At 41.1% G+C, this 498,147-nt stretch overlaps 6 protein-coding genes, 2 long non-coding RNA genes and 1 pseudogene across 8 annotated transcripts; 6 read left to right on the top strand and 3 right to left on the bottom strand.

Moving 5' to 3' along the window:
- The first annotated feature begins 5,250 nt into the window (after positions 1–5,250).
- Positions 5,251–6,592, top strand: LOC141003263 (uncharacterized). The gene is made up of 3 exons (XR_012179708.1): positions 5,251–5,360; positions 6,241–6,379; positions 6,530–6,592. It is a non-coding gene; the product is annotated as an uncharacterized lncRNA (long non-coding RNA).
- A 16,244-nt stretch (positions 6,593–22,836) lies between these two features.
- LOC141003252 (uncharacterized) lies at positions 22,837–26,026 on the top strand. Its single transcript, XR_012179706.1, has 5 exons — positions 22,837–22,900; positions 23,051–23,122; positions 25,107–25,219; positions 25,364–25,486; positions 25,976–26,026. It is a non-coding gene; the product is annotated as an uncharacterized lncRNA (long non-coding RNA).
- A 4,619-nt stretch (positions 26,027–30,645) lies between these two features.
- On the top strand, positions 30,646–40,804 carry LOC141003208 (uncharacterized). Its single transcript, XM_073474495.1, has 12 exons — positions 30,646–30,709; positions 31,241–31,507; positions 31,971–32,094; positions 32,669–32,743; positions 33,740–33,921; positions 34,022–34,130; positions 34,591–34,715; positions 35,456–35,570; positions 36,693–36,767; positions 38,479–38,621; positions 39,646–39,763; positions 39,914–40,804. Exons 1-12 carry the CDS (start codon positions 30,646–30,648, stop codon positions 40,005–40,007), a joined length of 1,491 nt encoding a protein of 496 aa, XP_073330596.1. The 3' UTR covers positions 40,008–40,804.
- Positions 40,805–42,218: 1,414 nt separating this feature from the next.
- On the bottom strand, positions 42,219–45,634 carry cfap184 (cilia and flagella associated protein 184). The gene is made up of 3 exons (XM_073475350.1): positions 44,617–45,634; positions 42,853–43,200; positions 42,219–42,768 (listed from the first exon to the last, which is right to left on the bottom strand). The coding sequence occupies exons 1-3, from the start codon at positions 45,373–45,375 to the stop codon at positions 42,439–42,441; spliced, it is 1,437 nt and encodes a 478-aa protein (XP_073331451.1). The 5' UTR covers positions 45,376–45,634; the 3' UTR covers positions 42,219–42,438.
- Positions 45,562–52,437, top strand: tada2b (transcriptional adaptor 2B). The gene is made up of 2 exons (XM_073475351.1): positions 45,562–45,905; positions 47,507–52,437. Exons 1-2 carry the CDS (start codon positions 45,636–45,638, stop codon positions 48,716–48,718), a joined length of 1,482 nt encoding a protein of 493 aa, XP_073331452.1. The 5' UTR covers positions 45,562–45,635; the 3' UTR covers positions 48,719–52,437.
- A 350-nt stretch (positions 52,438–52,787) lies between these two features.
- On the bottom strand, positions 52,788–56,998 carry grpel1 (GrpE-like 1, mitochondrial). Its single transcript, XM_073475536.1, has 4 exons — positions 56,894–56,998; positions 55,476–55,623; positions 54,752–54,833; positions 52,788–53,999 (listed from the first exon to the last, which is right to left on the bottom strand). The coding sequence occupies exons 1-4, from the start codon at positions 56,959–56,961 to the stop codon at positions 53,653–53,655; spliced, it is 645 nt and encodes a 214-aa protein (XP_073331637.1). The 5' UTR covers positions 56,962–56,998; the 3' UTR covers positions 52,788–53,652.
- Positions 56,999–75,699: 18,701 nt separating this feature from the next.
- Positions 75,700–433,353, top strand: sorcs2 (sortilin-related VPS10 domain containing receptor 2). Its single transcript, XM_073474430.1, has 28 exons — positions 75,700–76,053; positions 168,676–168,743; positions 225,435–225,534; positions 344,019–344,183; positions 350,618–350,691; positions 359,027–359,091; positions 365,524–365,642; positions 371,276–371,365; positions 396,962–397,141; positions 399,578–399,724; positions 403,317–403,419; positions 407,579–407,655; positions 407,910–408,001; positions 413,137–413,244; positions 417,813–417,933; positions 418,011–418,144; positions 418,798–418,917; positions 419,386–419,557; positions 419,644–419,830; positions 421,717–421,850; positions 422,105–422,228; positions 423,157–423,269; positions 425,180–425,302; positions 425,487–425,586; positions 425,692–425,739; positions 426,166–426,268; positions 428,482–428,687; positions 431,152–433,353. The coding sequence occupies exons 1-28, from the start codon at positions 75,700–75,702 to the stop codon at positions 431,214–431,216; spliced, it is 3,492 nt and encodes a 1,163-aa protein (XP_073330531.1). The 3' UTR covers positions 431,217–433,353.
- On the bottom strand, positions 374,174–390,017 carry LOC141003978 (uncharacterized). Its single transcript, XM_073475480.1, has 15 exons — positions 389,588–390,017; positions 387,847–387,955; positions 386,585–386,747; positions 386,279–386,471; positions 385,326–385,427; positions 384,736–384,837; positions 384,047–384,154; positions 383,306–383,407; positions 382,721–382,822; positions 382,186–382,254; positions 379,357–381,454; positions 379,206–379,274; positions 378,341–378,463; positions 375,294–375,380; positions 374,174–374,400 (listed from the first exon to the last, which is right to left on the bottom strand). Exons 1-15 carry the CDS (start codon positions 389,633–389,635, stop codon positions 374,174–374,176), a joined length of 3,702 nt encoding a protein of 1,233 aa, XP_073331581.1. The 5' UTR covers positions 389,636–390,017.
- A 53,371-nt stretch (positions 433,354–486,724) lies between the features above and the next one.
- On the top strand, positions 486,725–493,010 carry LOC141003342 (unconventional myosin-VIIa-like; annotated as a pseudogene).
- Positions 493,011–498,147: the final 5,137 nt, after the last annotated feature.

Raw genomic sequence — 498,147 nt, 5'->3', positions numbered from 1 at the left:
CTTTACATAATTCCCACGAGAGATGAGGATCACATGCTCCACTGTTTCTGCTTCCTTACATTGCTCCCAATGTCCAGTTGGCTGCTTTCCTGTGAGAAGAAGTGTATTGTTCAGGTTGCCGTGTCCAACTCTTAATCTGCTAATAATAACTTGTTCCCATCGGTCGGCCCCTATGTATCTTGTTGATCTTACTTTGTTTTGTGGAGACATTTAGTGTGACACAGTTGGACAATCCCGGGATTGTTGCCATCGTTTACTTCCTTCCTTCCAGGCTGTGCTTTCCCCGTGTCATTTCGAAAGTGTAACTCTGATCTATGTTTTCCTTTTTGATTGCTTTCTTTGCCAGTTTATCTGCTTCCTTGTTTCCCCTTCTTCCTGCGTGTGCTGGTATCCACATGAACTTCATGTTTTTCCCCTTACTGATAATTCTGGAATTAATAAACATTACCTCATGCAGCGTATCTTGATGGTTATTGCTGGATCCTATTTTAATGCTGAGACTGAGTCACTGCTGATTAGTATACTGTTTGCTGTTATCTGTTCTGCCCAATCCAGTGCTAACAGAATTGTGATAACTCGGTTGCATATAGACGTAAATAATCTCTTGCTAATACTAATCTGGTGACTGGGATTTACCAGTCAGTTTAGTGCCGTCATCGTTTGCCTTATTGTCTTCCTGATTATTGCTTGAGCTTTTTGTATTGAATCAAATGTTGGAAGTTTTGGGTTCTCTCGACCAGTTTAAATGCTTTTTGTTTCTGCTCTTCACTGCTTCTGCGCACTTATCATCCCACCCAGGTACTAATCTGGTTTTCGTCCTGCCTGTACTTTTAGGAATAGAGCTCACTGCGGCTGACATTATACTTTGCGTTATTTTACAGTTGATAATATCTTATTTACACCAAATCAGGTGACTGATTTGGTGTAAATATAATACTCTATATTAATACAGGGGTCTACCCAGCCCAGGGGGCCATTAGGTCTAGAGGGGCCAGGAGCCCCAAAACATTTGTGGCATGTGAGCAAGGGTGGATTACTGAATGAGCCTACCGGGTCCAAGAGGTCAAGGGGCCCTGAAGCCCAAGTTGTTGTGTGAAGTCACTACCTGAATAAGTCAAAAAGCAAAAAGCTATGAATCTGAACAAATTTAGGTATTGCCCTTCTCCAGCTGGCCATCCCAAAAATGCACCAGAATACATGAAATCACATCTACCAAATTCAGAATTTTCTAGGGGAGGACCCCCAGACCCCCCTTCCCCCATTTGCACCCACTTTCATACAAATAAGGTAGGGGGGGTCCTTATGCATCTGTGTCCAGGGGGACAGTAGTTCATAATCTGTCACTGTATTAATACAATTTATAATGTAACATTATAGTGTGACATTTGTGTCAATAATTGTCAAGCACAGGTGACTTCGCAGTGGTGGGAGGGGGGGCCCCAAATCAAATTCTGCTTAGGGCCCCCAAAAGGCTTGGGCCGGCACTGTAACTTGGACACGCTCATACAGTATATCAGAATTTGAATAACACTAGATATGAGGCCACAAAACGTTGATCTGACTAGCTGATAATACACGATATTCCACCCGTGACACTAACAGCAGATTAGCGCCAAGTATGACACATTCCTCGCCAAAAGTAAGACATGACAGTCATGTTACATAACCTGCTAACACATTATAGATGCATCGTGTGTTTAGAGCGCTCACCTGAAAGAGCATGGATGCTTTTAAGACCATTTAAGACATGGGGTAGTCATGCACTTCAACCTCTTGTGGTCAAATAAGTATTACAAAAACAAACACTTCACTACGGAGCCCCTTACGGAGCACTTAAAGGGACATGAGGGAAAAAAAAGGTTAACGTTTCTTGTGAGCACGAGAAATACGAGGCTATTACAAATAGTTTGTGTGTGAAATCGCTGCAATTGCAGTTACGCTGAACTTGGCCTGCATCATGATTAGGACTCACAATGAGGATATGGAGTGTAACGATTCTGTGAGAGCTGTCACTGACTTTATTTACAGGCTTTTATAAATCATACAATCCATACTTGCAGGCATTGAGGATGAGCTGACTGGAGAAGGAGTGTGTGTTTGCGCTATCTCCAGTGCGCATGTGTGCTGTCTCCAGTGCGCGGTGTGCGCTGTCTCCAGTGCGCTACCTCCAGTGCGCTCTGTGCGCTGTCTCCAGTGTGCGGTGTGTGCTGTCTCCAGTGCGCTCTGTGTGCTGTCTCCAGTTCGCTCTGTGCGCTGTCTCCAGTGCTCCAGTGCACTGTCTCCAGTGCTCCAGTGCGCGTTATGCGCTGTCTCCAGCGCGCGGTGTGCGCTGTCTCCAGTGCACGTGTGCGCTGTCTCCAGTGTGCGGTCTGCGCTGTCTCCAGTGCGCTCTGTGCGCTGTCTCCAGTGCGCTCTGTGTGCTGTCTCCAGTGCGCGGTGTGCGCTGTCTCCAGTGCGCTATCTCCAGTGCGCTCTGTGTGTTGTCTTCAGTGCGCTCTGTGCGCTGTCTCCAGCGCACGGTGTGCGTCTCCAGTGCGCGGTGTGCGTCTTCAGTGCGCTCTGTGTGCTGTCTCCAGTGCGCAGTGTGCGCTGTCTCCATTGCGTGGTGTGCGCTGTCTCCAGTGTGCGGTGTGCGCTGTCTCCAGCGCGCGGTGTGCGCTGTCTCCAGTGTGCTATCTCCAGTGCGCTCTGTGTGTTGTCTTCAGTGCGCTCTGTGCGCTGTCTCCAGCGCACGGTGTGCGTCTCCAGTGCGCGGTGTGCGTCTTCAGTGCGCTCTGTGTGCTGTCTCCAGTGCGCAGTGTGCGCTGTCTCCAGTGCATGTGTGCGCTGTCTCCAGTGCGCTCTGTGCGCTGTCTCCAGTGTGCGGTGTGCGCTGTCTCCAGTGCGCTCTGTGTGCTGTCTCCAGTTCGCTCTGTGCGCTGTCTCCAGTGCGCTCTGTGTGCTGTCTCCAGTTCGCTCTGTGCGCTGTCTCCAGTGCGCTCTGTGTGCTGTCTCCAGCTCGCTCTGTGCGCTGTCTCCAGTGCTCCATTGCACGTTATGCGCTGTCTCCAGCGCGCGGTGTGCGCTGTCTCCAGCACGCGGTGTGCGCTGTCTCCAGTGTGCTATCTCCAGTGCGCTCTGTGCGCACTGGAGACAACACACAGAGCGCACTGGAGACAGCGCACAGGGCGCACTGGAGACAGCGCGGTTTGCGCCTGACAGCACAGTCATGTCCACTGCAGCGATTTCACACACAACAACGGCATGAAAAATATGACAAAAGACATGTGAACAAGATGAAAAAAGTATTGAAATAAAGTTAAATGTAGCATTTAAAAAAATATATATTTTGTGTAAAATACTCAAATTTAAAATAAGCATTTGGGCCATTCAAATGATAAAGAATAGATACTAGGTTATTGTCACATCTTACAACAATTATGGCTTATATTGCCAAGAAGTTAAAAAAAATACGGCAACATTACTTGTATTAGCATTACTAGTATTTTCAGCATGTTTGTCAACAGTTAAAGCCGATTTCTTTTTTTAAACAAACCAAAAAAAGGCAGCTTTTGGTTTCCTTATTCAAACTCATTCACAACAAACTCAGTCCCATCACACTGATTTATACTAACTGAAAAATATTGCCATTCTAAGCAATAAATCCAAGCTTTTAATTCAGTGAAATTTGAAGAGAGAAGTTTGATTCAATTAAGATTGTGATGTCCTGACAAAGGAGGCCAGAGATCAAGCCCATATTTACCTATGAAGAATTTATAATGAAAGGAAATGCCATGAAGTGCCCCAAAAGGTGCCCTTAACATGATTAGCCATCCCTTTACAGCCCATGTTAGAAAATTAGCTGGCCTGTGTGTGCCTTTAATAGTCCCCTGTGTGTTTTTATTAGTTACAGAGCCTACTCTAAGTCACAAGATAAAACCATTTCATTCCTAACCACATTGGAACCGTTTCACTGTAGGCCTGAATGCAAGCTGGGATCACCAACTGGCCTCTTTTGTAAGATTTGAGCATCCAAGCGAAATTATGATGTATCTAGTTAGGAAATTATTATTATTTATCTGTGGCTCCTCTACTGCTGAACATCTTTTCCTGTGTATTAATTCTTGTACATTATATAGCTGCTACAGCCCCATCAGGTGGGCTCAAGAGAGAATTACATGTAGGAGTTGGGGTGCAGTCCAATTTAGGCAACATTAACAAGCCAGTTAGAGACTTTAAGCTCTGCCACAGCTACAAAGAAATAGGCCAATATGCGTAAATACTGGTGTATTATATACAAACAACTGTGGGCGAGCAGGGTTAACCCTTCTATTGCCTGCAGGAAGGCATGCTGGTCAGTTGTAGGCTCATTAGCATTAATGCTGAGTTATTAAAATCCCAGTTGAATTGCACTGCAAGGTATTCTGGTACCATATAGTTTGCTGTCACTACCCTGATGTAGCCGAGGTATCCTTATATCCTCTGCTGCAGAACTGATACATAATGCACGAGAAAAGTCATCATCCTGTTGCACCTCTCACTACATTTATGGCAGTGGATCATCTCGTCATGTAGGTCCCACAACACCCACAACACTCACTTTTCTCTCTGGTTACCCCTTTAGTGTTCAAGTTTATCTTGTAAAATGAACGCTGACTGCTGGTGAAGGCCGTTGGCTGTACTGTTGTGATGTGTACAGCTGAATTTACACTTCAGTCTTCATTCTGGTCTTCACCTGCTGTGCTGCTGAGTTTTGTAAAGAGCATTCATTACACACTGCAGTTACCCTTGATGGAAATGTATAAATAGAGTGTGAAACTACATTTGTGGGAATAAAATATGTGTTATGTGCGTGTGTAAGCAGATCACACATTCTGCTTTAGATGCGATGATGGTTATGTGGTTGAATGGTGAAATACCCTCAAGCACGCGAACAAACCTGCAAACACACAAGCGAAGCAAGTTTCAATCTATTTGTATCTCACACAGACCGACTGGACACAGACAGACAGAGTCAGGTTTCATCAGTAGACAGCAAGATGCAGTGGACTGTCCAGGTTGTTGTGGCTCTCCTGAATGTTGTATGGGTCGTCTTCTTTTTACAACATGATCCTTTCTCAGGTAAGAGAAGAAGATTCACCTGGTGTTTTTAGCAGCAGTTTATAGTGGTCATATTAAAACACTGGTGTGTTGGTCATCTTGAGATGGTTTGCGTTGATTTTCAGTGTCTGTACAGAGAAGAAGCTCTGACAGCTCTGATAAGGAGATGCTGTTTGGAGAGTTTTGTATTCAGCCTCGATCTGACATGAACCAGAACTCCACTCTACAAACAGTCAACGGCACCACTAATGAAACAAACAGCATCAACAAAACAGCTGAAGGTAAGTACGTCTCTGCTGCAGATGTCCTGTCAGCTACTTGGTTATTTCCTGGTGTAAACTGTGCGGTTCTCATAAAAGTCATGCATACCTGTGCATCGCTCTATCACTCATATAAACAAGAATCATTGATTGCAAAAGCTGTGTGTACATGATGTGTAGCTGAGGCTAATGTGTACCCACCCCACATTGAAACTCTTTATACACACACCTCATACAGCATACTTCATTCTCTACATTACGTGTTGATGCACTTTTTATATAATGTGCAATTAAACTAACATCATTATTGCTATAATTTTGCTTTCTATCATTTAGCCTAATGGTGTCAGCTGCACAGTTGAGCGTTGTTTTCTTCTTATACCACAGCCACTGAGAATTCTTGCATTTAGGACAGTATCGAACATTTACCAGGCAACAGCTGTTTGTTTGCAGTTTTGAATTGACGTGTGAGTATTAAACTGTAATAAGGACAGTAACACTGAGAGTAAAGGCAAAGTACATTTTGTCTTGTCTCATCTGCACAAGTTTAAGGAACGGCCGATGGTGCAGTGCCTCTTAAATCATTCCCATTTCTTCACGTTCTGTCATATCAGATCAGTAGGTAAAACATTCTTGCAACAAACAGCTAAAGTTCATAAACAGTTTATACGGTTTGCTTTGAAACTCCCAAACCCACTGTGGGTATCTGTATGTCATGGTCCACTCTTAAGAATCTTATGAAGAAGTTTTCTCATAGGCTTATCTTGAGGCAACGCCAGTTTGTTTTCTTGAGTTAACAAGCATGTGTTCAGCACAGCCTCTAACTGCACTCACAATTCAGTGCGACTTGATAGTCCTGTACTCTACTAACATGTGTATATATTGTTTTTTTTACATGAAGTTCACCCCGTCAAGAGGAACGATACTCAGCATCACTGTCAGTGCAACAAAACACATTTAGAGCAAAGAGATTCGATCTCTTCACAGTTGTCACATATAGAGCTCAGACCTCCTGCTCTCGGATGTGAACCCAAGATAATGTAAGTCAGTGGTCACTGTTTGTGCTTTGTATCGGTAGGAATGGTAGCAGTAGCATCTTCAGCTGCTAATGCTAATAGCAATTGTATGGCAGCATAGATGAAATATTTCATTTTTTGTGTTCATGTTTCTTCTTATCTGTTTTTGACTAGCATGACGTTTCCCAACATGGAGGTGTGTATTGATGTGGAGAACTACTTTTCTGCCATTGCTCCACTTGTTTCGTAAGTTCAGAATGTCAAGGTGTTTTAGGCTATGCACAATGCGAAATAATACAATTATTAAACATGCACAACGTGGCTAAAAAGCTAACTCTTTGCATATGTGACCTTTCCACTCTGTAGGTAATACTATGACTTGCTAACCTTTGAGAAAAGTCAAAGCATTATAATTACACACCTTTGTACCTCAAGAAAGAGAGGACAGGGGAGCAGTGCAGTGTGTAAAAATACTGAATTTAAAGGTGCAATATGTAAGAATGCATAAAGGCGTATTGCATGTTCTCCCCATGCCTGCGTGGGTTCTCTCTGAACACTCCAACTTCCTCCCACAGTCCACAGACATGCAGGTGAGGTCAAGGGCGTAGAATTGGGTAGGGACGCTAGGGACACGTCCCTACCAATATTCAGCTGCTACTGTCAATACACTATCAATACAACCGCTGTCCGTAGTATTTAGTCAATGATTATGGCACACAAAGGGTTAAATGTCGGTCTCTGCTAGAAGTCCCGCCTCTAACCTAAATAACGCTCCCTGATCAGCTGCCGGTTTCTCGCTAACTTACATGTGTTTGGCTGTCCCCACTGTCACTCCTTCTGTTTGTAAAAACTACCTGCAACCTACTAGTTGGACCTGACGAGAGGCAGTACATGTTATCTGCAACTGCGAGTGTAAGTTGTCAACATGTTCGGCATTTGTTCTTCCTGGGTCACGTCAGCTAGATGGATTTTAATATCAGTGGTGTCATTAGGGTTCTGACCCCGAAGGGGTAGAACCCTTCTGAGATTGTGCCGGTTTATTGTTATTATTATTATTATTATTATTTGTTCATTGGCCGCCACGGTCCAATGAATTTCCGCAATGGGCGGAGCTTAGAAATGATTGGCCATAACTCCTACACCCTTTGCCCTATCATCACAAAACTTGGTGGGCAGGTTCACAATGGAACTGGGAATCTGCGTACCAAAGCATTTTGAGCTCAAACTATACGGGGCGCTATAAATGCCACACATGTGTATCTCAAAGACCATTGGACGGAATTTCACCAAATTTGGTATGCATGCTCTAGGGGTGACTATTAACTAATATCTTGACTGCCATGTTGATAGGTGAAAGTTGGCGTGGCCTGTTCATCATTAACCGTCATTGTTTGCGTTTTAATCATTTACGGCGAGCCGGAAGGACCTAGAGACACGAGACTTGGTACGTCGAGTATAAATGACGTCCAAATGCTGCTCAAAATGTTTGATCCCAATCGGCCTAATGGGGGCACTATAACATAGAGTGTAAACTTCGAAAGGCTCTCCCCACCAAGCCATAAGTGCTATTGACTTGAAATTTTTCATACACGTCCTCCTGATAGTCCTCTACAAAAAAAGCCTCTTGCACCATGAAAGCTGCTATTACTGATTTTTGGCTGGGTGGCTGGTTTGGGACGAAAGAGGTTAGAACCCGCAGATTGCCGCTTGCGGCTCTATTTTACATTTGTGTTTGTATCTGTTTGCGTGCGTGTACGTGTGTGCTGTATAGGATTTGAAGGATGTCAAAGAAAAGAAAACTGGATATAAGACTTCTTTAGGAGTCAAAGTGTAAGTTACTTCAAGGGTGTATAGGTAGAGGCTCAACAACACAGATATTGAATAAAAGAGAATATTTAATGCCAAAGAGATACACTTTTTTAAAGTTATTTTTAATTCTTATTTTCATGTATTTGTGTAGAAGAGAGCAACGGTTTAAAAACACAAATAAAGAAAATTTGTGGTGGAAATACAATAAAACCTCAGATTCTAGATGATCATGTGATTTTATAATTATAAAATATAATTAATTAATATTAAGTAATCTTAATATTTAGTAAAAGCCTTTTTGCTCAGGCAATAACTGTACCATCAAGCTCTATGATCATTGTATCCCGAATGTATCTGTTCATGTCATGCATCAACATATTTTTGTAAGGTGACAGACAGCAGAGAGGCTGGAGGAGATGGAGGAGAGGCCAGAGAAGGTAGAGGAAGAGAGGCAGGAGGACGTAGAGAAGGAGAGGCTGGAGCAGATGGAGGAAGAGAGGCAGGAGGAGGCAGAGAAGGAGAGGCTGGAGCAGATGGAGGAAGAGAGGCAGGAGGACGTAGAGAAGGAGAGGCTGGAGCAGATGAAGGAAGAGAGGCAGGAGGAGGTAGAGAAGGAGAGGCTGGAGCAGATGAAGGAAGAGAGGCAGGAGGAGGCAGAGAAGGAGAGGCTGGAGCAGATGAAGGAAGAGAGGCAGGAGGACGTAGAGAAGGAGAGGCTGGAGCAGATGAAGGAAGAGAGGCAGGAGGAGGTAGAGAAGGAGAGGCAGGAGGACGTAGAGAAGGAGAGGCTGGAGCAGATGAAGGAAGAGAGGCAGGAGGAGGCAGAGAAGGAGAGGCAGGAGCAGATGAAGGAAGAGAGGCTGGAGGAGGCAGAGAAGGAGAGGCTGGAGCAGATGAAGGAAGAGAGGCAGGAGGACGTAGAGAAGGAGAGGCTGGAGCAGATGAAGGAAGAGAGGCAGGAGGAGTCAGAGAAGGAGAGGCAGGAGGACTTAGAGAAGGAGAGGCTGGAGCAGATGAAGGAAGAGAGGCAGGAGGAGGCAGAGAAGGAGAGGCTGGAGCAGATGAAGGAAGAGAGGCAGGAGGAGGCAGAGAAGGAGAGGCTGGAGCAGATGAAGGAAGAGAGGCAGGAGGAGGTAGAGAAGGAGAGGCTGGAGCAGATGAAGGAAGAGAGGCAGGAGGAGGCAGAGAAGGAGAGGCTGGAGCAGATGAAGGAAGAGAGGAAGGAGGACGTAGAGAAGGAGAGGCTGGAGCAGATGAAGGAAGAGAGGCAGGAGGACGTAGAGAAGGAGAGGCTGGAGCAGATGAAGGAAGAGAGGCAGGAGGAGGCAGAGAAGGAGAGGCTGGAGCAGATGAAGGAAGAGAGGCAGGAGGAGGCAGAGAAGGAGAGGCTGGAGCAGATGAAGGAAGAGAGGCAGGAGGAGGTAGAGAAGGAGAGACTGGAGCAGATGAAGGAAGACAGGCAGGAGGAGGTAGAGAAGGAGAGGCTGGAGCAGATGAAGGAAGAGAGGCAGGAGGACGTAGAGAAGGAGAGGCAGGAGCAGATGAAGGAAGAGAGGCAGGAGGAGGTAGAGAAGGAGAGGCAGGAGCAGATGAAGGAAGAGAGGCAGGAGGAGGTAGAGAAGGAGAGGCAGGAGGAGATGAAGGAAGAGAGGCAGGAGGAGGTAGAGAAGGAGAGGCTGGAGCAGATGAAGGAAGAGAGGCAGGAGGAGGTAGAGAAGGAGAGGCAGGAGCAGATGAAGGAAGAGAGGCAGGAGGAGGTAGAGAAGGAGAGGCAGGAGCAGATGAAGGAAGAGAGGCAGGAGGAGGTAGAGAAGGAGAGGCAGGAGGAGATGAAGGAAGAGAGGCAGGAGGAGGTAGAGAAGGAGAGGCTGGAGCAGATGAAGGAAGAGAGGCAGGAGGAGGTAGAGAAGGAGAGGCTGGAGGAGATGAAGGAAGAGAGGCAGGAGGAGGTAGAGAAGGAGAGGCTGGAGCAGATGAAGGAAGAGAGGCAGGAGGAGGTAGAGAAGGAGAGGCTGGAGGAGATGAAGGAAGAGAGGCAGGAGGAGGTAGAGAAGGAGAGGCTGGAGGAGATAGAGGAGGAGAAGCTGAAAGAGAGGCTGGAAATTCACAGGTGAGGTTAAATAATTATGGATATGATAGTCATGAGATTCACCACTGTGACAAATGTTAGTGTGATGATGATCTGAATAGCAATGCTTCACCCATGTGGCTTTAAAATCAGAGCTTTATATCAAGTCTGGTGTTCTAAGAGGCCTCATCATGTATTACTAGTGTGTATGTGTTTACAGTAGTTGCTATACAGTTGTCAAATTTATATTGTGGTTTATTCCTAAGGAAACTGATCCACCTGGAGAGAGCAGCAGGGAGAGTGGCAGGGAGAGCAGCAAATTATGATTGCTAATGCAAAAAAACGGGAGCACTTTTGTGTCCCCACCAATCTCAAAATCAAACCTACTCCCTTGGGTGAGGTTAATCTGTCGCTCTAAGTTGCCCGTAGATGTAAATGTGAGTGTGAAAAGTTGTTTGTCCCTGTATGTCACCCCTGTGATGAACTGGCGACCCGTCCAGGTTGTACCCCACCACTCGCACTATGTCAGCTTGGATCGGCTCCAGCCCCCTGTGACCCTGCAAAGGATAATGCAATACGTAAGAATCGGTCACAAGAGTAACCACTAACTGCCACTAAATGTAGCTACCGTGAGCTCAGTACTGAAGGAGCAAGGAGAAGGTGACTGCCCACCTCCTGAGGTGTATCTTACTGACTTCAGCAGATATCTTGTGATGCAGTACACAGACACATTTGACACAACATCAGAAGTGTTATTTCTTCACATTCTGTTGATAATTTCACTTCTTTCTTGATTGTTTTGAACTAATATTGTTACATATTGCACCTTTAAACATGAGTTTTAGCCCATTTCAACATGTTGTGATTCTGAGCAGAAAGTAAACATTGTGGAATCACAAAAATGCTGACTGCTTGTGCATAGCAACACAATGTACAGAGTGCTTAGGTCACACATGGGCTGACAGAAGTCTTTGTGTGAATGAATATTTGGGGTTACATGTTTACAGTCCAGTGTTATACTGACATGCCCTCTGTATTTACATATATTAGAGACTGGGATGAGACAACTCCTCCTGTAGAGACTCAAACTTCCTCAGAGGTAGATGTCAGAGTGACCCAACAGCCAAAATCTCATGTCCAAGAGCAAGACATTCCTCTGGGTGGTGGTAAGTGTCCCCAACATGTTTTAACTGTCTACATCAGGAAGTTTGAAGACAAAGTCACAGATGGAGCTAACATAACACAACTCTTTGTGTGAATGAATATTTGACGTCAAATGTTTTACAGTCCAGTGTTATACTGACATGCTTTCCATTCATACATCTATTAAAGACTGGGATGACACAATTCCAGCCTGGCGTCATGGAAGGAGACAAACTTCCTTTAAAGTTAAGCCTGCTAGATATCAGTCAAAACCTCCCATCCGAGTAGGACCCAGTTATTATGGTAAGTTTCAACATGTTTTAACCGTCTCCATCAGAAAGTTTGAAGACAAAGTTTCTGTAGTGTTTTGCTGCTTCATTGTAAGCCCAAATAATTATCTTTATTGTGCAGTGCTGAGAATGCTTACATCAGAAGTGTCTTTGACTGCTGGTGGCATTTCATTCAACCTCAGCAATAACTTTTATTTTTAAGATTGCTGCATCAGCTCCAGCTCCATAAGGATTCCTTCACGGTACATAAAAGGATACATGATACAACGACCGTCACGCATATGTCAAGTACATGCCATTATGTAAGTATGAGTTATAATTGTATCTTTTTTACAAGAATGAACAGACTTTGATTCATCTTAATTTCTCTAAAACTCTTATATGACACGATATAGTAATTTATTTATTTATTAATGAGTACAGGCCAGGATACAAACATTTCAGAAATGCCTTTGTTTTTTCTCTCCACAGATTCTATACAATTAAAGACCGAATGCTCTGTGCTGATCCAAATGCTGAATGGGTTCAACAATGGCTTCTGAAAAACGCTGATAAGAAGAGGAAATGAAGGCGTGTGAATGTGTGATCAAGTGTGTGGTTGTGTACATGTTTGACACATGACCGCATGTTGTTAAAGCAACATTATGCAACTTTTTTACCTTAAAATAACAGCTTCAAATCATTTTGCTTGTACAGTTTCTTTTAATAGAGTGAATAGTGTCTTTTTCACAGCCACTCCGCCCCTCTATCACTTGTTTCTGCTCTATGTAACTTCAGTGAGAGGGCAGGATCACAGCGTTACATACATGTTTACTCCAAGATACAAGTTTTCAACACATGATATTGTTATGAAGTCATGAGTTTTGTTTGTACCTATATTACATCTAACAATTTGTTACTGACCTGGGATTTGTATTTGTTCCAGATTCCACAAGCTGCCAATATTGTTGTCATGATACAGATTTTTTAAAAGTTTTTAAAAGTGTAAAAATGTCTCATTTCTACCTGTGTTGTAACGTGAATGCAGTGGTAGTGAAGAGATGGAGTGCCACATTAAGTGGCTGAATGTTATCAATAACAGCTTTATAACAGAGACAGAATGCTGATGATATTATTAAATATGATTTATTATCACTTTTGAAAGCTAAGAATGATTTATAAAGCTTTAGCCTGATTTTTATGTACTGTTCATTTTTTTGCCTTTTGCCTTTTGTCTTTTTTATTATTTGTATTTGTATTGTAAGTCTGTTGAGTTATTCTGTATATTTTCAGTTTTTAAATGTGTTAAACATCTCACTGCATCTGTGTTTTATCTATTTAATACATCTAGTTTCATCCCAGCATAACAATCTAACACCCACTAATGAAAGCGAGTCACAAGCTACCGGCTTAGCTTTCTTCACTGACAGAGAGTTGACACACACACACACACACACACATCAGGGTTTTCACTAGTTTGTTGCAGACCAGCAGCTTTGCAATACGACTAGTTTTAAACTAAAATGTTTGACTTCAACTTAAAGGTTGCAAAGTCGCCGTGTGCAAGTCTGAGGTTTGCAACCATTCACCATAAGTTTATATAGTGATCACCCTAAATAGAGGGACTTAAAATGTTCCAGTTAATTAATCAAGTATAAAATCAGTTCATAGATAAAGAATGAGTTCAATATTTTCCACCTCAAAGAAGTGTTTCCTATCCTGTTATGAACAACATGTTTGAAGTCATTGGTTTTTAGGGGTATTTCATTTAATAGATAGCAGTAGTGAAGAGGTGACCGTTTCTATCCCAACCATTTCATCAAGGGCTGCCTGGTCCACATTCACATTCTGCCCCATACAAGTATAACCCCTCCATTAAAAAGCAAAAAAACATGTACATATGTTGAGCCCTGCCAACTATGCCCAATTCAGTCTATCAACAGAGTGTGACACTTTAAAAGAAAGTTTAAAGTTTCTTGGTCCAATTAAAGTAAAAGTAGCAATGCTACTTGTTTTCAGCTAGTAACTGAAATGTGATTCCATGGTTGTTACTATGCTGCAGCCTGCTCTCTTCTGGGAAGCTTTTGCAGAGGATTTTTTAAGCTGGCTGCAGAGATTTGCTCCCATTCAGCCACAAATACATAAGTGAGTTCCAACAATACGTTGAGATAAAGCCTGGTGCGCTGTTCATCTCAAATATGTTGGATGGGGTTGAGGTCAGGGCTGTGTCTCAGGACAGTCAAGGTCTACAATAGTCAAAAGCACCAGTCAAATGGTGCTCGTCCAAACTATGAAAAACATTTATAAACCATCAATCGACACAATTGCCACTTCAGGTATAGACAGAAAGTACAGAGTCAGAGCACTGCGTTGTGGTGAAACACATATGGTCAATGGTTCTACTATCAACTGAAATAATACAGTTTTATAGATTTAAATGAAGTTCCAGTGCAGGCTTAACTCACGAAAACAGACAAAAAATACCAGCATTCATGAAAAGATTGATAGAGAATCATTGAAACTAATTAGGTAACTCCCAAGTTTAAAACGTGAACTTGAAGTGCATGTTCTGTAGCCAGGATTTGCTGCTTATTTCTGTCCCGTATTAAATTAAAATTACATTTTGGTCAGAATAAACAAGACATTTGAAGATGTCACCTTGAGCTCTGCAAAGTTAAATTGGCTTCTTTTTCAAATGTCTTTACATTCCTAGAACCAACAATAAAATAACAGATAAAAACAATTGCAGATTTATCGATGATAAAAATTAGAGACCGTCAAAACATGGTTCTTTGTCCCACTTTCTGGATGTCACCGGGTTTCTGATTGTTCTCATGATGCCCAGTTAACTTTCTCACATGGCTGTTAGAGCCTGTAAATAGCCTGTAAAGCTGTTAGCTTCACGCCATCTACACATTTCTGGGTTTCCCCTACTTACAGAGCTCGTCCTGCATGTTTGGTTGTATTTCCTAAACTGTGCATTTCATTTAACATATTCTGTTTTTTCTCAGCAGTTAATGACGAACTACCTGCTGACTAACCATCTATTGCCTGCAGGAAGGCATGTGGGTCAGTTGTAGGCTCATTAGTATTGATGCTGAGTTATTAAAATCCCGGTTGAATTGCACTGCAAGGTATTCTGGTACCATATAGTTTACTGTCACTATGTACCCTGGCGTCGCCCAGGTATCCTTATATCTTCTGCTGCAGAACTGATACATAATGCACGAGAAAAGTCATCATCCTGTTGCACCTCCCACTACATACCACATTGTTGCTTCAGTACTCAAAGGAAATGTGTGGGGAATAAGCTCTGATGCAAGAGATAATACACTAATGGTGCGCCAACTAACCATTCATGCACAGTATAAATGTTGGTACTTATCATGCATAATGAGGAGCTACAGTACACACTAGGGCATTATGCTTTAACTGACTAGTGCTTTAATAAGAGGCAGATGTAACTGCTAACACTTTATAAGAAGAGTATAAATCATATAGGCTACTGAAGTAATGCCTATCTAATGCATGACTCATGCTGATTTATATTTCTATGAGAACAGGTCCTCTTCTGCCTTCAGAGAAGCACAGCAGATACAGATACATAACGTTTGATGTGACTAGAATCCAGCTAATTTGGTCGAATATCAATGAATGTATGAAGTAACTGAATTAACATTTCATAACTGATGATCGATTGAGTGTAAACACGGGATGCTAACGATTCATCACGAATCGATGATTTAACCAATTAAAAATGTATCAACCGACAGTCAGAGATGCACAGTACCATCAAAAAGTGTCTCCTTACAAATTACAGACACTTGCTTTTCAGTTATAGCAAAAAATGAAATACAAAATGCTGGTATGAGAAAATGTATAAATGTAATGTGTTGAAAATGTATGTAATGTACCTAGAAATCCTTCTAAGTTCCTTATTTTTTATTTTTTATATTTCACAGGCTATGTAGAGATTTACAACCATTTATCAAATGATTACACAGTGATATAGTATATAGATAGACTGCGTGATCCACATTCACATTTTGCCCCATGTGTTTACAAGTATAACCTCTTCTTTAAAATGCAACATTTGTAGATTCCGTATTTATTTTGTGAGTTTTTCCTTTACGTGCATTTTAAGCGTTTTATTTATTGACTGAAATAAATAAAACATTCCCGAAATCCACATTGGAAAAAGGCCAAAGCCTAAACAAGATTTGGGCAAACTTTTGAATGTTTCGATACAACAAAGTGCAACGTGTTTGAAAATGTAGTGAACAGTTGAATGCAAAATGAAATGAATGAATATTTCTGTCCATTTATGGCAGTGGATCATCTCGTCATGTAGGTCCCACAACAAAACTTGTTTGAGTCATCCTTGCAGAGCTCTTTTCTCTCTGGTTACCCCTCTTTGTGTTCAAGTTTATTTTGTAAAATGAACGCTGACTGCTGGTGAAGGCCATTGGCTGTACTGTTGTGATGTGTACAGCTGAATTTACACTCCAGTCTGTCACAGTTCATCTCTGCCTCACCACTCTGCACCTGCCTGCTTCAATCTGCCAATCAGACACGCATTTAAGCCCCAGCTCCACTCTCACTCATTGCCAGATTGTTCTCGATGCTTGCACCAGACTCTCCAGCGTTTCTCTGCCTGATCTCCCGGTTTCGACCCTGCTTGCCTCCGACCATCCTGCCTGACCGATCTCCTGGTAATCACTTCAGCCTTCCGTCCCCGACCACGATCCTCGCCTGTCCCTTTCTGGATTCTGCCTGTCTGCTCCCTTGGCTATCCGGTGATTACCTGATTCAGCTCTGCATTGTGAGTGTCACTCTCGTCTCCTCTGTGGCATCCTGCAGTTCTGTGGCTCTGATTATCCCTTCACTGAGTGAGTACAAGACTGAGTTTCACGGACGTGACTCACCAGTATCCTGGTTTGGTTCGGCTGAACCTAATCTACAATCCCCACCAGAGACTGTTAAAGGCCAGTGGCCAGAAGACAGACTGTTTTGCCTACTGCCATTGATTCCTGCACTTGTTGTTACCAACGATACCCGCCTGTCTTTGTGCTGCTATTGGGTCCAAACCAAACCCTTTACAGTACAATCTGGCCAAAGAATGGACCCAGCGCACAGCCCCGATCTGCTGGCTCGCCTAGACCGGGTGGAGACCCAGCTCCAGCAGCAAGAGGTGATGTTAGCCTCCACCACCGCTAACATTCAGTTAGCAGCAGCTAACCAAGAGCAAGCGCTAGCCGTGCTATCCGCCCAGGTTCAACAACTCACCGCGACCCTCGCCCAGTCCGTCTCTCTGCCAGCTCATCCGAGTCATCCTCCTCCACCAGCTTCGGCATATCCTGGTCCTGTCTTAGAGGCTCGAGTGGGAGCCCTGGAACGCTACGCTGGGGACCCAGAGGGTTGCAATCCATTCATCATGAACTGTTCAATCCTCTTTGCTCTGCAACCCCACACCTTCGCCTCCGAGGAAGCTAAGGTGGTGTTTACGATCAATAACCTGACAGGTTGCGCTCGGCTGTGGGGAACAGCCGAGTGGGAACGCCACGCGCCCGCTTGCTCCTCCTTCAACGCCTTCACCACCAAACTCCGCAAGGAGTAGCATCCCGAGGTCCCGACGCTTCCGGGGGTCTCCTGGGTTTCAGACAGGGAGCCTGCTCGGTGACTGACTATGCCATTGACTTCCGCATCCGGGCTCGCAGGAGCGAGTGGAACCAGGCAGCTCAGGTGGACGCCTTCCTGTTGGGGCTGGCCGACTACGTCAAGGACGAGCTGGTGTCCTATGACCTTCCTGCCTCTCTCGACGATATCATCGAGCTGGCTTCCCGTGTGGACAGACGGATTCAAGCTAGACACCGAGAGAGACGGCAGGGACGAGGGGAGGGGCTTCCGGCTCCTCGTCCTCCAGCTCCTCTGCTCCTTAACTCGCCAGCACACCAAGGAGGGATTCTGAGCCCATGCAGATCGGCCGGGCCAGCCTAACCCCACGAGAGAGAGAGGCGCTGCAGAGGGAACCTCTGCCTCTACTGTGGTCAGCCCGGACACTTCATATCCAGGTGTCCGGCAAAAGGTCAGGCTCACCAGTGAGGGAGGAGGTCCTGGTGAGGCACACATCTAAACCCTCCTCAATCTCACGTCTCCTGTGCCAGGTCCGACTGCTTCTATCCCAAGGCTCTCAGACTCTTGCCACACTCATAGACTCTGGTTCTGACGCTAACATCATTGACAACGACCTAGCACTTCAGCTAGGCGTCGGTCGAATTCGCCTGCCAGTTCCCGTTCCGGCCAATGCCCTGGACGGCCACCTCCTGGGGACTGTCACCCACCAGACGGTGCCCATCCACATGCTCCCGTCTGGCAACCACCACGAGACTATCCAGTTTCACATCCTGTCCTCTCCTCGTCACCTACTCCTCCTGGGATTCCCCTGGCTCCGACGTCATAACCCACACATAGACTGGACCACGGGGGCGATCCTGGGTTGGAGCCCTACTTGTCATCCTGTCTGTCTAAAGCAAGCCACCGCTCCCCAGTCATCTACCGGTTCCAGTCCTGCTCCAGATATGTCAGGGGTCCCAGCTGAATACCTAGACTTCCGAGAGGTCTTCAGCAAAGCCAAGGCAACCTCTCTTCCCCCGCATAGACCCTACGACTGCGCCATCGACCTCCAGCCCGGTTCTGCTCCACCCAGAGGCCGCCTGTACTCCATTTCCGCCTCTGAGAGAGGGGCCATGGACACCTACATTAATGACTCTTTGGCCGCAGGCATCATCCGACCCTCGTCATCTCCAGCAGGGGCGGGTTACTTCTTTGTGGCAAAAAAGGACAAGACGCTCCGCCCCTGTATCGACTATTGTGGACTAAATGACATTACGGTGAAAAACCGTTATCCCCTGCCCCTCATCGCCTCAGCATTCGAGCTCCTGGAGGGAGCTACAGTCTTCACCAAACTCGATCTACGTAACGCCTACCACCTGATCCGGATCTGAGAGGGAGACGAATGGAAGACGGCGTTCAACACCCCCACCGGCCACTATGAGTACCTGGTGATGCCTTTTGGCCTCACCAATGCTCCTGCCGTCTTCCAGGCCCTTGTTAACGACGTACTCAGAGACATGCTTAACAAGTTCATATTCGTCTACCTTGATGACATCCTGATCTTCTCCCGATCCAAGGACGAACCAGAGGGTGCTCCAACGGCTCCTAGAAAATTCACTCTTCGTCAAGACGGAGAAGTGTGAATTCCATGTTCCATCCGTCGCCTTCCTGGGGTACGTCATAGGGAGGGGGACCGTCCAGATGGACTCTGCCAAGGTCTCCGCTGTCACCTCCTGGCCTACTCTGGACTCCCGTAAACAGCTTCAGCGTTTTCTGGGCTTCGCCAACTTTTACCGGAGGTTCATCAGAGGGTACAGCACGGTGGCAGCCCCCCTCACGGCCCTCACCTCCTCCAAGGTGCCCTTCCGGTGGTCTTCGGCCGCCAATGAGGCTTTCCGGTCCCTGAAGAAACGTTTTACGACGGCCCCCATCCTCATAATGCCTGACACCGAACGACAGTTCGTGGTCGAAGTGGACGCCTCCGACGTGGGAGTTGGGGCTGTTCTGTCTCAGAGGGCCGCCATCGACCAGAAGCTACACCCCTGCGCCTTCTTCTTCAGGCGGTTGACCCCGGCCGAGAGAAACTATGATATTGGTAAAAGAGAGTTACTAGCAGTGAAGTTGGCTCTGGAGGAGTGGCGACACTGGTTAGAGGGGACCAAACTGCCGTTCCTGGTGTGGACAGATCACAAGAACCTTGAGTACATCCAGTCAGCCAAGAGACTGAACTCCCGCCAGGCCCGGTGGTCACTATTCCTGACCAGATTCAACTTCTCTCTCTCATATCGGCCGGGGTCCCGCAACGTCAAGCCTGATGCCTTCTCTCGGCAGTTCCAGGACGAGGAGAGGGAGGCTGGTGAACCCAATACCATTCTTCCAGCCTCACGTCTCATCGCCACACTTACCTGGGAGGTGGAGGAAAGGGTCAGAGCTGCCATCCAGGACCAGCCCGGACCCAGTTCCTGTCCGCCAGAACACCTGTATGTTCCACCTGACCTCCGGTCCGAGGTCCTCCAGTGGGCTCACAGCTCCAAACTCACCTGCCACCCTGGGATCCAGCGGACTAAGGAGGTCGTACAGCGTCGCTTCTGGTGGTCCACTCTGACGGAGGATACTCGGAGCTTCGTCAACGCCTGCCCCACCTGCAACCAACGCAAACCCACGCTCCAAGCTCCTGCTGGTCTTCTGCACCCACTACCAGTACCTCATCGTCCTTGGTCACACATCTCCGTGGACTTCGTCACCGGTCTACCACCATCCAGCGGCAACACCACCATTCTGACGGTTGTGGACCGGTTTAGCAAGATGGCCCACTTCGTGCCCCTGCCCAAGCTCCCTTCAGCCAAGGGGACTGCTAAATTGTTGCTGAGACATGTGGTCCATCTCCATGGCATCCCAGTGGATGTGGTTTCTGATTGGGGCCCCCAGTTCGCCTCTGTTTTCTGGAGAGAATTCTGCTCGCTCCTGGGGGCCACCGTCAGTCTTTCATCAGGGTACCATCCCCAGTCTAACGGCCAGACAGAGCGCAAGAATCAGGAGATGGAGACGGCACTCCGCTGCATGACATCACAATCCCCATCGTCTTGGTCCGAACAGCTCCTGTGGGTGGAATACTCCCACAACACCCAGACCAGTTCTGCCACTGGTCTCTCTCCCTTCCAGTGCGTATATGGCTACCAGCCACCTCTGTTCCCAACCCTAGAGAGAGAGACTTCCTGTCCATCCGTCCAGGTCTTCATCCGCCGCTGCCGTAGGACCTGGATCCGAGCTCGAGCTGCCCTCCTCAAAGCCGCTGGTCGCTATGCCTCTGCCTCCAACCGCCACCGCTCCCAGGCTCCAGAATATCAGCTAGGTCAAAAAGTTTGGCTCTCCACCAAGTCAAAGAAGCTGGCCCCCCGCTTCATTGGTCCTTTCGAGGTGGTCAAGATCATCAACCCGGCAGCAGTGAGACTCAAACTCCCCAGATCTATGCGCGTCCATCCCACATTCCACGTCTCAAGAATCAAGCCGGTCCGAGAGAGTGCCCTGGTCCCCCGCCGTCCCACCTCCTCCACTTCCTCGTTCCGCCATCTCCTGCAGTCCCGCCGACGTGGGAGGGGCCTCCAATACCTGGTGGACTGGGAGGGATACGTCCTCGAGGAGAGATCCTGCGTCCCTGCCAGACACATATTGGATCACCACCTCATCAGGGACTTTCATCAGCGTCACCCTGATCAACCCACCAAAACCAGTTATATCCCCAGACCACGGACTCCACCCCCCCGGCCATCCCATCACGCAGAACCATCGGATGAGGAGTCCGACGCTGATGATGGGTGCAACAATAACCCCCTCTCTGACGCTGACGACGCATTCCCTACAGTCGGGGATGAGGGGATGGAGGTGGACGTCTCGGACGAATATTATATTATTATTATCCCCACCAGAGACTGTTAAAGGCCAGCGGCCAGAAGACAGACTGTTTTGTCTACTGCCATTGATTCCTGCACTTGTGAAAATAAAGTTTGTTACCAACGATACCCGCCTGTCTTTGTGCTGCTATTGGGTCCAAACCAAACCCTTTACAGTCTTCATTCTGGTCTTCACCTGCTGTGCTGCTGAGTTTTGTAAAGAACATTCAATACACACTGCAGTTACCCTTGATGGAAATGTATAAAAAAAGAGCGTGTGAAACTACATTTGTGGGAATAAAATGTGTGTTATGTGCGTGTGTAAGCAGATCACACATTCTGCTTTCGATGCGATGATGGTTTTGTGGTTAAATGATGAAATACCCTCAAGCACGCAAACAAACCTGCAAACACACAAGCAAAGCAATTTTCAATCTATTTGTATCTCACGCAGACCGACTAGAGAGTAGACAGCAAGATGCAGTGGACTGTCCAGGTTGTTGTGGCTCTCCTGAATGTTGTATGGGTCGTCTTCTTTTTACAACATGATCCTTTCTCAGGTAAGAGAAGAAGATTCACCTGGTGTTTTTAGCAGCAGTTTATAGTGGTCATATTAAAATGTTGGTGTGTTGGTCATCTTGAGATGATTTGCGTTGATTTTCAGTGTCTGTACAGAGAAGAAGCTCTGACAGCTCTGATAAGGAGATGCTGTTTGGAGAGTTTTGTATTCAGCCTCGATCTGACATGAACCAGAACTCCACTCTACATACAGTCAACGGCACCACTAATGAAACAAACAGCATCAACAAAACAGCTGAAGGTAAGTACGTCTCTGCTGCAGATGTCCTGTCAGCTACTTGGTTATTTCCTGGTGTAAACTGTGCGGTTCTCATAAAAATCATTTGTCTAATTTGTACCCACCCCACATTAAAACTCTTTATACACCCACCTCATACAGCATACTTCATTCTCTACATTATGTGTTGATGCACTTTTTATATAATGTGCAATTAAACCAACATCGTTATTGCTATAATTTTGCTTTCTATCATTTAGCCTAATGGTGTCAGCTGCACAGTTGATCGTGTTTTCTTCTTATACCACAGCCACTGAGAAATTTAGGACAGTATCGAACATTTACCAGGCAACAGCTGTTTGTTTGCAGTTTTGAATTGACGTGTGAGTATTAAACTGTAATAAGGACAGTAACACTGAGAGTTAAGGCAAAGTACATGTTGTCTTGTCTCATCTGCACAAATTTAAGGAACGGCCGATGGTGCAGTGCCTCTTAAATCATTCTCATTTCTTCACGTTCTGTCATATCAGATCAGTAGGTAAAACATTCTCGCAACAAACAGCTAAAGTTCATAAACAGTTTATACGGTTTGCTTTGAAACTCCCAAACCCACTGTGGGTATCTGTATGTCATGGTCCACTCTTAAGAATCTTATGAAGAAGTTTTCTCATAGGCTTATCTTGAGGCAACGCCAGTTTGTTTTCTTGAGTTAACAAGCATGTGTTCAGCACAGCCTCTAACTGAACTCACAATTCAGTGCGACTTGATAGTCCTGTACTCTACTAACATGTGTATATATTGTTTTTTTTTACATGAAGTTCACCCCGTCAAGAGGAACGATACTCAGCATCACTGTCAGTGCAACAAATCACATTTAGAGCAAAGAGATTCGATCTCTTCACAGTTGTCACATATAGAGCTCAGACCTCCTGCTCTCGGATGTGAACCCAAGATAATGTAAGTCAGTGGTCACTGTTTGTGCTTTGTATCGGTAGGAATGGTAGCAGTAGCATCTTCAGCTGCTAATGCTAATAGCAATTGTATGGCAGCATAGATGAAATATTTCATTTTTTGTGTTCATGTTTCTTCTTATCTGTTTTTGACTAGCATGACGTTTCCCAACATGGAGGTGTGTATTGATGTGGAGACCTACTTTTCTGCCATTGCTCCACTTGTTTCGTAAGTTCAGAATGTCAAGGTGTTTTAGGCTATGCACAATGCACAACTCTTTGCATATGTGACCTTTCCACTCTGTAGGTAATACTATGACTTGCTAACCTTTGAGAAAAGTCAAAGCATTATAATTACACACCTTTGTACCTCAAGAAAGAGAGGACAGGGGAGCGGTGCAGTCTGTAGAAATACTGAATTTAAAGGTGCACCCTTCGTTCTTTCGTTTTTTCGTTTCAAAACCAAATTAAAAAGTTTTTCTGTTATTCTCTTTTAAACCCAGAATGAAAAAACAGGAAAAACAGAATAACACAAAACCACATTTTGTGCCTGTTATTCTGTTTTAAAACAAAAACAGAATAACGTGAAAATTAAGTTTCAGGGGTTACAGTTGTTCTACCTGGCGATGACGTAGCGTACACACCACAGACCCGTTATTACCGGACTGGACAGCAGCCGAGAGATTTATTAGGTTAGGCTACCCTATTATATCCAATACAATCATGATCTAGTCTGTCCTGAGCCTACAAAATAAAGTTTGAGAAATATCTGCATGGTGTAGGCTACACCTGCTTACAGTGCAGCTGACAGATGTGCAGCCATATATATTTTCCTCATCGCTACCTGAGCCACCATCTGATCCTTCCTCCCTCACGTCCTGAGTCTCCTGGACATATTCTGTATTCTGTGATTTCCCTCTTTTCATTTCTAACCGTTCAGTTTTTGCTGGTAAACACCCGGTGTCTCCTTTCTTTCTCTCTTTCTCTCGCTCGCTCGCACGCGATCGCGCCCGATTCACATACCGGTAGGCCTATACAGGTAAAAATAAATGTGATAGTATGAAAACATTAGCCTACATATGGTTGTAAATATTTTTCTCTGACAATAGATTAATAATTATAGTAATAGGTTACAATAACAAATGCTTTTATTTTGAAATAGAAATGTGTTGTGTTGTCTTCCGTTAGTGTAGCAGACGTTAATTGCTACAAAGAATCTTCTGGTTGCTAGGTAACGAATCGGACCTTTCCTCCTCGTCTTTTTTATTTTGCCTCTGTTGTTTTCCTCCTTGTAACTGTTCAGTATTATGTGTTTTAATCAGTAAGTATGATCGCATTCAGCCCTTAGGCTGAGCCGGCGACTCCCCCGGAAAAAGACAAAGCTTGTGTGCTCCATGCAAAACCTCCTACTCATTATGGAGCATTGCGAGGCACCTTCACGTTAGAGGACATCTCTGATCTCCGAGTGTGTCTTCCCACTTTCAAAAAGTTCCCAGATTAGATCTGCATAAGGCTGGAGTGCAGCCATTCTACTTGGAGAGTCTACGATTTCAACTTTCCCGCTCACTTCGTGCGCCTCTGACTCCGCAAAAATCTCCCAGCATTCCCCGAATTTTCAGAATATCAAAATATCAAAACAATAAAAATCAAAAACTTAATTTTCACGTTATTCTGTTTTTGTTTTAAAACAGAATAACAGACACAAAATGTGGTTTTGTGTTATTCTGTTTTTCCTGTTTTTTCGTTCTGGGTTTAAAAGAGAATAACAGAAAAACAAACTTGTTTTCCGTTTTTTTTATTTGGTTTTGAAACGAAAAAAGAAAGAACGAAGGGTACACGGATTGTGTATCTCACTGACTTCAGCAGATATCTTGTGATGCAGTACATAGACACATTTGACACAACGTCAGAAGTGTTATTTCTTCACATTCTGTTGATAATTTCACTTCTTTCTTGATGGTTTTGAACTAATATTCTTACATATTGCACCTTTAAACATGAGTTTTAGCTCATTTCAACATGTTGTGATTCTGAGCAGAAAGTAGACATTGTGGAATCACAAAAATGCTGACTGCTTGTGCATAGCAACACAATGTACAGAGTGCTTAGGTCACACATGGGCTGACAGAAGTCTTTGTGTGAATGAATATTTGGGGTTACATGTTTACAGTCCAGTGTTATACTGACATGCCCTCTGTATTTACATATATTAGAGACTGGGATGAGACAACTCCTGTAGAGACTCAAACTTCCTCAGAGGTAGATGTCAGAGTGACCCAACAGCCAAAATCTCGTGTCCAAGAGAAAGACATTCCTCTCGGTGGTGGTAAGTGTCCTCAACATGTTTTAACTGTCTCCATCAGAAGGTGTGAAGACAAAGACACAGATGGAGCTAAATGAATATTTGATATCAAATGTTTTACAGTCCAGTGTTATACTGACATGCTTTCCATTCATACATCTGTTAAAGACTGGGATGAGACAACTCCAGCAAGTCCTCCTGTAGAGAATCAAACTTCCTCAGAGGTAGATGTCAGAGTGACCCAACAGCCAAAATCTCATGTCCAAGAGAAAGACATTCCTCTGGGTGGTTGTAAGTGTCCTCAACATGTTTTAACTGTCTACATCAGAAGGTGTGAAGACAAAGACACAGATGGAGCTAACATAACACAACTCTTTGTGTGAATGAATATTTGACGTCAAATGTTTTACAGTCCAGTGTTATACTGACATGCTTTCCATTCATACATCTATTAAAGACTGGGATGACTCCAGCAAGTCCTCCTGTAGAGAGACCAACAGTCTCTGGGTTGATTTCTAAAAGCAGCTCAGACGCTGCTCATGTTAGAGTGACCCATCGGTCAAAACCTCCCATCCGAGTAGGATCCAGTCCTACGTTTCAACATGTTTTAACTGTCTCCATCAGAAAGTTTGAAGACAAAGTTTCTGTAGTGTTTTGCTGCTTCATTGTAAGCTCAAATAATTATCTTTATTGTGCAGTGCTGAGAATGCTTACATCAGAAGTGTCTTTGACTGCTGGTGGCATTTCATTTAACTTCAGCAATAACTTTGATTTTTTAAGATTGCTGCATCAGACACACCCGCGCAAGGATTCCTTTACGGTACATAAAAGGATACATGATACAAGGACCGTCACGCATGTGTCTGGATGCCATTATGTAAGTACGAGTAATAATTGTATCTTTTTTACAAGAATGAACAGACTTTGATTCATCTTAATTTCTCTAAAACTCTTATATGACACGATATAGTAATTTATTTATTTATTATGAGTACAGGCCAGGATACAAACATTTCAGAAACGCCTTTGTTTTTTCTCTCCACAGTTTATTTACAACTAAAGGCCAAGCCATCTGTATTGATCCAAGTGCTGAATGGGTTAAATTGTACGTGAAAGCCGTGAAAACAAAAATTGGAAATCAAGGAGGGTGAATGTGTGATCAAGTGTGTGGTTGTGTACATGTTTGACACATGTCTGCATGTTGTTAAAGCAACGTTATGCAACTTTTTTACCTTAAAATAACAGCTTCAAATCATTTTGCTTGTACAGTTTCTATTAATAGAGTGAATAGTGTCTTTTTCACAGCCACTCCACCCTCTATCACTTGTTTCTGCTCTATGTAACTTCAGTGAGAGGGCAGGATCACAGCGTTACATACATGTTTACTCCAAGATACAAGTTTTCAACACATGACATTGTTATGAAGTCATGAGTTTTGTTTGTACCTATATTACATCTGGTTACTGACCTGGGATTTGTATTTGTTCCAGCTTCCACAAGCTGCCAATATTGTTGTCATGATACAGATTTTTTAAAAGTTTTTAAAAGTGTAAAAATGTCTCATTTCTACCTGTGTTGTAATGTGAATGCAGTGGTAGTGGGGAGATGGAGTGCCACATTAAGTGGCTGAATGTTATCAATAACAGCTTTATAACAGAGACAGAATGCTGATGATATTATTAAATATGATTTATTATCACTTTTGAAAGCTAAGAATGATTTATAAAGCTTTAGCCTGATTTTTATGTACTCTGCTTTTTTAATGTTCATTTTTTTGCCTTTTATATTATTTGTATTTGTATTTGTATTGTAAGTCTGTTTTGAGTTATTCTCTATATTTTCAGTTTTTAAATGTGTTAAACATCTCACTGCATCTGTGTTTTATCTATTTAATACATCTAGTTTCATCCCAGCATAACAATCTAACACCCACTAATGAAAGCGAGTCACAAGCTAACTCATAGCTGCCAACATTGTCGTCATGATACAGATTTTTCAAAACATATTGATTGTGAATATTAGAAACTGTTCCAATACTCATCTCCTGCAGTCTGCAGTTACCAGCTTAGCTTTCTTCACTGACAGAGAGTTGACACACACACACGTCAAATCTATGTACAGCAACGTCCAAATATTCACAAATATCACAGGGGTATGTATACAACTCTAACCTACTTATTGAGGTCAGGATGGAGAAAATAATTGAATTCAGATTAATTGATTTCATAGATGCTTGTATATTGTGTGTATACACAAGAACTTAGTCACAGACTGTAGAGAAAAGTAAGGTTTTTAACCTGCTCTTGTTAAACTGTGTTTACACATATCATATCATATCACATCATATCATGTTATATCATCTTGTCATCTTCTGGTGACCTCCTCTCCATAGCATATGTTTTCTTGTGTATATATGTATATGTATATATGTTTTTGAAGGACCTCCTTTAAAATAACTCACAAAGGTCAGAGGTTAGCACAAAGTATGAGCCAGGACCTAAGTGCCTATGCCAAGTCGTGAGTTCAAAATGCAGACAACTTTCACTGAAGGAAACACCAACAACACAACAACATAAAGTTAAAGAATTATAATACAAGACTTACATCTTATGAGATTCTTCCACCTTTTTTCAAAGAAGTAAAAGGAACAAAAAAGCAGCAGAAGGTGTGGTGAGTCATATTAGCATGTCCATAGTTCGTGTTAGGGGTTTTTTCTGGTTGCAGTATTTTGTAGCAGTATTTGAAACTGTATCTTTATTTTATTAATTAAAAAAATAAATAAATAAGACAATGAGAAATTACAAACAAAGGAATTAAATAATATCATGATTCATTAATACATTTTATGTTTTCACTGACATTTGACAGGGCATTTTTGCAGTGCAGCAATTGTGGTCAATACTGGACAGCTATCAGAGCTGTAGTTGTTCCTTTCAATAAGCTCCCATTGTTGAGAACATTTCCCCTACACAGTATATGTGCTGTATCTTCCCCCAGTCTCAACATTTCCTCTGAAAATAAGTTAATCACATTTTAGTGAAACATGCCACTTGATAATAATGTGCAACAGGACACAGACCACAGATCTCTCTGTTGTTGGAGTAAATGGATTTGTAAACTGTGCTCTCGGATTCACGTTTACATGTAACGTCACCGTTTACACGCAGACCAACGTTTACACGTGCTGTGGATCTGATCCATATAGCAGTGTTCACACATGTACTGCTACCCTGGGCTGTTTGGAAATCAGCCAGACGAGCTGTATGTGAGAGGCGGACTACATCTTGTGTGCTACATGTGTGAGAGGCCAAGTCCACTGTTCAGAGGTCACGGGGAGATTAAATATATCTGTGAATATGGTTTGTATTGTAGTTGTAAGCTGATGACATTAGATGGTATTTATGTGACGTTCATTCATATAGACTTTGAACTGGACGTTTTACAAATGTGCTGATGGTGCCTATTTCTGTGACCTATAGTTATGAGAGGGACGCATCAACTTCCAGCCTTGAAGCGTCAGTTCCGACAGAACCATGCCCTGATGTTTCCACTATTTCTGCAGAGTCTCTCTCTGACAGGTGAGTGTAACTTGATGCTGGTAGCAACATGGATCAGACCACTGTTATTCATGTAGTATGTGTCTTTGATTGATACATTTATAACATGTGCCCTTCTTTCATTTCATGTTGCTTTGCTTTATGTGCATGAACGTGCTTCTTAGCAGGGATACTATATGTAAAGAAATGGCATCATTTCATTAGCTGTACCAGGAAAATGCTTCAAGTACTGGTCTTAACAGTCACATGTTAGCCTACTGCTTAAGATTATTGCATATTAGTAAGACATTTTTTTTAAGAAAATAACTTTGCATTTCAGTTCATGAAATAAAGCGAGATAGTAATTTGCCCATGTGTTTCTAAAAAAAACCAAACACATCCATGTCACCGCCAGGGCTCCGTAAAAAGTCAAAAAAGAATTGCTGATGTTTTCTTGTGCATTTCAAGTGTTTATTAACTGAAATAAAGAAAACATTCCCAAAATCCACATAAATAAGAATTTACACTTCATTCTAGTCCTCAACTGCTGTGCTGCTGAGTTTTGTAAAGACAGACAGATTCTTGATACGCAGTAATTAATTACCCTTGATAGAAAAAAAAGAGAAGGTTAAAATAAACTACACCTGTGGGAATAGAACACATGTTATGTACATGTGTTAGCATCATACTTCCTGCTTTAGATGTGCTGATAGTTTTGTGGTTAAATTATGAAAAACTCAGCTCTCCAGCACACAAACATACACACAGAGCTATATTCAAATCTTGATTGGTGTTACAATCTATTTATATCCTACAAAAAACGACTGTGAGCAGCTGTTTTCAGCACAGACAGAGTGAAGTTTCATCAGTAGATCCAAACATGCAGTGGGATGTTGTAAAATGGATAAACTAGTATATGGGTCCTTAATTGCAACACAAACAGTACATGCTCCGGGACGAAATCACCCGTATGGCAGGTTTGTTTAACTTTTGACCACATCTACTGGGCCAAGCTGATAAAATCAACACTTTTATTTGACCAATCCCTTCCCCCCATTTCAGTCAGATTTTCTGTTTCTGTTATTTGAATATTTTTGTACATTTTTCTCCGTTTGAAGTGCCTCAAGTGTTATGCCACGATGTAAGGAAATTGAACCTACCTGTTTAATTTAAAGTAAATAAATATGAATTGTTGAAACTTCATTTGGCATTTTTGTCAGACCAACTCTCTTCGATTTCATAACTGAATAAACAAACCAAATAAACTGAATAAACAAAGCATTGCGTTGTCCTTACAGGATGCAGTTATGTACTATGTTATACTTTGTTTATATTTGGCGGACCCTGCCACCTTTCTAGCTTCAAACAATGTTCTGGGGGCCTTATTTTCCTCTGTGAACAGCTTGTTTATTCACTTATGGAAAAAATACATATTTCTGAGTTTGTATTAAATAAAAATATTAAATTTCTGAGTTTGAATTTCTTCTACAAAACTACACAGTGCCCCTCCAACTTAAAATAATGTCACCCAACACAGCCTTTTACCCACGCATAGAAGTATCCTTGTAGCTTTGTATATGCTGCATCTACAAGGAATATCTCACCTCCAAGTTCCATAGAAAGAACATTTTTTTACTGATGGTTCAAACCCACAGTAAACTATTGCGAGCCTGTAGCCTCCTGTCTTGTTTCACGTTGCTTGATATGTTTTTTCTTTCAATTAGGTCACTTAACAGCCTTTAATATAAAAAAAATAACTTTCCTAATAAGGCCTCTTCTGCTTCAAAACATCCTTCCTGCTTTGCTGCTTCATGATCAGATAACAAGTTTCCTGTTAATAAAATAGCGCACATAATCAGAACTGAACCATTCAGCAAGACTGACAGCTTGTTAGTGATATGATCCAGATCCATGATGGGCCTCGACATCGTCAGTAAACTCCTTTTGATGACTTTTCTGCTCCAACTGACTGAAGAGCGTGAGTTCAGTTGTTGATCTTTTTGTAGACTTTGAATGGACTTGCTTTTCTATAGCAAGACTAGACTTTAGTACATGTATTTTACTCATAACAGTGCTTCCAGGCTATTTGTGCCCCATAATCTTTATACATTTATTACACATGATGTGCGTGTGTAATATCATAGGAGTGACATTCTTGTGATCGCGATATCTCAAACACCTTGTGGCAATTTCTTCAAATCTGGCACAAATGTCCACTTGGATGAACTGATTAGATTTTTGTGGTCAAAGGTAAAGGTCACATTGACCTCATGGTGTCCCATTCTCGTGAACTCCATATCCCAGGAACAAGGCATTCCTAAGAGTTTCTTCAAATTTGACAGAAATGTCTAATTGGAATCAAAGATGCATGGCTCTTGAATTTTTTGGACCCCCAAACAGGGTCAACGTTCAGAAAACACCTCAAAATTCTGCATTATTTTAAAAAAGACTTTGGTTCAGTATATTTGCAGTGTTCCTTTATCATTTGAAATTGTCTTGTCCTCTCCAGGTTTACAGTCGAAGACACAAACAACACCTGAACCTGACACTTCTGTGCGTTTCGGCGAGTTCTGCCTGCGTATGTCAGATGACTCCAAATCCGTTAACCAAAAACCCACAAAGTCCGCCCACCCGACCAAACCTTCAACCCAACCACATACGCAGCCAACCCCTACATTCCGGGAATCAACCCAACTACCTGAACAGACAACCCAACCAGACCCACAGACAACCAGTGACACTTTGGTACCAATGATTGCCCCGCTGAGTTTTTACGGTGAGACCATTATTCAACAATCCTTTTTCCGGTATCATATGAACCTGTCATAGTGCAGAGTTGATTATTATAGATTTAGACTTTTGTCAACTTATTTCTTGTTATTTATTGGTGGTTGTTTATCTTACGCTGATTGTGTCAGAAATACTAACAATGTATGTGTAATATTCCATATATCATCATTTCTATAAATATATTATAGAAATGACCAGTAGTTATTTTGAATATATCTTTTTAATTTGTGTTTTTATTATTATAAAAGGAATATAGGGTATGCAATCTATCGTACAGAATATTTTTAAAATTCATTTTTTAACTCCATCAAGTCATCAAGAGATTTTGCTGTGAATAAATTTGAAAACGCAAACTGATAACGTGCTTGCCCAAACAACAGTCCAAACCCAATACTATCCAATTAACTATAATGCATGAAAGCAGGAAATTCTCACATTTGTCTTTTCAGGTCGTCACGTCATCTATGGATGTCACTGCCAAAAAGTAGAGAGTGAACTTCCAGCTGAAAACTTGCAATTTAGAAGCCTAGAAACAACCTTCCCTACTGAATCATGTAAATCAACTGAATTCATGTAAGTGCTTTGCGTGTGTGCGTATGTTGAGCCCCACAAAAAGTCTATGGGATTTTTGAATTGTATTTTTGGATTATTGCAGAAAACAAGTTCTGTGGCAAAAACAAGCTTATAATACTTAGACGTTTTGTGAAGTAAGATAATCTTCACAGATGAACAGCACTTTTGTGATTTTTGAATCGTAAATTAAATTGCTAGAAGTAAAAAAACTGTTAGGCTTTAAACAGACTACATTGTGGTTGCGTGCCTTGCGTGATGCCAACACTAGTGTCTTACTACACTATTACTATACATGTCTTCTGTAAATTGAACATTCTACAAGTTGTAATGTTATAGTTAGAATAGTTTGCAATGGAAGTCCACCTGTAAAGACGGTCCAGTGATGAGTCTCCGTGTTCGGCTTGATGAAATTTAATGTCTATGACTTCTGTAGTCTTATTTAGCCACTTGTTAGCTACTGCTGTTTTTAAGACACGTACCCTAACCCTTTTTAAGATGACTGTGTTCTGTAGATAAACTTGAAGCACAGTTGAAAGAACTGCAAAATGAACTGACCCCAACTTCCATTTTCCAGTGTGAACTTCATGGATGGCACAAAGGTTTGTGTGACTACACCCAGAATCTTACCTCTCTACAATGAATTGTTTCGGTGAGTCTGTGCTATCTGATATCAAATGTATACTAGATTTCACCAGTAACAGCTCAGTTTAGATCTGTTAGCCTAACTAACCTCCATCTTAAAGGGGCTTTTTATGAGCTAAAACAAACTTACTCAGTGATGTCAGTAAGCAGCAAGACCAAATGGTTATACAGGGCTGTCCACAATAAGAACAATGACTAATACAATAACTAAAATGGTAACGATTGACTATCCAAACTGATGAACGTAAAAAAAAAATTTTTGTTTTGTTATCGCGTACTTCTGTGTTTCCTGTAAAAAGAGTCAGGTAGGGAAGGACGTGTTGAGGATATCGTGTTACATTCCCACACAATACATTTTGCGTTACCGCGCAATTTTACCTTACCTTTACCTCCTTACCTCCCCGTTTTCCTTCTGTTCCTTTTGAGCTGCATTATTATGGATCAAACACACTGGCCTCTTTGGCTGTCGCAGCTGCAGTGTCTCTGTACTCACCAGGTAGAGCGGACAGGCCTGTCCACTCTACCTAGAAAACCCAGAGACACTGACAGTGAAGCGCAGCTCCGGTGGATGAGTGACCCCAACAGGAGGAGCAGAAGACCAGGAGAGAGGCGAAGAGATTGGCATGTTTGATCCATAACAGCACAGCTCAGAAAGAATGCAAGGAAAAAAGTATTGCAACGTAACACAAAGCATATTGCGAGGGAATGCAAAAGTATTGAGAGGCAACACAAAAGATTTGCGAGGGCATATTGCGAGATAACGCAATAATAACTGCAAGGTAACACAAAAGTGGTCCTAAAAGAACTCTCACTGTGACGCTCGGGCTCCGTAGGCTACTGATTAAAATTAAGAAAGTTGAATGTGTTCTGTAATATTAACCTTTTATCTGGCAATGCTTGTGTCACTTTTTTATAATATCTGATATAGGCCTAGGCCATTTCCTCACTGATAACATGTTTTAATAATCTCTTCCTGCAAGTTGATTACTCATCTAACCCCCAGCCGCTGGTCTGAACCTGCAACTGAGGCACCTAGCTATGAAGAACTGGTCACATCTGCTGCTCCGCTGGACCCAACCACAGAGTTACCCATAACCACTCTACCTAACTTGTTGAGCTTTTCGGCAGAAGAAACAGATCATTCTTCTTATGATCATCCTGCAGAAAGAGAACCTGGGAATGAATGTGAGTTTTGCCACAAAAGAGTGACAGATTTTATGTTACGTGATGACAAATACCACGCAGCATTGTATAGATTAAAGGTTTGTGTCATGTGGCTTCACAGCTTTTTGTGACGTCTGCGTCTTCGAGACAAGCTTGGACAGTGTGGATCCAAATGCTGCACAGTTCCTGAATGTGATGATGCAATCATTTCCCTGTCCTGTCCTTATTCAGTAAGGTTCCTACTACTATTTTTCACAGATAACAGTTTTATTAAGGTTTTGTATCCATGCATTATCTATGACTTTATATACGAGAATTGGTAGGATTCAGTATTTACCAGATATGTAGGGATAAAGAGATGATCATTTTCAAAAAAAATATTTTAAATAATCAAACAAAAACATATTCATGAATACAATCCACTCAGTCGTATGTAGGCCATGAGATGTATACACTGTCAAACAGAATCATGCAAAAAAGACAGTTAAATTGTATGAGCCAGTGTTTGATGCATGGGTTTCCGACACAGAAGTTATTATAAACCATATTTCTATAGTCGATGACAGTGTTAGACAGAGATCTCTAACATGAAAACTCTCACACATGCTCCTTAAATTGTCTGTATAACCATAGTATCATTGCTTAAAGAGAACAAAATAATGATTTCTATTTCTCCCTGTTGGTTCGCAGTGGTCGCCTGAAAGATGAAAACGATTTCTGTTCGCACCCAAGCCAATCAGAGTTCAAGACAATGGTGGAGAAACTGGAAAGTCCTCCTCCCCATGAAGATCATTTAGACCCGACACCAAAAAACAGTGAGTAAAAATGTCATTTTTATACTTGTTTAGATGTTATTTCCACAATCAAAGACAAAAGCAAGTAGCAAATTCTTATACTTGAGAACCTGGATCTGATTTACATTTACATTTACATTTACATTTACATTTACATTTATATTTACATTTACATTTACATTTAGGGCATTTAGCAGACGCTTTTGTCCAAAGCGACTTACAATAAGTACATTTGTCAGAAGAAAGAAACCACAACATATCACCGTCGATAAAGTAGACAACAAACAATTTTCAAGCCCTCATCTGAGCAAAGTAGCTGCTATCTATCCAGGATAACTTAAGTACAAAAGTACTCAAGGTGAAGTCTGAACAAGTGAGTCTTGAGTCTTTTGCGGAAGATGGCGAGTGACTCTGCTGTCCTGACATTGGTCGGGAGTTCATTCCACCACTGGGGCGCCAGAACAGAGAAGAGTCGCGACTTCGCTGGGCGGTCTTTGTTTGCTCTTAGCGATGGCGGTACCAGCCGGCCAGCTGATGTAGTAGAACGAAGTGCTCGTGCTGGGGAGTTTGATCTGATCAGTGTTTGGAGGTAGATGATTTTGGGAATTTTTGCTTGAAAAAATGACTGAAGAATTAGTTGATTAAGAAAATAGTTGATTGTCTGTCAGTTAACAAATTGATTAATCACCAGTTGTTGCAGCCTTTAACAGCATATGGTCTACATCTACTGTACATGTGGGAAATTGTGTTATCTGCTTTAGTCAGCGATGGATGTTGGTGCCAAGACGGACAGCAGAAACCTCCAAATGAAACCTCCCCAGTCTTAAGTACAATGATTTGGCCCCTCGGTGAAGCTTGTAACTCAACTGAATATATGTAAGTGCTCTGTCTGTGTGTGTGTGTGTGTGTGTGTGTTTACTTCCTGTGTCAATTCTAAGGTAATGTTATCTATGCCTCCAGTCTGATAGTGATCAAGGTGCTTTTTCGTCCTAAAGTTAGTCACTTTTGATTGTTTTGATAATCACCTCACTAGCAAAGTTGCCAGCTTGCTAACCTAGCTGGCTACTAAATTGCTGTAAAGCACTGCCAAGTTTATAAGCAACAAGGTTGGAGCTTTACTACGTGCTTTCGCAAGACAGTGTACCTCATTCACTTTTAGTTTTTGGCAGCTCTTCCAAGCACGGAGTAAGCCATAGTGACTGAAAGTGAAATAAGCTGAGTGACCAGCTAATGTTGCTAACATTTATCTAAGACACTGAGGTGATTATCAAAAATATCAAAAACACTGTACAAAACAAACAGTAAATACTATTAACAATATATGAAAAGCTAACTGAGAAAAGTGAACTGGATAAAAACGCACTGTGCATGAGGTCAGAGGCGAAGGGTGTGTTACTGTGGTCAACGCTAAAGGCCCAGACACACAGAAGGCGTTGATTAAACATTCACATTTAGACCATTTTTCACTGGGAAAATACATACTGGCTTTCAACTTATTATTTGCACATTGTAGAGGATAGAAACCCCCAAAAAACAAACTGCAACAATAAATTTTATTTCATTTTAAATGAAACATTAAATGCGTCGAAATTACGTCGACCAAATTTCACCTACCAGTGACATTGGAGAAATACTTAAAACAAATCAATACTGTCTCACTTTCAGCCTACAATTGAACAAATTATGAAGATGATGACACAAATTTGTTCTTTGTGACATGTTGATGTTGTAACTGCATTTGAGCTGGTTACTGACAGTCTTAATAAGGGTTTCAAACAAGACGTTTTCATAACGTTTATTACTTGCCCCAATTTCACCTTGTAATTACTGTTCACTGATGGAATATCATACATCCTGTTAGTCGACTAAATGGGGGCTCCATCGAACTGAAATGTCTAAATGACGTCTTTTCCTTGTTGACTCGTAGTATTGGCTCAACGTATCTTTTAAATGTGTAGTGCAAACTGAATTGACCCTAACTGGACCCCTGTTTTCCAGTGAGACACTGATGAATGGCCAGGAGGTGTGTGTGACCGCACTCAGCCTCCTAGCAGACCTTGAATCTGCTCTTCCGTAAGTTACCTGTTTACCAAATTAACATAATATAATACATAATATTTAGCCTGAGACATAAAAATCAAAAGGGTGGTCCTTTCACATGATAAAAAAAGTATGATTTACCTCTAGTGGTAGCCATGCAGTAGTTTTTGCTCATTTTAATTTAAAGGGGCACTCCACAAATTTTCACAAGTTCAGTAAAGCCAGTTTGTCTTGTGAAAACAGTGTTATGTTTGATGAGCTTTCTATTCTAAAGGTGTGCTCTCCTTTCACCTCTCCTCTTTGTGTGTTCATGAAGCTAACCCATTAAGCTGCAGGAAACGCACTCATTTATTGCTCAAGGTGAAACATTTCCGACTTGTGCCACCAGGAGCAAGTTGGAAATGAGTCTCCTCACATCTTTCCATTATCTATGGATGCAGTCACCTCTTAACCACTTCTAAAATTGGCTTTGTGTTCTGTCCGAATACACTGTAAGATAAAATAACCCTGAAGATGTCATAGTGATGCCATCAGGGTTATCTCAGCTTGGGCCTGAAGACTTAAAATTTGTCACTGAATCTGTGTTACAAACTGTGTTGAGAGTTTGAAAGACCAATCCAATCCAATGTTTTTTTAGCTTGACCCAAACTAAAGACTATGGGCCCTATTTAAATGATCTATAGCACTTGGTCTAAAGCGCATGGTGCAAATGCATTTAGGGCATGTCCAAGTCAATTTTGCTGGTTAAACAGCAGATTAACTGGGCTCAAAGTAAGGCATGACATATAGGGGTTGTATTTAGACTCTTCATTGGTCACAGGTGTGTTTTGGGTGCTATCTCCCATTTATTCTAAAAGACAGGGCCTGGAGCATTTAAACAGTGGCACTCGTCTTCACTGAGAAATATGTCTTAAATGAGGAGAATATTAATGACATTTAAACATGGGAAACATTTAAAATAACTGAAAGCACCCTCTCTTATGATAAAAACAAAGCGTATGCTTGTTGTGAACCTGGTGCATCTTACTGTGTGAATAAAGTGTCTTTTAAATAGCAGGAAAATTACTGCACCTTTGACTTTAGACCAGCTTTTTGTTGGTCTATGGCACAGTCGCTTTCTGCTGCCTCAAGATAGCAGTGCGCTATCACACCTCAGTTTAAGACCAACACACCCAGGGCGTGAAATTTGACAACTGGGTCGGTCTAACACTAGCAATGACACATGGCGTAAGATAGAGCCCTAAAGTCAGGATGTCTCAGCCTCTGCTGGATTGATTTTGACCCTTTGCCTCTTTTGAGCTCCTGAACTTCACAGAAGTGCAATATCGATTCACTGGAGTGCTCCTTTAATATAACTGTCTTTAAATTTCTGCCTGGGACCAGAATCAATGTCTTTGTTGAACTAGATAATGCACAAAATGCATTTTCAAAAGATTACGTAGGAACTATCTTTCTTGGAGAATTCTGGATTACAAATTGCTGTTGTTTTTATTAATGTTTTTTGTTTCAATGCTGTTGTATTTTGCTGGAGGCAGAAAACTCAGAGACAGAAAAAAAATTATCTGCATGACTGGGTAAAAAGTAGATGTGTTCTTTCTTGTAATTGCTCACAGTTTCTGTAGCTTATCAGATGTGAGCCATTTCCTTGCTGATACACTGTTGCACATGTTCTAAATGTAGCATCAGTAAAAACTTCCTGTTATTTGATTTACTGATAAGACTGTATTTCTCAACCTTCCCGCAGCCGCCAGTCTGAACCTGCAGCTGAGGCAGGTCGCGATGATGGGCTTCCAAACGGGGTCGCAATTATCTCAGGCGTAGTTGGTCCTGTCCTTAATCCTGTCGGTGAGAGAGGAGAAGTAGGATATATTGGTGAGAGAGGAGAAGGTAAGTTTTAGCCTGGATGTGCTAACTTTAAGAATTCAAAACATACATTAATTTTCAGACTGTCCTTTTATGTCAGATCATTCCCTGTGGTGTGTGTATTTTTGTTGACACCGATACGAATGCTACGTAACAGGGCTCTACACTGACATTTTTCCAACGAGCACATGTGCTCCTAAAGTAAAATATATGGGAGCACAAAAAATGTTTATTTATTGATGCTTAACACTTCACACTTAAATAGGCAGCACAATAAATTTTTTTGATTTGACAGTGTTTTTACAGTGTTTCATATTGAAGCCACGGGAAAGTTTTGAGCCAGTTTTATAGGTTGTGACAGTAACTAGTGGTTGTGTTGGTAACTTGTGACCTTCGCTCGCACACTGTGCGCCAAAATCATTTTCACGGTCCGCACATACATTTTTTTAGGGACTGTAGAGCCCTGCGTAACAAGACATTTTAATCCATTATTGAAGGCGGATATGTTAAATTGTATTAATAACAAAGGTACTGTTTCGACTGAAACTATTTGTCTGTCTGTCTGTCTGTCTTTCCGTCTTAGATATTACAGTTGTGAGGGAACACAGAAATCATGGTTTGGTACATGCCTCAGTTTTCGGTTAAAGCAACAAAAAGTCCCAAATGCATAAGGCTAGGCGTCTTTTCATTTATTTGTGACTGACTGTAGTGCAAGTTACAGTTTGTTTTTAAGTTAGTTAGTACGGCCTGAAGTGCAATAAGCAGTAAAATTTGAATATACACTCTCACATGGGTCATATTGTTTTTTGCAGGCTGATAAAAAACAAATGTAGATGTGATGTAAATGCTAATCGATTTAGTATTGTCTTTGGGCTTATAGTATAATTAATTGGTTGGACGTACAATGTGGTAATGGTTGTTTTTCAATTAAGAAATAGTTCTTAATTGCAAATAAGCAATGTTATGTGCTTTATTTGGGCTTGCAGTGTCCCAACTAAACATCTTTTGAGTGTGAAGTTGCAGCTGCTAAGATTATATATATTCACAGTGGGGCCAGCAGGATGCTTGCGCTGTGCTCCCTTGGAAAACTGGAACAACGTTGACCCAAAGGACGTACAATCCCTGAAGATGGATGTGTCATCATTTGGCTGTCCTGTCTACATGTTGTAAGTTACCAGCCACTGCGATTCCAGCTTGAAAGCTATGCAAAACCTATAATCAATGCCAATCAAGGTCTTACCACAGATCCAGTAATATTTGCAGATATACAAAATACGCATTTTATACTGTATCTATATTTGTCTTTTGTTTCACAGTGTCACCCTGAAAAATAAACAAATGTTCTGTGTGGACTCGTCCGAGCCGTTGTTCAGGACTCTACTGGAGGCGCTGGAACTACAAGCCCACTGAGGAAGAAGCCGTATTTTGATATCCCTTTGATCCAGGGGCTGGAGGGATTACAGGGTGGGTGGGGTACGCATTTGGTGACCTTTCATTTGTAAGCCTTTTGTTTTTCTTCATATTTAGATACAGACATTTTTCAATTGTACATACAATCGTATGGACAAAGAAAAAAAAGGATTTCTTGTGATGTTCATCCTCCACTACATGAGGTGGTGGGAGATTCACTTATTTCTCTATTTCTTCAGTTTCTTTCCTCTTGAAATCCACTTCATTAAATATAATTAAATATAAACAGTATCTAACTATAAAGCAAGGAATCTCTGTCTGTCGGTCTGTATGTTATTTGCATATTTCAGGTTTGTTGCAGAGGACCTGAGGAAGTGCAGTGTCGAATTTGGTTGCACGAGCGACATGTTCAATATCACAAAATTTTGAATAAACACTGAACACTGTGGAGCAGCATGGGCGTGGGCTCACATGTGATGCCACTCACGTGATCTAATGGGGAAGCAGATGTAAACAAAATAGAGATTAGTGTGGTGCAACAACTCGCTGCAGTAAGGTGTTGTAGCGAGAGAAAACAAAAGCAGAAGGTTTTAATAAGTCTGGATGTGATTTTTCTTTTTTTTCAGCTTCTGTCAACAGCAGCATGCTAGCTAACGTTAGCATCAAGGGCTATAATGTTTACCGATGCTTGACAGCACCGTCAGCTGCTGTAATGTAATTTGCATTTATTTCAACTATGTCTTGTAACTGTATACTCACCTCTTTGTCATTCAGTATTAAATGTATTGCTTACTGATCCTTATTGTTTATTGAAGTATTATTATTTTTTTTAGATGGCAGTGAAACTAAAATATCTCAAAAATTACTGGATGAATTTGCCGTGAAAGAAAGGAAATTGGGTTTCTGTTTCAATCACTGGCTAAAGGACTAAATAGATTTGATACTGATGGAATGTGCAGCTTCAGCTCTGCAGGAGCTTATATATGAATAATATATAGAAATAAAATGCATTTAGTTTAAGAACTGTTTTGAATGTTCAAGATATAAAGCTAGAGCAATGAATAGAACTTTGTAAGTAGTCGTGTCAGTGATGCAATGATCTCTTAAGCAAGTGTATTATATTCACATCTTTTTGACTGTAACATCCAGTGTATTATCATTGTGTTGTGGATTTGTATTGTTGTATTGTAAAAAAATTAAAGTTAGAATGCAGTAGCTGGTGTAGAAGACGTCTCAGGTCCCATTTTTCATCCCCATCCTCACAGCTGGAGTTGAGACTGAAACAGAGAGCCAGTCTCAATCTGTTTCAGCTCTCTGTACAAACTGTGGCAAATTATGTAGTCTTCTGCACAGAACTGGAAGGACAATACATATTTGCCTTCAACAGTGAATTTTCCTACATACACTGTTGTACAGTGGTGCCATCTACTGACTGCAAGTGAAAACAGCATGCCTGAGATGGTGAATTAGAGTTTCTGCTGTATGTATTTCTCATTGGATCTCATGGTTAGACGAAACAGCTGGAAGTGTGTTCAGCAGTCCCTTTATTAGTTCTGGTAAATTTAGGTCTCAGCCTGAAATAGACCCATTAACTCTTGAAGCAGATCTGGATAAAGAGACGACTGAAGGAATTTCTTTTCTCACATGCTTCAGTATTGCTGGATAAGACGTTTTTCAACATCTTTGATAATTTAACATGGATGGATCTTGATGAAAAAAAGCTGGCGTGTTTAGGTGGCTGGTATCTACAGAAGGGTCAGAAATCTTGTCACGCAAACCTGGAAATAATCAGAAAGTTTCATTTTTTATCTGTTCTTAATTCCTCTGATGTTGATTTGATTCTTTTATCTCTGGTTTTGCATTATTTTTCCTCTCTCTTTCTTTTTCTGGGATTTTGCCTGTTTTATGGCTTTTAGGCCTTTTACTTGTCATGACTCATATTGTCTTTTTGTGTTTTTTTATTTTCTGTTCTGTCTTCTTGTTTTAACTCATCTTAGAATAGGCTTCCTTGTGTTTGGCTTGTCTGTTGAGTGTTTATTCTGGACTATAGTGTTGCTTTTGCTTGTTTGTCAAATCACTTTGTAATCTCTGTTTTTTAAGGGTGCTATATAAATAAAGTATATTATTATTATTTGCTTTCTGAATCCTCTAGCTTTCTGATTATTTCCAGGTTAACCTGACTATATTAGAGATTTTCAATGTGGTCCCAGACGTTTGGGCCCCACTATACATCTTTTCAGCAGACATGTGGAACACTGACCATGATTTTTGATCCTCCTGATTCAGTTACAACCTTGTAAAGTGTCCTAAACACAGAAATTGGTTGGTGGCTGCAATGACACACAGGATAAAATTACAAACAGTAAGACCTGATGCTTATTTTTATTCCCGATGGCCTATGTCTGTTGAATCAGGCATTTTTTGTATTCACTCATGAAGTTGCGTCCAGGTTCTTCTTCCATCTGCCACAGCTGAAGAGAATCTCAGCCTGCTGGCTCTTCAGATTCTCCAGTTGCTCCTCCATTTGGTCGGAGGCATCCACAGTGTCCTCAAAGTCCCGCAGCAGGACCCTGTTCCCCAGCAGTCCACGACACTCCTTCAGCCTCAGGTTGTATCTCTGCAGGCCGTTGCGTGCCTGTTTTGTCCTGGTCAGGAGGTTCCTCTTCCTGGATACCACAGCCTCCACCTCAGCCAGCTGCTCTCGCTTGGCCTGGACCTCCATCTGGCTCCAGAGCAGCTTCTCCTTTATGTTTGACAGAAGCTGCAGAGCAGAAGAAAACAACACATTTTGAAATGCAGCAACAACTACTTTGATGTAATCTGTACCTGTGGTTTTTCAATCTACCTCCAAGCTGCTGCTTATCTTTTTCTCCATCTTGAACACTTCCTCACTATGCTTTTCGGCTTGTTTTTTCAGCACCAGCCTCTCAGCCTGCAGTTTCTCAAATTGGAGATGTAGAGGGTCCCCGGCGTGTTCTTCCCTTTTACGGAGCTCTGCCTCCAGCCTGTGAACCCTGATCGTTAGCTTGATGTGCTTGTGACGTAGCTTGATCAGTTCGTCCTGGTGAAGCTGCTCTGCTGCCAGGGCTGACTCCACTTTGGTCTGAGCAGCTTGTTTACCAAGGCGTCGGCTTAGCAGTGTGACAGATACATCCTGCTTCAGTGCCACAAAGGCTCGCCATTCATTTTCCACCTGAGGACAAAGGTAATTATTGGGCAACAAGTTGTCACATGTGAAGTCATATAAAGATACATGCAAGGACCTATGTCTTTCAAGGCTACATGTTTCAATCAAGGTTCACACAAGGCTTAAAGTCTCAATTTTCTTTTGCAGACCTCCGAGTTGCAAATTGTTCGCTCCTGAAGCATTCTTCTGTTCGCATAGCGCTGAGAGCAGTGTCTACATGGTTCTGTATGCATGTCACATCCACCTAGCTCACTGTGTAGCAGCATGTGTGGACCCCTTGTACTCCTTCTCTCTGGAGAGATAGGAAACCATTAAATCTTGGTTTCAAAGTATTTCTCATTTAAAACACATCACTGGGAATAATATTTTTAGTGGATTCATCAGATTTAATTAATAATTATTGCACAGAAATGTTTTGGTCATCACGAGGGTCGCAGCAATATACCGGTTTCAAGTTATAGCATCATATGGAAATAGATGGTTATTGTACCATGTACATTTGCTTGTTTATAGTATTGCATTCTACTAAAAAAAGATAGTATATATTTCAAGTTCATATCATAATTTCACATCTGTCAGGTCAATATTTTGGGAAATAATGATGTGTTTGTTCAACAAAAAAACCCTTCAGTTTTCATTCTGTTGAGAGTTGTTGTAACTGATACTGTAAACTGTGAAAGCGTGATATTTTATGCAATGCATTGTACGGTGAAAATCTCCTACTGTTGCAAGTTGCAACCCTAGACATCAACTGTTACCAGCTGTGTCACACCAACAAGGACAGAATATTTTTGTGTTAACTAACCAAAACTGTTTTTACTTGGGCAGAAAGTTGTGTGCTCATGCAGGACACCACTTTTTTTTAGATATTTCTGCAGCTCATGTCTGACCACCATCTGCAGATGATTTGAATTTCATTGTGAATATGCCTCCATTTCGCATTTAGCGCGGATTCTGACATATCCGGGTTGGATAACTCATAAAACTGAAATTATTTTGTTATTGTTATTACACAATTGAAACCTATTTGTAATAAGTAGAGTGTGGAATTCAGACAATCAATATACGTACCACTACACCTTAAATAACCCTTGAATTAATGTTAGCCCAGGTTGTATTCCTCCAGTTCTAATCCTGTTTAGTGTCTTTATTGTATTCCATTTCAGCTTGTTTTGTAATATTTCATTATCATATTTTAAAGCTACTTCAGGGAACTGTTGATTGTGGTGGCCCACTTTGTTTTAGTGCCGTAACACCAGACTGCAGAGCAGTTTTTGTCCTCAGACTCCTTAATTCATCCTCAGCGCACTTTTAATGGTTTGACTTGTTTTCATTTCAACCAGCTAAAAGTTCCTTGTAGTACATTTAACTAAACTTTTGTTGTTGTTTTGACTTTGCACAAGCCCGGACAATAAGACCAACCTTGTCCAGCTTCTGTTGGGCCCGTGAGCTCAGCTCCTCTGCCTTCTGCTGAGCTGTCTCTGAGTCAGTGTTGAGCTGCCTCTTCAGCTCAGCCAGGAGGTTAATTTGCTCCTCGTACTCATGTAGCTGCTCTGACACGGGCAGCTCCCTCTCCAGCTGGGTGTCGTCCCCGGCCTTCTTGCGGAAGTACTCTGCCAGCTTCATCTGCAGCTGGCTGTTGTGTTGGCTGGCTTTGTCTCTCTCCTCACACAGCTCCTGGAGGAGCGGCGTGTATTCTCCACAGCTGATGTCTTCATCGTCTGCAGGAGCTGCAGTGGGTTCCTCGTGTTCGGCCTCGTCTTCATCCACCTGTGAAGGACTGATGTTCTCTCTCTCTGGGGTGTCAAGGTGCAGTCTGTGATGTCCATCATCATCATCATCGCTGTTGATCTCAAAAACAACACTCTCCTCATGGGACATTGGCTGTTTATTGTCTTCATTTATCTCCAAAGCCAAGTCTTCACTTGTGATGTTGTCCACACAAGGGAGCTCGTGTCCACTGTCCTCGTCTGGCTCAGAGGTGGCTACTTCTTCATCAGGGGCCTCTTCAGTGGCTTTCATACTTTCATTGTTGTCCTCATGAGGATCTGATGCAATCATTTCAGCCGGGACACCTTCAGGTCCATTAACAGTTACAGGAGAAATGGAGGAATCTGCTGAAACTCCCTCCTCCGTCTCATTCTTCACCTCATTTTCTTCATTTTCTGGCTCTCCCTCCATTTTTTCAATAGAGAAAAAAAAACTACCAAAAGTATATTTCAATTTGTCTGCAGCTACAGGACCCGTGCCCTTAGACAGTCGGTCAAACTATTCGTTTTGTTTCGGTTGTCCTGGAAACTGCGGTCGGGAGCCAATCAGAGGCGGCCTGACCCTTCCTCATTAATATTAACAAGCAGGATGTGAGTAGGTCGCGCGGCGAGGCTGGCGGTGCGCAGGCGCGCAGTTCTGCCTCCAACAACAAGAAGCAGGAGCCAGGCAACATGGCCGACCTGGGGAAGAAGTACTGCGTGAACTGCCTTGCAGATGTTACAAACCTGCGGCTTCGCTGCACCGACTGCCCCGATATCGAGCTGTGTCCGGAGTGCTTCTCGGCGGGCGCAGAAATCGGTAATCACCGGAGATGGCACGGCTACCAGCAGGTCGACGGCGGTCGGTTCTCTCTCTGGGGTCCCGAGGCAGAGGGAGGATGGACCAGCAGGGAAGAGCAGTCGCTACTCGATGCTATCGAGCAGTATGGCTTTGGAAATTGGGTAAGTAGTTTGTTTTAAGTTACTTTATTTATCTCCACAATACACCACACACTCTAACAGGAGTTAAGTTTGAAGTGCGTAGTAAGTGTCACGAGAGATGTAGCTAGCGTGAGTAGCGATAATGTTTGGTTAGGTTAAAGTTACTGACCTTTATCTCAATCCATCTTCTCTTCGTACTGCCGGGAAAGTTGGACGACTGAGCTCAAATACGAATGGAATACACAGTTATAGTTTTTAACATTATATTATGGATAATAAAAGTGCATAGTGACTTTATAGTAAGTGGGAAAATACGCGGTTGCAGAGGTCAGTTCACACAAATCTACAGACACTCCTGGAGGAACACACGGAGTACAATGACAAACATGTCAATGTTAACAAACCAACATTTTCTATGCAGGTAATCTCCTAACGTGAACTTGTACCCCATGTTAAATTCAAAGGGCTGTTCAATCAGCTTAACGACATATTATCCTAATCGCAGAAGGTGTCATTTTTCTGATAAAGGTCAAATGTGTGAGAAAATAACATTAATGGAGTACTTCAGTGGTGCTGCAGAAGAGCCCTGTGCTACAAATCTTGTTCTTCACATGTAAGAAAACATGCTTGTTTAATACAGACCCCAACAAATAATAATTTTAATAGGTTTTTCAGGGAAAATGTATGGCAATATCTGTCAAAATTGATGATGATGTTTAATGTCCCCAACAACCTCTGTAGTCTCATTTAGCCACTCGTTACAACCGCCATTTTTAAGACATGTAAGAACTTTATAATTCAGTTGTGGGACATTTACTGATGTATTTTATGTGGTAACAAAACTGAACCACAGACCTTATTTCAGGCATTTGACCGAAAACCAATTTAAAAAACTCATAGACTTTGAGACAAGTGAACTGGATGTGCAAAAATGCTAACTGATTTCTGGGTTTTAGGACTCATTACGACACAACTCTATGTGCTACACGGACAGTTTTAGGTTAGGAAGTTGTAAGTAGAGCCTGACAGATAATATCGGCCAGCTGATCTTGGTGTTTCACAGATATAGTGGTATCAGCATATATGTTGCCAGATATGTGCCGATATGATCGAGCACATGCATCGTTTTTTGCACGGTGTTCTTTAAAACAAAAACTTCTTCATATCGGCCAATATCAACAACATATACACCTATCTGATCTGTGGTGAGCCAATGTGGGCTGATAATATCGGCCAACAGATATATTGGTCAGGCTCTAGTTTTTAAAGATCATATTGCAGAAAAAGATGTTTGGTAAATTTAGAATTATTAATTCCCAGTGAAGCTTACTGTTCCAGTGCACCGTCATTTTAGATGATTAAGTTTATTCTTAAACTGTGTAACATATATTTGTCAATGGTGTTTGATTATCACATTTGCAGAATTTTTGCCAAAAATGTGTGTATATTGGACGATAATTTGGTTACAACCAAGGTACTTTAAGTATTAATGAATCTGATATTTTATAATTTTTATACATATATATTTATCTGTCTGATAAATTCCACAATTGTTTTAGTCCAGGGGTTCGGGTTATCTCTGTGCTTATTAATAACAACTTCCTGTTTGTGTTGTCTTTCAGGAGGACATGGCTGCTCACGTCGGAGCGTCCCGAACTCCTCAGGAAGTCATGGAACACTATGTGACCATGTACATCCATGGAAACCTCGGTAAGGCCTGCATCCCAGACAGCATTCCCAACCGGGTGACTGACCACACCTGCCCCAGTGGAGGGCCTCTGTCACCTAGCCTCACCACCCCGCTCCCTCCACTGGATATCAGCCTGGTTGAGCAGCAGCAGCTGGGCTACATGCCTCTACGTGATGACTACGAGATTGAATATGACCAGGACGCAGAGAAGCTTATCAGTGGGCTGTCTGTGAACTACGATGACGAGGATGTGGAAATTGAAATGAAACGTGCCCACGTGGATATGTATGTGCGTAAGCTCCGAGAACGGCAGCGACGTAAGAACATCGCCCGAGACTACAACCTGGTGCCTGCATTCCTGGGCAGAGACAAGAAAGACAAGGAAAAGGAGAAACCAGGAACACTGGGAGTCATAGGTGCTGCTGGTGGTGTGGGTGGGGCAGGACCTGGTGGTGGCACGGTTGGATCAGGCTCCACGACAGGAACAGGATCAGGTCCTGTTCCGAGTACACCCAAAAGAAAGATCACCAAGGAGGAGAAGGAGCAGCGGGTTAGGCTGCGGGGGCTCTGCCAGTTCATGGCCCATCGGGAATTTGAAGACTTTTTTGAGAACATGCATAAAGAGCGTGTGCTGAGGGCCAAGGTGCGTGAGCTGCAGCGCTACCGCCGCAATGGCATCACTCGCCTGGAAGAGTCTGTTGAATACGAAGCAGCACGTCACAAACGGGAGAAACGCAAGGAGAACAAAAGTGTGATTACCTCCAAACGGGGCAGCGGAGGAGGCGGTGGGCTTGGCTCCGGGATGGGAGGAGGGGGTGGGGCTGGAGGAGGAGGAGGCATTGCTGGAGGGTTGGGCGTTGGAGGCGGTATCAAAGAAGAGGGCAAAGATGGTGAGTTTGCCGCCATCGAGAATCTGACAGGCTTTGAGCTGCTGTCGGACAGGGAGAAGGTGCTGTGTAACTCTCTAAACCTCAGCCCAGCGCGCTACCTGACTGTCAAAACCATCATCATCAAAGATCACCTGCAGAAAAGGCAAGGCATCCCGGCCAAGAGCCGGCTGCCCAGTTACCTGGACAAGGTCCTCAAGAAACGCATTCTCACCTTCCTCACAGAAAGTGGCTGGATATCCCGAGACGCCTCATAGCTGGCCACCTGTATTCAGGAAGTAATAAGTTGATGGTTGCTGATAGCTCCATTGGCAGGACTGGCTTTCACCATTTTTTCCAAAGGTGACCATGTGAATATGTACATTGCAAAGAACTTGGATGCCCTGCTGAAAAAAAGTCTATTTTCATACCAGGGCTAGGAACAAAAACAAGCATTTATTTTTCCATTTGGAATGGGACGGGGGTAAAAACCAACGCTGTGGGTTCAAAGTACTCTGTGTCCGTAATGTTTCTACGTGATGATAACCACAATCCTAACAAGTATTGTGTAGTTGCAGAGATATTTTAGCATTATTGCAGCTCATTGAAGATGTCCATGGAGAAATACTATACCGCAAACCCATTTCATGCTAAAAAAAGAAGGGGAAATAAGAAGAGTGGAAATGTGTTGGGTAAATGTTCGCCAGCATGGCACTGATGGGTGATGGAAATGATCACTGTTGTAGCTGTAGATGAAGATGTTTTTTCAGGATCTCTCAAATTCAAAATTTGGTCAGCTTTGTTAAAGCTTAAAACATTTGAAGGCTGCCTTTTTGTAGAAAGTTTCATGCAACTTGTGTAGACTCTCACTTCTTATAACCATTTTGATCCCTTCTCACTGCCTACAAGGGAAGGAAAAGATAAAAGCAGCAAGGGTTCAACCATCGTCTAGCTTTCCCTGGACTGAGCACTTGCTGCCTGAACGCAATTTGTAAGTCCAACAGATATAGGTTGACGTAGAGCTAAACTGATTAATCAGCCGTGCTGATATATCTGCTGATGTTAGCTTATCACTGATATATCAGTACTGGCACACATGTCCAGTAAGTAACAAGTCAGTACAGAAATGCCAAAGAATATTTTAAGAGATAATTAAGAAACAGTGTTTTCATTACATAGTCGGTCCTCTAGAGAGTAAAATATCCTGCTCAGTACATATCATTGTCAGGGCTTGCCTCCCCACATGCAAATGTCTCTCCGACAGTGTTTTGCATGGCGATGCTGTCCTCTGGGTTAGCCTACAAAAATATGTCTATCCCTGCAGCACTATTCCAACTGAGCGCCACCAATTCCAAATCAGTGAGAACAGCACAGAGGAAAAAAAAAAAGAAATACAGAAAAACAGTTTAAACGTTGTTTATAAAATAAAAAGAGTTTATGTATGATTCTAGTATCCAATGTGAGAAAATAAGTATTGGCCTTAAAATCCTGTATTGGTTGGGATCTTATTTGTATTTTATTTACTTGTTTCAATGAGTCAGTGGAAATTAGCATTGAGGATAAACTCTTCATTTTTTGAAGCTCTACTTTGAATTTGGCCCAAAATGTCTTTATTTTTACAGAAGCTCCAAGTGAAGTTCAGCACAGCTTTAAATGTTTCTATATGGTTCAGTACAGGTAAAGAAGCTGAATGTGTAAGGAAGGGCTGAAGTACATTCCCAAGATTATGGTTTTTTTGTGTATGCATGATGGGCTAACATTACACCTCTTTTATCCTTTAATTTTTTTGGCTAGTGTAACTCCTCACCTCATTAGACGCCGCAGTCCTAACACCAAACACCAGTCCTGTGTGGTTGACCACATCACATGCACACAGCTTCCCAGATAGTGTGTCAAACCAGGTGTTACCTGCAGCCTATCATTAGGTTTTCCAAAGTCACTACACTTTGTCTTGGAGGCTGAACCATAAGAGCAGCACCGGTGACTCATTTTCCTGCTTTTTTTTCTCTACCAGCTGTGCTGAGCGGTGGATACTGCGCTATTTAAATGTAAATTAAGCTCATGAATCGACTGTCATTTCACAGCAGGAACAGAAGCTCTAAAATCACAGAGAAGAAAAGCATGTGAATACGCTGGCATGTGTGCTAGATTCATATTCTTTGCCTCATATTGGTCTTTTTGGGATGAAATACAAGTAACAAGTGGTGGTAGCCCTGTAGTGGTAGGCACTGCCTTAAAAGTGGAGCTTTGCCTTTTTTTTGTGGTCATCGAAGTAGTGATGTCAGGATACTGGAATTTCGAACTAATGAGATGAATGGTGAGGAGACTGCACTTTGGGTAAGATAAGGTGGACTGTGTGGGCAGAGATTAGAGAGAGCGCAGCTGGTATCAGTGTATCAATACTTTGGAAAATGAGTATTGAAACCTCCTGAAATACTCAGAATCGATATGTAACACTAAATCAAAGAGGAATGGCCTCCTCTGTGGAAGGTGTTGTGGTTCTCTTACGATCCAAATCCATCATTCTTGGTCATATTACACCGATGGAAAAGGGCTTAACACAACGGCTGCTTTGAAGTATAACAGGTTTATCTGGCTTTCTCTTATTGTCAACAAATCTCATGAAAAGACCAAAGCCCACAATGAATTGATTCTATGGTATGATATTAACAGTAGAAACACATCAGTGCACACACACTGTAGTTTATTTGGACTCAATCCCAGATAAATCGTCTTGTTTCTAAACACTCACTAGTGCACCAAATGTGTATTATTCCGCAGCTGAAAATAGTCCCCAACAAATGCACTATTTCTTCTCGTTTAGTAACATTTGTTAAAAACTACAGTCCTAGCTGTTTAAGGAAATTACCGAGCCTTTCTTAAAAATATTTATATATATATTTATGATACATTTGATGATGACACAAATGTACGTCTTCCATTGCAACAACCAGGCCTGGGGCTGAGTGCTACAGACAGAGAAGGGAAGTTGGAGTTGGATTAGAGGTGTATTGACACTTTCTTTGCAGGGGATTTGTTGACAATGAGAAAAAAAAATTGCTGTTGCCAGTCTTATCTTTTAATAATGAGAACCTCTTCATCTAAGTGTTCTTCAGCTTGTGTTTTGACTCCAGGCCTTAATGGTGCACAACTTGGAGAACCACTGACCTCTAAAAAAAGAACAAAAAAACATTAACCATTTAAGAAAACATTTATTATCGTACCTCCAACATTCGTAGGTCACCTCCAGAACATAGATCTGTTTCTTAGACTATTGCTGCTGCATTTTAACCCATGGCTAACATGCTCTGATTGGAGTTTACTGTATAAGCCAACTTTATTGGGTTTATTGAAGATTCTGATAGAGCAGCAGGCTGGGCAATTCATGTGATGCTAAGGGGGAACCAGAATGTTCTAGAAAGGCGATGCTAATTTCCAGCCAACAAACCAAACAGACATGACCTAAAACTGTCAGTTGCATTTGATGGTTCTCCTTTGTTTGAATGTTTCTTCCTTTAGGTAGCTTATTGATTGTGATTTCTTTTTCATGGACTATTTTTTTTCTTCCAGATTTTGACATTGTGCCGTCGTTCTGCATGTGCAACCAAATGATCCACATTGTGGTGTGTTTTGGTGTAAATGTCTCAAAGAAAAATATGGCAATTTTTTTCTTTCCCAGTGGAGGAATATGTTTTATAAGGGGGGAATTTGCTTAGGTTATGTCACCAAGTGTAAATAGTTTTGTAAGATAAATCGGAAAAAGAAACTATAATTGATGACCTGTGAAATGTACAGTATTTTGTGTCATGGAAATGTTTTATAGCTTTTGTAATAAAAAAAAGATTTTTGATTACAAAGAAGCATTTTCTGAAGCGTTGGGTATGGTGACGGCATGCTGTTTAGCTGTCTCTAATCTTGTTACCAACTGTTTTGTTGTTGCACATGACAAGGTATGTACGGAGATGTATTAAAAGTGCAAATACTTTATAATTCTAAATAGTCCTGTTTCCTCTTCAACCATTTGCAATTGTGTGAAGCTAAAAGGGGAAATTAAACCTGTCAAAAGGCAGGATGTCAGCTTTTGCAAAGCACGTTTAGCATGCTAACCAGCTAGCCCTCGTCTGTTTCAAAGCTCTTGCACTAGTAGTGTAAACACTGACACTTCCACGGTGCCCCGTGCTCCTAGTCCGGACTGCTGGCTGCATGGCTAATTGAGCCAGTTAGCAGCAATAGCTGAGCAGTGAGTTTGAGGACAGCCTTCTAATGTCAAACATTCATCATTCTACACAATGAAGCTCAAAACATTCAACTGTAGGAACAAGAAGAAACACAGTTTTGACTGGAGGGGAACTTTAACATTTTATTTCAAGATGTATGTAATACAAACACTACACCAAGATGTCTTTCAAACTTGATAGTTATTCTGATGCTGTGACAGTGTATGGACAGTAGTCCAAACACAATTATTCTAATTGTTTACAGATAAAGCTGTAACATCTATGACTTTTAACATATGGACATCACAATGACTGAGGCTGGTTTACCAGAGCTTGATCACAATCAGATGAACTAGAGAAAGATGTCTTTGCCATCAAGACTGGGAAGCCCATCTCAGTACAAAGTAACATTGCAAACCTTTGTTTTAAATTGTCAGGTCCTGTTCCTTCTTCTCACAGACTGAATTTAAAACTCACAAAGAAAGCAAGACACAAGTGAGGAGTCAAGGGGCATTAAAGAAAAGTCCGGAATGATATCAGTTCAGGATCAGCACTACTTAATGTGTGGATGGATTTACATCATAGCTCACCAAAAGGAGTCTTGAGACTTCAGGGGTTTATGATCGTCTGTTTAACTTTTGGTGAAACGTCGTGTTTCACCTGCTTCTCTTCCAGTTAAGATGGATGGTTGTGTGAGGAGATTCGTAAGCCTCAGACAGTAACTGACTCGCATGACTGATGACAAACTGAAATGTTACTGTAAAGACTGTCCTGTGCCAGACAAAGTGTGATGTATCTGTTAAAAACTGGTCCAGATACAAAGTTCAGTTCAGTTGGGTCCCCGTCTCTCTGAGGCACCTGAGGGTGGGAGTAGTGTGAGGACAGCCTTGTGGGAGAAGGGTGTCAGGGTGCCTACGCTGGTCTGCTGAACCTGAAGTCATCCATCGCCCAGCCAACAAAACAAATCCCACTTTGTCACAGCTACATCATCATTTCTAGGGGGCTTTGGCCACGCCCACTAATGCTGGCCTGAGGGTGCGTCCGTGAAGCTTGTAGCCCACTTTGGTTACTATGGCGACGCTGCCGGGCTCCTTGCCCTCCACTGGGGCATGGAAGAGAGCCTCGTGCTCGTAGGGGTCAAACTTCTGGCCGTCAGGGTTGAGCTTGACCAGGCCGTGCTTTGTGAACACCTTCTGGATCTGGACCTCGGTCATCACCAGGCCGTCGTACAGGTTCTTCAGGTGAGGGTTCTGGTTCGTCACCTCCTCCTTGGGCACGCTCTCTGTGGCCTTCTCCAGGATGTCGGCCACCTCCAGCAGGTCCTTACAGAAGCCCTGGATCCCTGGTGATGGAGGGAAGTTAGAACATTATTCAGCATGTTTTAAATCTTTGTATTATTAATGTTATGCATCTACACTGTCTGGTCACCCAGGTTTCTACATGATGACACCTAAAAGCCAGAAAATTGGGTATTCAATCCCAACACATTTTGAAAAAACACTTTCTGTCTGACATCCCATCCCCCCATTTTCTCTTGTTCAGTAAGAGAAGTGAGAGCAGCTTTACCTGCCAGGATTTTAGAGCTGGGCTGGAATGGTAGAGGGCAGCCTCATACACATGTGTAGCTGTTTTAATAATGTATATAGCTGTTGTCAGAATTATGTCAGAGTTGATATCCGACAGTAAATTCAGAATTAAAAACCTCCAATATTGGAAAGCAACAAAAAGCCCTACAAGTAACACTTTAAAACTTCTATCTAGTAACAAGAATGCATGAGAATGTTATGCATGCATTTTCAAATTGGAAAAAGATCTCATAAGCTAAAATATAAAAATCAGGGACATTCTAGTATTTAAACAATTCCAGGTGCAAATATAAGTTTTAAGTTAACTAGACCAACTGCTGAACCACTTTATGAAGACACACAATTTAGCCAATAGGCTAAAGTTGCCCTGTAGTGGCATCTCCTGGTTGGAACACACAACTGCAGAGGTTTTTATCAAGACCACAGAGATGACATTTTGCAGGATTTATCCATGGTAAAGCTCATGTCTGTGGTGGAACATATTGAAATGTAGAAAACTGGTCATTACCGTATATTTTAGCATCGTCTATCATCTTCTGACTCCTCGTCCTGAGGTTCTCTGTGTCTGCTAAGGCCCGCTTGTACTTTTCCTGAAAAGATGGTAGTAACAGTGAGTCATGGGTTTAACACACAATATTATCAACATTATGGAATGAAGATCTGGGCTATTAACTACAGTAATTAGTTACCAAGTCTGTTTAGTACTTGTGGAATGTAGTTCCATTTTTATCGGTGCCATATTTACACAAGTTCTTTATTCACCCAAAATGTCAATGAAGATCATTTTAATTTTACAATCTACCGTTGAGATACCTGTAGAAGCTTTTCCACACAAAGCTTTTAATTGAGGGAAATATACATCATCTCAGTTTGGCTTGTTACTCTGCCTTAAATGGTTAAGGTAACGAAAAATGCTTTATATGTGTCAAATTGTTCAGACAATTATCACTTTATTAAGATATTTCTGGGCCTTTTTTTAAATTTTTAATAGACAGAAGGAGGTGAAGAGGCAGACAGGAAATGGGGGAGGAGAGAGAGGGTCATGGAATGCTAAAAGGTCACGGGCTAGAGTCAAACAGGCAACTTTGTGGTTATATTGCATGTGCAGTAACCATTCAGCTACCAAGTTTCTCCACATATTGTCATTTTAAGGTTGAAGTCAGAATGATGCAGTGGTTCTCCCTGCCTGCTCAACTCTACTAAACTGTAAGTGTCCCTCTCTGCACACTTACTGTCATCTCCTTGAGCTGCTCCTCCAGCTGGCCCTTCTCCTCCATCAGGCCTTTCTCTGCTGCACTCTGCTCGGGCTTCTCAGCCTCCTCCTCTGACCTGTGGCCATTCTTCTGCTGGGTGGCAGTACATAACAATCGTGGAGATGCTCTGTGGGGAAGGACAAAGAGCACACAGTAAGTCATATGTAAGTGCTGGTGGCTGCCTGCTCACTTGCCTGTCTTAATTATGTTCTGACCAACACTGACACCTTGAATCAACTGACCACCTGGCCTCAAGTGTAGGTCTCACTATCAAGGCATACATGAGCGATTATTGAGGTCAAATATTATACTTCAGTATTTGTTAAGATATACTTCCTAGAATGGAAATGAATAGTCAATTAATTGAACAGTTGGCTGGCTAACAGGGAATCTACAATTGTGATAGCTGATCAATTGTGTGAGTATTTTCTTTAAGCAGAAATAGTCAAAATGACCTGGTTCCTGTCTCCCTCAAATGTTTTCAACCCATATCTAACTTCTGTACATGTTATTTTACTTATTCCCCATAAGTCAGGGTATTCTGGTTCTTGGTCCAGATCTGCTAATTGATGGTATCAGACAGCTTAATTTACACAACTGCCAATTGTAAAACTGCCAGCAGTACTTACTAAGCATGTTATACAACTACCCTGTCTGTCATTCGATGAGAAACGTCCATTTTGATACAGTCTTGATAGCTTATTTTACAACTTCCAATGATTCTATTTCATCATCTCATAGCCGATAGAGTAGTGAGGACACATGACGCCAGACTCCATTCACAAATCATTCATCTATTTATTCATTCAAGGAGGTTTACGCAAAATGAAAACTGACTCAATAACGATAAAAGAAACTTAGCTAAAATTAACAGATTTATGAATGGAGTTTGGTTTGGCATTCTCTTAAGTCAAGAAAGACGGATCACAATATCGGAAGACAACGCATTATACAACGCACATCAGCTCATAAAAAATAAATATTTGAAAAGACAGACAGACATCCGAAGTCAAACTCCACATACCAGCCTGAAAGTTAGCTTAACGAGCTAAACTACAGCCCCCTCCTCTTCATTTAGGATATGTCACGTTATGTCATCATCCTGTTTCTAGCAATGACATGCCAACAATGGCACTAATACGCTGGTTTGGCTGAACAGTTGAGACAGGTCACCTCCAACACACAAAAAGGTCTCAATAGTCAGTTTATGTCTGTAACTACTACTCACATAAAGGTCAACATTAAGGACCATGGTCGGTTATGAAAGCTAACCTTGCTAGCTGGCTACTACCATCGCCCCCAGCGATGACAGGAGCTCCTCATTCTAACAAACCAAGCCTTAGCGTTGCTGTAACCGCCACATTTCGTTTTAAAAAGTCCATAATTATATCTGTTACCTTATTAGCGCAGGCGAAGCTACAAGAGAGTAGCTCTGTCTCACTGCTCGTACACACCAGCTCGCCATTTTCACTGTGCACAACTGCAGGTAAAACCTCCTCCTAACACACGCTGAAGGGACGCTCAACCATGATGGCGGCAGCGTGCACTTTGAGCCAATCGGGAGCGAGTGCGAAGAACGCCTCCCAAACTTGACCAATCAGATTCAGGGAAGAGTTTGACGACGAGTTGTAGTTCGGTTGAGTTGAAGTTAAAGGTGAAAGGTACACATGTGACCAAGGACAGTTTTTGAAAAGCCTTATCAGGTCCTCATTACTTGGTCATTCAACTCCAACTGTTTGTGTAGGTGAAATACATTCAGTGCTTCAATATTTTCCTAAGCACAAATGTTAAAAAGCACAAAATAAAACTTAATAACTTAGGTAATAGTTTAATGTGATTGCACATAGCATTACAGCTGCTGCATTAAGATCTTACAATTGAAGACGACATATATACAACGATCAAAAGACTTTTTCAGATTGTCTGTTAATGTTGAGGTGAAAATACAGTGGAAACCGAAAACAAACTACAGTTCCCATGATGCTCCACTAACTCAGAGAGCAGGCTGCTCATTGCCACTGAAGTGGGAGCACCTTGAGCCACTGCATGGATCAGAGGAGCAGGGATCAGCTCAAAGGCGCCACTGGTAACGGAGACTTTAATTTTAATATGTTAAATTGGAAAATGATTTCATGATCAGAAGGTTACAAGTTCTTCATTCACTTTTGATTAAGAGACATAATTTTGGTTCATTTTTGAGAGTACACTGTCAAATATGTGTTAAACATAACAGTGGGAATGTTTAGTTTAGAGTTTGTTGGTTTAAAGTTGGTTTGAAAATAATACTTTGTATAATTTGTCCTTTGCTCTCTGATGGTTTTCAACCTGATGACCAACCAACTGCTGAAAAAATAAATAAAAATTTGCATTGAGTTGTCCTGTGCGTCCTTTGAGGATTTCACCCACCAAACCATTTTCAAGTTGGGCTGGAGTTGAACGAACCTGATAACTTGACAAGTAATGTTAGCATTCATTTAGACTTGTGTCTCTGATATCACATATATGTAAGTCTAACATTTACTCTCCTTTTAATTCTGTCATTAGCTGTAGCCGTAGTCTCAGTAGCCACACAGACTTCATTATACACCGTCACTGAGAGGCAGCTACACTTATTGTCTCTTTATTTTACTAAACACATTTGGTGCATATATACACATACCCAAAGATACTGAAATTATTAATTAATTCATTCATTCAACCTTTATTTCGATCTCGAAAAATCATTGAGCGCAAGCTCTAATTTGTATGATGTTGAGAGCACAATTAAAAAAACAGAATGGGTGCAAAAATGTGATAACAAACAGAAACAGCGGACATAATCACAGAGTGAATAAACAGAACGGGTGCATGAAAATGATAACCGATAAGAAGCAATATGACAGAATATGAATAAAACGGAAAAATAGTGCTTGAAAATGATAAACTGCAGCAAACGAACATGACACAACGCCAATAAAACAGATGTTGCTGTGGCAAACACAAGTTTATGATATTACAGGTTTTGTTTAGCAAGATAATCTTCACGAATGATCACCACTTTTGTGATTTTTGAAGCGTAAATGCATTCGCCAGAAGTAAAAAAGCTAATGTAAGGCTATAAACAAACTACACTGCGGTCGCATGACTTCAACCTCACCACCACTAAGCTTCCTATTACACTACACTGCACACAGTTTACTATAAGTTGATCAATCTTCAAGTTTTAAAGCTGGAGTTTGCAACCAAATTCCACCTGTAAAGACAGACTAGTGAGTAGAAGAGTGTTTTCGGCGTGATGACGTTTAATCTCCCAGACAACCTCTGTAGTCTCATTTAGCCTCTTGTTAGCAACTGCCTCTTCAAAGACACATCTACACTTTATAACTCAAACGTGGGATATTAACTGACATATGTTATGTCGTTGAAACAAATGTGAAAATCTCTTAAGCTTGCGTTAACCACAGACCCTCTTTCAGGCATCTGACTGAAAACCCATTCAAAAAACCCATTGACTTTGAGACAACTGAACCGGAAGTGTAAAAATGCTAACTTATTTCCGGGTATTAGGACTCATTCCTGTGGCATTCTATTTGGTGTGATTTGGAGTTATTGAGTGTTCACTAGCAACTTGTGCTTTTTCAAAGATGATCATCATATAAAAATTAAATAATGGATGGGAAATAGTTTTTGAGGGTAGCACAGTTGTTTTGTCCAGTTTCTCAGGTTATATCAACGCCACACTGTACATGGTAATGCAAAAATCACTTTTTTAAGGTGCTGAGCAGAACACGGAGAGGATCTCATGTTATTGTTTCAGAGCTGTTGAACTAGAGCAACAAAACTGACTCTTTAAGAGGAGCTACATGTCACTTCTTGGACTCCAGCTGAGTGCTGTAATAGGTGACACGTGTTCATATATGTGAGCTGTGACAGTCAGATTGCCTGTAGCTCCCACGCAGCCCTCTGAGTGACACTCCCAGTCACAGCCTGTTAATTCAAAGGCGCCTCGTCTCTGTCTGCTTCTCGTCAAGTAATCAGCCTCTCTGTGGATGAAAAGAAACCTTGCATCATCTTTCACTCCCTCTTTTCCTGTTGCACACACACACACACACACACACCAATCTCCTTTTCATTTCCCGTCTCTCTCTCTCTCTCTCTCCCTCGTCCTTTCTTTCAGTGCACATCTGACAAGGCGGAGTTAATTGATAGGCATGTCATTTCTCTTTGGTCCTTCCAGCCCCGTGACTCCACCTGTTCACATGTTTCAGTCGCTGCCTCAATGGAGGAAAAAAAAAAAGGGAGAAGCAAATTACTCCTTCATTTTGCAGTAAGCAGAGCAGACAGGTTGGCACTTCCTGATTAGGAGGAGGTTTGTTTCATGAGGTGAGGCAAGGATCTCTCTTGTTTCTGCCTTGATGAGGCCTCGCAGAGTCAGACTTTGATGTCTGTCATTAATGAACCCCTTAAAAGACTTGTGATTCGTGCTTAATGGGGAGAGGGACTCGGGCAACATGGGTAGTTACGAAGGCGTACAAGCAGCTTCTGTCTCAGACTGGCCCCTTTTGATAAAAACTTTGACTGTGTTTGCCCACTCCTCTCTCGACTGCAAGTGGAAGCATGAAAATGACATGTCATTATAACCAGGTTTCACTTGAATCAAAAAGTCTGTTCAAGTTCATTGAAGGGGCACTCTCTGATAAGAAAATGTCAGAAGAGGAAGAAGACGATGACGACCACAAAGAAGACAAATTCACAGTTCAGTTACAGCGAGTGAAAACAGTCTTATAAAGTCTTCTGTTGCTCTGGAGGAGCTTTATCAAGTCTGAGAAAATAACCTTGATGTTGTCCATGTGATGTTTTCATGGGTATCTTAACAGAGAGCCTGTTTGACTAGGGTGTAAATCAGTGGAAGCCAGTCAGGTAACATGTGGCACCCCACCAGCCACAAAGATGAATTCAGAGTTGGCAACCTTAATAAATTCTTATTTAATACTTGAAAATGAGTAAATAAATTGTTTTTAAGGTTGGAGCATTTTAATATTATTTTGAAATAACATAGAATGAAATGAAGGGTGGCCCCGAGGGTCAAAACACAACGCTATTTCACAAAACACAGACATAATGTTGTGACCATCCAAGACAGACTCACCACGAGCTATGAGACTGTCAAATGATGGCATACGCTGCTGTATAAGCCACAATTTCATATGATGTCAACTGTGTTTTAAGAAAAACACGTTTTATTCGGGATGTCATGGAGAAGTACTACACCCTCAAGTGTAACGATGATGTCTGTGATTGGTGGAGCTTGCTGTTTCCATTGAAATGTTTACAGCAACCACTAACGTCATGTCAGCTAGTGCCCAAAGAGGAGAAAAACACTACAAGTCAGGCCATGTGGCCCGAGTCGAAAGTTGTTGAAAAGGATACATTTGCAATGGTTTATGGGATTGGTAACTGTTCCCTCTTTCAAACATGATGAACTCACTTTTGTATCTTCGTTTTTTTTTCCATTTTCCAAAATGTTTTGCCTGAAATCAAATGATTTATTGTCATGATTCATCTCCTAGTTTGATGGAATGGTTCCAGGCTCATAGCTCTGTGTACAAGGATTTTGTGAGATGTCAGTGGAGCGAATGAATGTGAAACTCACTTCCTGAACTGTGGGTGGTCACTGTTGAGCTGTGTACTACGTAAATGATAATAAATATTTATGTTATCAATAAGAGGGGCCGTCATTGTGGTGCTTCGACATAAGCCCATGTGGAAATGACCACACACATTACCACAAACTCTTGCGGTCACCTTTTTCTCATCACGAAAGAAAATATTTGGTTGACATACAACGTCCATTTGGAACAGTGGCTGGAGCTTTCAACCACATCACATTATCTTCATCTGCAGATGCAGGATTTTCTTCTGTCTGAGCACTTTTGGTCCACCTTGAATTAAAACCTGAGTTTGTAAATTCCTGCTTGGACTTGTAAATCTTTGCTCTTTGCTAAAGTGATTATTTGAGGCTAAATTTATGTTGTCAGCTTAGCACGGCTGTTTAATAAATGTAAACATTAATTAGAGTTGTTCGTGATGATTTTTGTGTATTCATGCTGCCTTCAGTAGTTCAGTTGAATTGCAATATATGATCTAAAAAGAGCAGCAACCAAAAAAAGGCACTTTCTGCACTTTCACCTGTGATGTCTCACTCGGAAAGAGGAATATGTTTGAAAATACTGCTGTGACAGGTCTAATCCCCATTTCCCCTCATCGACCCGACCCTCATTTGAGCCTCTTTATGCCAAAGTTGGACCGTGACACGTGGTGATGAGTGTGTTTGTTGGGTGCTTATCTGGGTTAAGGATTTGGTCCTTATGAATAGTCATTGTGAGCTCTCAGCCTTGGGGAACGGAGCAACAGACAGAGCTGTCTGTTTGTTTACCAGAGAAGCTGCTGAACCAACTTGCCTCTAAAACCCAATGTCATATAAAAGCAGGAAGGAGGAGGAGGAGGAGGGGGGCGGGGGCTGATGGAAGGCAGACACGAATGAGTGGGGGGCATAGACGGCATCGGAGAGGCATAACACAAGTGCATGGAGCAGAATAAACCTTGCATCAAAGCTCGCTTGTAATGGAAGAAAGGTTGAGAGCAACTGGGTGGATGCAGATTGTTTGAAAGTTTTTTTTTTCTTCTTCTTCCGACGCAAACTAGAAGACAACATATTCAAGGTCGTTCAATTATTCATGTTCGGGGATCTTCTCTGAGCCCTCTCTCTTCTCATCCAACAAGACTAACAAGACCTTCACAGTATTACCAAGAGGATGTTTGTTTACACGGATCAGATTCAGAGCAGGAAAATAGCTCACCAGGGTCAGATGATTGCCACAGATTTTGAAGGGCAGGGTTTGCAAACACCCAGCAGGGGGCATTCAAGCACACGTTTTAATGAATGGCCTTGGATTTGTTGGATATGAGACACGGCAGGAGGAATAAATGCAATACACAACAGAGCCGGAGGGAGGCTTCTCTCAGTGTTAGCGACACACACAGGACAGCGCGCAGCACAAAGGAGGACTTTCATTCATCATTTTCTCCTTTTTCTGAGATGCAAGCAGCAATGCACTCACACACACACACACACACACACACACACACACACACACACATAAACAAACACACACACACAGAGCACAAAGAAAGAGCAAGCACAGAAAGGGACCCTGTCACCACCACTATCTGTGCAGCCCATCACTTTGAGTAATGGAGAGGGAGAGTACTCTGGTGAGGGATCTTAAATGGAAAAGTACAGTGAAGTGAAAAGATTTGTTCTCAGCGCATCCTTCATAAAATATTATTTTTGTCCAACTCGAGGTTCCAAAGATGCACCTGATGTGTTCAGCATGCTTAAAAATATGTACACAGATAAAAGATCAAAGCTCAACTTTGTCTGGCACACCAATTAACTGGAATCACAAAAAATATCAGAGAATGTGCGTGTAGGATGGAGTATATGTAAACATTCACCCCCACCTGCCCGAGATTTACATTTACAGATCTTTAGATGTGCAATAAAGCCAACACATCCTCACACTGAAATGATATATCAGTATTATTGGCCAATATTGGCCTGTCACAGATATATCGGTATCAGCGTGTATGATGTCCAATATGTGTCGATATAGAAACTTTATTTTTCCTGAACATAAATCAGAAAAAGACACCTGGGGTAATTTATAAATATTAAATTCCCAGTAAAGTTTACTATTTCGGTGTACTGATGAGATCTCCTGCATCCATTACGTTATATCTTCGTCACACGTGTTTGATGAGCACATTTGAGGGATGATTGCAAAAAATGTGTTCACATATGCACAGCAGATATATGATATCAGTACTTTTTTACTCCCTAATATCAGCATCGGCTTTGGCCACAGAAAATCCAGTATTGGTCTGGACTGGATTGTACTAACCTATAGGGTTGTTTTTCTGATGAGAAGCTGTTCTAGGAAGATCTAGGCATTAAGGTCTCAGTATCTGCTCAGTCCACCTCAGCCTTCCTGTCGGAGTGCTGCTCTAACATTTCCACTGCATGTCTGAGCAAAAATGACACGGTGCAAATTAGAAAAATTATTTTTTGCCGCATTAACTCTGAGTTCTGACACTGAGGTTGGCAGATGCATGCCTTCACTGGGCTCTGATACTTATTATTAGCAAAGAGGAGTGTAGAAAACAATGAAAGATCTGTTAAACTTTCCTCAATTATACATTAACAATAAATTAAGTGTATTCATTTAATAGTTTTAAGCCAATATTTGGTTGAAGTAGCTCAAACAAATAAGTTGTGCTGGATTTGGTGGTTGAAAGCTGTTATTTCCGTTTGTCAGATACATACTTAAATTAATTCCACCATTTTTCCACATTAAAGTGTGATTTTAAACAGGTCTTGGGGAGTACTACTACTGCATATGTGCAAAAGTAGTATAAAGCCTTTTGTGGCTCCAGAGAACACTGCATGTAATCTGATAAATTGCCTCCGGTGATGTCACTCTGGCTAATTAGCACTGTGCGTAATTTGAAAAGCAGTCCACTGGTCCAGCATCACAATCGATACGATAGAACCAGACATATCACCTTTTTTATTCCATGCATTGTTCTTTCATTTCAAAACCTTGTGCCTACATTACCCACAGTGCAACATAACCACTGAGTGACTTCATTGGAGGCAGTTTATCGCTTTACATGCAGCTTCTTCTGGAGCCACAAAAGGCTTTATACTACTTTCTTTACATCAGACCTAAACACACTTTAATGTGTAAAATTGGCAACATTACCCTTTAATTAACAATCAGGGCTTACTAATAAGTGACTGTGATTGGGATCAGGGCCACAAAAGTCAAAACTTGAATGATATTTGTTCAAAACTATATGCATTTGTATTGTTTGTTAATAGATTTGTGAGGTCTCTCATTGACTATTCCTGACACCCTATCCTCATTAACTTCACCTTAACGCTAACATTAGCTTATAATTTTCTTGCTTTACTTGACAAGAATTCCAAATAAGGCGCTCTCATAGACATGTCTGAAGTCAGTAAAATATTAAAAGGGTTAAAGTGATGCTGGAGGATGCACCACAGAGGTGAAGTTACATGACTTGCACTCGAGTCAGACTTGACACATGAAACTGTTGATTTAAAACTGGCTATATGCTATAAATACAGTAATTAACCAGTCTAAGTGTCTACTGCCATGTTAGTGGCTCTGTGAGGATGTACCAGCTGTGGCTCAGGAGGTGGAGCAGGTCGTCCAGTCATCTGAAGGTCAGTGGTTTGATTCCCCGACTCCCCCACGCTGCATGCCGATGTGTCCTTGTGCAAAATTTTGAACCCAGAATTGCTACTGATGCTCGCCTCTGGCATCAGTGTTTGAAGGTGTGTGTGAATGTGTGGTGACAAGTGTTGTAAAGCACTTTGAGTGGTCAGTGGAAAAGTGCTATAGAAACTCAAGTCCATTTTACGTGGTCACAATGGTATCTTAAGCTAAATGCTAACATTAGCATGCTAACATGCTCACAGAAGGTATACTGTATATACAGGTATACATTGTTCATCATCGTGGTTTATTTGACAGACTCGAGACTTGTTGGTCTTAACTCAGAATTTTGCAGCCAGATTGTAATGCAATCTATGCCTTTGTATCATTAAACCACTCGACACATACTTCAGCTTGTATTGGTCTTAAAGAACTATTCAAACTGAAGAATACAGTGAGGTTGTGTGAGGACGATTGCATATAGAAATATGTAAACACAAGATGGCCCCTCCCCTGAGAGTCTTTCTGCGTCTGACTCCAGCTGAAGACCCTGAGCTAACCTTGAGCATTTGAATAACTTGTGGGAGTAATAAGTCACTGCTGCATTACATGATGTGACAGCACATCATTTCCCCCTCATCCCCATAGACAAGCACGCCAGCCTCTGCACTTGATCCACCCCCGACACGCACACACACACACACACACACACACACACACACCCTATACCTCCATCCATCCTCTTTTCCTTCCCATCCTCCCTTGACAACAATTAAGACGTTTGCCTTGCACAATAAACAAATCTGTTACAATTAGTGTTGTTACAGCAGGGTGCGCTTTAGTGCCCTACCTTGGGTCCAGGGTGGAGGAGGTGGGAGGGAGGGAGGAGTCACTAGGAAGCCCCTGCACCAGCGTTCAAATGTTTAGCCCTGTTGGGTATGCAAACCCCAGGGGGGAGGTTTGACTGGGAGGTGTGGGTGGGAACGATAGCTGAAAGTGGCCAAGCTCTCTGGGGAAATCTGACAAATGGAAGCGTGTTTCCATTCCCAAAGCAAATAATTTACATCAGGCATGCAGGATAGGACTGCTCTGATGTGTTTATTACGGAACTGAAGAGGCTTTAAAGATGTTGAAAGTGAGCAGAGCTGAAGCCTTTTAAAGTGTTTTATCATCCTATGGCTCCAGAACCTGGTGTCCTGAGGTTTACTGGAGAGTTATATTGTGCTGATGTGGTCTAAATGCTGTGTCAGAGGCTTTTACCACCAAGTCATTCCAATATATCAGTGAATACGTGTACTTTTTTTTAAGAGATGACTCAGTATCACAAGTATAACAAGTATCTATGGGCTATACGCCCATAGATACTAATAGGTTTAAGAGTTGTACTTCAACACGATCAAGTTGCTGTTTCAGAAGCTTTTGTCTTGACAAAGTGTAATTAATGGTTTTATCAACGGTTGATTATTCATCTAATAATGCTTTATTGATCAGTTTAAAACCATTAACGAGGACATCTTGTGGATTGTCAGTTTTTATCCTCCTAACGGACTCTTTGGACCACTCAAGGTTGAAATGAATTAGTTCTTACCACATGTGGTCTGATCAAAAGGCACAAGTGTCCAGCGGTTTGCTGCAGCCACTGGACTGGACTCTGTATAATCCTCGTGAGGCAACATCCTCCTTCAAGGCTGCTGATGATAGCATGAACCGGGAAGAAGAAGTGGATACAGCCTCCAGGTCTGAAAATGGAAGTCAGGATGGAAGTACCTTCAACTTGCATTCTTTCTATCAGCCAGCGGGGGGCGACTCCACTGTCTAGGAGAAGATCACCCTACTTCTCACTTGAATTATTACCTCAAGAAAGAGTTGTCAATGGGTGACATCATGATGGCTATGTCTACCTCTTTATGCAATCCATGGGTAATAGTAGCTGTATGGCAGGTAGAGTGGGCCTCTTCTGCCGTTGGTTGTAGGACATTTGTGTGTGTGTCATGGTCCTCTGTCATTTTTGTTTTATCATGTGTGTGTTTCACATTCCCTCTTTTCTTTGTCAGATCGTTCTGTTTCCCGTGTTTCACCTGAGCCTGTCCTCCAGTTTCTCCCCATGGTATGTTTTCTGTTTTTTGTTCCTGGCTTTATGTCTCCACTTGGCTCTTCTGATTTCTGGTTTGAACTTTGCTTTTGATTTGTTCTTTGTTTTTTTTTTTGGTGTTTGCTCTTCTTGGTTTTTGGTGATATCAGCTTTAGTATTAAGACTGGCCTTTTGTTTCTCTAATCCTGCCTGTCTCCTGTGTGTTTCTGCTTTTGGGTCCTTACTTTTTCTCAAAATTGTGACACAGAGCTTAGTTGAGTTATTTTCCAGTATACACTTGACTCATCCTTTTCTGAACAGCCAAAACTTAGTAAATATAGCTCAAACCCATGGTTAGTTTGCACACAACCTAATCTACCAAACCAAAAGAATGATCACAACACAGATTATAATTAATAAGACCTGACTAAAAACAGCCATGTAAGAATATGACATCAAAATATCAGTGATATGTGTATAAAGTACTTCATAAACAAACAAGTCAAACTCTGGTAATTGTACATCTGAGACAAAAAGGGAAACCTACATCTTCTTCTGTCCTCATAGATGAATTGAAGCAACTGAAGCTAGCACCCGTAGCTCTGATTAGTCCATCATCCTTGAAGGTTTATTGTAGGTCAGTGTGATCGCTGTGAGAATTAAACCTGCCTGTGACACAGCTCTGCACATCACTCATCACAAGTCAGCCTCACAACACAACACTGAACTGCTCAAAAATAAAACTTTGACATGAAAATACCATCCACAGGCATCCTTTTTTTTTTTTTTATACATGTGAGTGTTCCTTCCTCACTCTGACACATGTAAATCACAAAGAGCCAAAAAAAGAAACTGGAATCATGCTTCAAAATGTTCCCTGTAGCTTCTGGCCCGCAGATTAATCAGCACCTCATTAAAATGTCGACACTTGGACTGTAATTAAAATCTATTAACAGGTTCTATCCACTTGAGTTTAAATCTCGCAATATGTAAGTGTCTTTTCTGAACTGAATTTAACCTCACTCTGAAGTGTACTCAACATGAAGGTTTCACCTCAATATGCTTCACCTGCATGCATTCATCGGCTTCAGTGTGTAAGTATTGGTGTATTCAATATGTGTAGTTACGGATGGAGTCTTGAACATGAAAATACTCTTGTACGAGCATGTCTTTGGCATTGTTTGTTCAAGCGCTGGTGGTGCCGAGGGACACCGAGGCATTCAAAGACCCTTGTTTCTTCCTGACAAAGTGTGTGTCCAGCAGCCAGGGTGAGTTATCAACCTCGTCGCTTTTAATGTGGGATGACAGAGTGTGACCGCTGGGCTACAGGGACCTGTCTACAGGGGGATAGAGGAGGGGGCAGCAGAAGTGTGGTCTCTAATTGATGGTCACACTTTTCAGACCATGCAAGAGGAGATATAAAATACTTTGGGGGGTGGGTTGAGCGTTGGTGTCTGTGTGTGGTTAAAGGTGTGAGTGTGTGTTGGTGTGAATCAGTTCTTTAGGGATCCTGAACTGAGGTAATTATTCTCAAGAGTTCGATGGGGTCAATTGTTGGCTGCCTCTGTATTGGGGCGTAACATCTCATTAAACTGAGTTTGAAGTATGCTGTGTATGGACCATATTCACATGGCGGCCATTTTCCTCAGGGTGGGAAGCTCGGATGTTGCTGTGTTGTGGTTGTGAGTCTTATAAATGTTGGGAATTTGACAATAGTAATTATTTTACCACTTCTTGATTGATCAGCAATTGAAAAGACAATTAATATTGAAAATGTGGAGGTTAAACAACATATTAGATAACCTGTTAGCTACAGCAACAGCTAACGTTAGCAATCAACCACTTATTGCTAATATTGCTGTTACTTTACTGATAGTGTAATGATGTAAATTAATTTAAAAATATCAACACACATCTTGGATACATTATTAAAGCCTGGAAGTGGAACAATCAAACAGAAATATTAGCTAGGAAACGGTTGAATGCTACCATTAGCTAATGGGTTAGTATGCTGTTTTACTTTGAAATATGGCCCGGTGTCCCTCTGGATTGCTGATCAATCGGTAAGCGGTGAAATGATAACAATTTGTCAGATTCCTTATGACTTTTTAGACATAATCCAATGCTTCCACGATTCCAGCCTTCAAGATTCCCACCCTGAGCATGACATCAGAGGAAAATGGCCACCCAGAACTGGTGTTTTTCTTGCTAACAGGATGCTAATCCTCTTTCTGAGAGCAATTAGTACAGGGTATCATTCATTCATAAAGATCTACGTAACCAGCACTAGCTAACACTTCTAAAGTACGTCAGTTATTATGATACCCTGTTACTTAGTTAGCCCCTGCTCCGGAAGTATTACCCATAATCTTTTCCCCAGTAACCTCCCCCTGGGAACTTGTGGATAAAATATTTTCAGTTAGTACCTACTCCTGTTTTAATGTACTTTGTACTAAGAGGTTGTAGCCATGCATGACCCTTTTGATATGTTAAAAAAACACACATCAGTAGCAAGAATATTGCAGTTTTCCTGGTATTAAGGTATCAGTTAAAGTGGTTGGTGTCCCACCGGATTTTCTTTTACATATAGAAACGCCACTGGTCCTGTGTATTTTGCTCAATGACCAACTGTTAGCTCGTCAATTACAACTTTAGAACAACTTGAAAACTGCATTGGGTTATTTAGGAGCATAATCATCACTGATATATGACATAATGTTTTAACAAGAAAAAATACCTGTACACACATCCAGCAGACATTAGCATTAAAGCTACCTTGCTTTAGCCCTCAGCCAACTCATCTGGTTCTTTAATGAAGCTATTTAACTGTATTCATTAGCTAGTTGTCGACAATATTGTCTGTCGGCCGTTTTGTGTTAAATTGTGGTACTTTAGTTTTTTGTGTTTCCCAGAAACACTTTTTATCCCCAGGGAAGAACTGGGAGCTTGTTGCTCCTTCAGTCATACATGGTTACACATATGTGTGTATGGGGTCAAAATAGTTTTAGCATCTATACATAAGAAGATCCTATCTCAGTTATCTATGTGAGATACGTGATTCTTTGTAAACGTTCCAGGAAAAGCTGCAAATTCAGAGACAAATTTCAGAGTGCATCTCCCCAGCATGAACCCTCGCAAAACTAAACTCAGTAAATATTTCATGGCCCTCATTGATGGGTGCCTGTGGCACCGTCTTGTTTATGTGTGTGTGTGTGTGTGATCGCAGATGAGAGGTATGGATGAATAAAGCGGGTCTTGCATCATCTGACACAGAGACAGCTCAGGGGGGGGCAAACCTTGGACTGCAGGAGTCCAGCTTGTTAGCATGCTGCTGAGCGGCTGCTGAACGTAGCTTTGTTCGTCATGAAATTTTCACGGATAATTGGATGTTATGAAGATTAATGTGCATTAGTTTTACAGAGCCGCGGGAGAACTGCAAGAGACTGACTCTCAACAGCTGTCTGTGGCCTCTTTAGTGCTGATAGCTGTGATAGTATTAGCTTGATTTCTTGATGTTGTTTGGTTACCTGATTGATCAAGTGATTCATTCATTCATTCATTCATTCATTCATTCATTCATTCATTCACTCACTCACTCACTCACTCACTCATATCTTACCAATTCGCCCATTTGTACGCTTTTGTACAATATGTACCAAACTGTGCTCTTACAACACATCTCCAGTTAGACTCCACTATAATTTACCACAAATTACTCCTATTACAGAATGCATAGGAGTGACTCTAATTGTATGTTTCACTCTCATTACTATTGTTTCTCCATGAACACTGCAGACTGTTATATTCAATAATGAATCAACCACTTTCATATCCAGGGTTCCTCAGAAAGGAATCAAATCCACTGCAGCTGCAGTCTGCTACTTTTTCAGATTCTTACCAAAAATGTATAAGAGTTACTGTATGGAGCTTCAGACAGGACATGGGGGGAGGCAGGAATATATATTACACCAGAGGATACAAAGGCCGAATTTTGCATTCTTTTGCAAAAGTGTTCTTAAAGTTCCTCCAAAACTTCTTTCTTTTTTTTTTTTTAAACAAAGTTTACTTTCTCTCGCAATTTTTTTCATACTGTGGTGAAAGTTCTGTTTTGCCTCATCCCAGGAACATTTTTTGTGTTATACTTTGCTTGTGTCCTTGTCAGCAGCAACACTAAGACTTTGGCCCGTAAGAAGATGAATGTATGTATGTGTAAAACAAGTCAATTAACTTCAGCGAGGGACACACTGAAATGGAAGTGCATTAATTGTGTACAAATTTTGGGAGGGAACAAAAACATTTTATTATTATAATTATTTATCGAGAAACATTTTAGAGTTGAAGCGCTCAGAGAACGGTGTCTCTGTCTCAGCCACTCTGCACCTCTATCACTTGTCTCTGCTCTATGTAGCTTCAGTGAGAGGGTAGGATCACAGCGTTACATGTTACTTCAACATGCAAGTTTTCAAGACAAAACATTGTTATGACGTAATGAGTTTTGGTTGTAGTTAGCAAGTACGTTACATCTGACACATTGTTACAGAGCTGGGATTTATATTTACGACAGTGGTGTTGCACTCAGAAACTGTGGGGGGCGCCATATCGCACAAAATGGACATTTCTACTTAATGTTGCTTTAACCAACAGAAAACCGCTCTCTGATTTCAAGATGAGAAAGACTGTTAGCTACACTTTCTGCATACTTTCTCCTGGTATGGTAAAATAATACAATCTGTACACCAAAGTTGGTGAGTATATGCAGGTTTTCTAAACGCTATGCGATCGACTCTTTTTACAAGGCCAGTGGACAAGTTTGCCTGTCTGCTTTTCTTTCTTCCTTTTGCATCATGTTCATCATCATGAGCACAGCAGATAAACAGAACAGTAAAGAAAGCTGCTGATCACACACCTCATCAGACTACATCCAGGAGACTATAACAGCAGTTATACATTGGAACTATGGAACCAGGACATTTTTTATGTCACGTCAGCTCACATATGGCCACAAAAAGTGTCAATTGCTGGAATTGTTACATAGCGCCCCTTTAAAGACAAAAGCCAGATGTTAGTAGGTGTTAGTGAGTTTTCTGTCTGGTGTGAAAGAGGTAAGTCAGTTATTTTAGTGGCCAGTCTGAATTTTTCTGGGTGAACCTGAGCATTTGGACGAATGCCGTTTTACTTTTTCGATTTAATTTATAGCATAATTGGCTTTCGTGTTGGGCCTGTCATTTAGATTAAAACAGATTACACTCACAATCACTTTTCCCGCAGCCCTACCCCTCACACACTGCAGCACACACACATACACATTTCTCACAGTGATATAAAATATTTAAACTTAAGCTCCAGTTTAGGAGGTGCAATTACAGGCAGTGTCCTAGCTAGAGGTCATGGAGGGTGCCTACCTTACCCCATTATCTGCCTTCACTCACTTGTGCGTGAGCATAGAAAAACACAGAATATAAACCAGTTTTCAAGATCTTGAGCATTTTTGATTTAAAGTCCTGCACAGATCAATGAGATGCCTTTTGATCTGTGAGTGTGCAGGTACAGTTTACATCTTGATACGTACATATTAATGCAGAATGAATCATTTAACATTTTCCAGGCACATGCATTTTTTACAGTGTTGTCTGTTGAATTATTTTGTTCAAATGACTAAATGAGTAAAAAAATAACTAATAAAAATCATTTGAAGCTGAAAATCCTTGATGCCAAGACATTTTTTGGCTCTCTCGCTTTACTTCCCCAGCGGTGGTTCTTTGACTTTCTCCGCTGGGCCTCATCTCTGCCAAATATAGTTTTTCCAGTTCTCAACTCGACTAAAATTCCAGTTTGTGGATGGCAGCTTTAAAAGAGTCAGAGAGGAGAGCAAATATACACAAACTCAGTATGATATTATTGTGAAAATACTTTCTCATGTTCTCTTCCTCTCTCTTCTCTGTGATACTGCTGCACCTTGTGCCCTCGCAGCCATCAAATATTCAAACTAACTCTGTCCCGTTCTGCCACTCTGGACACCTGAGTGCACTGATCTGAGGCCAGATGAACAGCAACATCACTCTCTCCATTTATTCCCAACTAGCAGCAACAACAGAAGGACTCCTACCTGTAAATAATTAACAAAGATCGCCTTTTCACCACTGATACTGCTCATAGGTCAGTAAGAGCAGAGTTCCTTCTTTAAGGAGAGGTTCTGCTGAAATAATCATGTCCAACAAGAGACTACATTTAAAAGTGTGCAGCAGAACTCAGCTTTAACATTTACACAATGGTATGGTTTCCTTTGGGCAAGCTGAAGGTCTTTCTAATAACCTATATCCACAGTCTTATACTTCAGCAGTTTGTGTTTATGGCACAATTCAAACTGCATTACATTCTTTTGTCTCTCACCATCAGCTGTTGTGCAATTCCTTTTCTGGGATCAAGTCCAGTGGTGGTCCACCAGAAGGGGAGGGTCTTCGCCTCTCTCTACTTCATATTCATATCATAATTACCAACTCACAGGGATGTCCCAACTTTCTCACTTACTTGGAGGCCAAAAATGACAATAGTGGTCCACAGACCAAAGGCAAAACCTGTTATATTGTATAATAATTTGTTTTTCTATGTAACAATTTTAAGCAATTTACATAATATTGTTTTATTGACTGTATGTGAGTGGATTGTAACTGAAAAATGAGACTTCCTTCTCTCTCTGTTGCCGATATCTATGCCTGTGGACGATTTGTTTAATGCTGCTGGACTTCTTTGTGAAGGACTCCGGTTCGCGACAGTCCAAGAGATGTGACTTTATTCTCGAGTGCCTTGTCTCAGCGCCTCTCTGCTTCGCTAACACAAAGCAACGGCAGCTAAAGTTCATTTTTAAATGGAGTCCGCTAATATGAATATAAACGACCAGCTTCCAGCACAACGCCGAAGTTAGAAGCTAGAAACATCTGGTGGGCCTAATCAAATGTTATGGTGGGCCAACTTTGGCCCACGGGTCCTACTTTGGGCACCCCTGATCTGGTGCAATGCACGTGCATTTCGCTGTAATGCCATGATAACTTAATTATGGGCATTTTCAGTATTAAGAGATGAAGCAACGTGCTGAGAACCTGTTGAAATACTGTTCAAAGTTAAATATTTATGCAGCACTTGCAAGTAAACAGGACACATGGACTTCCAGTGAGAAATGGCAGCTAGTAGCAATGATGATGCTAACCCAGATTATTAACAAAGTCATCTCTACAGTAAGTGAATAAACATCAACAGGCAGCATGGGTTAAAACAAGTAAGCATATACTGTATGTTCCTTACTGTACTCTATAAACAGTATAACCAATCATCTAAATGATAGAAGAGACAAAACATCATTGGGATTTTGTGGTCACAGTTTAATGTCAGTATGAGGAGAAGGTAAATCCTTGTTGTTTGCCTTGAAGAGACATCCGACCCTGACCAATCCTGACCCACCAAGACATCGGTTAATCCGGCCTCTACCTTTAATTGGATAGGGGGACGGACACAGCGGAGAGCTATTACTTAGTGGGATCAAATGTGAACTCTGACCTCTTGGCCAGCTGGCCACCAGCACACAGGCACTGAGGCAGTGTGGAGGATGAGTGGACTGACAGCATGCAAATATGGTCCGGGGAATGTTTCCAACTGCTTTAGGTCATCTGAGAGTTTTTTATCGTTTGTATTGGGAGCAAAAATCAAATTTAAAAAAATGCAGGAATGAATCTGAAAGCTGAAACAAAAACAAACCTTGGGAGAATTTTGGGGCCAACTGCCTCTAAGCTTATTGGCTGGTGACCAGTAGGATTTACATTTATCCTCAGGAGCAGTCTTAGGTCAGTGTTCCACCTGCTCACAGTAGTGCCGTGAATAGATGTGGATTAGAAGCTTAATTGAATTACTCTTCATTGACTGATTTCCCTGGATCTGTAGTAGTGTTTCCTCATGTTGTTAAACATTGACACAGCTTGGATTAATGTAACACAGACTCAACACTGGATGAACCTGATCCTGCACCAGTTTTGACCCTGTGTTGGTGTAATTGTTAATGTATGGTTATTCTGACAAACCCAACAGTGATAATCACTAACACTGGGTCAGAACAACCCTTCTCTTGGATGGATTTCTATCAGTGAGACGGTTGATCTGAATCCTTTCGAAATCTCTTATCAAATCTTTTTTAGGTAGTTTGGTTGGGAATGAAAACACATGAACAAACACAAACCATAGCAGAGATTCCACTGTGGTGAACGGGTGAAGGACTTTGACCTCAAACGTTTCTCTTTGACGTCATCCCTCTCCATTTTTGAGGCTTTTGCGCTTGGAGAGGAAGGCGTTTGCTTCTTTGTGTTGTGAGAAAAGATTTGTTTTCAGAATCATATTTGTCTTTGGGTGACTGTGCCACAGCAACTGTAAACCACTGTAAACCCACTTCTCATCTCCAGGCTCGTGCTGGCGCGCCGCCATATAGATAAAAATATAAACTAAAATTTAAAAAAAAGTGTTAGAAATGATAACTATTCTATCTTTGAAATGCGTCGTATATCACATTTCAAAGGTTCATTCCTCATGTGGGGACACTGAAGATGGACTGAGTGGAGCTCAGGCGCAGGGCGCTGCAGCTGCACGACAGCAGATGGCACCGCTGCGCCGTCCTGTGTCTCCAGCTTGGCACAGAGACGCGTCCACGTTGTTCCCACTGTCTGCCTTCGCTCTAGTTCCCCTCCCTCCCTCCTTCCTTCCCTCACTCTCTCTCTCCCGGCTTACAGTATACACCTATCTATCTTCCACGAGCATCAGCACTCTCTCCATCAGTCTCCGCGATACGAGCGCTACTACGGCGCAAAGCATGGCATCTCTGCGCCCCGCAAAACCGCTCTCTGCCGCTGCTCACCTCTGCATCTTTCTGTTGACCGCCACGGCCTGGATGGCACTGCCGGGACCCGTGCGCTGTGACAGCGGGGCTTTAAACCGGCGCGGCGGGGAGGACCGTACGTTTGACATGGGCGGCGGAGACGGAGGCTCCCCGCCGGGCTTACCGACGCACGGCGACGAGGAAGCCGTGGGCGCGGAGAGCTCAGCTCGCTTCAGGAGAGCACTGTCCCGGGAAAAACAAATGTCCCTGCTCAGCAGTTCGTTCGTGCTCAAAGGGGATGCGACGCACAACCAGGCGATGGTCCACTGGACAGGAGAGAACAGCAGCGTAAGTAGCCTACCCCCTCTCCTCGTCCCGTCCCGTCACGACCCGTTGGTTCATGCACCATTCATACCATACACCTCTTTGTCACCTTCCACCATCCATCACTCCAGCCACAGCGCACACAACCAGAAACAAGTTATTGTTCTCACTGGAGGCTGCCGCTGCAGACGCACGCTGCGCAGCTCTCGCAGAGAACAAGGCACGGTGTGGGTTTTACGCATCCAGGTGGTCCAGCTGGACGCACGGTGGATGCTGTCAGGCTCCGGGCTTTGTTGACAGATCTGGACCTTTTGAACCTTTTACATGTCAGGAGTCCCACATATACCCACTCTGTCGCCCTATTACATCACATGGTGGCGGAGACTCAAGAGCATCTTGTTGTTGTCTGTTTACACTGCGCTGCGCAGGGAAATTACAGCGTTCACAGTGGAAGTTGTGATTATCCACGTCCTTTGTTTGAACCTCATTTCATATTAAATCGCAGTAGAATGAACATATGACGCCTTGACATAGGGAGACCCTTTAATGTTCAATTAGTGACCCGGGAAGGTCCCCTGACCCCACTTTGGGAACCACAATAATGAGCATTCTTGCCACTGTGTGTGATAACATTCAGAGGGAGTCCAAGGATGCGCCTGCGAGCGCACAGAGCGCGCACTAAACAGGCAGCTCGGTGCCTGATTTAGTCACACGAAGCCATGACTAAAATATTGATGGAGCTTTTTGTCCATGAATCTTGCAGTGCCTTGTTTATTTGTGGTTCGTAACGTGATTTGGCGCATATGAAACTGGATTTAGTAGCCTACTTTTTATTGTCAATGTCTGCATGTAGTGTCACTGAAGTGGATTTCAGACAGATGTTGTTCCAAAATCACAAAAAGTCCCACTGGGATTGAACAGTGATGTCGGCAGGGACAAAAATAGCCCAAAATGTGACACATCCATCCACTAAAGTGACCAATGAATTATATTATATTCCTAAAAGAATATTTTGAGGATATCAAAGTGATAATTGTATGAAGTGTGCTCATATATTCATACTGAGTGATTTGTCCTCAGGGTTAGGGCTAAGTGAGAGCAGCTACAATATGTAAACAAGAGCAGTCTTTGTGATGGATATTGACAGATGCCAGAGGGGGGATTGGTGCCGGTGTCTGGTGGGGACATCACTTGCAATCAGAGCCTTTTTGTCAGTGTAACACATTGCTGTTTTACTGGCACTGGCTGCAGGCGGCTCTGGAAAAAAAACAAAAAACAAACTAACCTGAAAATAATCTGACCGTGAAACAGCCAGCAGACCTATTTTACTCAAATTTGCTGGAGTTTCATGACAAACTGTCTGGTAAATAATGGAAACGGTGACATTTACAGGTAATGTTCAACTTATTGGATTATTGACAGAGGCGAGAGAGATTGAATTTAAAGCTGCTCTGGGTGCCTATACACATTTGTGGGTCCAGATGGCAGCAAGAAGTTGATATAGTTTCATTTCAGAAGGCAGGTATCGTGTGAATTTGCACAGTACGTTCATGTTTGCTTCCTTCAGGAACACAGGATCGGTTCATTTGAACCAAGATTATTACTGAGGGAGCGTTAATGAGTTCAGAACTGTCAAGTTTTGCACTCTGCAGCTTTGAAGTTGAACTGAAATTTGACTTCTACTCACTTTTTGTGTTAGGAGTTCTAATGATACTGTAGTTAAAGGCTGTGTTGTTCCAGAAGAGGATGAAACCATTTCTGGATATATTTGTAGAAACATGCTGGAGTCCCTGAGTGGGCGTTTCCCATGGAAGCGGCTGACTGACATCTGTGAGATAGTGTTGCTATAAATAGCCTTCAGACATTTGTCATCAAGGACACATGTTATGTGTTCTGTGATCATTTAATTGTCTGTCCTTCAACATTTGGGTTGGACCATGCTGTTAAATTTGAATTCTGCTTTTGGAGAGTGAAAGCTAGCAAGTTAGACTGACTAGCTATCATTCTGAAAGTGTAAGCTAGTTAGCATAGCTTGTTAACGTTTATGTTGATTCCTACTAGACTTCACTCAGTCATGTTACAGTAGCCTATATCAACACAATGCTGAGCCATTCCCAGCTAACTCAACACCATGTTCGGTAACAAAACTACTTGGTTAGTTTTAGGTAACAAAACTACTTGGTTAGTTTTAGGTAACAAAACTACTTGGTTAGTTTTAAGTAACAAAACTACGTGGTTAGCTTTAGGTAACAAAACTACTTGGTTAGGTTGAGGCAACAAAACTACTTGGTTAGTTTTAAGTAACAAAACTACTTGGTTAGCTTTAGGTAACAAAACTACTTGGTTAGCTTTAGGTAACAAAACTACTTGGTTAGCTTTAGGTAACAAAACTACTTGGTTAGCTTGAGGTAACAAAACTACTTGGTTAGGTTGAGGCAACAAAACTACTTGGTTAGGTTTGGGTAACAAAACTACTTGGTTAGTTTTAAGTAACAAAACTACTTGGTTAGCTTTAGGTAACAAAACTACTTGGTTAGTTTTAAGTAACAAAACTACTTGGTTAGCTTTAGGTAACAAAACTACTTGGTTAGCTTTAGGCAACAAAACTACTTGGTTAGGTTTGGGTAACAAAACTACTTGGTTAGTTTTAAGTAACAAAACTACTTGGTTAGCTTTAGGTAACAAAACTACTTGGTTAGGTTTGGGTAACAAACTACTTGGTTAGTTTTAAGTAACAAAACTACTTGGTTAGCTTTAGGCAACAAAACTACTTGGTTAGCTTTAGGTAACAAAACTACTTGGTTAGGTTTGGGTAACAAAACTACTTGGTTAGCTTTAGGCAACAAAACTACTTGGTTAGGTTTGGGTAACAAAACTACTTGGTTAGCTTTAGGCAACAAAACTACTTGGTTAGGTTTGGGTAACAAAACTACTTGGTTAGTTTTAAGTAACAAAACTACTTGGTAAGCTTTAGGTAACACAACTACTTGGTTAGTTTTAGGTAACAAAACTACTTGGTTAGCTTTAGGTAACCACACTACTTGGTTAGGTTTAGATAACAAAACTACTTGGTTAGGTTTAGGTAACAAAACTACTTGGTTAGCTTTAGGTAACACAACTACTTGGTTAGGTTGAGGCAACAAAACTACTTGGTTAGGTTTAGACACACACAGGAATCACCAAGGTTCTATTGATTTATTTGGTGAAAATGAATTTTGATCGCAGTTTCTTCTTTCAGGAGCTCAGAGCTGATCCACTCAAACAAACTTCCCAAAGTTGCTTCTGATTTCGAGGCACCATGATTCATAATGACTTGCAGGACTCTAGTATATTGGCATTTAAGACTGGGCGTTTAAAGATTTGACATTATCCCAATGGACTCCGGCCTTTCTTGTGATGAATTTCTGCATCTCCATCTCCTCTTTTTTTTTTTAAATGATGGCGATGAGTCCGCAGGGATGCTGGCGCTCAGTCTCTGCCAGTCATAGGAACTCCAGGTTTTACTTATCCTCAGTTAACTTGGCGTAGCTAGGTACTCTGAAAGGTCATTGAGACTGAGTTCATCCCAGCCTAATAAACACAGACAAATGGTCCCATTCAATTTCCCTAAGGCTGACATTTATGAGCAGCATGCAGATTGATGGGTGGGAAAAATGAATCGTTGCCTCCTGTCTTGTTTCATCATTTCATTTTGGAGTCTTGGAGGTTCCAAATGTAAGTCACTGATGAGAGGGTCAACAGCACCGAGGACCTCAGCTGTCACATCTGTCTTGATGATGGGTAATAAGGGATGAAATAAAAACCACCTTACTATAGCAATCTTTCTCAAAATATTCATTTCACTTCCAGGCTAATCATCACATCATTGCATCTTAATTGTATTCCATCTCTTACCGGACTGCAGAGTGTTTTGACAAGAGGATGAATTGGTCGTATAGGTATATCGTCAAAGTGCTGTTGTTGAGAACAGCTCTTGTGTAGTCCCCCCTGTCCCTGTAGCAGCAGCGGCGACAGTCACTTTACTTCGGTGAGCCTTGATTGGTCAATTGACGGCTCAGAGCATAAAAGAGCTTTCCCTCAGGCATCCTCCAGAGGTGTCCTTGAAGAGCAGAGAGCTAGTGAAGTGTGTGTGTGTGTGTGTGTGTGTAGGGGGGGTTAGATTGGATGGGAATGTGAAATTTAAATCAAATATAAACAGTGCAAAAGTAAAATGCCTGCTTTCCCTTCAGGTGCCACATCATTCACATTTTAAAATCCAATGTTAAGGAGGCCAAAGGTCACAGCCACAGATCCTTGATAATATTCATGAACCCTAGATTTAGAAACCAACATCGAATTACTGAGAAAATAACTCAACACTCAATTTCAGGCTGATGGAGGTCCCTTATCTCCGTGGGCTAAGTCATTTCTCAGTGGTAAAATTTGAGACCTAAACTACCGACGATTAAAAGTTACCCCGTGGTGCTATAATGGTCATTGTGACACTATTTCAAACGGCTTTTTACATGGATCAACTGGCAGATGAAGATCTTTTAGGGGAATATTGTCATTTTCACATAAATCCAAGGGAAAATTACCAAATTTTCCTTGACTGTTATTCATTTGACCACCTGAATTCAGTCAGTTTCACTGCTTATGCTAAGAAGCAGAGAAAGCTCATGTTCGCTACAGTAAATATAGGATTTTAATGTACTTGTCTGGAGAGGTATATACTCTGGGGATTTACTGTTGCACTTTCACACAGTTGGGTGACTTTCGAGGAGACAGATCTCAAAGAATTGTCAAAATTGAAGCAGCAAATGCCAAAACCCCAAGTATGGGACAAGATTCAAGAATGCTGATTCCCTACACTTCCCATAATGCAAGTGGAAAATGTGGCTTTTCAGGGGTCATTTTGTTTGACCGAGCTCTCCCAGAGCCGCAGAAAACATGACACTATTTTCACAAGCTGAGTAGCACTCCACACGACTCGTAGTGTCATTCGGATTTGAGAATTCTGGTCAACTGCGAAATAGAGAGAGATGTATCTGGCGGTGACATCACATAAAATTCCCACATATAGATGCTTTAACGTACTGAGCCGTGATTTAAAGATTCTGGTTTATGGACATTTCAGCGTACAGGGATATTATTTACAATCAAAAAAATAACACAAAGTCATTTTCACTGACACAGATATATAGACACATGCATGCATATAGAGAGGAAGACATCATGTGAGGGGACGTGAGACTGTATAATAAGATACCAGCCTCCTGAATGAAAAGAACCTCCACTATTGAAAGTAGTCCTTTTGTGCCTGCCTCTCTCTCCTCTTCCTGAGATGTTGACCGGCCTCGGGGAGCTCTGAGCTGTGTTCGTCTTCCCTCTATTTCTGTCTCCTCTCTGTGGTGATGAACAGCGACACTCTCTGTGCGCGCGTGTCCCTGATATGTGCATTTGTATCGCCAAGGAAACAGCCCTCAACATTTAATAGGGTTTCTCTATTTTGTGCGTATTGATTGTCTCACAGAGAGACAGATTACACATTGGTATTGCACTCACACCTTTTTTAGATCTGCAAGTGTGTGCACTTGCATGTGTGTGTTGCCGATCCCTGGCGGCCTGTCCCACAGTAACCTAAGTGATTAATGAGCGGCAAAAGGGGCGCTGACAGTCCGAACTCTCGTCCCACCCTCTACCTCCGTGGGGGAATTGTGGGTAATTCCTACCACTTCCTGGTTTAAGAGCCCTCCTGGGTGGGGTTGAATGAAAATAGAATAACACAGACTTTCAAGGATTTAAGGATATAAAAACGGCAAAATAAAGTAAAAGCTCACTTCATTCACTGTATAGAGGCATCAGTTTCTATAACCTGGCTGGGAGACAAGAGCCTGATATACAACCGTACAGCTTATCAGGACCAGAGATAAAGTCTGTTACTGAAATAAAATGGTTATATCAGCCTTAATATTCATTCACAACAGCTGGGTTGTGCTGATCAGGGAGAAAATGTGATAAATTGCTACTTTTCTGGAGCGTTGACATGCACTGATGGTTTGGAATGAGACAGAAGTGTTTCTTGACAAGCTGATGCACATAAACCTGTGATTATGCCAGCATGACTTACCCTTAAGTACCCTGATGTTTAGCAAGTATGATTTTTACCTTGCTGGCCACCTTAGTTCAGGATGCAAATATATTCTAATTAGCACTAACTACAAAGTTGACATCAGTTGAGGTTGATGGGAATGTCATTAGTATCTGCTGTCACCAAAGGTGTTACGCCTACGATTCATCCTGGGGGGTAACATTAAAGGGGCAATTTGTAAGATATAGGCCAGAACTTTAGTTTAAAACTAAAATGAACTAACATTATCAACAGAATGTGAAGAAACAACAGTGTTGATGTTATGTCAATAAAGTCTATGTACTGTGTAACAGAGATGTCTGCTGAAGTTAGCATGCTTTCCAGCTAACGTCGGCCTGTCCTGTATAATACCATAATACCACCTTGTGCTGCAAGGGGCGATAGCTTTCATAGTTTTCAGCTGTGAGATGCATGCGAGCGATGAGTTTGCCACGTTTTATAAGCTCTAATAGCTTCCAGGCAGTCAGCTAATAGGGCTAACTAGCTCCACGGCTAACTGAACTAATTAGCTAATGGCAGCTAGCTTCAGTCAAGGATAGCTTGTTTTGGAAGTACCTTTTGAATTCTGGCAATATTTTACAAACCGTTAATGTCTGTTCCAAATTTCCTATGGCAATCTGGTAGTTGTTGAGACATTTCACTCACAACCAAAAATCTGAGCCTGCTAGTGGTGTTATGAAAAGTGAGAGGGTCACCAAAGCCGTTGGGACACGCTGTCAAGACACCATGAATGTCTGCTTCAAATTTTGTTGAAATCCATCCAGTATGTTGCAACGGCTGAAAAGTCAGTGGATCAACAAAGATATTCATGCTCTGGGCACCATAGATGTATGTACAACATTTCATAGCAATCTATCCAATAGTTATTGAAATATTTCCCAGAAAAATGAAAATAAGAGTGAAGTCAGTGGGTCACGGCAGTCAAGTCAGTAGGACTCATCCTGTGGGGACCATGGATCCATTCAATAGCTAGTTGTTTCAGTCGGTATTAAGTGATTGGCGGACGAACCCTGCAGCCACTACTAGCCCCCGCTAGCTGATTAAATGTACATTTTAAAAAAATCATGGCATCTTGAGTACCTCCATGTTGTGTTTTCCTCCTCTTTCTGTACTGTATGTGGGTGCTGCTGGTGTCGGCTGATGCATATCAAATTACACAATGATCCACAATGCAGCATTTCATCCCAGCGACTTTAACGGCTGCTTTCAAGCACTTTGCCCTTGTTATTATTGTTACCTGATATCATCAGTCTCAATGTATTCATCATCACCATTTGTCCCCGTATTTCTCTCCCTCTTCTTCTATTTATGGTGTCGTTCATTTCACTTTCTATCTATAAAGAATCTGAGGTGATGCCACCTTTTACCCCCACCTTCTCCTCCATCGCTTCAGGTTACCTTACCAGCAACACCTTCAGATCACAAGGGTCATTTTAGCCAGTTAGGTCAAAGGATTATCTGCCGGCAGCATACATCTAATCTAAACACGCCATTGGTTGAATTTAAATTGAGTATTTAGAGGGAACCATAATGTTTTATAATAAGGTGCTTGCCTTTATTTGCATGAGAAATCATGTCTCATGCAGGTGTGTTGACACACGTATAAGCTCTAACAATACAGAGCCATGCTCTCTCTCTCTCCAGTCACACACACACACACACACACATGAACACACACACACACTAGGTCTCCAGGGTCCTGACTTAATGTGAAAGGCATTTGTTCACGCTTCACATACTGAACAGACAGTTCATTTGGCCCCTGGTTGTTCTGTGGTGGAAAATTATTTGCACATGTGAGGAGAGCCTTTCTCGTCATTTATCTTGTCCATCCTCGTTCATCCTGCTTAAAAAGACACTCCAAAACCAAGACTGTAAATCACCAGACTTGTTTGCTTGGTTCTCCCCTGTCTCTTTTTTTAATGCGACTCCTGCGCTGTCTTTAAATAACATAGTACAGTACCACCGCAGCAGGCTTGCCATCCGGCATGGCCATCAGGACACATCTAAGCACAGTTGAGTGTCTTTCTGTCACATCGGGTGGCTCCTTGCTTCCTCTCATGGATGATTGATGCCTGCCATCCATTATGTCACCGTGAAGATTTGAAAGATTTATCGCTGTCATGGTATGTCAAGCCAGTATTGGATTATACACATTTTCCAGTTAGAGGAATACTTTAAAACTTTGGTTTGGAATATCAAAACATAGTCTCAGTAGAGACTAAACCCTCCTGCCTGTCACCAGTACAGTTAGCTTTTGTTGCACCTTGAACACTGAATTGCTATGGATTAAACACAGAATTAGTTTGGTCAACATTATTTCAAATGTGTTGCATTTACATTGCAGCTCTTGCACTGTTAGCTGTTAGCTACACCGGTTTGAACATACGCTAGGACGCTCACAAGAAAGAAGCTGGTCAAATCATATTAAAATTATCTGTTTAAAGGCGAGAGAATGTATACAAACTCTCTATATATATTCATTCTCTGTTAATGTGTGTTTCCATATTTAATGCTCAGGAGGATATTAATGTTAGAATATGAGGCAGCTAAGTGAAGCTAATTTGCTAAGCCAGTTTCCTGGGCAAGCTAGCGACTATAGCTTTGTTGCTGAGTGCATGGAAGGTGCTACAAAGGGCTGCTAATGTTTGAAATCATTTCATGTGGCATTTGTTATTAAATAAGCTTTGTATTAAATATTATTTGCAAACATATGAATGTTGTACATAGGCTACGTGGGGATGTCTTAGTGTTACTAAATGTAGTACAACAATAGAGAGCCGCTGCACCTGTGTTTTTTTATGTAAGACTATTCAGGTGCTGTTTGCAGTTGTAAAAGGGGCTCTATGTAACAATTTGTAGCAATTTACATGTATTAATTTCTCTTTCATTGGCCATATGTGAACGGATCGCAACATAATAAATGAGACCACCCCCATCTCTGCCTGTGGACAGTTCATTTAGGTTGTTTAATGTTGCTGGACTGTGGATTTCTTTGTGAAGGACTTGGGTCAGATTTTCCAAAACAATCCAAAGGATGTGACTTTATGCTAGTTATCGATTGCCAACTAACATAAACAACCATCTTCCAGCACAACACGGACTTCCTTCTTCACTACTTATATGAGGAAAAAACGGTGAATTGATATATGGAAAAGTCACTGTCACCCTGTCCATCCTATTAACTCTTCGTCACACTTCCACCTGGAAAACAGCGTCTGGCCCCGGCAGCTAGAGCCAGGCAGCTCCCGCTGTTTACTGAAGGTGATTATGTGATGTGATTTCGGGCTCAGAATGTCTTTGTCGCCCTCCACTATTGTGTTGTTGTAGGTAATGTCTTTGGTAACTTATATACTGTAGAAAATAACATCAACAAATTTAACGTGGAAAAGTCACAGCGACCCGGTCAGCCCTCCCTACTGAGTCTTTGGTGAACTTCCCCCAACAGCATCCCTCTCCGGGAATGCGAGCCAGACAGGGTCCGCTATTTACCGATGGTGATTATGTGATGTAACTTAGAGCAAAAAACATCCACGCTGATCCAACATCCACATCCACTTTCCACGATGCATGTTGGGTCAAGCACAACACAATATAACAAGTTTGCTGATACATTTGTAGATTTACAGGTGGAAACCAGGTGGAAACTTGCTAAACCTGCTAAAAAAAACAAATCCCAATTTTATGATGAGTACCATCATGCCTCTTTTGGTTTCACAATGCCTTGGTGCCTTGTTCAGCGTGATAGAAGAAAGGTGGTGTAGAGGCCAGCCTTTGTTGTGGTGCTGTTGCAGAATCTCTGTCTGAAAAGGCTTTAAGTATCACTGGAGAATTTAAGTGTTTTGTGATGGTCTAAGTAGTCTTTTTTGAAGCTTGAAAATTCAAGTATGAGTGAACACTATTTTAGCCTTTACAATGATCAGACATAAACATACACAGGTGTAAAATGTCTACTTCAAACCACAAGTCAGTTTCCGCTTACAAAACCCATATCAGTGACACCTAATCAGGCTGCGTGGCGCAGCAGAATGCTGATAGCCCTGACTGTAAAGCAGGATATGCATATATCTGTGTCTGATCTGTTGGCAGGGTTGACACAGACAATAGCAAGCTAATCGCCTGAAACATAACAGTACTGTGGATGATCGAGCTTATCCGTCGATAAGATCTACATCCAAAGCCCTCTCTCTTAGCGTGGCCTCAGTGTTGGCACAGGACTGCTCTTCGCCACTTGGCGGTAGGTAGCGTTTTGTTGCTATGACGCCATGCTTTCCTCGCTAACGAGACCTTGGGAAAGTACATGGAGCAGCATGCTACTGTAGTGTTACTGTCTAATTAAGTGTTTAGTGATGCCAGGTGAATGCAGGCTGCCCGGCAGCTAAATAAAAGCATCGGCATGTGTTTGTCTTACAGGTTGTTGCGAGGCTGCTGGCAGCGTGGCTGAGAAATAGTTTTTTCCTGTAGTGCTCAGTGTGTATGAAGAAGATGTGTGTGTGTGGTCTATCATTAACCAAGTACCTTCTTTTCTTCTCTGCTTTCTGGCCCTTCCTCTCAGCGAAGCAAGGTGGAAAGACAAAATTACTCAATATAAGCATGTGTGTGTCTTTGTATGTGCCTTTTGTGTGTGTGGCTGTGGCCCCTCATCTGCTGCAACATCCCAGACGTTCCCCCAAACTTTCCCTCCTTTTGTCACGCTGCTAAATTGTCCCCCAGCAGTTTCGTCCCTGTCAACAGTTCCCCGTCGCTTCATGCAGTCCTCGTCGTCCTCGGCAGTTCGGCCGCCATGGTTGAAAGTTCCTGCTCATGTTGCCCTGGCAACCTACACTGGAATTCTGTTGGGGTCTTCCAGTGGTTTGGTTCCTGATCTGAATTCAGAGCAGCCCCTCTCCTCGCTCTGCTCCCAGGTCCTGCATATTTCATGTATAGCTCCGGCATAAATATATGCTAGTCATATTTAAATTGTCAGGTGAAATCCTTTTATCTCCAAAGTCAAATTTTTCAGGAATGGAGGAAATGAAACTAGATTTTGACGTTCATGCATTTCTTGTATAACTTGGAGATTTCTATTATTGATCCGGTGACCTTCCTTGGTGTGTCACAGTCAGGCCAGTAGCTCTCTTTGATCAACAACCAGGACATGGTAGGTCAGAAAATTCTCAGAGAAGTTCCCTGACGTTTGAAACTTATATTCATGGTCCAAAGAACACACTTGGTGACGTGTCGATCATTCCTCTTGCACCATTATCAGGCCATTATTAGAATTAATGTAAATATTCACCGGAGGATAATCATTCATTCATTCGCCCCTTAAACAACTCCATGAGTGTTTTTCCTACCACTTCACTCAGGCCGAAATTTTCACTTGCGTTCAAAAAACATCATTATCTTTGAGCGAGATTGAAATTAAATGACCTGAGCATATTCACGCTCCCCACAGGGTTGTACATCTCCCTTTTATTAAAACTCTGTTAACTTTTGACTTGTGACCAAAATGTCAAGTGTACACACAGAATATCTCTTAAGATTTACAAGTATATTGCTATCAAGGACTATAACCGTTTAAATGTAAATCAAATCAAATCAGTTTTATTTATATAGCCAAAAATCACAATCCCATTGCCTAAGTGGGCTTTACAATCTGTACAGTGAATGACATCCTCTGTCCTTAGACCCTCGCTTCAAGAGAGGAAAAACTTGCCATGCTGAAGGAAAAAAAACCCTTTTAACAGGAGGAAAAAGACGGAAGAAACCTCAGGAAGAGCCACAGAGGAGGGATCCCTCTCCCAGGACGGACAGACATGCAATAGATGTCGCATGTACAGAAAAGAACAACAAAATCACAGTTGGCAATTTGCATTGACAGAATATCTGATACAAATTATAATATATGTAAAGTATGTGGATCCAGGAGACGACTGAGTAGGACGAGGCATCGCCAAGTGGTGCCCGAGCCACACGACCTCCTGTCCACCGTGTTGACCTGGAAGAGGGCAGGCCACACAGGATAATTAGTAATAGACAGAGAGATAAGAGTGAAGAGGCATCAAAATTTACAGAAATACAGATATAAGGAGATAGAGAAACAGAGGAGAGCAATGATCCAGCAGAGCCCAGGATGTGACAATCCAGATCCAACAGTATGTGAGGCTGCAGGAGCCAGGAGAGGTAGATGTTCCCAAGGGCCCATGGTCGATCAGAAGGGAGCCTGAATGAAAAGAGAGGAGGAGGAGGAGGAGGACGAGGAGGAGGAAGCTGTATGCAGCATGTTGTCTTGTTGTTAACACCAAAGTTTCTTTCACTGAAGATAAAAACTCAGATTGCAAGTAATACATTTCCACCTGCCATTAACGATATGTAGATATATACAGGATTGCAGTATTTGGCTCTGTAAAAGCTTTGTATGTGTTATGTGTGTGTGAGGGGGTGGTGTGAGATGTACGTGTGCCTGCCTGCTTGCAGCTACTATAGGAGCAGTGGGAGAGATCTCCCTATAGAGCCCCTCAGAGAGCTGTGAAATGTGGCCCAGCAGGGCTTCTCCAGTATTTCACCTTCACAGCAACACATTTCGAGATTGGATCTTCTTCTCTCGGCGCTAAGCCGCCCCAACTTTCTATCAGCCCCCTCCTCCATCCGAACCTCACCACTCACCGGGGACGCACGTATTTTCAGCTTCCGTCTTAAGCCATTTGCACAAAAACAGCATGATGCCTTCCCAAGTCGGGCGCCAGAGCAGAAATAGATCCAGATATAGAACTGATTGTCTGTATGTCCTTGGTACAAGTACAACAATTAACAGTCCTATACATACAAAGTGGTTGCATAACAGTTTATTTATATATTCACAATATTATACATATTTGCTTATTTCATTTACAATATCAATGACATACAAAGCTCAGTCACCGGGGGAGTGTTAATGTTGTTTACTATCGGACCATTGATTGCCTCAAGTGCCTCGGGGCTAGCTGATTAGCATGCTAACTTCAGTAGATATCACTGCAACACAACAGATGTCGCTGATAGATGGTCAAAACTGTTATTTTTCAACATTCTGGTAATAATTTTATCAACAGAATGATTGACATTCACTTTTTGAATAATTAAACTAAACTTACATATTGCACCTTTAAGAGACCCTGATCTGTTTCAGCTTGTGTTTAAACGTTTTCATCTTCACTTCTTCAACTGATAATACGAAATAATTTAATTTCCAACACTTCTACAGAAAACCTTGTTGCTTTTTAATGCACACGTTCTGTGAAGCCACCAGTTAATTAGCTGTTGGTTAAGTGGATTCTGAATAGACTTTCCTTCTTCACAGATAGAAAAGACTGTTTTTCAAATGTTGTTGAGTGAAAGCAGTGATTTGATATGAAACCATAGTCCAAACCATAGAGAAGGTCTCTAGCAGCCGTGAAGGTTTTGCTTTAGTTAACCATCTTTTTGGCTATTTAGAGAAACCTGTTTGTTTTTTTTAAAGCTGCAGTTGTCCTATGTTCCCAGTTGGCTAAAGTTTGTCTTGGAGCACAAACCCAGACTTTAACTAAGCCCTGTCTGCAGTTCAAAGGCAACTCTGCCACCCAAGTTCTACCAGGAATGATGTGCTCGGTCGCTGTGCCAACCTCACACACACCTACACACACCTACACACACCTACACACACAAGGCGACTCGAAAGCAGTAAAACGGGAATTAGCATGTGTTGACGGACGTGAAGCTTGCCAGTAATAATTCTTCTGCCTGGAAGAAAAAAAAAAAAAGGGCTGTACGTTTGTGAGTCATGTTGATAGCAATTAGAGCACCGGGAGTATCGGGGGACGGGTGGTGGCGGTGGTGAACGTGTGGGAGGAAAGAAAAGGAAAGAAGGAAAAAAGAAGGAAAAAGCAATAACTCTGCACTGAGGCACCTTTCATCTAAACTCTGCATGTTCCTTGGGTGGTTTTTAACAAACGTGCTGTCAAAAACAGCGCTTGTTTTACATGAAATGACGAGGCCGTGCGCTGTGATCTGACGCTGGCAACAATGTAAAATACTCTACCGGGCTCCCAGACTGTTTGCCACCACCACCGCCTCTCTCTCTCTCTCTCTCCATCTCTCTCCGTCTCTCGCCCTCTCTATCTGGTTTACTTTTGCTTGATTGAAAGGAGACGTGTGCCTGTGAGCCAGAATAAAGATGCAAAGCAGCGACAAATTGAATTATTGTTTGGAGTGCAGCTTGTCACAACAGTGGCGTCAGGTGATTTCAGTCTTCTGCAGCGTAAAGGAAGAGACGGGACGGCTTTTCAAAGACGAGGTGACAGGCAGCCGCCGAGATGCTAAAAATAGACTTAAATGGAAACCAAAGTGGTGATTATGTGGTTTTTTAAAATGAAAGTCAGTAATTTGAATGTGAGGTGTTCAGGTATGGATTCATGCACCAGGATTTCTTTTGAATAAGTCTCTAAAGATAGAAAACGCTTAAGGGCGTGCAGCAGACAGGAAGATGAGATGAGATCAAATTAGTAAAACTTTCTGTACTGGAGAAAAAGAACTTGTGGGTTATTGAAAAATGAAATGCAAATTAGCAGTAAAAAGAATGAACTGAGGGGAACGGAACAGATAAATCAAGATTATGACAGCAGTTTAAGTGAGGCCGTAAGTACAATTATTAATTTGGACGTTACAGAATCTGAGAAGAAGAGTCAGAAATGTGAAAAAAAAGAGCCAAATTATTGCAAAAGAGTAGCATAAAGACGAAGATAAGATGCAGTAAAGGATGTTGGAAAGTAATGCTGCCGTTCATCATTATCTGCCTCGGCTCCGCTAGATAAACCAAATACAGAAGCTTCAAAAGAGCAGAGGTGTAGAGCGGGTGTGTCGAAAAAGAAGCTTCGTCGGGTTTAAGTCCAGGGGCTGTCACCTGCTGTCACTCCCCTCTCTATCACAGAAGCAGCGGATAAATATGCGAGTACATGTGACACAAATTAATTCCAGTCAGCCGGCTGACATGGATTGGATTATTCTGAGCGCTAAAATATGTAGAGAGTTGATATTTGTTGTCCTGGTTCTTAGCTCGTCACTCCCAGCAAGGACAGACAAATCTCCAGGATTGGGGAGTGACGATAATTATGTAGAATGTAGACTGAGTGAGGAAATGCTACGTGGCAGTAAGCATATTAACAAAGTGTGAGCAGAGGTTTGTTGCAGTTTAAAGGGTACGCCATGTGCGAGTAACAGCAGAGTTGACTTAAGTGCCTAGAGTAGCTTACAGACGTTTTACAAGAAGAGTCTGCAACCATCGCAGCAGCTCTGTGAGGCCATACTTGGATACAGCAGTGCTTTGAGTAAATGCAAATGACAAGCATGCTAACATGCTCACAATCTTGGTATTAGTTAGATTTATTGGTGGTAGCACTCTCCCTATTAATAATCTGATTGGTTGAAGTTAGCAGACGATAAACGATGATAGACAGATGGTCAGAAGTATGTTTTTGAAAGCGCCTGCCCTCTTCCAAACAGTTTTCAAGGATAATGTCCCCAGATGGTTCAGTGCAACAAACCATTTAGCATATAGTTTTGCATTGTTTTGGTCATAAACCAAAGTATTGGGCATACTGAAACAATAACCTGATGATCGACTAGATGAAAATCAACTTGTTGGGATTCATCTTCTGGGCACCATGGATATCTGTATCAAATCAAAGCAATCAATCCAGTACTGCATCTGATTCTTTTACTAATGTATGTATTATTAAAACTTTGGTGATGTGGCTCTTTTCTTCTGATATCTCGTAATTGTCTCGTGATTGTCCAGCACTAGAATAAGCTTACACACACACACACACACACACACATACACACACACACACACTCATGCTTTATAGTCTCCCTCCAGTCTCACCTCATTGTTCATTCCCATGTGTCCTCTCAAGTGCTGTCATTGGTGGTCATACTTCAGTGAAGTAATTCCACCAAAGCATCCCGCTTGCGACAGAACTGCTCTGGGAAAAGCCATTTGATCCCTCAGCCTCCTCTGTGGCTGAGCCAGCTGGTTTGTTATTGCAATTGGAACTTTTTTTTTTTTTTGGTCGTTTTTTTTTTCTTCCCGACCGAGAAGGAGGGAGAGGGAGGTGTAGAGAGGTGGAGGAATGAAGGAGCGTCGAAGCCTCTTTGGAATAACGCGTGTAAACACAGACAGTGCATCACTCAGGTAATGAGATTCTCCACTCTGCTTAAATGGAAAGCCCCTCAGCACCTGAGGAGGACAAACAAACTCCCATCCCAGCGCTCTCTTTCAGGAGCAACACACACATACGTACATGTGCGTGCACATACATTCACGCTCACCTTATTCCCAGTTTCTTTCTTTCTTTCTTTCTTTCTTTCTTTCTTTCTTTCTTTCTTTCTTTCTTTCTTTCTTTCTTTCTTTCTTTCTTTCTTCCCTCCCCTCCTTCCTTCCTTCCTCTCCCGGTCTCCCCTCTGTGAATTCGGACGGGCTGTTTGTATGCAAATATGTCGTTTTGGAAGACCCCCATGCTCAACACACACACACTGACTCACAAATAGAGAAAACCCCGTAGAGGTTCAGAGCTGGCGTGCTGAGGCGAACAACACTCCAGCGGGGCAATAGAGGCCGGCAGAGGAAAGCTTGTTTGCCCTTTTTTCAAAATTTATTGTGTGCATTCAACAACAGGACCAACTGGTTCTCTTCTCTCTTTCTGTGGTTAATCCTCTTTTTCATTATCATCCTTTTCTTTTCATTTGCCTCTGGAAAACAGCTTAACGCCCAATGCTGCGCAAAACACTAGCCCATTTCCGGAGCGTGGTGTTTTTTTTTCTTTCTTTCACTGGGAGCGATCTGTAAAGCTGCTTCTGCTTGTTGTTTTGTGGGATGATTGAGGGTCATCGTTGTTGGACACGACTTTGTCTCTGTATGTCAAGGTCTTATGTGATGTAATGCACGGAAACTTATAGCTCTTCAGTGTGAGTCGAAAAGAAGTTAAATTTAGTTAGGCCAATAAAAAAAAAGATGTCTGACGGCAAATGTAATCTCATGCCGATATGATGGAAGCGAGGATTTGATTTCCAAAACAGATTCAGTCTCGCTAGCTAGAGGAATGAGCGGATTTATTTGTGCACTCATCTTACAAGACAGCTGGCATGAATATCAAACAATTTTGATAATGAATAGGACGTCCGAGAAGTCAGGGCGTGGGAGGGCAATTACACACAGTCACAGCACTCCTGTAATGACACAGAACAAGACACAAGTTCAGAGGGGATGTTTCTTAAAAAATGAGGAGAAACTTTTCTACCTCAGAGAACCCTGCAGCAAACTAAATTCTCAGCAATATTCAACAATTACTCATTAGCAATGCATTAACAGCAGCATGAATAAGCTCCTGGGTGAATTCTAATGAAATAAAGTTAACCTTGAACAAAACCAGAACAGAAAATCAGATTTTTTCCATTTTTAAACTTTGCAAATTGGCTCAGAGTTTGCAAGTAAGTTTTTGTTTGAGGGGTGAAAGCAATAAGAAGGGCATCAGCTGTATGCGGTGGGGCGCCAGCACGCAGAAAGTTGAGGGCAAGTCACCACGTTTTGCCCACAAGAAGGGCAATTTATCTTGTTTCAGCTACCACAGGGGCATCCAAAAGGGCACTTGGACTGTGTTTTTTCGAACATGTTGATTTGCATGGTCTTCAGTTTAGCGCAGTAGCTGTTAAGATTTTACTCGCAGCACTGTTGGCACAAAAGTTTATTCATGACCTTGGAAAATAGTATGAATGATGAATGAATGATAAAGAAGACAATGAAAAAAAAATACTAAGATGACGATGACAGTGTTTTTAGACATTTGTGTAACAGTTGTCCATTAAATTATACAGTAGACTGGTCGTTGAAATGTTCCTTGATGGACCAATGGTTGAATTAAATCTTGACAGTCTGGGCTAGTGTCAGATAATAGCAGAGTCCTCCTTAAATGTCAGTGCACCTTAAGTGACGGGATCACTTACTCCAATAGTTCATGGGAGGGCTGATGTTGTCATGGCGGCCATGTGTCGGTGAAAGAGAGCACTTGTCAATCATCTCCCTTACTGCCTACTTGAAATGATGCATGTCCACAGATCACAATGAGTGAAGCACCTTTTGTGTGCAGGATTTGTGTCTCTGAAGTTGTTTTGACATAACACTAGCGAGGCCTGTATCTTTAACAGAGGATCTAAATTATGTAGTGATCCTGATGCTCCCAAAGAAAGCCATTACTGAGCCGTAGATTTCAGCAGTGTGCCTTCCTCTGAGCCAAACGGAGCAGCTCTTTGAATGACATCATCTGTAAGATATTTGGTTAATGTCAGACCTGACCTTGTTTCTCTACCCACAGGCCTGCGCTCCGCAAAGTATAGCTTAGTCTGAGTAACACCCCGACAGGACATTTTTTTAGTACACAACTGATAAAAAACGGCATCCTTGATGATAAAACATGACACTGTGTCCCTCGCCGTGCGTATATGTGTGTTGCTGTGTCATTGTGTCCGTCCCTGTTAGTCCCATTCCAGTGGCCCATGGAAAGAGGACATTCTTCTCTGCAGTGTTACAGCCTTGTTAAACCCGTTCCCCCTGCTTCCTCCCCTGTTAAACCTCATCTTTCTCACAGCCTCCTTTCTCTATCCATTCCTTTTTTCTCCAGCTCTCCAGCCAGTGAAAGACAGTCAGTCACTGGCCATTCAGAAGCAAAAGAACACAATGTCTGATTGGTGAAAATTAAAACTACTCCGTGAGGCTTGTTTTGACTGTGTTCGCATATTTCATCTCTGCATCAGTTTGGTCGCTCAGCTGGGGTTTTGATTGTCCAGCGGAAAAAGATAAAGTGAACTTTTTTCCCCCCTTCTTTCTTCCTCTTTCCCTCATAAATCCTTTTACTGGAGACCGGCCTCCAACATGGCTGCCACTTGCCAAGAAGCTGCCCTTATTTCCCAGTCAGCTGCCGCCACTGGCCCAACACTCAGCATGTTTTGACACATTGGGTGGGGAGTATGTGTGTTGTAGAAAAGGGGTGTTATGGTCCTGGCTTGTGTCTCTCTCCACATCCGTCACAATGGCTGCCAAAATCCCCATGACCTCATTCTCATTAGCACTGCTTCAACTACAAAGAGCTGGGCTGTGGCTCATTGGCGAGGAGCAATGGTCCTGAATGCAAGACGCCTGCTGCATTTTTAAAAAGGGTTGGAGATTTTTGGTCGCTGCGGAAAGCGGGCACGAAGTCTGCTCATGTGTAAACATGGCGGATAATTATGCAAGCGGGTCTGTCGTCTTAGCGTGAGCTGCAGGACTCCTCTAAGGTCTCTAGAATTAATTACACTCAGCAGTGGACGCTCTCACCAAATTTAAGAAGGTGGTGCACCTTGGAGGAATGCAGCCATGCGGAATGTTTTTAACACCGATTTCCCATTCTAATTAATAAGTTGTAGCTGGAGGCTGACAGCAGGGGTGTTGAGTCAGTGTTTGCACACAAACAACTTAATAGGTGGATAAGTCTGTTTAATGCTTTCTATTTTGCCTTTCATTTTATTTTGGTTAGCAAACTGTGAAGAGTGATACAAAGAAATCAGAGAGCAGAGTGTTGAGTTATTGGTGTTATCCCTGTTGTTCAACTGTTAAGCCCTTCGGAATGACTAAATTAGGGCTAAAGTCTTCTTACAGAATGTGTTTCTAACCTTAGGAGACAGTCAAGATAAAAAAGAACATCATCAGGCCTGCTGCCGGCGAGAGAAAAGATAAAATGGCAAAATCAAGGATGATGAAAAGGTTTCCTTCTCCAAAATCTTCCACCCGGAGAGGGGATTATCTCTCTGGAAATATCTCCATCTTCAAGGCTCCTCACTTTCTATCTTTTTCTTTGTGGGGGGAATCTCGACATATCCTGCTGGTCTCATCTGATTTTACGCTCCGCCATGAGACGCCTCACCTGGGGCCGAAATCCATCTTGATGGAAGGTGGAGGTAGACCCCCGCTTGAACTGAACTTCCTCCTGTGACCCCACCATATGCCAAGTCTGCGTTGTTAAACACAACAGTATCCTCCAATTCAGGCCATCACCGCTGGGAATAGTGAAAACGAGGGGAGGGAAAACAAGCAAAGCACTGTGGGGAGTTTTGGAGGGAACGACCTTATTATACGGGTGACGCTTGCTGTGTGAAATGCCGATTGGCTTCAATTAGCCCGTTGGCACCTGCACAACATGTGCGTCCCAATGGTGCCACATCCATTACTGCCATGACGTTTCCTTATCTCTCTGGCAGACTGGTTTAGCTTGAGATGGATAATAGGATTGGGTAATGTTATTTATGCTGAAAGAGGCTAACACCTGCGTTAAATCCATATTACTGTATGATAATGAGGGTTGTGAAAACACCTGTATTTTGGAAGTTGAATATTACTCTATGAAAACGGAGTTAGTGAAACATCTGTACTTTAGGACTGGAATATACTCTATGATAATAGGGTTAGTACAACATCTGTATTTTAGGAATGGAATATTACTTTATGATAGTGGTGGTTGGGAAACATCTGTATTTTAGGCATGGAATATTACTGTATGATAATGGAGTTAGTAAAACATCTGTATTTTAGGACTGTAATATTACTTTATGACAGTGGGGGTTGTGAAAACAGCTGTTTTTTATGAGTGGAATCTCACTGTATGATAATGGTGGTTGGGAAACATCTGTATTTTGGGATTGGAATATTACTGTATGATAATGGCGTTAGGAAAACATCTGTATTTTAGGATGGTAATATTACTTAATGACAGTCGGGGTTGTGAAAACATCTGTTTTTATGAGTGGAATATTACTGTATGATAGTGGTGGTTGGGAAACATCTGTATTTTAGGATTGGAATATTATTGTATGATAGCGGAGGGTTGGGAAAACATTTATATTTTCTGACTGGAATGCCGCTGTTTGTTTGCGGAGGGTTGGAAAACATCCGTATTTTCTGACTGGAGTGTCACTGTATGTTTGCAGAGGGTGGGAAAACATCTGTATGTAGTGGACTATGGAAGGTAGAGGGCAGTGAAAATGCAATTGGATGGCCTCTCTGTCCTCACCAGCTGCTCAGAAAGAGTTAATTGTCAGACGTGTACAATAGTATTGATATGCAGATGAATTTCCCCCACGCCACAGGGAAGGGTAGAACAAATAAGTCAGGGCTGTTCCGCTCCAGTGTGAACTGAAAATACTCACACATTAACTATTTTTTCCCACCACCGCTCCGCCTCACATGCCTATATTTTGCTCTGCTCGGGCCCCATTGTAAAAGACGGCCTCTGCTTGCTTTTTCAATTTGAGTCACAATTCGCCGGGTGAGATAGAGCCCCGTGTCAGGGTACAAATCATCCCAGTGTGTCGGAGAAATTGAATTTCCCATGAATGCGTGATTGGCTGTGATGTGGCCTCCAGCATGCGCGGCAGCTAATCCTCCGAGGTGGTTTTGCTGCTGGTGGTGGTGGTGGTGGTGGTGGGGTGGTTGAGCACAAGACGGTGATGCTGGGTCGCGGCAGCTGCACAGGCAAGTGTGCATGCCATCGCACTCGACACACACACGCGGGGGGACACACCTATGTGATGACACGCTTATGTGAAACGGAACCCCAGAGAGTCACAATCACACACTCGCAGCAGGTCGCCGGCAGCTGCCTGTTTGTGTGTGACTTCAGAGCATGCTGCGCGCACATGTCGGCGCGATTACAACCTGCTGCGCGTGTGTGTGTCGTGTTTATCAGTATTCCTGTCTGGTTGAATGTTTGCCGCCCCGTTTGCTGTTGCCCTCTCTCCACCGTCACATTTAGAGACCACTCGTGGGCCCCTGTAGTGTAACACCACAAACTTCAGTATCACGCCTGTCATCAGCCCTTATGCTAAGAGCCTCTTGAATTCAGCCTCTTCTGTCTTTCACACAAAGGAAGCCATCATTTCCTTTGTGGTCCATGCTTTGCTGCAGCGGGCTGATATAATTTTCCCATGTATTTCAGGAAACAGTAATGAGGGTATATCCAGGCGAGCTAATGCCTACTGGGCTCGTCTCCCATGTCAGACAATGGCTGGCGGATGAGTCACTCAAACACAAGTGCATATGATTGCACACCTCACAGACACACACCTATTTTGGCAGACACTGAAACAAATGAGCACACACACACACACATTTTTTAGTTTGGAACCTCACCTGTACAGTCGGGCTCCAGGGATCTCTCTTCAGACAAGCAGCTGTTATTATTAATGTTAAACTTAAATATTAAGGTGCTTTCAGACAGCAAGAGGTTACAACCTTTATTTTGTTGCTGCTGATGTCATGAATGTGCACAGTCATCTGTCTCACCTCCCCAGCTGACAATGGTTGAACTTTTCCTTCTTGCGATTGAAAACCGCACCAAGGAAAGCAATGCAGACATAAGCATCAGATGTATAATTGCCAGAAGAGGGTCTTTAAAATTCTACAAACTGCACAAATACTTTCACATCATCATATAGATAATATTTAGGTGATCAGTTTATGAGTCAAATCAGCCACATAATCATCACATGAGCATGGATAACCATAATATCACCCAGTCAAATCAAAGGCAATATCAGTAGTCAGCACACATCAACTCTTGCCCTAACCCTGAGCACACGATCCAGACCTTTTACTGTAAACAAATGAGGGCTTAAAGTCCCCATCATCTGTACTTTATGTAGAACGTATGTAATCCTATACTTAATTTATGTAATTGAAATACATAAAGTCACTTTTTAGGGAGATTACTTTTTTTACTGTGAAGATCACTTTCTCAGTCACTTTGATTGAAACCTCTGGGGTTTAGCTTGCCGTTAAAACTCACTGCTTTGAAGCTAATGTCCGATTCTCTGATAACTGGATTTGACTGCCTTCATGGTTACTAATCTCCTGACACAGTCACATCACAGTTTGATTTCTTCATGGGTGCCCCAGCTCCCAAGCACTTATATAATTGACACCTATGGATGCTGTAGCTAATTTTAGTTCTATATGAGAGCTGCTTAAAACCTGTCTTGGAGCAACGTTAGCTCTGATGTTTATGAAGAGGAAGACCTGAAATACACACAACTATATAAGTGCATTAATGGGGGGCGGGCTGCCTTGTAATCAGACGCCCTGAGCGGGTAGGGGTTCACCCAGTTTGGACCAAGGCAAAAATCAAATTCCCTTCAAGCTTCTTCCTCAGCGGTTAAAACTGATGTCCAGTCATTGCCAGATTTAATATATATGAAGATAACGGCTCTCCATGTCGCTTCAATATCAACCACAGCCGCTTCTAATGCCAGTCGTCATGCTGGGGGAGTAAACTGACCGTTTGCCCGTGGCACAGCTGTTTACCAAGTATTACTTGATGGATTGGAATATCAAATCAAAATGAAGGGCGGTGATGTCTCCTTGATAAGAAATTCAGGAATGTAAATCTATCAAGTGTAGCCCCATGAATCTTTTATCATATGTAGATGTTGATGTGAACCAATTTCTGTGCCTTTCCAGTTGAATTTACATCATGCTTTTGTGTAGTAGTGCTTATTTTATGCTTTATGAATATATATATATACACCCATATAGTTTTTTTTTTACCTCTTCCTCTCTGTGTCATTTCAGGCCACTTTTAAATGCTAAGGGGTTTCCCCCTCATTTCTATCATGTGCAGTGAACCTCCGCCAGGGAGAAACTCAATATATTTCCACAGGGAGGCCAGTTAAGGAAGTTCGAAAAACTTAGTGTCACTGTGTTTGTGTGTTCACCGCTCAGGGGTAATTGAGCTTGATTGGCTGAGTGGACGGTCAGAGGAAACTATCCAGAGCCTGGGAACTCAGCGTCTGGATGTAGCCACCAAAAACCAATACTACACTGAAAATGAACTCGCCTTCGCAAAACCCACATAATATCCTATCATTATTGTTCCACAAACATTTGAAAACATTAGCAGCAGGAAAAACTCCAAACAGAACATTCCGTATCATTTTGGATTTTGCAAAGCCAGTTTATATAACTTCCCATTAGCTGTAAATTTACACTATCATCTTTATAGATTTCTCACCTCCCTCCTGCTATCTCCATCTTTCGGCTTTGTGCCTTGTACCCCGCTGGACAATGGCATGTAACCTGGCACGTCTGGGAGACCAGAAGAAAAGACAAAAACAGAAAGAAGCAGAACAGCGTACACTGAAAGAGGGAGTAAGAGACCCGTAGGAGATTTTGGCGATGCCCAAACATAGAAGAAGAGGCGGCTGTTAATCTGATAATGGCCCCTGGGCAGAATGACTCTTCCTGGGCTGCATTGTGGCTTCACACACAGTCATCTATCAGGCCTGGACTCTCCTGTAATTACATATTCTTCATGTGGATACAAGTGGGGAGAGCAGAGAGGGCCGGTCAGCACATCGAGGCGTGGGATGATTGGAAAAGAAGAATCAAAAGAGGGATTTTTTTTTTTTCCTCTGAAGGCATTGAGATATGAGAGAGAGGGAGGATAGGAAGGGAGACAGAAAAGGAGAGAGACAGAGGGTGAGGCAGGTACAGTAGGTAACCTGCCTGTTGTGTCCGCACTGAGATAAGACAGGACAGGATTTCAGAGGCGGCTTTCAGATGGCCTTTTTCTTTTTGTTGTCGGGCCGGATGCATACAGTTTCTCATGCGTCCTTCCCTCTGTCGGCAGCCCTGCCGGTGAACTTGAGAGTTAAGGCGAGTTTTATTTCCGCAATTTGATCGCCTCATTGTCAGCTGATATGCCGTATACTGTAGGTAACACCTGTAGCTGCTAGGTAGTTCTTTGTGAGATATCAGACTCTTGACTGATCTCAGCACTTCTCTTGTCACAATACCAAAATTTTGACTTTGATATCAAAACCAAGTCAAGTGTCCCGGTACTCGATGGTATGATACTTAAAACTGAAACAATCCTGATTTGATACTGGATACCTAATAGAACAGCCAATGAGACACTTGGACATACAGCATACTGTTGCCACCAGCTCCTGACTTGGTTACCTTGCTAGCACTCCCACCGAATGGATATTCAGGCTTTATCATTATACATTTCATGCTTTCGTTCACTTAAACAGGAGACACATTTGACCTTCAAGAAGTACAGAACTTGGGAAATCCTAATAACAAATCATTTTTAACAGAAATAGTAGCCTAATATCAGTATATTGGCAACACCACAACACCATAATGAACTTAATGAACTTCCGTTCTCAGTTATTTTTCTCCTGTTTAGTTCGTTTGCCTCTCTTTAGTGGCTCTACTTGATATTTTTTATTTAAAAAATGTGTGTAACAACGTGAAAACAAGGTGAAAACGTAAAAAACGGGAACCAACAGGGATTTATCTCCTGAATCTGCAGCTTTAACCTGCTTTGCGGAGCTTTATGGTCTTTTTCAGCGCATTATTTAGCAGTGCTGTCAATAAATTTACTGCGTTGGTTCATTGTCAGTGCTCTACGGTGTTGTTTTTTTGCTGCAGCAGGCGGCTGTTTTCAGAGAAATGGCTCTAAAACTCTCACTGTACACTACCTGCTCAGCACCAAACAGCAGACAGAAACAGTCAGAGACTAGCTGGTGAACAGGGTGGAGCATTTAGCATTTCTTAATGTTTCAGTGTAACCCTGCACACCTGTCTTATCAAGATGTTTATCATCACGAGTTGACCAAAGTGCTTAAAAACAGTGTCAAAAGAAAATAAGGTCAACAGAACAGACAATAAAAGATAAAGTCCCTGAGCAATGTAAAAACTAGCAAAAGTCAGCGGTCGCCCTTGAGCTTCCTGACGACCCCCGAGGGACGACCAGAAATGACAGGTCAGAGCCTGAGTCAAGCTTCGATGCTCGTCATTGTATCTTATTACATTCACCCCCAATATCTGCACATTCTAGCTACCATACCGTGACTATGAAAACCATGAGGAGTCCTTTACTTGGGTGGACTGGATCTAATCTATCGAGACCAGACAAAGTAAAATATTGAATCTGACTGCATCCATTTGTTCCACTGTCCTACCTCAACTCGTGGCAAAATCAAAGCTAGATCATAGCCAGGTCCAAAGATCTGGTTCGACTCAGGGAAAAAAGATTGGTTGTATGTTTTTAAGCATTTTTCTTAGTCTGATGGCCTTGTAGCAATTGTAGATGCACCGCACACATACAAACACACACAGTACATGGACTGTGCCATATATGCTATGGGTCCCATGACCAGTACATGCTGGTTTCCAGGCCAGGCAGGGAGGAAGTAATCTAATCGAATTGTGCTCAGTTGCTGTGACCCTCATCTGCTCTGGCCTGCTCTCTTCTGTTTGTGCCTTCCATGTGAACCCTCTCAATCCAGCAGCACTGGTCCACTTTCCAGCTCTACTTTAGAGCCATAGCCTTTTTCCCAGCGTGAGCTCTTGTGTAGAGCTTTGTGTGTTGACCCTTTAAATGGGTGCACATCCTGGAGAAGACTGAATCCCCTTTGTGAACTCGTCCGCGGGGGTCAGATTCAGCCAGACAGGCCGCAGAAGCAAACACAGAAGAGATAGATTGTTGCATGTGGGCTGTTTCTAGAAGTGCCCACCTCAGAGGAGGATGTGACCCTGGAGGTGGAGGGGTGATGGCATACCAATCACGAGCTTTCTGTTAACAGAAGCAAAGCCCCCGGAAGTCATTGTCAGATGGAGGAAGTTTAAATCAGGTAATTATGTATTGAAATGGTAAAGATAGCTTTGTTTCTGGCATTCACTGCTATTTTCTACAGGCACGTCAAGCAGTTTACTCTCAGCTTGCTTTGTTCTGGATTGAAAAAAGTTATTTACAGAGGGACAAAAGAATTGCATGAATCTCCCATTAGCTGAGCAGCTGTGGAGGTTTATGTGATGTCACGTCGAAGGATTTGTGAGTCACGCTGGAGAGCGGGATGTAAATCTGCAAAGACTGACTGTCCTCACCTCATCCAGGTGTGTTGGCTGAATCATCCCAACTGAAGAAACAAGCAAAATGTCTCCATGATGACTTTTCTCACTTCATAAAAAACTTAAACTACACTCTGCAGACCTTTACAGCCCACTCTTTTCAGTGTCAGTGGAACATTGTGACTCTCACCACTATTGTGAACCTTTCGACCGGTTGTCTTGATGTAGATCAAAGTCACCTGAAGCCCTCGGTGCTCCGGTGCGTCACTGCCTGGACCGCGCTGAAAAGCAGCTGTTGTTGGCGCGCAGCTTTGTGCGAAGAAGAGAGGAAGTAAAAGGATCAGTCTTGACCTTTGGTGGAGCCTGCGCTGGCTCTCTCACAATGCCTTAGAAACTTAACACTGTCTGTGACATTTACTGTCGGTGGTGGAATGTAGCCACTGTATTGCAAAGAATAGGAATGAACAAGAATGGAAATCAACTGGATGAGCAGGTTGCGGTTTTAAATACAGCGAGTCTTTTTCTCATACAATACAGAGTCTATCTGTGTCGACCTGTGATTCTATATCACTTTATCATGACTACAATCGTTCAGTCACTGAAGGAGATTTTATTTAGAGTACTACAGGACTGAGTGATCAGAGGGAAACAAATAAATGGTCATCAAGCTCTGCAGCTCTGAAAACATGGCCACAGCTGGACCTTTCTTGGTCATCGTCCATCATCAGACAGTCAGACATATGTTCTTCCTCTTTTTTCCAGGGCTTTCAGACACATCAGAGGCTGCAGACACTTCCCACAATCAGGCTGAAATATAAAATGCAGTTTGCCTCTATTTTGTTGTAGTTTGGTATCACAAGCAAGTCCATGGATAGGACTTTCTTGTCTCAAAGAAGTCCAAAAAATATGACGTGTGTGAAAAATACTGGCATCCCTATACAGTACAGTCACTGTTATTGTAGAATCTAGACTCCCACGTTGCTAAAACCCCTAAATTCCCATAGAAAATACTGTCTTCAGTGGTAGTTGTTTAGAAGTAAAGCAGATCAGTGGAGAAACTGAACCTGAAAGGAGTTTTACATCATGAGCGAGATAATAGGCTCTAGATCAGAGGTAAGCCTTACTGGCTTTACTATACCTAATTTGCAGTGTGTTTCTACTCTTAATTTGGGGTATTTACAACGGATTATAAACTTTATTTTCATAGCTGGTGATCTCACGCTATTTGGATCACAAACTCTGACTTAAATCAGACACTCACTACGAGGAATTAACCATTCATAGCAAACAATTACACAGTCATATTTGGAAGAAATGGCTCTGCTCTTTGAGGGAGCTCTCGTAGAATCCTAGCAACAAGGATTCCTCTGAGAGAGTTAATCCTCCTTAATAGACAAGACACGAACATTAAATCTTACTGAAACAAACAATACATAAGGACGATGCTGGGGATGTCGAGGGAGCTGCGGCGGCAAACAGCATTGGCTTGAGCCCGATCAACAGAGTTAACACTGATAACGATGCTTATTAAGGTCAGGGCTGTTACGAGCAACTGCGACCCAACCATTGTGACGCGTTTTGCAAACAGCTGCTGCCGATCAGCCAAAACATAACGATAGCTGTGAATCATCTTACAGTAGCAGATTCTGAAGGCTGTCTGCAGAGCCGTCCATTATGAGATCTTTGTATTTAATCTGTTTATTTATGAGCAACACATCCTCATACCTAAACGACAGAGTAGGTTGATTGTTCATGACTCCCAAAATGACACGTATCACCGTTTTATACCTTGCACCAAGGCAGACTGACACACAGACAGACACAGAGCACACACACTCATACACACGATACAAACGTTAACTAGTCATTGAAGTGCTGGTGCCAGGCAGCTGAGTTAAGGTGGGTCAGACATGAGGAGGGAAACATGATAGGAAAAAGGAAAGAAGGAACGAGTGAACTAAACCAAAAGGTATGAAGGGTATAAAGGCAGGGTAGAGCTCTAGAAGCAAGATAAAAATGTTTTATTATAATCTTTAAACCTTTTAACTGTTACTTAGTGCTACCATTACACTGATGATACAACTGTGCACTGTATAAAAGTGTTATAAAGGTTTAAAGGTTATGATAGTTATGAAATAGAAAACAGCAAAAGTCATTGTTGGTGATTAATTGTTTCATGATTTTTGGTACTATGTGTTGAATTTGAAGTTATTTTCTATCTGAATTGTTAAATATGTATTTTTAGCCAAACACGTCACAGCACATCATGAGCCTGTGCCACAAAGCTATTATAAATTAGTAATTGAATCAATTTACATACGTTTATCTTTTTATAATCTTCAAATATGTGATTTGAGGCACTTCCTCTGGATGAAATGGCAAAATGTAGACCTACTGATAATATTCCTCACGCTACTATAGCCAGATAAAGTATTAAACCACCTGCTAAAAGGCACCAGAATACATGAGATGACATCTACTCTATTAAAATCGTCCCATCCATGTGTTTAATGCTTCCTACGTGCCCATGGCTCAGAGCACAGTTAGGTACACAGCTGACTCAAACTGCTGAACAGAGCAGCTTTGTTTACAGTAGTTTAGGGTCATCTCTGTCTGCTCTGTTGGCCCACACTGACCCAGACTAGAACTCTGTGTCCCACATATGCTTTGTCTCACATGGCGCGAACCACCAAGACTGCATCTCTTTGGTTCATAGGGAGGAACAGTGGTTCACGCTGAGGTCATCGTGGCATTGTTTAGGGTGACGTGGGGGTCAGTGGGGGGTGGCAGCTACTGCCATCGCACCTTCAATCCCCTGTGACAAGCTCCCCTTCAGACAATGCTTCTTTGTAGGAGAAACGGCTCTACCTTTAAAAGCCTACCTGTCTGGTAACACCTGTAATTAGTGTGGGTGACCTTGGGGGGCCATTGGTAATTATAACTGAGCTGAGCCGTGTTGATAGCAGCTGTGGAGTGACCCGGAAAAGTGCTGAAAACCATTTTTGTAGTCCGCCTTTGAGGTTTGATTGAAGTGATTTCATGACACATAAGTGGATCCCTCCATGGGTTTGGATGCTAAAATTGTCTCACTTGCAAGTTTAATGTGAAGTTTTGTAAAAATGGTTGTTTTGTTCATAAACTGCGGACATATTGTTCCCTGCGCCTGTTACGTGAAAAACACCTGAAGGGCAAAAACTGTAGGCTGTGGGAGCGACACATCCTGAGTCTATTCATTGTCTTTTATTGTATTCTCAGTGTGTGCTGCCTGTGTGGGTGTAAGCGTTTCCTGCACCTTTCTTTTTGTCTGCTGGGTATTCCTTCTTACTTCTCACCAACTTACAACTCTCAGGAGTGTCATCACTCCTCTCCTGGAACTTCACACTCGAGCAGAAAAGGGCCCTTTCACACCCAGGTAGAGTTATGTTCATATGTAGTACATTAACGAAAAGGAATGCCCACACTAAATAAGGATAAAAGCCCTATAGAAATGCAGCCATTTATTTATCACCATAGAAACTACAATTCCTGCCAATGTGCAGGGCATCATTACTCTCTTGTTGGTATGTTGTATTCTGCAGCATTGTCCATCAGCGAAGGCTGAAAAGAAGAACAGACCATTTGAGCGTGGAAGCATTTGAATTCCTCCTGCTTGATCCTGACAGTGATTACAAGTTGTTGTTGACGGAGGCTCGCTGCGAGTGCGAATCAAGCCTCAAAACGTTTGTGTAGCGCCGTGTCCTCGGTGTGTGTTGGCCGCGCAAAAAAAACCTAAGTGCATGTGAATGATACCGGATCCCCCCATGCATGTAAATGGAGAAATTGTTTAGTTGTTCAGTGTGTTTGCCTGAAGGGGGGGAAAACTGGAATATAGCACCAGTCGACTGTGACAATTGGAGAAATTGAGAAAGAGAGAGAGAGAGAGAGAGAGGAGGATGTGAAATGGGAGGAATATCTGACATGAATAATACACCTGCATTTCAAAGGAGGCAACACCACCTGCCTAGAGAGTCCTGCTGGTGCTCCGACTGTATGAATATGCGAGTAGGAATTAGACCGTGCGTTTGCAGCTCCTGCGTGGATGTTAAATATACTGTGTTGTGTGAAACAATAGAATGTGCAAACAGTAAAAGCGTGTCAGAACCTCGGCGAATGAGGAATCTGTCGCCCCAGTCAGCTGAAACAGATATAAAAGCTGTCACTGCACAAACACTGAGGATGCAGAGGGATGATTTATTACGCGAGGAAAGAAAAGCGATAAGGTGTCTTCCACCAAATGTCATTTAGACATGCTTTTCTATATATACAGTAGATAGATATACAGGAGGGGCATAGTTTACAACATCCCAGACTGTCCATGAGGGACGTGCATAGGGTTGTTATGAAGCTTTGGGTCCTCCAGATGTTCCCAGTTCCCATGGACTCTCCAGTGGCATTTGGCTCTTCAAGGCTTAATAATGAAGCTAATGACTGTCACTAGTGTTTGATTAAACCCCTGCCCCGGCAGCCCGAGGGCTCAGGTGTACTGGCTGTAATTAACACATGGTAATTAATTTACTGAGGAGCTGGAAGAGGATAAGGGTGCCCCAGAGGTTAAAAAAAGGACTTGTTTGAGGAGGTGAAATGAGCTGCGGCGCAGCGCTCGACTGCCGGGTCCGACGAAGAGGCATGCCTTCGAATCGTGAATCCTTTTAAACCTTAATGTCGCCTGCTGCGCATCCAATCCCTCTGAGTCATCCCTGTGAGTCACTGGTGAAACTTTCACAGCCTGAGCAGAAATTTATACTGACGGAGACGTTTTCCAAGTTTGTTCGGTCAGCTCTGGAAGATTCTCTGACCTGTGACCCAATGATATCAGCTTGACAGTTCGAGTGAAAAGTTGAATATTTGAAAAAGGTCCAGGAATTTCTGAATATCTTTGGTATATTTGGTATGTCCCCCTTTTGTTTTTAATTACAGCATGAGCTCGAGCTGGCAACTCCACAAGTTTGTATAAAGCATTGTGAATCATGTTATCTCAGCATGACTTGACAGTGCTCCTTTTGATGTTGCAGAATGTTTGTCTTTCTCAGTCTTCAAGTTCCCCATAAATGATCTATGGAGTTAAGGTCAGGCTTTGAGGTGTGTTTGGGCTCATTCTCCTGCTGCAGTATGAATCCTTGTCCACAGAGATCAAACCAGAGGGTGTTCTTCTCTGAAGAATGGAGTGGAGTCAGTTCTGTGCAGGTGTCCAGCTCCAGAGGAGGCAAAACAGCCCACAAATTCCCACCACCGTGTTTCACTGTGGCATCATTCTCTCTCCGGATCATCTCCTTATATACACCCTTCTGTTGCTGCCATAATCTCAAAGCCCATCCCATGTATTTGGACTCTTTTCACCTCCTGAGAAGTGGTTTAGAAACTGCTACTTGTCCTCTGAGACCACTGCTAGACAGCCAGATCGTGCTTTGGATACAACTGATCCAGTTTCTGTAAAGTCTTTCAGAGTCCCATGCTCTGCCCCCTTAGAAGCCTTAAATCTTAAATCTTACTACTGACACAGTATTGTCTGAACTCATTTCCAGGTGTAAGTGACAACATTAGAGATTTTAAATGAGGTCTTAGACCTTTTCGGACCCCATTGTACATCTTGGAAAAAGCCATTTTGTTCATTCCCAAAAAGACAGTATGTCTGCGATGCTATGCAACTGGTTTCAAGCATTTCGTTTAATCAGGTGATATCATGATACTTGTAGAGAATTACTCCTCATTTCAGTCACTTGAAGCGTGAAATTATCTTTCCCCCACTGGCAGGTTTTCTAAAAAACAAGCAGATCTTTTTAAGACTCAATTCAAGTCTAAATTACTTGTTGGCAGGGACGTTGTTTGCAGCGATGTTTCATGCCTTCTTGCTCAGAGACGGCATGAAGAGCAGCTGGATATCATTACCACAGACTTGACTCTGGACATCTTCAGGTCAGGACGATAACCTTTGCACAGAATAAGAGCTGAGGGTCAAAGGTTATCTCCATAGATGATCCTATTCCAATCACAAGGCAATTAAGAGCACCTTCCTGCACACGACCGGGCAGGGGAGGAACTGATTTAGATGATCTGTGTGTGTTCGAAACCAAGTATCGATGGCTTTCTGCCAGGTGGAGAATTAAACAGATAATGCACTGAACATTTCAATAGAAGAGAAGCTATATCAAGAACTATTAAACTGAATTCACTTGCAAACTCAATCCACAGAGAGCCATTAACGTCTGAGCTCTCCGCTCCAGCTTTCTGCACTCATACAGACCGGGTGTCCCTGTTCAGTCTACCGTATATCTCTCTCGCGCTCATCCTTTCGCTTTCTATCTCTTCCTCCGCCCTTTCTATTTTCCTCTGAGCCCTGCTTCCTCTCCCCAGCTCTCTCTTTTCATTCCTCTGCCTCCACAGTGACTCTCCTCTCCCGGCTCAGAATCTCTTCATCACATAGCTGCTCTCATCACCGACTATCTCTTTTCCCTCCCCTCTCTCTTCTTCTTCTTTCCTGTCTTAGTTTGGTGTAACTTCCCTCACTTTTCTTTCTTTTTTCTAGCCATTGCTCTGTGATCAGGGACACACACACACATGCCTGTGTCATCCACAAACGCACACATGACACACACAGTCTGCTGTGCATAGATAAGAGGTGTGTGGAGATTAGTCCGGGGAGTGTTGTCTCAAGCAGGCCGATATGAAAGAGAATACAGAGGGGAACAGTGGCTCCACTGTTAGCACTACTGATAGCCACCTCAGCTAACACAGGTTTGTGTACATCACGGCAGATAACCACCTCGGCGAACACAAAGAGAGGCAGGCATGTGATAGTGGACATCTCTGCTAACACTGTAATACTGTAGCATTACTGTGATCCCGGTGGTGATAAATGTATCATCAGAACATGGTCAACACAAATTTGCAGGTTGTTCCAAAATAGGCAAATACAGAATAATGTGACTGTATGGGGTGTATAGGTAGACACAGGTGACCATGAAACCAATATAATAATGCAGTAAGGGGACACTATGGTGTCCTTAGAGTGAAAACCTTGTAGTTCAGATGCATCAATGAAGATGTAGATGGAATCAGGGAGATACAGTGATTTTAAAATGGTCACTTCCTGGGAAGATATCATACCATAGCAGATAATCAATCATAAAATGTTGTTAATTTAAATTTTCTGATGCACATTCCTTAATTTATGTGGTAGAAGAGCAGTAATTAGCCTTAAATAAGCTCTCTTAGAACTGTCTGGTCCTCTGTTTTTCAGCACTTTCTCTTAATGTCTCTTTCGGGACAGATAATTTTGCACAATGACACAGTTATTTCCTCTGACACCAATTATGAGAGTCCTTCCTCCATTGGGATTAAGGTCAAAGTAGCCAATGACATTGCCCCAGTGCTGTTTCTGCAGTGTGTTTTTTATCTTTTTGAGTCCTGAGAATTTTCTCTCCACATTGGATGAGGGTTAGTTTTTTGACCTGAAATGTGAGCAGGTGAAGCATGGGTGCACTTTCCATCAGTCTCTTCTGCTTGAGGGACAAACATAGAGGATGCACGGTCTCTTGCATGCGTGACATTTGTGCAGCACACTGCTGTGGGTCTAAAGGCAAGAAACATAGGGTGTCTTTGCTCTTTGGTGCTTCAGCGGTCCTTGCATCCCGGTAGGGCTGCAATTCACAACCTTTTTTTTCTTTACTAGCATAAATGACATTGAGTGCTGCCAACATCAAAGTGCTCTTACACATTAGTGTTCTACATTTCTTGGAGAGACATTTCTGAAGAATCTCCTCAGAGCCATCATCAGATACAAGGTGTCTCTAAAAAGGTCTTAAATTCTCCTAAACTCTGTAGCACTTGGTAACATTACTGGATCTTGTTGATTTCCTTTCTTAACCCAGCTTGAAATCCTCATAAACCATCATTACATTGAAAAAACATTTTCTCTGTAGTTCCTCTTCAGTCTTGGCGATGTCGTTCAAATGTATTAACACATATGCGTCTCTGATAACATTTAGCCACAAGCAGTCACGTCACAACACCGCTGTTGTTCGAATCATCTGCCCCTTCGACTGATTGCCGCACTAGCTAATGTTGCTAATGCTAGCTAACGGTAACGTTGCTAATGCTAGCTAGCCAATGTTAACATTGCAACACTGGGTAGCTAATGTTAGATAGCAACTGTTAGAATTCTTACACAGAGATAATTATTAATTCACAATCATAATAATGTTTTTAAGGTAAAGAGATACTTTCATTCTCAACATAAACATTTTGTCAATATGACCTTTTAGATATTAAAGGGCAGCTCCACTGATTCTACACATCATTTACACATCACTTGAGTTGATGATTTTCCATCATGAGTGTGACAAGGTGATATAAATGCAATGCTGAACCAAGTGGAATACTTTTTTTAATTGCCTCTTCAAATGTGACTACAATATAACATAAGATAAAGCCATACATGGTGCGTCTCATCCCGCAGCACATCAGCAGCAGCGCTGATTAAGATCCTCTGGATTTTTATCAACCCTTCAGATGTTGCCAGGTGGCATCTCAAGGTCACATTCAGTCGAGCAGCTCCAAACAATTCTCAGTTGCCAGTTCTCTGCCCTCTACATGATACCTCCAGCTTCCCCTGGACACATCAGTGCGGATGAGAGTTTCTTTTGTGCGCCTCACCACCTTGTTGTGTGTGATTGTCTCTCTCGGCCGTGCCTCACTCAGCTACAGATCGATACATGTCTCTGTTTTCAGACTCACAGGGGCACACGGGTGTCTCGGTGTAGGCGGGTGCGATGGAGCAGCCGCTACAGCTGCACTAAAAATGTGTTAAAATATGTTTAGCTGCGACGACTGGCACAGCAAATGTATGTCTTCATTTGTTAGCTGCCACGCCGTCTGGGCCTCCTGCTGCGGGACTTGCCAAACCCTACTTTGTTAAGTACCGGTCTCAGCCGTGGTACTGCCTCTAAGGTGTTCTTGTGTTTCATTGTGCTGCATCAGGGCGGCCAGCCAGCAAACAGTTCCTCTCCATGCTATTTATTCTATGCTTACCATCACGTTGAATAATATGGCTTAACCTAGCATTGTGGGTAATTAAGTACTCTGATTGTCTTTGCGTGTTTGGCGCTTTTCTTCAACAATACAGTGCTACCTCCCGTACAAAAGCATAATACTTGGGTGCTCATCAAAGTGCAAGCTGCCAAAATCATCCTCATAGCTGAAAAACATCCATTCTCCTGGGGAAGCCTTGGCAAGTGGCAGTGGTCCAATCCTACAGAGCCTGAAGGAACAGCACATCCTGGCTGAAGGTAGCTGCCAGCTCTCTCTGTCTGTCTGTATCGACTCCCAGAGCCTAGCAAAGGTAACTGTGATTACCCGATTATTGCACAGTGAGCGGATACACTTCAGTTCGTCTTTTATACCACACGTTTTATATAAAGTAATATACATTTGTATTAGGGCATTTTGCCCTTATTTAATCAGTGCTTAATTAAGACGGAAGGTGCATGTGGCTGCAATTACTTCTGTGTTGCTTGTTCCTTTATCTTGTAAGTGTTTACAACACTGTATCCAAACAAGGAAGAACATTCTTGTCATTTATGAATAATCCACAATTGATTCTTTAGTCCACAAAATAGAAAACAGGAGACAGAAAGCTTGGAGGCGACGTCTTCAACTGCTTACGTCTTCAAAATACAGTCCAAAACCCGAATATATACAACTGACACTGTCGGAAATGACTTCAGGTCTAGAAAAATGTGCACAAAATATGGACTGCTGCTGCACCTTTAATTGATTTTTATATGCTCCTTTTATACCTAAAGGAAAAGTCCACCCAAAAATGAGAATTCAGTCATTATCTACTCACCCACATTCCAACTGAAAGTCAGGTGAAGTTTCATAATCCTCCTCAAATTTCTGGAGCTTCACAGTAAAACAGTGTTGCAGCATTCTCCTAAACAACTGAAGTAGATGGGGACTTAGAGAAACAGCCAAAAAAAATATAAATAAATAAAATACATTAAAATGGCTCCATAGCTTGTCTGCAGCAATCCAAGCTTCCGGATGCCCTGAGATCCCCCACTACAGTGAAGATTTAAGCTTTTAAAAGGGTGTAAATGACATCAGGATTTCTGGATACTTGGATTACACCAGACGAGCCATAAGGAGCTTTTTTTTCCTGTTTTTTCTTTGCATTTAAAAAAAATCCCCATCTACTTCAGTTGTTTAGGAGAATGCTGCAACGCTGTTCTGCTGTGAAGCTCCAGAAATGATTTTGGACAACCTCACTAGACTTTCTGTCAGCATAGCAGTGAGAGGTAACGACCGAATTTTCATTTTTGGGTAAACTTTTCCTTTAATGCTTTTTATACCATTCTACAGCTTTACAACTTCATTGCTTGTATACCCTTTATATAGATACACAAGCACCTTATTCCTGTTATACCCTTAAATGCTATTCACACACTGCTTCTATATCTATTCCTTTTAATACATATTTTTGTTTTGTAGTTTTTATTGCCCTTGTACCTTTTACTGCTATTATACATTATACACTTAATGTTTACTTACTGCAAAGGCTCCAGAGTCATTAATGGAAACTTTAGGATGTCTTCCTGTGAGAGATTGTTTTCTTTAAATAACAAACCCCAATATCATTTAATTCAGAGGCAAAATCGCTGTTTTCATTATTGTGTAAAACAAATGTTTTGTCAACCTTCTTGTTAATATCCACACTACACACACTAATGCTGCAATATGTCTGCCTGGCAGAGGGGAGGCACTGATGAACACCCACTCCGGGACCACAAAGCAGGCAAAGCTTCCTTTATTCCCAAGTCATTCATCTTCCAAAACATAGACCATCTTCACTGGTGCCAGCTAGCTCACTTCCTGCTCAGGGCGACTTGGCTTTGATCGCTCTCTTTTCTCCCAGTTGTCATTTCCCGGTGCAATCTGCCCAGAGCAACAATATCTGTGATCCTCAGTCTGTTTTTTTGCTGCATCTTTGGGACGTTTGCCGATTATGTCTAGACTGTAAGAGGGACGGTGATATGACGTCTATTGTCAGGCAACACAAAAGAAGGTTGATAGCGGTGAGTCTTGGGTGATGAGACTAGTTTCTCTCTAATAATGTCCCGTTTAACACGTTCTTTTTATGTTTTGGGTGATTAAGTAGCGATCCAAATGTTAAAAGAGCTTTCGTGCAACTCAGCAGCAAAGAGTAGGTCAGCGGCCAGAGGGAGAGCGATCAAAGTGAACATTTCCACTCAGCTGTCCTGTTTATTGCCTCCTCCGCTCCCTCTCTCTGCGGTTATACTGCTTCCTTGGATTACTGCGGTGACTCCAAATCGCACATACCAACAGGCGGGTCAATGGTGGCCGGTTCTGGGGGGAGTCCTAAACCTGAAGGCATGCAGGGTATGTGGGGCCGAATGGTCCGAAGGAGTGTGAGACTCAGCAGCTGTCCTCCTTCCCACAATCCTTCACCTGGAGCCGTCCCATGAGTTTTTTCCTCGGTGGACACAGATGGACATTCATTCATCCAAATATAATCAGCACAAACATACATTTCACTTTGCATCATCACGAGATTAGACAGATGGTTTAAAGATGCTGTGCTGGCAGGAGTATTGTTTTGGTATTTAGGAGAGGCGGTGATCTGTGGGGAGGCGAGTCAGGTGAGGCTGTGTAAGTTATTGGAAACATCCAGTAGTTCAATAAGATAATGGAGGAGCATGACACATGTGCTCTTGAGAGTGTGTCAGACAGGGAACGATCGTATCATATTTATCTTTAAGAATGTGAAGCATGTAAGCCTCAGCAGCTGAGTTTATATATGCTGTACCCACTGTACTGTACAGTTTATACTGCGCACTACTGCTTCAGTACAGTATACACACAGTCATCTATACACAGGGTATGGTAGAAATTATTTGGCAGGAAATGTATGTAGTGTGAAAACATCTTCCAAAAGGCCCAGAGGAACTCAACATAAACAAAGCTGGAAGCACATTACTTTCAAAAATGAAGATATTTATCACAACTTCTGATGTACTGAGATCACAAAGCACGCTCGCAAAGGATGATCATAAAAAAAAAAGCTAAAATATCTAAAATATTCTGATCCGGGCAATCTTTTTTTGGGGCTCACTTCTCTTCCTCAGGCAGCCTTCAGCATTTATTGATTTCTGCACATCCGAAGTTGTAAAAAAACATTTTTTTGCATGCACTGTGCTTTCAGCATTCTTTGTGAAGATCAATGATGAAGAAGTGGTGAGTTTAGTGTCATTTCAGATGCTTTACCGCAGGAAACAGGGAATATGTGCTTGGATGTTCTATTGATTAAAGATGAAGTTATTCTGTTTTCAAAATCCAGGCCTGTCTCAGTACCTACACTTGCAGTATGTGCAAAAAGCTCAGTGTCAGGTGTGATGTATTTCCAGTAATCAATCTCATCTCGTTATTTGTCAAGCAGAACAGTTTATATGTGATAACCATCTGTGGATACTGCCATGAGTGCATAGTTTTGAAGATTAATGTAAGCTTTCTTGCCAAATTCAACACGTCAATTAAAAGTGTCATAAGCTGTAGCTTCCTCATGTGTGTTGATTGCTGCTGTCAGCCTGACTGCTGCTGTGCAGTAGACTGTTGTGGGATAGATTTGGCTCTGAATTCAAGTCGCTATGAGGCAGAATGTGCAGAAAGTCTTTTAGGTTAAGTGTTTTGTGTGTTGACATTGTGTAGACATGGGGACACACTTGCCTACTACCTGGTGATGTATGAACATGCACTTGGATAGTGAGACAGACCCTGTTTATCAAAGCTGGACTTGCTCAGTCATTGAGGATCATACAGTATATCAGCAATTAAAGGGACCATATTATGTTTATTTTCAGATTTATACTTTTATTTAAGTTGTCTACTAGAAAAAGTTTAAATGAAATGTTCAGAAAACAAACTATTATTCTCATACTGTCCACTCCTGCAGCACCTCTATTCACCCTCTGTCTGAATGCTCCGTTCAGTCTTCTCTGATTGGTCAGCTTTCACAGGCTCGAGCAGACACTGCCCGCTGTATTTGTGTCTCAGCTCTGCCGCAGCCACGGCCATGCTCAGAGAATGGTGCGAATGCTAAGAATAGTTTTGTATGTTTGGTCCAATTTCTTATGAATTGTGTTAGCATTATAACAAAAAACAATCCATACTGTTGAAATCAGATTTTCTCTCTACATTTACTTTTTTCTTAACTCTTACACTGACAGAAGCCTTTGTTTATACCTTGGTCACTTATATTTTCGTGTATATTTTCCTGTGTTTTGTGATCAAAATTTCACAAGCAGTAACTCCGTTTCTGTAGCAACACCTGAGAGTTTGACTAATAGCTGAAACAATCATCACAGCTCTTATGTAATGGAAACATTGTTCACTACTCCAGTAAATAGGACGGACCTTAGATATGACTCGGCAACAGGAGACAAACTAGTCCGCTCAGCTCATTGAAGCCTTCGGCTCAGCTGTTAGCCAGATCGCTAACATTAAGTTTGCAAGATTCAAAGTAAATTGTGTAAACATTGTGTACGGTCGACAAATAATTTTACAGCATGTTAAACAATGAGACGAGCTAGCTCACCGGCCATGTCGCTGTCCACAAATAAATTAAACATTTTCCCGAACAAATGGCTGGCTGCAGGCAGAAGTAGTGAGTTAAATGTGGTAGGATTGCTTAATACAGTGCGCTCAGAGAGACAGTGTAACAGGCTGTAGTGTGGAGTAAATGCAAATAAAGTCAGTTAACTCAAACAGGATGACTCACCTTTATATGAGTTATCATTACTTGTTAAAAGTTCAGCCAGCGGACAGTTAGGTTATCCACTTTTTAATCTACTACAGCCCTACAGAGTATAAGCCTTCTTTTATTTAATCAAGCGTCGAGGTGTCTAGCCAGCTGATGCACATGCTGCTCATTCTAGATGCAGGCTATAGTGCATTAATTTAGAACAGTAAACAGGCAGTTTCACTGGAACTACTTGAGGAGCTCCAGAGGGGTCTGTATATCAAAAGATAATTCACACCTTCAAGCCTATCAGAATCGAGCGTTCACCCGGACCGTGGTATAAAACATGATATTGTAAGCAACACAGTGTTGGCGAGGATTTTCAAACAATCACAGAGCTGTCGGGCAGCTGGGCATCAAACTGCATTAACATCATGTATTTCCAGGAACTGACTCCACAACGGGCTCTGACAGTTACCGGCTTTAAACAGCCCAGAAGGACACTGTGGTTTGCGGGGAGCAGTCTTGCGTACAGTCTCACATTCATGCACGACATACTAATGTGCCCAGACAGCGTGTGCACCAAGGTGTGGTGTTAGAGCGCCTCGGCTGCTTGTGTTCAGCCGGCTGAACAACAGAGGTGTTGGATGTGTCACGCAGAAGTGAGGCGACTGGAAGTGGTGTTTCCGTATATTGTGTGTGTCTACTGGGATATTAAAAGAATGGAATATGTTAAACAGTGTATGTGGATATTGCTGTCATGCATATGCAATATATGTGTGTTGTGAATTTGAGAGACAGGCTGCTGTTTCTGGGCCAGTAGGGGGCTAATGAATGCTGGACTGTCAGCCAGTGAGGCCTCATCTCTAAATGAACATGGGTTTGAGCCGGACAGCTGGTGGATGTTCCCCTTAGGCTCTGACAGATGTATCAAGCACGGAAAGGTCGGGTTTACAGAAACTTACGAGCAGTGATGGAATGTAACTGAGTACATTTACTTAATTAACATACAATTTTGAGGAACTTTACTTGAGAATTTCCATTTTCTGCTCCTTTGCTGCTCTTTACTTTCACTCTGCTACATTTACTTGATAACTTTAGTTACCTTGCAACTGCAAGAAGCACTTGTAACACTTTCTATGAAGCCCATGTCTAGAACGCATTATAACACATTATAAACATACTTATAATGCGTAACAATGTGTCTATAGGAGTGTATGATTATAGTTATAAACACTTATGAATACTCATTGTGACACTGCTATTTATAATCCATTAAAAAATATTATAATGCGTTATAGCGTGCCTACCTATAGTTCACACCATAAAGCATTTTATAATGACTTATAGGGTCAAGTGTCAAATACTTAAATACATAAATGCTTTTGAAAGGATCATAATGTATTCAAACTGTCATAGTTGTAATGCATTATAATCATTTTATAACACTATAATCACTATTATAATGCATCATAATGTGATTATAATTCACTATAAGTGGTCATTGTTTGCTCTAAGTGAAAAAATAAGTTAAGTCAGTCAGAGTATTCCATTACACTAATGTTTATAATGCATTATAGACTATTTTAGACTATCATTGTAGATTATTTGTATAATAATGTGTTATGATTATTGTAAAAAAAAAAGAATGTTCATGAGAGCTTTTAGCTATAATCATGTTCATGTGTTATAATGCATTATAGACATGGACTTCATAGAAAGTGTGGCCCCTCTGCATACAGCATGAGGGGCCACTACAAACTACACAAACATATCCAGGGATGCTCTGACTAAAAGAGCACAGACACACACACACACACACACACACACACACACACATGGCGTGCATGCTAAGTCCTTCCACAAAACAATATTAATCTCCCTGCTGAGGTTGAACTGCCTCTTAGTTTTAAAACTTCCTTTGAACAGACACTAATGCTGCTCAACAGGACATTACCGAGGAAGTGAGCAGTTAAAAAGCTTAGTAGAACTCATAAGCTCACATGTAACTTAATGGATTCGACTTCTTGCCCTGCCCTCTCTCCACATGTTACCCCTTCTCCCTTGGTCTTCATGTTTTAATTTAGTATTGGGCACAGAGGCACAAACAAACGATGGGGGCATAATTACAGGGCGCGACTGGGGAGCCGAGTCTTTACCCCGCGACGTTTATTTACAGCTCCGATGAAAATGACACTCGGCGGACCTCTAATGGAGCTTTTTATTCACTCCTTCTCACTTAACACCCCCCTCGCCCTCTCTTCCCTCTCTGTTGTTGATGCAGTTAATTTGGGTCAGGATAATGAGTTATTGCTTTCAGCAGCTCGTGCCTTCTTCCAAACCGCAGTGTCGTGATCCCAACTGCCCCCCGTCCTCTGGGGAACTGTGCACGTTTCACCGTTCCCGCTGGAATGGAGTTTGTTCCCTGTGCATGCGGCACTACGGCACTACTGCAGCGAGCATTAACGTATATCTGTGTGACTCCAGATACAGAATGTAATCATTGACCGACCTCTCCGAAGCCTAAACTGTGTTTCCCTGCGGGTGAGCTAAGCAGCGGAATTTATCACTGTCGTATAATCTCATACACACAAATAAACACACATGCACAGTCTGCGAAAGCTCGTGAAATGCATATACCAATTTAAGGGGAACAGTGTGCATGGTAGCAAACTCAAAATGTCAGTTCAGCAGGATACATAAAAACTGTTATGAGCAATAAAAACCATAAAAAACACAGCGTAATTCTCTGTATAGAAAAACACTGCTGCCTGTAAAAACCTGTTTCCTTTGTTATTATTCAGTTAGCCACTCTGCTGCCACGCCACAGCACCCGGGGGTGTAAATAAAAACCTTAAAGTCCTCTCAGTGCAACACTACCGCCGACAGCCACATGACATTTATTAGAGTTTTGGCTATCTTAAATATTTCCCCTCTCGCTTTATTTCTTCCACCACTCCGTCTGTCATTCTCTGAACAGCCGGGATATAATGCAATCAGTCAGACATGAATGAGGGCTAAATGGACCCACTCATGAATCAGAATGAGACTCATCAGTCAAAAGAAGTCGAAAAAACAGAGTCTTTAGAGTTACAGGTGGAGAGTGTGGCTGTTTTCAACACATCCCCTCCTCTTTCTTGGCTCAGCACAAACACCGTCCATGTTTTCAGCTATGGAAGAAGCCGGCATTGCGCCATAACCCTGTTCAGGTCTTATTCAGGTTAATCTGTTTACAGGCACCTTTGCTGCTGCTTGATTGAATCTAGCTGTCGCCATGAATAAACCAACGTGATATTCTCTCTTGTATGAAGCACTGAGGGCTTACTGCTAATTCCTGGGAAAAAATAATGATCCTTGTAGTGATCTCCTCGATGCCCCTGACAAATAAGCGGATGTCACAGACAATTATGCTTTTAGCTGTAATGAATCACCGATGTCAGGACGAGGAGGGCTGCTGCTAAAAAGCACTGACCCTGAGAAATGAATTGATGTCGCCAGCACACAACAGCCATCAAGTAAATATTGGAACCCAGACAGCGAGGAAGAAACTGCAAGTGAATATTGCTTATTTATATTTGAGGCTTTCCAAGGTGTCTTAACACTTTTACAGTAAGAATAAATGACAGCAGCTTCCTTGTTACAGAATCCTCATTCAGATCCAGTCAGGTCAAGGGGAACATCGATGCCTCTGCTGGACATTCGCCATCGCATTAACACATTAGAGCACATTGTTTTCACCGCCACCTAAGCGAAGACGAATCCAGCAAACAACGTTTATACTAACATATGATATGATAATACAGGCGGTAAACAAGGGAAGGGAAGCGGCAGGGTGACAAGGACATCATGCTCGTTAAAGCATCGCAGGTGACTACACAGGAGTGATTGATGTTTGGTGGGAGATTAGTCATGTCTGCATTAAGCTGCTCCGCTGGCGCCGCGGCAAAAAAAACAAATTGATATAAATCGCAGAACTTGATGGTGTTTGAGAGAGAGTGAAATATGAGAGGTGCAAAGTGGCTCTGACAGCTTAGCGTGTTAACATGTCAGCACGTTTTGAAATATGACATTTGTCTTTAGTGTCTGCTTGGATTTTCAAGCATGCCAAGACACATGCTTGGTGCAACCACACACAAACACACACACACACACACACACACACACACACACACACACACACACACACACACAAAATCAGTTTATTACCATGTTGTGTACATAAATTGAACATTATCTTGGTGTATTGGTGTCCAATCAGGACATTATACTGAACGAATCCTATAGAGATGTAATCAACACCAGCAATCCCAAAATTCAACTTTTCAAAACCAGTTTTGTGAGTTTTATGTCTGATCAGGTCAACACTGAAGTCCACTGCCTTCCTTTTGGCTGAGCTCTTGTTCACCCTCCTTCAAACCTCTGCAATGATGTAACTGCAGCTTGTGTTGGACCTGGCATGTGTCCGTACAAGGTCAGGTTGACCGCACAGGGCTCCATGTTGGTGACTGGCTCTTGATGTGGACCTAGTGAATACTATTATGTTATTCACAGAGCATTACCCTGATATTACTTTGTTTAAGCGGGTGATGATTTCAAAAGTGCAATACGCATCGGCCAAAATTAACCAATTAGGAATCGAAAATGTTTCTGAGACCTTATTTCAACTAAGGGACCCTTTGGACAGACAGGGCCACAATTCAGATGCAGGAGTCACCTAGTTATCTCCGCCAAGGAGGTGATGTTTTCATCCGTGTCCGATGGATCCAGGAATTTTTGCCGACTTTCTTTAACATTATGAGATTGCAAGAGTGGTTTTTGACATTTTTGTTAATTTCTCATGCAACAATGCACATATCTTGATTTTTAAAACAAACAGACTATTTAGGTGACTGGTTTCTATGAGTGAGTACAAAGGGGACTGTCGGGGCTTGGCGGATGTAGGCACTCTTGAGTACCATTCTAGTTTAAATTGAATTTATTTATACATTTCCAGATCTTTGTGGAAACTTCACCTAATGATGAGCAGTTTACAAGACCTCAGAGGGTTTAACTTGTTTCATGTCAAACTTCCTGATGATTGTCCACAGCATAAAAGATGAGGCCAGTGCACAGTTTGCATAGATTTTGTCAAATCTGACAGAAAAGCAAACAGAAGCCAACAGTTTATACATCTCCTCACATGTGGATCCTGGTTCAGAGATAGAGCTGACTGTCGAGCTCTGACCTAAACCCTACAGCATGGAAGTTCTTTACATTATAGACTACTACAGTTTAATTGTAGGCCTGTTCATGCTGCAACAAATCAATAAATCATTTGTTCCAAAGAGTTTAGATGGGAAAATCGACTTGACATCCAGCAGTGGCTAAGACCCAGATGAATACGTAGGCGCCAGAGATGAATCCAGCACGCCAGAAAACTATTTTTTGATGCTAAAGGTCAAGACTAGATTGCAGTACTGCCACCACGCTTTGTTCCTTCAGTCAGGAACATTCTGAGATTGTGTAAATGGTAGCGAGGCTGGACAGGGCCGGTGTCCAGACCCCCTCGGCGGGGGAGTGGGCGGGTTTATTGTACCCTGCTTCAATTCGCCCCATTTGGCACTTTCAGACTTCACCGCCTGGGCATGTCAAAAAAAAAAAGCTTTCACCAAAACACAGCCACCAGGCCAGCAGCACAGGAGGTCCCTTTGTGCTTTGTTTCAGATCTTTATTTTTGGACATGGAAGGCTGGTTGGATGGAGGGATGGAAGAGTGGGTGTGAGAAGGGAGGGGGGGGGGGGTGTGTGTGAATGGTTGGACACAGTAACTTCACAAACAGATGGGGAGGACGTGAATATTCAGGGTTGAAACATATACGAGTGTTTCCATGCTGATGATGATACCAACTCAGTTTTCTAACTATATCAGTGGTGAAGGAAGTGGGCCTTTACTAATGGGTGAGAGGCTAACTAACTAAGCTAGCTAACACCTCGGCTGAGGAGCATGCTGTTATGTTGACATCCTCTGCGGAATCTGCTGTATCTTGCTGTTTGATTTTAATGCACTTTTTTGCATTTTGAGCACCACAAGCTGAGTGCCATCTAGTTTCATTATTTCGGAGAGGGGGCAGACATCTCTACTGTGGATACCTCCAAAACTCTGCAACAAACACCGAAACAATCTAGATGGATAAATATCAGTAAGAGGAAATATATGTATACATTTTGAAATGAACCTTCCGATCAACCCTCTGCCGTCCTTTTGTATACTTTTCACACCTTTCCACCAATCTTACAATTGCTTATACTAATACTTAGCACACCTGCAACATACACACATGCAGATTGCCCGAACCCAGGGTGCTCCTTAGACAGCAACAATAATGAGGACGTCGTTAATTTGCCCAAACGAGCGGGGGGCCTTAAGCGTGGGTGAGTAATTAATTAACAGCGACGCTGTTACTTAATTAGCTCCACATGAAAGGGTGGTAGTGGTGGTGGTGGTGGTGGTGGTGGAGGATGAGGTGTGCAATGTGTGTTTATGATTAAGGCTAGATGGAGATTGATGATGAGAGCACATGCGTCTAACATCTGTGGATGTAATGGAGCCTCGTGGTGGGACCAAATGTCCTCTAAATGGGTAAAAATGTCACATACTGTGGCTGTTAATGTGACAAATGCTAGATCATGTAATGACATATTCAGACTAGCTGTTCATGTACACACATTTAAGCATTTAGGACTCTGAAAATACCTGAAAATTAGCATTAATAGACAAACCTCTTAAAAAAATCGTTCAGTGGGTAACTGTAGTACTGTAGGCCCATTTTTTTTGACAGCCAACTCTTCCTTGTGCTGTCTCAATGTTGCCTATGTGATATGAACTATATCTATGTGGGTTTATGCATACATTTTCATGCCTCTGTGAGCATAACTGTGGCCCTTTCCCACCCACTCCCAGCTTTCCTCGCTTTCCCCATTCGCTCGCTAAGACAGCCTTTGCTTTGTTAGCTGCAGGCTAAAGTAGAGCCTTATCAACCCAGATACCAAGTTGTACTCCCTGGGGGTCACATAACCCTCTCCATGAAATCCCACCAACTCAGCATTACTGTGTGCTGTATACATATTCAGGCCTGTAGCATCAAAGAGGCCCTCTTAACCTCTGCCTTAATTCTTCAAATGCTCTTGTACTTACCCTAGCTGGCTTTGGTGCACTTCACCAGAGACCACGTGGAGCTCTGTTGGTCTTTATGTGACAGCCCAAAGGTTAGAAATGATGTTTTGTGGTTGTTGAGGTACCTTTGGCATTGACACCCCAACTGCCTCTGCTGCTGCAGTTGCTCAGGCGGCCACCAAGAGAAGAGGGATGGTTCACTCCGACTTCCAGATATTTTAGACTCTCAGGAAATGAGCATTTACTTTGAAATGCAGATTAGTCAGTGTGCATTAGACCAAAACACTGTGAATATTTCTGTCCTCCTTCAAAAGAAAGAGTTTTCAAGGGTTTGTTGTGTAGGAGGCACAAGTTTGGTCGAGGTTATGGCTGAGTCTAAATTTTGGAACAAAGAACATACTGCTTACATATGCAGATAAGTTTCTTTAAACAATATGCTAAGTGGAGGGTTGAATGAGGGTAGGGGGGATGGGGGTTGAGTGGATGGACTAAGGTCAAATGGGGATTATTGTTATATGGATGCCAGAAGGTGTCAAGAAAATGAATCCAGGGAGTGGAGGGAACTTGTCAAAGAGTCATCTTAGCCTCATTTCCCCCCCTGTGGTTGCTGAAAGGAGGGGTTTGTTGGTAAGGAATGTGAGAACTTACGTAAACCTGAAAGAAAGCAACAAGTCATCCAAACTAATTGTCAACAGAATCAAATGTTCCTGATTCTGTAGGATTTAGACAAAAACATTTCCAGAGCTCTGGGAACATTTTCCCAGAAATGTTCCATGTCTTAACACCAGGTTTAATTTTACTTAGTTATTTTTTAACCTCGTAGTTTAATTTGTATTATTTTGACCAAATAACCCAACTTAAGGTCCACCTACTAAAAACTAGACTTAGATAAAAGGTATAGATCTGGGAGTTGATTCAGTAGGTGCCATGTATCACTGTTCACAAAACAACATGACAGCTTACCAGTGACGGACGTACCAGACCTGCATTGTATGCTGACAGTTTAGTCAAGTTTAGGCAACAAAACTACTTGGTTAGGTTTATGAAATATCGTCATTTGGTTTGAAGTAACTACGTTACTTATGTAACTTCAATTATGAACGTAGCTACTTTCAGAGGTGGGTAGAATAGCTTAAAACTGTACTCAAGTAAAAGTACTGTTACTTTACATACAGTTACTCAAGTAGGAATAAAAGTAGTCATCAAAAAGCGAGCAAGCAATTCGTGGTTAATGTGATTTGAAAACCATACTCCTGCTGTATTGAACAGAGTGCTGTGGAGGCATGGCTGTGGTAGGATCGATAACAGAGCACAAGCAGACCTGGGACCGGCTGACCACCTGCCTCTTAACAGAATGTGCATGAATACATACAATGACAAAAGTAGTGCCATTGTATCCAAATGCAACACAGTAAAAAAAATCTACTCAAGTAAGAGTAAAAGCATACTGCATTAAAACCAAAAATGTACCCAAAAAAGTTAAAGTAAATGTAACTTGTTACTACCCAACTCTGCCTACGTTACCTAATAACTCACTGTTGATATCTGGTTGCACACTGGACATGACCAGCAATCTCCTGGATCACAGTCCTGTGCTTGTTTGACCTGACCATCCGTCCCATACCTCCTCCCATGTGGAGTTACTCGCTCTCGTACTACCTGACCTCCTCCTTTACTGCCGTAATAATTACCATGGCCACTAGAGGTCACCGCCGAACAAGAAACCTAGACATGGGTCGTAAAAACCTGCTTTCACAGTCAGCCTATATTGTTGTTTTTCTGATGAGGATGGGCTGTGTGTTTTCCAGTGGCCAAACCCACGAGTGTATTACATTGGATTGAAAAAACAGTGTTTTATTCCTTATGACTTCAACTTAGTTATATCATATCATCAGTTATACATTAAATAATCATGCTTTAAGATATTGCTTTATTTAGCTTGTCATGTCAAAGATCAAGCATGTTTGAATAAAACAAATCTCTTTACCAGCTCTAACAATGCAGACTCTAGCACCATCTTTGACCTCCTTGTGGAAGTAAAAAAATATTTCCTTATGGGGATCAATAAAAACATTCAATTAAACAGCATGCAAACACAGTGGTAAGATTCTTTCCCTGCTCATCTGCTGTAGCCTGTTACCTAATAACACAACACAGGGAGTGACAGGCTGTATAATGCAGAAGTTTATAAAGCCTGCGTGAAAGGCAGGAGTGTTGTGTTGGTGTGGATGTAAGCTGCGGCTCCCCTCTGGCCTTTCACTGCGCTCTAATCCTCTCTGCTCCTCTATCTGGATGGTTCAGACAAGCCGAGGTCAGGGGACACCAGGCTAATGCAATCATATGATTTAACCAGATAGAGAATAGCAGCGCGAGGCGAGTGTTTGCACATGTTTGGGCATCCATGCTGTCACGACTCTTGAGCAGCAGGCCAGAGAAAATGAATCAAACACTGTATGAATGCATTTCTTCTGAGATGATGAAATTATCATATGCTGCTTCTGTCCTTATTAGTGCGTTCAGCGCTAAGAGTATCAATGCGGTCAATTATAATCTATCAGGTAGTGTGTGTACACAACCAACGACCCCTTTGCATTATTAAACTCAAAAATAGGTAGGGTTTACTGGATGGATTCAATTCAACAGAGGCTTTCATTGGATTATTCATGAGCTTGAAGGGATGTATTGAGGCAACGATATTGTGTGAGACCATACACGGCAATGGCCTCTTTAATTTTCACATTAAATTCTAATTGACAGCGTTGAATGCGAGCACTTAATGAAAACAAAAAGCATTCAAAGCCAGCAGTCTTAGTGAAGTACTGTATTTGGTGGTTAATTTTGGCTCATCATCTTTTCTTTAACTATCACCCTTCCACGACTGAATGGAAAGCAAAGGATGCTCCAGTCCCCATTATTAATTATGTATACAACTCTCATGCAAGTCCTATCTGGACAGGGACTGATTAATAATGGAACAGCACTGTAATTACATGGCACTCGTCACAGATATTTTCAATTCACTCTTCCTCCTTCTCTGCCTCATCTCTTTACTTCTCTATCTCTATCTTTCTATCCTTCCTCCCCCCCTCTCTTTGGTCTGTCCATTTCTCTTTATGTTCGCCTCTTTAGGTTTAATCCAATCTGTTCTCATCAGCGTCAGCTTTTATCTTGCATACTGGGGATGACATCACTGTGGAGGAAAGCAGGGCGTTCTTTTGCTGTAATATCCTCTTTGTTATTATCTCATGGACCTTTCTTGATATTTGGAAAACAGAGAAGCTGAAAATGGGAGAATAATTAGTCTTTCATTAGTCCAGAATGAGCATCAGGGGGGAGCTGAACCAGCTGCACCAATTTGCAGTATAGTAAAGGCTAGATTTTGCCATTACAACTTGAATTCTCATACAAACTATAAACTTGGATCCTTGGAACCACTCTTCTGGCTAATAGTACAAATTAAACTGGTTCAAACCAGAGCTGTTTCAAGTTGTGTCCACCATTTTTGTAGTTCCAAGTATTGAAATCAACATCAAAAACTCAAACACACAAACTTCTGTACAAGTTGTACAGTACAAGTAGCATCTACCTGAGGCAGGACCCTCAAGCTGATAGAGTGACAGAACAAGGACCCCTACATATATTATATAGAATTATGTTGCATATTAAACTGGGCCTCTCTGGTGGTTTCTAAGGTGGAGGGTATATCAGAGTCGCAATACGTTACAAAATCCACAAGGCTCACATGTCCAGACACTTGATGATAATACAGAGAACTGAATATGTTTCAATATGTAGTTAGCTGACTTGTTTGTTGTTATGGATAGGTGCCACACAGTCATTTGGCGTATGGTTAGGTTAGCTGCTCACATGACTGTACAAGGCATCATGGGTAGGCTATCGATGATGTTGGGGCAAAGTCATTAGTTTACTTCATTTGTAAACTAATGTTAGCTACTGTTGCTATCTGTTAGCGGAGAGTCACATCCTTTGGGCTGTCACGGAAAATCTGACCTGAGCACCTCAAAAAGAGATTTACAGTCCAGCAGCATTTAACAACTTAAACAAATCATCCACAGGCGTGTACAGTCAACTGAGAGAGACGGGGAAGGTCTCATTTTTCATGTCATGTTATGATCCGCTCACATATGGCCAGTAAAAAAAGTGATTAATACATGTAAATTGCTACAAATTGTTACAAAGAGCCCCTTTAAAGTTTTGATTACGTTCAGATTATTATCCATCAATAATTTGGTGGCCCACCTGCAGTAACTCTGAGGACCCCCCAGGAATTGCGAACCCCCTGTTGACGACTCAGTATATGAGGCATCAAAAGCTCCATTAAAACCAAATGATTATAATTATTATGAGCCACAGGAGCTAAATTAGGAACTAGTTGTGTCCCTGTTTGAATTTTCATCTCACATGAAAAACTGTCAGAACTAGTGACATGAATCGATAATGGATTGAAGAACATCAGTTGCATTTTACGTTAAAGTTAAGCTAAAGTTAAAGTTAAGACAGACTCAACTTTTGGAGAAACACAACCTGACGTCACCCTGCGGTGAAGTGGCAATCAGACAGGTTGGTCAACAGATTATGTTATTATTATGTTGTTTACACGACATTTATAAAATGCCTCTTTAATACAGCCTGCCAGTATCATGTTGTCATATTTGTTTGTCATGTTTTATTATAAGTGCTGACTGACATGACATGTTCAGTGTCAGCGTAAAACTGTAAGATACTGTCGTGTAGGCCAAAAAGACACATGCACAAACATTTAGAGGACCGCGAATTCCTCCGGGGATCTATTGTGTTGCTTGTTGCCTCAAACAGCATTGTGCTACCAGGAGACTGCATCAGCAGGGAAGGAGAAATACTCTGCAAAGTTGCAACTTTGTGGTGGAAGGACAAAGCCTCTGTGGAAGAGTTGTATCCAGACAAGGTTGACTAACTTAACAATCAAATTCTCCCAGTCGTGTCCTCCCACATCGCGGCACAACGGCAGTTGACAATGACTTACAATGTCTGATTTGGTGTGAATGAGATCTAAATACTTGTGAGCCATGTGTAGTATTTGGAGCATGTCATTGACCTATAATAAAGGTATTTACATTTAGCAGACACTTTTGTCCAAAGCAAATTACAGTAATTCATACACTAGGGAAGGTGCCAACCAGCACATCAGGAGCAGTTTGGGGTTCAGTATCTCTCCCAAGGACACTTTGACATGCAGACCAGGGGAATCGAACCAGCTACCTTCCGATGACTCTACCCCTGAGCCACAGCCGCCCTAGATTAGGTATAATCTGTGTACTGCTGGTCATATTTTTTACTTACTTTTCAAGTAAGTTGTACCTCTGTGGCTCATTATTGTGCATAGATACTCTGGATCTGTTGCTCTAGTTTGAAGGTATTTCTTGACCTCAGGGCACCAACTTGATTTCAGTTTTAGATATCAGACGGACAATTTAATGATCACAGAGCGCTTATTTATATAAATCTTGAAAACAGATCCCCTGCTAAGAATAAATATTTCCCCTGAGCTTTTGCTATAGAAGAGCATTTTTAAATTCCCCTAGCTAATCAGTACATCAATTAGGAAATTACAGTAACTATCATCAAAGCACCTGGCCTGTATTCTCTCCTATAATGTTGTCAAGAGCAGTTTCCTCAGCCAGGCGATGATTGCAGATATGAATCCCATTGTAGCTGCATGCAGCAGCTTGCTAGACAGCCCGCCTCGGCAGACGCCATCCCGTGAGCCTCTTTGATTCAAAAAGCCAGTTAATGATTTACATGGAAAAAAACAACATCAGCAACAAACAGTTTCTCCAGACGGCTTTGTCTGCGATCTGTTGTGGAGACGGCAGCAGAAGAAGAAAAGACACCCGTCTGAGTGGCTGCTGTCTGTGTTTAGAACAGGAAGCAGGAGGTGTCTTTGAAGGAGCCTGAAGTGAGCAGACGTCTCTACAGCGGAGCAGATTTATCAAAGGTGTTGGTTCATTTATCAACATTGTGATTCCTAACTCATCCGTTTTCTTTTGCAATTTTCATTCCGGTCCGTCCCTGTCCTGTCCACCAGCCTAACCTCAATTTCCCCGCATTCATCTCCGCAGCCACCTCTTTCATTTAATCAGTTTATGAATTGTTTTTGTTGTGGTTCACACCACTGAGGCTGCCATAATGATTACAGGTGTCCTTTCCGAAGGAGCACAGGCAATTACAGAACTTCAGGAAGTGGCCGTGTTCCCCAACTAGTGAATTAAGTGTCCGTGTATCTCAGCATTCAATTACCAAAACTTGTTCCTTGCAGGCTTTGAAGGAGAGTTTTGATTTGTGAGGCAAAAGTCAAATGAGCGCCCTGGAACTTCTATCCTATCAATCTATATCACAGGATAGCTTAGCTTCCAGAGGGGGAAACAAGAGAAAAGGGTTTGTCTCGACGAGTTAACTGTGACATGTAGCTCTGTGGTGAAAGAATTGGAAATGATGGCAAAGGTGACTTTGACAAAGGCCAGTTGGATTTTCCGGGTATAAGGTTTCATGTTGTGTAGTTGTATACTTGATTAAAGAGTCAATTACAGTGATTCAATCCTCAAACCTTACATTAGGTGGATTTTAGAAGTTTTAAAGAGTAAGCCTTTATCACATTCTATGACTAACTTGTTTGTGGTGTTACAGTTCTTACAGTTAGATTTAACATAGAGGTAACTCGAAATACATGCGTCATACTCAACACATCCTCAGAAGTAAATGCCCAAATAGGTCGATTGCCAATGACTCCCAAAATGTCATATATCATTGTTCAGAGTACCAGCGACAGGCTAACTGGAGTGGATTTTGGTGATCACGTGTTTAATGCTGTGAAGCGGGTGCAGCTTGGTGAGGTTTAGGCACAAAAACTGGTCGAGTAAAAGCACAAAGACTACTTGGTTAGGTTTAGGAACACAAACTGCTTGGTAAGGTAAAGGCAGAAAAAACTACTAAGGTTCAGGCAAAAAACTTGGTTAGGTTTAGCTCACGAAACTACTTATGTATTTGAAAGCTGTGAAGTTAAAAGAACTCACTGATGACTTTTGGTTTCACATGACACAAACAATGTTCTCCTGTCCAACTACCAACCCCATCCTCCTCTTTGTGTGAGGCTTTGTCACCCTTATACTACATCACCTGGTTTCCTCTTTTGCTCTCCTCATATTTACTATGGCCACTAGAGGTCTCCAGCTATTAATAAACGTAGATATGAGTCATACTCAGCTGCTTGCCCAGGTGAGCCTGTCGATCTGTCAGCCAGTTAGGTGTAATAATTAAAAGCACGCTATGGAGTATGTGTTCAACACCTTTTATACATTACTGTGGCTATATTGTGTAGTGTCAATCAAAGACATTGATGCCAAGAGTGGACTACATTTACTGTAAAACTAAATATGGATTTTCCTTAATGTTTAATATTCTCTGTGTTCATATACTACAGGGTAGTCATTAACACTCATCATTACAGGAGTACTGAAAATCTTTTCAGTGTCAAACAGTCACTGCCTGCAGGCATGAAACAGCCCAGTATCTCCAGGAATTAAATCTGCATTGGATGATTCTGCACCTCATTTATGTTGGCGTTGATTAATGTCATATGCCAACGCAGGTTGTTTGTCCTGGTCAGGGTGATGGATGGGCAAATGGTGCCTCCAACTTTCATGCAGGAGTTTGGACGTGTCCCATCACAGACGATGATTGTTTGCATTTTTTATTAACCGTAAACATTATCTTTCCTCATCTTAACCAGGTGTTGTTGTTGCCTCACCTTAAAGATATGAAATGTAAGATTTCTCCATTAAAATGTCTCAAAACCACAAGACCATTGTTAGATATTTTGTTGAGTTGTGTACTTAGATTATCCCAAATGTTTTGAACAATGTTGAAACCCAGAGAAATGAGTAATTTGCATTTCCTTTGGTCGTCAGTTGCCATAACTTCCTGCTATATAACTGGAAATCGATGTCACATAGGAATGCTTTTGGACCATACCCAAGATATTCCCTTAACGTGTAGTTACAGTGTGCAGGTATAGTAGAATATGAACATTTTTAAATGCTTTCCCCCTATGTTTACCGTAAAAAGAAACTTATTTAGCTATATGCTGTGTAATACGATTATTATTATTATTGGGAGCATACCAAACATTCAGATCAACAGGCAAGCTCTGGATGATGCTGAGGCTTTCAAAAGTCAAAACCACCCTTCAAGGTTACAGAGACTATTTGGTACTCAAAAGACATTACCTTAAAAAGTTGGGTGACTATTAGCAACATGAAGGGAGTTTTTAGCTTTGACAGTCCAGATACAGACTATGGATACAGAAGCACGGGGAGAAAGGACTGGGGAGGCTGGCAGTATTATGGCATGGGTTTGAACCAATTTTTTTAATGTTATGTATCAGACCTAGTGAAGGATTTTGCCCGAAACATCTGGAAGATTTGACGCTTGATGGAGGCTTCTCTATCGGACATCAACAACTCAACAATAGGTTGTTTTGTGTCCTAGTTTTGTTAATGAAATACATATTGTCCCCGCATGACTTCACTTGCATGGCCTCCCATCATCCCTGTTTCCTCTCAACAAAATGAAGCTTGATGTTTCACATGGAGCACTTTCCACTGTCTCATTGCCGTGTATGTTTTACATTTTACAGTTGAGTTGGTTAAAAACAATCTCCAGCTGTATTACATTATTTGCCAAACATTAATTGTGCAGTCCACCCTCCTTATTAAAGCAAATAAAATTCAGTTAAGCAGTTTTGTTAGTTTGTTGTTTGGACCATTCAAGAGAGAATTACAATGCCTCTAAAATCTTTCTTTTTTATTATCCTGTTGTGTGTTTATCTTGCCAACTAGCCTGTCTCACAGAATGTTTTCACACAATCAAGGCGTGATTACACCATAAATAACCATAAATACTGCATCCATATCCGCGATGAGCCTCGTCAACGTCCTGCTGCAGAGAGTAGTTATTAGTTGATTGGTGGGCTGTCAGCTCCACTTCCTGTCGGAGCTGCTCCTGGAAGGCTCTGATTGGCGGGTGCTGTGGGGGAGGGGGGGAGGCGGGAGGCATTTGCACTGAGGGCTGTGGGCAATGGTTCCAAAAATAGCTTGCGGCTGTGACAGGACAATGATGGGGCTATGTGTGTGTGTGTGTGTTTGTGTGTGTGCGTGTGTGTTCGCATCCTGTGAAATCTTAATAACAGCAGCACAACTAACCCTGCCCTATCATTAGAAATCTCCATAGACACAAGGGCTCACTAAATAATAACAGAGGCAACAGATACAGTGTGTGTCTGTGTGTGTGTGTGTGTGTGTGTGTGTGTGTGTGTGTGTGTGTGTGATTGAGAGATACAGAGGAAACAAAGACAGAAAAAAAAGAAAGAATAACCATAAGACACCAGTCGATCCTTAGGGAAAGAGGGGGGAAGATGCTTGTCTTCCCCCTTTGTTCAACCTCCTCTTTGAAATTACACACACATGTGCACAACCACGGCACATTCGAGCTCGCACTCCCTCCGCGCTGTCTTTTCCTACAAACGCCCGCGTCTTGGCAGGGAGGCACTGGTCGATGTTAAAAAACTCCTCTGTCTGGGTGTGAGCTGCAGCAGAGAGAATCGACAAATCAGTGATTGATTTCCTCACCTGCTCAGGGAGAGACAGAGCGAGAGGGAGCAGGTAAATGATGGAGAGATGAGAAGAGGGAAAACAGAGGTGGGGGAAGGCTAGACAACAAGGAGGAGGGGAGCGCCGAGGTGGAGGAAATCAGAGTGAGAATAATGAAAGGGCAGTAGGCCAGAAGGGAATATAAGGAAGAAATCAGCAGGTCAGGCCACTTTACTGTTGTGCAAACGGGTTAAATGGATATAGATAATGGATGGATAGATGGATGGATGCTCAAATGGCTGTTTTTTTGTTTGTTTAATACTTTAAAACCACGAGGTATGTTGAATCTAGCAGCCCCTGTAGACAAAAGATCCCAATGATGAAACAAAGTAAATTTTGTCCGTCAGGCTACAGAGCAGCTTCTTTCCTCAAGCTGTCAGACTCCTGAATTCATCCTCATTACTTACAACATAGAAATATTATGTCTTCTCACTGATGATCTTGTTGGCTCATGTAGGTCATATAGAAGGATTAGTATTAAATTGAGACTGCTTCATATTCAGTTAGAAGTTATTTGTAGTACGTTTAAAATCATTGTCGGAAAATGTTGAATTTCATTGTTTTTTGTCATTGGGTTTGCAGCTCTTTGAGGGTACTAAAGCAGCTTACAGCGGTGCTTCTCTTCCATTAATATGTAGCAGAGATACAAAGATATCCTGGATGGAATAGAAGGTTTAAAAAACAATTAATTAATTGCATATTTTTGAATCATAAACGCCCATGTCTTTCAAATTGTTTTCCACATGTAATGGCCAACATGGGTGTGGACTTGACTCACAACTCTAGTGACTTTCAACTTGACACTGACTTTACTTATGACTTATGACCTCACTGGGAACATTATTACCCTTTGATTTGGAATGGCTTACTATCCTTCCCAAGCCTAACGATTTTAATATATTGTCACATAATGTGTGCAGTGAGTCAACTCTGTGTCTTCCTAACAATAGATATACTTTGAATCAAACCAAAGGTACATTTGACCGTACCGACAAGCTGATAACATACCTCAGGTTATGACATTCAGATGTAAAAACTGCAATGTGGTCAAAAAGACGAACTACGCAAACACATAATCAATGAGACATTGACTCAGTTGGCATCTTAACAGAATTTTTACAACCAAGATATGGAAGCTGTCTTTGTTTTCTTATAGAATCTGTAAACAAGCAGCGTTATCCAACATTCGTGTCTAGTACCTTGTACCTTATATATGGTAACAAAAAGAGCTAAGAAACAAATGAAACTTGAAATGTGTGAAAAAGAAGAAAAGTAGGCTGATTTTCAAGTCACAAACCACCAAACCTGGAGCTTTTCCCAGAATGCCCTCTAATGATTAAAATCCAATGATTGGCTGCAGGCTGGCGTGAAACCACCTTGTTTGCTCTCAACTTTAATTGACTAATTGCTGAGATATTTCATTTCGCTTCGTGCACTGGAGTGAATTGTTATTCCGTGCAATCTATTCCCACCCTTAAGCACTGACACTCCTCCTTGAATTGTGTGCTGCTGAGGAAAAAAATACTCATATTGATCACAAATCATGGCCAAAGGCATTCCAATTAATCACCTCATGGCTGTCCTGCTTTGTGCACCTTTGGCGTTGTGTTGCATCGCTGATGTTATTGTGTTAGTTCCAGATCGGCTTGGAAAGAGCTCAGGATAAACAAATGTGCTGATGCATCTACTGAGCCACACCCTTTTTTACAGTCAGTTACCCTGAGCATTTTGTTTTTGGAAGGGTGAAATGGAGGATGGCTCCTGTGGGAGAGCCAAACAAAAGCTTTGTGCTCTCACCCGCTCTAAATCATTCATGGCGGCATTGTTGCTGGGACGCAGGATCGGGTTAGATCCTGACAGGTCAACATTACCCCGACTCTGCCCTAAGCTAACACCAGAACCTGCCCATCTTTCCCTAATTCATTGTGACTGCCGGCTTCAGTCAAGTGTGAGATGAAATGGCTGAGTTTGACATCAGTGATCAGAGAAACGGAGACGGGGAACGAGACAGGAGGAGAGAGAGGTGTTCATAAATGTGTAATGATCCCAACTGGAGTCTGTCTGTTGTAGCAAACAAAGGCCAAGGGTGTGTTAAGTGGAGAAATGCTCTTGAAGGAGCAAAGGTGTGGTTAGAGAAGTGGAAATAAATGAATTTGAAAGAATGTAATTTATTGCATTTATATTATACATGTATAATTATATACCACATAATTATAACTGATTATTGGGCTTTTCATTATGGTGAAAAAAAATGTAACCTGCTGTATTATTAATGCACTTACTCTACTTAAAATGATACTCCACCTCTCCTGCTCCCTGTCACCTTCAATATCTTTCGCTTTTCACTTAGATTTAATTATTAAGAGCAACACAAGCTCTCCTAACAGTTCCTATAATTTCTGTTGAGTGTTTCGCAGCATTTTGTTGTGTTGATCTCTTATGGCTGGAAGGTTTGGAAGAAATCTTCCACCTCTCAAGGACAAACAAAATACACAAGTTCAGATGCATAAACTAAACATTACCTTTGGTCTTATTCGCTGACTTCCTTCCTCTCTGAATCTTTGTGGGAAGTTATAACGACAGGCAACCAAATGAAATACACTGTTACCTTGAGTAAACTTGTGGATTTCTCTTCACCGATCTTTAAGCAAATATTCACCTACCTACTGTACATGACAAACGGATACATTGTTTTTCACACAAAGAAAGATATATCTTCATATATAACATTTGCTGAATTTACAAATAGGCCCAAATATTTAAGAATGTGTTGTATAGAGCGTTTCACAAAGTCAATGCAGTATCTCCTAATGCAACATCTCAAAATTGAGCGTTTTTTAAAGGGAGTCTGGTGACTTCCTCCCCTTTTTTTTTCTCCAGAGAAGGAGCCTATAGTACTGACCTCTGCTACACTATCTGACTCAGTTTATTGAGCCCACTTGATGCAACAATGGTGTCAAGGTCACAACAACATATTATATTATATTATATTATATTATATTATATTATATTATATTATGTATTATATAATTTAAATAAGCTTATGAAAAGCTGCGACAGCCACGTAGCATGTAGTTCCTGTGAAAAACATGCTTCATCAATATCAAGATTACTCATTACATTGAAAAATGTATTTGGCTATTGTGAAAAAATAATGGTTGTTGGTAATGTATTGTACATATGGCAGCTCAGCTCCCATTGGCTCCCACGTAACTCAAACCCTGATCTCCACCAATCAAGGGGTTCAGCTTGGGATCGAAATAGATCTCAGATTTCAAAAACCTTTGGCCATAAAGAGTGGCATCATGCAATTAATCACATAAATGGATCTCCTCAAGAGTTTTAACTTGGTTACAGTGAGAGAAATGTTGCAGGTGTAGTTTCGTGAAGAATAAAAAAACCAGAGCTTGAGTTAGAAGTTCAGCTCCTGCCTACTCTCCATCCTCCGCACACCTGGCCAATCAATGAGCGAGGTGGGCATGAATGTTGGATTGTTGATTTGGAAGAAAAAAACAAAAATTGTCAGATGGAGCTCCCCTGACTCTGTCGTCTCAAAGGTGTTAGAGGAAGCGGTATCAGACAGTCTGACAAGCACTTCATTTCCCCAGTGGAAATTACAGCCTTTTTTAAGATTTCAACTCAAGGAACAGAATTATTTCTGCCTCAGAGCAGCACTGCCTCCCAGAAGTGTTTGTTTAACTTAAACTCCTCTCTGCTATCATCACTCTTTAGGCTTTACCTCATTTACTTTTACGTTTGTCGCATGTGTGCGAGTCCTGCAGCTGCCCGGTGACGCTGCCGATGTTAGGAACTCACTTTGTTTTGTTGCACCTTGTATTTCACTGCCACAGAATTGAAGGTTACAGACTATTGTCTGGCCACAAAAGGCTGTGTGTGTGTGTGCTTCCATGGTTGGCGTGATATGTTTGTTAGTTGGGATAACCTTCAACCGCTGCCCAGCCAATCGGAACAGTCTCGACGTGCCGGCTGCCTCATTTCTGGCATGTTTTTTTTTTTTCTTTCACTTGTTTTTCTTTTCCCTTTCACTTGTTTTTTCCCCCAAGTGTGTGTGTTGTGTGTGTGTGTGCGCGCAGGGGGACTGTTAAAGATGAGACGCCAGCTTTAGTGGGGCAGGTTTGGATGTTAACACAGGCTGGTTACAGACACACCCACACATAGACAAAGGTGTGGATGGCAACAGCAACACACTCTGCCTTTTATTCACGCACACTTACACACACACTGGCGTACAGCTGCGTTCAAGGTCACGAAACAGCCCTGCGGAGGGAGGTAAATAAGTGATTATTGCAGCAGGAGCAGGAGATGAGCATGTGGGTTTCTTTATTGTTATGCTAATGCAGGGAGGAAGTGTAGCGAGATATTCCCGGGCTCTGTCTGGCCGTCGCAGCCGCAGCAATGGTTAAAGATGACCTTTTTAGACATGCATGGATGCATATGAGACATTCACCCACACGTAAATACATGCAGCCCATACGCGGATGAACAAACACAAACGCACTGGAGTGGATGACGCACACACATCTCATTGTGTGTGCAGCTACAGGTTCGTCTACACATATTTACTGTACATGACCATATCAATTAGAATTTATTAGATTACACCGGGGAGAAATGTCAACAGGTTTCTGAACATGCTGATGCCAATTAATGTCACAAATTTGGGAGTTTATCAGTATTAATACCAAACGGATGTTTAAAAACAGGTAAAAATCTGATTTAAAGATCAACAATAAACATCTTTTTTGCACATTTGCACTAACTTGCTGCTGCCTCTTAATGCACAACCCAACCTGCCTCAATGCTACTTTGCACCTCATGTAAATACTGTAAATATCTAATTTAGTTTGTTTAGTCTATTTATTCTATCTGACTTGTTTTGTGTCTGTGTAACTAATGTGCTGACTGTGTACAACTACTCCACGTGCATTTACTTGCCCCCCGGGGACAAATAAAGTTTTTTGAATTGAATTGAATATCGGAGGTCAAATATTGAGAATTGTAATGCCAACAATCTGCAGCTCAACTAAATATTGATTGTTTTACCTAGAGAGTGTCAGGCCTGGACTAGAAGGAGGACTCAGATGCAGAGGTTTCACAGATCAAGCAGGCTTTTATTCTGAAAATTCTCTTTTCAGCTCTTAGGACAGAGTGATAACAAAAGAGGCTATCAACTCTAGACTATCTGAGAATACAAAGACCAGGGAAAAATAAAATTCAAAACACAACAGAAAATCACTCCAAAGGGAGGAAACAAAAGGCTGAAAACTAATCTACTCTGACGAGGAATAATCACTATGAAAATTTAATAACAAAAGGCGCTCCAAACGGAGGAAGGTACAAAGGCTATAAAATTAGGCTACACTACTTCTGAAAATAAAAAAAACTATGAAAACAAAACCACTCCAACAGAGGGAAAAAAACGGTTACAAAACAAGGCTAGCTTAAACACTGCTCTGACAAAAATTACAACAGAAAATCACTCTACCTAAGAGGAGATAAGGAATAAAGAATACCAACTTAGAAGCTCTGGACAAGGACGAGACAAGAACTGTGGTCATGGGGCTGGAGGTACACGAACAAACGAGATACTCTGGCACAGGACAAAGGGAGACGCGGACTATAAGACACATGAGGGCAATGGGAAACAGGTTGAAACAATCAGGGATCAGGGGAGACGTCAGACCGGTGACACAAGAGGAAGGGCAAGTGACCTGAAACGAGAGGAGAGTTACTTTTCAAAATAAAACATGAAATTCACAAGACAAAAAAATCCCAGGACGAGACACCCCTCACCGCGGTGTGACAGAGAGACTGTGGTTGATAATTAGAAAACTCATTTGTAGTGGCTGAGAGGGCCATTTTTGGGCTTTCTGATGAAAGTTGAGAGAAACTGACGCAGAGACACCCTGTCTGACAGTGTGACTGCTGCTTCAACCCATGTCTACAAACCAGTCAGAATATAATATTGAATGGCATTTAGGAAGCGTCATTATTGAATAAAGTTTGGAAAAAGAAGCATAGAGATAGATGATCCGATGCTCTCGTGTCCCTTTTTTTTCCCATTTACATCGTAGTAATAGTCAGTTAGTAGTTACTTTGTTTGCTTCCATTTGTTTTAAGTGCCAGTAAAGTCTTGCTGAATCAATAATGGAATAGTTAGATTTAAAAATGAATTATATGCAACTATTATGATGAACCAAACATTATTCTAGTTCATTTCAAACAAAAACACCAAACATTCACTGGTTCTAGCTTTACTCGTGTGAGAAATCCATGTTTTTCTTCGTCATACTGGAGCTGATATCAAACTGAACATTTTTGGGTTGTGGACTAAAAAAAATGTTGTCGAATAAAACAAGCAATAAAAATAAACCACTTTGGGCTGAGTTTATTACAGCTGACATTTTCCACTGTGTTTTCCATGTTATAAACAAAACAATCAAGCAACTAATCGAGGACAAAAAAGGCAGACTAATCAAGTTGCAGCCCTACAAAGAAGAGCAAGAAATTACTTATGTTGCAACAAAATTACACAAGAGCCATTTAGATTAACAACCAGGCCTACAAGATATTATTTGTTCCAAAGCTTTAACGCATCTTTTTATTCAGATTTGCCAATTTTTCAGCCTCAGACAAACAACTGTGTTTACAATGTTCAGATAATGTTTTAAAGAGGTGGCATCTCAATGATCTTTTACGCATATTCCAGCAGCCGTGTTGCTCTCATTGATTCCTGCGAATCAGAAGGTCACATTAATATTTGTAATTTTGTGTACATCCTTCACACTCAATGCCAACTCTCGTGTGCGTTTTTGGCTGTTTTCCATCAGAACTGTATGAAGTTTGTGGAAATCGAGCGTGCCAAGTCACATCCAATCTGCTCAGATGGAAATCAGAGCCTCCTGAATGTAGATCTTTGGCTCCAGTTGCACTGAAGCCCTGCATTTCTACAAATTAACCTCCCCCATTAGCACATCACACTTCTCACACTTGGCTAATGCTGTTTGTGGTCCTGGGTAACGTTAAGTTGGAGTCAGACTCGCCTTCAAATGAACTCCACTGAATTCCTAAGCTGCATCCAACAACCCGGCAATCGTATTACTGAATTAGATCTGCGGATTGAATTAGTCCAATTTGGCCTTAATGGGCCCACTTAGACTCACATTCAATACCGCAGGCACCTGTAATTTGAGAGTGAGCCATTTGTTGCAAATTGCACACTCCAGACCCGGCTCGTCTTATTTAACTCACATTGTTTAGATACGGCTATGCATACACACTTGAACACACACATCTGACTGCAGTGTGGAAACAATCATTTGCATGTCTGCGTGTGTATGTGTGTGTGTGTGTTTCAGAGTGTGGGTGTCGATGCTAATTTGGTGTTTCTGCGAGTGTGTGTTTGTTTATATGTGTAATTATGTGTGCGCCTTCAGTCTATTTGATTAATGTTGGCATTCAGTCTCTTGTGTGTGTGTGTGTATGTGTTTGGTGTGTGTGTTTATGGTGTGTGTCGGCTCACACTCAGGCGCACACGTCAATACGAGTGTCTAATGTGTGCGTGCCTGGCCTCTGGAAGTGTCAGATTAGCGGATTAGAGGGGAGAGGGCCTCCACCAGGGGACACACAGAGGCAGGAGGGGGGGAGAACTGGGATGGTCCCATTAGCGCCCTGTTCTCTCCCAGTACACCCCTCCTCCTCCGTTCCACTTTAAACCTCCCTGTCATCCCCCTTTTTTCTGTCTCTGACTGCCTCTCTGAAGCCCCAAGCTGCCCAACGGCACTTTTTTCGTTTTTCGGATCTCTCTTATTTTTCCCTCTTTTGAGATTTGTTTATCTCTAATCCATCGTCTCTCTTACTGCCTCTCTGTATATCATCATATTTGCCCTCCTCCTCCTCCTCCTCCTCCTCCTCCTCCTCACTGCCTTCTGTGTGTTGCTACTCCTTCACCTCCCCTCTCTTTTTCTTCTCTCAGTCTCTAACCCTCCCACTCGCTCTTTTCTCACAAAAAGGAAAAAAAAGGCACAAAGCGAGCACGGTAGAATGGCTGCGCACCAAGAAGAAGAGGGGAGGAAGAATAAATCGGCTGAGGTTTGGATGAGTTGCAGCCGTGGCGACGCCAGAGCCCGGTCGGTGCCATTGGACAGCCCATAATAAGCCCGTGCAGGCATCTCTCGCTCCCTACCTCTGGCCAATGATTAGTAATTGCGAGCAGGCCTCGGCTAATCTGAATCAAACAGTCGCTCTCAGATGCAGGAGCCTTGGATCAGTTCTGCATTCTCCCACATAATATTGTGGTATAGTGAGTAAGCAGAGAGAGTGAGACCATATCGCCGCCCCGCAGATAGAAACTCCTCAGCTTATATAGGAATGTCATGCTGAAGTGAAATTGAAGCTTTTAGCCCCGAGGCCACAACAAATCTGGAAATCTCAGCATCTACTGAGCGTGCTGAAAGCTTAACGCCACAGAGAATTTGGGCTTGTAAGTGATTTTGGCAGCAAAGAGATGTTGTTTTTACAGATATGTGTCTGTAAAGAACACGAACGAGGCACAGTAAACAAAATATTTCTCAGTACTGCCCTTCAAAAGCTCAGAATAGAGGAATGGAGAAGTTGAGGAAAATGGTTTGAGGTTTGGAGGATGGCCAGCCAACTGTAGATACATAATACATTTACTTTATGTATTAAAGCCATTAATTTAATGTATTCATTGTCAAACTTAACAACTCTAAATATACACATACATATATATACATACACTCACTGGACCGTTTTAATGAAATGGCAAAGAAAAAGCAGTATCTACAAACAAAAGGTGTTTTTTTAGCTTTACTGGCCCATTAAACAAGTTAATTAGTTAGAAAATGAATATTTAATTTAACACATTTAAGGAGACCTATTATGTTTTTTAATTTTTTTCCTTTCCTTCAGTGTTAAATGTAGATTCCTGTGCATGTAAAATGTCTTGAAAGTTAAAAAGCCCCAAGTCTGGCCAACGAGAGCTCCTCTCTCCCACAGAAAACACTGCTCCTGAAGTGCCCATGACACTATGTCACCATGTCACACATTTGCATAATTTATACCTATATTCACCATGGAGGTAAAGCTGACTGGAAGGTGAAATCATGACCGAGCCAATCGGAGGCATGGCGAGCTGCGCTGTTTCAGGCGTGTGTGAGCTGACCAATCAGAGCACAAAGAGGGGAATACAGTGCTGAAGCTGGGCATTAAAGCATGTAAAACTGTTCTAGCAGTAAGCCAAAATAAAATTTAATTGAAAATTAGCATAATATGTGACTTTAAGTTAGCTAAACATCACCGCATCACGTGAATTCCACCACAGAGACACTGTTAAACTAGGCTACTTAAATTTTAGTGAGATTGGATCAGTTGAAAAAAAAGATCAGTAAAAAAACAGATCAGTATCATGTTATGAAGTAAAAGATTTATTGTTATAACAAGAGAGTTTTCATGTTATAACATCATATAAAATGATGACATTATAACAAGAAACTTATAATGTGATAACTTATATTGTCATAACATGAAACGTTTCACATTATGTAACGGTTGGTCACTTGCCAAAAGGAAAAAAATAAGACCACTAACTTCTATTTTTGTTTTATGATCAAAATATAACATTTTTCTCTCCATTTCCCGAGCAACACCTGAGAGTTTGACAACTTTCGATAGGACTTAGCAGCAGGAGATAAACTAGTCCGCTTTTGTGAAAATTGTGACAAAGTGAGTCTAATTTGATTGTATGTTCAACGAGATTAGCTACCCGGCCAAGTTAAACGGACCTTAGCCAATATGAAGGTTTTAAGGAACAAATACAGGCCATGTGTACTGACGGTCACAGCCTGAAGCAACGAGTTGAATAGTGAATGGTGAGATTATCAGTGGCAGTGTGGGCTACTACCTGCAGGTTGTGTTACAGCCACTCTCCTGTGATGTTTGGAGGGTAATGCACTGAAGGAGCACACTCAGTGTTGTAAATAATGTTGTTTCGATAAGTTAAAGGTTAGTTACGTAAACTTTTTACATCATAACGTGATGCTGTTCCATTTTTCTGTTTTCTGTAGTGGCAGCAGTTCGCTTCTGTATACCTAATCATGAACACAGTCAGTTCTGAGTGTTATGTTGGTTAACGCTCAGCAAACGCAAATCGTCACTTGTTTAATTTAACGAGAATGTGTGAGAAATGACTGCTGCCAAGTTGGCAGACGCTCCAGCAGAGTGAAAACATGGTGAGATCATATGATGCAACTATGTGTGTCACATATGGAAAATACTTCCACACACGCTTCAGACTTCATGTTAGCATTGACTGGGATGATGATGTGTCCAATGTAGATTTGCAAAATCTGGGCATTTTTTAATCTTTGATTGCTAACATACTGTATAGATTCTGATCATCTTCTGCATATTTTTCCAAATAGCTCCTCCTGTAGAGTGAATGTAACCATCTGTGACATTTTAATTAAAAAATGTCCATTATGCTGCTCTTGATGGCAGAGTGACATAACACAAAAGTGATGTTCCAGTTCATGAAGCTTTTACTTCAAATATATTTTCTGTTAAAAATGTTTAAGTGGCCAGGGAGTGATGCACGTCACATTGTAAATACAGTTAGTTCAGGACTGATGGCACGATCAGCAGTAGCTGGCTTTATAGCACAGTTGGGGCTGAGGGCTGAGTTCTGACCGGCATTACAACTGTCTGGAAAAACGCAGCCTCCTAATTCATTTCAGTGAGAATGTTGAAACAGTGGCAGTCCAGACACAGAGGGCTCTGGCAAAAAAAAATGCAGGGCTGTCCAGGAAACCAGTTGAACATGGTTTAACTTTTGCGATGACACAATCTTCTGGCAATGCCCGAAGGCTCACTCACCAGCGGCTTCGTGCCCTTTCGCCTTGTCAGCACCAGCCCAAACTGAAAAAGCTAGCAAGCTGTGCTGAAAGGATTAACATGACACCAAATCATCTTAAATAAATGTATGAGAAAGCATTTTGGATTCAGCACAGCTGGTGGAAAAATCAAGTTTACTTCCCTACTACTTCTTAGACTAGCATTACGTTAGCTTACCAATCAGGCAACAGAAAGGAACTGAGGAATTTTTGTTTTCGGCAACATGGGCTGCATTCAAAGTAACACGAACAAATTATGTTTTAGTTTGAATGTATTCAAATTTGATCTTTTGAAACAGACATTGTAGCACTGCAACATGAGCTCATGTAATGCCGTACAGATAGCACAACACTTTTAAGTACAGTTTGTGTGTCACATCACTTATTTTAAGCTTTATGTGCGTCATTTACTGCCATCTGTGAATTATGGACATGCAGGAAATAACAAAGTCAGGTCATTTTTCACCGTCATAGTCAGATGACCTTCATTGTCATGGTGACAATAATAAACATGTGGTTGACATTTCTAAATAGTTCCTGCTTGGTTACATTTAGGCACTACTTGGTTAGGTCTATGAAAAGATCATGGTTTGGGTTGGAAAACCATAACTAACGTTACCTACGTGACATAGGATAATACGTTATGTAAGCCAACATATGGACGAAGTTAAAAAAGAGTCGACGTCGACTTTTGGTTTCCCACAGGACGCTAACACCAGTGAGAGCTGGGTGACAGTGTGTTTCTTTGGCTCAACCATCCACCCCAGTTTCCTCTATATGTGGACTTTCTTGCTCTCTATACTGCTTCACCTGACAGTTTTTTCTCAGTGACATTCACACCTTAAAATAACATGCAAAAAGTTTCACGTGGACAGACTTAAATGAGCTGGGATGAGCAAGAAAATACATTCTGATAGCATGTGTAATGGCGGTGGTTAGGTGGCGCTTAGACAGTATTTTTTGAACAGTGAAGCATGTAAACATTTTCTAGAAGACACCCAAAATATGAGTATGAACCTGAAAATGAGTATAAAATGAACCCCTTTGAGACGTTGGTACATTGTTCATACGCCATTTGGTGAGACCAGGCTGAGGCTCGTTCCTGGTAGATTACTTTGTAATGTGAATGTTGTGATTCTACTTCTTTTCTCGAGACTGTTGGAAATGAACACTGCTGTACTAACCTTTGAGTTATAAACCCCTGTCTCACAGAATTATTAACTGCGTGGTATTTTGGCAGCGTATACACCTTAAATCTTAAAGCACCTGGCTTGTGTATCATATTTATTTGTCCTATCACCACCACCTGTAGCACACCTGTCACTACCAATGCAGCTCCCCTGGGTTTATTTAATACGGTGCTATTTTCGGTCTACTTAGATAAATTTAAGCAGCAGAAGCTGTGTGTGTGTGTGGGCGAGGTTGGGGTGCTGAAGCAGCAGGCAGAGGGCATTACCCTGAATTGGACCTGGAGCAGGAGCAGGGCATGTCAGGGGAGCCGACCGGCAGGCTGGTGTCCGGCTGGTGATCGGGCACTGGGTTACAACTCGGATGCTTCGGGGCAGAGTCAGGTTAAACCTCTTTGTTATTCTGCTGGGAGAGCAAAGAACTCACACACATTTTTAATGGTTAAATCAGAACACATGCTGTTTAATGTGGTTATTGCTTTTAGTGTCCATCCTTCACAGACTTTGCTGCTGAGAAGCTAAAGTGACAGTTTTGAGAAGCCACGGCAGAATCCTGAGCTTATATCAAACCGTGCGTTTGTGCATTTGGCCACTGTCAATCACGTCGTGTCTTGTTAGTGTCTCTCGGAGTTTCACAGTCACTTTTCATTTGCTCTTCACGCTGCTCCCTATTTTACCTTCTCCATGCATCACAGTTTCTGCTTCTGTCAATTCACTTTCACCTCACTCTGCTGCACTTTATTGGTCTGAAAAGTAAAGAACAATTTTTGCAGAAGCATCGAGGTAAAAGATGGATGTTTCAACATGAAATGCCTTCTCAGTGCATGCGTTTTTTTGTGTGTTAGGGTTCTCGACAAAGCTGCATATTCTGAAACTGATCATAAATTTGGAATTTAGAAACAACACAGGTACAAAAGGATTTCATTCATTCATACTGTATGAGCAAACATTATTTCTTATTCTCTTTTTTAGTTTGACATGCATAACACCTTCCACGCTCTTTTCTCTGTTTCCTCCTTTGTTCTTTTTCCCATCTTCTTCTTTGACTCTGTCATAATAAATGGCCAGATGTGGACTAGAGTCTTTGTTATAGTAATCATCTATATTTTTTATGTAGTGAACAGTTGTATTGGCCTGACGTTCTATAGGGACACGGTGTTCAGAGTCTACATGTTTCGCTCGATATGTAATCTCCTACACTGTCCTTGATTGGATGTTACGCATACAAAGTTATGTACCGTCGAGGCGAACAGGCCATGTGTGCTCACAGCTGCTCTCTTAAAAAAGCTCCAGAATTATTGCAGGAAGGCGTAAACACAGTATTGCGCAAAACTCAATAAAATAGATGTTAAAATGATCGACTTTCATTTGAGAGATGTGCTGGTTCAACTCCGTGGCATTGTGAGAGACTGCAGTGTGTGTTGTGTTGGACAGTAGGGATCAGGATTGGTTGAGAAACTACATTATTTTCAATGCCTTACTGTTTTCATTATAAAAAAGAAGTTCACAAATGTTATGGCAAAGAATAGATTTTTAATCAAGTCTATGTTAGTATAACTCTCACGTCAAACAGTATTATGTTTAAAGAATTGCTGGTTGCTGTAATCATTGCTCCTCTCCATACAATATGGAGAGGATTTTCATTCTTTTTTCATTTTCAATGAATATTGAAAACAATTTTTCTTCTGCTTCTGGTCTGTACGAAACTCTATCTGTGTGTTTCAATGGGAAACTTTTCTTTGCTGTTGTGGACTGATCAATCCTGGCTAGAAAACGTTCAAGGCCGATGATTTATTTATTTTTTTTTAAATGTCAAATCAAATAATAGTTAAAATCTTGTTAAGGTTAGGGAAAGATTGCTGTTAATTAAAAATGATAAAAGGCAAACTCTGGTCTCCTGCATGAAATTCAGATGTGCTATATTCCTATCCACCACCCCTATCTCTGCCTGCTAACTTTGCTACATAAAGGGCACACTACTTCTTATGTTGCCACTGGGAGTAAATTGTGAAGTGTGGAATTATACAATATAACAATATATTAGTTGCCAGGGCTGACAGTTTTTGATACTCTGCTATGGACACATTATGGCCAGCACCATTATTACTGTAGTATACTGTATACTGTATGGTGTCACTGTTCTTTTGTGTACTCCTGTACATGCTGACAGTACAATCGAATCTTGTTCAGGTCTTCTCCTGTTACTCCATTATGCTAATTACAGTTAGTTCATTATATTCCTCTGTCAGCATCAGCAGCAAATAGCCCTCGGATTGTTAAGGAACCTTGAGAAGATTTTGCATGTAGTGCCAAATTTGAGTTTGAATAGCACACAATGCATGTAGAATGTCAATGTTGTTGCACTGATGTTTTATATTAGGTAGATGGACAAGTGCGACTCAGCCAGGGTGATTACTCAGAGCATCCTGGAGATAGGATGTTAGATAAGATTTATAATAGATATAATTTAGCATTATAAGCTTACTACTTTGTTTTTATGTAAGCCTTGCTAGTACTTGGTTGGACCTACTTTTGCATTCAGAGCTGCCTTTATTCTTTGTGGCATGGATTCCTCAGAGATTTTGGTCCATATTTTGATATATATATACTGCAGGAAGTACAGATACTGTCACACACTCCTCACAAAAGTAATCCTAAGCATTTTCCGATCATATTCTTAATTGTGCGAGGGTTTAAACAATTCAAAGCTTGATCCCTGTCAGAAAGATGGTTTGATTTTGTTCACATATATTTTCTTTTAATGATAACAGGAGACTTGTTTATGCACACCTGTAACGTTTAATCTATGCAACTGTGACAGTCGTGGCATCCACGAGGCAGCTCTACTGCCTCACTGCCTGTGTGTATTCATGTGCATGCATGTGCACAGTGGCGTCTCCCACTCCTAGACTGTCTAAGAACAAAGAGCAGCCAAAGAAAGGAAAGGAAATGTCTGCGCGCTCAAAGTTGTCCTTGAATATTTTTATCCCAGGTGCGTCTCTTCCAAGAGACAAAAGTGAAACAGTAGACTCTAATCAAAAATGGAAAAAAAGGCCATTTCATGCAATAAAGGGATGTATTCACAAAAGCTGCTGCTAAATGAAGGGCAAAGTTTGTCTGTGTCAGATTGATTTATTTGTCATTATTTACTACGTTCCACATCTGTGTTGCTTCAAAACAAAGATTGGCCCTGCCATGAATAATGAAAGGCCCGTACAGTAGCTTGGCATCTCTCCTGCCGTCTGCCAAGCAGACCACGACATCCACAGCCCACCGCCCTGTTTATGGATGAGACGTCGCGCCCGCCGTACCGCAGGGACAGGTCGCAACCGGACCCGGCGAAATAAAAAACCCTCCGCCATCTGTACTGCTGACATTTCCCACACCAGTGAGGGAGTGCGAGCATCTGGTGTTCACCTCTCGCCTTGTGCAGGGTTCGAAGTTGTCGTAATGTCACGCCGCCATGTGGTTTGTGTGCAGGAACCAGTGTGAGCCACATGACATGTGTAGAATGCAGTTGGACTATCTTGTTAGAGAGTGTGTGTGTGTGTGTGTGTGTGTGTGTGTGTGTGTGTGTGTGTCTGTCTGTGTGTGTGTGTGTGTGTGTGTGTGTGTCAGTGGCCTTGATATTGTCATCTCAGCTCTGGCTCGACTATACAGTTAAGACTGACTTTGTTTTTGATGCACTGTGTGAAAAAAAACCCATTTGCCACATCTTAGTACTCAATGGCTGTTCATGCACGGTTACCATGGTGACGAACCCTGCACTGCTAAAACACTTTAGAGTAACTGATAATCTAGTCTGATTTATTTTGGATTGGATTATCTACTGCTGGGTATGCAAGACAGGGACTTAATTTAATTAAATGTCACTTGTCTTTATTAGAAATTTCATCTCACTCAGGTTTTGTCAGTCTACCACTATGGACCAGACTGACATATCTCAACTATTACTATTGGATGGATTGGCATGAAATTTGGTACAGACATTTATGATCCCCTTAGGGATAAATTGTAATAACCTTTCCGATCCCCTGGCTTTTTTTTGGCTCATGACTGCCATAATACCTGTAAAGCTATGACTTCCCCTCATCTGTACCTTTTGAGTTTTGTGAGAATTAGCTAATTTTAGCATGTTGACATGCTAAACTAAGATGGCGAACATGGTAAACATTAAACATTAGTATTACTTAATATCAACATGTTAGCCAACACCCAACTTTAGTGTTAAGCTGCTTACAGAGCCTCTATCATGGCTGTAGACTCTTAGTCTTGTTCATGGGCCTTGTGAATCAGGAGCAAGAGCAGTTATCCACCAATTGGATTTGACGCCTTGCATGGTAGCCTCCACCAGTGTGTCAATGTGTGTGTGAATAGGTGAACGCTGACTTGTGTTATAAAGCGCTCTGAGTGGTCATTAAGACTAGAAGAGCACCAAATGCAGTCTTTCTGATATTATTTAACGACTTCTGGTGGCATAATTACAGTTGAACGTCCTGACTTATTTTAAGAAATCGTATTAAGTAAAAATTGCTGATTGCACCCGATGAACCGAAAGTCCTTGTTTTCAGCAAAAAATGCTTATATCTCACATTGCCCAGTATTTACAATGTGTATCACCATTGTCCATTGTGCTTGTCTTAGCACACCCAAGATGGCACTTTATCCCTGCCAACATAAACCTGGTATCCCTTCTGGCTGTCATGCCCTCAATGGCTTACATCAGCTGCTGGCCAAATTTTAGTTTACAACACACCTCATACGGTTTGCTTAATGATGCAGCACCTTGCTTACTTCACAGACTTGGCCTGGGAACAAAGGTTGTAAGGTTTGAAAGCCCTTTCAGTCACTGCTGAGGACTCTTGTTTTCATTCCGGTTTGACGGACAGCACAGCTCAGTACATTTGCGTCTCTCAGTGGGTGAAGCAGCCTGGGTGTTTCCACTTGTTTAGACTGTAACACTTGCTCTGACCTCATTCTATTGCTGGGTGGCCTTGGCCTGAATAGGACAATTCAAAGAGGTGGAACACAGAGACAGGCCAGTTAGAGGAGGGAAGACCAAAGAAAACCTGAAAACTGAGTGAATTCTGGTTGTCTGCAGAGTTTCTGAGAGCGCTTACAGTAGCACAAAGAGCTTGTGACTTCATTTGTGTGTGTGTCTTTGTGCACAAATGTACAGGTATGTTTGCATGCTGGTGAAATGTATGTGTTGGAGCTCGCACTCAAATCACACTCAATTCCTCTTCCTTCTTAGAGGCCAAATGAAGTGTGACAGGGCATTAAAGTAGGACCAGAGCTCTGGGTCTCTCTGCGAGGGAGATGGAGACAGAGGGGGCAGGAGGTTGGATGGAAAGTGTGTGTATGTCTATGTGTGTGTGGGAGGGTTAGATTAATAGCGAGAAGGTGCTGATGGCTTGTGACAGTGGGCAGGGTGTGGGTCTGTGGCTAAACACGACCTCTTTCAAGACCTGGCCGGAGGTTAGGGGAACAGCCTGCCAGAACAGCCTGACAGCTAAAAAACATCAAACCACAAGCCTTTTACCGTTTTTTCCCTATTCTAATGCAGGGTCTAATGACAGAGGGTGGCTTGTACTATACAGATTGTAAAGACCTTTGAGGCTAATTTGTATTTTGGGCTACATAAATAAATTTGACTTGACTCTGAATACAACTGCACAGGACTACTCAGCACTCATCCAAAGGCATCTCTCAACATAGACCCTCTTGAACGGGCTTGTTTGGTTGTTTCCTCATCAAAACAAGAATCGAAGGATATGGAATGTATTGTACTGTAGGCCACAGACAGTGAGAACCTTTGCGGCTTGGGGTTTTGAGTGTTGGTTGGTTTAGGCCATATGAAAAAAGTTGACTTGACTCTGAGGACATCTGGACAAGACTATTCAGCACTTGTGAGATCACGTTCTTCTTTCCAGGCTTCAAGCTATTTACCTGTGGTCGAACACACAATGGTTGAACCAATCAGCGTCCTTTGAGTAACTAATGGCGGCTACAGGCATGTTTTAGTTGTCTCTTGACAGGCTTAGGTAACAGTTTGATTTACCAACTGGCTCTGCTAGTGGTAGTACTCTCCTACTGTTGATATCATTGGTTGAAGTTAGCCCAATGATAGATGGTAATGGTTTGTCCAATAACATGCCAGGTATTTCTTCGTACCTAGTCATGCCTGCCCAGAAGGTTCCGTCTAACAAACCATCTGGCATGTCAGGTTAGAGACATGTAGGTTTTTTATGTTGACACTCTTTGCTGCGCCAACTCAGACCATGCCGTGTTGCTTTGTGTTTCCATTACCTGTTTAAACGCACCGAGTTTTTGCTGAGTCACTCCCAAAATGAACCATCTACAGAATCAGCACCAATCAAGTGAATTGCAGTGATGTCAGATGAGCTTTCGTGCCCTGATTTTAAGTAGCTGGCTACCAACAACCATTGCACTGTGCGATGGTAAACAGTGCTTAAGAGAGGGCTGCTTTTAATTGCATCTACTCAAGACATCGACATCATCAGTTAAAGACACACCTTCAAGCAGGTAGCCGTGTTGTAATGTAGATATAAATCCCTTTATTGCTGGGCTGATTCACAGAGTCAAACAGAGGAAAGCCAAGCCAGCACATGTGTCTGCAAAAGGGCTAATAGAACCTCTTAAAAGGGTTCTTTTTGTATTTTTTTCTTTAACCAAACCCAGGGTCTAAGGATATAAGTCTTACACTGTGTAAAGACCTTTGAGGCAAGTTTGTGATTTATGATTTTGTGTGATATAACTCAAAGTGACTCCTTAGCTCTGTAGGTAAGGGATTGAGCCAGTTGAGCTAAAGCAAAAGTAGCAGAAAAAGAAAACAGGAATTTATTCAGTAAATTCGTGTATGGAAAACAAAAGTGGAGACATGTATACACTTTACCCAGTTTTCTTCCTCGGTACAGAAAGTGCTGCCTCAACTACATTTTATGCTGATCATGAAAAGTGTGGTTTGTTTTCATAATGACTAACGGAGGTACCTGCCACTATCAGCAAACAGTCCTTAGGTACGACTCCCAAACACTTAGAAACTCCCCAACACAGCAACTGTGCTCCCATCAGAGAAACAGCCACTACCTATTCCCCCTTATTTTCATTTTGCTGTTGTTGTAAACTGTCAGCAATGTGATGTGAAAACCCTCGACTGCTCTTCCATGTGATTATTCAGCTCACAAATAAAACATTGTTCCACGTTGTGCGACACAGGCAAAACTTTTTCGCCAACTTTAGAAACCCCTCTATTCTGTCATCTGGTAAGAAGTGAGCTGTGGGGTTCTCCCCAAAGAGAGCACCTTCAGGTCCCCATTCAGTTCATAATATAAAGAACCGTCAGTTTGGATGAACACAGGCTGGGAAAAAATGTGTGAGGTACAGATACAGGCACCGACAGGCAGGCAGAAAGAGTTTGTTATTGTATTTGCCACAACCTTGCTAACCTCAATTAATGTTCCTCCCATAAGAGAGACAGACTGAGAGACAGGGTGATCTCATGAGGGGAGATGCGCTCAGTGTTGAGACAGCGTCTCTTGCTTCAGCTGACTAGTAATGAAGCGTCACGGCCAAAAACCACCAAACTCAATTAGCTGTGTTAGTGCTATGTTTGGTTGTACTGAGCGTGTTAGTCCCAATGTATTTACATAGCCCTCTGTTCTGGGCCCTCGGCCTGCTGGACTGGACACTGAGGATAATTTTTTGGATTGTGCAGCTGATCTTATACTTTGTTTCCATAATCAATCACTTTTAACAAGGTTTCTCGAACAATAACACTACAGAAAACTGCTAATGCTACTACTAATGGTGCTCACACTCCACTACAAACACATTAACTAGTTATGGAGATGAAGGACAAAAAATGGACACAGTTTGGCCTCATCCCAATATACCCCTAGCCGCAACCACATAGCAGAGGGGCAGGGTGAAGTGTTAGGGCTACATGGCCCTCCAAAATAGAGGTATTTCTGAAGCACACTATGAGAGCTCTCCGTTGTTTGAATATATTATGGTCCTTTAATTTATAACTGCATAAAACAATCGCTACTAGCTTGCTGATTTTTCAGTAGCTACTAGTGCTACTACTGCTACTACAGCCTAAGCATAATTAGCATACTTCTAAACCTATTGGACTGAAATCCAATGCAGATGTCTAATGGTAATCAATGCAGGTTAAGTGCTTTCCATTTGACAACTTCAATCTAAAATCAATTAAACTGCAGCTTCAGTTCTGAGTGTAAACCTAGTTTGGAGGATCTTCGGGATGCAATATGGGGATCGTCGTGATTATAATTTGAGTCCAGCCAAGGTTTACTTGATTTAAACAATGCTTTTTTTCCTCAGCCAACTGTTTATGTTGATAAGCTATTTCTATTCAGGTTTGTAATTTCCATAATATTTCCCTCTGGCTTTGACTGGTGGTATTGTAATAACCCTGTTCATTTCCAGGGGAGTAAACACTGACCTATGAAATAACATTAACGCTACCTAATGACAAGGTAGCGAAATGTCACGGTAAAAAGCCCGCAGTCTCCTCGAGTGCAGCAGGATTGGAAACCAATGCCAAATAACAAACACATAACATTTGCCATTTCTTTACTGCTCAATTACACATGAAGGTTTAGGCACAACACATAGGATAAACTGTGCTTGAACCCCGGGTGTTGGAAATAGGGAAAACATTATGTATAATAATGTACACGGATAAATAATGTATCTCCTTCATGTAATTAGAGCGGCTCCCCGAATACATTTGCCTAAATTAGACCCTTAGAGTATTTCCACCGTGTTTAATGTTGCATTCAATACTTGTTACACTCTGCTTCACTTACCCAAGTCATCTTTAACTCTCATTAACAACACAATCTCAGGCATCGCTCAATTGTTAATAACTGCTCTGCTAATGACAAGTGGTTTCAGACTTTGTTTTGTTGAGGATAGGATACAAAGTGTGCTTGCGAAGGACGAGAGAGCTGGTGCTAGGCATTCATTACAATGTAGAAAGAAAAAAAATGGCAAAAAAAGCAACAGGAATGTCAGCAGGAGGAGGAGGGGGGGGAGACAGAGGGAGAGGGACGGGGATTATGGTAATGCTGAGGCGACAGCTGTTCAGCTGTGGCGAGCAGCTGTATCCACTGAAGGGGATGTAGCCTGAGCCAGGACAGGAGCCTCTGTCCGTGCCACCATGACAGTTAAGGTAGCCAGGACAGAAACACAAAGAAAACAAAGCTGCATGCAAATGCATGCTGAAAGTAAACAGGTGATAATTGAATATATTAAACTCAGATGCATTTTAATAGAGTCAAGAAAGTTCCTCTGTTCTTTGTGCAGATGACAGCACAGCTTGTCCAGTCTCATTGCTCTTATTAACGGGAACTCTAAGCTAATTTTACTTCTCATTCAGACCCAGCCTTTTAAATCAGAGCTCTTCATGATGGAAAATGTGATGTCATACTGATGTCATCAGGCTAATGTTGGCATAAGCATGTTTACTTTTGACAGCAGACCAGCATTTATAATGCAGCCTTGCAATTCAAAAGATGTGGGTGTTCACAATGTATGTAGGGTCTAACAAAAAAAGATCCTATTCAGTTGAATTATGGGAAATGTAGGATCCACCATTTTTGGGGCATGAACGTACTAAGTACTAAAACTCGGAATTCATCTGCCTCTGCTGTATTGATTTTCTTTTTTCCAGTCTCTCTCCTGTGAATGCCTAAACTTTATAGAAGTGCAATACTCAATTACAAGAGAAACCTTTGTAGTTCTTTCTTTTCTAATCTTTATACTTTATTTGTAATATACAATATGCATTAGGCCCAGTCCAGTTCACCCTAGAGACCAAAAAGACCAAATCTTTTAAAAATATGTCTCAAATAATAATACATGACTGTTAAAAGGTGCAATATGTAAGAATCGGCCACCTGTCAAATTCATCCTCAAAATAAATAGGGGGCGGAGCATCCGCTAACTGCTGACAACTGTTCCTGCTGTTAGCTCATCTAGCTGTTGGAGCTAGCATTCTGAACATGGAGCTCGGAGCACCGGGGAAGTCTTGTTGTTTACACCGCTAGCACAGGAGCTTTGGACCGGGACAGGCAACTTCAGTAGATATCTCTGCAGTGCAATGCATAGACGTCATAATGTCAAAACTGTTATTTCTTAACAGTCTTTTGATCATTTTAGGCAGTTTTTCTTCGTTGTTTTCATCTGAAGTTCTTCCGTGAAGTTTTCATTCAGCTCTATATAAGTAATATGAAATAATGGCCGAGAATTAAAGTATGAATCGGCTCAATGTACTGGATAATATATTCTGCACTTGAAAGCAGGGAACTAAGAAGGATGAGGCCTTCTATGTGTGCTAGCAATCACATCTATTATCATTGAGGTGGCAACTTGCAGCCTCTGCATGAGAGAGAAGAAGGATATATGGAGTCGAGGCTGGTACAGTACACTTGGAAAAATAGCAATACACAAGATGGGAAAGGAAAAACTGAAAGAAAAAGACTAAAAAGGAATAAAGTCATGTTGTAATCAGCTGTAAACAGACACAGACACTTTCAAAGTAAAAAAAGACAGCACGACTGATGGATTTTATCTGTGCTATAAAATAACAGCGCAACATCTGTACGCCTGAAACAAGGAGAGGCGTCTCCAGCCTCTCATTCATCTGCTTGGTATCAATCCTCTTACAAGTTCGACTTTGAGGGAGAACATTGCAGGTGTTTGTAAGACGTCGATGTTTCATTGTGCACCAGCCTGTGTGCAAGAGATAGAAACATCACAGATCATCACTCTGTCTTTATTCAAAGACATCTGCTCTCTGGGTCTTTTTAGTGTTCCAGGAGCGTGTGGTGTTAATGTGTTTTCAAGATTAAAGGAGAGTCTACCTACAGTCAGTGATTGTAGAAGTCGCCCCTGTGTCAGTCAAAATGGCACTGAGGTTTCTGTCATCAAACTTTAACAGAGAAAAGTTATTACTCATTGAGTTTTGTATAGATTTCTGAGGCCTGCAGTGTCACAGTGTCATTTGTTGACTACAGAATACTTAAATGATGATGCCTGAATCTGTGTAGAAATTGGATTTCTCATTTTGTGCCCTTTTTTGAACTCTATCTCAGCCAGGCTCTCTTCATATCGATGATGTGGAATAAAACTGTGTTTGCTACAGTATTTACGGTTTTATTTCTGCAGTAATAGTTTCATTTAAACCCTAAATTACTGGCAGAATGGGAGAAAATGCAGTTTTGGCAGATCTGAATTAGGGAGAGGCGGGTAAAGGGATAGACTGTATGTTGCCAAATGCAACACATACGTAATTTGTCTTTAAATGGTGATTTCTGTGCTGGATTTCATTAAGACTCCTGATCTTTAAAGACGCTTTAATGAATTAGTTTTTTGTTTACAATGCTTCAAATGACTACCCTCAGCTCTGTGTAATGTTCAAGCATCTTCTAACTCATTGTTTCGGTTTTATTAGCCAGAACTGTACTGTTTGTGTTCGGTCTCACTGCTCTCTTCAGTGTTGTTTCTAGACACATTAACCTGCTGTTTCCAGTGAAAATCCTCTTATACACTACCTGTCCAGCACCAAACAGCAGACAGACCAGCTGGCCAACGTATTGATACATGTTAAAACAGAGCTAAAAGTACCTGTAGTGAATATTGGACTTGAAATGTTAATGATGCTCTGTAAATACACAGTTTTCCATATGAACTGCTGTGTTTACATCTCGTTCCGCTGACCCCAAGGGGCCAAAAAATGGTTCATGCAAGAGCTGATTTGTTGAGAGCTTGGACACATTTCAAATCAGTTTTTTGGGGTGTACACTGCTTTTCTCTGCCAAGGAGGTTATTTTTTTTTTTTTTGCCTGTGTCCATTTGTTGGTTTGTTGGTTTGTCAGTGGGATTACAAATAAAACTATCGTCATTCTTTTTTGACTTTCTTTAACATTGCATTTGATTTTTTGACATTTTTGTGAATATCTCAGGGAATAATGGATGGATCTTGATGAAAAAATTCAGGTATATTAAGGTGAATACAATTTGATGTGGATTTTGATATGTTTTATTTTTTTTAATTGGATTCGGCTTGATGAGGTCCATTCTACTAATTCTGATGTTCCTGAAGTCCAGATCATGACAAGAGAAATCATTAGTAAAGACCTTGAATGCTTTGTCAGATCAGTAATATTATTTCTGAAATCTTAACACAAACTTTATACTTAATTTGTATGAATTTTAAATGTTTATAGGGGAACAAAATGTTGAAGGAAGAAAGATATGGCAAGAGGATTGACGTTATGTCAAAGATGTTAATATACTGTGTTGCAGAGATGTCTAATGAGGTAATACCGTTTTACTACTTTGTATCTCAAGAGGCGATAGTCTGGTTTCAGCTGAGAGATGTGTGCGAGTGGCAAGTTAGCTACCTTTTTTAAGTAAACAAAATAAACGTACAAAATACAGAGAAATAAGTTATTTTTCCTACTCAATGGAAAAATACACCCGTTCAGTGCCTGTCTTCAAGTTTCTCTTTCTCTTTTTGCTGACTTAAGACCAGAGTAATTGCCATGCCTTACCCCAATATTTTTCGAGCTACCTTTGAAATTTGGCCGTATCTTACAAATTACACCGTACGTCAACCTACAACTATCCAAAAGGCCAAGAGACTCTTGTATAAGAACTCCTTCTACTTGAGATTCTGCAGTGTGAAACCAAATACAAAATTCAACACAGAAACTTTTCAGCCATGGCTAAGGCTGGAGAAAACAAACAGTGGACCTGGTTGTTGGCTCATATTCCATTGGGTCCTACCTTAGTAAAGGCCTGACAAACACATCGAGCCTCCACTGTCTCTGCTTGCATTGGAGAATTACTGTAGATCTTGAGGTAAGGTCATGAACCTCATCAGTCCTTCTCTGACTCAGAGCCAGGTTAAGTTGGGTTCCTGGTCCCGGCGGGCCCGTCCAAACCCCATCGCCTCGTCCCCCAGTAAGCCGCTCAGATCGATGGACAGAGTTGAAGGCCATAGGGCTCGTCTCAATCCCTCGGCCTCATCGATTACCACCCACTTTACAGCCCTCGCACTCCCAATCTCCCTGTCCCATTTTATTTCTACTGTCTCACTCTCGTTTCCCTCCTCTGTCTATCTCCATCCTTTTCCTTTTTTCTTGATCTTTCTCTAACTATAATGCTTCTTTCTTTCTCTGTGTTTCATGCAGTGTCTTTCCACCGACTTATTCCTTCTCAACCCTTTTCTTCTTTCGGCTCTTTTCTTTGTCTCTTTGTCTCTCGCCATCCTCCTTTTATCTACCCATCTCCCGCTATATCCCATATCTCTCTTTATCGCTTCTTCTTTCTCCCCCTACGCTCTCTCTCACTCCCAAAGGCCTCTGGCTCCCAGCAGTGGATTATCACACATCTAAGGAACTCCGCTCCCTCAGTCCTGTTGGTCCAATTAGTTGTCAGATTGAGCATCAGTCAATCTACTGGAACCACCACAGGCGAAAATCATCTTCTCAGTTCCACAAACAGGCGTATGCATTTGCGTGGATAAATGGTTTGTGGTTACATGTGTGTTGATTAAACCCTTTGCCGTGGAATTACAGTAATGTGCGTTGCTATAGATAGCCTTTTGTTGTGTATGCAACCCATAATTTAAGAGAATCAGTAGAGGATGCACGTGCCTTTGCTTGAACATCGCCAGCCCTATCTGTTCCAGTCTCTTCTTTGGAAAAACAGGCCGCCAATTTGATCAGAGCCCAATTATAGCGATTGCTCAGATATTCATGCAGGAAGAGAGGAAGCTTGAGAAGAGAAAGGAAACCACAGAGACTTAAAGACGCATGGAGATCAAAAAGAGAGAATGCTAACAAAACCTGTTAGACATGAAAGAGGGGAAGAAAATGACAAAAGATGGGTGAAAAGGTAAAAGTGGGAAGTGAGGAGTGAAAAGTTTGCGCTTCAAAAGGAGACTTCAAAATGACTTTCAGCTCAAACGTGAAACAAACAAGCACAAAATGTCCTTAAATTTCCTCGCAGGCTAAAACTCAACACAGATTGATATCAGAATGATACCTAGATCCTCATTAGGGTTGGTGAATATAATGCTATTTATCTTTCTTGTGATACAAAGCCATTTATTACTATTTATTCTTACATTTTGGATATTTTTATATCATAATATGGCATGAGTGTTTTTCCTGGTTCTAAAGGCTCCATTATTGTAAAGTGACGTCATTTTATGAACTTACCAGACTGTTCCACTTGTCTTTACCCACGAAGTCATTAGCCAGCCGATGGTACTAATACATTTCTTCAATAAACTTTGGGAGCTAGCTAAGAGAGCTGTTGTAACTGACTAGCACGAGCATGTTCCCAGATGGCTAGCATGTTAGTAGTTAACTCAGTACTTTGAGTAGTCACAATGTCACCAAGCTTCTGGCACCATTTCATGACACATAAATGAACTTAAATGTTCCAATCAGTGGCGTCCTCCAAAGCTTTAATATGAGGCTGTGTCTGGATTCAGATTGAGCATGTGTGCATCCTATAGAAGTAGCAGCGAGCGCCAGGTGATGGATTGTGTCTGCGTGCTTCCAAATGGCTAAACTCAAGTGAGAAGTTACACAGCATGCTTTTCATGAACTGCCACCATTGAAACTGAAATTCCCTTTGTGGCTAATTGCATAACAACTTCGATGCAGTTTGCTTGAAACAGCTGCAGGGACTTCCAGGGAGCTATGCTTAACTTTTATTCCAAATTAAATTATGGAGATTAATTCTGTTAAACTTCGAAGCTTTTAGGAAAAGCTGAAGGAGGCTTCCTCTCCTGGTCCCAATCAATGATGCTCTGCGGAGTCATGACCACCAGTAAAATATGAGAAAAGGCAGACAAATACCTTAACCTGTTTTGGTGATGTACTATTTAAATTATACCCATTTAAAAGCAGAAATATCTCGAAACATGGTCCATTTTGAATTTTTAAAATGAATCTCTCCAGATATTGTATCTGAAGAGTACAAAAGAATAACAATGTGAAGAAATAATTTCCTAACACCCACTGTCCAGATGTGCTCCTCTTTCCACCTGAATGGATGGACTCTTGTGGGCGAGGTCAGCACATGCTTTTTGTGTGGACAGAGCAAAGGCAAGCAGAAGCAAAGATCCATGTAATTGCCCTCCCCTCCTCTCCGCCTGAGCAGTTTAATGAATGGCGGCAATCTCAAACTACTGTTAAAATGGTAACGAGTTTGTGGGTCACTGGCTGGCCTCAGATAAAGAGCGTGGTCAAGGTCCAACGCAAAAATGACTCCAACCAGATGTGACTACTCAGTGGCGGCCGGTGTCCTGAACCATTAGCGTGCCCATTGAATGGGAAGGATGAGGGTAATGGGGAACTATTTGGATGAATGAAGCACTTTATTTTATACAAGCACGCATATGCAAGTGTCTGGGCGAGCAAGGACAGGGCCATTGGCACTGTAATGCCAATGGCTAATTTTAACTTCAACGGTTGGTTCATCCAAATTGCAAAAAACATACAAGTAGGTGTTCACTCACCCAAAGTTTTGCTTTTATTTGTCCTATTCTGAGACATCTGTCTCTTTCCTTTGTGAATAGTAGTATTCACAGAGTGCAGGTTTTGCATCGACAGGTGCGTAGGAGAACACCGAAGGCCGACAAAATCAGGAAAAAGACTCCCACACCCTGTCCACTTCACTTGCAATTAAGTTTAATGACAACAACGTTTCAGTACTTAGACCTTAACCCTGACGAAGGTTGCTGTCGTTAAAGTTAATTGCAAGTGAAGTGGACAGTGTGCGGGAGTCTTTTTCCTGACTTTGTGAATAGTAGAAATACAAATGTATAATAAACAGTACGCACTGTGACTATTTCTTTTCTAGAAAATAGTAGCTGCTATTGAAAACTGTCCACAGGGAGGTCTGTAGATTATGCAGAAATATTAGGGAAAGTGTTGCTGGAAAGTAATCTTTCTGTTTTGTCATTTTTTTTAAATGCAGCTATTGTGAGCAGCACAAACGGTAGTCATCTCCTCTTTTCTGTAGTTTGAGGAAACTGTCCCTTTAAGGAATAATTTTGGGTCATATATATGGTCATATTACTGCCGACTTATCCAGGGTGTCGCCCAGTGTTAGCTGGGATCGGCTCCAGCCCCCCCATGACCCTGAAAAGGATAAGCGGTTTCAGATAATGGATGGATTTATGGATATGTTCATATTTAGTTTAGACGAGGGATTGTCTTTGCTTCAGTGTTACGTTGGTTCAGCAGTAATTTCAACTGGAAGCGTTTCAGACGTGAAGGCTCGTTAAGCAGTGCTCTTCAGCAGCCACTTTTTGAATATTGTTTAGAGTTTTTGCCAACTGATTTTCAAGCTGTTGAATACACATTTGAAGCTGGTGCATGATTGCAGAATGAGACTGCAGGATTAATTCACCTGTTTCACAGTCTTTTGGGGAGAAGTGATGTGAGAAAACTAGAAAAGAAAAATATGTAAATGTAATTCTTCAGTCTTACCTGCAGAATCCAGTCTTCATGAGGACAACAGACAAGGTAGTACCTGTCTAATAATGTTACTGACCAATTTATCTAACTTGTTCAAAACATGACAATGAATTGAATATGTATTGTTGATATTCTGTGAAAAAATGTAATCAAACACAACAAATACGTTTCTAAAAGCTTAATCAAAAAATATTCCCTTCTCATCACTTTAAAACATTAAATACTGACAGCCAGACTAAAAAAAGGAAAAGAAAAGAAAAAACTGAAAACTTCCATATCCGAGTGAAGCCTTAAATCATTTATTTTCTGTCATGCCGAGTTGCAAGTCATCAAAACGGTGACTCAAGTTGACTCGAGTCCAAGTCACGGCTCAAATCTCCATCTGTGGCTAATAGGCATGCTAACAATTGCTAATTAGTCCCACAAATACTGTGTGTATGTATAATGCACAAAGCCAACAGCTAATGAATGCGGCATTAAAAGTGCAATCTAATTCTGGTGGATTCAACAGGTTGTCAGGTACCGACGCTTTTTGCTTAGTTGCCCGGAACTGGGAATGAGATGTAATTTCTTCATAACTACACGTTGCACCTCGAAGATCCAATCGATTGTCAGTGCATGTATGCGTTATAGACAATAAAAAGTTAATTTATGCTTCAGAAATGCAAGTTGCTCTGATCATAAATAGACGTACATGTTGTCAAGAAAGAAAAGTGGAGTAAAGAGTCATGTGAGAGCTGTGAGTGAGATTGGTCCGGTGACACATGCGTGGAAAATCGACTTGGATAGCAGTGAATCGTCTCCGGGGCTGTAACATGACGCAGCTGCACCCAGGGGATAGTAATACGCTTACATTAAACTGTAACACTGTTGCATCTTATATCTGATGTCAGATATCCTGTCTGATTCTCTACTGTATCAAATAAAGGCAAGGATTTAAGTCAAGGTTCCAGATTACGCAACTAATTGAAAGGCTTGGTGCAGAGGGAGGATGTGCAGCCCCATCATGGAGTCTGTGTTCTCGTGTGTGTGACGGGGATGGCGTCAAAGTGTCAGCACAAAGTCATTCCACAAATTTAATCGTGTGGAATTTACTTTTGTGCTCCGAGAATATAAATTGGGCTTCATCTTTTTTTTGGAAAAGAGACAAAAATGAGTTCCTCCCTCTTATTACTGACTGTGATGAATTGTTTATGCGTGTGGTCTGTTTCTGGAGAATGCGAGGCGCCCCAGAGGGATAGGGAGGGGGTGTCGCACACACACTTGGATGAAGTACTTGTATTTCACTGTTTTCGCTTTAAAAATGAATGAGTGCATTCTTTTTCCAGAGCCTCGGAGTCTGTCTGTCTTATTTCCCCCCCGGTCCCTTTTCTTTCTTGAACATTTTCTCCCTCCGTCTTCTCCTCAATAGCTGATTGATAGCGCTCCATTGACACACAGTTGATGGGAATGTCTCGGGGACAAACGCTGGTTGTCAGGCTGGAGTTCATGGTCAACTCGGCTACGAGCTCGACTCTCAATGGGGTCTCTTGTAGCTCTTGTATGAAGTCATCCAGGGGTCCTGACCACCCTGTTGACTTTCCCTCAATAAAAGCCATTAGACTCATTGTCCGCTAGCTTACAAACAAGAAACCCACAGTGGCTGATTATGTGGTAGTGGTATTACAAGGTGGCTACAATAGAGCTATACTTCCTCTGCAACACGTTGATTAGGACACCAAGTTCCTTGCAGGGATATTGCTCATGAAAAAAACGCTTGTTGGACTGTTAACCAATGCCAATTTCTGCCCTTTAGTCCAGTGAGCTGCAGGTAGAACCTGCCAAGTTGTACTCCTAACGCACTGCTCTGTACACTAGAGGCAATGGAGGAATCTGGCTTCTGTGCTGTTCAGCAGTTTTGTCAATGTGGCTAGGCATGCTGCTGCCAAATAAACGCTCTCTCTGCCTCCTGCCAGTAGTGATTTATGGCTGAATACATCCTTGCCCTGTCCACTTCATCCGCAAAGAAAAATCATTTTCCAATTGAGCGCAAAACATAGGCCTTGAAGACCGACTCAACGTGGGGATAGAGAGGCAGAATATTTTATTGCCATTGGCATCTGGATGAATGATGCATACCTCAATCTCATGGGGCTGATGGACTGATAGAGGCAGCACAGTTTCTATTCCCTTCTCCTTTTCCTGTACAAGACAGAGGATACATTTGCGTGAGAAAGGTACAATTATGCATTACACTGTAGACAGGGCGGACTTGTCACCAGCCGGCCAAATGTATTTTGAGTAAGAGATTGTAGGGTATGAGCATATTTTTTATTCCATTTTCTATGTTGGGCAGCTTTACTAACATGGTCCTTACATGCTCATATCTAAACAACTTAATAGTTAAATTTCCAGATCGACATATCAACATTGTCAAAATAGCGTCACTGTGGCAGCGTACCAGCGACATCCGTAGCAGACCTTTGTTGTACAGGCACAGTTGGTTGGGTTGAGGCAAGAAAACAACTTGGTTAAGGAAAACATCATACATGAAAGTCCTGTGCTTGTTTATCTCAACCATCCATTCCAACATCCTCCTTATGCAAACCTTTTCTATTTATTACTCTACTTCACCTGACTCCCTCCTTTACTGGCTAGAGGTCGCTGCCTTACAACAAATGTCGATAGAGTGCTGCAGGGATGGCTTTTTTTGTAAGATAACCAAGAAGTTAGCATCACCCCGGTTCTGTCATGAGATTGTTCTATTGGATTTTGCATTAGAAATATATTACTGTAACGCATTGCTTTTGTAATGCGTTACCCGCAACACTGGTGTTGATAAAATATAATAAATACTGTGCAAGTGATGTGCTTTGTACTGTATATGTTGCCAACTTCTCCAGTCCGGTCAGCTGGTGTATTTCCCCTCCCTGCCCTCAGACAGCTGTCCAGAGCCTTATAGCTTCTTGAACTTCTGTTTTGGGCTGCAGCTCTCCAGTATTAATCCCGTTTGCAGCTGTGTTCAGTAAGAAAGCTTTGATAAACAACCTGCCCAGCACTAAATAGCTGGCAAAGTTAGCAGCTAGCAGGTGAACATAGTAACTTTTAGACCAAGAGTCAGATATTTTCCCCTAGAGTGACTATTGGACTTTTATTTGTTTCATGACCAGAAACACATCAACAAATGCAGGTGTTCGGTCTGTATCTGGTATTTTCATCCCAACAAAAACAAAAGGAAATAAATAAATAAAAATGAATCAATTTAGCTGTTAAAACTTTGATTTTAATTTTCAGCTGGAGGTTTAAAGCTGGAGGGAAAAAGCAACCAAGATTGGCTTGGGGAGGCACAAGTACTAAGTGTGCAGCGTGGTTGATCTAATCCGCATGTCAAGGGACTATTGCTGTTAGTTTGCCTTTCTGCCTGCATGGTGAGAGTGTCGAGCTTTGCACCGGCGTCTCATTAGGAAAAGGACAGCTGTGCAGAGGCGGACAGCCTGTTTCCAGAGACACCGGTTGAGTCACAGTAGGCCAACGACCAATCGGGGAATACTGGCTGCATGCTGCATGACTCAGAGAGCCTCACACGGCGGCTGGTTTGCAAATTCAGATGCTGTGTGCATGCTGTCTAATTCCTCATCAGCAAGGTTTTTCTGATAGTTAGAGGCCGAGGAGAGGCAGGTATTCACTGAATTTGTTCGAGCTGTTACCGAGGTTGTTATCGGCCCTGGCAAGCGGGCTGCTGCTCAGGGAAATGTCGTCTGTTCCGGTTTTGTGGACTCCATAAACATCTTTGGAAGCCAAGCTCTACCAGGGTTGGAAATCCTGCATTTTGGTTGCTTTGAGCCAAGCGCCTAGAGACTCCACTGAGTGGCTTTGATGACAGTCTGTGTTGTGGAAATTGGTCTAGAGCTCTCAAAGCTCATTCTGTAAGTCCCCAGCTGTGGAACCCCGCTTTAACCAACTCCTAGTTTAGTGTGGAAAAAAAACTTTTAAGACGTTTACCAAGTCAGCCCAGCATCAGTGGAAGGTCTTATTAAAATTGCTTAGGGTTTTTAAACTACTACGAATTGCAATTGGATGGTACAGGCGATGTAGCTTCATCTTGACGCAAGAGGAAGGCTCTACTTTATGCTACAGGCTAGGTTTTATAAGGCTAATCATTTTGAGGAGATATTTGAGAAACTATTTGGGCCTGAAGCCAAGTATCTCATTAAGTCAGCTGCGTTAGACAGCTTTCATCCTATCTGACAAAGAAATCAAACAGATTTTTATCTCCTGGTCTTACCTTAGTTAGCTGCTTTTCATTTTCCCAGAGGCCACCCAGACTGAACATTTTCCATGCACTGGTGCTGCAAGTCACCAAAAATTAAAAAAAAAAAAAAATTAGATGTAATCATGTGCTATCACTACAGAGAACGATGACAGAGGCTGTGCTTGCTTTCCACATTAAGATGTATCAGGAGTGTCCATATTACACAGTGTTTGCAGCTCGGCTCCTCGGGAGCAGCCACCTTCAACACGACCTGCTTTTGGCAGCTGCCTCTGGGCTGGACCCCTCGGCCAATCAACTCCCCTCTGCCTGAAGGCAGGCCTGGGTTTTTCTCTCGCTCCACTACCTAGAGCTGCTAGCCAGCCTGTCAATCACACCACCAGGCACCACTGTGCTGCCTAACCCACTGGCACTCTCGCCATGGCAACGCAAATCCCAGCAGACCTAGCTGTCAAGAACAGGAGTTCTCAGAAATATGAAAGACAAGAGTCTCTGATCCAGTGTACACGCACGGGGTTTGTGCCCTCCGACCAGGATGTCTAGGTCACATGAATGATGCATCCCTACATGTAATGGATTTGATTTGATTTTGTCAAATATAGTGATAATATTACATCCGTCCTCCTCTCACATTATGAAATAAAGATTTTATTATCAAATCGCCCCAAGAAAAGTATGTTTTAGCAAAATTTCTCGTGCTGGCACGAAGGCGGCTAGGAGAAACAGTGAGCAAAGCACTGTGTGAGCCCTCTTTAAAATCAAAGTAGCAAACAGACTGTTATTTGTTCAGGGTAATAGTTTCTCCAAGCTCCCTCAAATAATACTCAGCATAAAATCAGCAGCAGTGCAGATGAAGTTCCCCACGGTTGCCTTTGCTTGAAATATAAATGCAGAGGAGAGATTAGTATAAATCTTGGACAAACATTGGCTACATTTCTGATGGTCTATTGTCCACTGATGCCTAAAACTGAATCAATAAAGTTTTTTTTTCAATAAGATTTTTTCTGGGTTCAAGGGTCCTATGAAACACTGACAGCTCATTAAGCCTGTAGTTGTTTTTTTCCCTCTCTGTAGAATTTCAGAAAACTGTCAAAGAAAGAAAAGTACAGTTATAGAAAGTAAGTAAAAAATGATTGAACAAACTCAATTATGAAGAAAAAAAGAACATTTTCATTGTAGTTATTCTTAGTTTCATCAAAAATTCCCATGTGGAATAAATGTGAACATATGGATTATAAGAATTAAACTGGAGAAGACCACTAACAGTGTGACCCAACATTAGGAATCAGTTCTGCTGAAGCTGCCATGTTAAATTTACTGCACAATATACAATCTGCCCTGAGCACAAGTAATCGTTGTTAGCACTCCCCAGCATTTGTGGGCTGCGAGTCCGTCAATCTGAATATTTTTGAAACAGATTTTTTTTAGCTAACTCGGTTATCTGAAAATAGATTAGCCTAGCGATTTGTGTGGCTAGTTCATAAAGCTGCATTCAGTTGTTAATTTTTGGCTTCTTGGGGGCATCGGAGCAAAATGTAGGCTAAATGCATTGCTATGCTAACATCAGATGTTCCAGCCACTAACTGCTAACTTTTTATAGCCTATCTGATGGTTGGCAGAGAGTGTACGACAGATTTATAGACTTTTTTTTTTTTTTTTTTTTTTAAACTTGCACACTGCTTCTGAAAATGAGGTTGACAAGAGTGGAGTAGCGCGAAAAAAAAAATAATTAGATGAACGATTAGAAAAAACCTTTACTATGATTAAAAACACGTTGATGTTAATTAAATTGATATCAAGAAAGTGTTTAAATTATTTTATTTTATTTAATTGCACTCTTATTTGTTTATTGTTTGTTTATTTTCTTTACACAAGCTATTGTATGTGGATTCCACTTTAATTTCCCCCAATTTTTTCCCTCCTTGTCATCCATGCCATCCCCCCAGTCTTTCTCCTCAGTAGCTTAATGCTCAACATATTAAACGTATCTCTCTCTTCCACCTTTCCTTACAGGTCATCCTGATCCTCACCAAGTATTACCATGCTGACTCCACCAAGGTGCTGGAGAGCTCGCTGTGGAGGTAGGCCAAACGTTTACACCGTGTTAGCTCTTGCTGGATGTCTTTATGTCATGTCTGGCCTCAGACTCACGCAGACCTATCATCAGCGAGCAGCTTCCCTTCAACAGCGAGGGCAGCGCGGTCTCCGCTATCTCTCCGCTGTGTTTCCTCAAGGAGACGTGAGTGATACAGAGCGCTAGGGCGGACAAAACATCAGCAGGCAGCGGCGATGTAAAGTGGGGGACCGGAGAGTGGCGCTGCGAGGCCAGAGCGGGCATCTGTTTGGGCAGATAGCATATCAGCATGGCACAGGGCAGGACGGCAGGCACCGGCAGTGCCAGGGAAAAGGGTCAAGTCTGGCTGGCAGAGCCTTCTCTATTTAGCAAAGCTGCTTCTCGCCAAAAACGCTTCACACTGTTCTCGCTTTTGAGTGCAATGCATCCATTCCGCTCAACTTCACAACAAGTGTATCCTGCGCCCGTACATATATTCTCATGGAATATTAATGTCCTCTTGATTCTACATCCACTCCACCAGCTCCTGGGGTGCCACTGTGTAGCTGAGCATGTCCTTCTCATAGATAAGGGTGTTGAGAGAACGTAATTATATTCACATTTCCTAATGAAAACTTGAAAAATAGACAAGACAGGGCTCATAACACTGGCTAAAATTAGCCGTCTAGGAGGCGTTCGCATGGAGCAAAACGTGTCTGATGGTGGTACTTAATTCATGCCATTCACCTCACTGAGGGCTCCATGACTTCAAAGAATCAGCCTCTCATTAGCTCTGACTGCATGCCTCCCTGGAGGACAGATATGAATAATGTACATATTTTTCTCCTTCCCTTGTTGATGTTTTAATTGTTGCAGTGTATGAATAATGCCGCTGATTCACCACTGGACAGCTACTTGAGAAAGAAAACACACGGCGAGTGCTCGAATTTAATCTGAATTGTACCTAAATTGGCAGAGACAGAAAAAGCTGGCCGGCTGCCTGTTGGCATCATCGTCTAAAAAAGCAGAGATTAGCATGAAATTAGCATGTTTCCGAATGGACCCATACGGCTCCCTGACCACGTCTTGGTAGGTATTATGTGTGGGGTGTGCCTCGGCTCCTTGTAGCTGTCAGCTTGGCGTGGTGTGTGGACAGCCACAATCCACTGGCCTATAGGCTTTGAAGTCTCAGGGCTGTAGGATCAAACAAGGAAGATGGGGGAAGATGAATGGGTTTGCTGTCTCGCCCTGTCAGGTGGCGTAGATCAAGATGCCAGCTTTCACACAGGGGGAAAGTTAACAGCACAGACAGGAGAAAAGTTTTTTTGGAGCAGCCGAGTTAATGAACTCCGGCCCTTCTAGATCAACGGTGGTCTATGGAGGCTCGTCTTGTGTCAATAAGCAAAGCACACAGTCCGTGTCTTCACAGCTGAACACCTATAACTGCTATTGGATTCAATCCAAAGAACCGGGTATCAGCCGGTTAGTGTCATTTACAGTACTTCTGTCCTGAGAGACCACCAAAGAAATCACTCAGATTGATGTGTTAGCTGGTAAAACTTCCCTCACTGTGCAAAACCACCTTAAAGGTGCTCCATGTAACAATTTGTAGTAATTCACATGTATTGATCACCTTTTTTTTGGTCGTATATGTAAATGGGACCTTGTCCGTCACTCTTGGTTGCCTGTACCGTCCTGTGGATGCTATGTTTTACTTGTTTAATGCTGCTGGACTGAGGATTTCTTTGTGACGGACTCGGGTCAGATTTCTCGCAAAAGTCCAGTCCGGCCTAAAAATGCTGTCGTACAAGCTTTTCCTTACTAAAAACAATTCAGTCATGTGATCACTTATCCAACAAAGAGATTCAGGTTATGTATGTCCAGCAATTCTTTCTACTTTATGTTGATAAGTTCGAGTTCCTGCATGTAGCACTCGCAGTCATCTTGGTTACCGCTGCTGCTGCTCCTTTAAATTCCATTTCAAACAATCAATACACATATATATTGCGAGCATTTAGCAAGTAAACCGGCTATTAGCACAGAAAACCATGACAGCTGTAGTTGTTTACTGACACTAAAGGGGCTCTGTGTAACAATTTGTAGCAATTTACATGTATTTATCACTTTGTTATTGGGCATATGTGAGCGGGTTGTTATGCTCACATGACCTTCCCCATCTCTCTGCGTTGCATATACAAGCCTGTTGATGATTTGCCAGAATTGTTTGGCTGCAGGATTGTGGATATCTTCATGACGAACTCAGGTCAGATTTGTGCAATTGCCCAATGATCTGAGTTTATGCACGTTATCCAGTGCCTCGTCTTGGTTCTCTCTGCTCCGCTGACTAAGAGCATCAATAGCTAAAGTTTAGAACTGGATTCCGTTTACATAAACTAACAACTGGTGCCTAACACAACATGGAAGTTCCAGAGAGCCCCTTTAACAAACTAAATTTAAGCATATATTTCAAAATTTGAAAAAAGTATCTTAACTCAAGTCAAGGTCAGTCAGTACAACAAACTACAGTATAGCATGTGTGTCTTAAACAAGAACTTTACCAATGCTGCCTTTTACTCCTGTGTGTCCGTCCTTCAGTCTGTTATGGCTGGCCAAAGTTCATGGGCTATAGCTCGTCTGAAAAAAGACAAACAAACACCCAACATCATCCCTCACTTGTCTTGTCAGAATGGCTCTCTGTGTGAAGCAGGCAGGGGGAAAAAGTGAGCGGTAACTCATGGACCACCTGAGGCTTTACCAGGCAGTTTATGCTCATCTTTGAAGTACGCAGCTTGAAATATATGAAAATGTACCTGTGAGAAGATGACTCAGATGTATCCATTTGAGGCTGTAGAGCTGCCTGTGGACAGCAGGTCTTTCTTTCTTTCTTTCTTTCTTTCTTTCTTTCTTTCTTGCTTTCTTTCTCTCTTTCTAGACAGTAGGAGACTCAGTGTGGTAAGGCTCTGGTCAATAATTGATGCTGTGGCGGCAGCGATGTCGTGTTTTTCTTTGGCTGAGGTGAATTACAACAGTCAGAGGTCTGGACCCTTGAAGTGAGAAGAGATAAACTGGACACTTAAAACTCTGATGTCCCACTGTGTGTGTGTGTGTGTGCACGCGTGTGTATGAGTGTGTACGTGCTACCAACCTCCACTAAAAAGACCATCAAGGGGAGTTTCCCAACCTTTTGCACTCAAAAGAATTCTCAGCCTTTCAGTTGTTTAATTTAAACATGCTACATTAACCATTAGACCAGCAGTAAAACATTAAGGCCTCTTGCTTAGTGCTTCAATTAAACAAGGTCTTAGGGAGTTGTTGCCTGACCGTGCCTGAAGGCAAAAGTGTTTACACCTGTTTCACGCACCTCAACACACTCAACACTCCTGCCATCATAGCTTCCTCTTGGCTGAATCCCGTTGCCTTCGTGATCTCTCTCCAAGAACTCTGAACTTTGTAGCGCGGACGCAATTAACGCGCACTCTCAGCAAGACTCTCGCCAAAAGCGTTCTTGAGAGCTCGAGAGAGGCGTTCAAACTACTTTAACACATTTGCACACCTGGCCAGTCACTACATGATGTAGGTTTGATTGTCAGGTCGTCAGTTCGGAAAGTTCCTCGAAATGTCAGTGTTTGGCAACAGGTTTCAGAATGATGGACGGTCTGACATGTGCTTTGTTGGAATTACACTGAGACCTTTACTGCATATATTTTGTGATAATGGCATTAGGTAATTTGGAGCACCTCTAAATGCATTAACCAGGGGGAGGGCATCATTTTCAATCCTAGACTGTAAAGCTTTTTGAGTTCCTGGCTGTGGTGGATGATGGTGGAAGGCTGAACACAAGACCCACAATGAATTCCCACTCTTACCTTTAGAGGACTTTAAAATAAGACATTTGACTAATCTGATATGGTCTCTCAGTTGACTAGTCCAGACTTATGCCTTAAATGCAGAGCAAATTCGGGTACGGCATCAGAGAATAAACAGAGGGCAAGGTGCTCACAGATTAGTCAAAGACGTGAGGATTTGCCCCTGCATTACCAAACACTGTGATGACTGCGGGCTGACAGAACTCTTCTTAAGACTCTGTTGCTTCGAGTCGAGCCATGAAATACTTAGTAAACCTTTTTGATCCTCAAACTGAAAGGGAGCAGATGTGCACTCCACTTCTCTCTGGCTTTGGATCCTCACTGCAAGAGTTTTTCATTTTTAGAGGATGCATGGTGTTTCAAATTCCGGGCAGTCAGGGTCATCTCTTTGTTGGATGGAATTGTTTGTAATGACTAATCCGATTACCAAATAGTATCCAGATATTTAGTGGACTTTCAATGTCTCCAAATGGGCTAAATCCAGTTTGAGAAGCTATTCAAACCTGAAATCCATTTCCTAAATGGAAAAAAGGTCAAATATTTCACCTTGTTTTAGTCAAGTGGTTCAAACATTGGCTACTGGTAGCATCATTCCCTAAAAGTATCTGTTACTGGCCTTCAAAATGGGCCTTCAGAAACCCATGTTGGTCAAATCTAAGTATTTATGTCCCAATTTTTGCCTTTTAAAACTTGTTAAACCCAAGCACCAGCAAAGTAATCATACACTAGCATAAACAGGGTGTGAGAGTCGGGGGGTATTTATAATTCATGCTGTCTTCGCACATCTTTTGAAGAGGCAAGGGAGGCTGGTAGCCATTGCACCAGGGGGGGGGCTCCTGTGCTCCATTATGGATGAAGAGATCGTCTGACAGCACAGCACTTCTCTATACACTAGATCAACCAAAGCTCACTTCCACAAACACAAACATTGACGTCATGTCCATCATAGATGCTTAACGGTCAGATATGCTAAATTGCCATATAAGCCATAATCACAGAGCGTATTTAATTGATATAACCCTGATTTTGTAGGCTTTTATGGGTTTGTAACATGTATTTGTCTATAGCTATTAGCATATAGCTGTGTTTTTACATAGCTCTTTGTTAATGGGTAACATCAATTAAACGGAAGATACTGTAGAGAGAGCCTCCAGAGTTTCTTCAAGCTGAACAGTAGGGGGAGTCACATTTCAGATGGACACATCAGCCCTCCAGCATCCACACCTCATCCTCCTCTCTCCATCCTCTGTTTCATCACTTCCATCCCTCTCTCCACTTAGACCTAAATTCTCGTCTATCTTCGCAACAAAGCCACTCTTCAAAGCTGCGTTCAGGGAGATGATAAGTGATTATAGAGGAAGTTAAAGCTTTGATTGATTCCTGTGGGAAAACTGGGTCATGATAACATAATACATTACAAAGGAGAAGGGAAAAACTGTGCTATTTCTTTCTGAACCATGTCAACATACAAAAAATGCTGTCATGCCTGACACATTTATTTTTAGACATGTGAGTTACTCTAAACAGCTGAGATGACTGGCAGACGCATCATTCTTGTTCTTGCAACACTTAGCAATAGTGTTAAGTAGGAATCCTACAGTTTGTAGTCCCTTTAATGCAACACAGAGAAAAAATTTCACTATTAGGCAACATTAAACGCAACATGATCATCTCTTCTGACTATTCCTACTTACTGCCAACGATATGTTTTTCTGCCAGAGGAACACTTTCAGTTTGGCTGTAAATGACTTTAAACTGCATCTCACAGACTTCATCAGAGGAAGGAGTGGCATTATATTTTCATTTTCAAGTTCATTTTAATAAAGCCCCCCATGGGCACTTATAGAAAGCTAACGTTAATGTTTTCTAGAGATTGTGGGATATCCCAAAATTGAAGAAAAAAAAAATCACACAAAACTGCATAGCTAGCTCAATCTTGTTTTTTAATTTAGCTACTATCTCTGCGAACATCACGTATCTTTTAGCTAGTAGCGCTCCGTGCTCTCTGGCTTCCCGCACACAAGAGAGGCATGGGTTAGCAGAAATGATCTAGCAGCAGTCTCACAGCACCATAACTTATATTTAGCTTCTGCAAATGCATCAGTTAAGTTCAAGTTCAACAGGCCCACTGCTGTTTGTGATTTATTTTCAGGAATAAAATCGTTTCACAAACATCAACCGCCCTGTTTTTGTCATAAATTGCATCCTGTGTATAACAATATTGGTCTGGTTACAAACTTCCCATGAAAATGATATTTTTAGTAATGATGACTTGATGCTTGATGAGAACTGTTTCAATTGTATAACGCTGAACAGAACCTGGCGATATATAGTATAAAAGTTGAGGAAATATATAAGGAAAGTAATAGCAATTTTAACTTTAAATGAGAATGAGGCAGCATGGGGCACATTATCACACTCATAACATTAGAATGTGCTGCACGTATATGAGTTACAATGAATGACAATATGACTGTAGGATATCCAATAACCAGCAGTGCAGTACTGAGAGGAACAAGTGCAGAGTACAGAGAAAATGAAAGATTGAGTGGAAGCGCTAATAGTAACTTAAAGCTCCAGTCGATCTGTATCTTTGTTTCAATTTGTCTCAGTGTTTTGAAGCCGATGCTTTGAGGCTCCTCGGCTGCAGGCTAGCGCTACATCTACGGCTCACTTCCCACTTTGATGCCTCCTTAATCAGCTTGTTTCAGATGTGGATGTGCATACACACACACCGTACACACATACACGGAGTTATTCCACCATTACAAATGTGTTGATGATTAGCCCTCCCTGGGGTCCAGATCACATTTCTCCAAACTAAACCAGGAGAGAGAGCAACAAAGCAGAAACTTTTGGGCTTAATCAGCACAGTATGTTTCATTTCCCGCTCTCCTTTTTCCTCCTCACCTCGTCCTCCCCTCGCTTCCACTCATTCATTTCCCTCTCAGGTTCATTCTGTCCATTTCCCCCTCTTTCTCTGTCTTTGTTCTCTCCCTTGGTCCAGATGGTCTGGGGGGTGTAAATACTTAATCGAGGCGAGAGCATCGTCTTCCCTTCATCCCTACGCCCCCTCAACCTCATCACTTGCCTCCTCCATGCATATTTCACAGCCTAGAGAGAGACGGAGAGACATAGAGACAGCACCCAAGAGGGCTCTGCTTGCTAAATAAGATGGCAAGCAGTGGATTGACTCTCAAAGCAGAAGTGGTTTCATATAGAGCCAGAAAAATGCTTCTCCAGGGTCATATAATAGTGCTGTGTCGAACCATTTCAGACAGAATGTTAAGCATTTATATAAAGAGATTACAGTTACATATAGAAACCACTGCCCTAACAGAAGCTCAAAAAACTCTTCTGGGTTAATCTTTTGAGGAAAAGAATGAAGTAGAATGAAGAAATCAATGAGCCGCTTCGGTGATGGATAATTCATCGTGTTTGGGTAGAGAAGAGTCTCAACATATCTCTATTTTCCCTCACTTTCCTTTTTTTTTGTTTCTCAAGTTATCAGTAATAACTCCAACAAGAGGTGCTGCCAGCGATCTATGCGTCAGCTTGTTCAACTTGTTGTCATTTTGCTCACTTTATTAAAAAAAGGCGTCTTACTCACTAACCTTTCCTTCCCTCAAGGAGTCCAAATCATGAGTCACCAGCGCTCAGTAGCGGGCTGCCCAGACGGCTGTATTATGTGTGTTGCTGCGCACTCACAAGACAAGTCAGCTGAGGTGAATTTAATTACATTAGCGGTTGTTGTCAGTCACGATCATGATGTGACACACAGGTCTAATGAGTGTGACGCCATAATTGAAATGTATTTGCTCTGTAAAAGACTGATGCAGTCTGATTATGCCACAATGAAATGAATTAATTTCTACTGAAGAGTCTGAAATTTAGTTTGACATATTGAGGGAATACAGTCCAGGCACTGAAAATTAGCAGTAGCTATGAATGTTGTGATACATTGCAAATTCATCATTTTAGTAAAATTATCTACGTATGATTAATTTTTTAACAGTTGGTGCAAATCTTTTTTCTCTACTCTTAAATAACTTATTGAAACCTTGCACTGAACTAACACATAAAATACATTTCTTGCCAGACACCTGGCAGCACTTCTGCTCATATTTTCTTCATATTTAAAAGAAAAATGCAAACAGAAGTAAACATCTGTATGCACATTAGTTTTTTACAGTGCCAATCTTTTTTTCCCTAATAAACAACTTATTTACACATTGCACTAGGCTTGCTGTGGTGGTTGGTTAGCCCGTTACGCTGTGGTCAGGCTTACACGATTACATTAGTTGGTTTTGCTTTTTAATAAGACAATAGTCCAACGATGGACGCTACGACCGGAGGTGTCTGAGCTGACTGACAAGACGATGGCAGAGGATTTGTTGTCCAAGCGAAAAAGCAAACGCCCCTGTTTGGCAATATGTCGAATTTCAGCTCATAACAGGTAACCCGATAACATTAATGAGGAGAAAAGAGCTGTTACCTCTCTGTCATCTGCAGCTCTCTTGTCCATTCCTCCCACAGACTGAATAAAACTGCTCCCAGACATATTTAAAACTGATCCACTGTCTACAAAGGCCGAAAAATGACCGCTGTTTTGCTCTGCAGATGTATTTTTGATGAACATCAGCAGTGCTGACTGAAGACATTGCATTTCCTGCAACTAGTCTACTTCAAAATAAAAGTTAACTTTTAATTAAATATTATTTAATAGTTTTTTTGCGGACAGGATCATGTTGTATTTTTTACATCAGGTCGCAGGCCGGATGGAGGAGGAGGAGGCTGAAAGTGTACTTGACCACCCAATGTCTTTACTTTTTATTTTTATTTCCAAAAATAGTGTATATGAACAGACGGAACAGTGTCGCATTCCTTCAGCTGCTTTACAGACTTTACAGGGGAGGTGACATAGACAAATAGGAGCTAGATTTCATGATATATACAATACATAAATACAAGGTCAGTATCAAATTTAATGGATCAATCATTTTATGTCAGTTGCCCCTAAATACAGGCATTTATATACATTCACATCACAATTAAATTTAAAGCTTCAGAGATGGGAGCTGCTCTGAAGAAAACTGTCCTGGAAAATAAAGATAACAGAGCAGAGTAAGTCATTGAACTGAGCACACTGGGCTCACAGATGAGGGTCACAACAGGATCCAGCTGCATTTGGTGGACCAAGTCGAGATAGATGTATATTCTAAAACTTAAATCAACCAGCAAACACAATGTATTCAGCTAAGTAATAAATACTGACATAATGGCCACATAGCTGTTGACATATAGCCAACAAAATGAGCCACAAACCAGGATAATAGGATTTCTTTTCACCGTTTTTGGGGTAAGAAACAGTCGCAGTAAGAAGCAGGTGGTAGAAGGTTTCAGTCTTTCCCATATAAGACAATTGTTGCCAATATGAATCTTTTAGGAGATGGAGGAGGGTGGGGAAGCTCAGATTACTATCTGATTGGACCTGAAATGAACTGGAAAATGAGACAACTGTGCAGGCATGTGGGCATGTATAGAACATGATGCCATCCAGTGCGTGTGTGTGTGTGTGTGCACCCCTGCAGTGCACGGACGGCAGGATTGAAGTACTGTACATTGGTGCGCATTAACTGTGTTTCTGGCATGTGTCTGAGTACATGTGTGAGAGTCGGATCGTTTTCACACCGTGGCTGAACGGGGCCATGTGCCCGGCCATCTGGAAGACGTTTCCCATTTCCTCAAACATTCTTCCTGCGAAGAGGAACACAGGTCCACAACTGGACACAGCTGGAAGACCGAGAGAGAGAGAGAGAGAGAGAGAGAGAGAGAGAGAGAGAGAGCTCCTTCTGGATTTGCTTCTGACTAAATTGTGAAAGGATACCCACAAGAAACAATAGCTGCCAGAGAGTTCATAGCTGGAGACACTCTCCCACTATATCTACTTCTGTGTCTTCTTCACACACACACATGCACACACACACACACACGCTTCTTCCACTTTCCTCTTTTTATCTTTATCCCAATTTCATGGCCTTGCCAGAAGCTACCTTGCAAAAGGACACTAACTTTTGGACCACACACTGCGAAGCAAGGCCCAACCATAGTGCTGCAGAATTTAAAGCTCCTCAAAATAAATCTGAGGCCATGAAGCCATGGAATGAATATGAAGTCAGTGTTCACTTTAACACAAAATATGGATTTTTTTTTGCTTTTTAGAAAGTTTGGTGAGCAAAATGTTACTTTGTTTGTATTGCTGCAGTGAACATTGGCTGGCTAGCTGTAGATATATTTTTTTCACACAACCCTGTTCAATAACCCCCAGTACACTTTGGCTGGCTACTGGCTATTTTTCCGTTATTGCCATCCTACATACTGTAGTTTTCACTTCTTGTTTAAAGAGACTTTTCAGTGGTCTCTTGTCCAAACAACTCAAAAGTCCCATCTGTCATGGACACCATTAAAAGGATGGTAGCCTCAATATGTAGTCAATGTGACTACATGTTGGGGCTGTCGACGAATGCTTGTAGCCCCGATCAAAATCGGAATACCCACTGAATGTTTCAGGTAGGACATACTACCGGTTTTAGATATCACTATACAAGATTAATATGGCGGTTTATTGACGGTTTAGTCTGTGCTACAGTACAAGTGCTTAAAATGCTTTGGCATGTTAATTAACTCAAATTAATTTAGGAATATCTTAAGATTTCATCTAGCTGCATCAGCAGGTCAAATTTTCAGTTATCAGTACCTGCAGAACTAACAATGTCCGCTTAGCTTTAGCTGTCCTTTCTGTTAGCATGCTAAAGCGCTAGGCTACGATGCTGAACATGGTTATCATTGCCTTCTAAACATCAGCACGGTCACATTGTCATTTTGAGCATGTTGACATGCTGACATTAGCATTTAGCTCAAAGCACATGTGTTTAAGTGACCAAAGACTCAAGCCCTGTTGGATTCTATCCTTTGGTTGTTGCTAACATAACCATAGCAACAACCAAAATACCTCTCTGTATTCACCAGCCAAAAAAAAAATCACAAAAAGAAAAATGAAAGAAAAGGTATGGCAAAAGACAAAAAGAGGAAATGGAAAATGTGGAAAAAACAACAGAAGAGCAAAGGGTGGACAGAGAATAAATGGACAAAGCAGCCAAGTAATGAAATGAATGAAGTGAGACATGACAGAAAGAACTCACATTAGTGAGCATTGATGTTTTAACCCTAATGTCAGCCATGTTAATACTATTCTGTGTAGATAGAGAGGAAAGAACAAGAGGCAGAGATGGAAGACAGAGGTAAAACAGGGAGACCGGGGTTCAGACGAGCGTGTGAAATGTTAATTGCACTTAAACAGAAACACATGTCACGGTCTTACAGATAAGAGAGGGGAAAATTGCGCTGTCATCACCACACAGTTATGACAACTGACAGATGTAGTCATTAGGTGATACAAAATGCTTAATTTTATACTTTTGTTCTCTGTCTGACTGGCCTGTCTGTTTCATCCCACCCACTTAAATTATACAAGCAAGAATATGTCCCCCTCCTTTAAATAGAAAATCTGGAGGTTGTGGTGAAAGGAAAGCACATGCAGACGAAGTGGCATGTCAGAGCAAAGCCAAACTTTCCTGGCCTCCTCAGTGAAAAAGCCTGTTCTGCCGGATCAATGGCCAAGTGAAGAGAAGTAAGTTGGAAGTACACACATGTTCAAACATGCAAATAAGGCCGGAGCTGCCCGCTGGGTTTTCTTGCATGTACAGTAGGAACAACAGGAACTAATCGTCTAGTTGGTACTTGCAGTAGATTCTTTCCCTCAATTGAGGATAGAAACACAAATAGACACACCGAAACCTGATCACATACACAATCATTCTTTGGTATTCCTCCCCTGCCAAAACAGCAAACTGCTTCAATAATGAAATGACAGGTGTGTGTGCCTGACTGTTTGTTTTAGTCTAATAAAAGCAGCTGATGTGTTTGGACAGGCTTTAATTGTATAACTAAAGCTGGACCTCCACAGCTGGCCATCCCAAAGTCTTCATTAAGCAGCTTTGAATGCTGAAGCTTCCGCAGGATGACTCTTCTATGCATCCCAATCACAACCTGGGTGCACATGAACAATTAAATTAAAGATGGGGTGAGAGATTCTAGAGAAAGAAAGTTGATTGTTGAGTCTCATTACCAGGTTGTCAGATATCAGGGGAATGAGACTCAACAATCAATATCCTTTCTCTAGAATCAATCCCTAAAGATATAATGTGTAAAATATGGCTGGAATTCGAAGGTAGCTTCCAAAAACATAGGGGGCAGCATAGCACCAGATGAACTGACAACTCCTGCTCTTTCCTAGCTATCCTTGGCCGTAGCTTTCTACTGTTACCTATTGCTTGGACCATGACCTCGGATCACAGGATGGTGTACAGTTGTATATTTTCTGTTTAGTAAGTAAAAAAGAAGTAAGAATATTTCATTTCTTGACTACAGTTTAGTCGTAGATTCAGGTGTGTTATGGTAGTAGCTACTCCTTATGTCCGGTACTCGTGTTCTTACTGTTCAGCAGTGATATAAGTCGTTTTAGGAGTCGTCGATCAATCTGACCTGACATCAGAATCAGAATCAGAATTCCTTTATTTGTCCCGCAAATGGGGAAATTCCTTAGTCACAGCAGCCAAAGGACAGAATCACACTTAATCAATAATAAAAAGTAAAAAATAAACAATATAATAAGAGATAAGAGATAAGAAATAAAATTAACTCGTATATACACATGACCTTCAGTCATTTACGTGTGATCTTCATGTGTATTGTCCGGAGGATTATCATTGACTACGCCCAAACTGGAGAGGACGTTTACCTCAGGAGCCCTGAACACCAGAAATAACTCCCAAGCTCAGAAGGAGGAGTGTCTGAAGAGAGCAGTTAAAGACTGTGTTTGCATCCTCTGTTCTCAAGACTTGATGGAGTTTGGAACTGAGCGGGGGTGACACTCTTTTGCCAGCCACACACACACACACACACATACAGTCACACCGCGGCGTGCCAGCTCTGTTTTCTGAATAGACTTGGCAGTCCCCATCGTTCCATCATCAGTAACACTTTAGTGGTCACAGAGAGCTCTTCATAAAGTCTCATTGCTGCTTTATTTATGAGCTCGCCACCGTCAGAACAATGAGCCTTTCAATAACACGCCATGGATAATTACCATAAAACAATGGCCATTATCGCGTTAATGATGTCGTTAAGATATGCGCACTGGGACCATCGTACGAGGTGAAGTTGTGGGCTTAATCGACGAGTGTGGAAGAGTTTTTCTGTTTGGCTTGGTTTATGACTTTTTATTAGCTAAATGTGCAGGGAGGAGGGCTAATCACGTTTTCTCACACTTCAAGCTGCATTAATGGGGTGAAATGAGGTGAACGGAGGCTGAAGTGACTCCTCAGAAGAGTGTTGAGTTGAGGAAGGAAATAAAAAACTATGTTTGGATTCAAACATGTGAGAATGTGATGGAACTGTGATCTCACTGCAAGAGCTTTGTGATATGTTACTGCACCCATGTGTGATTTAATTTGATTTAAAAGCCTTTACAGAGTCGAGATCCCCCTGAACTCGAGGGAGACTGTTCCTACTGGTCCATTAGTGAATCAATGATATGAGTTTGGGCCGACTTGAGTAATACCTCAAGGTAATTAGAGGGATTTTAAATTCAGTCCCAAATTAACAGAAAGTCACTGTAGTGGAGCCAGCACTGGTGTAGTAGTGGAAACGCTGAGGACTCTCCAGTAATCATGCAGCAGAATTTTAACTAACTACTTGTAGAAGTGCCATGTCGTCTTGGCTTGAACAAGAATACAGTCCATTACAATGGAACAAGCATGAGGAGAAAGAAACAAAATGGAGAGGGGCGAAGTAACTGACTTAAAGGAACAGTTCACCCAAAAATTAAGTCTCGTAGTCCACTGAACTTTTCTGGAGCTTCTCAGCAGTGTTACAGTATTCTCCTAAACAACTGAAGTAGATGGGGATTTGTCTTAAACATAAAAAAACAAACTCAAATGGCTCGACGTCATTTAAATAAAGCCAAAATCTTCACTGTAGTAGTGAATGTAAAAGTGTTTGCGCACACCCCGTCTGAATTAGGTGCACAAGCTTGACCACACAAAGAGGGTTTAAATAACGTCTTTACAAGTCAATTTGGGATCTTGCTTTTGGATATATAGATTACCCAAGACGAGCTGTTCTTTATGTTTTAAAACAAGTCGCCATCTACTTCAGTTTTTTCAGAGAGACACTTTTTCTCTAAGTGAGGAAATAAAAGGTTCACAGCTTGCATAATCCAGTTGAATGCTAAAATATTGAAGTGATGAATTGCTGATACTACTTAGTTGTATGGCATGTTTGAACAGAGGCTGGCATCTTTTAACCAGCAAAGCTGAACAGCTCTGCATGCGCAACGCGTTGCATTATGAAAATTATGAAATAGACATTCAAAATGATGAGATAAAAACTCATAAATATGACATTAAAGCTCAAATAACCATAATTATGAGATAACATTTTTAATTATGAGATGAAAGTCTTAACTATGATTTTCTTAACTCATAACTATATCCTACTATTGGGATAGATTTCATCATTTTTTTGCCTTTAACTGGTGGAAATGGGCCTCCATAGGAAGGATCATATCAGGCCAATAAATAAGTCATGTATGCATGAGAGAGAAGTCGGTCTCTTCTGGGTCAGTGTGCTGCTCCCGATTATTTTAATAACAATATTTTCTAATTGCTTTTTAATGCTGCTCCTTCTAGTGGGCATGACCTCAGTATTTATATCCTGGCTGCAGCACTGCATGCCAGAAAAATGCAGTTTATAGCTCACTAACATTAACTAAGAGGAAGATAGATTTTTTTAGACTAGCTAAAAGGTAAAAGATAATGAAAATAAAGTAACCGTGTGCACGTCACGTGCACATGCAAGCCCAGCATGGTGCTCTCCGGTACCCACGGTGAAAGATGTTGTTAGCGAGTTAGAACCACACTCTGCAGTTTCCATCAGTTCTACATACCTTTTGCTACTTAAGCTAGCTTTGGCTTTAGCTTCTTGCTATTATTTCTGCAAAAGCAAAAAGCTGTTTACCACTAAAATATACATAGAGTTAGTCATGGTTAGCATTTGGCAACTGAAAAGCCAGATATTTCTCTCTGGAGTTGGTAAAGACCAAAACAGAGCTAATACAGAGTAAATATTGGACTTCCATAGGTCAGGTTACCAAAATCAAATGAATGGTTATGTTCCTCCATGTCTGCTGGATGTTTAAAGTGACTACGAGGAAGTGTTTATGAAACAGTCTTGTGATTCTTCTGATGATTGTAAATGACCTGTAACAGCAAACGAGACCATCAGCGAAAAGACTGCTATTTTGTTTGTCAAAGGAAATCAGTAATTTCCTGTCTCAGATGTCTTTATTAGGCAAAGTAGCAACCTGCCACTTGATTTGGACCAGTAGTTTTACAGAAGTAGTTTGGAGGTTGCAGGGTTTTGGTAGAAGCCGGGTCAGGCCCCAATACCCTGCTCTGAAGTCCTTGGAGCAGTCAGTGTCGTCTCTGTTCCAGCGGGCAGTTAGCATTCTGGGCATCTCACCACGAAAGTGCTTCAAGGGGGGAAAGCATCATTACGTAATTCCAGCCACTTCTCAGTGCCAGAGAGGTGGCATTTGGTGAGGCAGCAGCAGCAGTAAACTCTGCTGATGGTTGTGATCCAGAGCTTTGGGGCAAGAGAGACGAGAGGGGAGCGTGTCCAAGGAAAGAGAGCTGATCCATGAACTAATTTGGCGAGGTGTGAACGGTGACATGTCCTATACAGGAAAAGAGCCAGCAGCTGATGGTAGATGGGCCCAGGGCAAGGGCAGCAGGGGTGAAGGATAGAGAGGCAAGGCTCTTGGTCCTGTACCCAGGATCACTTGGAGCTGTGGAGATCCCTGGCTGGCTGCAGAATAAGCTGATAGGAGGCCAATTTTACATTTGGCCAAGGAGGGAGAGAAAGAGAGCAATCAGTGGAAACAAATGTTGGGTGTTACTATTGTTGTAGAGCTTTGTGAGGGCTGTTAGGGTGCTGAAACGATCAGGAGGATATTTTGTGGTGTGTTAAATCCTATCATGCTTCATTCATTATGCTGTATACCAGGAGTGAGCTTATAGTTTAAACTTAACACAACTTAAAGTAAGCTTTATCCAAGTTCAAAGTATTGTCATCTGGGACACGTAAAAAGTTAATTTTTCATGAAGTAGCTTGAGATATTCTGTTGTACAGATAATAGGAAAAGTTGGAAAAGCTGTTTGGTTTTGAATTATATTTAAAGTGAACTTATTTGACACTTGGCCACTGTGGTCACACAGTTATGGGATAAAGCCAAAGCTGGATTTATTGTTGACTCAAGGGGATAACAGCAGTTACGCTGTGGATACCTAAGAGCTGATTTTTGCATTAATTCTATTCCCCACAGTAACTGTGTACACATGATAAAAAGTGTGGGCTCGCCTGAAGTGGGCTGATGTACTGGGGTGGTTCCTCTGCACGTCGTAGTGTCCTTGGGCAAAATACTGAAGATACTGAATCTCAAACTGCAAATTGTGAGTCGTTGTGAATGGCATGGTAATGTTATGAGGCACTTTGGATAGAAGATGCTGTGTTGCCCACGATGAGCAGATCGGCACCTTGCATGGCTGCCTCTGCCATCAGTGTGTGAATGTGGCTTATGTTGTAAAGCACTTTTAATGGCTGGTAGACTAGAGAATAACAATATCATTCATTATTACCTACGGCCAGCGGGCTCATTTGATTTGGAAGCAAGTGAAAGGAAGATGCAACTTCTTTTTAACACTGATTTATTTCTAATATCTTATTTCTGCAGGTGGTATAGTGATGGGGTAATGCATTTGCAGCCATGTTAGATTAATAACTATAATATGTAGATGTTGAAACAAAGTAGACTTTGTTGTTGTGCCGTTCAAACACCTAGGATAGGCTACATGTTTGAACAGATTTGGTTGCTTGGTAATAGCAATGTTGTTGAGAAAGCTAAAGTTATCAACATTCTGTATGAATAATGTTAATATGAATTCATTTTGCAGTCTGGGCATATATGCATGCATGACAAAATAACACCTATAATAAAGTCATAATAAAACAGAACCTTATCCTGGTCAGACCTTATCAGACTTTATATTTTGTACAGTTTGAAGCCTGTGTATAGTCAGCATATAATATATCTGAGTACCTGCAGCTCAGAGCTTTACCCTTCATAGGCTACCTTGTGACACTTGGGATTCTGCAGGAATAGAGATGGATGGGACATTGAATAATAGAGTGAGACGCTGAAAATCCACAGCCTTGGCAGAGAGAGAGAAAGAATTATTGAGTGCGAAAGTTGAAAAAAGAGAGGTGTGAGTGTGGAGGAGAGACTGGCCTGGTGGTGTATGAGGACTTTGATAGCGGCAGAAGAAGGGCAGCATGGTCAGAGCCGCTCTCTCTCCCCTCGGGGTGCTCTTGTCACTCTCCTTGACACACACACTTTCACGCACACACACTTGCTACCTTATAGTTGGATTGCACTGCTGCCCTGAGGCGAGAGTGTTAGGCTCAGTCACCACTGGCTGTCTCAATAAAGCACAAAACACATATATGGCCTTTTTTCAAGATGGCTGCTCATACCCTACACCTTGCCAACACCCTCCCACCTCACTGACACACACACACACACACACACACACACACACACACACCACTGGTTGTGAGGTCTGGACAGGCAGCCTGGGGCCGACCAGGCCAGAGACCGAAATGAGCCAAACTCTGACTACACACAAACTCCATTTCCCAGGAGGCCGAGCTTCTGCAGCAGCCCCAGACTGCCATCCCCTTCACCAAACACCCTCTCTGTCTATGTAGTCGAGGAAGTGCTTGGCCATCGCTGTCACCATGACTACAAACTACAAAAAGCAACAACAATAGCAGCAGCAGCGCTCAGGCCAGGCGTCCCTCGTGTAATACACCCATTTAAATGCCGTCAGCTGTGTAAATACAGAGTGGGAAATCAAAATTGCAGCTGACAGGAGATTTAATTACATTTGACTGCTGGGCCATCATTTTTTCTTTTTTTTTTTCTATTGCCCAGACAGTCTAAGCGACTTATGATTGCTGCTTATGTTCATTCACTTCAGCCCGTCGTTTCCCCGGCCAAATTAAAACACACGACGCACTCACAAACATGGAAAGCCCACCAGGGAGGAAAGAAAAGGACTGTACCTTATATGAAATGACTAAGATGACTTAACAAGATTTTTGGGCTGAAGGGAGGCAGCTTTGGCCTTCCTTAATCTAGCTGGAGCTTCTTAGCAGCTTTTCTCATTGGCACACAAGGGGGGTGGGGGAGGGGGGTAGTTTTTAATGGCGTTTTAATTAAAGCTGCATTTGGCTCAGCTTACAGCGCGAGACGGTCTCTTCATCCTCCCTCTGTGACTTCCCCCTCTGTTTTTATACCAGTTCCTCAAGCCCTGCAAAAAATATCAGTCTCAGTAACTCATTTTTGTGTTTCTCCCTCCTTACTTAGCTGTGGTAAATTACAGACACACTTGTACTTAATACGGTGGCATTGTTTGAAGGCATTAGCCAGACTCAATTGCCAGAATTCTTTATGTTGCAACTTAACGTCTCTGTTCCTCCGGGGGACATTGTTCTCCTTTCTGTACTAAGGAGTAAACAGTCTAGCACAAATATAACGACAAAATAATGAAAAGTCATCACCCAGACATAAGGCTGTGACAGATCACTGCTCAAATATTAAGAAAAAACACTGTACCTAAATCCAATCTGCTCCACTTTTTTAAGAATGGAATTTCAACATTTGTGTAATTTTCTTTTCATTGAAGGAATGACTCAAATATATTTTTTACAGTGTGTCTCAATCAGCATTATATTGATGGATATTGAATAGAGGATAATGGGTCATATATCACTAATGAACAGTGTGAATGCACATCTGACGATGAACTTTGCACGTAAGAGTACAAGAAAGGTAACTAAAGAGTTGGTGAAATGTTCAAGAGCCTGTTCTACATCCAGTATTTCAGTAGTATACTGTATATTACCGTCAGCAATGTCGGTTAAAAAAAAACTTTCATTAAAATGTTTTCAATTTCTTTTGATAAAAACTCTTAACCTTGATTTTGCCATTCCAGCACTTCTGCTGCAGGCTGCAGGACAGTGATCACTTAGACAAAAGTGCAAAAACGCCAGAGGCAGTCATTTTCTCCCTCCTATTACACAGAATCACATCTATCAACGTGTGATCCTTCAAATTAGGTCCGATCGGCTCATCGATCAGCTGTGCCAGATTGAGATTAGTTCGGGCAGCACAGAAAAACACATTTTTGATCACACAAGTAACCTCAAAATATTATTTATCAGTATGTAGTGACAAAAGGATATTTTGCATTACTCTCTCGCCTCATTTTCCAGCTGTTCCCAAGTCCTGTCAGGTCCACTAAGGACCTACATTTGTCTCTCACACACATAAGACCCATAATAATAAAGTCACACCTGATTTAAGATGTTTTTGAGCTGTGTGTTGCTGCATGTGCCTACATTCATCATACTCAGGGATGTAAACCCCACATAGATATGGTTGCTATAGTGTGGGTGTGGAGTGCTAAATTGTGGGGGTGTGTTTATGCCCCATTGTGTATAGCAGATAATATACTGTACTGTATGTGTGCATGTTTGTGTATGCACAAGCAGGTTGTCTGTATAAACGTCTCTGCATGTTTATGCATAGCAAGCAATATATGTGGGTGTATCTAAATCTGTGCTGTGTAGAGGTTTATGTAGGTTGTATGTATCTGCATGTGTGCATACATATATTAATGTGTGTACATCACACACATTGATATATGTATGCCCTTGTGTTTGTGTGAGAGAGAGGCTGATCAGACCTGGATTACTATCTGTCCTTGGTGATCCAATCAGAAGTGGACAGTCTATCAGTTGGTTACACCTGACATTAACATGCGTCTCTACTGGTGTCTTGTGATTGGGTCTAATTTCTCCATTTTCAAATATACACGTGCATCACTGGGAGAAATGGACACAATGTTAATTACATATAGAAAGACATAAGTTTATGTATATGGCAAAGTTTCAACAACGCCCAGATATTTAAGAATTTGTCAGAGACAGCTTTTCGCGAAGTTAATAAAAGGAAGACTCCAGACTCAATGACTGACAAAATTGTGCAATTTCTTCCAGGGGACTTTCTCCATGGCTGTCAGAGAAGTACCCTATATTGGAAACAGATTACTGCATTTGTAAAATGTTGTCTTCTGTCATGAATTTAGTCTAATTTAGTTGAAAGGTAAGTTCAAACAGCTGCCAAATGTTTGCAGGTAAGAGACACATGGGATCAGCGATACTGCAACAAACTGACACTTTTTACAAGGAAATAAACAACTTAATGTTTTTCATGTAATGCCGAATTTACAAGAAGGAATGACTTAGAAATTGCCATTGCCGTTTCCCAAAGTTTTCATTAAAGTTTCTCTTCACTCAACAACTTTAAAAATTGCACAATTTTTGAAGGGAGTCTGGGGATATTGTAGTCTTCCACAAGGCTCGTCAGTTGAGTGGGCGGTCACATGTGCATACCCACTGCCAAAAGAGTGTGTTCAAATGCAGCCCTGACCACCTCTGAATGGGGTCTGAGTGATCAGATCTCAGATGTGTCTTGGAGGTGTTCACACCGTTACTTAGTGCTGTCCACTTGTAATCACATCACTCATGATGGATGTTGTACCAGGTCTGAACGGGGCAGGAGTACCCTGTAATTTAACCTAATTGGGTTTGACACATTATTATCAGTATGCTGGAGTGCACCTGCCACATTGGGGTGGTAGGTGTGACAGCAAACGTGATGTCACTAGCCCTGGACCCCACTGTCAACCTCCCATACAGGCTGATGTGAATTTGTCTTCATCTCCTCCGGAATAAAAGATGTAGTGAGATGTAACACAGCTTCAATATTACATTGAATATGAAGAATAATTATTGCACGAGGGACATTATCATCATTTCTCTTATTTCCACGTTCCGTGGCAGCTCTCAACCTCTCAGTCTAACTCAATACTTTATCTCCATACGCCCGCTGCATTAGCCTATTCTCTCGCTCCCTCCCGCAGTGAACCATTATACTCGACTGACTAAATTGAAATGAGAGAGGCTTTTGAATGAGGGGAAAAAACTGCACATGGAGATACTTGTGCTGATTGAGAGTCATTCGGAGCATTTCATATCCACACCCAGGTCAAACATCGTCTGACCTTTTATTTCACTCTGCCAGGAGAAGTTTGTTAATGATCCTCCCTATTAAGACAAGACTCACAAGGCTTTATTTTCTGATGTTCAAACTTAAATCTTCTTCTCTTTAAATCCATCTCATTTTCAGGGCGACTCAATCAAAAGTGAACTATACTAGAAATAAATCAGAATACTCTGATGCACTGGAACAAAGTCATATTATTTCATCTCATCTGAACCTGTTTTTAAGTCAGAAAATCATCATTTTAAATGAGTTACAGTTGGCAGTCTTATTCTGATTTGTATCCAGTACAGTTCAGGTAATGTCAAATCAGTTGTCAGCAACAATAAAGTGTGACTTGTTTATTCTTTTCTGCAGCTATCTAAACCTTCTTTTTATTCCCCTCAGGACTGCGTTTATAATGAAAGCATTCAGTGTGCTGTCACATTTTAGAAGCAGTGTAAGAAATTGTAAATATACAGTTACGTTACTAATCCCACAGCTTCATTTCTTTGACATGATGGATTGGAGGACCTGCAAAACAACTGCCATTCCCATCAGCTTGTGCAAAAGATAGCATGCTAACACACACAACACTCAACACAACTCAAATGGGGAACATGGAAGACGTTATTGCTGCTAACTCACAGCATGATGAAAAGAAGAAAGAGTATCTGGTGAGTGCTGACTTCGGTCAGAGGCTAAACTGAACACAAACACCCTCTGTGCCTGCTGTTGCTTGCTAGCTCATGGCTAAGGTTTGTCATGTTTTTTGTGCTGGTTGACATGACACGTTTGGTGTTGGGGTGAAACACACAGTTACAAACACACCTTGAAGCTTCCAATATAATGAAAGTCTGATTGTAAGGCTCCACTGGAGCAGCTGGGGGTTAAGGGCATCTCCATCTACCGTAATGAGCCCTCTTCATTCACAGCCAGGTCGTGGCAGCTTTAAAGTTGTTTAAAGGCACCGAGGCACCTGAAAGTAGAAAAAGCTGAACTGTGTAACGAGTCATGTAACCAAATAATTCTGCTGCTGAGTAGCTGTTAAAGCAATAACTGTTTTAGTAAGTAACACATCGTGGGTAATTGATTAAAACCTTCAAGTAAGTGGTCGTGTTAAATTAAATAGCCTTATTATTTAAAGTTTTTGCTGTATCATCTCTGCAGTGCAAGGATCATAAATCAACTTTTGAAACATTTTATGTATTTTAAATTTCAAATGACTCTCTTAGTTTTATATCTACTTCATTCATCCTCCCTGCTTTGTTCTGTTATACTGGACTATTTCTCTTGCTCTGGCTGACCGCCTATTGCCCTGCAAAGATAGAGCGCAGACACTCAGAGGCATAAAGGTTAATGCCTCTCTCTGTCCATAATGGTTCAGAGAAGGGGATCGAGGCAAAGTAAAGAGGGAGGACAGCTTGTTCAGTTCTAAGTGGAAGGGGACTGCTGCTGAAAGAGGCCCGGCTCTGCTGCCTCACCAGAGGCGGCTACACGGAGCATGTGGAGTGCAGGGCAAAGCATGAATGAATTGATTGTCGTCCGTCATGGAGATTCGACTTTGGAGCAACTCAAGATTTTCACTGAAAGCACTCATCTGCATGGCTGAGGTGATCTGAGGCGCATTATTGCGGACCCCGTATCATTTGGATTTCATCTCCGAACAAGAAGCCTTTCAGGGAAACAAAAAGCCCCAAAACCCCAGACAATCAGGGAGAGATTGCATAATGCTCATTTGGCGGCCGGCTGGGACATTTGGCTCTGATTTGGCTCCTCTTTAACCCACAGAAAAAGAAAAATCAGCGAGGATTTGGACTAATCCTCTTAGCCCTATGCTTTCTCTCCCCCTGTCGACTGGAAGACGAATGTGATTGCAGGCATTCGGACCCCCTGATTGAGCCAAGCCCCGCTCCCCCCTCAGAATATTGTAATTGTGAAATGGATAGCGAGGGCTTCCTGGTGACTTGTTGGCCGATGGGCTTTCCCATCGGCCTGCCAGGTTAGAGATCCTGCCCGAGGTCTGAGCCAAGACAGCCAATGAGAGACAGTTGGATCACAAACTGCCCAGTTATTCCCCGCTGACTCCTGGTCCATCTATCTTTCTGCACATTTTCCAACAGCTTCCTTGTCTATGTTTGGCTTTTTCATGTTATTGCACTGAATTTTTTAGAGAGATGACCACAGCTGTAACAAAATGCTCTTTGTCTGTCTGTATATAGCTGCATTAAGACCCGAATTCTGTGGTTTTTCATCACTCTTCATTCTCTCTATCCGTGTCCCTTTCTCTCTATTTATAATCTCCTTCTCCCTTTGCTCTCTCCATCTGTCTGTGTCCACTAATTCATTTCATAGCTATCTGATTCAATATAGCTGCTTTTGCCATAACTCCCACTCATAAACAAAAAGGCTACAGTTGTCAGTGTAAGACCGAGAAAAGGAATAGAAGCAAAGAGATGAAGACAAAGAAAAAAAATAGACAGAGGGAGTGAGAGAGAAAGTTGAATTTATTCAAACAAGTCAGCCAGTTAAAATCAAAGGCGAACATCTTTTTCTTGGTGTGCATCCTTGTGTGAAATCTCAACCAAATGTCTAGGGTAACAGTAGTGGATGCATTTTTTTTAACACTATTAAGCTAACGCAGTCTATTGCCAACAATTTTGATAATCCGTTAATCATGTAATTGACAGAAGTGCCATCAAATTTTGGTTTTTGGCTGTTGATCGGACAAAACAAAGCATGCGAAGACGTAACCTTGGGTGAAAATGATTGACAGTAAAAAAATTGGAGCCCTAAAGATGTTACATCTAATGACGCTCCAACAACAACCAGTGCCAGCGTTTATGAAAACCAACTGCGGGAGCAGATTGAACAGGTCTTTTATCGACTCGCCCTGCTTTCACATGTGAAGTGCAGGGGTGACTCCTGTTTTCTCTGGCTGCACCTGAGCACAGCATGTGAACTACCTGCACCTTCCACTAGGCTCTGTGGTCAAAGTCCAGCTGAACTGAACTTTCCATCCAAATATGCCTGCCTCCACTGACGCACATCATCTGGCATTTTGGACAGAGATGCACCAATTCACGTCCACCCTCATGTCATAATGACACGGCATTACGTTGTAAGATTACTGGTGTTTGGCACCGATATACACTGCATAAGCAGCACTGAGCTGATGTGATGTAATGGTTATACAGCATTATTACACTCCTCTGCATCTCTTCACTCAGCTACTTTATGTCATTTTTTATATAATTCACTGGTTTAAATTTTACTGTATCAAGGCTTAAAGTTGTACATAAGTAAGGGCTCGAGCTGGCAAGCTCTGGAGGAAACAGCTGTGGGCAGAGCCTTGAGCTTCTGGAGGAATAAACACCCCCGAGTCAAGGAGAGCACAGAGTTTGTGTTTTAAACTTTTTGGCTTAAAAAGTGGATTTTTCTCCACTCTCCGCTTCTGCAGCAGCAATGAGCCGCAGAGCCGTTGAAATTCACCGTAATTCTTTCTTATTTGACTGCTGAATGGAGGGGAAATTTACTTTATGAACGTACAGAGGGGAGGTGGGAAAAAAGAAAAGACAGTGGAGGATAACAGGAAGATCAGGACTCTTTGGTAAGTGCTGATTTTAGTCAGAGGCTAAACTGGACACAAACACACACACCCTCGGTGCTTGCTGTTACTCGCTAGCTTATGACAAATGTATTAAGGTATTCTGGCTGTTTGGGGCAATAAATCTGTGGTCAAACTCATGTTAATTACTCAAATAAACACACATGATCCTACAATCAAACTTACACAAAAAAGTTTGCTTGTCTTTCAGTGTAAAAACTGCTAACTTATATCTTGGTACCTGACAGTAAGCTAGGCTTGTTTCAGTAACCAGGCTTCATTCAGCTCGCCTCAGCTCCACTCACGCGCCACCTCTTTGCTTGATTTTCAATGAGCCAAATTGAATTTCATACCGATTGGTGACATCACTTTGGCTCTGTCCACTATTGACAGTCAATGGTCTGTCCTCAGCCTTAGTTAAACATGTATTCAATGCATGTTAGGGACTTTGTTAGCGGTGATTCTTGGATAGTACTGCAGGGATCGGGACAAGCATGTCATTGCTTAAGACACACCTTCAAGCAGACAGCCCAGTTGTGATGGAAATGCAAAACCCTGGCCGTGCCGGGCTGCAGTGCCGAGTCAAACCGAGTAGAGCCAGGCCGGCAGATGTAATGGAAAAATGGCATTATGCTAATGGTATTTTCTTGGCTCTGGCAGTCTGCTGGACAACCAGAGGTAGGCAGGGATTGCTACTGGCTGCTGTGTTGTTTTGCAATTGTACATAGTCCAATCATTCATGGCTACTTTGTGCACATGCTTCAGTCATTATTTAACATTTATTTTACTATATAAGGAAAGCAGAACGCTGTACACATCAGATTTATTATTAAAGGATATTGTTTAAGTCATCTTTGTCTCATCCAGTGCTTTGTGACTATGCACATTTGATATAAAAAGATTGATTATATAGAATCACATCAACTCAATATGTGGATAAACTGCTTCAGTCAACACTCCTGTCAACTATAGAATAACAAACTTGTATAAAGTGTACAAGTATTTTAATTAAAAGACCACTATCAGGCCTTTTTACATGTGTAAACCTGACACATGTACATCACACACACCCTAATTAATTTTTCCTACCTCATTCACCATCAAACCACCACTGCTCTCAATGTCAGGTGTTGCTCTTCAAAACCTTTCTGAGTTTGAAGTGCCGGAGCCAAAAAGAATTAGCGCTTGCCGGCCCAAATGACACAAAAAGAAAGATAATTATGACAAATGCTGTCTCTCTGCGTGTTTGCTATTGTAGCCCGCGGCTCTTTCCTCTGAATTAATGAAGCACTCCACACTCTGGCAGCTAGTTGTCCTCTCTTTAACATGCTCAACGTCCTTTTAAAATCTGGTACCCTGCGATCTGACAGAGCAATTCTGAGTTTAAATTTTTATGGATTTTATTTGATTGGAATTTTTTTTTTTTTTTTTGCTGTCGGCCCCCTATTTTTTAACTCTGGTATGACATGCAGGACACTGACACTAGATCCTTTGGTCTGGATTTAATTAATAGCGATTGTCCTCTGTGTTAATGCCAGCACTGCTTAGATTCTTATGCAAATTCCTCGATCAAGGGATGATTAAAGCACTGTATCGACACCTTACCAACTGCTTCCATTCATTATCATTACAGCTGTATCACTGACAGTACGGAGACAGTAAAACAGTTATAGTACGAGCCAGTTTTCTACCTTTACATGATGTAAAATGACAAAGTCAGAATTAGAGGGCAGTAACCCTTGATAATCCACCTCTATTTTAGGTTATTGCATATGTCAAGTCAAAAGTTCAGGTCTGCGTGTGTCTGTGTGTGCTCCGAGTGAAGCGCCCTGCTACATCTGCAGTCTATTAAGCCTTCAGCACTACACCTTGGCCTATAAATCTCTGCTTTCTTAATATTCTCCAGTATGTCTGGCCTCTGACCGGAGAATGGTCCCTACTCTTGATGGCTAGACCCAACTCTCTGCTGACTGCTAAATGTAGGCGGGGGCTGGAGGTTGAGGGTGACGTGAAGGAGGTTGATAGAAAATAGAATACAATTTTAAAAAAGCAATGGATGTGAGAGAAGCAGGAGCTGGCACAAGTGTTTGAAGAGAGACACTTGAATTGAAGACGTGGTAAGCTACAGATGCAGGCTCACATATTTAGCCTCATTAATGATTTGTTTCTATACCATTCATCCAAATCCAAGTTATGATTCATGTGAAGCCCATGTTGGTGGAATCAGCTGATTACTTCCATTTTCTGCTACTTGGTATGAATGCTATAGAACTCCGTTAATGGTTTCATGATATGCCGTGAAGTGAAAAATTAAATCTCATTTATGGCTAAAAAGATTATGAGAATGATGATGTCATCCGTGTCATTGCAAATCCAGTTACAGCGCATCCACAAGCACATCTACAGACCAGTCTGAAAGCACTTATATAACAGAAGTAAGACTCTTGTGTCATTTCAAAATTGAATGGTTAACAGTGAAATAAGTTACACAGTGAGCACATCCACTTACTACCATTGTATGTTTTTACACTGTTTTTAACATAAGCATGTCATCATGCACCATTACTGTCAATATAAATGCTGCACGTTGTATATACTGTACATAATCATCCACTCCATGTATATCATTTCAATATTTATTTCTTTGAATAGCTTGTTCTGTTTACAACCTTGAGAAACTCTTGACTTTGTACGTTTTATATATTTATTTATATACTGTATACCCTTATTTCTTTGCATACTTGTGTACATAACACTCCTTTCTTTAAGCCTGCAAACTCCCCTCCAGTTACTTAGAACTGAAGAAGCCTCTTGGATGAGAGGTGAAACATCAAGAAACTGAAACAAGTCCATTTACCTACGATACAGCACTTAGATCTCCTTTCTTTACCTTTATTTGTCCAGCTTTGTTGTTCTTAGCTGTTGTGTTTATTCCAGTGTAAATACAAGATCAATGACAAAAATGTCAAATTCCTTGAATGTGTACACGTAATTGGCCAATTAAGCTGATTCTGATTTTGAACTGACAGTATTTAGAAATTGAACAAAATCACATATTTTCAAGGCAACCATTCAATCATGCAAACAATCATGTCTCATCTTTTATACATCTGGGGATGTCATGCTATGAATCCACACCATTGGCCATAGCAAGATGTCTTGACAGTGCTGACCTTCTAAATGGTCGGAGAGCCAGGGAGTGCAAAATAGAAGAAGCTATTGTACCTTATGAGCTGTTCATTTTTATTTAACCTCCTCTGTTTGAATAAAACTCTTCAACAACAGAGTGATGGCTAGCAGTCATAGTCATGAGACAGGAGTCAAAGATGCATGTTGGTCTTTTGAATAAACTGTGTGAGCTTAGGAGGAATATAATGGACAACAGTGGTGAGAAAACACAGAGCGGTAGTGGGAGTTATTGTGATTGAGGTTCAGCTTATCAGATGCAGCAATTCACCCACTGGCCTTGCAAGTAGTTACTATGCTACCCACCTATTTTGCGTGGACAAGCCAATGTCATATTGTGACACTGTGTTTTCTCAGATGGAAAGCTAGGTGCAATATTTTTTCCAAAGCGACGATTTCATATTCATTTCACCAATCTCTATTAAAGTAATGTAATTTTTTTGATACAGCATAATTTTTCATATAGTCGTAGAATTGACTCACTAGGCATTGCCTAGACTGACTACCAGGGGAGTGTTGCCGTTTACACCGCTAGCACAGGAGCTTTGGACCTCTAGGAGAAGTAGGTTTTCAGGCCCAAGGCTAGTCGGTTAGCATGATAACTTTAGTAGATATCTCTGCAACTCAATACATAGCTGTCATTGACATAACATCAAAACTGTAATTTCGTCACAGTCAGTTGATAAATGTAGTTAATTATTGAATGCTTTAAACTAAAGTACTTATATTTTGCACCTTTAAGATAAGCTGGATATTTGGAATCAATTTAGAGTTACAATCCTTTGTATAATCTGAAGTAATGGATGTTGTACCCTTAGGGTCAGGCACGAAAAAAGATGAGGATGAAGGAAGAGCACTACCATATGCCCCCATATACATAAATGTATACTATTTCTTGTACACTAGTGGAGCTTTTGGTGTTTTGGTGGAGCTAAAAATAAAGGTTCGGGAGTCACCAAAGACATCAGGATCATCTTGTGAATACCAAGTATATCCACAGCAGATGTCATGCAATCTGACAAGCTGTTTCAGAGATATCTCCCTCTGGTGGAAAGTGTTGGACGGAGGGACTAAAGACAGTCATCACCATCCTTAAGTTCTGCTGCTAGAAAACCAAAAAGCAAACCATCCCTCAAATATGATATTCATATTCAGATGCAGTTCAGTAAACCACTCTCCAATCCCACTACGTAACCCCTCCAACCTGTCCTGCGTCAGTACATCGTCCCCAGAGCTGCTGTGTTCACCTCTCAGCGACCCCCTCCAGCACACTTCCACCCGGAGCCTAATCCAATCAGACACCTTCGGTATGTCGGCTCACGGCCCTCTCACCTTGCACTCAGCCCAGACCCATCCAGTCTCCCTCATGGGCGCTCTCTGTCAGCCGTGCTGTGAAAGGCTTCTTATTTCAAGGCCACAAAAAGCCTCTTCATCCCTAACTAAGAGAGGCAGAGCGATGGAGAGGGCACTCAGACAGAGAGAGAAAGAGAGGGTGTGTGTTTCTATCCTTAAAGTGTACCTACAAGGCTAGTAGGGAAATATCGAACAATTACAAAAACACAAGCTCAGTCGATACAAACATGTATAACTCAGTAGGTCGAGCCTTGTTGCTGTTTGTGCATCGGTCTAGACATTTGTGTGTGTTCGGTGTTTATTTTACCCGAGTAGCAGAGATCCGGGTTTGTTGGCGTTATATTCAATATCAAGTGGACAGTCCACAGGGAGCTGTGAGAAGCAGATGAAGCAGAGTTCAGGGACAAAGTCAGACCGTCAGCAGAGCCCAGGGCTTAGATACTGAAATCAAAACCCTGCCGTCATTGGCAGATAAAGAAGACATCAATGTGAGCTCTCAGGTACATGAAGTACTTTAGAAGAGGTGGAAAAAGCTTTAGTGCATGTTTGAGATGACAAAGTGCACCACAAAACCTCTTGAAGACGTTGGTATACTCCAAAATATATGGCATGCAGGTCTGTTCACACTGAACTGGGAGTCAATGGAGGATTATTCACATTGTTATGTATGTTCGGTATCAATCTCTAGTGCAGAGACAGGTTGTATTGTTCTCTTTATTTAGTGAGGTGGGATGTTAGGGTGGAGGTCGGCTGGATCGTGTGGGTTTTCACAGCACAGACCTGCCTTTTTAACAGCTGTAACCACTGCCCAGGAGATTTGTTTGGTTTTTAACAGGGGGTGTGGACCATGTTCATTTGGAACACTAGTAACTAGCTGGCTAAACTGACTCTTCTTGATTCTTTTCAGAGCCATGGTCGGGGCCATAGATTCTACTTTATACAAAGATTGCCAGACGAGAGGGGGTTCCATTTTCAATTTTATCTTCACAATTTAAGATTTTAGTTTGAGTGTTTCCATAAATGTATAATTTAAAATTGTATAAATGCATTGACTCAATTTACATTTTCAAATTGTGTTTCAATTGCTGTCCAATCTTCTTTTCTCAAGTGTAGTCATGGCCTGATCATTTCTAGCAGTGTGGTAAAAGAAAAAAATAAACTGAATTGAATTTCTGAACAACCATTTCTGACTAATTCCTTGTAAGTGATTAAACAGCTGCTCTGATCAATCTGCATTACATTTAGAACCGACTGACCCAAAGTCCAAACTGGATAAACCCAGCTCCGATGGAAATCAGTTCATCCTAATCAGATGATAGAACGTCCACGTATCCCTTTCTGATCTCTTGGTCTCAGTCTTGCATGCAACTGCTGAAATAATTAGCCATCTTGTGTACTTACATGTGTGGGTGTATTCAGCAGATCGATCCCGAGTTCATCTCCAAGCCATGACTGCTTCTGGATTGCTATTAAATTATTTAATAAAGCAGCGTTCCTCCCGCTCATTGGAGGAGTGTTATTGGTCCAGTTCATCATCAAAGACTACAGAGCTTACATGAATTCTCCTCGTCTAGTATATGCACTTTGTTTTTCTGTTGCTGCAGTACATCCCAATTCTTCCCAAAGGGATCATTAAAGTTTCATCATGTCTTAACATTTTACAGACCAGTATTCCAACACAACAAAGTCTTGAAAAGTAAAGAGATGGTGAAAAATCTATCGTGGTACATATAAAGGAGCGCAAGTGTTGAAACGCTGCAGTGGTAGCTTGTATAATATTGAGCTGTGGTGAAGATCTGAAACGGTTAAATAGTAGCTTGATAAACAGATATGTTTTTCTCTGGCTTCATTACCCGTTTCCAAAATTAGATTTTTCAGAGTTGAAAGTTTTATTTGGCTGTGCTGGGTTCAGATCATACGTTGGCTCAAATCACTTTGGATCTTTTGAGATGTTTGAGTCATAACTAATGGAGCAATTAAATTTGCTGGTTGTCAGGAAGGAGTGAATACCATAATCTGAGGACCGTAATTAGGAGCTATTTCTGACACCCCCACTCCTGCTGTACTGAAGCAACATCGCAGGCTTAAACATTTTCGTCCACACTTCCTTATTCTGAAAGGCTGATGATCGAACATGACACAGCGGCGTTGATTGAAGTGTTGTAGTAGGCGCCGCTCGTTAGTTATTCCGCCTTTTGTGCTGAGAAACGAGTAGAAACAGCTTTTAAATGAAATAGAGGCGTGCATCCATCATGCTCCGGAAGCAAACATCCCAGCAGGGAGAAGAATGATTTGATTACCTGCCACTTCAGCCACATCGGCCCGGTTTGATAGGGGGTGGTCTCGCGGTAGAGACGTTCCTGAGCGAAAGAACTACTTATAACCTATTTTTAGTCCAAGTCCTACAACTGTATGCTGCTGCTTATATACACACATTATGGTATACATATATACATCAACACGTAGTGCACTTTCTGAAGTGGGTGAATGTAAAACAGCAGTAACAAGGTGGTGATGATGATAATATGGTCGGCATCTTTACATTATAAGTTCAACATCAGGTAAACACTGTCCCTCAACTTTGACTGTGTTTGAGCACCAAGCATCAATGACGAGAGTCCATCTCTTCTCGTCCCGTGCTCTGTCAGCTCATAACACGGTCTGGCACTCAATTGCAACAGCTTGATGAGGGATGTTGTGGTGGAGACGGCTCTCTGTAAAGATGTAGAAACAGCTGTCTCTGGTTTCCCGTTGTTTGGCCAACCTAAGTCCCATTTTGTCTCATTTAATTTTCTCTACGACAGAACATTAGCCTGGAGTCCAAGCTTGACAAGCATGGCTCCGATCCTGGATCTTTCCTTGCTACTCCCCGGGGCTGTCCAGCTGGTCTGGCTGGACGGTCGAAAGGTGCAGTGGGAAGTGATCATCTCCGTGATCCGCCGCTCTTAATCCAAAAACTGTGCTTTCTTCTCCTCTAATGCATTTCTGCCTCAGCAATAAAGGCAAAATAAATGTGTTAAACAACAAAAATGTTGCGAAGTTTGACAGAGTTACCGGCCGCTACATCTGAGTTAGTATCGTTCTGTTTCGTTTCAACTTGAGTCTGATTTTCTGAGCGTTGCTGACTCACCAAATTGCTGATTGCTAAAATCTGTTAACACACAAGAATAAGATCCAGTACACAGGAATGATCCATTATGGCTGTACAAACACAGAGCCCACACATCTGTGGTCTCGCTCTCGCAAGGTGGTTTGGATAGTCATTTAATCACAATTGGAGGAAGTGTGAACGCGGGTTAACACAAGCAACATCACACACACAAACACACACACACAGTTAAAGAATTATATAGCACATACAAAACAGCCATTTGCATGCATGATTAATGTAAAATTCACACACACTTTTTTTCATCCGCTTACAGCAGCCTCCTGTGACTTCATTTAACAGCCTGGATGACTGAAGGATCAAAGAAAAACAGTGACCACACACACACACACACACACACACACACACACACACACGCACACACGCGCAAAGGTAAATTGACAAAAAGACCTCAGCTAATTCCCACTTCTCCTGAGTGATGGGCTTTTATTAGTGAACCATCACTTACCTGTCACACACACACACACACACACACACACACACACACACACACACACAGTCTGTATGTGTGCGTCTGGAAACATGCGCCAGTCTTCTCCTTCACAGGCAAGTACATCTGCTCATTCCCGTGGGGATTTGCCTTCCGACACTGTCACACTGTCATACACACACACACACAGGCCACAGATTCACAGGACAGGTGGTCCTGACTGTCTGTTTCCCTGGAGACACACAGAGCTGCATTAATTGGTTTATTTACAGTCGGCCGTACAGGGAGCAGTCGGTGTTTGTGGTAGACTGAGTGGGTTCACAGTGCCATCATTTGTTTTAGATTGCTGTGGGACTGACTGTTGTTGCAAACAATCAGCCACAATGAGAGAACAGATGATGATACACCCCATATGTCATCTTTAATAGAGGATGCTGCATAAAGAATAAACTGTATGGATTTCCTAGGATAACAGATGTTAGAGGGGAATGGATGGCGAATGTCACAATTCAGTCCGTGGTCTCTCTCCTCCTTTCTTTGCTCAAGCATTGATTCTCATGTCTAAACTGGCTGGAAATCCACCACTCTTGTAAAAGACAGGGCAACATAATTCAGAATCCATGATTGTAATTTCGAGCAAAACTGCATGCAAGTTCAGCTGGAGCTTATATAAGCCTTCAGATGTTTGACTGTTTGACTTCTGTTTGAAGAAATGTCCCTTTTGCTTTTGCTACAATTTTTCACAAGTTGAATTAAAAGATCTAAGACTTTTTTTGTGTACGGACGAGAATTAATTTTCTTAGATCTTGTAAAGATTTGTTAATATCTGTGTTAGTGAGAACTTTTCCTTTGTGACAGATCAGGATGCTGATTGAACAGCAGGAATAGGATTAGTTTACGGGTGTGAGCAAAGAATTCATGATATTATCAACGATGTTATTGCTATATATATAGAAAATAAAAAAAGAATGCTCTCAGTCAAATGCATCCTAACTTTGTTTATTGTATGTTTTGTCTGTTCTTTGTCGAATTAATAACATTTGTGATAAGAGTGTAGGGAGGTGAAAAGAGGTGAAAATTAACATATGTAAGTATATGATTATCAGCCTGTTCGCTTTTTCTGATCATCTAGTAACTAAAGTTGTCAGATCGATGTTGTAGAGTAAAATGTACAATATTTGGCTCCAAAATGTAGTGGAGTGGAGGTATATCTCAAGTAAAGTACATGGAAATTGTACTTAAATACAGAACTTTAGTAAATGTATTTACAGTTACGCTCCATAACTGCTTGATGACAAGTGTAGTTTTCCAACCTGTGAGACTCGAGACTTGAATATTTCTAAAAACTTGTTAACACAGAACAAACCAATGAGACAGACTAAATAATGGAAAGCCCTGAAAATAGCTAATAAGTGGACCTTTATTAAAAGAGACATACTTTGCTCATTTTCAGGTTCATAATTAAATTTTGGGTTACTATTAGAATGTGACACTATTCATATGGACCATGGTCAGATACATTAAAAACTTGCAGCTAACAATTTGGAGAAGACAAAGTAGGTCTGCTGTTCCAATTCATTACAAATTATGGACAACCAGATGTTTTGGACATTCACAGGCCTTATAAACGATCAAATAAAGGACGGCTGAGTTCCATTTAGCTGCTTCGGTTTCACGGTCACTATCTGACTGTCAGCAGAGTGAACAAGTGGATATTTCTTGTCCTCCTTTGTGTGTATATTCTCCCCCCTTTTCTCTCTTAACCCTCTAGTGTGTGTGTGTGTGCACACGGTGGTGCAGTCATACTTCACTGGACTTTGTGATTCTGCCTCAGACAGAACACACTGATGGAAATCACTTAACCTCCCCTGCCCAGTCTTACCTCCTCACCCTCTCTGCATTACTCTCTTACACACGCTAACACACACACACACACACACACACACACACACAAACACACTTTACTGTAGGTTTTCTCTCTGGACTCCACATCCCGCCCGCCTCTGTGATAATCCTCTCACCTTGGCTACGCTTTCATCTCTGCGTCTTGGAGTTTTTTGATCCCATCTTCTGCTCGCGGATGCAGTTTGACAAGCGACAGCGCTATTTAACCTCCCCATGTTGCCGTCTGATTTTCTTTTACGGCTCCCAGGAGGGATGCATCTTCCTCTATCAGGTGATGTCACTTTTGATTTTGCGCCAACAACTCTCTTATCTTATTAGTTCACACGGCAAAAAGCTTGCTGTCGGCAAATTCGGGCATTATATTTCTGCTCATCCAATGAGGAGGCAAGTGTGCTTTTAAATGCAATTACACAAATGAGATGACCACCTACATTCACGGCCAGTGAACGGCCGCGGAACATCCAGCCAAGGACGAGCAAACGTGGGCACATTTAAATCCAAATGTGCTTTCTGTGAGCTTTTCCCACAACAATGAGCAAGCAAGGTGATAAAACAGCACCGGCTTCGCCCACCTCGGAATGCTTTCTGTGTAATTGGAGCCAAGATGGTGTCGGCGGGTTGTCGAGTCCGAAACCGAGGCAGAAGTGGAAAATCTAAGTTTCACAATGAGACTTAAGTGGTGGTCATGAAGGAGGAACAAAGAATCCCTCGAATCCGGGAGAAGAAATGTTACATTTTCCTTCTCAGGTGGAAAAAATACATTTCACACTGTACTTAAGAGATTCAAGTAAAAATCAATTAGAGTATACACGAAATGTAAAACTGAAGAGGAGAATGGTAGGCTCTGTATACAGTCAAATGAGTACATGCATCTCATTCGTCATACCCCTAAATTCCACCAGATCCATGTTCGGTCTGTCTCCGCTCCACCATGGCAGCGGAGCTGATAGGTTTCACTCTAGTCTATATGTTAACTTCCACTGGCTCCTCTGCGTTGCGTATCTGCTCCGTTGCAGCTCCGGCAGTCGGACCCTTCCGTAGCAGAGACGCAAGGCTTCTAATTCTGCAGGATGCCGGAGCATGGTGCATCAATTCAGCCGTATTCAGCACGGAGTGGACGGAAAGTCAAAACAACAACATAACATCTGGTTGATTTCCTATTAAAACACTCCGTGTTAACACCAGCACAAAAATCCCAGGTTTTCCCAGCTGGATACTGTTAGCGATGACAAACGATGCTCAAGTTACACAGTCTATGAGCCTCTCGTTCAGCAGCTAACCAACTAGCACAAAGCTAACAGCCCCTGAGTTAAAGAACAGAGCCGCAGCGGCAGCAACTGACTCATTCAGCGGCTAATGTTAGCAGGAAGCACACAACTACAGCAGCGAGGAGTAGGCCTAACTGTCACGGGGTAGCCTTTTCAGACTGTGACCACTTCTTTGCTTGTGTTTATACGATTATGGCATTTACCAGAGTTGTTTATGTATTTATTTATTGAACTAAAAAAGCTAAAAGAGCTCGTGGAATGTAAGAAACTATGAACATTTCTTTCAGCTGGCCAGCTCCAGCGACAGGGCAGTTGAGGTCGGTGTTGTCAGTCAGTTTTTGTTCATCTGTTTTGACGGAGTGGCTTGAGAGAGTCCTGAACTTTCAAAGTTTAGCTGACTCTTCCAGGTTTCTCTGCTCTTAACAATCCCATTTTTTAAGACAGAGGAACTTGGCAGAAGTTTCTTGGAATGGAAACAAGAAGAGCATAAAAAATAGCTGGCACTTTTATTGGACGTTTTGTTCTTGTTTTTGTCATTACATAACAGAACGTGAAATGTGTTTTTCCTTAAATTCACACATGCACTTTAAACATATATCCACTGTGATTAACCTGACATGGGGCTCAGGGTGACATCATGACATCATCAACTCACCCACCTGTTTTTATCACCTTGTGATAAACCCTGCTCTCATTCCAAAATGTAGCATCAGGCACCTTTGCTTGGTGTTATTAATGCGTAAGTGTTTGTGTTTCCCTGCCAGGGGACTGCAGATGGGAATAAGCTAGCTCCTTAGCTAAATGTATGTGAAAAATCACAGTTAAAACAAACAGCTATTTACAAGTAAAGGTACAGGCTGGAAGAAGAAGTAAATGCATGACATAAGGCATTTATATAAAATGTTTTCTTTGTCATTATTTCTGTATTTTTCGCTTTTTAACTTGTAAATTTGTTATTTCTGATCCAGATGCTGCTGAGAATTTGTCATGACGTGTAGAAATAATTTAATGCCCGACCAGTGTCACAGCTGTTACTGCTTGGCAATACATTGATTGATTTCACCACTGAGACTGAAAGCAAATTACACACACAAATGTGTTTATGGCTGAAAGACAACAGGCATGAGAGAGCAACAACAACAACAGCTGGAATGTTGTAAATAAAGTCTTTAGCCTAACTAGTCTATAGACTAATCTGTCAAATTAGTAACTGGATTGGTGGTTGTCTGTGCAGACACAAGTTAATTAAGCAAATAAGGATTTCCCCTAACAGATTGTTAAATGTGAGGGAGCCTTGAAGAAGTGAACATATCCACTTAATCACAAGAAAAACACACAAATGAAAGAAAAGTCATTGAAGTAGTTTAGTTTTACAGAATGTCTTGTTTTTCCTTAGTCACTTATGACCCGTCAGATTTAACTTCAGAGTTCATAGCCAGGATTTTAGAAATACTGAGGTCATGTGTCTTAGCCCTGCTAAGACTGCAGTCTGAATCTAGGCATTTCAATGCATTTTGAGGGTTAAAATTACTTCAGTGTAAAAACGTCAGTGCCAACACACGGAGGAAAATTGAGCTAGAATTCAGCAGAAGACAAGTGACAAATATGAACAATTTTGAAATCACTTTTTTTCAGTTCAGTTTCTTATTGCACTGTCAAACAAACTGAGCTGAGGAGCTAAACTACAGTGGCTGTTGCTTTTGGAGATAGCAACACTGCTTACCTGAGTTACTGAAGCCTTCTGGCTGTTACCATACTGTTCTGTGTTGTTTTTTTAATGCCTGGGTGTGGGGTAGCTGTTATATAAAATTGTTGGTACAAAGATACAAAGGCCTAATATGTCTTTAAATTAAGTATAAACCAATCAAATATGTCCTTTAAAAAAAGAACATAGTGTAAATGTAATTATTATTTGTGATACAATATATAGTAGAAGTCAAGGGCCACTTGTGGGTCGTCGGTCCCACCGGCCTTCATGCAGGTTGCTGGGGCTAGGTGAGCCCAGGTGTGAATGGTTGTTAAGCTGTCTGGGGAGGGAACTCAGTACAGCATTGTAGGTGGGTGATAATAAGTAATGTCTTAGGCCACCTCCTCTGTTCAAAGACGGTCATTCCATAAAGCAGAAGTATTTCTCATTATTGATCGATGAAATAGTAATAAATGAGGTCACCGTAACATTTTTGTAATAATCACTGGACAGACAGCTCTCCATCTGTGCCTCGTTTCCTGTCTGCAGAGATTCGGATGCATGAAGGAGAGCAAAAGGAATTGGAAAATCTCGTCATTACAAAATCTTTAGCAGCCTGTGACCCAGTAAAGACCGACTTGTGTCTCATATCTCTGTCGACATATTTTTTTGTCCTGATGTGATCTTCCAGGAAGTCTAGCACGGGCCACTTTTGGAGTATTAGATAACAGACGGTGTGACTGCAGCAGGTAGACTGGTTGTTCATTCAAAGCTGCTGCTGTTATAATTTATTTTCTACCGTGAATATTTTTGAAAATGTCAGAGCAGAATGCTCCCAACTGTCTCTGTGCGCAGAAAAACACGCTTTAAATGAGATCAGTAATTTGTGTGCTCAGAAGTTGAAGGCAGGTGCCCCCTCTGCTTCTGTCCCTGTGGTGTACTGTAACCTGTAGCCTCATTACTTGTTTTCAGTGTGTAAGTCAGGTGCAGCCCCTCGGCACTCGCACACAGAGTGAATGAGAGGACTGTGCATTCACAAATGGTTACATACACTACGCTGTGTAACAAGTTGCACATGTGGAGCTCTTCAGTTCTGCTGGCGAGACGGTGATGACAAAATGATTGAAAACAAACCACACAGCTAAGCAGTTTCAGCAACTGGCCGCTTTAATTTAACATTTTGGGAATTTTATATATTAGCATTTTTAATAAAGACCACAGAGGACATGACCTCGGTGTCCTCAATGGTCGCTACAGGCCTTCTCTTGTCTCAGCAGCTATGACTCACAACACTTTAGTTTTAGAGCTCACAGCTTTTGACACATGGTACTCTTATCTGTCTCCTATAAATATCAATGTTTCATTGCTCATCTGCTCCAACTATATCACTATCTATGTCTCCTATTCATTCATTAAAAACATCTGCACAGAATACACTCCTTCAGTCCTCCCTCAGGAAGCCTCGTCCCTTCTCTAACCTGAATAAAGGGAATTGAAGTGTCCTCACCAGTAAAACAATATTTTTGGTCACGGTTCAAATGTCTACACTTCCTAATGGTGGTCAGATAATAGTCATTTTATCTACTCCTCAAACTGACAGGTATCCACCATCATTAAGGACGTTCCAGTCTTTTGACTCACTGTTGGATAATATATGTATTTTTCCTCTTCATATGCATAGTCATGTTCATTATTCATCCTATATTATCCAGCTGCAGCCTTTACATTATCAGACTGTACTGGTAGCATTTCTTTTCAGTAACAAAGTCTGAGTTGTCTAGCAGTGTCATTTGTATTTTTAATGATTTCCTGCGAGGCAGCCCCCAGTAATTAGGTCGGGGTGGACTGTTGGGCGGAGAAAATTTCTGACTCTAACAACGGAGACTGCTGTTTGCATCCTGTCTCCTACCAGCTGTCCAAGTGAGTCTCATTTAAACGTGACCAAAATCTTTCTGTAACCTTCTCCAAGTTACCACCACACCGCCAAACCTTAACCATCCAGGTGGCAGATCAGAAAACACTGATATAAATCTTTTTTTTTTCTAAAACTTAAAATGAAGGCATTATCTATCCATTAATGCAGATGGAACGTCAGGTGATGTTTTGAAGTCCACAAAACATTTCTGGAGCTTCACAGCAAAACGGTGTTGCATGCCAAGGTTCTTACAAACAATGGAGGTAGTCGATAAAACACTGTACCAGAAATACTTACCCACATACTGTATTTCAAGGCTGGGCTTCTTTAAAAATAAAAAAATCGGCGTCACTGTTGCATGAGAATGAGGAAAGCCTTGCGTCAGAACCTCGTATGTCACAATAAAGTAAATGATATACAGTAAGACTTTGCTTTTTGCTTCCCACACAAGAGGTGCCTTGACATGTGGATGAGCCCGGCCTCACCAATCTCACTGCGCTACAATTACTTTCTTTCACACACATATATAAAATCCATTTTTTTCCGCTCTGAGGCTCCTGCCACCACCAGCACCCCTTCTACCTTTGGGTCAAACTCTTCCAGCACCGTTTTAATGATGCCTCCCCTTCCTCCACGCTCAGCAGAGATATTAATAGTAGAGGTTAGTGGATTGCACACTGAGAACCACACAATGTGCTCTCACTGAAGGCAGGCGGCTGCAATAAAGATTACCCCGGGAGTTAGGATTGCTTTATAGGCCTGTAAACACGTTCATTGCAGTGTGGCATTTAGACATTTAAGAGCCATCTCCGTTGCATTTTATTTATTAAGAGGTGGATGTCCTTCACGGTGATGCATGCTAGCTTTTATAGCCTGAGATAGTTGTACTGCTGCAAACTCCAATTATAGATATCTGTGTTGGATGTTGGATGCATCACAATACTAAGAACAGTGTGGTATACGATTGGTCATTGAACAGATATCTAGATAGTGTCTGATTGTGAACATACTGTTGAACAGCTAAACCCAGCTGAGCCAATGTACTGTGTACAGCCTGATGTGTGTGCGGGGGTCTGTGGGTGTGTGTCTTAAGGGGGTGACTGATGATTAGGAGATGTGAAGACACCACAGTGTGCTTGTGCGCCCCCTGGGAAACTGTTTGCTCCTCTGTGTGTGTGTGTGTGTGTGTGTGTGTGTGTGTGTGTGTGTGTGTGTGTGTGTCTGTGTCTGTGTCTGTGTGTCTGTGTGTCTGTGTGTGTGCGCGTGTCTCATCTATCTCTACGCAGGATGCAAACTAAAATGCATCCAGTACAAGAACAAATGCAGACTGTTTGTGTTCTTATTCGGCTCAAGTTTTCTGCCACCATTGTAGCTTTTGATGGACTAAAATATCCACATCTGTTGCTGATGCTGTCGTTTGGTGTGAGTCTGTGTTTGTGTGGGCAGTTGGTGAAATTTGGTTTTGGAACAATTCAACATTTTGGAAAGGGATGACAGACAAAAGAAGTCTTTTTGAATCCAGTACGCTCTGGGATTTTGGTCATATGGCCTTCCTTTGTCTGGTGTAACCAGAAGCTTATGGTGGCTAATGTAGGCTAAGCTTCATTCAGTTCACATCACTGAGTGTGTTCACTGTCCTGGTGACCATTGTTCTTGTTCTACTGTTACATAATGTTTTAGTATTTGTCGTTTCAGTTATGCTAAGGTATCATAGTCTCATTTTAAGCACAGAGCTGGAGTCTGGACATGGTTAGCCTCGGTTAGCATAAGACTGGAAACAGGGTAAACATCTTCATCAAAACATCAACAAAATGAAAAAAAAACACAAATGCCTCCTCCAAAAGCCATCTTTTATATGTTTGAACTTCATGTACATGAACACGAATGAAAAACAGACAGTCTGTAACTTTTGGGTTTATGTGTTGGAACTATGGCGGGTTGCGAGATATGGTCAATGAGCACGGTTGTGGTATAGGTCCTGATAGTCGGAGGCTGTGCAGGCACGGTGTCTGGTTGCATCTGCTAGTTATTAACTAGTTCATGCAAAACCACAAATTGGTGCTTTTACATTACAGGCAAAACAAACAACCTCCAACATGTTAGTTAGTGAACTTTAAATGTGTTGATGGAGTAAGGTCTATGTATATTTTTACTCTCTCTAGGCTAACATGTCCTGACTCCAGCTCGATACATAACACAGAGATGAAATTGGTATTGATCTTCTCATCTATCTATAGCCTTTCATATCTTATCTAACTATTCAAATGGGCAGAAGCACAATCTGATATCATCGTGTTGGTGTTGTTCCTCGAACATCATAATTCATTTAGCTTCTTATGCTGAATATGACAAAGCTACTAAGTCCAGAGAACTCCTGAAAATCAGAAACTCTTTAGAAACAAGTTCTCTAGAAAGTGATGTCAGGGTTAAGTTCTTAGCATGTAGTAGGCCTACCACCACCACCACCCATGAATTTATCAAAAGTCTATAACTCCAGACTTATCGACAGTCAAACTAACAGCAATCAGTAGTGGCTGATTAGTCTCGGTGTCTTGTCAGAGTCCATTACTGTGACAAATTGGTTTGTCTTCAGTTTGCCTGACGTTGACATCAGCCCCCCTCCCATGAGGCCTCACCTTTGACACCCAGGCACGTGTGGGCGTCTGACAATCCTGGCAGGCTTCTCCCTCTGGGGTCAAAGGTAGAAGTGGTGAGATTAAAAAAGAAAGGGGGTAATGGGGACAAAGAGTGGGGAAATATAGGAGACAGGAGTTGTTCCCTGCATTTGATAGTAATTGCCACAAAATCATCCAAACCAGATTTCATAAACAGACCAAATGACCACAAATGTTTTGTCATTGGTTTGATGAATGAATGAATAAATAATGTGACTGAGTTTGTCTCTGACCTTATAAGTGAAGGGTCTCTGGTCAACATACAGTACAGTCTGACAGCACATCAAAGGCACCTTTCCCTTCATGCTATTGTCTTTATATTTTCTCTTGATCATTACCAGCGAAGCTGCATGTTGGCCTGTATATGGACTACTGTGAGATGCCCCACGGCAGTTGGAGAACGTGTTCCCAGCATTAAGCCATGGTTAGCAAGAGGGGGTAGCTGTTGGTCTTTGAAGTCAGTACCCTAAGGGGCACATCAGGTGATGAATGGAAATTCAAACCAGTTCAGTTTAATTAACCTCTGTTGTTCTGTAAGGACCACTATCGATCCATCTTCTAGTTAAAGAATCAAGTCTGAAGTCCTTCTGCATGGCAATGTTGTACTTAAGGAACCAAGAACGCTTTTACTTATTCTGCTGTTGTAACTCCACAAACAATAGATCATTTTCACATTGTGGCCATATTCGTCACGCTCAGGGTGGGAAGCTCAAATGCTGGGATAATATGCTGCTGCTGTGTTCCAGGTTGCAAGTTATATGAACGTAGGAAAGCGTACAATTGTTATCATTTCACCACCTCTCAATTGATCAGCAACTGAAAAGACAATGGAGAGTGAAACTTTGCAGGGACATCGGAGCATATCTCATGATAAAACGGCGTATTTGATAACCAATAAGCTAATGTTAACATTCAAATTTAACAGCTGGATAAAATAAAGTGGCAGAAAATAAGTCCAACAGTCTTTTCTCCCTGACACTGGAGCTGAAACCACACAATCCAAAAAGTGACAAGGTAAAAACAAAATGGTTTGTAGTAACATTAAGTTTACCCATTATTTTGCAAGCAGAGTGAGCTGCTTAAGCTGTTAATAATCAGGCAAAAAGGAAATCAGTAAAGCTAATGAAAGATATTTTTCTTTTGCAATACAGTTAAAAAGATACCACTTCGTTATTTGTTTCGAAGCACAATTTGCAGAAAGACTGTCTCTTGGAGGTTGTTAAACAGTCACTGTTAAGTCGCACAAACTGAACTCTGCAGCACAAAGACAAAGATCATGCAGGCTTCAAATCAATCAGAAGTGCCACAACTGCAACATAGCATTCATGGGTTGGTTCCCAAAACCAAACACAAATAAACAATGTTCCCAAGACGTATTCAGTGTCTCTTCAAACAGAAATCACTATTTGTAAAGTGGTGGAACGGGTAAATCAGTCGTCATCAGCGGAAAAAATCAGTTCAGCAGTTAGAGTCATGATTGGGTGTTGGCATACGCTGGTTTTATTTTTTTGAACGAAACACATGAAAAAGATCAGACAAATGTATTCTGTGCTGATTATCGATGCCGTCATGCAACACAGCTCTCAAATCTAGATTTTAGATTAGTCACATTTTATTGTATCAAGTGGATGAAGAAGTGTGGAACATTATGTGAAGCTTTACCTGACTGTGATGCAGTAGTTTATGTTCCACCACAAGGATCTGTTCCTTATCCTGACAAGACAATGCATACTTTGTTTGGCCCATTAGTCACAAAAGGAAGAAACGAAACCATCTCTCTCTTTGGTAGATATGAGAATTTGCAGCCTGCACTTGGTGCACCATTTATTCACTGTTAGACTAATGCTAATACGTTGTGGCTGTGACAGTGCATTAGCATGGATAGCAGACAAAGCTATTCACCACACGGGACCTGCCTGTCCTCTTGTGATGGCTCCTTCTCACTAAATACACAATGGCAATAGGGAAAAGATGAAAAAAATCAAGGTGCACTTAAGTTTAGATGCTAACTATGCTATGAAGGAGGAACAAGACTATACTTACAGTATAATATGGCTTTTAAGGATGTCATTTTTTTTACTATTCTACATTGTGCACAAATACTGTCATGTCTTGTTAAATAGAATATCAGCATAGCAATAATCAGCCCGAGAAACTGTTGTTTAATGTCATCTGAGGCTCTGGTGGAGCTTTGTCAAGTCTGACATAATAAAACTGATGATGTCATTTGGGTTCACTTAATTTTGGCTTGAGAACTACAAATTTGGGCTCAACTCAGGCTTGAAGACTACAAAACAGATGGGTAGAGTTACAAACAGAGGACACAGGGTTTGAAATAATAATGTGTTAAGCTGCCATGGAAGATTTGACAAAAACGAGCTACTGGCTGCATCGTGGGAGATGCAGGTATGTAGCTCTAAGTGTCTTTTTGGAGCTTGAAACATAAGCAATATAGCAGGGGCATGTGTACCCAACCAAAACCTGTCATGACCCTTTTGTACCTGATGGGCCGGGCCAGGTTCGGACAAAAATGTACTTATGATGTCCAGTTTTGGGTTGGGTTCAGTTGTGTCAATTGACATGATGCTTTCAAGTACTTTTAGTGAAAATATAGTCTAAAAATAAATAGATATAGTGATATTAAGTGATAACTGCTGATAAATGATGGACCTACTATCTGTGCTGGGGCTATATGTCCTGTTTGTCATTTACAAACCTCAGCACGATGACACTTTGAACACAACACAGAGGCTATTTCTTATTTTTCAGGTGGCAAACATTCATTCAGCTTACATTAACTTTTGTTCAAGGTAATGATGCATTTCATTTGGTCGCCCATCGCTGTAACTTTCGGTAGACAATCAGAGTGAGTCCACCAAGTCCAACTTTAATACATCACCTTGATTGCAAACACTTATGCCTGAGTCACGTCCGATGGATTTTCATCAGCAATGGTGGTTGTGTAACAGTGAAGACAACTACTACCCTTATTAATCGCTAATTAGGTCTTTTTTTAAATGTTTTAATGAAGAGACCCCTAGTGGCACAAATTACTTACTGCATGTCAAAGTCCCATTTCATGAAACAAAAAAATGCATGTGCTAACTTATTGATTGAGAATATTTTTCAATCAAAGCATGATCCTAAAAAATAAAACTGCAAGTGAGTCAGAAAGGTCCAAGCAGTTTAACATTCTTCAAGGATGCAAACAGCAGAAAGCAAAAACAGTGAAACCTAATCTTTTCCCACAGCAGTCTAATTGCCGAATTTCTGGGTAATACCTCTAATATGTGAGCACTTTGTCTCTCTTTAATCACATAGATGAGATCAGTAATTGGCTTTTTGGGTCGAGAGTGATGAGTATTTTCCAAACGCCTGAGGAAATAATAAAAAAAAAACAAAAAAAACATTCTTTTTAAATTTCAAGCGAAGGCAATTAAACTGGAGAGCATTCTTTTTGTCTTTGTGCTGCCTCTGTTGTGCCTCTGCGCCTCAGTGTGGTTATGGAGAAACAAAACAAAGTGTAGAGAGGGTGATGGGACCGTTTGTAGAAGAGACTGATTGAGCGGAGAGAGGAGAGGCTCTGCTGATCTGGCTGCGAACATGGTCGTCTGTTTAAGGATTCACAGCCAAGTTCAGTCGGAGGATTTGCTCCTTTTTATCTGCTCATATAACACCCTCTTCTTCTCTTTGCACAAAAAACACAAGATCTGATTCAAACCTCGCAGATCCAACTGCACACAAACAGTAACGTTTCATGTGAAGTCTGGGATAGTGGGGCTTTCACAGGGAGCATGTCCCTTGGGGATGCTGATGGGGGTGTCATCTAGATAAATGTCCCCATTTACTGCCCTTCCTCCTTCTATTCAGCTGGGACATGGGTGCACGGAGGGCAGCGTGTGGGTGTCAGCAGAGAAGTGGATGGGCGAAGGTGGGGGGTACTTTATGGTCCCTTTGGTGTCTCCGCTGAGCCCAGTCCAGCCAGCAGAAGTGTTTGAATCAGAGCTTAACCACATTAGAACAGGATGACTGAGGAGAAGCCTGTAATAAGTGTTTAATCTCATTCAGGAGAGAGTGAGGTGAAGAGGGGGAAGATAAGTGGAACTTCTATGCTCAACACTACTATAAACATTGCTCACATTCAGTCGTTATCTCACATTATTTGAATGTGAAACCACAGCAAGATATCTGTATGAGAAGCCTGATTTGTTGACCATATACTATATGCTTAAACAGGTTTCTGACAGGGGTTTATACTGTATGTGTGTGACAAAGACTTGAGGCGGGAACAGTAGCCCTTGGACAGAGTGCAGAGCAGAGGAAGATAATTAAAGACTACCCTTCTGGTAACTGTGTAAAATATCTATTTGCAGTCAGACTGAAACTGAACCCAAAATTAAAATATATCAGTCTAAAAAAAATCAGTTTCAGAAGATTTCAGTTTCAGCGTCAACCCAGAATGCATTACATCATATACTGACGAAATGTAATCTATTCGTGTATTCATATACATGGGCATGAATTGTCCACTTTTTTTGTGACACTCAAGTTTAAAATAAAAAAAATGCATCTATGTACATGAATCTGACTTTAAATTTTGTCAGTAATTTTGTTAACATATGACAAAATCACAATCTTTTCCTAATCTTAACCAAAATGCATTTGATGCCTAAACCCAACCATAGATTGTATGCAAACCCTGGATTGTGGTGTAAAAGTCCTGGACTTATAAATATAATATATATAATATATATATATATAAATAAAAACTTAAATTACAGTTCATGTACATGTTTTTTGTGACAGATGAACTGCGGTGAATCACTGTTGTATTGATGAGACCAAAAAACATCACATTTTAACAGTGAAGATTGCTGTTTGTTTACTGTTTACAAGTCAGTGTTTCTTGTAAGCATAATCTTCCCCCCATTCTTAACAAAGTCCTGATTTCATTCAACCCAAACATGATCTTGTCCTAACCCTAACCAAGTCCTTTTTGTGCCTTCACCTAACCAAACCTGAGGGACACTCTGACCTGGTCCAAATAGACTGGAGGATAATTAGATTCCATCCATGATGCAGTTGACCCGACAAGTGCTGTCCCAAATACCATTTTTGGGGCTTTGAAGCTTCAGTGGGAATTGCCCATGAATACTAGAAGCTTCGACATCCAGTGGTGCTGGTGGTGGTGGTGGGGAGGGGCACCACAAGCTATTAAACTTGCAGTCACAGCCCCATACTCGAAGGACCGTATTAAGGATCATTTATGCCCCCTTTACGTATAAAAATAGATACATCCATCTTGAACGATGTACAGTAACCCTAGCTGCCCACATACTTCCATGTGTCCTTCATGTTAAGCAATTCATCCAGTAGACAGAGGTTCAAGGGTCAAGAGTTTCCGACGACAACAAACATGGCGATGGTGAAAGAGGTTGTGACAATGTACTTGTTCAGGCAAAGGCAGCGTTGTAGACAGAGGTGGTCTGTGAGTCCATTAAATACACTTCAATGTGTCGACGAACTTCATTTCCACTACTTCCAGATGTCTGCCATGATTCAGACTTGTCCTATGTGTCCTATGGTCTTCTCGTGTGAACTATTGGCTACACTACAATGTTACATTGATTATCAAGGCAGCGGTTGATGCTTCGAAGTATTTTTGTCAGCCCTAGACCCTACAGACCCTAACGAATAGAGAAAACAAACCTGTCATTATTCCCTGCCTTTCACAGCTCATTCTCTGTCTTGCCTTTTAAGGCAGCAGCGCACGTAAACCCTTTCTCTGATTTCTTTCCTTACCCCCAATTTGTTTGCTTGTTTGTTTCTTACCAGTTTTTAGGCCCCAGGCGTTCTTCTAGATTTGAGGGAGTTCATGATTCACCCTCATCAACTCTCTATAGACGCCTTTCTTGCTTTTCAACCTGTTCACTGGATGTTTACTTTGGGGACTCCATAGTTTTTATAGTAATCAGTTCCGCCACCCAACTGCCCTGGCATTCGTTACAGTGTTTTTGTCACACTGGTTTAAGTGCTTTGGGTACTTAAACACGGAGGTCACACAGAAGTAGGCCAGGGCAGCTGGCCTTGCATTAAAACACTGGAATAACCCTTTTTTTGGAATTTAGACAACATTACAACCTGATAGTGATTATTATGATATCCATATCTCTCTTTTTTTGTACATTCAGAGATCCTGCGTGTTTACAGGAAGATTGCATTCTCCTCTCTTTTAGTCTGTACCGATTTCTGTTTATATTTTTGCTAATTATGCTCGCTGGGAGAGTCATAAAGTTTTGTTGATGGGATCCAGGGAGTTTGGTTATTTCTCTTGGTAATACAGCGTTATATATACACACGCACACACACACATACATGTCCTTTTTACTTGTCTTAGTAGCAAAACCATTCCTGCACTTCAGAGAAACTTCCTCAATGATTTGTATGCAGGATGCTAACTTGTATTTGCTGACATTGATCTCTAGACCCCGAGTCTCAGCACTGCACTGTACTGCAAGTGAGTAATTTATCAAGCATTATGTCTGTGATGGATTGTTAGGAAGGTGTGAAGCACAAAATAAATGACAGCAGCGAAGTGAGGACATTGGAAGAACAGGGCTTTGACTGAGTGCCTCTTACCAAGTGCAAACACAGCCTGTGTTGATATAAGCCGGCTGACTGTAGTCCATAGAGGGAGACCTGGAGGCCACGGCAACCTCCATATGTCTTTTTATCGTTCTTTTATTCAGTGGTTCTTGTCAAAAGGATCCAAACAAATTGTCATCAAAGCTGACAGGACGGGGCCAGTGATTCACCTGGAGGCTCAGAGAGAAGAGGCCAATGGTAAAATACGACAGTGACCTTAATGAAAGCTACCTAATGAATTTCAATACCATACCTCACCCTTTTTTCCTTTCTGTGGATTAATGAATGTATAATATTATGTCAGTTTCTCGTAGAAATAGAAAAAATAGATGCAAAACAAACTGCCAGGGGACTACCATAGGCAGCTTCTCAAATGGCAGCAGCTCTCTGCTACTGATAGCTATGCTCCAGTGGTTTTGTGCACTTCAAGAGTCTATCCGCAACTGTGAAGTGCCCTCACCGAGCATGAATCACTGTATCCTGGCTAACTGCCCGCTCAGACTACTTCCAGTGTAGGAGGCACTTCCAGATGCAATTTGCCAATTGCTGCTGAGGCATCAGTGACTAAGCTGAACAGAAGTGTAGCCCACATCTTCCCACCCTCTGCTGCCAGGTATTGTGATTCTAATGCAAATACGCTAATTTACTCTCATCATACAGTATGAGCGATTGCAGCATAAGCAAATATGTTACAGGATGCACCTCTTTATGTAACAGCATCCATGACTGTCAGATCTGATCAGATCCACTTCTACAAGTGTCTACTCCACCCTTTACTGTACAGGACAATACAGTGCATTATCTTCCAAGTCCTCTCTGCTGAATTACACATGAAGGTGCCTTAAAGGCCCTCTGCTACTGCAAAATGGCACTCTGATAAAGTGGTGCCAAGGCAGAGGCAGGACTTAAAATCCATAGTGTGCTCTGTAGTTGATCAGGAAGTGACGGAGAGGAATGAGAATGCTGATGAACAATCCTTGGACTTTAATATTCACAGTACTGCACCGGAGAGGTTGTCCGGTAAAAAGCATTAGTTAATGCAAATACAAAAAACAGATATTCTCTCAATAACCCTGTGTGGTATCTAGCAATGCGGATAGTTCACAGATCATGAGCTTTGGGTTGCCACCCAAAAAAAAATAAACTATGGAAACAAGCATCAGAGATAAGGTTCTTTACAGGGACCGTCACAGAGCATCTGGTGCCCTAGTTGTTGCAGTGTGTCCAACACCATTGGCACTAGTTGGCAATAGTCAGCCCTTATTGGTGGCTTTTGATTATTTATTTCCTCTCACGCATGCACGGAACGTAAAAGGGTTAGGGTTAGGGTCTTTGCAGTGTGTTCAAGTGCAGCTTTTTGGCCGAGACACAGGTGGCGTGAGGCGACGCAACAGTTGGTCTTTGTCGCTGCTAGTTCTTTGTTGTCTGTTTGTTGTTACTGGGCCTTTAGAGATAGGATGAGTAGCTCAGACATCCTGAAGGAGCTTTGAGAAGAATCACTGCTTCATCTTATTGAACGGCCCACAAATATAGCCCCTTTAGATGGTTTAGGCGTCTGATCCATGTGCATCCTTAACGCTACCCAGTAGAGGTTTTTCAGGCACATCTAGATGGAGGGATGGATGGTTTTGAGATATCTACTGCATCTTTGAGATTACTGCCTTCACCCCAATACAATATAAGGGAACATACCTTCATTCTTGAAGCAAACTACATTAGCTAAAAACATTCAAATAAATCAACAATTGCATTTCTTTTCATATTGCCATATTGCCCCTGTTACTTTGGATAAACCACAGACGACTGTCAGAAGTTGACATTTGGACTATTTGGTAGAAAGTAGTTCTAGTTGTCTTTTCATGAGTTGTGACCAGTGTGTTTGACACCTCTACTACTGTCATTCCGAAGCCAAAGTGAAGTTCACTGGTTGTCTTTTTGCTGCCATTTTCTGGAGGCATTCACAGCTGAGGAGCATTCACACTGACAGACTGAGTGTTAAAATCTTTCTGTCTGTGTTTGAGACTGTCACAACCAGTTCACAACAAGGCCACTAATGTCTAGAATGGACAGTAGAAGCATTGCAGTAGCAAGGTCATCATTCCCACAGGCATATTCGAACAGTTGCTTCACATCCCTCCTGCACCCTGTCTGTTGGCAAGATGTGGTAGACCGCTGGAAGCCACCCTATATCATTCTCCATTCCATTCTGCAGTCAATAAAGCCAGGCTTTGACACAATCAGGCCAGAGCAGATGGTCATAAACCCGTTGTCCAGGGTACACCTGAGACTCCCTGGGCTTTATCATCCATAACTATTGCAATGCTGCAAAAAGTAGGGAAAATAAACAGATAGATGGCACAGCGGAGTTGCCTGATCTGTTACAAAGAACAGGTGCAGTCAAGTAGAATGGTCATTTTTAAAGGGAAATGCGAGCCAGAAAGAGGTCAGCACTGATGACCTGTCCATGTGTGAAGCAGATGGGAGCATCCACCATTCTTTTTTACCATCATACCTCCTAGGTTCATAGTCCCAGCATCGCAGAGCTGCGTCATGAAACTATATTTTGCACATTTACCTTTCTGAAGCACAAAATGATGTGACCGCACTCGTTGTAAGTGCGGTCCGTCAGGTGGTTTTTATGATGCCTCGCTTTTAACCACTCTAAATCAGCTTTAACGCTAATGCCAGCCATCTCTCAGCAGTATTTTTTAACACAAGTCATTGCTGTCATAAATCAAACGCTCCCCTCTCCTGCTAATTCCCTGCTCTTTCAAAAAGAAAGATAGGCGGGCTCAGATCGTTATGATCGTTCATGACCTAAGCTTTAACCTGCTCTGGACAAAATTTGGCACAAATTCTTTAATTACCCTGGTGAAGGATACCCTGGCAAGAAAGCAAATTTGCCTCATGCTTCATCACTCTTGTCAGCAGAGGGGCGGCATTGTAATGCATTGCAGATTTTCTCAGCCTTGTATGTCTTAGGCAGTGCAGCATGTCGCATAGATGATCGAAAGCTCTGACACTTTCTCCACAGGCAGATATGGCTCAATCCTCTGTCTTGTCGGGGGACTCTGGCTTCCTTCCCAACTGCCCCCCAATTGCTGGTTGGGCACCCTGGGACATCTGTATGTAAGCCAATCACTGATAAGCCTCATCAAACCTAACAGTCAGGCCGTCTGGCTGCCTGTGCCTGACTCAGACTGACAGCATCTGTCTGCCTCAACGTTGAGCTCCCAGCAGCGACCTTCGGCATGTCAAGACATATCCGACTTCTGAATATGTCCCCTGGCTTGTCTTTAACACAGCAACAGACATTTGAAACTATTTCAGAGCATTAGATACCTCTTGACATGGAAGCACAGTGAAGGATCCACTTCTGTCTGTCACATCTCAATCATAACACACCGCATGTTGAAGATCTTTTGGTTGATTTATCAGAAATTCATATCCGTTCTCATCCCCGCCCGTCCTATATCTCTTGTATCACCGACCCTCTCGATTTGTCTTCCCTGGGACGTCAAGCACTGGTAGCAACCTTGACATATTAGGACATTAAATCTGAATCAGCACCTGTCCCTGCCCCAAAGTGCTTCCACATTCTCTGTTTTCTCAAGCGCATCAAGGAAAATACAATTTCACCCGCAGTGTCTGTCTCTGTCACATCCACTCTCACAGACACTTCCATGTCTGCCGTCCTCTCCCCTTTCCTATCTCTTGTAATTCCACTCTCCTTTTGTACCTCAGTATTCTACTAGTTTATGTCCTTTCACTGTTATTATTTCTGCTGTGTGGCCTTCACCAAATGGCCTGTGTCTGTGGCAAATTGTTAAGCTTTTGTGTATCAGAATTGAATGTTTCTCCATCCACCGTCCTGATTACGATGTTTGAGGGTAAGATTCTGGGATTTATTGTCCTGAATTGACTGGCATTGACACATATAAATGAAACACCCCTTTGTACACACTGAAGGGTAATATCGATGGTCATGTTTTGTTTGTACGTGCACCATGATGCCCTGCTTTTCTGCTAATATGTAATTTTGCTCGGATTGAGGGCTACATTGAGTTTAACAGATTACATTTTAGTCACAACGCTTCACCCCTTCTCCTCCTCCCTGTGCTCCGCCATCTCCCCTCTCATCAGCTCGCCACTCTGTTTCAAAGTAATTATTCCTCATTAATCTACGATAGCTTCTTAATCCAAAGGTCTGGGTGGCAGACAGTACAAAATGAGCTCTCCTATTAACTCAACATCATTATTCTTACCACATAAGGTGCCGAGACTCTTGACTTTCCACAGCAACCACCACCCAACCCCCCAAATTAGCCTTATTAGTTGCGCAATGTCTTTGCATTGCCCTGTGACTCCTCCCCTTTGCTTGGCAACATTTTTCAATGTCCTTAACTTTTCTTCATTCATGTGAGTATCCTCAATCCTTAATGTAATAATCCAACCAGTAGGCAAGGTTTTTGAAAAATATACTCAAGCCGATTCTACTTGAATCATATTTCCTAATTACCTCATATTTCCTAATTAGTCACCTTTAGTCACCTTGCTGAGAGAAACAAAGATTAAAAAACACAAAAACCTCCTTAAGGGGTGCTGTGGAGGCCCATAGCCCTCATAACACTCATAATTATGAGTTAAAAAGTCTAAATGATGAGACAAAAAGTTTTTAATTGTTATCTCATAATTATGATTTACCATTTCATCAAGCTTTTCAAATAATTTTTTTCTGTAACATGCAGAAATGGGCTTCCATAGGAGATGCAACAGTTGAATGGGGTAACATTTTTAACTATTAGATATCACCAAGATGCCTCTCCAGCTCATTACTTACATAAAAGACAATTATTTTTGTATTATAAGTTTTCTGAAATTATATGTTTGAATGTGCAAATGTTGCATTTTGTAGAGAACATGCACTGATTTGCATTTAACTTTCATCACTTCATAAATCAGAACATTTGCGCCATGTTCTTATGAATAAAATGTTACTTAAATCAGAAGTGGAATAACAAATGAACAAACCCCTTTGTAAAAACTTGCAGAATATAGATTAATACAGATTAACAATTATGACAGAGTAATCCATCTACAGCAAGCACAGGTTATGACTCATATGCATCATTTGGTTTGAATATGTTTGAATATTTTTACGAAAGCTGACATGAAAAAATCCCAATGTGTCTCTAGCCTCTTTTTTCCATCATTTGACCAAAATTGTCCCCCAGCTCAGGTCTTTAAAATCAGATTGATGTAAAGAAACAGCCTCTATGGTAACAGACACTTAGTAGTGAGGGGTAATGGGGACTGAAACACAGGGCATGAAGTGTGAACAGTCAGCGTCCAGATGTTGCGATGTGTTTCTGGGCATAAGGCCCACCCCAGCCCTGGCTGCTCATTACACTCCTGCTAATGAAGGACCATGAATGTGTAATAGGGAGAAGGCTTTGCAGCCGTCTGTGTTAAACAGAGATTAACACTGTTTTTTCCAAAAATGAACAGCAGTACAGTGGATGCACATACTGTATACATAGACTGTGTTGTGCGTTTGCCAAAGAGTCTTGGTGAAATGATACGTTTTTTTTACCTTATTCAAAAACTTACACACTTCATTATACTTTTTAGACTAAGACTATATTTTAGACACAGTCTGCATGTAGACCACCTGCCAAGTACCAAACAACAGACAGAAAATTTAGCAACTAGCTGGTGAACATAGGAGAACATAGCAGCAAAACAGCCAGATATTTTTTTAATTTAAAAGTTGGTAGTGACCAAAACAGAGCTAAGACAACGGCAAATGTCAGACTCATATGCACAGGTCACAGACATGATGCCAAATGAATGCTCGATGTCTCATAACAACTTTATACACCAGTGCTTCCCTCATATAGACTTTATTTGGTTTACAAATGTGCAAGTGCATCTGGTCGTTGCAATGTCATTCAGTCCCCTGTTGGTTTCAATAGGCAACTTTATCAACGACAAGCTTCCTCCAACACCTCACCTGTTGTTATTAAAACTGAATCACAGGTGAAAAAAAAATATGTTTTTTGGGCAACTTTATAAAACATACTGCTGATGAAGACAGTAAGTGGAGCAGACACATGCCAGTGAGACAAGCCAGTGTGTGTGCATTGAAGTGCACAAATCAATGAGAATACAAAAGCCATGAATCCACACTCAAAATTAAGAAATGTTTATCATCATCCTACCTAATCAGTGTGGTTTTTTCACTTACACCCTGATGATCCAGCCACTCAGTGGACCCCTACACATCAGGCCCAGTAGGCCTGTACTCCATCCACAAGTGGGGTTTTGAGATAAGCACTGAGCTCTGGCTGCTAACACAGCCATCAGCACTAGATCTGTCCATGTCCTCCAAGTGATCCCGGGTTAAACACCACACACAGGCCGGAGAGGAAGATGAAAACACTTGCCAGCTCACCGCGGAGAAATAGCTCACCCCTGCTATGCCACTCCATTTTCTCCAGCTGTACCGGAGCACTCTGGGAGAGCTGATTGCCGAAAGGCTTGGCAGGGCCTTGGGTGTGTACGTGTCTCATTGTGTGTGTGTCTGTCAGTGGTTGATGCCCCACTGCGCGAAAGAGTAAATCCTCTCATCCTTAACCAGGCTGACGTGCTAGCTCATCATTCTCTTTCATCAAGACCTCTTCTTCCTGGCTGCCTCCTGTTGAACCTTCAAGCCTCGGCTAAATGCTGCAGGATCTCTTTTTCCTGTGTGCTTTGGATTGCTTTCGAAATTAGCCCTACAGAGCTGCACACCAGAGAAAGCAAATATAAATACCGTAGATTTCATATTTGCATTCTTATTCTGTATTTACTGCTCAGTTAAATTCAATTTCTTAATCCGTCATAATCAGTATTTGCTGCATTAACCTTCCATGCTTGAGGAGAATGTTTCCTGTATTAGTCTTTCCTTTGTATGTTCCTGACAGGAATTTGAAACATTAATTATCCATAAGCGGTCACCTCTCTCCAGCCTTGCCATGCTGAAACCCTTGCCGTTTTTCAAAACCTGTCACAAACAATCACCTTCACTCTGCTCAGTGGGTGTGACTGAGCCAGACTGGAAAAACAATACAGCAGCTAGCTATCAATCTCAGCCACACAGAGCGCTCCGTACCTGCTCTTAAAGCTGCCAGATTTGGGGATTGGCCGGTACTTCATTGGTAGCCCGGGGGTGTTTTTGCATCGTCGCGGCAATGACAGGTTGTCCAGCCATTTCGTATTTGTCACTGGGCTCAGGCTTTGGACGACAAAGTGGTAATATGATGAAGAGAGAGCTGATATAGCGCCTAAAGGGCAGTTTCAGAGAATAAGCAGGTCAGCTTTTTCCAAAGCTTTTGGCAGATTTAATCTTCTCCTGTCGATGCAAAGGTTTTTCATGGAGCAGCTGTTGTTTTAATATGCAGGATAAGAAGTATTTTGGTGAAATGGAACCAGGGAAAGTTATAAGATTTAATGAGCTATCAACATATTGTGGGCACAGCAGCATTTTTAGAAGTCCTATTCTCCAAATCATTACCATAATGTCTTTTGCTTTTGATACTGTGCGGTTCAAGAGACCATTACAAAAGGAAATGACCACAAAAATGTTCTTAAAAGTATCCTTGTCCTCATTTTTGTCTGCCTTCAGGTCTACGGACTATGGCACCACCTACACCAAACTTAACCTGATGCCAGGGACTACCATCGTTGTGACCAGCTTCTACATCTGCCCCACCAACAAGAAAAAGGTAGGAGGATCTATCCGTTAACGAGCAGAACATTTTATTTCCCATGAGCTCGCTGAAATCTACGCTAGTGTTGCTCCTCTGAAACTGTCAGTTTTGGAGGAAATTAAAATGCTTTGCTCCAGTGTGTTGTTGAAAGAGCAAGCTGGAAGCCTAAATGAATATTTACACTGGCAAGCTGGGTAAGAATTACAAGACATCTAGTTAAAGATGTGTGATTTGAGAGAGTGATCTACTGAAAGTACAGACAAATGGCTGGTTAAAATTAGAAAAGACACCCAAGCACTGGGGAAAAACATCCACTGATAATAAGAATATTGTATTATCAGAGTAAAATCCACTTTTAATTTCATCCATATCCACAACTAGGTTTTACTGTGACTGGAATGAACTGACATTTTTGAACTAATTAAAGCCGCTTTATGTAGGGTTTAAAAATGTATGATTTTGTTGCCCCAAACTGGAAGCATCAAATAAACAAAAACAACTTCTTGCCAGGTAGGGCTTTTGATTCCATGGAAACATTTTCTAACATCCTATGCCAACACTTTTGGTAAATTACTTCTCTCACTATCTGTGTGCAGCAAGTCCAGTGGCGATACAGCACTTAAAACTACTGTACAGTTAAGGTTCAGGTTAAGGTATGTCTGTACCAAGTAGACTAGGGTAAGTTTATGGTTAAGGTTAGGGAACTTCAATGAGGAACACCAGCAATTTAGCATTGTACTTCCCTAATGTTAGGGTCAGGGTCCTGACTCATCAGGCCGTCTGTGAGTGCTTGTGACCCTGGATTTTTGCAGTGTTTCCCACTATGTCGGCACTAGCCGTCAGCTTTTTTGCCATCTGAGCATGGCCTTCAAACACTTGAAAATAGGGGAAGACTGAGGTTATGGTTAAAAACAAGAGCAAGCAAGAAGGATTGCGCCAAGATACAACCTCCATTGTGCTGCGTTAAAGTGTTATGTGCCAATCCAACGCCCAGACCTCAAGACCTGCTTTGCCACATAAAAAACACTATGTCCTGCTTCCTACATTAACACTGAACCTTAGCTTTCGATGAAAATCATGTGCTGTAGTCAGTCATCCAAGATGAGCAAATAACTAGAGATAGTGGGCTGAAAGAGACACTGTGACAGGAAGACACAGGATATCCTCCTACATTCAATGGCTTCGACCCAGGGACGCTGAAAATGACTGGGCTGAAAGCAACACATTGAATGCACCAATTTTCCCTTGAAAAAGACCAAACAAAATCCATCACACATAATTAGAAAGATGCTATAATTGCATATAGATTCTAAATCTGTATTATTATAAATGATGTTCAAACAAATGCTTAAGTTGCCTCCACTTTTTCCCAATCTTTTGGTATTTCTGCACTCTTGCACCACTCCTACACACGTTCCAGTTATTGAGTCCACGGGCAGCTTCAGAACTCCAGTGAATTTCAAAAAGCAGGCAGACGATAAGCTGAAAACCAGAGCCAAGAGGTACAGTAGGTGACTTAAACCGAGATACGACTGGATTGCCAACTGTGGCGGCCTGTCTAATTGGCAGGCGTTATCGCCGGGGTCCAAGGTTCTTCTAATCGATGAAGAGATAGAGGGAGATTAGATGTAGTCACTTTTTCTCACTTTCCATCCCTCACTACAAACGCCTGCGCTGGATCTGCCATCTCATCCTCTTCACACACACACACACACACACAAGAAATAGTAGAGGGCCAGACGGTATGAGAACATTTAATTGCATGGGAATGGAGTCATCTTAATTTCCCTTAGGGACACAAAGAGAGACAGATAGAAAGCGAGAAAGGGTGGAGAGAGTGACTGGTGGTGATGGTGTGTGTTGTAACAGTAGGATGTCTGGTAATATGAGCTGGGGATCAAACTGCTGCTTAAACACACCTCCAGGCCTGGCAGGAGGGGAGTGATGGAAGCTCAGGTTCGCTGCCCGCTCACCGGGATCGATGTTGCTGCAAGAGTAGGTGTGTGTTCTTGTGTGAAAGGCTGCGGATGCAGGCTATGTGTGTGTAGGCTTGTTTGGACTTGGCGTGCGGAGTTGATCATCAAACACTTTGATCCTTCTAACTAAACATCAGTATGCAGCCATGTGTTTACTTCCTTCTTTTCAGCGTCCAAATTATGAGCGATCACGTCCGTTAGGTGAGCACAACACACACACATAGGCACACTTTGATCAATACTGCTAATCACATCAGAAAACCGCAACCGGGTGGGTCTGTAAGCTCTGTGAGGGGATTACACACAGTGTGAAGGGATCACACAGAAAAGGTGTGAGGGGCCTCAGGTAATCAATAGGACTTGAGGCAATTAGAGAGAGGTGAGTCTTCAGACAGAGACAATGTCACCCTCCCTTTCTCTCTCCATTGCATCATTGAGGGCTCCATTAAAGATCTGCTCAAGACCCTTTGCAGGAGAGGGCTCCCAAGGACCCTTGACACACTTAAACGCCAGTGGAGTTGTAAATAAACTTTGAGACCGGAGGCTCAGTGTGCGCTCCCTCAGCAATTTTCTGTAATAGTTGTCTCTAGAGGGCTGTCAGCTGGGCAAGTGTTTGCACAAGACCTTTTCTTGCTGAGTGCTGAGCTGAGTGATTCTTGAAAATGAAGGTTCAGGTATATGCTAAAAGTGATTTCAGACCAAAAAAAGCTTCTTTTCTAATGACGCTTATCTGCTGCCAGCCATCGTAGAATTAAGGTTAGACCTCTGTTTGCAGTGTTTCAATTGCTTTGCTTTAACAAAATCTTCAATGTCATTCAGTGAATCAGAGGTTTTAGAATTAAAGCTCCCCTCAGTGGCGACTTGAAGAGACTGTCCTTCCAAGAAAAATGACAGAATCTGCCAGACTCAGTCGATCAAAGTCAGGGGGAGGTCAGGGCGGATGGATTGGTAAAGCAAACAGGGGGTCAATAACACCGGAGACCATGTTGGCTTCCATTTCCAGTCAACGTTACAAGTATGACCGTGACTCTACCCTAACCTTAAAGATATAATATGTAAGAATTCTGCAATTAAATGTCTAAAAATGACCTGTTATATACACCGATCAGCCACAACATTAAAACCACTGACAGGTGACGTGAATAACCAGAATCAGAATCAGAATCAGCTTTATTGGCCAAGTATGTGAAACACATACAAGGAAATTGACTTTGTTTTTTTCTTAGCACCCGATGTACATAGACATAAACATAAACATAAACAAAAAGAACAAGAACAACAAAGAACAGCAAGTTAAAAAAAAAAAAAAAAGTGTTCAGAGGTCCGGTCTATTATAAATACATATTTATGTATATATATATATATATATATATATATATATATATATATATATATATATATATATATATATATTATTTACAGTGAGGATTTATGTACATATAAAGTGCAATTTAGTCTGTAAATGTAAAGACTGTGAGTGGATGATTTTGGAGTCAGGGGGTTACTGACACTGGGTGACTGATCAAGTGTTCATCAGTGTGACGGCCTGGGGGAAGAAACTGTTCTTGTGTCTGGTCGTTTTGGCGTACAGTGTTCTGATTGTGTCCAGGGTGTGATGGGTCTGCAGAGATGTTTCCTGCCCGTTTCCTGACTCTGGATGAGTATAGGGCCTGGATGGTGGGCAGTTTAGCACCAATGATTTTTTCTGCAGTCCTGATTGTCCGTGTCAGTCTGTTCCTGTCTTGTTTGGTGGCTGATCCAAACCAGACGATGATGGAGGTGGAGAGAACAGACTGGACTATTGCCGTGTAGAACTGGATCAGCAGCTCCTGGGGCAGGTTGAACTTCCTGAGCTCACGCAGGAAGTACATCCTCTGCTGGGCCTTTTTGATTATGGAGTCTACGTTGGGAGTCCACTTTGATGGCAGATCCCAGAAACCTGAAGGTTTTCACAGCAGACACGGAGTTATAGAAAATGGTGATGGGGGGCAGTGTAGGGGGGCTACACCTGAAGTCCACTGTCATCTCCACAGTTTTGAGCGTGTTCAGCTCCAAATTGTTCTGACCACACCAGAGGGCCAGCTGTTCCACCTCCCATCTGTAAGCAGACTCGTCACCGTCCCGGATGAGGCCGACGACCGTTTTGTCGTCTGTAAACTTCAGGAGTTTGACAGATGGGTCTCTCGAGGTGCAGTCGTTGGTGTATAGGGAGAAGAGCAGTGGGGAGAGCACACATCCCTGGGGGGCACCTGTGCTGACTGACCGGGTGCTGGATGTGATTTTCCCCAGCCTCACCTGCTGCCTCCTGTCTGTCAGGAAGTTTGTGATCCACTGACAGGTGGAGGCTGGGATGGTGAGCTGGGTGAGTTTGGAGTGGAGGATGTCTGGGATGATGGTGTTGAACGCCGAGCTGAAGTCCACAAACAGGATCCTAGCATATGTCCCTGGGGAGTCGAGGTGTTGCAGGGTGTAGTGCAGTCCCATGTTGATTGCATCATCCGCTGCCTGGTATGCAAACTGCAGGGGGTCCAGCAGGGGGCCTGTGATGTCCTTCAGGTGGCTCAACACCAGTCTCTCAAAGGACTTCATGACCATAGACGTCAGGGCCACAGGCCTGTAGTCATTTAACATTGATCATCTCATCACAATGCGATGTTCTGCTGGGAACCCTTGGGTGCTGGCATTCATTCATGACTTACCACCCATCCAAACACTGTTGTTGACCAAGTACACCCCCTCATCACAACAACACTACCCAATGGCAGTGGCCCCCCAGCATGACAATGTGCCCTGACACACCGCAAACACTGCTCAGGAACAGCTCGAGGAACACAATAAAGGGCCCGAGGTGTTGACCGGGCCTCCAAATTCCCCAGATCCCAATCTGATTGAGTATCTGTAAGACGTACTGGAGCAGGTCTGATCCATGGAGGCCCCACCCCCCAACATACAGGACCCAGAGGATCCACTATAAAACGCCCTGGTGCCAGACACCACAGGACACCCTCAGAGGTCTTAAGGTCTTATGTCTTGACAGGTCAGAGCTGTTTTGGCTGCACAAGGGGAACCTTATGATCGGTGTATGTTGTTGAGTTGTGTACTTGCATTATCCCAAATTTTTCCAACAATTGTGTTTCATTTGGTCACTTGTCGCTATAACATCCGGTAGCGTCAGAGAGTGAATAAAACATAAAAACATTACCTCCTCTTTGAACATTTCTGCCCGAGTCATGTCAGATAGATTTTCATCAGCGATGGTGGTTGGTCATGCAGAGGTGATGCACACCGTCACACTCACACACTATCCTCTAATGGACTGGAGGGTCTAGTACATGCTTTGCCGTGAGACTGGACTGGATTGAAAGATCACAACACATTATAAAGCAAGACGCATCATAGTGTGATAGGTTTGTTGCAGGTAGTTGCCGAGCCTAACCTAGAAAACAATGCTTATACTGTATAGGGCTACTTTTCATTGAAGTCAACCAATAACAGACTGGACATTAAGTTATCATGTTAAAGTAAAGTTAGTACTGAGCAAATGATGTTATGATGTTACGTTTAAGGGAATTAAAATACCAATACACTTGTTATCAGTCTGTCAGTCACTATCTCAACAAAGGAGTTTCACATTATAATGCAGCACATCAACTTTTGCTCACTCTCTTTGTCTCTCCCTCTCCTCTCAATCAATAATTGTCATAAAGACCTCTCTCATCAGAACAGGACAAAATAACTCAAACCAGAGATCAAGTGACAAGTAATACATTCTAGTCCACAATTTTGCTGTATGCTTTCTGATGTGAATCAGCATCTTCATGACTTCTGAAAGAGAGTGTTTGAACTTCTTGATTTTTGCCTCTATGTAGCAATCCGACTTGAGGCATCTAGCAAAGGATGAATAGAAAAAAAGTACAGAAATGTGTTTTTCTAGGATCATTTCAGGCATACAGTATAAGCTATCCAAACAAATGAAAACAAACCAGTGGTCTCCCGTGTATTTTGAACACATTTCTTGGCATATTAATGGCTTATCCAAATCTGATGCTATTTTTAAAGATATGCACTCTGAAAAAAATATTCCTGCACCTCCTGAACATAGCGTCAACACAACTCATCAGTGGCTTAGAACACTTCCACGACATCTCTTCCCCTAGGCAGCAGGGCGGCAAGTGCCATCAAGCTTAGAGGGCATCAAAGGCAAACCACCGTCTGAGCTGCTGTTCTCCATTATGTCCTCGGCCACTAGACCGCATGGCATCCCCTCGGGGAGTGCTGCCTGTGACTTACTGCCCGATGTCAGACTGAAGAGGCGATTTTGATGAGCAGGGAAGTGTTTTCTGCTCCATGAGTGGACTGTTTTTAATTTGACAGGGCCTGCGAGAGCCAGAATGTTTTTTTAAATGACACCAGAGAATCTTTAGTGGGAGGACTGGTGATTCATATTCAGCTCTTTGAGGTCAACATAATCAGTCACACTCTGGTTAAATGTTTTTAAAATGTATTGAGTATATAATAAAAAGTGGGCCGCTGTTAATAATCTAAGGTTATTATAGAGCATTAGCATTCAAATTTGCCACTTTATATGATGTAGCCGCACATTGCAATCAGCCACAGACAGATGAAGATGTTACATTCTCCTTGTTTGTTGGACACCCATTACGTATAGGCACTTTCCTTTTCTGAGTGATTAAAAGGGTAGCTCCCTAAATTTTTCACATAAAGTGGGGTGTTAATAGGTCTTGGCGAGTACTACTACATATTTGGAAAAGTAGCATAAACTTTAAAAACTTTAATAGCATAAAGTAGCCCTAACTCCCCTAACCCCTAGTATTAAGGCATTTGTGGCTCCATAGGAAGCTTGCATGTAGTCTGATAAATTCCCTCCAATGATGTCACTCAGTGGCTAAGTTGCATTGTGGGTAATATAGATGCGAGGTTTTTAATACAAAAAAATAACTTGAGCGGGGAAAATTTCAAATTAATATTTATTAGTTTAAACATTTTCCCCCCTTTCACCTGTATTCTAGAAGGGCACAGAGCATAGGAGAAATACGATATAAGAGAAGTTCCAGTTGCATTCAGCCCAAATCAGGAGGGATAGTAAAGGTAAAAAGTTAAATATTAAAGTATTCCCTTAGTAAGAGGGCACAGCACTAACGACACCAGAAATTGCTATAGACAGAGAGATACTGTACATCAACCACAGGTGATAGCATCTGTCTGGAGGATTGGAAAGTTTAAACATTTCTTTAAACAAAGAGCAAAGGGGTCAGAAGGACAGATAAGGACTTAACGAACTGGCTAAGGGCATCTGCCTCTGCCGTAGCTGCCTCATTTAATGCCCTTATGCAAATACCTCAAATCTTTATCAGCCTTTGAAGTTATGGGAGAATGGCTAAGTTACAAGATCTGCAAGGAGGGTTTAAGAATAGAATGCATAATAATAAGTGCAGTCTGTTTTTTAGATTCCTCATATACTCTCCCGGTCCCAGAGGATGTGCTTTTAACAGCTTCATTAATTCCATCTCAGAGCAAACAGAGGAGCCATACTCCATGGATAAGTGGGCCAAGACAAGACTTGTCAAAGACTCCTCACTCTTGATATGTAGTCATCACATTTTCAAAGTGAGTCAGGGCTCCGGAATAACTCTTGTTTTTCTCGACTTTATTTCATCTGTAGGTGTTAAAGTATTAGCCTTCAAAGTGCTTTTACCTCCAGCTGTAGCTACATAGCTGAGATACTTCACAACTTTTACTCTAGGAAAGGCAAGCATCATGCTGGACTATGCACACACTGTAATAAACTGGCAACTGTCAAACGTGTACTAGTAAATTGCAACAGGTATGATAAAGGGAATAATCTCAGTACTAAACTAGAATCAGTAGAATGCATACCCCCGCCAAGGCCAAACAAGGCCCTTTTGTACTGACTCATAGATACCTGCGACCTAGTAAATACACCAGATTTTTTTTCATCAAGGTCCATGCATTATTCTCTGAGATATTAATGAAATTGATGAAACATGCCCTAACTCACAATGTTAAAGACAGTAAAAAAAAAAAATAATAATAATCCTGGTTCCGTTCCTTTATCTGGATCTGAACTAAGAGTTAAGTAACAGGAATAATAGAGAGAATTTAGTTTTTTCCAAACAACTCCAGCTTCACTCCGGCCCAGTAGAGGGCAGTGATGCACCTATAAGCTTTACCCAAGTGCTACAACCATCAAGTTAGCAATTTAGCTTGCTGACAAACAGTTCACATATAATGACATATTATGACTTTTGGAATGGTAATAATGTCTTACAGTCACAGTTGGTTAGGTCTATGCACAGAAACTACTTAGTTTCTTAGTAGATCACACTTTGGATTAAAGTAACTTCATTTAGCCTGATAATGCAAGTTCCATATGTTCTGTAACTCAAGTAATGTAACATATTTAACTTAACATATGTAACATAACATACATATTGTAACATACGTGATATCACTCACGCAACGTAAGTGATGTAGGTTACTGTACATCATTTAGGTACCTTCACTTACTTACGTTACATAAATTAAAAACAAGTCACTCCTGACTCTTGGTCACAAAAGGGATGTAAACTCTCTTGAGTCTCTGGTTGAAAGGTCAAGTGTATGAGCCACAAAACCACCCTAACCACCCCCTGCCTCAATCTGTCTTCCCCGAAACGACGGGACGCCATTGGTCTCAAGTCTTGGGGTAGGCACTGGTTTCTTTGGGTACAGCAGGTGGTTGAGAGTAATAATACATTAAAAAAAAACCTTCATTAATACAGTAAACTACAATTCCCAAGCGAAATGGAACCCACCCAATTGGTGCACAAATGCTACAAAGCAACAACTCCCTGGACTGCGGCAATGACAAACTGACAGTAGTTTTGAAAATGCCTTGAGTGACCTTCTGAGATGGAAAAGAATAGAGCTGTTCAAAAACAAAGCCCAAAAGAACAAAGTGTGAAGAAAAGGATGAGCAAACAAAGACATGAGTAAAAAAGGTTTCTAAAAGAAGAACAAGGGGAAAAAGAGTAATGGGCTGAATGATCCGGCAGATTTACTGTCGGTATTTCAGTGACTGGAAGTTCAAAGAGCTTCAAAGAGAAAGGAAAGATATTCAGATATGGTCACATTATGTTCAGATGATATCCCTACGATGAAGGGCAATTTTTGTAATTTCAAATAGACTATCCTATTCTTTGGGGTGATTGACAGTAAAATAGCTGTCTGCTTGTCTCAATGCCATCTCTCTCTTACTGTCCACTGTGTACCCTGCTTTCCATAAGAAAAAAAAAAAAACTATAATGGTAACCGGAATTTTTTTTTTCTGAAGCAAATTTCCTTTCTTTGTCTGGCATTATCATAGAGAAGGGGGCCTTGAAAGTAATTATGAACAAAATGACGGCAAAAGCAATTCAACGGTAACAGAAGCGACTCTGCTAATGGAAAATGACCTCAAGTATTAGATGGGAGATGAATAAGCCTCTGTTTATTACCTGGAAAAATACTCAAAAGAACTTTCAGTTTAGTTCATGCTCATGAATACGTCAAACATCAAATTAATTTGCCCTTTGCTGATACTGCGGATTCAATTGGGACCCATTCTGTTTAATTTGTTTTAAACCCAAATCAATCCTAATACCAGTTTTGCATCAATTACACAAGTGCACAGTTTGTTTTAGTCAGAGGGCATTGCCTAAAGCAATACCATCGTACAAACTAACTACAGGGTGCAGCCGTATTGCCCAACAAGGACATCCGTATTGGACGATTTTGTAAAGTCCTGCTTAACATTCAATGTCACTGTTTGTTTGTGTCCATTGTAAGTTTTTGAAACAAACTTTTACAACTTCTCTTGCTTTTTAAAGTGACTGTGCAGGGCTATAATGTGTGGTTAAGGTGCAGAAAAGATTGCAGTTATGGAAAATAAACTTGGTAAGTGTTAATTGGTATTGTACCTTTGAAACCCATTCCATACCGATAGAATACCTTGAGCTGTTCAGACTTCCATCCCAAACAGCACTTTTAAAGGTCCAGTCTGTGGATTTAGAGGGATTTGGGGGACAGAAATGAAATATGATATTTATAATTATGTTTACTTGTAACTTATATCATGTATAATCACCAAAAAATAAGAATTGTTATGTTATCATTACCTTAGAGACTTTTATATCTATAGCAGGCCACCAGGAGTGCCTGGCTTTTAAACCAATTTGACTTTGGCCAAACGATGTAATTTCAGCGTCATGTGATGCATTCAGGCCAATCAAGACTTTTTTTTAGCTTACATTGGGAAAGAAGCGGCTATAAAATGGTGGATAAATGTTTTTTGAGTGTCACAACCTGTCAGAATTTGAGTCATTCAGTCAAGTAACATTTTGGAAAGTCTAGAAGCCCCACAACATGGAAGACCTGGGTAATTTCATACCTGGGAAGTCAAGCTTTTTTGGGTTAATGTGCCACTGAGCAACTTTCATAGGAATGAACACTGTATCTAGTATTCATTATATGCCCATGATCTACGGAGGAAGCAGGTCCTCCTCCAAGTAGTCTACCATATTGCACTGCCATTTTGCTACTGTAGCCCGGAGTGGACAAACCAAACACTGACTCTAGAGAGGCTGACCATTAGATCCAATATGAGCAGTCCAGTCAGGAATTCTGAGATGTACTGAATTACCCGAAATTGGTGAGGTAACCCCAAGCTTTGCACGCACAAAGTATGCCATTGGACACCTTTAGTCTCAATGTAGCTGAAGTTTGGTTGTTAAAACCAGCTGAAAGATCAGGGCAGTGTGCAATACTGTGACTCATCCAGCTGCTCAGAGGAATGCGTCACTTGCGTGTTTGGTGTGAAAGCAGGATCACACAGATATCTGCCAATGTCATTGTTGGACAATTCATTTAGCACAAGCTGTCACTTAGTATTTTTTAGAACCGCACTTTCAAAAAGTCCTCTTCCATTTTTAAGTCTTTTACCGTTCATGCTACTCTCCCCATCTCAGGGCTATTTCAGAGTTGCTGACACTTTAGATATGACAGCCATGGTGTATAAACCCTGGCTCCTTTCCTTGTGATTAATTGTAAATAATTCAGTAGGTTTACAGACAGACTATGGTGGAGCACTTTGCTCTCAGCCTCTGGGGGGTTTAACTAAGTGTTCGCCCATCATCTTTTTGAGAAGCTGGCTGTGTGAAAACACTTAGAAATAGAAAGTTAAGCTAGTCTCTTGTGTGTATGGCTCCCCTTCTAATGTCACTGGTGAGCCGAGTTTAGCTGTAGGGCATCAGCACAGATTGTAGGTTTTTCTTCCTGAAACAAAAATAAAAGACATGCAAAGTGACCTTTCGACACAGCTTGACACAGAAAGCATGTGTTCCAAAGCTGAGAGCTATGCCAGCTAAACCACAGCATAGCCACATGAGACCAGCCAGTCCCCTGTTGTTTCCTCTTCCTCCCTCCTCCCGCTCTCCCTGCAGCCATGTCATCAGTACCGTAGAGAAACAGTCTTTCCTTTATCCTCTGCCCAGACACTGATCTGGGACCTGAGCATGGGCTGATAAGGCGACTGGAGCGTATGGTGCAACCATGAACCGAGGACAGTCGGAGGCGAGGTTAGAACACAGAAGCTAGCGTTAATACTAGCTGGAGGGTTATCGACTTTGGGTTCCACTTCAGAGATTCGGTCCACCCACGCATTCATATGGAAACAGTGTTCTGCTTCTGAGTCGACAGGCTTCATTTGAAGCATCAGAAAGACAGGTGCTTGGGGAATGACACTCAGTCAGAGGCAGGAAGTAACTTATTTTGATTGTTTGCATCATCTTTAGTCACAGAGAAAGGGTTACTGAAAAGTATAGCTGTGTAGGAATCCATAACTGCCACAGTTCATCCAGTTTCTCTCTGAGTTGTTTTTTCTTGCATAAGAGGCAGTAGGCACAGGTTACAGTGGAGCTAGATATGCTTTATGCTGCTGCACCGTACTCCCTGTGTCAGCAGTCTGTGTTGATTTTCAGGTACAAAAGAACACACAAAGACAATACTTCATTGTCGCTCTCTTACTGAGACTTAAATATGAAGAGACAAACTCACGTTAACAGACTTCAATATGTCTGTTACATACACCAGAGAATTGAAGGGAAGGTGTCAGTAGGGGCCCAACAGCTGATGTTTTGCCTCAGGGCCACATCTGGCCTTGTTGCTGTCTTTACATTGACAAGACATTTACCTTGAAAATGCTTCTACTCTGTCCACTCTGTCCCTGACAAAGCATATTCCTTCCACAGTGCTGCTGTGACAGGTCCCTACAGCGTGTGATAAATCATATTGGCACAGTCTATTCAGATCATACTATAACATTAGCTGTGATCATCTTTGACCTAGCATTGATCACAGCCATTGACCCATATGCTGCGCCCAGCCGGGCTCTTGTGTTGTCTTCCTGTGGCACGGCGGAGGCCCATGGGGATCAGCACTGCTGCTCTCAGCCCTTCACAGGCCGGCCCTAAATGGATTGACCTGACCTGGATCCACCAATTTGAATCAATAGGCAGCAGAGCCAGAGCCATTGACTCACACAGCTATCTGCTGGCTCACCCAGGAGGGAGACCGGTCTCTGAACTTTCCGTCATGCAGCTTTTGAGAGATGTAAATGCTGCCCTGTGCTTGTCTCTGAATTTTAAAGCTGTATGTGTTTGCTGCAGTCTAGAGTTTAATGGGCCTTGGTTAATATTTCAATGCAGCTGAAGTAGACTGAAGAGAATATAAGAGCAGGGAAGGCATGAGTAGAGAACAGACCAGAAGACCAAACAGGAGCAGGAGAGTATGAAATCAATGTTTTTTTCAGCTTTTTATGTGTCATGTAATGCATCATGAAATTTAGAAATTAATTTGACATTAAAGATAATTTGAATGAGCATTTGTATGCCGTGCAGAGGCAGCCGATGCCAGAGAAAAGACGAATGAGCTTTGACGTAGTACTTTAACTGGCCTAGTTGTTTCAACGAGGGGTGTCTAAAAATAAATATGACTGTTGCTAATCCCTTTATAATGTCCCCTACTGATTAAAGGAAGCCAAGTTTAGCTGCAAAGATTCAATTTTTGATGTCTCCCAGTAGGTCCACGTTCAGAGAACTGTCACATATCCAAAAACACAGCAGCCGATGTCAGATTTTTTAATATAAGGACAATATACTGCACACACTCAGCATCTGATGTTTTATTCCTTCATTTATTCATCCCTTTAACTTTGAATCTTTCTGATCAATCCTATCTAAAACTATCCCTCCATCCATTCTCCGACCATTATCAGTGGGGAAGTCCTTTGTTTACCACTTCTCTCTTCCCCCATTCATCTTTCCATGCCTGCCATCCATCAAACTCTATTCTTATATCTGATTCTGTTTTTTGTAAAAACCGTCCTTTTCTCGTTCATCTTGGCCCGAGCATTTCACCTCCTTCACCCTCGCCTTGCCATCTTTTGACCACTGCAGGTACTTATCCAGGGCACTTTTTTTTAGGTTTTTTAGCTGCGATATTTTTGCAGAGACGTCGTGACATCTCCACTCCAGTCGTGTTTGGGGTGAGACATTTGTTTTAAGTCAAAACATGATGTTTTCCTAAACCTTACCAAGTGTTTTTTGTTTCTTAACGTGACCAGACCACAAGCACAGTTTTGTCATAACATAAACATAAACATTCTGCTTAAAGAAAGATAAAGTTTCAACGTATTCATGGTTTGTAGAAATGTACATTGCCGTTGCTGCTTCCACTGCGTCTGGGTTGCCCCTCACAAAAAGTGAATTAAAACTCAACTATATGCATCTGTTGTATTGTTTACCTTGAAACTGGGCTCCAGGATCGGATGATATTATACAGATGTAGATCACATGTTAATACCAGGTATAGATGGGGCCATAGTTCTCAATTTCATTTGTGGATATTTTTAGTTCACGGATCTATGTGGTCACATAGGGGCTTTCGTTTCTGTCTCCATCTTCTCTCTCACCCAGTGTCTCCTTTCTTTTCTCTGTATCTTCAGCTGCATTTTTTCTATCTTTACTTTTACCTCTCACAATTGAAAATGTGTCTATCCTCTTCCGTCATTTCTCAGCTATCTCTTTTCTTTCACATTTATTATGGTGACATTTTTATTTTTCCCTGCCTCTTCATCATTATTATTATTATTATTATTACTGTAGGCTTTTTTCTATTTCCTTTTTCTTGCCCTGTATCCCCTCTTTAATTCCCCAGCCATTTTCTCTCTCAAATATAGTGACTTCTATCCTGCAATAGCACCATCATAAATATTAACACCACAATAGATGCTATTTATATTGCAGTTGCCCTCCTCCCTCTTTCCTCACCCTCTCCATTTTCACCCTTATCCTTTTTTCCCCCCGTCTCACTAAACTGAGAGACCATGAGCCAGATGCTGGGGATTGATTGACCACGATCGTGGATGTGTGTGTGTGTGTGTGTGTGACTGTGTTGAAGCAAAGACTTTATAGACAAATGAGGAGGACGGTGGGATGGATGAATTATGCCGGAGGCAGAGGAGGGGCGAGTGTTATAACCCTGCGGCCACTCTTCTGAGTGTGTGTGTGTGTGTGTGTGTGTGTGTGTGTGTGTGTGTGTGTGTGTGTGTGCTGCCGAAGTAGAAGTTTTACAGTTTAAAAGGACGGGGATGAAGTGATAAATGAGCATATAATAAAAGACTAACAGAAAAATTGACTCGCATCGTCAAGAAATAATATATGGGACTGCTGTAAAACTGAAAACTGTTTGTGTGTGTGTGTGTGTGCGTTTGTGTCTGTTGACTACCCACGGCAAGTCTCGCAGCCCTCTCTGAGGATTATTCCCTGCACTTCAGTTCCTACTACACTTCATAAGAAACTTGTAGGATAAATCCATGAACTTCAAAGGGAAATGTAAGTGTTGAGGTAACGTGCAGACATACAGCTGCAGCTAATTTTAATCCCTTGTCCCCAGGCAGGTACATTATTCCTTAACTACATTAGTCACATTTTTGACAGGATTTATATTATTCAAAGCGAGACTCTCATTTGATATATTATTTGAGCCAAGCAGCCAAACTATATTTTGACTGTCTAGCTCAGGTTTTATTCGTCTATATGCTGAACATGACGTGCACCATAAAATGCAATGCTTGTCACATTGGGTTCATTTAGACTGGCTTGTATTTGTGTTGAGGATTCAACGAGACCTTAACGTGTTTTGCAGAAACTAAGTGGAAATGAGCTTTTCTACAAGGAAGGGCTTTGAGGAGAAGGCAGATGTTGCATCATTCTCGTGATGATGCAAGGCAAAGTTTGACAAATAAACATGAGCTCTTCCTGTTTAGTATTTGGTGGCAGAACCTCGTGAAACCCAGCAAATTCAGCAGCAGACCGAATATTATTGTGAAATATTATGTTTAAGGCAGCCCGTCCGCAACAGAAAAACAACCATAAAGTTTAAAGCAGCCTTTTACGACCCATATGTGCATTTCTTGTATGGCAATTATTACGGCAGCAAGGGAAGAAGTCAGGCAAAGTAATACAAAGCGTGACAACTCTTATTCATTCATTAAAACAAAGAGTCGCTCTAGGCAGATTCCCCTGACAGTCTGACTAACCAGAATCACTACTTAATGCTTCCTTCTGGTCTGAACTTCTGTACAGTTACTTTACACAGATTGAAAAGAATTTCGTGACTCCAGAACTGTTTCTCTTTCCGGCAGTTAAGCCTTTTGTCAGTTTACAACATTGGAATGATGGCACACATGGATATGTTGCAGTCAGTGTATATGCTAATGTGCTGTAAGACTATATGCTCTTTCTCAGTTAGATCGTGATGTATCTTAAGGTGACCGTCTTGCAATGTATCAAGTACGGCAGAATGGCTGTATTGTGATACCAATGTTATTTTGGGCAAAGTATGGTGACAGTATTCTGAGTTACTCTGTGTTACTCACCCCTATTATCATACATAACAACTCCAGTGTACTCCATTGAAAGGGATATTTCACATAATATTTACTATGAGGAAATACTGAAAGTTACACTGACTATCCAATATCAAACAAACAAATAGTCCACAAGATTTTTATTTCTGCTGTGAGCATAAAAGCTCCCAGAATGTTTCATCAGACTGTCTTCTAGCTAATCCTTCCACAAACTGTTTTGCAGCTCATAAAACTCAGCATTCTCTCTGTAACAGAATAAATTCTTCACACGGTACTGTATCTGTTTATTCCAACTTGTGTTTTTATAAGCTTACTTTGGGTTCCATGATTTCATATTATGTAAGTGATAAAGAGCAGCAAAAAGTTGCCAACTATTACTTAAATAAGACATGATAAATACCTTACGCTGGTATTGTTTCAGAATATTTTCTTCTACACATTGTCACTACTGTTTGCACTTCACTCTCTCTGACACACACATACGTGCACACACATTCTCATCCACACTCAAGCCAATCCCTTCCTTCAGAACCTCTCTTCTCTGCGCCCGTTCGCCATCTTCCAGCATCTCTTTCTCAATTTTTCACTTATCTTACCCCAATTCCATGGAAAGAGAGGGGGAGAACAAAAACTGAGGGTAGAGGAGAAAGAGAGGGAGAGACAAAGAGGGGGAGAGAGAAGTGATGAAAGCTGAGATCCAAAACTGGAAAATTGATCTTTTTCGTCGGGACTCCTCTCCTTTTGACTGCAAGCGGCACTGAATATAAATTGATAAATTTGCCAGGCTGTACTTGCTATGACACCCAAGGCAAGCCGGGAATAAGATATGGCTCCGCGGCATAGATACAGAGAAGGTAGAGGAGATCTCAGAAGGAACAGTGTCAGAGCTAAATATCTGGGATTACATCTACGTTCATATGTCACTTACACAGACTGTTGAAAAGTGATAATCCATGAGTTCCTTATTTAAAATTCATTCTTGCTGAAAAACCAGGAGTTACTGTGTGTCAGCAGCATTGTGTTGTATTAACTTGTAGGCTTACTGTGTCAAAATTGTAATGACTAAAAGGAAGAAATATACATTTAATTAATTTATTTTTACTTATTATACCAGCCCTGAAGAGAACCCTTAGCGTTTTCCTTTTGTATTAATGTTGGCCCGCTGTGGCAAAGACAGCATTAGCAACATGGCTACTGCTAGCAGCCTGTCTACTGTCCTGAGTTAAAAACAACCATAAGAATCCTAATTTGACCTAAAAACCCTGATCTCAGTGCTATGAAAGGGCAGTAAAATACTTGGTTGTATTAATAATTAGGCAGGTTTAGTTACTTACTGATCTAGTAGAAAGAATGCCAGTTTTCGACCGCCTCTAGTCCGGGAGGTACGGGGGAAACATAAATGTGAGGAACAGACTTTGACACAACACAGTGTAGAATTTCAGTTGTCCCATCGTTACCTGGGGATGGAGACTGGGGAAAACAATGCCTCCATGTCATTCAACCTTTATTTTCGGGAAAAATCAAGCCTGATGACAGACGGAATAACATGGTGAGGGCGAAGTTTATAGGGAACTAATCCACACAGGGATGCTGTCATGTTGCTTCAGCCACTACACTGTGCAATCACTTCAGAATGATAAGTTAAAGTAAGTAAGTAAAGTTGTCTATTGCCAGTTTAAGTTTATTTTAGCAGTCGAAGTTAGGCAGATCAAGTGAGTATTATGTGAAGTTACAGTCTTTTAAGCACAAATATTGTCTGGAGAAAAGGCAATATGGATAATGAATGAATGAATAACACACTTCATTTGGCCAACTGAAGCCTATATTATCTTAAGGTGAACTTATCTCTTACTTTGGAAGTGCATCATGAATGGTATTCAGTATTACAGTGTTTAAATACACATATGGACATGTGAGTATTGTTTTAGAATAAAAATGGGGTTCCCTCCTGTGACTTGAGAACTCTGTTACTACATACAGCACAACTGTGACTCTGGAGGGCTAAGGCTACAGCACTACCTGTTGCAAAGTTCTGATGGTCTGGCCATTGGGCACCAAATCTAGGCCCTTGAAAAGAGAGACAGCTAACGCTAGCTAGCCCCCCACTTCTTTCTATAACCTGTGACAAACACAGCACTGAGTGTGCAGGAGCAGGTCCTGAAATACCAGGGAAATGTCTGGTGAAAATTAGAATTAATAATACCAAGCTAGGCGAGTGTAAACTTGACAGCGTGATGGATCTTCCCAAATGTTCAACACTGTGAAGGAACAGATGCCTTAAATTGCTCAAAGCTCAATAACCAATGCTATGCTAACGTGTTGGAAAAGGGGTAAAATGCCTTGTGTCAGCATTGACAGGACATAGTATGATGCTCTCTGGTCAGTAGCGTAGATATAATTAGGGCCCAGACATTCACACATGCATACAAACATACATATAGAAGAAAGTGTTGATGTTGGAGGCATTTTAATGATGTTGATTACTACAAATGTGTGTGTGTTTAAGATTTTTACCTTTAAAAAAAACCCTGCCAACAAATAATGGACAGAATATATTTGCCAGTGTGAAAGTCAACTTTCACTCTCATCCGTCCCAAATGGTTTAACAGCGAGTATCAAAGCAATGTTAGATGAAAATGTTACACTGACAGCACAAAACACAAGCAGTCAGTCAGTCAGTTGCCGAGCCAAGCTGTCAATCTGTTTTCAGACAAACAGGTGAAGGCTGCCAGAAAATCTGCTTCACTACCTTGCACGGTGTCAAATAGATGTTATTTTATTTCTGAAATAGCGTTTGAATGAAAGTGGAAAGTCTGTCATATCGGGCTCAGACAACACAAGACATTATTGCGTCCTGTTCTGCATGACTGTACATCTATTGGAAAGGATTTCCCAGCTTATGTCCTCCTATCTGTCCTGATCTACATTTAAAATAATACATCTGCTGCACACATGCGCCACTTTGTCTCCAGAATGAGAGCCTTGAAAATTGGCAATTTTCCCCATGGCGCAGACAAACAGCAATACTACATATTCACCACAGCTTTGTCAATTTGTTCCTCTGTGGCTCTGACTAAAACGCTCCCGTACAATCGGGGAGGGTGTGGGGAACGACAAAGTGCATTATGGTTCAATTATAGCATCCAATATAGAAGACTTGTGTTGCTGTTTTGTTCTTATCGCTGTCACTCAGCTGGGGCTACTGCATGTGACTTGAAGAAGTGCACAGGAGGAAAAGAAGTCTTTCTTAGCAACAGTCCAACTACAAGATCTATAATGCATTATAACACCTCTGATTGGAAAATATACCTTCCTGTACTAATGCTTTGTGAATGTGACTTCTGTACATTTTCTTTGTCAGAGACAAGATTTAAGAAGTTCATAAAAGATATTACAATCCAAAAGGACATTGTGAAGGCAATTGTGTTGTTTTATTTTACAGGAAAATGTCACAAAATGAAGTAGTGCCTCAAGAGAAAGTCATTTTCTGTGACTTTTTAAAGGGAGGCTGCAACATCTATAACCACTCAGATAATGTTTTTTCCCTTTCTTACTGTGACACATGAGCTATATGTGTAGGGTGGTGGGAAAGATGAGTTGCTTTGGGTTTTTTTTTTATCATTTTATTTTTCATATGCATTAGTCCATTGTTAGATTTCTTGTGATGATGACTCTACCACATAAAACCATTAAGGTGTATGTTACGTATGTTTTTTAAAAAGTTTTTTAAGTTTTTTATTTAAGTTTTTTTAAAAGTTTTTTATGTATGTTTTTTTTAAGTATGTTTTTCAAGTGTCCCACTGAATCCAAGTCACAGACGTCAAGGCCAGACAGACCCCTGGAGAAAGTTCTTAAGCTGACTGTTATCACTGCTGTGTACAGTCAGGCAATTTGTACAATAAGATGTGTGATTTGGTTAAAGCTCTGGATTATGAAATAGATCTGACACCTAGCAATTGCTCTAAGACAGAGCTTCTCAAAGTCCACATCTTGACCGATCAGCAAGTCAGTCGGGACCCAACCCATACCTCGTGTTCTGAAGATTAGTGTAATTTTCTGTTGATCAAGAAATTGTTTGTGACCTTGAATACACAGAGTAGCTGTAATAAAAAACGATGCTGAGAGTAGTCTCTGCCCTGTGTTGGTGTCAGTTGCAGGCGAACTGCTTCTCTCCAAAGATATAACTGCACCTCTGGCCTCTGCTGTCAGACAGGGTTTGACTCACATACAGATGGACCGGGACCTCACGTTGCCTTCAGGTGCAAGTCGTAACCCCTTAAATCTACACCGCTTTGTATGGAAAAGTGCATGGGCGCCGACAGGAATGTCATGGTGCATTCAAGTGCACCTCATAAACTCTCTACTTGAATGGACATGAAGGTTGATTAAAACAGGAAAGTTTCAATTCTTCTTTTAGATAATGTCTACATCCCATTCATTTCTACACAGGGAAATTTAAAAGAGAAATATCAAATTGTTATCAGCAAACTCAACCATGATTTCATGATTTAATTATTTTTTTAAATAATTTAAGTTCTTTTTTACAGCAGGATTGTAACATACTGATCTAGTAGGAAGAATGCAGGTTTTGCACCGCCTTGAGTCCAGGTGGTAAGAGCAAACACATATTTAGCAGGGGAACAGACTTTGACACAACACAACCACACCCCATTGAGTAAATGCCCGTCGGCTCACCTTTGTTTCACCTCAGTTTCTATCACTCTCCCTCTTCACCTTTCGTTGCCTCTCCATCAGCGGGGGGTTCTTTTTGTTTTGCAGTGTAGAGTTTCCACAGTTAGTCCATTTAATTAACTGTGGATAGTGACCGAGGAAAAAAATGCCTCTTCCTTTTTTTGGTAGCGCAATGGCAGATGTGCTTCCCTTGTGCAGTAATTTGACTTTCATTTTTCAGAGAAAAAAATCCAGCTCGTTGGCAGACCGAACAGCACAGTGAAAGTAAGACTTAAAGGGAACCAATCAATACGCCGATGGTACTGTTTTCTCTACAGCCATTACACTGTGCAATCAGTATTTACTTCAGCATGATAAGTAGAAGCTAAAAGGTTCTCTATTGCTTTTAAAGTGATTCTGAAGAGAGATAGTTTATCATCTTATTCCAAGGACGTCAAATACCGATGCTTTGGGCCGGTGATTTGGTCTGACCCTTCACAATCGCTTTAAAAAGTTGCATAGTGTTGCTTTAAGACGACCATATAACCAAGCAGAACAAGTCTGTGTTCTCATGCAAAAGAGCTGCACTGTGGTTCAGTATGGATGAATGTATGGATGGAAATTTGCATTAACGCTGCAGGCGAGTACTTTCTTTTTTCTTTCCTCATTTTTCACTTTATCTCCTGCACTTCTCGTCTTTGTTCACTCCATGTTCTCTCTCATCCTTTCTTTTTACGCTTCTTCTCTATTTCTTTTTTTTTTTCCTTTCTCTAAATGTGTATATCTGTGTGTGTGTGTGTGTGTGTGTGTCAGCTCTCCACATGCCCCTCGTTAGTTCCCAGCTATCTGTGTACCACGGGAGGAAACAGGCGCTTATTATTTTATCACATTGCATGTTTGTGTGTGTGTATGTGTGCGTGTGTGTGTGTGTCTCGTTCAGGGTGATGCGCTTGGAATAATCTGTCCACAAGACGACACAGCAAAACTAGATATAATTGGGACCAGACATGCAAACACACACGTTGACGAAGATGTCGATGTTAGAGGGATCTTTGTGCAATACATACATGTATATGTATGTGTGTGTGTGCAGTGTGCAGTGTTTGCCTTGGAACTGAATGTAAAAAGCCCACTCACCTTCATATTTTAATCGCTACATGTGTGTGTATTTTAGCATGCGACCTTGACTGTAAAGATGAGATGGAGCTGTCCTTCAATGTGAATGCATGTGAGAGCACAAACACACATGAACCTGTAACAGAGTAAAGTCTTGACAGTGATGATGATGGAGAGAAAGGGAGAAAAGCAAAAGATTTTGTATTCCTTTTTTCAGCTGCAGCAGCAAACTTGCCTTGTGCTGAGGTAGGCTGAGGCCAAATCAATTTATGGATCGGCCACACATTAGGCCAATAATTGCTTTTTATTAAAAATAACCCACCCACCCAGTGTTGTCCAACTCCCACTGCCAATCAATAGCTTCTTTGTATCATCCTTTTCAGCACTCTACTAAGGCAGCATTGTAACTAATAACTGTGTCAGTGGAGAAGGAACCATTTACTGTACGGTACTAATCGTAAATCAATTAAAAGGAATTGACACGTCAACTTTTGGCTGTAAAAAAGATTGTTTTAATCTCAAACTGACTTTCTGCAAGGTAGAAGCACAGAACTGATTTTAGCTTTCAATGAAATCATGCTTCTAGAAATATGATTCTACTAGTTTACTGCCCATAAAAGCAGATACTCAGATTAAATTGTGGGCAATGTGATATCTTGGGAAAAAAAAGCATTTGCCTTGCGCTGTGCTGTAGTAGGTGGTAGGGACTGCGAGTCTGGAAAATGTTTAAATGCTAGTCTTTTTATTCATTTTAGTTAGCATTTTTCCTTTTTTAGCATGGTAAATTGAGAAGACATTGAGTTAACAGTTTTGCTAACAAAAAAGTAAATGTTGCTAGCCTGGGTGTGTTCTGTGCAGGTGAAGAGATGGAGCTTGAGTCTAATATACAAAATAGGGATGCATGATACAGAATTTTCCAGCCTGTACTGATAACTGATAATTAATTCCTAACCTCTAGTTAATGTACACCTGAGGGTAAAAAGTAAGATGTAGCGAACAAAGATGGCTGATGTAATATTCAGTAGTTCTAATAAGATTTGTTGTGTTAAAACTGGGAGATGTCTTCTTCTTCTTCTTCTTCTTCTTCTTCTTCTTCTTCTTCTTCTTCTTCATTTGTAGATGCTGCGTGTGTAGTCCATGAGAGCAATTCTGCTTCATATTATCATCAATATTCACCGATTCTCATACATAGGACACAATATCCAAATATATATTATATTGTGCATCCCTAATAGAAGACATGGTTGTGAGAAATGCTCAGGAAACACATGGCACTATAGTTTCTGTTGTGGATAACATCAGTATTACTAATAGTTTTGGCAGTGATGTAGCAAACTTTCCAACATTGTGATGTGAAACAATCTATTGTTGGCATCATGTTTTTGATCGTTGGTTGTCAGGCAACAGAACCAAAGAAATGATTAAATGAAAGCAGCTCAACTGTGAGTGTGCGTATTGAAATGCTGTAGACCCTGAACACAGGTTTAACCAACTAAGGCTGTATTAAACAGTTACTTTGTTTGCTAAACAAAGAGGTACGAGAAGTCAAATCGTCAGTAAGATCATATTTTTGTTCGTTTTATTACTCGAATAAAACAAAAGCCATTTTAACTTAATGGAATGGATAAACACAAGCCAATGGGATTTTTACAACCTGGCAACAGATGATGACAATCAGGTGAAAGTGACCAGAATGGGGGAATCATCCTTGGACTACAGTATTTTTTCTGTTTTACCCAGAGTGCAGAGGTGCAGGTGAACCAAATGAAAGGAGAAACCTCAAATAACAGTTCTGAACCGTCTCAGTGTGAGAATGCGTCAACTTTTGAATCTAATTCAGGCCAACACGCAGGGCAGCATTTGAGACGGACAGCTCGACAGCTCGCAGACGGCGCCTCAAGCCAGTCATCCATTATGTTCACACTCAGCCCACCGGTAACCACCTTCACATACAACAGTTTGACATGTCTCAAACGGACTTCACGCTTGGCAGTGACACCAAACTGTCACTTCGACTTAAGGCTCGTGTTAAGTCTTTGCATCACTCCCGGGCCTTTTAAAGTTGGAACATCAGGGTGTGGTGAGGAGAAGGAGAGGAAGCAGAGAGATGAAGAGTGGGAGAAGGGAAGTAGAGTGATGCTGAGGTTATGATGTGAAACTGCCTCCCCAGACAGAGCTGGGGAAACGTCGGCGAGGAGGTATAAAGCAATGAGGAGGCGACCTGTCAAACACAGTGTAGAGAGAGATTGATACAGGTGACAGCTTGGAGGAGGAGGTGGAGGAGGAGGAGAGAACAGTGACAGTGACTTTGCAACAGCGAGAAGGATGGAAAGAAGGAGACAGTAGGAGTTCTCCCATTTTTTTAAGGTTGTTGTCTGAAAAAGGGGCAAGTAAAGGTCAAGTCAGCGAGATACATGGACTGTCTGTAGTGAAACACTGCTCCGTCTTAATGTGGCTCTCTCTCGCACCAGTGACGTATGCCAGTCTCCAGCTCCAGAAGCTTTTTCTCATTTGGTTTATTCTGCTAGTATGATAGAATTTTTAAGTGGTGGCATCAAATATCCAGACCAAAATGCCTGAACACAAAATTAAACCGCATTTCATTGGACGTTCAAAACTAATTCTGAGCCAGCCGCATGAAACAAACACAATGGGAGTAAGGAGCAGCAGTTCGTCATGCCTGGAGAGCCAAGCATAACGAATGAAGTGAGGGCAAACCACACTCTGGCTTGATGCTCATATTAGTGCCTGGTCACACCACAAAGTGGAGGAGCAAGACACATTTGCCAGCCCTCGCAATATAGTTGGTGCGAGAAGCTTTTAGTGTTGTTTGTGGCCGATGGATATGAACAAGAAATCTCTATTAGCATTACTTCTCGTTTTGCAGAGCAGGGTAAATCAAAATTTGATGGCGTGACACAGCTAAAACAATAGTTTTTCACACTCTGGACTAAGTAGAGACTGCTGGTGTCTCTGTTCACTGAAAAGTCAGCTCTGTCATGGTTTAATAATTGTTAACATCACACATTTCACCAAAGTTCACCAGAGTGGAAGTCAGGCCATTTACTGTAATCCATCCATTCTTAATGATTCCAGTTAAATGAGTAGATTTTTGAAGTGTTGTGACCAGGCCCTCAAACCATTATTACATGGAATAATACCTTGTATGAACACAGGAGAAGGTCAGGAGTTTCATTGCAAAATAAAACAGCATTATTTTTTAGGGTACACGTTCTTACTCCCAACTTGTCAAATATGGCAACTTGGTCAGTTGTCTTAAGCTACAAACCATGATGCTCTACCTACCCCTTTAATGTCATTTTTGCAAGTGAATGGCTCAGTGGTCAAGCTAGTAAAACTACATGAGCGACATTGGACAGACTTTCAAATAAGGGCCTGAGAAACATACATATTATGACTTTTGGACTTATTAATGTAGTGAAATGGTTTGGTTAGGTTTAGGCACCAAAACTACTTGGTTAGGTTAGAAAGAGATCATGCTTTGGGTTAGAATAACTTTGTTCAACTTCATCACGTAACATAACTGAATCCCATACTTGGACTTTTCTTGCTCTTTTTACGACTGCACTAGAGGGGCAATTCCAGCTACAGCATCACACTTAAAAGAAGAAGGGTCACTGATCAGATGCCACTGACTGCCACTCTCCTTCTCCACCAACCCTTCAGAAAATCTTCCTCTTTAGCTGCCATATGCTCTACTGTGCTTACCAGTGAGTAATTAACTTTGTCTGTCTGCTGTTCTGAGCCGGCAGGTAGTCTGGAGTAGGTTCATCTGTAATGCCAGTGAACACTGACGACAGAATAAAGCAACGTTAGATCCTGAGAGACAGAACATGAAAACACTAGTAGAAACTCTAGTAGGTAATACCGACTGAGCCATGTACGACGTCTGACTGACGTAATCATCTGGCAGCAGGTAGCGTGGAGAGCAGGGCTTATCAGCAGGCGCTGATTCCCAACCTGCTGCAGGTGCGTCAGCAGCTCCAGAGACAGCAAACTCCGCCCAGCCTCTCACTGCACCTCTGCAAGCATAACAGAAAAACAAAACCGAGCATCAAAACACAAAGAATCCAACACAGAATGAGATTGTGACATTTACTTTGGTTCTTCACTTTGACTGACCGCTTTCACATTACATTTGATCCATTAGTAGTTTTAGGAATGTTGATAAGTGCAGCTGTAAATATGGATATTTTCTTCCTCACTGTTAAAAATGTCACACAAGAATCAAGTATCCAAGTGAACAGTGTGATCTGGTGTGATAGTATCATGATTGGCTCTTGTTGTTTCACTGAAAGCTTTTGAGGTTTTCTTTGGAACCGTATCAACAAATCTCTCTCTCGTCTACCAGTCTCGGCCTGTACTGTATTCTCCTGTTGCAAAAACATGAAACTAAAGGCGAAACTGTGGGAATTCAGAAGAACTTCTCTCTCTATCTGAAATATGTGATATGGTTGTGTGAAGAAGCCTGCAGGCAAGCACACCTATTCCCCTTTGGTAGTCTGAGAAGACTGCAGCTTGATTGAGAGTTTTGCTCGAGGGAGTTTTTTTTTTTATTCTGGTAAGTTTCCAGACAACTCTGGAACTTCTTAAGGAGGGAAAATGTGATCCAACCATGATCCCGCCCTACCCCAGGAAGGAAGCTCTGGATTATCAGTTCAACAAGCTGTGATTTATGGATTAGAGAGCAGTTTAACTCTGGTAGAGAGAAAAGTTTTTTCCACACCAGAGGACGAAACAACTGCTCTCATCAGACTTTTAATGATGATTCATTTTTTGTTGTGCAAAATAAACTATTAGTATAGACTTAATGTTTGAATGTTAGAAATGTCTTTTTCCAAACTCCTGAGAACTCACAGCCAAAAGTTTCCACTTTGCATGTGAAGAGGTAATAAGGAATTGCTATAGTACAGCACTGAATACTAATAGCTCCAATCAAATCATCTGTATGTCCTATCTCCATGTGTCTCCTAAGTTTTCCCCTCTGTTATGAATTCAGATAGAGTAGCCAGTCTTACATTTTTGTATTTTTTATACTATGCCTTGGGAGCTTTACGTGCCATGGGTTCCAAAAAATCCATGATCTTTCTTCCTGATTAAAAAATGAATAACACTCAGCAAGGTGATGTTTCATATCCATGAAATTCTTACTTGAGGAAAGAACGTTTTTACAAATATTGAGGCAGTTTGCTAGAGTGAGAGAGTTCAAACAAACTTCAGCAGCTTTAAACAGCTTTCAAGACTACAACACAGACTGACGAGAGTTTGTTTCAACCCATCCCTAAACGACAATTGTCAAATCATAGCTTGGCATCCACAGGTAGTCTGTCGTACCCTGTATATCAAAAGTTAGATGATGGTTTTTCTTATTACTTTCTCTAAAACCAAAACACAAAAGAAAAAGTTGCGTATTTTTTAACCTGCAAGTCTTAGTATGTCTGGCTAACCAACTTGCGATGACCAAGATGTTTTACAGTCAGCCGAAGACATTCAAAAGTCAGCCAGAGACAGAGTTAGCTACTGCCAGTAATGATATTATATTATTATATTTGGGCATACAAAAACCATGCTGCTCTTTTTTTTTTATTGTGTCTTTCGGCATCATCAGTTAGTGAGGAGTGAGGCAGGATGTTTTGCTTGTGACAAACCCTTTTAGAATTCCAAAGCCATATATGAGACACTTTTTACAGACGTTTGTAATCAACTCACAGTAGAGCACTGGCTTATGCTAGCTAGCTACAGTTGAGAAATCTGCTAGTTATATATGTCATTTTCATCACTGACTGGAAATGCCTGCTTTATTCTACTCCTGTCTGAATTCAGAAGCCCACTGTTAAAGTTCTTCTGCAAGATATTTTTGTTGAAAGCAATGTGTGTCTGTATAGCAATGAGAAGAAAACAAATCAACAGAAATAATGAGATAAAAACACAGAACGCTCAGACCCACATACACAAACATTCAAAATAAGATCAAACTCCACCCAGAGATTAAGATGCTTCTTAAATAATATTGCAGAAGGATCAGATGCACGTTCTTGGTCAAGATTATTAATCAGATGTAAGTTCTGTAAGTCTAATTTGATGTTTTTTTATTAGAATAGGAGAAGTATGAAATAATCTGTCCGCTAAGAAAAGTAAGGAATAGGATGTGGACTCTGAGACAAAGTCGTGTGTAGATAACTGAACGTCCATGACCATGATCAGATATATGAATGCCTGAAACAACGTGAGTTGAGACCGCTAAGAAATCAATCTTCTTCTCAATCTTCTTGAGTAAGTACATGAGAAAAGAAAGAACAACTTTTTAGCTGAAGGATAAGAAGTCAAGTGAGCCATTACTGGGTCAAGTACTCAATTCAGATCACCTCCAGATATTAACAAATGGGTATACAAATGAGGTATATTACTAAGTAATCTGTTGGAAAATTCAACATCATCAAAGTTAAGTGCATAGACATTCAGTAGCAATAGCTAATAGTGGCAATAACCTCAATAGACCAAAACTGATTCCTTTGTGAATAACAACACCTCTAGCTTCAGAATAAAACTTGGAGAGATAAACCTGATCTATCCAAGAAGAACGGAGCATTTTATGTTCAGTCTCAAATGAGTCTTCTGTAAAAGTACAATGTCAGAATTAAGCCGTTTCAGATGGCCAGAAACTTCAGATCTTTTGGTAGCATTGCCAATACCACAAATGTTCCAACTAAGATAACAAATACATTTGCCTGAACCAAGAATGCTGGGATTCAAATGATCAGAACACATGTATTTTAATTTTCAACCAAAAAGAGCTAGGATGGATACCTGATCTTAAATAAAAGTAAACATTGAATGTGAACAGCTATATAAATGTAAACTGAAGGCAGAGGCATAAAATAATCACATCATATGGCGTAAGAACATCACCTGATGTTCATCCTGTTGATGTAAGCCTTGGCGTCCTCTGCTGAATCAAAGCCTTCTTCCACACCCTTAGGTAGTGGTTGCTCACCGGGTCTTGGTTTTGGCTGGCTGGTTCTGTGTGCTCGGTCTAGCAGCGGCTCTTTATCCAACTTGAATGCATCCTTAAGCAGGGTGGCTACAGCCGTGGCACTGACGACCGTCTCTTCAGAAATCCCAACAACTCTTCAGTTGTTCCAATGCGATCTGGATTCAAGGTCCTTCTACTTGTTTTTCAGCATTGAGAACTCAGCTTGAGTTTTATCTTCACCTCCACCATGTCGTCCGTATAGGCAGCATGGTACCACTAACTTTGGCAAATTCGCCATCGGAAGCAGCTTCATTGTTAACGTGTTATGTTGTCACTGATTGTAGTCGGCTCTGATTGTAGACATTGTAGTTTTGAAAATCTTCGCAATTTCTTGTCTCAGGAAGGCTAATAGCTCAGGGTGTCGGTGTCGATTACCTGCGGCCCTGCTGTCGGTGAGTTAGAGCCTTAGGAATAGTCGAAGTACCTGATGCCGCAACATTTAGAGCTTTGGCGCTTTTACTAGTGCAGATGATTAACAATTTTAACAACAATAACAACAAAAAAGAACCGAAATCTGCAGTAGACTCTTTAATTTCTAAATCTTTGAGTGGTAAAGCTTCTGCATTGTAAACTGCATATGCAATGCGTGCACGAACAAAAGCCTGACAGATGTAGCAACAGTGGAGAGCGTTATCCTTATCCTTATGTCCTTACATGATTACAAGGAGTAAAATACTCAGAAGTGAGCATCAGTGCTATGTTTAGAGCTAACACCCTCCAGAGAGTGATACAAATGTATTTGTGCCATGTTTTATACATTCATATTTGCCAGACTGAGTGTGTAAGTGTGTGTCGGTGGTTTCCCAGACTGGACACATGTGGCTCAGCTGAATGGTGGAATAAATAAAAAGGCAAGTGGGGCCACTGCAGGACGGTGTGAAAAATGGTCCAATTTGTTGTTGAGCTGAAATCAATGGGACAAGCCGAGGCGCCGGGCCCTGCTGCCGCAACAACACTTCTCCCACAGCTGCCGTTCTCGTCTGCTCCCTCCATACACCTCTCTTTCTCTCATCATGCACTTCTCTCTCCATCTTTCTTTACAGTAGCTTGTTGTACAGAATCAGGATGGCCTCTGCTCAATGGCTTTTTTTCTCTCTCTGATTTATCTGATTTCAGCTTTGTGCCTTTGACCTCATTTGCTTTGTCACCTTTACACTGACCTGATCAAAAAGTGTGTCTCTTCCTTCATTGTAAAAAAAGTCAGATAAGCTCAGCACTGACTTTTAACAATTACACAGGGAAATATTCATCACAAAAGAGCAGAGCGACCGACTCCACACTCAGAGATCTAAACAGACAAGAAAGCATTGCAGGAATCAAAGGCAATGAGTAGAAAATTGCCATGATCACAGACGAGCTCAAATTGCTACAACCTGGCAGGTGAGCTGGTATTTATGTCATCATTTCTTTGAAAGCAGCACATTCACACTGCTTTTTTTGAAGGTAACTAAAATTCAGACTCCAAGTAAGTTTTTCATGTACCTAACATTCTTGCTTCTTCTTCGGTACCTTTCGATAAGGTCCAAAATTCAAGGCCTGTAAAGATCCAGTAGTAGTAGTAGCTGAGGCAGCCTGCCAGATAGCCGATACACCCAAAAAGGTAATAATTCCTGGATGACACTAATCAACAAGAACTGCTGATAAGAGTCCAAGGTTCCACTTTTCGATCGATTTAGGAAAAGATCCTCATGAGAGGACCATAAGTAAGCCCAATAAGAAGAAGAGAAACAAAGGGGAGGATCAGGGAGAGAAAGAAGCAAAGATTCCTGAGCCACACTCCCCAATACTCTCTTATCATCCACTGTCCTAACTACAGGCTGCTAGTACTATGCTACCTTGTAAGGCAAATGGATTCGCAAGATCATCTTCCATCTTGCCAGGTTTCAAGCTATGCCCTTGTGACTGAACCATACTGGTTTGCACCAATCGGTGTCTTATGAGGATCTACTGGCAACTACAAGCGTGGTTTAGGTGTGACGACCAGCGAGAGAAGCAACTATTAGTTTGAAAACAATGGCGGCTGCTCAGGAGGTTAGCGTAGGGGCTCCTTAACATCAGTTATATCAGACCTGGAGAATATTTCTTCACTGAAGCTTCTCAAAGGAAAAGATGTTTTCGCCCCTTTACCAACTAGCTTCAGCAAAACTAGTGCTCTCCTACTGTAGATCTGATTGGTTGAAGTTAGCCCGTGTCAATGGTGATAGACAGATGGTTCGTCCAATCACATGCCAAGTATTTTGAAAGTGTCTGCCCTTTTCCAAACAGTTTTGAAGGACAACTTTCTGAAGGCTCTGCGCAACAAACCATCTGGCGTGTCAGATTAAGTACTTGCAAGAACATTCACAAACTGCTAGTGCTCTGAAAAGTACCATGAATATGAATATGCAGTACATGTATTGGACCCATTGTAAGAAATAATCCCAGCACAATGCATGGCAAAGCAAAGAAATCCTTAAAATTATTGCAGTAAATAGTATAATTCATTCCTTAACATCCAAATGTATCACAAAGGTCCAATGAAAACTGCCCATGTGTTTATAGGTGTTTGCCTTTATATGGTTTCACAAATTGAGAATGATTTAAATGAATGGTTCAGCCCAACATTAACAGCCTCTCACATTTCCATATGTGAAAATATAAAGTCAAAGTACATGTATTCTGTGACACAGTCCTGCTACAGTCCTGTAAGCAGGCTGAATGAGGCTATAGAAGCAATGTGAGGCTGAAGAGTTAGCCAGAGCCAGACAGCCTAATTAACCAGAGTCAGTGGAGTGATGAAGGTCTCCTCATGCATAGGGTGCACCTCCTGAAAGGATCATCTGCATTCCTGCAACTCCTCTTCATCATTGTTTCCCTGCCTGTCTCTCTATATGTCGCATTACACTTTCAATTCTGAATGTACATTTTGTTAGCGACTGGTGTCATCATTTCCTCTGAATTTTGCAATGTGTCATGGGTATGCGCACCACATTAGCGACCACTGCGACCGCCAGATACCGCTAATGAGGTCCCATGATGCTCTCTGCCAGCCATACCTTGCAAAATATGGGCTTGAGGTGGGAAATGATTGGCTGCTAAAAAAAACATGTGTTTGACCCTCTCCGCCCTTCTTGGTGCCTCGCCTCGCCTATGAGCTGATAGGAACGATATCAAATCTTTGCAGTGACCATTACTGAAAGACACTGTTAACTGTACTGATAGCTACATTATTGTTTAGGGGATGTAATTGAGAATTTGGCAACAGCCATGATTTAAATGATTTAATTTACGAAATGGGTCTGGATACAGAAACTTCCAAAGTTAGCAAAGGTTTTATGTCGCTTTTCAAAGGATATACTTGCCTATTACACCTTGAAAGGTGTCTTTTATGACTCAAAGCATTTGATATAGTTGTTAATTCTGTTGGTATGTGACGGTTGCATAGTTTTTATGATCAAGGCTTGCAAAAACGCAGGCTCGGATTTAAAGTCTTTCGGCTTTACTGGCCCCATGTGCATTATGTTCCAAAATGACCTTCCGTTGCAGCCTCCACTTTCCAAACTGCAGAATAAATAAGAGCCAGTGATTCATGTGTTTGGGGAGTCGTGTTAAACTCTGGGATCCGAAAGGCTTCGCCTGAAATCTGCAAACCAGACGGGGCACATTGCATTTCCTCTGCCAGGATAGAGAGATGATGAACGATGCGATGAAAGAAGAATAAACATCATGGCAGGGGAGGAAAGGTGAGGCAGATGGAGAGCGTCGCCAGCGCAAATGTAACATTTGCTATCATGAGATTGCTCTGAAAAAGAGTGATGGGAAGTGAAAATGCTAGAAAAAGAAAGAGATAAAGTTGAGCAAGACAGAGAGTGGAGAAGAAAATGGCTCGTATTCGGTGGCTGGTAGAAGAGTGGCGATGACAAGCAGCCTCATTACTCTCATTTAAATGTCAGTGGCTGAACCTCAGCTCATTTGTTTTGTGGCCGTTTAAAATGCTGTCCCACGGGCTCTGATCCCTTCGCCTCCACTGCTTAATTGAATCAAATGATAAACAGCAGAAGAGTGTTAATTTGCAAGTGTGAGTGTGTGTGTGTGTGTGTGTGTGTGTGTGTGTGTGTGTGTGTGTGTGTGTGTGTGTGTGCAGGTTGTTGGCAGAGAGAGATAAAGATGATATACTGTATCTGTCTGAGAGTGTGTGTGTGTTTGTGTGTGTGTGTGTGTCTTCTGTGTCGAGGGTGGGTGTGTGACTGAAAGTGTGTGTTTCTTAATACACAGTTGAGCTGAGACTGGGTGTGTTTCTGCATAGTCTCACTGCCTGCTGACTGGATGTGTGTGCATGGTTGGACACTGTGTACCAGAGTGGGGACACAGGACACAAGAGAGTGGTTGTGTTGTTTGTGGCTATAATAATAACCATATGGTTAAGGTTGGGGAACTTTTGTGGTTGCGGTGTTTTAGTCTGATGTTGTTTGTAACATTTCCTGTTAGTACATGGCGATTACTTGCATGCCAACTGCAAAAGCAATTCATTCTAAAGCAGGAGTCTTCAAGGTTTTTTTAGGCCAAGGACCCTTTAGCTGATAGAGATAGAGCAGGGACTACTACACTACTGTATACAATTGTGTGGCATATTAAACTGGGCCTAAATTAACATGTTCTGTGATCTATAGTGCCATGGATAAACAAGTCAGCAGCAGATGTAGCAATGCTAATGTTAGCCACGTCAGCCTCACCCTCTGCATTTCTCCAGTAGTCTCTGAGGCGGAGGGTATGTCAGGGTCTCATGTTCAATAAGTTACAAAACGATCCATTGTGGCTCGCAATAATCACTGTACATTTGGAATAATAATAGATCTATCGTCAATATTGTGTGAATCAAAAGTTGGTTTTTTTACATCTTAATCTTTGGTAACAATATGTTGAATTCATGTAAATATGTATTTTCAGACACATCTTATTTTGAAAAAATAAAAACTTTAAAGAGGTTATCAAACAATAATTTGGCGGCCCTTCTGCCGTTACTCCTGAGCACCCCCTTGTTGAAGACCCAGGCACCGTAGAATAGTATATTCTGTATACATTCGTATGTTTCATGAAATTGGGAAGCTTTCTACTGTATGTAACTTTTGCTCAACTGTGATCACGGTGACCACAAATTGCACTTAAATTGATACAAATTAGCATTATGCTTACATCAAGTTTGACCATTAGCATGTGTATTTGTGGCATGCTAATATGTAATGTAAATGGACAAGTAAAGACTGGTCAAAACTACACTTTCAAGCCAAAAAAAGCTATTCAATAGTCATCGGGAACTCTTCAGCAATTACTCAATTAATTGAATCTGCTGTGTATGTACTGTAGCGTACAGTATAGCAGCACAGTGCTATGTGTGTGGAAAAGAGCACGCTACACACATGTTATCGGAGCTCGCTAATAATAATGCTTATCGACCGCGGCCTGTAATAGCGCCTAAGATGGTGATATCGTACGCAGGTAAAAACAAGGAAAAAACTATGGAAAATATATGTTTCAAACAAAACCAGCCACATGAACTGTTTGAATTTTACTCATTTAACGAATATTCGAAAATCATGACCCAGCCCTAGTCAAAATGTCAGCCAAATGACTTTTATGTCAGTTACTCAACGATATCTAAAGTTTGCTAACATTAGCATTACAGGTCATATCAGACCAGGCCTGTAGAGGAAAAAACTTTAAGGTATAATGAATTTACTCAGGGTACATTTTATTTTTTATGAATCATTTGTATGAGAAAGATTACAAAGTAATATCATCTAACTTTATAGTTAATGAGACTGAACAGTCTTCTTCTGTCAGAGTTCTTCTGTTGCTGCTTGTATTTTATATGATCAAAAAACAACTTAACCTTGAATGTCCCTGAATAAAAGTTTCATATTAATTAATTAAAAATGAAAGATGTATTTAGATGACACCGACATCTTATTAATCACATTTCGTTTCTGTTCGTATTAATCACACAGTTCTCTCCCCATGATATTCCACTTGTAAGACACTCGTATGAGTGTATATATCACGTTTGTACCATTAAGCATCAGTTGAAATGGCAAATAGTGCGAATCAAGAAGAACTGTCAGAAATCAGCTATCTCTGACTCAGAGATGTGTCAAATCTGCCTCCAGGCAAGAAGGGAAGAATGTCATTTTGATGGAGACACTTGTCAACAGGATCATGTATTCTGCACACTTTTAAACTTGTTTTGTAAAACTATGGCATGGTAAACTATGGTATGTTGATTAAGGTTCTCAGTCATGCAGGTTTATGGTCATTCTAAGTGCTGTATGGTAGGCAACTGGACTATGGTAAAGACATGGATTACCCACAGTTACTAAACGTACATGTATGCTGAATATAATAATATATATTAAATGGGGAAAATGTACAAGTCTCTTCAACATTAGCTCTGGTGAAACCAAAGTTCGTCACAGGACCGGTTTGGCCCTTTGGCCCCTCTTGGTCTCACATTGAGATGAGTAAATTAAGTGGAGCTCAGTCCGAGCATCCTAATGCATAGCCATAGTTCACCCAGTCCTGCTAAACTGTGAAAGGCTTAATAGTCACCATCTGTGGCATTGCCATTCAGCGTAAGACTCTGAGTAAAATCACCATATGAAAGATATTCCATGATTCGCTTTGCCTATCATGATCCCCCGCTATGCTAACCCAGGTGGCGTGAACAAAACAACTGGCAATTTGTGAGAGGTGTGATCCTCCTTCAAACCCAGTTTGTTGATCCTCATCTGATTCAGTATTGCTCTGTCAGTCTTCAGACCCATCGCCATGTTTTATTGATGCTATGAATAAATAAGCAAATTAATAATGAAACAAAAGTATGTTTTTTTTTTTTTTTTATTTAATGCATCAGTGCACCAGGGCTTGTGCTTTTTATGTGTGTGTGTGTGTGTGTGTGTGTGTGTACATGCTGGCAGGGTAATGAGCTCAGGGGGATATGCTGCGTGAACAAGGATAGAACGGTGACAGCATATTGAATGGAGATGAATGTGCGCTGTGAGGATGACTGGCAGTGCTAACAACAGAGCAGAGCGAGACAGCCCTCTGATCCTCTCCACCTCGCAGCTCAAAAACGAGCTGCTCCCTGACAGCCACACAGATCAATAATTCAGACCAATCAGCTCTCAGACATTTCATATTCCTTTTAATTGCTTCACGTTCTTGATTTAAAACGGTCTTAAAAAGGCTGATTGAACAGATTTGAACGAAATCCGACCCGTGGCAGACAGAAGTATCTGAGAAAACTTTTGTTTAGTCAAGATTAACTTACATTTGATTTAATAATGCACTCCTGATATCACATTAGTGTGTTCTGAAGGACCTAGTGTAACCTGTTGACTTCCATTGTTCTTTAATATCACTCATATATTGACTTACAATACATATTGTAAAGAATTTGTTTGATTGTTATGATTTAATGTTTGTGGGGGATTTAACTCTTTGCATCACACATGATACAGCTATGGAAAAAACAACAGATTTCATTTTTAACAGATCACATATTAAAATACAATGACCTTTGGCAACTTTTGCAATGATTCAATGTATAATTACAAAATACAGAATATGAATCTTAAGTATATAATATATACGCAACAGCATGTGCAGCCTGTGCACCCTTTCAGTATAAATAAGTACATTCCTGATGTAACTTATGTATTTATGTACATTGCGTAGACTGTTGGGTTCACACAGGACAAAAACAGTGTTGCAGTCCTGTTTTTGTTTGGCCCATCCATCCAACCCATCCTACACCCAGGCGCTGTTTACTATTGACTTCCTCGTTTGCTGCTGTTATTCTTACTTACTGAAAAAACAAGCACTTTCAGAGTAAATACATTGACGGGCACAAAGATTATGTTGCAGCCATTCCGCTAAGGAAATCTACTTGACCGATCCCAAACTGTTATGAACCTATAATTAACAGTTGGGACAATGGTCTGAATGCCAGAATGTATAAAAATAAGGCCCAGGCTTAAAAATACCAGATTACTCTTTAAAAAACCAACCAAATTGCAGTGTGTTTGATATATGTGACAGAGAGGAGGACATGTCATTGATGAGACTTGTCCTGCCTCTCAGGTGTTCCTCCATGTTGGTGTTGATCTGAATCGAGACACAAATTAAACATCTCTGAACATTTTCTTGTTTTTACAGGACCGTATTTAAAGGATACTGCTTTGACAGAGGTGTGGTTGAGCTTTATTGGTGTCTTGTGGTTTCTAGTGGAGCTAAGTGATTGTTGTCTTGGGGTGGGTTAGCTAAGGTACACACAACTTCACAGATTGTGTAGACAGGAACGTATCAAGTATAGAGCAGAGGAAGTTGAGTACTGCTACCTTGAGACCTTGCTGCATAATAAATGTGATGCTGTCTCTGTCCAGACTTCAGTCCCCGCTGGGATGCAGCCTGATGCCCCAATGCAATGCTGCAACAACTCCCAGCAGCACACAGCTCTGCAGTGTAACGTTCCCCTTTGATATCCTTCCAGGAATTTGTTTTCTTTGCCGGAAAACAAGTTCTCTCAGGCGAAGGGAGCCACTGGGGTGCTCTGAATTTTTTTGCTTTGTTTATTTCCCAATGATGGCACAGTATAAATCTTACTTAGGCATGTGACAGAGGATTCATACACGTGACACAACATTCCCCTCCAGCAAAATATCATCAAGACGCCCAAAAGGCTCATTTTCAATACCCATCAAGGCAGAATCAAATCAATCAGCATTTTATCAGCAACACCGAATGCCGCTAAGGGTGTTTATCAAGCTGGAAGCACTGATAGCTTCTCTAGGGCTCATTTCATGGTCCGTAAGCCTTTGCAAACAACAGACAGTATTCACGTTTGCAGTCACTTAATTACTGTTTTTGTTGTCTGATCACTAAAGGCAGTAAAGTGGGAAAACCCAGCAGCATGTAATCGGAGTTTAACAGCACGTGAACAACTACAACAGATCCCAGATGCCCTTTTTCAATTAAGACACCAGTGAACACACATCAAAAGTCTACATGTGTAAACACTGTTTTTTTTCCTGTCTGATCAATCACTCAGCTGTGATTTAAACAGCATTTTAAATAATGGTTTCTGCAGATCACAATTAACAACTTTATTTAAGGAATCATTAATAGGAAAGGTTATATGTGTTAGTGTTTGAAGGAAATAAAGTCCAAAAGCTGATTTCAGACTAAAACCAACAGCCAATATCTGCTTTTGGCAGCTGCAGTCATTCCTCAATGTCTACAATCGGACACAGTTCACTCAGAGGTGTTTATCTGTGCCTACAGCCCAATCACAATCAGTGTCATCAAACTAGGAAGTCATAAGAAAGTTCATTGGTAAAACGTTTGGTGCATTATCCTAAATGGTGGTCCACTGGCTACCAAAGACAGGCTACCTCAAACTTTTGACTGTGTCAAATATGCGGGACCAAGTTCTCACAATGCTACAGCTGCTGTGACCCACAACTACAAACACACTAATCAGAATACAACATGAAATAACAGAGAATACACACACATGCAACATTTCGTAAGTGCCATTTAAACGTGTGCACCAGCGATAACTGTGGCCAGAGGCATTTTGTTTTGGCGTTGTCCATCCTGGCTTGGATGAACTGATTTTGGTTAAAGGTCATTGAGACCCCACAAAACATATTTTTGGCCACAACCCAAGAATTCATATGCTAATTATAGGGGTGTCTCGACCTCGATTGTAAGTCAGATATCGATAGAAAGGACGTCACGATCTCGACCTCCGAAATCAAAGGTGGAATTGAGGATTTAGCCATGTCCCCAGTATCACGTCCGGCAGGTGTGCCAAGATGGAAAACAAACACACAGCATGATGTAGTGCAGTGAGTTAATGTTACCTCCTCTAACCCGAAGCTGCAACCAATGACAAGACACCATGGCAACTCCTGATATAGGTTGATATCAGTTATAAACTCCACCAAGGCAGTTATGTTTAAGCTGTGTCTGTTTGTTGGTTGGTTGGTTTGTCAACAGGATTACACAAAACTATTAAGATTCCATAACACAATGGAGATTATGATTTCATCTGCATTGTTTTGTTGTCCTAGTGGTTGGCTGTTACTGATCTGGTGAGCCTAAATTGTGGTTAAGCAGTTATAGTCGGTTTAAATTTAGAGTTATACAGGGCTATCAAGTTTGATATTGAGTTAGGCGTGATTTAATTACAAGGTAATGTTGAGCCTTGGCAAAGGTATGCACTCTACTGAGTGCCATTCTAGTAATGATACTTTGTTAATTACACTAGTTCCGCCAAGCACCAGAAGTATCACCTATAATTGGTTCCCCTGTGACCTCCCCAGGAAACTTGTGAATAAGAAAAAAAATATTAAATGATTGACATTTCCAATGACATTTTATATCCAAAAGTTCAAAGGACAACCTTGCGGTGCCATCGTAATGTTTGGCAAAAACACTTTTCTGGCCGTTATTCAACCCCATAACTCAGGAACAGAAGGGAAAAATAAATGTAAACGTAGGTGCCCACCTTGAAACTGTGGGCGATTGCATAGATCTGGAAATTATTCACTGGAATCATACATGTCAACACAGTGAAAACTTTGATTTCACCAAGATCTTCATTTAATACCTCTTATTAGATTCCTTAAAACTCTTGACAACATAAAATATATCGTCCTCTAGCCTTTCCTGCTATCAAACTTCACACCCACTGCAGTGGGTCAGGCCTTCTTTCATATTTATTTAACAAATGCAGCCACTCGCCGCGCTGTAAACCAGCTCATTTATTGCCTACATGTGATATATTGACTCGTAACAAGCAGTGATATACAGCCCACTTTAAACCATGCAAAGCATTCATCATTAGATTATGTTGTGATGCTGCACGCACACATAGAATATGTTTTCTAGCAGGGGTGCTTTGAATCACACACATGTTACAGGTCATGAATCTTCTGCCCTTTGATGTGAGTAATACTGTAATGTCCCTCGGTTCATCCTACATTCTTGCCCTTGTGTTAATTGATGTGAGCTTCTTGACCGCTTGCTGCTCTGAGGCTTCCCCTGTTTGGGGAAATCTGGCAGGGGGTCGATTTAATGATGCTGAATTATGGGTGTGGAGGGCTGTGCGTGTGTGTGTGTTTGTAGGGTGTCAGTACATTGTAGAAGGACAATCCTGGACATCACAGTTTCTTCGAAAATCTTTTAGCCCCCTTGAGGCCCAGCTTGAGGCTCAGCTTGCCCCTGCAGAGTCCCGGACGACCTGGAGTTAAATTCACTTTGTCATTAATGAGCTCACATTACAAAAAAAGAATGCTTGACTTTCCAATGAGCTTGGCCTATGAAGTCCCTATAGGGCTCTCATAATATTCTGCTGTCCAGTTTAACTTGTCTTTGTTATAGTCTTGCATTCTTTCTATCTGCTGCACTCTCACTTGCAGTCAGTGTATCCTTTAATAGCTTGACACTGTAATTTGATACAATGCCAAAGCAAAAATTGCCTGACTGAACTGCTGAGTCTGCACAACAATAAAAATCAAATGGGACGTAATTACTGTAGAGATCAAGAATGTTGAATTTCATTTAGTATTGCCTTTAGTCCCTGAAGGTGCAATCATTCTTTCACATTAATTCAATATTGGTAAGTTAACGCTGATGAATTAGTACAATTACCTCAAATTAATGAGACCGTTGTTGAGCCATTTTGTAGCCTCATGCCGCTGGTGTTTACCATTGCTTCCCCGCCCGAAGATCTTCACTCATTTTCTCATTGGATTTTCTGAAGATGATAAACTTTGAGGTGACTTTTCCAAGTGCCTTACACTTCTGTTAACAAGCCAGTCTTAAAGTCATTGTACACCCACAGATGTTTTCAGTCTGGCTGATCAGACTTTAATTCAGGTTGTATGCTGTGAGTTTGCCAAGGTCATCAAACTTCATCATTAGAAAGACTGACCTGGTTTCAAGTTGCACTAATAGTCTTCTAGGCACCTAAAAGTAGTATCACAGTGTATTGACACGTGCTGGAGTACATTTCTACATTGATGCAGTATGGTGAGTTAGAAAGACTCAGCTGGTTTAAAGGTTACCGAATGAGGCTGATGGATTTGCTACATCACAAGATTGTGCTAGGTCATGAGATCACGTGAGAATCCATCTTGCCAGGCTTCAAGCTATGTGCTTGAGTCCAAAACCACAGTGGGTCGGACCAATTAGCTTCCAATGAGGAACTACTGACGGCTACAAGTGTGATGTAGGTGTTATAACATCAAGAGATGCGACTGAGCTTAGCATAGGTGCTGCTATAGCAGCAGTTTTATCAGAACAGGAGAGGTTATTTCACTGAAAGAAGAACTAAAAATGGCACTGAAGGCTTCTCTTAACTGACTTCAGAACGAGTTTGATTTACAACTGGCTGACATTATAGCACCCTCCTACTGTGCTGATCTAATTGCTTGAGGTTAACCTGTGATAGACAGGCTTGTCCAATCACCTGCCAAGTATTTTCTGAAAGTGCCTGCCTTTGTCCAAGCTAGTTTGCCACTTTTTGGGTAACACCAAGCAGTAGCTGAGTTAACCAGTAGGGCTAATGCTTACTAAACTAACTAAAGCTTTAAAATAAATGTAGTGGGATAAAAGTATAATATTTGCAACTGAGATGTAATGGGGTAGAAGAATATGGTTTAGGTGTAAAGGGTATCAATGCTGTATATGTTTTTTGTGAGGGATGTGCTATCTCATGGTGACACCCTGCAATTGAATGAATGGGTGTGTCTACAGTGGAATCTAGACACACCCCCAGGAGGAGGTGGGGACTCCCAGCCAGCTGGCAGCAGAGTGGCAGCTGGCTGGCAGCCGAAAGGCAGTCCGATGGGAGGGGGAAATCAGGGCGGCTGTAACTATAAGGGGTTGCCAGTGCCACCATAGACTTAAACCAAGTCATTAGCTACCACACATACTAGCACTGCCTATTACCCATGCAAAACCAATGTATCAATCTGTTTAGAAATCATCAATCAGAAGTTGCCTAAGAGTTATCACATTTATTCTTCAGTATCAAAATAATAATTCATTGACGGTTGCCTGTATGTCCAAGGGTACATTGCAAACAGGAACTACTAAAAGTTAATGAAGCATACTATTAATGCTATCAATTTGCCAAAATGTAAAAAATGCAAATTCCTGTGTCCATCCCCCAGACTGTCAGACTTTGAAAACTCTGGTATGGGATGTAACATTGTAAATCAAGCAAGTAGATGCTTGCTATAGCTTATTTTGTGGTATGAAGCAATATAGCAACGATCTCTCACATTGTTGGCTAACATTCTCTCGGTCTCCCCATTTGACAAATGAATGCAGCCTGTCTGCCCTAGGTACCTGGTCTCCTCATTTTCACTGACCCTCTGTATGTGTTACTGATATATACTGATATTCTTCTCATTGTCAGTCGCTGTCAATCATCTCTCTGTGTGTCTTCCTTCGCCGGTCTTTGAGGTCACCCAGGGTTGATATCTGAGCAGTAATGGAAGAGAAGTGTGAAGGAATGAAGTGGAAGAGAGAGAGAGGAAGAGAGGGTGAAACTTAGCGGAGGCTAATGAGGCTTCATTAACTGTAGCTAATTGGTGCTTTAACCTCTGGCTGCGGCTGTCATGATGCTTCTCTTTGCCAGCAGGGAGACTCATGGGAATCAGGGCAGAGCAGACGTTCTGTTCTCCGACGTTCATTTTCACCTTCCCTTCTTTACTGACACATAAAAAAACAGTATTTATCCTCCGTCAGTTTGACAGGCACCAGTCAAACCGACTCAATTTTAGCAAGTCAATGTCAAAACTCAGGAAAGGTGAACAGAGGTGAGCTGGAGAAAAAGACAGTGAGAAAGAAAGAGGAGGAGGTGAAAGAGGGCAGCAGGAGGGAGCGATGGAGGTGAGGAGAGTGTGTTAGGTGAAGACGAGCGAGGTTTGAGTTTGCATCACAATGACAGCAAGCCTTTTTCCTCCCAGGCGAGGCAAACACTTAATCAAATGCAAGTAAAGATCCCGGCTTCAAATTGATTTTTGGTCTCCTTTGTAAGCTGGCGGGCCAATCAGCACAGCTGAATGGTTTGATAGATGGTTTGGGAGACCAATAAATGAGCTGCCAAGGAATGGAAATATCAAGGAAGAAAGGCTTTTTGCTAAGTGCCATTCCTTATCCTCCTCCATTCTGTGCTTTAGTTGAATAAAAGATGCTATAGCTGATGCAAAACTATACATTTAAGCATTTTCTGTATTTAAATATGGAGGAAGTGTGATAGCCTTCCTAGTCTATCACGGACCAGAGGCTGGCTAACTAAGCTACAAAAGTTGGCTAACGGTACAGCTCAGCCGAGGAGGAGCCATTAATGTTTATTTGAGAGAAGGCAGACATCTCTGCCGTGGATATCTCTAAAACTCGGAAATTCACGCCCAAAACAATTTAGATGGATAAACAGCATTGCACGTGAGAGGAAAAATATGTCTTCTTGATTTGGGGGTGAAGTGTCCTGTTAAAAACAGTGAAACTCAATATTTAATAGGATTTTCATGTTATAATACACGGTACACATTAAAGTGTAAATAAGAAATAGCACCATTCCGTTTTTTCCAAACCCTTTTTTAACTCAGACTGAGACATGAGACATTTGCACTGGAATGGTTGAACTTTAAGGACAATGTAGCATGTGGAAACTCTTTATAACTACTTTTTGACATCACAGACACGGTCTATTATACACAAGATTTGCTGATTTATTTGCCAAATCATAAAGTAAAATAGGAGAAAACAGCCAAAGAACACAACAAGAAACTTTATTTATAATAGTGTATAATAATCTAATATTTTTTGATCATAATTGAGAGATAAAGACTGAGAATATTATCCTCATCTAAATGTGGCAAATTATCTAATCAGGAGATGATGATTTGTTGTGACCTTCTGTGGTTGAAATAATTCCAGTCAGCTCCACAACAATTAAGACTTGGAGAAAAGACAGTGTGCCAGTGTTTTTCTTCTTTTTTGAAGTGACTGACTACTCAAGTAACTGTTTTAGCTCATACTTTTGTATTCTTACTGAAGTAGTTGCTTTGATGAGTACTTTTACTTCTACTTGAGTAAGTTATGAAAAGTAATAGTACTTTTACTTGAGTACAGTTTTAGGCTTCACACTGGGTATGACTATTAGTTTAGGATTGCGAATGTTAGCAAACTATAGTTATTTATTTCCATGTAACTGAAACAACTGAGTCAGTTTACTGAGTTTTTAATTCTTTCCTATCTTTGCCACTGATACACTAGATTTCAGCAAGTACTGTTATCCTGGCATTGCTGCTTGTGGCCGAAGTGGTGGCTGTTAAGCAAAACTTGCGTAATCCAACTCACTGTATGTAGACTGTTGGTGTAAGCCTGCCATTGGGCGACTATTTCAGTCTGCATTCTCCTTCCTTCCACTACAGTATCTGTGCCTTCAAAATTCCTGTTGCTACCGGACACAACAAACACGACCTCCAAGCTACCATCCAACAAGCAAAGTTACCCAAACGCTAACGATACAAATCTAATCAAGCTAGCAGCACTCACCTTTTCTTTTGCAGGGATTTTGGCAGGGCATCATTGCTGCATCTTGGGTATAGTGCCACAAGATGATCGTGATTGGGTAAAAGAAACAAACTTATTTCTTGTTTTCCCCTGTTCCAGTTCATCACGTCCTACAAAAACAGTGCATCCATCGCAAATTTTTAGCAATTCTTTCTGCATGTTCCCCAGAATAAGTGAATGCATCAGCAGCTTTAAATGACAAAGAACAGGCGTTCGCTGCTGGTGAGAGCTCAGTATTCTGCTAACTAAACAGGAATGTATTTCTGGTGCTTGCTCTGCCATTCATTTGGAAATCCATTTCGTTGAGCGGCCACATTTGCTTAATTTAATTCACAGTATTTAGACCGTAATGATGTCTGACTGTCTGCACTGTTGTAAACATCATTGGCAAACAATGCATGATTACAAAGCTTTGTTTTCCTATTATGAATATGTAAATGTTATGAATGTGGCTATGTGTATGTGTGCATTTGTATGTGTGTGAGTCTGAGTATAAATGAGTTTCTAGTACTTACTGTTTGTAATGACAGTGACAAAAACTGGAAGGCAAATAGGACAGAGACTACTTTGATTGTAATGGTGCTACAGTTTATGTAGCATAATATAAAACTGTCAAGTTAATTAAGATAAGCACATATCCTTACCATGAACAAACAGGACAAAAGTACAGATGGGTGTCATGCTCATTGTTTTTTGGTCTCTGTAGAATAAACCTGCTAGATGGGATTTTTCCACTCATCTTTGATAGGCCATTGCCTGATATTCTACAGCTGCATCCTAAATTCCAAATACATGCTGTATTTTTGAATTTTTTTGTTGTATTCTAATAGTAAACAATATGTTATTTCCGTATAATGCAGTTTCTGCAGTTGATTTATATGGAAAACATCAACTTCACCATTTTTTCCAGTGTAAAATAATGTGAAATATGCAAATATATGTAAATCAACAACTTCATATTTGGAATGCTGTTGCCATTTAAACATAATAAATGAATACTCAGTTTTTTTTCACATTACTTTTGCATGGTGCTCACAAGAAAGAGATTTTGAAAAGTATTGTTAAATCTGAACCAGCAGAGGTGAAGTTATCATGATTTTCAGTCCCTCATATTGTTCTGTACCATGTGGAGTGTCTTTGGATCTGCTGGCATGGTAGCCTGTTTTACTTTAATGTGTGTCTCCAGTCATTTATATGCTTGCTTTTTGTTTTTAAGATATACAGCATAAAAAGGTATGTACCACAGTTAAGGAGAAACAATTTTGTAGTATTTTTGTGGTGCTGTTATAGTTTTGTCAGCAATCTATTTAGTCCTACAGCCATATACAGAATAATCATATAATATTCCTTAAAAAAACTCTTTTTACAGTATGTGCATTTTCAACTATTTGCACATAAAAAAAAACTTTGAGGAAATGCAGAAAATTGAAAACCAAAAAGTTAAAATCCTTAAATAAAATTATAGTTGATTTAAACTTTAGTGAATTAGTATTTCGCTGTTAACAAGCAATGATATGAATTATAAACCATTTGCTTACAAAGTTTTATAAACAGTTGCAACTTTACAATACACAATTGGTTAATAAATGGTTTACAAAGCATTCATTGTTTGTTAACAGTTAAATTACTATTGTCTAAAGTTGAATTGAATTTACCATTTCAAAATGATGGTTATAAAAAAATGTCAAATCCTTTCTCAAATGAATACAAGAGACAAACATGAATGTCATATCTCTGTAATGTTTTACACATTTAAATTTCCGTTGTTAATTGAATCTCATCTCGTTATGTTCTCTTCTCCTGACTGGAAATTTTAACACCTACCAATTGTTTATCCCAATGAACTAACTCCTAATTAGCTGGACTGGTAATTAGGATTTTGATGGCATTTTGGTTAATAACAGTCTAGCAATAATTTACTACATGAAAGCTCTGTGATTGCGGTCCGGATCTTGATTAGTTATACAGTCCAATCCTGCAGCCTCACACACTGTGCGGTGCCATGGGAAACCATCATCTTCAAGACACAACAAACTTATTTCCAGTGGAGTAACTAAGTTTATCGAACCTTATGTCTTTGTGCACAGGAAATGATGCTATGTAAATGTTGTCTATAATACAGGATGTGTGTATTTGCATGTTTTGTGTGTGTTAAAGAATTTAGTATGCCTTCAGAAATATTTGAAAGATATCTGCATAGCATCTAGACTAATTGAGAATGGAAGGATGAGACAATTCAAAATGCAAAGTGACACAAAGAGAAAGTGGGGCTTGATGCAGAAAACAAAATCATAGAAGAACATTGCACTGAAGAGAGATGGAGGGGTGGGGGGGTAGGAGGATGTTTGCCCTTTATACGTATTAACATGAATCATAAATTATCCGCACAGCAGTATCTGTCCTCTTAATTAATTTTCTTTGTTGAATCACAACGCTGTGAGTCAGTGTCTACGCCAGCTCAGTAGAACCCCACTCTGACTCTTAATGTGCGTTTTACAGCTACTGTGTGTGTTTTCTCTGGTGGAAAAGGTCACCGCTTCCCAATTAAACCCAATCTCCAGACACACAGCTGCCCGCCTCGAGGCATGAAGCAGCTTCCCAACCAAAATATAACCTCTCGCTTTGAGCAGTAGGGAACTGTGTCAACGCTGCTGTTCGTCTTTGTTCTTGGGAATTCGTGTCAGTTGTTAATAATCTAACATGAGCTCTTGCCAGCAAAAACAAAAAGCAAAGGAATGAGAAAAGATGTCATCCCTGTGAATGAGAATCAGAGTGAACCGCTAGTGAAGAAGTGTCCATATCCTTTCCTGAAGTAAAAGGATAACACACTGGTAACACATTCATTGATTTTATAAAGCTGCACTATTTCATATTTTTCATATTAACATTGGATTAAATGATTATTTGTAATGTTAAAGTAGTCCCCTGTTGGTATCATCTACACTACCTGCCCACCACCAAACAGAGGACTTAGCGATTAGCTGGTAAACGTAGTGGAGGATTTAGCAGTGAACAAGCAGGAGCCATTTTTCTCCAAAGTTGGTGGAGACCAAAATAGAGCTGAATAGAGTGAATAGTTGACTGGTGGCTAAAAGCATAAATTCAAATGAATGCTAATATATGCTAATGTGCAATGTGCCTGCTGGATGTGTAAATATGCAAGTAATTGCTTACATGTTAGCCATAACAACTGCATATGGTGTATAGCAAGTTATAATATTAGATAGCTAGCCACATACCAATACTGACACTGCTACTGTAGCAAAATAGTTGTTTGTTAGTAGTTTCTTTATAATATCAGTTATACTTAATGCATTAAAATGTCAAAACAGATGATTGGGTTCTAGGTATTTAGTTCCAACCTTCCATACCTTTCTTTACTACAGCCCCAGATTATAACATAAAATTACAACGATCTGTAGATCAATAGAAGATCAGTAACTGACTCAATGGTTAACTCAACAGCTACTAGTCGTACCTTTATAACTTCCATCTAATATCTGCTTTGTACTGGCCTAAAACTATTTTTTGCAACTATTTGTTTTTTCAACCACTTCTCATACACCCTGCCCACATGAGCAATGATGGATGGAACAGTTGATGAGCATTTCAGCTGGAAAGGCCAAGAAAAGCTCAAGCCAGAAAGGATAAATGTTATGTATGGTGATAGATTGCCTGTTCTCCAGAGTCTTTTGTTGGCTCTCTGCTCTAATTAGCTAATTTGTCTACATTGTGAATATTTGACTTCATTGTTGGTGCCAGTGGCAGGCCACCTTTGATCAATAAGACGGGGTGGATGTGCCAGACACCTCTCAATGCTATAGCAATCCCTACTGCCTGCCAGTGTAAGCTGATAATACATAAGTAAGCAATACATACTTGTATTATGCCTCTTTAAAATACAGCATTTCACCAGTCATGAAGTCACCAGATCTGATAAATGCCATGTCAAATGAGCATATAAAATGACAAGAATTCCCTTTTAATTCCACCATTGAGGGAATGGAGAGCTAGTCCCGCTAGTGACTGAGCTAAACTAATAGCTTTATTTTCCTTCCTCAATAACATTTTATTTAACAGTATGGGGTTCAGTGGTGAACAGTGGTATAAAAAATGCAAGGGGGAGAGAGAGAGAGAACAGTAGAGAGAAAAGAGAAGCTCCAGGAGCTATTGATCTAGCCTGTTAGTGATTATCTCGCCAGCTACAGCAGCCCTGTGAGAAGACACTATGTCAAAAAGACTCTAGAACCAAATATTTCACATATTTCAAAAATGCACATGTATTAAATTCACTGAAAGGATTGGAAGCAACAATGTCTTTTTCATCCTTTGACTTGGCCTCTAAACAGCCCTATTCCACGCCCACCATCCCAACACCCAAACATGAGGTGCAATGACATGACACAGCGGCCTCTTCTGAATTATTGATTGTCGCCTTCAGACGGGTTCAACGGGTTTCTGCCGGTGGGGAGTTCAGCTTTAGAACCAGACACAACATTGTCCCGAAAAACTCAGCGTGACCCTCTCACTGTTTCACACCCCTCGTCCCCCTCAGCTTTGCCTTCTGAACCTGCTAAGACAGCGGCAGTAAGTAGGTTACTGTCTAGTCTTGAAATATACAGAATTGAAGACAGCAGCAGTTTTTGAATTAGAGTTAAAATCTTTGGTGTACGACTACATTAAGAGGGGAGTCATCAACAGCAATAACAGTGATCTGAAAGTTGTTGGTTTGAACCCCTGTTGGGAAAATGTAAGAGCATAAATAAACTATGCAACACTCTGCTCTTTAAACAGCTGTCCATGTGCTCTTGAGTGCAGCGCTGAGCCATTAACCTCTATAGAAGAGCGGTTAAGTGAGAGTCGGTAGAACTTTTTGTCTCTGAGCAGCAGCTCCGGCTGTTTGTAACAGTGGGTTAAGTAGAGGTCAAAAATCACTCATCCACCAAAAAAAGCAACTTTTTACTTCCTGTCAATTTTCATACCAGTCCAGACAGCACTTGTGAGCTAATGTCTGGAACGCTTTGAAAAACGAGCTCCAATTATTTATGTTAGTTTCTTGCAGTGCCTCTTCTTTTCCTCTCGTCCCTTTTTTGTTCATTCTTGAAGTGGAGTCCTTCACCTCTGGATTAGCGTGAATTCTTTGCACTTTCAACGTGCCTATAGAACAAACTTGTATCTCTTAATGTGCAAAAGATTTCTTCTACATTGTTCTTTGACTTGAGCATCCATTCTAAAAGTGACTGACTTGTCAAAAGGTAGATACAGTCTTACAGTGACAAGTTGTTTAAACTTTAAAGAACCTTTAATTTAAGGCACGTGGAGTAGTTGTACACAGACACAAACAAGTCAGCATGTTAAAACAAGTCAGTACTGTGTGTGTGTCTGTGTTCAAATTAAGGTCAACTCTCAATGAACTCAGCACTCACCAGAGACTCCAGTTCTCTCTCTTCTTTTCCCCTCTCCTCTCTGTATCGCTATGTTCGTTAAGTACATTTCCCCTTCAGCTCCAGTCGCAAGTCAACATTACAGTACATGAACACCCGACAATGGAGGTCACCTCCCTGGATCATTGCTGCAGTCAGTTTGATGAATAGGAGTGAAGATTAATCCACTTTTCTTCTCATTTGTATTTAGGTAAAATGAAAGTGTTTGTACCTGACACAGAGTGACTGAAAAGGAGTGTTTATTGCTGAAAGACATTCTGTGTTGTAATATTAGGTGTCACAATTGACTCTGATTACATTCTAAAGAAATTATTAAAATGTAACTATATATTGTTTATATCACACTTTGACTCATATCATGACCCTAATAAAATGGTGGATTTGGAGAATCTTGAACCACTATGAAATGTGCATAAACACCCCTCATGATCATAGACATAAAACGTGTTACCAGTTACTATCCTCCGTCTCATATTTCATCATGCATTGGTTGATAACAAGTGCAACCCTGAGACTTGCTTGTTTACAGTGTGAAGCTTCTCCACATGCAGATTGTTGATCACCTCTGATGTCAGAGGCCTGGAGGTTTTTCCTGACGGGCAACAGAATAGTGGCAACTCATGTTTAACATGCAGCAAAATGAGGCAAAGCTAGTTGAAAGGCGACCAGTGCACTCCAGCAGTGTGTGTTTGTGTGGAAGATATGACCCGAGCACACACAGCTCCCTCTGCAGATGTAAATCTGACAGACGGAGTGTTTATTCAGACACGCAACAGCTTTCAAGGAGTGTGATCAGCACACTCTCGCTCACTCAGCCTGGGGACAGAGAGAGATTTGGACAATGTTTGACCTGTGTGTAAATGTGTGTGTATGAGACGAGGAGGAGACGGGAGGCATTTCCGAGCAGTGCTGACGTCTGCAGGCTGTGGTCAGGCGTCTGTCTGGGGATCAGGCTGCATCACATATTTACTGGGATTATCATAAGGCTCAGCAACTGCAAACAGCATTTTTGGAGTAAATGACAGATACATGGATGTGTTTGGAGCAGTTCAAAGGTAGCTGAGTATTGGTGTGGGAGCTGATGTGGGCAGCTGTGTAAGCATATACTCCAGGAAGCAAGATGCACTTGAACAGTCCATCTGATGTTTGTCACTCCCCATGCAGGCACCATAAAATAATATTAAATAATCATATCTATGTATATAATATGCCATTGAAGCATTCCATTTGGATTTAAATCTATTGTACCATCAATAGCTTTTGGAGGTAGTACAAGTTTGACCTTGATTTTATTGTCCAGCTGCTAAGGTATGCCTCTGATTACGCCGCCGTGCTCCAAAAGCATCCGTCTGATTGATTGATTGCTTGTTTGTATAAACTGGTAGGCAGCTCCCTCCCCAGTTAGCTTCAGCCGCTGGGACTGACTGACAGGTGGAAGCTAATTAGGATTGGCGGTAATGCGTTTGATGTGACTGGCAGAGGTTTTGCTATTAGTGACAGGCTCTTATCAAAATGCGCTGGTGCAGAAGGAATTACAGGGTTTATCATACATACTACTCAGGGCCTTTGACTTCTCACTGAATACAGAAGTCAACTTGTGTACCATATTTTTTTTTTTCAACACAAAATTGACATGTTATCACCCTTTCCAGTTTCATTGGCTAGCGTGTTTGCAGACAGTTGCCTATTTACATATGCAGCAGACAGAGAGCATTGATATTCAGTTGGAGTTGTTTCTTTAAATGTAAATATATTCATTCTCCTTTTAGATTGTTTTTGTCTCCACCTCACCTTGCAAGACAGCTGGATTTGCAAAATCATGTGACCATGTGATCCCAAGAATCCAGCTCGCCAGGCTTCAAGATATGAAGCCACAGTGGTTCGTCCTATGTGGAACTAGCAGCCACGGGCGTGCTCTAATCCTTTCCGGGGTTTTTCTCTTTGTATGTTCCCCCCCAGTCCTTGATTTGGTTTCCCCACCATCAAAACATATACATTAGGTTGATTCTCCATGTGGATGAAAGACTTGATGAAATGAAAAACACATAAAGTGAAGGTTTATGTCAGTAAATCACAGATAAAGACGTTTGTATGTACCACGGTTTACCTTCTGCCTTACGGTCTTGAGCTCGGTTTCAGTTTTGTTACAGATGAGTAACAGAACTGAATCGGCTCTCCTGCATCAGTGTCTTAATGAGCCCTCAGATCATACAAAAAGCCTTAGTGTCCTTCTGGTGAAACAGGGTAAAGTAATACTGAGCTATAAACAAGCGGCACAAATAGAGTTTTACTGCTCCATCCTTGGTTGATACCACATTTAGTGAATGTACCTGGGTGTCATTTTCCTCATCCACTATCTGATGCATCAGTCTTTATTGCTCTGTAATGCTGATTACAGTCATCATAACACCCTCTGCCTCATTTGCACATTCTGACTCATGCAATGAAAGACTCTTTTCAAGGTGTTTTATTAGTGGCCAAGAAAATATGATCTCATCACCAACTGCTAAAGCTTTCATGTCGCCCAGTATCTCATTTATTTTCCAACTTTCTCCTCGAATAAACTTGCAAGGTGAATGAGATTTGGTATTTTAACTTTTTTTCCATTAAGATATTCCACTATGAAGCCATTTCTGCAAGTTGTTTGAAACCAGCTACCTAATGAACAGGCCCCAAAACATCCATCCATTCTATCCATTATCCATACCCGCTTATCCTTTATAGGGTCGGGGTGGCTGGAGCCAATTCAGGCTGACATTGGGCGAGCAGCAGGGTTCACCCTGTACAAGTCGCCAGTTCATCACAGGGCTGACATATAGCGACAAACAACCATTCAAGCTCTCATCTACGGGCAATTTAGAGTGACCAATTAACCTCACTTACTTGTCTTCGGACTGTGGGAGGAAGCTAGAGTACCCAGATAGAACCCACCCAGGCACAGGGAGAACATGCAAACTCTGCACAGAAATGCCCTTCCCCAGCCAGGTTTCAAACCCAGGACCTTCTTGTTGTGAGGCAACGGGAGAAGGGATATAGCTTTTGAAGATTTTATTTTTGAATGTCATGAAATAGGACATCTGAGCAACATTTGGGCCCAATCCCAATATATCCATGGCCCCTACCACTTAGCCCTACCCATTTGTTTTGCACGTTGTTTGAGTTTCCTGATTCTTGTTGAGATAAGGTGAAGTGTTAGGGCTTCATGTCCCTCCAAATGGAGGTTTTTTTCAGAGGCACACTTCAAACGGACTACTGATGATATATGACGGTCTTGAAGGGTTGTCCCATTTCATATGGGGAGATTTCAACCACTACTACTTGTAACTGTGTTCTCAAGGCCAAGGGGGCACTTGAAAACAAGGAGTAGGGGTAACATTTGGAATTGGGGTAGAGCCATAGTCATGGCATGTACTGTAACTTGCTCTCACATCTCCTCAGCTCACCTCTTACTCTTTATTTAATCTTCTTTTGAAAGCACAGACTGCTGAGGCTAATTTGATCTAACAGGCAGCTTTTTTCCTGTGATTCTCTTTTCAAACAAAAGCCGTAGACACTGTATCAGCTTGTCTCATTGTCCTCTACCTAGAGGAGGCACATCAGCATTTAGTTGATGGCGAGCATTGCCTTTGTCAGTTGTTTTTAAAACCTGCAAAGCAACTTGTTTCGCTGTGGAGGCCAGACGGTAGAGCCAGTGAGAAAAATGAATAACAGACTCTAGGCAGGCGATAATAGTGTTTGTTTGATCAATTTCACATTTCTCTCCCCCTGGGCTTACTGTTGTTGTTGTTTGTCACTATCTGTCAGCAATGAGGGAGATGTATTTCCGCTCAATGCAGACTGTGCTAACAGGGCAGACTTTATTTTACTGTTATTGAGAAAACAACGGTATCTATTTACTGTGGTGATAGCCGAGCTCAATTTACAGGCTGAACTACACCTGCAGTCTGCTATAACAATATGCCACAGTTTCAAGAGGTATGGCAAGATCAACTATAAGGGGCGCTCAGGGCAAATATTTAATGTGTGGGCCATATGGTCCTCACCTCCACCCCCAGTTCCCAACATGTACATTGAGTTAAGTCAACTCCCCATGGTACCTTCATTATTTGCCCAGACACCTTAGGAAATATATCCATATTGGATGATTATGCAACTCAGTGCATGGAAGGATGCAATGCAATGCAATGCAGGAAGTATTGTGCTCTATATGTGTCGGTGGATAGGTGTGTAGCACATCTGACTTTTTGTCACGTTTATTCACAGACCTGCGATAATCATTTACCTTTTTATCAACCGTAACCACAGTGTTACCCTAACAAGAAATAAGTACTCATCTGTCAAAACACCAGCTGCTGCCATTTCATTTAGAATTATCCACCAAACAAATCCCATGAAAAGACCAAAACCATCATTGTATGTATCCCACTTGTGTATTCATCCAAAGCCTGATATATTGTCTTCCTCTGTGCCATAGAGCTCCATTGTGATCCAAAAGCTATTAAAAATGACTCATTCCGTTGACATGTTCCTTCGTTTCCATGAACACACTCACTGTAGTTTATTTTGACTGAATCTGACAAACACCGTCATAGTGCCAAAAACACTCAAGAGTGTACCAAATGTGGATTAATCCATAGCGGAAAATAGTCCTTGACATTGTGGTGTGTCCTCTCTTAAGTATTAGTTGTTAAAATTACAGTGCCCAGCTGGCTTTAGGAAATTAATGAACCTTTTCAAAAAATGAAATTATACATTTTGATCAAACCAATTTACATCATTGGTGAATAGGTGTGTAGCACATCTGAGCAGATATAACACATTGGCCCCCCACCAACTTGTTGCTGGGGGGCCAGTGTGTTATATCTGCTGCTAAAGGTCAGCTTCATATAGGTAGTGTGGGCTAATGTGATTTGTGTTTTTCAGTGTTAAACAAAACCAACTGCTAATGAAAATCTGACTGCATGACTCAGGACATGTTCACAGACGATTATGTTATAAAGTTTTATTCACATTATGGTTAGTCTGGTTCACCAGCTTCTTTCCTCCCTATCTGAGATCAGATCTAATGTTTCCCCAGAAGTTATAGTGACATGCAAGGTTTGATTTCGATATTGGTGGAGACAGAGCACATAACAGATATTGAAATGCGAAGCGCTTGCAAAGCACGCCCTGCCAGGAGGTTTCAAGGTGTCTGCTGGTACCAGAAGGGCAGAAAGAGAGACATTACCACATTTAAAAGCCTACATTAACCAAACTCAGAACAAATTAGTCTACAGGGCCATAAGTGAATAGCAGAGCTCAACGGTCAACACCACTGAAGGGTTTTTTTTTAATATATTTTACTTTTTAAAAAGCAATGACCATCAAGAAAGCCTTTACTGTAATTGTAAAAAAAAAATTCATCACTCATATTTGTCAGCTGAATGTAAGTATGGAATCTTGAAGGAAACATTTTAAGGCAGGTACTGTTGCCTTTTCAAACCAATGATCTGTACATTTGTACTTACATCTAGGCTTAAACATAAAAAAAAATATCTATCCACAATCTAACGAAACAGCGCAGTGTCCACTGCCGTACTCCTGTTTGAAGGAGCCGAACACATGCCTACGCCTGTCTGCCTTGTTAATATAACGCCCAGCCTTTCATTGATAATCTCAGGGACACAGAGTGCGAAGGAGGGAGAGTTCTGAGTAGGACTTTTACAAGCTTCAGAAATGTATTTATCTTCTGAATCTGGTGTTTCATATTCTGAAAGCCAAGAGTTATTTAAAATCGAACAAAACCCCCAAATGACCAAAAATCAAGAAAACGCAAAGCCAATCCTATCAGTGATATTGGTTTAAGGAGGCGGGCCTAGAAGAGAGCAAGATCTGTTAACTGTTTGTGTATCAAATTATTGCCGGGGACAATGTATTACTCACTGGATATTGGTGGGGACATGTCTCTAGTGTCCATACCCAATCCCATGCCCATGGTGACAGGCATCCAAATAAAACACTGTTACCTTGAGTAAACCTGTGGTTTTGTCTGGGTTTGAACATTTTGGAAACGTTTGGGATAATGTTTAGTAAAGTCAGACATTTTAATGCAGAAATCTTATATCTTTAAATATGGGGAAAGCAACATACATTTTCAGACAGTCTCTCCTGAAGGACATTCATCATGTGGCATTTCATTGTTAACTTTACAAGACTTTCAAACCTTCTCACCTTCACACAGCTGGCCAATCACTAAATTAGATGTGAATTTTGGATTGTCAGTTTGAGAAAATTTGTAGGACTCAGCCCCTGAATGCTGATGTTAGAAAGCTGTGGCCATAAGTGACAGATGGCAGAGGAAGCTGGAACGTACTGAAATATGCGACGGAATGGGATTTATTGACAGCAAGAAAACTTTTTTTAGCTTTAACCTTTAAGTGTTGGAGTTTGACAAAGTGCCCCTCCAATGATCTAAACAAATGAGCTAACAAATTTGCAATTAATCAAATTATGTACAACTAACAGATTTGCAGTGCAACGGTGGCTTTTGGGGCCCCTGGGGTTCTGGTCCTCGCCTGGTTTTTAAGCCAGTCTTGGATGAGTTTGACAGACAGTGAGGCAGGTACAGGAAAAAGGAAAGGAATAATTTCTTTTGATGATGAAAGTACTCCCACACATAACTTACAGTCTATCGACTAAAGTGAAAGCCTAAATGCAATTGCACAATCATAAGCTCTGCTGTGATGGATGCTCTGAGATGTAAGCCGGATGCGGCAACGATAGCGATTAGATAAAAATGAGAAAAAGAAGCAAACTACTGTGTGCTGAATTATTAGCCATTAGCGCTATCTGAGGTGCCCATTAATCTGGCAAAGTCAGCTCAGCTCTATGTGAGACAGGGCCATGGCTCGTTAAATCAACATGTCTTCATTAGCTGGGGTTTCATAGGGCCCACTGGAAGCATTAGAGCCGTGATTTATTCAATTTATAGTCTTTGTCCTGGTTTGGAGATGGGCGATCTGTATTGTCTGTTAATGTCGCTCTAAGAAAACGTTTGAAGTGTTTTTTTGTGGTTTTGTTTTAATCAGAATAACTGTCAAGTCACTGAAGACGACTTTGCATCATTAGTGGTGCAGATAAGAAACTAAGGCATCAGTACCAAACTTCTGCTAAACATTTCCTCTGCTGGACAGAATCAGATACTGAGGGAGGCCTCTGGCCTTATGATGCTGCGATCAAAGCAGGATTGGCTACAAGCTGATGAGTCAGGCCAACTTTTCTAAATCACAGAACACCCGTTAAACCTCAGCTTTTGTGTCAGCCTCTATTCTTTAAATATTTATTGGGCGAATAAATCCATCTATCCTCTGTACAGCTGAGTTGTAATCATAGAGGCTTCTCACAGATGCCTAAGCTGCTGCTGCCATCGAATATCTGATTTTAAAATCTTGCTGTTACATCAACACGCTTTTGTAAAGATGCAAGTCGAACGTCTGAGAGATAGATCAGTTGTCTTTGTTCAAATATTTCTACAACTAAGGGCTGGAAGAGGTTTCCACAGGTTTAAATCCAATGGCTCCCTTTAGGGGTTTAATCTTTTCATTGCCAAATTATTTTTTAGTTTAAGTGTCCTGTTATAAGTCTCTTAACTAGAATCATATTCAGGACATGACATAGATCCTAAGGGACTTTTCACTCCCATGTTTGCTTCTGGCCCGCACTGCCTGCTATTACAAAAAAAGCTGAGTATCCCTCTACCAGGTCTAGCTTCTCTCATCGTCAGGTGTTTAGTGCAGTATGACCAGTGTGTTTCCAGCTGGTGGCACCCAAGGCAACTGCTTCGCCCAGGCCTGAACACTGCCTTGGTTTCTATTGGTTTGGTCTCCATTTGAATGAGAAGAAGACTCAGAAAAATAAAAGAAAAGCCTCCTCTCTTCCCCGTCAGTCATAAAAAACTTTGAAGATTAAACATTTCAGCACAGATGCACATACTCCACACATACCCTCATGTACGTTAGATGAATACCCAGCGACAAACACCCCATACATGGCCTGTTTTACGTCTTGGCAGGCAGAAAAACCTCGCAACGCTTGAGCATACCTCATATTGAGGGCATTTATTGGCCCTCATGCCTGGCAGACCAGAGATTAATGAGCTGTTTGTAGGGTACATTCTCTCCGCCTGTGTACTCCCAGACCCCATGTTTCCAAGCAGCGTTATTGGGTTTTCTCACTTAGTACAGAGGCAGAAAGCGGTTCGCCAGAGTGCTCAGGTGAGACATTGTGCCTCCACCTTCTCAATTTTGCTCCACTTCATCTCGAGGAGAATGTGCTCGCACCGTAGGTCGCTTTCATCTTCTTGGGTCAGGACGGTCACGCCTTTTAGCATTGACACTCAAAGGGGCGATAACAAGGTCCTGTGAGTCACAGTTGGTTTGTCGAGAGCCTAAAAAATGTTTTTGTGAGAGGAGGAGTAAAAAATAAAGTGGAAAGAAAATCAAGGCTTGGTGAGTCTGGTGTATGAGTGACTTGTTACTTTTCGGGCAACAGTCCAGAATTAGAGCATGATCAATGTGTGGCATTTGGATTCAATTATTTGAGCAAAACAATGTTTTTTCTGATGGCATTTGAGCTGCGAGATAATCCATCGGCTCAAGAGGAAAGACGGAAATATATTTTAGACGGAAAATAACTTTGCCGCCTGCGACACATACCAAACAAAGTATTCAACGTTTTTCTTTTTGGCCTCTGAGTGCAAGTGGTGGCTGTGTTCTCTTAAATATTTCAGGGCCGACAAGGCTGCTCGAAAGAGGTTATGTGACAAGGGGGAATGGAGTGATTGTGGGAATGATGGAAGTGGAGGATGAGAAGGAGGAAGGTGACTGCACTTGATGGTGAACTTTAGCTGAACTTTGTCTGGGAGCATTACAGTAGGCAGAATCTGGATTATCCCTTTTACCAGCTTCATCTGCGACAACTCTATCATAGATATGTATTCATCTTTCAAGCCTGATGTTGCAGGTCATCATTGACAGACTGCTGGACTCTGCACGACTTACTAGTTCTAGCAAGGTTGTTGAAAAGTGGCGGGGACATAAGGGCAAAGATAATGAGTGAATACTGGGTGAATGTCATGTTATACATGTATGTTAGTGTATGTGCATGTGTGTGATTTATGAGGCTGGTGCTACTGCTGGCATACACAGACATCTGTTGTGTGTGAGTATCCTAGTGTATTGTGAAAATAACATCACACTGCCGAGCTAAGACGTATAGTATTTACTGCAGTGAGCTATAATTAAAGGGGAGAAATCTGAGCAAAAACAGCACAGGGTTCATGCTGGTGGTGATGACATATACTGACAGTGATAAAGAAAATGCATGAGTCTTGCGGCAACGCTACCATTTCCTATATTCTACTTGTTTTTCATGTATCAAGGATATAAAATGAATGCAGACATATTTCCCGCTTTGAGGGCGCTTTTTTTTTCTTTTTCCCTTTTCTCTGACACCAGTCTCATCTGTTACTTCAAAGACTTTATACTGCAACGCCATTAATGTGAGACTGTGGATACATGAGGGGGGGGTTTGCCTGCTCAGTAACATTCCTCATTTACAGTGTGTGTGGGACACAAGCTGCCATATCCACTGCCCTCCAATCAGTCTTCACACACCTGGATCAGGAAGCTGTTTGTTGATTTACAGCTCAGTATTCAATACAATCTTACCCATGAAGCTGATTGGAAATTTCACACTCTGCAATTTGATTTTGGACCTCCTCACAAGTCAATTAAAGTAATTTATCAAGATTTTTCAGTTCATGCTTCTCAAAAGTGTCAAAGTTTCCAGTTCTCTCTGCTACATAGCCTTATAGACCTCGAGATTTGTTTTTCTCGCAGTGAGTCGGGGCATTTACGCTTCACTTTGCATGTGCATGAAGCATTGTTGGAAGGTGTTTTATGCTTGTCTGAGTACACGGTAATAATTCTCATTCTGCCCAGATATAAGATGCCAGAAAATCCACCCACTTCCTTTCTTTTCTTATTGAAAAATACCCCCCTGTCGTCAGATCTTCCTCTCCCACTTGTCTTTGTTTGACGAACACCTCTTTAGGAATTTATCCCCTCAATCCCGCCTTGTCATGTCATCCCTCTGCAGCTAAGAAGCTGTCACAGAAGAAAAAAACAAAACAAAACAGAGGAATGTGAAGCAAAATAGCTTGACTGCAGCGAGAAAAGAGAGTGATTCATAGAGACACATACATCTCAGTCATTCATTCACTTTGCATCTCATCTCATCTCATGAGTGTTCGGCACTTATAGTGATGAATAGCAGTGATTCTCCTTACTGTGGATTATGGCTGCTTCAAACCCTCCGCTGTGCAAATATGAAAGATCACAAAAAAACGAACAGGAAATCCTCACTCGCGTCCCAGTCCTCTTCACTCTCATCAGTTAAGCTATTAGCCTAAATACACAGTGGAATCACAGGCCCTGTCAGGTACGGCTGCACGTGAAGGACATGCGAAATGATAATGCTTGCGTGATGGACTGGGATTGCTGCTTCATTGACCTCTCCCAAATGGGAATAATGGCTAATGACTGAGGCGACTTGAGATACAAGGCTCATTTCATTCAAGCGTTTCCATCTACTAAATACTTTTCATTCCTACTGGGTGACAAGTGCTGTGTTAAACTCTATGGGAGGCAGACACACGGATGATTTCATCCCATGGGGTGATGTCGCACAGTTTGACCTTCAGCTAATAATTTTGTCTCTCTTGTCTCTGTTTTTTTACATGTTTGCCGCGTCCTTGACCATCTTCAACATCCGTCAGGTAAGAGTCAAGAAAAATCTTTTTTTTTAAAATTCAGTTGCTGGTGCAAACGTGATGCTGGTTACTGCAATATTTTATGAGGAACTTTAGCATCTTTAAAAATGGAAGCGTTTGCTGAAGGTAATGACAGGGCTTCAACTTGTGATCTTGGGTTTCAATGCAACTATGTATTCTGTGGTGACAGTCTAAATCTTTGCTGTACTAAGGCCATCCTGACTGTAGCTGATGGAGGGTTAGGGTTAGGATTTGGATGGCGCACTGAATTGGATCACTGCTTTATGCAGGAGCATGAAAGGACATTGTTAATTTTTAAATTTGTAGTTTGCCGTCATGTTAACATACTTACTCAGAGATGAAATCTCTGAGTGACTGTGACTGTGACTGTGAAATGACTGTGTTGACATGCAGTATCCACTAAGATCCAGGATTTTTATTGGAAATAACATTGCAGCTAAACAATGAAACAGGTTTGGTATCAGTCACTGACCTGAAGGACAAGTGCTGTCTTTTTAGAGAGATGCACTGATTGCAATTTTCCTGGTTTTGCATAAGTCTGATCTGCTGATTTCAATTTTCTTCCTTTCCTTGAACTGTAATTGACAGCACACACAACACAAAGATTTTTTTTAACCTTTCTACAAAGGAAAATTCAATAGTGTTCGTGATAAAACACTGACTAATAAATAACTTACATTTTCTCCACAACCGCACCAGGTTACAGGACCTCAGTCTCAATCTCACGCAAACAAATCTCAAATTAAAGTGCTCCATTACAGGACAGTAAAGCTTTCTTGTACAAATAAAATCCGACTGAAAAATAATTGCTGTACATCCCACTTTATCTAACTTGTTGTAGCTGTTTGATTGACTGGCCTGTGGGTGAAATCGTCTATGTGAATTTAAGCTCCCCCTAATGAGCATGTATGCAGTGTATACTGCCATGTCTTATTATGGAAGGTAAAAATTCAAAGTGTCTGTCTCTAATGCGCTGCAGTTGTTGTAGGCAACCATGTTCAGACAATGGAGCCTCTGTTTTGTTGTTTTATATTCATAACCCCTTGACAACAATATTTTAAATCCTGAAATGAAATCAGTCCATATGAATTGGGTAAAAAACATCAAATATTGCCATAGTTACTAATGGTTACCAGTTTTACCAGTGTCATTTTTAGGAGACATGGTGATCCATCATATGTTCGGTATGAATGTGTCTCAGTTTGTAACTGGTTCTTGTGCACCTTCTGAGTGGTTTGAGGGTAGCGTCTTGAGGACATACTTTGGAAATGTTTGACTAAGGTCAGGGGTCTCTACTGCTAGTACTGTCATCTCGTAGGAGGGCAACTTCAATGTTCAAGTACTACAAGAAAGCGCAATATTTCAGAAAATGTAGTTTTTACTTTGATTATTAACATAATAATACAAAAATGCAAACAGTAGTTTCTATACATTTTTATAGTATTAGTTTTTTAACAGTTAGTGCAAATCTTTTGTACTTTATTTCTTGCCAGACACCTGGCTGAACTTCTGCTCATATTTTCTTCATATTTAACAGAAAAAATGCAGAAACAAGTAAACATCTGTACATTATTTTAAGTGCTAGTCTTTTTTCCTTATAAATAACTAAACCTGATAACATTAATGAGGGAAAAGGAGTTGTTACCTCACTGAGAAGTTGAAGGTGTGCAGCCTGTTGCCTGCAGCTCTTCATCTAACAGCTCCTTCTTGGTCATTACTCCCACAGACTCAATATAATTACTCCCAGACATATTTAAAATGCATCCAATGTCAACAGATGCCAAAAATGACCACTGTTCTCCTCTGTAGATGCATTTTTAATGAATGACAGTGGTGCAAACTGAACACATTGCCTTCCCTGTGACGAGTCTACTTCGAAATTAACCGTAAACATACCTCACTTTTTTTTCAATTGCATATAAAGGTGACATCAAGGATGAAGGTGGGGGGACAGGAAGTGGCCTGAAGGCTTGCAGTTTGAGACCCCTGACATAGGTCTTACATGTAGAGGCCAAACAGGTTCAGTCTGACTTCTATGTCCACTAAAGGACTCACTTCTGGAGGATGTGGCCCTTTTAAAGTAAATGTGGCACCAAACCAATAGAATAAAAGCTGAAATCCCAGAAGTTCAATTCTAAACCCTTTAAGCTGAGCGGCCGTTGTTTACTGTGCTTTACTGATTCATTTCACTTCTCCTGTGCGTTGCGACACGGGCACGATAGCATGGAAAAGCCCTGATGGTGATGCAGACTGAATATGTAACATCCAGAAGGTAGAAGTAAAAGGAAGTATTGACTACAGGTGTCATTTTGATTCCCCTCCACCAGCATCCAGCAGTTTCTGTACTGCTTATGCGAGGAAACACGTCCTCTCAGCTCCTCGGTAAGAATGATAAATTTCATCATTGCACAGAGGCAGTAATCACTGACTCCAGAACTGCGTGCTTTCATCATTCCTAATTGGCTAATAAATTACCTCCACTGATGAAAAATGGCATGTGTGTGCAAACTTGTGATCAGATACACTTTGTCTTACAAAGTAGCTGGAGTTGTGAGTGTAGGTAGAAGGAGGAGAGGAGGGCTGCTTTTTGAAAATTCAAGAAGGGAGATTTGTTTAAGGTGGGACTTTTCATCGCTGATTGATAAAATGCAACGGAGAGTGAGGAAGGATTATGAGATTTACGAGATTTGAAGATAAACCGCTGCGTGTTTAATTTAGGGGACAATTAAAGCGACATATCGCTGGTGCTACACCACTGCACATTAGGCTAATCCTCATGGAGACTGTTGTAATGTTTATTTAGACTCCCCTACCCCTGGGACGAGACCGTGCGGAGGGATTTGTCAGATGATGCATCCTGCTTGGTGTGTGTTCGAGAGAATACTAATGCTCACTACAGGACATCAAATAATGTGTGTGTGTGCATAATTATTTAACTTTTTGAATGTCTTTTGCACTGTAATGTTAGTGCTGCATCTTGGATTGGAAGAAAAAAAATAAAAGATTTGCAACATACTCCAAATCACAGAGGTTAATTCCCATTGGAACTGAGGTTGAAATATTATATTAATATATTGAAATATTTTTATACTTATACTGCCAGCAGTTATGGAGCAACAGTAGCAATCATTCTGAGTCATGATTGAATATATGATGAATATAAATTCAATTTTCACTCTCTCTCCAGCTCCCATATGGTCACCAGCTCGTCGCTAACTTTGTCTGTCTGGTATTTGGTGCTACAGTAAGCAGGTAGTTTACAGTGACTTTGTACTGTAGAGTGCCTCGCTGCAGTCAGACATGACTCTACGAGAGCTGGTAGAGTGAACCAATAATTAAGTTGCAGGAACGACAACTAAACAATTGGCTGCTACAACACATCAGTGTATACAGGGAGAACTAAAGAGCATTGCTTTGGAGGAGTTAACCTGAAACGTCTGAGACTTATTCATTCATCCAACTTTATTTCTGCACATATCATCCAGCTGCAAGTGGTTTCTCTGAGTCATACTTACTAATTTTTTGTAAAAAAAAAAAACGGAATCTTTGTGAAACAGACATTTCTGCCTATTTAACCACTGACACTGGTGTGGGGGGAGCTGATTAAGGGCCTCCCCAAAGAGTCATTAAATTCTCTTACTAAAAATTTTACTTTTGGTTTTATGACGCTTCTTTCATTTTTCTGACATCTGTTCCAGCTGAAATTACATATGAGCTACAGCACAAAAAAAAATAATAACTACCATAAACAAGCAACTTAACCAGGCTGTTACCGCTAATGGCAACCAGTGACACATTTGACAAAGCAGGACACACTTTATATTTTGACCAACAGCAGTACATGAAAAGGATTTCTATAGCAGTATCAGGGCAGACAGAATGTGTCAGAAAACCAAAATATAAAATGAAAAGCATTTGCAGTCTGATGTATTATAAGTGCTGCTGACAAGGGAGCATTTGAAAGAGTACTTGAAAATCAATTCAGCATAATTTCTTGTGGATGAAAACTTTTTGAAACCAATTGAGATTTCATCATGTATACTAGTATCCCAGCTGTAGGCTTAAACAAGCATTTTTAGGTGACTTTTCCCCTAAGTCTGCAGAGATGCATTTCAAGGTGTCTCTGTTATGTCAGTGCAGTTTGAAGTTCATGTGCTTGGCCCCGACTGAGGAACCTATAAACCCCCTTCAGAGAACAGGGTGATGAGAGTGTAGAGCAGTGGATCTAGACTGACTGGCAGCAGGCAAAAGGCCATGATTTTTCCTCCCCACCAATTACATACTCAGCAGGTGACTTAACGCTTAGCTGCTAATCCTTCCCTCCTTCTATCCCTCCTTCCTTCCCTCAATCCCACAGTTCATTTATCCTTCTCTGCTGCCCTACCCTTTTTAATTTCGCTCACTGCTATTAAGACCACCATAGCAGGGTGAGGTTAGCACCTCCTAAGTTGGATTTCATGTTAACTTTGGTCTTTGAATGCTTGCATACTGTATGCTCTCTGACAGCATATACAGTGCAATGATACAACAACACGTCCTCATACCTAAACAGCTAAAAACTACTCAGTGTGGTTCAGGAAAACATTGTGGTTTAGGTTAAAATAACTTCATTACGTACATAATTTAAGTTTAGTTATGTATGTGACGTAACTTTACCACATTACTAATTCAAAATAATCTCACCATGACCTTTGATTTCACACTGGGCATGAACTGCTCCTTGGTGAAGGTCCAGTACTTGTATAACCCGACCATCCACCCCGACTTCCTCCTTTGCTGCCATGATAAATGCTGAGACCACTAGAGGTCGCCGCTTAACAACAAATGTAAATATGGGTCATAATAAGCTGTTTCATAGTTGATCTGTCTGGTCATTTTTCTGATGAGGGCAGGCTGGTTAAAGAAGATCTACTGTACTGAATAGTTCAGACTGCAACTTATTTTACCAAAAGGACTATTACAGTTTATTACAAGTACACCCAGATATTTGTACCTTTGTCCATCAACCATTGTCACCCAGAATTCCCATTGTAAAAAAAATTTACACATGCACCTCCTGTTTTTACCCTCTGCACCTGACAAAGTTTTGCATGAACCCACTGTCTTCTTGTCCAATGAAACATTATTGAAAGAACTTTGGGTGAAGATGGTTTCACCTCCAAAATATTTATTTGAATAACCTTGCTGAACTTGTCTCATTGTCTGGCCGCTCCTGTTCCAGACAAACCAGACCTCTGAACCACCGTCCACATCTCTGACTTGTCCAGTGATTCACACAGGTCTGGTTGTTTTTTCTCACAGACAGCTGTTTTTCTTGGCTGGAAAGACAAGAGACTAATTCAAGCTTAGTAGGTGAGGCTGAGAACAAGGATGTAATGTAATGTAATGTAATGTAATAGACATAATGTAATAGATCTTTCTGCATAGTTAGCTCCCTGCTTAGCCACGTCCATGAAAAATAGTGACGTAACTGGCAACAAACTTGGATGAGAACTCCTGTACAACTTGTTGTGCATCCAATTTACAAAAACTAAGGGCTCTATGTAACAATTGGTATTCCATTGGCATGTGAGCAGATTGTAACGTAACGTGAAAAATGATAAGCCTGTGGACGATTTGTTCAAGTTGGACTCTGGACAGTCCAAAGTCCAAAGAATGCGACTTTATGCATGTTCTTTGAGGGCCTCATCTCAGTTCCTCAGCTAACAGAGAGCAACAGAAGCTAACGTTACTTTAGAACTGGAGGCCGCAAACATAAACTAAAAAAGCATTATGAAACGTTAATTGTTCCTAGCATCTGCTAACGCTGACTGAAAATGATGTGACTATCCTTGGTGAAACATTGGTTGAGGCAAAACGAAACCCTCCCTCTTCTAAACATTACGAGCTAACATGAACACAATGTTAGCTTGTATGTATACATTTAAACAAAATGGGAACTCAGTCTGATGATACTATGATGTATTATTACCTAGTTGTTCTGGCGATGTGGCAGCGTTTCCAGATCTCTGTGAATACTTTGTAATCAAATGTTATTGGATAGACGTCCTGTTGGTCAGCCCCCTCAATGTAAACACAGTGATGAAACAGGATGAGTAATAGTGCATTGATTTCATATTTTTTATTTCAGCTATTGCTCATAGCCGAATATAAAGCAGTTTCAGTGTTGTCCCTAGATGATCTCCTTTTTGTTTCTCTGATCTTTATTCACTTGGCTGCTCTTTCAGCTCAAAACAAATATGAAACTTGTACATTTCATCCGTTTATTTATCTTTCCCATGCACGTATGCCCACAGATTCTGTTCTTTCCCTCGTTGCTGCGTGTTGTGCTGGTGTGTTTTGGGGGGGGCTACAGCAGAAGACCCCTGCTGCATTCCCACAGAACAGTAGTTGGCCCAGCTTTCAAGAGGCCCAGTTTGATCCTCAGCTTGTGTTCTTGATTTAATACGGACAGGCCAGGTCAGTCAAGGAGAAAGCCCCCACCGCCACCACTCTGTTCCCTTTGCTGTGCCCTTTATCTGACGTCTCTCTCTCTGTCCTCACCGCATCACAACCAGAGCAGAACAGGAAGGTGAATCACCATCATCGTCCTTGAACACTCTGCTACACTCCAAAAGAGACAAGAGAAAGGGAGGGTTGTTATACCGAATCCTTGTTGAGGCAAGTGGTCGCTGCTGTTCCTTCACACACCCAGTGTGCAATTTGTTTCAAACATGGAGTGGTGCTTTGGCACTGTTTTCCCGCACCGAGAGGATAAATCCCTCTCTTAGCTCCACTCCTCAATTGCTGCCTTCTCACATCACAGAAAGTTTCTTTAAAGAACCAAAGTAAGCTTGTTCTGAGTGTGTTGGCATTGTGGGCCCACTCCTTGCATATCCCCTCTGTGCTTGCTCTCTGAGTGGAAGCACCAAACACTTTGGCAGTTGGTCACAAAGAAATAGCAGGTGGAGTCGTTTCAAAGAAGGCCTGTTAGAGTGTATGAAAACTCCCTTGTTGTGATGAGTGCTAGTCAGACACATTTGAAATGAGCAGGAAGCTAACAGACCCAGCAGGACTGGAGACTAAGCTCTGAAACATGGAGCACAGCTTGATGGTGTTCTTTGGAGCTGGCCAGCATTGTTACTGCTGAGATTGTGCTCATCAGATGAGCACCATTGGTAATGTATTGTAATACTTACAGATATAATATGTAAGATTTCTACATTAAAAATGTCGAGAGACGACTCGACCTTTGTTGCATATTTTGTTGACTTGTACTTACATTTTCCCAAAAGTTTCCAACAATGTTGAAACCCAGATTTATCCACAACTTTTCTCGAGGTAACGGTCCGTTTCATTTGGTCACCTCTCGCTATAACTTCAGGTATATATTGAGGAAGGAAGTCTGCAAATGAGAGTGCCTGAGTCACACCAAATAGATTGTCATCAGCAGTGGTGGTTGTGTGACTGCAAGATCATTCATGTTACTTGTGGGAGTGTTTATTCCCCCCAAAAAGCCAGATTACTGTACATTAGCTGTGAGCTAGCATGTTTGTGTGTGTGAGTTCAGGTCAATTCTCACTGAACTCAGCACTCACCAGAGACTCAGGTTCTATCTCTTCTTTTTCCCCCCCTCTTCTTTGTAACGTTACATTTGACAATGGAGGTCACCTCTGCAGAGCGCTGCCACCGTCAGGTTGATAAATGGGAGTAAAGATAAATCCACTTTTTAATCTCAAAAGTAAAAAGTAATCTATGAGCTCTCCTCCCATTGGTGAACACCTCTGAATCAGAACAGATTTACAAAAAAATATGTGAACATGTGACTCCAGGTGTTTATTCCTCCAGGAGGTCTGGCTCTGCACCTGACTCTGTCCTTCAGAGTTGACCAGCTCTGAACTATGCTTCCCCTGGTCCGACCGGCCCTCCCCACATTACACAGCAAACGCCTTTTGATTTCTTTTGATACCGAGTAACGTTATTAATAACTAATTTCAGTTGAGATTTACATTGTTTGTTGGCGAACAAGGCAGAAAAAAACTACAGTTTTGAGTGGCAGCCTAGGCTCCATAACAACCTTTTTCTAGGACCTGCGATAGACGTAAAATATGAAATATTGATTAAATATAGTTACCATGACTGAGATATTGAAATAAGCTACCTACCTTTTGTATTTTTTATGTTTTCTTTACTGTCATCTCTATTTTTATGGCTAGATTGGCCCTTTCTGCATCTTAAACAAGTTAACCTTTAATACCTCCCAGCTCTGTTGAAGCCCTCCCTCCTGACAGCACTGCTGTTTAGCCCTGTGATCGATGTTTGTTTTTTTTAATCCAATTGCAACTGCTCCCCGTGGCTGTGACCTGTTACCACGGTAATCAATAGCCAACAAATTTCGCACCAGCACTGAAGACGCACCAGTGAATTAGGGCAATTATTGTGGAGGAGGAAGACGGAGCAGTGTGGAGCAGAATGTGAAGCAAGTGTTGCTCTGCGGAACAAATGTAAGAAAGGCTGAGTCACTGCTGAGCTGCTTTTGTCAGCAGCAGAGCAGACATTATATTCACCATTTATTAATAAAAACCCAAAAGTTCATTTTTAAAATCCAATTTTTCTTGTCCGTGGTTTGTGTTATTGCTGTGTTGCCTTCCTTCCTTTATTCTGCTCCACATGAAGTTTTAAAATGCTAAAAATGAGACAAGTTGTAACAATGGAAAGACTCCAATGACATTACATCGAGGTTTTATTGTGGATGCCATTTTCAGGCTTGCAAACAGAGGTGTATTGTGAGTTTTTGTTTGCGGAACACCTTTTTCTGTTCTGTGTACTCAAATTATGCATCAGTTCATTTAGAGGGATTTCCTGAGACTAAGGCAGACATCAGTGGAGAATAAAATGAGCATGTTTATATATTTTAGTGGCAGATGTGAAGTAAATTACATGGTTTGCGTGACGATATGCTAATTCAAATTATCCGCAGCCTGCCTGCTGTGAGGAATACAATCATATTTGATGTGCATGTGAATGAATCAGGTTCACGATCACGCACGCACACCTGCCCAGCTGTGCTCATACATACAGAAACATGTTCGCCGAACGCAAAATGAAGATTAAACAACGACACCTGATTCTGTTTTCATATCATTTCTGCTGCACCTGCGTGGTTATGTCACAACAATACTCACGATAAGGCTTTTTCACATTTCACCAACTTTTTCGCTCTGAACATTGGCAGGAGTGCTGCACAGTGTGTGTCTGAATGTGTTCCTTCATAGCTGGCTGGTGTAGATCAGAGGGAGTCTGCTGTGGTGCTGTGTGAATTCGCCTTCTGTTGAATCCCTTGTCGAATCTACAAAGTTTTTAAATATTTTTTATAACCAAATTCATTTAGATTGAAATAGCTTCTGTTGAGAGGAAGTAGAAACACTACAGTCTCGAGCGGCAGTGAAATTAGTTATTAATGTGTGTGTGTGTGTGTGTCATAACAACCTGAAAATGGGATGAGAAAAAAGGATTGAATGTTGATTAAATCTGAGATCTGAGATTTTAATTACTAAACCTGGGACATTGATATAACTATAATATAGTACACTGTATAATATAAGTAGTATATGTAAGTACTGGTCCTTGTGCAGAATGGTTGATCAGCTTGAAATATTGAAAAATGATGTGTGACAGTTTAACAGAGAGGTGGGTGAACATAAAGATCCTGGCAAAATGAACCAAACTGAATAGATTTGGTTTGTTTTTGGGACAAAAATCAACTGCAAACAAATCAGGGTTGTAAATGAAACTTACATGGAATCACAAGCATCTCGTTTTGAACATATTCTTCATCCCTCCATTGATAGAGAAGTATACCAGTCCCTGTATCTTTAGCTAATCATGATGGATTTGCGCTGTCTGTGTTGACATTTATCTTCCCTGGTGTTCACCTGGTTAGGAGACGTGAAGGATAAACCACTGCTGGTCGGGGGTTTGAAATGAATCACCAGGTTAATCAAACTAAAAGAGAAAACGTGTCAGAGTTGGACCACCGCAAAGATCAACAAGGTTTCCTGTCGTGCATGGCTCAGGATCAATATCTTATCACACAGAAAGATTTGTGTTCATAAATCATATTGTTGCAATCATTAAATGAACATGTATTGCAAACTGATGTATGATTATCTGTAAAGGCTGTCCAGATTCACAAATGTACCTGATTTTGTTGTCTTATTTAAGCCAGCATTATCGGCTACTGGCTGATATTTACATATGGCTAATTACCCTGGTGATGTATTGTGAAAATCACTTTAATCAACCTGCTCCTTTTGAATAAAAAAGGTATTTTGAGTGAACAGTCAGTACATCTCCTCCATTAGAAGTTAATAGCTAACCCGCAGTTCGTCTTGTCATCACAACTTATGGAAATGTGAGTCATTGCTTTCCTTTATCACTGCCTCTACCTCTCTCTTCATCTGTATTCACTCTGAGCTCTCGTATGTTGAGTTCTCACTCTGCAGTCTGAGTACTGTGACAGAGCTGTCAGCTCCTGCTGCACTCGATACAAGAGTGACAGCTTAATGGCTGTAAAGTAAATACAAATCTGGACACCACCTCTGGTTTTGTAGCGTTTGCTGCCCAGTGTGAGTTTATTTGCGTATGAATGATACCTGGGATGGAAGGTTAGCTAACTGGTTTGCCGTTATGGATAGGTGCCACAGTGATTCAGCATGCGGTTAAGTTAGTTCGCTCGCATGATTGCAAGAGGAATCATGTTAATACATTATTTTGATTAATTTATCTCTGCTAATAATAACAACCATAATGTTGAGGCCCCTGTGCAGTAAATCTGAAGACCCCCTTGAGGTCACAGACCCCACATTGAAGACACCATTCCACCACTGTGGTTTCTTGGTTCATACAGCTCAGCTGGCTCATTTTAGATCTGACCTCTGTGTCTTTGTTTGCTCATAAAACTCATAAAATATTCCTTTATCCACAAAGAATTTTCCGCATAAACCAATAGCGTTCTCTCATACAGCCCCTCCATCTCTCTATCTCAACCAACCCCATGCTCGTTTGGCGTTCCTCTCACTCACTGTCCCTCCCTGCACTCACATAAGTGCTCACACGTCCCTCGCCGTCTGCATGCCTTTGGATATTTCATCAGCTGGAGATGCGTTCCTCCCCGCCTCACCCACTGCGTTGCATTATTCAAAAGCAGCAGCCCCCAAATATAACCCGTTGGGATTCGCCTCGCAGATGCCCCCACTGCCCCATAAAGCCCTTCACCCCTGCCCTCCCATCATGGCCACAGCTGTTTTGAGCTCAGTTTAAATCTTTAATAGCATGACGATAATTTTTTTCCCAACAAAAGGGGGTAACGGGGCTGGGGGAAGGGTGACTGGGATCCGAAACATTAGAGGGAATGATAAAGAGAGGGGCTGTCATTAGGGAGCTCATGGCAATCAGAGGAGGGAGGAGCTCTCTGCCATCTTGACGCACATTTTTGGAAAATCTCTGTGGGACGCCTGCTTTGATCACTATCATTTCCCCAGTGTGTACTGTACGAGCACGCATGTGTGCTTTTGCTCTGTGCTGGCAGGCAGTGGTTAGTCAATGTGCGTGTTTATGCAAATGCGCTTTTGTCCTCTGAGTTTTTCAGCAACTGTCAAGGTGTTTACTTGTGTTTCATCTTCCAGACACGGGTGGGTGTTTGTTTGGGATGCCTCGCCACCCCACCACCCCCCACTGGGTGTGTGCTGTTTATTTATAACCAGGCAGCATCAGTAACAGCAGGTTGTGAGCCCGGAGTGGGTGTTGGGGGGCTGACTATCATGTCAGCAATGGGTCTGGCTTAATGATAAGCCTGCACTGCCTTGCCGGGATCAGCGCAGATGTGTATTGAAATTCCTATTTACAGACTGTAATCTTGGGGTTGAAGGAGAGTGAAGGAGAGCAGGCGGAGGCAGTGGATGAAATAGCGATGAGAGGGAAAATGAAGATGACTCTGCAGGCCTGAGGTTTTTAGACTTTTTTCAAGTAGAAATAAGTAAGAAATGCGTTATGATTTAATCTGACACCGAGGTGAAAACCGCCTGCAATGTGAGGAAACTGGTATTATCAAAGCTCTTCCTCTCATTTCTACACAAACTGACAGTCAAACATTAAAGTGCCTGTGTTTTGGATTCCGAAATTTGGCACCTTCCAGTGGTTTTCATCAGTCATTTCATTGCCTGCTATAACTTCTGAGATACAGTCAGAGATCGACAAAGGAAATCACCCCAAACAGCCAGATTACGTTACTATACATTGGCCACAAACTGGCAAGCAATGCACTGAGGGTGTGTTTCTGTGTGTTTTACTCAGGTCAACTCTCACTTAACTCAGCACTCACCAGAGATTCCGGTCCTCTATCTTTTTTCTCTCCTCTCTGTACCGATACATTCATGAAGTGAAGTACATTTCCCCTCAGAGATCGGCAGTCAACATCACAGTTCATAAACACCCGACATTGAAGCTCCCCTCCCCTGGGGTCAAGGGGATTGAAGGAAAATCTATTTTTTTTCATCCAAAAAGTGCATATAAAAGATGCAGGAATGTACACGTATAACTCATTGACATGCTCCTAATTGCTGCCGAGGCTGCAGACACACCCGAGGATTACCAGCTGATTCACTCTAGACAATCAGATGGGAAATCCTTAACAGATCCTGATCTCAATCTATGAAGGATTTACTGATTGAATCTACAATCTCTTCCAACAGCCAATAAGTCCTGGGTTCAGTTAAGGTTAGTTTAACTTTGGTAAGTTTTTGCTCATTGTCAAATCAGGCATATTAAATGAAAAGAAAAAGAATAGCCTCCCATGCAAATAGAAATCATCTTCTAATGTGTTGAGGTACATTATGTTCCTGATTATGAATGCATGTTGGACATTTTTGCAAGGTCTTGACATCGGAAGGATTATTGTAGTAATCCTGTTAAATGTGTCATGCCCCGTCCTTACTCAACAGTGAGAGCAGACTTATGACATAAGCGTAATCCGTCACGTAGTATGTAATGCAGTTGCACGTTCTAATCTGCTGGTGTGGTGATTCCAGACTGTTTTGGCTTGAAACCATTTCGCATGATGTCCACTTGTTGCCACTCACTGCAGGCTACACATGTCTGACAGAAAACTCTCTAACAAACATTATATTGAACATTTTTCTCCAATTCTGTCCACGATCAACCATTTCTGTAAATAAAGAAAGGTGGATATTCTTAGTTTTCAATTAACATGTTAGATTTGAACTTTTAAAGACAAGGATGGCTTTCTTTTTTTTCCGAGTCAGATGCAGCTTTATTGCTGCGTAATTTTTTTATAAAGCATTTCATTGTTTGTTAACGTGAAATAACTAATAACTAAAGTTTAATTAACTATGAATTTAACATTTATTAATGATGGTTTTAAGTGTTACCGTTGCTCTCACAGCCAACCTACTGTATATGGTTTGTTTTTCTGATGAAGACGGGCATAAACTGAGTTGCTTTGGTTTGCCCAACCTCAACCAAATTGTATTGGTAGAGCTAGCGGCAGTGGTTTTGGACAGGCTTATGTGACGTCTCTGAAAGTGGGGAGAAATCTTGCTGATAACAAGATAACCTGATGAAGGTCTAAGTACTGAAACATTGTTGTCAATAAACTTAATTGCAAGTGAAGTGGACAGTGTGCGAGTCACACAATTTTTTTAAAACACAATATAGCCTATATATATTCACAAGGCAGGGTAGAGAAATGTACACACCCAATCAAAGACAGCATTCACAGGATTTACCAGATGACACACTCTTTTGTATACCCCTGTGTGTAGTGTAAACTCTAATCTTTCACAAAACTCACCAGAAATTCACCAAAAAGTCATTTAAGTGCGTTAAGCACACTATGCAAGGAACCATGTAAAAACAAACCATATGTATGTGGTATATATGGTACATATGTATGTGTACATATGAATTCAGGCTTGACACAAAATGGTGGCTACACTAGGCTTATCTATGGCTTATTATTAACATGTAATGTATTTGAACTGTTTCTATCCCTGTTATGGTTTTAGTCAGTCCTTAAGAATGTTATTTACTATGGTATAGTCTTTTTAACCTCGTCATCCATCATCACATCATTACAGACCATGAATTTATAGCACTGTTTTTTTCAATTTATAGCAGATTAAGCATGTGTTATCTTATAACTTGCCAAACTAACATCCATCTTGTTTAGTTTGGAGGACATGTTGACCTCCGACCTCTGTGAAGAAGCACTTCTCTTTGTGTTTCTAGAACTCCTCTATTTTTATTGTAGTTCTATGAGAAAGTGGTGGGAGACGTACAGTCAGACAGGGAGGAAATGAGAAGTGAGTGTATTCTAGTCGCCTTATCGGAAATCATTTGTTTGCTAATTACAGTAAAGAATGGAGGCTTTAGAGGTTTGATACTGTGGGTTCATATAAAGCTGTTTACATAACCCATAAAGCACCCCCACCCTTACAACTCCCTCCACCTCTTCTGTGATTCTCATCTGATTTCATTGTTGTGGCTGTCTGTGAGTTATTCCCCTGATGCACCGTCACACACATACAGTCTGAGCTTGTCATCCGGTGGCTAGCTCTGTAATGAGAACTGACCCTGACACAGATACGCTGTCATAGTCACATATTGTTCGCCACAGCCTGTTCGCCGTCTGTCTGTCTTTCCCCTCTCCCCTCACCTGAGCACTCCTTTCTTCTACCACCTCCCGCTCCCTCATAAATGTAGCAGCACGGATTATGCAGCCATCAGATTTCTCCAGGACGACGACATCCCCCCACCCTTCTTCTCAAACCTCATTTCACCTCCTCTCATCTTCCCACCATCATTCCTCCAATAAGCCTCGAGGTCCGGCGGGAGGGGGCTACGGGAGGTCACAGCTGACTTTATTAAAACATGGGTGTCTATTAATCTGCAGTCCAAATCACACTGAGAGAGAGCAGGGGGGAGGCGGAGGGGGAGACAGAGGTATAATAGAGGAGGAATTGGCGAGGAGAGGAGGTGGTGGTATGAAAACAGAATGAGACAGAGTGAAAAGAAATAAGAATAAAGCATAAAAGAAAAGAAGGAAAAACAGTAGAGAGAGAAGGATAGTGCAGAGAAATGATAAATTAAAGCCATAATTTCACACAGGATACTACTGTATGCAAATGCAATTAATAGCTTTGATTCAACCAGGTATAAAATAAATATTTTTCTTTTATTTCCATTTCTCCTACACCCAGTTTCATCCCTTTGTGTGCATGATTTCATAATTCATTCGAACAGATTAATTGCCACAGCGTTGCACCACAATTTAATAAAAAATACAGGCACCGCTCAATTTAACTTCCCCAGTGACCACACTAGTTTCTCCTCTTCTTCCGCTAATTGAATTTAATTGATTACACAGATTTGTTTCGCTTAATGGGCTTGATATATCTGCAGAATGGAAAGTTTTATATTAGTTCGAGCGACTCATGAAATCTCACCATGATGAGATTTTTATCGTTAGAACTGTTGAAAAGGGCTTTCCGCTCATTAGTATGCTAACTGGAGAGTTTTACATACAGTAAATAGGCCATGTTTTAATTCTGAAAAAGCTTGATTTCATTTAATTTAAAAAAAAATCAGCAGGAAGTGTGAAGTTAATATTAAATTAAATATTATAATATTAAGTTGATGTGAGTTATGTTGTCTTAGCATCCAGGTAGAGTTGCATGGTGAGCCTCTTTTCTGGTTTGTTAATTTCTTTTTTTATTATATCCTTGTTGTTACCTTCTGCTTCCTGTGTTCCCAGTGTTCTGTTCCTCTCCTGTGTTCCTGTGCTCCTCCCCAGTCTGATTGTTCCCTCACACCTGTCTCACATCAGTCTCATTAGAACTGCCCTGTTTCCAGCGTTTCTCCACCTGCACCTCATCCCCTCATTAGTTTGTATTATGCCTGTGTTGATCTCCCGCTTTTTGTTGGTTTGTCTGTTCTGTTTCCCCACATCCATCAGTCTGTCAGTGCTCCTTGTGCTCCTGCTTGTTTTTGTTAGCTTTGTTGTTTGCTTTTTGGACTTCAGTTTTTAGGAATTTTGGATTTTGGACAGTGGATTACAGCTTCCATCATTGAAGTTCGCTTTTGTTGTGAATCTGTCTGCATTCATGCCTGTAGTTGAGTCCCCTTTGTGTAAACCTGACACTCAATGGTTACATAGTAATTGTGTGCTTTGTACGTTTGTGCAGTGATTTCATCTTTCTGTGTATGTGTGGGAACGAGCGCGTGCTTGTCTTTCTTGGCAAGAGGGGTTGGATGCAAGAAAAAATACTCGCCGTAGGCATCCCACCTTTATTAGTTTGCCCTCAGCTACTAGTTGAGATCTTTAAAGTAATAATTAAAATAATTGACTGCATAAATACATGAAAGTCAATTAATACATATTTATGTATATATATATATATATATATATATATATATATATATATACATATATATATATGTATTAATTGACTTTCATTTCAGTCAAGGATGCAAAGCATTTGAAAATCGTCATTAATTTCCTGAGGAACTTTTCTCTGCTATAAAACTCACGAATAACTCGTCAGCCCAATAGAGTGGCGGATCATGGGGGAAAATCCCCTCCCTGTCTTTGTCCTGCTTAAATCAGCGACAGACGGTGGGTGTCAGGTCGTCAGCTGCCATTTTGAGTGAGGGCAGGAAGGCCAATCTGCTGTAATGACTGTTTGATGATGAGTCTATTTAATTATCATTAGCCTGATCACACAGCCCCTGTCCCTTTATGGATCCCACTGGGGTAATAAGCCAGGTTTAGCTGGGAAGTCCTGGAAAGAGAGTGACAGAGGAGAGGAGATGAGACGAAATATAAGGAAATAAGAGAGGAGAGACTGGATGAGGGAAGTAGACAAGAAGATAGGAGGGTGAAAGAAAAGGAGAGGAGGACAGGAGAAGAGAGAGGCTGAAGAGACAAGAGAGGAGGAAGAAATAAAGGGGGGAGGGGCAGATAGGATAAAAGAGGAAAAAGGGGGGGAAAGGACACAGGAGGAATAAGAGGAGAGGAGACAACGGGGGAGATAAAAAGAAAAAAGATGAGGAAAGGTGAGTACTTGAAACTAGAGAAGGAAAAAGATGATAAGAGGAAGAGAACAGAAGGAGGAGATGAGGAGAGAAGAAGAAAAAATGCAAGGAGGGAAGTTTTTAGAAGGAAAAATATGAGAATAGACGTCTTTGAATAAAAGAAAAGTACTGAAAAATGGAAAAGACAAGAGAAGAAGGAAGGAAATGTGGAGGAGGAGGAAAGCAGAAGAGAGAAAAAAAAGAAAAAAGTCAAGTAAAAACAGAATAAAAACAGCAGCAAGATGAAGAAAACAAGAAGATGACAAAGAGGAGGAGAGGGTGTCGGAGGAGGGAGCGGACGAGAAATGAGTCTGATTGTAACAATTAGACTGATTAAACGAGTGGCACTCTGCAACTGTTCACCCTCGTCCCTCGCCTAATTTACTCGGCTCTGCTCTGCTTTATGACATGCCTGGGAGGGTAAACAAAAGAGACTCCTACCAACCATAACCACACGCACAGACACACACACACACACATACATACGCATGGTATACTCTACACACACACACAAGTTCCAAGATTCCCCTCATATGTGAAGAACACCCACTTAACCTCTGAGTCTCTTTGTGTATAACTTGATGTGGCCTGCAGCTAATGAGTGTTAATTATGTTTTTTACCTGGGAGGGGGCTGGCTAATATCTGGAGCCAATTCTAAGTCAAAGGCAAGAGGAGGAAGAACATGGTAGTAGCTGTAATAGAGAGGGCAGCTGTCCATGCTTGTATACCCTACAGTGACGGAACTGTCTCAGGCCAGAGAATATACAGGACTGTGTTTTAGGAAAGGTTCCCGCTTTGAGCAAACTGCAGTGTCTTTATTGGATTGGACATAAAAGCGGCAGAGCCCGCGTTTTGAAAGTACATCCAACAGCCAAACGCACTCGCTCTTATGAACTGTCAGCCCGCCGCGAGGTTTCACGTTGCCTTTGAAATAAATTCGAGAAAATGGGATTGCTTTTTGTGACTTAAGGTAACTGGAACAGTGTCAACAAAGCAAACCCTCCAAGACACACTAATGCAAATCCGTGTGAGCAGGTGCAGGTAGGAGACAAAAAGAGGAGCTCACCATGAGGCCAAGAGCTGGCAGCCCGTCGCAAACATTTCCTGCTACAAGCTGCTGCAGTCTTTCTCTATTACAGTACATGTAATACTTTACCTACACAGTGCACAGTGAGTTCAGGCCTTACTAGGATAGCGTGTACTTACAATAAGAGTTGGGTTTGTACAGAAAATAATAATCCATAAATAATTACAGCATTATGGATCATAAACTTTGCTCAAACCGAGTAGACAAACCCACTCACAACAGGTTTCCTAACCTTTTAGAATGACAATATAGTAGTGGCTATTAAGTAGATATTTAAATGGACTCTTTTCATTGGTTAGAGTATATAATATACCTTATGTACACAATCTCTTTTTAGAAAAGTCTAAAACAAAGCCTTTGCAACACAAAGCATAAGTGCAGATGGATGACAATTGAAATGAAAACCCCACATATTGGACTGTCTTACACACTGTGACTGTCAAAGAGTCATTGCTTGGTTCTGCTTCATTTTCACACCCAGCGCCCATGTTGTGTAAATAGCAAATGTACTCCTGCCCATCTGTGCACCCCTGGGCATGTATGAAGTGTGGTCAGGCAGATTGATGGTGCATCGCTATCTTCAGACAGCAGAAAGTGACTGTGCCACAGACCAACAAAAAGTCAAAGGCGCAAAAATGTTCCTGCTACTTAAAGGATGCATTATACAGATAGTAAGATGCACCTACATAGGCGGGTTCACATCATACGTACACTCTGCTTTTTTGACAGCTCTGATGGAGCTCAGGATTTATCAGGAGGTCAGCAGCTTTACTTCAAACAATTTCACTTCAGGAACTGTGCGTGTGCGTGTGTGACCCTTTTGATGTGTAGAAGAGCACAGAACATTCACTAACATTAGATCCTGATCAATTAAGTTAATTAAATTAAGGATCAATAGATCTGATCGTGCCTCATCTGTAAATGCACACATGGGTCTCTCTTAATGGAGAGATGCACTTCTCCTTTCTGCAGCTGGGGGATCACTGCGGGTAATTTCATTAATATTTTCCTTACTAAAGGTGTATTATTTTACCTACCCACCTCCCTTCCACTATCAGAATGACCCAGCCCACCTGATCTGAGCATCGCTATTACACACACAGGTACGAGCAGCGCGCCTCCTTAGTTAAATATCAGTGTATTTTCTCATCAGCGAAGACGAATGCTGCTGTTATAGAGCAATGTGTCAAGTGCAGGCTCTTAAAGGGAATGGAAAATGACACTGATTAGTTTTATTCAAGTTATACCCAAAAATACACCTATGACTAATTAAGAGTCTAAATGCAGCCCCTGTGCACTTTGCATCCTACACCCTACATGGCGCGAGGATTATCCACCATTTAACAAGCAAAAGGGAGTTGGACACGTCCTAAGTGCACTTGCACCATACGCTTTAGACCATGCGCCATAGATCATTTAAACAGCACAAAATTTAACAGGATTTCCAGAAAATCTGTATTAGACAAAGCTAAACAATGTGTGGTTCCATTCACTACTGTTGGGTGTATCAATATTAACAGCTGGTGGTATTAATTATCTAGTTCAATGCCATGAAGCCATTGCAGAAGAAAACCCAAATAAAAGAGCTGCAGTCAACCCTCAAACAAGCGACTTTAGAAGACATGATGAGATAAGGAATTAATGTTTATTTAATTTAATTTGAGGAAGATTACAGTCTCCTCAATGTTCTGCCTGGGCCAAGTGCATCTATTTATTTTCATAATATTTCAATTTATTTTCTCTCTTTTTTTTTCAATCTGAATTCACTCCCTACAAACAGTATAGTCACCATTTAGTGTTTTGATGATGGTGTTTGAGATACCAAAATCTCCCATAGGTGTTTGTTTAGATGTCAAAGGGCAATTTATCAGGTTACATGCAGAACAACTCTGGACTTCACAAAAGTCCAGAACTCTGAAGCCACAAAAGGCTTTATATAACTTTTTTTCACATATGCTTCAGTACTCCCAAAGACCTGTAAACACACTTCAGTGTGTCAAATTGGTGGAATCACATTTTAAATGTTTCCTATTCTTTACAGACACATACGAGGGTGTGGAAACAACAATTTAACAGCCCACCAATGACGTCCTGGTTCAATGTGAACAAATGTCCTGTTTGTTAGCTAACTATAAGTGCCTCTCTGCTGTTTGTGCTCCTCTCACACAGTTAATGCATGCAGGTGGATGCACTGCCGCAGGTTCCCCTCCTGTAAATGAACCAGGGTTTTGTGCCCACTCGTTGCCATTGATTCTGAGTAATCCACTAACAACTGTTTACTGTAGCAGAGCGCTGGAGGCTTTACACTGTGTCAGCCCACGCCTGGATGTGCTGCTCTGCACACAGGACCATCTCTCTTCCCCTAATACAGGAAGTCAGCCAGAACAGCAGTTTTGTTGTTTACTGAGTATTGAAAAGCTGGACCTAGAGAAATATTGTCCACAGTCTATTATAATTTATATTATGAGGCTGCAGGCTTGTGGCTGTTAAAATGGGCTTTGTGACTATGTGGTTGCATCTGTGTGCGTCCAGTGTCACATTATGACAACTTGTTCCCACTTCTTGGGGATAACAGATACTACGTTAACCATATTTGCATAGCCCAGTATCACTTCTAGCCACAAATCAACAACAGTTTGAAAAACAAAAAAAATTATTTATTATAGAAACCTCAAGAGTGACAATTCAAAGAGATATCCACCCTCCTCTGAGGGCAGGGAGTGGGAAAAACTCAATTACTGGAAAATTAACACAAAGTTCATTTGAAGGTTCATTCATGATCAACAATAACAGAAAATCCAGATTATAAAATAGGGATTGCTTTGATTAAAAGATATATCATGGCAATGTGTCAAGTCCGAGGAGATAAGTGCCTTTAAGTAGGTCAATGAAAGAGTGCAATAACAGTTCACTACCAGCTTCACCAAAGTGATTTCCAGGCTGCTGCAAACTGTCTCCTGGAACTTATGTTCACACAGAGAACTTGCAGCTTGTGTTATGTTGACAGGAAGTATCCTTCACTCATGAAAGTTCTTGAGCTTTAAGTCCTTGTGAGGCACAATGGTCACAGGGATTGAATGGTGGGAAAATAAAACACAGGACTTTGACAGCGGAGATTAGGGCTTCAGATCCTGCCCTGTGTGTGGTATAGGCTCCAGACACTTTGGTTAATGTCAGGGAAGTGAACACATCCAGTCTCATATACTGCAATTCACCATTGACCTTCTCAGTAAGACCAAGACCACAATTTTCCCCTCGTCATGATGTTTGGCTGGCAGTTTTTACAATGGTCACCGTTTGGCTTGTTAGCACACTAATATTTGCTAATTAGTGCTGAACAGAAAGACCCAGAAAGAACTGCTTAGACTGATTGGGACTGTCGTTAGTTTTGCACTCATTTGAAATTGAAATTTAGACTTTTTCTGTACTCATCCAAGATGATAATCTTTGTCTAACCGTAATCAAATGCTTTAAGCTGCCTGAACAAAAACACAAAAATTTTAATCATGCATCAGCTTAATGTCACCCAAATGGAGAATAAGTGCCACAAACTGTTTATCTCCATCTCCTAATATTTTCAAAACAGTAGTTATGTTAAATTTTGACAAATTGCTTTCCGTTTACAGGAGACCTCTAGGACACAGTGGTGCTATTTGACTGCCACAACAGGATTGCTTCTTTGGCGAGAAGAGATATTGTTGTCACTTTGTCAAGAACTAAATGTTAAACACTCACTCTTCTACATGTAGTATTGTATAGTGATGTAGTGAGTTTATTTGTCTCCCAAAATGCTTGCTTGCTTTCAATTAATGGTTGGTTTACAGGCGTTGCTAAGCAGCCAACGGCCTCCTGAATATCTGTCTATAAACGTGGACCATATACAACTTTTTTGTGGCATTTTACCTTCTGGCTCATTGAGGCTGCTGCTGGTGTTGGTGTCTACTGTTGTCTGTCTGTCTCCAATTCAAACTCCACACCAGTAAACAGAAAACGTGGAAAATAAGCACCTTGGTTTAAATATTTCAAAATGTTTTGCATTCGATGTACGAAAACGAACGGAGCCTTTCTGAAGGCAAAAATGAGACAAAAAGAGCGCAAATAACAGGCACTCTGGTTTGTACTGTTCAGACAGAGGTTCGGTCTGGGTTTGATGTTATGTTGCACAGCTGTGTGCACGCTGCCGTTTGAATCTGTTATCCATGATTCCCACTTGACTGTGGAAAAGGTGCCGGAGAGCAAAATATCTCTATGAAATCCAGATCTGAGGTCTGCATACCAGAGCTCCCAGGCTGTGGGATGCAACCCTCACACAATGCAATCCAGACCCAATCTTCAGCCAACAATAAATAGAATTATGTCAACAAGCATCTTTCATCCGCAGCTCCACCAGCATGTTTGAACTATTTTAAATTACACTCCAAAAAATTCCGGTAAGAAGATTTTAAGCATTGATTTGACTTTTCTATGCAATCCGTCTATCTGTACCTGTTGGCCCTGTTCAGAGTCACAGGAGGCTTGAATGTGGAAACACAGAGAAAGGCCCCAGTAAGGTCCTTCCAAGGTCCCATGCTGCCAGTGTATTCAAACCCCAGACCTTCTTCCTTATCTTGCACCCTCATGTACGAACCACATCAAGATGATTTTTAAGAGCCAGTCCCCTCAAATTACCTTTTTCTAAAGAAGTTACTCTGCTCCCCTTGAAAACTATCAACAGTGTGTTCTTTGTTTTATCCAGACTAGCAGTAAAAAGCCTTTTCAGAAAATGTGCCTGTTGAGAAATATTCTATATGATGTGTGATGTGTAACCAGTAAGAGTCATGTCAGACAGATTGTTTGAATTCAGGTCAGGTGTGTATTGCTCCGGAGGGTCTGGCTCTGCATCCTCCAGAGCTGGCTGGCTCTTGGCAGACTCAGCAAATGTCTTTTGTTTTGTTTTGATTGAGAGACCCTTAGTGGCAGAGATTACATACTGTGTATTGAAGTGAGAAAATATGGCTTTTGTATTTTAGCTGAGCTGCATGAAAGAGAAAGGTCTATTTTTGCAGTGTACCTTATATTGTGTGACTTCATGGGTGCAGCTGCAGTGTGCTGATCCGTTTGATTTAAGTGCATTTATTGTTCAGAGACTTTTTTTTAAGGTGCCCTCTGAGGACAACATTCAGTGTTCTGTTCTTTTTGTTTAGGAACCACGAACTGCATTGTTCATTAAACTAAATTATAACTGAGACTTTGTGTTGGAAACTTGAGTCCCCGCTCAGCCATTACCTAGCCATGAGCTTTGATGTCATTGTGAGCGTGCTGCCACACGAACAGATTACTAATGGAGGAGCTGAAGAAAGATACAGACGAGTATTCTCCCTCCCACTGGGAAACTTGTGGGGGAATAAAATAAGTGTAGCAAAGAGAGTTTCCACCCTTTGCTCACAGTGGGAGTCTTGCCCGTCCGCCGTAATGTCTCTCCTGCCGCATGAAGCAAGCACACTGATGCCGCTACCTCATTATTCCATCTGTCAGAGAGGAGGAGAAATAGAGAAACAGAGCTGGATAGAGGAGAGCTGGGGCAGCGTTATCAAACTCAAGGATGAAGGGTCAATAAAAACAGATGGCATGGAGAAGCCACTCTGAAAAGCCTGCTCTGATGCTCTGAGCAAACAATGCGAGATTCCATTTTAGAGAGCAGAGGTCAGTTCTACCGGCCGTCCCCTCCCTGTGGCTGTCGTCCATCTCCTCGTTAGTGATTTCGACTGTTTTTTCTGTCCCCATCCACTTGGAAACACACTCACCTTCTGCGACCCATGTTGACAAAGCTGATACATGAATACATCTGCCAAATGATAGCAGCCGTTTTCCTGCAAATCAGACTGATGAAAACATTTTTTTTTTTTTTTTTTACTTTTTTTCCCCCCTTTTTGTACTGCGGGACAAATCGTTATAATGGATGTTTGTTCAGCCAGGCATGAAGCTTTAACAATCCTGGACTCTGTTTGTTCCTTTTCGTCTGTCTGCAGCACAAAGTGGACCCACAAAAACTATTCATCATTCAGTCTGTCTGTACACGGCGATGTCATTGCAATTCAAAAAGCGACAGGACTTTATGCGTGTAACTTTGTGCAAATGAAAGGCGTTTGCTGTATGCACCTGTACATGTCAGAAATGAGCAGAGTTTACAGAGCTCCTTATTAGGCCTATTCACTTTAGTTATCTGAGTTACAGCCTCGAAGTGCAGCACTTTGCCTGTATTTTATAGGTTATCAGTTCAGCATGCTAACAGTCAGAGATCTGACACAGCGTTCCAAGAACCATGAATATCAACACAGCAGTCTTGCCAGCAGCAGCAGCGTGCCAGGAAGCCCACACACACACTTTATCAGGGTAGTTTATAGCTGAGCAGATACAGCAGGGCTCCTGGTGCTACTGCAGCTCTGGAGCCGGGTAAAAACCGGTGAGACAGAAACGTAAAAGCAACATAACATTAAAATGAAATGACATCACACAAATTAATGTATCAGGTCTACTGCAAATTGTGTGGTACAGCAGCATGATTTGGGCCAGTTACATTAGAGAGAGCTCTATGAAAACAGACTCCAACGTAACATAAACAGTAAACATTTATAAGTATAGAATATATGACATTAACTCAACAGAGTAGAGATAATAAGTAAGATGGCCATAAACACCCACTTCACTTAGTTCATATCTGGAGCTTTCAACTGCACCTCATCGTCTCAGCAAATGGACCTGGCTCAGACATCATCACATGACCTAAGCATGGATCAGTCGTGCGGTAATATAACAAGGTGTAATGTGATGTCAAATGTCATGTGACATTAACATGGCCCGCCAGATGATTTGTTATACAAGATGGTTTCTGACACAGAACCTTCTGGAAAAGTGGCACTAGAAACTGTTTGGAAAAGAGCAGGCACTTTAAATAAATACTTGACAAGCGATTGGACCAATCATCTGTTTATGATGATTGGTCCAATTGGTTGGCTGACTTCAACCAATCGTATCAACAGTAGGAGAGCATTACCACCAGCGAAGCCCGTTGGTAAATCAAACCGATTCATTTTTACCAGCTTCAGTACCTCTGCAGGTCGATGTTTCTCTGAAGAGATTTTCCTTAGTTCTGATATAACTGATGCCTGCTGCTGCTAGCAGGTGGTCTGCAAGTCCATCAGTTGGTCCACCACTTTATATATTTGGTACAGACCTTCATGGTTGCCAGACAGTGAATCCTGATGACTTTGGTGAGCCTCTGACTTTTCCTGTAGCACCCCATGAACTTCACATTTGTGCTTTTTGGTGAAATGTCTCAGCGACTGTTGGATGGATTGCCATTACAAGGTGTATTGAATCACTTATGTGAACCCTTCATCCAGTGTCCAACACTTTGATTTGTGAGCACACACCTGCAAAAATAACGACACTCCCATCAGCCTCAGCTGTCGGCTACTTTGTGTTTATTTGCTAACTAGGGAATGTTTGCAAGCTAGCAAGCTAAACTAAGATGGTGAACATGGCGCCACTGGACAGCCTCACAGAGCTGCCAGCATGACCGTAGACTCTTAAAATGTGCTCATACCTGTCAATAAGAAGACCTTTTTACATATCCATAATGCTATATTGTCTGCTAATATATTAATACCAATCCTGACTCCTTTGGCATGCAGTAAATGTTGTCATGGTATCTGTTCGTTCAGCATAGGTCAGTTTATAAACTCCCGTTAGGTCTGACAAGCTCATTATAAAGTCTCACCAGTGCCTCTCACCTTTACATCTCCCTCTCCTCCCCCTGTCCCTCCACTTTCTGTCTAATAAGCTCACTCTGCTGCAGGGTTCCAGTATTTCATCTGAGCTCCGGTCAGCGCCAACACAAAACAAACAGCCAGACTAAATACCACTTCATTGACTCTCACTTGCTCCTCTCTCCCCTTTGTCTGGCTGTCTCATAGTCAGACTTGCAGCTGTGTGCTGGCTTTTGTCTGACTGCAGTTATAGAGCAAAGAGAGCCGCATGAGCTGGCTGAGGCCTGCTCGGACACAGGGAGATAAAGTGGAGTCTTTTATTTAAGTGTTTGGATCTGGTAAGATTAGAGAGTGAGCACATGTGTAGACATGTATTTTGTGCACAGATGTACTCGCTCTAGGCCTATTCTGCTGAAGTTGGGCTCACTGTTGATGAAAACTGGGAAGTTACAGTCTCAATAATACTAGTGAATTCAATAGGGTACATATGTCTACTCAAGGATACATCACTTTCTCAAACAAAACTGAGATCACTCACTATAAATCAGTTATCTGGTGGTTATATGGGAGCATCTGACTATTTTTTTTAGTGCTGACCTGAGGTAATTACTGCATGCAACCATGTTAGCATGTTGATTCTGTTGTTCGAGTCACAGCATTAATTAGCATTAATGCTAAATATTCTACACATGATGCTATACTTGTTGAATGCTCTCTGCACTCTGATTTGAAGATGGTGGTCCTCATGGCTGACAGCTGTATGACCAGCATAATTATCATTTACATTTGCTTGTTGCATAATTATTTTTGCCATGAAGCTGAACTTTAAGCTTCGTGGCAATTTTAGCTTAAAAAATAATTAGAATGAATGACTTCAGCTGAGAAATTGACCCAGTAAATGAGTTTTAAGGTCAGGCTGTGGTATTATGCTGCAACAGTTGAGCAAGAGGTTTGGGGTTTCATCTTTGTTACAGTTCATACCACGGTCTTATGCTCGGTTGCTTTCCCCATTTGCAAGGGCTGTCTAAAAAAGTCTGAACACATCTATTTGGAGTGTCTGTAACCCATGAAGGCCTTGTCACTCCAGAAAGCAAGAATGTACAAAGTTCATCCACATGATGTGTAGGCCTATCGGAAAGCATGGTGATGCAGTGGCTACTTGCAGGGCTAGTTGGTGACCTAAACATTAATATACCAGCTAGTAACATGCTAATGAGTCAGTCATAATAGCAGTTGCTAACAGTCCAAACTTTTTATTCAGGAAAACATACTTGTGCCATCAACTCCTGTCTCATATACCTCATCAATTTGTCTGCTTCTTTTATGGCATTTTAAGATTTCCATGAAATCAAACTCTCTTAATACAATTTCTTGTTAACATTTAGAGCAATCTGTAATTGCTAGGGGTCATGGTACATGTAACCATGATGGTTCGGGGTGAATGTGTCAGTGGGCGGAGATTAGAACCGTGATCATAGATGTATATAAGAACTAGATACCAGATGCAATGATGGCACCCATTCAAACCAATGAGAACTGCTTGCCTAGCACATACGCCAAAAAAGGTTTCTGGCTTCTGCGTTTACTTCCTGGTTATGCTGCCCATTGGATATGTGTAGTAGTGTTTCCCCCGCTAGGCACTTGCCCGCCTGTTCCCTGGGCCAGCGGTCTTCGCTGCAGTATCGTGAGTGGCCACCGGGCCAGATTGGAAGCAAGGCTAAGCAGCACTTTCCAGGGCCTGGTTTTGATCCACACTCCAATCCATGCATTCATTCCAGATAATGCCACATGCAATCCAGTATAACCAGGTGAATTTAGTTGGATCTCATTGATATAAACCTTCCATCGAGATTAAGTGATTTTGCCACAACACACAAAAGTGCTTTTAGCTAGATACTAACATCTACAGTGCCACTAGAGGAAACAGTCAAGGCACCCAAGTCATCAGGGTACACTGACAGATAGGATCCAGATATGCCAATCCATCCGTTAAATTTTGAGATATTTCACTGAATACTAAATGAAGTTGGCAGGGGTGCTGGTAGAAAGCCAAGCGATCAAAGTCTTTAGAATGTCTCCTCTGCAGACCACAAAGATATTTAATTCTAGACCAGCAGTGGGACATCTCGCTGGTATTTGTCTTGTAAAGAGATAGATTTTTACGAGAATTCCCAGAAACAACTGGACTCTAATTTCCTGATATTCAACCTTAGTATGGAGATGAGTCACCAGACAGAAACAAAAACACACTGACATACCAGATCCCCTGCCTCTTGAAAAGGGATGACTTGTGACTGTAAAAGCCTGTGATTGCTGCCAGCATTAAAGCTTATATCTTGATCTTAACCGTAGTGTTTGACATGTGTTCCTGCCTGTTCAGCTCATGTAGCAGGTATTTCATCATCACTCACTTTGGTAGCTGTACGATATTTTTTGTGGCAGAAACAGAGTCAATGAGAGAAGAGTGCAGCAGAAATAATAGTAGTATTAGTCATCCTGCTCTTGTACTGTGCAGTGATAAGGAGCTCTATTTTTAAGACACATCATGAGGATTGAATGGTGAAATATCCTCTTATTATGTCTTTACACTCGCAGGTCATCGTATCTCCTCGCAGGTGCTCGCTTGTCAGCGGGAAATGTCTCATAGTTTTTCTATTAAAGTGATGGTTTTCTAAATGCTTGGTCAGTTCCAGTCCTTCTCCCAGGGACTTAGCTTCTTCCCTCGCGCCTCAGTGCTTTAAAATCTCCAGCCCCCATTATTTTTTCGTCTTTCTGCCTCTTCCTTTTGTCTCTTTGCTCTCTCATCCCTGCCCACCCACCCTCTCCTGACTGATTCACCCATCAATGTGAGCCATTTGTGGCCAGAAGTGAAATAGCGTCTCTTACCTGCCACCACCTATTCAGATCTCTCTTTAATTAGACCGCAGCAGTCTTTAAAGTGTATTGTGTACCCAAAAGTGTATACCTTTTATAGGTACGGATCAAAATCCTCCTGATACCGTTTTGGCATGGATTTGATGCCCTGCCTGGGGTAATTATCAGTGTCACTCAAAGAAAATGAGAGAAAGGTGGAAATACCTCCATGAAAAATAATTCAATATGGCGTAGAGTAGACATGTAGAGAGATATCACTCATTTTGAATGTGAGTATTTTCTTAAATTTAGTCAAATTTCCATGGCACTCAAGGAGGGGTCAGCCTCATTTGATCTAGTTAAAATAAAAGTGCAACTATGTCAACACTATTCCTGCTAAATATAAAAATGCCACAATTTTATTTGTTTATTTCAATTTACAATTAAAATTCTGTTCATCTTCACTTTAGGTCGTATTCATACAGATCTCTGTTTAGGAAAACCGTTACATCACTTCTTCTTTACACAACACAGCCAACATCTGTAACCAGCATTAAATGGTGTCTTTTGGCAACCAGTGAACACAACTTTGATTTGATATGATTATAGATCCCACTGCTTTTCCAGCAAACTAACAACCTAGCTAGTTACAGTTAAATGAGAAGGCTGCCAAGCCAGTGACCGCAGTTCAAGACTGTGTTTCAACATTTATAAGCTCAAAAACACTGGACATTTTCAACAAGACATCTGGTAAATTCTCCAGGTGTGTCTGTGGCAAAAAACTGGATATTTTAAGCCAGAACATGATCTTTTCCTTGTTACAGCCAAACGGTTTTGTGCTTAAACCTAACCAGCAACATAAAATTGAAAACTGTACCTACCTGTACTGTTTTACTGTTACTGTTTTATCTGTGGTTTGCAGAAACGTTCACTGCCGAGATTTATTCTGGCGATCGGGTTACGCTAACTGTGTCTGCTGGTTGGTACTAAACAGTTGAGAGCTGTGAGAGTGAACCAGAGCAGTAGCGTTGCTAGCAAACCAAAACAATGAGCTTAAAGACGCCATAAGCTCTTTAGAGTTTAAAGGAAAAGAAGTGTTGGGTCAACAGCTTTCATGAGCTTGTTAATACAAGCAAATTCATGTAGTGATCTGACCCATTGTTAATATATAAAAGCAATGACTGGTGCAGCTTTAACAAAGATACAGTGTAATGACAATACCTGTACAGTGTAATTGTCTATAGTGAATGAGTGCTCAGAGAGTTACACGTTTTCAACAATCAGACATGATTCAGATACATTTTCCACCATTGGACTCATTCATGTCTTAGGAACAGATACAGTACATTTTAATCACACAGATGTGTCCACCGGCAGTGTTATAACTGCTGCTTTACGCACACTTTCATGTTTGTACATGTGACCTGAGGCGTATTCTTCAGCGCTTCAAGTGTATTTTCCTCCTGCATTGAATAAGGCTGTGACTGCTGCCAAAACACCTCTAGCACAAAGCAATACTGAATGTAGACAGTGACGGAGTACTGAAGCTGCTGCCGCTGCTCCTGCTGCCTTTTTCCCTGCACAGCCAGAGTTGCCACATAGCCCCCAACCACGTTCTGTCAGGCATACTGTACCATCCAAAATCATTCCAATAATCTGTTTCCGCGTCCAATATAACACACGAAGCTGGCATTTTCAGATTTAACCACACAGGAACATTTTTCGGATTTAACCACTCGGACTTAATGTGGACAGGAAAGCACGATTCTAGATTTGCTGATTTAGTGTGAACATTAAAGAAAAGCTGAAATTGCTTTAGCTTCCAGACAGAATTTTGCCATTTGTAAGATCTTGAGTCTGAATATTTCACTAATAACTGAGAAATACACAGTCGGTGCACCAGGAGTTGCGAATTCTAATCTTCAGAGATCATTTTGTTTCACAGTTGAGTTATCCCCAAACTCTTGAACATCCTTCTTTGTTGCATTTGTGGCAATTTTACTCTTTGGAGTTAAATTTTGAACAGTTTTGAGACAAAAAGGTGGTGTGATGTTCACTCTGTGTCTCTGAGCTTCATTCTTCCCAGACACACTATAATAATAATCCCAAACTCACGATGAAGGTAGAGCAGATACAGAGAGTGAGAGGTTGAAATATATTACCTGCCTCTTCTCTGCCTGTTAAATCTACTTTATGGTTTGTCAGCCTTTCAGCCTTACTCACTTTTTTCCTCTTGCTCATTCACAAATCCTATTCCAGCTTTCAGCCTGGTCAGGATATTACAAATAGCTGCATGAGGTGAGGCGAAGAATATGTGAAACATTTAGCAGAAGTTGGAAAAAGTAAAGTAAGTATTAATGTCTTCCATCCACTTTTTAATTTAGTAAAATGTCTGCCTCTTGAGGAAAAAACAATTGAGCTCTTTGAAGCGATATGGGCTGTAAGTTGCAGAGAGTCGCCCTAATTGAAAATCATTGTAAGAGAAATAGAAAAGCATATGCGTGCAGGCTGCCACCATATTTCTTGCTATTTGACAGTCAGAGGGAGGAAAAAGCAAATCCTGCCTGTATTGGGTTCATCTCTTCTTCTACTATTGATTAATGCCAGCCATCAAGCGTGCTGCCTTTGCTTTATCTGGTGCATTTCAGCCAGTATCCTAAAATCAGAGATAGTATTAAAAGCCCTTCTGATGCTGGAAATGTTCACTTTCCAGAGCTTTTTCCACAGTGATTTTCATTTTTGATTTTTAAAGGGTTATTTGCATCTTGTATTTTACTCCTCTTGCTGGCTTGAAGTGGATGTATTTACATAGTAACCTATGTAGTTGGATTGTTTGATTATGATGCCAAGGAAGATGTCGCTGTCAATCAAATCCTGTATCATGGACTATTTATCACGATGATTTCGTACTGTGAGTTTATGGTATTGTTACAGACCCTGCTCTCTGAATACACAGCAGGTCAATTTATCATTAAAACAGGTGAGATCTGTGTCAGAAGTTCCCATTGATGCATGAATAATGGATCTGAAATTACAGACTGTAATAGACAGTGTTACTTTGAATTCTTATTAAGTTATAACTAATTACAAGCTGGGAAATTGACAAAGTGGGCAACTGCCCCAGAGCTCCAGACCCTTATGGGCCCCCAGGGTTCCTGTCTTCTCTTCTTTAGTCAGTAACTACTTACTTAAGCACAATATAAACTGACGTGTTCAGTACCTGCACTTACTTAATTTAGAGGCCCCTCCTTGTGGAGGGGCCCTGTGGCACTGTTTTAAATACCTTTATTTCAGCTGATATTGTGTTCACATTGTGCATATTTCTTAATAACCACAAACTAACGGACACACAGCTTTTGTTATGCATGGGCGGTGTCTCAGTGCATGAATGTTAATTGTTTTTGGGGCTCTGGGCAAAATGTAATGAATCTGCAGTTTGCAGTTTGTTCTCACTCCCAACTCGTCAAATGTGGCAGCTCGTTAAGCGGCCCCGCTCCCAATTTTGACATTTTTCTCACCCCTCTAGTGTCAGCTTCACGTAAGAAAAGATAAATATGCAACGTCAGGTTAGACTTTCAAAATTAAAGCCTGCTGACAAACATTCCACATATAATGATTACATATTATGACTTTTGAATTACTACAAACAGTATGAAACGTTCACAGTTTGGTTAGGTTTAGGCACCAACACTACCTGGTTATGTTTATTTAAAGACGATGTCTTCGGTAGAAATAACTATGCTGCTTACAGAGGAAAAATGATTCTAATTAATTAAGAGCTTTGTGATTAATCAATCAGAATTAATTGCACATACCGATATTTGCCGTAAGCATTTAAAACATTTCAATGCAAATGGATTTTGGTAAAATATAAACTTTAAAAGGAGGCAATATTGCAAGGTCGAAGTACTCCGTTGGTCCTAAAATTCCTTGCTGCATAAATTGCACAAAACGCTCCTGTCAACAGTTCCATCGTTTTTTGAAGCCCCACTCCAGTGTGTTTTGGTATTTTTATGATCTTTCCCTACAGTGTTTTATAATATCTGATAAATAACTTAATTGTGTGCTTATAATGCTAAATGGAATGGACTACAGTAGAATCTGAGACCGTTATGTCATCCACCAAGCTTGGCCTCTGGTGTTGTAAGAGAGCCGCGGCTCCTTTAAGAACAGGGCCGTTTGTAGTGAGTGAGTGGAGAGCGATGGTCGGTGGCTGAGCTGAGAGCAGACAGCTGTTAGCCACCAGAACAGACGGACAGTTCAGCAGTGAAGTTGTCTAGTGGGAGTAAATGTACAGTACAGGTTACAGCTTGCCCATGAATAAGCTCACTGCCAATATCCATGCTATTTGTGATCATGATGGGTGCTTAAAGCCCCTGAAAACTTGGTTTCAAATCAAGCATTTCACTTTAACATTATGAGATAAGAAGGATCTTTTAATTGATCACATACTGTATCATACAAAAAAAAGTATTGAAACTGGTATGCATTTAACCCATCCCGAGGGAGCAGTGGGCACTGATTAACCCTTGTGCCCAGGGACCAACTCCAGATCTTAGCCAGTGCCTTCGGTCAAGGGCGCTGAATGGAGAACTTATCTAGTGTGCATGTTTTGATGGTGGGGGAAACTGGAGTAGCCGGAGGAAACCCACGCAAGCACAGGGGAAAACATGCAAACTCTGCACAGAAAGGCCCTGCCCCAGATAAATAACAACAACATTATAACTTGGGAGGAAAACAAACTATAATCGAATTGTTGAAAAATCGACTAATATGCTTTTTCAGGTGTGTGTGGGTGCAATTGGATCAAATTATGATTTGTACTCGGAAGTACATGATATCACGTGTGTCCAACTGAGACTTAAAACACTGACAAGAACGCAGAGAATAAACAATGCAGATATCTCTATAATTACCAAAACATCTGGCAGAAAGGGTCGTGTTTTATAGTATAGAGAAAGAAAGAGTGAGAAAGAATAAGGAAATACATTTTAAGGAGATGGTAGTAAAATAAAAAAATATATAAAAGACTAGAATCAACTCCTTGAGAAGGCAAATTAAGTGTGAGCAAATGAGTTGCCAACCTCCTCTCCATAATCCACATCTTCACTTGTATGTCAACTTCCTACATTGGGAAACAAACAGATTCACATCACATAAAATCCCTTCGTACTGCTGAGAAATCTCTTTTCTCCTTATTAAAAAACCCACTTCTTGTCAAATTTCCCAAAACACTGTCAGCTAGCCAATTAAATACTCCATATCTGTTCAAATCAATTATCTCCACCACGCAAGTGCCCTGCAACACTGTTGTGAAATGATTGAGCTAATGGGTTTTTGTTCCCACGCAGACGGTATCAAGCCACTCTGCAGCAATTAAGATCATTATCCACCCTCGTGTTTTTGTTTAAGCCCATTTCAGGTCCATTTTGCTAACTCGCAGGTTCAGCTGTGATTGAATTTGAAGATCCTGAGCACGCTGTGGACTTTCAACCTTGTTAAAACACATCAGGTGACCACAAATGCACTTCAGTTGCTGAGAGCCGTGGTCATTTCATTCTGAGAGCTCTCCATGGCACAGATAATTGACCTTGTGGTGGAAAACAGCAATTAGGACCTCAAGTAGCTAATATATAGTTGAGGTTATTGAAAAATGACTTCCTGACTGGCAGCTTCGTACTACAGAAACAGGCAACAAAGACCGAGAGACTGAGACTGCAAACTCATTGCTAAGAAAAGACATGACAAATCATACTGCTGCTTACTGTTTCCTTTAGCTGCCAACTCTGTGTGAGGAAAGCTGTTAAGATATAACATTAACTACATCAGGACATGTATGACAGCAATGATGCAATTGGCTCCGAATGACAAATGATAATGGAAATGTGATGCAAATGCGGATCATTCGGCGCCTCAGCCTCCTCAGCTGGGAATATTACTTTTACCATATTTTTTTCCTCCTGTTGCCCAGAGCTGCGTCTGTGGTGCAAAGTGTTATTTGACACATTGACAACTAGAAGCACACCTTGGCCAAGGCTAACAGTCCAGTCTTCTATGATATGCAAATTTGCAAGTGCAACCATTATATACATCTGCGTATATTTCATAAACTACTACAATTATGTCAAAACATGACTGGACCTACCTGAAGCCTCTTGATGTCTGGCTGTGCATTTATTATGTACTTCTATTAACATATATTTGTGAATATCTTAAAACACACTATCATCGTGTATCATGTACTAATATCAAACACTTAGACTGAAATACAACATGAACAAAGCATCCTATTATCAAAAAACATGTCCTATGTTTTGAAAGGCCTTTGAACGCCTCAGGTTTCTCTTATTTGGGTTCTCATTTGTTTGGGCAGGTGTCAATCATTTTCCCTGTTATTGGGGATTAACCTGTCTGATTGTTAGAGGGGCGGGACCAGAGGGAAAGCCAGGGAAATGAGGAGAGAAGCGGAAAGACATTAACTGTGTCCAAATTCAGGGGCTGCATCCTTCGAAGGGTGCATTCGAAGGCCAGTTACGTCACAAATAAGTCCAAGTCCAAGCAAACTTTCAAATAACTTTATGGAAAAGTGTTATTTACCGTTATCAACCGGGAGTTTATGCGAGTGTTGGCTTATTTTGTTAAGAGTGTAACCGAGCGTGTTAGTGAGGGCTCCTTACTGGCGCAAGCTGAAGACCAACATGGGTCTGTTGCTAGCGGTTAGCATCGCCAGCTGCTAATCAGGAGGCGCCAAGGATGAGGTTTGACATTGGATGTTGCCACGTGCTGCTGCAGGGGTGCAGGACCAAGCCTCAGGACGGGTCTCTGGTCACGTGGCTGCCTCTGGGAAGAGGTTTTGGAGGAAATTGCTGGATCACTTTTCCGTGGTTCGGATGTGAGTATCCTGACCTGCGGTTTGACGTGCATTTCTATATGAGCTCCAGCATGCGCGCCATCACTGGTACCAACTGAAACACTACAAAAACCCCGGGTATTACTATTTAGAAGGTTTCTAATGTGTGTATTTCTTGGTTTTTCAAAACAAAGGAAAAAGATGTGAGCCACAAGGCTTAGACATTAAAACTGTTTGTAATTGCTAAATCCTTGTTTGAAGGTGTTTTCATGCTAATGATGTTTATATTGAATAAGAGCTATAGATACAGTTAATGTAAACGCATGGGAAAATTAATGCTCAATAACAGTATAGTTGCAGTTAATAAACTAACCAGGCCTCTCTGCAATTTAGCCAGTCATTTTCAATGTGTGTTAATTATTGTAAAAAATCCCAAATTATACATTTTAGTAGCTCTCACCAATTCACTCCCATACAGTCTGATCCATAAAAGGGTCATGAAAATCATAAAACAGAGTTGAGTGAGAGGGCTACAAATACATTACCTCATCCTGATCCATCCTGCAGTCTCTGTCACTCGCCTCCAAAACAAATGCACCTGCTAGCAAAGATCTTTGCAACAGCAGGCGCTGGTGTAGTACCGCTTTTGTCAAAAGGGGTCGCTAGAATCAACAAAAAGACAGTTCCTCATAGTCGCTTTCAATTTGCATATAGAAAAAGGCATGACATCTGGCAATGGAGTTTTCCGGAGCTGGCAGTTTGATAGAGTGTTCATTGGAAGAGTTACAGCACTTCTTTTGATACTCTTGAGAAAGTTTCGTGTAGTTGTCCCTTCCAAAGCTTATCTGAAAGTTTTACCTCTGACTGGTAACAGTGAATGCGGATTGTGATATGGAGTCATCATATTTCTCCAATTACCTATGTTTTGTCACTATTTAACTTTAATACCAGATACTGAATTTTAAGATGAATGGTGTAGGACGCATTTATTCCCCCAAGGCCAAACGCCCTAACTTGCAAAGTGAACAATCATGTTCTGTGGAAGTTGTGGAAGTTTCTAACTTGATGTATCTAACCGGTTAGCAAAGAGTTTCCACATCTAGTACAAATCCAAACAACAGAGACAACAGCAAAACTATGTTCACAAGCTTGTTGCTTACTTTGTTAATCTGCAGTTTGGTGCCGGGCTGGTGTGTTTCACTCTTGATAACTGACACCCGAACACGCGGCAGCATTTTTGCTCTGATGTCACACTCATGTCATGCTGCTGTATTCCAGGTTGAAAATGGTAATGTAAGCTAGGAAGTAGTTGAATGCTAAAGTTAGCTGTTGTCTAATGGTAGCTTAGTTAATGGGTTATCAAAGATGATGTTTTACCTTGAAATATGGTCTGCACAACACTGTGTTCATGCTTAGATTTGCTGTATTTTTGTCTGGTCTGCTTTTAATCTACCCAGCTGCGTTTCGTGTGTGTGTGTGTGTGTGTGTGTGTGTGTGTGTGTGTGTGTGTGTGTGTGTCCAGCAGCAAGGGTATGTATGCCAGTCAGAGCGATGCTCCCTGTCACCAGTGATAAGTGGTAATTGAATTTTGCCAGGCGGAGCTGACAGGGCAGGGCTGGCAGACCAGTGTGTGTTGCATGAGAGGGTCTTGGCAGCATAATGCTTTTAATTGTGTCAGTCAGGGGCAGCATGGAGGTCCATCAACTGTAAGCTGCCATTTTACTCTTTGTCTCTTTGTCTCTCGGTCTTTTTGCCTGTCTGTCTTTGTCTGTATCCCTTGTTACTTCACTGGCATTGACCAAATACAGTATCCCTAGAGCAGCAAAAAGTTTAAAGCTGCTCTAATTAATATTTGTATACAAACAACGGATCAAATGACTATGTGTGTCAAAGTTAGCAATTAGCTGGTCAACACAGAGGAGCATTTGTCAGCCAAAGAGACAGATATTCATCTCAGGAGTTGGTGCTAAAAGGACAACAAACTAAAACATGTCAGTATGCATGCACTGCTTCTCATCCATACTTGTTTTTTTTTTTTTTTTAATGCTTTTTAATTAATTTGAAATTCATATATTTTTTTTATTGTAACTATGGATTTATATCATTTAATTTATGGATTAGATGTTTTAGAATGCTTTCTTTTTGTTTGGGTTTTTTATTTTTGTATTGTATTGTATTGTATTGTATTTCTAACACCTTATTTTGTCAAAAAAAGAAAAAAAAAACCTCTGGATTTCTTAGATTAAGAAGATTTAACAGCTATTCCAGAGAGACATATAAAGACAATAATCAAATGGGCTTCAGGGTCCGCCATGTGGTGGTTGGGATATAGTACTATATACTACAACTTAAATGGTTAAAAATAGCTTCTAAATATCTGTCTTATGTAGTGGACACCATGCAAGAAAGGGTTAAAATGTCAAAGATCATATGCATGCCATGTTTGTGTTAACATACAGAACATCTTATTAATACTTCATACTCCCACTGAATCCACTAGAATGCAATACATAGCAAACGAGGATGCATGAGTTATTCCCTCTCATTTTGCCGTCTCCTCTCTCCATTTGTTTGAGCTTTCTGTCTTTTTCTATTTTAGTTTTGTCTGCGTGAAGTCTCTAACAGTCAGTCGTGTTTCATGTTCTCCTGCTGTCTGCCAGTCACTTCCCACAATAGTCCCGCTCTCCGCTCAGTGAAGTAGGTGTTTGCTGCTGCAAGGTTGCAAGGTCGAAGCAGCTCTCTCTTTGTCTCTGTCTCTGTCTCTGTCTCTCTCTCTTATCTTGCTGTCTCGGCCACTTTGTCTCTGTGAGGGTCTTCTGCCCCGTGTGTGGATGGCAGTAGTAGGTTGTGATGGTTAGCTGATTAACCTTAGCAGCACTGGCGTCGACAAATTGGCCTGGATTAATGTCAGTCTGATCTGGCATACTCACACAGCCCAAAGTTTTGATACATAAATATTTAGTTTTGGATGACCTCAATTGATTTTTCATTGAGTTTATTCTTCATATATCCACCAATTATACAGATGTACAGATTGAGTCTATATGGGCTTCATAAATAATCAGTAATTAATTACCACTGATTAAGAGGTCATAGGCCATGAAAGAAGACAAAAAGGAATAAAGAAAGAAACACAACTCAGCTCCATATATATTACTGTAATGTTTTTCAGTGAAGAAAAAGGCAAAGATGTAAAGCAATTTTATTACCTAAACCTAATGGACGTCTCCTGCTTTGTGTCAGCCATAACTGACACAACACATGTCCCATAAAAATAACCACAAAAGAACCTTAAAGTTTTAATTTCCGAGATGAAACACAAACATACATTGGAAAAGAGATGCTGTCTTTCAATCTTATCTCAGCTCTTGCAGTGTCCCCGAATGATTGCAGTAATGAAAAACAGGGAGTGAAATTATTTCCTGTAGCTGTATTACTTTTGCTGATGAGTTTGTGGACTGCTTTTCAATGTCTTTGGAATTAAATGGGAATGAATGATCCCAGAGTGGCTCAGTGGTTTAGCGATGTCACCTCACAGTGAGAAGGTCGAATCCGACGACGGGCTGAGGCTGAGTGTGAATGTTGCTGTCTATTTATGTATTTTCTGGATGTGTTAGACCTAGTCCAGCACGTTCGCACTCCCAACACGTCAAATACAGCAGCCTGGGCGGTGACCTTACACATCTAAGTTTGGTGCTTTACTAACTCCTCTAGTGTTATTCTGAAAGCTCCCTTCTAGCATTGTACTACACAGAGCAAGAAAAGTGTGTATCAGGGGTGGTTGCAAGACTTTCCCCTAGGAGACCAAGTTTTGTGGTGTATTTGATCAAATGACAACACTGATTTGATGTTGAATAAGTGAGTTAACTTATGTTAGGTAGGTCAAAGACGTGACGTGAAAGTATAACCATTTCCTAAACATAACAAAGTAATCTTGGTGTCTAAACTGAAATAAGATGTCTTGGTGCCTAAATGTAACCAAGTAGTTTTGGTGCCTTAATAAACCAAACCTCAACAGTTTGACAACGTTGATAACAGTCCAAAAGTCATAATAGGTCATAATATTTGAAGCGTTATTCAGAAAGCCTTATTTTGAAAGTCTCCAGGTCTTTTTTTGTGCCAAACTTGACTGCGGAGCCCTTTACGAAAAACAAATAAAATCATGGTGGAATATCTGCTAAAATAGAGGAAATCAGGTTAATATCAGTGGTGAATCCATGCCTCAGAAATAGTGAAACAACTATTTTTCTTTGACGTTTGAACTCATGATCTTCTTTCTTCTCATGTCCATACAATGAAAGACATAATTATCATCAAATGACTTGATGGAGTCTGCTCGGTCTGCTGCTTAATCCAAATTTTTAAAACCAATATTGTGTACAGCATGCGATGCATGTTCATCCGGTTTTGCTAGAACTTGGTATTCATGCCACTCAACGAGTTTAAGCGATTTCAAAGCTGACCTTAGTTCCATCACATGGAGTTGATTTATTCCACATAGTGAGAGTTAGTCCTAGCCAGGGTTTATTTAGACAATTCCACTGCCTTCACCCACTGTTCATCAGGTGCAAACCTGGCTAATGTATGCTGCAAGTTTCTGCAAGAACCCATGCAATGTACATTTTACAGCTTATAGGGTCTTCATATTGTTCTTAGCCTTTCATTCAAGTTTGTTTTGGAGGGTAAGCCTGTACTACTGAATACATGCTCTAAACCTCACTTACACTTACAAACTTTGATCAAAAACATAAGCCAAAGGCTGTGACTTAGTTCAGGCAGACATTTGGAAAAAGAAATTTCCATTCACTTTAACATTTATCAAATGCAATCCTTGCTATATGGCAGTATATTTTAGCCGTAAATGTTCAGGAAAGAGAAGCTCCTGAGGCAGATCCAGAACACAGGGATTTTGTTTCATCCCATCGGGCCTGCGGAAAGACTTAGAGCTGCAGAACATGTCTGAACATGCAGAAAATGCAAGGTTTAGAAGTTCATAGTGACATGTTGACATTGCTTCCTGTAATGCATGAAGAGAACAGTTGCTCTTGTCTGTTTTTGAACACAGGACTGCGTGTGATGAGCCAGCAAGCCTTAAGTTTCCTCTCGCGGAGGGAAACTACTGGCATCCTCAGCTACGTATTTGTGATTACGTCATGAAAAGTGCACAAAGCCACATGCAAGTATTTTAGCCTGCGTACATCATAAACTAAGCAGACCAGCCAGTTGTGGTTGTGTGTTTCTGCTTTGAGAGAATTTCAGTGTTCTGAGAAGAAAGAGAACTTTTCCCTGGAAACTTCCTCAACTGAGAAGCTATTTTTAGTGGGGAATCTCTCTTAGGACTTAATTATTTCTTATAATGTAAAGGCAAAAGGCATCCAGGCATGTTTGAAGCCGATACAAAACTAAACAAAATACCACAAAATCTGTCTGTTTTTGTACAGGCTGCCTCAAGATTTTGCTGCTTTTTGCTGTAAAACTCCTCCAGTGAACATTGAAACCCAATGGCGGCGGTCAACAGAGGGCGCAAGTGCAGTGCCCCAACTGCCACAAAGCTTTGCTAGTTGCGCTTTCATATAACACACAAAAAAATGTACGTTAAAAGGGTGCCGACAGCATCCTAAAATCAATAAAACTTTTTTTACATGTGCTCCTCATTCGCTGAGTAGCCAGTCAGACCTCACACAATAAAAGGAAGCTGTCCCTGTTTGTATTTCTCACATTGATAATAATTTTATCACTGTGTGATAAACACTGTGTGTTAAATTAGGGTCAGTAGTAGACATTTCCAGCTCCACTTGTCGAGTCCAGTAGATGGTGACAACACAACACTCAAGGAGCAGGAAAGCATAGAAGGCTACACTGTAGGCCATTGCCACTTTTTATATGCACTATTGCATGTTTGCATTGCTGTATCACGGGAGCATGACATTGGCTTTGTTTTCTGGAGGATCTTTCTGCTTGGTGACAGAAGAGACTTAGATTTAAACAGCTCAGCTTGGCTACATATCTAAGTTAGATGTGTAGCCAAGTTGAGCTGTTGGATTGGATTTGAGTGTGTTTGCTCAAAGCTTAGTGCACCGAGCTTGACACAAATTACTGGTGTGTAAGCAGAGCAGTCAGAACAGTCTACATCAGCTACATGCTGGTATAGTACAGTAAGCTCACCCAAAGACCTTTTAGGCAAGTCTCACCACACAGAAGCCATCTTGACAACACCCTTTTTTGGGGCTAACAAGACCAGACCCCTTATGTATCTAAACAAAGGGAGAAAGAGCCATAACTTCACTTTCAATGGTCACTGGTACATATAAACTGCATGTATGAAATTACCAGTTAAATCTGATTATTAAATGTTGGGCGACATTGACCCAAAATGAGGTTTCAAAAGATTTGTTCCCCTCAGATTATACTTCTACTACTTATGCGCAAGGTTTTGCAACACCAGCTTCTTTTGCTGATCAATCCAAATTACTGTGATGTGATGCTATGAGCTCACCCACCAGAAGACTAAAACAAATGCAAGAGCTTAAATGCACAAGATGTAACTTCTGCCGCCAGCGGCCTCTCAATCATAACTAAGCAAAGCATGTTTGCTGAGTGTTGTATTGGGAGGAAGAGAGTCAGGTGCAGAACCAGATCTTCTAGGGGGATAAAAACCCAAAGTCACATCTGATTTTGCTCTGATCCGTAAAAATGTACCAACAGGAGGAGAGTTCAGAGAATTCTTTTTAACTTTCGGGATTAAAAAGTGGATTTATCTTCACACCCGTTTATCAACCTCACTTGCTTATGTCTTGAGGAATCCATTTTAGACAGACGCTCTTATCTAATAACAATATGTGAGTATATGCCTAAAAGAAAACTATTCTAGAAATACCAATTCAGCTAGAAAAAGAGCCATAACTTCTATCCAGAGATAGAAGGGCAGCAGTAGGGAAACAGTGTTACAATATATCCCAGACTAAATAAAATGTCCCTACTACTATCTCAAAATTAGTTTCACATAATTATCGATTAACTAAGTTATCAATGAATAATAAGGTGATCTGGTGAATAGGGGAGCCTATGCCTTGTGAGTTAGTTAGTTGGGGCCTTTTCATAGTTAATCCAATCAGATGTCGGACATATATTCACCGTCACATATTTCATCTGTTAATAAATAGAATGCAGACTCTCAATTTCACGTCATATCACCAGTTGTTTATTACTCTGGCGCTGCAATATTGTTCGCCCATGCCAGAACAGAGTTGTCATGGAGATGGATGGCTCCCAGTGTCAGAGAGACTATGACATTGGTGTGTGTCTGTGTGTGTGTGTGTGTGTGTGTGGCTGACACTTGAGTGGTAGCCCTCAGTAGCAGAGGAAGGTCTCTCAGGTGTGAACCTATATAGTGAGGTTCTTCCTCTCACACACACTCTCACTCAAACACACAGCTTCAGGCAGGGAGGTACAGTTTTTTTTTTTTTTTAAACTTTATGTAATTAAGTCTAGAATAATTGCTCGGATTTTCCTCTCTTCCTCTCCTCCCTCTCATTCTCCTCTCCTCGTCTTTACTTGACAGAGGAATGTAATTAAAAAAGGAGAGAGAGTCTTCCTGAGGTTTGATCATTGTCTCCATCCTCTAATGGAGAGCTTAGACCCGCCGTCTATCATCGACAGCTAGAGAGGGATACGGAGGCAGACTCGGAGAGTGCGGGAGGATATTTCAGAAAAGGGGTGAAGATAGAGAGATCCGACAACGAGAGAGAGAGAGAGTGAGTGATGGAGAGAGGCAGGAGACAGCTGAGGCAAAAAGCACAGCAAGCTGGCACATAAAGTGTAAAGATGTGGAGAAACAGATCCAACAAGAAAGACAGTGAAGGACAAAGTGAGACATTATGTATAAATTCTGTAGATCAAAATCTTAAAGGTTCACAGTTCACAATTTGAAATGGTCCCACTTTCAAATAAGGCACTATTCACAAAAGGTCTATATGTTGCACCAAATGGCTTTAATTATTGTTAATAAATCTAAATGACTAATGTTATAGAGACCAGTTATAAGGAAATGAGAACAACCTGGATGATTTGAGGTCATGTATTTCTTACTTAGACCTACTGCTGCAGTTAAAAAATATAGGAGTTTCTCTTCTCTGCCATCAGTGTATGGATAAATATGTGGATGGGTAAGTGGTGAAGCATTTTGATTAGTCAGTAGTAGGGGTGTAATGGTTCACCAAACCCACGATTCGTTTCGAACTTCGGTTTTTGACTCACAGTTCGGTTCAAACATCGTTTTTTAAAAACATACTGAAAAACCTTTTGGAAAACTTCCAGAAAAAAATGTCTGGATTTTATTAGGGATTTATTATTAAGGATTGTTGCATTGCAATATCAAGAACATGAACATTACTTAAGTTATACTAACTTGACCAAGTATAACCAGTCCCTCCAGAAAAACGCGATTATGCGATCGCATAATTCAACGCATAATCAGCCAAAGTCCGCACATTTATGCGGGGGCCGCATTTTTTCAAAGACGCCGCACTTTGGCCGCATAAATCGCCGATTTCCACGCAAAATGCGTGAAATATGCGGGGCTTGCATGATTTCATAATCCCCGCATTTTCGTTGCAAAAAAGTCACATATATCTTCGCAGAAAGTTGAAAAATGTTGCGTTTACTTCACACAAAAGCAGTGCTCCTCTGTGTTGACCAGCTAATTGCTAACTTTGTTAGCAATTAACAATTAATGCAGTTTTTGCAAGTTCCCGCAATTTCATCGCATAAAATTGCATAAATATCCCGCATATTCCATCGCATTTTTTAAGAAAACCTTTTATGCCCGCAAGAATCACAAAAAAACACTTCTATTAATCTCTTAACTATCCAGGAATACAAAAAATAAACATTTGTCTTAAGACCAGTCTACATTAGCTAAATAAATAAAATAAAAATGAAAAACTTCTTACACCAGTCTGAGGTATAACAAAAATAAATAAAAAGCACTTCTCTCAAGACCAGTCTACATTGTCTAAATAAATAGAATAAAAATAAAAAACTTCTCTTACACCAGTGTTTATCCCAGAGCACTGCTGCAGCAGTCGTGCTGCGATGGAAAAACGAGACCACTTTTCTCACCCTTCCTATAACCCGTGACACCTGGTTTTATGCCCATGCCCTTCTGCGATGCCAGGTTAACTGTGTGCCCGAAACACCGGATGCTTGGAGAAAATCCACATGTTTCAATGGCATTAACGATATTTTTGGCATTGTCCGTTGTCACGGGAATGGTGACGTTTGGTCTGTCAATCTTCCACTCTGATACAGCTGCCTGTAGTATTTCCGACAGATGGTCACTTGTGTGACTTTCATACACAGCGCGTGTCTGAAGAAAGGGATTCTTAATTACCTAGTTGTTGGTGATGTAGTGTGCCGTTATTGTTATGAAGCTCTCCGTTGCGCGAGATGTCCAACCATCGGTAGTTAATGCAATGAATTTTGCGTCCTCTCGCAGTTTAGCCTTCACGTCCTCATAAAGTTTTGGCAACACATTTTGGCTGAAATGCGGTCGACTTGGTACGTCATATTGATGTTCCAGGACACTTGGCAAATGTTTGAATCCACGGTTCTCAACAACTGAAAAGGGGCGCATATCCAATGCAATGAAAACCCCTATAGCATTTGTAATTGCTTTTGTTGCTCTGAGTTCGGAGGAAGCTTCATTTTAAAGGCCTTGTGAAGAGTTTGCTGTTGTGGTTTCTTACTTGCTGCTCCGCTGGGCTGAGTGAGCTCAGTGTCGGGGTGATGTCTCCGCATATGCGCTTGCATGTTTGAAGTGTTGCTGGCCCCTCCCACAACAAGTTTCATAAAACACAGACGACAAATTACGTGCGTTTTGATAACGACGCGACTGCCATCCTCCTGGAAACCCAAAATGTCTCCACACAGCTGACCGGAATGTGGCCGGGGGATCTGCGAGCTCAGGTTTATTAGCCATCTTGCAGAAATGACACTAATCTGACACATGTGTGCAGTAGGGGCGGGGATGAACCGAGGTTCAGGAAGATAGAATGAGTTTCTGAACCTAAGTCCTTTGAACCGAGGTTTTCGGTTTCGGTTCAGAACCCTTACACCCCTAGTCAGTAGAATAGAAAAGCGGCTATAGCGGGTCGTCAGGTAATCGGAAGGTCGCTGGTTCCATTCCCCGGATCCGCGGCTGCACGTCGAAGTGTCCTTGAGCGAGATACTGAACCCCTCCTGATGATCGCTCCTGATGAACAGGTCGGCACCTTGCATGGCAGCCTCTGCCATCAGTGTGTGAATTGGTGAATGTGACAAGTGTTGTAAAGAGCTTTGAGCAGTCAGTACACTGGGAAAGCTCTATAGAAATGCAATTCCATTTATAACTGCTGAATGTTGACCTCGACCGGGTGAGATAGCAATGCCTAGCTTTAGCCATAGCTAAATTAAACTACTTCTCCCTACTTGTTTCCCATTCACCTGTTTGTATGTGCATTTTGCCCTTACAAAAAACACTAGTGGAACATCAAAAAATAATTATAAATATTGCAAGGCTTTACTCTCGGCTGGGGACTTAAAGGTTGCTGTATCACTGAAATCAAAAGTCCAATGGAAACAGATTAAGTAAATAAATAAAGACATAAATAATGATGAATGAAGCTGTGAGTGAAGATTGAACTCCCCTAAAGACACCAAAAATAGCAGCATATAAGACTGTCTCCTCATCACTCCAGAGAGATCTGATGTTACCTTCCACACAATAATACATTAAACAAACAGAAATGCCATACGCCCAATGTGTTTTCACCATTTGTGGTTTGACTGGCACTTTTTTAATTACATCCTCTTTTAATTACATCCTCTTGTTTTCTACAGTGGTATAATAGTTTTCTAAATGATTTGTTCCATCTACTGCTTAACTCGATGAACCTACTCCTACTCATCGCATAGCATTCATCTAATTTTGTTTTGCCGATTTTCTTGAAGTTAGGTAACGTTTCGATAGTTGGTCAATTTAAACACACAAGAAAGCTGAAAGAGCACATTTGGTGTTTAGATAATGCGTTTTTGGGTGAAATCTCAAGGCAGAGTGCAGCATCTGCATTTTCTAGGTTTTATGTAAGGCCTGAGACAATTATAAATAATCTGCTCATTGTCTTTGTAGGTCAGAATACTTAATGCTTTTTATTTATCTGACGTTCTGTCTGATTCAGCCCTGTTAAAAAGAACACAGCTAATTTGCCCTGGATTTTTAGGTACATTTTTCAAAATGTATTTGAAATGTACTCAGCAGCTGGCTGGAGGAGTTGCTGTAAAGCAGTGGATAAAAGAAAAAAAGACAGAGAGAGAGAGAGAGAGAGGGGATAGTGTATCCAAGTCCTTGTCAGTCACAATCTCGGCGCTTTGGGAGGCTTCAGATGGAGGGAGTAGCTAAGAGATAACAGGGCTGAATCTGGGACAGGCAGTGATGTACCACACACACACATGAAAACACACACTTCTTTATTGTATCTATCCTGTCAGTCTCAGCGCTGCCAGACACAGTCTGTCTTCTTCTTTCCCTTTAATTCAATTTAACTGATCAAATATGCTTCATTAGCATTAAAAAAGTCACAAGCTACAAAAGTTAAAATTTCAACTGATAAAATTATACATTTTACTTAAAACAGTTCCAAAGGTGAGAACATACAGTAAGTAACCGCGGTCTGTTTTTTTCCATGTGTGAGTGTACCAGTTTGTCTACATGTGTGTGTGCTTGTTCACAAAAACATACTAAATTTTTAATTGACTTTTGACTTGGGGTCATGTATAAAAGTTGATCCCCTTTACAGTGTGTATATATATCGGTGTTTTCCTCTGAACTGGAGCCAAGATGTGGGATTTGCTGGAGCCAGGCACATTCACCAGTCACCTCCACTGTAGTACAAGTGCAGCAGCTGGGGAGGGAGCTAATATGTATAATGCACGAGAATGCCTCCAGCTAATGCACTTGAGCTGTAGCCAAGGTGGGCGAAATGCGCTCTCAGGCCTCTCATCTCCCTGTATCCGACACCTCGCAAGACGTGTCGCCCGTGTTTGCTTCCCCGATTCTCCATTTCACCCAGCATATCAGTTCTCACCTTACCTTCAGAGAGGTGTGAGTGTGAGGTGCAGCACAAGCTCTGTACAAGTTGTTCAGGTTTCGGTTCAGTCTGAAAATCTTTATTTTATAGAAGGAGTGAGGAAAAATGTGACAGAGAGGAGACAATTTCTGTTGTTTTCCTTGTGAATCAATTTGTTTTAGGGATTAATTTAATCCAGTGGTATTTTGTGGATTCTAACCTTAGTCTGACTTGATTTTATATATTTTACATGTCTGCTAAAAAAAAAATATAAGCATTCGGAGCATTATTAAACTAAAAGCAGCACCCATAATGCATGGCAACAAATGTATAAGGAGGTTGGCTAGCCAGTTTTAAGAAGGATTTTGTTAAAAGATGTATGAACTGCTAGCGTTATGCATGCACTCAATGTTTTGCAGCTAGCATGTTGCCAAAGTTAGCTAGCTAGGTATGGCATAACACTTTTTACATAGAAAAAATGTATATATAGAACTGTGTTACATTCATCAATCAGCTTACTAATTGGTTTATGCTAACTTCCTGTGGCACACAGTCCGAAATCCGCCGCAAAAGTTACAGGTTTTCTACGAACTTGAGGCATATTGCAGACCAAAACAGAAGTAAAAACACAAAGGAGATCACGGAGGTTCCCAGAGGACTGGACTTTGGGTTGACACGAATTTGCACAGAGATATGGGGAAACAAGACAGTTGTTTGAAAAAACAATCTCAACTTAATGTCCCTGTATCAACAGGCCAGATTTTATAGGAGTCTTCGAGTTTCTTTGTCCATTCCCCAGTATCTTTTTTTGTTGCACCTGTTGCACACTCTGTCCAATGATTGATCCATGTACAAAAAATGATCAAGATCAAGATTCAAAATGGTTTTTCCATAGGTGGTATTCAAGGAAAATCGAAGTCAGAATTCAATGGTCTGTTTGTCGGATCAAAACGTATCTCAATGATTGTTTGGTTACTAAGGACGGGCAACTAAAGAAGCAAAATTTGGACTTGAATCAGAAATGATCTGCTCAAAGACTTAATAAACAAGTTTAAGAACCCTAACTTACCAAATATTTGATTCCGGGTTTATCAAGAGTTTTTAATACTCTATCTTACAGACGCACCAGTTTTAGGTTAGTATTGAGGTTTGATACCCAGTTCTAGAAAGGGCATGACAACTAACCATCCCAACATCAGACAACTTATTGTGTTGTTTGCTGGTGTCCTCCAAGCTCCCATACTACTCTGCTCTCCTAGATCTTAATTCCCAACAGACCACGGCTCAATGAGCTGCCGTCACACAGGGCCCTCTTCCCCAGTGGAAACCAGAACCCAGGCAATTTACATATGTAATTGAGTGGAAAGCAATTGTGCTGGGAGCAGCTCACTGCAAGCAGCTACTGGTACCGGTGTGTATGAGTGTGTTTGTGTGTATACACCCAGATGTCAATGAGAAAGCAAAGGTAATTATGATTTATTACAACTTTTTGACTTGTCATAGCAGGAAAAGCACAGATATAACACATTTTGGTATGAATGGCTCAGTTACATCAAGTGTCCCAGTAAGCCATGACAGTGACCCAGCGTGCACGATACCGGGGCCCTGGAGTGAGCTCACCTAAATTGGATGCAGTAACTATAAATTTTATCAGCTACTCCTGTGCTTTCTCCTGCTATGACATGCTAAAATGTCTGCTGTGAGAAAGGTCTATTATCAGGATCTGTGTCATACTACAATGAGGTCCAACGTGGCAAGAAACATTACTAGTCAGAAAGTCAGACAGGCTGTATACAAGGTATCCAATGCCCAGACCATGGGCTGGTACCAGGTCATGGAACATGTGTGAATGGGCCAGGAGAAACTGATTTAAATCTTCAAACAAATCTTGAATAGTAAATTATAAAACTTCATAGTTTTTTTTGCTCTGTAATTACCTTAAACATGGTGAAACCTTCCCTCATCACTCTCCAAACAATGACATACTTGAAATGTTAATTAGTATAGAGTGGTGTAGTTTGTAGGCCTAAAACCCAGAAATGAGTTAGCATTTTTGCATATCTGGTTCCCCAAGTGTATTGGATTTTGAATAGATTTTCAGTTATATGCCTAAATAAGGTCTGTGGTTAGAGATATTACAGATAAGATATTTACATGTTTTGTTCTACAGCATAAAATACACCATTTAATGTCCCGCAATTTAATTACAAATGTGTCTTAAAAACAGCAGTCGCTAACAAGTGGCTAAATGAGGCTACAGAGGTTTTTGGGGACATTAAACATCCTCACACTGAACATGGAGACTCATCTACTCACTAGTCTGTCTTTACAGGCCGACTTCAGTTTCAAATTATTCTACCTCTAACTTTACAATTTGTATGGTAGATTGATCAATTTACAGAAAACATGTATAGTTTTGTGTAGTAAGATGCTTAGTGACGTTTAAATCCGGCAACCACAAAGAAGTCTGTTGATAGCCTAACATTAGCTGTTTACTTCTAGCGATTTAATTTGCCCTTTTGTTCATCTGTGAAGATTATCTTGCTGAACAAGACGTGCAAGTATCATAAACTTGTGTATGCCACGGAGCTTAATTTCGACCATATTCCAAAATCCAATGGAAAAATCATATGGAAGGAACCAGGGCAATGCTCACTTCCGGGTTAGCCTTCAAAAATACGTCATCACTACACAACTCTATAGGAAATATGGATGTCTGTCATTACCCATTCAGCTCCTCAATGTTTCTTTACTATCACAGCAAGATAGCTAACCTGTTTTTTGCTCTGTAATTACCTTGAACATAATGAGGCCTGTCTGTGCTGCACCTTCCCTCGTCACTCCCTGTCACTCCCCAAACAATGGGATACATGAAATGTTAATTAGTATAGGAAGTAGTTTGTCTGTCCCACCCATTTAGCTACTCAATTTGTACTTAAATGACGATAATAGCATACCCACAGATGGAGTGGCTAAGGGGGTAATGAGGGACTAATGACTTCTCATACTTGCAAACTACATTTCAAAATCTATATCCCATTGTTGCAAACCAGAAATTAGCAAGCTAACCTGAGATTAAAAACAGGCCAACAACAGCGGCAATACAAAAAATCATCTGCGGAGCAAAAAAAAGACCTGGAAACCTCTGCTTTAGTCAGATAATAAACCTGTTTTTCAGTGCAGCCAAAAAGAGATGAATTTTGATTGGTCAGTGTTAAAGCAAAGTCAGCCCACAAACAGTGTTGTTTAATTGGGAAGTTTACAACAGATAATTGGATGAGAACTTCACTCTTCTCTTAGTGTATATCTCTCTGAGCTGACAACGATGCTCTCTGTCACCAATGAGTGGGGCTCCACTGCTAAAAGCTACTAATACTAAGGCAGTTACAATGTTGATTTGATACGGTCAGTTTACTTTAAGAAAAAAAATGTTGATAAAGATTTGTTTGTGCGTGTCCTGAAAACCTCTACAACATATCTGAACAGTTATTATCTTAATTTTTCCTCCTAAGATTGTCCGCGTAATCTAGAATGCAACAAAGCCACTGAGTGACATCAGTAGAGGCAAATTACCAGATTACATACAGTTTCCTCTGGAGCCACAAAAGGCTTCATACTACTTTCTCACATATGCAGTAGTACTCCAGTATTAGCAGTAGTTGGAACTTTTCAAAACCTGATGTATGATGCCATGACGTACCATCAGTTCAATAGGGCATGCCTCATGCAAAGATAATATCTCTTTGTGCATGTGAGTGTTCATATTTTATGCTCTCCAGGTGTGTCTGATATGCTGTTCATGTCCGTATCATGTACAAGCTTTCTTCATTCTCAAGAGCTGAAGAGCTTTCATCAGCCATGTAGGCTCGGGGCATTAAAGCCCTTTAACTGTTCAAAGTTGTGACATGCGATGCAGAGATCATGTACACAGTATTCTTATCCTCCTCCAGCCCGTAGACCTTCCTGCTGTTCACGCTGCATCTGCACGCCAGCACTCCTCCATAAGCTATTCTAAGCTTCTAAGTAGATTGTGTTGTTTTATAATAGATTACAGGGCTGATACCCTGCGATGTGTGTCAACACAACAGGACTTGAGTGTCTTTAGCGATCAGGCCCCCTCCGTCAGATTGACTGATCGAAGATTATCAAATCTCGCATAGATTGATCAAAGCCACACTGGTGTTTAAGCCCTTTACAAATAAGAAAGAGCTGCGTTTTGTTTCTGTCAGTCCCCTTAATGCGTCGCACCCCTTACAGTCTCCAGAGCAGACACAGGAAGTTTAAAGTCTGCTTTTATCTGCTGCGCACAATAGCAGCACTGTGCTTCCCAAAGCTTGAGTTATTACTCAGAGGAAATGGTTACGGAGGCAGAATGTATCAAAGTCTTTTGATTGTGGAGGATCATAACTTGTGCTACAGGAGAGGAATTGTGTCTGTCTGCCCTCCCCCGATTCTCTTTTGTGTAGCTTTCTTAAAAAAAGTTCACATGCTTATCAGTGAGTCGGTGAGTCAAGCTCAGTTTCAAGTTTAGTATGAAGATGTGAAGACACGCTCACATGCATACAGTTTGACAAGAGTGCCACTTGTTGGCAGGATCCGTTACTGCGTCAGGAGGCTGTGAGTCAGAACATACAGTATGTGCAGTGATTTCTATCCTTCTTACTTCATGTTTTTAATGATTTTAGTGGCTGAGATCAATAATGGACCCAACCATTTCTCCTGGATTCACCTGGTCAAACTGTTCCCAACCTTTGCCCATTCATAATTAATTTGTATCTATAGTGTCTCTTGCATTGGTGGTTCCCAAGCTGTTATTTTCTTAGTCACATTTAACAACATTAAAGTAAATGCTGCAAAAGCCTTGTAGACAATGCAATCCAGGCAGCCTTTGTTATTATTTCATATTGTTTTGTTGGCCTTACAGTAGTCAATTTTTAATCATACTGAGTCTAAAAGCTGGTATAATCTTATAAATATTGTGTGTTAATGTGCAGGTCTGTAAAACAGCGTAGCCTTGTGCAACCTTTTTTTTTTAACAATTTGTGGACGGTTCTCTTAAGAAAGCTTGTGAACACAGCACGTTCTGTATTTTTTGTTGTTGTTTTGCAAGAGAAAGACTTTAAGGATGAAGACTAACTGGTAGGTTTGGTAAATGTTTGCCTGGTTAACTTTCCCTCCAATATTATTATTATTATATTATATATTATTAACTTTTTTTGACAACACTACATTGTCTACTCTGTGGTTAGTTGGTTTGTTACAAAAAGTACTCGGGCCAACTTTTACTTTTATATACTCTTTACTTACTTACTTACTTACTTACTATTACTTTTAGTTTCTCTTATATGTACCAGGGCAGGTACAAAGGCAACAGGCAATATTTCCTGAAAACAGGACAACATGATGAGAAGTTTACAACAGATAATTGGATGAGATTGAAATTGAAATTGGACGAGGTGGTGAAAGATAACTGCTCTTCACAGAAGAGCAGCTTCCTGGATAATGCTGTTTTTATTAAAACATTCTCAGCAAGCGTTTCTATCCCTCCCTTCCTGCAGCTTTAATATACACAATAGAATATTCATTCCATCAGTGTAAAAACTCAAATACTCCAGAATATCATAACGCATACTGAGTTCACGTTTGCCAATCACGCTACATACATTGGTAAAAACCAATAAGGAAGCAGACATCCTTGTTTCTGAAAAGTTTTGATAAAGGTTGGTTTTACATGACCTAATACATGCATAGGAAAAAGCCGTGTTTGTACTGGTGGACAGGGCCTGGACAGCATTGAAAGGATGATGGCTATTGCATTATTGGCTGATTAAGAAACATTTGTGTGTACAGCAATTTCAGGCTGTTATGGGTCAGTGAATCTAATTTAATTACACATACTGAGACATGCATGATTTTACCTCGAAAACACATCTTAATATCCATTAAATTAAAGTGTGTAAGATTCAACACACACCATTTACACACACTTTCATACAGCGTTCTCTGTTTTCGGTGATGTGATGTGCGTGTGGGAGGCCCGTGTGTGTGTGTGTGTCCTGAGGATGTCCAGCTGTCAGAGCTCAACTGGGTTAAACTGAGTGACGTCCTTTAAATAGAGACATATTGGCAGAGGCAGACTGACCTGATTGATGGCCCTGCCCCACAGGGACATGAGGAGAAACCGCGGTGAGACATGTGCGTTAAAGTAAGGGAACTCTCGATGGTTCATATGGCGGGAGCCAAAGAGTTTGCTATTTTGACATGTAAATATATTCGCCATTGCCTAACAGCAGGCATGTCCGACTGCTTCTCATTACTCTGTTATGACCAGTGCTAGTGTAGAGCTCAGAAATGCAGGAGTGCGACTGAAGAAGAGTTTGTAAAAATCCTCTGGAAAAACTCAAATATTCCCAAGGTGCCCTTGAGCAAGGCACCGAACCATGACCTTTTCCAGTGGATCTGCTTGGCTGTCAACAGCAAGCACTGTGGGCAGCTCCCAGGTGCAAACACAGGCCTGCCCAGTCAACATTCACGAAAAAAAATAAAAAGAAAGACTTTTATGTCAGGAGAAAAAGCACAGTCCTCTGTGCCTCTTCTCTCCTGCTCGTCTGACTTCACCGCGCCACCGCTGATCCTTGCAGGCCTTCCTCTGGCAGCCAAACAAACGCTGGGCCTTTAATTGACCATGTTGCTCAGGGAAGTGTGTTCCGAAACAAGCAAGAGTTACACACACAAACACACACACACACACACACACACACACACACACACACACAGCTCTTAAGTAGTGAAGCCAGCAAGATGTGAGGCATGCCCCGCTGGCTGCCTAAATGCAGCCATGATGAGAATACTGAGAAGGATTTGTGTGTGTGCATGCTTACTAACTAGCTTGTGTGTCTTAATGCATACAAATTCATTTTATTTATCTTATAGAATAAATGGCTCAGCTCCAGCCTCAGAGTTCAGTGTATGCCAAGAGTCAAGCTTATTTGAGTGAGAATCTGAAACATTTATCATAATATAAGAAAGAAAGAAAGTAATAGAGCAAAGATGCCAGAAATATAGTTGGAAAGTGAAATTAGAGATGAAAAACAAACTCTTTTTTTTTCAGACAGCAAACAAAAACATAATATAGCTTGGCTTTGACATGCTTTGAATTTCAAGACACAGAATCAGCTGAGAAAGACTGTAAGATGCAGTTGAAAGTACCCAGATGAAGCGGTCTGAGGGCCCCAGACAGGTGAAGATTAGTTTTGGGCCCCTGTTGCAGTCAGATTCCAAACAGTGCAGACAGCAAACTGTTCATGGCAGCGTCACTGTTCAAAGCCTTCCTCGCTCTGTATGAATCAATTAACACAAACACACAGATTGCAAGACTGTAGTCTCTTATTTAGCACCAGTTCCCAGCAAAATATTGTAATGCATTACCCTGATGTAAGTCCTACTCTATGAATCTACTGTAAATTAGTGAATGTAAGCACAGTTACTGTGGAATATAAAGCACCATGCAGCCTGATTAAATCCAACACATCAGCTATAAATAGAAACCTGTTAACGTCTTGTGTCAACTATAAATCCAGTTTAACTACCTGGCTATAGGTTTTCTTTTTGTCACTTAGTCTGAGGTCATTTCATTCAAATTCAGAATCCAATTTTAGCTTTAATGTATCATAATGAAGAAAATTTTAATTGCAAAATGTAATGGCTTTACCATCAGTGTTTAGATTAGTTTTCTATAAACCTTGCTTTCACCAGGCAATTTTTTCTGCCACTGGGCACAAAATCAAGTAACAGTATGTATTGAGAGTCAGAGGATAAGCAAAAGCCATCTGTGTTTGTGTCAGTGGTGGCAAAAATACTACTTGGAATGGGGGAAAGCTGTTTATTTCCACTTTAAACACTATTTAAATTTTTAATTGGAATCAAGGCCCCTTTATAGGACCTTCTGATAATGTTATAATGCAAGACCCAGTTGATATATTGTAGTGGTGCAAATCACAGACTAATTAAAAAATAGTTAAATTATCAAACACCAACGGACACGGACTAAAACTGGGACATTGGGGCCCATTAGTCAAGAATGTACTTGAAAGCCCATTTATTCGGTCAGGTCTCCCTCTTCCCAAATGTGCAGCTCTAAAACTATACAAAATAAATATAAAAATACTAACAAAGTATCTCAAGCCACTGAAGTCTCAAATTGCAGAATATAAAAAAGTTTCTGGACAGTTATACTCACCAGAGTAAATGTTGGCGATGTACATTTCTGCAAACAACAGATGTTGTAACTTGACAAATTTAATAAAAGTACAATTCAATATTTCAACAATGTTGTCAGTATTAATTGACAGAATATTGACAGAATACGTTGAGCTTCCCTTTTTCTTTATTTTTAACTGCACCTCACATCTTAGTGCGTCTCAACCAGCTTTATCATAAAGAATCTCAACACATCTTAACAGCTGTACAGCAGTCTTTCTTCCCCTCTAAGCCCCACTCTCCCACCTTCTCTTGTTCGGTGAGAGAAGTGAGCTCTACCTGTTCCTGTCAGAATTTTTGATCTGGGTTGGAATTGTGTCAGGCCAGCCTCATGCACACGTGAAGCTGGGACCATATTTTGTTTTAATAATGCTGATAGTGGAGAAAGCTGCCTTTATTTTCTGTGCCCTCAAATTCAGATTTGAGTGAATATGTTTGTTGCTTCGTCTCTCAGTGGCACTTCACTTTGCTACACGGTCTCCGAACATATAAGACATACTGGTTTTGAACTGCCCTTTGGAAAAATGAACATCTAGGGGTCCATTCTTGATTAAAAGCTCTGTTTAGCATCATAGTAGCATCATATGAGATGATTTACAATGCATGCAATTGGTCTGTTATTTTCCGGGGTTCACTAAAACCAGTGCGGCTGTAAAAGCAGAAACGTTCTGTCAAAATTTCTGCTCTAGTAGAAAACCGACTGAGGAAATATGTGTGGGGCCTTTGAGTTAAGTGATGCTTCACCCCTGAGCTCAGGCACACAAAGATAAGGCCTGTCCTCTCTAAACGCTGCCACACTGAATTCCTTCAATTGGAGGCTGTGTCATCCTCGCAGAGCATTGGCAAATTTGTTGTGCTTTTGATAGTTGTGGCTCCTTGAGGAGTTATGCATAGATCAGGATTTCTTTGTGAATAAATGCATGAGAGTAAGAATGAAAATAAAAAAAAGGAGAAACATTTATTTGATGAAGTCTACTCTGTGTATTAATTGTATACATGCAAAACAAGCAGAATTAATGTTTTAAATAATCATTACAAGCTGCACCCCCTTACTTATTATACATGGCATGTCTCTTTAATGCTTTGTATCCATTAATCCAAAACGTTGGCAACAGAATGAAGCAGATGTTTACAAAAGAACACAGCTGTCAGCGAATGATTTTCATTATGTGGTTGACAAAAGAAACTTACTATACTATAAAAAATACTTTCTGTAAAGACCAGGTGCAAACGTCATCGTGATGATGTTGAACACCGACACCTAAAAAACCCTCACTGGATAGTTTCCCACCTCTCATATACTCTTAAAGAATGCGACCGCTACATTAGTTCCTATCGATCACCCCCATTGGTCGCCTTACTTCTGGGTGTCCAGGCCATAATGGTGATTGGTGGGTTGGCAGGTCATGGTGTGCCCTGTGTTTAATGATTTCACTTTATGAGCTATAAAACTCTGAATAGATAATCAATACAGTGTTGCCTCGGTCTAAGCAGCATGTAAGGTTGATGGAAAGTTCTCGTGGCCCAGAGAATGGCTTTGAATAAATGTGTGTGCGTGGCCATGCATGCATTTATATTCATCAGTTTTCCAGCGCAAACAGGGGAATTAATATGCACAAGTATTGATATGAGGAGGGCAGCCTCTTCGCGTCTTCTGCAGACTGCTGACTGAGCGATGAATATGGTGCAGGACATTACCCTTTGACCGTTTCACCTCTGACCTCTGTTTTCCCTTCCTCCTCTCTCTCTCTCTTTCAGGTGGTGCTGGTGGGTTCCTCCATAAATGAGAGGGATCAGATGCTGTTCATCAGCACGGACGAAGGCTCTTCCTTCCAGCGACAGTCCATCTCCTTCACCCCGGACACAGTCGTCTTCCACCCCAAGGAAGAAGACAAGCTCCTGGCGTACTGCAAGGAGGGCAGGGTGGGTATAACAGCGCTCTAGAAGCATGAAAAAAAATAGCCGATTCCAACGACAGCAGTGCTGCTACACCAGCAAGATGTCTCTGCTGTCACTGCAGCAATGCATTAAATTTCAATTTTCACACGCAACCAGCAGAACATGAAGCTCAGAGAGAGAAAACTCGATGTGTGATTTATCATTCAGCAATACAACTGTAGGGCAAATTTTCTCTTGCAAGTGGAATTAACAGAACAGTGGCCACATCCCAACACACACACACACACGCACACACACACAGACACTTTGATACTGCATTTCAAATTGAAAACATATCACAATGTCACTTGGCTGTCTGTTGGAAGCTCTTTGAAATATTTTGACTGGAAAGAGAAAAAAAAATCTGGATTTAGATGGAACAAATACACATTGTCAGCCCCTCTGGATACACTTTTTTTTCAGATCATCTAAGGCCAACACATCCTTATACCTAAATGACTCAATAGGTCAATTGCCAGTGACTCCAAAACGACATATATCACCATTCCCAAAACAGCATGACTATATTTGAGTCTGATGGACCTCGTATGCTTGCAGTTTGGTTAGGTTTAGGCAAGAAAACTACTTGGCTAGGAAAACAACCTGATTTTGGTTAAAATAACTGTGTTACGTGTGTAACTTCAGTTAAGTTTGTTGGACATGATCAGGCTGCTGATCCACCAATGACTTTTGGTTTTACACTCGACATGAATAGAGGTCTCCTGAGTAAAAGTTACGTGTTTGTTTGTCCCAACCGCCGACCCCATTCTCGTCCTTGTACAGACTTTGTCACTATTATACTACATAATTACTATGGTCACAAGATGTCCCTGCCAGTAAACTTAAATATGGGTCGTGCTAAGCTACTTCGGCAGAAAAACTTTACAACTATTTTCCTGGTGTGGACTAAACTACAACAAGATTTTAAATATCAAGTTGTCAAATACTCATGAGGACATGCCTTTTTTAGGGAAGTGTTTGGAATAATACCCTGACACTTTAGCTAGTGGTGCATGCTAGACTACAAGCTAGCAAAAAATAACTTACTGGGTCAAAGTTATTTCACACCATAAAACATCTACTACTACGTTAAATCATAAGGAAATACACTCACTTTGTTGTGGTGAAATTAAGTGGAAGTAGCAGCATTGCTTCATGTAATGTCAACGCTGTGTTGAGAGTACTTTGTATTTTTCTGTCGCAAACAGACAGAAGACAAGACAATAATTATTTTCATCACAAAATTATAAGTAAATGCCTCTCTGTGGTGTTTTCAGGTCCCATCTAAGAAAAACTGTCAGTATTCATGTAAGTGTTAAAATAGCCTAATTAGCACTCACAGTTATGCTGTGAAGGAGGATTCTCAGGTGCTGGTTAATGAGTGGGCTGCATGCACATTTGTATAGCAGATAATAGTTCTTCTACATGGCTCTTCATGTCGCACACTGCTGTTTTCCATCCAGCCCTCTATGCCACAAAGTGGAGTTAATTGCTTCCTTTGGTTGTAAAGTGTGTACATCCTGAGCAAACAAGACGACCGAGACATCACACTGCTGTATGTATTACGTACGTCTTGTTGCCAGGAGGCATTCAAGTATTGAGTGAGACCTTCAAGCTGAGAGCGCTATAGAAGAAGCAGTGCTGGTCAAAGGCTATGCATTCTCAATTGGGTTATAGAAATCAACACTTAAGTAAGAGGTTGACATTGACATCACATTTTGATCTCTCATTAATCTTGAGGCATTTATGCACAATAAATGAGACATCGGCCAGCCTTTAATTTGCATTTGATGGTTTTACAGCAGTGGTTTCCAACATCGGGGTGAAGGCCCCAGCTCTTAGATTTAAAACCTAATTCCTAGAATAAATACTGGCAATGTATGTTTGTGCTAACCACTGATATGAGAAAATTTATATTTATGTTGCGACTTCGATGTTTCATTAGGTTAGATTTTCAGTTTTTATGTTGTAACAATGCTGTGCCTATGCTATGGTTACATTTAGCCCCAAAAACCTGTTGGTTATTGTTTGGAAAACATCACGTTTTGGGTAACCTTGTTATGGTTGTGGTTTATGATCTCTGGCCTGGCAGCCAACTCGTCTAGCTATAACGTCACAACCTTCTCGACATGAAAGTAAGTTCATATACATGTGAAGTGAATATGATATGACACATATTGTAGATACGTTAACATGATATGTATGACACATTCAAATTTGAATGCATCCTTGGTTAGCAGAAACGTAGAATGCCAACATTTGATTCTTTACAGCCGAACAAAGTTGGCAACCACTGCTTCAAAGCACGCACATTTTTCTGTTTCCGTCACTGGCGTATGATGTCTTCATCAATTACAGCATTCTGCTTCAGGTAAAACAATACAGCTTAGGGAAATGTCATCTTGATTTTAGGAGATGCTAATTCTAACAAGACCACCAGTGTAAAACAAGCAACTAATTATCTCCAGCAGTGTCTCATTTGTTTATGGTAATCACACAAAGGTAGCACAATAACTCTGGCAGTAATGTACTGATGTTTAAAATGGACTAACTGTTTTGTTTGACAGTGACAATGTGGTCATGTGGGACAGTATGGCTGGGCCCCTGAAAAGGTCAGGAGAATTGGCACTCCCCAAATCTGCATATGCACAAGCTCCATCTCTCTTACATACACAACTGAATGTTATCAGTGTTGGCTCCTTCACTAAAGCTACCACTTCACCAGTAACATTAGCTGTAATGTTAGCCTACTGGCTATTGTTAACTGGGAACAACTTTTTGAGCTGACCGAAAAACAATTTGGACATCAGATCATTATTTGGATCTAAAGTCCTTCCCAGCTCCCTCCTTTCTTTCTTTTCAGGTAATTTATGTGCAGGTCCTGGGATAGAAATTCACTAAACATTAGTTAGCAGTAAGTTTGGGTCAGTAAAGGGTCATGGTTAAAAATGGTCATGTGGCGGGCTGCCGGTGGGGAACTTTTGACATTTCTGTTAGGAAATTGGGAACAAAAAAATAAAAAACTGATACCATTTTCAGGAGAGGGGGTTTTCATTAGGAAACAGGCTACAATTTAATTAAGCACAATACATTAAATGTTTTGGTTCAAAATAAAATTGAATTACCATTGCTTATATTTAGGATGATGTTAAGATAATTATTGCTTGCTTTCCCCTTTTATGGGCAGCCATGTTTGTTTACATGTGAAGAATTTCTGCTTTTGTCATTACGACAAAAGTATTTTGTTACAACAAGCCTAATTTGCTCTGGTTGAGCAACACACAATAGATTGTCATTACTGTAGAGGAACAGTGTTGTTTCCTGGTCCATCCTTCTCCAATACAGCCACTTTGATTAACCAATCATACTTTCTAAATGAAAAAATTCTCACTGAATCTTCATACTGAAAATGTTGAATTATCCCTCTTGGGACAGTTCATTTATATCCTTATATGTATATACTGATTGTCTTATTTCGACTATATATCGTTTTAGATTTAGGATATCATTATATTTAGATTTTTCTGTGTTTATCATATTGACTTTTTCTGTATTATTTTAGAAAACTAACTCAAATGAAGAAACGTTCCTCTTATAGTGTCTATACAAACAACATTAAGTTTAAAATCCCACTACAGACCTTTGTTCTATGTCACCCCCCATTCTGTTCCTCTGTTTTCTGTCACTTCCTAACATGGATCATCAGATAACAGTGAAACGGGACAAATATATATTCAGATTCAGTGTTAGATAAGTCTAAGCAAATAATTAATTGATCTGTGACATTCAGCATTTTGCAAAACATGTGAACACTCACAAACACACACACACACTAGTGCTGCACGATTTGATGAAAATATGCGATTATTGTGGACTATATTGCGATTTGCGATTACGATATTATAAATGAATGGTGTCATGAGTCTACTTGCTTGAATATCAAGGACAACACAGAGAATTACAATAGTTTGTATATTTCTCAACTCAAAACATACAAATATGACACAAAAAATACAAAACCTGAAGTTTACAGTACTGTATTTTTTCCCCAAATAACTTGATATCAAAAAATAAATAAAAGTTTGAAAATAAAGGTATTTCTGCAAATTGCACAATATCATTATTGTAAACTCAAATGCCTTTCTGCTGGCATTTATGTAAACCTGTTAAGTACTACTGAAAAAAAGTTCTTACAGTACTCTTGAAAGGAATAAGGGCATTTCTGCAAAGTACATAAGTAAAGGAGTGTAGAAAATAATATTTAACTTACCAATGGCAAGATTGAGTCTATGGCCAAAACAGTGGAATCTTTGCCAGTCATTAAGCTCCACAGCCTTTATGACGTTACTAGCGTTGTCTGTAGTTATGGTAACCTGACGTTCCTCACACAGCCCCCACGCTGCCAAAGCCTCTTTCAGACCCGATGCAATGTTCTCTCCCGTGTGGTCCTGGGGAAAATACGATGTTTGCAGGCACCGGCTTTTTAGCTCAAAGTCATCGTCAATAAAGTGGACGGTCAAGCTTAGATAGGGTTCCATGGTCCTGCATGACCACAAGTCTGTTGTTGTTGAAAAAAACTTGACTGTAGCCATTTCCATTTCAACCTCACTCCGGCGTTTGTTGTAGAGCTCGGGGATGGCGGTGTGGGAGAAAAAGTTCCGCGAGGGTAGCTGATATCTCCTGTCCAGCGTGCGGATCATTTTTTGAAATCCCTCCTTATTAACTGTATAAATCGGCACCATGTCTCGTGCCAAATAGTGTGTTATGGAGTCAGTGATTTCCTTGTGTCTTTTCGAGGTATTTTCGTATGGTGTGACACTTGCAAATGTATCCGTAATTGTGCGTTGTTGTGGTCGTTTCAGGTGTTTTTCAGTTGTATCTTTCACGTTACTTTGTTGGGCTTTCATTTGAATGCATTCTTCGTATTTTTCTTTGTGGTGTTTCAAGTGTTGATATAGATTGGTCGTATTGCCGCGGGACGTAGTGACTGTAGCTTTGCATGTTTTACAGAGCACATCTTGCTGTTCAGTGTCGTCGTACCTGAATCCAAAGTATCGCCATATAATAGAAGTTGCATTTTTTTTCGCCACCAACTGAGCTTGTCCCTCCTCGAGTTCCTCTTCGGCGTCCATGTCGGCTGCTCTGCTCTGCTGAAAGCCGGGTAGTCACGTGACTATACCTGCAGCTGCAGCTGAACACATTGTGGATGTGCCGTCACCGAGCTCCACACTGCATGGGAGATAGTCCCGTTCATTGTAATATTTGTACTGATATGACTCTATTTTCATGTAGGCTACATGTTGAATGTCTGTATTTTTCAAAATGTTAGATAAAGATTTTCGTTAAAAAAGAGAGAGAGAGTCCTGTTCACAGGCACACACATATACATTTGTTTACATTAAATTGCAAATCGCAGTCTTTTTTGCGATTACATAATTGCACATCATGACATCGCGATTGCGATTCGATTAATCGTGCAGCACTAACACACACACACACACACACACACACACACACACACACACACAAGCACACCTCCTAATTGAAAAGTGTACTGTACAGTGGAAACAGTAGGTCCAATAGTTCATAAGTTTGAGTCAGCTCAACTCCCCCTCAACTTTAATAATTTACACATAATTAAGCAAGAAATTCAATTAGGTTTTAATCTGTTCCATATGGGCAGGCTGCAGATGGAGGCGAGGAATCCATTCGCACAGAACAAAAAAATCATTTAGCTAGAGGATGATGGGAGGACACGTAGCGGCACGTGTAAATTAAGAAGGTGTGTGAGGGCAGGAACAGATTTCTATCAAGGTCAGCCATAGAAAATGTGCAATATAGGAGTTAGATCGAGAGTTTGATCATTGATAACTCATATTTATATGAGGGCCCTGTGTGGGAATAGCCGTTATGAGCAGTATGTACAGCCTTGACAACTAAGACTCTGTTTATGGCATAGCATTGAGAAGCTGCTGCACAGTTTCTGTTTGGTAGAGGAAGTTTGCTTGGTGAAATCCTTTTCTCTGCTTGCTTTTCAAGCATCAAGGATACCTTGTGGGTCGGAATCAATAGACTTTCATTATGGGTGCAATCAATACCATACAAGCTCGGGGAACACACAATACTACAAACACGCTACTCATAAAATATTAGCCACACACGCACAAACACACCAAGCCCGCTATAATTAATTATTAATTGAGCTCAGTCTTAACTTGGTGAACCATGAAATTCAGTAGCTTGATTGGGTGAACTTTTTTTTCCAAATACACTCTTGATTTATCCTCCATTGTAAAGGATACAACTGGTAATAGGGCTCGGCTTAGGCTTTATAATTTAATGCTACAAGCTGTGTGTGTGTGTGTGTGTGTGTGTGTTTTCTGTCTAACTGTGGCCTTCTCTCTGTTTTTTGTGTCCAGCTCTTTGCTTCCACAGACCTGGGCCGCAAGTGGACTTTGCTTCAGGAGCGGGTGACGAAGGACAGAGTCTACTGGTCAGTTAAACTTTATTTTCTCGTTATTGGATAAATAAGGACTTCCAGACTTAATGTGCAGAGTGACTCCTTTGTTTATACATATAGATAGCAGTAACAAGTGAGTCGGCAGCGAGCGTCTACTTATTACAGAGATGATGCATAAATGTGTCCTTTTACATACAGGCAAGACATTGCTACGCAGACATAAGTCACCATTTTCTAGTCAGAATAAGATATGAACCGGTTGAACCTGATAAAAAGACTGCAGGGACTACTTGTGAATGAAGTGAAATACCGCAATGGCTCAATAAAACTCATATGTACTCTGTCTGTTATGCAAAAGCGCTTCATGGCTTAAGTACATATGTAAAAGATGAGTCAAATATCATTCCATAAGGTGTTAAAGCAATACTTCACTAGTCAAAAAATGATGAGAACATGAATATCAATATCATGCCTAGGTTAATCCAAGACTGGAAACAGGATAAATCACCAATAAGCATCCAGCTTGTTGAACCTGTACAGATGTATGTTTGAAATGAAAATTTATGATTTTAGGGGGAAACTTGCCAACCATTTCTTAGCAAACGACCTTACAAATAGTAGCTTAAAACAACATTACTGATTTATATTAAAACAAGCATGGTGTGGGAGTTATTTTAATGAATTAATGAATTATTTTTTTTCCTTGACTTAGATTTAAATCACAAACCTAATCCGGGAACTGCAGTATGTTGTGATCAAGCTCTGTCAAACATAACTCCTGCAGAGTTAATAGGTTTATTTTTTGACTATATCCTGATCCCATTTTGCTATCATTCACACAATATTGCTCGAACAATAAAATTATATCGACAACACTCACATCCCCGATACTAATAAATCAGTTTTATGGTTTCCATAATACAAGAAACTTCTGCTGTAGTTTTTTTTTAAATGAGAAATTTGAACTGAATTTGGGTAGTAAGTGCCAGAGTTTATGCAGCAGAACCGTTTTATGGACGGATCTCTTGATGGTTTAGTGGCTCCAGTGGCAGAAAAAGCAGGCGGAGGTGTATAGCATTTCCCTGCACATGTAATATTTCACAGCTTGTGAGCTATCTCTTCCAATGCTCCTGCTACTCATTCTCGCCTTCATCTTATCTTGCATCATGTATCTCTCCCTCTTTATCTCCTTCCCTCTGTCATTGATTTCTCCTCGAGGTGTTTACGTCTTCCTCCTCTCTCAGCTTTGTTTCTTCTTACTCCTTCCTGTCCAACCTGTGTTATTGTAAGAAGATGCATTCAGATGTGCTGCATTTAAATACAATTGACTACACTCTTTCTCATCTTCTGAAGGTCAGGAAGGCACTGCAGGATCCCGTTAGTTTGTTTCCTCTCACCTCCGATTGCAAATGAGCTGATTCGCACGCTCAGACACCTCTGATTTATACCACCGACTCCAACGCACAAATCATCCACACTGTGCACTGTAAAGAAAAATGAGAAGGTATGGGAGAGATAGAGGGAGGGATAGAGAGGGAGGGAAACAGCCTTTGTACTTTAGTCTAAAGTTACATTCTCAAAATCAGACTTGGGATCTGAATATGAACCTACGTAGACCTTTAATCCTGTATTGAAGAGCACTATCTTAATCTGATTAAGAATCATGGTTTTATTTGCCAGTTAAAAAAGTACATTAAGTACATTTAATGCCAGAAAATAACTTGTGATACTTAAGTACATTTAATAGATACTTTCATTTTTACCAAAGATATATTTTAACAAGATATCTTTACTTATTCTCAGTATGACATGTATGTACTTTGTACAACACAGATGTTACATTTTCTGAGTGAAACAGCATATGTGGGAAGGTTTTCCAAACAGGAAAGATGTAGATCAAAGCCTCCAGATGTGACTGCCTCACTTAGAAGTGGGCATGGCTTACTCACCCACTCCTCCTTGACCTCTGTGGTTAGAACCGGAGGAAGAGGAATTAGATTTAAACCATATTGTTAGGAAATGTTGACAAAGTTTTAATAAGCTGAAATCCAAGCATTCTGTGTTTCTCAATTGAAAGAAGCAGGACTGGACAAATTTAGTAATGTGAGATTCGAAGTTCAAATGTTGCTCAAACAGTATACTAAGATTCTTAGAGGAGGTCTTGATATTGTTGGTGAGGGGTTGGATAAAATGACTGACCTCCTTGCTCAAATAATCACGGCCGATCACAAGACCTCAGTTTTATCAGAACTGAGATGGAAGAGGATTTCAGACAGCCAATTTGTAACAGAAGCTAGACAGTCGTGAAGGGTGGTGAGGTTGTTAAGGTTATTTTGTTCAAATGAAAAGTCCAGCTGTATATCGTCAACGTAGCAATGGTGAGACGTATCACAGACAGAGTTCAGCAGATCATCTAGAGGTAGCATATAGAGGGAGAATAATATTGGACCCAGTACTGACCCTTGAGGGACACCATAAAAGAGAAGGATACAGTATTGATACAAAAACACTCAAAATATTTTTTTACTCTTCTAGCATGTAGCAATAGTTGAATGATCAATTAACACAAACTATGTATTTCATGGAATGTAATTTAATTTAATTGATTTTCGAAAATATGTTTCTTTGCATTCTTTCTGTATGTGAGACAGGAAGATTATGTAAGATACCTAAATCCCTGACAGAATTGTTGGTTGTCATCTTGCATTGTGGGTAATGTTGACTCTGAGTTATGTCTGTGCTGCATCAATTGTTATCTTTTTTTCAGGCTAACTGCCCATCATGAGTCAAGCAATGTTAGAGGAGTGTATTTTTCTAAATTGCTGTAGTACACTTTTGAATAAGCGACATGAGCACTGATTAGCTACCTGTAGCGCTACTGTTTAGTTTTGCAGCCCACAACATTACTGTTTTGATTCAACTTCATTGCTCTCATTTACAGCAGTTTTTCAGTAAAGAAAACCCATTGTACACATCCCGCCCAGCACCAAGCAGCAGACAGGCAAATTTAGCAACTAGCAATGAACATAGTGGAGACTTTAGCGGGTAACGAGACAGATTATATATTATATTATATATCAAGAGTTGGAGACCAAAACAGAACTGGAAGGAGAGTGAATATTGGAGTATCCTATTAATGCTATTGCTATACATCAACATAGACAATGTTAGCTAACATGTTAGTCACGACATAATGAGATGATGATATGTTATTGTAGCCAAAAAAATATTTATATTCATCTTTAATGCATAGATATGAGATTAATACCAATCTTCTCTTTTATACTCAATTCCCTAAATGTTAAACTATGCCTTTAAATTTCACCAGTATGTCTGGCTGAAGCAGAGGATCAAATTATATTATTATTTAACGGTGAACATTTAATCCTTCCCACTCTGAAATTGAACCACATATTACTGAATTTCATTTGTGTCAGGTAAATTTGCCTACAGATAGATAGATAGATAGATAGATAGATAGATAGATAGATACTTTATTTATCCCCAGGGAAATTTAAGTGTCCAGTAGCATACAAAATACAGAACATACATTACACATAATATATCAAATTAAAAACAGCAGACCAACACTCATGTATTAAGACCTGCACGTACAGTAAGGCTGCAACCTGCTCCTCCTATATAAAGTGCATATGTCTAGACATGTCCGTGCATACATGCGTCCTCCAACTGTGTGTGGTCAGAGTAGATGGAGTTAGCTAGTTGCTGGCTCTGGCCTTAGCCTTCCCTGTGGCCTAACAGTCATAAAAGCAACAAGAGAACAGGAGTCTGGCAGGCAGCTCCCATAAATCACATTAAAAACATCACATTAAAACCAATCTGCTGTTGGGGTGGTCTGGCCAAATGTGTTCCTGTGGACCTTGTTTTTGTGATCCGGGGCTATAAAGTTTGTTTGTCATCCTGAATGAAATGAAACAGCAGTTTTTTGAAATTGAACTGGCATCTCACAGGATGACATCTGACAACAAAACAAACATTTGAGGATGGGCGATAAAAATGAAATGCTTTGAAAAGCATGCGGATAAAAGCGTAATCGAATGGCAGTGAAACTAGAGCTGGGACGAAACTGAATTCCATCCCAGGGAGGATGTTTTTGCAGCGTGTTGCACTTCCACCTCCTTTACTTCCAAATCAATTCTCTTTTCTTTGTATATCAATCTCCCTATCAGTCATGTCTTCCTTTTTCAGTCCTCTCAGCCTGTCAGCTTTAACTTCCCTTACCAAAGGAGAAGGAAATCCCACACACTTAGACTGTGATGAAGGTCTAACTGGACCAAAACGTTAGTGGAATGAATAAAAGATGTATTGCCAGTGCTGAATGTATCTTCACTCTTCACTCACTCATTCACTCACTTGCATTTGCATTTCAAGCATACAGCTGACACTTTTATCCAGAGTAACCTGCACTGAGTAAGAGGCAGATCTTCAAGTCTTGGTCAAGGACCTGTTGAAAAGGTATTTTCCAGTCCTTTTTCCTTTTCCTACATCAACTAGGTCCTCAATTTTTGACTGGACTCTTGTGGCGACCTCTTGTGGTGGTACAGAAAGCTGCATTACTCAAACACCATTCAGAATGCCCTCACCAGTGGCAGCTGACCTGAGCTGAATCTCTTGCTTCACCGATCACAACAACTGGATCTTAAAACAGTATCATACCAACACAAATCAAACAAAACTTAAAACTATGTAAAATTGTGGACCTTTGAGTTGAGATACTGTATGATACGATGGCTCTGTGAAACCTCAACTTTCAGAAGCAAAGCATCTGTTCTTCAGCGAACACATTATTAATATAGTTTAAAGTTGATTTGCCCACTTTCTGCACAAGATCAAAATCACATTGGTGGGTCCCGAGGTATACATTTTGTGCTTTATACCCAATTACCCTTGGCTTGCAGTTGAGGCAATAGTGACGTTAAGGAGGTCAGATTATTTTTGGCCGTTGTTGTCCAAAAACGGTGTATCACAAATAATGTAATATAATCCTTTCAAGTACTTTCATGTTGTCTTTCTATGTGTTTCTATTTCATACTTTCACTTTTCAAAGTAACAGCTGTCAGGTGCATGTTTAGATTTTTCTCACAACTTTTCTCAGTACTAATTAAATACCAATATTTTGTATGTAGTACTTTGAAGTACATCTGCAGTACTGACATACAAGGGCAGATATTTCATTTCACTGTTGGGGAGCGTTCAATAAACTGAAACATTTCTCAGGAGCAATTCCTGAAGGGGACGCCAAAGGTGCAATTAAAAGTACTGTTGCATTAATTGTATATAGAAGAAACACTAATATCTACTGTTTAACTCTACTGGATAATTGAAAGGTAAATAACTTCAGGGTTGTCAGCATGTTAAAAGACGCTGCCATTTAGTACCAATATTGTGGCCACGTTGACACATCAGATTGAACTGTGAGTAATGGACTGAACAATATGCAGTCTGGTTTGAACTGTAAATGTGTTTTGTTCTATTGAGTGGTAGAAGTGAGCTACTTTTTTGATAAAAAAAAAAAGCATGTGTAAATTGCAGGTCTGTGACAGAACATGAAATCTAATTATCTGAGTGAAAGTTAGATATGCTACACAACTCCACCATCCAAAACAACATTAAACAGAACACTGAATTCAACCCTGTTAACAGAATTTTAACACGTTTAAGTGATGTCAAAGATAAAATAATGCAGATCAAGTCTGGACTATATCCAAGAAGCTCCATCCAAAATCTAGTAGATCCTGTTTCAGTATGGAGTTGGCTAAAAATACTCAATTCATTCAATTTCATGTTAATGTCAATGGCTGCTGTAAGTGCACATACAACACTGTATGCAAAGATGGAGTCAACAAATTGTTAAACATTATGTTCTGTTAATTTGTGTGCATGAATTATTCTTTGGAGAGCACTAGGTGTATGTTAATTTTATTCATGATTTTATTTAAAAAAAAAAAAAGTTTTCTCTCCTTGACAATTGCTCGGCTCCATACTATAATTTTACATTATATATAGATACATTTGAGTTTTTTTTATCCGTTGAGGTATTTCTGCTTTTAAAAAAGAATGTGCTTTTTCAACCCCAAATGAATAGACATCTAAAATCTTGTAAGAAGTTGGGGAACAAGACCAATACAATAGAGAGAATACTGTCTGATTCATGCTGATTCTCTCAGATGCTAGTGGAGCTATAGGTTTATATAACACTCATGAAAGTCATTTAGATTTGCCTTAGTATCATCAGCTGCCATAAAATGTAATGTAAAGTCAATCAATCAATTTTTACTGATATTTTCACCCATGAAGCCTCTAATGCGGCTCGACTTTCTGACTAAAGTCGTGTATTGCTTTGGATTTCTTCATTTTAATAGATAAGTAGGCAAACTGGTCGTACAGATTACTTGAAGAAGATCTGAAGCATCATCCATGAGCAGCAGGTCCTGCAGCACTTTCTGTGATCCTTCTTCTCTCCTTCACTCCTTCCTACCTCCCTCCATGGCCTGCTAATTGCTCGTAAAATCTCTTTATAGGCAAAGTAACGAGGTTTTAAATCTCCACTCCATCTTTACTGGGCTGGGGAAATTTCACAGACTCCACCACGCAGTCCTAATCAGATGAACTGCTTAGTTTACTGCTCACTGAAGGGCACACAGAGCCAGTGTACTGTTGTGCACTGGGGGTATACAATTTTTGAGGTTTTAAGGATGTTAGGCAAGGCTGAGTCCATCTGAGTGCATTTTTCAGGAAGAGCTGAGATGTGCATGTTTGCTGAGGAATCTGTGTAATCAAGGGAGACCAAAGGATATGTATGGATACTGGTATGCTTTGGTGTCACTTTACATTTTTGTCTAACACTCAGTTTTGAATATTTTATGTCAATTCAATATCTGCAGACTAATTGTGAGGAATGGTAATGCCTGTTCTACACTCTTAGCTCATTTGGGTTTGAAATTAACTCAGTCCACTGGAACGGTACTGAATTTAGAGATATAATATGAAGCATTTCTGCATTAAAATGTCTAAAAAACATCGAGACCTTTGTTGTATATTTTTCTTGAGTTGTTTTTCGACAATTTCAAACCCAGAGAAATCCTTAATTTTATTCAAGGTAACGGTGTGTTTCATTTGGCCGTCTGTCACTATGACTTCTAGGAGAGATTCAGAGAGTGAGGAAGGAAGTCAGCAAACAGGATTAAACATAACATGAACAGAGTGCCTCATGTATGAGTCCTAAACCTGGACATAAACTGGCATTTTTGCACTTCCAGTTCCCTCACCTCAAAGTCAAAGGGTTTTCGGTTTGATGCCTGAAATAAGGTCTGTGGTTAACACAAGCTTAAGATATTTTCAGGTTGTGTTCTACGACATAAAATACGTCAATAAATACCCCACTTGTGAATAATAGAGCGTTTACCTGTCTTAGAAGAGAGGTTGTCAGGGACATTAAACAAGTCCATCTTTAAAGGCGGACTTCAATTGCAAACTTTATCTTTAACTTTCAATCTATAGTAAAGTGTAGTATAGTAAAATGTGTATTATCTTGCTGTGTGAGCATCATAAACATAATACTTATTTTCTGCAATATTTTTTTTAAAATCCCATAAACTAAATTAATTAATGTATCAAACTAATATATTACGTCAAACACAACAACTCCAGCACTACTTACGTCTTTTGTTTTTATTGATAGACCTAAAGTGGCTGAAATCACACAGTCCTACTGAATTGTATTCCCACACAAGAATGTTGACATGGGACGAAACTTCAGCCTGCCCCCTGAAAGTCACTACATATCCATCCACCACCCAGCCCTCCTTTTTTGGTTTGCAACATATAGGGCACACTACTTCCTGCTTGAGCACTGAACATAATCATTGGACATAACTCTTGAGGTGCAGAATCATCCAATGTGCAATAATGACAAGGAATGCTGGACTGAAAAATGAGACCAATGACATTTAACATTTAAGACTGTGCACGTGTACCCCGTCTAAAATCTAAAGTCGGTGTCATGTGGTTTCAAATCTGGTAGAATGGGTCGTCCATTAATCGAAAGTTTGGTGGTTTGATCCCTGGATCCCCCAGCTCCACAGCTTCTCAATCAATTTGCCCCCAATGACTGTTCCATTGGTGTGACAGTGTTTGTGAATGGCTGAGCATAGACATATTGTGGGGTGCTTTAGTTAAGTGCTGTATTGCTCCTGATGAACAGCTTGGCACCTTGCATGGCAGCCTCTGCCATCAGTGTATGAATGTGTTTGTGAATGTGCTGTAAAGAGCTTTGAGTGCTCGGTAGACTAGAGAAGTGCTAAATGAATGTCCATTTACAATGATGTCATTCTCTTCTGTGTTCCAGGTCAGTATCTGGTGTTGATGTGGACCCCGACCTGGTGCACATGGAAATGCAAGATACGAGTGGAGGTACAGTGACGTTCCATCTGCTCATTTATCATTTATATACAGTATTTATTCATGAGACTGTTGGGGCTCGGTCACAGCGGCACAGTGAAATTTCAGACAGAAATATATTAATTTTAATGGAATCGATTGGTGGAATCTCTTTCAGAGGCAAAGTAACTTTGTGGAATTTTCTTTATCAAGTTCAACTTTAGTTAACTTTGTCACACAAACTCAACAAGCATACCATGAGAAACCAGAGGCAAAAGCAAGAGAGCAGCAGTAGTCATCAAGTTGTAAGCACTACCTTTATTGCAGGTAAACAGATGGATTATGCTTTCCTTTTCTGATGTCATTGGGCATTTAAAGTTAACCTTGTGGACTGTGTGTGGGTACGCATTGTTTAGATCCATGTTTGCTAGCTACCATTCTTCTTCATTCTGAGCTACATTATTTGGCATGTTACTGCCAATGAATATCAATCGGAGGAGGAGTGTTACATCACCCTCATTCGCACACTAAAAATACAAACAAAACAGGAATCCACTCGTAAAAACACTACTCCATAGGACTACTGGTGGTTAAATTTGTTTTATGAAATCCAATTTAAATAAAAACAAACAACTCATTTACCAAGACTAGACTAGTTGGCTACATCCTTTTTCCTTTTCCAGTAATCTAATCACATTCTACTAGAACTCTATCGAACCAATCACAATGTTTGTTTACAATAACTTCCAGGTAGAAAAAAATCCTATATCAAGCACGAGCTTACATAGAATGTAATAGTCTTCTATTATAGTGCACTATGTATAGTGCATACATCTAATCCATCTAAAATACTTGTTTAGAAACAACACTTTCACGAACGTCAGTTTGGAGGCGTAATTTGGAGCCACAGACTGAAGGAAACGACAGCTTGTGTTTCCCCACAACTAGCATTTGGGGCCCATTCAACACACACATATAGATCTAATCAAGTCCTGCGCTGATTAGCCGCAGGGTCGTGCAGCGGTGTGGGATTGTCATTTCATGGCCCATTTGTGTGACATGATGTCGTGACTTAAACCCTGCCAATCCACAAGGTGGCGGTAACGCACCTAAAAGCAGTTTGCCAAATGTCATTAAAACTCAAAAGAGAAGCTGCTACGATAATATGCTGCTAGCATGCCTGTCATACAAGTTATCGTTGGTCCCCATCGACTGATTAAAACAGTAATTTAAACAAGCAGAATGTGAGGCATAACATTACAGTGTTTTTTAAACTGGTGCACAAGACCGGACTGAGTGAATACAAGTGAAGCATAACGTTACACAGGACATTTTTTGCCATGGCCGACTGCTTTTTTTTTTTTCCAGCACTCGGCGGTGGCCAGTCCCATAAAAGCTAGCAATCAGACTAGCAGCATGAATGAACAAAAACACAATGTTTTTCAGTGTACTCCCCTGTAGCCTAAATACACTACTGTCTTTATCACCACAACTGAAGGGCTGAAAGGGCCCTTCGTCTGACCTGTGGAAATATCAACGATGCTAGCAAAGCAACACAGTACATGTACATGCACTGTTGTTGTTAGCACAAGGTTATGGTGATTCGGTCGAATAGCATTTAATAGGAATCTTCTTCTATGCTAAGTTTCTAAAGCTAAGTAGGGAAACTCAGGCATGTCATTGACATGACATTTGATTCAGATAAATTCTGGACACGAGTCACTTCTCGGCAGGACCGGCAGGAATTCTAATGTGCTCTCTCTCCATCATGGCAGTACTAGACTTAGCATAGCCTGTAGTGTAAATGCAGGTAATAGAAGAGATGAACAGTTGACCTTGCTGTGGGTGTGGTGTGTCTGTGTGGGTAGGTGGTCAATGGTGAATTAATGGGCAAGTTAAAGAGGGGTGTGAGGGGCCCCTGGGGCAACAACAGCAAATCTGGATTATCATATCAGCTGAGTGACAGACAGACAGGTTAGTGCTTAACGCTCCACCAAGGGGCAAGAGGGTAATGGAAGTAGTGTGTGTTTAAGATTATGTGGGTTTGTTAATGTGTGGTTGTAGATGTATGTGTGTTATCCAGACTTCACCTATCGCGGGTCTCCAAACCGATAATCCCCCACTCTAAATAAACCAGAGCAGGCAAAGTCAGACATGGACAGATAGTGAAGGGTAAAATGAAGGATATGTTTTGTGTATCTGCAGTGGCACACTCTATTTCATCATAAACCTCCCCTCTGGGAAAATACAAACACCTCTTAAATCCCTTGAGGAGACACACAGTCTTTTAACCCACAGAGAAAGATGCTGCCTGCAATGTGAAAGCTGTCAGCCTGAACAAGGCTGCCTGTGTTTGTGGAGGGTGAGCAGGAGAGGCTGTCTGTCTGGGCCAGCTGCCCAGGCACGAGAGCTCTTCCCAGGGCTAGGCAGTGCCACATGGTCCCCCCCTCCTCATCCTTTTCATTCTCCTCCCTTCTCCTCTCGCTGCTTCTGTGCCCGGATAGATAGATAGTCAAGGGGGGCTGAAGCGATCAGGCATTCCAAACCAATCTGTTTGTCCTGTGCCCCCCTGTCACATGTGGCATCACCAAGGTTAAACGATGGCATGCTACAAAGAAGGACACGGAATCTCTGCCGAGGCAAGGAGCCATACCCAGGGACCTGCAAGAGGGTGTTTGCACTCAGGACGCCGGTTGACGAGAGGGACAGGACTCCAGAGAAATGGGGGCGGTCCTTTGATGGATGAGTCGTGTGTATAGGGAGGCTGGCAGAGAGTGTGTTTGTGTGTGTGACATTAAGGGGGATTGATGTGCAGGAAAGCATGAGTGTTCAAGCATGCACGCATTCACACACCTCAGTGTTCGATGTGTAGGGAGACAAACACATGTGAGTAAACACACACATCTCCAGTACACCCCACCTTACAGACCTACTATCATTTACAGTCAGTATAATATAATAAATTATTGAAACATTCTTTTGTCTTTGTTTATTTATAAGTCACTGTTTAGTTCTTAGAGTTGTCTGTCATATTCCATCTCAGTTGCACAGGTGCAGGAACAATCTGTGTAGCATGAAGAAGTGCATGTGCCACATGCTGCAATTGAACACTTAGCCCAATCTAATTGTTTTTTAATGAGTTCTCCGCCGAATGCTGCTTTGATTAAATGTCCAGGCTTTTCGATGAATTAGCCAGCCCATTTGTTAGATCAGACACCTTACGAACAAAGACAAAGCAGGAAAGGAAAGTACAGAACCAGTGAAGAGGAGAGACTCAATATGACAGAGTTTTATGTGTCTGTTAAATTCTCTGGTACTCATGTTGTTATAAAGATGCCCAATGGTAGTATCATATATGGCCCCCACGAGTGATTTGTGTTATTCTAGCATCCATTTCCCCCCCAACTTAATAAAACAAGACTTAACTATGTTTGTAGAGCTTCTTGCATAGTACATAAAGTAGCCTTAGAGGGAAATTCCAGTATTTTAACACCTGGGCCTTTTATTGACATGGCAGCAATGGCTGCAATGTAATCCTTTGGGGCAACTGTGACCACCAAAGTTGCGTCCACTAAAAGTGCTTGTTTTTTGCCACTGACAGGCTGAGGTTGTTATTCTAAGTGTCTGACAACATTACGGGAACAAATCCCACAGAGGGAAACTTTTCTGTTACCTTTTCCGTTCTGTAACCAGAAAAACAACTCTCGCTTAAGATGAGAGAGATTGAGATTGAGATTTCAGAACGAAACTTGTCCTTGAACCAGACTTGTTGAGGCATCCCCAGGAATGCTAAATTTGCCACGTGAGTTGTAGTAAACCCTTCAAGGTTTTACCCTTTATTGTAATCAACTTTTATTTTTTTCATGCCAGCCCTAATCCTGTGAGTATTTACAGTATTTTAGTCTACAGTACAAAACAATTTTCTTCTCATTCTGAAACACACTGCTCCTCTTTTATTCCTTTGTGGTGGCAAAGCAAGTGACTTTCCCTGTGCTCCCTTTGGCTCTGAGATATGGGTATTCCAGGAGACAGGTGCAGTTGGACTTTTTTTAAAAAGGCCAAAATTGTACATTTACAATACACATTTACCCTTCATAAAACTTAGGATAAACCCTTTTCATTTTTCACACTACATTAGATTCCCTAGCCCCACCTACCTATATGCTAAATTGTCAACTTCAGACATGTTATCTATCACATAATCTAAGAATCAGATTTCCATGTCAGTTGCTGAGCTCATTCATGCCCCCAAGAGGCAAATCCCCATTGTGGTTTGCGGTTCTGTATTAGATGACAATTATAAACCATAACCTCATCTGCGTGTTACTAACTTCTTATTGGTTCAAGTCAAAGTCAATTTGATAAATGTCACATCCACTAGAGGGGGTGAGCTTTGTGTGTTGTATCTATGTGCGATGGCTTCATGCTGAGAGTTAAAGTCGGGGTGACATAGTTAAGAATTGCATGCAGTCAAAGTATCGCCGTACAAAAACCTGTGTTTCTTCAGTATACATGTCTGCTGCAGCAACTCACTTCTGAACAAACAATCTCACATGTGTATGGGAGCAGGCTAGCAAGGGTGTGTGTGTGTGTTTGTGTGTGAGCACTTTCTCTATTGCCTACTTGTCACCTCTGGGATGGGAAAAACGGCTGAATTTCAGCAGGCAATGTTGCTGATGCAGCTGTTGGTTGAAATTCAATACTGGGTAAGCTCTGCAACAGGCGCTAACCTCTCTGTGTGTGTCTCTGAGGATAATCCCTACTGGCCATTTGGATGCTAGAACGGCTATACGTCTATGGGGAAGCTGTCATATCTTATAGAGTTTGGAAAATGATGTCTCAATTTCTCTACTCCCCAGTTTTCCCCCATAGTTTTTCATCCATGCACTCTAGCACTTCCTCTTATCTGTCTCTGTCTGTTGGTCTAAAGGCTTGTTGTATGGTTAATCTACGAATTGTTGTTTTATACAAACTGACTGGATGAATTCCTAATCAAAGTTTATCTCCTTCTTTCTTCCTTTCTCACTTTCCCAACTCAAAACAGTAAATATATTAATCATATATGTGTCCTGGAATGGATATATTGGAGTGGATATATTTTTTTATATTTAAAGCCTAGTGTGTATAATGATATACTTGCAGAGTTTGACACTAGAGGGCTGTTTTCACACTCATTGCTCAAAAAGTAAATATTCTCTCTGTCAAATCACAAAGACTATAGTTTGGAAGCCAATCCTGGTCCAATATCCTGCATAGACAATTGGGATGTGGAAACTCGAAGCCTCCAGAACACATGCACTGAGAATAAAGGTTGTAGGAGACATCTTGTGTCCAGCAGTTAAACTTTTAAAAGTTTGCATGTTCATATACTGTAGTCTAGTCTGAGTTTTCTTTTTCTTTTTTTATGAGTTAGGACTAGGTGCTGTTTTAAGGATTTTATACAATGGTATGGATAACTGATTGGCTGAAGGGTGTCAATTGATTCCTGATGAACGGGCATCCATGGAAACTGTCTGTTCACCATTCTAAATTAAAGAGCTATGGCTTGTATCTAAAATGAGCATTCTTCATTTTCCTTCAGTGTCTCTCTGAACACCACAGGATGGCACCTGTAACACACAAGCTACAGGAAGTAGCCTATAGTGTCCCGCTGAACTTACTTTGTATCAGATGTGATCATCTTACATTCCATTCACTATTTTATGCTGTGACCAACAGTACACATGGCCTATCATTTGTTTGTTAAAATCTTGATATTGATTTGGGACGATGATGTGGCCAGCTAGCTAATCTTGTTGTTAAACATAACGTCAAGTTATATTTATTTATTTATTTGCCAACCGTACGCAATGTTATTGACTTTGAGTCTTGCTGGCTTAACGTTAGCTTCCTGGCTAACAAGTGTTCTCTGAGCTCAGCGGACTAGTTTATCCCATTGCTAAGTTGTATCTAAGACTCTTACTATTTGCTGGAGCAGTGAACATTTGAATTGTATAGGAACCTTATGGGACTTTAATGGTTGTTATAGCTATTAGCCAGACTCTCAAGTGTTGCCGGGGAACGGGGTTAGGGCTCGTGAAAACCTTTATATTTTGATTGCACAATGCATAAAAATATAAATTGATAGTCTTATTATTTCTTTCTTTGACATGTGACCATGGTATAAGCAGGATAATGCTCTCCATGATTCCACGAGTCCAATAATCCGTGACAATGGACACTTCATTGGGTATTATCCCCCTACTTAATGTAGTTATTATATTTTTTTCAAGAAATGTTATGTTTGCCTTAATACATTTGTTAAAGGAATCTTGAAAGTAAACATCATCCATGTCAAATGTATTGCAATAAGATGTATGTCAACCTGTGCAAATTTATGTGACACATGAAACCAACATTTTCACGTCAACCATTTATATTTTACTAACAATAATGGTTGTTTTCTGTTCTTGTGTGTTACTGCAGGTTACCTTTATGTCACCTGTCTTATCCAGAACTGTTCAGACAAAATGGTGACGGCTCAGTTCCTCGGCAAGATCGACCACAACTCACTCCTGGTGCAGGACGACTACATATTTGTCAAGGTAAACAACATCACAATCAGGGAGGTGAAAGGCGGAGTGGTGTGTTCTCCAATTATTTCATTGAAATATAAATGGAATAAAGATCATGTGTTCTTGTCATTCATCAGATTTAAAAGTTTTTTTTAATTTTTTTAAAGAAGTTTAAGTTTTAAGTGCCACATTGACAAAGGATTAATTTTGTCCATTCAGAGATGTCTTTCCTAACGGCAGCTAGTCGCTACAGCCAAAGATAGCTACAGCAAAAGCCACAGCAAAGAAAGTGATTAGCGGTTAGTGGTTATGCTGCTCCCCATAGTTTTGGAGGTACCTCAAATTCTGACTAATTCTTACAAATTACACCTTTAAAGGGGCACTGTGTAGTTTGGGAGATGAAGGTCAAACTCAGAATTTTAATATTAACAATTTTAATGAGGTAATTATACAAACTCAAAAATATTCATATTTCCATGACTGAATAAACAAGCTGTTCTCAGAGGAAAATAAGGTCCCAAGAACACTGTTTGACACTAATAAGGTGGCAGGGCTTGGAAAATCTAAACAAAGTATATAAACAGTATGAAAGTGTGTTGTCCTTTAAGGTCAATTTCTTCAGTTTACTCAATCATGAAAACAAAGAGTATGTTTATTTAGTTTGTCTAGGCATTAAACAAATCAGTCGATGAAGATCTTTCTCTTCTGATTAAATTTTCTTCCCTAAAACTACATATTGCGCCGTCAAGTGTTAGAATTCTGTTGTTTCTCTGATACAGGTGTGAATTTAATTTGTGCCTTAGAGCAGCTGAGCAGATTTTCCCCACACCTCACTGTAGAGTGTAGGGTAAAGTCTAGCAGACAATAGCAGCTCCCAATCTTCTCAGCAGTGCTCTCATTTGTTAATTACACTATTGTCTCAAAATGAATATAGTCATTACTGCATTAACACTTTAGAGTTGTGTCTTTGAGTTTTTCTGTCTAAAACAAGCTTCTCCCCTGTTGTGTAATGTCATTCAGCATTTTTGTGCATATGTTGTATCTGTCAGTGTATCCGTTCAGCTGCGCTTGTGTTTGCATACACAGCCGAGGCTGCAGTCTTTTTCTGATAAACTCTGCTGCTCAGATAACATACAGTCCTGTCGGCTTGAAATGGAAAAAAATTGCTATTCGGGACATTGTGCAGAATTAATCTCGCCTGTCCATAATTGACTTGCCATGCAGTACAGTACTGTACGCTCTGAGGAGGCCGAGAGCTGAATCCCATTTGCATGTGATAACAGCAGAATATACATGAGCTGGTATAGCAGAGCAGAATCCTATAGTGGGAAAGAGTTATATCTTGTGTCTATATGTTTGAGAGTGTGTGCATGTACATGGATGTTAGTAAATGTGTGTATGTATGCATGAGACTGTGAGAATGTGTGTAAGAAGAATTAAATCCTCATTAGGCAACAATAGATTGGTCCATTATCCTCCAGGGATTATCCTCCCAGTACTCCCAGTATTGGTGCCAACCCAGTGATATCTTATATGTAGGAACTTATGTTTGGACAAGTAAACAAGGACGTCATTTATCAGACAACACACTGCAAACAGAATGTAAAATCGTGAAGTTCCCATTTAATGAAAACTAAGTGTATTGATAATTTGGCAATTAACACACATTTCTATTTTTTTGTTGCTTTTATAGGAAAGTGCATTTGCAAGATCACGTAATCATGTGATCTTGTGAATCACTTTTGCCAGGCTTTAAGCTATGCACTTCTGGCTGAGCCTCAGTGGTTCAGACCAGTCAGCATCATACGGGGAGCAACTGGCAGCTACAGAAATGGTTTAAGCGTGACAATGAGCGAGAGCTGTGACTGTTCATTTGAAAAACAACAGTGGCATCTACTCGAGAGGTTAGCGTAGCTGCTATAGCATCAGCTGTATCAGGACTGGAGAGTTTATATTAGTGAAAGAAGAGCAAAGAATGGCACTGTCTTTTCATGATGCAAAAGATGTTTTCGCCCTTTCTCTTGACTAATATTGGCAAAAGTTTTGTTTCCCAACAGGCTCGGCTGGTGGTAGGGCTCTCCTGCTGTTGGTCTGATTGTTAGCTTGTGAAAGATGATGATAGACAGATGCTTCCGCTAATCAATTGCCAAGTGTTTTTTTTGAAAGTGCCTAGACATTTCCAAACAATTTCTAAGGGTGAGTTCCAAGATGGTTGGCACATCAGGCTATTTTTTTATTTTTTATTAGACCATTATTTATTTAGAAAGTTTGTATACATTTAATCTGTTATCTTGCACTTCACTAACGAATGAAATACATACATACTTTATTTCTTGCCAGACACCTGGCAGCACTCCTACTCATATTTTCTTCATATTTATTGAAAACGTGTACACAGAAGTGTACATCTGTATGCACATCATTTTTTAACAATGCAACTCCAGATTGTCCTCTCCAGTATACTTCTTGGGGTCAACAGCAAGGAGAGCATCTTTAACTACACTTGAAGAGACAGGATCAAGGTCGATCAGTGGACTATGAGAAACCGGGAAAATATTATTTAATCTGTTGTAGAGGGATTTAATCCCTCATTCAGAAAGAGGTGACCACCACAAGATCATTTAAAAAGTCTTTTTTAAAATGACGCTTAATAATGATTTTGGTTTTCAATCTTTCTAGATGAGTGTTCCTGATACAGGCCACCAGGCAGTGATCATTAATTCCAAGGTTGAAGACCAGCAAAAACTATTTTATTACTTTTATTGGTTGAGATTAGATCAATTAGAGTTAATTTCACAGGGGTTTTAAGATTAGGTGTAGTGGGTTGTGTAATTAATTGTGATAGATTTAGATTGCAACAGATTTCTTTAAAGAAGCCAGAGGCACCAGTCAAGGTAAAAATCACTCATCACAATTACCTCTGCATGCACCAATTACAATAATACAATCATTAGACAACAAAACGTATTCAAGAGCGATGAAGTCAAAGCAATTGGGGACAGAAACTGCATGTAGTAACGAGACAGAAAAACAGGATTTTACTCCTCCCACCTGCTTCTGTCTATCCTGAATAAATTGCAGTAATTTATTAACCATGACTCGGTCAGAACCAAGACCTCTGGGTCTGCCTGAGACACTAAGATTTTTATACGATATCATTTCTGATGCTGTAGTGAACTCCTGATGTTTACATGTAGAAATCCTATACCTTCTCTGGATTTGAGTGGGCTACATTCAGATTAGACGATGCAGGGTTTACAGCAGCAGGGTGGGAACACTATTAAAATTAATGTTCCTGATATTTTGGGGCATGGTATTCCTTGACTTCCACCAAGACAGGCATCTAAGAGGCTAACAAACAGGAGTTAATTGAGTTTGTGAATGACAGGAAAGTCCTGGACAGGAGGGATTGACTGGTGTTTTAGGAGTGGACAGTAAGTCCGAGTAATGTCTTGTGTAAAGACCCTGTGCCTGTCCAGGTGTGGAGACAATCACGCTGGAGAGAGTTTGCCGGAAAGTGGACCTTTGCAACTGCCTTTATTGTTGAAAGCATATTGCTGGCCAGAAGATGTTTTTCTTTTCTGTTGAGATGTAACTTGTTCTGGGCAAATAAATTAGATCTGTTCCAGGGGACATAGTTCGGCGGGCACAGCATAATTTGACGTCACCAAAACTGGGTAGATGGCAGCGGACCGGAGACAATGCTTTGTTTACCAGCATTCAGGGCAGTGACTATGAGGATTTCAAAGTCACTTTTAGGTGTTTCTGAATTACTTTAAAACTTTAGGTCATTCGAGTCTACAGTTCATGTGGGATACCTGGGCACCGGGATAGCAGAAGGTCGCAGCCCTTGGGATGGACATGGATGAGCCAACAACAAGACATGAGGGATAGCAGGCAGACAGGGATGTATTGGCTACGGTACTCCGTCTCTCCTGTCCAGCAGAAAGACAACCAGTTGAAGACGAGGCTGCAGCTTGACTCGCGTTGTGTGGCAGACATGGAGTGAAAATAGCGGAAACCAAAACCAGGGTGGAAATCCGGCCAATGCCTCAGTTTTCTCAATGGGGGCATGGGCTGAAAAGATGCTTGTGTGCCAGCCTGGCATGGTACAGAAGGTAGAGGAGACTTGAAGAACGGCGGTGAAGTTGAGGAGTTTGAGCACTGGGGAAAATGAGACATGTTAAGGAGGTTAAAACTGTTTGACAAATGGGGAACCTGTGTTGGGGCAGATGGAGGAGGAGGATGTGGACGAAGGCCGCCAGATTTGCCTCTACAGACCACGGACCAGGATCTGGTTGGGGTAGGGCACACTGGAACCCTGGGTTCACCCCCCTGTCATACCCTTGCATCATCTGAATGTGCTGGTGTAAGAAATGGATAGAACTGGATAGAAATGTCAATTTACGACAGAAATTCTATCAGCTCCTGTCAGATGGGCCACGCCGCCGGCATTTGCTAGATTGATATGAATAAAGAAGGAAATGGCATGCACATATTTCCTATTTTTCCTTTTCTTTGATATCCTCTCTTGCTTCAGAGACCAAACTTACACCCTTGACAGAGAATGCATACACACATGCAGGGTTACGTATGCACACACTTGCCAGTGGTGTAGCCAGATCCTTAGGGTGCTTATCTGATGTAGAGGCAGTACAGAAATATGCAGAGTCAGAGATAAGAATGCAATGTTGGCGTTGGCACTCACACATTCACCTCCACACACGCAGACACACACACCCCCCCACTTCGCCAGACATTCTTCAGAAAGTGATTCTTTTTGAAAACACAGTCGATAGCTCTTCCTTCAGGGGCTCTTATATATAAAAATGGCTTTCATTGTTTCATCACTTTTTCATCACTGTTCAGCATAAAAAAAAAAAAAAAAAGCCGCGCTAGTCTGCTTCTTTCAATCACAAGCGATGGTTGTAATCACAGCTCAATCTGAACACTGACGATACAGGCTTAGATATCCAAGAGCGAGAGAGGAAAAAACAAAAGCTCTTCCCACAAACCCCAAAAATAGAAGTGCTGAATACAAAGTTCTCCATCGGATTTTAAAAGACGCAGCTCTAAAAGTTTAAGCACTGCTCACCTTACAAAATGCCAAACTGTGCTTCAGAAAGTGTTATGCAGGCGCCTGAGCCCATCATCTGGTATATGAAACGTTCAAGTCCTGTTTAAGTCACTGTCACTCACCAGCGCTGTCTATTTCACCCAACTTTGTCTGCTAAATCGTAGCCTCAGCTGTTTGGGTATTCTGGGTCAGTGCTGTGTGAGCTTTCTGATCAGCTCTCAGCAGGGGGTCAGCACGATTCAGCCTTTTACCCACAGGTCCCAGTTTTTTGAGGTGGATGCCAAGGTCTGTGCAGCGCGGGGGAGATTTATTGCGTCTACCTTTCAGCAAGGTGTGAGTCACCAACAGCAGATGGTGAACTCTGCACCTTTGCTCAGCACAATGGTAGATGGATGTCGACTAACTCATTTTTTTTTTGGAGCCCAGTGACACAAACTCAGTCAGTTTTAATCTCACCTTCAATTTGAACTCTCATCTTGTGTTTAATTTAAACTGACATAAACAAGGTCTTTAGAAGTCATGTGGATTGTTGCAAGTGAAAAATTGCCATGTTGAGACTAAATTTTGCTTTTTGTCCATTTCCCAGGTCACCACAGGGAATCGAACCAAGCACTACGTGTCCTATCGCCGCAACGAGTTTGTCCAAATGAGGTTTCCCAAGTACTCCTTGCCAAAGGTAAAGCACAACAGCACTGCTGATGTCACTTCAGACTAAACTTTGGGAATTTGCCAATGCATCATTTTGATGCTGGCACAATAGACTTTGCAAATCCTTTTATTTTTAAATACAACATCACTCAAACAATGAAAATGTATGAATACCTGTTTTGTTGCTTTGAGTTAGAACATTAAATATTATACACCATATTGTAAGAATAAACTAGAAGTGTTGCTGGAAATTGAACAGTGGTTTAAATTTCATAAACTAGAATGATATGTCATGTCACAGTAGATTTCTGTCAGGGATTATCAACCAAAATAAGTTTAGATAACTAAAGGGCTGTCCACCAGCTTTATTTGTGTTTAGAAATCAGTTGCTTATCCATCTAAGGGAGCTGAGACGTCTCTACCTCTACAAATCCATAAGTTCACTGGACAGATGTCCATATGTGTCCAACCCCACCTCCACGCCCCCATTTTTTGTGTTATGTTGATGTCCAAAGCCCTTTATGAAGTTAGAATAAGAAAAATGTTTCTACAGAGACATTTATTGAATTTATTAATCTCTGTTTATCAAATTCTATGAAAATATATTTAGGGTATTGCAAAGTTATATATTTAAATACTACAAAAAATATGGCATCCAGTTAACTGTTACAGTCAGCCACTGTCATCTGGAGTCATTTCATGGGGCATTTTAATTACCTTCACCAAGGAGGTTATGTTTTCACCCATGTCCATTTGTTTATTTGTTGATTTGTTGTTGTTGGTTTGTCAGCAGGATTACACCAAACCTACAGAACAAATGTCCACAAAGCTTAAATGGAGGATGGGTCTCGGCTCATAATAGACCCCATTAAATTTTGGTTTGCTTCCGGATAAAGGGACTGATCCCAGAATTTTTTCTCACTTTCTTTAACATTGCAAGATTTTTGTTAATTTCTCAAGGAATAACATGTTTAACATTTACATGTTACCCATAAGCCAATACATTTGAGGCTGCAATGCATTTTCCTCCACTCTAGGGATTAAAACCTGCAACATTACAACCCTCTTACCACTATGTTCCACTTCTTCGTTGGTGTCAGATGTTCCTACAGTGCCTGTACCCAAATTGGTCCCGGTTCTGGCCTGATACACGATAGCTCCCATAAAATATTCACCACTAAGCATCGATCCAGACACATCCCGTGTCACTGACATAGGCAAAGACGATAAATGAGCTCCACTCCAATTCCAGACAAGGACCCTTTGCTGTCAGTGTCGGCGGCACAGGGGGCCGCTTTAGCGCGACACCAGCCTGAGTGCTATTGAACTGCGCTGATTGAATGCACGGCCCAGGGAGACGTCTCATGTATTTTTCAGCCTTAAACTAAGAAAAGAAAACCTTTAAGACAATCACAGCCATTGGCTCTCTGTCAGAGGGGACTGTCTGGTGTCTGTTTTCTACATGCACACACATGCATGCGCACACACGCACGCGCGCACACACACACACACACAAACTTTCTCTCTCTTTGTCAAGGAAATGTATAGAATCGCTCTTGTTCAACTCCAGCCCACCACTTAGAGAGATCCTATGCCTCAGTGGCTTGACTACTTCAGTTACAGTACTCCCTGATCCTCAAGCAAGGTGAAAGGGATTGAATTACACACAACACACATACATACACACACACACACACACACACACACATACTGGTTTATATGGTCTATGGGGACCGACTTTTTATTCATCACGTGTGGGGACCACCCTTTCTAAATGTTATACAGCCATGAAAAAAATCAAGTATAACAACTATGGCTTTGTTAGGTTATACACAACTTCAAATATCAGAATTGGTGAAGTAGTAGTTGGACCATGCCAACTGGGGACTTGGGAAAAATCGATTTAACATGGTTCATGAGGACCTCATTTGTAAATATGTAAATTAATTTACATAACTCACACAAGGTCCCCACTAATTACATGTGATTATTGGGGACCTTGCACCAAGTGTATTTGTTGCACACTTGGACAGAGTACACTTCTTTATAATTTACCAACATGCTCACCTGATAACACAGGAATACAGACACGGTAAGTTACGTGGTCGCTCACTGCGGCGCTCTGTTTACTATAGCACGTACGCGCCTTCCTGACCCTGATGACCCCTACCTGGACCCCTGGCTGCCCACAGTGCCTGCACTAATCTCTATTCTCTGCCTCACATTAACACACACACTCTTACGGTTACATTCATCAACATTCAGACCAACTACTGTGAATAAAATAATGGTGAAATATGAAATAATAATAATGGTGAATAATAATTAAAATAAAAATAACTGCAGATGGGGGTGCCCATGTTTCATAAACAACTGTACTTATGGGTCCCACATATTACTAATGACAAATGGCAAGCATCTGAATAAATCAAACCGTCAAATGAATGTGAATATTGATAGATTAAACTAATTTTTTTTTTTTTTTGGTAAATCAAGTCAACACATAGATATTGCACACTCACATAAATTGTATGACAACCATTTTTATTGAGTGCAACTGAACAAATTGACTCAAATTGGTTCAAATGGCATACAAACAAACAAAAAAACCCTCCTCTTACGTTTTAACATAGGACTGCAGGAAGAATAGTCTTCCCACAGTGATGACTAACGGGGATCCGTGATGAATAGTAAACAATGAAAGGGATTCCCAATATGTATATTTAAAACAAAAAATCAAACATAAAATGTTGACATCTTTTTAGAGGACAATGTTCAAATTGAAATGTGTGTAATGGGAAAAAAATGCCTTACCAGGGAGTTGGTAACTTAAAAGCTAGTTACATTGCAATTTCTTTTTGGAGGCTGATATGCGGTTATAAACATAAAATTTCAGGGTCTGCCAGTCCCGGCTCTGAAGGGCTTCTGGTTCAGCCCTTAAGCACTTCTCGCAGTCCATTTTTCCTGGTACAATGCAAGATGTGATGAACTTCTTCATATGCCTTTCCACCGCCTGCACTTCTGTCTCCTGCCAGGGCCTTTTCTTCCTCTGTGTGGCTTTGCCTTGAAGTGGTGAGAAAAAAGGAGTTTTGTGATTGAAACAGTTAAGGAGAGTATGTGCTTGATTTCCAATCTAAAGGTCTTAACCCTTTCAGTAATGGATTAGGTTCCTCAATCAAAATGAAAATATTTACTTACATTGTCAGTCAAACATCAATCTGCGTACTGTCATTTGGACTGACTTAATCACAAGGGAAAAGCAGCAGATGTTTTGAATTATTTCTTTTTTCCAATAAGATACATATTGTGTTGAAAATTAAGAATATGAAAAGGCCACATCACTATTATTGTGACAAACAGTTATCAGTATTATCACAGTATCGTTAAAATATAATGTGGCAAGGTGAAGAGGGCCGGGGCAGGGATTGAACCCACACCTCCTGGGTAAGAGTCATGCGCGCTTGCCAGTCACCCAAAGGGACATCCCTTTGGCCAAATAGCCAGGGCACATGATCAATTGGCATAAACATTGAAATAAATAAATGGCATATAAAGTTGAGAAAAAATTAATGAATTATGTTGGTAATACCTCTGTAACCTTCAGGAACAAATTTTCAGGAAACCAAGGAATGTGTAAAAGTAAAGTTAAAAAAAGTTACAATTTTAACCATAAAAAAAAATTGTATGTAATATAGAGACTTACTTTTCTCATAATTTTACTTTTTTGCTATGTAAGATTTTTTTTTTTGTGAGATTTTTTGTGATTTTTTTTTACAAGGTAAGCTTGGGGCAGCAACAGTTGCATCTCAAAAGAGAAGCAGAAAATAAATTGAGATAATTACATTTCAATGCAAAATTACAGACAAGTGTGCCCACAATAATTTGATTATAATCTATATTTTAATTTGTACAGTGACAATACATTCTCTAAAAAGCAGCATGATTTTTGAGTTTACCTTTGGAGGAGGACCTCTTAGCGCCGACTCCTGATGGCATCTCATCATCTGATGATGGTGGTTTGCGTCTCTTTCTCAGGTGTGCTCCTATGGAAAATTATTTTTAAAAAATTGTGTGAAATTGTGTGTCTTACATTTCAGTACATAAACTTCTGTAGAGACACAGTCATACCTACAAAGACTATACGCTGTTTCCCCAAAAATAAACCCTGGATCACAAGTGACATAAAGGCAATCCTCAACCAAAAAAAGGAAGCTTTTAGAAACGGTGACAAAGAGTGGCTCAAACAGGTACAACATGAGTGAAGAAGAGACTGAAAATGGCTAAGTTGGACTACAAAAGAAAGATTGAGAGGAATTTACAACACAACAACATCCGTGAGGTGTGGAAAGGAATCAATACCATCTCTGGCTACAACAAAAAGACAAGACAGCCAATAGTGGGTGATGTTGGAAGAGCTGACTAACTTAATCAGTTCTTCAACAGGTACAGGTACATCTCCACTGCTGTAGCTACTCCCCTTCTAACACCTGTTCCTCCACCCTTGTCTGTCACAGAGACAGGGGTGAGGTTGGAGCTCGGGAGACTTTGCTATGGGAAGGCAACTGGTCCAGATGGTGTATGTCCTGTGTTGTATGGATTAATGCAGAGCATATGGAACTATAGTGGTTGTTCAAGACCGGACCTTTTGAAGAGTAACACACTGGTGAGTCCAGCCCGCGAAAGACAGTGTTCATTCATCCGAGTGTTATGTTCGTACTAAGTTAATTAAAGGAACGAAAGATGATCACCGAGTGACAGCGAAACATTTACATAACACTACATGTCCAAGGCTGATTAAAGACTGTGCTGCCCAACTGTGTCAACCGCTACACAAGGGGGCTGTCCCATTTGTCAACACTTGGCTGAGTGCGCTTGGTTACGCACACACTTTGGGGACGTCCTGCCACGCTGAACGTACATTTGCAGATAGCGTAGCCCACCGATCCAGAGCGCAGGCTAGACGGACAGATAGGCAAACACAAACTGGACCACCTGATGCCCACCAGCAGGAAGCCAAGACCGACAAGGAGGTGCAGAGTCTGCGCATGCAGGGGCCGGCACAGGGAGACCAAAATGTGGTGCACATCCTGTTGTGTCCCCTTGCACCCAGGAGAGTGTTTCACAGCTTAACTAACAAAGCTGAACTATTCTGTGTAGTGGTGAAAACACGCACGCACGCACACACACGGCCACACACACTCACAAATGCAAGAGGAGAGGAGAAGAGGAGAGGAAGGAGGAGAGAGGAGAGGAGAGAGGAGCGGAGGTGTTGAGAGAAGAGGAGGAGAGAGGAGAGGAGAGGAGATGAGAGAAGAGAAGAGGAGAGGAGAGATGAGAAGAGGAGAGGAAGGAGGAGAGAGGAGAGGAGGTGATGAGAGAAGAGGAGAAGAGAGGAGAGGAGGAGATGAGAAGAGAGGAGAGGAGAGGAGGAGAGGAGATGAGAGGAGAGGAGAAGAGAGGAGATGAGAGAAGAGGAGAGAAGAGGTGAGGTGAGGAGATGAGAGAAGAAGAGAGGAGAGGAGAGGAAGGAGGAGAGGAGAGAAGAGGTGAGGTGAGGAGATGAGAGAAGAAGAGAGGTGAGGTGAGGAGATGAGAGAAGAAGAGAGGTGAGGAGGCGAGGAGATGAGAGGAGAGGAGGCAAGGAGAGGAGAGGAGATGAGAGGAGAGGAGGAGAGAGGAGAGGAGATGAGAGAAGAGGAGAGAGAAGAGGTGAGGTGAGGTGAGGAGAAGAGAGAAGAGGAAGGAGGAGAGAGAAGAGGAAGGAGGAGAGGAGAGGAAGGAGGAGAGAGGAGAGGAGTCACATGACACGCACTCACGCTGACAGGCACGATTCGCTTTTGCTGTGACGTTCTGTACAAAAAAGTTCATTTTTGTCAAGTCTTGAAATTGCACACAGTTACATATTTGTAAATAAATTATTGTTTTGCAATCAAAAGTCCTTTCTCAGTGTTGTTTTATAGAAGGAAAACACTATTCAGATGTGTGAGGTGTCACTAAAGCAAAAAAAATATTAACTTCAAAGTCACTGTTCTGCTTGACATGTTTTTTTTCACAAAAAGCTCGTTTTCTCAGAGTTTTGGTCAAAAACTGGTGTTTTTGGTGAAACCAGCCTATGTTCTACTCCCGATTACGAAAGAACGGAAAAAGGTAGAAACAAACTTTTTTTTCCTGGCGAAAGAAGAGTCTACTCTTTTTTCTGGTAGCCTCTGTGCCTACATACTCATAGAACACAATATTCTGTGGGTCTTGAAAGATCAGTCAAAATGCTCTAAAACGGCTGGCAGCCAATGAGTTAAGAAGGCTGGCTCTGTCATCGGAGTAAAGATGGACTCTCTGGGGGAAGTGGTGGAGATACACACAATGAGGATGGTAGAGGCCATCCTGAACAACACGGATCATCCACTCCATAACACCTTGATGGATCAAAGAGGCAGCAGTGGTGGACGACTCCTCTCTATCCGTTGCAGGACAGAGAGATACAGAAGATCTTTCCTACCAACAGCCATCAGACTACACTTATTACGCAAAGGGTAGATGAGCTACAGACTACATAAATTTCCTTTCAGGGATAAATAAAGTGATTGTTCTATTCTATTAAAGTTTTATTAAAAGTAATGTTAAAATCTTGTCTCGATCTTGTGAACCCAATCAAACCCAGTCACCCAAATAATGTCTCATCTCGTGAGCTGGGTGTCTCTGCCCACCCCTATTATTTCACTGTATTTATTGCTACCACTATATGAGCACGGCAAGAGTAATGATTTTAGCCAATTCAGCTTTTTATTTCAATTGATATTAAAGCTACATGTAGTTGAATAGCTTCTACAAAATGCATTTCACTACAAAATAATGCTATGCATTTAACTGTTAAACTGCTCAAGCCTTTTGAACAAGGGACAAGTGGTTGGTATTGGAGCCAATTATTCCTAATGTTTATATCATCAGAATAGTTAATGATTTTAGTCCAAATTCAAACACGAAGTGCATTTTAAAAACTACTAACCTTTGGAGGAAGACTTCTTAACGCTGACTCTTGATGGTATCTCATCATCTGATGAAGGAGGTGTGCGTCCCTCTTGTGGTACTAGTGGCGTTTCATTCTTCTCAGGAGGGGGAAGTGTCTCTTCTGTTGGTGGTCATATGGAAAGTAACCTTTTCAGAGTCTCATAGCATCTTGACAGTTAACAATTGTAAAATGTGTATTTAACCTATATAACCTAACCCTATGTAATAGAGAAACATAAAAGTCTTCAGCTGTTTAGTAAATGTAATTGTTGCAATTTGGTCTTGATTTTTTTCCCCTAAAATTGACATAGAGGTATCATCATCACAATGCACTTAATATTTCATATCTTTGAATGACATTTCATCATGTATGTTATCGTTTAAATGTTTAAGCCAACAGAAGTACAGGATTGGCAAAATCATATCAGTGTGTGTATAAGTACCTCATGAACATTTTGAGCACATTGTGACAATGTATCAATTATACTGATCATGTGATCATTTTGGTCACAATAATGGTGACATGACATTTCAATATCATTAGATCTCTACTTGACAAGAGAAAAACAGGAATTACAGTATGTTTGATTTCAGAACACATTGCAGTGCAGTTATGTGGGTTTCTTTTACATCATGTCCACATGCCATTTTATTGATAGCCCATTTGAAGAAAACACACTGCATTAACAACAACCCCCCACCAATTACTGTATGTGGAAAAAAGCTAACAAAAACAGATATTTACCAGCTAAATTCACAGTGCTGAAACTCATTTATGTACCTTTACACGCTGGGACCTCAACAAAAGCGAGTTTATTAAAATAGAAGAAAAGTATGTAACCTTCTGACAACACAGTACATACCATCATCAGTAGGTGGAGGGTTTCCCTCGTGCATGTTCTCGTCATCTTCGTCACTGTCGAGAAGTTTTTCTGTAGAAGTCATATAAAGTGCAGTTTACCCTTTTAATCAAACAAAAAGGAACAGATGGCAAATACAGAAAAAACAACATACCATCTGGGTCTATCTCTACTTCATCCAAAGTTTTCCCATGAAACTCAGCCACTCTTCCCTGCTCGAGAGCCATCAGGAGTTTGCTGACCTTAGCAAGCTGCAAGGTCTTCTCAGGCAACCGGTAAAACTCTCTGTGGACTCTAATGTCATGGCCGAGAAAATTGGCCAACTGGTCCATCTCTGTGTTTGTCATGTTTAACACTGTTGACAAGGTTGCTGCATGCTTGCGCAGTTTGGTCGATGTCAGTGCCCTGGGACAATCAGCACCACATTGCTTTGCAAAGGCACGGAAGCAGTCTGACCCTCGGAAGTGCGTCATGGCCCCTGGTCGTGCAAACATGTGGTCGTTGTCTTTCAGAACCCCGCAAGCTTCTCTCTGTGACACAAGGAGTTCTATGGCATTCAGCATTTTAGGAGTGAGAAGAATTGGGACTGGGCGACCACGCTTTCCTCTGACAACAATCCTAGTGAAGTGTCTGCAGAGTTTTTTCTCCACTTCGGAGAGTGCCCAGTCCAGATCATCGTGTGGATCAGAAGTGTCTCTTGAAAGAAATGCAGATAGGGGCATGCTTGCCACCTCTCCCTCCCTGCGGCGGTTAAAGAGGATGAGCTGGACAAGACACACCTTTGTCAGCTCCTTCCAGGCTTTTGTAGAGGGACTTTCAGAGAGGAATTTGGACCATTTATCTTGCTCTTGTGTGAGATATGCGTGCATTTTTTGGACATCTTTGGTGAAGGGCATGACACTGGGCATATTCCACTTTGCTTCCCTAATGTTCCTCAATGCTGTAGCTGAGATCAACTCATGCCACTTTTCCTGATGGACCACTTCAAAGTTGCTGGCATTCTTAACAAGCTTTTCATCATTTGAGATTAAACCCTTAGCTTTTAAGAGTTTGCTTATTTTAACTAAGGAGTTCCCAAGTTTGTTTGCTAGAGATGGAATCAAGAACCTGTTTGATTCACTCTCATACCCGCATGTAAGCTTGACAGCTTTAATAGTCTCCATGTACTTTTTGGGACTAATGAAATCTTCCATATTTTTCAAGGAAGTCACTCTCCTGGCACTGTGAATCAACCTTCCCAATTCTCGCATCTTCTCTCGCACTTGCAGTTTATTCTTTGCTGATATCCCTTTTTTATTTAACAAGTGTTGCCCAAAATCAATAATGACTTGGTCATTTTTTACTATGTGTGCGATCGGGTCAGGATTCATAGAAGTAATTACTCCCCACAACTGTTCACTTGTGTTTGTCGGCACAGGCCCTGTGTATGTACACATGGACTGAACACGGTTCTTTCCTGGCTTGGAGGCGACTGATCCAGGTTTGAGTTGACAATTACGCATGTGTCGCCACAGGACTTTGCGTGTGTAAAGTCCTTGACAGTGTGCACAGTGCATAAAGTCATTTCCCTGTGCCTGTTTAGGAGGACGTTTAAATGGCACTAATTCTCCCTTTCCTGACTGCATGACAGAAGCATTGTGAGCATAGTTTCCTTTGTTCCGAATATAATCCAACTGTTTTTTTCTTTCCTTTGAGCCCTTTGTAAAGCTTAGAGCCCGAGCAACATCAGATTTACCATCATGTGCATGTTCTAAATGCCTTGCCATTTTAGCATAAGGCTTAGAACAATACAAGCAATAATGTCTCTTATCATACACTCTTTTCCCAGCCTTTCTTTTGCATGGACCAACAACTACGATGCCTATGCTTTGACTTGAAGAGGGTTGTTCATCTGCTCCATTGGAACAGGGTTGTTCATCTGCTTCACTGGAACAGGGTTCTTCTTCTGCATCACTGGAACAGGGTTCTTCTTCTGCATCACTGGAACAGGATTCCTCTTCTGCTCTGACTTTAGATGTATGACTCTGCTTGTCAAATTCCATGCTGTCTGGTGTTGTAGAGTCACAGATAGGGGACCACATGACAGATTTATTATCAACATATTGATGTTTTCTTGTTGAGGTTGGTTTGAGTTTGAGGCTAGCTTCACTGTCAGTATCACTTTTGGAGGTGGTATCGGGGATGAAATCTTCTCCACTCTCTGGCGTAGTACAATAAAGTTCATCTGAATCTTCAAAAACGGTGTCCTTCATCTGAAATAAATTCAAATACTGTTACAATTGGGTAATTACAATGAAATTGAAAATAAAAAAATATTTTGAAATTCCTCTAAATCCATTTTTCTTTCATGAAGAAAGAAAGTGCTGGATAGATCAAAGTGAAAAAACTTGTCAACAATTAAAGTGCTCATTAGCAAATGTCATTGCAAAAAATATATCTTAATGACTCAGCTTGTGCCAGGGAGGCAGAGCAAACAAACACATTTCAACTGTCAGCCAGCCTTCCTCTTGTATAGTCTGTGGATTGCTAACAGGTGTGTCAATTAAGGTGTGAGTTGTCTAAAACATATATGGGTTAACATGTATTTATGTCATGTGATCATCTGAGCTATGACTACAAGATGAAACCTCACACCTTACAGTAAATGACACACCAATTGGCAATCCACACACTATCACAAAAAAGACTGACAGTCAAAGTGTTTTTGTTTAGATTTAGAGTGCATTAGTGGCTTCTTTTGTATGCTTTTTCATCATGGATTTCCTTTAATGGTAAGTTGACAATCAATGATTTTTTTTTTCCTTTTGAAAAAGTATGGGAATTAGGTCCTTTTGCTTGTAACAATTGCTAAAATTTAAATTTAATTTGGTGACATAGTCCATTCAATAATATATGATTGAGGGTCCAAATACATTAGCAGTAAGTAAAAAAACAACTTCTTTTTAATCTGTTTTGTTTTTCCCCACATGATGGATAAACTTACAATGACCCTTCTAGTCCGTCTCAGTCTTGGTACGAAAACCTCAAATGTGTCCTGGGGCACTGTCATAGCCTGCAAATAAAAAGTGAAAATATATATGTGAATATTTACCATTAAAGAATGTTTAAAATGTAATGTAAATGGAGTTAGAAATCCCCTCCCCAGCCCTCTGGCTGCTTTCACACGTCTTGAATCAAACAGGCTTTGTGGGGACATTTCTATACACAATATTTCAGTTCCTTATGGGGACCATGTTAAAACATTTTACACACACTTTTTACTCAGACACTTAGTGAAAGTGTGGTGTGGGGACACCGTGAGTGTCCAGAATAGAGTGATAACTAAACAAGAGTATAATCCCTGTGATAAATTAAATCTGCCTGAAATACTCTGCTAACACTAACATTTTGAATGCATTATGTGAAATTGCCTGCCATGTTAATGCACAATACATTATCATGAAAATTAATGTCCATCATCAGAAATGCTCAGATATAAAGAGAAAAATAACATAAAAAAGTGATGGATATGTAAATACCTGTTGAGTGTTGCTTGGACCAGCAGCATCATCCATCGGATTCACAGACAGGGATGGACTAGAGTCATGTGAAGCCACATCATCAGCTGCAGTGCTGGTCATCTTAGTAAAACAACATGTCAGAATATAAGAAACCAATAGTCAAACTCAAGTAAACTTTATAGAATACAAAAAGAGTGAACAATTATGCAGACTCATTCCTCTCTATCTTGCCAACCTCTGTTCTCACACATCGTAAAATCAAACAGGCTTTGTGGGGACATTTCTATACACAATATTTCAATTCCTTATGGGGACCATGTTAAAACATTTTACACATACTTTTTACTCAGACACTTAGTGAAAGTGTGGTGTGGGGACACCGTGAGTGTCCAGAATAGAGTGATAACTAAACAAGAGTATAATCCCTGTGATAAATTAAATCTGCCTGAAATACTCTGCTAACACTAACATTTTGAATGCATTATGTGAAATTGCCTGCCATGTTAATGCACAACACATTATCATGAAAATTAATGTCCATCATCAGAAATGCTCAGATATAAAGAGAAAAATAACATAAAAAAGTGATGGATATGTAAATACCTGTTGAGTGTTGCTTGGACCAGCAGCATCATCCATCGGATTCACAGACAGGGATGGACTAGAGTCATGTGAAGCCACATCATCAGCTGCAGTGCTGGTCATCTTAGTAAAACAACATGTCAGAATATAAGAAACCAATAGTCAAACTCAATTAACTTTATAGAATACAAAAAGAGTGAACAATTATGCAGACAGAATCTCCTAGAGGAGATGCATGTCAGCATGCACAAAACGTCAAGAGACAACAACCTCATAGTAAACATTCCTCTCTATCTTGCCAACCTCTGTTTTCACACATTGTAAAATCAAACAGGCTTTATGGGGACATTTCTATACACAATGTTTCAGTTCCTTATGGGGACCAGACTACCAGTAGTCTGATTTTCCAAACACAGTTATTACCCAGACAAGAAAGGGTGAAGGTGTGATGTGGGGACATCGTGAGAGTCCAGATTAAGAGTAATGATTAAATAAGTGTATAATCTCATTGATACATGAAATTTGCCTGAAATACATAGCCAACATTAACATTCTTCATGGGTTATGTTAAAGTGTTTTTCACACTACACTATCATCAAAACTGTGGTCCTTCCTCATTAAAGCTACTTAAAAAAGTGAGAGAACTTCAAAAACGTGATAAAGAGCCTCGTCAATGCTTTCAATTGTACGTCGCTTTGGATAAAAGCGTCTGCTAAATGAATTGTAGAATTGTAAAGAGAAGTGAGTAAAATGTATATATACCTCTTGGAGAGTGTAGTTTGTACGCCTAGCATCATCCATGTGACTCAGAGATGGGGAAGAGGGATGAGAGTCACCTAAAGCCACATGTTTGGCTGTAATGCTGGCCATCTATAAACACATTGAACAATGATACAGTTTCAGAATATGATCGATCAAGACACCAATGGTGAATCTGATGTAAGCTCTGTACAACACAATAGGGAAAAAACAAGTGAACAATTGTCCGCACAGAATCTCTCTCGAATGAAATGCATGACACCGATTTCTGAGAGAAAACATCAAATATCATGGTACCCATTCCTTCCTACCCAGCCAAGCTCTGGCTGCTTTCACACGTCTTGAATCAAACAGGCTTTGTGGGGACATTTCTATACACAATATTTCAGTTCCTTATGGGGACCATGTTAAAACATTTTACACACACTTTTTACTCAGACACTTAGTGAAAGTGTGGTGTGGGGACACCGTGAGTGTCCAGAATAGAGTGATAACTAAACAAGAGAATAATCCCTGTGATAAATTAAATCTGCCTGAAATACTCTGCTAACACTAACATTTTGAATGCATTATGTGAAATTGCCTGCCATGTTAATGCACAACACATTATCATGAAAATGAATGTCCATCATCAGAAATGCTCAGATATAAAGAGAAAAATAACATAAAAAAAGTGATGGATATGTAAATACCTGTTGAGTGTTGCTTGGACCAGCAGCATCATCCATCGGATTCACAGACAGGGATGGACTAGAGTCATGTGAAGCCACATCATCAGCTGCAGTGCTGGTCATCTTAGTAAAACAACATGTCAGAATATGATATAAGAAACCAATAGTCAAACTCAAGTAAACTTTATAGAATACAAAAAGAGTGAACAATTATGCAGACTCATTCCTCTCTATCTTGCCAACCTCTGTTCTCACACATCGTAAAATCAAACAGGCTTTGTGGGGACATTTCTATACACAATATTTCAGTTCCTTATGGGGACCATGTTAAAACATTTTACACACACTTTTTACTCAGACACTTAGTGAAAGTGTGGTGTGGGGACACCGTGAGTGTCCAGAATAGAGTGATAACTAAACAAGAGAATAATCCCTGTGATGAATTAAATCTGCCTGAAATACTCTGCTAACACTAACATTTTGAATGCATTATGTGAAATTGCCTGCCATGTTAATGCACAACACATTATCATGAAAATTAATGTCCATCATCAGAAATGCTCAGATATAAAGAGAAAAATAACATAAAAAAGTGATGGATATGTAAATACCTGTTGAGTGTTGCTTGGACCAGCAGCATCATCCATCGGATTCACAGACAGGGATGGACTAGAGTCATGTGAAGCCACATCATCAGCTGCAGTGCTGGTCATCTTAGTAAAACAACATGTCAGAATATAAGAAACCAATAGTCAAACTCAATTAACTTTATAGAATACAAAAAGAGTGAACAATTATGCAGACAGAATCTCCTAGAGGAGATGCATGTCAGCATGCACAAAACGTCAAGAGACAACAACCTCATAGTAAACATTCCTCTCTATCTTGCCAACCTCTGTTTTCACACATCGTAAAATCAAACAGGCTTTATGGGGACATTTCTATACACAATGTTTCAGTTCCTTATGGGGACCAGACTACCAGTAGTCTGATTTTCCAAACACAGTTATTACCCAGACAAGAAAGGGTGAAGGTGTGATGTGGGGACATCGTGAGAGTCCAGATTAAGAGTAATGATTAAATAGGAGTATAATCTCATTGATACATGAAATTTGCCTGAAATACATAGCCAACATTAACATTCTTCATGGGTTATGTTAAAGTGTTTTTCACACTACACTATCATCAAAACTGTGGCTCATTAAAGCTACTTAAAGAAGTGAGAGAAATTAATGCTGGTCATCTAAACACATTGAACATGAATATTTTAGAATGAGAGATAACGATAAACCATTGGTTAATCTGCACTAACCTTCACAGCATTTTAGAAAATGAATGAACACTTGCTCAAGGTTCAAGTTTTAGACAAAAATCAATTGAATGAGATGCATACCATCATACTCAAAACATCAAACGTCATAGCATTTTTTTCAATAATATGCAATAATGAAAAAAATGTAGTGATAAATTATATTCATAATATTATACCACTAGGATTCTTTCAAAAGTTACTTTGATTCTGTTACACAGAGCCATTCTGTATAATGTGTACTGTATAACATACTTGTGTTCTCCATGGGCAGTCCCCGTCTCCATAATGATAGGTAATTTCTTCTCCTTCTTGAATATCATCCAAGGCAAACAAACAGAGGTGAGGCTTTCCATTCACATCAGTCCTTTTCATCTTACAATTTGGCCTCCTGTGTTCATCATTCACTAGCCGCCCCAATGACCCATCATCTCTTGAGGCATCAATGCTTAAAAATAGATGGGAACATGACAAAAAGAAAAACACCAGATCAGAGTCCCATTCACAATATTCTAATATGGTCTAGTGTGGTGTAGAATAGGTGGAGAAATTAAGTCTTACCACCATGTTTTCCCTCTCCACTTGAATGCAAACATAAACGCAGCACATGTTGGGTGGTAAACTCTTCTTCTGCTCTGATATTCTGCATCATTTATCATGTCCCCCCTATACTCAGCAACAAATTGTCCTCTGCTGATTGTACCCTTTGCAAATACACCACGTCCTGTAGAAGAAAGCAACAATAGTTTCAACAAAACAGGTAAAGCCATCCATTCTGCCATTAGGTCCATGGTAATGTGTAAAACACAACTTGCAGAATAAAGATGACAATTACGAAAAATGACCTTGATATATTGTATCTGACTTAGAAGCTTCAATCTGGGGTTGAGCAGATCATTTTTTAATGATTACATTATTTCTGTCACACCCCTCATCTGTTTCCAATTATCATTATTATTACAAGAATTTTTGTATGTTGTGTTTTATATCATTCTAGTTCAAACCTTATCTAACCTATTTTCCCCATTTCAATCGTTTCATCACCTTTGCATTGATGTTACACCTTAACTGTTATTTCATATGAGGCTCACCATCTAAAGTGTTCTATACAAACACAGCTGGTTAAAGTTGATTAATGCTGACGTTCCGTCTCTGCAGTCTTCCTTGCACTTTAAACATATTCAACTTTTTCAGCTGGGAAAGGCCAAGAGTCCATTGGTACCACACAGACAGTGAACATTAGTATTCGATCTACTGTAACTATCTTAGCTTAACCAATATAGTTAATACTCTACTCCACAAAAACACACCCGATGCCAACTAACTGAGCAGTAAACACATACACTCTACATTGCTGCAGTGATGCTTTAGAGAGCCAAGTCTGCTTTACATGCTACACTTCACTGACTAATTTGGCTTGTTGTCTGAAAATTGCTCTCATACTCTCTCTCCCATAGAAAATTTCTCTCCTTTCTGCCCATGTTTGCGGTGCAGAATGCAGTCATGGTAGACAATGGAAGCGATACTGCACCCCTTACTTCCTGTAGTGTATTGCTACAACAAATGAACTCCTGCAGTTTTAATTACATTGCTTGCTCTTTGATTTTAGGTCTTTAAATAACACATCAAGCATAACATTATGTGTCAACAAATTGTTGTTGATGTCAATAATGTTGACTAATCATTGCAGCCCTACTAGTATCTAATGTAACCTCAGGTTTTGCATTTCATGCTCATCTGGTAATAATTGTGCATGTTTTATGCACAGTATATTGTGTATCATGTAAGTATTACCCAGCAAATCACATCAGACAACACCTTACCTTTCACTGCATTGATGTACTTGACTTCCAATTTGTCTGTTTTGTCGGTCCTTGAAATAACATGACAAATGGCATCCTGAAGGGGGCTGATCCTTCGTGGCATTTCAAACTTAAGAGAGAAAAAAAGAGTTTGCATTATATTCAGTCAGAATTCTTAGTCTTTAACACTATTAGAAATATCACTGTGTCCATGCCCTGCATGGATTAGATGTTTCTCTGCTCCATCACACGTGATTCAAATGATCAGCTGGATATCAAACTCTGCAAATGGCCAGACATGCTGGACAGGAAATAAATAGCTGGTTGAATTTCATAATTTGTCATATGCACACTAAGGACACAGGTTTCCCTGCAGAATAAACTTTGTTCTTTTCTGTCACCAAGTAATGCTAAACAATATAAATCTGAAGTATAAAATAGATCAAAATATATACGTGTATATATATACGTATATACACTGTCTTAATATCTCCTTGCTTAATATAATATTCATTTGCATGATGCGGTTGAATCTGTGAGCATTGGGTCGCTAAGAAGACTGTTAAGAGCGGGTCAGCTCAATCTTACATTCCCTTCTTAGTGAAAGATCTTAAGCTAAGTGCGAATATGGGAAACGTGTTTTTCTTTAACAGGAGGCTCTAAGAGTGCTCTTAAGAAACTCTTAGCACTAAGATCTTCTTAACTGGATCTGGGAAACGTGGCCAAAGACATGTCTGTGAAGATTCTCAGTCATCCAGGTCATGGTATTCGTAGCAAGGTTTGTTGTAGGCAACTGGACTTGATAAGAGTTCTTGAAGACGTTTCGCCTCTCATCCAAGAGGCTTCTTCAGTTCTGACTGACTGGTTTGGGAGTTCAGGTATTTAACCACTGTGTGGTCGTTAACACCTAGAAGGGGCGTGTGTCTCAGGTGCCCCTCTTCCATTGTGTGGACCTTGGGTTTCACCTCATGATTTCAGGTGGGTATAAAACTTTCTGGAGAGTGATCTTAAAACTGCAATATATGTGGCAGATATATTATGTCTTAGACCACCTCCCCTGTTGAGAGATGGCCTTTCCAGGTTTTCCATGTTTTTGTTAACCTGGAAAGGCCATGAAGAACTGAACTGAAGAAGCCTCTTGGATGAGAGGCAAAACGTCTTCAAGAACTCTATCAAGTCCAGTTGCCTACAACAAACCTTGCTACAAGTGGCCAAAGACAGTTATCACTGCACACATGTGTACTGTGCTAATACAAATAAAGACACACAGTTATCACTGCACACATACTGTGCTAATACTAATAAAGACACACAGTTATCACTGCCAGAGCAGCAGTGTTTTCTCTTTGCAGCCTGTTACCTGTTTAACAAACACCTGCATGTCTTATTAACTAGACTAGAGCTAATAAAAAAATATCTGTGGTTGAGCACTAGTTAAGCACTCCCTCAAACTGAACTACATGCAACTATATTGTGAAAAACATGAGGCTGCAATCAGCCCATGTGAGCAATTTGAGCTAGCTATCCTGCTTAATAACCACAGCTAATTAACACAATTTTATGGTCCTTTACTTTGCATAAACCCCCTCATACAGAGTTACATGCAACTATATTGTGAAAACTCAGCAAAATACAAGGCTACACTTAGCACAATACTTAGCAATTAGAGCTAATTAGCTATCTTGTTAACTAGAGCTGATAAACAAATATCTGTGGTTGAGCATTGGTTTTATTAATTGTTCATTCATACAAATTTGCTTACCTTGTGTTTAACTTTTGCTCCATCTTCTTTTGTTGTCCTCTTTGCCATCTCTTGGTGGCATCTTCTGATTGTTCTTCCGTCAATGTGGATTACTACCTGTTACACTCTTTTGTCATGAAAATCCTTCTTTTTGGGGACCCGGATGTGGGTGGGGCATAACCATATATGAAAGGTATGTGTGTGTGGAGCAGTGAATGCAATATAAGCTAAAACCATGTGGGGGAGCTACTGAGCACCATTTACACACACACACAATGATCAAAAACATGTGTAATGGGCCAATGCTAAAAACTTCACAGGCACATGTGGAGCAGCTCCTGTATTGCTTTTTAACTGTTTCCCTCATGGGGACCTGATTTTTTGTCCCCATACCGCAGCTGGTCCCCATGACGTGACTGTGTATACAGATTTTTGTCCCCACAAAGATATGAAAACCAGTGCACACACACACACACACACACACACACGCGCGTTTTGCTCTCCTTCCAACAAGACGAAACGATAGGGATCAATTTGATTAGGTGTGGCAGGAAGTTTGTGTATGAGCGTGTGTGTAAGTGTGTGTCTAGTTAAAGTACGCCCTAGTTGCTCTCTCTCTCTCTCTCTCTCGCTTGTCCCCCTCTGCCTCTACATGTGTCCTCTTACTTGGGTGAGCAGATAGGTCACATGTTGTGAAGCTTTTAGGTCGAGCGACACAGAGGGGGGACAACAAGAGAGAGGGAAAGAGGGATGGAGTGAGAGACGGGATGGAGGAGAGGAGGGGAAAGTGTGTGTGTGTGTGTGTGGGTGAGAGAGGGAATGTTTCAAGCACCATGTTTTTCCACTGTGAATAATTGAAAGGCTGGAGGATGAAAAATGCAAAGGCCATCAGAGAAAGCAGTTTGGCTCTGTCCTGCGAGACCTGACCCGAGTTATGGATTAACCACACACACACACACGCAGACGCACACTAACGCACAGACACATGCATACAGCTTGCTGGGCTGTGAAATCACAGGTAATAATTGTCCCTTTTTGCTCTGCTTCCATCTGGTCTGTTGCTGTGTGTCACCCAGGATGTACTCACCTTCCTGTCTTTTTAACACTTTATTTTACCAAGTAACACTACACAACCACAGTGTGTAGCTCCAGCAGACATGCAAGAATTTCTTGCTCAGCAGCACTTCAGTGGTAGTTCTTTTAAGAGAGAGGCATTCTAGTTTAATCAAAATAGTGTCAGGAAATTCAAATCCTCAGTTGACTTGGTGGGCTGCACACCCATTGTTTTCCATGCCACACACTGCCACTGTCCTGATGTGGGTAATCACCAGTAGATACATGTCAACATGTTAAGATATGTTCATCTTAAAGGGGCAGCTTGTAATATATCGCCAGAATTTAAGTTTAAAACATTCAAAATGAAGCTGAAAACGAAGCAGAGGTGTCTACTGAGGTTAGCATGCTAACCAGCTAGCCGTCCTGTCTCGTAAATACCACTTCATGCCTCAAGAGGTGATAATCTGATAGTCCCAGTACTTGATGTATGCAATCTGCGAGTGTGCTATATTTCACAAAACGTCAAGACAGGAAATACCCTTCCAGCTGTTTCTTCACTGAACAGAAAAATACAACCATGCACCTTCTGAATTCAAGTTTCTCTCTTTTACCTAAGTAAGACGAGCTTACTTGATTTGTTAACTCATTGTAAAACACACTCTAACCCACTCAAACTTGACATAATCGACAATCACCTCTGGTTGGTAAAAGAAAAAAAACCTCTATCCACCGAGTAAGATGTGAAAATATTCCTGCTCCACATGCTGTTTTGTGTTCTCATCCCTGGAGTTATGGTCCTGATCGGAGCTCCTGTAGATCACCTCTGTTTCCCCTGTCATCAAATAGGGGTCCACCCTCGTTTGCTCTTCCTGAGGATTGTCCTTATCCAGATCAAGTATATCAGGTTATATTATATTGGTTGTCGATTGTAAAGCCCTTTGAGGCACTCTCCCTTTTTCAGGGCTTTGACCCACATCTCAGTCTCAGTTAAAATGCAAAGCTGAGAAGTGAGGTCAGCGTCAGACTGAGTGCAAGGCTCTGTCCAAGTAGCAGTGCATAGCAGTGCTGAACCAGTATGTATCAAACTCAGAAGAGAACTGATACGAAAGATTTGTCCTCTCACTGATTCACAGCGACACGTCGGATCAACAATCAAAAGCAGTTTGTGACCACTGAAACCGAGTGTCTCAGTGTTAAAATGACAGCTTTGACAAGAAGGCAATGTGGAAATATGCCTTTAATTAATAAGAAGATTGATCTTGGAATGAAGTATTTATAAAAGGTAAAAATGTGTGAGCTGACTGTATCAAAGACCTCTTTACAGAATTCAGTGTGAATAATGTCCGAGGGGTATGATGAGGATTTAAATGATTGATGGGATGTGTTAGAGTGTGAAAGGAAATGAGCTCAACGCTGCTGTGCGAGGGTGAGCACGCTGAAGAGGCTATTATGTCACAGCTGACTGCGGGGGGAAATCTGGCGTCAGATGTTGTGCATTTTTTTAATGAAATGAGCAAGACACTCCTGACACCGCTCTGTACCAAGTCACAGTAACGTTGCAGGAAGATGGGTGCAATGATGTAGTTTAGGCCATTTAAAAGAACACCTGAAATGACTTTATGTAAGCTTCCAACAGCAGTATGAGAAATGACATGTGCAAGGCTCCTTCTTATAATATAATACCTGCCTTATGTTGAGAAGGTGTAACAGTTTTAGCATGCTGCATGAAACAGAATGTCTAACACCACTGTGAAAGCACGGGCAAGTAAACAGCTGGAGCAAGCTTGGAGTTAGTGCCACAGGGGTGACGGGTGTAGTCCAAACAGGCTCTCTAAACTGTCCCTCAGAAGGATGACCAATAAAGAGAAGCAGACATTCAGTAGTGTGGAGTTTGGCAAATTCAGCCACACTATACAGGCTAGTAGACCAGAAACAATGGATTGCATGCAGAATTGTTCTGAAATCTTCCATAAGTCTTTTAGATTTCAAGAACTTGGTGGTAAATCCAGCACGGAAAAATGAAGTGGAGCTAGAACGTAAGCTACCTAGTAGCAACAGGTTTCCGAATTTGGAAAGGGATATTATGGTTTAGAGTAGATGAGCCCCCTGAAATGGCAGAATGTGGTGCACCATATACATGCCAACCCTCCTGATTTTCCTGAGAGACTCCAATTTCTCATTTATCAAATATGCACCAAGTGTTTATGAACATTTGTATATAAATAACTGTACATATGCATTGTAATTTGTGTATCGTGAAGGAGTTTACAAACTTTTATTTTGTTATACAACCCTGTGTTGTGTAATAACGAATGAATGACCTACTTGTGCCATGGATTGCACATCAGTGCTTTGAGCTAAATGCTAACATCAGTACACTAACATGCTCACAGTGACAATACCAACATGCTGATGTTGCCTTTTTTTTTGTGGCTATTTTATTAACCTTTATATGTATTATGTAGCCCTCCGGTCCCGAAGCCATGGACTGAGCTACTGGTCCCAAACCACAGGTAACCACCTCATCGTGGTGGCTAGATGTCAAGTCCATGGGATGACTGGAGTCTTTAGAAAGCATCCTCTTGTGATCATGAATATTTTGATCCACAGATAAATTAAAGGGGCAATTCGTAAGGTATGGAAGGACGGATATACAAGTTTAATATAAAACGTTCAAAGAATGAACCACCAGAATGTGAAGACACAAAAGTGTTGAGATTATGTCAAAGATACCTATGTACTGGGCTGCAGAGATATATGCCAAAGTTAGCATGCTAACCAGCTAACCTCAGCTGTAGTTTCAGATGGGAGATAGTGCTATATGCCAGCAGCGAGTTTACTACTTAATGAATGTGCAAAACAAACTCTCAAAATGTTTACTTGTATCATGAATCTCATGATCCCCATGAGTTTCATGATCATGAATCCAACTGGCAGACTGAAAGACAGAGAGCCATACTGAGTTGGTGGAAAAATCAACTCTTATCATTACAGAGAGCAGTAATATTAGGCGATTAAGCAAAACCCCAGATTGTGATCACTGAATATTTTTCTATGAGTATTATTGCTATGAGTTTTTTTTTCCCATCCCGGTGTACTGTATCTTATATCAAGCGAAGTTAATCAAGTCGCAGTAATTGTGATGACAACAGCAGTTCCTTGGCGATCACTCTTGATGGGTCTGTTGTTAAAGGACAAATTATGGTTTGGACTGGCGGCTGGGGCTCAGAAGGTAGAGCTTGTTAGAGAGGCAAAGTATTAACATTTTTTGGATTAAATTGTCATGCAAATGACTGAATTTCCTGTTATGGCTGCTGGTGTTTTAGCCATGTTACCAGTAGTTCTTGTCGTGTTGACATGTTGTCCATAGCTGAATGAAATCAGGGCTGACACATTCCCCACCATCCCTACATGTAAACAAGTTAGGGAAAGAAGGTAACACAATAAGGCAAACAACAAAAAAATATAAATGACAATGAACATTAAAGATGGAAGATATACTGTTAAGCTATACAATGTTAAGTTGATTGATAGTCAGTCTCCCAAAAACTTTAATATGCCATCTTATTTCACATTTGAGCACATTTGATAATGTCATCAACAAAACACAATGTATGAACATATGTTTGAAAACAGTTTTGCAACATCTGTTCGACTTTTTCACATTCACACTTCCTTTGGTTCACCTTCATTCTCTGCTCTGCTGTAGCAGCTCCTGGGTCTTGTTTCATTCTCTCTGGCTTTAATAATGCACTGTGGGTTTTCACTACTGTGTATACTTCACAGCTGACTAATCACATCGCTTATTTCCACTCATTGTTGTGGTTTGTTTTTGTTCTACATTGTAAAGACACTTACATTTTTGAGGGTGTGCATGGAGTGTCTGCACCCAGACAGTTTCCATTCAAGTGTAAATTGAGCTGTAGCCTTCGCCATCTCATTATTTCTTTCTCTTTGCCTTTCAAGTGTTATTAACAGCATGTTGAGTTTGGGTCAACGGAAGTCTGAAATAGCTGAGTGTAGGTTGTTACAGCTTCCAGTGGCTTGTGAAGCCTCTAGGATCTGATATTTCACTCCCAGCAGAGGCCCTTGTCTCTGGGGTCTGTAGACCTGCCTGCCCTGACAGTGATGGATGGACGGTGTTTGTTTCAGAGGGCACTCCGTGATGTAGCACCAATAAAAGGGACACTGGTAGAGTTATCCTGCAATATCAAGTTAGGATTTTAGCCAGAGGGTAAAGGACAATGCCCTTGAAGCCAGACAGGTGGCATTTCAAAACAATCTGCTTGGAATGCCATCTGTGGAGATTACCAGCGACCATTTGTCTTCCCTTCGCCCTTATCATGCTACATTTAACCCCTTTAGCTATAGTGGAATGTAGAAGCCCAGCTCAAATACCACTGACTCCAGTAAATTACCAGAAAATACAGGTATCCTACAGTCTAGACAACATTTTGAAACAAGTTCTGCTCAGCGGTCTTTCTTTGTTGCTGGCATTCTTTTACATTCTGGCTCTGTATCTGTTACCCAGTTAAAGGTGGACTGGGATCCAGTTCAAGACAAAGTTGACTGTTTAATGATGGTGCCACATTTTTCAACCATTGGACTGCATACTTTTCCGATCCTTGTGCTTCTTTTTTCCTTTTTTATCTCCTACCATCTGTGCACTCACACCCTTATGTAGTTTCTGCTTGTAGAACACGTTTGATGAAAGTTTTAAAAGTTTTTGAAATGCATTGATTTCAGTCCTTCAGAACATTCCTGTAGTTTCCAGACGTTGGTTACTGAAAGAAAACCAATGCCCTATTTGAAGTTTTATCACAGCACTGGTTTGAGAAACTTCCTTAGTTGTATTCACACACTCAAACAGTGTTACATGACTGTTCTACATGTCGTGTCTTACAAAGGCAACCTCTCTGAATCATCTCAGTCTTTTCTCATCTCAACCAAATCCGTCCAGTTAAGTACATGTTTTCAAACGTCTGCTCACTGAGTGCGTAGGAAAGCTCCTTTGAGCTGCTGTTCCTCATAATCCTGTTCGGCATCAGATTCACATATTTCAAACAGAATAGTGGAATGTACAAGCATGTTACCTGGCAGCTATGTTTGATCTGTAAATGTAAGGTGCAAGCACTTCACAGGTAAAGACATAGGCAGATGGGAGGTCTCATGTAGCTGCAAAAATACCACCTGATCTGTGTTTATGGAAGTGTATTTGCCTTCCCATTCACATGTAGTTCTAAGATTTTATAGGTAATGTAATCTGGGTAAGGGGTGAGAAATAAGCAACAGCTATGGATAGGAGCTGTTGATATAGTCTATGTTCTTACCCTAAATTACTCTGTTTATCAATTTGGTCTTCCATATCCCATCACATACTGAACATCCATTACCACAGTACACATGTAACCTATCATGCTCAGTCATTCTGGGATCAGCTCATTCATTTTTGCCAGTATAAGGTTGTCAATGAAACTTAAATATCAACAGTACAAGTAAAAGTAAAGTCTTTTCTAAACTGAACAGCCATGTGTACCACTTAGTTACTTTTTTTTTTTTTTACTTACTGCGACATACTGTGACAGCTTGCTGGGTGACTCAGAAACAGTACATTTATGAATATGAAAATTGGTGCACAGCTTTCAATACTGTTATTACTCTGTGCCACAACCATAAATCCAAGGGTAATTGAGCTCTAGTGTTTTTTCTGAGCAACATGGCCGGGTGTCAATGATTAGAGACACACCTTCTTGGGCACTTTCCCCCTGCTCTCTGAGGACTTTATCTTCAAATGTTATGTTAATGTAATCACTAACACAGAGAAAGTGCTGAGTCGCTCTTTTTCGCCGCTGTTACAGTCTTTCGTGAGTGATGAAGTCATTTGCATTGGAGGCTCACAAGCTTTGACAAGAACACCTAACAAGTTTTCAAAGCTGCCAAAAACAGTTTTTCGTTGGGTAAAGCGTTCCCTGATCTCCCCCAGTTCGTTTCTGTGCCTCTGTAATTATCAGATTATGTTCTTTGGCACGCAGTGAGTTACTGTCAAACTTTGCTGTGAATCAGACTCTGCTGCTTTTACTGTGTTATCTGTTCTCTCCTCTGCTTTTTTTCTCCCCACCTGTCAACACTTGAGGCTTTTTTTTCATATTTTTTGTTTCACTTTAATGATTTCTCTCTGTGTAAGATCTCTGCATTGTATCATCTGTTTAATCATTCAGTTTCATTAGTTTTCTCTTCCCTCTACTGGTTTTTTTCATTCCAAATGCCACTGATTCAGAAAATATTGACCCCCACTTCTCCTTCTCTCTCTGCTCTCTATCCCTCCATCTCTCCCCACAGGATGTTCAGATAGTGAGCACGGACGAGAACCAGGTCTTCCTCGCCCTCCAGGAGTGGTACCAGTCAGACACATACAACCTGTACCAGTCAGACCCCCAGGGCGTCTACTACTCCATTGTCCTGGAAAATGTTCGCAGCACCAAGCAGCCAGAGGAAAGCGTCCTCATCGACATACTAGAGGTGAGATGGGGTGGAGGGACATTGCTTATGGCCATGGGCAAAGGCCCCTTAGAGTAGTTTGCCACAAAGTTTAGTTTCAAAGTATGTGAATGTTCTATGATTAGACCTTATGGGACTCTTTATCCCGACACATTTCTTCATTTTCTTCAGAGCAAAAAATCAGTGTCAAGTACTGGTTCCACACATGAATGTAGCCACATCATACAATGAAACCATTTAATCATATTTAATAGATAAAGCAGGCATTCTTTTTGCTGTAGATAGCTGTATTTCAGAAGGCTGTGCTATCTCACATTGCCTTGAAACTGGTTAAGTGGTACCACTTCAGCAAAAACAATGTTTTTCTTATAAATGCTTGAGTCTTTGTGCGAGTTGTGACAAGAGATGACAAGAGTAGCTTCTGCAATGTACAGAGAACTCCTGCAGGAGGTGTGTCGTATTGTGTATCATGTAAGTGTATCATGGTAGTCAACTCATCAGCTCGTCCATGCAGATCTGTACATCCAACCGAGTGAATGGCTGTTCATTCACTGTTGTTTTACCTATCACTCTCTCTCTTCGCCTTCTTTGTCTTCTCCATCAGCGAGGTTCTTTTTCTTTTGCAGTGTATGCCTCCTTCTGTTTTGGTTGCGCAATTGCAGACGCACTTCCTTTGTGCTGTAATTCATCCTTCGTTTCTGCAGGAAAAATCAAGCAGACTTAATAACATAGTGAAAGCAAGGTTTACAGAAACCAATCTATACATGGGTGGTGTTATTCTCCTAAAGCCATTACGCTCTGCAATCATAATTATTTCATTGTACACTCTTACTCTTGTGTTTCTGTTTTGGAAAATCAACCAAACAGTTGCAGGGTGTTGCTCATCCTTCAGCCGGTCTATACTCCTTTAGCATGCGGAGCAATCCAAAGCTTGACTGACCTGTCGTGCCTTGTTACGGTTACTAAGCTGTGATTGTGCAATCACCGGGGCAGAGGGTTAGCAAAAGGTCAGTTATACAGCAGACAACATGATTATGTGTCCAAAAAAATGCAGATAAGTGCAGGTTCCTCCCCGCCTGAATTGATGTAAAATTAATGAGCTCAGCCAATGATGTCTTCATTTACTGAAAGCAATCTTGCATAAGTTATGAAGACATCTGTAAACAGATCTCTGCCTGATCTGGAAACTTGCGTCTTTATCTTGTCCTCCTTTTTATTCTGTAATGTTCTAGCAAGTCAAGTTATTGTTCAGCTCTGTGTTGACTGCCTGAGTGTTTTAGACAGGTCTCTAGATAAATGGGTGCTGGGCCTGAGGACAAGAAGTGCGGCGGAGAAGGAAGGAGAGAGGAAGTGTCGGAGGAAAAAGAAGCGGTGGACCATGGAGGCAAAGGCTTCACTGCAAAACTCATTTCCTCCTCCTCTCTTTTCCCTCGCCCCAGGCTGCACTCTCATCACATGCTGTAGAGAGTGATAGAGAGGCGTACAACATACAGGGGTTGGATAAAGACTTGAGACAGCAGGAGATGAAGTGCTGAACAGAGGTTGAGAGATGAAGAACTGCAGACAGCAATGAAAGAAGTCAGAAGCCCAGATAGAACACAAGCAGGCCTATGTACTGTGATTCAAACAATTACCTTGCTTCACTCTATAAACATCAGTGCTACATAATAGATGGCAAAGGGAGCTGTGGGAGTCTGCAGATGGAGACATGTCTGACATGGCTGCCTGGCTCTGTTTAAATGTCTGTCTGCACAGGCTTCACCATCATCTCACTGTTTAATGTTTCAGCTTCAGGGATTGTAACTATCAACCTCACAGCCGCAAAAAAACATGCAGTATGTATTGATTTCAGTGAGTTAACTTTATACACTAAGTGCTGTAGTTTCTGTGTCAGTGGTTTCCCTTTAGTCTTTCAAGTAACATGCATCGGCTTCAAGTACTGCTGACAGTTAAAGGGCACCTCCTGGTTAATATTCTTAATGTAGCTGTGTAGTTCAAGGTAGTGGTACGATCCAGTTGCAGCACTTTCATGTTTGGACTCTTTATAAGGATTCTGCCCACACATAATCTCCCCACATTCTCCCCTCAGCCCATATTCTATGCCTATGTTAGAAAATGACAATTTGAAGATCCAGCTACTTAATTAAAGTTGAGACTATGGGACATTTTAGAGAAAGAAAATAAATCCCACATTCTTCCTCTTACAAATGAAGAGTTAAATTCATAAAACACACCCTTGTTAATTTCAGAACATACATAGGTTTTAATGCTACAGCCTTATTTGGGTATGACCACTAGCTTATGCTGGAAAAAGTGTGAGCTAATAGATATTTCTGTGTAACTGACATTGCTGACAGACTTTATGATTCTTCCTTGCTTGTGCTGCTGTTAGACTACGTGTTAGCATTTATTCTGTCATTTCCACTCCTTAATTTTAAAATCCACCTTGTTTCTCAGGTACGTGGAATCAAGGGAGTCTTCCTCGCCAATCAGAAGATCGATGGCAAAGTGACAACTCTCATCACCTATAACAAAGGACGAGACTGGGAACCCTTGGCCCCGCCTGCCACGGACATGAATGGCAAGCCTATCACCTGCAAAGCTGTAAGCACTGACCCTAGAAAAAAAAATCCTTTTTCCCTTTATTTACTCCACTACCTTTGTTGAAATATTGACTTTGCAGCTTTAAAGTGAATGTGTTTACAATTACCACGTGTCCATATACCAGTTACAACAACGTCATCTCCCAACAGGGTGGACCCCACTAGGCTATAAACTACATCGCTGTCACATGATTTCAACCTCACACCCCACTTTACAATAAATACAGATCAATTTAAAAGTATTTAAAACATTTTTTTTTTCATTATTTTGAGAATTACTAATGATGTTAGCCAGTCATCTTACCCAGCTAGCCACAAAAAATGAAGAAAAGCACAGTCATGTTTCCGAGTAATGAGGTCGGAGCTTTACTACTCACTCTCCCAGAACGGTGTACGTCGGACACTTTCATTTTTGGCAGCACTTTAAAGCACCGAGCGTAAACAAGAGCCACAGCCGCCTCACATTAGCTTAGCTGAGTGACTAGCTGATGTTGCTAATGGTTGTCCAAGACACTGAGGTGGTTATCAGGAAATCTGAAAAACTGTAAATACTACAGTATATTCTATCATTACTAAATGCAGAAGATGTGCAACGCTAGGTAAGTGAACAAGCCTTAGAGTTGACTACAGTAATGTTAGCCTTGCCTACGACTGTATGATAACCTCACAGTGCTTTTAGTATTGAAGTGTCTTGCACAAGTTATTAACAATATGTAAAAAGCGAACTGTTACAGGTGAAGTAACTAAAAGGTGACAAAGCACTGTGCTCACTAAGGTAAGATGAGTATAACGTTGATGTTGAGGAAGTAAAGAGAATCCGTAGTAGTAGAATAGTGTGAATTCACGGTATTAAGGTATTATAGGACTTGTGATAAGGTGGATAGAGTTGCGGAATCCCTGAGCCACTAAATCCACACTACAGGATAAATTACAAGTCGAATTATATTAGATATGGCATTTTAAAATCACTCTGGTACATGAATTAATATACGTCCCAAAAATCAGAGCTGTCATTTAAATGTCTCCCAGATCCATGGCAGCTATCAGTGCTTTGCTGTCTGCTTATTTCTTTTTTTGATGCCACAACGGGGCCGACAGAGTCTGAAAATCGTGGCTTTAAAATGCCAAACAAACTTCTCAAAACTCTTCAATGGCTGTCTGTGTTGATCATCATATTTTTTTTACATACTCTTAGTGTGATGTAAAGCCCACCACCAAAGCTGCAAACACTAGATACTGCTGCTACTAGACCACATTTTCAAACTTTGTATCTGCGCTCAAGCAAAATTGGGACCTGTCAACCAAGTTGTTCATAATGTGAACACAAAGTCAGGAGCAGGAAAGATGAGTGTTGCCCTTTGAGGACTGCGTGCGAGCAGCTTGCCTGGCTCGCTCATTCATCTTCTCAATATTGCTACTGCAAGGCTAGAAGACAAAGAGCAATGTGCCACCAGTGTGATATCCATACATCACACCTCACAGGGAGAGAGAGTCTGATCCTTTATTTGAACCATCACTCCAGTCGGCTGACACATCTGGAGGATACGCGGGTATCAGCTTGAGACTTGTGTACCATTGTTGACACACACACACACACACACACACACACACACACACACACACGAGTGTTCACTCCAATATTGACCTCTTCCTCTCATTGGTCTCATTCATACATCAACATAATGACCTTGCAAAGAAATTCAGCTCTCCTGGATTCATGTCTTCACGTCTATCAGTCAGCGGGGCAGCTTTATTTCAAACGCTGGCATCACACACATCAGCTCACTGACATCAAAAGTCACCGAGCTAAACAAAGCCAGATACTAGATGCGCTATCTAATATGTTACTGTATCAGGCAATGCTGTCAGCTGTATCCATTACCTTACCATCTGACAGAGACTGGCTGAGAATAACGGCCTCTTAAATGTACAGAAGCAGTTCATCATAATGGTTAATGTCTACAATCTGTTTAAAAGTACTGTATAAAGCAGATAATACAAACAGGTAGTATTGCCCTTGAAATGAAATTGCCATGGCTGTGAACGCATCAAAAACAAAGGTAATATGAGCTGCTATCACTCATCCTAACACTACAAAACACTGAGGCTTGTCAAAAAGTGTTGGGAGTATCGGTAAACAAGCAGATAGTGTGTGTTTGAAAGCGAGTGGGCATGCCAAGACATACATTCAAACACTTGCCACATTCTTACTTTTATGTGTTATAGCCTTGTTTGTTTTCATCTCGCTGAAACAAAATCTAAAGGTGGCTTCAGGTCAGTACTTGGTGAAATGTCACAGTAAGGGACCGTCTGCAGGTTGTGGTTAGAAATGTAGATGCCAATGCAGTGTTAAAAACCAGGCCTATTCAGTGCTGTAGTTATATCAATCTGTGGGGTTCAAAAGTCTGAGTCCACATTGAAAATCTCTGATATTGTCACGTAAAACTGGCAATAATCAGTTTCAGGTTTCAAGTGAACGTGTCAGAACTCAAATTGTTACTCTAAGCAAAAAGTAGCTTTCTCAGCATCAAGTCATGGCGTCTGAGGAGACAGAAACTTGATTAGCTGTATCCAAATCACGATCAGGCTGACCCAAAGTGACCATGCCATTAGAAGCGCAATATATCAAACTAAGCTCCCTAAGACATAGACGAGCAACTTCATCACAGATACAGAATTTGCTACATAAAGAACACAAGAGTCCAGTCAGCTAGAGTAATGTCAAAAGTATGTTGTCTGAGGAAGGCAAGAAATACTAGAATTTCACACTGGATGACTGGGGAAAAAAAAGTCCTCTGTAGTGATGAATCCAAGTTAGAGATTTATAGCAGTAACAGACGGGTGTATGTAAGGAGACGAACAGAAGTTTCAAATCCACAGAGAAACACGGTGGTGGGAATATTCAAGTCTGGGGCTGTTAGACTGACTCCACCCTGACCAAGGAGAAGTACACTCCATTCTTCAGACATGCTACACCCTTGAGATTTGTGGAGAAGTATTTGTACTGTATTGTTAAGATGATATCTTTGTAATAAAACAAACAGATGCAAAATAGAAGTGTCTTGAGTGGTCTCAGACTTTTGGGCCCCACGACTTAACACTGTTATATTTCACATATTCCAATATAATTTTGCACATATGATGCATCATTTAAATGAATTGTCATAAAAGAAATTCCCCTCAGATGAATACAACATAATGTGCATACCATTATATTATGATTTGCAGAACAGCAGCAAGATCCAGAACAACTCTCCCCGTGACAATTGTTTGCACTGTCTCACTCTCCCGTGTGAAATGAATTAGCTTCCATTAAAGACCATGTTAGATTTGATTAACAGCACTGAATCCCCACACTGAGCTGTATTTGCAGCGGGATTATCAGGTATCTGTGTGGTAAGACTCATTAAACATGACTGTCTTCAGTTCACAAACCATTTCACTGAAGTGACATTTTCATGTATTAATGCTCATTGTTTCAAATCCACTGTGAAACAGCCTATTAGATCGTGGATCGAGGTAGATACTGTTGGAGAATGACAAGCACATTCTGTCCTCACTTTCATTTCACTCCACATGTTTCTGCTCTGCAGCCGGAGTGTCACCTCCACCTCCACCTGCGCTGGGCGGACAACCCCTACGTTTCCGGGACTGTCCACACCAAAGACTCTGCTCCAGGTCTCATCATGGGCGCTGGTGAGTGTACAGAGCAAAAACTACTTTTTTTAGTGACTGTGTTACCTTCTCTCCACACGACATTTGTGCATCTTTTTTATGTTAATACAGTTAATGTTTCTGGTTGAAACATTGAGCAGGAATTTAAGATCTATGTCTACAGAAGCAGCAACAGTACTTTCTTTTTAATAAAGACTGAAAGAATTTAGCAGTTGCCTATAGTGAAAAATTATAGCCCCGATTTTTGTGAAGAGAAAAGAGAATCATATTGTGCAGAAACTGAAACCCAAGCATAACGTAAATTGGCTTGAAGACAAGCAAAGCAGACGTTGCTCTTTCACAATACATTGTTTGGTTTGACTGTTGGTTTAACTGTGATCTGTATTGGATGTCTTCACCGGTGCAGAACTGAGCTACAGCCTGCAGCTCAGCTGACTTTTGAAAGTCAGTATATTTTTGAGAAACATCAGATAATCATTTTAGTCCAGAAATGGCTAAAATGGTGTGAGAGGCTTGGTTGATTTTACTGAAGCAATATCTTTTCTGATGATGTTTTATTATGTGAAGTTGAATGGAGCTATTAAAATCAATAGACATTATTACAAATGGACAGCAAGGAGAATCCAGAAAACCAAACAGTAATTCAAAACAGAGGACAAACCCTAAAGCCATGGGGAACAAGCGAGGACTGGGGAACAGACACAGGAAGGCAGGAGACGCAGGAGGCTTATGCTCTGCTCCAAGACTTCAAACTGGATCGACATGCTCATTTGGAAACTTTCTCTTGTATTGCAAAAACATTTCAGTGAAGTGTGTTTCTGAAGACATTGTAGACAGAGGCAATAAAACATTTGCAGCTGTTTTTTTTGCTGACAATGTGACAGCATACTGGACAGAGACACAGCTTTACAACAATACAACACAGGCTCTTACAGCCAGTATATGATGTTTACAAATTCAACTAATGAACCCTTAAACTATAAGTGTTTACACAGAAATGATAAAAGCACAAATACAATGAAAGTGCATGGGCTTTTTAAAAAAACAACGAAAAAAAAAACATATACTGCATAGAAACAATTAAACTTGCATTTCACTGTGATGTTGTTCTTGTCCTTTTCACCTAGAATTTAAAATAATGGGAATATTTCCACAAAGTTAATGCTGTCTTCTCTGCCATCTCAACATTATGTAGATATTGGCATTTTGTGTGGTTTGGTGCCCCCCACAGTGCAAGACCACTGTCTTAAATGTAGACACATATGTGAATGTGCATATGTGCACATGAACAGGCACACAACCTCACACATGTATGCACTGTTGCTGGCCAGTAGCTCCTTTAATCCTCTCTACATATTTGATAGACTTATTTTTTTCACCTCTATAACCCCCTTCTACTGAAACACGCTTTGCCTACAATAGAGATGCACGCATCAACATTGGAAAAGATAGTGTGGGGTTTGGATTAAGTGCAACAGACCGTGACCAGCAGCCAGCCAGACGAGCGGGACAAAACATCACTGAAAGCGATGCGATCGCCCCAGGAAGAGTGAAAAAAGGGGCGGCATCAGAGCTAAGCTAGCCAGATTCAGTGTGAGTGCTGTTCCTCTACCAGATAATGTACCTGCCTGTGTGCTAAAAACATGTGCGAATCAGCTAGAGGAGGAATAAATGAAATACATTTGTACTTGAATTATTATTTATTTATGTATGCCAGACACCTGGCAGCGCTTCTGCTCATATTTTCTTCATATATACTAAAAAAATGCAAACAGCGTTAAACATCTGTATGCACATAAGTTTTTAACAGTGAAAATCCTTTCTTTCTCCTTATAAATCACAGATTTAAACCTTGCACTAGGCTTGCTGGTTACTTACATTACTTGCACACTACCCCCACTGTCATCTAACATTTTTAAAAAATCAACAGTCTGACGACAAACGCTCCAATTGCAAACTACCGGAAGTGTCTACGTCGTGCAGCGGGGCCAGCAGGAGGGTCGCAGCACAGAGTAACAGGAGTCGCGTTTCACTTTTAGCTTGGAGAAAGTTGGGAAAGCTGACTGACAAGGTGACGGCGGAAGATTTTTTGGCAATATGTGGGATTTAAACTCAGTGATAACGGATAACCTGTCAACGTTATTGAGGGAAAAGGATTACCTGAGTTGGAGGTGTGCAGGTCGACTGCAGCTCTTCATCTAACAGCTCTTTCTTGGTCATTACTCCCTGCGACTTTATAAAACTACTCCCTGACATATTTAAAATTGCAGCAGTGTGACCCCTGGTTTAAGTCATCTTTTTTTTTGTTTTTTAAAATACTATGATAAATATATCGTGGACTATTTATCTTGACAATAAAGGACTGTAAGTTTTTGGTATCGTTATATTCCTATTAAAAAATGACTGGGATCAAATAAATCGAGCATCAAAGGTTAATATGAAGAAATGTGTCAGTATGTGTGTGTGGCAGTGTTTGTTTATTATATGCCCATGTGTGAGTTTGTGTGTGTGTCCAGCTGTGCGGTTTGTTTTTATCTGCAGCCTCTACAATGACACTCCCATTATATGCAAACAGTCTGCGTGGCTGAACTAAAAAGTGTCACTCCTCCAGAGACAGACCTCCATTTACCCTGAGAGGAGCCGTGACACAAGTGGTGCTTTTTGTCTGTGCAGTGGTGGAGTATAAAACAAGACATGCCTGGGCACTCTGACACACAGAGGATTCCACTAAACCACCAGCAATTTCACTTATTGAATTCTTCACTGTGTTTGTTTGTGCAGAGAGTTTGTCCTGACAGTAAGAGAAAAAAAAAGAACAACCAGAAGTCCTGAAAAGAGAATAATTGAGCTGCCTGTGTCTGTTTATGAGATAGGGGAAATAAGCTATCTAGGTCATCTCTCTGTCCACTGTGGAAGCCCATTTCCTTTCATTCCATTTGCTTCTAAAACGTTACAAAAAATACTCACGGTAAGTTGAAGTCATGACTTTTTAAAGGGAAAGTCCACAACATTTATACATTAAGTTCAGTATACTTACAGTATAAAGTCTGCGGCCTGTGGAAACAGTTTAATTACCATGGAAATATGTATATATATTTTTAATCTGGGCTAAATTTTCATACATTATTAGTCTTTAACTGGCAGAAATGGGCTTCCATAGGATCATATCAGGGCAATAAGTCATATATTCATGAGAAAGAAGTCAGTCTCTCCTGGGTCAGTGTGCTGCTAAAGATTTTTTAATGTAAGTCAACATTGTGTTTTGTTTTGTTTTTTCATATTGAAATGCAATAAGAAAAAACATGCTCTGAATTCCTTAGATATAGTTATGCAGTGTTCTTAGCAGACCAGATAGCATACAGCAAATGATAGAACGCTCATTACAACCATGAGAGACTTGACACTTGACTTGGACTCAACAATCTTTGCTCCAAGTCTGGCAAGCTTCACGTTACTTCCTCTCTCCCTCCTTCCCGTTTCACAAGCGTGCGGCCATAGTTGATAGGTCGCTCTGCCATGTTTTTTCTCCAAGTGAGAAAATAAAATGTTCACAGTTTGCATAATCCTGTTGAATGTTAAAATGTTAAAGTGATGAACTGCTAAAATGACTTAGTTGTATGCCATGTTTTGAACAAAGGTTGGCATCTTCTTGTCAGCAAAGACAAAATTACACATAATAATAAATCAAACATTTCACTTGCTAAATCGTATCAAAGTATGGGACTTATTTTCCCATAATTATAACTTAGTGTGCCATGTATTTCTTAGAAAGGCAGTATTTTGACTTATTATTCTGAACCTTATCATTTATGTTTTCTTCTCCGGGCAGTCTTGGGCCTCCATACTAACAGTTAAAAAATTCATCTGAAATTATCAGCCAAAGCCAACCCTTCTTTTCTTTTATATTTTGGCTAACTTTGATCATTTCTTTGGTTGATAGACTTTTCCAAGGCCCCTTCCCATTTGGAAAATTGTTAAAAAGAAAAGTAAAACAAGAAAAAGGGGACATATAAAGCAGGATCTTCAACCTATGCGACTTCCTCTCTGCTTGGTTATTATGTATAGTCTCCTCACAGCGGCTCTCTCTGTGTTCTTTGTTCTCTTTGAATCTGTTGTTGTTGCATGCTTCATATGAGCCTCCCTGCCTGATGAAATTTTAAATTCCTCCTCTTTCCTTCAGGTAACCTTGGCTCCAAGCTAGTGGAATATAAGGAAGAGATGTACATCACTTCAGACTGTGGGAAGACGTGGAGACAGGTAAGTCATGTCCTCCCTTGATGCTTCTTTCTTTGCTTTTCCCCTCCTAATCTTCTCTATACGTTACCTCTGCTTTCATGAAAGTTACACAGTCTGGGGAGTTACAAAATCCAGTGTTACATGTCTAGTCTTCTTTTACTCCAAACTGTACACCAAAGTATGGTTTGTGCTATTTTGAATATTTTTCAATAACGCTAAAAATGTTCTGCTTTTCGTGATTTGAAAGAAAACCTTTTTATGTCACACATTTCAAGGTTTTCGAGGAGGAGCATCACATTCTCTACCTGGACCATGGTGGGGTCATTGTTGCCATCAAGGACACCTCTATTCCCCTTAAGATACTCAAGTAAGATCTCTGTTATGTCACCCTATGCATAGCAATCCTTTCTGCTGTGAAAAGTCATTTGAGAGTGTGAAATTATTATTGTTAACTTTTTATTTAAACCATCTATTGTCATCCACCTCTGATATGACAGATAAGATTCAGGTTGATTAACAATTTGGGTGGGGTGGGGGGGTGGGGGGGATCATGGTATGGACTAAAATAATAAGTCAACTTTCACTTTTACTTTCACACAAGAAGCTGCTCTGTAGTCATCCACACCCTTTGGTCTTTTAGTCATCTCTGTTTGAGGTTACAGGTGACAAGACACCCAATGCGAGCCGATGAGCATGCGTATCAGGCACACAACACTCTGTGTGACGATGTGAGGCGCTGATCCCGGGTGAAAAAGATTTTAGGGAGTCCCATGGCTCTTTATTCTACTTCAACTGACTTTCTCTTTTGCTGTTGTAATAATTACTACAGCCACTAGAGGTCGCCACCTAAGAAGAAATGTAAACATGGGTCATATTAATGTGCTTTCATAGTCAACCTAAAAGGTCATTTTTTTGATGAGGATGACAATGCAAAATAGAAAAGGGCTGGGTGCAGTGGAATATAGATTGTTAGATTATTAGATAGAATAAGAATATGACAAATAGTTTAATAAATATACAGCAAGCTTCTCCATTATCGCATCACTGTGAAGTCATTAAATTGAATAGTCATAATTCAGTACATGAAGTCACACAGTCTAAGAATAAAACATGACACGTCACTATCGCTGACAACCTGGCCCATCAAAGCCCAAAATATTAGCATGAAGTTTACCAACAGGCTTCAAAGCTCAATGTGAGCTGAGCACATTCCATATATTTTTAGAGCGCAGGGAAAGATCAGTTAGTTCCCCGGTGCAGCACTGTACCCTTCAAAATCATTTAAGATCATCCCCGTCCCTACCCACAGCTCATGCAGACAATTTCAAGCTCAGCAAGATGTTATCTCATCGACCTTAATAAATAAGGATGAATTAATGAGAAACCATAGATAAGGGAGTACTCAGAAAAACATTTATCACCTAAATCAAATGACCTTTTAGATGGGCCCTCATCGGTCTCTCGGTGAACGACCGTGGAGTGTTGTCCTTCACATTTTTCCCTCCTTCATGCCTCAACTAAATCAATAACCCCAAAGGCCCTGGCAGTGCAGTGGAAAACATCCCATAATCAGCCATGGTAAGCAGTGAAGGCATAAGAGAGTGTTCTGTAAGAAAGACAACTTCATAGCAGTGAAATGAGCACACTTTATTACACAAAATAACCATAATGTTACCACCTCATCAGGTGCTGAGACTGCTGGTTTCCAAAGCTCCTAGCCAGCATTTGGAGCCAGAAACTCTCGTTCTTATTGTAGTTACACGACCCCCACTCAGTCTTTCTTCCAGTGTTATGTGTGAGAGCGACATGTTTTAGCTGTGAAGACTGCAAGGCATTGTTCTCAAGCCAAAAAACTAATAATGGAACAGCACTGTTATTCCAGTAATTTTCACATTGATTTTTTTACATCTTCAGTACATGTCTCTGTTGGACGCCTGCTCTAATTAGCTGGCTTACTCGTCTCTATTGTGGAACTGCAACTTTATTGTTATACTGACATCCTGTTAGACCACAGATTTTTATAGAAGGGGATAAATTATGCGAGTGATTTAATCCCAGCTGCTCTCCAGCAGATCGGTAAAAGATAATTTAGTAGCCTTTTGAAATTTTAATCCTTTTACTATGTCAGGCCCTATTTTCGATACTTTTAATGGCCAACAAAGCCCTGCAGCCCCAAACCACAGGAAGGATCGAAAATATTCAGGTTGGATTATTCAAAGATGTTTGTGGGAATACAGGAATATGCACTACTAAAGCACATCAACTGACATGATAAGGTCTAGAGATGGAAATCTACAATGACCTCAATTTATCTTGATGCATCTCAATGTATCACACCCTGATTTTCAGTATCTTTGCACATGGCTACTTTTTCACCAATTAATACAAGCAGTCAGATAAATCTGAGCTCCCTTTTTCAGTTTTTGTAGTCAAGGGTAAAAACGGCTAATGCTTATGTGGTTCACAATTGCTCTGAGGCAGATTTTACACAAAACATGGGACTTATGTATCCGATTAAGTTAATAAAATCCTAAATGTGGCCACATTCAAGATACTGGGCTCATTTTTGTGTTATTTGCTGCGGATATCTGCCCCGCTTCGCCACATCTCCCAACATATAAAAGGAATTAGGAATTAGCCTAATGTTTGCCCAAAATTCAATGCAAGAGAGCATGCCATCTTTCCCAGATGGTTATGTGTAACAAACCATTTGGAAAAGGGCAGGGACTTTAAAAACAATACTCTGTAGGTGATTGGACTAATCTGTCCATCACAATCTATCATGGGCTAACTTTGACCAATCAGATCAACAGTAGAGCACTACCACCAGCGGAGCCAGCTGGTAAATCAAACTCTTACCGAGGCCAGAGGAGCAAAAACATCTCCTCCATCAGGAAAAGTCTTCAGTGCCTTTCTTTGCACTTCTTCCACTGAATTTTACTCTCCTGTTCTGACACAACTGATGCTATAGAGCCGCCATTGTTGTCTAAACTACATCCGTAGCTGCCAGCTGCTCCTCAAAAGAGGCTGATTGGTTCAACCCCTGTGTGTTGGCCATAATCGCATAGCTTGAAGCCTGGCAAGATGGATTCACGTTCTCACAAATCCAGCTGCATTGCCAGATTAATAGTAACCAGGGCAGCAGCAATGTTTTTTTTTTCTCTTCGTACAAGATCTAGTGTGGAGATTTACCCATGTAAGATAAGCTTTTTAATGAGTCTGTGTGGCCTGCTTTAACCTCCCAGACAGAAGTAAGCATAGCTGACAGCAAAGAAGGATAGGGCAAGGAGGACATGGAAAGAGTAATACAGCAATAGACAGAGAGAGACTGAGGACATGGCAGGAGAGAGTTTAGAGGAGAGTCAGTACTTGTCTTGCTAGGAGCCATTCTTGACCTGAGATGCTCCTTCACAAAGTCAAGTCCTCAGCATTAGGACACTCGTGATACTCCCAAAATTCTGTCCACATTCCGACAAAACTTATTCTCCGACTGTGCAGCGCCTTTTGACTCTCTGAAATACTTACAGCATGTTCCCAAGCGGGGTAGGATATCTACAACTGTGTGCATCAAAGCACAGCCATTTTCACGGCCATTTGAGAAGCAGAGCATCTAGACTCCTGAAAGCGACAACTGTGCCTGTACGCACACACACTCAAATCATTTGAGATAGTCCCCCAGCTCCTCTCATAGACTCACTCAAACTCAATGGAGTTTTATATATATATATATATTTTTTTTGTTGTTGTTGTTGTTGTTGTTGTTGTTTTTCAAGGGGTAACTCACACAATGCATTCATATCAGTTAATTATGAAAAGCTAGCAGGCGTGGAAATGAGATGCCATGGCAAACATGCTGGTTGGACAGGATTGTGTTATGTACGTTTATGTTTTATGGTTAGCTGCGCGTAGAGTAAGTCTTGTTTAAGGTTTCTTTACAGCACTGAAGGAATGGAGTAATGGCTGGTGTGTGGCATCGAGTGTAATATTAAGTTTGGCCTGCTAATCTATTTGATTACAGGGTTATCGCTCCATCCATTTCTAATCATTCCTCGGGTATTAGCTGGAGGAAATGAGATATAATTGGATGGGTGACTGAGGACATCGACATGAAGAGGGCTGTAGTCACCAGCTGATGCTTATGGATCAAAATGGTGGTGCAGTGCCTTGCTCAAGGATAACTTATCAGTGTTATAGATGAAAGATGGAGATGGCTCTACACACTGTTTTCACCCACAGCGTCATTACTCTCCTGGCCCCGCCTGCTGTCTCATCACCAGAGTCATAGTCCTGGTCAGAGCCGCATTAAATCACCTCCACATTGTGTCCCCTGTTTTCAAACTGGCATCTGTTGGTTGGAACTCCCCCATCATTTTTCTGTGCAGGCGGACTCCAGTCAGCTAATGGGACGGCATAGCTCCATGGCTAACTGAGATACTTGCTAATGGCAGCTAGAGATAGCTGTGATCAGCAGCAAGTCGTTATGCTGCCCCCTATAGTTTTAAACTACTTTTGAATTCTGGCAATTTCTTATAAATAACACATTTAAAGCCCCAGTATGCTTCTAACAAATTGATCCCATGTTATTGTGTCTGCTCATGTCTGTTATAAGGGTGAAACTGTTTATAGTTGTTCCAAATGGCCACAAGGTCGGGGTTGACAAGCCTACCGTCATAGCCTCCTCTTGCTGCATCACACTGCCTGGTTTCAGACGCTGTCAGACGATCTGACGACCACTTTATTTGAGGCATACTAAGGCCTTTGCCATAGCAACAGACTCTTCAGTAGCTCTGTTTACCCGTTCGGTTTCCTTGTAACTGTGCATGTTTACCTGATTATCACATTGTAGTCCTTGTTAGCACATCATTACCAAACACAGCCTGTAGTGTGAGCCACACTCTGCTCGATTCCACATTGTTCCCTCTCCATCACGCAGTCACATTTACTCAGCCCTGCTGCCAGCGTTAACTGCAGGAGTCGTAGGCACAGTGAATAAAGCGGAGCAGATGGCTCGCTTTGTCTGTGTCAGACTTGTCATTTTGAGTTTGGATTTGAAGGAAACTCAAATACTAAATACTGTTATGCTGGAAAAAAGCACTTCTTCTAACATTTATTTTATTTAGATCATTTGTAACTTTCTACCTGTGGAAATTTCCTGTTAGTCCAGAGGGCCAAGGTACAGCTTTGTCACATGATCTCTCTTGCATCTTTTATTTCATTCTTTTGTGTATTTTGTCTTTGGGTCATTAACTGAGGTTTTGTTAATCCTCACCTGTAACCCCACAAAATAATGTAGTAAGTGAGTTCACTATGAGCATGAGAGTAACACTATATTTACTCCTGTAAGCTATGTAGTAAGGTGCAGATAAATGATCAGTTCCCTGGCACCCTGTGTGTTTTTTAAAATATGCCCATTACTGACCAGTGTGAGGCTCCATCCTGAGACTTTAATCGCTGTCTCTGTTTGAGTATTGGTGATTGGGAGCACTGCCTGTTTCTCCACAGGTTTAGTATTGATGAAGGACGGACTTGGACTGTTCACAACTTCACCAGCACCTCCGTGTTCGTCGATGGACTCCTGAGCGAGCCAGGAGACGAGACCCTGGTCATGACGTGAGTAGAATCACAATTTCAACATGAGAAATGTTCCATCTCAGGACTGCTGTTGGAATAATAAAATGAAAGTCTGTATAGGTTCAGCTGAATTCACTGCAGATGGTCGTAAGACTGTAAATCCCTACATTTCCAAATCTGAGCCAATATTCTAAGTATACTGAAATTGAGACAGCTGTATGGAAGGATAAATTAAAACACTATCTCCTACAACTCCTACAGATTAACCCTCTTGTATCTTCCTCATACTTGATGATTGAAGTTTCTCTCCCATCACAACAATTCTTTCTTGATCTGTTAAAGCAAGGCGCCCAATTTTGTGGTGCTTTCAGCAGCTGGTCTCCTGATTTCCTGCAAATCCATCCTCCTTCTTCACCTCCAGAGGGTTTGATTGCTATTACAGCAGAGGTTGTTGGGTAGAGGAGGCTTGTTCGTGCCCTCTGCCCCCTGGCCCCGTCTTGCTTTTCTTCACTCTGACATTTTATTTCTATAGTTCTGTTCCTTATTTGTGCACTCTGTGTTTCTGTCTCCCTTTCTTTGTGTGTCTCTGCTGGGCTCTTTGTCAGGCTTCACCAGGCTTAGATCTGTAGTCTGGTTCAGGTTCTTTTATAACTGCTAAGACGTCAGCTGGTGACTTTTGATATGACGTAGGTTATGTATTCTAGAAATGATCAGTGCAAGTTTTTTTCTAGGAATTTATTGCACAATATTAATTTCTTTAACAAAAGATGTTTGCTTAGTAGTGCTTGTGCTAGAAGAGCTGGGCAGAGCAGGAATAAACACCCAGAGTCACATCCAATTCTGCTGTGATCCGAAGCCGTTTACCAATCGGAGGAGAGCTCAGAGATTACTTTTGGGATAAAAAAGTGGATTTATCTTCACTCCTGTTATCAACCTGACTGCAGCAGCTATCCGCAGACTTAGCCTTTGGCTAATGCAAATGTTGGGGGCAAATAAACACTTGCTTGAGTAACGTGAATGAACACAAATGATCCTGTGGTCAAACCTGGATCACTGGTGATGAACATTCTTTCAACAAACGCATTGCATGTAAGTAGTTTATTAAGACCTCATCCTCTGACACTGGCATGTTATTTTACTGTTGTTGGTTTTGCTTTGAGCTGCTCAGAATAGGAATGCATACAACAGAGTCTAATGAAGTCTGACAATGTAGAGCTCAGTCTGAGCAGCAGGTTTCAGATGTCTTAGAGCACACTATATAAGATATACCTTTCAGATGTAGGTCATAAAAAGGTCAAAATGTACAGGTTTTTTTCTTCAACAGAGGTTCAGATCTCAGGACAAAAAGTGTGATTTATGGTGTGTAATCAGGTGCCTCAGGAGGGCTGCAAGCATTGTTGATGTAATTGTATTGAATTTAAATGTACAAGAAACTTTAAACTGCTTGTTAAACAGTCTCAGTTTATAACTGATGCCTCTATATGACCTACATAATCAAACGTGAACAACAGTGAGAACATTGGCCATTTGTTTTTGATTCAAATAGTAATTCTTAATGCCTGTCACCAGCTCAGATTCCAACTTATCCCGTCTGGATGAGTCATAAAATAAAAAGTATATCTTTTGTTGAAGTTTTGAGAAGTTTTATAAACTGAGGAAGGAAGCTTGTGATACGGCACTAAAACAAAGTTGTTTCACCACCATCACCTGTTGACCACAGGGGCAAAAGAATCAACAAAAAATGTATAACTTGTAGTAGCTTTAAACTGAGATTTTTCTTAATCCCTTACTTGACTTCTGGTGAAGCAAAGACCTCAACCCTGCCAATGTTTTGTCCTGAAATTGGTCAAAAATCAAGAATATTGACACAGAATGTCAGCTATCGGCAGCTTCAGACGGTTGATATAAGCTTCAAGAGTTCATATCTTTTAAGAAATATAGTCTCCCCCTCTGTCTCCCGCTTCTTCCCCAATCTCTCCATCAGTAAGTTAGCTGGAGTGAGACTTGTCACATCATCTCAGACTTCAGGCCTATGCCCAGAGATAAGGCCGGCTTCCAGCTGTAATCTGCTGAGAAGGGCAAAGAGATGGTCAAACACATACACACACACACACATACACACAGGGAGGAAAGACTTGAACACTGAGACTCACTCACCATTATCTGCCACGCGTCTGACACACACCCTCTGGGTTGACACACACACATATATATACGTCGCCCATCTGGCTCTGGCGAGATAGGGTCGGTGGCCAAGGAGGGGTGTTGAGGGCAGCTCATGTCTGACAGATTAGCCAGGGTCTATTTCCTTGCCACTGAGTTTCGATTTTTGACGGTGCAGCCTGCCATCCCATAATGAAGTCTTTGAGCAGTGACTTAGCACCAAGGACAGGTGGGGGAGCAGAGATCGTCCACCACTCATACTAATGACAGCTGGTCAAATATCAGAGCCTGGGCGGACTCTCGATGGGCTTATATTGCACATGCCGCTGTATGAGAGCATCATGACAGCTTATTCTGCTACTGACTGTTTCAGCATCATGTACTGTAACAACCACAATTAGAAAACCAATTTGTAATTCTCTCCTGCCAATGACTTGCAAACACATTCCTGGTAATGTTTTCTCATTCTTAGCTCTGGACTTTAATGAGAGGAACTAAAGGGACAAATTTCCCATTGTTATTGAATGTTGTTTTCTTTAATGCTATTTGTCGAATAACAGAGCTCTTGTGGCTCTGAAGTGGCTATTCAGAAGAAGAAAAAAAGTGCTAAATTAACTCTGTGGCTGGAGGGAATTAACACTCAGAGGAAAAGATTTTATTTTTACTGCAAGACGAGCAGTGACACACCAGAATACTGTACACCCAGTGGAAGCCCATGGACTGGGATGTGGAGGGGTTTAAAACGTCTTGCCCCTCGTGGTACATAGCCATGCAGATTATTTCTATTTATGCCCTGAGGTGTTGAGATGTACGCCTCTGAAACTTCGGCTGCCATTAAAATACAACCAAGATGAACTGAATTTCATCTGTACCCCCACAAGCATTAAACCAATAAATCCTCAACAGCAACATGTTCTCCCAGTAACAATGAGCCTCATGCATGATTAATGTCATATTTCTATCATATCTCTTTCCTAAATGTTCCGTGTCAGATTCAACAAACTCTTCTAACAACACAACTTGGGGTAAATTGCTCATTTCAACCCTAATGAACTGGCATTTCGACACCCACAAAATTGCTATAAAATGCTACCTGTTCCGCTCTGTTTCTGGAGTTTAGTTTATTTATTTGACATGGACATAAAAATAACATTTGTTCTTCAACATACAACTATGCACAAGCACGAGATGCAATGGACTCAGTGTTTACAGGACCATTTAAGCATATATATAAAAATACGTTTTATATTGCAATAGCTTTTGAAGCTTTCAAAGCTGAACACACTGTGTTCCTCAGAGGACGGGGCAATGGTGCCATTTAATTGATGTGAAAATGTTCCCGAACAGAAAAGCGGAGAACTTTGAACTGTGGAACTGCAAGTCTGTTGAAAAATCTGCCCACAAAAACATAACAGATTATATAACTAATCTACGAATACAGCTGAACTGTGAAAGCAATGAAGACAGAATGGTTTGACTTAAAGTAAGACGCCATGAAAAGAAATCCATGACCTCGATGGGAGCGGTCAAGAGGAAGCGATATTATCAACACATCCTCATACCTAAATGAATGAGCAGTTCATTTATCAGTGACTCCTAAAACGACATTTCTCACCGTTCAGCGTGGCCGTTGCAGTGTACTAGTGACAGGTGAACTGGACTTTCTTTGTACGCTTGGTTTGGTTAGATGTAGGCGCTTGAACAACGCAGTTAGGTGAAGGAAAACATCTTGGTTTTGGTTAAAATTAAGGTACATACATACTTCATGTACATAACTTCAGTTACATTATGTTAATATAAATATAAAAAATAAGTAATACACTTTTGCTGAAGAAACTAAAAGCAGAAAGACAAACAGCCGACAGAACAGCAGCCAGACCACCAGATGTACAAGTGAAACAGCAGCAATAAAGAGATGAGAATGTGAAACGACAGCATTATGTGAGTCCACAGCTGAGACATCCATCACTCTCCCTTAACGATGATAGTGAAGGCGACATTACTCGTGCTTGCCTTGCACTCCGGCAAAGTGAACGTGAGCCGTCACCAGCACAGCAACATAATGTTGGAGTCACTGCTGGGAATGGTAGACATCACCTGTGTTGTACTGTAAAACATCTCCATCTAGTGGAGAAGAGGGGGAAGCTCTGTGAGAGTATATTTATATAGTTATTCATGAGTCTTTGGACATGGGACTTTAATTAAGTGATGAAGTCCTACCTGTAATCAAACTTTAAAGGAATATTTCACACAAAATTGAAAACAACAGATCAGCTAGATGATATGAGAGGTTATTTTTGCCCCTCGAAGGAATATTTCATCATTTTAAAAATACATTTGCACTGTCTTGTCACTATGTTAGGCGTACAGCTGCATGCCCACATGTGGAGGAATATAACCTGAAACAATGTGTCGATTTTTGTATCTGTGGTGTGTATTCGCAGTGTGTTCGGCCACATCAGCTACAGGTCAGACTGGGAGCTGGTCAAAGTGGACTTCAGGCAGTCTTTCCCCCGTCAGTGTACTGAGTCTGACTACGAGTCCTGGCAGCTCACAGACCTGCAGGTAATGCATTAACACGTGTACAGTTCAAACAAACAAACATGTACTTCAAACTGAATTGTCTCCACGGTCACCCTCAGGGAGAGAAGTGCATTATGGGCCAGGAACGGAGTTTCAGGAAAAGGAAGGAGACGGCATTCTGTATCAAAGGAAAGAGCTACACCTCGGCTCTCACCACCAAACCCTGTCAGTGCGCCGAGAGAGACTTCAACTGGTGAGCACTGACTCCACAGATTGATAGAAAACACACAGACTTTAGATTGCATCTTGAATATACAGACAGTAGGGAGTCAAACATGAACAACAAACACTAATTTCAGCATTAAATCACAGCAGATCAAATTTAAGAATAATTGTTGGTACATACTGTAAAAGAGTTTTAAATGAAATGAAAAAGAAATATGAAAACAATCTGACAAACTTAGTATTTGATTATTCACTATTTAAAGGTGCATTAGATATATGGCCAGAACTTTTGTTGAAAACATAAAAAAAAAGAATTAAGATTATCAACAGAATGTGAAGAAACAACAGTGTTGACATTATGTCAAAGACGTCTGTGCACGGTGTTGAGGAGATGTAACAAAGTTAGCACGCTAACCAGCTAGCCCCGGCCCGTCCTGTCCCGTAATACCAAAATCACCTCTGGTTTAAATTCACTGAAAATATTCCAGTTATACTGACATTAAATTTAACAGTAAAATATTTTATTACACACATCCATAGAGTGCTACTATGTTAGGTCAGTATTTTTGCTCATTAATTTTACTATTGTTCTATCGTATCTGTGTGTCTCTGTGTGTGTCTCTCTCTGTGTGTGTGTGTGTGTGTGTGTGTGTGTGTGTGTTCGTGTGTGTGTGTGTGTAGTGACTATGGTTTTGAGCGTTCCCATATAGAGGGTAAACGCTGCTTCGCCGACTTCTGGCACGATCCAGATTCACCACCCGAAGACTGCCATCTAGGACAGACCTACGAGTCCAGCACTGGGTCAGAAATTAGTGACAGACTTAAAGAAATCGTTGTTGGGATGCATGCATATTCATTTTGTTTTCCGGCAGTGAGATGATGAGAATGTATCAAGCTCCAGTTTTTGTGCTAATGACAGAGCTGGAGTTAAGACGTGGTTAGCTTAGCTTAGCTTAAAGATTGGAAGCAAGGGGCAAACGGCTAGCTTAGCTGTGTTTACGTGATTCCCCCCAAATCCAAAAATTGTCGGCACATTTCTGTTTCCTCTGGATAACACAAATGTCTTATAACATGTTAATACATTAATACAAGTTCAATGCCTCCAGCTCCATCTTTAGCACACAGATATGAGGCTTATATTGATCTTATCATCTTACTCCCTGAAAAAAGAATATATGCATATCTACGACAATGTTGAACTATTCCTTTAAAACACTTGCCATACACCACCATACTCTCACACTCGCACTGTCCTCTAATGTGTTTCAGCTACAGGAAAGTGATATCTAACATGTGTGAAGGGGGACTAAACAAGCAGCAGAGCGCCAAGCAGCACAACTGCCCCCTGCTGCCCCCGCAAGGCCTACGGGTCGGCATCAAAGGGCAGATGTTGGCCGTGGCACCTGGTGATGACATCACATTCATCGTCCACCAGGAACAGGTAGGATGAAGGTTGTTTTCTTGTTTTCTTAATCCTCCTTCCTTCCATTCAATGTGAATCTGAAAGTCCTTGTCCGTTCCTAACAGGGCGACACTAGTAGCACCAAGTATCAGGTGGACCTCGGCGACGGAGTTCGGGCCATCTACCAGAACTTGACGGTGACAGATGAGCCCATCCAGCATCGCTACGAAATTCCAGGCGTCTACAAGGTCACAGTGAAGGCTGAGAACATGGCGGGGCACGACGAGGCCACCATGTACATCCAGGTCACAGGTCAGCATAACAGAATGTTTTTACAGGCTTTTTAGACTGTGACACAATTTCGGGGAATGTCAATTCTTTTTAGCTCTGTGATTTTTCAGACTATAGTAACTTACTATTAACATTGTCAAATTGGCCTAGATCAACAGATGTGGAAGCATAATTTGTGTCATGATGGACAAAAAAACCATAAATACAGCCAAAGCTTATTCAACTTAACTAACACGGTTCAATTTCAGTTTTAGTTGTTAGATCACACTCTGAGTGCGGTATCCTGGTTTTGGGTCGGTATGTTTCACTACTTCCAAGCAGTCTTTTCAGCACTTAAGATGATTTAAGGATTAAGCTGTCGGAGCATTTACATGAAATAATTGTATTGAATATTTTCATCACAGATTTCACACGTAGTAGCCGCCCCTTCGTCTTGTTTAAAGCCGGGTGGGTAGCATAAAAAAATAGGTTATTTCTATCAATTAATGTGGTTGACAATCTTCTTTAATATATAAAGAAAGCAAAAAGGAGATCTTTCAATAACTAAAAGCAGTGATTAGCACATGAATAAATGACCTTTCCACAGCAGGGAGGTAAATAGGCAATATGCTGGAAAGGAGGGCAACTACTAAGCTTCTAGTTAATGTGTATAGACTACTTCATTACAATCCTGATTCCAACAGTTGTGACACTGCGTTCAATATAAAGAAAACAGACCAGTGATCATTTGCTTATTCTTCTTGACATATAGTATACTCAACTGAAAACAGGACAAAGACAATATAATTCATGTTTTACTTTTTTTTTTGTAAATATCTGCTAATTCTGAATTTGATGCCAGCAGCACGTTTCAAACAACGGCAACAAAATACTATGAAAGTTGTTGAATGCTCCAAAAACGTTCCACAGCTGAACAGATTAATCCTCCTCTCTTGCTCCATGGGCCATGTTTCTCTGGGCACAGATACACACTGCTTTTTCCCATGATTAAATGTGATCCCCTGCTTGTGCACACACTCCACAAACACACTACACTGTTTTGCCTGGCAGGCTTTCCAAAGTATTTTTTAAGATGGCCACACCTGAAGCGACATGTCGCGGTGTAATGATCCAGGGCCCAAGTCCTGCCTGTGACGCTGATTGTTTGCTTTCTCAACTGAAACACAGCTGTTTGGTGTTATGATGGCAGTTTTAGCGCAGTGTGCAGATTCAAAGGTCTGTACCCTGGCAAGGTCTCCTCAGTCTGAAGGAAGTCAAGTCTCACAGCAGATAGTTTGAAGTCGGATGTCTCCATTTTTGCAATTTGAGTCCAAGTCTGGGTTTTCAAGTCGACAGCTTGACCCCACGCAACATGTCAGTAACCTGCACATTCCTTCAACCCACATTTTGTTCAACAACTGGAAGAGATAAAGACAATGAAAGCATCTTTGTGCTGTCAGTTCAGACCTCTCACCTCTACAGTAACATTTTATTTTTCCCTTCCTGGGAAGAAATGATTCCCTGCCACTGACCGTGTCTGACATTCGAATTGTATCATAAAAGGCAAATCTGTGGTGTTCTGTTCAGTGGGGATTGGAGACTCTCCTCTATTCAATTTTGTCTTTTACTTTGGGTTCTAAAGCTGCACAAAGACAGAGCTGTCTTATCAAAGAGCTGGTTTCTTTCTGTGGGTTTGAGCTGATAATGAAGAGTCTTGTTGGAGACACAGTGAGCTGTCATCCCTTTATTTTGAAAAGATCATATTGGTTTGGCATCACATTGTACTTCTCTTATTGGGAGCGTTTTTTCTGAAAATTGTAGTTTATTTATGAAACTTTGACCTGTAAAAACTAAATTGTAAACCTCTCAGTTCCAGTTTGCTGTGTTTCAATAAAACTGATTTGTAATTCTGTAATCATGTCTTACAGCCCCACTACAGGAAGTGCACTTGGAAGTGGTTCCTATCGCTGGGAGAAGCCAGGAGGTCAACCTGACAGCTGTCGTTCTTCCCAGTGAGGCCAACTTGACTGTCTTCTATTGGTGGATAGGAGACAACCTGCGGGTAAAGGACACACTACATCAAAATACATGTTGACCAGCTAGCTGCTAACTTTATCTGCTGTTTGTCTATAATGTAGTGTACAGTAGCTCATGGCTAAACACATCTGCATGCTGCTGCTGGAATCTGGGTTGAAGCAGAGTTTTTGAGCTTAAAGATCCTGCAAAGCTCCACAGAGCCAAAGGCGGATACTTCAGACACCCTGTTCACATAGTTGATCTAACTAACAACCGACCTGTTGTGACTTTTTCCCGTAGCCTACTCTGACTCTGCAGAACAGCCTGCTGACTCGTTTCCCAGCGACAGGAGAGGTTTCAGTCACTGTCCAGGCTTCCAACGGCAGATCCATGGTGCAGGATACCAGGACAGTCCGAGTCTACGGTACCACAATGAAATATGAAAGAACCTTGATGGTTATGAGATGGGTCAATGCGCTGCAAATAGTGACTGACTAGAAGTTAAATGAAAGGAAAGCCTTCCTCGCTCAGTCTTCTTAATCACAGTACATTTTGTCCACGTTTCAGATGAGGTGGTTAGTGAAGTTCATTACAGTTAAAGTTTACACTGTTCTGTACACTACAACCTTTTCCTGATCATATTGACAAATATATACCATACCTGATAAGTAGCATTACTGTTTCTATTCATACTTGCTGCCATTAAAAGATCATCAGTTTCTTTGTCTGTGCCTGATTCAGACACAACTGACACAAACCATGCATGATTTTTCTACTGTTGTCTCAAAATATTTTATGATCTCATCTGTTGTTGTTGGATAAGTGTGTCACATGATGACTTATGTCAGATTTCTTTAGTAATCTGATGTCCTTGTTTTATTTATACGCTGCAAGCTTTTGGTTCTTAAGAGAGCAATAGTATAGCAGCTGTTTGAAACAGTAGGCCTCAGTAATGTAACACTGAGGTTGACTTGTGCAGCATGTATGAATTATCACTCAGTTAAAGCAAGTCATTTTGATTATAGTTAAATGTTATATATTCTGCTCAAATTATTTCCTGAGGACCCTTCTGTGCATCTTTGTACGCTGTATTCCAACACATATTTTGGGACACTAGCAAGCTAGTTCTCTCTGTTAATGCCTACAGTGCACATCTGCATGCTCACATTCCCTCCAAGGTGACAGATACCTGCAGTTTGTTTCTACATCTGTTTTTATCGTGTCAGCTGTTTTATCTTCAGCCCTCAATATGCACTATATGCTGCTGATTGAATACCGCTGCAATAATTCATTTTGAGTTTTTGAATCATGACTGTGATTATTGCTAACTGTCCTGTTCTGTCTGATCCCAGATAACTTTCAGGTTATCCCTCTGAGCTTCAGCAGGAACCTGGACCAATTCAATCCAAACATCCCAGAGTGGAGAGAGGACATCGGCCAGGTGGTGACCAAAATACTCATTAAGGTAGGACTTTAAGATTAAATGATTTAAAATTGAGATGATGATTTCAACTTACCTGCTTTTCTTAAGTTAGTGTTCGTAACAGTGGCCCTCTTGAAATATTGGACCCGATAGAGAAAGAATACATCTACATACCTCACACGAAGACACAAAGAAAAATAATAAACAATTAGGAAATTAATTAAGGTAATAAGTAGACATTTAACAAGACTTTATGCTATAGCAGCTCTCTGAGGCTGACACAGCAGCGCTTTAGGCTAAATGCTAAGGTCCGCATGCTCACAATGAAAATGTTAACATGCTGTTTTTAGCTATTATAATGTACCGTTTTTACCATTGTACTGTAGTTTTGTGTCAGCATGCTAATTAGCATTAAGCGTGATGAACAGCTGAGGTTGACTGGATGAGTGTAGATGTTGGCAGATGGGAGAAGTTTAGAGATGTAGTCAGGGGTCGATGAACGGTTCAAACACAGGACCCTTTCACAGGAGATCAGGGTCAAGTCATTGTTGACTTTGTATTTTGACTTGTTATTAAGTTGTTATTATTTTCAGCTTTTTTTAAGTCGCAGACTGATTAAGTTTAGGCAGCAAAACTACTTGGCTAGGTTACCTGTGCACCGGTTTAAATAGCCCAGGTGCAACTAACAGTGTTGGCTACAGTAACCTGGCTGTTTGTCTCTGCCAGGCTATACTGAGAGGCAAAGTCAGCCCCTCCTGGTGTTCCCCATGGGACCTTATTTCTGAAAAGAAATTGTACAGTAGTCAATGGCAAAATTAAATAAAATTATAATCCACTTTGAATTGTGCCATGAATTACATGTTTTCTGACAATTCAGAAGTTAATGTTGCAAGTAATGAGAGTCACAGTTTGACATAAAGTTATGTAAAAGGAGAGCTCTACAAGGTTTCAGTTTCTTGTTTCAACATTAAACTGTTGGGTGTGTAGTCTTTCTATTGTATGTAAATGTATTTTCACAGTCTAATATTTTATTATTTTGGGACAGACTGCGACTTCTTACATTGAAAAATGATTTTATAAATAGACAGATATCATACGTATATTTTATGGCACAATTAAAATGAACAAAAAACACATTTTTGTCTCTCATCATTAACTACTGTACACATTTTTCCAAAATAAGATCCTGTGGCTGTCCACTGGTAGGGGAGGGACTTGAGCCACATTGGCTATTCCACCCTGAGTGTAAATAGCATTGTTTTCTATGGACACCTGGTTGACAGTGTGTCTGACGCAGCAAATTTCATGGCAATCCAACCAAAAACATTAGAAATTGTGTTCAAAACCATTCCAACAAATGACAACAGACTGACCAATGTTGCCAACCTGCCAGCATGGCTAAAAGTAGGTTGGAAAAATGGTGTGTAAAATGTAGTTTTGATGTATGCACAATATTAATTTATATTTTACCTTTCAAAAGTTGTAATGTGAGAAAATATATCCTGAAGACACAAGGTTATGTATAATGTGACACACCATATGTATTGTGTCTGTCTGATGAATGGGTCCAATTGATTCTGCTGGTTTGCTCCCTATCAATGCCTGAGAAATGTCTTTAGATGATAAATGTTCCACTGTGGTCAACTTCACAGGCTATCTGTCTGGTATTTTGTGATGAGGTAGGCAGGTAGCATACGGTGGGTTCATCTGAGCTTTTTCACTGGAAACAGCTGCCTGTTTTAGAGATGGGGTTGGTGAGAGCAGTTTATGTCCCAGGGCAGAAACGAAGAATGAATGAGGCTAAAAATGAATGAGGCTTGTGTTGGGTGCTAATTCTAATTCATCACTACCAGTGATATATGATAAACAGTCATTTGATCCATTGTTAAAATATAAAAGTATTGATTAGTGAAGCTTTAAGATGTGACTGACTTTAAACCGTCTGACTTCAGATCACAGGTGTCCCTCAGGAGTCCCTGGTGACGGTGGTGAAGCCGGGTCTCCCCACCACTGCTGATCTTTACGTCCTCCCTCTGGACAGCAAACCAGCCAAGAGGAGCATGCTCGTTGATAAGGTACCTGCTCTTGCATAGAAAGTGTTTGTTTACACACCAGCCACCAGCCCACCCACCAATTTTCTGGAGTACAAAGAGGCACAGACACAGATTCACATTTTTCATTCAAAAACTGAGATTTTGGCCAAAAGCCCCCGAGTTTGCAGCTATAATTTTCCTTATTTTGATATTTTCTTATCTGCAGCGTATTCCAGCCATCATGCAGGCCTTCAATGACAACAATGTCAGCTTTGTGGTGCGAGGAGGTCTACAAGTGCTGGTGATGCTGGCTGACCCAAACGCAGGTACTGCATATTCAAATACCTTTGCTTCCCACATAGTCTGCTTTTTAAAACTAAAATTTTTTATGTTTCTTAATGATAATTGCATGTTATTGATTTATTTCCAAGGGCTAGGTCTAATTGCAAATGACTCAACAGCTACAGCAGCGGAGACTGGTGCGTTCATGAACCATAAGCCTGCAGCTTTCTGTATTGATGCACCTAACCTAAACACTCTTTGATTCCTGCGCCTTTTCCTTTCTTGGTTTCTTGGCTAACAAATCCAAATCTTGTCCAGTTTAAATCCGTCTGTACGGTGCTTTCCCTGTGCTTTTTGATCCGCCTGATTATCCTTCACTGACTTTAAAATGGCTTTGTTTTTCGTGGAAGGTGTCTTCTTCAAGAGAAACTGTAGTTCAGTTGAATGTTTTTGGAACTTCATTCTACAATTCTGTCCCTGTGCTCCTGCAGTTTTTGACTCAAGATCGTCTTCTTTCTCAATATACTTTTTTGGATTTGCCCTTCGAAACATTTGGTTGAATCAAAAATATGTTCTGATCGTGCAAACATGAAACTTTTGTACTGTTTGTGTCATCACCCCAGGCTACCACGGTGCTGCCGGGGGTCCGGGTGTTTGGGCTCTAGCAGTCATTTTCCTAATCAGCATCATCGCCACCGGCTCCTTCATCCTCTACAAGTTCAAAAGGTGAGGCAGTCATGTTAAAGTTCTGTGACATGTCAATAACCACAGACAGATAAAGCTGCAATCAAGCAGCTTTTCTAACCAAAAATGGAAATAAATAGTAGCATTTTTAGGGGCGGCAATAGCTCAGTCCATAGGGACTTGGCTTGGGGACTCAAAGGTGGCCAGTTCAAGTCCCACTTGGACCAGAAAAAGTGTGATGTGGACTAGTAATGGAGAATGCTAGTTCACATCCTATGCATTGCCGAGGTGCCCTTGAGTAAGGCACCGACCCCTAACACTGCTCGTTGGGCACCGTGCATGTGGCAGCCCCTTCGCTCATCTCCTCTATACACTGTGTGAGTGTGTGTGCATGTGTGTGTAATGTGAGTGAAAAAGAGAATTTCCCCATTGTGAGATTAGAAGGGATTTAAAAAAAATTTTTAAAAAAACTTTCATTTCTTAGTCAGTGTGCCAGAATATTTGGCTGTCTTTTGTGTTCATTTCTGATGTGATAGTGGTTCTTCCTTGGTTTTTCTGGCCTGTGATTTGATTTTCAGGCCCCCAATTTTGAATGGCCCCAGAAATTATACAGTTGCTAAGCTGTCCTCTAAATCAGAGTTATGTTTATTCTATTCCCACGAATATGGAGATACTGTAGCTTCTAACTGGTTATGTAAAAATTATTGTGTTTTTTAATTAAAAGGAGCAATATGTAAGAATGGGCCACCTGAATTCAAACTCCAAACAAACATATTGCCAGAGTAACCAATAACTGCTGTAAATTGCAGCTACCATTAGCTAGTTAGCTAAACTGGCCATTAAAGCTAGAATTCCTATTAGCTGACTCCGCCTGGACTGGGAGACTGGAGCACCGGAGAGTTACAGGGTACAAATTGGCTAGGGGCCAGCTGGTTAGCATGCTAACTTCAGTAGATATCTCTGTACCCACAATACATTGATGTCTTAGACATAACATCAAAACCGTATTTCTTCACATTCTGCTGTTTAAACTAAAATTCTTACATATTGCACCCTTAATTCACTTTAAAAAAACGACCCTGACCTTTAAAAAAAAAAAAAAAAAACTTAAGTTTCCTGCCCTGATTTTGTCACAGCACCCGGTAGCAACTCTCTGAAGTTTAAAAACTTACTCTGAACTCATTCTTCATGTTTCTAAACTCCACAAACTTAACAGCTGAGTTTCAACGCATCAACAGTGAGCTGTGGGACTATACATGTTAAAATATTAATCCAGTGCATGACAATAAGTACATAGCTCGAAGGAGTGGGTAATGTGGATACAATTTCCTGTCATGAAATAGGGAATTTTGGTCGTATAAAACATGATTGCGACTTTTCTTGGAATTTCCGGTTCAATGTCAATCAGCAGTCAGTCTGTTGATTTGATCAGCAACAAGACTGAACTAAATACTTGAATCAAATGCAAAGCAAAACATGAATAATGCTTAGAAATGTACACAAACCATTTGAATGAATCAGTTGATGTGCTTAAATCAGCATTGAAAATTAATGTTCAGAATATAGAAAGCAGGAACACGATTACAGCAGTCTGCATTAATATCAATAAATGAGTAATCTGTTGTACAAAGCTTTGAATTGTTTGAAAAACTTAAATCCCTGCACCCATCTGAAGGCAGCGGGACACATACGTTGATAAATCTTCAGCCTCTTATGGGAAAAATGCTGCACCAGAGCGTAGTGCCATTACAAACAGCCGTCCACTTATAACTTCTTTAAATAACCCGCAAATAACTTGTTGTTAGGCATGCATGATTACGATAGGGTCGTAAATGTCTAGATAAAACTAGAATGGCATTAAGTAGAGCGCATACCTCCGGTAAGGGCCAACAATCCCCCTTAATTCAATCGAGGCTAATCAATATCTAACTCGATAGCCCTGTATCACTGTAAATTTTAACCCACCCATAACTGCTTAACCATAGTTTAAGCTCACTAGATCTGGATCTTTTCGCCAAGATCTATACATTATTCCCTGAGAAAATTTGAAAAGGCCTATCTTGCAATGTCTCACGCCCTTTATTCAGATGTATGTGATGTACCTTGTGTAACTGCATGCTTTTTATTTCACGTCAATAACACACCAGCAGCACCTCCTCGCATCCCGAGCACAGACATCCACCAAACAGTCACTTAAATTAAAACATGCAATATAAAAATACAGCCCCGTCTTACGAAAACAACAAATCCCACAGTCCTTGGGTTAGGACTGAGGATGCCTATCCCCCGCTGTTTTTCAGGAAGCTTCCGGGGAGCCGCAACGTCTACGCCCAGATGCACAACGAGAAGGAGCAGGAAATGACCAGCCCCGTCAATCACAGCGAGGACACCCAGCACATCATCCAGGGCGAGGAGTTCATCGATGACGACCTGGACTCGCAGACTCTAGGTAACGCAGGAGGTAGCCCCGCCTTCCGTTCCCTTATAAGGACTACCACTAACCACTGCTACTAAAACCCAAGCCACTAACACCAGCAGCTAACACACACCAAGGTACTGGAGAACTTCCCCTTTTTCATCCTTATCACTGGTTTTACTGAGAGCCCTTTGTCTCTGATATAAATATTCAAATATTTTCTTTTGCCTCAGAGGTTGGTCTATAGGCTCTTCATGGTCATAGCCTGCATTTGCATGCACATTCAAATCATGTCAGCCATATCTTGTTACGGTCAATAGCGGTATGAAGAAAACAGAAATAAATATCACTTCATGCAGTCAAATTGAGTTTACTTAACATGATGGCACCAAATAAACAGGTATTTTGCAACAAGCTTTTGACTGTCTCAAAAATATCATGGACTATGGTAAATTAGGACATTTCTTATGTGTAATGTGATTAGTATTTAATAAATTATATTCTATTTGTAACAATTGTAGTTATAAATGTGATATGTTATGATATAATATGATGATGGCAATGAAAGGCCTTGTTATCTGGGATGTAGTGGAAGGCTAACAGAGTTTTTTTTAATGGTGATATTAGTTATACCATAATAATTAATATCATCATGAAGTAGTAAGAATGTATGTATTCTCATTTATTGAGAATGAACAGATTGGTTGTACATTGTTGTAACTACAGTGGAGTTAAAGAATAATTATCTTTATGTAGAAAGTCAATGGTTATGGGCAGTTCTCTTCCTCATGACAATAACTGAAGGTTACTCTCTTATCAGCCACTACATCACTGAGTGTGACCAACACTGGTAATGTTGCATGGATGTCCAGCTGATGTAAACATTAAAGGTATCCTGTGGAGTTTTTTGACCAAAAGTGGCACTTCGGAGCAATTTTTGGTGAGCGGACCTTCGTATTGTTTGACACTTATGTTGAGCTGTGAATCAACAAATCTGGCAAAATACTCGTGAAATACAGCAGCTTGGTCAAATCCCTTAAGCTTCAAACTATGATGCTCTGCCTTCTTCTCTTGCACCAGTTTTGCACATGAAGGGCTCCACGGCCAAGTTAGCAATAATACATCATAAGCAAGGCCCAGTTAGACTTTCAAAATACAGCTTCCTGACCAACAGGTCACACATTATAACTTTTGGACTGTTATCACGGTTTCAAACTGTCTCCCACTGGTTAGGTTAAGGCTCCAGTTTCAGGAAAAGATCATACTTTGGGTTAAAAAAACTACATTCAGTCTCATCACTTTCATAACTCAGGTCATGTGACTTAAGTGTCACATAAGTACAATAATTTACTTACATAACGTAACTTAAAAACAAATCACTCCTGATTCTTGGTCACAAACAACATTTACCACCCTCTGACTCTTACTATATACTACCTATACTACTGCACTAGAGGGGTGCTTCTTGAAGTGACGCTATAGGAGTACCTACAGCACCAAACTTAAAAGCATAGTGACACTGCCTGGGCTGCAGCATCTGACAGGAGAGATGAAGTCTGATGGCTAGCAAACATGGCAGTTAAACAGTGCAGAAGGAACCAGAATGGCACTTGGTAGCAAACAGTAGTTATCCAGATGTGCACCAAACGTTAATGGAGTCTATTCTGGGTCGAGACCTTTCCTCCATCCAAGATTGGTGGAAATCTGTTCAGCAGTGTTGATGTAATCCTGCTGACAAATCAGCTAAACAACCAAAAAAAAAAGAGACAAACGGACAAGGGTTGAAACATAACCCACCTTGGTGGAGGTAATTATCTAATAAACTTAGATCAAACTGGAAAGTTTGGCTTTGTGCCAATCGTCTGATCAATGTTGAGTCTCATTTTCAGTCTGTCGAAGAAAATAAATCATGCAACACGAGTCTCTATGACTTCTTTGGCCTTGAACAGTCATTCAAACGGAACCACCTGAGATGTTAGAGAGAAGCTACTCTTTGGTGGAACATTAACAGCTCACCTGAAACTTGTGACAGGGGCCCAGTAATGGACAAGACGGTTTAATCTTAAAGTATTTTAGATGTTTTCTTTAAAGACTAAGGCAACTAAATAACTAATAACTACAGCTGTGAAATCAAGATGTTGTGGAGTAAAAAGTAAAATATTTTCCTCCAGAAATTTAGTTTAAGTTGAGTTGAAGTTGAAAAGAACCATACAAAAGAAATACTAATTAAAGTACAAGTATTTGAGTAAATGTATTTAGTTACTTTTCTTCATTGATGTAAACCAAAAGAGCCGAGCTGTGAGAGCTTTCAGTAGTGGCCACAGTCACATGAAGCTGCAGGAGGAAGGAGATGCAGTTCACATATTTGTTCGGCTACACAGTGACAGTGTCAGAAAACTCTGCAGGGTACCTCTAACAGCACTGAGCACAGCGTGTCAAGCTCTGGGCTCTGTATTCTTTTAGCATTGCTTATTAGCTTGTCCTGTTTCCTGTTTCCTCTCGTTGTCAGGCAACCATTCGGGTGTGGTCCTGAGCATCAACTCCAGAGAACTGCACAGCTACCTGACCAGCTGATGGCTGCCGTCGCAACGCTAATGAGCTAGCCTAGCCTAGCCGGCTAACGAGCACAGGGACTCCACTCTGCCTTCCTCCTTCTCTCTCCTTTTCCTTCTCCTCTTCCTCGGACACTTCACCTCCACTCCATGGCCCCCTCAATCCTTCAGCTCCAGCTTTTTGTGTAATTTTTTTATTTTAATTATTATTTGGGGTGGAATGGGGTGGGAGTTGAGCCTGGTGGAGGGACATCTCCTTCATCTCTATCCTTTTTTTCTCTTCTCAATCTCTCTGCTGTGGGATGGGAGGCACTCGGCTTCACCTAAACCTAAATTTTACATCAACACGAGCCCCATATCCCCTCTCCACTTCCCACGCCAGGCCTGGAGAACTGCACTGACACCCGGTGAAGATGGAGGTCCTGACGAAATCACACCAAGGACATTCATCTGTGTTTTTTGAAAAAGAAAACTGTGTGTGTACATCGTCGGTCACTCATAGACACTCAGAATCAGCCAGCATGACTCACTGCACTGGTTTCCAGTAATATTCACAGTCAGAGAGGGTTGAACCATCCACTGGTCGCAGGCACTAAAGGTAGACCGGTGCGCTTAAATGATTTCCAAGCATTAACGATAGAGTGCATCAAGGTCGTGAAATCCCCTTTTTCTGTTCGATTGTCCCTTTGTTTCACACAATTACTGGACACTCTCTTCACAGGCAATAATATTCTCACAATGGAATGTAGGATTTGATCAACTCTTGTGAATTTGCGTATTATGAGTACACATGCAAACACAGGAGGGCGATGTTGCACTTTCTCAAATTCCCACTCACAGGTGCTCGGAGAGCTTCATTACAATAAACTGTATATTCATTTTCATAAATCCCACCACATTCACATCCCTGTATTCCTGCTTATGTACTCACACATTTACAGAAGTTTGTTGAACGGTGTTTAAAATCAGCACCGCCTTTTGTAGGAGCTCATCGTCTGTCCCATGGTGCCTATAACAGCAGATGATAATCTGCTCAGTGACATGACTTGGTGTCCGGTTTATTTATTTCTAATAACAGTCCGCCCCCTTCCTCCTCTTCCCTACAGGCTCTGGGTCAGAGCTCAAAGCGAACTTGTTCCCCTGGAGACAAAGGTCGCCGTCATGGAGGGAAGGTGTAGTTGATATATTTTACTGTATCAGCCTATATTAGGCATAGCCCGCGGTGGAATCATGTCTCCTTAAAGGTTTAGTTTGTTGTATGTAAATGTGTAAATATGAACAATCTCCACTTTGTACATATTCCCTTTGACATATGTGTGAGTGTTTTACACTACTACCAAAATACACAGCATTTTTCTCTTTGAGTGGCCCTTCACTGAGTTTCTTGAATTTGAAAAATTCTCACTGTTTCCAGTTTCTTCAACGTCCATTGCCTGCTTCACATGTATCCATTTTTCGAAACTTTCAGTGTAATCTCATGAGTAAGATGATTTTTCATTAACTGGAAATATTTTCATTGTCTTATAAAGATACTCACAAGTACACAGTGACAACTATGTATATGGATATTTTTGATACACTACTTGTAGGTTTTTGTCATTTTTCTCAGTACGTGTAAACACTGGTTATTGATTCTGTTGCCTTTTTGCTGAAGTCTTTGTTTGTTTTTATTGCACTAATGATGTAAGCAGTGCTGTCTACACGTACACGACAGCAGCTGAACAAGTCTGCAGACTCTGAATCAATAGGTCTCTGGATGAAAGGCCTTTACAGTGTACCAATGCTACCATTGCCACCGAGATCACTTGTATTTGATACAAACAGCCCACATTCACTCGTTCTGATTTACACCCTAATTCATCTTTTGTACATATTTCTGCTCATGCTCAACTTAGTTTTTCTAGTGATGTGTCGTCATTGTATCAATGTCCTCTTTAACAAAGGGGAAAGTGGGAATTGTGATATTCCAATATAATAGTGAAGGAGTTTCACATCTGATGGCACAGATCATGTAATTTTGACCACACCATTTTTCTTTTCCTCTTACTGCTGGTTTGTTTGATCTGTTGATTTTTGCTATTAAAAAACAATTGTGTGTCCTCATCAGGGAGCGTAGTGCACTCAACCTGCATCCTGGAATAAATCACTCCCATAACTTGTATGTCTGTTGGTTTTATCTGATTGGTTAACATATTGTCAACTTCCGCTAGCAAACAATGAAAAGGTCTGAGAGAGTCTATGTTTGAAGACTAACATGGATGGAGCTTTACATAATCTAAGTTTGTGATCTCAAACATTAATTTTAAGTTTTCTCCTTGTTAATTGGCTCAATAATTATTTATCTCAGATTTTGACCAACATGATTAGTTTACAGGTGTGCTTTGCATTGGTCACAATAAAAAGCCAGTCTAAAATGTGCAGTTTTATATTGGAAAAAAAGACATGTTTGAGACACTGACAAAAAAAAGGGGGGATGGGGCAGACAATGCACCTGTGTTTTGTAGTCCGTAGCCACCGTGGTCCACTCGCTGACACAATGCGACACATGCTGTCTGTCATCTGTCTGTTACAGTGTAAACTGCAATTCATCAATTCTCCAAACTGCCAGAGGCCATCAAAGGTCAATATAAAAATAAATCTATAATTTGATCCAGATTGATGCATCAAATTTTTCTTACTCATAGATACCAACATAGAATTAATTTTCCATCAAGATCCATGGAGTATTCCCTGAGAAGGAAAAAAGGTCTATCTCGCAAAGTTAAAGGAAATAAGAAAAAAAAATCCTGGATGTGCCTTTGGTTGCTCTAACTCCAACAATCTTTTCTCCTTGGTTAAGAAGTAAATGGCTGGAGTTTGTGACAGACATTTTTCAGAGGACCCCTCTGATTATATGTGAATGTACACTGGAGGAATAAGGATGTCAGAAAACATATGGTCCCTTGGGTACAGATGTTCAGTGTGTCTTCTCCTGTGAAGTAAGTAACCTTATCTAAAGTTCATTAATAGCTCAGCTTATCTATGTGCATTTGTTAAGAACCATTTTTATGATATATTTTTCCTCTATATGTTTTTAGCCATGCTGCTACCCAAAATGTTTCAGCCAGTGTGGTGTTAAGGTGAAATCCTCACTGTGAAACTGAGCATTAAAAAAGAGGAGGATCTTAAAATATCTCTTCCAGTTCACCCAAACCAACCCTGCATCTGCTTAGCCTCCACATACTATGTACACATGGTATACTATGTGGAGGCTAAGCAGATGCGTGGACCTGGAGCACCTGTTTGACCCAAGTACACATGTGCAAAGAGGCACTCCCTGAACCCAGAACTCTTGAATATCAGAGTTGCGACACTCCCATTGACTCCTATTGGCATTGGAGAGTGCAGAAGTAAAGCGTGTCATGGGGCAGCTGATGGTTCCAAACGTTGTCTAGTTCCAGCACTGCGCCCATTCATTTTTAGTGTTTCCCAAGCATGCTGGCTGGTAAGATGATGAAATGACTGAATTTTGTTGATATTTTAACTGAATCTACACAATAATAGTAATTCAAACAAAGCCAGCTTTAGTTAAGGTGTGATGTAAGATAATAGCTAATTAGATCATAATTGCAGCTAGTTCGTTAACGTCAACAAACTTTCATTAGCTAACGTCACTATAATCAGAAGTTAGTTGGACTACATTTACTTTAAATGAACTGCAGTTGTTGGAGTGCAGTAAAGGCCATTTTCAATCCTTCTATGTCTTTCCTCGCCTGCTTTCTGACATATGTGTCTCTCCCTGTGGGATGTTGAATGAGATTCTTCGAAGACTGCCCATTCATGGAAAAACCCATCTACACTCTCAAATGTGAAAATCAAAATGGGGAATAGTAAAGCTTGAATGGAAATTTGTCATTAATTAATTGAAGGGTAATCGGTAGACCTCAAATATTTCATATTTCTTAGGCTAAAGCTGTCATGATAATGAGTTAAAAAAATCTGTGAATGTAGCTTGTAGATGTAATTCCTGAGTTATCTCGCATTGTCAACTCTACCACCCACCCCCAGTCAGGAATTGGCCACATTTTAGCACTTTGGTCCAGCCATAAACTAAGTTTTGACCTAGTCTTGTTAGTTAATTAAAGTACACTTTAAAGTGTTCTGTCCAAAGGGAGTGACAGGAGCAACTGGGAACACAGGGAAAGGGAAAACACAAGGAAACATGAGGCATTTCAGGGACACCACTATGCCTGTAATAAATTATACCATCAGTAAAATACTACTAAGTTAATGGTTTTATGCAACAACTTAAAATCATACTTTTTCATAGAGCTTTGGCTGGTGAAGAAACCCAGGCAGCAGTTGTTGTATGCAGATCCTCTCCTATCTCAGCTGCTTCAGAGACCTATGACCTATGACCTACTCCTTCAGAGTAGTCATAGGTGTCCTGGTGGCCTCCCTCACTAGTCTACTCCTTTCACAGTCACTGGGTTTGTGAGGGCAGCCTGCTCAGGGCAGATTTACACATGTGCCATATTCATTCCATTTCTTAATGATGGATTTAACTCTGGGGGGTGTTCAATGACTTGGAAATGTTTTTGGATCCATCCCCTGACTTATACTTTTCAATAACCTTTTCATGGAGAGGCTTGGAGTGTTCTATTGTCTTCATGGTGTAATTGTAGCCAGGACTGGCCCTTCAGACACAGGTGTCTTTATACTACAATCACTTGAGACACATTCACTGCACTCAGGTGATCTCCATTTCACTAATTGTGAGACCTCTAGTGTCGTATATTCTGTGGCGATGCAGTTGAAGATGTTTGAAGAAAACCTCCGCCGACAATGTCTTAGTTGTATGACAAATTTATTACAATAAGTTCTTCACCAGTCAAAGCTCTATGAAAAAGTATGATTTTTTTTTATCATAAACAAGTAACACGTTACTTGGAGAGTCTCCAGCCGAATAATGAAACTCTGATGAAAATATGCAGACAGCTCCTTATATACCGAGCTTGTTTTGGTCAAAAACTTAGTTACCACATATGGTTCACATCAAAGAGGGACAGATAAGAAGAGAGGCCTCTTCACCTCTGACCCAGGACTTCCATGACTCTGTTGAACTTAACATTTTATATCTGTTACCTTGACCAGATATTGTTCACATCAAAAGAAAGGGACAGATAAGAAGAGAGATAAGAAGAGAGGTAAGAAGAGAGGCGCCTCTTCACCTCTGACCCATCCCGTGTCAGCAATCAAGCTGAGCAAGCCAATCAGCAGGTCCAACCTGTTCACAATGTCATCAGCCTGGTATCCCTGACCAAATCATCTCCAGGTCAGGAAGGCCCCAACAGCAACTAACATTCCAATATATTTTCCTAATACAAACCACTTAAATTAATATGCTGCATCTAACAGCAGACACCTCACTAGCACCAATTGGCTGGACCTCTGTTGAATTAGGTCAGTCACTTTAAAGGAGGTGAATACTTATGCAGTCACTTATTTTACATATATATATTTGAGTTAATTGGCATTACTTTGTAGAAATCTGTTTTCACTTTGACATTAAAGAGGGTTGTTTTTTGTAAATTCTTTGTCAAAAAAGCCAAATGATATTGACCATGATTCCATTTATAAAAGCAATAAAGGGGGAAAGAGTCTTCCTGTTGTTGAGAGGGAGATTGTTGGCAGAACACCAGGCTGTCAGGTTTTGCACCTCATCCCTGTATGCTGACTTTTTTATGAATACACCCTTCATATTGCTATTTACTTTATGCAAATAACAGTGTGATGGATGTGAACTTTATGACTAACAGAGAAAACAAGCTTTTGTTGGCTCTCACTAGCTTTGCATAATGGTAAGATTACGTTTGTTTTTTTTGCTTTTAGTGCTGTACAGTGACACACACCATCCATAGAGCAGCATGATGATGGAAAGGATCTTACTGGGTGTCTTGTATCTCTCAGGTCGGTAAATTCTTCATTATCTGTGTAATCATTATCGTAGAACATGCTTTTTACTGAAATAAATAAGTCACAGGTTGTTCTCACAATTTCAGTAGTTTGAAAAAATAGTTGAATAGTATTATTTTTTTCTATTCGAACCCTTATCAAAATTACCTCTATGAGCTTTGAAGGAAGTCTTTAAATTCAAAAAGGAATGTAAAGTAAATACATTGTTAAAAAAAAATCCATTACAAGTCCTGCAGAATCATACTGAGGAAAACTTACTAGCGTACTTAAAGTATCAAAAGTATAAATACTCCTTTGACTAATATCTTCTTCTTCTTCTTCTTCTTCTTCTTATTACTATTATTATTATTATTATTATTATTAATTACATTAAAAGATGTAATGCATCAATGTGTGAGCAGACTTTAAATGTTGTAGCTACTGGAGGTGGAACTTGTTTTAACAACTTTATATACAGTTAAATCTTTTAAGACTATGAACACAACCTTTAACAAATCGAACACTTGTTCCCCTCCCAGGCTGGAACATCGCCTCATGCCTCCTCCATCAGTACCACTATGTTGCTGATCCTATGACTTGGACTGAAGCTCAGACCTACTGCAGAGAGACATACACTGACCTGGCCACCATTGAAAACACTGAGGAAATGAACCAACTCATCAACACTGTTTCATCTCATGGCTACAACTCTGAGGTTTGGATCGGCCTGTACATTGAAATCGACTGGAGGTGGTCAGATGGCTACAATGAGACTGGAGCTGACTATAGGAACTGGCGAAGTAACCAACCAGACTTTGTTAATGTTGGTCAGCTCTGTGTTAACATTGGCAGGGATAGTGGAAGGTGGTGGGATGACAGGTGCCCTTTGAAATATGCATTTATCTGTTACAGAGGTAAGAACGTAGCAAGTTATATTTTAATCTTGAAAAACGATTATTTTGAAATTCAGTATGTGAACTCAACGATCTCCTGTTCTTACAATCTCAAACAGCAGGAACACCGCTGGATTCTAGATTTGTTGTTGTGAATGACAAAATGAATTGGTCCAGTGCTCAGAGGTACTGCAGGGAGCACTACACTGACCTGGCCACTGTGAGGGACGACACTGAGAACCAGAAGATCCAGATGTTGGTCCCGAGTGGAGACTGGGCATGGATTGGTTTGTCCAGAGATCCTAACAGTTACTGGTCTGATGGGAGTGGCTCCTCATTCAGATACTGGCGTAGCGGTTCAAAGAATATTGGCTCGAGTGTCGTATGCGCCGTTGCAGCTTCGCAGAGTCCGGGAACATGGTGGACAGAATTCTGTGAAAGGAGACTCCATTTTGTCTGCTACAGTGTGCCGCCTGGTGAGTAGTTTACTGTCCTTCAGGAGAAGAGAGTGAGTATGTGAGTATTTTTAATAGTAGGCTCAGTCATATGAAACACAGCAGACCTACACCTTCTATAATGTAGCCTATAATGACATGACAAGATAAAAAAAAAATTTTCCGTGCCTTTTTATTAGGCTTCATCATTAGGCTCAGCCCACCACACAGGACAACGTTACTATGTTTATAGCTAAACTGTCATCAGACACCACAAAGTATGAAACCACATGCCAGAATAGCTTATATAACGTGCACAAAACACACTTGCTTCAGGTGTCACTGAGTGCTGGAGGGTGCTGCATGTAATGTAAGCTATTGAATATTTTCCTCATTAAAGATGTAGGATTTCACTCACTTCTCATTGTGGCTGCACTTTGGATATTACTTATTATCTTTGTGAATTCATGAAAATCTATTTCTTAGCCCACATATACTGATCAAGCTGCACCTCAGCACTGGCAGAGAAACATCCTGGCGCATGAGCTCCAGAAGTGTTTTGTGAAACACAAAACATCAGCTGCATTTCTACCACCATGGGAGTGATTAGATAAAGACTGCATTTTGATCTTTGGGTGAAATTGTACCATAACGTGTATGAATCCAGTGTTGATTTACATGTATGAGTTTGGTGTAACAAAGGTAATACCACAGCATGTTTTCCCCTCTCTTTTCTCTGTGTCTAAGCACCAGTGATGAGGCAGGTAGTGAAGCTGAGAATAAAGCGGGGAGACTCCTCCTTGGATCTCAATGACCCTGCTGTGAAAGCCGACATCCTGAAACAGGTGAGGGTCCAAACTCTACCTTGACACACCAACACATTCATACACAGATGAGAACTACTGAAGAACTTTGTATTTCTTTTTTTATCTGTCTTGTTCTGTGTTTTGCCTTTTTGTGTAACTATCAAAACCACATTTCTGCAATGAAACAGTGGATACGGGAGAGTTATTTTCATGAATGTTATGTCCTATCAAACTGTCTGGGGGACAGCGTAGGTATCTCAGGTTTTCCCCCGAAAGAAGTGATTCACTGCTGGAAAGATGGCCCTCGCGTAAAAGTAGACCATCTATGCAGCAGAAAGACAGAAATTCCCCTTTGCTCAAAATGTAGAAAACCTACAACAACCAGAATGCACTGCCCCAGTCACTCCCGTTGATGGGTGACGTACTGTGAGTTGGGCATGGCTTGGTTTTGGTTCAGAGATTATATTTAAACAGGAAACAGTAAAGCGACGAGCTGGTAACAACGCTGTATTTCAGCTAAACAGTACGCTTGTACTGTCACTCAGTGAGACCAAACCTGAGGTCATGTCCTTTTTTCTACCTAACATTGCCAAAAGCACAAATGTTCCGTCTGTAGAGGCTGTAGAGATGCATTTATTTCCTCTTGTCTATGAAGTGCGGCAGCTCAACTCTTAACTGGTTCAAAAAATGTGACCATGTCACACTGTTCTTAGTGTTAACCAGAAGTTAGCCAGCTCAGTCGGTGGAAGTCTCTGGCGCGTACTTTTCTGTATCGGGGTTTTCCTTGTTATTTCCATGCTTTAGATGCTTTTATCTTTGTTTTATTATTCAGGTTTTACTTATTTTTTTTCCCCTGTGTTACACTTTCTGTTGTCTCTGAATTTATATTTGCAATTGCCACTTCAATACTTGCTTTTTCTTGAGACTCTTTCATTGCTATTTTTTTCAATGTGTGCACAGCATTTTGTAAATGTGAATTTACAGGTGCTTTATAAAATAAAGTTGTTATAATGGTTATTTAATTATTAAGATATCATACATATGTCAAGATCAAAAAATAATTAAAAATAGCAACTGTAGGAATGGGAGGGGTCGATGCATATTAAAGCTGCCTGGTTGAAGGTGTGCTTCATATACAGAGAGTTGACTGGGGGAAGGTCACAACCTGACCCTGAAAGCTGACCTCTTTCAGTGCTTGTGTGCAGGAATAAAAGCACAGCACCGCCCTCTGGTGTTTCCATGTGTATGTAAGGCAGTTGCCTATTTTGGTCAATAGATGGTGCTGTTATATTATTTATGCCCTCAGGTGTTACGCGATCATTGCTGTTTGTCCTTTATCAGACGCCGTGTTGTCAGTTATTTGCTCTGCCTGGCCGCCATTGTGGCTCAGTGTTTGTTTATGGTTTGTTAGGTAAGCACTATAGATAGTTTTCCACATCATCTGATGAAGTTTTAGGATTTGTAACCTGGTTTTATACGAGTATGTCGGCCGTGATTATGGCTAGCTTCTTAGTTGTATGTGTGTTAGCTCCGCGGATACTGTATGCTATTTATCTACCTGTGGGTTTTCTCTTATGCTCTGTGTTTTCAGTATCAGTATAGGATATTGGCCTTGAATTACTTGGTACCGGATCGAAACCAGATGTTGTGGTATCGTCCACCCCTACAACAAACCCATCTTTGTATTTGTAGTGATTCTGTGGGTTAATTAACCCTGATAAACGTTGCTGCAGCATGCCTTACTGTAGTGGAGGAAGGTCAATGAATGTTTAATGAATTAGATTTGTCAAGTGTTTCAAACTGTTGTGTCTTGTCTAAGTGCCTTGCCAATTTTGAAGGAAGAAAATAGCCACACATCAAAGAATGAGTTCATGTAAAAGTTGAAATAGTTAAGAATGCATTTCATGTTCCAGATAAAGAGTCTCAGGAGAAGGAGTAAAACTAAAGTTCTGATTGTCATGTGAAGCTTTTTTTAAGTGTTATTACCATGTTAAGTATAACACACAGTGGCTGCTTTAGATGTCTTGTCACATCAACACTAACAACTTCACTCCAGACATGGATATGATCCTGTGATCCCACTGTGATCACACAATGGTTTCTATGTCAGGAGCACTAAACAATGAGACTGAAGTTTGTCTGGTGATCACAAACCAGTTAGTGTGTAAGCTTAAGCTAAGTGTACGGTGTTTCAAAATGGCTGCCATCTGTGTTTCCCAGTTCCAGGACAGGCTGAAGGAGAAAGGAGTGAGTGGAGTCACCTTAAAGTGGAGAGAGCAGCCTGATGGGAGAGTCTTCCACAAGGAGGGAGAAAGTTCTCAGAGGAAAAAAAGAGAAAAGACTGAGCTCTGAAATACATATCCAACTGTTAGTGTGTTTCTCTGTAATGTATGGTGAATGTTGATGCTATCTGCTCATACATACACTGCACTATTATCACTGTACAGAGTGCTGGACCATAACCCTGAATACATCCTGTAGACTGTCAACAAGAGTTTGGCCCCCATCTTCAATATTACTGTGTGAAGTGTGCTTCTTCAAAATAAAACATATGTATGAGCTGTGGCTTTGCCTTCAAGTTCATAGTTTGTCAATTATTTCGGTCCAGCATGGCAGCTCACTTCTACTGCAAAAAGAGAGAGAGAAACAAGCAAACAGGCACTGTCAACCATTACAACATACACACAGAGGGAACACATGAATGTGAGAATATGTGTAAAAGAGTGAATATTCAGTATGTCACATGTACAGTTCAATTCTCCAGCATATCAAGTAGCCCATCAGGCAGAAAGTACAATGATAGATGTGATTGTGCATCCAGAGCACTCAGGTCACTATATGGCAGCTTGTGACAGGGAGTGTGTAGTTGTTATGTACGTATTGCATAATAATACATCTCCAGTCTAATATAAGTAATTTCAGTGTGTTCAGCATGTACGCAATAAATGCATTTGTAAGTCACATCAAAAACAACCGAATGCAGAGAGAGAGAGAGACCTATTGTTGGTGTATTGAGCACACAAACTTTTTTTCACTTTCATTTCAATCATTCATTTCCAGAAAAAAAACAAATTAGCAAGGTGCAGTCTGTTTCAGTGGTGTTTCACACTCCATCAAAAACTGTCTTCTCTTATAGCCAAATTTCCACTAGATCCATCACACAGTAACATATTCCAGACATGAATGGTGACAAAATGGAGAAAATATGGCTCTTCAAAAGCCAAAACCATGCCTGTTCTCCAAATGGTTCAACAACAGCTTTTACTCTGGGTGAGACTCAGGCATTTTAATAATACATTTTGGGGAACTTGAATCAATATAAATGGTTTGTCTCATCACAGAGTCTGCTGTCATATAGAAAGGGGAGAAGCTATTCTTAAATCATACAAAAACAATATAACAGTAAAAATCATAAGGGACCTACAAATGTTTCATTCTAAAACACAAAACTGACAAATTGAAAATGTATATGTCTAAATCTTACTGGCCTTTTCCCATGTCAATGGCTGCAGAGTCTTATGGTATTGCAGTATTTATGCGTTTTACCAAAATGACAAAAATATGAATTTTATAAATGCAGATGAACTAATTCAAACCAGTGGCCAGAAAATAAATCTGGAATGTTGTTACATTATCCAAGACAATCCCGTTTCGATGTTGAGTAACACTGAAGATACAGTAATGTAGAAAAGAAACAACTGAAATGTGAATGTGGAATGGTGGAGAACACTTCTGGGATTAGCAGCTCATCAAAATCTGCAGCCCTGTTCAGTTTGATGTATCCATGAGCTCCAAACTCCCAGATGTGTCACACAAAACATCATTTAGCGTGAGGCAATGCTTTTGGGCTGAAAGTCAGAGAAACTGTGTTTAAGAGTGTTGTAGATAACCCCAATGTTATCTGTTATGCAGTATTCAGTGTTGCCGTTCTTCTGGACTATAGTTAATGTTTTGGAAAAAAATGAGTTGCAACATGACTTAAGTTGCTCACAAGATTGGTGAGTTCTGTGCTGAAGCCTAAAGCCTGCACTGGTCATCTGATTACTTGCATGCTTACACCTAGGCCTTGACAACATTGATGCTTAAATCCTACGTGCATATATACTCACTCTAACATACATATATACGTAACTTGCACATATATGCATTCTCACATGCATATGAAGTATGTAGTTTTGACCTAAATGGCTTCCCATAAGGAAGAGCCTTCAGTGGGTACAGAGCACCGGGGATTACCCAAACATACAGCACAGAATGCGCTGTATGTTCCCCTTTTTTTCTTTTCGCCCCTGCCCTTCAAAAAGTCTGTGAACGCCACTGGAGCCAGGAGCCACGTGCACATTACTGACCAAACAAACAGTGCGTCAACAACGAGTGTTTCACTCCCATTGAAAACCATCTGAGCTTGTGACATCACACCAGCCTGCCAGTGTGTTTTATAGGAAGCTAGTCTCCATTGCACACTCCTCCTTCCTGAGACCTTCCTCCTATATGTACAAGAGTAACCTCAGAATGTCAGACTTTAGAAAGAGATCGTCTGATCTGTATTCTCCAATCACACGGGTCTGGGTACTCGTGTATTTCCGGGTGTATTCGAGTGACTCTGGATGGAAAAATTTTTTTAACCCTCTGACTCTTATGACTCTTAACGGTCTCATTAAGTTGTTGATAGATAGATAGATAGATAGATAGATAGATAGATAGATAGATAGATAGATCAAAAAAGGAATTAAAAACACAATTGACAGCTTACTGATGGAAAAAAAATGTTTATTGATGTATAAAGTATTCAAAAGATTTTAAAATACGATACTATAAATAAAAATGAAATGATTCTTTTATTTTACCACTGCTTCTCTTCTCTGTCCTCTTCTACTGTACCAGCCCCGCTCTCCTTTTTTCTTTGATCCTGACTGCAGTGAAGGCTTGTCAAGGCAAAAACTCATCTGGACTCCCCATGAATAATGAAGTTTATTGTTTTGTTTTGTTCTTTTCTTTATGTTTAACCTGTGAACAAGTGGACTCTTTTACAGTAAAACTCACCTGAGTGGCATTTTTGTATAATATGTTATAATTTAGTATTAGATTTAATTTGTTCATTTGATCTTTCTAACAAAGCAGTTTGAACAGCTTTTTCTACACAGCTTCAGTGAACCAAACTAAAGTAGCTTTACAGTCACTAAACTTATTCCAGTGTGAAGTCAGTGGTATCATGCAGAGCTACGCTTTCCAAGTAGCTTCCCTTAACAACTGAGCACTAATCCAGTCATTTCACAATGTGCACTGAGTAAAATGAAACATAGATGGAAAAATACAGCTGCAAAAACAAGTGATCAAGAGTGATACAGTAGGTGACATATAGGACAAACATGATCAGTAAATATAGAAAAGATAACTAGTCACCTTCAGCATGTCCGTACAGGAGTGTATTCAGCACTAAAATAAAGATTAAAACTTCAATAGACCAGAATCAAATACAAAATCCAGCTGGAGTTTCATCAGTGGCAACTATTATTTATCAATCAACAGTATCACACAGTTCTGTGATGATATTCTGCTACGGAGCTACAGAGGTGGGAAACACATTTAAAAACTCTTCAATATATAAAGGCCTGGTAATTAAGCAATAAATGTAATTCCACAGCTATATACATAATACCTAAGATCATATACTGTACATGCATTGTCCAGGTATGTGTGCAAAAACTAGTGCGTAAGTAACTAGTTGAGTAATATACTTAACACAATCCTCCAATCTGAACCAGGCCAAATCAGCAACAAAGGTCATGTCTACACAACTACTACATTGATATAAATACTGAAAATCACATAGAAAGTCACAGATGTACTCACAGAATAACCAGAGCACACCGAGCAGAGTGTGACCCATCTTCACATCCAGCACCGACACTGTCACTCTGTTTCTGATCAAACTTCCTACTTTGTATTAACTAAAGTGCAGCAGAGAGAAAAGAGAAATACAATTTCTTAGAAATGTGAGAGCAGAGTTTTTCATCAGCTGTGTCTGTCTGACTCTGTTCTTGCTTCCCTTTCACACATAGCTCAAACAACTGCAGTGGCACTGACCACAGTACACTTTGACATGATTACATTTCCTGTCTACTGTGAATTAATTATAAGCTCATCTCCCCTACAAAGTTGTGTTCCTGTATCTTTTTGTAATAAACATTTTGACTACAAGATGCTAACCTGCACCACTACTCATATACTAAATAAGATGAAAAGCAACCATGGTACTCCAGTGGAGTTTTCATGTCTGCACTCTGAACACAACATGCATCTATTATATGTTAACAAGTTATGTAACATGACTGTCATGTTTCTTTTGGCGAGGAATATGTCAAACATGGCCCTAATCTGCCCCTAGTGTCACAGGTGGAGTTCTGGGTATTATCAGCAAGTCAGATCAAGGATTTACATTTTATGACCTCATACGTATTATTATTCGTATTCTGATATTTTCTTGTTGCACAATAGTTTATGGTCATAGTGTTTAAAGAATAACTTTATTAATCAGAGCACACAAATGTAGAACAAGCTGAGTGCTGAATATTTTTTAAATCTATGAACATTGTCAAAAGGTGGCTAGAATGGATGGGCCATAGGGACGGGAGATGGACACTCTGCTGTGGCTCTACGGCGATGAGTTGTTCCCTTGAAACAATGAATGACAGCAGTGTTAAAGATTTTCTGACAGATATTTCAGCTTGGAAAACTCAAATCAAATATTCCTTGGTTGTGTCTGTGTTTTTGTGGTGGTTGGTTTGTATTACAAATAGCCAGCAGTGGTGGTGATACAGTGGACTGCCAGCTGTATTTCCCCCAGAAAAAAACCTGTCCTCTTCGGCTTCACCAGTGTAGAGGGTGGAAAAATAAAAACTGACACCCCCTTATTTTTTCTTCATGTGTTTTACATGTTAATGGCTACTTAATAAATTAGTCCCTCTCAGATATAAACCAGTCCCCCTCTCATTTAGAGGAAATGTTGTTGTTGTTATATTCTTGTGACAGTAGGTGTCGCTGTAAGACCAGGCACAGCAGGGGACAGACAACTCAAGCCCTGTTGGCGTGCGACAGGCAGAATAAACTTGGCGCTCGCGTTGACTGTGCAGCAGGATAGTTACTGGCCCAGGTACTGCTAGGCTTGAGGCGGGTAACGCTAGCAGCTGTCTCTCTGGGCTAGGCAGAGCAGACAGGCTGGATGCACGCATGTTGGACTGCTGCTGCACACGCACTGAAATTGGACACACAGGACACTTACTTGGTTTTCGGCAAGGCTGGTTCTGGTTCGGCAGTTCATATATGAATGAACGTCATATAAATACCATCTAACGACATCAGCTTACAAATACAATACAAACCATATTCACAGATATATGTAATCTCCCCATGACCTCTGAACAGTGGACTTGGCCTTTCACACATGTAGCACACAAGAATTAGTCAGCCCCTCACATACAGCTCGTCTGGTGTTAATGTTGATGAAAAACATGAGTCTGCCACTGACAGTCACAGCATTAGAAAGTCAGAGATGTACTCACAGAACAACCCGAGCACACCGAGCAAAGTGTGCTCCATCCTCACATCCAGCAAAGACACTGTACTGTGGTCAAGCCAGCCCACAACTAGAAACACTTGGTCAAGCCAGCCCAGACGTTGTTTTGCGGTGCGCGCATATACTGCACATTACGCTAATAGTGAGAAAAGACTTGTTTCGAAGGCTTCCACAACGACCCCAGGACGTAACAAATACTCACGTCAATCTGATGTAGCCTTTCAAAATAAAAGCCTGTTACATGTTACACATTCATATTTCCTTTACATTAAGGTTAAAGTTTTAAAAAAACAAAACTACCCGTTATTACTGGACCATTCCACTTCAGACTGATAGTACTCGACCTCAGGATGACACCCAGAAAACATCAGGTCAATCTGATGTGGCACCTCAGAATAAAAGCCCTCTGAACTTTCATATTTGATTGTATTATGTACATTAGGATTCATATTTCTTAAAAACTACCCATTATTACTGGACCGTTCCACTTCAGACTGATAGTACTCAACCCCAGGATGACACCCAGGAAAAATCAGGTCAATCTGATGTGGAAATTCAGAATAAAAGCCCTTTGAATTTCCATATTTCACTGTATTCTATGTACAGTAGGATTCATTGTTTTTTAAAAAACTACCTGTTATTACTGGACCGCTCCACTTCAGACTGATAGTACTTGACCTCAGGATGACACCCAGGAAAAATCAGGTCAATCTGATGTGGCATTTCAGAATAAAAGCCCTTTGAAGTTTTAAATTTGACTGTACTCTGTACAGTAGGATTCATATTTCTTAAAAACTACCCGTTATTACTGGACCGTTCCACTTCAGACTGATAGTACTCAATCTCAAGATGACACCCAGGAAAAATCAGGTCAATCTGATGTGGCATTTTAGAATTAAAGCTTCTTAAATGTCAGATATTGTCAATATTTACATGTATATTCAGATGGATAACAGAAGGAAACTCCCTGTTTCCACAGACTAATTTTAATTCAGACTGGTAGTGGTCCACCCCAGAGACTCACTCATGTAATATCAGGAAGTTCTGATGTGGAATTTCAAAATTAAAGCACTCTGAAATTTTAAATATTTTCAATATTTTTCCCCAAATTCAGATTTACATTGAAAGGAAACTCCCTGTTTCCACAGACTAATTTCAGTTCAGACTGATAGTACTCCACCTCAGAGACTCACTCATATAATATCAGGAAGTTCTGATGTGGAATTTCAAAATTAAAGCCCTCTAAAATGTCAAATATTTATAATATTTCTCTCTTAATTCAGATTGATATTGGGAGGAAATTACCTGTTTCCACAGACTAATTTCATTTCAGACTGATAGTATTCCACCTCAGAGTTACACTCAGGTCATATCAGGAAGTTCTGATGTGGACTTTCAAAATTAAAGCCCTCTAAAATGTCAAATATTTATAATATTTACTAACGCAAATTACATTTTTAAAAAAGGTCAGATACATAAAATAAAAGTCACCATAAGTAGTGAGTAATAAGTAGTAATAGAGTAGTAAGTAATAAGAAAAAAATACATTCCCTATGAAAACTGAGCAGGCAAATAATAATTTATTGTCATAAAACAATAACTAAAGTAGTTGACCACAAAATATGTTTACTGGCTACATAAAGGCACATTACTTTAAAAACTCACACACACATACATAGGTGTGCCTATATATAACTTAACATATATACATACTATGTACACATATATTATCACATGTGTGTTTCCACACATTGAGTTTACTTGGACTGGCTGAACAGGTAAATGAACCGCTGCTGATAACACAAAAGTGTTTAAATATGTGCGAGTTGTGACAAAATAAATAAAATGAAAAAATAAATTGGTCAATCAAAAAAGGAAAAATTCTCTATACTATTTTCATAATTAAAATGAAAAATACAATCACCACTTTATGATTTAAATGTTTTCTCTGTTAATGAGCTAAGACAGAAGTGACTCAAGTTATTTAAGGGCGCAAGCAGCAATCCCAGCTGTCTGCCCTGGCCCTTTCCAGGGCTGCGGTGTCCATGCCTAGGCACTGTTCGTGGTACCATCGTTGGCATGTTTCGCATTGTATCTACAAAATGAAAAGATGGTTATCTCAAACATGATTCTCATGTTACTCTCACAAATATAGACCTGTCAGTATTTCAACAGAACTACAGTGTCTGTATTCTTTCTTCAAGTCCGTGGTGCAGCCAAACACTGAAAATACACATTTTTTTATTCATACAATACATATGAATATTAACATTTCATAAATTAGTTTATTGACAGTATGTTGATGTATCTAAATACTCAACTCCTAACCCCTTTCCCCTTACAGACCACCAGTATAGGTGACTACAAATGCTACTATCTCAAAGTTTAAAGGCAATGAAGCAAAAATAAAATCAAGACAGCCTGTCACCAAAATCCTGCCACCCACCAGCCCTAAAAAAAGGAGGAAAAACTCGCTCAATTTGTGAGTGGAGGCCCAGGTCCAGGAGGCTTTGTCGTAGAACACATTGCACAGTTATTCGCTGAATCGAACACTAATATGTCCTTATATAACTACTGTATCTGCGCAGCTCATCTCCCTTTTTTTACTTATGGATGTTGTTCAGCAGTGCAAGATGGCAGTACTTTCAACTGGGATATTTTGGCTTTTGACCGTGGGAGGAAGTGGAGATGTGAGCTCCATCTTAATTTACAGTCAATGAGGTAAACCATTAGCAAAGCCAGTTAAATTTCTATGCACATACTTATAGTAGTGGAGTTACATCCAGGTAATTACTATATTCAGTCTATTTTTAATTCCATTTCTACATATGACATTATGTACCTTTGCCAATCTCTGGTGGACAAGCTGCTGCCTTTCCCCAAACAGTATCACACCTGCTACGTAGTGGTTCAGAAGGTAGAAGGTATTCCCCATCTGTAGCTCGTTCGCAGCAAGGTGGATTTGGGCTTCAATAATCTTGATCAAGGAATTGGATGGGGGAAGATGCAACGTAACTGTTATGTAAACACTTGGAACTCACAAAGTTCTAACAGCATGATATATTACTATGTTTTACAATTGATTTAGCATTGGAACTACAGCTTTAACAGAATAATACACAAAATATACCTCACCTATTAACCACTGGTGGGGTCAAAGTGATCGCAGCTGACTGTGGTGGATGACGAGAGAGTGTCCTCTGGTCTGATAGGGGACCAAAGACACTATAACCTCTGTGTCTCTCTTTTTCCACAAAGAGGCGAGCTGCAGATCAAACCAGACCAAAGAGAACATATGTTTACACATAATAATGCAATTTATTTTGTCTGTCTTAAAAAATACTATATATTATACTATACTATATATTATTATTATATTATTATATATAATTATCACTTATAATTATACATTTAAATCTGTTGTGAATAAAATTGTAAATTACATTTAATCATACCTATTGTTCTGTATTTTGACACCCACTTTTGGAAAGGCTCTTTTGAACTTTCCTCACTGGAGCACTCGGTGCTGTGATCTCCTCTTGGGAAAGAATCTTAAGACATGCTCTTTCCATTGCATTAACAGTTTTCTGGTCATTGTTGACCAGGTTAATGGTGATGGGTGTATCTTGTGCTTGTCCTTGTCCAAAGAACTCTTTGATAGTTCTTGCATTGGTTTCACAGCATGCCTTAAGAGGGAAGTTGAAAAGCCCAGAACTCACAGCAGGAATGGCAACAGAATGAAAACTGTGTTGTTCTACTGTTTTCAAAATGCAACGTACTGCTTGCCTCAGATTTTTTTTTGCTGTGGAAACCATTGCCGGGGTTGTTTTTTTAGGAAGATCTGGGCCCACTGCATGGATTACTTTCTTACAATTTAAATTTCCAGCATTGGTAACAACTGCATCACCAGTTTGCAATGGGCCGTACTGAGTGATGTGTTGGTTGCACTCAGTTTGAATCTGTGGACCTCCAGCTTTACTCAGGGCTTGTGCCAGACCACCTGAATGCTGGAGTTGCCCATTGGCAGCATTGACAACTGTATCTACCTCAAAAGTGGTGAGGTCTGCCTTCCAGACACACACTTCCACCATTTAGGACAGATTGATCGAAAGCCTCTTATCTTGAAGCTGTGGGCTTTTCTGTTGGATAGATGGCTCCTCTGCCCCACAGACTCCAGCTTGTGCCTCCAGGACATTTGTATTGTTCCCCTGCATTGATGACCCTGGCTCCTGGGAAGATTTTTCAGCTCCTTTTCCAAGGGGACCCTCAGCAACAGAGGAATCAACCGATTGACAGTGTTAATTAAAAAAATAAAAAACATTCAACTCATTTAATGGTGCTTCCTTTTTTCCAACTTAATATATATATAGATTATGTTTCAAATAATGAGGTAGTATAATATTAAGGTGAGGATAAATAAAGCTTTTGAAATGCACTAAAGCTAGGATTCTCAAAGTTTACATGACTCAGTGCCAATTACTGAGTGCATGGGTTTTTTGAAGTCTGAAACTGTGGGTCTCCCCTCAGCCAGAGCTCGGAAAAAGGCTCTATGTGTACTTGCTTATTTTGACTGAACTCCTGGATGCCTGCTGGATCATTATTATGTTATTTGATCCCATAGACACACACAACTGAGCCAATATAGGCTAATAGTGCTGTTTGACATAACTTCAGACTACAACAAAATACGTAAAAAATGTCTTTCCAAAGGCGTTTATTATATTCTTACTCAGGGAAAGTGGGAAAACGGCAAAATCCCCCGATACTACTGTACTTTCTGTAAACCTAATCATACATATTTAGACTGCTCTGATATAATCTCTTTTAAAGTTACATTCAAAGAGCCTGCCCTCCCACTCCCACTATGAAAACCCCTGAGTGAATGCCAATTTAGTGAGCCATCATATGATTGAGGGCCCTACATGAAAACACATGAACTTCTGGTGGCTTTTACATGTCTGTTTCATGTTAAACGTCTGATTTGTAAAGCAAAATATAGGTTGCGTCCGAAATTCCATACTAACATGCTATTGAGTATGCTAAAACAGTATGTGAGATTTTTTAGTATGTCCGAAACCTTAGTATGAACCCAATAGTATGCGAGGTGCATACTATTTCCGGTAAATATTACAGTATGCAAGCACTGGACACTACGGCGGCACAAATATCTAACAATGCAATGCAGCTGTGACGACAACAACAACATAACGGACAATGTCGGACAGCGACCAAACCAGCTCTGAAACATCTATTATAACCCTTCAATTTAAGTGTAAGATATATATATATATGAGACTTTAAGTATAAGGTTTCACTTATGATGACATTGTTGTGGTAGTAATGTTAACTGAGTTAATTAAGGAGCTAACGTTAATCAAGGAGCTAACGTTAATTAAACGGCTACCGTTAGAAACGTTAGTAACGTTAACGTTATGTGTTAACGTTAAATGAAATGAGAGGGGATAGGGGACGTTGCTAACTTACCCAAATGATTTAACGTTAGTAGGTTATCGCTCTCTTCCTTTGCTTATTGCTAAATTTATTTGATTGATTCCCCAGGGACAGATGAGCTGACAAAAAAGCTCATCCACTGGCGAGCAGCCAACGACAGCCTGTTTACAGGCAAACGAAATGCGGCCATGAAAGGTTTTGAGTAAGTTGACCCTTATATGCATTAAGTAGGACATAAATTGCAGTGTAAATGGTCATAAAAGGTCTTAAATTTGACTTGGTGGACCCTACAGGCACCCTGCTCTTTAATGTGTATTCTTGATTAAACACATTATAAAACGTTTGCATCTGAAAAACTCTGTTGTATTAATTGTGAACATAATTGTGTTTGCTTTAGAACATTTATGAAAGGATCTGGCCTGCAGGGAGTGCTGAGCCCTGCCTGGGTCAAGAAGAAATGGGAAAACCTAAAGCAAAAATATAAAGTAAGTTGGTCAAACAGTTGTCACAACAGTAAGTTCTAGAAAATATCATTTTAATGGTTGATATTTGTGCTATCATGTTTTGTAGGACTTGAAATGTCCCCAGTCAGGGATTAGTACCGAGAGTGGTGAGGCTACAGCAGCATCATGAAGTGGATACAATGGATGAGGCAATAGGCAGCAGGCCGTCCATTACACCGCCTGTCCTTATTGCCTCAGTCAGTCCAGATGCTGCTGTATCCTCACCACCCTCCAACACTGAGAGCAGGCAGGAGGAAGACACTCCAGTGAGGAGGAAACGGAGTAGGACAGATGTCCTTCAATACTTAAGGGAGGTTGAGGAGAGACAGGAAGAGCGAGAAAGAGAGGCACGAGAGAGAAGTGAGACAGCTGATAGAGGTGGAAGAAAGAGAAGAAAGACGAGAGAGGGAGAAAATTGAGAGAGGGGAAAGAAGAGAGAGGGAGAAAATCGAAAGAGAGGAAAGAAGAGAGATGGAGACAAGAGAGAGAGAGGAGCGTTTCCTCAAATTAATGGAAATTTTAATTAGAAATAGATAATACAATAGTTTAATCAGTTCAAAATAGTTTTGATTATAGTTTTTGTCATTATTTTGTATATTGTAGATATTTATTAAAGATGTTTTAAATTCACCAATAATCTTGAACTTAATTGATTACACCTTCTTACCTTAGTAAATAACTGCTTGTAATTAATACATTTCCCTTTACTTTTCAGGCTATTCAGGTACAATGTCTGGCATGTAGTGGATCTTGTATTTGAGCATACATTTAAGTTTTCTTCTCTGTAGTAACATACTTCTTTTAATTTAATGGTCTTTTTGGTTAAACTGCAAATTAAGAATATTTAGTGAGTGTAAAGAGAAATATCTTCTGCACAACAAGTACAAGTAACCAGTAAGTTTAATAAATAAATATAATAATAAAGTAGTAGCAGTAGTTATAATAACAATGTTAACAAATATAATATTGACAATATTAACAAATAATATATGAGAATAATCATATAATAATTAGAGGGCTCTCTCTCCTGCTGCTGAGGCCGTGCAGCATTATATTATGTTATATTAAATCATGTTTTTTATATATATCTATATATATATCTATATATCGATATATATATATACTATATTGTTATATTATATATCTATCTATATATATATCTATATATATATATATCTATATATATATATATATATATATATATATATATATATATTATAATATAATATAACAATATAGTAAAGTAGTAACTAATATAATAATAAACAATTTCACATTACAATCAAAAAAATGTGCTAAATAAATATAAATATATATATGTATATATATGTACAATAATGTTGCTAGGTACAGCAACCTCAGGTGCTGAAACAGCTGCACACAGTGTGGCCCTTAATGTGTCCCCAGATGTTATTTCAGCACAGCCAGGTACGCCATGGTCATCGTCAGCGGGCTCCATGATGACTTCCTCAACAATGTCACCATTGTCCAAACAGATGTTGTGAAGAATGGCACAACAGGCAACAACCTCTGCAGCAAATGTGGGACTCACTTCAAGGGCCTTAAAGAAGATGGAGCGCCAACGGGTCTTCATCATTCCAAACGCCTGTTCGATGACGCACCGTGCCCTTGAGTGCTTCCGGTTGAACTGAGCCTGTGCAGGGTTCTGCACGGGCTCACGGTATGGTGTTACCAGATGCATAGGGGCAGCCAGACAGGGGTATCCTCCATCTCCCAAAATGCACTTCCCCTCTGGTGGGTAGAGCTGCCTCACGTATACTGGGCTGTTTTTCAGGACACGGGCGTCATGCACTGAGCCAGGGAAGCCAACAAAGATGTCCAGGAATCTGCCTCGATGGTCACAGATGGCCTGCAGCTGTATAGATGGAAACAGCTTCCTGTTAAAATAACACTGGGCATCGGCAGCTGGTGGCTTGATTCTTACGTGGCAGCCATCAACTGCCCCAACCACGACACTGAATGGGGGACATCCAGCCAGGTGACTGAATCCAGCCCCCACTTCTTCCAGCTGGTCACCTATTGGGAAGTGGATTGTTCGCCCCAGGATCCCAATGACTGCCCTGCTTGTCCTGTGCACGATATCGTGTATTGTGGACCTCGGGATGTCAAAGGCAGTGGAGACAACCCTATACGACGCAGCATGAGCCAACCAGTAGACAAATACCAGCACTTCAATGTCCTTAGCCCAGCCATGGGCTACATCAAAGTGAAGGGCAGCAGTTAAGGCAGCAATCGACAGACGAGACAGACGCAGGTTGGGGCGCAGGTCAACTGTTTCATCCAAATACTGCCGTATGATAGGCACTGTTGTGTTCAGCTGGCAGTACATCATGGTGCTCACATTCTAAAACATGAACAAATTAAAGGATTAAAAGAAATTGTGTATGTTTGTCATTTTACACAAAAGCCAAATAAAACATGTTTCTTAATATATCATTTTGTTAACAATCTTTTCACTTAAACACAAGCTGGCTCAAAAAGTACAAGTAGGAAGTTTCAGGATTAATTACATTAGCCTGCATCAGTTACTCAACTATACATTTAAATAGCCTAATGCCAGTGTAATGTCATGTCAGTTACATATACAAGATGTTCAATACAAAGTTTTTTGTTTGTATGTAATATAGTGGCCACTTTATGAGGTACACCTGAACAATCTAATGCAATCTAATACAACTGCTCTGCTGTAAGTCTACTTTTATGATGCCTTAACATTAATTGTTTGTTAATTGTCAGAGGTGTTAAATAACATGTTTTAGCATTGATGTCATAGTTAGTGATGTTGTTGTACTAGACTGCATTATATTAACGTTATATTATTATAGAGGTACAGTACAAACAGCGCCTTTAACTGTGACCTTAGTAATAAACATAACTGTTAGTTGTATTTATACATTTCTGACAATGTCACCAAAACCTGAATGTTATAAACCTCGTAGAGTTTATAGCAGAGCCGTTGTATTGAACTGAATTAGATTGTAACGTGCAACAGTTAACGTTACCTAATAAAGTGGCCACTGACTGTATATAACTTACAGTATATATATAACGTTAAGTTACAGTACATATTATGTGTGTATTTATACACACACACACACACACACACACAGTATACTGTATATATTTAATAAACTTAACCATTAAATTACACATAAACTTGCTGCTAACAGTTAAGGTTAAAATCCGTTGGAGTAACGTTAACGTTAGTTGCTTACCTTTTCCAGAAATGTCATGATTATCTGGTGACGAAGATGCCTGCGAGTTACAGAACAAGTTCGCCTGCGGTTCGCATTTATTGTTGTGTGGCTTCTTATTGGATGCATATCAATTATTATTATTATTAGATGTATTAAAGTAGTATTGCAGATTGCCGGTAGAGGTGAGGTTGGCATGGGTTACCAGGATTACGCGTCTCCAATCCAACCGGCAAGGTTCTCAGGAAGTGCGTCACTTCCGCACTAAGCAGTGCGTCGGAAAAGATGCATACTACTGTTACTCACTCAAAGGTATGTTGAAGGATAGTACACATATTGAGTATGTAGTATATAGTATGGAATTTCGGATGCAACCATAGTATACTAGCATTGATGACAGAGCATAATCCCTGCAACTCTTACAAGTTACCATGCAACCGTTATAGTTCTAAAAGTTGCCATTCCAAACCTGACAGATGCTTGCTATATGGTCACAGTTTGATGCAGTACTGGAAGAGTTCATTCAAAATAGGGTTCAACTACGGTGGGGCTAACCCATATGATGGCGGGGCTCAAATAAATGCCAGAATTTCAATGTGATTATATATTTAATAAAACAACACCCTCCCACAGCTAGAAACATGCACGCACGCGCACACACACACACACACACACACACACAGAGGGAGAGAAATGCTAATAGTTACGTTAACAGCACAGCAGGTGGATCCGAGTGAAAGCCATAGTCTACCACACAACAGCCAAGAGTCTAAACACATCTCCAACAAATTAAATATGCTTATTAGGCAACAAGACTGCAGCAAGGAGGCAAAACGCTTAACAAAGTCAGCAAAACAATAAAAACAATATTAAACTCACCAGGCTGAGATTTTCAAATGAGTACAATCCGCCGGTTTTTGTACATGCACATGGAAGACGCGGGACCGGAGTGGTCATCTTCCCCTGCAGGTGTGTCCGGTGTGTCCGTAGTTTTATCCTACACACCTGCCACCGCCACCTGTTGTTCTGTCCGACGACGTTTAAAAACAAATTTATTCATGAGAAATTTTGACAAGCTTACTGAGCTTACGTGAGCTTACGTGAGCTTAATAACATGAGTGAATATAAGCTGCCAACGCTAATTACAAGAGCCAGTAGTTAATCAACTAGTAGCTACTGTCTCTCGAGCACACGCTAAAAGCGCGCTCACATGAGTGACGTATGGACTGACAGGACCCCACTGATCTCAGGACCCCGATGAGTGACAGTTGTCATCGCAGCTGCCTGAATTCCGTTACGACGCACCGCGGTGGCGCTGTTGGACTCCGCACTTTTCTTGTTTTGTTTTTTTTCTTTTTCTTTTTTTTTTTCTTGGTTGTTTTATAGTAGGGCTAACAATTCTTGATGGGGCTATAGCCTAACCAAGCCCTACCCTGGCGCCGCCTATGCACAGGCCTTACCTTTAGAACCCCTGAACTAAAGTAACGGATTCTGAAAAAGGTTCTTTGCCATGTTATCTGTCAAATAAATTACAAAACTTGGCAAAAAAATGCATTTCTAAAACTGTCAGTCCCTTTGCTGTAGCAGAAATGTTGAATAACAGTATCACTTTATTTACTAATCATCACACTTTCTTATTTGACTGCAAAATGTGAAATTATATTCTTTTAGGGTAATGTATAACTGAATGTCATTCTTTCTTTATTGGGCACATGACATTTTTCAGTCATCACTGTTAACTCTGTGTAAGATTTGCATGGCATTACATTTACCCGTACCTTCTTGGTGGATCTTTGGAAGGTGAATGGCTTGCGGATTGCAGTTACGTATCTCCCCCTCTTTTTCTGTTGCCGTTCTTTCCACCTTTCTTCCTCCACTCTGAAGGTCTGCATAGAGATGTATTAAAGGGGACATATTATGCAAAACTCACTTTTTCCTTGCTTTAGTATGTATATTTGCGTATCCGGAGTGCCTCCCCACCCCTTAAGCATGATTTTTCGACAACTAAGTCAATGTTTCGTAAACTACCGGAGTCAGGGATTGAGTCTCTAAACGAGCCGTTTGGATCCTCCTGTTTCGTTACATCGCCTCCCTACCAAAGATGATATCAGAGCGAAGCGGCTACATTTTATTTATCAGGGAAACGTCCCAGCTTCAGTGAGCAAAAGCATTACGGTCTGTGCCAGTCACTTCACGCCGGACTGCTTCAGCAACCAGGGTCAGGACTGGACGCTGGACTGGCAACAAGATTGTCCCTTAAAAGATGGATCCATACCCACTGTCAATGATGGAGCTGTAAGTATTTAAAAAACAGTGTAGTTTGTGTTACTTTGGCCTTTTTTCACATGAGCTAACGCTAATGCTAACCGTCGATGTAAATATGAGGCTGAACTAACGCAAAGTTATCAACGTTGGGCTTACTGGCTGTAGTATTCACGATAATGTTAATGTTACCAAACGTTAATTTGTCATATCAGCGCTCTTTTAAAACATGACAGTGAATTTAGAAAATGAATTAGGATATTGAGATTTTATCGCTTCTAACCGGCCGGTGAACCACTGCTCGGCCGTGAACAAGCAGAGGAGATTGTATGAAATCGTCTCAGTTGTTCGCGGACGGTGAGCTGCTGTTCCTCCGTGAACACGCAGAGGAGACGGGGATGGTGAGCTACGTTAATTCATTAGCATGTTGTGCTAAAGGACAGTGACCTGCACGTTACCTGCAGTAAAGCAATCACTACTTTGTTTTGGAGCCGGAGACAGGGGTTAGCTGCTACATGTCTGCTGTGCTACTATCAGTTATATGCAGCCATGGACACAGAAAAGTTGCTTCGCAAATGTGTATAGCTCGTTGCCATGGTCACGCGATGCCGTCCTCACGTCTTCCGCCCGGCAGGAAGAGGTGGGCGGCGCACGCAGTAGCTCATTAGCATAAAAGGGAAAGGCACTCAAACCAGCCGCTTAAAACAGGGCTGTGAAACAGGTGTGTATACACCCCTGCTGTGCTCAGTCCTTCGGTTTTTTCGACCAAAGCATGTTACTATCATTCCATTTAGACATCAAGGAACCATGTCAACAAGCAGAAATGAGCATAATATGTCACCTTTAAAGTTTGTCTTATAAAATTTCTAAAGTATGAATATCTTTTAATTACCACTTCAAAGTAATTTTCTTATGGTGACATGAGTTTGTGAGGGATGATTTTTCATTAATAGAGTTCTGAGGCACTGCTGTAAGGATTGTTTCCCAATATCAGAATGTTCAGAGACATTTTAGCCAATCATGGCATCTATGTGCCAAACTGTGTAGGGGGCAAATTGAAGCACAGGTAATGTGCACATTTTGTGTAAATTTGGACTTCACATTGTGAAGACACAACAATTGTCATGACCCTCATCATGGCAGCCCTCCCTTCTCCCTTTTTGTGTGTGTTGTCATTCCCTGTCTGTATTATTCCTCCTGTGTCTCTCCCCCTGTCTGTTCTGTGTGTGTGTGTGCATGTGGGCGTGGTCTCCCTCCACAGGCAGCGCCAGGTGTATCCACTCCAGTAATCAACCTTCTATAAAGACTCTGGATTCCCTCCTGCTCGTCGCCAGATCGTTTCAACAGTACACGTGGTTGTTTGCTTCCTGGCTCCTCTGTGTTTTGTGCTTTTTGTGTCCTGTTGTTAGCTTGTGTGGCTAATACTACTGTGTTTTTTCCACCCCGCCTTAGACTGCTGGGCTTGCCTTGTGTTCACCTGTTTGCTACTGCCTGCCTGCCTGCGGACCTGCCTGCCTGCTGCCTGTTCCCCTGTGTTTCCCCTCTGTGAGTATGCTCAAGGGACGGACCACACTGTGCCGTGCTGTGGCACCGCCATTACCCCATGGCAGATGTACATCTAGACTCTCACCCTCACTGGAGAATTCACGAGCCACGGTTGGATCCTGGGACTACGCACCACCCCTCCCCCTTGCACTTGTGTCGCACATTTGAACATTAAAAACTTGTTATTTCCTGCTGAAACCTGTGGTTGAGTCGTGCATTTGGGTACAGATTCCATACAAACCGTAACATCAATTCCTGTAAAAAGGACAGCCAGATGAATTTTGTTGCGGTACAATTATTGCACAGGTCCAAAGATGCTGTCAGCTTTAATATATATCAGACTTGTTGACTCAGGGATTTTACAAAAAGATAAAACAAGAAAGAAATACTTTAAAGGATTAGTGTTACTTTATTGTAAATTATCAAGCATATTTTATACTTGACCAAGGATGCTCAAGATTTGGCCTATCACATCTTCAATTACGTTATTAATAGAAAGTGCAAACCTTTCTGTGAAAAGCTCTTTTCGAATCTCCATACTCCTTCAGCAGTGCAGTGTGGGTTAGTTGGTATCGAACTACAAAATCATCCAATCGGGTGAGCCGGCCTGGACGGAAGCGGATATGCTTCAGGTCCCATTGGCTCTTCTCCATGATGCCCTGAGTCTTATTGTCCTCTGTTATGTTCTGAGAAAGGAACCATACAAACACATTTAGTAGTATCTCAATAAGCTGACAAACACAATATGATGTATATGAAAAACTTCCACATTGAGATAAAAACTTGGAATTACAGGGAAACAGGTTTGTAACTAAAAAAAAAAAAATCAATGTAACTAACCAAGCATTATCCCGGTCCACAGTCCTGCATAGGGAAGCAGGTACTTCGTGATGTGCTCCATAAGGCCTTTACAGAAATAAGGGTTGGGTTCCCCATCCATATCCAGTGGAGCTCTGGAAATGACTTCTCTGTAGCGTCTCCCAAATGTATTGTTTCCTTTGAGTTCCTAAAGTGAAAAGTGAAGTTGTGATAAGTGGTGTGAAAATTGCAAGTCCCCTAACACAAATACAGACTACCGACTGCCCTCAGTGATTGACACTTTCACCCCCAGAATAAACACCAAAAAGGCATTTCTGCTTTGACCTTTTGACATTAGCCCTGTCCCATACCCTGAAAACAGATCTGTCTACTTTCACACACTCTCTTAGCCTGTATGTCCCATCAGACCCGTACTTAGCTTTATAGCAGTTATTCTCTTCTTTTTCAAACAAAATTTTTGATTGTGTTCTCTATGTCATCCTATCTTATATAATATAAGAATATATTGATAAATGTAAATGCAGGGGTGGCATTAATTACATGTACTCTTGCTTTGGTAACAAAGCTGTTGTATACTTCAATTTGGATTATTTTTAAAAATAGGTCATCTTACTTTTACTGAAGGACTTTTTTATATATACCATTTCAGCTGTATACATTTGAATTCATAGCCAATAGAGAATTTTAAAAAAAGGAATACAATATTCATGAGAAACTGAAAATTCAACGAATGAATCAGCAGCTGCAGCAGAGAAGGAGCTGCCTGTGTCACCACTCTGTAGGAAAGCAGAGCCTCACGTCCAGAGTGGTGACATCATGCACTTTTTTGACATAATGGAAAACATACATGTTAAATATGTGCCTCCACATGCCATGTGTCAGGGGTTGCAAGGGGTGCAGTCTAACTTGTGCCTAACGAATTGTGAAAAGTCAGGAAACGGTCTATAATGCACAAAAATGATTGGGGATGTCATTGTGGGATAAGATTAGCCTTATTGTCGCTGGGCATAGTTTAAAGAAAAGGGCAGTATGTACCTTGAAGGGAAAATCCACCACTTGTCTTGTGGATTTCCAGTCAGTGTTGGTGGTAATTTGAAAAACAATCCTAATTTCTGCTATATTGAAAGAGAAAGATGAGTTCTCAAGCTTATGGACCCATGCAGTGCCTACATTAACCAGGATGCATTGCACGGTAGCTTTTAGAACCAACGTCTATGTTGCCAAGTGTCATCACCTGATCCAACAGCTATTATTTTGTTGGTCAGAACATATAGTTAGGTGACCAAAATACTCATCAACACGCCACCTGGCTACACAGAAGAGGAGACTTGAAATCCAAGCAGAAATAGCCTGTACCTCTTTCTAAACATCAATGAGATACCAAATGCAGAAAGAGCAGATGCAGTGCAGTGGGGCACAGAGGCTGAGTGAGCTGGTTATATTAGGGAGAGAGCTCTATTTGCTTTAAATTATTGGTTTGTGGCTGCATCTGCTATGGAGATTATATAGTTTATACATCTATGTGTTGTTACTTTAGTGGTTTTTTATCATGTTGTTAAGGTAACAGTTATTACATTTAGTTTTAATGAGAATATACAGAGAAAGACGTGTATATTTGTAACTGATTATCAGTGGTATGCACAGGCTGTAAACTCTATACAAATGTAATTCTGTGATGTCTTGAATTTGGACATCAGGGCTCAGTGGTGTGATGTTGCTCTAAAAGGGATACTGAATTGATATTTGATGCAATTGTAGCCTTTACATGTTCTTTAATATAACAGTACCATCAAATACCACCAGACAGCCCCCTTGACTTGAATGTAATATTCTATAAATGTGTGTGAATGACAATATAAATGATCTGACTTTATCATAAAAGGCAATTATCGTTAAGTCTTCAGAACTTAGATGGGACTTTGCTGTGTCATCCAACTGAGTTCCAGTTTTCTTCAGCCATGACTGCAGCCTGTTGAAATGTTTTTCAACATTGGCCCCACTGGGTGGACTTGAGAACACAACTGCAGCACTTTGAACCATGTCATCCAGGTCTTCCAAACTACTTGCAGTTGTGAGTGGTCCAAAAATGTTTCAATAAGTTTCAATATTTTCATGTCATGTAAGGAAATATATATATGTAACCTGGCAGCATTAAACTATATTATACTATTTGTACCATAACCCTATGTGTCTTTTATGTAACACATGCAGGTCAAGTGGTAATTTACCGAGTACGACATCACTGTATGCATTTTACCGGGAGAGCTCAGGTATGGGAATCCTAAAGGAACTCCAACAAGAACCCTGTAATGTGTCTGTATGGGGAAGACCAGTTCCCACCACTATTAATATCAATAGTACACATGTTTTGGTTACCACTCAGTTCTTTGTGAAAAGATTATGTTATGACAGTCTGAGAAAGACTGTCGACTTGCTGTTTTGCATTTCTCCCATACACATAACTAAGGCAGATTCATCACTTCTTAACTGTGAGTTGTGCGTGGAGTTTCACCCAAAATATTTTGTTATTTTCTTACTGTCGATAGGCTACCAAAAAATTATAGTAATAATAGGTTATGCTTACTACTTTCTGCACATTTCCTTAGCATTCTTCATAATATGACTCAGGCAGCGATGGAGAATGGGCACCTCAAAATCAGCTTTTGTTGCTGTGCCACTAGCAATACTGTAATAATGGTCAATGGCGTCATGCAAGTTCTTTTTGAACTGACAGACATATTGCCTGCATCAACACCATTGAACCATCACACATCAGCATGATGGGTGCCCGCATGCCCTTTCGTCCGTATGCCCTTGCCACATCGGTCTGAAATGCCTCCAGAAAATATAAGACCGAGGCTGTCGTGTGATCACACGTCAGGTAGGTGGCAACTGGCAAAGGGAAGCATTTTTTCGTGGGATGTCGAACCACAAGTTCGTAGACATAGAAGGGAGGGGAGCCCTTCTTTTTTTTTTTAATGCTCCCTGTAGCATCCAAATACACAATGTCCTCCCTGCATCGCTCCTGAAAAATGTCAATGCTCCTTAGAGACCACAAAAGAACACCTTTTGGGTGTAAAAACACCTTTTGTGGAACCTCCTCGGGGGTGTTCTTTTTGGTCTCCAGCATTTTTTGGAGGCTGAGCATATCATGACTGTGAAGACGGCTTCTCTGGCGTACTTCCCAGGAAATGCTCTTCAGGACCTAAGGAGTAGGAGCCTCATCCCTGCACCCAGACTCCATTACATTGTCATTTATTTTGGCCAACTTCTCGAGATACATGGCTCGAGGTAATTGTCTTTGTAGATCCTGGCCAATTGCTCCTCTGTCTTCTGCCCGTATTGGCCGTTGTTTCAATTCACTTCTGTTGTGAAGACACTCCCCACCTTGAAACTCCACCGTTGCCTTCAGGTCGGCCTCACTCTCCACAGTCACAGTGAAAGTGACTGGGCAGTCCTGAAATCTGCGGTAACCAAGTAATGCAAGTTCTTTTTGAACTGACAGACATATTGCCTGCATCAACACCATTGAACCATCACACATCAGCATGATGGGTGCCCGCATGCCCTTTCGTCCGTATGCCCTTGCCACATCGGTCTGAAATGCCTCCAGAAAATATAAGACCGAGGCTGTCGTGTGATCACACGTCAGGTAGGTGGCAACTGGCAAAGGGAAGCATTTTTTCGTGGGATGTCGAACCACAAGTTCGTCGACATAGAAGGGAGGGGAGCCCTTCTTTTTTTTTTTAATGCTCCCTGTAGCATCCAAATACACAATGTCCTCCCTGCATCGCTCCTGAAAAATGTCAATGCTCCTTAGAGACCACAAAAGAACACCTTTTGGGTGTAAAAACACCTTTTGTGGAACCTCCTCGGGGGTGTTCTTTTTGGTCTCCAGCATTTTTTGGAGGCTGAGCATATCATGACTGTGAAGACGGCTTCTCTGGCGTACTTCCCAGGAAATGCTCTTCAGGACCTAAGGAGTAGGAGCCTCAACCCTGCACCCAGACTCCATTACATTGTCATTTATTTTGGCCAACTTCTCGAGATACATGGCTCGAGGTAATTGTCTTTGTAGATCCTGGCCAATTGCTCCTCTGTCTTCTGCCCGTATTGGCCGTTGTTTCAATTCACTTCTGTTGTGAAGACACTCCCCACCTTGAAACTCCACCGTTGCCTTCAGGTCGGCCTCACTCTCCACAGTCACAGTGAAAGTGACTGGGCAGTCCTGAAATCTGCAGTAACCCAGGCACCAGAATTCTGGGCATTTGTTTGAGCCGACAACTCTCAGCCTGTGCCTCTTGAAGGCTATGGAGCAAAATGGGTGGATGGTCCTCACTCCTTTAGAGATTAAGTTGGTCCACTGCATTCCTGCAAACCTTCTGTGTTTTCTTTTTTGTTTTAAGACAGTCCACTTTTTCTTATCAATTAAAAAGAATGATGGATTTCTTGGTAGTGGGATCCTGATGAATCCCTCATCCTCTGACATGTTGCTCCAGGTTTCCTATGGAGAATGCACAATGTTATTGCTGTGCCATTAAATATTTTTGTTTTAATGTTTCTTATTATCTTGCACTGTACATTAATAACATGTTATAAACAGTATGTACTTTAAAAGGTGTGTTATTACTTGGCTTACGAATAAAGAAAAGATTTAGAAATGAGAAATGTAATGCAGATGCCCAAGTATGCAATAATAATTTAAAGTAAGGTATAATTCAGTACTTAACACAGGTATGACAATATTAACTTCATGTACCCTTAATAACACAAGACGTGATCAATTCATTGTAATAATGGCATATTAGAATGTAGGCAGTTTCAGTACAAAAATAAACCAACATTGAACTGTCAGTTCTGGCCATTTAATAAACATTTAATATTAAAATACAAGCCATACCACTAACAAATTTTCAAATGACAATAAGTAGTAAAGCTATCACTACAATTAAAAATACTTTATAAGGTTGAATAACGGTAAGATGCAATTAGTAATAGAGTACCCATAGCTGTTTTCACAATACATAGTGTTTCTATTTGGTTGTGAATATAATTTAGGATCAGCATAATGGTGGTGATGATTATGGTGTGATCGATTACAACACTTTTTTTTTAAAAACACTTATTTACAGCAACCCTTTTGTTACGGTTTGTATGGAATCTGGACCCAAATGCACGACTCAACCACAGGTTTCAGCAGGAAATAAAGTCAGTTTCTGAGGCTGATTGCTTCTTCTCTCTACTGCAAAAGCTCCATTGTTTTTTGTCAGGATCGTATGTTCACACAAGATGGCACGACATACAGAGAGAGATGTATGGTGGGCAGCCACGTGAACTTCCCAAATTAAGCGACACAAGATGGGCTTGCAGGTACTCAGCCTGTCGCAATCTGCTTGATAGACTGCCAGCAGTGACCCGTTTACTTCAAGACATAGGGCAGGAAAATCATGGTGATCGAGCAGTAGATGCTCGAGGCTTGCTAGCCCAAATCGACATTAGCTTCATTGGGCTTCTAGTGACCTTCAACAAAGTCCTGGGGCAGTCCAAGTTTTTGTCTGATATGTTACAGTCTCCCTCACTGGACCTAGCCTCAGCTGTCAGTCTTGTGGATGCATTATTACATACATTGCAGGACTACAGGAGTGAAGAGTTCTTTGAAGGTGTGTGGAACGAAGTTGAGGAAGTGGCTGCAAAATGTGACGTCAGTTTGAAGAACACAGGCAAAAGGCAACAGAAGATGAACATGAGGCTGAGCAATTACATTATAACTACATCGACCGGTGAGCGTCAGGTCAGTGGAGATGACAAGGAAAACTTCAGAGCACATGTTTTTTATCCTGTTCTGGATTCTATGACTGGAGAACTGCAGAGGCGTTTTTCAAAGCCAAACTGCAAAATAATGATGGGGATTCAAGCCCTTCACCCCCAAAGCACCACCTTTTTGGAGGAAGACACACTTTTGCACTTTGCCCAAATTTTTGACTCCAATGTTGAAGACCTGTCCAATGAACTGTACCAGATAAAGAGAGTTCTAGAGAGGAAAGAGAAAGGTGGGATGCAGAGGTTCACAACACTTGTTGAGTTTGTGGCATTCCTGGAACCTTTCAGTGAGGTGTTTCATGAGCTTTTCAGGCTAGGGAAAATTGCCATTGTCATTCCTGTGAGCAGTGCTGCTTGTGAGTGCAGCTTTTCTGCCTTAACTTTGATCAAAAACCATCTTCGATCAACAATGGCAGACAGTCAATTGAGTCATCTTGGGGTCCTTACCATCGAGTCCAGGCGTGCAAAGCATTTAGATATGAAAGAATTTGTGAGGCGTTTCAGTTCCTGTCACAAAAACCGTCGTATTATGCTATTTTGAGCACTGTTCCACTCTGCCTCTCACTCACACAGACACACACACACACACACTGCTCTGAAAAGGTAGTTCATTCTCATGGTGTGTGTGATTTGGTTGTGTATAATGATGATGTTTATTCATAGTATTTAACAGTTTTTGTTATTATAGTGTAATAAGTTACATGTGTGTTAAAGCAACAACCCTGCTTTTTTGAGCCTAGCTCCACTCTGCCCTTCTCTTATTCTTTATTACATGCTCTCTCTCTCTCTCTCTCTCTCACACACACACACTCTCTCTCTCTCACACACACACACACACTCTCTCTCTCACACACACACACACACACACACACACACACACACACACACATACACACACACACAGCTCAACAGAGCAGAGATAGAGGTCATGAGCTGAGATCATGACCTCTATCTCACTGCTCTGAAAAGGTAGTTCATTCTCATGGTGTGTGTGATTTGGTTGTGGATATATAATGATGATGTTTATTCATAGTATTTAACAGTTTTTGTTTTGTTGTTTTTGTTCAGTTTTTATTATAGTGTAATATGTGGCATTCATGTTAAGGCAACAACCCTTGTGTTATGCTATTTTGAGCCTAGCTCCACTCTCATTCTCTATTACATTCTCACTCACTCACTCACTCAGTCAGTCACTCACTCAAGAGCAGTGAGATAGAGGTCAAATCTGAAAAGGTAGTTCATTCTCATTGTGTGTTTGTGTGATTTGGTTGTATATAATTGATGTTTATTTACAGTACTTAATAACATGATGTTATTATAGTATACTATGCATGTTAAAGCAAAAAGAATAAAATAAAGAGATTATATTTGTCTGATATATTCAGTTTTCCTGTTAGTTTTTTTCATACAGTTGTGTTTGTGATGAGATATATTTACACCTTATCATAAATGGGACTGTGCATGTATGTGTACAAATACTTGGCCCCTCTATGAGAAATGTGGCCCCTTAATGGCCCCTTACTTAGAAAAATCCTAGATCCGCCACTGCGTCAAGATATACGAACACAGAATGGTTTAGGAAGTCTCTTAATACATCGTTAACTATAGCTTGGAATATGGCCGGTGCATTAGTTAATCCAAACGGCATAACAAGGTACTCAAAATGTCCCAGGGGTGTGTTGAATGCCGTTTTCCACTCATCTCCTTCTCTTATACGCACCAGGTGGTAGGCACTACGCAGGTCCAGCTTGGTGAAAATTGTAGCGCCATGGAGGGGTTCAAAAGCAGAGTTAATGAGGGGTAATGGATATTTATTTTTAACTGTGATATTGTTCAAACCCCGAAAGTCAATGCAGGGTCTCAGGGTCCCATCTTTCTTGCCCACAAAAAAGAACCCGGCACCAAGAGGAGAAGAGGAAGGGCGTATGATACCTCAGTTCAGGGAGTCCGTTATGTAGGTTTCCATGCTTTCTCGCTCAGGAGCGGAGAGGTTGTAGAGCCTGCTGGTGGGAAGCGGGGCTCCAGACAGTAGCTCAATGGCGCAGTCGTAAGGTCTGTGAGGTGGTAAAGATTGGGCCCGCTGCTTGCTGAACACCTCCGCTAGGTCGTGGTACAGAGGAGATATCAGGGGGTTCTGGTGAGGCAGCACTGGGTTTATTTGTACATGGGGAAAGAGCAGACTTGAGACATGAGGAATGACAGAAAGAACTCCAACTAGTGATTCTACCGGCTGCCCAGTCGATGACCGGATTATGTTTCTGGAGCCAGGGTAACCCGAGTACTAGAGGGGCATGAGAAGATGACATGACATGAAAGGATATCTGTTCATGGTGATTACCAGCTAGCAACAGTAATAGTGTCTCAGTTTGATGTGTGATGTGAGCCAATAAATCACCATTTAACGCATTGACCACAAGGGGTGTATCAATGGTGAAGGATTTAATCTGGGATTGTTCAACAAACTGGGAATCTAGCATCTAGAGCCCAAATCAACGAGAGCCTCTAGTCTTAAACTTTTACCATTTAGCAGAATAACAGCATCAATGTTGATGCGTTTACGGGGTAACATGGGAACCACAGTGCTACTCACCAGAACCCCGACTGCGACTGGTGAGGCCTTGGGTTTAACCGTTGTGGGCAGGTGGCAAGTTGATGTCCAGGTTGTCCACAGTAGATACACAGTCTTTCCTTGAAGCGCCGACTGCGCTCTGCTGGTGTTAACCGGTTCCGACCCAACTGCATGGGTTCCTCTTGTCTCGGGGAAGCAACAAGCTGGTTATTGTTTGCAGCTTGGGTTTCAGATGGTCCATGTGGAGCAGTAGGTGAAGCAGCAGTACCAGGGGAATATACGACTTGTGCTCTCTCTCTGCATCGCTCTCTTAGCCTATTGTCCACTTTAATGGCTAATGCAATTAGCTCCTGCAATGTGTCAGTCTCTGCCCTACCCACTAGACAGTCTTTCACAGCTTCGTTCAGACCTTTCAGAAAAATACTCTGAAGTGCTCCGTCGTCCCAACCCAGTTCAGCCGCTAGGGTACGGAACTCGACTGAGTAATTGGCCGCACTTAGAGAACCCTGGCGCAAGCTCAGCAGTCGGTTGCTAGCGTCATGGCTGGTAATGGGGTGGTCAAAAACAGAAGTCATTTCGTTGGAAAATAGCTCAAAAGTGGCACTGGCAGTGAGTGGGCTATGCCAAAAAGCCGTCCCCCAGGCCCTAGCCCTCCCCGTGAGTAAACCCAACACATAAGCTATCTTAGCTCGGTCAGTACTATAAGTCAGTGGTTGTAATTCAAAAACTAGTGAGCACTGGAAAAGGAAAGACTTACAGTCACCTAAGTTACCGTTGTAACGTTCAGGGGCTGGAACAAACGGCTCACGGGGATGGAAGGCGCCCACTGGTACTGCTGGGGGGAGATTAGGCACAGGTGGGTTATTTATCTGGAGCTGACTTTCCACTCGAGAGAGGCTGGAGGTCAGATTGGCAAGGGAATCCACTATCCCACGCAGCGTCTGGTCATGATGTCCAAGCATAACTCCTTGGGCAGACACAGCGTGTCTCAGGTCTGCCACCTGTGAACCTGAGTCTGAGTCAGCTGGTTCCATGCTTGGGCCAGATCGTTCTGTTACGGTTTGTATGGAATCTGGACCCAAATGCACGACTCAACCACAGGTTTCAGCAGGAAACAAGAAGTTTTTAATGTTCAAATGTGCGACACAAGTGCAAGGGGGAGGGGTGGTGCGTAGTCCCAGGATCCAACCGTGGCTCATGAAATCTCCAGTGAGGGTGAGAGTGAGTGTGTAGATGTAGCGTCTGCCACGGGGTAATGGAGCAAACAACCACGTGTAGTGTTGAAACGATCTGGCGACGAGCAGGAGGGAATCCAGAGTCTTTATAGAAGGTTGATTACTGGAGTGGATACACCTGGCGCTGCCTGTGGAGGGAGACCACGCCCACATGCACACACACACACACAGAACAGACAGGGGGAGAGACACAGGAGGAATAATACAGACAGGGAATGACAACACACACAAAAAGGGAGAAGGGAGGGCTGCCATGATGAGGATCATGACACCTTGTGTCTTTAGATTATTTCAAGTACTAAAATCATCACCTATATTCATTGAAACATTTCTGTATATACTCAAATATACTCAAATAATTACAAAGGAACATGCGCCATTCAGTAGACGTAAACATGTAAATGGCAAACGGACTGCCTGTTTATATGACTATTGTCCAAACTGCTTTACAATATACGACTCATATTCACCCATTCAAACACACACATTCATATTTTGATGGAGGAGGCAACCTTGTAAGTTGCCAACTTGCTGATCCAGAGCAATTTGGAGTTAGTGTCTAAGTCAATGAGTCTTGGTGGCTTTATTGCTCCACAAAGATAACCAAGATGTTTAAATGCAAATAACACACAATGATGACTAACTTTTTCTGAAGATTTGTCTTCACCAGGGTCTTTGCTGTTTTGGGACAGGAGGGGAGAGGACGACGGCTGTGGCTTGAAAGAAAGACAACACACATTTGAGCATATAAAGTATAGGGACAGTGACATTCTACATAGCATGTAGGCACACATTAATAACCAACCTGGTATAGAGATTTGTCTTCATCTGGTTTAGGAGACTTGTCTTCATCTGGCTCAGGAGACTTGTCTTCACCTGGCTCAGGAGATTTGTCTTCATCAGGCTTTTTGCTGTCTTGGGACAGGAGGGGAGAGGATGACGGCTGTGCCGTGAAAGAAAGACAAACATTTGAGCATGTAAAGTGTAGGGACAGTGACATTCTACATAGCATGTAGGCACACATTAATAACCAACCTGGTATAGAGATTTGTCTTCATCTGGTTTAGGAGACTTGTCTTCATCTGGCTCAGGAGACTTGTCTTCACCTGGCTCAGGAGATTTGTCTTCATCAGGCTTTTTGCTGTCTTGGGACAGGAAGGGAGAGGACGACGGCTGTGCCGTGAAAGAAAGACAAACATTTGAGCATGTAAAGTGTTGGGACAGTGACATTCTACATAGCATGTAGGCACATATTAATAACCAACCTGGTATAGAGATTTGTCTTCATCTGGCTCTGTCTTGCCTTTGCCGTACTATCATTTTTTAAATAGTGTATTACATTACAACATTTTTATGAGTGACGAAAGTTACTAACATTTGATATTTTCATTTACAAGAAATACCAACCTGTTGTGGTGACTGATGCCCATTTCCAGCACCAATTTTTGCAGATTCCGACATTTTCTAGTGTAATCTATAAAAGTCATAAATCAAGCTTTGAATTTCTGATAATTAAACTGATAAGTACACACCTTATTAAATTCATAGGCCTTATGAACTCTGTACCGATTGTTCCTGTTGTTTGGAATCTCGAGTACAGAGCACACTTCACTCCAGAAGCCATCCTTATATGATGCATTTTCTTTGAGTGTGATGCCACTCTTTTGCAGGTCTATAACACTTTTCAAAATCTCATCGACACTGATTTGTTTTGATTTGATGATTATTTTACTAGTTTTCACTTGATAGGGCAATTTACCTGTATTTATAGGCCAAATACATGCTATTTCCCTTGTGTCCTGTAGGGGACTTTGCCTTATTATGAAACTTAAAGGAATAGTTCACTCTAGAACAAAATTCAGTCATTATCGACTCACCCTCATGCTGATGAGAAGTCCGGTGTAGTTTCTTATTCCTCAAAGTGCAGCTGGAGACCCGCGGTGCTACCCTTCGGCAGCAAAAATCCATCTAACGGGCGTAATTGGCGTCCGAGAGGAAAAGGTCCATAAAACTACACAAAAACTTTGTAATATTCCTCCATACTGCTCGTCTGCTGCAATCCAAGTGTCCTGAAGTGGCGACATCCAGAGTTTACTCGAAAGGACGTCATTTAGTACATTTTTCTAGCCTAAACAGTCACTATGCTATATTTGCCTGGAGGCACGCTCCCACGTTAAATGACGTTGTTTCGATCTGTAACACCCTTTTGGGGATGTTTTGTGAAGACTCCAGTGGTTTTAAGAGAGTGCTCTTCAAGGATAGTGACAGATAAATAATTTCCTCTTAAAAAAAACAAAAACATAGTACAGCTGCTGTGCAGAAACCAATTCACTTTAAATCGTATCTTCTTGACTGAGGAGTCAAAGAATAAAAGGATTTTTCCCTGCTCTCATATGTTTCTAGGCCCACTGAAACTTGTTTTTAACTATGCAAATGACTTTGACTTCAAATGCACATCATTCTGTACGGGGCACAAGGGGCGCCAAATGGTTTATGATTTTTAAAATGATATGAATCATATGCTTTGCACTTTACAATCACCAGTTCTAATCCAAATTGAGTGTGTGTGTGTGTGTGTGTTAGCTAAAACCCTTGGAATAGTACTGTTTTGCACAGTTTTTTCCTTGTGCTGCCACTCTGTAACTGAAGAGTGTTCAGTTTGGCAATGTGGTGCAGCCTCAGTTTGTGGAACACAGACGTAACCAGTGACATCAGCACAAAATGGTGATTGTCAATGCCAAACTGTGTTTCTTGAATGTGCCCCCCAAGAAAAAACACATCCTCTGAACCAATCTCAGCCCGGACAAACTGACGGATCAAGGCCACTTTGACAGCTTGCCCTGATGTTGACTGTCGAATGAAACGCTCGGCTGATCTGACCACCTTCACTGTGCCCTCAGAAGGAATCATCAGCCCTCCTTTGTTTTTCAGTGTGAGCAAGTGGTAGCTCTGATCAAATGATGTGGGTACAGCATGAATCACCAAACTACCACGGCACACATTGCATGACAGCTTCTGCAAAACTCATCATGTCATGTCTATTACATGTAGCTTTAGGATTTGTTTAAAAATCAAATCATGTTTTAGGTCATATTTTAGCAGAAATAGAGAAAATGGTAACATGCATACATAAAGACAAACCACATGGTAAAATAAATAAATAAATAAATAAAAATATATACATATACATACATATATACATATATTACATACATATATACATGCAGATGTACCGCTGACCCTGAAGCTGTTCTGGAATCATCAACATCAGGGTGTCAATGTTGATGATGAACCCCATGACAGATAGGTACCTTCACAAGACATGTGACATGTTTTGTCAATATTATCATGGCAAACCAAGATACCTCAAGAGAGCAGTACATGATTTTGTTCATTTGTAGATGTTAAAGCAACAAGAAACAATATTATAACAAAAATGGGAAAGCTTGAAAACATCAACACTGCCATACATACCATTATGACACCTCTAAGGAATGAAAAACACTGAAGATAGAAGTCCAACAGAAACAAAACAGGAGACTGCAAAAACATTGGAACCAGAGAACAAAGCATCATATGAACTTATGATGCAGCATATGGAACAAGAGAACATAATAGGACTGGGCAATATATCATTATACATATAATAATATTATAATATATAAATATTGTGTAAAAGCACCAATAGTCACCCCTACAATTTTCTCTCTATATCAACAGAGGTATTTGATCAAAATTACATATGGTTTTATCCATATTGCCCAGCCTAGAACAGAACATCATATGAACTTGATGTCATAAACTTATGAACTCTTCATGCAAACAAAAGCTTCACTATTTCCTAAAACCTCTTTGATCGGTGAAGGGGTGTGCCATCTTTCATCACCAAACTCATCAAGTAGTCCCTGCCTCTCGACAAGAACTCTACACTCTCTGCCCAATTCAAAGAACCCAGGGGAGCTTTGAACCCTTTGGCATGGGGATTGCGGCTGTTCATGATGTCGAAGAGCCTGTCAATTATCTAAAAGCAAATGTCTGCATTAACAGGAAGCATCTGAATCATCACCATAAACAATAACATGTTCCCATGGGTCATTAGCCTAATTTCTAAAATATAAAAAGGAATTACTATTTGGAGCATGGCCAGTAAATGTTAAATAAAAAAAAGCTTTGCATTAGGGCTGCACGATTACTCGTTAAAAACCCAATCTCGACATATGTAGGTGATCGCATTTCTAAATGACTACGGGGAGCTTTTATAAGCTTTTGATTGCAGTCCGCTGTCAGTCCCTGTAGCTTTAGTAACCAGATACAGCACGTTGTGTAGAACAAGCGGGAAAGAAGAAGTTGGGAACACATTAGTCAGCCTCCTCTTTTTTGAACAAGAATCATGAGCTCAATTCTTAGGGAGAAAAATTGTGATACACATTTTAGCAACATTCTTGCAGCCCTGGCTTGCGTGTATGTTACTATTAGTATTATTTTAGTATTACCTCAATGAATTCAGCTGTTGCGTCACAGTGTTGAAACTGTGAATAGCCAAGGTCCCTCAGTGTGCGCAGAGCCACTGTCACAGAGCGACTCAGTGTCTGTGCAGCCAGGGACACCTTCATCTTCTGTGAGTCAAAATTCACATGCTTGTTTGATACCTTGTTTGCAGCATGCAATCCATCTTTTGTTTGGACAGTATTCAGATGAACAATGTATCTCCAGTTGATCTGGCCTGCGGTGCTGGTTATTGGACTGTAAGCCTGCAGCATATTCCGTGCCAACTTCAACATGTGGCAAGCATCCATCATCACAAACACCCTGTCACCAGTCACCGGATGTGGGAAGAATGTTTTTAAAGGCTCAACAGGATTTCCCTTTAGCTGGCACCCAAGTTGGTTGCACATGCGCACATTGGAGGCATGCCCATCCATTGTGACACATACCACTCTTATGCCGCGCTCATGCAGTTCCTCCAACGCATGAACAAGTAGAACCTCCTGTGTCTCTGGCGACAGGAACTTGGTCAGGTAGTAGGCAATTGGAGCCTTCCAATGGCCTTGTAGGCCAACAACCATAAAAACAAGAGCCTCAGTGGCAACATCCGTCTCATTCATACCATCCCCCATATCCACAAATCCAGACATTTTCTGGGTATGAGGATTATACTGGACATGTTGTTTAATGGCCATGGCATCCAACATAAGACACACACATCCATATTTAGCTCGGTCTTCCTCTTGTCTTCTTTTCAACATGTCCAACATCATCATGTTGAGGCCAGGCTTGGCATCCACAGAACTCATCCACCTTGGTAAGAAGAAAAAGCAGTTATTTAACATGGATGCCCTGATCAGGATTTTTTCGGCTGATCACTGGAACCAGTATTGGCCGGTACCCAGTGGCAAACAATTAACCTCAGAGAGTGGGATCTATTTAAGGCCCTCTATTTATTGTTTATCATAATTTAGTCATGGTAATGTTAATAAAGATAAGTGTAGCTATGTCCACCTTTGACTCTCTTCAGTCATAACAGGATAAAAAAAGAGAAAAAATGATTCATATAACATGAACAATACCTTTGCAATGTATATGGATGTGGGAGATTAATATGGAGAGATTCTCTCAGATAGTTGTACGCCTTCGGACCATGTAAGTGGAGAGTGACAGCAAACTCCCTCTGGTCCTTGGTGTATTCGTGGCTCTGTTTTGACAGGAGGTTTATTGGAAGATCTGAAATTCAATTAGAACAGGCTAATTAGTAAGTACCCTTGAAACAACTAGGAGTCTTAACAAAGATTGGAAAGTATGATACACTTAAGTTCAAATTCTCTCCAAATTTGTATTTTCATTTTACCTGAGTATAAATCGAGCCGCTCTTTCAACTCTTCATTTATAATTTTCTTCGCCCTGAGATCCTCCAGAAGTCCACACACAGTGTTCTTTGCCCTCCTTTCTCTGTCCTTCACGTTCCTCTTCTCTCTTTCCAGACTCTCCACCCTAGCTAAGGCTTCACTGAGTCTGGCCCTCAGATCGTCAGGTGATGAAGGCAGTGCATAGGAGTGGTCCTAGTAGGAAAAACAAGGATGAAAATATCATAAATAAATGTCATGTTTATATTACATCACTCAGTCACAGTCCATCACATCTCTGCTAGTACAATGTGCCTCAACTGTCCTACGTTCTTAATCTCATCACTCCTCAGTTGTACTACCAGCACTGTGTGTGTGCGTGTGTGTGTGTGTCAAGGACATGTTTCAATGTATGCATGTGTGTGTACGTAAGTCTGTCTGAAAGAGTGACAGAGTGGGAAGTGGTGGGAGTGACAAGAGGTTTGAATATAACCAGAATAATGATACTCACAGCTGTTTGAGGCAAGGGCGAAACTTTAGTTTCAGAAGTGGGGGGGACACAAGTAGGAACGGCAAATTTGTGCGCGCATAGTGCGCTCGATTTCTGCCTGCGTAGAGCTTAAATCATGCCATTTCTATTTAACCCTAGCCTACTATTTTGTCATTAATACATTATTATACAATTTCTACCCTTAAGCCATCACCACTCTAAACAACACACTGTAACCATATTAAACACAGCCCATGCACATGCAATAACTCCACACTATGAGCACTTAATAATGGACACTAATATGCAATACTTACTGTGATGCACTGACTGTGATGCATATGATGGCAATGTGTGTGTAGAACTGTGGATGTGCAGTGTGTCTGTGTGAGAGTATGTGTGTGTGAATGCGAACTAGCTATTTATTTTAATATGCTTTTATTTTTTTTAGACACTTTTCAACTTTTTTTTTTAGATATATGTATTTATTATTATTTATTTATAATTTCGTTGTGTGCTATACGATGACAATAAAGAATCTTGAATCTTGTGACCTCTTTCTCTCCGGGCATCCTTTATTTTTCACAACATGCCACATAACAAAAAAGAATGCACATTTTACCCATGGAGACTGCTCATGCCAATTTTCATGTCTGTATCACGATTCTGCCTAAAATCAGCTCTTAGTCATCAGCTTCAGTACCTTCTCCTCACTTGAACGAACCAAACACATGCTTCCTGTACTCATTTGCAAGGATAAACTCCTGGCAGATTTTCTCCTTGCTGACTTTATCCAGCATTTCTTTGTGTATGTGGCAGATCGCAACATTGTTTAGGCGCATTTGCACCATTGTGCTTCTCAGCCAGGTCTTCAATCTTCGCAGAGCACTGAAGCTCCTCTCTGCTTCAGCAGAGGCTGCTGGAACAACCATTAGGAGTCGTACAAGTGCTTCTACTTCGGTGAATAGGCCACGGACCTCAGGCAACTGACTCCTCAGAATAGCTGTGGCCTCTGAAGTGGTTGTGTATGGGTATTGGAGCTTAAACATACTCAACTGCACCTCCAATGATCTCTGGCTCAACTCTGGATACTGGTCCACCACTGCAGTGTCCATCTCCCCAGTTAGGAGGACTTTCTCCAGCTTTGCCAACACTTCCACGCCACTCTGATCAAACTTCTCCTTCATCTGCATGTCCACCATATCCAGGACTTTGAAGAAGTCAGCTCTGTAGTATTCTTCTGGGGTTGTGGATGAGTATGCAGTAGCATTGCCAGTGAAGCGTTTTGGTGGACGGCGGATGTGGGGCATTGTTATGGGCATAATATTTAGCTTGGTGATCATCTCCGTTGTGTGACTGTACATCTCCTGGAACAACTTCTCAGTTCTCTTTGCCCTCAGGGTGGTCCTCACACAATCTACTGCAGACAACATTCCATACACAGTTTGTGTTCGCTTCTGCAGTGTGGAATTAAGGCATTCCAGCTCCTCGATTACTTCATTGACCATCATGAGTCCTAGCACTGTGGTGCCTCTTCCAAATCTCTCCAACAGACCTCTTGCTGTCACACCAGTGTTTGAGGCATCTGTTTCAGCCATGTCCTCTAAGCTGAGTAGCACAGATTCTTACTGATGTAGCACAGATCGGATTGCTGGAGTCCTGGTCGTCCATCTTGTTTGACACAGGGGCTGCAGGTTGCTAACTTCACCTGATGCAGTAGATGCAATGTTCACAAATTTTGTTTTGTACTTGCCTGATAATTTGTAAAGACAGCCAAGTTTGTGGAGCCATTCCAGGGCATTAGATGTCAGTGATGAGGCTGTACAAGCAGCTTGGGCAACCAGATTTACACAGTGGGGGCCACAGTGTACATACAAAGCCAGTGGCTGCATCTCTCTTATCCTGGCCTGTGCTCCTTTGCTGTTGCCGGACATATTCGCAGCCCCATCGTATGTCTGTCCACGCAGACCAGACAGCGGCAGACCCAAGCGCAGCAACACATCTGTGGCGACTTTAGCCAGGTTTTCTCCTGTTGTGCTTGTTACTTCATAAAACCCCAAGAAGACCTCATGAGGGACCAAATCATGATCTACATACCGAACACATATGGCTTCCTGTTCAGTGCCTTCTATGTCCTGTGTTCCATCGATCATAATGGAGTACTGGAGGAGAGGCAGCTTATGAATTGTGCTAATGATATCCCTAATTATGCTGTTTGCAAATAGATGTAAAATTTCATTCTGGGTTTTGGAGGACATGAAGTCATGTTTTCTTGTTGACAGCCATTTCGCTAGGCCAGGGTCATCGTCACTTCTTACTTTCAATAACTGGCAGAAGTTTCCCTCATCAGCTGCATGGCCCCTAAGAGCAGCTCCCTGGCGAGCCAAGAGCTGTACAGAGCCCACAATTTTCATAAGACACCGTCTTGCTTCCTGCTGCTGGGCAGCTTTGGCTGAAGATAACTGCACATCTATTGGTTTTGTTTTGTGGCAGTGGGTAGTGACAGCAACTCTGTGTGCATTGCTTTGGGCGTGTTCAGTACATTTTTGAGTTGCCTTTTTCCAGTTGTGGAAACCGTTTTTGGAAAATGTTGGATCTGCATTCTTTGCCAGGTTTGATGTTTCATGTTCAAAAGCTTGGGCACAGAAAAAACATAGGATTCCATTGACTCCTGGTTTATAGTGGAGCCAAGGAAATTCACGGTACCACTTCTCTTGGAATCTTAGGGTTTTGTTGGTGAGCTGCTGCTCTACAATGACTTTTGGGCTAGCATGGTTGGGTTCTATTTCCTGCCTGCACTTCTTCACTTGTGCCCGTCTCCACAGATTTCTCCTATGAAATATGAAAATAGATCATGTTCATTCCTTCCTTTCTTTATCAACAAACCAAAATCACCTAACCATTTATACAACACATTAACCTACCTGCAACACAGTGCTGTTGCTGCTTCTCCCTGCCTCTCCCTGAGTTTGAGCCTGTGGTGTGAGTCCAACATTACAGTGAGTGAACTAACAGCAGAGGGAGTTATGTGAGATCCCCCCTCTTTCTTTCTCTCTCTCTCTCTCTCTCTCTCTCTCTCTATATATATATATATATATATATATATATGTATATATATATATATGTATATATATATATATATATATATATATATATGTATATATATATATGTATATATATATATGTATATATATATATATATATATATATATATACATATACATACACACATTTATATATATATATATATATATATATATATATATATATATATATATATATATATATATATAAATATATGAAAATAATTCAATAATAATAATAATTCGGAAATAAGAGGAATTAGCAGTTGACATGAACAAGGTAACGTTATACAACAGTGCTGAGCAGACGCAGTTACCATGCTAACTAAATGTTTAACAAAGTGGCGTAGGCAGAATTTTTATTTTGGGTGGGCCAGTAAAAAAATTGGATGGGCCATCTTTTTTCAGAAGGACAGTGCATTTCATCTACAGCGCACATCACTGTTAACCATTTTATTGCACTACTTTTTTTTTTTTTAAATCAACAGACACAAGCAATAACTTGTTCTTGACAAACACAATATTTGATACATACAGATGAAATGGTCTTTCCTGTCACTACACTATGATGATAAACTGTATTTAACTACTTAAATGACAGTAGCATAAACTGATTTGTTGCAGCCTGATGTAAACATTAATAAAACTCAGTAACCAATCACACAAGCAGATCCATGGCTCCATGTTGCCCCTGTGTGATGTTCAGGACAGGTGAGGACAGTCTGAGGACAGAGAGCTCTGAGGTTGAAGTTTATTATAATGAAATGCACCGTGAGACTGTGACAGGTCTGTACGTCTTGACCACATGTCAGCTGTTCAGCTGTAGTAGAGGAAACTCCGCTGTTCTCAGCTCCACCGCTCCTTTTTTTTTTTTAAATTTAGCTCCGGTAGTGACCCGGCTGAAATGCGTGAGGATGCGCGGATCCTGTGTATTTATCAAAGCTTGGTCACGCTGCTGAGGCACCGGGTTGGTTTGAGCTGCGTTCATGAAGTTAGAGGCTACTTTCAAACTCGTTACTCTATGGTTGTCGGCGTTTTAGCGATCGTACAGCCTGAGGCCAGTATACAACAGGTTACAGTGTTGTTGTCTCTTTTCACCTCCTCTCTCCCTTGTGTGATCAGTGCACTGCACACACGTCTTAAACGGAGATGGCTAAGCGCCTGGTTTAACATATTAGTTAGCTAATGTTAGCTACAATAGCGTATAAAGTAACGTTGAGTACAACTTTTGGCTACTCTACCCATCTCTGCACAGCCTACCTGCAACGCAGTGCTGCTGCTGCTGCTGCTGCTGCTTCTCCCTTCCTCTCCCTGCACCGATTGTGCAACCTCATCTGATATCTGATATGAAAGCAGTTGACATGAACAAGGTAACGTTATACAACAGTGCTGAGCAGACGCAGTTACCATGCTAATGTTGCTAACATATTAGTTAGCTAGCTACAATAGCGTATAGAGTAACGTTAGAAATACCAGTAATGACTAATCAACCCACATTTTCTTTCTTTCTTTTTAGTCCCGTTCCAAATAAGGACTTTAAGTTGAGCTGTCGGGTCCTTTTCATTGTTTTGCTGCTGTGCCGCGTCCTGTCTGTCTTTGATTGAGCACGTAGTGAGAGTGGAGGGGGGAGGGGAGGGGGGGCTTCCGTGCGGTCAGTACGCGCCGGAATTACAGCCTGTGCCTACTGTTAGTTTTCAAACTGTAAAAAGTGGGGGGGACAAAAACATGATTTTGAAAAGTGGGGGGGACATGTCCCCCCTGTCCCCAGTGGAAATTGCGCCCTTGGTTTGAGGTATAGCTAGTACTTATTACTCACAACATTGGGCACAGGCAGGGGTTTGGTCTCTTGGACGAGCTGTGAACAGTCCACTGAGAAGCTCTCTTCAGCCTTCTTTGAGGTCTGAGAAGGCCTGGTAGCCACAGGCTAAATTAAAGGATAACATATTGAAATTATCTCACAAAATACATCATTGATTCCTTCACATTCATACAGGAATATGAATATGTGTGGCATTGACTTATCTAATCCTTACAGCCTAGTGATACACCTACCCTTTGGAGATGAGAAACAGAAGACAGAAGGAACAGCTCCATCTCTGATCCTGACGGTCTGACCTGTTCTGTCAAAGTCCTCCTGTCTGAAGTGCTCACTGCAGAGCCTGGATGATGAGCTAGCAGAAAACCCTTCCCTTCTCAGAGCTGTTTGCCACTGCTCTCTCAGCCCTTTATCTTTGGGAAACCTACATAGTATGAGAAAAGTTAGCTAAGCAACTTACAACAATCAGAGTAGTTAGTTCGAGGCAATTTAGTTAAATACGATTGACTTCTTCGTTGTTTGGAGGCTAGTTTCACCGCGGGAATTCATAGTATTATGCGCAGGACTTTGTAGTATTATCCACAAAGTAAGCACATTCTGTTCTCAAAATGATGTTATAATGATCAAATACAATCAAAAGTAATTGTTCAGTCTTACCTGTGAAAGGTAATCCCATGGGATCTGGTTTTGATTGTCAAACGGTTGAAACATTTCCAAGCAGCACACGAATGAGGCATCCTCCGATCGCTCCAGTTTGCCTCCTCCAATATGGCGGCGACGTTGACGTACGGTCCAGCGCTCAATGAGGCGTCTACGTATATATGTCTATGCTCAGCACTATGTCAACTTTTTTGAATCTGGGAATTTTGAATCTGTGAATATATTTCCAACTTTACCGAACTCCAAATCTGTGTAATAAATTGTATCAACCCAGAAACAGCTGCAGCAACTTAATAGACATTACAGAGCATGTGAATGACCATTATATACTTCATCATAATGTTTGCACACCTTATACACACAAACTTTTTCTAAATTTTAATAGGGGCCGAAAAAAAACATCATTACTGACTTGTTAGAGATATACTGATTCCGATACCAGAACCAGAATTGAAAATTCCTCAAAATTATGCAGAAGCACATTTATCCAAACTAACAGTTGTAGTATTACCAGCAGGAGACTATTGATGTGTGGAGTGATTTTGGTAACACTACAGTGAGTAATAGTGAAGTTATTTGGAGTATCTCTTTTCGGTGTTGCACTTTGTAGACAGTCCCTGCACCCTCGTCTCACAGACGGCTGACCATAGAGATCAATGTTATTTTTCCAGCCCGGAGGACTGCTCGTTTTGATGAAAATACGGTTGTAGCTCGTTGTCTACCTTACTACGGTAGTAAAGAGTCGTCGTTTGTGTTTTAACAATGTTTCACTTCTGAGTTATTGATCCGGGAAGTTCGAATCTGTGAATATATTTCCAACTTTACCGAACTCAGATAGTGTGCAAACTTCAACCTTTTTTGACCACTTGAGAATAAATGAAATTGACAAAAATACCACCAAAATACCACATTAGGACACTAAGGGGTAGCCAAGAGGGCTCTCTCCAGTGAAACGGGGGTGCTTGTATTTTATACCGCTGTGTCTACTTGATTATTGTATTAACAGCTAGCCGGGTATGGCCAGCGCACTTCTAGCTTGTCATTGTGTGTGTATGCACTTGGGTGGCTTGATTATGTTGGCTGACTTATATGGCTGTGTGGCTGTATGGGTAGCCAATACAATGTTTTGGAGCACATTATTGCTAATATTTTCTTCTTCTTAAACAGCCAATTAGCAGTTGTGTTGATTAATTATCAGCAGGTTGACAACCACAGGGCTACGTCGACGTTGTAGGGTCTTAGATAATGACATAACCAGAAGACATAGGCTACATGAATATCCAACATTTGTATGCAAAAGAAAAATCAATAAGTGTCTTAGGCTGAGGTTGTTATTAATTTAACAAAAAGTGTGCTCACCCTTGCTGCTTCTTCGACATTTCTGCCAAGTCTTCAATGATGATGGCGCAGGCGCACGCTCAATTCGATTGGTCAAAGGTGCGCACGGCTCTTGACAGCGCCGCCACAATGTATACATGAATGGGTCACAGGAGATATTTTGTGGCTTGCTAAATAAAAAAGACTATGGATGACGTTCAGTATATTGAAGATGTATATGTGCAGTACAACTTATATAAAGCATTTAAATTGTCAATTTTGCCAATCAGAGGGAAAACGACGGTCTGTTAATGCCATAAAAAATGTACTTCCTCTGTTAATTTTAAGAAGTAGGCTAAAATTACTTATATTGTTTTCCTGATGAGAGGACATAAAAACAATGACATAACCTGTTAAGTCACATTAGAATGTAAAATGGTATTTTAGATTTATTTTATTAATTAAATAGGTAAATATGTTCGATTGTGATGTAGATTGTAGAACATTACTGCTATTTAAGGATGAGCGAGGTATAGTATGTCAGAAAAGATGGCATTTAACTGTGTTAGTCTGTGGAAACAGGTAGTTTCCTCCCAATATCAATCTGAATTGAGAGAGAAATAATATAAATATTTGACATTTTAGAGGGCTTTAATTTTGAAATTCCACATCAGAACTTCCTGATATTATATGAGTGAGTCTCTGAGGTGGAGTACTATCAGTCTGAAGTGAAATTAGTCTGTGGAAACAGGTAGTTTCCTCCCAATATCAATCTGAATTAAGAGAGAAATATTATAAATATTTGACATTTTAGAGGGCTTTAATTTTGAAAGTCCACATCAGAACTTCCTGATATTACCTGAGTGTAACTCTGAGGTGGAATACTATCAGTCTGAAATGAAATTAGTCTGTGGAAACAGGTAGTTTCCTCCCAATATCAATCTGAATTAAGAGAGAAATATTATAAATATTTGACATTTTAGAGGGCTTTAATTTTTAAAGTCCACATCAGAACTTCCTGATATTACCTGAGTGTAACTCTGAGGTGGAGTACTATCAGTCTGAACTGAAATTAGTCTGTGGAAACAGGTAGTTTCCTCCTAATATCAATCTGAATTGAGAGAGAAATATTATAAATATTTGACATTTTAGAGGGCTTTAATTTTGAAAGTCCACATCAGAACTTCCTGATATTACACGAGTGAGTCTCTGAGGTGGGTTACTATCAGTCTGAAGTAAAATAAGTCTGTGGAAACAGGTAGTTTCTTTTTAATGTCAAGCTGAATTCACATGGAAATATTGAAAATATTTGACCATTAAATTGGCTTTTATTTTGAAATTCCTCATCAGAAGCTCCTGATATTGTGTTCATTTTTACGTTGGACTAATTATTCACACCGATTAATTGCCATGGCCTCCATCTGCTAAGGCTTCAATGTGATCAGAATGAGGCTGGTAAAATGATTTACGTGAATAATCAATGAATGAATTCCTTAAATGCACAATCAATCAATCAATCAATCAATCAAATAATCGTTCAATCAATTCAACAATTAATGAACAGAAGTCGCACTAGACTTCTTTACGTCAGGTATGTTCCTACCCGATCTGGGATCGTACGCAGTGCGGTTTCTGCCGGTGCGACCCCCCTCAGGCTGCAGAGGCGTCACCGTTCATCCTATTAACCATTATTCTACCACTTAACTGAGTTTAGAAACATTATTTTAAGGTTGAAAAACTACCTAGTGTTGCTTTAACACGTCTTTTAACGCTGGAAATTTTCACCAACACTAGTAAAGATACTATCACCCACAGGTTCAGATTTCTGACCCCTATAGAGTTTTAACTTTTAATTTAATCAGTTTGAAATGACGAACTTTAACCTTATCACCTGTATCATGCAAAACCCTGTTATTAAAGATTGTTTGAACAAGTGATCAATCTCCATTTTGAATACCTGAGGTATCACCTGACTGTGGAGGATGTAATGAGCACCTTCACCAGAAACTTTAGTGACAGCTGTTGTGTTTGTGTTTGCAGCTGTTTGACAGGGAGCTTTGTGTGCGTCAGCTGAGGTACTCTGGTGAGGACAGATTTTGTCCAGAGGTCAAAAGTCACTGCTAAGGCACATCCGTTAGCTGGTTGCCATGGTGACACTGTCTCTTCTTTCCCCAGAGGTTCAATGAAAATACCAGCTGATGATGGTTGAGTCCCAGCTGTTTGTTTTCACAGTGTGTGACTCCAGTACGGCGCCCCCTGTTGAAACATTGTCTTTCCACGGATGGTTTGTCTGCATTTTGATTAAGCGACAACAACTGATATACTTCTATTATTTATTTTTTTCTCAGTAGTTTGCAAAATGTTCAGTTGAACTCGGAACTGAGAGCTGAAACTGAGCCTTCAATCAGCGCTGGCTGTCGGTTTTGTAGTTAAAAGTAGAGTTGGTCTTTCTGTCAGGTAGGGAACGTCTCTCAGAACGATAGAGTACATTTATAAATGTAGTTGTAGTTAATGATTTCAGGCTGGTCTCCATCTGGCCTAACTGCTCAGCTGGACAGGAAGCTAAACAGGAAGTAAAACGTGCAGGGGGGTGAAGGCAGGCCAGCACCCACGCTTCCCTGACAGGACGGATGGACAGATCCCAGGACGAAGAGATAGAAGAAGTTTAAGGCATTTGTGTTCTTTAATGTGTCATGTTAGCAAACTGGAAAGCTGCCACATTAAATCTGTGTTCACTGTGTCTTCACTTCAGAATGACAAGCAAAGTTCACTTTGAACATGTTGTGAAGGCAGATAATCACATGCTGGCCAACCTGTCAGTCAGTCAGTCAAATACTTCAGTCTCGACTAAAACATCTCAGCAACTATTGGATGGATTACTTTATTATGACATATTGGACAGACATTAGTGGTTTCCAAAAGGGTGATCCCCTGACTGGTCCTCTGTGCCACCAACAGGTCAAATTCCCATCAGCCTCAGCTGTACTCTGTGTTGAGAAAATGTTATCATGCTTAAATGCTAAGCTCATGAATTTGGCAAACTTTATACCTTTTAACACTTCCAAACAGAAATATCTTGACAGCTGTTCGAGAGATTGTCATTAAATGTAATATTGTTATTGTGAGCATGATAGCATGCCGATGTTAGCATTCAGTTGATTCCACTGCTATGCCAAAGTAGAAACTTTCAGAGCAGCTAGCTGGCTGTAGACTGGAAGTTGATTTATTGGTTCTCTCTGCTGCTGCGCAGGATCACCGCGACATGCTGCTGGAGATCGAGAGAGACAAGACCATCACGGACAAGGTCATCCTCATCCAGGTAGACCTGAAAAATCTGATTTCAGTCTTTCAGATTCAGGAAAACTGAAGTGTTCACACAAACAAGGTTTTTTCTGATTTTTCACTTCCTGCCATCAGATCGAACTTCCTGAAGATGAGGAAGTCGGCTGTGTTGATCCAGGACAAACACAAACACAACCAATTCAATTATAAAAAAGTTTAAACAAACCGACTGTGGGCCGTCATCACCATCCAGGCCTCCATCAGAGGAATGATTGCTCGCCGGGTGTACAAGAGGCTGAAGGGAGAGGTAGAGACACACACATACACACCAAGTACTGTACTTATGTACAATTTTGAGGTACTTGTAATTTATTTGAATTTTTATTTTTATTATCAGCTGCTTTTTATTCTTTAATTCTAATTTTGAACTGAGATGTTTTCAAGAACAAACCTTTTGGTTGAGCCTGAGTTGTTTTTGGTAACCAGTGGACTCCTGTCTCTTCCTTTCAGTACCGCAGGTGGTACCGAGGCCGAGGCTGAACGCAAACACCAGGTGGGAGTTCAACAAAGAATTCTGACATTTTCAAAACTCAGTTTGTTCGTCATATTAAAACAAACTGTAATGTCTTATTCAAGTTGAAATGATCCATAATTTCTTTTATTTAATTTGTTATGTGCTTTTGTTTCCTGTTTTTTTTCTTATCCATCTATACTGTATAAATATATATTTATTTATAATATACTTATTTATAAATTTATAGATATATATGTATTTATAAATGTATAAATATGTTTTATTTTTTTCAAATACACCTACAGTTATGAGAAATATACTTTTCACTCCTCCACCCAGTGACTCCAATACAGTGATTGTTATCCCTCCTCCTGTTCTGCCGCTGAGGGAACCAGGTGGCACATAACATAAACTACATTAACTGCAAACTATTATTATTATTATTTCAAAACCAGTGTGATATTTTGATTTTCTAGGAGCGTCTTGCCCAGCTGGCGAAAGAGGACACTGAGCAGGAGAAGCAGGAGAAGGTGTCACAGTTCATCTCTGCCTCACCACTCTGCACCTGCCTGCTTCAATCTGCCAATCAGACACACCCCTCTCATCAAGCCAACTCCACTCACCTGTGCTCTCTGCTCTGCTCTGGCTGCATTTAAGCTCCAGCTCCACTCTCACTCATTGATTCTCGATGCTTGCACCAGACTCTCCAGCGTTTCTCTGCCTGATCTCCCGGTTTCGACCCTGCTTGCCTCCGACCATCCTGCCTGACCGATCCCCTGGTAATCACCTCAGCCTTCCGTCCACGAGCCTTGCCTGTCCCTTTCTGGATTCTGCCTGTCTGCTCCCTTGGCTGTCCGGTGATTACCTGATTCAGCTCTGCAGAGTGAGTGTTACTCCTGTCTCCTCTGTGGCATCCTGCAGTTGTGTGGCTCTGATTATTCCTTCACTGAGTGAGTACAAGACTGAGCTTCACGGACGTGACTCACCAGTGTCCTGGTTTGGTTCGGCTGAACCTGATCTACAATCCCCACCAGAGACTGTTAAAGGCCAGCGGTCAGAAGACAGACTGTTTTGCCTACTGCCATTAATTCCTGTCTTTGTGCTGCTATTGGGTCCAAACCAAACCCCTTACAGAAGGAGGAGGTCCGCAGGAAGAAGGAGATGGTGGAGCAGATGGAGAAGGCCCGTCTGGAGCCCGTCAACGACTCTGACATGGTGGACAAGATGTTTGGCTTCCTGGGGATGACAGGCTCTTTGTCAGGCCAGGAGGGACAAGCCCCCGCCGGCTTTGAGGTGAGCTAAAAAAAAAAAAAGGTTTTCCTGTCACTGTATGAGATTAAATCAACTTTTTTTCTCTTGAATGATGGCGCCACAAAGTACTCTAAACCAACTTGACACTTTTGGTTGCAAGCTCTTGGTCTACAGCTTGAGGGGTTTATTTGTGTTCCGTTTTAATTTTCTCACAAAATGCAGCGCAATTTTGATATAATGTGAAAAAGGGCAAATCAGAGTAACTGGATGCGGTGAGTAACAGAGTCACAGAGGTGTTATGTAGGCCTGATGCAGGGGTCTGACGAGAAGGAGAAAAAAAGAAATGTCAGTTATTAGAAAGTGATGCAGTGTGAAGGTTTTCCACCCGACATCAGTGACCGAAGTCTGTCTCCTCTGCAGGACCTGGAGCGGAACCATCAGGAGCTGGAGGAGGAGGATCTGGATGAGGCTCTTCCTCTGCCTGAGGACGATGAAGAGGAGGATTTATCGGAATACAAGTTTGCTGCCACCTACTTCCAGGGCACCACCACTCACACCTACGTCCGACGGCCTTTCAAACAGCCTCTGCTGTTCCACGACCATGAGGGAGACCAGCTGGTAGGCCACCTTTGACATCTGACCCCAGTTTGACCCCCAGTTTGACAAGTTGTTTTTCTGAAAGATGCTCATGTCTGGCTGCCAAGAACCAAAACTAATTTGGTTTAAAAATATTTTGAGAGTCTTAAAGCATTCAATCTAAGTGTCTGCTACCTGTAGACGCCCTGATAGATATTTCTTCTGTGCTCCGGTCAGTGCTGCTCTGGCGGTGTGGATCACAGTGCTGAGGTTCATGGGAGATTTGCCAGAGCCTAAGTACCATACAGCCATCAGTGACGGAAGTGAGTAGATCCCCGTCATGACAAAAATCTGCGAGACGCTGGGAAAGAAGACCTACAAGAGAGAGCTGCAGGTGCTGCAGGGGGAGGGAGAGGTAAGGAAGAGGAGGGTTTGGAGGGATGAGATTTATATAGTCAGAGCAGATTTACTGGAGGACTAGTTTCTGTACCTGCTAGCAGAAGCATCTGATTAGTCTTTGAGCTGTTTCCTTCCTGTCCTCCCTGCAGACGTCTCACTCAGACAGCCACAAGAAGAACAATGACACAAGCTGGTCTCCCTCACCCTGAAGAAGAAATCCAAGATCACTGAGGAAGTGAGAGACGCCGTTAGTGTTTGCCGTTTAGGCCTCATGTAACTTGTATTGTAGCTTTGGTGTTTTATTTCCTCATCTGCTGTTTTCAAGCCCGAGTGAGCGCTCCTGTTTCCACTGCACCATCTCTGCCTGATTGACAAGTCCCGCTTCCTGCCGCCAGCCATTGGTCCTCCGCAGCTGCAGCCGGTGAGCCTGACGAGCTGTCAACGAGCAGTCCAGCTTCATATAGCAGTGCTCTTCAGACAGCAGGAGGGCTGTCACTGTGCAGTGTGACTTTCCTCCTCGTTGGTGTGCTCTGTTGTTCTGAACTGTGATTGAATTGTGTGTAGTTAACTTCTGGTCGTGGTATTGTTAGCCTGTGTGTGTTAGCTACTGAGCTGTGCTAACCTTTTGATGTGCTTCGGCACTAGTACTTAGTTAAATCACCTTGTAAATAGCACTTTTTGCACATTTAAGATTTCTCTTGTTAGGAGGCAGTAAGGGTGTAACTGCCATTTATTTTGATCCCCCTTATTCTCCTGTTTTTGTTAGTTTAGGGAGTTAGGTTTAGTTATTGTAATTTGGTTTGTTCTTTTGTTTCCTCCCAGGGCCAGATAGACTGGTCGAGAAGGTAGTTTCTTTTGTTTATTATTTTGGCCTTAGTTCACCCTGAAGAGAAGCTTCACTTTGTTTTCTGTCATATTTTGTTTTGGCTTTGTCCATACTTTTGTACCATAATCAGTGATCAACTTGAGCTGTTAACAATAAATATAACGGGTTATAAAAGCATTTGACATTGCAGAACTAGAAAAGTTACAATGTGATGCGTTTCAGGTCACCAAACGCCTTAACGATGGTGAGTACAGTCTTCACGGCAACAGCATGCTGGAGGACCGGCCCACATCCAACCTGGAGAAACTTCACTTCATCGGCAACGGGATCCTGAGACCAGCACTGAGGCACACACACCTGACATGGTCATGAATAGAGCTTTAGTTTGCTAAGTAAGTACAGTGTTAATGTAATTCATATAATTCCAGTTTGTTGTTTTGTCTACATTTATAGACAGCAGGATGGGTTTAAGGAGTGTTTGTTTTTCTGTGAGAGAGATGTTTAAATTTGCCCACAACCTGATCATACAGTACATATGAATTGTCACTTGTTAGTAAAGTACTTTGTAGTTTTGTTTTGTTGTTTACTTCTTGAAAACTTGAAACTTAAATCTGTTTTGTTTGCCTTCAGTACCTGAGAAACTTCATCAGCAGCGGGCCACCGGGTTATGCTCCGTACCGTGAAGAGAGACTGAGACGGACATTTGTCAACGGGACGAGAACACAACCTCCGTCCTGGCTGGAGCTGCAGGTACACGCACACGCACGCTGACACACAAACACACACACGTGATCTCAGGTTTCTTGGAGTTAAAATTGATGCACAACATTTTCAGTTCTCACCTGAATGTTTCAGTTTTATAATCATCAGTGTTCTTAGATTGATGAGAAATCCACAAAAAGAAAGATAAATTGAATTGATTTAAAATTAGCAGTTCATAAACCACAAGACTGTAGAGAGGTCAAATATATTAAAAAAAAATATGGTGCAGAGAAACAGTTGATTTGACAGTGAGCAGGAGGCAGTGATGATCTGGTAATAACAAACTGTTCACAGGCCACTGCTGTAGTCTGGAGTCAAACTGTGAAATGATTTGAAAACTCTAGGAGGCACCTTCAAAAGTAGTTCTACAGCTTAAAGCAAGAGACTTTTCAACCAACCTTTGGAAACCAACTGACTGCCTGAAATTTATATCCAGGCCACCAAGTCGAAGAAGCCGATCATGCTGCCGGTGACGTTCATGGACGGCACAACCAAAACTCTGCTGACAGACTCGGCCACCACAGCCAAGGAGCTCTGCAGTGCATTGTCTGATTAAAATCAATCGGGACCGATTTGGCTTCTCACTCTATATCGCTCTGTTTGACAAGGTATGCACACAGTAGCATGTACCGCACACACTTTAGGACCATCATTGGCACTGTGTTTTTTTCTCATTGTTACTTGACCTGGATGTCACTCTGAGGAATGATGTTTGTGCAGAGCTCGTCTGCAAAGTTGCAGTCTAGTAACAGAAGTAGCTAAGTGTATCTCCTCCTGCAGGTCTCCTCTTTAGGCAGCGGGAACAATCATGTGATGGACGCTGTTTCGCAGTGCGAGCAGTACGCGAAGGAGCAGGGAGCTCAGGAGAGGAACGCCCCCTGGAGGCTGTTCCTCAGGAAGGAGATCTTCACACCGTGGCACTCCCCTGTTGACGACCAGGTCGCCACCAACCTCATCTACCAGCAAACCGTCAGGGGTGTCAAGTTCGGAGAATAGCGCTGTGACAGGGTGTGTTTTTCCTTTCTTTGGCTCTTTAGTTTAAAGGAATAGTTTGACATTTTGGGAATACAGAACTTCTTTTTCCCCCTTTTTATTGGAAGAAGTAAAAACACAGTCCAAAAACACTTGCAGTATTTATCTCTGTGTCCTCAGGATGAACTGGCCTCTCAGCAGTATTACGTTGAACCGATCCTCCTGGAGCGTCTGCTGAGCCTCATCCCCTCCTACATCCCGACAGAGATTGGGTCGGGTTACTTTGGTCCAGAACCCTGATGGTATTTTAATAATCTGAACAGTTTATGATTAGCTTTGAATCATCGAATTGTTATTGTATTTGTATATTTGCATCTACATTGACTGTAGTTGACACCATCTGCAGGGCATCTACACCCAGAAGAGGTTTGACACTCAGAAGGTGAAGGAGGAAGTGGTGGCTCGCCACAAGTGGCCTCTTCTCTTCTCTCATTTTTACGAAGCCTTCAAGTTCTCAGGTGAGCATCTACAACATCTTTTATACCATGTGGTAAGAGGCACAGAACATGTACCAGTCAACATCCAATCACTCAAAACACTGGAGCTGATACAAGATGCATTTGGACACATAAAATGTTTTTTTGATTAATCACTTTCATTTACATTCGGTTTATATGACATCACATTTTCATCTTTGCTCACTGCGTCTGAGCCTTTCTTACCCCCAAGTGTGCATAAACTGCAAAAATAGATCTATAAAGGGTATTGAAACAGCAGTCATCAGGCACCAGGTGTTTTTCTTTTTAAACTAAGAAAGGTGCGCCCTGCCTCTAAGATCCCAGTCTGCCTAAAAATGACCTGATCGTCGCTGTCAACTGGACAGCGGTTTATTTTGTGGACGAGCAGGAGCAGGTCCTCTTAGAGCTGTCCTTCCCAGAAATCACTGCAGTATCCAGCAGCAGGTGAGGCATGCTATGAGCAGTTAGCACTTAACAGTTTAAGTCTTACACTGGTATCACTCCCTGTCCTTTATTTCATTCCTTAATCCACATTTCCATCCGCCCATTATTGCCTGTTTACACTGCTATTGCTATTATTATTTTACTTTTACTGATCAACCAGCCTCTCCTAGCACATCCTCCCTTTTGTCTCTCTCTTTTATCTTGAAATTATCTCCCAAGAAAAACAACTATTATACAGTTATTTCAGCAAATGCCCAATAAGGTAATTTGACGAGTGTCAAGGCTCTTTACAGCTGTGTGAATTAAAACTCCATCTGTCTGGAGCAAAGAAGGAAGTGACTTGATGTTGATTAAGGTTAAAGGGACTTCAACATCATGTTTTAAAGAAATGAAATGGTTATTTTAAGCCAAACTGTGATCTTTTTCTAACCCTCAACATTTGTAAGGTTTTGGTGTGGAAGGCACTTACACAAACAATGAGAAGGACGTCAAATCAGAAAATGCTTTTGTGGAGAGAGCTGGCAATCCATGTATTTACTGTAGTTGTCTAATTTGGAGGACTTGTTGGTCTTTCAGGGGAGGAAAGTTGCAGAGTTTCACTCTGGCTCTCTGATATTTTCAATATTAAAGAGTAGGGGTGTCACGATTCTCCAAATCCTCGATTAGATTCAATTTTCGATTCTAAGGTCACGGTTCGATTCTCGATTTTTACATGTTTTTAAAGCACAGGTTGCTATGCCATTTTTAGACTAGACTTTTATGCAATATAATATCTGACCTTTGTTCGCAATGTACCACACTACATTGTCAAATTTAAAACATTTATTAACAACATAATGTAACAATAACTTATATCTTCAGTCAATTGGAAACTTAAACAAAATAACCTGCCATCTAGTTTCTCTTTTGTAACGACCTGAGGTAATATGTGGCCTGGTGTTGAGGAAATCTTAGCTCCTGCTAGAAACCATGCAGCTTATGATTTGGTGGGCCTTAGATGGCTCATCACAAATGTCACCATCGAGCCAAGTCCCTCCTCTGTTTAGAGAGGTGTTCCACCTTCTGGAGTCTTCGGTCCCATTGGAGATGCATTCAAAGCCGTAAAATACTCTATTCTCAGCAGGACATTGAGGTTTCTCTGAGGAATTACAGACTGGAGTCTCATTTAGTGTGGAAGGAAGGCTAACAGTCTTTGGGCTTGTTCTGGAGCTCTCAGCAAGATTAGGTGTGTACACTGACAGTGTTTTCTTGTGCCAGTCCAGCTCTTCTTTATGGACGGAGGGGAAACATGTCCCAAGCTTTGTAATCCTCCTTCATTTGATTTGTTGCCTGAAAGGGCTTCTTGCTTTTCTCATCCCTTTGCATAGATGGCAGGAGTGGTTTGGTGCGCGGGCATTCGTGTGCCTTGTGGTCTGCATGTGTTGTAGAAAGGAAGTTGTTGGGATCTGCTGGTGGACTGGGGTCTTTAACTTTTCCTTGGCTGTGAAACTTAGTTTCCAGGGACAAGTTCTTAAATTGTTGAAAGAATTCCTCGCTTTTGTGATAAGCTTCTTGTTTACATCCCAAGTCACCTTTGGCCTCATGGACATTACAGACTCTATGGTCAGACCTTTGTCGGGCTTCTCCCTGTGAATCCTGTTGCTTATATGAAGCCCATTCCTGCAGCACCTGGTTGCCTGGTTGGAACTTCTCAGCGAGAGCTCTTAGGTTCGAGAGATTTTCAGCCTCATCTCCAATGGCTGCCTGTGGTCCAAAAACTTCGAAGGCTCCCAATAAGTTTAGGTTGTAGAATCGCTGTTCCAAGCTATCTATTAGGGCCTCTATAATATGGTTCCATTACCTAAAGATGGCAAACAAAAGTAATCTCATTAGTTTGTCTTAAAGATGCAGTCAATCATGGCTTAGACTCAATGCAATGCTACACGCCTCCCCACTGACTGTTCCTGTGCTCTAATCTCCCTTCTCTGAAATATTTACAACACACTACTTGTTGCTTATTGGCTGCAATAGTGTTTTGCTGGCAGGTATGGCCATCCGTGTTCAATTGCCATATAGACCATATACGGAGAGAGCATATCCTAAGATATTCCTCAAATCTGTCTGGAAATAAAAGAATTAGAATCACTTCCTGTTTGTACAGTAAATTGCAGACATTCAAACACTTACCTGGCTCCTAAATCTGGACCAGAGTTGCTGTCTGTAGGACGTTTCTCGGTGGTCCCTCCCTCTTCAGCCCCTCTCCTCCTCATCAACTATCCCAAAGGCAGACAGTCCTGCTGGATCATCCAGGTCTTGGTTCAGTCGGGACAGGAATGAACCTGGAGGCTGATTGTCTCCAGCATCTTTGAGCCTCCTTAGAGCAGCCACAGAATAAAAGGATGAGGGTTAAATACATGTGGTAAAATCTGCAGATAATAAGAGCTACTAAAATGCTCTGTTGCAATAAGTTCTTACCTGGTATTTCACTGCCAGGAAATTCACTTTTTCCTTCTGGAAGAGTTACAAACATAAGACAAACATAAAATTGTAGCCTTGCTTAACATTTCACTAATAATACGATGTTTTCCCCCTTTTTGTAATCATACTTGCCTCACATGGAGATCAAGCTGTCGACAGACAGAAACATCTGTGCTCTCGTCAATTTCCAATCCTATGCCGAGAGCCATGGATATCGGACAGTATCGATTCCTCCACGACAGTACCGATTGTCTCCAACACCTCATCTATAATACGGTGTGACGTGTAGTTGGTGGTGTTCCCAATCTGAAAGAATTCAAATGGAATATTACAAAATGTTTGCAGTGTGTTAAATGACAAGAACATTTTATAGGGCAAAATGTATGTTTTACCCTCAGCTTTTGGAAATAATCACATCCCAGTAACTCTGCAAGCTCCAGCAGAAGAGGGTAATTTGTATGATGTGCCTGCTCTCTTTTGATGAGGTGATACAGGCACTTAAAGCTACCTATCACAGCCTCATGCTCAAGAACAACGACAGGTTCAAAGGCAACCAGAAGAGAGTTTTGTCCTGTGGAAAGTTTGACGTATCTGCATCATGCAATCAATTGTGAAATAAAAAACAACTATAGAAAATGGCAACAGAACATTTTTAACTATTGACAAAACGTTAGCACTTACTTTTCACTTCAGGCCAATTTGTTGCTGATGCTTATGTCAAAAGTCCATTTACACAAGATCTTACCTTGCATGAGTGTGGAGTGAGATATTACACTCTCCTGGTGGTGTTGAGTGTTGAGATGTTTGTCCAGGTAGTCAACCCGGTACAGTTGGTACCCGATCTCAATAAATGGCCGCTTTGCCACACCTCTTTTGGGTGTGTAATGGAAAATTATATTACTAGACTCTTGTATGAGAAATGATTTAACTCTTATATCATTATTATGTTTTACATTGTCTTCATATGTTCTTCCCACATCCTTGAATGTTTGTACTGTCTGCACAATGAGAGACTGTTATTATGTGCTTCGTGTTATGGGAATGGAACCTGGTACAGACATGAGAAGGAGACAGGGTACTCCTTTCCCTCTATCAAAAAGGTTTCTCAACTGTCATCTTGTTCTTCTTTCTGCAGACCACATGCCACTCTGTATGATTGTTGAACCTTCTTTATAAAGAATGAAATCCTTAAAATACAACTGGTATTTCATCCACAATGGAAACAAAATGGAAACAGTGCATCGGTTGCAGCTTTTGACAGTGCTGCGTACTCTGTTGCTACTGACAACCAGAACTCTTCCAGTGCACATGCCGAGAAAGCGGTCTGTAATGTGCGGTCAGAGGAGAGATCTAGCAGGGCGTCCTGCAGCTCTGATGGCAGGTGATGCGCGGTGGAGGTGGTGAAAGGCTGGCGTATCCAGTCGTACTTTTCCGGCGTGTCAGCATTTGGGAAGTACTTAATGAAACTTTCAAGCAGCCTCCTGAGGTGAGAGGCAATAATTCCTTTCATAGTTTGAATGGTTATGTCATAACTCTCCATAAAGTCATCAAGCTCAGGGAACATTTCAACACCTCCCCCTTCCACTCGCACAGCCCACCGCTCCAGCTTTCTCTTAAATGCCGTGACCTTATCAGAGAGGATAAGGACATTTGTGTTTGGGCCTTGTAGGGACAAGTTTAAGCTGTTTAGTTTGTCAAAAATGCTGGCTAAATATGCCAGGCTCGCGACCCACTTTGGGTCAGTCAGATAGTCAGCAAGGGGAGAACTACAGTCTGATAAAAATATGCGGACCTCCTCACGCAGTTCAAAGAGCCTCGTTAAAACTTTGCCATGAGTAAGCCACCTGACCTCTGTGTGAAAGAGAAGTGCTTCATGGTCTGATCCCATTTCATGACAGAGTGTGGCAAAGAGTCTGCTTTGCAGTGGCCGTGATTTAATGAAATTAACCATCTTAACTGATGTTTGGAGAACATCACGAAACTCTGGCTCGAGACACCTGCCAGCAAGTGCTTCCCTGTGGATCATACAGTGCAGAAATTTCACATGGGGGGCTACCTCCAACACGCAGGCCCTCAAACCTTTTCCTGCCCCCTGCATAGCTCCAGCTCCATCTGTGCACACAGATACACAGCTCTCCCATCTCAGTCCCTCTTTTTGTATGTTACAGTCTAGCTTGTTGAAAATGTCCCGTCCAGTGCATGTTCCCTCCATTGATGAGCAAAACAACATATCCTCGTGCATTTTCTCTTCGTAGCTGTACCTCACAAAGGCCAGCAGCTGCGCATCTCCTGACACATCTGTGCACTCATCAATTTGCAGGGAAAATCTTCCACTCTTCCTCACTCTGTCAATGAGTTGATCTTTAATGTCATTTGCTATGTCCTGAATGCGGCGCCCCACGGTGTCATTTGACAGGGGAATGGTTAAAAGAGTGTTTAGATATTTTCTCCCCATGCATTGCTCTTGTCATTGCTACAGCTGCGGGACGGATGAGACTTTCCGCGATCGTGTGAGCCTTTTTTGATTGAGATATGCAACCTCATATGAAGCTGCCAGGGCCTTAGCAGGGACTGTAGAGTATTCACTCACCACTGTTTTTTGCCTTTTTAGTTCTTGCTCCCTGTGCTGAAAAAAATCAATTGGCTTATCAATTAAGCTGCTGTGTTTTGTCTCTAAATGTCTT

Source organism: Pagrus major, chromosome 10 (genome assembly GCF_040436345.1).
Source record: "Pagrus major chromosome 10, Pma_NU_1.0".
NCBI lineage: Eukaryota > Metazoa > Chordata > Actinopteri > Spariformes > Sparidae > Pagrus > Pagrus major.
This window is presented reverse-complemented; position numbering and strand designations above follow the sequence as displayed.

Excerpts from the sequence above, each read along its gene's own strand:
- LOC141003208 (XM_073474495.1), top strand. The coding sequence starts at position 30,646 with ATGGGCCTCGACATCGTCAGTAAACTCCTTTTGATGACTTTTCTGCTC. Across the intron at positions 35,571-36,692 it reads TGTAACTCAACTGAATATAT|TGAGACACTGATGAATGGCC; the intron begins GTAAGTGCTCTG and ends CCTGTTTTCCAG. Across the intron at positions 36,768-38,478 it reads GACCTTGAATCTGCTCTTCC|CCGCCAGTCTGAACCTGCAG; the intron begins GTAAGTTACCTG and ends ACCTTCCCGCAG.
- cfap184 (XM_073475350.1), bottom strand. The coding sequence starts at position 45,375 with ATGGAGGGAGAGCCAGAAAATGAAGAAAATGAGGTGAAGAATGAGACG. Across the intron at positions 43,201-44,616 it reads CCCAACAGAAGCTGGACAAG|GTGGAAAATGAATGGCGAGC; the intron begins GTTGGTCTTATT and ends CTTTGTCCTCAG. Across the intron at positions 42,769-42,852 it reads AGATAAGCAGCAGCTTGGAG|CTTCTGTCAAACATAAAGGA; the intron begins GTAGATTGAAAA and ends TCTGCTCTGCAG.
- tada2b (XM_073475351.1), top strand. The coding sequence starts at position 45,636 with ATGGCCGACCTGGGGAAGAAGTACTGCGTGAACTGCCTTGCAGATGTT. Across the intron at positions 45,906-47,506 it reads AGTATGGCTTTGGAAATTGG|GAGGACATGGCTGCTCACGT; the intron begins GTAAGTAGTTTG and ends GTTGTCTTTCAG.
- grpel1 (XM_073475536.1), bottom strand. The coding sequence starts at position 56,961 with ATGGCGAGCTGGTGTGTACGAGCAGTGAGACAGAGCTACTCTCTTGTA. Across the intron at positions 55,624-56,893 it reads GCTTCGCCTGCGCTAATAAG|AGCATCTCCACGATTGTTAT; the intron begins GTAACAGATATA and ends CCTTCCCCACAG. Across the intron at positions 54,000-54,751 it reads AGACGATGCTAAAATATACG|GGATCCAGGGCTTCTGTAAG; the intron begins GTAATGACCAGT and ends CTCCATCACCAG.
- sorcs2 (XM_073474430.1), top strand. The coding sequence starts at position 75,700 with ATGGCATCTCTGCGCCCCGCAAAACCGCTCTCTGCCGCTGCTCACCTC. Across the intron at positions 350,692-359,026 it reads ACGAAGGACAGAGTCTACTG|GTCAGTATCTGGTGTTGATG; the intron begins GTCAGTTAAACT and ends TCTGTGTTCCAG. Across the intron at positions 422,229-423,156 it reads CAGGACAGTCCGAGTCTACG|ATAACTTTCAGGTTATCCCT; the intron begins GTACCACAATGA and ends GTCTGATCCCAG.
- LOC141003978 (XM_073475480.1), bottom strand. The coding sequence starts at position 389,635 with ATGGCAAAGAGGACAACAAAAGAAGATGGAGCAAAAGTTAAACACAAG. Across the intron at positions 384,838-385,325 it reads GTCCAAGCAACACTCAACAG|ATGACCAGCACTGCAGCTGA; the intron begins GTATTTACATAT and ends TGTTTTACTAAG. Across the intron at positions 381,455-382,185 it reads GACGGACTAGAAGGGTCATT|ATGAAGGACACCGTTTTTGA; the intron begins GTAAGTTTATCC and ends AATTTATTTCAG.